This window comes from Nomascus leucogenys, chromosome 10, assembly GCF_006542625.1.
Source record: "Nomascus leucogenys isolate Asia chromosome 10, Asia_NLE_v1, whole genome shotgun sequence".
In the NCBI taxonomy this organism is placed as follows: domain Eukaryota; kingdom Metazoa; phylum Chordata; class Mammalia; order Primates; family Hylobatidae; genus Nomascus; species Nomascus leucogenys.
The window spans coordinates 32576509-33153224 of record NC_044390.1 but is presented as its reverse complement, the minus strand read 5'-3'; the positions used below and the strand labels follow the sequence as shown (position 1 = coordinate 33153224).

Sequence of the window (576716 nt, the reverse complement as noted above, 5' to 3'; positions counted from 1 at the left end):
CTAGTTCCATCCATGTTGTTGCAAATAACAGGATCTTATTCTTTTTTATGGCTGAATTGTGCTCCATTGCATATAAGTACCACATTTTCTTTATCCATTTATTTGTTGATAAGATGCTTAGGTTGCTTCCAAATCTTGGCTATTGTGAATAGTGCTGCAATAAACACAAGAGTTCAGATATCTCTTTGATATACTGATTTCCTTTCTTTTGAGCATATACCTAACAGTGAGACTGCCGAATCATATGGTAGCTCTATTTTTAGTTCTTTGAGAAATCTCCAAAATGTTCTCCCCAGTGGTTGTACTAATTTATATTCCCACCAACAGTGTACAATTGTTCCCCTTTCTCCACATCCTCACTAGCATTTATTATTATGTGTCTTTTGTATAAAAGACATTTTACCTGGGGTGAGATGATGTCTGGTAGTTTTGGTTTACATTTCTCTGACAATCAATGATGTTGAACACCTTTTCATATACCTGTTTGCCATTTATATGTCTTTTTTTAAAAAAAAAATTTACTTTAAGTTCTAGGATACATGTGCAGAATGTGCAGGTTTGTTACATAGGGATACATGTGCCATAGTGGTTTGCTGCACCTATTAACCTGTCATCTAGGTTTTAAGCTCTGCATGCATTAGGTATTTGTCCTAATGCACTCCTCCCTTTCCACCCCCTACCCTCTGACAGGCCCTGATGTGTGATGTTCCTTTCTCTGTGTCCATGTGTTCTCATTGCTCAACTCCCACTTATGAGTGAGAACATTCGGTGTTTGGTTTTCTGTTCCTGTATTAGTTTGCTGAGAATGATGGTTTCTAGCTTCATCCATGTCCCTGCAAAGGGCATGAACTCATTCATTTTTATGGCTGCATAGTATTCCATGGTGTATATGTGCCACATTTTCTTTATCCAGTCTCTCATTGATGGACATTTGGGTTGGTTCCAAGTCTTTGCTATTATAAATAGTGCTGCAATAAACATATGTGTGCATGTGTCTTTATAGTAGAATGATTTATCTTTTGGGTATATACACAGTAATGGGATTGCTGGGTCAAATGGTATTTCTGGTTCTAGATACTTGAGGAATCACCACACTGCCTTTCACAATGGTTGAACTAATTTACACTCCCACTAACAATGTAAAAGCATTCCTATTTCTCCACATCTTCCCCAGCATCTGTTGTTTCCTGACTTTATAATGATTGACATTCTAATTGGCATGAGATGGTATCTCACTGTGGTTTTGATTTGCATTTCTCTAATGACCAGTGATGATGAGATTTTTTTCATATGTTTATTGGCCACATAAATGTCTTCTTTTGAGAAGTGTCTGTTCATATCTTTCGGCCACTTTTTGATGGGGTTGTTTTTTTCTTGTAAATTTATTTAAGTTCCTTGTAGATGCTGGATTTTAGACCTTTGTCAGATGGGTAGCTTGCCAATATTTTTTCCCATTCTCTAGGTTGCCTGTTCACTCTGATGATAGTTTCTTTCGCTGTGCAAAAGCTCTTTAATTTAATTAGATCCCATTTGTCAATTTTGGCTTTTGTTGCATTTGCTTTTGGTGTGTCTTCTTTTGAGAAATGTCTATTTGGATATTTTGCCCATTTTTAAATTGGATTATTAGACTTTCCTGCAGAGTTATTTGTGCTTTTTAAAATATTCTGGTTATTAATCCCTCGTCTGATGGATAGTTTGTAAATTTTTTCTCCCATTCTGTGGGTTATCTCTTTTCTGTGTTGTTTTCTTTGCTGTGCAGAAGGTTTTTAGCTGAACGTAATCCCATTTTTCCATTTTTTCATTGGTTGCCTGTGCTTGTAAAGAAGTCTTTGCCCAGTCCAATGTCCTAGAAAGTTTCTCTAGTGTTTTCTTTTAGTAGTTTTATAGTTTCAGGTCTTAGAGTTAGGTTTTTAATCCATTTTGATTTGATTTTTTATATGGTGAGAGATAAAGGTCTAGTTTCATTCTTCAGCATAACAATATCCAGTTTTCCCAGTACCATTTATTGAAGACACTGCCCTTTCTCTGATGTATGCTTTTGGCACCTTTGTTGAAAATGAGTTCCTTGTAGATGTTTGAATTTATTTCTGGATTCTCTATTCTGTTCTATTGGTCTACGTGTCTGATTTTATGCCAGCACCATGCTGTTTTGACTACTACAGTTCTGTAGTATAATTTGAAGTCGGATAATGTGATTCCTCCAGTTTTGTTATTTTTGTTCAGGATAGCTTGGTCTATTCTGGGCCTCTTGTTGTTCTGTATAAATTTTAGAATTGTTTTTGCTATTTCTGTGAAGAATGTCATTGGTATTTTGATAAGGATTGCATTGACTCTGTCAACTGCTTTAGATAATATGGACGTTTTAATAATATTTATTCTTCTAATCCATGAACACGAACTATCATTTCATTTATTGTGTCCTCTTTAATTTCTTTCATCAATCTTTTATAGTTTTCATGTAGAGATCTTTTACTTCTTTTGTTAATTCCTAGTTATTTTATTTTACTTGTAGCTACTGTAAATGAAACTATTTCTTGATTTTTTTTTTCAGATTGTTCACTGCTGGCATATAGAAATGCTGCTGACTTTAGTATGTTGATTTTGTACCCTGCAACTTTACTGCATTTGTTTTTCAGTTCTAATGGTTTTCTTGTGGAGTTTTTAAGTTTTTCCAAATATAAGATCGTATCATCTGTAAATAAGGATAATTTGACTTTTTCCTTTCCAATTTGGATATCCTTTCTTTCTCTTTTCTGATTGCTCTAGCTAGGACTTCTAGTACTATATTTAGTAACAGTGGTGAAAGTGGGCATCCTTGTCTTGTCCCAGATCTGGGAAGATTTTCCCCATTCACTATAATACTAGCTGTGGGTCTATCATATATGACTTTTATTATGTTGAGGTATGTTCCTTCTATACCCAGTTTTATGAGTTTTTTTAAAATCATGAAGGGATGTTTAATTTTATCAAATGCTTTTTCAGCATTATTTGAAGTGATCATATAGTTTTTGTCCTTCATTCTGTTGATACGATATATCACATTGTTTGATTTACATATGTTGAACCATTCTTGCATCCCAGGGATAAATCCCACTTGATCATGATGAATAATCTTTTTAATGTGTTGTTGAATTAGATTTGCTTGTATTTTGTTGAGGACTTTTGCATCAGTATTCATCAGGGATATTGGCCAGTAGCTCTTTGTTGCTGTGTCTTTGTTTTTGGTATCAGGGTAATACTGGCATTGTAGAATAAGTTTGGCAGTATTGCCTCCTTTTCTGTTTTTTGGAATGGTTTGAGTAGGATTGGTCTTAGTTCTTCTTTTATGTTTGGTAAAATCCATCAGTGGAGGCATAGGGTCCCAAGCTTTCCTTTGCTGGGAGACTTTTTATTATGGCTTTGCTCTTGTTACTCATTACTGGTCTGTTCAGGTTTTGGATTTTTTCATGGTTCAGTTTTGGTAGGTTGTATGTGTCTAGAAATCTATTTCTTCTAGGTTTTCTGACTTATTGGCATATAGTTGCTCATAGTAGCCTCTAACAGTTCTTCGATTTGCTGTGGTATCAGTTGTAATGTCTCATTTTTTGTCTCTGATTTTATTCTTTTGGGTCTTTTCTCTTTTTTCTTAGTCTGGCTAAAGGTTTGTTGATTTTGTTTATCTTTAAAAAAAAACAGCTTTTTGTTGTGTTGATCTTTTGTATTGTTTTACTCATTTCAATTTCATTTATTTCTGTTCTGATCTTTATTTATTTTTTCTACTAATTTTGGCTTTAGTTTGCTCATTATTTACTAGTTCCTTAAGATGCATCATTAGGTTATTTATCTGAAATTTTTCTTCTGTTATGACATAGGCACTTACAACTTTAAATTTCCCTCTTAGTACTGCTTTTGCTGTATCCCATATGTTTTGGTATGTTGTATTTTCATTATCATTTGTTTCAAGAAATTTTTCAATTTCCTTAATGTATTCATTTACTCACTGGTCACTCAGGAGCATATTATTTAATTTCCATGTGTTTGTATTATTTCCAAAAATTCCTCTTGTTATTGATGTCTAGCGTTATTACATTTTGGTCATAGAAGACGCTTTATACTATTTCAATTTTTTGAATGTTTTAAAACTTGTTTTGCAGCCTAACATATGGCCTATCTTTGAGAATTATCCATGTGCTGAGGAGAAGAATGTATATTCTGCAACTGTTGGATGATATGCTTTGTAAATATCTATCAGGTCCATTTGTTTTATAGTGCCAATTAAGTCCAGTGTTTCTTTCTTCATTTCCTGTTTGGACAATATGCTCAGTACAGAAAGTGAAGTGTTGAAGTTTCTAGCTATTATTGTATTGGGGTCTATCTCTCTCTTTAGGTCTAATAATATTTGCTTTATATATCTGGGTGCTCCACCGTTGGGTACATATATATTTACAATTGTTATATCCTCTTGCTGAATTGACTCCTTAATCATTATATAATAAGCTTGTCTCTTTTGACAGTTGTGTTATGAAATCTATTTTATCTAAGTATAGCTACTTCTACTCCTTTTTGGTTTCCATTGACATGGAATATGTTTTTCCATCCCTTTATTTTCAGTTTATGTGTATCTTTATAGGTGAAGTGTGTTTCTTGTAGGCAACAGATCATTGGGCCTTTTATTTTATTTGTTCAGCCACTCTATATCTTTTGACTGGAGAGTTTAGTCCATTTACATTCAATGCTATTATTGATAAAGTAAGCACTTTCTCTTCTCTTTTTTTGAGATGGAGTCTTGCTCTGTCACCAGGCTGGAGTGCAGTGGCGATCTTGGCTTACTGCAACCTCCGCCTCCTGGGTTCAACTGATTCTCCTGCCTCAGCCTCCCGAGTAGCTGGGATTACAGGCGCCTGCCATCACACCTGGCTAATTTTTGTATTTTTAGTAGAGATGGGGTTTCACCATGTTGCCCAGGGTGGTCTCAATCTCCTGACCTTGTGATCTGCCTGCCTTGGCCTCCCAAAGTGCTGGAATTACAGGTGTGAACCACCATGCCTGGCTTACTCTTCCCATTTTAAAATTTGTTTTCTAGTTGTTTTGTAGTCTTCTCTTTCTTCTTTCCTTCCTTCCTGTCTTCCTTTAATGAAGGTGATTTTCTCTGGTGGTATGTTTTAATTTCTTGCTTTTTATTTTTTGTTATCTGTTTTATGTTGTTTTTGTTTGAGGTTACCATGAGGCTTGCAAATAATATAACCCATTATTTTAAGCTAATGATAACAACACTGGTTACATAAACAAACCAACTAGCAGGCAAAGAGAAAACTTATAAGAATTCTACACTTTAACTTCATCCTCCTACTCTTTAACTTTTTTTTTTGAGATGGGGTCTTGCTCTGTTGCCAGGCTGGAGTGCAGTGGCACAATCTTGGCTCACTGCAACCTCCGCCTCCTGGGTTCAAGCGATTCCCCTGCCTCAGCCTCCTGAGTAGCTGGGACTACAGGTGTGTGCCACTATGCCCGGATAATTTTTTGTATTTTAGTAGAGATGGGGTTTCACCATTTTGGCCAAGATGGTCTCAATCTCCTGATCTCGTGATCTGCCCCCCTTGGCCTCCCAAAGTGCTGGGATTAAAGGTGTGAGCCACTGCACCCACCCCTCTTTAACTCTTTGTTGTTTCTATTTATATCTTATTGTGTTGTCTTTGCCTTGAAAAGTTGTAGATATAATTTTTGATCAATTCATCTTTTAGTCTTTCTATTCAAGGTATGAGTGATTTACACACCAAAATTACAGTGTTGTAATATTCTGTTTCTTTCTGTATATTTACTATTACCAGTGAGTTTTGTACCTTCAGATGATTTCTTTTTTCTCGTTAATGTCCTTTTCTTTCAGACTGAAGAATTCCTTTTAGTATTTCTTGTATTCCCACTGGCTCCGCTGGTGCTCCAGGACAGCACCAAGACTTGTACAGGAATTGCAGTCCTTGTGGCCTAGATTGCCTTTCAGGTTTATCTGGGTCTCCAGAGCACTTCAGCTCATAATGGCAGCGATTTCTGGAACTCAGGTTCCAACTACTGTAATGCACAATTCCTTTCTGGCCAGGGTTGGTCTAATTGCTTCCTCTGTGGGCACCAGCCGAGTTTTGCCCTGTGTTGCTTTCCATTGTTACAGGGCAGCACTGAGTTCCAATGCAAAGTACCACAATCACTGTGCTCTCTTTCCTCTAAGCACAGAGATGCTCTCTCCATGCCATGCAGCCACTGCCAGGTGATAGGGGAGAGGTGATGGTGGCTATTCAAAACTATCTTTTCTACCCTCTTCAGTGCCTCTTTCAGTGATGTGATGTTAAACTGGGTACTGTGATAGCTCACCTGCCTTTTGGCATTTATGAAGGTGCCTTTTTTTTTTGATGTGGATAGTGGTTCAGTTTGGCATTCCCATGGGGGAGAACAATTGGTGGTGGCTTGTATTTGATCATTTTGATCTGTCATCATCTATGAGAGAAATTTAACTGAGATTTGGAAGGTGGAAGTGTAGCAGTAGCCAGATGCCTGTATAGGACCAAATGATCTACTGGCTTGTCTTACCTGGGTGGTGTAGAGCCATAGCCAGGCCAGCTCTCTGTGCCTCCCCTCCTTTTCCCTGTCTCTACCCTCATTCAGCTTTTCTGAATCCTGTCTTTGGCTTTGTGGTAAAGGATATCTACTATTCTTCATGTCACTCACATCAAGAAGGAGGGAGGTGGTGGGAGAAATGAGGATTCCAGTTTGTCCTTGTTTATTCCATTTCGTTCGCATAAGTTGCCCCTTGTTTTTGTTCTCCCCCATTTCAAACCCATATTTTCTTCTGTGCTACTGGCCCTGCAGACTTCAGGCCAAGCTCTGGAGGCAGAAGCAACAGCTTACACAATTGCAAAGGATTTAATCTTTACAATCAATTCTTTATTCTGTGTCATTCATCATGTTTCTTGCCTGTGATTAAACCCTAACTGACATTGTTCTTATTAAACCTATTGGTTTAATTAATTGATTAGTTGTGACATTAAAATTTTTCTCCACATAAGAATTTTAGACAGTGACAAAATAGACTGTTTAGCCAGTTTTAATAAATCAGCAGGATATTCTTTGCTGAACAAAGTCCCATTTTTAAAGAAATGTTTCCTGTAGTAGAATGTCATGTCCAAGAAAGTGACTTTTGCAATAAATGATTTCCAGAGAGTTTTTTTTCGAATAATGGTAGTATTTATATTTTAATTGCTTTAGTAAAGAAGGTAACTTTTTTTTAAACTGGTAATTAACTCAAAACACTTAGAGCTTTATATGGCAGCATTCAAAAGGAAGTCACTTTTCTGGATATTTGAGAGCTCTAATATAGACATTACTCTAGAGATCATGGTATTAATGATCTAATCCAAAAAATAGGTCTTCTATGTGAGTAGAAGTGGCAGCCCCAAGTATATCTTTTTCGTTTTATTCACAATGAGCTCCAAATCTAAATATTTTTAAAATATATATTTAAATATGTAGTACACAGCCTTTTAAAACATACCTTCTAAATGTTTCTTACCTTAAAGGATACTATGAAGACAAAAAAAGTGAAAGCTAACAACAACAACAAACCACACTGTCTTGAGTTACACATTTAAAAAAAGAAAAATATTTAGTCCTAATCCCTGGTTGCAACTGTTAATCTGGTAGATAATTCAACATTCATACCCGAGGTTAATTTTTTTAAGTTAAGTTTAATTTACAGTATACACAGGCAATACTGTTTTTGAAACTGGAGACTTAGCAAACCTACTGGAAACAGGTTGTGATAGTGCTGTGTACACTAGAATGAACTGAATTTAATCTCTGGGGCAATGGGAAGCCACTGTAGGTTCTTGCACCAGAAAGTAAAATTCCAAGGAATTACTTGAGCAGGGAAGTGAATATTTCCGGAAGATTAATCTTAGGGAGCTGTGAAAGATATGTCAAAAATTATATTTGAGTACAATAGTAATAAATATCTATTAAAATATTCTCTCTATATTAAAAATAATACATTTTCATTAGAGAAATTTGAAAAACTCAGAGAAGTAGAAAGAAGAATATTACAAAACTCATAAAATGTCATAATTGAATCCCAATGTTAGCATTTTGGCATATTCTCTTCTCATCTTTTTTCCTGTTTAGGGTAACAAAGTTTTAAACATGATGTGTATATACTTTTTATCATAATGTCTTCTCATTTAACATTGTTTAATATCTTTGAAATTTATAAGATTCTTAATGAGATTTTTTATAATGTTTAAATTCATTAATACTTTTAAGCATATATTTTTACCTTTTTATAAACAAGTTTATTAAGGTATAATTTTGTACAATAAACTTCTCAAATATATCCACTTCTCAAGTGGATAATTTGATGAGTTATGACAGAAATATATATATATATATGTATATATATATATCCATGAAACTGCTGTCACAATCAAGATATTGAACTTTTCCATTATCTCCAAAGGTTTTATCATGCCTCATTACAATCATCCTTCCCCAGGCAGCCACTGATCTATTTTATACCTTTGTGTGTATTTTCTGGTATTTTATATAAAAGGAATCTTACAATATATACTCTATTTTTGGTCTGGCTTCTTTCATTCAGCTTAACACATTTGAGACTCATCTATATTGTTACATGATCAGTGGTTTGTTCCTTTTTTATCACTGAGTGGTATGCTGTTGTACAGGCATATAATTTTCTTCATAAAATGTGCAGAGAACAACAATACCACTGTGAGATTCAGATACCAGGCACCTCCTATATATTAGCCCCCATACATCTGGATTCATAGTGCCTGTGAATCAAATTAATGCCTCACCATAATTACATATTCTTATAAGCCATATAATTAAGGTCACCTGCAAGTAGTAAAAATCCATAATGTTCAATAAATTTATTCATACATTTAAGATATGTAAGTTTTCCAGGCCTTCTTCTAGGTACTTGAGATACATCAGCAAACCAAATAACTTTTTTTGTTCAGATCATATTGTCATAGGAGAAGATAGGAGATTTTGTTTACAATAAATAGTGAACATAAATGTGTAAGTCATCCAATTTGTTAGAAGGTGATAAGTTCTACATAAAAAGGAAAAAATAGAGCTGGGAACGACAGATTGGGCATGCTGGGTATGTGTTTGTGGGATAGAAGTAGTTGCAAGATTAAATAGAGTGATCAGGTTAGGCATCAGTGAGATCTAAACATTAAAGTCTGATAATGTCAAGGATCTACATTTTATGATATTTTCTATGTAATTCTTTGTCAATATTATATGACTATGCAATATTCAATTGAGTGATTATATCATACTTTGCTTATTCAGAGCTACGGTGGAACATTTAGATTACTTCTAATTTTCACAACTGTATTTAATGGTGCTATAAATGTTGTGAGCAAAGTGTTTGAACTGTACATGTTTGCAGGCATGGTGGCACATGTCTGTAGTCCCAGCTTTTTGTGAAGCTGAGGTTGGGAGAATCTTGAGCCCAGGAGTTAATTCTTGCAACATAACAAGATCCTGTCTCTAAAAAAAGAGAAATAATTGAATTGTCCATTGTTTACTTAGCATGGATTTAGAAAAGTAAAATTACTGTAACAAAAGATATGAACTTTTTTCTTTTAATGTTTTAGGTTTTTAAATGTTGAATCATTATTGTATTCCTAATATAAATCCTCCTCAGATATGATATATCCTTGTTTCCTAAAAACACTGCTAGATTCAATTTGTTAATATTTTATTTAAGATTTTCCACATATTTAAAAAATAAAATTGACTTGTAATTTATTTTCTTGTGCTTTTTTTTAAGCATTGGTACTAAGATTACTTTATCATCATAAAATAAATGGGCAGCTTCTCCTCTATTTTTCTATTCTCTGGAATCGTTTTGTATAGAGAGTTTTGTTTCTTTGAAATCTTCTGTTCTGGATCTTTATGGTGCAAGAGGTTCCTTCCAGGTTGTTTATATGTATTTACATTTTTTATCTCACTTATACTTTCTTACGGTTGTTTCCATTGGTTTTCTAATTAATTGAGCTGAATGCTTAACTATTAAAAAAACTGGACCTCAGGTGCCCATGATAGAGTTTGTTATATTTTTGGTATTAGGACAAGTGATCATCACCAGGCAAGAACTTCACCCATTGAATTGCTTGTTGGTTCTCTTCATGTACCATCTTTAATACTCCTTTATCCCTCCAACATACACTCCTATGTATTTAATGTATTCCTTCTATTCATTGTTTATACACTTACATATTTTTGTTCTTTAAAAGTATATAGTATTTTAAAGTATGTAGCATTTTTTTATGCTTTTAAAATCTACATAAATGATTTCTGGCCAAGATAGAGTAACAGGAATAACAGCCTGAAATAAACAAAACAAAACTAGACAGAATAGTTTAGCCAATGGTTTTCCAGATAATGGAAATCAGACAATATAAAAGTGATCCCTGAAAGATGGGAAAAAATGAGGTGATCCCTATGATTTGCCCAGCTTTCCAGACCATGGTATAGAGCATGGGGAACCCAGGAGGGTCCTGGAAGACTCCCTGAGTGGAAGAGATGGAACTGAGAATCTGGGGAGACCAAGGTGGCCTGAGTTTGCAGAACAGAGTATTGGAGAGGAGTGAGCCGCAGAAACAAAACAAAACAAAACAAAACAAAACAAAACAAAACCAAACCAGAACCCTGCGAGGGTGTCCTTGAGTATTTAGCAGAGTATTGATCAGGGCATATGTGTGAAGGAATTACCTGAGACCAGAGAAAGAATCATCAAGAATAATTGCATAGCCACACACACAAAAATACCTGGGAATACATCTAACCAAGGAGGTGAAAGATCTCTACAAGGAAAACTACAAAACACTGCTGAAAGAAATCATAAATGATGCAAATGGAAACACATTCCATGCTCATGGATTAAAAGAATTGGTGTTGTTAAAACGGCCTTACTGCCCAAAGCAATCTACGGATTCAATGCTATTCCTATCAAGCTACAAATGTCATTCTTCACAAATTAAAAAAACCCTATTCTAAAATTCATATGGAACCAAAAATGAGCCCAAATAGCCAAAGTAATCCTAAGCTAAAAGAACAAAGCCAGAGGCATCACATTATCCAACTTCAAACTATCAGGCTACAGTACCCCAAATGGGGTGATACTGGTCCAAAAACAGACACATAGAACACTGGAACAGAATAGAGAATGCAGAAATAAAGCTACACACCTACAGCCATCTGATCTTCGACAAAGTCTACAAAAATAAGTGATGGGAAGAGGAATCCCTATTTAATAAATGGTGCTGGGATAGCTGGCTAGCCATACTCAGAAGAATGAAACTGGACATGTACCTCTCACCATATACAAAAGTTAAGATGAATTAAAGATTTAAATGTAAGACCTCAAACTATAAGAATCCTGGAAGGAAACCTAGGAAACACCACTCTGGACATTGGCCTTGGGAAAGAATTTATGAGCAAGTCCTGAAAAGCAATTGTGACATAACTGAAAATTGACAAGTGGGGCCTAATTAAACTAAAGAGCTTCTGCACAGCCAAAGAAACTATCAACAGAGTAAACAGGCAGCCTACAGAATGGGAGAAAATATTTGCAAAGTATGAATCTGACAAAGGTCTATTATCCAGAATCAAAGGAACTTAAACAATTGAACAAACAAAAAACAAATAAGCCTATTAAAAAGTAGGCAAAAGACATGAACACTTCTCAAGAAGAAGACATAGAAGCAGCCAACAAACATATGAAAAAATGTTCTTTCTCACTAATCATCAAAGAAATGCAAATCAAAACCACAATGAGATACTTACACCAGTCAGAATGGCTATTATCAAACGTTAAAAAATAACAGATGCTGGTAAAGCTGCAGAGAAAAGAGAATGCTTATACACTGTCGGTGGGAATGTAAATTAGTTCAGCTACTGTGGAAAGCAGTTTGGAGATTTCTCAAATAACTTAGAACAACCATTTGGCTCAGCAATCTTATTACTAGGTATATGTCCAAAAGAAAAGAAATCATTCTATTAAAAAGACACGTACTCGTATATTCATTGCAGCACAATTCACAATAGCAAAGACGTAAAATCAAACTAGGTGCCCATCAATGGTGGATTGGATGAAGAAATGTGGTACATATACACCATGGACTATTATGCAGCCATGATAAAAATGAAATCATGTCATTTGCAGCAACATGGATTCAGTTGGAGGCATTATCCTGAGCAAATTAACACAGGAACAGAAAACCATGTGCATGTTCTCACTTACAAGTTGGAGCTAAGCAATGAGTACTCATGGACATAAAGATGGCAACAATAGACACTAGAGGAGTAAGGGAGAGAAGGGGGCAAGGGGTTGAAAAACCATTAGGTACTATGCTCACTACCTGAGTGATGAGATCACTCATATTCCAAACCCCTGCATCACACAATATACCTATGTAACAAACTTGCATACATACCTCTTGAGTCTAAAATAAAATTTGAAATATATATATATGTACAGAAAGACATTGTGTGTATATATATATATATATATATATATATATATACACACACACACACACACACACACACACACACACACACACAGACATTGTATAGTGGGTCCTGGAAGACTCCCTGAGTGCAAGAGATGGAACTGAGAATCTGGGGGGACTAAGGTGGCCTGAGTTTGCAGAACAGAGTATTAGGAGTGAGCTGCAAAAAAATAGAACCCTGGAAATGTGCAGAGGATGCCCTTGAGTATTTAGCAGAGTATTCATCAGAGCATATGTATGAAGGAATTACCTGAGACCAGAGGAAGAATGTTCTCACCACCTAGTCTGATAAACTGCTACATTTGCAGCACATTGAGTACTCGGCAGGGTCTTGCCTCAGTAGTGGGAAATAATTAGCCCTAGAATAATTGTGGTACTGTTCCTGCCTAACACATCTTAAAAGCAAGAAATGATCAGTGTTTATCCATAACTTAACTGATAAACTGTATTCCAGATTTGCCAACTGATTCGTTCTGTATTCCAGAACAGAGCTCAACAACATTCATAGAAACACAAAAAGATCCAGTACTCAGCAAGTTAAAATTGTATACTGAGCATTTAATCAAGGATTACCAGGCATGCAAAGAAGCAGGACAACATGATCTATCATCATGCAATTGAAACTAACAAGAATTGACCCAGATGTTAAAATTTTTTAGACAAGGACATTAAAGCAATGATTAAACTATGTCATATGTTCAAAAACTCAAGTAGAGGTATAAATAATATTTTTTAAAAGGCTAAGTTGAACTTTTAGGGTTTAAAACTAAAATGTGTGGAATTTTAAAAACCACTGTATGGGGATTAATGACAGATGAGATATCACAAATGAAAAGATTAGTGAATATGACAACATTGCTATAGAAACTCTCCAAAAGAAAACATTCAGAGATTTAACAGGGAGATTACAAAAATGAAAACAGAATGAGTTGGCTGTGAGACAACTTCAGGTAGCCTAATATACATATAATTTGGGTCTCTAAAATAAACAGGGGTGGGGGAAATAGAAGGAACATTTGGAGAAATAGTGGCTGAAAAATTTCCAAATTTAATGTACACTATAAACCCACTGACCTAAACATATCAAAGAACTCTAGTGAAAGAAAGAGGAAAAAAAGAATACCACTAAGGCACATCATAATCAAACTGCTCAAAACCAGTGTTAAAGAGGAAATATTAAAAGCAGTCAGAGAAGATCTCACGTGTGTACAGAGGAACAAAAACAAGAATGAAAACAGATTTCTCTCTGAAAACAGTGTAAATCTTTAAGGTCCTGAAAGAAAAAAGTCCACTTGGAACTCTATACCCAGCAAACATATCTTTCAAAATCAAAGAAAAATTAAAGAGGATTTGAAACATCCGAAAGCTAAAAAAATTTATCACCAGCAGACCTGCACTAAGTGGAATGCTCAAAGAATTTATTCAGGTGGAAGGAAAATGCTACCATATAAAAAATATGGATATACAAAAAGAAACAAAGAATATTGGAAGTGGTAAAATGGGTACAAATGAGTTTTTCTTATTGTGTAGATGCATTTAAGCCATAATTAGATATCCATTCTTATAGTGATGAATGCCTAGATTGTCTCCAATACCTTCCTAACACTCTGTAAATTGTGATAAGCCTTCTCTTATGTGTCTGTGTAGGGTTCCCCTAAGGATGTATACTTCTTAGAAAGCGAGAATTAGAAAGGAACTTCTGGATGACAAAAGTTCTTTGCCAAAAGCCTTTATATGTAACAGAGAAACTTTGGATACATTTTACTTAATGTTGGGAAAGAGAGAAGAAGGACCACTTTCACTACTACTGTCCAACACAGCACTACAGGTCCTGGATACTGCAATCAGTTAAAAATATATACACAAGACTTCTATTGGATAGGCAAAATTTTCAGATAAAATAATTATTTCATAGACAACCCAAGAGAGGTCAGTAAGATTGTTCTCTATTCCAGTAAAGACCAATTAAAAATGTAATAGATACTATTTGCAATAAAACAAAAACTATAAAGCACTTAGGTGATTTACTAATAAAGGTTGCACAAGATCCTCATGGAAAATGTTTTAAAAATTTCCATTAAGGGACATGAAATAATAATAACTGGAGAGATACAGTCATTGTTGGAACATATTAAAGATTACATTTTATTTTTTATTTTTTTATCCATCTACTCAAGCATTTATTTGTGTTACAAATGATCCAATAACTCTTTTAGTTATTGTAAAATGTACAATTAAATTTTTCTTGTGTGTGTGTGTTTTCATATAAATTTTATTTTTTTATTTTATTTTTATTTTTTTTAAATTATACTTCAGGTTTTAGGGTACCTGTGCACAATGTGCAGGTTTGTTACATATGTATCCATGTGCCACGTTGATTTCCTGCACCCATTAACTCATCATTTAGCATTAGGTATATCTCCTAATGCTGTCCCTCCCCCCTCCCCCAACCCCACAGCAGTCCCCGGAGTGTGATGTTCCCCTTCCTGTGTCCATGAGTTCTCATTGTTCAATTCCCTCCTATGAGTGAGAACATGCGTTGTTTGGTTTTTTGTCCTTGCGAAAGTTTACTGAGAATGATGTTTCCCAGTTTCATCCATGTCCCTACAAAGGACATGAACTCACCCTTTTTTATGGCTGCATAGTATTCCATGGTGTATATGTGCCACATTTTCTTAATCCAGTCTATCGTTGTTGGACATTTGGGTTGGCTCCAAGTCTTTGCTATTGTGAATAGTGCCGCAGTAAACATACGTGTGCATGTGTCTTTATAGCAGCATGATTTATAGTCCTTTGGGTATATACCCAGTAATGGGATGGCTGGGTCAAATGGTATTTCTAGTTCTAGATCCCTGAGGAATCGCCACACTGATTTCCACAATGGTTGAACTAGTTTACAGTCCCACCAACAGTGTAAAAGTGTTCCTATTTCTCCACATCCTCTCCAGCACCTGTTGTTTCCTGATTTTTTAATGATGGCCATTCTAACTGGTGTGAGATGGTATCTCACTGTGGTTTTGATTTGCATTTCTCTGATGGCCAGTGATGATGAGCATTTCTTCATGTGTTTTTTGGCTGCATAAATGTCTTCTTTTGAGAAGTGTCTGTTCATGTCCTTTGCCCACTTTTTGATGGGATTGTTTGTTTTTTTCTTGTAAATATGTTTGAGTTCATTGTAGATTCTGGATATTAGCCCTTTGTCAGATGAGTAGGTTGCAAAAATTTTCTCCCATTCTGTAGGTTGCCTGTTCACTCTGATGGTAGTTTCTTTTGCTGTGCAGAAGCTCTTTAGTTTAATGTGATCCCATTTGTCAATTTTGGCTTTTGTTGCCATTGCTTTTGGTGTTTTAGACATGAAGTCCTTGCCCATGCCTATGTCCTGAATGGTATTGCCTAGGTTTTCTTGTAGGATTTTAATGGTTTTAGGTCTAACATTTAAGTGTTTAATCCATCTTGAATTAATTTTTGTATAAGGTATAAGGAAGGGATCCAGTTTCAGCTTTCTACATATGGCTAGCCAGTTTTCCCAGCACCATTGATTAAATAGGGAATCCTTTCCCCATTTCTTGTTTTTGTCAGGTTTGTCAAAGATCAGATAGTTGTAGATATGCAGCATCATTTCTGAGGGCTCTGTTCTGTTCCATTGATCTATGTCTCTGTTGTGGTACCAGTACCATGCTGTTTTGGTTACTGTAGCCTTGTAGTATAGTTTGAAGTCAGGTAGTGTGATGCCTCCAGCTTTGTTCTTTTGGCTTAGGATTGACTTGGCGATGCGGGCTCTTTTTTGGTTCCATATGAACTTTAAAGTAGTTTTTTCCAATTCTGTGAAGAAAGTCATTGGTAGCTTGATGGGGATGGCATTGAATCTCTAAATTACCTTGGGCAGTATGGCCATTTTCACGATATTGATTCTTCCAACCCATGAGCATGGAATGTTCTTCCATTTGTTTGTATCCTCTTTTATTTCATTGAGCAGTGGTTTGTAGTTCTCCTTGAAGAGGTCCTCCACATCCCTTGTAAGTTGGATTCCTAGGTATTTTATTCTCTTTGAAGCAATTGTGAATGGGAGTTCACTCATGATTTGGCTCTCTGTTTGTCTGTTATTGGTGTACAGGAATGCTTGTGATTTTTGTACATTGATTTTGTATCCTGAGACTTTACTGAAGTTGCTAATCAGCTTAAGGAGATTTGGGGCTGAGACAATGGGGTTTTCTAGATATACAATCATGTCATCTGCAAACAGGGACAATTTGACTTCCTCTTTTCCTAATTGAATACCCTTTATTTCCTTCTCCTGCCTGATTGCTCTGGCCAGAACTTCCAGCACTATGTTGAATAGGAGTGGTGAGAGAGGGCATCGCTGTCTTGTGCCAGTTTTCAGAGGGAATGCTTCCAGTTTTTGCCCATTCAGTATGATATTGGCTGTGGGTTTGTCATAGATAGCTCTTATTATTTTGAGATACATCCCATCAATACCTAATTTATTGAGAGTTTTTAGCATGAAGCCTTGTTGAATTTTGTCAAAGGCCTTTTCTGCATCTATTGAGATAATCATGTGGTTTTTGTCTTTGGTTCTGTGTATATGCTGGATTACATTTATTGATTTGCGTATGTTGAACCAGCCTTGCATCCCAGGGATGAAGCCCACTTGATCATGGTGGATAAGCTTTTTGATATGCTGTTGGATTCGGTTTGCCAGTATTTTATTGAGGATTTTTGCATCAATGTTCATCAAGGATATTGGTCTGAAATTCTCTTTTTTGGTTATGTCTCTGCCAGGCTTTGGTATCAGGATGATGCTGGCTTCATAAAATGTGTTAGGGAGGATTCCCTCTTTTTCTATCGATTGGAATAGTTTCAGAAGGAATGGTACCAGTTCCTCCTTGTACCTCTGTTAGAATTCGGCTGTGAATCCATCAGGTCCTGGACTCTTTTTGGTTGGTAAGCTATTGATTATTGCCACAATTTCAGAACCTGTTATTGGTCTATTCAGAGATTCAACTTCTTCCTGATTTAGTCTTGGGAGGGTGTATTTGTTGAGGAATTTATCGATTTCTTCTAGATTTTCTAGTTTATTTGCATAGAGGTGTTTGTAGTATTCTCTGATGGTAGATTGTATTTCTGTGGGATCGGTGGTGATATCCCCTTTTTCATTTTTTATTGTGTCTATTTGATTCTTCTCTCTTTTCTTCTTTATTAGTCTTGCTAGCAGTCTATCAATTTTGTTGATCTTCTCAAAAAACCAGCTCCTGGATTCATTAATTTTTTGAAGGGTTTTTTGTGTCTCTATTTCCTTCAGTTCTGCTCTGATTTTAGTTATTTCTAGCCTTCTGCTGGCTTTTGAATGTGTTTGCTCTTGCTTTTCTAGTTCTTTTAATTGTGATGTTAGGTTGTCAATTTTGGATCTTTCCTGCTTTCTCTTGTGGGCATTTAGTGCTATAAATTTCCCTCTACACACTGCATTGAACGTGTCCCAGAGATTCTGGTATGTTGTGTCTTTGTTCTCATTGGTTTCAAAGAACATCTTTATTTCTGCCTTCATTTCATTATGTACCCAATAGTCATTCAGGAGCAGGTTGTTCAGTTTCCATGTAGTTGAGCTGTTTTGAGTGAGTTTCTTAATCCTGAGTTCTAGTTTGATTGCACTGTGGTCTGAGAGACAGTTTGTTGTAATTTCTGTTCTTTTACATTTGCTGAGGAGAGCTTTACTTCCAACTATGTGGTCAATTTTGGAATAGGTGTGGTGTGGTGCTGAAAAAAATGTATATTCTGTTGATTTGGGGTGGAGAGTTCTGTAGATGTCTATTAGGTCCACTTTGTGCAGAGCTGAGTTCAATTCCTGGATATCCTTGTTAACTTTCTGTCTCGTTGATCTGTCTAGTGTTGACAGTGGGGTGTTAAAATCTCCCATTATTATTGTGTGGGAGTTTAAGTCTCTTTGTAGGTCACTCAGGACTTGCTTTATGAATCTGGGTCCTCCTGTGTTGGGTGCATATATATTTAGGATAGTTAGCTCTTCTTGTTGAATTGATCCCTTTACTATTATGTAATGGCCTTCTTTGTCTCTTTTGATCTTTGTTGGTTTAAAGTCTATTTTATCAGAGACTAGGGTTGCAACCCCTGCCTTTTTTTGTTTTCCATTTGCTTGATAGATCTTCCTCCATCCCTTTATTTTGAGTCTATGTGTGTCTCTGCACGTGAGATGGGTTTCCTGAATACAGCACACTGATGGGTCCTGACTCCTTATCCAATTTGCCAGTCTGTGTCTTTTAATTGGAGCATTTAGCCCATTTACATTTAATGTTAATGTTGTTATGTGTGAATCTGATCCTGTCATTATGATGTTAGTTGGTTATTTTGCTCATTAGTTGATGCAGTTTCTTCCTAGCCTCGATGATCTTTACAATTTGGCATGTTTTTGCAGGGGCTGGTACCAGTTGTTCCTCTCCATGTTTAGTGCTTCCTTCAGGAGCTCTTTTAGGGCAGGCGTGGTGGTGAGAAAATCACTCAGCGTTTGCTTGTCTGTAAAGTATTTTATTTCTCCTTCACTTATGAAGCTTAGTTTGGTTGGATATGAAATTCTGGGTTGAAAATTCTTTTCTTTAAGAATGTTGAATATCGGCCCCCACTCTCTTCTGGCTTGTAGAGTTTCTGCCGAGAGATCAGCTGTTAGTCTGATGGGCTTCCCTTTGTGGGTAACCCGACATTTCTGTCTAGCTGCCCTTAACATTTTTTCCTTCATTTCAACTTTGGTGAATCTGACAATTATGTGTCTTGGAGTTGCTCTTCTCGAGGAGTATCTTTGTGGCGTTCTCTGTATTTCCTGAATCTGAATGTTGGCCTGCCTTGCTAGATTGGGGAAGTTCTCCTGGATAATATCTTGCAGAGTGTTTTCCAACTTGGTTCCATTCTCCCCGTCATTTTCAGGTACACCAATCAGACGTAGGTTTGGTCTTTTCACATAGTCCCAAATTTCTTGGAGGCTTTGTTCCTTTCCTTTTATTCTTTTTTCTCTAAATTTCCCTTCTTGCTTCATTTCATTCATTTCATCTTCCATCAGCGATACCCTTTCTTCCAGTTGATCGCATCTGCTACTGAGGCTTCTGCAATCTTCGCGTAGTTCTCGAAACTTGGCTTTCAGCTCCATCAGCTCCTTTAAGCTCTTCTCTCCATTGGTTATTCTAGTTATCCATTCTTCTAATTTTTTTTCAAAGTTTTTAACTGCTTTGCTATTGTTTTGAATTTCCTCCCATAGCTCAGAGTAGTTTGATCTTCTGAAGCCTTCTTCTCTCAACTCGTCAAAGTCATCCTCCATCCAGCTTTGTTCCGTTGTTGGTGAGGAACTGCATTCTTTTGGAGGAGGAGAGGTGCTCTGCTTTTTAGATTTTCCAGCTTTTCTGCTCTGTTTTTTCCCCATCTTTGTGGTTTTATCTACTTTTGGTCTTTGATGATGGTGATGCACAGATGGGTTTTTGGTGTGGATGTCCTTTCTGTTTGTTAGTTTTCCTTCTACCAGACAGGACCCTCAGCTGCAGGTCTGTTGGAGTTTACTAGAGGTCCACTTCAGACCCTGTTTGGCTGGGTGTCAGCAGCGGTGGCTGCAGAAAAGCGGATTTTCGTGAGACCACAAATTCAGCTGTCTGATAGTTCCTCTGGAAGTTTTGTCTCAGAGGAGTACCCGGCCGAGTGAGGTGTCAGTCTGTCCCTACTGGGGGGGCGCCTCCCAGTTAGGCTGCTCAGGGGTGAGGGACCCACTTTAGGAGGCCGTCTGTCCATTCTCAGATCTCCAGCTGCGTGCTGGGTGAACCACTACTCTCTTCAAAGCTGTCAGTCAGACAGGGACATTTAATTCTGAGGAGGTTCCTGCTGACTTTTTGTTTGTCTGTGCCGTGCCCCCAGAGGTGGAGCCTACAGAGGCAGGCAGGCCTCCTTGAGCTGTGGTGGGCTCCACCCAGTTCGAGCTTCCTGGCTGCTTTGTTACCTAAGCAAGCCTGGGCAATGGTGGGCGCCCCTCCCCCAGCCTGGCTGCCGCCTTGCAGCTTGATCTCAGACTGCTGTGCTAGCAATCAGCAAGACTCCGTGGGCATAGGACCCTCCGAGCCAGGTGCAGGACACAGTGTCCTAGTGTGCCGTTTTCCAGGCCCGTTGGAAAAGCGCAGTATTCGGGTGGGACTGGCCCGATATTCCAGGTGCTGTCTGTTACCCCTTTCTTTGACTAGGAAAGTGAACTTCCTGATCCCTTGCGCTTCCTGAGTGAGGCAATGCCTCGCCCTGCTTCGGCTCGCGCACAGTGCGCTGCACCGACTGTCCTGCACCCACTGTTTGGCACTCCCTAGTGAGATGAAACCGGTACCTCAAGCAGAAATGCAGAAATCACCCGTCTTCTGTGTTGCTCAGGCTGGGAGCTGGAGACCAGAGCTGTTCCTATTCGGCCATCTTGGCTCCACCTCAAGATTACATTTTAGACTGGGCGCGGTGGCTCACGCCTGTAATCCCAGCACTTTAGGGGGCTGAGGCGGGTGGATCATGAAGTCAGGAGTTTGAGACCAGCCTGGCCAACATGGTGAAACCCTGTCTCTACTAAAAATACAAAAATTAGCCAGTCGCAGTGGTGGGCGCCTGTAATCCCAGCTACTCGGGAGGCTGAGGTAGAATTGCTTGAATCCAGGAGGCGGAGGTTGCAGTGAGCCAAGATCGCACCACTGCACTCCAGCCTGGGTGACAGAAGGAGAAAAAAAAAAGTCTTACCCAGATTACTCTATAAATTCAATGCTGAGGTAATTTTGAAAAAGAACAGTAGTGCAGGATTGCCTTATTAGATATTAAGAAATAATACAAAGCCATAGTTATAAAGATAGTATTGTACTGGTATTGGGCCCAACAAATAGGCTAATGGCAGTGTAAGAGGGGAAAGGATTGATTATTTAGAATAAGGTCTCCAGAGAGATGAACAACTAAACCGAGGAAAATATAGGAGAATATCTTCATGACCATGGAATGTGAAAGGCTTTGTCAAATAAAACAAAAAACACTAGGGGCAACATTAATGGATTTACCTACATCAAAATCAGAGGTTTCTGTCAATTGAAAAACACCACAATGGGTGAAATACTGCGGGATAATATTTGTAAACTAACAAAGAAAGTTTAAAAATGCAGTAGAAAAATGAGCACAGGGTATGGCTAATAAGTATAGGAAAGATTCTCAAACACACTCTTACTACGAAAAATACAAATTAATATGTGACTGGAAACAACTTCATACCACTGAACACAAATGGAAAAGCTAGATAATATCAACTGCTAGTGAAGATAAAGGGAGACTTGAAACTTTATGTACTCCTGGTGGATTGTAAACTGCAGACACCATTTTGTAAAGCAATGTGGCAAAAATAAGAATTTAGGTCTTTTTCTACACACTGACAAATAGTTTTCCCAAAAGTACAGTGCCATACGATGTCTGTTTCTATTGTTTCTATATTCCTTGTACTACTTAATGTAATTTTTTTTTTCTTTTTGAGACGGGGTCTAGCTCTGTCACCCAGGCTGGAGTGCAGTGGCGCAATCTCGGCGCACTGCAAGCTCCGCCTCCTGGGTTCACGCCGTTTTCCTGCCTCAGCCTCCAGAGTAGCTGGGACTACAGGCGTCCGCCACCACGCCTGGGTAATTTTTTTTTTTTTTTTTTTTTTTTTGAGACGGAGTCTCGCTCTCTCACCCAGGCTGGAGTGCAGTGGCGCGATCTCGGCTCGCTGCAAGCTCTGCCTCCCGGGCTCACGCCATTCTCCTGCCTCAGCCTCTCCGAGTAGCTGGTACTACAGGCGCCCGCCACCACGCCCGGCTAATTTTTTTGTATTTTTAGTAGAGACGGGGTTTCGCCGTGTTCGCCAGGATGGTCTCCATCTCCTGACCTTGTGATCCGCCCTCCTCGGCCTCCCAAAGTGCTGGAATTACAGGGTGAGCCACTGCGCGCGGCCTCTACTTAATGTATTTTAAGTTTACCAAAAATTATATTGTTATTTTCATTTAATTTTTAAATTTATAGCTGTACTATATATTTTAAATTTGTTAATAGATTTTTTTAAATTATCCCCTTTTCCCATATATCTTTTGGGAACTTGGTGTTTTCCCTTTATTGATTCACATGAGCTTTCATAAAAGTATTTTTATTTTGACATATTTGCATGAAATGATTGGATTGTTTGTTTTCAATTGTGCTACAGTTAACAAAATGATCCTCAAATATCAGTTATTCAATGGCTGCTGTTTGGCGACAGCTCTTTTGAGATTTGCCAGGCTCTGCTCCGTATCATTCCAAAATCCCAGCTCAGGGAGCAGCCCACTCTGGGATAGACTTTCTTCGTGTAAAGGATAAAAATCAGGTGAACAGGTGAAAACATATAATGACTCTTAAAGCTTCTGCTCTTAACTGGCATTGTCATTCGTGCTCATATATCATTAGCCAAGGCAAGGAGGGGAAGCATATTCCCCCTACAAGGAAGCAAGGCAAGTCACGTGGCAATAGGCGGGGATAGGTCATCCTCTCACTGGGAATGGAGTGACGAATGATTGAGGACAATAATACAACCTACTACAGAGCTTATTTACAGATGACTAATTTTGTAAAAAATAATTTAACTCCTTTTATTCCTACCCTTTAATGATATAACAATGGAGTAAGAGTGTCTCAGGGGAAGGATATTTTAACAATAAGAATTAACCCTTGTAACTTTCGGAATTTGCAGCCTGCACTACCTTGGGTTGTTTAATCAAGTGGGGAATGTGGGAAGTCTGCTGGTTTGCCTGCTGGAGACTGGTGAGGCTAGCTGGCTGTCTCTAGTAGTACTAGCAGTTAGAAAAAAGAGCCAAAAAAGAGTTTTGAAGGCTGAAGGGTTATACCAATTTTGAGAAACATGGCATTCTCATTCTTTCAGGGGGCACTGCCTTGGGAGATCATTCGTGTGCCCAACAGGAACCAGATCAGAAAGTAGAGTCAGGGACATTTGGGTATAGGATAAAAAATTAAAAGAGTACAGCTTCAAGATACAAGCAGTCCCCTTTCCAGTCTCCACCTTTTCTGATTAATGAAGTTCTAATGTGAATGAATCTGACCTCCTCACAGCACTCTTGCACTCTCTCTCCAACAACTGAAAAAGCCGTTGTCGTAAAAATCAGCCCAACCCTCAGCTCTAAGTCTGCTCCACACATCAATCCTTGGTGTTTGAGGCGATTGTTTATTTTAATAAGTGTGGAATGCATTCACATGCCAGCTCTGTGCTGGGTGCTGGGGACACACAGATGAATAGAACCTGTGCCCTAACGAGCAGACATGAACACAGGTAATTATCTTTCGGGGCAGACTGATAGACACTACAAGAGAGCCCAGAGCAAGGATGTGAATTCAGCCTGGAGGAGTGTGAGTCAAGTGAAATTTTGTAGAAAAGGGGACCTGTGACCTGGATCTTGATGAGGAGGAGAAGTTTTCCAAGCACAGAGATAGCATGTACACAGGCATGGAGATGGAAAGAGAAGGGACGATAGAAAAGACCCCCATGTGGCCAGAGCAGAGAGGACATGGTGGAGGTGGGGGAGTGGTGTAAGATGAGTGTGCAGAATCGGGGCCATGATGAAGAGTATGAATTTTTATTTTGTGGGCAGTGGGGAGACATTGAAAGCTTTTGTAAGTATACATACAGTACCAAAGCACAGAGATTCATGCTTCAGAAAATAGCTATTGACAATTTAAAGATGAATTAGAGAAATAAGAGTTTGAAAGTTGTGAAACCAGTAGGAAGTTAATGCCATCATCTAGACAAAATTAGTGAGTCATAGTGAAAGCAGTAACAGTGTAAGTAGAATGGAGGGTAACAGACTCAAGCTGCATTTCAGAGGAGAAATGGACATAGTTTGACAACAATTTGAAGGTGGTGGGTAACACAGGGATCAACAATGGCTGAGATTGCTGCGTTGGGTAGAAGAGGGAGAGATTATAAGAAGAGCAGGTTTGGAAGAGAGAGAGGAGGTGCTGGGGAAGATAATATCACTCTACCAGAAGAAGTCCTATTATAAGATGCCTGGGCTAGAACATTAAGCACCCAACAGTTTTTCAGTGTACTGTGTATTTTTCCATCTGTTGGTTGAATTTCAAGATGGCCTAAAATTACATTGACATCACAGCATTTATGCTGAACTTGTGGGGTAATGAGTGATATAGAGGTCCATCGCTGGGCCACTAGGTGTCCCTTGTTGCGTGCCAAAGGCTGCCCATCTCCTGACCCATACTATAATGAGTGTGCTGGGTTCTCTATGGAATATTTAAGTAACTTACTGTCCTGGTTGCTCCTGGGCTAGGTACACTGATGGGACTACGAAAGCTGCAGCATCCCTTTTCTGACAACAGCTGCCTCTCCTTTCACCTCCTCCTCAGCTTTTCCCTGGGTGGCTGTTCTATATGCAGAGAGATAGCAAGCACTGGAGATAGGTGATGTTGCTGACTGCAAGGGGAGCAAACTGGCTTCTCTAGGCTTTTGTTTGTGCTGGCAGCTAAAGTTGTTAATTCACTCCTTGCTCTAATTAAAATTAGTTTGCCGGGTCCTGGGTCAAATTTTTCTTAGGAATAAACATTAATATCTTATGATGGAACTGACGGGTTTTCTTAATTGTTACTGGCACAGGCTGATCTCTGGTTTCCTTCTCTCTAGGATTTGGATTAGAAAAGTCAGCATAGTTTGAAAATTCAAATCAAGAAAATAATTTCATTGTCCTCCGTCTGTTTTTTTCCCCCTAAGTTCATTTCTGGACACTTTCCAGAAAGAGGGCTGGTCTGTATTAGGCTTCATACTACAAATAGGGGTGTCCTGACATACCTGCAGAATCGCTCTATTGCCCTGGCTGGAGAAAAAAATGTTGGAGGCAAAGGATTACAGAAGAAAACGCGGGAGAGGAGCATAAGAAGTAGGATAAGGAAGAATGAGATACATGGAAAAATCCACGCCAGCCCTGTTACTTAGGGATAGAAGCAGATTTATTTTCAGCTTCAGGCCCTCTCAGTTGCATGGTTTCCTTCCAAGTTCCTAAGAGGGACCCTAGCAATGAATTGCCATCAATGTATATTTTTGCAAAACTTTATTTGTATAGTATATATTTTTTTTCTCAAAGAGGGTCTTCGAATTGTATAAGCTGTAGGCTCCACAAAACCTGAATTTACTCTTCAAAAAGAAGAGAAAGGGAAAAACTCCTAATATGTAGGAGTTCTTTGAACTCCTTGTATGCTATATGTTAGCTTTATCTGGCTCACTGACATTCTGCAATTCTAAATGCAGCTATTTTCAAAGCAGGGAAGTTTGGGGGTTGGGTACAGAGGAGGGGGTGGGGGAGTGGGAGACAAATTTCAGCTGGACCATTTGATTCTGTAATTTGCATAATTCCAGATAAACAAATGATGAAAGCAATGACTAATAGCTATTGTGATACTGCCTTAATTATTTCAAGCCAACAAAATGGTAATATGTCATTTGACGCTAGACTCTTTATGTTTGCTCTGTTGTGGATATATGTGTGAGCTTCAAAATTAGTCACCACAATATGCAAAACACTATTAAAAAAAAAGAAAAAAGAAAAGACAAGGATATGAGCATGAATGTAAAAATGCATCAGGCTCCAACAGAAAATCAGATGAAAATTGGCAATAAGCCCAGGGCTTGTGGGGTTTTGGACTCTAGCTCAGTCGCTCAAAATTGGCACTGAAGTGTCATTTTCCAGAGGCATAATCGGAATGACCAGGTCTCCATAGCCTCTTCAGCTTTGACAATTCTCTTCTGTTTATTATTAATTTGTCATGTTGTTTTCAAGCATTTCAACACAATCTTCTTGTTTGAAGCACATTTCCGTTCATTACCAGTTCTGCAGAACCCCCACGAGATATGATGTCAGCTTTATCGACCTGGTCTTTCCATTGGTGACATGGAGACAGAATGAGATGAAGAAGCCTGCCTTAGGTCTCACATTCAATCAATACCTGGGACAAAGCTCAGCAGTGGTTGGTAGCCTTACTAGCCCTATACCTGGCTACTGGGACATCCTGCTTTCATGGTTTTTCTATAGTGTGTATGCATGTTTTTTTTTTTTTTTTAACTACAAGTTATTTTTAAATAAAAAGACTAGGGAAAAATGTATTCTTAGCTGCCTCAAGTCCCTGAAAGGACTCACAAGGGCTATTTACTGGTGACAAAATACAAGTGCCTTGTTGTGGGGATGAGATCGATAAGCAGTGTTCTCTAGACTTACCGCTGAACTCTGAGGAGATTAAGTTTGTTCTGCCTTCATTGAGGATTCTTCTCCCTTTAGAAGCAAGCTGTTGTGCTTCCATCCAGGTCTCGGGCTGAGTTATGCTACTGGGACAGATGTGCTGCCCCTGTGGCATTTATTCTCTACAATTTTTTTTTTTTTTTTTTTTTTGTGATCAGTACTGACATCATGGTACTGGGCAGCTCAGTAATGGATATCTTGGGGCTCGTTTTTTTCCTAGAGACATCTGCTCTTCTACTTTTGCTGCATGATTTGGTGTTGTTGTAAGCATGCTGTTCATTTGCATCAGCAGGGCTACCAATGCTCATCTTTTATTTGGACCATGAATATGTAGTGAAAGAGTCAGGTTTCAATTAATTTAGATATTTCTAAAATTTCTGAACTGTGGCTGGCTGTGGAAGGGAGGATGTCTAGGCTTATTTTCAGTGCAGAATATAAGCAGCTCTGTGCTATGAGGCTATGTGAACATCTGCAAAATGGGCTCTTTATGGTTTTAAAAAACGTGCACTGTAATGGAACAGAAGCATAACATAACCCATTAACATTAGTGTCAGCATAACAGCCTCTGAATTGCATATTGGTAAGAAAATATTGATAGCAAAGTGTAAACAACTGCAAATAGGAAATGCAATAAAGCTCTCTTCATAGAACCCGTAATTTACAATTAAATAGGGCTACACTGAAATGATATGAAGCAGAGGCATGCATGTCCAAAGTGATGGGGGATTTAAATGAATGCTTGTACTTTCCCATTGACCTATAAGCAAGTGAAAATAAAAAAGAAGGAAGTAAAATGAATTGAGTGGATTCTGTGCCCAGCGTATGGCTAATTATGGTACAAATAAAGTTGTTAATCATAGTTTGGGATTGGATAAAACTTTCAGAGGTTAATATTCTATGTTCTGCAATTTAGTAGTTTGCTGATGGCAATAAGACAATTTGTTGGAATATCTACACCCCACAGAGTGGGAATATCCAGTTGAAGGGGAGTATTCTCCCAGGCATGCAGCTATATTTTTGGATAAGAAATGACTGGTTTAGTCTAGTAAATTTACATCTACCTTACAGAATTCCTGGGACTTCAGTTTCCTCTTCCATACACTAATAGATTTGACCTAAATTAGTATTTTTCATTCTGCTTTCTACTGGGTCACTCCTGTGTTATATAATAAGGTAACAATGGATACGTCACTAGTCTAGTTCTTGGGAAAATAGTCAAGTTTAGACTATTTTATCCTATGACTGTGTGTTAAGCTCTTGGAAACAAAACAGTACTATTATAGTTTTTGTCATTCTGAAGTAAGAAATGAGGGGAGTACTGGAATCAAGGAAAGGGGAGTCTACCTCTGGGTCTAGTGTGTGGGGACAAAACACTGGCCAGGTACAGATTGGGAATAGGCCCTTGGGGAAAGCATGGTGTGATGGTTCATACTGAGTGCCAACTTGGTTAGATTGAAGGATGCTAAGTATTGATCCTGGGTGTGTCTGTGAGGGTGTTGCCAAAAGAGACTAACATTTGAGTCAGTGGGCTGGGAAAGGCAGACCCTACCCTTAATCTTGGTGGGTACCATCTAATCAGCTGCCGGCATGGCCAGGATATAAAGCAGGCAGAAAAAGATGAAAAAGACTGGCTTTTCATGTAGCCTCCCAGCCTATATCTTTCTCTTATGCTGGATGCTTGCTGCCCTTGAACACTGGACTTCAAGTTCTTCAGCTTTGGGACTTGGACTGGCTTCCTTGCTTCTCAGCTTGAAGGTGGCCTATTGTGGGACCTTGTGATGGTGTGAGTTTAATACTCCTTACTAAACCCATGTATGTGTGTGTGTGTATATCTGTCTAACTATATATCTATATCTATCTCCTATTAGTTCTGTCCCTCTAGAGAACCCTGGCTAATAAACAGGATCTCTGAAGGCAGATTTGAAGTGAATGCTATTGTTGAATCTGCATGATTATTATTTTTTTCTTTCTTGGAAACCAGTCATGGAAGAAGCAATTTTTGTGTTTTAGCCACATAATCAAAGGAGCAGGACTAGATCCAGTCCTATGAGACAGTTCAGAAAGAAATAATGACTGGCTTTTTAGCCCAAAGACAACAGCATTCCTTCTCTAAAGTTGTAGGGCAAGGCTGGTCTGGACATGAATGTGGCTGAAGCTCAAAACTCCTTCCCCCTGGTAGCCTGGTCTGTGGTTATATACTAAGGAAAATGGCTTCCTGTGTGTTTCATTTGAGAGCACTGTGCCACTAGCAAGCTATAATGCTGACAAGCTCCTCATGATGGCTAGGAGGGTAGTAGTTGTATGGAGGAGAAAGTTCCCAGCACCTGTTTTTTATGGCATATGATCATAGCAAAACCCGCACCTGCTGCAGCATGTTCTCAGGCATGGTTGCTAGCTGATTGTAACATTTGTGGGAAGAAGCTTCCTCTTCCCTAAGAAAACACTGTCATGCTTGTGACAGCAGTGTGTACTTTGGTCTCTGCAACAGGTTTCTGGACCACCTGTTATCCACTGTGACATCATAGGGCAATATCCCGGCAATAGCGAGCGAAACAGAACAGATTTTCCATTTCCTCTCTGGGAACGGTGCCCTTTGAAAAGAATAGGAAGACATTCTCAAGGTAGCAAGTGGAGGACTCAGAGTCATTTACATTGCCTGTCCTAGGAGAAGTGGCCTATTTTGGACCCCAAACTTGTGAAACAGGGCATTTTGGATAGATCCATGTGTGAGACAGATTCTCATTCTAATTATGCTCACTGTAGGCAACTGCATAGATAAGATCAGTCATAGGTTCTCTTCAAAGGATGAATGAAACGACCAGAACCATAGAGATTATTTTTGAAACCTTGAGTTTCTCAGCCTTAGTCTGGCACTTCAAGGATCCCCTATATGCTATTAATAATGTTTCCATCTTCTTTTCAGGGATCCTTGTACTACTAGACTGGGGCTGAGAGCCTCAGGGTTTGTAAATAAGCCCTGTGGTTCTGGCCATTTTACTTGTCTTTTAGAGAGAACCACTAACGCCCTTCCAACCTCATAATGATTGCGGCGAGGAATATCAACAAGGAAATCTGCCTTCAACAGAAGAGAGCTTTGAGGAAAGAGAAGTTAAGAAAGGGAATAAATATGGTGAGATAGTATCTTGAAATATTCATTTTTGTGCTCTTCTTTGCTGCTCTTCAGAGTATGTGACCATTTCCTGATCAGTTAGAACTATTCTCCTTCAGGAGAATTAGGATTGTGATAGCAGGCAGGCAAAAAGAAGGAAACAGCCATTGTTCTCTTTGTGACTTCCCAAATAGGTCCTTGAAATCCACATGAGAAACAGTAGTTTTGAAAGTCAAAGCTTTCTATTTTCAAAAGCCAAGTTCTGTAAAAGCTAAGAAAAGCACCTTGAGATTCCAAAGGAAAGACCTTAAAAGAAGTGTGACATATAGTTTAAACTAGAACAATAGGTAAGAAAGTGAAAATGGCAGTACTTCTGAACCCTGGCTGAACATAGAATCACCTGGAAGAGCTATTAAAAGCCAATTCCTGGGCCTCGCCCCAGGCTAATGAAATCAGAATATCTCAGAATGGTCACTGAACATTGGTATTTAAAAACAAAAACAGGCCGGGCACAGTGGCTCACGCCTGTAATCCTAGCACTTTGGGAGGCCGAGGTGAGTGGATCATGAGGTCAGGAGACGGAGACCATCCTGGCAAACATGGTGAAACCCTGTCTCTACTAAAATACAAAAAATTAGCCACACGTGGTGGCACGTGCCTGTAGTCCCAGCTACTTGGGAGGCTGAGGCAGGGGAATCGCTTGAACCCAGGAGGTGGAGGTTGCAGTCAATCGAGATCGCACCATTACACTCCAGCCTGGTGACAGAGCAAGACTCCGTTTAAAAAAAAAAAAGCAAAACCAAACCAAAACAAAACAAAGCAACAAATAAAAATCTCCGGATTTTTCTAATGTGTGGTGAAGGTTTGAGAATAAGTAAAACTGGGAAAACCCAAGGCTATTCTGATCTGGGAGGCAGAAAGAGAGGAAACAAGGTGTGCACCTGAAGTAGGTATTTGAGGCCTGATACCAGAAGAGATCTAGGTGGATCTCATGGAGAGGATCAGTTCCAGCTTGGAAACTGTCCAGCCCCATCTACTGCTATTAATAACATCAGATAATTGTGTGCAAGGTGAGGTCAGTGACATTATAATTTGATTATGAGATTCTCTGAGGAGTCGTGTGACCATATTCCTCATTTTCTGGGGAAAATATTCCACTGTCCAGTGCTTGTAGGTCATCCGGCAGAAGTGACACTCATCAGTGCCCTGACATTGTTGTGAACTATCCAGACTTCTCTGGTGGACATTCCCATTTCCAATGGCCCCGAAACAGAGGGAGGGTGTCCTCAACACTTTAAGGTATGGTGAAGTTATGCAAAAAGCAGCACATGAACTTGGCTGGGGAAGCAAGACTGGTTGAAACTCATTTCTGCTCTATCAAAAAGGAGTATCTCAACAAAACCAAATGATGAGCAGTAGATTTACTTCAGAAAGAGAATGGATTGTGTAAGCATAGCCTCCCTAACTAGGGGTTACCATGGTGATTTTGAAACAATCGTTGATGTACCTGGTAATATATTAGGATTTGGCTCTCCAGTGAAGTTGAGGTGTTCTTTTTAAAGGAACACTTAAAATTACTATAACTAGCAGAATTGAGTGTAAAAGAAAGAAATACAAATGAAAATGCTGGCAATATTTCTGCATTCACCACCAAATTTTAAATGGCAGAACTGATTTTTTTTTAATGTGGTAAAATGGCTTTTAAGGGTAAATTTAACAATTTTTTTCAGACAACATGTAAGTTTTGACAAATTTCATAATGATAAAAACTTTAGAATGATTATAATAGTCATACTTGCATGACTTTAATGTTAATATGGTTATAAAATATCAAAGTATATGTTTTATGTAAAATACATCAGAAGAAAGTCAGAAAACCTTACTAGGGGAGAGTTGGGGATTATTGAATCCTCCTCGGTGTTCATGTGTAGCCATTATGAATAGAAATGTTTTCAGCCAAAACAGGAGATTTAATTTTTACAAAGAAGCAACCCTTAGGAATGACACAGGTGGTAGTGATGCTGAACAGGACAATAGAATTCTCTGTACTTTGTGCAAAGCAAGCTGACATTGAGATCAACAGCACTGTGCATTCTAAAGTACTGCTGGATCAGTTTCGTTTCGAAAATAAAATTACCCTATTGTAAATCAAAAATAAAATTCTAAGCCCCCCAACCAACTGAATGAACCCATCTTCCTGGTGAAGGGCATTCTAAAGTAAACCTGAAACGCTAGGTCATGATAGGAATGAGTGGTTGGATAGGATTCACTATTATCTTCCTCCCTTTGGAATTCAGGCACAGCCGACCAGCGTTAACATTAAAACAAAAACTTTAAGACTTACGAAGCAGACTCTTCATGGCAATAACATACCAACGTGACAGATAGCAGGCTCTGAAAGAGATCGAAGTATTTTAGCTCAAAATATATTTCTCTGACATATTTTGAAATGGCCTTGCAAAGCTGTCTCTTGTGGGGAAAGCCGACGTTCTATAGAGAATTCTCTTCCCTTTCCAAGTCTTTTTCCTGATCTAGGAGAGAATTAATAAAGAGTCTTGCACCTTTTAAAGTCTGACAAGAAACATTCTATTCTCTCTGAAGAATACATACATACAGTCTATTCTCTCTGAAGCCTTCATCTGCATAACAAGAACCTTGGTCCCCACAACCCCTATTTTAACTCAGACACTCCCTTGTAGTGACTCTAGGTCTATAGATAAACTCTTTCAATCAATTACAAATCAGATAATCTTTGAATCCATCTAAGACTTGGAATCCACCCCCACCCCTACTTCTGGTTGTTTCACTTTTCCTGACAGAACTAATGTGTATCTTATATGTATTGATTGTTATCTTATGTCTCCCTAAAATGTATAAAACCAAGCTGTAGCCTGACCACCTTGGACACATGTTCTCAGGATCTCCTGGGGCTGTGTCATGGGCCATGATTATTACTCAGGTTTGGCTCAGATGTAAATCTCTTCGAATATTTTACAGAGTTTGCCTTCTTTTGTCAACACTATTTTGAGAAATAGTCTTATTTAATGAGAATATAATTATTTTTATTGTGACTAGAACAGCCATAATATGAGTGGCAGAGTATGTTAAGGAGCTGGATGGCATGGCCTAGTACTTAAGTCTGGGAGTTCTCTGCTGCCCATTTTCCCTGTGCATGGTTTTCTCAGGTGTGTGCTGAGACAGTTATTTCAACTGAGTTTTGGCAGAACAGCCAATAAAAATAGTGTAGCTCATTGAGCAGAACATAAATATTCTTAAAACAAATCTGGGGAGAGGGTGAGGAAGGAGTAGTAACTGCTGATGTAAAGGGCTAAGCTGAAAACAATCAGAAAACTCCTAAAATGTAACAGTTCTGCTTTTTCAAAAGCTTTATTTTTTATTCACCAAATAAGATTATAGGATGCCAAGTTAAATTCAGATTTCAGAGAAGTAAAAAATGATTTTTTAAAAAGTATTAGTACATCCCATTTAATACTTGGGGCCTACTTATATGAAGATATAGGGCACCTTGTATTTTATCTGGCAACTCTAAATAGGTAGTCACACCTATGAGGTGAGTCTTGAGCAGGCCCTCAAGGAAAGTTTCTATGAATAAAATGCTATTTTTTCCCCCTGACTACTCTAAAGCCTGATATTCCACTACAAAATCATTCGTTTGAGTTAAGGCACTATCCAAGAGGTCTTTTAAAAATGCAAACATATCACATAGCATTATTTTATCTTAGTTTACCAGGGACTTGTGCTATGAGTCCCCAGTTTTTCACTGCCCGGATAGCCACAGAGAAAATCTTTTGTGACCTGTGGGCTTAGCTCCATCCATTCATTAGCTAGTCCTGAACAAGGTAGACAATGCTCTTGAAGTCTCAGGGGATTCTGAAATATTTTTGTGGTTATGGTTTCTACTCTTAGGATGACTTGGCTTTTTATTATAGCAGTTTTGTGCCTCTGAAGCTGTAATCTTCACTCACTCGTATTTGTTGAGTCCCTCTATGCCTGGCACTATGCCAAGTATTTCAGATAAGAAGACTAAAAATAATGATTCTTGTCTTTAATGAGTTTACAGTCATCAATATCAATACAACATGACTTGGTATAATGTAGGTAGTACAGTAGAAGGAGGCTCTGGGTGCCAAGGGGTATGTAAGATAAACCTCCAAATCAGAGTGGGGGTATTGTTACAGGTAGTTAGGCTTGCCCGGGGCAGGAGAGGGCGTTCCCCTACCCACTAGAAATGACAGGTGATGGTTTGGCAATTATTACATTCCTCTTTTAGAGTGATAAATTGGCAGCTGGTGCCAGGGAGAGGCTATTTCCTGATGGTCCACATCTGTTAATATTAAAGTGTTAATTAAAGGCAGGCCCCAGGGAGAAGAAATTTCCTGGGCATGCACATTAAGAGACAAAAATGGCAAAGTATGATCTTCTGGGTACGCTCCACCAGAAAAAAAAAAAAGAAATATTCAGATGGGCCTGCATACAATTTCCTAAACACACTGTGCCTGCTCAATTCTGAAGGGTAAAAAGGACACTGCACATGTGGGAAGCCCACCATAAAGGAAGAATCATGGGAAAGAGGTAAGTGTATAAAGTCAAGATCAAGGTTAAAGGCCCTTTTCTCTCTCTTTGACCTTCAGGTGCTCACTTGGATCTCTTCCATGGGTTCTTTTTTTTTTCTTTCCTATTCTAAAGTCTTTTTAATAAACCTCCACTTCTGCTCTGGAATGTGCCTCGGTCTCTTTTTGGCTTTATGCCCCTCAGTTGAATTCCTTCTTCTAAGGAGGCAAGGGCTGAAGCTGCTGCAGACCTGCACGGATACACTTGGGGTGACTTGGGGTGACTTGGGGTAACTTGGATCTCTTCCACCCTAATAGTGATATGAACAGGAGACAGGGAAATACCGGGTAGAAGAGGGTGGCCTCCTGCAAAGGCCTCACCCTTAAGCCTGGGTACCTGTGGCGCTAAATGAGAACAGGTATTCCTGTTTTCATGCCCAAAAAGTTGCCTTTTGGCCCACCACGCCCCCTACCCTGCACCCATATAAACCCCCAAACCCCAGGCTCCAGCAGCAGACCAGCAGACTAGCAGACCCGCAGATGGATGGCAGAATGACATGGCAGAGACAAAGAGAAGATGAGGAACGTGTGGACGCCAAGAGGAGTTCAGTAGGGGACAGTCAGGGAAGAATCTGGCTGCTGGGCGGCCAGACTCCAGGGGAAGGTCATCTTCCCACTCCACTCCCCTTTCCAGCTCCCTATCCATCTCACCGAGAGCCACCTCACCACTCAATAAAACCTTGCATTCATCCTCAAGCCCGTGTGTGACCTGATTTTTCTGGGATGCTGGGGAAGAACTTGGGATACAGAAAACTGTCACACTGGCCCTCTGCCCTGTGAAAAGGCAGAGGGTCCACTAAGCTGATTAACGCTCAAGCTCTCTGTGGACAGCAAAACTGAAAGAGCTTTGTAGCACCGGGGTTGCAGGCACCCACCCCTAGACACTACTGTGGGGCTGAGAGCTCAAAGCACTCGTCCTGGCCTCTGCACCTGCCAACCTGCATGCTCCCCATCCCACTAGGGATTTGAGCAGTGGGCTGACCAAACAAATGAACCACATCCCTGTCGCACATCTTGTGACAAGGATCAGGGAACTCTCCCATTTCAACAGTGTTAGGAAAGACTTTTGGAGAAAGTGAAGCTTTAATGGAGTTTCAATGGCAATTAGGAACTGGCCAGATGAGAGGAGTAGGAGGAAGGAGGGAAAGGCCTTCTAAGAAGGGATTTGTTCATTCAGGGAAACAAAAGGGAGAGAGCACTCTGTGTCCAGAGAATTACGAATATGGTTATGTTTAGATCTGGGATGTCTGTTAGATTTGGGGTACAGGGTGGTGAGAGGTAATGCTGGAGTAGCAGGAGCAGATTATGAGGATGTTTCTGGTATGCTGAGAATTCTTTACCTGCATTTCCCATATTAAATGGACTAAGTAGGCCTCTGTCTCAGTTTCCCTTTCAGCATTGGGCCATTTTTGTGGGGCTAGAGTATTCTTCTGACCCCTTTGGCAGGAATCAGGTATCATCCTGCTTGGTTCTTTTTAGTCTTTCCTTGGTCATGGTGGTAGTGGTGGCTATGATGTGTGTATGTATAACTAGATGGTTAGGGATGAGCGAGATCTTATTTCCTGAATTACTAGATTGGGTCCAGATGACAATATAGTGTAAGAAACCCAACACCATACCCCAAATACCTTTCAAGTGTTTTTGCTAGTTTACTTCTGCCACCATGTTCAATTACCAGATTGAACCTTCTTTGTTACAGATGATGAATTTATCAAAACTTAAGTTTATCACCCACTTTTGTAACTATAGATTGGAAAGATTAACACTGCTTTTAAGGAGTGGGCCAGGTTCCTAGTGCCAGTAGTTCAAGGTTCTAATTTTACTGGCAACTGTTCACCTATGGCATCTTGTCATGCCTCAAAGATGAGTTTCTGGAATGATAATCAGGAGAGAAACAGTGAGGAGAGGAGGAATTCATTGCTTCTAGGGAGGACACACCACAGAAGAGGTTGACTTTTTAGGGGCCATGGTAGGACTCACAGTAGGTCAGTGTTTTTTGCCAGACTCTGTCTCTTTCTTTGAACCCCCTCCCCTGCAATCCACCCATCCTTTAAAGTTCTGGCTGCTTTGCCTCTATTGGTATCCCACCCAGCTATTAGCTTCTACTAATTGCTAGCTGATTGTGCTATTGTTTTTGACAATGTCCTAGGGGCATAACTTGCTCCAAAGTTTGATCGAATTAAAGTCATCATTTTGCCCAAGTAGTCTTTGAGGTTTTCTCTGACTCCAGGTGAGCTTTAGCTTTCTCTTTCCCTGGTTCTCTCTTTTAAACTTCTGGGCAGGGGAGGTGTCTCATGTGTTACTTGTGGCTATCATAAGCTACTAGCCTCCTTGTAAATGCTCACCATCAAGATTTTCATTGTTTTCCATGAAGTCCCTGGGCTTGAATTCATCTTCTTTGCTCCAAATTGAGTCTTGGAGAGAGCTATAGAGCCCTCTGTCTGAATGGCCTGACTTTCTCAGTGGGAAGAATGTCCATGCTACTCTGCTGGAGCTAGAGTCAGGAACAATAGCCCACTTCTCTCAGAATAACAATGTTGTTCTGTGAGTGGGCATTGGGGATATGTAGTAGTGTCTGGTGTTCTCAGCTTGCCCCTCTTGGTATGTAACATCTATCTTATGGGAGGGCCAAGGATAGAGTGATTGGAGCCAAGCATTCTCAGCCTTTCATGCCTGTAGCAGAGCTTCTACCCTACCAGGCGCTGGTGGAGGAGGGGAGTCCCAGACTTCTCTGCCATGTCTACTTGGAAGAGAGTTTCTACAACACAGATTAGGGGATGAAGGTGGGCTTGATAAATACTGACAGACTGCCCCTTCCACAGAGAAGCCATCACCCTAGCTTGGGAGCTGGGGAAGAAAGAGCCCTGTCTTCTCAGCTGCACCTGCCCCAAGTAGAGTTTCCATCACACTGAGCTGTTCTTACTGAGATTTATTGTATTGTCTTGAATAAGTGTTTCTCCATTTGCTATACGCCCTTCGGAGAATTTCCAGAGATTTTAAATTGTCGTTGCTTTTTTTTGGAAATATAATATTCTCTAGTGATGGTTGTTTTGCTGGGAAGAAGGTCCACAGAGATCCGCATACTACCATTCAGACATGTTTCATTTAAAATTATGTCTTAGATTCCATCTTGAGGAAGAACCATGGTTCTTTGTTTTGGAAGTTTAATTTCTTCACAACACTGCAAAATGCTACAGTGACCACCAGTGTAGCTTGGTTTTAATATACATCCTGAATCATTTTCTTAGGATATGTCTCTTTAAGTTTCATAGATGGTTCTAAGCTAGTACGTGGCTGGATTCTAATGAGGGCTTAATCACTAGGGCTTGAAAGTAAAATATCATCTTTTAAAAAATTGTGTTTTCATGACATAAATTCTATTTCATGGTCAAAAGCTGACTCCTTCAAAGACCGAGTCCTTTCTGTATGACCCATTTCATTTTGTTTTCTTTATGAAAACCTCTTTCAGTCTTCAGATCATTTAGGTAGCAAAGGTATGGTTAGAGTTTTCTAGTCCTGATAATTAATTCCTCCCAGTTCTAGAATTTCTCAGCTGTTCCCCCAGTGCATGTAGTGCCCAAATATCTTAAACAAAAAACATGATAAAACATGATTTTTATTGAAACTAAGACTTGTTCCTTCATAGGTTTTGGGAGTTGAAGTAGAGATTCCTAAAAGTAAACTTTTTCTATTTTAAAATTTCCTAATTTCTTCTAAAGATATTCCTGGTGCTAATCTTATTTTAAAATTCTTATCTCCTACTAGGCATTTCTCACTACTAGAAATGTGTCAGGATAATAAGAAAATAATTTAAAAGATCTAAAATAAGGACCATGTGCTATTAAAGGTATTTAGGAGTGATCCCCTTGAGGAAAGTGTATATTTAGGAGTGAGGCATACCCATGTATTAGTTATAAGTGGCTAGCCTTCACTGAGAAACTAAATTCTTTGTCTTGTTTAAATACTCAAGGAGATGTGTTCAGTTGTCATCCTTGCCCGTGTTTCCTCAGTCTTAGACTGTATTAATAAGCTTGCAGAAACTCTCTTCTCTAGCTAGTTTGGGCTAATCATTTTTCCCCAAGTATGTAATGTCCAGTCTCATCTCTTATTTTTACTTATGCTACCTCCCCCACTCCCCCATCTGAATTTCCATCTCTTACTTCTAATTATTTTTCAAGGCATAACAAAATAGCATGGAGAGGCTAATCTTTCCAGATATGAATATATTTAAGATTGGGTAGAACTAAATTAATGGGTCAGAAGAGAGTGGTGAATAACAGATTTAAATACACAGAAAATTTGGTCAATGAAAAAGTGGTTGCTCTGCAGCTCAAAGCCTTGGCAAGCACTCCTGCTCCGCGGTAGTGTCTAGGGGTGGGTGTCTGCAACTCCCGTGTTACAAAGCTCTTTCAGCTTTGCCGTCTGCAGACGGCTTCAGTGTTAATCAGCTCAATGAACCCTCTATTGCCCTTGCAATAAGGCAGAGGGCCAGTGTGACAGCCTTCTGTATCCTGAGCTGTTGCCCAGTGCCCCGCAAGAATTGGATCACACGTGGGAGGGAAGAATGAGTGCAAGTTTTTATTGAGTGGTGGAGGTGGCTCTCAGTGAGATGGATGGGGAGCTGGAAGAAGGGATGGGATGGGAAGTCGGTTTTCCCCTGGAGTCCCGCCGCCTAGCAGCCTGACTCTTCTCTAACGGCCCCCGGCCGAACTCTCCTCGGCATCCAGACGTCACCCTTCTCTCTTTCTCTGCTGCATCATTCCGCCATCGCTGGTGTGCTGGTCTGCTCTGGAGCTTGGAGTTCGGGGTTTCTATGGGGGCAAAATAGGGGGTGTGGTGGACCAAAAGGCAACTTTTTGGGCACGAAAACAGAAATGCCTGTTCTCATTTAGGGCTGCGAGTATTCACACTTGAGGGCGGGGGGGCCTTTGCTGGGGAACTGCCCTCTTCTACCCAGTATTTCCCTGTCTGCTGTCCCTATCATTACCTGATTAAGGAATTTTGAAAACAGGTCTAAGGAGGCTTAGTTCAGCAACTTCAGGTTTCCTCTCATTTGTGTACATCTGAGGAGATGTACAAATTCTATTCTGCCTTGTCACCCTGGGGAGGCCGGCAGTTGTGCAGATCTACCAGAGCTGAGTGCTAAGTTTACCTAAAGGAATATGATAATAGTAATAGGCTAAATTGCATTCTATAATGTAATCTTATCTTCAATAAAACTGATTTAAAAAATCTGCGTCTTTTTGATAACAACATCTACTTACCAGTTGGCTTTGAACTTGGAATAGAAAAGAAGCATGTTTATATTACTCTAAAACCTCAGTCTCAAACTCAAAAAGCCATTAAAAAAGAAAACAATAAATAAAACTTCTATCAAGGCCCAAGACTTCTCTCATCATTGAAAGTCATGGTAAATCTTTTACTTTCCATCTCCCAACCTTTATACTGATATTCCTTGTTTGGCACTTACTTATTGCCGTGTATATTTATAGATTTTGTTGTATGATGTAGTCTCCTTTGGAGTGTGAACTTGTTGAAGGAAGACAATCTTTTAGTCATCTCTGAACACCTAAACTGCTTTCCAAGGTATGCGCTCAGCAGATGTTGAGTGGTTTCAACTGGGCTGAACAGCTCTCTAATGATTACTACAAACTAGTTTCTGATATAGTGACTTATCTTAAATAATAATGTTAATGAATTTTTGTACTTTACAGTTTTCACACTGTACATCAAATGACATGACTTACCTTATTTAATCTTTAAAGAATCCCAGGAGATGAGCAGAACAAACATTTCTATCTTAGATGTGACAAAAAGATCTCAGAGAGGTGAGTTGCTTGCTCAGGATCATGGTGCTTATAAATAACAAAATCCGGAACTTCTAATTCCTAGGAGATAACTCTTTGATTTTTCCACAACTGTTTCTTGCATGAAGGTGAGACCCTCAAGTGACCTTCCAGAAATGTAAAGAACCCAACAGCATTAGAAAATATGTGACATTTCCAAGGCACTAGTTGAAATTTGATGTGAAATTCCATCTGACATGTTTGTAACAGCTTTAATTATTTAATCAATTTAATAACAGAATATTTAAAGCAGCAACAAAAATCACTGGGCATAACCAATTTCATCCATAAATCAGACATTTTGCACCTCAATTTTTACTCTCATTTCTGGTTTGTGAACTAATTGGCAACACTTGATGGAAATTTAAGATGTAGACAGACTATAACAGGTGGAGCAATCACATCTTCAGAAGGAAATTAATTTATATACACACATACAAATACACACGCATATTCATAGCCTCTGATCCTGCCAAGGAAAGAGCCCCAACAGTGCGGTTAGCTGCAATTATGGTTAAGTGTCATAAAACAATTTTGGCATATCATGGTGCCCTTAGGAATCACAGTGATCTGATCTCTCAGTTCTTGGTCTCCCAAGCACGTTTCAATTTCATATGAATTCATCCTTGCAAGTTTTCTTTTTGCTGTTTTGTTTGTCAAAATAGTAATTTGACTACATCCTGCAACTTGTTTTGTGAAAGCAACTATCTTGCAAGCTGGACTAGAACAAAGTATGTCAGTGTGATTTATAGAAATTGCTGTGACTCTGCTGCAATGAACAGACAGCTCCATGTATGACAGTGTATATGCTCAAACGCCTTTTCACAAGAATGGTTTCACTCAAATTTCCTGAGATTTTTTTTAATGCTTCTGTGATTACATGGTTCATTGAATGTTTGAGTAGAAGCAGTCTTTGATTACCTTGTGCCTTCTTTTTGGCAAATTCTAACATGATTTTTTTTTCTGGCTTGAAAATTGCAAAACAGAGTTCTTTGAGTTTAGATTAGACTATAGACCTGACTGCAAGGAGTCCAATAACTATTATTTTCTCCGAACTGTAATTTGGAGTTCACTAGGTACCTTAGGTAAGGTATGTGATGTGTACTAGGTAAGAAAACTCAGAATTGGTTATAAGTCCTCATAGTTCATTCTTTCATATACCAAGATAGAGGGAAAAAGGAAGATTTTATTGTTATGAAGTGTTCTATTCAATTCTTCAGTCAATATGAATTAGGAATAAGGCACTGTACATGAGCCATCTGGTATTGTTTAATTATGAAGCCAATATAGTTTCAAATAGAAAATGGTATATGTTTTAAAAAATTTCACTAGTTTCTCTATTTTTAAAAATCTAAGTCACCCAGCTTGGCATTTGCATGTTGTTTCAAAGCAAGATTAGAGTTGTGTTGTATATTTACAGAAAAGAACACTCATTCTTTATTTTCCCCTTCAGAATAAAAATAGCTAAATAAATAATACATGTTTATTGTAAACAACTAAATAAAACCAAACTACACAAAAATTTAAAGGAGGTAAATAGCATGTGAAGTCCTATGAAAGAGAGCAATTGCTAATATTTTGGTAAATATCCAACATCCCAAACACAATCATATTTACTAAAATTGGGTGAAAACAAATATGTAATCATTTGTCATTCATTAAAATATTGCACTCATTATTCCATATGAATAAATATAGCTTTATATTATTATTTTTCATGGTTGCAAAGAGTTCCAGTATATGGATACTCCATAAATACTTTAATTCTTCATTAATGGATTTTAAATTATTTCCAGTTTTGAGCCTTTATAAATAATGTAGATTCAAAAGCACAACACATATGTTCCACTAATTAATGCAATAAATTTTTAATGGGTGTTTTCTGTGTGCCAGACATTATTCTAGGTGCTGATGAGATAGTAGTGAATAAGAGATTTAAGACCTCGGCTTTTATGGATCTTAAATACTAGAAGGGAAGTGGAACAAATAAGTAATCAAGATAATTACAAAGAGTATTGTGTGGTTGAAGAATATAAGATAGGCAAATATAATAGTAACTGAGTGACTGGGAGAGGTACATTAACTAGCGTGGTCAAAAAAGGCCTTCCTAAGGAAAAGGGATTTTAGCAGAAACCTGAACAGAAGGAGCTGGTAAGAGAGAATTTTCTAGGCAATTGTCCCAGCACTGATTTGGGATGACCTGGGAATATTTCAAGAATAAAAGTATGAGTAGTGAGTCTTAAATAGATTGAGTAATAGAGAGAGTGTTAGAAAAATAGGAAGAAAAAAGATTGCAGAAGTAGGCAGAGGTTGATCTTTTTGTGCCTCCTAGGCTGTGATTAGGAGTTAGAGTTTATTCTGAATAGAAATTTTTTCAAAGTTCTAAATGCTATTTGAGGAATATAAGTGTATTGGAGGTGCTGATTTTAGGTGAAGAAACAAGGGAAACACTCATTTATTTGTCTTTCATCAAATATTTATGAAGCAATTGTTTCATATCAACCATATTTTATGACCCCAAGTATAGGGAATGCTAGGATTCAGTAACTGCCCAAACAGAAGTCCTTGCCCTTTTCAAGCTGACATTCTAGCATCACATAATAGAATGTTTGGTAGCAATGCATGTGAAAATTAAAGCAGGGTAGCGGATATGCACACATGCTGTTATTGGTAGGGTGATGGAAGGCCTGTTAAGAGATGACACTTAACTGACATTTACAAGCATGAACAAGTGAGCCAAGCCAATATTTGGGGGATGATTTTTCTGGGCAGAGGAAATGGCAGGATCAGCAACTACATTGATTTTTTCTTTTTCTTTTTTTTTGAGACAGAGTCTCGCTCTGTCGCCCAGGCTGGAGTGCAGTGGCGCGATCTCAGCTCACTGCAACCTTAAATGATGGTTCTAAAAAATCCAGGAGTATAGAATGTGAAGACAGTGATAGAAGATGAAGACAGAGAGGTAGCTAGGATCCTTGAAGGGCATGGTGAAGATTTTAGTTTTGCTTCTAAATATAATGGGAAGAGATTAGAAGCTTTCGAGCAGAAGAGTGACATTATCTCATGTGTTTTAGGAAGATCATCTTAGCTGCTGTGTGAAGGAGCAAATGTTCGAAGTACAAGGACAGTTAGGAGGCCATTATAATAGTTCAAGCAAGAGATGATGGTGGCTTTGATCTGGTGATAGTAGCAGAAGTGGTGAAACTTTGTCAGGTTCCAAGTATACTTAAATGGAAGAGCTAATAGGATTTGCTGATGGGTTGGATATGGAGTCTTAGAGAGAAAGGAATCAAGTAAGATTCCAATAGTTTGACCTTATATACCTGGTGAATGGTGGTGCTAGTTTTAGAGTTGGGGAAGACCATGAAAGAAAATGGGAGGGGGAAAATAAGAAGTTCGTTTTGAGTATTAAGCAGCAGATGCCTATTAGATTTTTCCGTGAAGATGTTGAGTTGGCTGTTGAATACACAAGCCTGGAACTCAGGGTCAGGTCTGGAGATGGAAATTTGAGAACAGCATTGAAAAAGGAGCCTGTGATTGGGAGATCAGATGGGGAAAGGCAAGAGGTAGGAGAAAGGTGAGAAAGGTATTTGAGGAAAAGGGCACTATCAATGTGTCAAATAGTGCTGGAGAGTCATATAGGAAGAGGACTGAGAATTGACTGCTAGATTTCATATGTAAAGTTAACAATGTTCATGCAAAATGTTTTGGTAGGAGGTGTCAATGAAAGTCTGATGGGAGAGAGTTCAGGAAAGAAAAGTGAGAAAATGGCAAAAGGATATAGGCAATGAATTTTTTTATTCTTTTCTGTAAAAGGGATGAGAGGAATGGGATGAAAGCTAGAATGGAATACAGTGGAATACAGAATCAAGAAAGGTTTGTTGTTAAACCAGCACTTGTACCCCGTGAATCTAAAATAAAAGTGAAATTATATGTATATATATATAATATATATGTTTCATACATTCATATGTGTATATATTATATATATCTTTCATACATACTTATATATGTAGAAGAGCAGGCTCATTTGTTATGATGTGTGTATAATTGCCTCTTTGTATCTTTCAGTAATTCTCATCTTTTTATTGATTTATGAGTATTATTTGTATATTAGAAACAATAATTGTTTACCAAATATGTTGTAACTTTTCATTTAGGTTGCCATTTATTATTCAGTCTTATTTCTGATATTACTTTTTAAATACAGTCTTAAATTTGTATACAGTAAAGACTATTCATCTTTTTCTGTTTCAATTCTTGCTTTGGTGTTTATGTAACCCAGATGTCAGGTTTTCTTTCAGAATTAAATAAGATTTGCATAATCCTCTGTTCTGTTTTGTTGGAAGCCTTTCCTAAGATATCTGCAAATACCTGATGGCTTATATCTTATAGCATTTTCTGACTTCATGAACATCTGATTTTCTGAGTCTATTTACTTCTTTATGATTCCATGTTAACTTATTCACCATTCCTTGAATTTCTCAAAAGCCATTCACACAAGAGATTGAGACTTATTTATTCTTACAAATGGCCAATCAATGTGCCAAGTGCTGAATACCCCTCTTCTGCCTTAAATGCCATTTTAATGTATTCAGAACTTTTATATAAGCTTGGGTCTGATTCTAGACTGTTTAGTTAATTCTGTTTGATCTGTCAGTCTACAATATGATTTTAATTACAGTAACTTTATATTTATTCATTTATTTAATATATTTATTGACTATGTAACATGTACCGATCACTAGCAAATGCTAGGAACACAGTGGTCAACCAGGCAAATATGGGTTTCTCTTTTTATGAAGCTTAAATTCTAGTGGAAAGTTACTGATAATTAACCACAGAATATGTTGAACAAAAACAAAAACAACAATAATTGTCAAGAAACACATACTTAGAGTACAGTGATAGTAATTCAATGATCTACTTTATAGAGGAACATCAGGAAAGACTTCTGATACTTTATTTAACATTAGACCTCACAACAGAAGGATGGGAATGACCCAGTCACATGAATTCTTTCAACTAGGCAGCAATGAAGCTAAGGCAATGGCAGAACTTCAGTAATACGTATGTAGGTGACATGATTCTTCTTCTTAGTAGTTTTGTATTTGTTAACCTTGAACTGCCATTTCTTCAAGTTGATATATAATTCTTTTTGACTATATGCAGGGATTTTCAAATCAGATATCTAACTTTGGCAAAACATGTTTGAAAACGTTTTATTTTCCAATTATTTTGTTTTCTTCAGGCATGCCAAGTAGCTATACATTGGACCTCTGTTGCTTTCACTTCATATCCATCTTTTTCAATTTAATTTTTTTCTCATCCCGTCTTTATTTCTGTATGATTTACTCAAGTCTTTCCTCTACATTATGGATTTTGTTTTCTCTGTCTTTTCTCTGCTTTTCTCTGCTGCAAATACTATGTTAAGTTCTCCCATTGTGTTTCTTTTTTTCTAATTTCTTTTCTTTCCTTTCCCAGTTCTCTTTTCATCTCATTTTGTTGTCATATCATCTCACCTTACATCTCTCATTCTATAGCATTCTTGATCTTTCTAAATGCTTCAGAGGTTAGTTATTTTCTAAATCTAATTGTGAAATTATCTGCTCCTAATTGTGCTCTTCTTCTACCATTCATTCATGCCATGCTTTTATTTTTTCTTCAAGGGCCAGAATTTTTGCATAGGTTTGATGTTTATTTTCTTCTTTTTCATCTGCTATTTATTTCAAAAAAAGTTCTCTCTGGTTATGTTACAAACCCATATTGTTGGCCAAGGTTTCTTGGTTGCCCTCTATGCCTCTCTGACTTCCGTTTGAATACTGCTAGGAACTAAGTTGGACCTCACAGTCAGTCAGTGGCTCTCAAAGTGTGGTCCACAAAACAGTAGCGTAAGCATCTTCTGGCAACTTACTAGAAGTGCAAATTCTTAAGCCCCCATCCCAGGTCTCTTGAATCAGAATCTCTGGGATAAAACCCATCAATCTATATTTTAAAAAGACCTCCTCACGGGCATGGTGGCTCATATCTGAAATCCCAACACTTTGGGAGGCCAAGGCGGGTGGATCACCTGAGGTCAGCAGTTTTCAAGATTAGCCTGCCAAACATGGCGAAACACCATCTCTACTAAAAATACAAAAAAATTAGCCAGGCTTGGTGGAGGGCACCTGTAATCTCAGCTACTTGGGAGGCTGAGGCAGGAAAATCGCTTGAACCTGGGAGGCAGAGGTTGCAGTGAACTGAGACCGTGCCACTGCACTGCAGCCTGGCGACAGAGCGAAACTCCGTCTAAACAAACGAACAAACAAAACAAAATGAAACAAAACAAAACAAAAGAAAAAACTTCCTTGTGATTCTTAGGCTATATGAAATCTGAGAACCATTGGTTTAGATACGTTTCCCTGCTCCCTCTACCCCACATAGTTCCCATTCTATTTATGTTCATGCCACATTTCTAAATACTAGAATTCTGGGGCAATGTACTTCAAATTTATTACTGTTTTGTTGGCAGTATTTAGTGTTATATGGGTGTTTGAGTAGAACTCCTCACTGTCCTGGAATTCCTTTTCATATATTCAATACCAGAGATTTTTTTGGTTTGTTTTAGTAAGTACAAAATTATTTTTGGTTCCTCTCACCTCTATCTCCTTTCTCATTGGCTGCAAATTGAACCTGTATTGTATGACCTGCTTATCTTAGTTGCTGATAGACTTTGCCACTAATAGTATGTGTTATTAGTTGTAACAAATAAAAATTTTTGCCAGCCGGCTGCAGTGGTTCATACCTGTAATCCCAGCACTTTGGGAGGCCAAGGCAGGCAGATCATGAGGTCAAGCGATAGAGACGATCCTGGCCAACATGGTGAAACCCCGTCTCTACTAAAAATATAAAAGTTAGCTGGGCGTGGTGGCACTCGCCTGTAGTCCCAGCTACTTGGGAGGCTGAGGCAGGAGAATCGCTTGAACTCGGGAGGTGGAAGTTGCAGTGAGCTGAGATCTCGCCACTGCACTCCAGCCTGGCGACAGAGCGAGACTCCATCTCCAAAAAAAAAAAAAAAAAAAATTGCTGCATTGATCCAAATTTGGAAGAATATCTTTGACATTATCTATACATCAGTATGCTGCTATATACATTTAAGAGCCAGTGGTTTATATTATATGTCTGGTCATATTGATTTTTGTGGTAGGTAAGACGAGAACTAGAGCCATGCTCCAACATAAGAGCTTTTTTTTCCTGGGTTATCTGTGGGTGAACTGGAACTTTTGTACTGGAAGATAAGCTTTTTACATTTGAGAACATATCCTGCTTTGTTGGCAGAAGGATAGGGAGGGGATTGGTTTATTTTCGTATTTAACAATGAGTTGGCTAATTTGGTGTGATGTCAAATGAAAAAGAACTTCCATATGGCAGATTACAAAGGAATCCAGGAAAACTTTTAGGGCTAACAGATATGTTTATTTGATCTTGATATGTGTTTTCATGGATATGAACACTCATCCCATTGTATGCTTTAAATATAGGTAGTATATTGCATATTATGCCTCAATAAATCTGTTTTAAAAGCTCCATGGGTTTTGTAGGCATGTCTATACAGTTTACCCAATAGTGTGGTTTGTGGATGTGGATCATTGGCTCTAACCATGGCACTTAGTAAATTTTCTTGTCTTCCCGTCATCCATAGGACAGAGAGAAAGTATGGCAAGACATACCGGCTTTGTTAGGCCTGTCACTGTGATTTTTGAAGTGTTTCTGATACTCAGTGAAAAGCGTACTACAGGATATTTTGGCTAACATTCAACCTAGCTCTCTTCTTGTATGCTGAGAATGGAAAGCAGAAACAATATTCCTAGACTCTTTAGAAATATTATTACATGAGACTTTGATTAAAAGAATGAACGTAGCAGACAGAGGTAGAGTGTGGGGGCACAGGTTGCTGCAGAGGTGACATGGTTCTGGAGCCAGCATATTAAGTGGTGACCTACTAATGTGGAGATGGTTTCCTGATCCAGATGCTTCCTGTCACAGTGGTGGCAGTGTTTCAGTCACATCAGAATTAGTATGGTTTTGCAGTCAACAATAGCGCAAATAGACTCCTGATTTATTATCTTCCTGCATTGGTGATGGTTGCTTTTTCATTCACAGTAGTGGCAGAATGTTTCTCAGGGCTAGAAGTTGGTCCTGGGAGATTAGCCTGGAGCCAGTTCCTCCAGCTGTTCAAATTTATGTAAGCAGTGAATTCCCTACATAAAACCCTTTCTGCTTAAACTAGTTAAAGTGGATTCTGTTGTGTGCAATGGAGCCGTGAGTGATAAAGTAATTAGCAGAAGTGGTTGCAGGCAATAGAACATAAAAAATAGGACTTTATTGTATGTACTGGCTATTATGACACTGAGTGAGCAATTACTTAAATTATCACTTCTGGTTGTCTGAAATGCTATTGAAGGCAAGGATTTGGAAGAGAGAATGACTACTGTGATAGACAATCATAGGGGGCATGAGGAAGAAAAGGACTTTGGAGTGGGTTGTTTTTTTTTTTTTCAAATTGTGCTTGCGAACTAAAAGAAAGAAAGTGATAGGCTCAATATTTTAAATTCTTAGCTCTAGGAACTGTCTGAGAATCAAGGAATTTCTACAACTGTTCTTGAAAAAGCTCTCATCTTTTGTAGCCTCAAGACTAATTTAGATGGAAATCAGATGGAAAGCCTGATGCTGCAGTTTGTTGAATTACAAGGTAGGTTGAATTTACAGTTTTACCATTTGTTTTTCAAAAAATTGAAAACATTGCCTTAGAATGAGATAGACCTCATCATTGAAAGGGTTTCATTTAGGAGGATTTGAATATATATGCATACTCTGTACCCTTGAACCTTACCAGGTCTCTCTTGCCAGCTAAAGCAGCTCCTCCTTTGCCTGATGATGTTGATTTTGCCTTCTTTGAAGACCTATAACAGTTTGTCTGAGACAGATTCCTCTCAAAGGGATGACGGTTCTCCTCTTGCAGTGTCTTTACTAACTTTATTGTTACCACATCCATAGCCAGTCAGATTCCTGCATATCTCAGGCAACAATTGCAGTGTCAAGCCTTAGGGGAAAAGGCTTTTAAATGAAATGAGTTAAGTAATTTTTGCGAATATATTTATAACAGCAGAAAACTAGAGATTATGTGTGGGAAATGGATTCTGATATTGCTAGACCAAGGCTTTGATAGGTCTAAATTCATGATATGGACACAATTACCAGAGATGTGGGATTCAGTGTGTAGGCTGAGCATCTGAGAGCATTTATGTTTGTTCTGATAACTGATGAATCCTAGACTTAATGGCGGCTTAAGGTAAATGAAATTGAGATGCTGTACATTTTTGAGTATCATAAAAAAAAAGAAATGCACATCTTAGAATGGGTTTAACATGTAATTAGTTTAATTGCCCTACAACTATGTCTCTCAAGAGTACTCAAATCGGCAGAGTGCAGTGGCTCATGCCTGTAATCCCAGCACTTTGGGAAGCCGAGGCGGGTGGATAACCTGAGGTCAGGAGTTTGAGACCAGTCTGGCCAAATGGTGAAACCCTGTCTGTGCTAAAAATAGAAAATTAGCTGGGTGTGGTGGCACATGCCTGTAATCCCAGCTAGCTGGGAGGCTGAGGCAGGAGAATCACTTGAACCCCGGAGGTGGAAGTTGCAGTGAGCAGAGATTCACTGCTGCACTCCATCCTGGGGGACAGGAGCGAAACTCTGTCTCAAAAACAAACAACAACAAAACAACAACAACAACAACAACAAACAAAATTCATCGATAAATGCATTGATGAGGGTAGTTTTTTTGACATGGCTGTTTTCTATAAGCTGGAAATAAAGACAGACATGTTGCCATTCAAATGGTATCACAACTTTAATGGGGATGTAGAATTTTATGTAATGCAGGCCAACTCTGGTGACAACCACATCAGAAAGCCCGAGCAGAGTTACCTCGATAGGCGGAAGAGTAAGGGTGGTTTGATGGTGTTGTGCTGAACTCTTATTAACCTCAGTAGGGAAGGCCCCAGGTTGAAGAGGCTGAAGAGAAGACCCAGAGCCAGAAAATGAGACATGGGGTTTTACTGGGGACTTACATACAGGGGAGAGAGTCCAGTGGTGGTGAGCTGAACAGAGCTACCTTACTTACAGAAATGATCCAGTGGTGGCAGGCTGGACAAGATGTCTACCTTACATACAGTCCCGTGGCAGTGGGCTGGCTAGACAAGTTATCTACCTTACATACAGTCCAGCAGCAGTGAGCTGGACAAGATAACCACACGGCCCAGTGATGACAGAATGGGCAGGAAAACTGCCACTGCTCGCAAACAGCATGTAGTTTGTATAGCATTTTCACTTAACACCACTTTCCTCACTGACCTCCACCTGGCAACCCTCATTTGACCCAAAACTCAGGGCCTCAATCCCCTATAAGTCCTGTGTTGCAAGGGATGAGCTAGGGGCACAGACGTTTTTCACAGACAAAGAACAAATCTCTGGGCCGCCCACTTCCAGATTCCCAAGCTTGGAACACACATTCAGGCATCTGCCATACGGGGTCATTCTAAAGGTGTGCTTAAATTATTGCTATCAGGTGCATTTACCCTACAGCTGACATAAATGTTTAGTGTGGCTTATTGATCTTGGGGCCCTAGGAATAAAATAGATGGGCAGCTCACTAAAAACTCAAGGTCTGTGAACAAACACCTGAAATGAGATATCATGATAATCATGGCCTCCCCACCAATTCCCAGACCTGTCAGCACATGGATGAGCCTCTTGAATGAAAGGGAATCATTGCTCTCTCTGTGACTTTGGATTATTCCTTCTTTGTTACACCAAGGGATTTCTGGAATCTTTATTCATTCTAGTACACCATTAAATTCAAGTTTTCAGTTCACCAATGATCCTTGAAGATAGACTACCAACATCTCACAAGCACATACCATAAATCTTCCTCCTATTGCTGATAATAAGGTAATAATGTATGGAGTAAAAGAAAATACTCAGATCTTTCAGCAATTATTGATATTGGTTCTGAAATAACACTAATCCCTGGGGACCAAACTGCCACTATGTTCTGCTTGTCAGGGTGGGAGGCTTATAGGTTCTAGTGAGAAATGTAGTTTTAGCCAATGTCTACCGCAGAGTATTTTTGGTAGATTTATGTGTATATACTATGATTATTTTTCCAGTTCCTGAGTATATAATTTATATATACACGTATATATATATATAAACATACATAGTCACACTTTGCTTAACTTAATATATAATAAGTCACACATATTCTGAGAAATGCATTTTTTTTTTTTTTTGAGATGGAGTCCTGCTCTATCGCCCAGGCTGGAGTGCAGGGGTGCGATCTCGGCTCACTGCAAGCTCCACCTCCTGGGTTCATGCCATTCTCCTGCCTCAGCCTCCTGAGTAACTGGGACTACAGGCGTCCACCACCACGCCCGGCTAATTTTTTGTATTTTTAGTAGAGACGGGGTTTCACCGTTTTAGCCAGGATGGTCTCAATCTCCTGACCTCGTGATCTGCTGGCCTCGGCCTCCCAAAGTGCTGGGATTACAGGTGTGAGCCACCGCGCCTGGCCGAGAAATGCATTATTAAGAAATTTTGTTGCTGAGTGAACATCATAGAGTGCACTTACCTTATACAAACCTAGATGGTTATAGCCCACTGCACACCTAGGCTGTATGCCATAGCCTATTGCTTCTAGGCTACAAACCCCTACAGTGTAGTACTGTACTGAGTACTGCAAGCAATTGTAATGCCAGGGTATTTGTGTATCTAAAGATATCTAAACATAGAAAAAGTATAGTAAAAACACACTATTATACTCTTATGGGACCACTGCCATATATGTGGTTCATTTTTGACAGAAATGATGTTATGTGGCACATGACTGTGTTTGCACATGTGGAGATATATATATATATATATATATACACACACGCACTATATATATATATACACACATATATCTATGCACACACATATACAATTACCAGCAGAATTCACACATGCCATACTTTCTGTGGTAACTAACAATTCTCCTTTTGAAGAACAGCTCTTGGTGTGCTATGAGACTCTAGCAGGGACTAGATATCTATATGAGCGATTTCTCATGAATTTGGCAGTGTCTGATTCACCAAGTCATAAATTATGGCATAATCAGCAGTGCTCCATCCTTAAGTGAAATCATTATATATTTCTAAGGCTTGTGCAGGTTCCTCTGATGCACTCCATTCTTCCCTTAACCCACACCTAGAACTGGATGGGAAGTTTCATATGACCTGAGAAAGAAAAATACTGAATCCTGTGTAAAGAAGATTTCTCATGACACGGGGCATGAGCTGGAAGTAGACTGGCCGCTGAAGCATTACAGCTTTGCTCAGGGGGGTTAACGAAAGACAGAGGAGAAGGAAATCTTCCCAATGGGCAGAACATACAGTGATAAATCTAATAGTCTATTTTGCTTAGAATGGAAGAATAAAAGATAGATGAACGTGTGTGTGTGTGTGTGTGTGTGTGTGTGTGTGTGTGTCTCAATCACGGGCAATAGCTAATGGCTATGGGTTGGAAAGATTTGAGGACTGATGACAAATGTTTGAGGAAGAAATAGGTAGATGACCCTTTGGATGCGCCCAGAGGCTGAGGCATGTGTCCTTTATGATTACTCTCCAAAAGGTCTCACTCTGAGACAAGGTTCTTAAAATCAAGCGAACATGATGGTCACTTGTTAGGTCAGAGAGAAACTCTTTCTCCAGCCACTCCAGTGTTGGCTCAATAGGTTAATGAGCAAAGTGACTATGGTAGCACAGGTGGATTTCTCTATCAGTTTAAGTACATGAACTTTCTTCCACCATAGTTGATATGGTTATATATCAACTAACTGCCCAAACTGCAAGGAACAGAGAATCATGCCTGGGTAGTCTGGTGGTAGACAGATTATATTAAGCCATTTACATCATGGAAAGAGCAGTAATTTTCTGCCCTGGAAATGGATTATTCAATCTAGATTTGGATTTGCCTTCTCTGCTTACAAAGCTAACATCTGAGTTCTTACTAAACAGATTATTTGCAGTATCCCCACACAGTACTTTTTCTGACCAAATAACGAATTTTTATAGCAAAAGAATTAAAGCATCAGGTTGATGCTTAAGGGATTTCACTGGTAATACCAATCCAGAAGCAGTTGCTGTATACAATGATGGAATGGCCTACTGAAGACTCATGTATGACAGCATGTAAGTAACACACCTTGTGGGATTAAGGTGCTTTCTTACCAGATGTGTTATTTACTTTAAACCATTGATAAACATATTTCTCCCATAATTGGAATACATGGAGCCTGAAAATAAAATGAGAGACATGGGAATCACATCTCTCAGAATTATATCAAATGTCCTACTTATAACATCTTGTTTCTTGCTGCTGAAATTTTAGGCTCTGCTTGTTCAGAGGCCTAAGTATCTAAGAGAAGACTGTGTCCTCCAGGGGTACAAAAATTTAATTGGAAGACAAAACTATCAACTGGCCTTCTTAGGAAAAAGAGGCTAATCCTATATTAGTGGGCATAATTGATTCTAATTATGAAGGGAGAAACAGAGGGAGGAGTATAGCTACACTAGTCATTGTATGCCATATAACACTAGACATTCTAGAATGTCTCCTACAACTGCCAGTCTATAACTGAAGGACTAAAGCAGATATGCATATTTTGGAGATGGTTTTGTTGTTTGGAAATACTAGTATGAAAAAATAGGTTGTATGTAGATACTGGGTAAACTGAAAGCAGCTTTTTAAAAGAAATATTCCAAATTTTCTAGAATGAAAGGTTGACAAACTAAACACCACATTTTCAGGCTCTCTTGCAGCTGGCGGTCTGGACATAATTTAGATGATAGCAATAAGAAGCATCTTTTTGTGTGTGATAGATTGATTAATAATTGATTCACATGGGTAGTTCTCATTGATGTGAGACATCCATTTTGCTTATATAAACAGAGGATGATAGAGGTTGTATGGTTCTGGGGTCATCTGCTAAAGCTTTCTCATTTAGAATGTGACTCCCTGATTCAGTAGGTTCTTGCAGAAGAAGCTTGCTTGATCATAGCAGGGACAGTGTGGATTTGGGAGCTGTTCAGATTCAATCCTGCTCCTCTTGACCTTCCAGCAATTTTTTAAGTGCTTAGTTTTCTACATTGGATCCTGTTATGTTTTGACTAGCTAGGGTAGATTTTATTTTCTGCAATTGAACTTGTCCAACATCTCTTCCCTCCAACTGGAGATATTAGTGAGATTTTTATTTCTGATAAATTTCCACTTCCAATCATGTCATGCTATTCTTTTGAGAAAGTAAACAATGTAGATTATTGGCAACTTGTTTTAATTTAGTCCAAATGTAGACAGTGTTTCTCAAATGTTGTGCTCTAAGGTTAGGATTCTGTCTTATTTAGAAGACCAAGTTTCTTTACTAATTTTGATTCTTTCTTAGAAATTTATTTTCAACAGAAAAGAGATCTTTAATAAGTTATTACATAAAAAATCCTGAACCGATTTATTCTAAAGTTATTTTAATTTCAAGCTCAGTTTACATTCTGTTGCTCAAGCTGGCAAGCTATATAACCATGCCTTCCTCATCTATTTGGGGATTCCTTGAAATAGGAGAACAGATTTGTCTAAAGATATCCTCTCCAGTTCTCAAGTTATGTCAATGAAACAGACTTTTTTTTTTTTTTTTTTTAAAGAAGCCCAAGGGTTCAATTCTACAAATCAGTGGAAGTTTCAGTGGTTCTCAACCTTGGCTATACACAGAATAATATGGGAAGCTGCTAAAAAGTATTAATGCAAATGTCACACCTCTGATAAATCATTCTCTTAGTGGGTATGCATTGTTAAAAACCTCCCCCAGGTGTTTCTGATTCACAATTATTGTTAGTCTGCCTAGACTGCCAAACAAAATGCCATATCCTAAGTGGCTTAAACAACAGGAATTTATTTTCTTACATATCTGGAGGCTAGACGTCTCAGATCAAGGTGCTGTCAGGGTTGATTTCTGGTGAAGCTTTCCTTCCTGGCTGGTAGATGGATTTTTCTCTGTGCCAGTGTGGAGAGAGAGATCTCTGGTGTCTCTTCCTCTTCTTATAAAGGTGCAAATTCTAGTTGGGTGCAATGGCTCACACCTGTAATACCAACACTTTGGAAGGCCGAGGTGGGAGGATTGCTTAAGCCTAGGAGTGCAAGACCAACTTGGGCAACATGGTGACACCCTGTCTCTATAAATAATAATAATAATAATATAATAATAATAAAAGAAAGATACAAATACCCTCAGAAAAGGGCCCCATGCTTATGACCCATTAAACCTTAATTACATCCTTCAAGGCCCTGTCTCCAAATATAGTCATTCTTGGGGTTAGAGCTTCAATATATGAATTTTAGGGGACACAGTTCAGTCCATGATATTGGTGACTGATAATCACAGCTTTAGTGGAATCATTTGGACTTTGGGGTTAGATCTTAGGGCAAAAGAAAAAGCCAGAGAATCACAATGTTATACCAGATTTAGGCTATGTGGCAACTTGGCAACTTCCACAGGGTAGAATGGAGAGAAGTGACAATAAATAGGAAAGGTATGGGCTGGAAGCAGGAGCTAGTCAACAAGCACATATAGTCTTGGTAGAATGGCAGGCTCAAGTCTGGTTCAAGCTGGCATAAGGTGTTAAGGCTAGTATAGCCCATTTAAGGGTGGATTACAATAATGAGACTTGTCAAGGCTGGAGTTCTTAAGTGATGACTTCTGAAGTGGATAACAAGAATATGAGAGCCAGGGTCCAATTTCAGTGACAAGAGTAGCAGAGAATAGATACATGGTTCTGGAAAGTGGTTTTCAGAACAATGTTCTTGACTTAATGTGAAACTGGAAAGTAAGTCTTGAGGCCTCAAAAGCCAACAAGGACACATATTGGGGAGGTTAGAGAAGATTTAACGGAAGACTAAATCTATCCCCATGGTCAGCTGATGTGGGAACAGCTGACTATCGTTAAACTCACTTGTTGGTGGTTTAAAGAATCTTTTTAATACTGATATGGCTCTCATTGGTCTAGTCTCTGGAGTAGTGGTTCTCAAACTTTAGTGAGCGTCAGGACCACCTGGGGTGGTTGTTCAAGCAAGGATTGCTTGACTCTACCTTTGATGTTTCTGGCTCCGTAGATCTAGGATGGACCTATTCTGACTCAAAAGGTCTGGGGTAGATGAAGAGTTTGCTCTTGTAACAAGTTTTCAGGTGCTGCTGGTTTGGAGACCACTTTGAGAATAACTGATCCTGTGTGCGTGTAGTAGACAATTTATATGTGAATGTTTAAAAAGGTAAAGCATTATATATGTGTGCCCATCTCCACAATTTCTCTCTCTCTGTCTTTCTCTCTCTGCACAAATAGTAAATAGGAAAACTCAGAGAACGTAGGAAAGCAACTTTTGATAATTGGAGACAGGGTGTTGTATAGATATCCAGGAAGCTAATCTATTCTGAGAGCGTCTGGGTAATGGAAAAAAATCTTCCAGATAATACTCAACCGAGAAGTTATTATTTCTTCCTAACGCTAAGGAGATCATTAAGTTCTCTTCTATCATAACAGTGGCCACATGTTTTAGCAAGGGTTACTGGCCCTTTTCAGTGTGCATATTATCAGAATTCTTTGATATAAATTAACTTGTGCTCTTCTCTCAGTTTCCTTTCTCACCTTCAAACCACCAAAGGTAGATTCTCCTCAAAGGGAAAATTAGGGCTTTAGGGAAGGAATCTTTAGAAAAAGAGGCCTTATCTAAATGTCCAAGAAAAAAAAAGTGGGATTAGTTTTGTTAGTCCAAAGCTTAAGGAAAAGGGGGAAAAGACCCAGGCTCTCACTTACAAGTGTTCTAGCTCTGCTTTGTATAAATGTGAGAGGGGCTCTTTCTAATGTAGCCTAGGCTTAAAAAATTATTTGGATGATTATCTGATAGATGACGGGAAAATATAATGAGAAAGGGGACTTTTTCTAATTTACATTAAGTCTCCATTTGGGCTAGCAGGTTCCCGGCAGAATCTCTGGTTAGGGGAGATTGGTGGACAAAAAGAGGGGAGTATAGCCTGGTGTGAAATATTGTGTCCAGATGTCCTGGTCCATTTCTGAGGGTGCTCCTATATTTCTGTTGCTGCCTAGAAGTTGTCAAATGAGTGGTCTGAGAGATGGACCAATGAAAGGGATACTTTTCCCATGCTGCAGAACTGAGTGGGACCAGGGAGCCAGCACAAGCCCACTGCCTTTGGGATAGCTCCCAGAAGAGGGTGTCTTAGTGACTAAGAATGCTATGGCCTATGTTCCCCAAGAGCTCTCCTACTGATTGCCCTATCATTATATGAGTCATATTGTCATCTGTCCATGCGTGAAGACTTGCTCACCAATCTTCCAGCTGTTGAATTTGTGAGACTTTAAGTTTCCCACATTCAGAGTCATCAAATGAGTGGGGATAATATACTATATGAGCCTTGAGTCTTCACATGCCCACTTTTCAATTGCCCTGTGAGGATGCTTTCTCCCAAAACTCAATAACACTCTTAAGGCACAAGAGGGTTCTAGACATTTAGTGGAGTTAAGTTTATGAGAAGGACCTGCCATGTCTCTACCACTGGACAGGGTAAGGGCACGTCAGTATCTTCCAAGAAAGGCACAAATGGAGGAAAATATATCTCTTATACATAGAAAGCTACATGGCCAATGTCTTGGCTCTTCATTCGTCTATTAAGTAACAAACAGGACAGAATATATGGTTCAACTGGTTTGTTAATGTATGACCTATGTATGATTTCAGACATAAAGATTGAGAACACTGCATGACAGCTAACCTTGATTCAACAATTACTGCATGCCAGATACAATACTAAGCCTTTCACAAGTATTATCTTATTACATCTTCAAGTAACTCTATCAAGTAAGCATTTTTTTATTTTCTCATCTTAAATATGAGGCAACCAAGTTTAACTCAGGTCTGCTTGTATAGTGCCTACACAAGCAGTGCCTATATAGTGCCTACAGTACAGTACTATACTGACTCTGTAGGACAGAGTTATGTAATTAATGTACTCCAGTTTAGATTCAAGGGTATGACCAATATAACACTAACTGGTAGTCATTAGAGATGGGCACCAATATGAGTAGGGGCGGGAAATACCAAAGAAGGTTTCAAGTACAGGAGATGAAAGTGACATGGAGTAGAACCAAACCTAAGATAATACCATGGCCACTCATAACTAAAGTTTTCATCAGTGTCCTAATAATTCCAGGATTACAAAGATGCTTCATGAGAAGTTGGTTCCAATGTTAAATATGCTTACTAGAAGCTGCAGAGGATAGCTGCTTCTTAAAGATGCATAGTATAAATTAGCTTATTACCAGAACCTGTTTAATGTTGGTTTTACTCAACATTTTTCAAACATATGTGGTTGCAGATCTCTTTTATGTGTAACAACAAATTCCCCCAAAGGCTCTGCTGCCCTAGTGAGATGAGATTAGTAGTCAACTTCAGAAACACATTGAAGTTATATCAGAATACTATCTTTTATTTGTGTATTGCATTTAAAATTTTTATTCTTGTATTTATGTTTGAGCTACTGACTAGTGAGCTATAAATAATTCATTCCAAAATAAATCATTTTAACTGCTTATTGTATTGTCTCTATAATGCCCAAATAATAAAATAATGACTTCAGATATTAATAATTAGAAATATGTGTTTGGGGACCCCAATGCCATTTACAATCATTATCTGGTGTCACAATTGGGCAGAATAAAATAAAGTGGAAATGAAATGACTTTGTGGATAGACCTTAAAGTGACACAAAGCTAGGAGAGGTTGCTGTGACCTGATAGTGGGTAGGAAAGGTTACCATTCAGGTGCTCGCCAGCTATCTGACTAAAGGTTTCACTTGACATTAGACAGAAATGGCACAATTTCCCGTGATACATAATTCATAACAGGAGAAAGATGCAAATATGAGGTTTAAATAAATAGGAAAGTACCCAAAACCCAGAACATAGGACACTCTTGAAATAGCCTCTCTGGCACCTTCCTTGAAGGACCTACTTATCCCACCCGCATTGTTCCTGCGCATGCTCTTGTGTTACTACAGTGACCCCATAATGCTGGGTGCAAATTGAAGGGAACCAATACTTCAATGGGACTTAAAAAAGGTTTTTATTATGAAATAATTGTAAACTTAAAGAGTTACAAGAATGGGACAAAGAAGTCCTATATGCCCTTTGTATTCTTCATGTAGATTGAGCAGTTGTTTTCATTTTGCTACATTTTCTTCCTCCCTCGTTGTGCACACATGCGCGTGCGTGCGCGCACACACACACACACACATTAATTTTTCCTGAAGTGTTTATAAGTTGCAGACATTACATACCTTTATCCTCAAATACTTCAGTGTGTATTTTCTAAGAACAAGGACATTCTTAATTATAGTATGATGCATTGCAAAATGGCTAAATATTCTTCCCATACCTGTATGCATGTCCTTTTATAATGTGATTTTGATGCTCTTCCTATCAAGAGAACCAGTCTATTTCTTCAACCCCTGAATCTGAACTTAGCCATGTGACTTGCCTTGGACATAAAATATTAAACGTTGATGTAAGCAGAAGCTTGAAAAATGCTTGTGCTTTGGGACTTGCTCTCCCTTGATACTGGGCATGTGTCTGCCACCACGTGAACAAGCCTGTGCTAGGCTGCTAGGGAAAGAAAGACATTTAGCCGTCCTCTTTATCAATATCAAGCCAAGTGTCGTTAGTGTGAGTGAGGTCATCTAGACTATATAATTTCAGCTGAACCCACCCAGAATATAATTACTAGCCAATTCATAGAACCATGAGAAAGAATTAATGTTTGTGGCTTTAAACTATTGTTTTAAGGTGGTTTATTTGCACAGCAGAAACTAATCTACAAAGTAAAATGATAAAAATAGGAAATATAACATTAACACAATTTTATTATCTAATCCATATTCAAAATTTTCCAATTGTCCTAAATATGTTTCTTATATCATTTTTTTCTTCCCAATTCATGTTCCAATCCAGATTCATGTTCTGCAATTAGCTGTCACATCTCTTTCATTTCTTTTCACCTGGAACTCTTCCTTAGCCTATTTTTTTCCTTCATGGCTGATATGTTTGGATAGCACAGAGCAATTATTTTGAAGAATGTCTTTTAGTTGGAATTTGTATGATGTTTCTTTATGATTAGAGTTAAGTAATGTACTTTTTCTGTAAGAATACTACATAAATGATCCTACATCCTTCTTAGTGCTTCATATCAGAGTACATGAGATGTTAGTTTGCCTTATTATTGATGGTATTAACTTTGTCATTTCATTAAGGTGGTGTCCACCTCATTTCTCCACGTAATATTACTGTATTTCCTTTTGCTATTACTAAATAATCTACAGGGAGCTGTATTGTCAAAGTAAATATCTTGTTTTAATTCTACTTTCACACAATACTTTTTTTAAAGTTTTAGTATGTATTATGCTTTTCAAAAAATTTTATTTTATTGTGGTGAGAACACAACCTGAGATCTACTCTTTTCATAGATTTTTTAAGTGTATCATATAGTCTTGTTCACTATAGGCACAGTATTGTACAGCAGACCTCTAGAATGTATTCATGTTGAATAGTTGAAACTTTATGCTCGGTGATTAGCAATTCCCCTTTTTTGCCTGGCTCCAGCCATTGGCATCTACCATTCTATTCTTTGCTTCTGTGAGTTTAACTATTTTAGATACTTCATCTAAGTGGAATCATGCACTGTTCGTTCTTCTGTGACTGACTTTTTTCATTTAGCATGATATCCTCAAGGTTCAGCCATGCTGTCCTACACTGCAGGATTTCTCTTCCTTACCAGAACAAATTACTACTGTGGTGTTTGCAAAAGGGCCTCGATGGGATTTTTGAACATAGGATTTGACAGCATCAAGTAAATCTCTTTGTTTGACTGAATCTATAAGATCAGCAATCAGTGGTAGCAGGTAGATATCACTGGAAAGACTCCCTTTCATGTGGAACAAGCTGGTCAGCAGAGGGAAAAATGAAGCAGAGCTCTGCTCCTGAGTCCCGGCTGCATCCTTGCCTTCCCCACATCCAAAGTGTTACAGCTTCTTAGTTCTTGGAGTCAATGAAGTCAGCTTTTTGCTTAAAGTTGGGTTTTTGTTACTTGTTATGAAAATAATTATAACTCTTTACCTAATGTACCACCTATACTTACAAGTACAGCCCATTAAAAATATACTGCCAATGTAAATATTACTAAGGTAAACAAGATCATGAGTGTGAATTATGAAGCTAAGCATGCTACTATGATTCTATGAATAACGTCAAAAGGCAAAAGCAATTCAGAAGAATTTTAGAGTCTGATTGTGAAGAAGGATCAACTCTGATCATATATTGCCGGCTTGGATCTCTGGAAGCAGATGCTGAGATGGAGTTTAGGGTGTCAGATGTTTTTTAGGGGTTTATGCCTATGAAAGGAAAGAAGAGGCAGAATTGGGCTGAGAGAGAACTGTGATTCAGGCCTAACAAGGCCATGGTCCACCTTGTCAGTCAGAGAACCCTGTGTCTGGCTAAAATTTCTGGTCCGGCCGGGCATGGTGGCTCACGCTTATAATCCTAGCACTTTGGGAGGCTGAGGCAGGAGGATCTCTTGAGCCTAGGAGTTTGAGATCAGCCTGAGCAATGTGGTGAAACCCAATCTCTACCAAAAAAAAAAAAAAAGTCCAAAGTCCCCCAAATTAGCTGGGTGTGGTGGTGCACACCTGTAGTCCCAGCTACTCAGGAAGCCTAGGTAAGAGGATCGCTTGAGCCAGGGAGGTGGAGGTTGCAGTGAGCCGAGATCGTGCTTACATTCTCACCCTACTTAGTCTAGATATGGCTGGCTTGGGAAGGGAATGAGCTCATGCTAACTGACTCTGCAACTGACGCAGATCCTAAAGGAGCTGACAGCTAGAGGCTGTGAGTGTGGGCAATGAGTGTTTCTGGGTGGCTCATCTTTGTGCTTTTCACACTAAAATACTCAAAAAGGGGATGACAGGTATTTGCATGAGTAAATACATGCTGTCTCAGTCAGTTAAAACTGAGTGCATTAATGTAGTGATATGATTTTTTTCTAAGAAGCTGTTATTAAATCTATGGTGCACATATAGCCAATGTCATCTTAGAATGGGGAAAATACGGCAATTGAGCTTGAGCTGTTAAATGAAAAGTGGTCATTAAGTTGTTTGAAAATTTTCAGTCACATTTCATGTATTTCAGAGATAATAAAGGAACTTTGAAAACTTGACTTTCAAAAGAGTTACTTCTCATTTAAAGCTAGTACAAAAACTAAAATAGTCATTTTGATATTTTGATACCAAGGTTGCTGTGGATTTATTTAGAAGAACAAGTTGAATAATACCTTACAGAGAGGCAGAAAGCATGCAAGAAGAACAAGATAAATAATGGAAAATAAAAATGTTTTTTTTTTTTTTTTCCCATTGGTAAGGAAGCTGGGGTAGTCCAATAGATCATGACGACAAGTGAGTGGTGATAACTATAAAAGATATTCTTGGAATGGCTATCCCCACAATTCAAGTGACTGGCCTTAGTCCAGGTCTTTATTTCTGGGTCTTAAAAATGATATGTGTCGGAGCATCACCAAAGGTTTTTTTTTTATTGGAAATTGCTATAACTAAGGACAGATATGATTAGAGTTTGGAAGGCAGCATTTATCATTGCTAAATTGGATTGCTTATATTTATAGTTCTTTCAAAAGTACCAAACGTGGAAGGCTTCCACTTGCAACAATTCTATAATATTGTATGTTAGCTTAAAAAATATGTGAATAAGGTACTTTTGAAACTTGATATTATAAATACAGTTTGGAAAATATACCTTGTACCTTAAAACCTGAAACCAGAAGTCTAATCAATTCAGGCCATTCAGTGGCACTTATCTAGGAATGTATACCGAACACAGGCATTTTGAAGATCAAATAGCTACAATAAAAACAACCCAAACAATCCAAACTACAGTCTAGCAAACTATGACCAGTAAGAACAAAATTGTAAAATTTCTATAAATGTTATCATCTGAGTAAATATATATTATAAATTCTACATACGTAGAATAAAGACTAAAAGCCAATTTTTTTTTTCTACAAAACTAGGCTTATAGAATGTTGCAGTAAGGTGTGGGCTTAGGCAATAAAACTATTTTCCCTTAAAAAATAAATATTTTAAACTGCACAGCTGCCTGAAACTTCAGATAGCTATGGAATTATCCCCCAAATGTGTAAAATAATAAATTATAAACTATCATCGGAGCCTATATATTTGTATTAACCAGCAATAATTACTTATGAAAGTAATGATTGGGCCGCCTATGAAAGGAAAAATAAAAAAATACAAGTGAGTACTTGGAACTGTTTTCTAACCTTATGCCATATTGTATTTTGTCAAAGTAATCTCCAAGATACATAAAATAAAGATATTTTTGAGAGATAAGTCTGGGGCTAGAATTGCCAAATATGCATTTAAAAAAGTGTTAGTTTTTTTAAAGATCATTTCTAACATACAGTTCAGAAAATGAGCAGTTTCTGTGATATCGAGCACCATTAATTGAAATGTTTATGCCTTTGATTTGATAAATTTGCCTCATGGATGATTCAGAAGGCTTTTTGATTAAATAATCTATGCTTCTAAGTTGAAAAACACATAGAGAGAGTATTTACTTTGACTTAGTTTGGTAGCATGGTGGTGTACATAGAATATCGTACGGTGTATTAGTATAATCAGGTCCAGATATTGAATCATCAGACAGTTTACTGCTATTATAAATAGCAATATTTATGAAAACAATAATAATAACAATAATGGTAACAGCATCGATGATGTCAAGACTAAAATTTAAAATTCCAAAAGAAATAACGACGATACATAAAGTTGTTTAGAACTCTTAAGAACTGATTTTTAAAAATCTTGCCCAATAGACCAAACATTTTATTTTCCTAAACTAATAATATAAAGGAGCCTAAGCTGATAACTGTTTTACTAACTAGAAATATCTCAATAACAGAGAGGAACAAAATTACTGTAGCCTGTGGGTTTGACAAGATTTGATGAGGGATGGAAATGGAAGAACATCAAAATAGAGGTAGTTATCATGCTGAGAGGAGTAGTTCCAGAATGGCTAAGGAGAAATCTTACATACCTGCAGAATCTATCCCACTTAGGCATCAGTTTAAAAGTTATCACTTTCTATTAATTCTAATACATAGGAAGAATATTTCTAACTCCAGTACAAGATATTATAATGTATTTGGCTAGCACTGTTAAATTGACTTGAGAACAGATTTATCTGAACTGTGAAAGCAAATAAAATGATAAACCCAGGGCAAGAAATATCAAAATATTTCTTTAAAATAAACAAAAGAAATATCTCTGAGATTACTTCTCATGAGAAATTGACTGCAGAGGTAATTTCTACAAACTGAAGATATATAGAAGAACAATTTGGAAGGTTCCCAAATGTCACTGAAACAATATGGCCTTGAGAAGAGATAAATTGGACAGATGGAATCATGCAAATGTCACCTATTGGAAATATGAACAGGAGGTGACTGACGTAATAAAAGCAGCTTGTAACCAGAAAGCTCAGGACCTGACTTATTGCAGATTTCTGGTACAAGAAGTTCATGACAACACTTGGAGTTGTTGCAGGATATATCATGAGTAAATCAGAAGAATACTGGATTTAATAAGACACAGCAACGAGTAATAACTGCAAATAACAGTATTTTGAAGTCAGTAGAATTTACATCAGTAACATTTTACCTACTTTCTATAAGCTATTGGCATGAGTTTTGTTACAGATTTGTCCCGTTGGGAGAGAAATATCTCCACTGATGAGCTTAAAGGATTTTACAAATTACTGAAGGACTAAAAAATTAAACTATTATAGAATGTACCTGTCACCTCCAGGTAACTCATGTTCCAGCCACCCACTACCCTAACGCATACCTTTACTTTTCCAAGTTACATATCTTTGCTAATGCTTTTTGCTTTTCATGGCATCCCTACTTCCCCATTTTTACATGTCCCAATCTGACCTTCAAATACCGCTTGCTTCATGAAGCCATTTCTGATCATCTCAGTGAGATACCTTCTCTTCTTTGTCTGAACTCTACAGGCATAACTCATGTATGGCTTTTTTTCTTTTGACCTCATATTATAGCTAGTTATGTTCTTATACTATTTCCTTATTAAATACAAATTCCTCAAGGGAAGAATTTAATCAGAATGATTTTCTCTACAGCAGCTAACACAGTATCTTGTATATACAGTAAGCATTTGTTAAATGAACAAACAAATCATAGCCTAATTTCCAAACAGTTAATAAACTAAGAAATATGATTGAGTCTACTTGTGATTCTTCTAGTTATTTACAGGTTTCATAAAGGTACAGGCAGTCCCTGCCTTTTGTTACTTTACAATAAGTTGTGCTATCCATGTAGCACATGGTAGCTAATTAATACTATCTAATAAATAATTACTATTAATAATTAGTAATTAATATTACTACTAATAATTACTATTAATTAGGTAGTATTAATTGATGCAGCTTAGTTAATACTTGTGCCTCCATTCTGAGGTTCATTTGTTCTTTTATTATCTCAGCCTATGCAAATATGTATTAGGGTACTAAGTTGTGATTTAAAAAAAGTTATGTTTTTAGAGCTTTGTTACATATTTTAAAGCAGTTTACAATTTAGATACTTTGAGTCAAATAGGACATGCAGAAATATTTGTGTGACTTGCATGTTATTTTTAAAACATTAAATAATTGTCAACATCTTAATATTATAATAAGAATTAACATTAAAATCACTAGATTCTTGCCTTCTCTTGAAAAATTAGATTTGGTAATACTATGTCCCTATTTTTCAGGACAACAATTTGCTGGATTCAAATAGTGCCAGCACCTTTAGGCGTGGAATGTTCTCTGGTTTTGGACGGTTCCACCAGGCCCTTTTTCTTACATGTTTCTTACCTGGTCATTTTAGACCCTTGAGTTTATTATCCTTATTTTAACGTTCCTTTTGAAAAGGGATATAGCAGAGACCTTAGCTCTCCATTAAAATCAGTTTCTTTGTCCTGGATCTGAAGCTAGACTATGTTTTTCTAGCTTTCCATGCAGTTGAGTTTGGCCAGGAGATTGAGTTCTAGCCAATGAGTGGAGTAGAAGCAATAATTATTACTTTTCAGGCTACCCCATGCAAACTTTCCATGCAGACTTCTCCACTATCTTTTTCCTTCTGAAAGCTGGATGCAAGTGAACATAAGGGCCCATGTACTTGGCAGAGCCACAATAGAAGGAGTCTGATTCTTCAATGACCCTGACTGTAGAAGAGCTGACCTACTGACTGTTATGCTTCCTGTTAGGTGAGCAAAATATATACAACTATGGTAAAACTTTATTTAGGTCTCTTTATTATGGCAGTTAGCCTACCCTAAATAATCCAGAGTGCTAATGACCTAGTAATTGTTAATGGCAGTCCTGTATGAAGGTATCTGATTCTTGGTAACAAATAAGAAGGTAGAAGAAGACTGAGAATGGATGACTTATTTTTCCTGGTGATACCATTGGTGTGTTACATAGAGCTACATTTGAAGTTCTGGATTCAATTCAGTACACAATTAAGAAGTGTCTGGTGTGCAGGACCTTGTAAATAAATTTCAGTAGCAGGAAGGGGTGAAGGAAAGAAATGTTGGGTCATCCTTGACTTTTAAAATGCTTTCTACTCAGAGAAGCCCCATCATTAGCATCAACAGCAATCCTCTACTGACCTCTGGCCTTAATGCTTCAAGTTCATCTCCAAGGTCAGTAGAATGATTTTGAATTTCTCTGCTAGCTTTATTGGAATTTGTTAAGAGAAACAGAAAACCCCAGTTACATCTCACTTGTGCAGCTTCTTCAAAGGGCCCTGGGCTAACCAAACCAGCTCACTTTTCTCTTTATAAATTACAAAGTTGCAAGCAACAATAATTTAAATTAAATATTTAATGTGTATTATCATTTGCATATTAGTTTTAGGTTAATTTGAAGCTATAAACCTCATTATTTATATGCAGCATGATTTAGAATTAAATATGTATATGCTAATAGTATACTGGAGAATATTATATCTGTTTATAAGATTTGAAGCATGATTTTCATTGACCGGAGACTAGTTTCTACAATCATTCTGTCTTTGAAGTCTTCATCAGGGCAGGTCTCTGTGGGGAGAAGCCTAGAAATTTCTAGCTGCTCTGCTTGCTATTGGGTGGATAACTTCAATTTTGGAGATAAGGACAAGGATGTTGATCAATTTTGAACTTTTATGTGCTGTACATGGCTGTAATACACTCAATGGCCTACACCTCCCACTTATTACGTTCTTTTTATAGTTTGCTCAATGGCAACCCACTTTAGACATAATTTTCAGGAACACATTGCAATAAAAGTAGAAAATATCCAACATCTTTTAAATGTGGAGGTTGGGTAGAAATGTTTTATATCTGTCAAATTGAGAGCCATCCTGTCACTGAATGCATTATGTGGAACTTATTAAATAATAATGGCTTCATGGGTGTATGGTATTTTAGAGACTTGAAATGTTAGAAATCAAAATAGTCTTTTGACTTTCAGTGTGTCTACCCAACTTACCTTCTTTGGAATTTTCCCCATATTTTCTCCTGAAGAGGTAGACCTAGGCTCAAGTAACCTTACCCTTTTGGCTGTAACTGGAGTAACTGTCCACAACAGGGATGGACAGTTGATTTAAACTGAACCAGTTAAATTATCTCACTTTCCTTTGTTTGAATTAAGAGCTGTAGAGACTGAATTGGACAGCTGGAGGCCCCAGAGCTGTTAGGGAATGAATGAATCAAGTAATTATGCTAAAGAAAGATTCAGGACTTCAGTGGTACCAAAATATCAGCTTTGCTATTAGTAAATGTGAGTTGGAAAATCACCTGGACTCAGGACCAAAATTGGCTGGCTTCTTACCTCTTACCTCTGTAGTTGAAGTTTTCTTCTAGTGGCAGAAAGAACAGATACAATTTCACAGACCTCCCCTTATCCACTACTGTTGAAAGCAAGACCTGCCAGGGTAAGCATTCTGTACAGCGATCATACCACCCTGGTGGAGAGAGAATACCCAAGGTGTATAGGAAGGGCAGGCCCCAAAAGAAAGAGAATTAAGAAAAGCCTGGATTCTGTATGTCCAAAGATGCTCTTCTCAGCCTCACCAGTCAGACAGATCCTGCTCGGGGAAGGAAGCGTAGGAAGAGGGTAAAGAGAAGATACACTTCCTTCCCAATACTCTTGAAACAGGGAAAATGTCCAGTTTTATGGGCCAAAGCCCATATGGAGTCCGGGGCTGGGGAGAGGCTTATTTTCTTCATATTGTCTTGGAACCAGTGTTGTAAGATAATGTTACGGGGGAATAGGAATTAAGAGTCTGTAAAGAGAAACAATATGGGCAGAGGAGGGGAGATATCAAACAGTTGGCAGAAAATGAGGAAAAAGTAGCTACCTGACATTTCTATCCCCATGAGGCTTGCCCCTTCTTCTTAGTATGGGTTCTGTGAGAGTCCCCCAACTCTTTATAACAAACTGCTATTACTTAACTTGGATGAAAAACTTTCCTCTCTCTCTAACCAAGCCATCCCTAAGACACTAACTAACCTTTACTAAAACTTTATTATGTGCTCAACACTGTGGTATGTACACGATAATCTTGACTTAATTTGGTGAAAGGCTGATTTGTTGTAATGAATGTAATTAAAGATTTGATATTTAAAAGGTTTAGCGTTTTAATAGCCCCCTTTGCCCCAATATAGATTCCCAGAAATTGCACAGAATATGATAAGGAGCACTTAGTAAAATCTTCGCTCGAACACTAGTTAATGTGTGGAGAATTATTAAACACTTTCTTTAGATAAGATATAATTCCCCAGAATTGCTGTGAATACATTTGTCATAGTTCTAACATTTATTTGACATTATAAAATGGTCAAGTACAGACAAAAAGATCATGATATTAGGTTCAGCCATATGACATTTTCATTTTTTTAATAGGTCAAAATAGTTGAATATTGGTAATTTCATATGCATCAACTTCATTATGCACCATAATAGTGTTAATGGCTTTGTGTATCTGAGATATGAGGGCTTCTTCATGCAGAGACTGTTTAGAGTCTAGTCTAGACTAAAGCATACAGAAATGGTGCCCAAACCCCAGTTAAAACTTTGCACAGTTTGTCTGTGCAATATGAGAGAAATAATGACAGTATAAAGGATTTTTTCAACAGTTAAATGTCTTCAATTTTAAAATCCTGATATTATGGGATTTGGGCTGATAAAATATATATTTCTTTGTAAAGTGATGTTATAGTAGATGGTACTTTAAAAATCTACTCACTCAAAAATAAAAACCAGTGCAAAGTGTATATCAGCCTTCAAATTTGTTCTTGAATTTTTACTAATCTGTAAAATACAAATGTTTAGGAACCACCCAAGGCTACATAAAATAGCTAGAAGCAGTACAACACAAATGTAGGCAAGCAGGGAAAATCAAAGGTTGTGCAGGCCACTCGTTCATCATGAACTTTTAGTTTTTTTTTTTTCATTTATTCATGTAATATCTTATAGAACACCAAAGGTTATTTCTTGCTACCCTTAGGGGCAGAGGGTCTTCAGTGCCTGGGGTCTTCTCTTCTGCTGTCACCTGTATTTCTCCTTTGCCGGATGGACAGGCATAACTTTTTCTTGTAATCCGTTGGTGGGGAGGTAACATCCTTCCAGTTCCTTCTCTTCCAAAGCTTGAGCAAGATGATTACAGAGAAGTTACCATGCTGTATCTGACCCTCCCCACCCTGCTTCTTCCCCAGCCCAAGCACATGTTTAATTACTGCAGAGGTTTCTGATGTTTTTTAATGGGGCATCTTGAGGGTCTCAAAATGCCAGAACCAATCAAGAAGAACGGAGATGAAGGTTTTATCTCTCTTCCTTTCTCTCTTATAGTATGGAAAGGAAGAACCTTCCTTTAATTAAGTCTTCAAAAAATCCTCTCTCTCCCCTGAATGACTTCTCTTTCCTTGATATTTTTCTGTCTGCTTTCCTGTTCCCTGTTTTGTTCCCCACTCCTCCCTCATAGAATGCAATTTCTATTCCCCTCACCTGCAATTTCTTCTTGTGTCTTAAGAGCTTCAGGCCTTGACTGTATCTGATTTGGAGGTGAAGGGTATGGCTTTTTGCCCCATTCTTTAGGGAAAAGTAAGATTTTCCAAATCTGGTTCAGTCTGCCCTCCAGCAGTTGTTATGGTTGATTTCCTCAGTATTTCACCTAAGAAGCAAGGTAAGGATTTTTTTTTCATAGACAACACAGTATTATCTGAAAGTAGTAAAGTATATTTCTTCTATTAATGTAATTTGACATTGCCCATTGCAAAACAACAACATCAGCAAGTAGGATTATTTTACTAAAAAGATTTTGACTTTTTATTAGACATGGATTTTTTTTTTTTAAGCCCTACTACTGCAGTTGTAAGTGGCTCTCTTTTATTGGCCTAGGGGGTAGCACTAGTTCCAATTAGATTCCATTAGATTTTTAAGTCTCCTGGCTGATAGGAAGTAGGATAAAGAGTCTGTGTTGCCAGCTTATCTTATCAATTAGACAATAGAAACTATATTAGGCATGGTGGAAGAGAGAAGGATGAGGCATATTACCAGGTGTTCAGAAGCTCACAGTTTAGATGGAACTGTACTCTTACCAACATTTATATCATCATGTACTAAGTAGTACACTAGCCTAGAAACAGAATTTTGGCATTCAGTACGAGAAGTACTTGATATTGAGGCAACTTTAAAAAGTCACATAGGATTAATTCATAATGGTTCATGAAGTGTTTTCCTTCTTATTATTTCATTTGATACTTGTGATTATGTTATGAGGTAGATATTGTTACCTTATTTTACGGATAATAAAAACTCAGAAAGCTGAAATAACTTGGTTAAGGTCATGTAGTGTATTAGGGTTCTTCAGAGAAACACACACACAGACACAGACACACACACACACACACACACACACACGAAGTCTCTATTTGCCATTTGCAAGCTGGAGTACTGGGAAAGCTAATGGTGTAATTCAGTCTGACTGAGGCCTGAGAGGATGGTGGTGGTGGTGGTGGTGGTGGTGGTGGTGGTGGTGGTGGTGGTGGTGGTGGTGGATGGGGCATGATGATCAGTCCCAGTTCAAGTCTGAAGGCCCAAGAATCAGGAACACTGATGTCCTAGCTCAAATGGGGCGAGGGACAGTAAATTTGCCCTTCTTCTACCTATCTTCTCTAGTCAGTGTACTGATGCAAATGTTCATCACTTCTGGAAACACCCTCACAGAAACACCCCAAAATAATGTTTTACCAGCTATCTGGGCATCCTTTAGCTCAGTCAAGTTGACACATAAGATTAAACATCACACCCAACTTCTGAGAGGCAGAACTGGGATTTACATTGTAATTGAAACATACATACTGCCTTTGACTGTTGTGAATTGCATTACCAGATTAAATGTAGCTAAGATTATATATTAATAGGTTATCTTTAAGTTTAAACAAATAAACAGTTTAGGGGTCTATTATACACATTAAACCCAGGAAGTAATATGAAATAATTAATATGAAAATATGGGATAATGTAGCCATAGCAAACAGATAAAAACTCTGGCCAAAAGAACATATGTGTTAATGTTCGATAAACTTAATTAACAGTGATAGTTCCTGATGTGGCTCTTCAACAAAGCAACCGTATAGAGAATTTACACAGCAATGACATATATTGTTGACATATGAGTCAGAGGAATTGCTCAAACAAATGTGGAGATGGAGCAAATTAAAGTTATTATGATTTGGGGGATAGAGATTTAGTAATCAGTAGTTCCAAGTCTTGAGCAAGATGAAATTCATTATAGTTGTGAGTAAACTCTTTCAATTGCACTGGCATTTGGAATAAAACTAGACTGATTTTCAGTTCTTTTAAATAGGTAAAGTGATTGTGAAAATGTATCTCTAAAACAATTGGCATCAAATCAGAAAATAGTGTTTTTGTATCTCAGCTATCAAGATCTGTTTCAGACCAAATTATTTATTGCCTATTTTTCTGTATTCTCCCAACCCTGTACCAAGTAGAGTTGGGATAGTAACAGTAAATTTAAATGCCTTCAAGAGCACTGTAGGCTACATTAATGGGAGAGAGTGGCTGGGTTTCAACAGACTATTGGGCCCTCTGGTGAATTAGCATGTGAACTCATCTACAGAGGCAGCCTTAGCTCCTGCTGATATTGCCGTGTGAAAACGTGGGCCTAGTGTTGCCACATCATCCAGTCTTTCAAGAAATGCCAAGAAATCTGATTTTTTTTTTTTTGTATATGTGAAAGACTTTAAAAAAAATCAGAATAAATTAAGCACTTTGAAAAAGACTTAGGGAAGGGGAAAGCATGCCTATGGCTAACCTTTGCCTTGCATATTAACAGTTGCATACTTCTGAAGTTTAGCCTTCTTCCTTTTCCTTGTGTCTTTGGTACCCACCTACCCAGCTGCAAGAATCTTCCCCACCCACATGCTTATCCCATGAGGGTCAGGAGAAAGGCCTTTGGAGACAGACCTGCCATTTAAGCAACTTATTTATATTCCTCCTCATTTTCTGTCCTCTCAGAAATGATGATAATAAAATGCATATTCACTTAGCTGCCCTAAAAACTTGGTAGTCAGGGAAAGAAAGAATGAATAAATGAAGTAACATCTGCAATTGCCTGTAATAAAAAAGATTCTTTTTTGCTTCAGTGCAATGATCGTCAGTAAATATTATAGAGTGAAGAAATCTGATCAACTAATTTTTACTAAGGTATAAATGATTGATAACAGCTTAATACTATATTCAACTCAGGGGTATACATCACTCATATTCAAGAATGTGCTTTAATTTTAAATAGTAGGATTTCAAACCTTACAGGTAAGTGGGTATTCTGAGGGAAGAATGATGGACATTATGGATAGAGGCTTTTCTATTCAGAGAAAACACCCTCTCACTGTCATATCTTGAGTAATACCAACCCTGCAACTTTCCTGCTTCTCTGTATATGCAGACTCTTGAATATTTTACCATCCCAAAGGAAAACAGGAAGACCTACTTTAGTGTTAACATTGTAATAGCAGGACCTGCTAAACAGGCAGTAACATGTACCCTAGATGCCCTGGTATGAAACATGTAACTTGAGAGTGGAAGAAAAATTTAAAGAAAAATGTAGGGGCTGGTCACCTTGGTGAAATTTCTGAGAGACCAGTGATTTGGGATATGAAGGGATATTCCCTCCAAATGCCTCTAAGAAGGAGGCATAATGCTTAGGGGATCGCTTTGGACTTTGGAGGCAACATATTCCACATTTGGGAATCTTCTCTGACCTATTTATTAAGGGAACCCATAAAGCTATCAGTTTGGGGTGAGAGTGGGAGTAAGAGAAGACACTGCAGCTGGTCGAAGCTTCAGTGCAAAGCTCTGCCATTTAGTCCTTATGAGCCTGCAGATCCAGTGGTGCTTGAAGTGTCTGTAGTTTGGGATGTCCTACGTAGCTTCCAGCAGACACCTTTAGGAATCCCACCCACCTACCCGAATAGGTACTACACACATCCAAACACGTAGTATTCGGAAGTTAAAAAATAGTCTACTCTTGAGAAACTGCTCATGGCTTGCTACTGGGGCCCACTGAAAGTCTGACCACGTAAACTTAGTCTCCAATAATGACCAGAGTGTTTTTTGCCTCACTAGGCATTAATATCAAGTTTGTCTAGCAGCACTCCATCATCAGGTAGAAATGGCATCTGTACAATCAGGCTTAAGCCAAGCCTGTAGGCACTAATAAATTGTAAAAGCAGGTGACTCACATTTCCAAAATACCTACTCCTGTTGCAGTGTTACCTCACCGTCAACCCACCTGTGGCCTCATGAAGCGTTTTCTATAACCAGCTAACTGAGAAAGGAAAAGTTCAAGTCTGGCTTACATGGAGCCCTGCCTGGTAATTGGGCAGTGCACAAATGCCCTGCTGTAGCATTTTAACCCAGGGAGGAGGTGGGCCTAGAGCATAATGGGGAAAGAAGATTCTTTTAGCAGGTGGAAATTTGAATGGTATAAGTGATTTTCCATTTTGTCTGAATGGTCAGAATCATGGCTCAGTAGCAATTCATGGAAAGAAGCTAAGGAATTCAGGAATTTTGGAAGGGCAATGGTTGGAAGATTGGTGATAAGTAAGTATAGGGAAGAAATATGTGAATAGACTTCTAATAATGGGCTCAGAATGTAAGATTGTTTGTATCCATGTGAATATTTACCAAAGTTCCTCCTCTGTAGAGATCTTCTGTAACCTTGTGGACAAAACAACTTTTCCTGTAGATGCCATTATATCTTTCCCAGCCACACCGGGATCAGTGGCTAATGAACAAAGTGACCGTGGTGGCAGGGATGAAAGTAATGCATGGACTCCAAAACAGAGTTCTCTTCACCAAGATGGATCAGGCTATTGCCCTGCTCATTGTGCAATTTGCACCATACTATATAAAAATTTGGAAGCCACCTTAATGGTAGGTCAATTAAATAAGCCCTTTCTGTTGTAGAAGGGGCAGCAACTTGTCACTGAAATAGTTACTCATTCTGGATTTGATTTTGCTTTCTGTGCTACCATATTTCTGCATGCACTATAACCTGTAGACTTGCTGAATGCTTTTACCTCTGCTGTGGTATTCTATACAACATTGAGCCAGAATAAATAACTTATTTTGAAAAAAAGTAAAAGACAGTGGTTGGACATTCATGGAACACGCTGGTCTTACCATGTACTATGTCACTTACAGACAAAAACCTTTATAGAATGCTTGGTGGGCTCTATTGAATACTGGTTAGTGGAGATCATGGCAGAAGTGATTTGATTCTGGAACTAGGAGCTATTGCAGTGGCTTCCTGATTCTACAGCCAGCTTCTTCTTTCTATAGTTGTCTTACTGTATCAGGGACAGCAGCTCTCATAGCATCTCATAGAATGAGACTTTGGGCATCACTCCATGAATCTCAGACCACCTTCAGTTTCCACAGGCCTTCTAAAGACTGTCATTTAATAATCCCCTGTAACAATTTCCATGTTTGTTTCAGTTAGTAACTATGGATTTTGTTTTTTCTCTTTCTGAACCCTGACTGATATAGGCAGGAAAGTCTTTCCTAATATCCTAAAATTCTGCAGACAACTGTTTACATACGAGTAAAGGTAATTTTAACCAGGGCCTTTTAACATGTGGAAATTTGAGAATGTTTCAACTGTAACTGATTATAACGTACCCTTAAAATATTTTATTGTTGTCGTAATACTCAGAAACAGAGTATAGATATTAGTCCTTTGGGAGTTTAAGTAAAATAATGTAAAGGTAAACTAGCAATAATAAAAAATGTTTGGAGATGTCAACGTGGTACTTTGTGATTCATGGAATGTGCTACAGAATAAAAGTGTAAACAAGCCTTAATATAATGCAAAAATTGTGTCTATTCATTATTTTTTAAAATCAGTGACTGAAATACTTTCTAAAAACAGAATCCTCCCACGGAAGTTGAGCAGTAGTATAAACACAAGTAAAAGCTGTCTGCCTAAAAGTCTCTAAATAGAAGCTTTTCTGGATTAGCTTTGTAGATTGGAAACTTTGGGGGAATTTCAAAACACAAGGTCTGTACTTTCCAGATCTCACTTTGTGCATCTGCTGACCTCCTTTCCTCATCATTATTATCAAATGCTAGAAGTTTATAGTGACTACTTATAAATGACTCTTGTAAAACTTCTTAGTGATTTTATGTAATATTAGAGGAGATTAGTTCAGGGTCTACGTGAACCTGGAGGACCTGTTATTTATATTAGTGCTTCTGAAACTGGGGGCTCACTCAGCAGGTTGGAGTGGATCTTGAATTTCTGCATTTCTATCAAGATCCCAAGTGATATTGATGCTTCTGGTCTTCAGATCACACTTTGAATAAGAAGCAATTTTAAGCCAAAGTTTAAAATAGAAACCAATTAATTGTCTTGCCCTTTTAAGATAGCAACAATCATTTGATTGATTTACTCTTATAATCAAGAGAAATTATTTGGATGCTGCATCTAACCGAGACCCAGTGCCAACTCAGGATAAATATTTACAAAAGTAGGAAGAAGGCAGAGAATTTAAGGCTGTGATTGAAAGCACTGACAGAGTTTGAACTCTGGCTTAACTCCAAGGCGTTTCTTTCTACATTACAACACAGAATCTACTTCATAGTGTGAACTTTGGAGTTAGCAAGACCTGGATTTGAAGCCTGGATCTAAATTTTTTGTTGTTGTGGTATGAACTTAAGTTTTTTTAAAAAACTCCTAACCTTTGTTTCCTGACCTTAGTGTCACAGAGTTGCTGTGACGTTAAAAGGGACAACACAGGTAAAATGCTTGAGTGCTATATATAGTAAGTGCTCAAATATTACCTATTTTGCTAGCTGTTATCTTCAATATCAAATGAGTCTAGATGAAATTTGTAATTTTTATTGGAGTAAGAAGTCTTGACCAAAAATCTATTAGCTCTAGCCAGTGAGTGAGGTGGTTTTGTGAATATTAGTTTATCACCATCATCATCATCATATCATTATCAAATAAGAAGCTGATAATTGCATATAAAATACTTTATCTGAAAGAAATTGTGAATATAAAAATTGGATAAATTTTATTTTCAGATTCTTATTATTGGAAATTGTCTCATTTAAAATTTTTGGCTGGGATCAAATAAAATTTTTGGCTAGTATCAGTATACTAAATTTTGCCATTGTTACAAATATATAAAGAAAAAAAGTTTGTCTTTATAAAGATTTAGCTGTGTAGTCACCCTAAAGCCTCTGATGAATTCCATAAACATACAGATTAATATTTAATATGTATTCAGCATGTTCCATTTCAACCTCAAAAAGTTTTTTTTTTCCAAATGAGGAGGCATTTGTGCAGTTGTTTGCATCTGTAGAACCCCTAACACTGTATTTATGTGAAATTACACTTCAGGATAATTGCCTATGTAATTAACATTCAGGAAGAAATTATTTATTCAGTAGCACATTTCACAATTCAATTTCAGTCTGTGACAAAGAGGCTTTTTAAATGTTAACCTTATGAAAGAAAATGGAGCAAATAGTAAAGCCTGTGGATTAATACAAGAGACAGCTATTTACAGCATAACATTCTCCCTCACTGGGAATTACCTATTTTCTACCAGAGAGTCTAGGCATGTTTCAAGCCTCACTGGGAAGTTGGGGGTTGAATCTTGTGTTTTGTGCATGTTAGATGGTTTCAGATCAGGTGACCAAATAAAAGAGCAAAATGATTACCAATAATTTTGGTGTTGAAACTTTAAAAGAGACAAAAAGAATAAATACACAGTATGGTGGAGTTTAAAAAATGAAAAGATAAAGAGGTATATTTTCTCAGTCTCCATTCTATGGAAATTTTCCATTTTGGACAATAATTTTTTCAAAATTCATAAACAGGATTCACACCTCCCTTCCATCAGCTAGCTAGTTTTTTCAGTAACTTATAGGTAACATCTCTTGAAAAACACAGGAACTATTCCTGTCACATACCAATGATTGTGGAAACTGGTGGAAGTATGAGGGAGATAAGAGTAATTAAAAATATTGTCATCTATTATTTGCATTTTTTAATGTTTCCTGAATATCATGTTAAAATAAGGTTAAATAATTTGATAAACACCCAACAGAACATAATAACTTTTGGGAAAGTAATTTTCTAGCCATACATGTGATAGGAGATTAAAACTTTCTTTCTCTTTAATTACTCTGAGATAGAATTTAAGAGTTTGAATTTATTTAAAAATAAATGTATAAAAAGCCATTTAGAAAGATTATTGATGTTGATACACAGAATGAGATAACATATATTTTTGTTTAATCATAAAATAAAACTTTGTTGTCATCGTCACTACCTTAGTCTACATCACCAAGACCTCTCGTCTGTACTATTGCACCAGCCTTCTTACGGAGGTCCTTGTTTTTACACTTGCCCAATAGCCTATAGAGCACCCAGAATGAACTTAAAAAAAATTCAACTTTTATTTTAAATTGGGGGGGTACATGTGGAGGTTTGTTACCTGGGTGATGCTGAGGTTTGGGGTACTGAGCATGATACTCAATAGTTTTTCAAATCTGTCCCCCCTCCTTCCCCTTTCTAGTAGTCCTGTTGTTGCCATCTTTATGTCCATGAGTACCCATTGCTTAGCTCCCACTTATAAGTGAGAACATGCAGTAGTTGGCTTTCTGTTCCTGTGTTAATTTGCTTAGGATAATAGCCTCCAGCTGAATCCACATTGCTGCAAAGGACATGATTCCATTCCTTTTTATGGCTACATAGTACTCCATAATGTATATGTACCATGTTTTCTTTATACAGTCCACCATTGATGGGTGTTTAGATTGACTCTATGTCTTTGCGAATAGTGCTGTTACGAGTGGATGTGTCTTTTTGGTAGAACAATTTATTTTCTTTTGGATACATACCCAGTAATGGCATTACTGTGTATATTAAACCGTTCTCATGTTGCTATGAAGAAATACCTGAGAGTATTTTATAAAGAAAAGAAGTTTAATTGGCTCACAGTTCTGCAGGGCTGAGGAGGCCTCAGGAAACTTACAATCATGGTGGAAGGGGAAGCAAACATGTCCTTCTTCACATGGCAACAGGAAGGAGAAATGCCAAGCAAAGGGGGAAAAGCCCCTCATAAAACCATCAGATCCTGTGAGAACTCGCTCACTATAATGAGAATAGCATGAAGGTAACCACTCCCACGATTCAATTACATCCCACTGAGTCCCTCCCACCACTCGCGGGGATTATGGGAACTACAATTCAAGATAAGATTTGGGTGGGGACACAACCAAACCATATCACTGTGTCAAAGGGTAGTTCTGTTTTAAATTCTTTAAGAAATCTCTAAACTGCTTTCCACAGTGTCTGAAATAATTTACATTCCCACCAGCAGTGAGTCAGCCTTCCCTTTTCTTCACAGCTTCACTAGCATCTGTTGTTTTTTGATGTTTTGATAATAGCCATTCTGACTGGTGAGAGGTGGTATCTCATTGTGGTTTTGCTTTGCACTTCTCTGATGATTAGTGACATGGTACATTTTTTCATATTGTTGGCCACTTGTATGTCTTCTTTTGAGAAGTGTCTGTTCATGTCTTTTGACCATTTTTCAATGAGATTGTTTGTTTTTTCTTGTTTTTGTTCCTGATAGATTCTGGATATTAAACCTTTGTCAGATTCAGTTTGCAAATTGTAGGTTGTCTGTTTACTCTGTCAATAGTTTCTTTTGCTGTGCAGAAGCTCTTTAGTTTAATTAGGTCCCACTTGTCAATTTTTGTTTTTGTCATAATTGCTTTTGAGGATCTAGTTATAAATTATTTCCCAAGGCTGATGTCTAGAATGGTGTTTCCTAGGTTTCCTTCTAGGATTCTTATAGTGTGAGGTCTTTCATTTAAATTTTTAATCGATCTTGAGTTAATTTTTGTATATAAGGTGAAAGGTACGGGTCCAGTTTTGTTCTTCTGCGTATGGCTATCCAGCTATCCAAGCACTATTTATTGAATAGGGAGTGCTTTTCCCATTGCTATTTTTGTTGACTTTGTCAAGAATCAGATGGCTGTAGGTGTGCAGCTTTATTTTTGGGCTCTATATTCCATTTCACTGGTCTATGTATCTGTTTTTGTACCAGTATTATGTTGTATTGGTTATTGTAGCCATACAGTTTAGTTTGAAGTCATGTGATGCCTCTCACTTTGTTCTTTTTGCTTAGGCTTGCTTTGGCTATTCAGGCTCTTTTTTGGTTCCATATGAATTTTAGGATAGTTTTTTCTAGCTCCAAGAAGAATGATATTGGTAGCTTGATAGGAATAGCATTGAATTTGTAGATTATTTTGGGCAATACAGCCATTTTAACAATATTGATTCTTCCAATCCATGAGCATAGAATGTTTTTTCATTTTTTATGTCATCTGTGGTTTCTTTCAGCAGTGTTTTGTAGTTCTCCTTTGTATAGATCTTTCACTTCCTTTGTTAGATGTATTCTTAGGTATTTTATTTTTACTTTTTTGCAGCTATTGTAAATGGGATTGTATTCTCTATTTGGCTCTCAGCTTGAATATTATTTGTGTACAGAAATGCTACTGCTTTTTGTTCATAGAATGAACTCTTAAAACTTCACTTTGATTATATCCACAGGTTCCCACCACCACATCTGTTCACCTACTTATACCTATGCCATTTTAACTACTTTCCCTTTCTTCCTATTATTTTGAATAAACTCATTATTATTTCATCCAAGGCTAACCCTCCACTTGTGTGTGATATGCCATCTCCTCTTACTTACTAAGTTGTACCAGTCCAGATGCCCTCTTGCTCTCTCTACTTTCATCGCTTTTTCCCTTTCCATTGTATCATATTTATGATCATATCTATCCAAATCTCCCTCTAGATATTGCCCCATTTTTTTGCTCCCTTTTACAAAAAAGTCCTCTAAATAGTAATTTATCCTAATTTCCTCCAATTCTTCCATTCTCCCTCAGCCCACTCCAATCAGATCAGTCATCATTATTATTTTATTGAAGCTATTTTAATCAGTTTTCCAATGACCTCCACATTGCAAAATTCAACAGTCAATATTTAGCCTCATTTTTAACTTGAGTTGTAGCCCCATTTGGCACAAATGATCATTCTTTACTCCTTGAAACACTATCTTTAGTAAGCTTCTGTGCCATCACAATTTCCATTTCTTCCTACCTCATTGGTAGCTCCTTCTCAGATTTTCTTATACATTTTCATGGCATGCTTCCTCACTTCCTTCAGGTCTTTGCTCAAGTATCACATCACAGTGAAGCCTTCCCATTCTACTCTATTTAAAATGGCAACCCACAATGGGACTTTCTTTCTTGGCTTTATAGCACCCACATTGCCATCCACATACAATATGCTTCACTTATTTGTTTACTGGATAGCTGACTCCTTCACTAGAATAGTAGCTTCATGAGAGCAAAGGATTTGTCTAATTTTTTATGGCTATACTTCTTGTTACAAAGCAGTGTTTGATACATAGCAGATGATAATTAAGTTTATTAATTGAGTGAGCAGATGTAACTCTTTTGCTTAAAAATTTTAAATGGTTTATTTTTGGACTTAAGGTAAAATTTGAAATGTTTACTATGGCTCATAAGTTCTGGGTGATCTACTCATTTCTTCCTCTCTAACTTCTTGTGTTCCTCTCTTTCTTATTTCTACTTTGAGTTCCTAGAACACACCAAACTTTTTTCTGCCTCAGGGTCTTGATATTGTTCCCTATTCCAGGAACACCATTTCCTCTTTTGTGTATCTGGATCCTGCTTACACTTTAGGTATGGGATTGATAATTACCTCCTCAAAGAGGCCTTCCCTGGCCATCATATTTTCTAGGTATTCCTCTATTATTCTCTATTATCATACCCTATATGCTTTATTCATATCTCTGAGTTCTGATTACATCTTTTATTTTTAAAATTGAATATAATGCACATGCCACAAATTTGTCCTTTTAAAATATACAATTCAGTGGTTATTAGCATATGTACAAAGTTGTGCAACCATTACCACTATCTAATTTCAAAATATCTTTATCACCTCCAAAGGAAACCCCATACTCAATAGCAGTCATTTCCTCATTTTCCCCTCCTTATGGTTCCTACCCAACATGAATTTACTTTCTGTCTCTGTGGCATTGCCTTTTTAGGACATTCCTTATAAATAGAATCATATGATATGTGACATTTTGTGTCTGGCTTCTTTCACTTAGCATAATGTTTTCAAGGTTCATTCATGTTATAGCATGTATCAATACTTCATTCCTTTTATGATAAATAATATTGTATTGTATGAATATACCACATTTTTTAATCCATTCATCAGTTGATGGACATTTGGGTTGTTTTTCCTTTTTTGGCTATTAAGATACTCTTAAGAACAATTATATACAAGTTTTGGTGGGATATATATTTTCATTTCTCTTGTGTGTATACAATTTTAAATTATATATTTATCTGCTTGTTCCTTATTTGTCAATTTTAAAATAAGGATATGCTTTATGAGGACAGGGATTATATTGTTCACTTCTGTAATAATTCCTCAGTATCTAGAACAATTTTTGGCCCACAACAAGCACTCAATATATATTTGTTGAATAATAAAGGCTTGCAGGTACACCATGCACAGTCTGCTTTTTCAACTCATGGTTCAATGGATAGGTTAGCATTTTATAGTGAACTTTTGTATTGTAGGAGCACTGGATTCTAAGCTAGAATACCTGGCTAAAAAGTTCTTTCTGTCTGAACTAGATATGTGGTTTTGGGCAAGTTCTTAATATCTGTGGGCCTTTCTTATTTTCTCATTTGTAAAATGGAAAGATTGGAGTAGATCAGATATTTTCCAAATACTTTCTGTCAAGGTGAGTGTATTAGTCTATTTTCACATTGCAATAAAGATACAACCTGAGACTGGGTAAATTATAAACAAAGCAGGTTTAATTGACTCACAGTTCTGCATAGCTGGTGAGGCCTCAGGAAGCTTACAATCATGGCAGAAGAAGGGGGAGCAGGCACATCTTACCATGGTGAAGTAGGAGAGAGAGAGACAGAGAGAGAGAGAGACAGAGAGAGAGAGAGAGAGAGAGAGAATGAAGCAGGAACTGCCACACACTTTTAAATCATCAGATCTCATGAGAACACACTCACTATCATGAGAATAGCATGGGGAAAATCCATCCCTATGATCTAATCATCTCCCACCAGGTCACTCTCCCAACACTGGGAATTACAATTCGACATGAGATTTGGGTGAGGACATAGAGCCAAACCATAGCAGTGAGTGTGAGATTGCCTGTCACCATCCCTTTCCTTTGACTGGAGTGACTATGTGCTTAGAGTAACAGGCTTCTACATATTATTTCATTTAAAGATCACCATAGGAGGTATGTCAGAGCTTAAAAAAAAACAGCTTAAATATTCACTGGACACAACAGAGGTAGGTCAAGCTGCTCTCAGCTCTAACTTCCTGTGATTTTAAGTGCATTTGGAAATAAAAGGAAAGAGGGACAGGTAGAGTGCCAATGACTAGGAGGAGAGTTATCAGGTGCTACCTGGATAGAGCCTGTTGGGCTGGTGAAACTACCTGGAAACCATTGATGCCAAGCTATGGTAGCATGTTGAAGGGTCAAAGAAAAGACCACATGGAGGATGAGAATATGCTATAGATTGGAGCTAGAATTTGAAAAGCTGTAGATGCCGAGTAATATTTGTGCCCTAACACGCCTACAAACATTAAAGAGCTACTGTGGTGGTTTAAACAGGTGACATGATAAAAAGGGAAGGAAGATAAAGGCATAGTAAACTAGTATGCCACTCCAGCAACTGAGATAGGCCTTCAAGAGGCAGGTAATTTGATTAAGTTACTTTGTTCATTATTCATTCAGTGAATTAGGGGCTTGCCATTTAGTTCTTGCATTATGTGAAGATTCTTCTGGTCTCTATACACCAGTGCATTTTGATTAGGAAGCTCACACTATTTTCATGTTTGGATCCTAGTATGAATTTAAATTCTAAAGGGCTAGCTTGTTTGAGGTTTCTTTTCCTTTGTGTTAAATTTGGTCAATTGTGGTGAAATTAGCTTGAACTCTTTAGAGTCCCTTTAGTGGTTATATGCATGTGTAAATTCTTTAGTGGGGATGTATGTGTGTCTCTCAGCTGAATGTAGGGTACAACTGAGTAGTTTTATGGAGTTCTAAGATATTCCTCAAGTGAATAAAAGAGTGACTAGAGAGTCTTTTTATTTCTTGCATATTGATGGATGGAGATTTATTTCCAATTGACTGTGTTCTTCCAATGGAATAAGAACAGTGTCAGTCGCAATCCATTAAGCTGACATCTCTTGTAATTGAAAGCCAAACAGGTTTGTGTAGTATAGTAAGGATTGTTTGTGGATTTGTGGATGTATTGAGGAGAGGGAAGGTGGGATAGAAAAGATAGTAAGGAGGAAAGTCTGTAAATATAATGTTCAAACCTCAGTTTATTTAAGGAACGTGAAGTCTATCATAAGAGGGCTCCATTTAGTAAGTCATCCAAAAGATGTGTGTTAGAATAAACACCTGTTGACTGAGAAAACTGGTATCTCATCTTGAGTTATGTTTTCTACAAAAATATTATTTTTGATAATGGTTTATATTGTTTATTATGAAGTCAGAAAACATGTTTCCTGAGCATAAGTGGCGAGTATTGACTGTTGGGAAACAAATAAAAATTATAAAGTTTGCTTTTGTGGCTGGATTGGGACATGCAGGGAGTTAAAAGGAGATATAATGAAGAAAAAACTTTTAGGGTTCAGGTTTTATTGTTAACACCTAGTAGAACAATGAAGAGGCAGTCTTGCAAATTTGCAGTCTAGATCAAGCTGAAGGTACTGATTAACTTCGCCATTTGTACAGCTTGTCCTGCTTGTAAGGGTCTGGTTGTCTAGTAGAGAAAACAAAAAAGTAAACAAGCTTACATAATACAGATAGGGCTAATTGTACAGCATGTTTATAAGTGTGCAAAGGCAGGGCACCTAAACCAATCTTGTTGGTGTGGGGTCAGGGAAGCATTTGGGAATAGCTGTGAGCTAAACTGAGCCTTAGCAAGAGGTCTGGAGTAGGACAGTGATACAGGAAGATTTCCTAATAGAGGTAGCAGCATGTAAAAATTGCTAGGGGTAAAATTCTGGAGTACTATATGTCATTAACTATATTAGTTTAGTTAGCTTAGTATTCCTGGAGGTCTCTTTGATCTCTCTAGGAGATCTCTCCTGGAGTGGAACTAGGGAAGAATGGAAAGAAATACAATTGAAGCAGGGATCAGATCATGGAGTCTTCATAAACCAGGTTAAGGAATTTCAGTCAGTGAAATAAAAATAATTAAAGGATAAAAAGAAATTGCCACAGCTGGAACCAATAACAGAGTTGTAAGATCCAAATCCAATAGCTTATACTTATTATAGATTTTTTTGGCAAAATTTTAGGAAGGCAGAGAGATATCAAAATAATAAAGTAGAAAATTGGAATAAGGAGAGATCAATATTTTTGGCTAAGATTTTGAAGTTTGGTTATTCCCTAATTTAGCCTAACTCTGTTAAGCTTCTAGTCAATTTCATGTACTGCCCCTACACAAGAGGTGACTTGAGGACCCCGCTAGGCTCCAAACCCTCTGAGAAGAGTCATAACAGGGATCACCTCAAATACTTGTAGGAGTTAAGTAGTTAACCTAATGGAGTGAAGCATGCTAGGAGGTGATAAAACATGCTGGGAGAGGAGTGAAGTATGCTGGGAAGGGAGTAAAGCATGCTGGGAGGTGAGTGAAGCATGCTGGGAGGGAAGCACAGGAGGGAAATGAAGCACGCCAATCCAAGCATGTGCCATTAAAGGAAGCAGCAGTTACTAGGCCAGCTGATGGCTAGTAACCCTGCCCTGGTATTGTCACATCTTCTGCTTTTTCAAATATTGACAACTGACTAAAATGTCCTCTGGTCTCTGTCTTTGCTTATGTCATAGCCACATCCTATCATTTATGTTGTTAGACTCATAAAACTATGGAAGCTACTACCAAAATTTTCATTAAGAAACAATCAACAGTTCATAAAGTTTCCATTTTTAGTAATTCCAGAATTCTATCTTATTAATTTTGAGTGCAAATATAAAATGGAAAGTGGATGAGATATTTGTACTGACCTCAACAGTACGGTCTCTTTCGGCAAGAACCTATATGGGAAGCCAGTTAATCATGATGGTTGCTTGGTGAGATGACCGAAATCAGATTTTGATTTTAATTTGCATCCAACTCCATGGTAGGTCTTAGATGTGCCTGGGTTCTTGTTTCTTTGCTGCTAGGACTCCCCTTTTGTCTGTCAGTGAGATCCCTTGTCCTCTGGTTTCCTGTTTCTGGCCAGTGGGGAGCCTTGACAGGAGATCTGAGGAAAGGAGAGTAAGGTCATGTATTTATTCATTTAGATGCCTCAGGGAGAATGCACATTATAGAGTTGTTAAGAAGTTTCAATAATATGAATTTAGCATAGTCCCTGGTATATGTACACTCTCAACAATACTTTTCTAAATTAATTTTTGTTTTTGTAAGAGTAATTAATATAGCTTAGAAAGTCAAACATTATTTTCCTATTTCTACTGTGGGAAGCTGATGTCCCTTTGGGCCTAAGATTGGTTTTAGCTTCACTTCTTCTAGTTCAAGATTTCTGCATTATCCTTTCTGGCTCACTATCTCCACTTGGAACATTAAAATGAATTTCTTTTTATGTAAACCCTCCTGGAATTATTCTAATGTGAATGTGCCATCCACTTCCTGTGGGAATCCTGACCATTCAATACTTGAAGCCATTATCATCTCTAAGTCCCATTTCAGGCAGAGCAGTCCTAACATGCAATTCGGAATATACCACTTCCCTTCTAAATAGTCTATGTATGTCCATTAGGTTAGACATTTGTTAATTGTATCATTTAGAATCTTTTATTCTAATAAAATATTTACTTATCTATATTATTAAATTTCTGAATACTCCATTTGGTTCTTTTTTATGTTTCTCATTCCTTTGTTACAGTGTTCAGATTTTTCCTTTGGGTTTCAGCTATTTAATATTTTTATTATTTTAAACATCTTTTATATATTTTAAAATTTTATTTCTGTAATCTCAAGTTTTCATAGTTCCAATCCTACTGTTTTTAAGTTTGCTATCTCTTACACATAGTGAACTATTCTTTTGTGTCTTTTATAATGCTTATTGCCAGTTCATCTTTGTGTGTGTATAAGAGAGAAAGAGAAAGATACAGAGAGAGAGGAGAGAGGAGAGAGAGAGAATGGTCTAGGCCAGGCATAGTGGCTCACACCTGTAATCCCAGCACTTTGGGAGGCCGAGGCAGGCGGATCACGAGGTCAGGAGATCGAGACCATCCTGGCGAACACGGTGAAATCCCGTCTCTACTAAAAAAACAAAAAACAAAAAATTAGCTGCGCATGGTGGCAGGCGCCTGTAGTCCCAGCTACTCAGGAGACTGAGGCAAGAGAATGGTGTGAACCCAGGAGGCCGAGCTTGAAGTGAGCAGAGATTGAGCCACTGCTCTCCAGCCTGGGTGACAGAGCGAGACTCTGTCTCAAAAAAAATAAAAAATAAAAAAAGAGAATGTTCTAATGGTGCAGCATGTGGGAGCATCACTGCAATTCACTCATTTATTTCAGAAGCCCTAGGAATATCAAAAGTCTGAACCTATTTTATGCTATTTTATATTTATTGGCTCTGAGGTTCTGAACACCACACACCAGCACAGGCCTATTTTTTGGTGTGTGAGATTTCTAATAAACTTTCTTAGTTGTTTACTCACTTGGAGCTCAGGAAGAGTTAAAGTCAATTACCATCTGCCTGTACTAGTGGACAAATTTTTTCTATTATACCCCTAAGTGAGCATGAAACCCTAAGACCCTGGGTTTATGAGGATATCTCGGTTGCAAGTCTCCACATACATAGGCCAGACACATTCTTTTTTCCTTGTGTGTGTCAAGTCCTAAAATAGTTTAGTAAGATTAGCTGCTCTCCCTTTGACCCATTCCCGCTTTCCCAATCACAGCATCAGCTTATGTCATATGGTGGTTTGAGGATCTCCATATTATTACATGGTAGTTTAGGGGAATCTTGTTTGGCACCTGATTGTTTCACTTGATTTTTTTCTGAGTTTAGTAATGCATTTCAAGAATGTTAAATTACAGCCAGATATCTTAGGATTTGCTGTGGGAGGCTTTCAGGTTATCAAGTCTGTTATATTTTTTGAACCATACACTCTTGAATTGACTCACTAGTCTACTCAGTCTTTCTTTTCTAGCAAAGTAGCCATATAATTGGTAGATTCAGTAGTATGTTTCCATTTTCCTCCTACATGGCTGTTGCAGCATTTGATACTCTCATCCACATTTTCCTTCATCTAATACCCTATCTCTTTGCTTCCAAGGTATTTCTCACTTCTGACTCACCTTCAGTCTCTCAATTTACCTGAATCTTCTCCTATCCACCCCTCCATTGCTGTGCTTCCTGTTATTTTTTTCTATATAAATTATCTCTTTTCTCTTACACATTCTCCCTGGGTGATTATATAAAATCATAAATTAAGCAATCACTTTTTGTTTGATGCCTCCCTGTGTTTTTCCTACTAGTCAAATTCTTTCCTGAGCTCAAAACTCCTGACTTAATTGATTAATTATTTCCAGCTGATGTCCCTCAGGTATCTCAAACATGTCCAAATTTAAATTCATTACTTTTCTTGCAATTTCTTCCCAATTTTCTATTTAAATTCTCAGTATCATTGTCAAATTAGAAAGGAATAAGATTGGGTCTTTAAGGTCAATAACTATCTTTGAATAAAAGACTTTGATAATACCAAAATGTATGCTTATATATATCAGAAACTATATAATGAGCTTCCTATATACCTTTTTTCCTCACTAGTATTTTCAATGTTTATGTTTATTGGGTTGAGTTGCTTTGTCCTATGTCAGGCCATGAAAAACAGCTGTTCAAAATTTAAAGGCAAAAAGGTCAAGATTAAGTGGATTTGCCATCTTTATTTCTTTTCACACTTTCTAGGAAGGGTGCTAAATAAACTATGATGTATAATATTTTTACAATGAGGACATAAAATAACATTGTATGCTGGTAAAATAGCTGTAAATTGTTACAGATAATGGAAAAGATGTTATTGTCCTTTCAAGGAACTTGTTTGATAAATGGTCTGAGCTAATCCCTCCATAGCCTATGTTTCAGCCACTCAGACTGCTTATTCCTCAAACAATCCATGAACTTCCACTTTGGGTCTTTGTTAATGCTTTTCCATCCCCTTTGGTACATCAAAATTTTACTCACTATTGAAAACTCAGGTCAAATGCTGCCACGGCTCTGAAGCTATAATCCTCTGAATTAAAATTAACACTCTTCCCTTCACCCTTCCCTTCGTGTACCAAAGCACTGTTTTTTTTTTCTTTTTGGTTTTTTTTTTTGAGAAAATGTTTTATCATGCTAAAAAACATATAACAAACTTATTCTTTTGAAGTTTTAAAGTATACATTACAATATTGTTAACTATATGTACATCATTATACAGCAGATCTCTAGAACTGTTTCATTTTGCATGACAAACTTTATACCCACTGAAAAATAACTCTCCACTTCTCTCTTCCCCCAGCCCTTGGCAACCACTATTCTACCTTATTTTTCTGTGAATTTGATTACTTTAGATACCCCATGGAAGTAGAAACATGCAGTATTTTTCTTTATGTGACTGGCTTATTTCACTTAACATAATATCTTCAAGGTTCATTCATGTTGTGGCATATGACAGAATTTTCCTTTTTTAAACAAGGCTAAGTAGTATTCCATTGTATGTCCACACTATATTTTCTTTATCAGTTTATCAGTTGATAGACATTGAGGTTGCTTTCACATTCTGAATAATGCTACAATGGACATGGATGTTCAAATATCTCTTTGAGATCCTGTTTTTAAAGCTTTTGAATATATACCCAGAAATGGGATTATTGGATTTTATGGTAGTTCCATTTTTAATTTTTTGAGAAGACTCCATGCTGTTTTCCATAGCAGCTGTGCCATTTTATAATCCCACGAATACTGAACAAGGGTTTCAATTTTTCCACATCCTCACCAGCACCTGTGATTTTTCTGTTTTTTGATAGTGGCCATCCTAACAGGTGTGGCATGATATCTCATTATGCCAAAGGTCAGATTTTTTTTTTTTTTTTTTTTTTTTTTTGAGATGGAGTCTTGCTGTGTCACGCAGGCTGGAGTGCAATGGCGCTATCTTGGCTCGCTGCAATGTCCACCTCCTGGGTTCAAGTGATTCTCTTCCTTCAGCCTCCCAAGTAGCTGGGATTACTGGGATTACTGGGATTACAGCCTTCAAGTACTTTTTTGTATTTTTAGTAGAGACAGGATTTCACCATGTTGGCCAGACTGGTATTGAACTCCTGACCTCAGGCGATCCGCCTGCCTCCACCTTCCAAAGTGCTAGGATTATAGGTGTGAGCCACCACACCCAGCAGGACTGATTGTTATTTAATTCTGTCTTGCATTTGAGTTAGTTGTTTACATGTCTATTTCTTCACTAATCATAGAGTAGAAACTTTACTTGTAGTAACCTCATAGTGCCTAGTACCTAGTAGGTGTTCAATGCGTATTTATATTTAATTCCTGTTAGCAGGTTATCTATGTCCTGTTGGTTATACATCTGTCAGCATGTATGGAAAGTGCTGATCTTTTCAACACCAGCCATATACTTCTTTTTTAATAGAAAAATATGGACTGTGTTTCAATATTATCCCTTTTCCCATGGAATTCTATTTTGTTGGGGTAATTATTCTATTACTGTTCCAAAATGAAAATTTTAAAAAAGAAATATTAACACATAATTATATTGCTTTGTGTGTAATAGCTTTATTTTAACATGAAATGCTGCATTCTACAAATCAACATGTAAATACATATATTATGTTTGTCTACATATAATAATATATATAGGAGAAAGTATTTTGCATATAACGAATTGAACTTTACACTAATGACAACTCAAAGTAAAGAAACAAACTTGTTGAAAGCAACTGGAACTACATGATTTATTGAACACAATGGGATGAAAATAAGACTTTTTACCTTTCTTTTTTAGTGTTGTACTCTAAGGTTCTCAACATTTTCTATCACAGCTTGCTAAAGTGAATCAATAAATCTCTACATTTTACTTGCAATGTTATTTTATCTTTCTCTTGGACATCTGCTCATACTTCATCCTTCTGAGAAATTTTAAAAGGCTGTTTCCCCCCTAAGACTGCCTGTTACAGCTGATGACCAGAAAAGATATGTGCAAAATAGAAAATGGGAGGACAGCAGGGCTATTACATATGGTGCAGTCACATTAGCTTAGATCAAAAGTGCTTATTCTGTTTTTTATCCCATGTAACCTGATCCTTGGAATCTGACTTTAGGCAAACAAAGAAAGCACAAGCTCAGTGGGACAATTACAAGGTCACAGTTGAATTTTTTAGGACTTGAATTGAACCTTGTCTAGAGTGACAAGGTTGGGTACCATATGTCAATACTAGTGAAAAAAATGCACAAAAAGATGCACAATAGGAGATAGAATTCCCTAACAAAAAGGACAGCAACTTTAATATATGGCTAAATTCAATATTTATGCAATAATTACAAAAATAATCCTCAAAAAAGGCACCAATAGATTATAAGCTATTCTGGTAAAATGTCTGTGTTGCCCTTTATTAGTAGAATATGTCAGCAGCTGTGCTTGACATGATCGAACAGGATGGTTTATGTTGCATTGCACTTACTCTTCCCTATTCCTTTGTATACAGCAAAGTAGGATATCTGCAGGCCTCACCATTCTCTGCAAGCAATGAAGCCACATTAACATTAATGCCTGCATTTTGCTGCTTTGTAGCGCTTTTCTGTACAACTGTGGGACATCAATTTTTTCCTTCACCCATTTAAAATCTCCCCTGTTTATTTCTAGGCATCTCTGGGAGGGTTCTTATAACGTCTGAAGAAGAATCCCATTAGTCTGCTTTTGTCTCTGATGTCAGCTGCTCATGAGTCACTGTTGGAAGTGTCTCAGCACTGTCACTGCTGCTGGTGCCGTGCTGAGCATCTCAGTCCATTCTGTTGCCCCCTCCATAACTGTCCCACATTTTAGCGCTTGGGCTCTACTAGGCCTGTGTAAATCGTAAGTCTCATGGAATTCCTCTTAAACACAGCCTTTCTAGCTTCTACCTTCAACCTTCAGCTATTCGCTAATTTCTACCTTCCATATTCCACCCTCTGCCCTTTACACACACACACACACACACACACACACACACACACATTCACACACACACATCCCTCATACCGTTTGCACAGTTCAGACACTCAAGAGTCAAACCTCCCCTTAAACCTAAAACAAGAGTCCTTCCTCATTTCAACTTAAACAAATGGGTTTGGAGGAGGAGGGGCGGGGCACATTCCATGTATTTGCAGTCATTGTTTAGGTTCCACATGAATATCCAACCTGATACTCATGATATAAGAGACAGGGAAAATCAGGGTAAAACAGAGTAGATAGGGAAATGAGAGTATAAAATAGGAAGAGATGAGCTCAGTCATTGCAGCCTCTTGGAAAGTAAAAGGAATGGAAGTGACAAACAGTAGTGCTTAGGAGTACAGACTGCTGGGTTTCAAATCTAGCTCTACTACTTATATGATTTGGGGCAAGTTACTAAAATCCTCTGCATCTATTTTTTTCTCATCTGCAAATTGGGAATAATAATAGTATCTATCTCACAGGATTTTAGTGAGGATTAAATTAGTAAACATATGCAAAGTACTTATGAAGGGCGATATACCTATTGACTATTATTAATTATTATTGTTTGCCATGAAAACTATAAATGAATCCTAGATTCTATATCCATGCCTTAATCAGGAGGTGAATTAATTCATGTGTATATGCCCATCTTGAAGCCATGATCAACATTTCTGAATCCAGAGACAGTTGTGTTTAGCAGGTTGTTAAAACATCCCACTCTTCTTAGAGTCTGAAACCCTCAACCCTGTTCATCAATGCTATTCTTATGATTTCACTAGGCTCCTGTGCCATAGATAATCCCTGCCTTTCTGCTGCTTCGAACCTGCTACCCCTGCCTTCTTGAACTTTTCAGATTGGCCTCCTTATCTATTTCTCATCAAAGAGGATCTTCCACATGTCTTCTGCTTAGCTGGACTTGTGGTCTTGGTCTCTCTGAGTCAGTAATCTCCTGTTGAAGCTGTACCCTGCCATGACAGGACTGAATATTTGGAGATTATAAGCAGATGGATTGTGATGAATATGATCTATTTTGCCCTCGCTCATCTCAGTAACAGGTGGCTGCTCAGCCAGCTGGGGTCTTCTTGAGGACACTCTCCCAGGCCTCCCTCTGACCATATGCACTCCCGTCCAGATGGTGACATGGTTCCCCAGAGTCCTGAATCAATGTGACAAGAGATGGCAGGCCTATGCTGATTTTGCCTAGGGTCTAATACAAGCATGCAGTTTTTAAATTTTATTTTCTAATTTGGGAAAAAGGAACAAACCCTATGTGAAAATCATGTTCACAATGTGGTTTCAAATTCTCTCACAGGAAGTCTAAGTTTGTGTGATTAAATTAACATTCATAAATGCCAAGACAAGGAAACAAATTAATTTAACTGTTGGAAAAGATAGAGATGATTTTGGATCATCTAATAAGCTAATGTATTTGATGATTTACTTCACTGATCTGATTTCTCTGTGTAAAGATTCTTGCTACATTAAAATAAGGGTAAACATGTTTATTCTGTTAAGATTCAACTTGGTAAGAGGTGGAGACAAGTTGCTTTCACTTGAGGTTAAAATAACTACTTTACGCTGTATTCCAGAACTAACTTACTTTCAAACAAATTATGGCTTACAAGAAGAGTACATATTTGCTTACAGTTCTCTCTGCTTATACAGTGTGTTTTCTGATGCATTTATGCAAGTGTTGATTAAATCCTTCATGCTTCTTGAATGCTTATTATCATTGAATTGTTGGTTAAGAAAATCAGAGAGAAAAATGTTCCAGGACGAAGACATAGATATTATTGAGGCCTAAAAAAGAATCAGTGATAAGGATATTATTTAAGAGGTTGAAAATTTATAATAACTGCAGGGGCAACAGTTTATGGATGTTTTTCCAGTTAATTTTAAAACCTTAGCTATTTAAAATTTCAATATTAATATTCTAAATTATGAGCTTTGTAATATCTAGAACCACAAAGATTGTAAGTTCTATGAGACTGATCTATCTATCTACCTATCTACTTTCTGATAAGGTAGCATACCTATCTTTTGGATGTGTGTACCTTTAGCATATGACATTAAAAGTTTTAGTAACATTCTTCTAAGTAACATGGCTTCTTCTTGACATGACACTATTCTGCTGATGATCTCCAATGTTTCCCTTGTGCAACATCTATGTTCAATGTGTCTGCTATTGTTTAGTTCTCGCCCTGCAGATTAAGCTCAGTGAAGAGGAAAGAAAGGTTAGGAAAGGAGAGAAAACTAATAAAGTACAGAAAGATCAGGATAACAGCAATAATGTTGCCCAAATAATGTTCAATATTTGTGTTAAAGGATAATATTTTTAAAAAGAGAAAATTATGACTCCTACAATATGAAATGAATATATGTCAAAAATTTTATTTAACTTTTTAATTAATGAGAACCAGTAAGATGTTACAACTGGTTAAAAGGAGAATTTAACTTACAACAATTTATATTTTCCTTTGGACAAAGTCTATTTGCATTTTTATGAACAGGAATCATTTGCATAACTTTCAACAAGAAACATTTTCATTACTATCAGTTTTCTAAATAGTATAGTCAAAACAACCAAAGGTAGAGATAATCTTAATGGTCGAGGGTTGACACCAACTTCTTTTCTTTTTCCTTTTTCTTTTTTTTTTTATTATTATTATACTTTAGGTTTTAGGGTACATGTGCAGAATGTGCAGGTTTGTTACATATGTATCCATGTGCCATGTCGATTTCCTGCACCCATTAACTCGTCATTTAGCATTAGGTATATCTCCTAATGCTGTCCCTCCCCCCTCCCCCAACCCCACAACAGTCCCTGGAGTGTGATGTTCCCCTTCCTGTGCCCATGAGTTCTCATTGTTCAATTCCCACCTATGAGTGGGAACATTCGGTGGTTGGTTTTTTGTCCTTGCGATAGTTTACTGAGAATGATGTTTTCCAGTTTCATCCATGTCCCTACAAAGGACATGAACTCATCATTTTTTATGGCTGCATAGTATTCCATGGTGTATATGTGCCACATTTTCTTAATCCAGTCTATCGTTGTTGGACATTTGGGTTGGTTCCAAGTCTTTGCTATTGTGAATAGTGCCGCAATAAACATATGTGTGCATGTGTCCTTGTAGCAGCATGATTTATAGTCCTTTGGGTATATACCCAGTAATGGGATGGCTGGGTCAAATGGTATTTCTAGTTCTAGATCCCTGAGGAATCGCCACACTGACTTCCACAATGGTTGAACTAGTTTACAGTCCCACCAACAGTGTAAAAGTGTTCCTATTTCTCCACATCCTCTCTAGCACCTGTTGTTTCCTGATTTTTTAATGATGGCCATTCTAACTGGTGTGAGATGGTATCTCACTGTGGTTTTGATTTGCATTTCTCTGATGGCCAGTGATGATGAGCATTTCTTCATGTGTTTTTTGGCTGCATAAATGTCTTCTTTTGAGAAGTGTCTGTTCATGTCCTTTGCCCACTTTTTGATGGGGTTGTTTTTTTCTTGTAAATTTGTTTGAGTTCATTGTAGATTCTGGATATTAGCCCTTTGTCAGATGAGTAGGTTGCAAAAATTTTCTCCCATTCTGTAGGTTGCCTGTTCACTCTGATGGTAGTTTCTTTTGCTGTGCAGAAGCTCTTTAGTTTAATTAGATCCCATTTGTCAATTTTGGCTTTTGTTGCCATTGCTTTTGGTGTTTTAGACATGAAGTCCTTGCCCATGCCTATGTCCTGAATGGTATTGCCTAGGTTTTCTTGTAGGATTTTAATGGTTTTAGGTCTAACATTTAAGTCTTTACTCCATCTTGAATTAATTTTTGTATAAGGTGTAAGGAAGGGATCGAGTTTCAGCTTTCTACATATGGCTAGCCAGTTTTCCCAGCACTATTTATTAAATAGGGAATCCTTTCCCCATTTCTTGTTTTTGTCAGGTTTGTCAAAGATCTGATAGTTGTAGATATGCGGCATCATTTCTGAGGGCTCTGTTCTGTTCCATTGATCTATGTCTCTGTTGTGGTACCAGTACCATGCTGTTTTGGTTACTGTAGCCTTATAGTATAGTTTGAAGTCAGGTAGCGTGATGCCTCCAGCTTTGTTCTTTTGGCTTAGGATTGACTTGGCGATTCGGGCTCTTTTTTGGATCCATATGAACCTTGAAGTAGTTTTTTCCAATTCTGTGAAGAAAGTCATTGTTAGCTTGATGGGGATGGCATTGAATCTATAAATTACCTTGGGCAGTATGGCCATTTTCACGATATTGATTCTTCCAACCCATGAGCATGGAATGTTCTTCCATTTGTTTGTATCCTCTTTTATTTCATTGAACAGTGGTTTGTAGTTCTCCTTGAAGAGGTCCTTCACATCCCTTGTAAGTTGGATTAATAGGCATTTTATTCTCTTTGAAGCAATTGTGAATGGGAGTTCACTCATGATTTGGCTCTCTGTTTGTCTGTGATTGGTATACAAGAATGCTTGTGATTTTTGTACATTGATTTTGTATCCTGAGACTTTGCTGAAGTTGCCAATCAGCTTAAGGAGATTTTGGGCTGAGACAGTGGGGTTTTCTAGATATACAATCATGTCATCTGCAAACAGGGACAATTTGACTTCCTCTTTTCCTAATTGAATACCCTTTATTTCCTTCTCCTGCCTGATTGCTCTGGCCAGAACTTCCAGCACTATGTTGAATAGGAGCAATGAGAGAGGGCATCCCTGTCTTGTGCCAGTTTTCAAAGGGAGTGCTTCCAGTTTTTGCCCATTCAGTATGATATTGGCTGTGGGTTTGTCATAGATAGCTCTTATTATTTTGAGATACGTCCCATCAATACCTAATTTATTGAGAGTTTTTAGCATGAAGGGTTGTTGAATTTTGTCAAAGGCCTTTTCTGCATCTATTGAGATAATCATGTGGTTTTTGTCTTTGATTCTGTTTATATGCTGGATTACATTTATTGATTTGCGTATGTTGAACCAGCCTTGCATCCCAGGGATAAAGCCCACTTGATTATGGTGGATAAGCTTTTTGATGTGCTGCTGGATTCGGTTTGTCAGTATTTTATTGAGGATTTTTGCATCAATGTTCATCAAGGATATTGGTCTGAAATTCTCTTTTTTGGTTATGTCTCTGCCAGGCTTTGGTATCAGGATGATGCTGGCTTCATAAAATGTGTTAGGGAGGATTCCCTCTTTTTCTATCAATTGGAATAGTTTCAGAAGGAATGGTACCAGTTCCTCCTTGTACCTCTGTTAGAATTCAGTTGTGAATCCATCAGGTCCTGGACTCTTTTTGGTTGGTAAGCTATTGATTATTGCCACAATTTCAGAACCTGTTATTGGTCTATTCAGAGATTCAACTTCTTCCTGGTTTACTCTTGGGAGGGTGTATTTGTCAAGGAATTTATCCATTTCTTCTAGATTTTCTAGTTTATTTGCATAGAGATGTTTGTAATATTCTCTGATGGTAGTTGTATTTCTGTGGGATTGGTGGTGATATCCCCTTTTTCATTTTTTGTTGCATCTATTTGATTCTTCTCTCTTTTCTTCTTTATTAGTCTTGCTAGCAGTCTATCAATTTTGTTGATCTTTTCAAAAAACCAGCTCCTGGATTCATGAATTTTTTGAAGGGTTTTTTTTGTCTCTATTTCCTTCAGTTCTGCTCTGATTTTAGTTATTTCTAGCCTTCTGCTAGCTTTTGAATGTGTTCACTCTTGCTTTTCTAGTTCTTTTAATTGTGATGTTAGGGTGTCAATTTTGGATCTTTCCTGCTTTCTCTTGTGGGCATTTAGTGCTATAAATTTCCCTCTACACACTGCTTTGAACGTGTCCCAGAGATTCTGGTATGTTGTGTCTTTGTTCTCGTTGGTTTCAAAGAACATCTTTATTTCTGCCTTCATTTCATTATGTACCCAATAGTCATTCAGGAGCAGGTTGTTCAGTTTCCATGTAGTTGTGCGATTTTGAGTGAGTTTCTTAATCCTGAGTTCTAGTTTGATTGCACCGTGGTCTGAGAGACAGTTTGTTATAATTCCTGTTCTTTTACATTTGCTGAGGAGAGCTTTACTTCCAACTATGTGGTCACTTTTGGAATAGGTGTGGTGTGGTGCTGAAAAAAATGTATATTCTGTTGATTTGGGGTGGAGAGTTCTGTAGATGTCTATTAGGTCCACTTTGTGCAGAGCTAAGTTCAATTCCTGGATATCCTTGTTAACTTTCTGTCTCGTTGATCTGTCTAATGTTGACAGTGGGGTGTTAAAATCTCCCATTATTATTGTGTGGGAGTTTAAGTCTCTTTGTAGGTCACGCAGGACTTCCTTTATGAATCTGGGTGCTCCTGTGTTGGGTGCATATATATTTAGGATAGTTAGCTCTTCTTGTTGAATTGATCCCTTTACCATTATGTAATGGCCTTCTTTTCTCTTTTGATCTTTGTTGGTTTAAAGTCTATTTTATCAGAGACTAGGATTGCAACCCCTGCCTTTTTTTGTTTTCCATTTGCTTGATAGATCTTCCTCCATCCCTTTATTTTGAGTCTATGTGTGTCTCTGCACGTGAGATGGGTTTCCTGAATACAGCACACTGATGGGTCCTGACTCCTTATCCAATTTGCCAGTCTGTGTGTTTTAATTGGAGCATTTAGCCCATTTACATTTAAAGTTAATATTGTTATGTGTGAATCTGATCCTGTCATTATGATGTTAGTTGGTTATTTTGCTCATTAGTTGATGCAGTTTCTTCCTAGCCTCAATGGTCTTTACAATTTGGCATGTTTTTGCAGTGGCTGGTACCAGTTGTTCCTTTCCATGTTTAGTGCTTCCTTCAGGAGCTCTTTTAGGGCAGGCCTGGTGGTGACAAAATCACTCAGTGTTTGCTTGTCTGTGAAGTATTTTATTTCTTCTTCACTTATGAATCTTAGTTTGGCTGGATATGAAATTCTGGGTTGAAAATTCTTTTCTTTAAGAATGTTGAATATCGGCCCCCACTCTCTTCTGGCTTGTAGGGTTTCTGCTGAGAGATCAGCTGTTAGTCTGGTGGGCTTCCCTTTGTGGGTAACCTGACCTTTCTCTCTGGCTGTCCTTAACATTTTTTCCTTCATTTCAACTTTGGTGAATCTGACAATTATGTGTCTTGGAGTTGCTCTTCTCGAGGAGTATCTTTGTGGTGTTCTCTGTATTTCCTGAATCTGAATGTTGGCCTGCCTTGCTAGATTGGGGAAGTTCTCCTGGATAATATCTTGCAGAGTGTTTTCCAACTTGGTTCCATTCTCCCCGTCATTTTCAGGTACACCAATCAGACGTAGATTTGGTCTTTTCACATAGTCCCAAATTTCTTGGAGGCTTTGTTCGTTTCTTTTTATTCTTTTTTCTCTAAACTTCCATTCTCGCTTCATTTCATTCATTTCATCTTCCATCAGCGATACCTTTTCTTCCAGTTGATCGCGTCTGCTACCGAGGCTTCTGCAATCTTCACGTAGTTCTTGAAACTTGGCTTTCAGCTCCATCAGCTCCTTTAAGTCCTTCTCTCCATTGGTTATTCTAGTTATCCATTCTTCTAATTTTTTTTTCAAAGTTTTTAACTCCTTTGCTATTGTTTTGAATTTCCTCCCATAGCTCAGAGTAGTTTGATTGTCTGAAGCCTTCTTCTCTCAACTCGTCAAAGTCATCCTCCATCCAGCTTTGTTCCGTTGCTGGTGAGGAACTGTGTTCCTTTGGAGGAGGAGAGGTGCTCTGCTTTTTAGAGTTTCCAGTTTTTCTGCTCTGTTTTTTCCCCATCTTTGTGGTTTTATCTACTTTTGGTCTTTGATGATGGTGATGCACAGATGGGTTTTTGGTGTGGATGTCCTTTCTGTTTGTTAGTTTTCCTTCTACCAGACAGGACCCTCAGCTGCAGGTCTGTTGGAGTTTACTAGAGGTCCACTCCAGACCCTGTTTGGCTGGGTGTCAGCAGTGGTGGCTGCAGAACAGCGGATTTTCGTGAGACCACAAATTCAGCTGTCTGATAGTTCCTCTGGAAGTTTTGTCTCAGAGGAGTACCCGGCCGAGTGAGGTGTCAGTCTGTCCCTCCCAGTTAGGCTGCTCACGGGTGAGGGACCCACTTTAGGAGGCAGTCTGTCCATTCTCAGATCTCCAGCTGCGTGCTGGGAGAACCACTGCTCTCTTCAAAGCTGTCAGTCAGACAAGGACATTTAAGTCTGTGGAGGTTCCTGCTGACTTTTTGTTTGTCTGTGCCCTGCCCCCAGAGGTGGAGCCTACAGAGGCAGGCAGACCTCCTTGAGCTGTGTTGGGCTCTACCCAGTTCGAGCTTCCTGGCTGCTTTGTTTACCTAAGCAAGCCTGGGCAATGACAGGCGCCCCTCCCCCAGCCTCGCTGCCGCCTTGCAGCTTGATCTCAGACTGCTGTGCTAGCAATCAGCGAGACTCCGTGGGCATAGGACCCTCCGAGCCAGGTGCAGGACACAATCTCCTAGTGTGCCGTTTTCCAGGCCCATTGGAAAAGCGCAGTATTAGGGTGGGACTGACCCAATATTCCAGGTGCCATCTGTTACCCCTTTCTTTGACTAGGAAAGGGAACTCCCTGACCCCTTGCGCTTCCCGAGTGAGGCAATGCCTCACCCTGCTTCGGCTCGTGCACAATGCGCTTCACCAACTGTCCTGCACCCACTGTTTGGCACTCTGTAGTGAGATGAAACCGGTACCTCAAACAGAAATGCAGAAATCACCCGTCTTCTGTGTCGCTCAGACTGGGAGCTGTAGACCGGAGCTGTTCCTATTCGGCCATCTTGGCTCCACCCCCCCGTCTGAATTCCTCTTTTTCCTTTTTCTTTCAACTATTTTTAAATCATTCGTAATACTTTCTGATTCATACACATAATGCCTAAATCTCAACATAACATTCATAAGGCAAAAAATTTCAAAAGGAGTGTTGCTTTTTTTCAAAACTAATGAAATTTAGAACCTTAGCAGCTGGCTGGCCCTGTAATTGATGCCTATCCATTGATTCGACCACCCTCTTAGACCTGACTCCAGTATCTGTTTCCTCACACTTAAAGGGAACTCAATGAGTCAGGTGAGTACTGTGCAAACAGGAACCCTCTGTCTTTTTCCTGCTTCTGGACAAAGCTTTGCTTGCCAGCCCAGCTCTTTTGGATGACAGAGGTTCCACACTAGGAGTGGCAAGCAGAGATGAAAAGAGACCACCATTCCCAGTTCTGTTGCAGTGGTGCTAAGTTTCTGCCCAAAGGGATGGCAAGCCATGAGGATGAAGGGCTTCATAGTTCTGGTTGAAGGGACTTACTTTGTATGTAACAGATGGAAAAATATATACTGTGCAAAAAGTAACCATGAAAGAGCTGAAATGGCTATGCTAATATTAGATAAAGTAGACTTTAAAACTAAAAAATATTTCTAATGATAAAGAGGAACATTTTATAAAGATAAAATAGTTGATCTATCAGGAAGATATAATAATCATATATTCATCAAGCTTTTGATAATTTAATCAGTGATCAAAGAACAACAGTGTACCATTTCTAAAATATTCAGAGGTGTTGATAATACATATTAATTCCAACAATTATTCATCACTATTTTGGTCCAGGAATTATGACAGGCCCCGGGGACGCAAAGCTATATAGATTGCTAGTCTTGAAGAATTCAGGAGATACAGGTATTTTAAAAACTTACTAGTTTAATAATCTAATGTGATAAGGGATTTTATAGAGTATTTGGAGAAAGTATCTTAACAAAAAAGACTAATTTAATACAATAATAGAATAAAGCTAATTTACCCTATAGATGAAGTCTTACAAAATGCATTTATAACATTATTTCATTTGATTGTCACAACTACTTGCTCTTATGCAGCTGAAACACTTGAAGTTCAGAAAAGCCAAGTCCAAAAAACCGATATGCAAATATGTTTATAATATATCAAAGAAAAAAACCTGTCTACAGAACTATGTGCATTATGTAATCCCACTAAAATGTATACATGCGTATATATATATATATACAAAAATTAGAATACATTCACAGAAAATAGGGTTTGGAAGCATAAACCAGCATGCTAGAAGTAGTTGTTTTGGAATAAATAGAATTATGAATGTATTTTGTTTTATTATTTTTTCATGTACATATTTTCTGATTTTTCTCCAATGAACATGTATTCATTGGCTTAGAATTAATGTATTGGCTTATACATGTTAAACTGACAAAACAATAAAATTGAACCCAAATGTAAGAAGATAAAACTATAACACTCTTAGAAGACTTAGGAGTTAGTCTTTATGATTGACTTTTTAGATAAAATACCAAAAGTACAAGCAACCAAAGGAAAAAAAAAGATAAATTGAACTTCATTCAAAGTAAAACATTGTGGTATGAATAATAACATCAGGAAGTTAAAAGAATCCACACAATGAAAGAAAATGTTTTCAAACCACATATCTGATAAGGAACTTGTATCCAGATTACATAAATATCACTTACAATTCAATGACAATATAACAAATAACCCATTAAAATGTGTAAAGTGTTAGACATTTCTCCCAAGAAGCTGTGCAAATGATTAATAAGCATCATCAGTTATTAAGGAAATGAAAATTAAACTACAATGAGATACCCCTTAAAATCCACTAGGATGGTTATAATGTAAGAGATAGACAATAACAAGTGATGGCAAAAGTATGGAAAAATTGATATTCTTATAAATTGCTAGTGAATGTACAATGGCACAACCACTTTGAAAAAGTTTGGCAGTTCCTTAAAATGCTAAACATAGAGTTATCATAGAATCCAGCAGTCACACTCCTTGGCATATACCTGGGAAATGAAAACACATATCCACACAAGAACTTGTACATGAATGCTCATAGCAGCGTTATTCATAATAGTGAAAAGGTAAAAACAATTCAAATGTCTATTACCTGATGAGTAGATAAATAAAATATAGTACATCCATACAGTGGGATATTATTTGGCAATAGGAGGAATGAAATACTGATACATGCTACAATATAGATAAATCTTTTCCATGTTAAGCTAAATGAAAGAAGATAGTCACAAAAGATTACATGTTATATATATGTATATTTATGATTCAATTTCTGTGAAATGTCCAGAATAGACAAACCTATAAAGATAGCAAGTAGACTAGTGGTTACCTTGAGATGAGGGTGGGGGAGTGTATTGAGAGTGACTGTTAATGGGTAGTGGTTACTTTTAGTGGGACACAAAGATGTACAAAAGTAGGTTGTGGTGGTTGTTGCACAATCCTGCAAATATACTAAAAACATTGAAGTGTACACATTAAATGGGTAAATTATACTGCAAATGAATTATATATCAATAAAGCTGTTAAAAGTATCATCTTTTGAGTGCATCACAGTTAGCAAAGGCACTTTTCTAGATATTTCTCTTAAATGCTACAATAAAGTGTGTTGCTATAATACCTATTATTATTTTCAAACAAATTTTAGAGAGGGAACCGAACTTCAAAGAGAGACAGTGACTTGCCCAAGGTGAAATTAGCAGAGCTAGAACAGGGATATTAAATCTTTTTAATTGAAATCTCCTGCTCTTTCCACTGTACCATGCCATTGGTTATATTACACCTGCAAAGATCAAATTGCAACATTTTCCATATACTTATCTAACTTATGTTCCTGGATTTGTACTGGAATTTTGTAAAATTCAAAAGCAAATTACTTGGCATTATTTGCATGCCATAACATAAAACAAAATTTGTTTAAACTTCTGTGAGCCAATTAAAAGGATTACATATGAGTTGAATAATTAATTTTATTATGGTACAACCTAAATCACATGGATCATCTAATTGGGAACTGAGGGGGAAAATGAGCTTTATATAACTAATACTTTAGATCTCCTTAACTTCTAAATGCATATTTAGTATGTTAAAATTCCAAATTAAAAATAAAACACAAGCTGCAAAGTGAATGAAAACAGTGGCAGCCCTTTTAATCCTTGGTCAGTGATACATAATTAGATATTTATATTTTTAGGAAAGTTAAAATTTTGTACACTTTACTCAATGAAGATCAAGAATAAATAGCTTGATAATTTTATTATAGTTGTGGGAGAGTGCCTTAGAAATGGTAAAGGGTTAATATACTTATTAATCTGGCTAACATTTTTTAGAGAGGGCACAAAGATCTTCTAAATTCTGCTGCAGTTCTCTTTCCAAAGCACTGCATTCTGAATACTGAAACACAGCACTTCGTAGAATGTAAAATAAAACCATTAGTTCTCTTTGACCCTATTCCAGGATAATTTGACTAGAAATTAATAACTGTCAACTAGAGATATTTCGCTGGCACTAAGGCAAAATGATGCGTAATTCCTCCTTTAGGTTACTCACATTGCACACCACATTTACATTTGAAAATTAAGTTACTGGCTGGAGTGAGGAAAAGGATTTTAATCTGCAAAACAATTATTGCTTTTTTCTGAGGTCATGAATTTGGTTTTCTAGATGTTTTGAAGTGCTGGCTCACTCAATTGCTGAGTAACAAGGCTAATGATAAGGTTTCAATGACTTTGTAATAAAGTATTCAGTGTTTTACATTTGAATGGATCTTTACAAGATATTTGGAACAAAATTATCCCATGATAACAATATAAAACAATAAAAACAAATAAAGTCATTGATACATAATGTTTACCTAGTGCTAAATACATGGATATGTTTTTGAAGAAAAAAAACAGACCCTGTAAGACAAAACTTAAATTGTGATTAAAATCCATATTTAATTATACTTTTTCTCCTTTGAGATAATTTCTCTTCATCCTACTCCTGGCCAAAGAAACAAAATATTTTTTGTTTATATATATATTCTCCTGTGCTACAGCAGCAATAGTCCTGAATCTCTGAAAGCTTTGTAGACATCATTAGAAAGAAAGAATTGTGTCTTTTTCACTTTTTAATTCCATGCAAATGATCATTTATTGAGTGCCTTCTTTGTGTTAGGTGCTCCCCATACATGACCTAGTTGCCAGTGATGGGAAGCATATGGGTTAGAGCCAGCTCAGGTTCCTAATTCATTATACACTTTTCTGCCACTTCATTCAACAACTATTTGCTCATCTTCAACTGCCCTTAGCAAATCGTCATGACACTAGTGTAGTTTGGGATCCCACAGCTTTGTTTTCAAGGCTTATTTTGATTTAGATAAATTTGGGCTCATGAGGCAGCTTTGTTTGGTGTCTTCAGCAGGAGTTTAAAAGGACAGATGGAAATGTTGCCCATGGCATATCAATGCCTTGGAATTCACTTGGTGGCGGCAGTGACACCTGAATTCCTGGGATGGGGGTGGTTGGCGCTCAGAAATGGTTGAAGACTGACAATTTGAAAACTAAGCAGCTACCTTTGAATATGGAAGAGGATTGTGGTTATGTTAATATTTCACTTCTGAATATGCACTTTCGCCAAAAGGAAAAATTTGGATGGGCTATAGATTTAGTTGGAAAAACTTGGGGTATTGTAACAAGACAAAGCTGGGTTTACATGTCATCTCTTCTGTTCTACTAAATGACGTTAGGTAAGTTAGTCAACGTGAGTCTTTTTCTTCATTTGTAAGATGTAGATAGGAAAATTTATCACTCTTGTTTGTCATAGTGATTAAATTAGACTATACAAAGACTTAGATAGAAGGCATTCGTGTGTTAGCGAGCTTTATACTTTCCAGAAATCTAGTGAATAAGGAAAACCAAGGAAAGACTGGGTAGATTTTATGTTCGATTCTATGAGACTTCTAGGCTAGCAGCCTGGAATTCATGTGTAGTTACTAAAGCATGCCAGCTCTGTAGTATTTTATGATTTACTGAGCATTGTCAACCCATTATTTCACTTTATTCTTATGAAATCCTTTTGGTAGATGTAGGGCTAGCATTTTACATGTATACTATTTAAATAGATGAGGGGACTGATGTTCACAGAAGTCTTGTGACTTAGCCAAAGTCACAGAATTGTTAGGAGAAGCCAAGATAAAAGTCAGGTCTCCTGTCTTCAGCAGTGCCTTCATTAGGGGCCTCTTCTGAGAGGAGGGAAGGAATATGGTGGTCTTGCAAGGTTCATGGCATTCAGATCAACTGAACCTACAATTTCTACTTCATTTATTCTCCTGTAAAATATGTGCCTTAAATAGAAAAAAAATACCTTTTAAGGGAAAACACAGAACACATTCTAGTAATATTTTTGTACGCTTGACAATTTATGCTGATTGATTTGTTGTGTCACCAAATATCTTTCTCTATTTTCAATTACCATTTACATTTCCTCTAAGATTTTATACCAGTCTAGTCATCTAATGAATTAAATTTGCATTCATTTCACTTCAGAAAGGTTGAGAGAATTTCCTATTATGAATAATTTAACAGAAAAAATTTACGTAAATTGAATTCTTCGAATTTCGTTTTAATGGTATTGGCCATGAAAAGTAAACAGCAACTTAACTTCATGGGTATTTTTGCATTTTGTGTCTGAACAGATTTTAAGGTAATGATAGTTTTTTTTTTAAGTAAGCTTGTATTAAAGAAATTGTTCATATGAGCAATTATAGTTTTCTGATTTTACTATATACTCCATAAATGATTTCTTTTGGAATTTCAGTGTACATTGCTGTCCTAAGAAAAGAAAATAGGAAGTGGATAATGTTTACTGATAAGAAATCTTAAAAAAAGAAGAGCAGAAATGAAGGTATAGGGAACAGGTTCATATACACAGTATCTTTACTCTTTCCTGCTCAGGAAATCAGGCCTAGTAATGAACTTTGATTGTTCCATTCAATTTCAGCTAGTAGCTGTAATGAATCAAGTTACTCTATAACCTCATTAATACTAAATACCTCCCTTTCTAGCCTTTGGTTTCCTAAATAACTATCCATCCACATCTTGGTTAAGGACTTTTCCTAGTGCCTTTAGTAATTAATGTATGGTAGCATTACTCAACAGCTTCTTAAAAAGCCAAAGATCATTTACTATATTTGGAAAAATTCAATGGATATCTGACAGCACGTGAGAGTTCCTTGCATCTGTCAATCTCTTATTTGGTCATCAATGTGCAGTCTGTCAGTTAGATGGTCTCTGTAGGTAGAAGTAAGCCTTGTTAATCTCTATAAAACCCAGAAATCCCTGCTCCATCATTCCAACTTAATGGCTGATTTTTATGCTGGAAGAACAGTGCATATACATTTAAAGTAGCAAGATCTCTGTAGATTCAACAGAATGCTAAGTGAAACAGAGATGCTTTCATTGCACAATATAATGAATCAGAAACATGCGAAACATAAAAATTTTAAAAACATAAGCCTAAATGTCAGATTGCAGAACAACAACCCAAGTTTTTTACTATGTTTTATGGGAAGATGTTAGAACAAAATATTGCACTTATCTTACAGAAACCTGGAGTCACATATACTCATTTATTTCTGCATACTAAGACAAACTTTAAGATTAGTATTAAATTTTAAATTGTCTATAACAAAAATGTATACACGATTATGATTGATGATGTAGGTCACTTCATGATCTAGCAATGGCAAATAAGTAGTGTACGTCAGTAGGCTTGAATTTTACTTTCATTCACGGTCATTCATTTATTGGAACAGATGTGTAATAAAACATTACACATCTGTTCAAATAAAGATACTAATGTGAGTTATAGATAATATAGGCACAGAGAAAATGTGAAGTTACTTTCCATATGATCACAATTTTGTATCAGTGAGATTTTAAAAGGAAAATAATAGAAAATTTTATCATTGTGGTTTCTGGATTAGGTATAAATTTCATCAAACAAGTTTGATTAAAAATGTAGCTTATGGTTATGTATGATTACGAGCTCTCAGCTAAAGGAAATGCAAAGTTGGGAGAATTGTCACTTTGATATTCTTCTTCTAACATAAAATACCAAATACAATGGCCTTTCTCAGACTATATATTCCTACAATTTCTTACATTTTCATGATACTGTTTTTTTTTTCTCATTCTTCAATTTGAATAACCCCATGTATTAGTTTCTTAAGGTTACCGTAATAAATTACTACTAACTGGGTGGTTCAGGACAACAAAAATATATTCTCTCAGAATTTTAGATCCTAGAAGTTTGAAATCAAAGTATCAGCAGGGTTGGTTTCTTCTGGAGGCTCTAAGGGGGGATGCATCCCAGCCCTTTCTCCTAGCTGCTGGGGGCTTTGGGCAATCCTTGATGTTCCTTCATTTATACTGCATACACATAACTCTAATTCATCTCTGCCTTCACATGGCCTTCCCATCTGTGACTCAGTGTCTCAATTCTCCCTCTCCCTTCATCTTATAAGGAGACTTGTTATTGGATTTAGGGCCCACCCAAAATCTGGATGACTTTATCTTATAATCCTTAACCTAATTATATTTACTAAGATGCTTTTTCCAAATAAGATACTGAGGGCTAGGACTTGGACATATCTTTTGGGGAGCTATTATTCAACCCATTTTAACCCCTTATCCCCTAGTTTCACAAATTGGTCAAGTCCAATCTAAATTTTGCCAGATAGCAAAGAAATGAAAGAATCAATGACAATAAAATTTTCACAAAGTCAAATAAATTAAATGTAGAGAATGGTTCTTTATTCTGAGGTTAGTCCTTCCTAGTTTATTCTTATTAAAATGTGATAGTAATAGTAGCTGGCAATTATTTTAAAATGTTTTGTGTATTTTTTTTTTCTTGGCACATTTTGGAAAAGACTGTACTAATGCAATCAAACTCCTAAACTGATATATCTATCAATTTATTAGGACTCTTATTTGCCAGTGGCCAAAACTCTGTTTCTGAGAATATAGCTGCTTGAAGTTTTGGACTCATTCATCTGACATATATCCTTAAGTGCTTATTTTGTGCCCATCACAGTCTTGCTATAAATAAGACTAAGAATGTTTTTGTTCTCATGAAACCCAAATTGTAGTAATCCACATTTTTTCAACTTGATCACCAAGAGGTAAGAAATCTCCACAGCTACAGTGAGAGTCATTTTCAGGGAAGGATTCCAATTGGCTCAGCCTGGACTATGTGCCTTCCCACCCTTGAACCAATCCCTTTCCCATCTTGGGTCACATGCTCAGCCCTGGGGGTCCACATGATAGGCCTATTGCTAAAAGGAGGTGAGAGAAACTGCATAGACAAAAGCAGAAGATGTTGATGACCATTACTAAAGGTCATCACAAAAGTGTGTTTTTGTGCACTACAAGTGCGTAGCATTCAGTTTTGGATTTTCCCTGTTAGTCTATGGTCCTTTTGTCCATCTTGGTATTTATTTCATGCATGTGTTCACTGGAGGTCTGCTGAGATGTTGTACCTGATGTTGGGAATGTAACTATAAATAGAACACAGGTACTTCCCCCACATAAGTCGCAACTTGTAGGCAAGAACAATGGCAAACATTCAATTAAAATATAACACGGTAACTACTCTCATTGGGATATGGGAAAAGCACTGTTTGCAGAAAGAAATAACTAACCAAGCCTGGAATGGGTTAAGATTGACAAATGAAAGAAGCATGGAGTAAGCCTTACAGGCATAAATAAAAAGTGGGATGTGAAAAGGCACAGGCTTTTCAAGGAGTACTGCATACTTTCAGACCAGTTTAGGGTAGTTTAGGATGTGTGGTGGGGAGAGTATGAAATGGGGCCAGAGGTTACAGAGTGAAAGCCTTATATGACTTGGATTGTATCTTTTAACAAGCCTCTTAAATGTCTTTGTGGTGAGTGGATTCTCTTTTCTTCAGTCCTGTAAGTTGTTATCCAATTCTTCTTCTTAATGCTTGTTTTGGTCATGTTATCTTTTTGTTGAAAAACCGACATAGACTGCTATGACCTAAAACATATAGTCTGGGCTTGCAGCTCTTGTTTTAGAGATAATACAAGTGAAGCACTTGAGACAGTGCCTGGCAGGCACATGGTCAGTTCTCATCTCATGTAAATTACTCATGTTATTTGTGTTGTTAGCCTGGCATTCCTGCATTCTCTAGGTTATTTTTTCAATTTCTTCTATCATCACTTTCCAATCTGTCCAAAACCCAAGGAACTCATTGTTTCCTGAATGTGTCTTGTTTCTTTCCAGCTTTGCTCCTGTAGTGTCTTCATAGGTCAGAATCTTACCCATACTTCAAACTCTCACCCAAAGGTTACTCCCATCCCCCTTAGTCAGAAGTTATTTCTTCTTTCTTCTTATGTAATTTTGCTTGAACTTCTTTGAAGACGTTTAACACGGAGTTTTATACTGTAGTTATTTATGCATGTGACATCCTATCTAATTTTTACATCAACTTGACTCGAATTTTTTGTTGTTGTTGGCTGACTTTTCTTCCACCAAGGACTGCTACTGGATATTTTTGATGTGGGTTTTTTTGTTGCCTTTTGTTATTATGAAAGTTGGTATAGGTGTGGTTGTTCCTAAGAGAGATTTAAATAACTATAACAACTTTTTTTTAAATGTATTAAAATCATTAACTTTTTTCTGAAATCTTTAGCCAATGAAACAAGACAAGATAATGAAATGAGGTACAAATATTAGAAAGGAGGTAGCGATATTATAATTATTTGCAGAAGATATAATCATCTACTTGGAAACAAAGTCTATTCAGTTTATTTGAGAGAATAAACTGAAAAGCTTTAGAAAGATTTGGAGAGTTTAGTAAGGTAGTTATAAACAGACAATACTTTTGCAATATGCCTATTAGAAAATATGTATGTATGCGTATTTGGGGAAAAATGATATAATCTAATAGCACTTGCAACAGAAGCAAAAAATGCTTAAGAATAAATTTATGAAGAAATCCTCAGGAGCATGGAAAGAATCAAACTCAAGAATTACTGAATATCATGAAAGAAAGCTTAAATATATGAAGAAATATATCAAGTTCCATGGGACATCCTACTATTGTAAAACAAGCTAATCAGTAATCTTTTTTGTTTATTTATCTTCAGACCTTGAAAATTGTTCTAAAATTCATCCAGCAGACTAGAGATAACACTATCGAAATGGCAATTCAGGATGAGAAGAGTCCTACTCATTATTAAAATGTAGTATACAGCTATATTTAAAATAGTGTAGAAAAGGTGCAGAACTAGGGAGAGAGATCAGTAGTTTAAAGGAAAAAGTCCAAAAATAGACACAAGAATATGAACATATTTGACCTAGTAAGTGTGGCTTTTAAAAAGAACAAATAGAAGGTGGAATATTTCATATATGACATTAGGATAACTGACAATATTTGGGGAAAAAAAAACAAAGTTAGGTCACCAGAATACCATACATTCAGCTATCTACTAACTGACTAATAGTGGCTTAAAACAAGACCTGTTTTTATTATCTCTCACAGATTCTGTGGGTCAGGAATTTGAGAAAGGCCCATATGATTGGGTCTGGCTTATGTTTTCTCATGCAGTTGCAGTGAAATGATGGTTTGGAGCAACTGGGTTCTGGACCAGCATCTCTCTGTGTAGTGTCAGGGCCTCTTCATGTGGTTTCTTCTCATGGGTGACTTTGGGCTTCCTCACAATGTGGAAGCTTCAGGGACTCCAGTTTCTTACATTGTGGTCGAAGGCTTCAGGAGCAAGTATTTCAGCAAGGAAGACAGAAACTAAATTGTACTTTGTGACTGAGCTATGGAAGTCTCACAGCATCATTTCTGCCACATTCTCTTGGTTAACACTGAAAAAAAAGTCTGTCCAGATTCAGGGGTAGAGGACATAGATTTGCTTTTCTGATGGAAGGGTTGTCAATATCATGGTAAGAAGAGTATGTGGAATGAGAGAGATTGTTCCTGGTAAGAAGAGCATGTGGAATGAGAAAGATTGTTCCAGCCATCTTTGGAAAATATAGCCTGCCACACTAAGTCACAGGTTGCTGACTGGGACCTCTTGGATAAATCTGAGGAAAGTTTCCTCATCTCTCTACACTGATAACTGGCATTGTAGATCAACGATTGTCAGAATCACCTGGAGGGCTTCTTAAAACAGAGATTTCTGGATCCTTTGGCTGGGTTTTTGATTTGTTAGGTCTGGGGATAAGAGGATGAGAATTTGCATTTCTAGTAAGTTCCAAGGTGATATTGATGCTACTGGTCTGAGGAACACATTTTGAGAACCTCCATTCTACATTATAGCACTTGTTTCTTTTTGCTTACTACTATCCTTCATGTGGATGTCACAGGCTGAGTAAGCAATCCTTTTCCATGTGTTAAATCCCTTTCAGGATTGTTCCAGGCCCCTATCTGCATTCATAGTGGTCCTAGGGAGATCAGTGGGCTAAGGAGAATAGGAGAAATTTCCAGGCTTTGTGAATTTCAGCTAGCCTGCACCTCTACCATTTGGAGTGCAAAGGTTACTTGAGTTTTTGGTGGAAAGGAATACTACAGAAGATAATTTGTTGCCATCTGACCCCTTAAAAAACTTTTGCCTCAGGTGCCAAAGATAAAGCTCCTCCTTTTATTAATATCTTTTATCAAAGGGTTGCTGATAACCTAAGACAAGTTCTATTCACATAGCACTGTGGTGATGGGCCCTATATGACAAGTGTTGCTATACTGCCCAAAACTTTTCACCAAGTCAGCATAGTGACCTGAGAAAGAAATTACAAGAGGCAATCTGGGATCCCAATATCAAATTTAAATATTCTTATAGTCTCCTTTTATGGCTTTAAAAAATTTCAGGTGTAATTAATCCATGTGGGAAGACCCGAGTTTAGTTGTAAAATCAGAAAATTAGGGCAGATTGTACAATATAGTCTCCTGGGATCTGAAATTAGTGATGATATCATGGAAGCTTGGCATCCAGAGGACATCTGGAGATTTATTTTTTCTGGTTTTACAACCCAAGGTTAACAGCTCTGAACTTTGTAGAAACCCTGATACTCTGATTGGTAAAGCTTATTCACAGTTGACTTAAAAGCCAAGCCAAATAAAGTAGGCAGGGAAGAGCATCTTTTCCCATAATTGTTCAAGGACAACTTTGACTTGGGCTCTGATTCTGTCCATATTTATGTAAGATCATAGTTCTGTCTCAGTGCACATAGACTCTCCCTTGTTCAATTTTTTTAAAAAGATAAATATTTTCGAACCCCAAATTACAGACCTGTTAATGTAATAGAAATTTATCTACCTGTCTACCTTAATCAGTATATTCAGCAATATGAACTCAGTTGTATATAGATTTAACAGATCTTAATTTTCTCCAATAATTGACTTCAAACATGCTTACTTGACATGCCCTTTTTCATCCACTATGTAGAACTTGGACAGATCTCATTGTTTTTCAGTCCCTTTCAGGTGTACAAAGTTCAGTTTAAGGATTCTATCTCGCATCCAGCTCAAAGCACTACCTAGCCTCTAATTCACTCTTGGCCAGGTAGAGATCCTTGCTAAGAAAGGGAACAGAACCTATCATTTTTCTTACTTTTTTTTTTTTCTGGGTTACTGTATCCCTTGGGGTATTGAGGCCAGACGTAAAGGATGGGTGAAGGAGAAATGTCTCCTGTTTAAGTCACAATACTGCAGTCTTCCCTTTATAGAACTAATTATGTATATGTGTCCTATCTATCTATCTATCTATCATCTATCTATGCATGTATCTATTTCAAATTGTGGTTAAAAATAGGAAGGATCCCCCTCTAGGTAGACCAGAACCAGAGCTGTTAGGATTACAAGCCGCTAAAAATCTCTGCACCTTTGCAGGTGATGTCTACCCAAGAAAGGGCTATAGGTTGTGTTGCTCAGGAATAATGGGTATGGTGATATTGGAAGGCCAGCCAGTCAGGTTGATCTCTCAATATTATATCCTATTCCTAGCAATTTGCTCCATATCACTAACTGGACTTTGGTGACTGAAAAATATTGTTATTTTTTTGCTTGGAATTTGGTTGTGAGAGCATCAGGTCACATGATTCCCCAAGGGAGGGTTGTGGGAGAGATTACTTTTTAGAAGTGGTAATAAGTTCTGCATCCTTATGAAAGAGCGGGATTCTCTGCAGGTTTTCTTCACATTGGGGGTTCCCCTGGGTTGCCATTATGAGCTACTCAAAGATAGCAATCAACAAGCTATAATTCAGTAACAACAAAATTAACTGCTAGGATACAGTTTTATACTAATGAGTATTTTGCAGCATATGTATTTTATAAACCATCTTAAGGCATTAAAGTGAGTTATAAACATCTTCAGTGGTATGATTATTAGCCATATCTCTCCACTAATGCAACTACACAAATAGTTACATTTTAAATAATCTTAACCTCCCCCTCTTTAAAATAGTCGTTATCTCACTCAGCACTTCATATTTTAATTCCAATGTTTATTCTACTTTATTTATTAATACTGGATCTAAATAATTTTAGGTTTACTTTGATACTAATAGCACAAACTCCACTTGCATTGATCTTAAGTAAACTTTCCTATTCTTGAAGCATTGGAGTTCTGCAGAGAAATACACCTCTTCCTGGCAAATAATAATATAATAGTATGCTGTCTGTCATATACTAAAATGATGTAATTGACCAACTGTCAGGAAATGTTCTCTAAAGTTTTTTCTAGTGATCATGTTGAATTACTCTGTTGGCTATAGTTAGAGATGTAGCCTTGCAGAAAGATATTTCTCTCTTTGAAGTTAATTGACTTAGATAAGGAATGAATGTGCAACATTAGCCTCATAAACAGCACACCCTCTAACCAAGTGAATTGCTTAAATAATATTTATCACCATTACATATAAAAATCTATTGTTTATTAAAAGCCTAGTGCATCTGCTTCTCACATAGCATTAATTCATCTCCAGCTATCCAGAAAGTTAGGGAAAAGCCAGTGGAAAGATAGAAGAAAGCCAGGAAATAGGAGTAGGTAATGGGATGATGAAGTATCAGTTAGCTTTAAGCACAAACACTAAAATTCATTCAAAAGCTTTTCATCCCAGTTTGGAAGAAATAATTGTGTTGGTTTCCTTGTATAAAAGGTGAGTTATTAAGCATTTAATATAGTAATATGTGAAAGGTCAACTGTATTATTTCTTTCCGTTTATAATCACACCATTCTCCTTGAGAGGTGGGAGATCAGTTATTGTATTCCTAAAGAAACCAGGAAAATGAATAATTTCTTTTGTGGTCCTAAAGTTTGAAGTTTCATGATGTGCCATTAAAACAGGGCCAGGAAAAGAAAGGCTAGGTGTTTGTATTTTTCCCAGGGGTTGGAGAAATGAAGGTTTGACCTTTCAGGAAGTAGGAGAGTTCCTCAGAGAAGAAGGAACCAGAGGCCGATTGTTAATTTGTGTGGTGAAGACTGGGATCTCACCAGAAAGTAGTGTATAAGAGGTGTCATGACTCCCCAGATGATATTTGTCTAGGTGTCAGCAAGGACTGTATACCAAAAGCTGTCCTATGGGGACCACAGATTAGCTGGATGCTAATGATATGAATGCTATCTGCAGAGCAGTCCACCTTTGGGTGTGCATAGGCATGATGAGCATTTCAACTGAGACCAGGATCTCTCCTTTATTTCCGCAGGATTTTGTAAGCCCATGGGTCTTTATAAGCTTCTATGAGAGGGAAGGAAGCCATTTAAAATGACTGACATTGCTGACCATGGCAAGTGAGGTTCCAGAGGTAGATTTGATTTGATATAAAAAGGAAACATAACATTCTTAGCCCTTTGTGTATGAGGAGAAACTGCTCACATTAGCATGCACACCTTACCTTGTTCACTCCTGAGAATTTCTAAAGGGATTAGTGCTATTCCTTGCTGTTCACATTCTCATTCCCTTTAAAATCCTATATATACAAAAGTGTGGAAACAATATTTTTATTTTGGGGAAACTCTTTAAAATAGGGTCAATTAATTTTAACTGCAGCATATTTGAATGGAAAAATAGTTATATTAATAAAATATAAATTACTTCTGTTTAGTAGAAATTCAAGTCATGATCTTTAGCTCATATAAAATAAGCAGACTGTAAGCCTCATTGCTGATTTGTGAATTCCAGAGACCAAATAGTAGTTATTTGACTTACTGCAATGAAGAGTACACTAAAGTGATAAATAGAATCATTATTTAAATGTGCTGAGGCTGGCATAATTTAATATGTCATGGAGTTGGCATGAAGTATTTAGAGGTACTCTAAAATGAACAATAGACAAATATAACTTCTAATTGAACTGGCACATGGCTGAGAAACCACAGATTTTTGTTATGATTCTATCACAGAATAATTAGCTGAAAAGATAAGAATGGTACTTAAGATTAATGATAACATCAATAAGCTTCTTGAACTCAATAGGCTGAAAAATGAGTATGTGGAACACAACAATTAAGCACCTTTGGTTTAAATAAAGCACCCTTAGTTGCCAGAAAAATTTCCCATGGCATTTATGTTTCCATTGAGAAATATTTCTTGGGATTGGGATAACCAAAGCATTTCAAAAACAATGGAAACAATAACCAAGCTAAAAATATTTTAGAAATAAATAAATAAACTCTTCCTGGCTATTAATATTTTAAGTTCTTAGCAAAATAACAAAGTAGATATTCAGAAAAAAAAGTATTATATATGTGTATTAGTCTTTTCTCATGCTGCTAATAAAGACATACCTGAGACTGGTAATTTATAAAGGAAAGCAGTTTAATGAACTCACAGTTCCACATGGCTGGGAAGGCATCACAGTCATGAAAGAAGATGAAGGAGAAGAGCAAAGGGATGTCTTACATGGTGGCAGGCAAGCGAGAGCTTGTGCAGGGAAACTCCCCTTTACAAAACCATCAATCTCATGAAACTTATTCACTATCATAAGAATAGCATGGGAAAGACTCACCCCTGTGATTCAATTACCTCCAACCGGGTCCCTCCCATGACATGTGGGAATTGTGAGAGCTACAATCCAAGATGAGATATGGGGGGACACAGCCAAACAATATCGTTCTGCCCCAGGCCCCTCCCAAACCTCATGTCCTCACATTTCAAAACCAATCATATCTTCCCAACAGTCTCCCGAAGTCTTAACTAATTTCAGCATTAACTCAAAAGTCCACAGTCCAAAGTCTCATCTGAGACAAAGCAATCCCTTCTGCCTATGAGCCTATAAAATCAAAAGCAAGTTAGTTACCTCCTAGATACAATGGGGGTATAGGCTTTTGGTAAATACAACCATTCCAAATGTGACAAATTGGCCAAAATAAAGGGGCTACAGGACCCATGCAATTCTGGGAAATCCAGTGGGGTAGTCAAATCTTAAAGCTCCAAAATGATCTTCTTTGACTCCATGTCTCATATTCAGGTCATGCTGATGCAAGATGTGGCCTCCCATGGCCTTGGGCAGCTCTGCCCCTGTGGCTTTGAAGGATATAGACCCCCTCCTGGCTGCTTTCATGGGCTGGCATTGAGTGTCTGCAGTTTTTCCAGGTGCACAGTGCAAGCTGTCAGTGGATCTACAATTCTGGTGTCTGGAGGACACCTCTTCTTACAGTTCCACTAGATAGTGCCCCAGTGGGGACTCTGTGTGGGGGCTCCAATCCCACATTTCTTTTCCTCACTGCCCTAGCAGAGGTTCTCCATGAGGGCTCTGCCCCTGTAGCACACCTCTACCTGGACAGCCAGGCATTTCCATCCAGCCTTTGAAATCTAGGTGGAGGTTCCCAAACCTCAATTCTTTACTTTTGGGCAACTAGAGGCCCAACACCACATGTAAGCTTCCAAGGCTTGGGGCTTGTACCCTCTGAAGCAATGACCTGGGCTGGATGTTGGCCCATTTTAGCCATGGCTTGAATGCAGGGGACCAAGTTCAGAGACTGCACAAAGCTTGAAGGCCCTGGGCCTGGCCCAGGAAACCATTTTTTTCCCTCCTAGGCCTCTGGGCCTGTGATGGGAGGGCCTGCTGTGAAGACCTCTGACGTGCCCTGGAGACATTTTCCCCATTGTCTTTACTTATGCAAATTTCTACAGCTGGCTTGAATTTCTCCTCAGAAAATGGGTTTTTCTTGTCTATTGCATCATCAGGCTGCAAGTTTTCTAAATTTTTATGCTCTGCTCTCCTTTTAAACATGAGTTCCAACTCCAAGCCATATCTTTGTGAATGAATAAAACTGAATGCTTTTAACAATATCCAAGTCATCTCTTGAATGCTTTGCTGCTTAGAAATTTCTTCTGCCAGATGTCCAAAATCATCTCACTCAAGTTCAAAGTTCCACAAATCTCTAGGGCAGGGCAAAATGCTGCCAGTGTCTTTGCTAAGGCATCACAAGAGTCACCTTTTCTCCAGTTCCCAACAAGTTCCTCATCTCCATCTGAGACCACCTAAACCCGGACTTCATTGTCCACTATCAGCATTTTGGTCACAACCATTCAACAAGTCTCTAGGGAGTTCCAAACTTTCCCACATCTTCCTGTCTTTTTCTGAGCCGTCCAAACTGTTCCAACCTCTGCCTGTTACCCAATTCCAAAGTTGCTTTCACATTTTCAGGTATCTTTACAGCAGTACCCCACTCCTGGTACTAATGTCTACATTAGCCCATTCTCATGCTGCTAAAAAAGACATACTCAAGACTGGTAATTTATAAAGGAAAGAAGTTTAACAGACTCACAGTTTCATATGGCTGGGGAGGCCTCAAAGTCATAGCAGAAGACGAAGGAAGAGAACAGGCATGTCTTACATGGTAGCAGGCAAGAGTGAGCTTGTGCAGGGGAACTCCCCTTTTTAAAACCATCAGATCTCATGAGACTTATTCACTATCATGAGAACAACATGGGAAAGACCTCCCCCCATGATTCAGTTACCTCCTACAAGGTCCCATTCATGATGTGGGAATTGTGGGAGCTACAATCCAAGATGAGATTTGGGTGAGGACACAGCCAAATATCAATACACATCCAGAGAGTAGTAAAAGCCTGGGTGATAAGCAGCATGGGCTGATGCAGAACAGATCATGTCAGACATTGAATTGCATTCCTTTGATCAAATTACAAAGTGGATGAAGGGAATTCAGTAGATGTAATATATCTGGACTTTACTAAAATTATTTGCTTAATGCCTTATGAAAGCTTACTTAATATTTTAATTAAAATTAGCTTAACTATTTATACTGATACATAGCTTGAAATAAAGTTATACATAAAAAAGGGAGATGAGATTTAGCAGCAATCTATGAGGTGAGGAAGAGGGAGGTGGAAAACTCCCTAATGCACACTAGAAGAACAATTGGTCTTTAAAGATAATGAGAACTGTCAAAAGAGGAGATAGGTGAGATGCTAATACCATGTTACAGGTCAGAATGGACTTCTCAAATGTGATAACTCAGTATTCATTTTAAGAGACATGGGAAAATAAATATTTTTACAATATAAGAAATGACACAAATATTGTCAGTCTCTAGATGTGCTAGCAAGAGGGTCTCTGGTCTGCCACCACCTGACAGTTTTCTTCCTACAAAACTCCTGAGTTATCAAAAGCTGTGTTCTAAAAACTGTTGTGCCCATGAGAACAAAAGGGCCTTAAGACCTAAAGAGCTGTAAAAAAAACTTGCAAAAATAAAATTGTATTTTCTGAAGAAATTTTAATAAATATTACCTTAGACCCTATCTAGGTTTGGGTCATTAATAATGCTCTTTGTTTTCTCATCACTATTAACGATACCACCAGCACAGTGCTTCCATACATTCTTACCATCCTTATTACATCTATTATGATAAAGAAAGCAGCTGTTGTAACAGTTGCTTCAATTTTACTTCTTACATGAATGCATTGGCAACAAGACCTGATCCTGATATAACCAATAATCTGTGTTTTGCAAAACATGTTTTCTAATGTATCAATCACATCATAGTCAATTTAGAATATGGAAATTCACTCTGTCAAATAAAAGCTGTCCATAGAAGTAAATTGTTCAGCCACACACCCAAAATATATCTCATTCAGAGTAACTGGCTAAAATTTGCAGTAGCTGCTACTAGATAGTGAAATCCTATGATGGCAGAGTAAACTGATATTTTAACAAATTCCAGAGCTCCCCACTCACAACCCTAAGCTTTTCCCAGAGTGGCTGATTGCAAAAGCTCTCAGGACACAGAAAGACCCATCAACCTTATCAGAGCAGGGAGATGCATTTTCCTTCTACTCTCCTTACTGCAAAATTCTACTCCAGCCAAATATGCTTATAAAAGTTGGTTGTGCCTTATAAACTGACTAAGCTTATAAACTAGAAAATATGGTAATGTAGCATAAAACTCTATTTAAGGCAAACATACTGTTACTATGAATCATTATTCTGTTTTCATCGCTGTGAAGAAATGTAAATGAAAAATAACATACTTTGGTTATTTTAGGACCAAGTATTAATATAAATCGTGAAAAAGAAGTAACAAAAATGATGTCATTTTGGAATTTGGACATTTATCAACACTCGGGTATCAGAACTATGTCATTCCCAGAGAATTAATTCACATACTAGGCAGAAATTTAGCAGATAAGAGTTTTAACTGTCTTTTGATAAAAAAATTAGAAGTACATAAAAATATATTTTTATGTTACAACCAAGGACAGGCATGAAAATTAAAAAAAAATCACACACAAAAGCAACCAAAATATTGAATATTTCCCTGGTCACCGAGACAACTGTAACATCTGGGATCAGGTTTTTATAGGTTCTAGTATTTAATTTCCCTCCCTCTCAAATCACAGTCTAATGTGCCAATATCCAAGTTTGAAAAACATATTATGCAGTATTGACAAAATTTACTTGCTTAAGGAAGCCCCCCACCCCCTGTTGGAGGAATATCAAGCTTGATAAGAGTTCTGTTGTCTGATAGTTTAGGAAATTAACTTATTAAATTCCCATCAGAGTTTGGAGTGGCCCATGAGGCCATTACTGCCTTAGCTGCTTTTGTGTTATCAAACCAAACAGGTGTTTTTCTTAGAGCCCAGAAAATGCAGAACATAGAATCTCTAGGGAAACCAACTTCTATGGTCTGTAGCTGGTTACTTCTAAATAAAAACTACCCATTTTCTTGGGTCACAAGATCTTCCGGAAAGACTATGCTTAGCTCAGATTTGGTTACCTCCTTGCTGAACATACTGCTTATTATTTAGGTGGTGGATGACACCTGATTAGGAAGCACCACTTCAGAGTTAATGGTGTGGACAACTGGAGTAAGGGTAAGGAGTGATGACAAGGGGTGATGGTTGTATAATCAGAGCGGAGTAGAATTTTTTTGCCATAAGGAAAACTTTTATTTTGTGTAGGAAAGCTAATTAACGTGCCTTTTAGTTACAGCAGACCCAAGTCTGAATGGAAAGAAAACTACCCCTGTTTCTCTGTTGAGGAATAAAATGAATTTGTAAGTTGTCTACTGGCGCTAGGTAGGGACTTGTTTGAAAATGTACTTGGGATTTTGGTTTTATTCAGTTGTGGCGGGGCCAAGAGATAAAGAGACAACTGCCACTGAAAAGATAGTTTGTTGCTCATAGTTCTCAAGAGGAGGGGTACACCAGGCCATGCAGGGCAACATGGGAAATGCCAGGGTCAGTCAGGAGATAGAATGATCAAGGGCAGGCACGGACAGAGACTTTACTGTGCTTCTCACAGGAAGGAGTGGGCCAGGCAGGTGAGCTGCTCAGCAGGCTTTGGATTGGACAGTTAGAATAACTTCAGCAGGCTCTGGCCTATAGAGGTGGTCCCTCCTTGTCTAGTACCTGGCCCTAGGGTAATCGGGGCAGAGGAATGCTGCCTCCAGGAGTGTGAAAGTCAGATATAGAAGGTGCTGGAATATGGGCTTTGGTTTGGTGAGTTTGTGTGTAGAAGTGGACTTCAGGGTGAATAGTTTGCTATTTTTAAGAACTGACTACATCTAGGAGGGGCAGTCTCTCCCTAGTCAGCAAGGGCCCAGATAACTGAGCATCAAGACTACAGAAAATAACAAAATAATAGAGTTAATACAGAACTCTAGAATCAGGAGAAGGGTCTAGGTGGTGAGAAATTTGAGAACTCAGCCCCAGCATCCTCTTTGCTAGAACTCTAGTATTCCAGGGAGGCTCTGACCTTTGCATTTGCGATTTTCCGCTACCTAAACCACGCTTGCCAAACATATCCCCATGGCTGCTTCTCTTATTTCCTTTATGTCTTTTTCTAAATAACACCTTTACAGTAAATCTTTCCCCTACCACCCTACCTAAAAGTGCACCCCTCCCTACAGTTTCTCTGCCTTCTCTGCTTTATTTCTTTTGGAAACACTACTCTCTAACTTATCTATTTTACTTATTTTGTTTATTATCTCTCTTGAGTAAGTGGACTCCAAACTCTATCAAAGCAGGGGATTTAATCTGTTTTGTTCACTTCTGTAGCTCCATGATCTTGAATAGTGCCTCTACAGGGTAAGAGCTTAATAAATATTTGTTAATGAATGAGTAAGTGAATGAGAAGTGATGGTCAACATTCAACTTAAAGCTGTTTTCCGTCTTCCATTCTCCCCAAGCCTCCAGTAACATTCTGTTATACACACAACCTTTAGTAATAGAGCTCCGGACAATAAACCAGGAGTACTGTCCAACTTGGGATGAAATGGTGCCGAGAAGGTGGAAGCTCCAGGAGAAAACGCTCTTACGAATCAAGAATTAGGCGAGAGCAGGAATTCAGAGTAAAATTGGAATAAAAGGTATCCAGAAGAATTGTAGGCAACTCTGCCCTAATTCTCAAGGAGGGCAGAAAGGGATTTGTATTTCCTCAAGCATGTAGTGTGGGGAGTCAAATCATTTTATCTGAACATTCAAAGAAGAAGTGACTCGAGATGGCTAGAGCGCTGGGGCACACAGGTGTTACAGTGACATTGCAAGATGGTCTTAGGTAAAACACAGAAGCATTAAAAAAGTATAAGAAGAAGAAGCAAATTTGTTTTCTAAGTTAAATGCAATTCATAAAAGAAAGGAAGCACACTGGGTTTTGTTGAAGAGTGAGTAGACAAGGCCATTACTTAGCATTATTCTAGGTACTTGATGATGTTTTCAGTGCATTTCACTATAAATAAGAAACACAAAACCTCAGCGTAAAATGTTATAGTTTGTGAGTCAACAGTACACGAACATGTACAATAAATAATAGAGCAGCCTCCAGATAAATAAAAACTCTGTTATTGTTTCCAAATGCTTGGCAAAGTTACTCTCTTTTACAAGATTCCACTTTTTTCCAAGATTCCACTTTGAAGATTTTTTTTCAGCCAATGCAATACTTGCTTTGTTTTGTCACCTAATTTTTCAATCACCTAGTTCTAGCTGATAATAAAAGAGATGAATAATATCCCAAGTGTATGCTCAATTCTGTGTTGTATTACTAGTGGTAAGAACTACTTGTATATAACAGTAGACCATTTCTCTAAAGTGAGGATAATTTATTTTTATTTGTGATATGACACATCTACTGTATACCTATGAAACAAGAAAACACTAAATTTTATTGTAAAGCTTGCTGATGAGATACAATAGACTTCAAACATTTTAGTATAAGTGAATTAAAGAATTTTTTTCTCTAAGTGATATGGAGAAAATATTTAAATGTCGAGTATAGCCTTGTAATTTTTATGTTCACAGCTTTGTCAAAAAGATGTTATCTTCCCAGCAGCATCATGTTATCGAAGATGCAGACCTTAAATCAACAGCTGTTACACCTCCAGCAAGTTATGAATTTTTCCTGATTTATAGCAATCATTCTTTTTATTTCTTTTCTCAGTCAAGCAGGGAAATTAGGGTTATTTTCATGTAAAAGATGCACACATTGTGGCTTAGTATTTTACATAATCCACATTTCTTACCTTTTAAATTAAATTTCCATTGAAATGAATGTGATCTGAGGGCTCTTTTTGATTAATAAGAGAAATAGTGTTAGTAAATAGAAGGTAGAGACAACATTATTTACATAAAAATAAAGTGAAGATAAGACAGACATAATAACAAGAATCATTTTTATGATTTGTATTATAATGATGAATCAGAACAAAATGAAAATAAAGGCTGAAGAGATTTGGAGTAGTAGAGGAGAGAAAATAATGCAGTGTTATTTTTGTTGGTTTTAGGTGCTTTTAAAAAAATCTACTTTGTCTTAAATTGATCAGAGAAGGTTACCTTTTAATGAATTTAGGTAAACAACACTTTGAAGTTAAAATCCACTTCTTAATAAGCTAAAGGTGACCTTGTAGTTCCTAAAATTTTTTGAGCAAATTAAGGACAACTAACATTTATTAAGTCTTTGCAATGCAATAAATATTGTACTAAAAGATTTTCTATAGAGCATCTAATGTAATACTGATAACTGCAGAGCTCAGAGCTATTATGGTACCTAGTTTACTGATAAGGAAATTGAAACTCGGTGTCTGGCACAGTGCTTAGACAGTAAAACAAAAATTCAAATCCAGGTCATCTGACTCATCAGAAGAAAGTCTTCAACATATGGAACTCTTAAGCATTATGTAACACGAACTCCTGATGATGCTGGAGACAATCTCTGGAGAATTAAGCACCCTCTGGCAGAAGCGACAAATACAGAAACCATCATGTTCTTGATAGGGGTCTTTAGGGGACACATTTATGGGTTAATGAGGTTTATTTTATTGATCCGGTATATACTATTTCAGAGGATGCTATGTACCAGGCACTGTTCTAAGACCTTTAAAAATATTAACTGCATGACATAGATATGATCATCATCCCATTTCACAAGTGAAAAAACTGAGGCATGATTTAAATAACTTGTACAAGGAAACACAGCTGACAAATTGTAGAGATTTGACATAAAGGAGTTTAGCCTTACAGTCTGCACTCTTAACCATACTATGCTAAGGCAGCCTGTCTGTATCAGTCAGCTATTGCTTTAACAAACCATTCCCTGAATCAGTGTCTTCCAACAAGCAAATAATTTTCTTGTTCACAGGTCTTCATGTTAACCATGGCTTGGCCAATCTATGAAGGGCTCAGCTGGATGGCTCTGTTTCCAGTAGTGGTTCAGATGGCTTTCAGTCCAGGCTATAGATTGGATTCAGCTTAACTATGTATGTGATTTCTGGTAGGCTTAGGCTGAAGGGCGAGCAGCTTCCCAGGGTATGCTTCTCAGGCAGATCATCAGAGCACTATAGCCAAGCCCAAATTACACTAGCATATTTAAGGCCTCTCCTCACAAAACATCTGCTAACATGCCATTGGCCAAAGCAAGTCTGGCCAATGGACAACATCAATAATGTGGGAAGTATGTTATTGCACTGGAGTGAGGGAGTTAATATGTACAAATGGGAAGTTTTGAAGTCCCAAAGCAGATTATGAGTCTTTTGAGAAAAATATTTTGTGATGGCATGATTTTCCCAGAGCCGCTTAGAACAGACATTTCTCTCTGGTTTTATGAAAGTATACTGTCTTTCTTCAAGGTTCAGAAGAGTCACATTTTCCAAAATTAATGTTCATCATTTTTACTGACCATAACTAGTTAAAACTCTCCATCATTACGTAGCCTTATGGTTTTTCTTTTGGTATGTTTTTAAATATAAAATTACTCAGAAAAAAACAGATGGAAGATGAAAGATTAAACCTATTCTTCTGTAGTGCCAAATCAAGGCAGAGTTGCAGCTATACTATGAAAACAAGTATTCAATTGAAGATGTTATTCATGATATGACTCACCAGTTGCTAATACAATTATAATGCTTGTTGCAATGTAAAGCAGTTCAATCACATCACAGAAAAATAACTATAAATACAAAATGCTTATTTCTTACCTTTTTATTTGCAGGAAGTTGAAGCATCTAAATCATATCTTGTAGCTCTCAGTTTTCAATCATTATTTATGTCAAATATATTATTGACTGATGAAAGCCAGATATTCCTTTCTCCTCTTAAAACACTTAGAATAGTTGCTCTTGTGTCTTGCATTTTTGACAAGTACTTTTTGTGTCAAAAACATATTATGCCATAGCATAAATCATTGCTTCAGGCCCCGCATGCATGATTTTCTAAACAAAGATAAAATCTGTTAGGTTTCTTTAAAGTAAAAAAAAATCCATAAAACAAAACAAAATCCAAAAAACAGTATGCTACATACCATCCACAATCTTTTAGATCAATTTATAGTACTTGCTTTGCACAAGTTATGCAGCACATTTAATTGGGAATGTGGATGAGACTTTTTTTTCTATTAATAACATGAAAATAACAGTGACAGCTTTAATTAGGAGAATACATGCTTTAATTGATTTGTTATTTTCATGGGAATTTCTGTATCTTGTACCCTAACAAAAGAAATCTTGCAATGCTGTCAAAGCTTATATGGGTTTCGGGATTTTTTAAAATTTGGTTTAGGTGGCCCTGAGAAATGTTTCTTTATTTTATGTCTCTCCTCTTTAAAGTAAAATTGTTGGTTCATGGAAAAGAGCTATTCTCTAGAGTTAAAGCAGCTGGTGTATCAATATCCATATTTTTAAGCTGAAATAGCATAGTGAGATCATTGTGGATAGAAAAGAAGGAAATAAATCAGCTTGTGAGATATTATCATTCACTTTACATCGTGAAAAACAAATACAGCTGTCATATTCTAACATTTACCAAAGATAAATTGAAAATGTATATCATTATTTAATGTAGTGAAAAAAGAGTTTCTATGACTAAAAGATGTACAATATTTTGGTAATACGTTTTATTAAAGCAAAGTAAATTGGCTACTAGGTGGTAAAATTGCAGAGAGCTTATCAAAGTGCTGAATCAGACTCAATGTATAGAAAAAATCATAACCATTTAGGAGCAAACCATATATTAGCATTTATTAATCTCTAGAATAACCTATAACATTGTGTGGCATTTACAAAATATAATAAAATATTGAAGTACATTTTTGTTTTTTGTTTTCCCTGCACCTCTCATCTCTTTTGGGAAAAGGACTCGGTTTCTTTTGGAGAGTACCTCTCCCTCCTTCTCTCCTATTCCTGTGGGAAGGGTTATTGCCATTTTGTAAACCTGCATTTCTGACCTTCCCCCAGTGACTGCTCTGGGGGGCGAGGGAGTCCTGTAACCAAACTGAGCCAATCATAGGATTTTACACTGTCTTCTTACAGTGGATGTGATTCCAGCAGGGGCTATGAGAGTCAGTCCTCCAGTAGTTTAATTTTTTTTAGCTACAGCCAGAAACTGGGAGTTCCACAGTCAGTCTGCAATAGGAGAAAATGAGGCTCAAATATAGCAAGAAGCAGAGAAGACAGAAATAAGAATCTTGTTTATGCTTGAATTTTTGTGTCTAGACCCTAAAATCCTGGAAGCTTTTTTGTGTCTAGGCTCTAAAATCCTGGAAGCTGCTGTACAAAGGTTTGGTTCTTTGGCATTTTTTTCAGTTCTGTGAGAATCCACAGTCTCCTTCCAATAAACATTCCCTGGCCCGTTTTATTTTTGGTTGAGGAAGTTCAAGTTAAATTTCTATCACTTTCAACCAAAGGAATCCTGGCATATCTATATATTCAATATAATTGTGTCATTGTGTATGTTTATGAAAATGTTTATTTAAATCAGGAAAATATTTAAATTAAAACTCCAGCACTTTTAAAGATCAAGTTGATGAATTTTAATTAGATAATAAGGCATTTTGGATTATGTGTCTTTAAGGAATGTTTTGTAGAATATTTATTTGTCCTCAAAATCCCCGAAGATAAATTTTTATTTTACCTCATTTTGACAGCTGGTGAGAAAACAAGTCTCTAGGCACTTATTTGAGCATTCATGCAGCAATATTCATTGAGAACTGCTTTATGCTAGGTACTGTTCTAGGTGATACAGTATTCAAAATAAAACAGGCATGATGTCTGTCTTCATGGAGCTTACATTGTAGTAGTAGAAGGCAGACAGTAAAGCATAATAAATAAAAAGGTAAGTATATCAGGAGGTGAAAAGGGCCATGGAGAAAAAAAAAAATCACAAAGCAGGGAAGGTAGGTAGAGGGACTGGGGTAAGGGTTATGATTTTAAATCAGATGGACAGAGGGTCCTCAGTGAGTGGGTGAGATTGAACAGACTTGAAAGAGATGAAGCAATGAACCATGATTAGAGTGACTATATAATTTATTATCTCAATTGAGACACTTTGAAGTTTGCGCCTGTTATGCTGGGGTAGTGGCACAGGTCGGGACTGATATAGTTTGGCTCTGGGTCCCCACCCAAATACGATCTCCAATTGTAATCCCCATGTGTTGAGGGAGGGACCTGGTGGGAAGTGATTGGATCATGGGGGCGGTTTCCCCCATGCTACTGTTCTTGCAATGGTGAGGGAGTTCTCACGAGATCTGATGGTTTAAAAGTGACAGTTTCCACTGTGTGCACTCTCTCTCCTGCCACCTTGTAAAGAAGATGCCTGCTTCCTCTTTGCCTATGGCCATGATTGTAAGTTTCCTGAGGCCTCCCTAGCCATGCAGAACTGTGGGTCAATTAAACCTTCTTTGTTTATAAATTTCCCAGTCTCAGGTAGTAACTTTATAGCAGTGCAAAAACAGACTAATTCAGGGACTCTCAGGCAAACCAGGATCTAGGGACACCCTACCTATATGGGATCTGGAAAACAGCCTTCCATGTAGCACAAAGAGCTAGTGCAAAGGCCTTGAGGCAGGAGTGTGCCTGGCTGGTACAAAGTCCAGCAAGACCACTGTGGTTAAGGCCAATGAGCAAAGAGAGGGAAGAAGAAAAAGAGGGAGGCCAGGCATTTCATTAGTGGCCCTGAAGTCCATGGTAAGGACTTTGGCATTGACTTTGAATGAAATGGAGAGTCTACTGCAGGGATTTATCCAAGGGGTGACATGACTTGACTTGTGTTTGAAAAGGATGGTAGAATGTAGGTGGCCTAGAATAAAAGTAGGGATTTCCTTTAGAAGCCATCGTAATAAAGAATAAAGAAAAGATGGTGAGTGGTACTGGGTGTGGGTGGTGGCAGAAGCAGTGGTCAGCAGTGGTCAGATCCTTGATATATATATATATATATTTTTTTTAACTTTTTTTGATAAATTATACTTTAAGTTCTAGGGTACATGTGCAGAATGTGCAGTTTTGTTACATAGGTATACACGTGCAATGCTGGTTTGCTGCACCCATCAACTCGTCACCTACATTAGGTATTTCTCCTAATGCTATCCCTCCCCTAGACCCCCACCCACCTGACAGGCCCTGGTGTGTGATGTTCCCCTCCCTGTGTCCATTTTGTTCTCCCATGTTCAACTACCCACTTGTGAGTGAGAACATGTGGTGTTTGGTTTTCTGTTCTTGTGATAGTTTGCTGAGGATGATGGTTTCCAGCTTCATCCATGTCCCTGCAAAGGACATGAACTCATCCTTTTTTATGGCTGCATAGTATTCCATGGTGTATATGTGCCACATTTTCTTTATCCAGTCTATCATTGATGGGCATTTGGGTTGGTTCCAAGTCTTTGCTATTGTGAATAATGCCACAATAAACATATGTGTGTATGTGTCTTTATAGGAGAATGATTTATAAACCTTTGGGTATATACCCAGTAATAGGATTGCTGGGTCAAATGGTATTTCTGGTTCTAGATCCTTGAGGAATTGCCACACTGTCTTCCACAATGGTTGAACTAATTTACACTCCCACCAACAGTGTAAAAGCATTCCTGTTTCTCCACATCCTCTCCAGCACCTGTTGTTTCCTGACTTTTTAATGATTGCTATTCTAACTGGTGAGAGATGGTATCTCATTGTGGTTTTGATTTGCATTTCTCTAATGACCAGTGATGATGAGCATTTCTTCATGTGTTTGTTGGCTGCATAAATGTCTTCTTTTGAGAAGTATCCGTTCATATCCTTTGCCCACTTTTTGATATTTTTTTTCTTGTAAATTTGTTTAAGTTCTTTGTAGATTCTGGATATTAGCCCTTTGTCAGATGGACAGATTGCAAACATTTTCTCCCATTTTGTAGGTTGCCTGTTCACTCTGATGATAGTTTCTTTTGCTGTGCTGAAGCTCTTTAGTTTAATTAGATCCCATTTGTCAATTTTGGCTTCTGTTGCCATAGCTTTTGGTGTTTTAGACATGAAGTCTTTGCTCATGCCTATGTCCTGAATGGTATTGCTCAGGTTTTCTTCTAGGATTCTTATGGTTTTAGGTCTTAGATCCTTGATAGATTTTAAAGGTAAAACCAATGGCATTTGTTGATGGATTTCAATATGGACTGTGAGAAAGAGAGAGGAGTCAAGAATGACTTTAAGATGTTTTGCCTCAGCAATGGAAGGATGCAATTGCTATTTCCTACGATGTTAGAGATCATCGATGGGGCAGGTTTTAGGGGAACTATTAGATATACTGAGACATATCAATAGACACGAGATGTCTATAAAATAGCCAAAATAGTTCTCCTAAATAAAATTGAGATACTATCATAAGAGACAAAAGTCTTGAATAGATCAAGTCTGAGGACACAGCATCCATTACTTAAAGTAATGGATTACTTGTAGTATCTTGAGAAAAGAAAATGAACTTTGCCTGTCCTGACTTATTTTCAGTGAGCTTAAGCTAGAATTTTAATCGTGCTGCTTTTCTAAGTTCTCCAAATCTGTTCTTTCAACAATTAGGTATAGAATTTTCGTATAGTTTTACTGGAACTACTTTTGCATGTCTTCTGTTCTCCAAAAGTTCTTGCAGTGCTCTGGAGTGTATTTAATTGTTAACTTTTAAATAAAAATCTATGTGTTCTTTTAACACTCCCTCATTTTGACCTTCTGTTTTCTTAAAGTTTCTTTCACCTTTTTTCATTTTTAAATCACTTATTCAGTTTTATTTTTAAAGTTATATGTGTGAATTGTAGAATATTTGGGAAATACATATGCACAGCAAGATTAAAATCCTACACCAAAAATGAATACTGCTAACATTTCAGGGTATGTCCTTCTCACATTATATATATATTTGTGTATATATATATATTTGAATATATATGTAAATCAAATGACATTATATTGTACATTCTGTTTTTGTAACTCACCATTTTTACTTATATAAGGTCATCTTGACAGATAACATGGAGGCATAATAACGGTCAGATAGTTCCAAGCCCTTTTTGTCATCTGTTAACCTTATACCATCTGTCCTTAGCAGAGGGCTTTTTGCTTCCTTTCTTTCTCCAATTAATTTTGTTTTTTCTTTTATGAGACAGAGTCTCGCTTTGTCACCCAGGCTGGAGTACAGTGGCGCGATCTCGGCTCACTGCAAGCTCCGCCTCCCAGGTTCATGCCATTCTCCTGCCTCAGCCTCCCAAGTGGCTGGGACTACAGGCGCCTGCCACCACGCCTGGCTAATTTCTTTTTGTATTTTTAGTAGAGACTGGGTTTCACCGTGTTAGCCAGGGTGGTCTCGATTTCCTGACCTCATGATCCATCCACCTCGGCCTCCCAAAGTGCTGGATTACAGGCATGAGCCACCGTGCCTGGCCTCTCCAATTAATTTTAAAAAATAAACAAATTTATCCGGACATTATTTTTTCACACATCTCGATTCACTCTAGAAATTTGGCCATTGTCCCAATTTCGAACAGCCGCAAGCCACTCTCTTATCTTCATTTGTCCATTATTGTGTGCCTATAGTGATCACTGGTGGTCGTGTATTATTCATTCCTCTCTTCCTTCTTCCTAAAAGGACTCCTATTTGTTTTAATTATCCCCAGTCCAACCCTGCACCCCACTCCCAACGCATGCAGCCATGTGTCTAATCAATTCCACTTAAAACAGTTAACATACAAGGACTTTTTTGGTGTGTAATACCACAAATTTTAATAAGTGTAGATTGATGTCACCACCACTACAATCAAGACACAGAACAGTTCTGTCACCTCAAAACACATCACTGTGCTATCCCTTTGTAGTCACATACTCCCCTTTATCCCTAACTCCTGGGGACTGCTGATCTAGTTGTTATCACTATCATTTTATCTTTTGGTGGGTGTCATGTAAATGGAATCTACATTGTATAACCTTTTGAGATTGGCTTCTTTCACTATGCATAATGCCTTTGAAATATATCCAAGTTGTTGTGTGCATTAATACTTTATTATTGCACAGTAGTATTTATTATAAATATGTACCACAGTTTGTTTATCCATTTGTTATTTATTCGTTTACATACTGAAAGACATTTCAGTTGTATCTAATTTGGGGAATCAGGAATAGAGCTGTAGTAAACGTTTGTGTGTGAGTTTTCGTATGAACATTTTCCTAGGGCAAACACTCAGGAGTAGGATTAATGGCCATAGAGTAAGTGTATATTTAACTTCATAAGAAGATGCCAAACAGTCTCCCAGAGTGGCTGAGTCAGTTTTTGTTGCCATCAGCAATTTACAAGAGTACCTGCTGCTCTGCATGTTCACCTGCTTATGGTATCATCATCAGTCTTTTCATTAGGTTTTTTTAACGTAGTCATTCTCATAGGTATGTACTGGTCTCTTGTCATGGTTTTAATTTGCATTACCCCAGTGGCTAATGATGTGGAACATATTTCATGCATTTATTTGCTTTACATATGTTCATTGTGATGAAGTTCAAGTCTTTTGCCCATTTTTAATGGAGTTATTTTGTTACTGAGTTATAACAGTTCTTTATATATTCTGGATACAAATTCTTTGTCAGATATATAATTTAAATATACTTTCACCAATCTATACATTATTTCATCACTACATTTCAGTGTCTTTCATATAACAAATTTTTAAAAAAGATAATCTTTATCAATTTTTAAATAGATTGTATGGTATCAAATCTAAGACATCTTTGCATAATCTTGGGTCATGTAGAATTTCTTTGAATCTGGTTATCAACGTTGCTTTTTTGTGCTCCTTCTTCTCCACTGTCTCCCCAGCAATTTATAGTTCCCTGCATTCCCTTTTTGTGGTTGAAATGCTGGGGCTTTATTTACCCTGCTCTGCCACATTTCCAACTCCACAGCCAAGCCTCAAGAGGCTAGACAGAGAAAAAATTAGTGGGGGTTCTGGCCACCCTCTCGGGACCACTGCTCCTCTGCTCAGAGAAGAAATTTTTGCCAGAAATATCTTAAGGTACAGTATTCTTTTTTCTATATTTTGTACAAGCCCTCTGTTTTGGGTGCTGTAGGCTCCTGCTGCCATGACTGTTGCTGCCAGTAGACTCTTCTGCTTCTTGAGCGGGAAGTAGTGGGCTGCTTCTTGAGATCTCTCCATCCACACCAATGTTCACATCTGGCTTTTGGGTTGCCTTGAGATCAGGCAGTGAAAAACTGGAGGGCAAAAAAGATAACTCACTGCTGGTCAGAGGTAATTTGAATCCCATCTCCTTTCCCAATCTGACTGGTACTACTCACTTTTAAGAGTCCTCAAGTAGATACTTGCATTTTGTCCTATGTGTTTTGTCCTGGTTTTTATTACTGCATTTAATGGGAGAGACAGGTTGGAGAATGGCTACTTCATCTTAACCAAAATTGTAACTCCCCGTGTCCACTTCTTGATGGTGATTGGCTAAGGAATGGCATTTAACTCAACTCTGGTTAATGAGATATGAAAGAAATCCTATTGGAGCAGTCTCTGCAAAGTTTTATCACTACTAGGAGAGATACACAAAAAGAGATGCTCTCTTTCTTCTACTTCTGAATGCTGTTATATCAAGATGTGACATCTGGGACTACTGCTGCCATTGTGTTACCAGCCCTGGGATAAAGGCAATACCCAGATGGCAGAATAAAAACATGAAAAGAACCTGGTCTTTGATGACATGATTGAGTCTGCCCTACTTCATGACTTCCTGCGATGAATGCTACTGGCTTTCCCCTTTAAGCTTTTTTGAGGTTTGGGGTTTGAAGCTTTTACTTGCTGCCAAAAGTATCTTAAAGTACAGTATTCTTTTCTCTATATTTTGTACAAGTTTCTTGTTTTTAAATCTGAACTTCAGAGAGTTCCCTCTATTGTCATCTATTTTCTTTCAACCTGTGCTGTCCAGTTCCATGAGGTTCTTGAATACTTAAAATGTGGCTATTCTGAATTGAAAAGTGCTGCAAAGTGCAAAATATATACCAGATGTTGAAGGATTCGCTTTAAAAAAGAAGGCAAAATATTTTGTTAATAATTTTTATATTTATTACCTGTTGAAATAACAATATTTTGCAAATATTGGTTTAGTACTTATGCCATTAGAATAAATGTCACTTGTTTCCTCTTTTTGAAATGTGACTACAAGTAAATTTAGAGTTACATATGTAGCTCACATTATATTTCTATGTAACAGCACTGCTTTTGAGAATTCCCCCTTTTCTGGTTCATTGGAATATTTTATATTTGCATCATCAGACTGTTTTAAGACCTTTTCAACCATCTTGATTTATCTTCACTTTCAAAGGCTTCGTGGCTATTTTTTTCCTTTGAAATTATTGAGTTCTCTTTTCCATGCACTAAGTTGTTCTCAAATATGACAGACCTGAAGCCTGGAATTATTGTATAAAATATTTTTAGCTTTATCCTCTGAGAACCTGATTAATTAGGTCATAGAGACCAGGCTTCTGTATTTTTAACACTCGCCCACAGACCAGGTGTGTAGGGTATGTATAAAATATAGTCCTACCCTGCCTTCCCTCAAATATCTCTGTTCATGTAGACTACATCATAGTTTTCCATCATCTCACACCATTTACTAAGCCTGGTATTCAGTATGAGGCTCTATTTATCACCCTATGCTACTGGATTTATGTTATTATCCATTGCTTGCACATTGGTGTATAGATTTTGGAGACTATGATGTTACTGAACCCCTACCTAGTGACTTTCTCATGTTGCCTATTGGATCTTCACCATCATTTTATGTTACCCTGACATACTTCATAACAGCAGCTTTCAACTTGAGGCACACATAAGACCAAATGAGCTTTTCCAAAGGATATTATATTAGAGTTGGGTATTGTAAATTATGCATTTAACAACACTGTTTGTAAGTTCAGCTCCTAATAATGGCCTAACCATTCTTTTGGCTATTAATTTCCACTGGCCCCTCAATGTAGATAAAAATAATAATCATCCATGGCTACATGAACTAATTAAACAAAAAGAGCACCATCATTTCAATAGGAGACAAATTCCCAATAAAATTTTACTTTTATGTTTGCTAATTATACTAATTTTAAATATATTTATGATTTAATTGATTAACAATTTTAGTGATAATTCAATCCAGAAGAAACATTGCCATACTTAGTGTTCCCAAAAAATTTTTTAAAATTAAAAATTAAGTTTATATACATATTTTATTGAAGACAATATGATAGGTTGATCAATACTTTAAACATAACAATATATTACATTAAAATCAAATTCTTTGGTGATGGGGAAATGAAAATGTAAGTTCAGAGAAAAAAATGAATGATATAAAATCCTGACTGCTAACGAAGAATTTGTTGATCAAATTATTATGGTATTTAAATAGATTTCACTCCCATTAAATGTGTAGACAGGATTCTATTTTTAAATGTCATTATTTAAAATACACAAAAAATTTACATCCTTTGTAACCATTTATACTTATATTAGAATTTTAGATGTTACAAGAATGTGAAAAGCATGTGAATAATTTTACAACATCTTTTATGGGGTGCAGGAAAAACTGATGCTCTTAGAGTAAAAATTGTCAAATTTTATCTGGGCATTTTTTTTTTTCCAGCTCATCCTATTCAATATAAATTTCTCTTGAAGAAGTCAAATAATGTATAGTCCATATCTCACTAGTTGTGTGGCATAAATACATTCCTGACTTACCATACCCATGGTTTAGAAATTCATTCACATTCTTTGGTTATATATCTATGTTTGTGTGTATGTATGTGTGTGTATGTGTGTGCGTGTGTGTGTGTGTGTGTGTGTGTATGTAGAGGGAGAGGTCTATCTCTCCATCTCTCTACATAGGTGGATAGGTGGATAGATAGATATAGATATATATATGAATGAATAGCTGGAGAGATGGAGGCTCTCTACCTACCCATCTCTCCAGCTACTCACTTTCCACATACTACTTTTCCTTCAAAATCTCAACCTTCAGAGGGAAAAACAGTAAAAGCACTCTACCATCTCACAGTCCTACAAGGCTATAAATCCTTCAGTTTTCTCTTCAAGGTTTCATAGTCCTTCTAGAAGTTTCTTGTCTTCTCTGTGGTAATTTTCCATTCTCTGGTACCTACCAGATGCAGCAGGATATTGTTTTATTTACAAAAGGTTCACCTTTACTTATACAGGTGTGTTTATACATCTATATAAACATGGAAATACACAATTTAATTTTCAAATTTATAAAATATCAAACTATGAGTATATAAAGACAATTAAGGAGTTTATATGTGCATATATGTATGTATGTATGAACATATATATACACACACATGCACACATATATACATATTCAATATATTTTTCCCACATCATATTCCTCTACCCAGGAAATCATTTAAAAATTTTTCGATATACTTAAGCTCATACACATACACCTATATTTAGGTAAGGTATTTTTATACAACTGGGAGTATAGTATATGTTCTGTTGATCTATCTTGTTATTCTAACTACAACAATGTACAAAGTACTGTACTATATTTAACCATCCCTATTATAGCCATGTAGGAGGTTTACAATGGTCAGCCTCTTTCTTAGTCACAAACAATGTTGTGACAAACATTCTTGTGAATATATCTTTGCGCTCATGTTTAATTATTTCTCAAGAAGGTATTCCTATAAATGGGATTTCTTGATTAATGACTACACATTTTCACCTTTAATTGATATTGTCCTCAAAAAAAAAACTGTGCCATATTATGTTCAGATAACAATGAAAAAAAATTTCCCTACACCTTCAGCAAAAATGCATGTAACTCTTAAAATGTGCCAACCACATAGAGAAAGACTGAATTCTTGTAGACATTTTAATTTTCCATCTCTGACTTCTGATGCATTACTCTGTGAGAAGTGACATGCACTTATTTTTTGAGTTTCAGTAATACTGAGTTACTTTTCTTTCTCCTCTAGGCCATATTTATCTGTTCAGTATTATTTGGATATGATTTTTGATTCCCATCTGACTTCTAAAAAACATATTTTCTGGTTTTCTTTTTGAATCATTTCCACTTTTCTATTTTTGTCTTTATCTTTCTTGATCAGCAGTATAGAGAGGTCTTCCTTGGGCCTGCTCACTTTCACCGCAAGCAGCTGACTCGTTTAACATAAATAGCTCGATATTGCTTCTGGCAAGGACACAAACTGAGGGCACTCCCTGAAGGGCCAAAGGAATAATCACCTCACCTTCTATTCCTCTTGCTTTGGTTAGTTCTAATACTTTGTTATTAAGTGTTGGAAAAGTCATTTTCTTCTTTATATTAAGGTGGTGCTTTTGAAACTTTTCCAACAAATTGTTCCTATAAGCACAGAAGAGTGAACTTGCAAATAATGATTTGTTTTTCTTATTCCAAACCTCTGAGTAAAATTAAAGGTGCAGGAACATTTGTCAGTTCTTTTACTCTCTGACACAAAATATCCTGGGAAAGAAAAACTGTATTAAGTTGGATGAAGATCAAAATCATGATTAATTCAATTCAACTTTACAAAAATGTATATATTGCATGCTAAAGCTCAATTTAGCAATTACAGTTATTCTTCAGTATCCATGGGGGATTTATTCCAGGACCTCGCAGAGACCAAAATCCATGGGTTCTCAAGTCCCTTATATAAAATGGTATAGCATTTGCATGTATCCTGTGTATATCCTCTCATGTATATTAAAGCACATCTAGATTACTTACAATACCTAATACAATGTAAATATTATGTAAATAGTTGTTATATTGCATTGTTTAGGAAATAAGAAAAAATCTATACATGCTCAGTACAGATGTAACTATTAATTAAAAAAAATTTTTTTGACCTTCTGCATGGTTTAATCCATGGATGTGGAACTCATGGATATGGAGGGCTGACTGTATATGGGAATTTTGGGGAAAGTTTTGACCTTTGACATCATAGATTCCCTGAAAGGGCCTCAGGGACCTCCACTGGTCCATGAACCATATTTTGAGAACTTCTAATCTAGAACAATGGCTCTCCATCTGTCTGAATATGATGGGTACTCTGAGCCTCAGACTCAGAAATTTTGATTGGGATAGGCCTGGCCATTGTTATTTTATAAAAATTCCCTAGGTTATTTTAATGTGCAGCTGGAGTTCAAAATCACTGTAGAACATTGCATAGTGTTTTTCATTGTAGACACTCAAAAGTATATTTTGGGATTATACTGAAATATCTGCAAGTGCAAAAACATTTAAGATACAATACAATTATCACAATATTGGGCCATAATGTGTAGATTAGGGTTATTTTGTGTGGAGATTGAGCCAGAGCAATTTCAAGACCCTGTTTCTCAGAATTACTGACATCAGAATGGTATTTCGGAATTTCATTTGCATTAGGTATAGACCACTAGTTTATCTATCAATCTATCCATTCATCTATGTACCTATGTATCTACTTATTTATGTATCTATGAATGTATCTATCTATCTATTATCTATCGTCTTTTTATTTATCATCTATCAATCTGTCATATCTATCATTGATCTATCAATTAATCATCTGTCTCAGTGTGTATGTATGCATGTATGTGTGTATGTGTATGTGTGTATATATGTATGCACATATACAGCTAATGGAATAGAATATTTAAATTTAATAGTGAAGTGCTTAGGCCGGGTGCGGTGGCTCACGCCTGTAATCCCAGCACTTTGGGAGGCCGAGACGGGCAGATCACAAGGTCAAGAGATCGAAATCATCCTGGCCAACATGGTGAAACCCCGTCTCTACTAAAAATACAAGAATTAGCTGGGCGTGGTGGCACATGCCTATAATCCCAGCTACTCAGGGGGCTGAGGCAGGAGAATCGCTTCAACTCGGGAGGCGGAGGTTGCAGTGAGCCAAGATCGCACCACTGCACTCCAGCCTGGGCAAGAAAGTGAGACTCTGTCTCAATAACAACAACAAAAAAAGTGAAGTGCTTATTCATATGTGTTTTCACATACATTTTAAAAAGAGTCAATATTACAAATGCTTTTCCTAACTCATTGTGAAATTCCTTCTTACATTTTCTGAGACTAACCCATTTCAGAGGATAAATCACTGGAAATAGAACATCAGAGAAGAGGAAGGAGAACAAAAGCAGAAGGTTTAGAATTTACTGATTGTGTAATGGTTTTTCTAACTCTCGACTACAGGAAAAGGGGAGAATTGCTATTGAGCCCTCCTGTTGTCAGGTCTTCTATGCAAAACCTATTGAGCTGTGAGAATTTCTAGAGCAAAGACAGAACTAGAGGTGGAATTCTTGAAGAGTGCACAATTAAGGTGCAAATTCTTATAGTTAATGCTTTTGCCTTGGTAGATGTGAAATCTAGGCAGTTTTCTAAAAATCTAAACAGTTCACATATTTGAAACCCCTATTGATAGATCTTAATGTTCTTATTTATTACATTGTTGGTAATTCTTTGGTTTTTAAAATAAAACATAGATCCTCTAACAGGTTCACTTAAAATAAGTTTCATATTAATGGAGACAAAGGGTGTTGAGCTCTGGTTTTTATTATTATTTTTGAATCAAAAGAAATTTAGAATGCATCCTAGCATTAAATATAAATGATGTAACTATAACACATCTAGACAAAAGCATAGGAGAAAATCTTCATGACGTTGGGGTAGGCAAAATTTTCATAGAAGACAAAATAGCTAATAGCAAAACTTAAAAAAATGATAAATTGGATCTTATTAAAATGAAAACACTGATCTTCAAAGACATTTGTAAGTAAAACAAAAAGTAAGCCATGAATTGGGAGCTAATTTTTAATAATCTGTGTACCTGACAAAGAATTTTATCCATAATATATAAACTCAGTCATAAGAAGAGAAACAACCCAATTAAAAATAAGCAGAAGATTTTAGCATATACTTCACAAAAGAAAATATATGAGCTGGGCATGGTGGTATGTACCTGTAATCCCAGTTTCTCTGGAGACTGAGGCAGGAGGGTTGGTTGAGCCCTGGAGTTTCAGATCAGCCTGGGAAATATAGTGAGAACTCTCAAAAAATAAAAAGACATATGGAAGCTGGTAAGCACATACAAAGATGTGCAACATTATTAGTCATCAGGAAAATGTAATTTAGAACCATATGATAGATAACTATACGCACACCAGAATGGCTACAATAAAAAGAATAAGCAAGTGTTAGCAAGAATGCTAACTCTCATGTGTTGTTGATGGGAATGTAAAATACTTTATAAATACTCTAGTATTTATAAAGTTAAACAAATATACACTTACCATTAGAGCCAGTCATTCCACTTCTAGTTATTTACCCAAGAGAAATGAAAGCATATGATGGCATACAAAGACTCGTACATGAATATTCATATCAGCTTTATTTGTAATAGTCCAAAACTTGTGGTGACTCAACATCCAAGAACAGGTAAATGAATAAACAAAATATAATACCACTTATATAACTTATATAACAAAACACTACTACTCACCAATAAAAATAAACTGATAAGAACTGCATAGATAAATATAAAAAATTATGCTGAAGAATTTAAAGAAGCCAGATGACAAAAGAATATTCACTTTTTGCTTTCACTTAAGTAAAATTCTAGAACAGACAAAACTATAGTGATAAAAAGCAAAACAATGGTTGCCTGGGGCTGGGGACAAGAGCAAGAGGCCAAGGGAACTTTTTAGGGTGATGGAAATGTTCTGTTACTTGATTATGACAATGGTCACACAGGGATGAATTCATTTGTCAACATGGCATTAAACTTATACTTAAAATGAGTGTTTTTTATTGCATAGTATAGGTAATAATTGTTATAGAAGTTCGGAGATGAGAGAGGTCATTAAGGGCTGGCAGTGTAGAATGTAGAAATGTCAGTTCTGGCTGAACACTATGAAAAGCTGCTGAAGGCAGTAGGAGGATCACGCTGGCTTCAGAGTCAGATAATCCAGCTTTGAGGATGCTTCCTCTTATATGAATTTTAGTACAGATTGGAACAGGCTGAAAGATGTTTCTTTGTATGATAAAGGTCAGAGAGTAATCAGGAACCAGATAAAAAGAGAACTCATTGTGTATAGTCAAAAGGCAACTTAAAAAAATCTTTCTATTAAGTTGCAAACAGACTCTTACTGGATGCTCAAAGAATGTTTGGCACTAAGCTGCTTTGAAATGCTATCAGAGGCTTTTCAGTCTAAGAAAGGCTTCAGAGTAGATCTGAGGATTTCTTTCCCTTTGGTCAGAGAAAAGGCCAGAGATAGTCTCAAAGCCTAATGTTAAAGCTAATAGTGTATGCTGCTGTTTTTACTTGACTTTTCCCCAAAATGGTGTGTAACTTTCAATATAACTTACAGATATATATATATTTTTATTTTTATTGCATACCTTCTCTATTTAGAGCATAAGATGCTCAGATTATCTCAGTTCTTCACTGGAAAGCCACTTTTTGGTGTCTCTTATTTGTTTAACTTTTTATTTTGAGATCATTGAGATAAATATGCAATTATAAGAAATAATACAGAAAGATTCTGTATATCCATCACCCAGTTTCTCCCAATGCTAACATCATCTTGCATAACTATAGTATAATATCACAAATGGAAAATTGACATTGATTACGTTCCATTTACCTTATTCAGATTTTACCGGTTTTACATGCCTTCGAGTCTGTATATATGTTTAATTCTATGCAATTTTATCACATGTGTAGATTCATGTTATTACAAACAGAGTCAAGATACAGAATAGTCCCATCACCGTAGGGTCCCTTATGTTGCCCTTATAAAACTGCACTCTTCCAGCCCTCTCACCCTTACTGTATATGCCCCCTGGAAACCACTAATCATTTTCCCACTTCCGTAATTTTATCATTTAATAAATATTGCAGAAATAGAATCATAGAGTATATAACCTTTTGGAATTGGGTTTTTCCATTCAGCACAATTACCTGGAGATGCATCCAAGTTATAAGGTGTATGAATAGTTCTTTCCTTTTTATTGCTGAGTACTACTTCATGGTAGATATAGATGCACCATAGTTTGTTTAACCATTCATCCATGGTAGGACATCTGAGATGGTTCCAATTTTTGGCTACTATGAAAAATGCTATTGTGAACATCCATATATAGGTTTTAGTGTAAACATAAATTTTTATTTCTCTGGGTTAAATGCTGATGAGTAGAACTGCTGGGATGTATGGTAACTCCATGCTTAGTTTTTAGAAAACCATGAAAAGGTTTCCCAGTGTGGCTGTACCTCTTTACATTTTTTACTAGCAATGCATGAGTGATTCAATTCCTTTATATCCTTGCCAATATTTGGTGGTGTTACTATTTTTTAAACATTTTAACCATTCTGATTGGTACATAGTGATAGCTAATTGTTGCTTAATTCACATTTCCCTAATGGTTTATGAAGTTGAAATCTTTTTACATGCATTTTTGCAGTCTGTACATCCTCTTCAGTGACATGTTTGCTCATATCAATTTTCTAGTTGAATTATTTTGTTTTTACAACTGAGTATTGAAAATTCTTTATATATTCTAGATACTAGTCCTTTGTCAGTTATGTGGCTTACAAATATTTTCTTTCAGTCTGTAGCTTATATTTCTTATCCTCTTAACAGTGCATTTTCCAGAACAGAAGTTTTTAATTTTAATGAGGTCTAATTTATCAACTTTTCCCTTTATGAATTATGCTTTTGATATCATCTAAGAATTATTTGCCTAGTCCTAGATCCTGAAGACTTTCTTCTATTTTTGTGAAATGTTTTATATTTTACATTTAAGTCTATTATCAATTTTGGATTAATTTTTGTATAAGATGTGAGGTTAAGGTTGATGTTCTCTTTTTCTTTTTGCCTATGGGTGCTCACTGCTTCAGCACAACTTGTTGCAAGGCTATCCTTCCTTCATTGAATTACTTTTGCACTTTTGTCACAAATCGATTGGAAAACAATCAGTTGGAAATATTTATATGGGTCTATTCCTGTGTTTTCTCTTCTGTTCCATTGATCTGAGTCCATGCCTTGGCAAATACCACACAGTCTTGATTACTGTTACTGTATTATAAAGCTTAATATCAGGTAGAGTGATTCCTCTCTATTCTTCTTTTCAGATTATCTTAGATATTCTAAGGTTTATGCTTTTCATATAAATTTTAGAATAGGGTAGCCAATGCCTACAAAAAACTTCCTTGAATTTTGATAAGAATTGTCTTATACCTACAGATTACTTTGAGGCAAATTGACATTTTTACTACGTTGAGTCTTCCAATTTGTGACTATAGTATGTCTCTCTGTTTATTTGTCATCACTGATTTCTTTCATCAGCATTTGCAATTTTCAGTATCAGATAGTATATATTTTTTTGCCAAGTTTATACCTCAATATTTCATTTTCCTTGGGTTGATTGTAAATGTGTTTTAATTTTGGTTTTCATACGTTTATTGTTACTACAGTAATTCTCACATAATGCCATTGATAGGTTCTTAGATACTGTAATTTTAAGTGACATGATATATGGCAGGTCCTGAAATAATGCAGTTTTGCTCAACATCATTTTGTTATAACTTTGATGATGAAAAATTGGGTTTGGTTTTATGTTGTTTTGCTTAAAGTCAGTTTCCAAGAACCTATTGATGATATTAAGAGAGAGGACTTACTGTATATAGAAATGACGTTGGTTTTCATCTCGATCTTATATCCTGTGATCTTGCTGAAATCACTTTTTAGGTTCTCGGAATTTTATTTTTGTGTAATCCATGGGTTTACTAAATAGACAATCATGTCATCTGCACATAGGGACTATTTTATTTCTTCCTTTTTAAACTGTATGCCTTTTATTTCTTTTCTTCTTCTGCTTCCCCCCAACCCCCATTTCAGTGGCTAGAACTTGTAGTACTGTGTTCAATAGGAGTGGTGAGAACTGAATCTTTGCCTTGTTCCCTATCTTAGAGAAAAGCATTCTGTCTTTCAGCATTAAGAATGAAAGCTGTAGGTTTTTTAAAAAAAGAACTTTATTTTTTACAGCAATTTTAGGCGCACAGAAAATTGAGTAGAAGGTACAGAAATTGCTCACATATCTCCTTTCCCCACACATGTATAGCTTCCCACCTTAGCAACATTCACCACCAGAGTGGTACATTTGTTATAACTAATGAAAATACTCAAGGTTTTTAAACACACTCTTCATTAAGTTGAAGTAATTCCTATCTATTCCTAACTTGCTGAGAGTTTTTAATTACAAACGAATATTGGATTTTATCAAATGCTTTTTCTGCATTAATTGATATAATCATCTTCTTTAGCCTGCCAATTCTTCCTCCTCATCCTGTTAATTTGGGGGCTTCTGATGATGAGGCTTGCTATGAAAATTGAGTCTTGGTGGAAAGCCAGGTGTCAGTCATGAAGTATTATAAATGAAATTCAAAGGAATGGATTCATAATACATAGTACAGGAATTCTCTACTGTACATTAAAATTGAGTGGCAGTCAGTGGAATTAAGTATGAATTCTTAAAAAATAGTACAGAAAAGGATACATGTATGTTGCATTCTGGAGCAAAGAGGAATGTATTGCCTAATGAGAAACAAAACCACTATTTTCTAGGATTCACTGTGCCTTAAGCATTGTGACCTCATTTCAATAATGAGTACTGCATAATAATACTTCTTCAACTTTACAGGGACCTACAACCTATTCATTCTATCTCATTTTCACTATTTTTAACCTTCCACCCCTCTTATCCCTATTTTCCTTCCTATCCAGTTTTGATCATGGTCCATGTTTATAATTGCTCCCCTGCTAATATCCTTTATCTCCCTTGTCCCACTCTTCCCTGGTTGTAGTTGCTTGACCCTCAATCCTATGAAATCCAACTCTCCAACTACTCCAGGGCTGCACACACATGCAAAAATTGGCTCTAGAGGAAGTTCAAATTTGTGACCACCAATATCGTATGAGCATTTAGGCCCAACAGTCCTAAGGACCAGCATTTTCATTATCTATGTTCTACTTACTCGTCCTCTTAGATTAGTATATCCTTTTCCTTTTTTCTTCAAACCTTTAACACCTTCTTCCTCATCTTCACTCAGCTGATTTTTGCTTCACACTTTATTGAGAAAATAGAAACAACAGAAAAGAAAAGAATGTTCACAAACATCCACTACCACAGGTACCCACTTAACCATCTTCCTACTGGTTCCTACAAATGAATTGCCTGACCTCAAACAAAGACCCACGCCTTTTCTTCTAGAACCCATCCCCTCTCACCGGTTATAGGACAAGATTCCAAGAAATCCCTTTCTTTCTTGCATCATCAAGATTTTCCCCATGAGTAGATCACTTCCATTAGCATATAAACATGCTATAATTAACTCTCCCCCCATCCAAAAATGATGTTCCTTTCTCTACTACTCTTTAAAGAAAGGCCCCTGGAAATACTTGCCTGCACTCTCCATGTACTACTGCTCTTTTTCCATTCACTCTTGAACGTTCTTCAGTTAGGCTTTTTCCTCCAACACTCCACTGAGACTGTTCACGTGAAGGTCACTAATGACTTGCACAATGCCAAAGATAATGATCACTTCTTGGACCACATATTTTTGACTATTTGCAATACTGACAGAAAAATCCTGATCTTCCCCTCAAATCTGCCGCTCCCTAAGCTTTTGCCATCTTAATAAATTGCGAAGTGGTTTCACCAATAACCAATCCCAAGAGAGGACTTCCACTCTGGAGGACAGAAGAGATCGTCATCACTGTGTCAACCACAAGGAACAGGAGTCAGAACACTTCTGTCCACTGCATCCTCGGCTGCAGTGTTACCAATTCCCTGAGTCTATGAGACAGAACACACTCATATGCAACACGTTATATGAAGCAAGTTAATTACTTACAGATAGGCAGCAAGAAACAAAAGAAGCCTGTGATCCATTGTGAGTAGGTTCCCCAAGGTTCGAGAAAGCTGCCTTGAGCAGATGGAGTCTTGATTGTGCCTGCTTCAGTTGCACCACAGCTGAGGAACCTGGAAAGGCAGCCCGCCCTCCACCACAGGGGCAGTGTGACTCAATGGATGAGCTTTGGAGGTAACCTTCCTTCTCAGGAGAGAGGAACAGTCCCCGGGCTGTCCCGGGCAGTTCCTCTTTAACTTGAGATGTTAGATTCCCTAGGAAGTACAGGAATAAGGTCCAGGCTGTTTCAGGCAGTTCCTCCTTATCTCAGGACATTGCATTCCCAGCACATTCTACAGTTATTCCTGGTAACTATAAACAAGAAAGGGGGAGAACTGGGTGGGTCCAGGGCCATTCAGGGAACTGTCCTGTGATAAATGTCAACTTCATCCATCTAGCTGCTCAGATCAAACATCCTGGTATCAACCTTGAGGTTTCTTACCTACACCTCATGTATAATCCTTCAGCAAAACTCTACCACTTCTCACCACCCCTCTACTACCCTCCTTATCCAAGCTACAATCATCTCTTGCATGGATTATTTCAATTACCTTCTTTTTTATCTTTCAGCGAATGTTCATTAAATCTACCGGAAGGACTTTTCTAAAACATACAATAGGTCATGTCATTCCTCAGGTCAAAAGTTGACCATCCATCAACTTTCATGGCTCTTTCCAATTGAAAGTCAACTTTTATCAGTTGCTTTCCATCACTTAGTAGAAGTCTTAAGTACTTACAATAGCCTACAAAACCTTATCCAATCTTGGCTCCCCATTATTTTTCCAACCCCACCTACTTTTCCTTTTTTCCTACTTTGCTCGTCTCTGGCCACCCAGACCTGCTTGCCATATCTCAGATACCAGCAACATTCCTCTATCAACTCCTTTGCTTTTGTTGTTCCCTCTTCCCCAGATATCAATATACTTCACTTCCTACAGATCCTTGTTCAAATTTGAGGGCTTCCCTATCGTATTTAGTATTGTAACCCTTTCTTCCTGGGCCCAGCACTTTTTTACTTCATTTAAAAAAAATTTGTCTGCTCCCTTATTAGAATGCAAGTTCCACAAGATCAGGAATTTTAATCTGTTTTGTTCACTTTGCCAAGAACAGTACCTTGCACACATTTGTTGCTTAATAAATATTTGTTGAATAAATGAGTGAATGAATGAATAGCAGAGATGACAACCTTTGGACAGGTTTCCAAAGAGAAGCCTTGTGGTCTAATACTTGCATTAGTTACCATGTTGAAAAGAGATTGCTGTAAATTGGGCAACACATCCTAGCCCCTTCCTATGGTACACAGAATATCTAAGGAGAGCTGCAGTCCTTTGAGAGGTGTGGAGAAGATCCTGGGCCAGAAGAACAGACCCAGGTTCTCATCAGCACAGAGATGAAGCTTACTGAGAATAGCTCCACTGGATGAAAGCAAATAGCACTCATACCAGCTATGCCTGAACATGGCATCATGTGAAATGACCAATAACTGTGGTATGCAGTTCTAGGTCCAATAGTTTTTTATTGTGGGGATCTCAGAGGGAATTATGACATTGGGAATCATTTTCATGAGGCCACAAATAGTGCTGCCAAGTGGCTTAATTTTTTTATCATCTTTGTTATAATTGTTGTCATCTTTATGATTATCCTTTCATAATTATTGGAGTGATTATGAGGAGAAAAGCACCAGGCTAATACAGGTTGAACATCCTTAATCCAAAAATCTGAAATCTGATGCTCCAAAATCCAAAACTATTTGAATGCCAACATGATGCACTCCAGGTAATAAGTGGAAAATTCCACACCTGACTTTACGTAATGGGTCACAGTCAAACAGTCAAAACTTTGTTTCATGCACAAAACTATTAAAAATATGATATTAAATTACCTTCAGGCTATGGTGTTTAAAGGGCATATAAAACATAAATGAATTTTGTGTTTAGATTTGGGTCCCAGCCCTAAGATATCTCACTATGTATATGCAAATATTCCAAAATCTGAAATCCAAAACACTTCTTGACCAAAACATTTAGAATAAGGGATTTTTGATATTTCCCAAGTTTCTGTGAGTTAGATTCAGGCGATTCAGGCAAGAGAGCTAAAATATCTCTCCCAATATAACTTGGGTCATTGTTTCTCAGATGCTTTAGATGCATGAATGTTGCTGGAGATTTTAGAAAATCTGGTGGTTTCTGTCTTCTTTCTACCTCCCCTTTTATTACTAAAGAATGGTAGTCAAGGTAATTTGAATTTAGATCTTCTAAAGTCCCTTCTCTTAATAACTTCACACATTCCTGACAAGTGCTGTTTAGAGTGGCAGACTGAGTTAATGCAGAGGAAGATGGTTTAGAAAATAAAAAAGTTTAAAAAGGGGAATGTTTACATCCTGATTTTCTTTCATGTTTCAAGTGAGGAGTTTGAATACTTTAGATTATAGGGGCAATAAAAATTGCTGGAGGTCCACTTCTCTTTAATAAATTTTAAGAACAGTTTAAATTGTTGGTCCAAAGAAGGGGAAAATAGTAATGAAGAGGAAAAGGGAGGAGAGACAGCTGGGTAGAAGATGAGGGTGCAGAAGGGTAAATGTGTAGTCACTCTTTTCTCTTGTCTCACCAGATGCTACTTAACCTATTTGTCATTGGGATGAGCAGGATGAGGCAAACTACTTTATGTTCAGAATAGGTTCTTCCAGTAGGGTGAATGCAGCTTCCAAAAATAAAGGAGAGTAGGAAGGAAGGTAAGAAGAAAAGGAAAGAAAATAAAAGATAAAAGTAGTGCAGAAGGTATTCTCAAAGTATCTTTTGCTGTGTTTAAAATGGGTACACAGGCTATGTGAAGGGAAAATGTGAATAGGCAAAGCTGGTGCCTACAAGATGCCAGCAGAGTAGACAAACTCTAAACAGTAAAACCTGTTTTGAAAAAACTGGTTGGTTGACGTTATGTAATTAGTTCATCTTCTTTTCCATTTTATTGATGCTGTCATTAATTTCCCATTAATGTCCCTTTCTTGGCTTGTGTAACTTTAGAGCTGCACAGTGAGAACTTAAAAAAAGAATAAGAATAAAGTTGGTTTTATTTTTTCATTTTCAAATAATTTCAAACTTACAGAAAATTTGCATGAATGAATTTAATAAATTTGCATGAATAGTATGGTGGACTCCTGAATATACTTCTCCCAGAGACCCGATTCAAGTTTTGCCGGTTGTTCTCATGTCTTTATAGTAAAAAGGTCCAGTTCAGGAGAAGATGTTACACTCCATTGTCTGCCATGTCTCTCTATCTTCTTTTAGTCTGAACGAGTTCTGCAATCTCTACTTGACTTTCATGACCTTGACATTTTCGAAGGTCAGTTATTCAATAGAAGTTCTCCAAATTTCTGTTGTCCGATGTTTCCTCTTGATTATAACCAGGTTATAAATTTTAGAGAAGTGATGTTGTGTTTTTCTCATTGCATTTGATTAGGTGACATACGATATTGATTTTTCCAATTACTGGGAGTGTTAACTTTGATCACTTCATCAGATAGTATCTGTTAGGTTTCTCCACTATAATGTTAACTTTTTCTCCCTTTGTAATTAAACATTTTGTAGAAAGATACTTTGAAACTCTGTAAAATTCTGTTTCTTATCTCACTTTCATCCACTAATTTTAGCATTTATTGATGTCTTGCTTGAATTCCTTTTGTATTTATTACTTGGCATTCTAATTTAAGAAATAATCTCTTACCCAATCTCTTACCCATTTATTTTCTTCCCATTTATCTGTTTACTTATTATATAATTGTGGATTCATGGGTTCCTCTTTATGCAGTGGATTATAATCCACTACTCTCATTACTTATTTTTATGCTTAAGTTGTTCCAGATTTGGTCAGTAGTTCCTTCAAGGTGGCTCCTGGATCCTTTGGTCATGTTCTCATTGTTTTTCTGAGAACTTTCTTACTTTCTGGCTCAACATATTCAAAGCTCCTTATTCTTCCCCTGTTCTGCTTTTAGAGTCTCAATAAACTCTTGTTTCTTATAGTGGAAAGCATTTAGAAATCAAGACTGGGCATTAAATTTGCTCATTGCTGCTCAGGCATTTTTGCTCCCAGGTCCCTTCAATGGATACATACAGACACACCCTTAAATCCATGTTTATTTACATGTCATATATACTAATATATCCACTCTTCCAATTCCAATCTAATACCACATCATTCATCTCAACTTTTCCTCTTTCCATGTTTGTACCTTCTCCAGCATTAGGAAAGTGGACTCCCCATGTGGAGCCAAGCATCTGATTCTAGCAGGCCTCTGCCCTGCTCAGCAGCCCTCCCTCCATAGACCCTGACTCCCATCAAACTGCCTTCATGCCCACTCCAGCTCCTGCTTTGTGTGGAACCTGACACTCACTGACACCCTTTCAACGGAAAGAAAGAGAGGCGAGGATTGGCCTCATTTTCTAACTGACCTTTCTGCATTGGCTGGCTATTTAGGCATCATGTAAACATAGTAGTGAATTGGTAACAGTGTTCTTAAAACAGCAGAGTTATAGCATGTATTTTATTTATTCAAATTCAACTTAATTAAAATACTGAAAATACTGTAAGATGGCACATACTTTCTATGCACATCTCTATATACACATTGCTGTATAGGAAGGGATCCACAAAATCATGGTTTACTGCAATGTGTGCACAGTTTAGGAATTTTTTTCAAGTGCAAATTTGACATTAGGTGCCTCTTATATGCTGATTTCAAAATCTAACTCGTCTGTCAAGTAGGACTCTATTATATAGCCTAAATTGTCTCAACATCTAGTCAAATTCTTTCTCCAGGAGAATCATCATTTGGTTTCCAAAAAGGAAGCTGAGAGGATCACACGCTGATTCTAGAACATATTACTTATTCAGGAAAAATGATAGTTTTTTTTTTGGTAGGTAATCCTTTCTAAAATGTAGATTAATGCTCTGGTGACAAGTTTCTAGGCTAGAGCTAGGGAAAAGTAGGGTCTTGGCTGTGGGACCAACTCCAATAGAGTGGCTCACTGGGAGCAACTGGACACGGGAGCAACAATGCCTGAGCAGCAATGAGCAAATTTAATGCCCAGTCTTGATTTCTAAACGCATTTTTCCACTGTAAGAAACAAGAGTTTATTGAGACTCTAAAAGTAGAACAGGGGAGGAATAAAGTCAAAGGAGGCCAAGCTGAAGAGCACCCTTATCAGGCATACAGCCAAAAAGAGTGCTGGGCAGGGAAGAGGACATAAGCTTTAAACGAGAGAAGGGAGTAGTAAGGGCCAAGAAGCTGATGATGAATACTACCAAATGGAGCCTTCATTCATTCGAAATATGCGTATGAAGGACAGTATGTCCCAGAATCTTTGCTTGCTCTGTGGATACAGAAATGAATATATGTGTTTCCCGCCCTGAAGAAACTTTCATTCTAGTAGGAAGGAATCATGCCAATAGTTACAAGGTATCTCAAGAGTCTTGCTACAGTCTTTAGATTTGTGAATTTTGATAGCCGTTGGTAAATTACTTTCCACAAGGCTTATACCAAGTTATAGAGTTGGAAGCCGTTTCTAGATACTACTTTTAACACCCTTTCACACAGTATTTTATGTATTTGAAATGCACAGTTTAAGAAAGATTTAGATTAAAATTTTAGATATTTCCCCCCCTTTCTTTCCTTTTCTTGAGATGTTAAGTAAGTATGAAGGAAGTGGATAATGATTTTCTGAGAAAAAGTCAAAGTGCTTACCAGTTGTGTTTTCCCAGATCTTGATGGTACTGGACTGGTCTCCAAAGGGTACAGAAAATTATCTTTCAGTTAAAGCACTAACTTTGGTTTAGTGTTCATTAACTCTACAATTTTAGAATAGCTTTTGAGTAAATGAACATTATTCAGCTTAGTGTAAAGTTGTCTGGACTTTACAAAACCAGGCAGTCATAACAAACTTTTCTGCAGGCGGTAATGTGGCTGGCAGAGACCTATTTTGAGGATTTAAAGAAATGATAGATTACTCTCAGTGATTATAAATAATAAGCAATGCTATCTGTGATATTTACCTACTGCAGAATTTTGGCTTTTGAAAATGGAATTCGGCTCCTTTCCCTTTACTTTTAGATATTTATTGTTCATTAGTGAGCTCTCTTTTATAGCTGCTAGTGGACCTTCTTTTGCTGCTGACATGCTTTCAGTTCCATAGAGTTTGTGGGCAAAATGGTATTAGAAAAGCAAGTAAATCATCCTGATGTTCTATATATTATCTTGGCAAATAATTCTTTGGGCAAGAGCTCTAGACTAATAAATGAGAACATGTGGATAATTTAGAATTGTTTCTTTTTTAGAATCAATAGCCTGGGAATTGAAAAATTCAAAGTGCTTTTCCATGGCATTATTGTTTGAATTAATTTTTTACAAAACAATTTCAGTTCATTTGGAACTGGCTCTGTGTCTCTTCAATTTGTACTCTGAGAAAGAACTGAAGAACACTGAACTTTGGAAAAAATTTAATAAAGTCAGTTCACAATGGAACACCAGAAGATAAAGTTCCTCAGGCCTAATTCTTTTGGAATTGTGGGAACAGACAGGAGGTGAAATCAGCAGCTGTCCATCCATCTGCAGAGCAGAAGCTCCCCTCTCAGGCTGGCAGTAGCAGGCAAAGACTGGTGAAATGAGACTGAGGTCAAGACTACAATTCGTTCTCTTGTTTTAATGCAATTTCAACTAGCTAATATGTAGAAGGCATTTCAGGAGCATTAACATTTTGAGCCTTAGGCAATCAGATCTGAAGGCTCATTCTGTTTGATTCGTAATGTGGATTATATTTTATAAGGTTGCTAAGACTTGATTATTTGCACATCCTAGAGGGTATAGCTCCTGCTCTGAACATTTAAAAGGAAACTGCTATAGAACATTGAACACTAAACAGAAAGCTACTATAGGTAAATCTCATAGAAATAAAAAAATTCTATAATCATAGTGTTAAAATTAAATGTTTGGATGATTATCACATCAGCAGTTTGACTATCTTGGTAACCACTGAAAACGAAGGAGTGGCACAAAGAGCCATTGGTGCATTTTATAACACTGCAGGTTAGCATAGTGATAACACTTTTATTCAGACCATATAGAAACATGAACATTCGTCTCACATCTACTTGCAACTATATCTTTACAGATAGATATAAAGACATATATACACCCAAGTAAGACACAGTTATCACAGAAAGTGTTTGTAAACATTAATGTTAACTTGTGGACATACATTGATTTGAAACAAATCCTTTACTTTAAATAGCTTTGATTTTCTGTCTAGAAGATGAAAGAGAACATTAATAGCCATCACTTATGAAGTTTACCTAGTTGGATGTTAGCGCTTCTAAAAATGAATCAATATTCATTACTTTCCCACATTGAAAGATTAAAGGAATAAATAATTTTTTGAAACTGAAAATGAAATTCTCAGAAATGTCAAGAAAATCTTTAGTGCAGTCTCATTTTAAGAAAAATTGAAGAGAGATCATAAAAACCATTTGATATTAAAAAGGCTATTGTTATATAATGTAACCCAATTAATTAGGATCTGCTTAATTTGAAATATGTAACAGAGTAAAGGTAAAATATGTTTTGCTTCTTGTAACTTGTTTAAAAAACCCCATATAGTTAATAAAAATAAAAATGAGAAGAAGATAAAATTTATCCCAGGAATTGTGTGCTGAAGTATCACCTATTTGTACATAGTTCAGTCCCCATTGCCCCCAAAACTGTATGTGTTCAGAGGTTTTCTGGAGGGTCTTATGCAGAAGTTTGTTCAACTTAAACTGAAGGAAGACATACTGTCACTATCAAAGCTAAAGTTGAAGCATGGGGGTTGGGGAATGGTCAAAACTTTTTCATGGTCCCCAGGTTAAAAAAAAAGCCCTTTCTCTAGTGTGTGTGCATGTTTTTTTTGTTTTGTTTGGTTTTGTTTTTTGGTTTAACTCTAAAAACAAGACTTGTTCAGTGACAGCCACATAAAGGTTAAATGGAGGATTATAGATTAAATGTTACTATTCTAGTGCATCTTTTAATTTGCTCCTATACTGAATCCATAGGAAACTGGATATATGTCAGAATGTCATGGACAGATTGATGTTATCAATGGGTATAGCAATTAAAATGCATTTCCTGAATTGGAAAGCGCAATACATTGCTTTTAGACACAAAGCATAGATTTCGCTCATTAAGAATAACTAGGGAGTTAAATTCTAGGGTTTCTGCAGTCTTACTCATGGTATTTGACTGCCTTGGTTCTATAATCGGATTTTAGCAAGCCTATAAAAATACTTAAAACTTTTTTGTTGTTGGTGGTGTGCTTCCAGCATAGATAATGGATAGCTTATGACATTCAGGTTATAGGTCAAATCTGAGGCCTTATTGCATATCCGGGGAAAATTACTTTTTGAGTAACATATAGTACAACCTTCAACTCTTAATAGGGCAGGAGGAGTTCAGATACAAACACTTACACATACAAAGTGACCACATATGATTTCTACTTGTTCTGAAATGACTCCATAAATGCGATTTAAAAATTTATTTCTCTACCACAACACACAAAAAATGTAGCAATAAATTCTAACACGTTCAGGTGAAGCCATTCCTTTTCACACAGCTATTCAAAAGATTATTATAACATCTCTAATACATGAAGAATGTTTGGGAACCTATAACACATTTCTTGTGTGTCTCAATTAAAAAAGACATTTCAACGCACTATACTGACTTTTCCTTATTCCCTTGTAACTGCAACATAATTAAAAAATAAACCGAGTAAGGTAATTCAATGCAAATTAAATCGGATGTTAGAAGTAAGCTGCATATGAGATTAAATCAGATATGGGAGCTTTTTCTAAAACAGGACTAAACAGTGTTTCAAATCACCTAGAATCAATTATCATGGGACACTGTTGTAGAAATGATGATACTGAGTTAAAAAACATTTTTCTTATGAAAAAATCACAAGTCAGAGCTTGCCACTTATGTTATGCAAGGTAAGTTTGGTGATGATCTTGTAAATGAATATCGACTTTTGTGTAGATCATATTTCTATCTATGAAACTTCTGGTCAAATGCCACTTCAGATTTTTTGTTTTTCTTGGAAACAAATTGCTATTTATTATCACATTTCTTTGTAAGTCTAGCTTTATACAACAATAAAAAAAAACCCTCCAGAACCTATATATGTATTGTTACTGGCTGACCCACAAGGTGGCACTAAAGAGAAAAGTGACAAAAGTGATGATCACAGGCAAGTTAGATATTAAATCAATTCTATTATGAGAATTAAATCTATTTCATAAAATGATACCAAATTTTAATATGCCGATAACTCAAAACAGTTATCTTTAGGTTCATTTTTTTTTAATAGAGACTGTTCTAGAGCCAAAAGTTTCATTCAATCAAGCAGCTGGTTATTTTCAAGAGTTAATAATTGAAATTTTTGTGTAGTTATTTTGTGGGAAAGTTATTTCTCTTTCCAGATACAGACTCCATGATTATTATTTGATTATAAACTCTGTTTCTCTTTTATTTTTTGTATAGTGCCTAGTGCTTAATGTTGTTAATACAAATGTAAAAAAAAGACCCAACATATTTAACTTTGTAATACAAAGCATACTAACATATTTAGATTTTAATATTTGTAATTATAGCATACAAATAAATTTTTTAATGAACAAGAAAAAGCCATTTTAGCCAAAGTCTAATTGTTTGAACTTCAAGAATAATTCTTGGATCCCCAAATATATTTTTCACCTGACTTTCAAGGCACTTGGAGAGTAACTTCTGAGCCTGTATAGGGATGTGAATGGGACAATACTCTCAGAAAAACATGTACAGAGAAAGAAAAAATGATATGTTGGTGTAGCCTTAGTGTGTAACCCTGAAATTAAAGAGGTACGGAGGATTCCTATAGTGTCATGTGGTGGAAGAAACTGGTAATTTTCTAGCAAACATCCCTGTATATAAACAAGGAAAAGGCATGAACACCCCCCTCCCAGAAAAAAAGAGCGATTTTTCAGTTCACGATTAATATATTATTTATATACAGATCTAGTACCTGAAGAAAAAAATCAGAATACGTCTTTTTCCATAGTTTGAAAGTAGGAATTCAGTGAGGTTTTAAAATAAAACAATTATAATTATTGTTGTATATTTGTTATATATACACATATTGTGATCTATTCTCTAACAGAAGGTGTGTTTCTCATGTCAAATGACTGTATCTTTGGCCAGAATCCTCACTTAGCAAAACTATATATATTTTATATTATGTTATATATCATTAAAAATAAAAAAACACTGTAGTTGAAAATTAGCTTTTAAAATTTACATACAGTGATATGACCTCAATACTAGCGACATTTCATTATCTAAAAGAAAAATTTCACCATATTTCTTCCAATGTCTCTTCATCAGCCCATTTATAATAATCACTTGTTACTCAGATTCAAGAAAATACTGTAATTACCTCATTTAAACAGCTATATTGATAGACATTTACGTATTAAGCAGAATCTATCTGTAGTGAGCGAAGTTTTTAAGTGATAAACAATATTTTATTATTAAATGAAAGAATGGGGAATAAATGATTGGAAGACAGAAAAACATATATGGACTAGAAGATACATGTGGATGAAATAAAGCAGGATATTTTATGTCTTTGTGTGACTTTACATTAATATTTATCTGTTGCTCCTTTGAAGCAGATACTTTTCTTGGCTTGAAAGAGGTGAGGGACCATTCAAATTATGTAAATTTGCGCTGTCAAATAAGCCTGGGTTAAATATATATTTTTGGATGCATTGAAGAGGTAAGATTCCTAAAGCACGTAAACTGCTTATTCTGCAGTATGAAAATAAGCTATAGTCAACTCTTTCAATTAATTAGTTCTCAATCCAGGAGTAATAATGTTGCGGGTTTTCTTTTTATCATTATCTTACAAAATTATAATTATTTCTTTGTTCAGGGTCATACTAGATTATTCATTTATTCAACAAACATGTAGCACTTACCATGTGCTAGGCACTGTCCTCTCCAAGGAGTATAGACCAGGCATGTTTGCTTCAGTGCTATATCCCTAGCACAGTGCCTGGCACTGACTTCATAATTTATGTAGCAAGTATTCATTATGCAATTGGATAGTTTATATTTGGCTTACCTTTCAGGAAATAGTGTGACATAAAGGTTAAATATAAAGGTGATGAAATGACCTGCCTGGCTTTGAATTCCAGCTCTGCCATCTACTAATTAAATGACTCTGGCCAAGATATTTAATCTTTTTCAGCCTCAGTTTCTTGATTTGTCAAGTGGAGGAAATAATAGCATGGACCTGAAGGTGGTGATTTGCATGATTACATAAGACAGCATAAAATGCTTAGACAAATACTTGGTACAAGTTAAGCCCTTGAAAAATCTTAGCTATTATTATTATTTTCATTAATTCTTCCTGCCATATTTATCTGGAAACATGGATTTCAGCAATTTAAGTTCATGGTAACAGTTATAGGAGTAATAGGAGTATATTCACTATTTCCATTTCTTGAGTGACTAGACAAATTAACTAGTTCAATGGAAACATTTCTGGAACAATACTTAATTTTTATTGTTTGTAGACTTTGGTCTATATTATGTTTGCAGGTTTCATGAATAAATTGTAAACATTTCCATGATCTATACTTTGACTTTTTATAGAGCTTTCTTATCGAAGTCATAAACCAAAGAGCCTAGAGTGAACGCTAAAGAGTTTTAACCTAGCATGAGAACCCCTCAGATAATGATATAACTTTCTTGAGATACTAATTCTGTCTTTGGATATAACATGAAATGCTAAAATTGGAAATGACACTTGAATTATTTGGTCATTCTTTTCCTTACATTTGCTCTCTAGAGATATCCATTTTATGCTGTGAGGCTTGTTCTAGCTTGGTATAAACATAATCATGAGACTTTTCTGGGACTAATAACACATAGTATTATATTAATAGGTTAGGAAATGTTTCTATTAAAAACAACTTCAAGTATGAGGCTGCAATGAGCTCTTATCACACCATTGCACTCCAGCCTGGGCGACAGAGTGAGACCTAATATCTAAAAAAATATATATATAATAAAAAGTAAAAATAAAAAATGAAAAAAGATAAAAACAAATTCATGGTTTCACAGGTTTTTATGAGGTAAAAAGATATAATCAAATTTAGATGTAAATCTCATTTAGATTAATCCTTTTAAATACACAAGTCAGACAACTAACAGTTAAATGAAGGTGTTAATTGTTGTGGACAAACTACAGAAATCGTGAAATGTCACCATCTCAATTATAGCTGATTTTAAATAATTCTTTCCTCATCTTCAAGATCTTGAGGAATGTTCTGTCTGGAAGGCTAGTTCTTATATGAAACCCCACAACAACATCAACAGATCAGTGGGTCAAATGTTATAAAATTTTGAAAGTCTGCAATATAAAAATATTAATAAACTTTGCAGTAATGTTAATTTCTCCAAATTAAAAATTTCATCAAATGATCAGTTTCAAATTTCAAACTGCTGTTTTGCTATTGCCACATGGCGGCACCACTTCAGCTGCTAAACAGAAACTTCACCATTCTTTTTTCATATTGGTCTCCAGTTGAGGGAGGTCTTCAGAAACATATCCCTCTCATACGATACATCAGCCTAGTTTTGACTGCCAGAGTAGTAAGATTTGTTTGTTTCCCCCTGTCCTTTTTCTACTACAGTGTGCTTTTATAAAATTTACCCATTAAAGTTTTAGTTTTTAGCTGAATTATTTTTTGCTTCTCATGAAGAAGATTAAATATTTCTTGAGAACAAAAAGAGGGTACTATGTTAGCTTCTGTACTGTATATTTTTCACAGAAGTCCAGAGATGAAAGATACCCCCAAATCTAACTCCTTTACACATTGAGAAATTGAGTCCATTAAGTACTGGCTTAGGACAATAGAGGAAGATGAAGGTGATCAGGATCTAGTTCTTTCTCCCGAGCCAAGCTGTTTCTGGACATGAGGTTTTACTCACATGTGAAGAGACTGAGTACCCAAGGACACCTAACTATGTGCTTCTATATACAAACCAGTGTGAAAATAAACAAAAAAGGCAGTTAAATTGTAAACAATCAAATATAAGACCGTGAAGCCAATACATTCACTGAAGATAGTTCATTTTGATCTTTTCAGGACCAAGGTGTAGATTTTATTTAAAACAACTTCTGTTTGGCCTCATGTATATTAAATATTCAGACAATTTTTACTTTTACAAGCCCCTGAATCAAATATGGCCACATCATGACTTCAGTGATATTTATTAGCTAAATAAAGTAATCATAAAATTCTCCTAACAAACATGTTTCTGAGAGAAGCATCAGGTACTTTGGGAAGTTTAATTTCCTTGTTTACAGCACTGCATGGCTCCAGTATTGGCAAAATCAAACCTATCTTGAATCCAGTGACCTATAACACTGAAAGCAACTTTAAAAAGGAATATTAGCAAACTATGTCTTTAATATTTTTGTGAGGTACGAACTCTGAAATTTCACCCCCCCCCCCACTTTTGCTTTGAAGGTAGAATGAACATTCTCTAGAAAAAATAATATTTAAAAATTATTTTACTAAAGTGCTTGTTTCTTCTACTAAAGTGCTTGTTTCTTCGGGAAAGTGTACTAGATACTTTCAGAAATTAAAAAAAGAAAACTCACTGAAAACCTTTGTAACACTGATATGAAAGGAAGAAATATTTACCTACTTGATCTTGATAGTAAGTTTTCTTATGCAAAGTTACCTTCAAGGGGAATCCATGAGCTAGTAAGTTGTGTCCATTCTATATTAATAATCTTATGTCCACTCCACTTGGGTCTGAAAAAATAATCCATTTACTAATTTAATCACAGTTAGTAGAGACTTTATTAATTGGTAAATGTATTATTTAATTCTGAAATATTTGAGACTTTCCTTGTAGTAATTTTCAGAAGCACATAAACACATTGATGAAATACAAAGAAGAACAGATGGAGGTTAAAGAGAGGAAAGAGGTAACGGACTGAGAACCGTGAGTGAGGGAAAGGGGAAAGATGAAGAGAACTGGGTTAAAGCGTACAAACACACAGCAAAACAGAAGGAATCTAGCTGTTCAATGTTTGAGAGCACAGTAGGGTGACTATACCTTGCAAAAATGTATTGTACTCAGGTGATGGACACCTTAAATACCCTGACTTGATCACTACATATTATGTGCATGTAACAAAATTTCTCATGTATCCCACAAATTTGTACACATTTTTTAAAAAAGACAAACAGAAAAAGCCTTCTTTGAATCTTTTCTTGACTAATGTTTTAGAAAGAGAAAGTCTTAAAGATCCCTTAGTGGGTAACCTCTTCCTTTAGGCAGTGGGTCTTAGACTCCCCGGGATGATTCCAGAGGCCTCTGATAATCAAATGTATTAAATCCATGGATATTGGATCAGTAATACTGAATTACCAGTTTAAAACCCTAAAGTCAGAGAAGTCTGGTGACCTGCTGAGGATCTCAGGGCTCCTCTTACTTGCTTGCACTATAGTTCCTGATTCTGTGAAAACAAACCAATGAACCCCAACTCCTCAACTCTTAAAATGCATACAGCCAGATACATATGGACAGCAAGAGCACAGACATTTAAAAACAGAGCAGAAAAAAGTAACTTGAACAGAATGTGGCATTTCCCTTGGTCTGTTGCTAACGGCCCACATACAACATGCTTAAAAAATCCCACCCTGGCACTTATTTTCATCATCATTTAAAAATGATTCAAATGGACATTTAGAATGTATGGCATTGAGCATGTATCCCATCTGGGGATAAATGAGAAAGGGCTTCCTCGAGCAGTGCTGTGTTTTTAGTGGTTATCAGGCTAAGGTTAACGTGTAATTGGTCTCTTCTCTTTGGTCATGCTTTTAAAGCCAAACACAATATTTTAATTGTCTATTTTCAGTACTCCAAAGCCAGAAGCATTAACTATTTCTTTTTGTAAGAAAATAGCTATGGACATGATTTGTAAAATGCCTTCAAGATTTGAAGACATGAAAGAAACATGTAAAAAGGAATTACCTCATTTTCTTTCTATTATTCACTTTTTTTAATTAACCCAGAAGCCAATCACACTTTGTTTTACTAAACACTGGAGACTCCTGCTTCCTAGCTGTCACCTTTGGGATGGCTGTCTTCTGAATATTGTTCCAATTAGAGTTCTTCACACAAATTCTGAGGGTTGGCTATCCCACATACTTATACATACTCTGGAGTATAATTTTAAACTCCAATATACTCAGACAAGAGTCCATAACCAGCCAATGGGCTATGAACCTATTTTGATGCTGCCTGCTGTCAGCAAACTGTCTATTGATAACTATCCTAACAAAGTTTAAACAATGTTCATGGTAACACTGGAAAGCTGCAAGAAAGTAATTATGGCTAGGTGAAATGAAAAACTGACCAATCATGGAATATATTCGTTCACTGTTCTATTAAGCCCAGCTTTTCTCAGTCTCAAGGTTTTGGTTCTGAATGTTACACTGTAGGCATTGTGTTTTAGTCATTTCCCCAGTCTAAAGATGGGAATTATCCTATGGGGAAAACATCACCTTGCTTTGGCCTTTACTTCCGGAGGATTTTAATGCTTCATTGCTAACATTATTTTAGTACTGCACACCTGGACATATCGCACAGTATAATGTAATATATGTAGTCAGGTTTTGGAGAATTTATTTCAATTTACATACAATCCTCCAAATCCTCTGGCGAGCTTGATGTGAAATCTGACACAGCCACATCTCCCTAGCAGGATCTTCCTTTGCTCTCTATGTTAATAGCCAAAGGCTCCAAGGATCTCTCCGTGGAGCGCCGTGGGGCTAAGAAGTCAGGAAGAGGGGTGACTGCGGGGCTTGTTGCGCTGAAGATTTACAATGTACTTCTTGCAGGCGGCTCAGCAACCCCCTCTGTGGCTGTGGGTGTCTGGTGTGACAGAGCGGAAAAAAGCTCTCTAATCTCCCAGTGCCTGCCTCTGCCGCTCAGCCGCTCCCCTCCCTCCCGCCTTTCCTGCCTCCTCGCGCGCTCTCTCTCCTTTGCCTTTCTCGGGGAGTTTCAGTCCCTCAATGCAGCTGGAGTAGCCCTGGCAATCTAAACCCGAAGCCTCTGTATATACACACACGCACACACGCGCACACACACGCACTTCGGCTCTCCCCCTGGGGATATGGAGCAAACCCAGAGCTTCATCTACCTGAAGGGGATGGCCCGGCCGGACACTTCTTTCTCACTTGTCATCTCCGGAGGGCAGAGCAAGACTGGAATGAGGGAGGCTCGCTGTCGGGTCTGCAACCTCCTGCCGTTTGCCGCCACCGCCGCTTAAAGTGCAGGGTGGAGAAGGCTTTTTCCAGGACGGATCTCCGTTGTAGCTTCGCGGCCCTGGGACTTCCTCCTGCTGGTTCACTCTAGTCTCTCCCACCTTGGCCATCCTTTCCTCTCCAGCTGCAGGGTGTATGGCTCGGGTGCCTCCCGTGCTGTGGCCGCCGTCACTGCTGCTGCGAGCACATTCCACCCAGAGGACCGAACGCCGCCGCTAGAGTGGGGGAAGAAAGCGGAAGCCCTAACTTCCCTCTCTACACCCTCGCTCTTCCCACCGCTCCCGTCCTTCTCCCCAGCCGAGGACCGGTTGGAAGGCTCCCGCGGAAAGCGAGTCGAGAGCGCGGCGCAGGGGAGGGAGAGCCGGGAGCCGCAGGCGCGCAAGGGCGGGGGCAGCATGTGCCCCGGCGCCGGGTGCTCGCCCGAGAAGTAGCGCGCGCTGGGCAAGCAAGACGCTTTCCAAGTTGGGCGCTTCCCAGAGCTCGCAGCCCGGCGTCCAGAGTGAGGCGGGGCTGATGGGGGTCGCGGAAGCTGCCGTCGCTTGTGGCCAGAACCCGTCTTAAAAGAACCCGGGCCAGCATCCCCAGTCGCGCGCCCTTGGCCCGCGTGCGCTCTCCGATGCCTGCTCTGGCTGTGGCCCGGGTGGCCCGCCCGCGGGGGGTGCCGGAGGGGGCGGGGGAGGAGGAGGCGGTGTGATGGCCCTGGACGGCGAGCTGGGGGAGCAAGAGGAGGAGAAGAAAAAGAAGAAGAAGAAAAAGAAGAGGAAGAAGAAGAAGGAGGAGGAGGAGGAGGAGGAGGGGGCCGAGAAGAGCAGCTCACCCTTCGCGGCCGCGATGGGGGAAGACGACGCCGCGCTTCGGGCTGGCGGCAGGGGGCTCTCCGACCCGTGGGCAGACTCAGTGGGAGTGCGACCCCGCACCACGGAGCGCCACATCGCGGTACACAAGCGGCTTGTGCTGGCCTTCGCCGTGTCCCTCGTGGCACTGCTCGCGGTCACAATGCTAGCCGTGCTGCTCAGCCTGCGCTTCGACGAGTGCGGGGCGAGTGCCACGCCGGGCGCCGACGGTGGCCCCGCAGGCTTTCCGGAGCGCGGCGGCAACGGGAGCCTTCCTGGATCAGCCCGGCGCAACCACCACGCAGGCGGGGACTCCTCGCAGCCCGAGGCGGGTGGGGTGGCCAGTCCGGGGACCCCGTCGGCCCAGCCGCCGTCGGAGGAGGAGCGGGAGCCGTGGCAGCCGTGGACGCAGCTGCGCCTGTCGGGCCACCTGAAGCCGCTGCACTACAATCTGATGCTCACCGCCTTCATGGAGAACTTCACCTTCTCCGGGGAGGTCAACGTGGAGATCGCGTGCCGGAACGCCACCCGCTACGTAGTGCTGCACGCTTCCCGAGTGGCGGTGGAGAAAGTGCAGCTGGCCGAGGACCGGGCGTTCGGGGCTGTCCCTGTGGCCGGTTTTTTCCTCTACCCGCAAACCCAGGTCTTAGTGGTGGTGCTGAATAGGACACTGGACGCGGAGAGGAATTACAATCTGAAGATTATCTACAACGCGCTCATCGAGAATGAGCTCCTGGGCTTCTTCCGCAGCTCCTATGTGCTCCACGGGGAGAGAAGGTATGGAGGGAGGCGGTGCCCCGCGCCGCCCCACCCCGCCGCGCGGCTCGAACCTCTGGGCGGCCTGCGACCCCGGGGACCCAGCTGGCTTCCAATACCCGGGAAGCCAGGGGTGGGGGAAGGAAACGAAAGCGGAGTAGGGCAGTCAGAACCCCGGGGTCTCCCAGATGCCTTGTGGTCTCGCTGCCGCCAACTCCGCAAACTGACTCACCGGTGCCAAAAGATGAATGCTGCCCCCTCCGCTAGTCGGGACCTCTCCTCTTCCTGTCGGAGTTACTTAGCCATTGAAACGCAGGGCTCTTTTTCTGAAGGGTAGCTGATAATCTGAGCGATGCCAGAGTGACATGAAAAGCTTGCCAAGTTACTGTCGAGGGAAAATACGTGGCGCTGAAGGCCAAGACAACAGCGCATCCAGTTTAGCATGTCAGGGCAGGTCAGGGACACACCGTTCTCCACCCCCACCCCCAACATGCCCATCTTCTCTGAATATTAGTAGTCTCCTACCAGGTGCAGAGCAGAGGATGGGCTTTGGCTGCGTAAAGTTTCCCCAAACTTCAAGTTGAGATTCGGAGTGAAAAGAGTGGTTTCCAGAGATAGGCTGAGAGGACCGGGACGGGGGTGGAGGTTGCCAAGGCCAGAGCCAGCGATAAGTGGTCTTGCGGGCGCTGCCAGCTGTGTGCTAAGGCAGGGCGACTCCAGTTGTTTGTTTATGAGTTGCTGCCTCTGGAGATGATTCCAGTGGTCAAGGGGTGGGAAAGCTAGTGGTCAGTCTCAAATGCCTTGTTAGTATCTTCGCCGCGTTTTACATTTGTGTAGTTTTGTATTTTTATAAAAAATTTCCGAGAGGCCGTGGAGCTTTTCACCACTTGTTTAGAGCTCAGACTTCGTAATCCAATAGAACTGAGTTCGAATCTCTGCTGTTCATCTAACTCTGGTGGAGGTTTGAGGAAGGTAATTAACCTTTTCCTGACATGACTACTTCTAGTGCTTATTGCACACCCATGTACTCAATCCGACAAAAACCCTATGAGGTAGACGCTATTATCAGCATTCCCTATTTTACAGGTGGGGAAATGGAGGAGGCACAGGTGGGTCACATAGCTTGACCAAGATCACCAGGAGTGAGCAGACAAAGCTCGGATTTAGACCCAGGGAGTTTGGTTCTTGAGCCTAGACTTTTAATTCTAACTTGGGGATACCAATAATAATATTCTACTTGTAGGATTGGTGTAGACGTCTATGAGTGAATGCATTACAAAGTACTTACCCCTGTGCCTGGCATATAGAGTATCCACCATAAATGCTAGCTCTCATGAGTGTCTTGTGGCAGTAAGCTCTCAGGTATATTGTTGAATGAATAAGTGATTCTTGTTCTTTGCTCTAACTCCCTCGTTGCTAAGATAACTTCGATTAATTAAATGACTGAGGGCAGATGAACAACCAAAGTGAGCTTAAAAATTAAACCAACAACTTTAGAAGAGGAGGCAGGTTACAGATCAGTAATGAGGCAGAGCCTCTCCTTTTCTCAGGTGATTCTCCTAACAGCGGAAAATGGGCTCGGAGAAGCCCAGGGCCCTGGAGGTGAGCAGGCTTGTCAGTGGAGAGCTAGCACTTGAACTTTGGTCCTCTAATCCCTGGACCAGACAGAGCTTATGGTGTTTGGAAACTCTCAGAAGAAGTTATTGTGTAAGAGGCTGGGGAAATTGCAGTGTGTTGCGAAAGTAAGCAAAAGTTTTATTATTTATAGAGTTCTATGAAGTAACCTCCTATAAGTAAAACGCCCAATGCTTTAGTAGTTGTATGATAGTTAAAACCGCCTATAAGTGAATGTATATTCACTTTCTTACTCCTGACATCAGATATGGATATTTTAAACCCCCTTCTACCACTTCCTCCAACATGTTCTAAAGAATATAGATTAAAAATATTTTTTAAACCCAGAATTATGTCAAATATGGGGGAAAGGCATAGAAAACAAATTTGCGTACCATGTTTAGGAACAAGCTTGTTATGTCAAAATGTCAATAGTGGGAGTTGCATATTATTACTGATAGATCTTGCTGTGGTGAAATAAATGCTCTTGAAAAATCCTGTTTTTTGAGCCATGCCAAAATATGTTTGGCAGACTGAGCTTGTTTTGGTCAATGCTTTCAAATTAACGGGACTCTTAAAAAGACCAGATGTTTCTGCTTGACCCGTAACTGATTTCTTGTACGCCTAGTGCATATTTGTATTCAAACTCTCTTGCAGTTTTCCCCAAAGAAGTAAGTAACTTGGTTGGAAGTTCAACCTAGTTAACATATAGTTAAACTCTTCATCCCATTAGAAATGCAGAACTCAGTGTTCTGAAAATCCCAGGATTGTTTCATTTCTAAACAGCATCTTAGAGAAAGTCCTTGTTTCTCATTTTTTTCCTTCCTCATTATTATTACTAGAGTAAATCTGATAATTTCTTGGATGTTTCTACTGGAGTTAATAAGGCAAAAGAAATAAATCTAATAAACCATTTCATAGTTATGCAAACTTTCTATTTATTAAACTTTTTTTGTTACTATAGCCACTTGGAGCATGGAGCATTTTTAAACAGACCTATATCAGCATCTCAGCTAGGGTTGGACTTTTATCGGTGATTATTTTGTCCACAAAATGCAATGTAAATTGGCATTTTAAAACCCACTTTCAAATAGGACGCAGATGCAAGCCCTGAATTTTCATTTGATTAATGATTAAACATTTTGGTCTTTAGATATAATTTTGCCAATTTAATTATAGGATAATATCTGTAATAAAAACAAATATGTAATCTGATAAAGGAAGTCATATTGAGCAACTTGAAATGCTTAAAAGAGCAATACTACAATGCAGTCCACTTCTCTTAGCCTATGTGGAAACACTAACTCATTAAAATCCTATCAGTCTGATTCTTCAACTTGCTTCTCAGAGACCTGAGCAAAAGAATTTTGGTGACGGCAGGGAAATTAGATTCCGCTGTGTGCTATATACCTTGGACCCCTGGAAGGTTTTACTCACCGCTGGGTGTTGTAGGTAGCCTGGCTTTGTACAACTGGGAAGGCTTGCTTTTCCTGATTTCCATACTGTAACGTACAAAGGTTAGAAGACAAGCTTCCCCTTGAAGCCCAAGGTTTCCCAAGTTGAGACAAATTCTCTACTCTTGGTTACTACACTTGTTGAATATTGAAAATAAATTCTCCTAAAATCCACATGTCTACGCACCAAGAAGTAAATTAGGCAGAATACATACTCACTTTTTCATCAACTAGGTGTGCAGCAGGCAGATAAAAACAGGTGTGTATTTATGCTGTAGTCTCCGACAAGAGAGTATGCTTGCTTAGAATTAGGTAAAATGTTCATTTACCTGAAATAATTGCTGCTTTTGGGTAGCCAGATGGTGAGCACACCCATGTTCAAAGTAGGGTACCTTAATTTAGATCCAGATGGTTGAATTGAAAGGGAAATATAGCCAAGATAAAGAACATTTTGTTCACTTTCAAAAGGGAGACCGTTTTTCTTTGACAAACTTTAATAGGATCTATAACATGCCAAAGTGAGACGACATTAAAAATATGAGGTCCTTTTCTATAAAGGATTGTTTAGAGAGAAACTATAGTCTCCAAGTAAAATGGGAAAATAGTAGTGGTAGTTCTCAAAGAGAATTGGGACCATCCTTTTGCAAAAATCTTGGGGAGAGAATGGAGGATTTTATCTCTGGGTAGGCATTTGCTCTACTGTGGTATTTGTGTGATCTGATGCCTTGTAATTTACTCAGAATGAATTAATACTCATGGTATTTAATACAAACAAGAAATTCACTACATTATTTTTAGATTGAAAGCAACTTCATTTCTCCCATTCACTTTGGTAAGAAGATAGATGAACATGAGCAAGTAGGAGTATATCGCTTTTTGTCCCTCTATAGAGGACTGTGAACTGAAAAAAATCTTTGAGAACCATTTGTTTCCGTAAAAACTTTTTTCTGTGATTCCTTAATGGACTTAGCTCATTGTTTTTGTGTCAGGCTCACATAACCATATGGCAAAACTGAGTTCAGTGCTGGATTTTGAACACAATTCAAAATGCCACCAGTAAACCATATCTAGACAATGTTTACTAAAAAAAAAGCTCTGACCATGTGATAATGATTCATTCAGGGAGAAAATTTATGCAATTGGTGTTTGTCTTGCTGCGTTTTCTGTAGTGCCATTCGATTTGATCACCCTGGATAATAATTAAATATACAGTTTTTTCAAATTAATTAACAAAATTGTATATATTTATCATGTATAACCTAATGTTTTGAAGTATGCATACATTTGGAACAAATGTAGTTAATTAACAAATGCATCATCTCATATAGCTATTTTTGTGGTGAGAATATTTAACATCTACTCTCAACAGTTTTCAAGAATGTAATATATTGTCATTAATTATAGTCACCTTGCTTTACAATAAATCCCTTGAACTTATTCCTTTTATCTAAGTAATTATATATCCTTTGACCAGTAACTCCTCAACTCCATTCTTCCCCTAACCTCTTAGCATCTGGTAAACATCATTCTACTCTCTGATTCAATGAGGTCAACTTTTTTAGATTCCACATATTACTGAGATCATGCAATATTTGTCTTTTTGTGCCTGGCTTATTCACTTACATGAAGTCTTCCAGTTCATCCATGTTGTCTCAAATGACAGGATTTCCTTCTGTTTATGGCTGAATAGTATTTTATTAGTGTATGTATACATTTTCTTTATCCATCCATTCATTGATGAACTCTTAGGTTGGTTCTATATCTCGGCTACTGTGAATAATGCTGCAATAAGCATGTTGCAGATATCTCCTCAACATGATGATTTCTTTTTCTTTGGATATATGATCCCCCAGTAGTGGGATTGCCAGATCATGTGGTAGTTCTATTTTTAATTTTTGGATGAACCTCCGTACTATTTTCAATAATGGCTGTACTAATTTATAGTGTACTCATTTTCACCAACAGTGTACAAGGGTTCTTTTTGCTCCACATCCTTGCTAACAGTTGTTATCTTTTGTCTATTTGATAATAGCCATTCTTACAGGTGTGAGTTGACATCTCACTGTGGTTGCATTTCCGTGATGATTAAGTGATGTTGAACATTTTTTCATATACCAGTTGGCCATTTGTATGTCTTATTTTGAGAAATTTTCATTCAGGTCTTTTGTCCACTTTAAAAAATCAGATTTTGTTTTTTCTTGCTATTGAGTTGTTTGATTTCATTATATATTTTGGTTATTAATCACTTATAGATGTACAGATTGTGAATATTTTCTCCCATTCTATAGGTTGTCTTTTTACTCTATTGTTTATTTCCTTTGCTGTGCAGAAACGTTTTAGTTTGATGCAATCTGGTTTGTCTGTTTTTTGCTTTTGTTGCCTGTGCAGTTGCCTTTGTTTTTATTTACTCAATGCAACTCCAAACTGAGCCTATCTGCTTTGGATCCCTTTCAAATAAAGATGGACCTGATACTGGCTTTCCCAGTATTTGTTTGGTTTGCACAACATGTTTGTTTATTTAAACTGATTGTTGCCACTGTGTATGTGGATGGACTTGAGCAAACAATGCAGGACATGTTTTAGGTTTTCTTGAGGGTGGTGACATTTGGTCAATATGATTTACAAAAATAGGACTTACCCCTGTAAGTATGACTTCAAGGAGTGATACAAAAACAGTGAGGAAGAAATAATTTACCTTTAAGGCATAAATGCTTTACAGTCTTTAAGGAGGGCATCCCTCCTTCACCCCCATGCTCATCCTCCCAACCCCTAGCAATCATAATCTTCATCATCACCATCATCATCGTCATCATCATTTCTCAATTCTTTGCATGTTCTTTACTTCCTTCCAGATTTACGTTACTGGCCAGCTTCCACCAGGGTTTTTCAAATTTCATGCCATCCTACTTTCTACTGCAGGTGACTACATACTTTCCCCCACAGAAAGAATTTTACTAGGCAAAATTTTGGAAAATTCAAACGTGAAAAATACTTCTGCCTTTTCCAGTTTCCTGGACAACCTGAAATCATGCACAAACAGGCACAGCTGTATGGTGGTGGTGGCAGTGTGAGGGTAGAATAAGACTAGCAATGTTGCATGGAGCTGAATAAGGGTGAAGAACCCAGGCTCACCCTTTCTGCCTTCTTTGCCTCCAAGCTTCTGAATGCCTGGGTGGGCCTGACATTTATAGAACTCTGGCCCCAGTTGTACAGGGACAGGGTGAATTAATTCCTCCCAGTGCACACCTATGTGTGTGCTGCAGGATGAAGTTTTGTTTTAATCATTCACATCTTTCCTTATGACTACACAACTAAAAAAAGAAAAATCAGAGGATAGACAAAGAAAGTAGTTCAAAAACTATGGTTGTTGGTTACTTTTTACATCTTTTAAAAATAGATTATTTTTAAAAATCTTATATCTTTTAAAAAGTAGTCCACTTTTGTTGTGTTGCTAGATGGAAAAGTGTGTGTGTGTTTAGTGTGTTCATTCTGTTCCTCCTATGCAAGGACTGTGGAACCAGACTGCTTGGCCTCATATCCTGACTCTGCCACTTATTAGCTTTAAGACCTTGGCCGGATTTCCTAATTGCTGTGTGTCTAGTGTCCTCATCTGGAAAATGGAGATAATGATATTCTATTGTACAGGGTTGTTGTGATGATTACATCAGTAATAAAGCACTTAGAACAGTGTCTGATAATTGGTAAGCACATCTGTGATTATTAAATATAATTTTATTATTCCATGGCTGGAGATCTGCTACTTGGGCTAGTACCAGGTTGTGTAGGACCAAAATTCTTGCTTTGGGGTTTCCTCTTGCTGGCAAAACAGTGGGGAAATGGTCACCGTGGACATTGCTTTGGCTGCTGTTTGTTTTTACCACCTAAGCAGAGTTCAAAAGACAGGGAATGGGAAAAGAAGGTGGGAAGGAAGAAGAAGAGCCTGGTCACCAGAAAAAAGAGAAGGAAAAGAAAGGTTGTGGTATTTCAGCCAGAGAACCTCCCAGCTTGGATCAAATACTGGGAGATGGAGAGGGTTGAGGGAGCAGAAAGACTGAGGGAAACAAGAGAAACGCACAAGTCTCTGATTACAGCACTGCTCTCTATTAGCAGTGAGAATAGCAGGAACCAGAGACTGAAGGATCAGAAGGGTACCAGTACAGCAAGAAGAAAAGCCCTAAGTACCAAGGGAAAGGCATCTCAATCATTAGATATTGTTCCTAAGACTTTATGTGAGTTTTGACAACAGCAGTACTTTATAATACTTACGTAATGTTTTGCCTCTTTCCAATAAAAAAACATGAATCTCAGACACTAATTTTATTTATTTTTATGAAAACCTATTATGACCCGGGAAAGTCATTTTAATGCATTCATAATACCCTTCAACAATGATGATCAAGTACGCAGTACTTATTTTTGGTAAGCGTATTTAGTACATAAATGGTGAAACAATTATGAATATTATGCTCTGTTTTTATAACACGATTATTCACATATGCACCACTTCCTACATACATATTGCTGGCATTATTGCCTTATGTTTTTAGTTTACTCCAATGGTTATTTAAAAAAAATAGACTACACACTTGCTTATAGTATTGAATATTCAGCAGGAGTACTTCTCTTCTGAAATAGCAGAGGTTTAATGACTCATTGAAGTGCATAAAAACACACAGTCTAAACAACGACCCATTTTGGCTTAAAGAATTTAGTCATCGAGTAACAATTTGCATTTTGGATTAACAATTTTAAATGGGACACGTGTAACTTCCATGACCTTGTCACAGTCCGCTTACTGCAATCAGTTGAATAGTAACTAGATGTTCCATTGAAACTTTTCTTTAGGTCTTGGGAGTTTTTATTACCAATCTTAAACTAGTGCAATATTAGAGAAATTGCAGTTGCTATAGAAGTAAGTTCAAAATCATTTTCCACTGTGTTATGCATAGATGTGGCCAAAAAGAAAACCTTTCAAGTCATCCATGCTGTTTGTGAGGTTCTCTTGGTTTTGGTGGATTCCACAGTGAAATGCCATGAATCAATCTGAATACTAACAGTGTTATGCAAATGTTTGTTTCCTCTGCATGTCTTACCTTTATGAAAAGGCAAACTGAAAAATAATGGAGCAGAAATTGTTTTGTATCACATACTGTAATTCGTTGGCAATATCAACCAACATTAATGCATTACTTTTGCTGAATGTTATAACGACTTGATACAAGTAGCTTGCCTAGTGAACTTCCGCAGAAATAAGAAGAAATCAATTCTCTATATCCTTCAGAGGCAACATGGAGCTTTAAGCCTTCCTTCTTAGCTCAACCAAAATGTCAAATAGACAAGTTGTTAAGAAAATAAAGTAATTTATTTTAGATAGAAGAGAATTAAAATACATGTATGTTATTCACATTTTTTCCAGTTATGCTAAAATGACATTCTACGAATCACACTCCCAGAATGTCACTTTTGAAAGTGGAATTTTTTATGGTAATAGACAGATTCATTAAAAGATGAAAAGGATTTTGTTTAAGAAGGCAGGAGAATAATAGACAACAAAATACTAGTCCCCATTACCTTCTGCCTTCCACTGTTTTGTTTTACTTTTTGCTGTATTTACATATATTTTTTCATGTCCACACTATATATTGAAATATTTCTATTTTTAATTAATTTTTTATATTTCTCATACTTGGTATTCTGCTTGCCACCTCAAACTCACCACAAATTCACTCCAGGCTTGTTATCTTTTTCTCAAAATCACCGTTGCTATGGGCCTCTTTGATGTTTTTAATGACAGTAAGCAGAAGAGAAGTCTCACTTCCACCAATTGAAGGCAACCATAAAATATATGCAGTGAAGACAAAATTATATTTTTGAAATTCTGCAGGCACTGTTGCCTGTTAAGGGCACTGACCTGAAACTGGCACTCTCTGTTAGAAAAAAGAGTATCAAGGTTGAAAAAGGTGTTACAGATGGGCTTGAAATACTGAGATCTGATGTAACCAGAATCTGCAAGACAGCAGACAGGGCACAAACTTAATATGTGGGTGAAAACTTTGTTGAAGGCTTATTTCTGTACTAACTATAGTCAACTCACTCATTTCTCCATTCAACTCTGACCTTTAAACTTCCACCCAGGTTTTCACACCAATTATTATGCTTTCTTCTTCATAAAGCCTTCTTGGAGTTCTTTAAGCTAATGGTTTTCAACTGGGACAATTTCTTCCTACAGTGGACATCTGCAATGTCCAGAGACATTTTTGCCCATCTCAACTGGGGAGAGATGATACTGGCATCTAGTGGTAGAGGCCAGGGATACTGCTAAAGATCCTTCAAGGCACAAGGCAGTCCCCACAACAAATAATTATCTAGCCTAAAATGTCTGTAGTGCCAACATTGAGAAACTCTGCCTTAGGAGAATGTAATTTCTTCATACATTTTTCCCTTTTTGTCATGGCTTTTTGTATAATACCTGTCTAGGTATATGTTTATTTTATTAGCATAGAAACTCTTTGCAGGAAGGAAGCATATATATTTATCTTTTTCTCCCCAGTATTGAACACTCTAAAATAAACGGTTAAAAGGAGCAAATGCATTATAGAACTTGTAGTAAAAAGCTATTTAGTGGTAGTATAATTTAACATCTTTAAAAAAACAGTCACATTTGGGGAATATTTTACGTCTGATTTTTGTTCAGTTATTGGATCTCAAGCTTGGAAAAGACCTTAAATGTAATCTAGTCCAACTGCTCTTCTTTACCAAGGGACTTCTTTTGATTTTCTAAATACTGAATTGAAATTCAGTTGCAATCATCTTCAGGTGCCAGACTGTGAAATTGGTATTTCCTCATTTAGACATTATCAGAATATATGGTGGCCCTCTGTGCATAGATATATACTGTGTGTATGAGTTCATTAAGAATATTAATTGCAGAGGAAGTCACTAGGTGATCTTTATAGTTCTTTTCAACCCTGAGGATCAATGATTTAAATTGCTACCTTCCCTAACATACTTACTTACTTGGTAAGGCAAAAAGAGACTGCACTAGGTTTTTTCTCTGTATAAATATTTGTTTAATCAAATTATCCTTAGCCCAGAGGTATTTACATCTTCTACACCTAATAAATCTTACCCACTAATTACTTCATATCAAAGACATCTTTGATTTTTACTTAAAGGCTAATTCATTCTAATTACAACCTCTCTGTTGAACTCTTGGAGAACTCTTCCCCCAGTATTATTAGTTGTCCTTTAATTTTCCATGAGAAAATATTATACATATATATATATATTTCATGGAAAAATATATTTTTCAATTAGACTGAAAAGGCCTTAAATACGAAATTGGTTATATCTTAAAAAAATTATACCGAGTACCTAATACAGGGTGAGTATCCCCACTCCAAAAATTCAAAATCTAAAATGTTACAAAACCCAAAACTTTTTGAGTACTAACATGATGCTCAAAGGAAATGCTTATAGGGACATTTTTTTATTAGGATTTTTGGGTTAGGGATGCTCAGCTGGTAGTATATAATGCAAATATTCCAAAATCTAAAAAAATCCAAATTCTGAAATGCTTTTGGTCCAAAGCATTTCAGATAAGAAATACTCAACCTGTTTAGCATAAAGCTCACACATAGCAGACAGTATTTGTTCAGTGATTGAATTGGAGTTCTCAGATATTTCAAAGTTAAAAGGGAGTAACTTTGACTCATATATAAAATCCCATGGGCATCTTTTAAATAGCCTCAGTGAGAAATATTAAGCTCAGTGGACATTTTAATTAATAAGCTGAAAGATAAGATTCACGAGCATTATGTAAGATAAAAGCATATGAAGACAAAATTGTAAATGGGTGCATTTTAACTAAAAGGTACTGACATTTCATTAAGCAGAAAGTGTATTAGTAATCAGCAAAAAATATTAAGAAAAATATTACCATGATACTGGCAAATTGGGAAAGAAGAATCTTTGTTACTTACAGCTGAATTAAGATGTTTATAAATTATGGCTAAAAATTAATTTTACTGTTTTGAAATGTAATTCAGAAAATGTGAGTTCTAGACCCAGCTTTGTGCAAATTGTCTGTGTAACTTCAGAAAAATCACTTAATCCTATTGGATCCACTTTTTCAACTTAGAAATTTATGAGAGTAGGACGATTTGTTTCTAATATTGCTTCCAGCTTTAACCTCATATTCGTATGAAGATTTACAGTTAAAATCTCTTTTCCATGTATTATCTCATTTTATCATTTTGACTTTTGTAAGGAAAGCCTAGAAAACGTATTTTCCTTCTACTAATGAAAAAACAGGGTCAGATAGTTAAGTTACTTAACCAAGCCTAGTGTGTAGCAGCCTATTGCTATTTCCAAGATAACTCTCAAAAACCTTGTCTATGAAAATAAGTAACTATTAAACTTTAAAATGTTTTATTTTTCTCTATTCTAAAACTAAGCTTTAAAAAATGAGGCCCTCAATGATCAATGTAAGCTTCATAATTTAAAAATAGTGTAAAATTTATACCTCATACTTTGAGCTAGGGATAGCCAATAAGATTCAATACGCATGTCAACCTGTATTGATTGGTAGTAGTTGCCTGAAGTGCTGTGCTGAGAATAATTTTGAGGCCAAGTTTGGGTTCAGTGGGAAAGTTGCCATGTTAGATTAACCATGTATATCATGGATGATGGAGAGAGGAGTGGTGGCAGAACTACTTATGGAGGAACAAGCTTTTTAAAGAAATTGCTTCAGAACTCAATAGTATTCTATTAACAGTCTAATATTGACTTGCCTTATATTGTTTTGTAACTAGTATTATTTAAAAAGTTTGATTAACTTTTGTCATGAATGTTTTTCTTATTTAGAAGAGTGTCTGAGTGTCTTTTTATTTTTTTTTTGAGACAGGGTCTCACTCTGTCCGCAGGCTGGAGTGCAGTGGCGCGATTTTGGCTCACTGCAACCTCTGCCTCCCGAGTTCAAGCAATTCTTCTGCCTCAGCCTGCCGAATAGCTGAGACTACAGGCATGCGCTACCACGCCCAGCTAATTTTTGTGCTTTCAGTAGAGACGGGGTTTTACCATGTTGGCCAGGATGGTCTCGATCTCTTGACCTCATGATCCACTCACCTCGGCCTCCTAAAGTGCTGGGATTACAAGTGTGAGCCACCGCACCCGACTGAAGAGTCCTTCTTAAAATAAACCATGAAAGAATATAGAAGGTGCTTTCAGTTGGAATTTTCATAAGATACAGCTTGATCTGAAAATTTGAGTGTAATATATATATATACACACACATATATATGCATGTGTGTGCTCACATTGACATTTATTTTATACATACATTTATTATATTAATATACATCTGGCATATTAACATTAACATACAATGATATAACATATATTATGAGTAGTAAAAAACAATGTTCTGCAGACTATTCAGTATAAACATTTATTCCTGTGCTCCAAGAAAGGTTGAAAATGTGAATCAGCAACTGCTCCATGCTAGTCACAGTCATAGGTGCTTTACATCCTTTCTTTTCCTCTAAGTTGTGCAATTCTTTTTGAGTTAGACTTGATTATTTACTTTTTCAGCAAGGACCAACTACATCTTAGGAAAGTTTAATAATTGCCCAAGATGGCATAGCTAAGAAAGTTGTGGAGCCAGAATTCAGACCAGAATTTATCAGGTCTCAAAATCCTTTTTCTGAACACAACCAGGCTGTGTTTTGTTGAAATTTTAGGGTACGGATATTTCCCAAGTGATGGTCTATGTTCTACATATATCTAAGAACAATTTTTGGATTTTGATTTCGTTGTCTTTACATGTTGTGCAGCTTCAGAGAAGAAAGTGAAGCACACCGAAAAGGAGAATCATCACTTTCCAGTTCTGGCCAGTGTGTTGTTTTTCTGTAGTGTGTAATGTTTCATTTAACAAGCACTTCTCTGGCTTTAGTGAGTTTTTTTGAATTGAGACAGAAACCTCCCTGAAAAACTTTTATGGTTGGGGAAGTATATTACATATGGATTGTAGTTTCATGCTATTCATGCACTTAAGTTTGGTTCAGAAAAAAATATTGCAATTTGGAATAATATATTATTTCATCAACAGAAGCATGTAATGTGGCCATAACTTAATTCACAACATAAATGTAATTGAGAATGTCATTTTCTTTTTTCCAGATTCCTTGGTGTTACTCAGTTTTCGCCTACACATGCCAGAAAGGCATTTCCTTGTTTTGATGAGCCAATCTACAAGGCTACTTTCAAAATCAGCATCAAGCATCAAGCAACCTATTTATCTTTATCTAATATGCCAGTGGAAACTTCCGTGTTTGAGGAAGACGGATGGGTTACGGATCACTTTTCACAGACCCCTCTCATGTCCACATATTATTTAGCCTGGGCAATTTGCAACTTCACATACAGAGAAACTACCACCAAGAGTGGGGTTGTAGTAAGTATTTTCAGCTTAATGATGTTTTTGGATAATGTACACTCTGTAAAGTAACCTGATTTCTGGATTAACAATGAATCATTTCTAAACTTTTTACACCTTATATAGTGGAATTCTTCCTTTAATTCTTATGGGGGGGGGTTACATATTTTACTGGTTTCAAAGTGTCAGAGAGAAACCTATCTTCTATACCCAGCACTCTTATTCCCTTAACCACCTCCACCTCCCTCCCCCATCATCCTTGTTCTTCCTCATCTCTACCTGATCTATTGTACATCTCTGGAACAGCTGCTGTTGTCTGTTTTGGAAAATTGCCTGTTTGTATGACTGGGAAAACTACTTCTTTTTATTGTAACATATTTGAAATGTACAGAACATGTGGTGAGTTATATAGTAAACTCCATACGCGTACTAGCCAGATCAGTAGAACTAAACATTTTACCATCTTCAGTCTAATGTTATTGCCGAGAAAGCAAAACATAGGATGGAGTTGAAGCTCTCTGTGTAACCATCCCTTGCTCTCACTGCCTTGGTCTTTCCCTTAGAGATCAACACTGTCCTGAATTTGGTGTTTGCTACTTCCATGCATATTATCCTACGATTGTTTCATATCTATGTATAGACACACACACACACACACACTTATAATACATACCATATTTTAAAATTTCATGTAAGTGATTTTCTATTGTAGATAATATCCTGCAACTTATTTTCATTTCATTTTATTTTCTTAGGAAGGATGAGATAGAGGGAGCATTGTCTGCATTAAATTTATAATAAGAATCTATTGGATTCTCTTTGATGGCTATCATTTGTGACACCATGGTATTCTAGGCACTTTTTACATGCAATTACATTGCAGTAGGGTAGACTATCCCATGTTGAATTAATAATTTTTTCCTCATTTCTATGGCTTACATGATATATATGCATTTATTTTAATTTTCATATTAACATTAAGACAAGGTATTATGATTCCACTTTTTTTTTTTCAAATGAGTAAAGTAAATTGAGTACAGTTTAAGGAGATTAAGTAACTTGTCCAGGGGCTAAATGTAAGCAAATGGTAGAGCTGTAGATCAAATTTGGTTGGTTTGATCCTAAATTTTGGGCTTTTCCCTCTGTGCCTTAGGAACTGTGTTCCACCATTTCACTTGTGTGTCTATAAGAAAATTCAGATTGTGATTCTTCTCATCCAGTAACCTTTGTATGCAGTGTTGCTTGAACACAGCAAAATAGGTGAATATAAATCTATATTTTTAATTTGTAGGAAGTTGATAGCTCTAAAATAACCTAAATTTTGAAAAATAGTTTTGGCTAAAGAAATTTTCCTCACTGTTACTTTTAATTTAAATCATTGTGGGACCTGTTTAAAAAATAAAATCTGCCAGCGTACAAAATCAATGCCATTACTGAAAAACTGCTTGTAATGAATTCATCTTCTAATCATTAAAATCATGTTTTAAATGCACACTTCTTAGAAGGACAGTAGGCATTTTACTCTTTTGGACTTATAATCATTTGATATGTTGAATTTCTCTGATGTTTGTTGATGTCTTCTATGGGCATTTCAAGGCTGTACTCATTGGACCATACACAGACATGGAACACGAAGACATCTCATTTCATTTTACGTCTTCAAAAGTTGATGATTGACTTGCTGTGGGTCAGCTAAGCATAGGGTACACTGGAAATTCTTTTTTCTAGTATGTTTTCTTTAAAGTATCTTAAAAGTGTTTTCAGCCCTAAACAGTTATGCTTGTTGCTAAGTGACCCATGTTTTAAAGCCAGACACTCTCTAATAGTTATTTAGATGTGACTTTTTGTTACAGTTAAGAATCTCTAAGTAATTGGTAAATATTTTAAAATTCCTGCTTAATAATTTTTATGTAGAAATGATAAAACATGCTACCAGAGAACACCGAAAGGTCAATTGAAATAAAATTTTAGATTGCATAACCTAAAATACTAAAATCTATAAAAAAGAAAACAAAATTGCCATTGGGAGCTCTTTTTTATCAACTGTGGAAATATAGTTTAAAACTTGACTCCTTTTTTCTGTCACTCTTTTGAAATGCAATCTGTTTTCTTTTCACTGCCTTTCCCCTTTATTATTCGGAGCATATGAAAATGACATTTCTCAACACTTAACAGCTGGAAGGAGTGGAAGTTTAGCTTTAGAATCTTGGATGTGGGATGGTCACATGAAGTCCAGGTGGTCATTTCAGATCAGAAGCTGAAGCAATTTTCTTTGAGATATGAAAGAGGAACTTCAGTAGCATGTAAATAATACACAGCTGAATGGTAGTAGGGCCCTAAGTGTGAATATTTGAGACATCATCATCACTGCTTATCAAGCTACCTACACTTTGCAAGGCACTATTCTAAGTAATTAGAAAGATTAAAAAAAATCTAAAATCCTTCTGGTACAGAGATTGCAAATTCAAGCATTCAGACTGAATCCAAGGCTGTAGCCATGTATTGTTTATCCATCCCCAAAATGGCTTAACATTTTTTATATTAGTTGTCAACATTTAGAAAGTAGAAGATTGCACATAAACTTATTTATTTCTGGCTTCTCTTGAAAAATGGAAAGCTCTTGTAACACTAAGGTTACATTCCTATTTGGTAACATTTGTTCATTTATTCCTTCAACAAGTATTTATTGACTGAATGGCAGGTATTGTTCTAGGCTCTTGTGATATAGCAGCAAACAAAGCAGAAAAGGCTCCCGCTCCCAGGGAGCTTATATTCTAATGAGGTGAGAGAGGCAATAAACAAAAATATATAATATGTCAGGGAGTGATACATGCTATTAAGAAAATCACTGTGCTAGAGCTGGGTTGTGGTGACTCACTTACATGAGGCATTTGCTTCCCAGTTTCACTTAATCCAGACCACTTTTATTCTTTTGCATCTAGTCCATTTCACTGATACTTATTTCCTGTTTTGATCAATCCTATAGACATTTGGAGTTGAAAATCCAGAGGGTAGCCTAGGACTGTGCATAGGAAAAACAATGAATTCAATAATTGTGGTTTAGGAACACTAGTATTCATGTATTCACGAATTGCTTTGATTGAAACTTGTAGAAAATAAGTTCAAGACTTATTTTGGAAGTTGGAAGAGGGAGAAATTGTTAAGGTTTGAAGTCTACGGATGTGCTTCATGGAGGACATGGGATTCAGTATGGCCCTGAATGATGGTTTGGTCTTAGAGAAGCAGATACTGTGTGCATATAATTCTTTGCCAGGGAAATGTTAATAGGAAAAGACACAGAGGTGGGTATATCCCTGTGGAATATAGTGTAGCATGATAATTATAAACATTGATTTTAGAATCAGATTAGTCTGTTTCAGAATTATGTCTTTGCTTTGCTTCTCTGCAACCTTTGTTAATTACTTAACCTCTTTTTATTCTGATTTTCTTGTTTGAAAACTGATAGTATGAATTTTTCCTTTACAATATTGTTCTGGTTTCTGTCATGTCATAGCAAACCACTCCAGAACTTAGTGGCATAAAGCAGCCATTTTATGATGTTCAAAGTTTCTGTAGGCTAGGAGTTTGGAAGCGCACAGTGGTGGCAACTTCTCTGTGCTCAGTGATGTCTGGGGCCTCAGATGGGGAAGCAGGATGTTTGGGGTGTGACTTGACAGCTAGGGGCCAGAATCATTTGAAGCCATCTTTGTCTGGTGGTTGTGTCATCAGTCTTCTGGGACGTGAGCTGAGGCTGTCAGCCATATATCCACGTGTGGCTTCTTCATGTGGCCTGGGCTTGTTCAAAGCGTGATGGCCTTAGGATGGCTGGACTTCTTACATGGTAGTTCAGAGCTCCAAAGGTGAGTGTCCTAAAAGAACTAGGTGGGCGTTATGTGGAATTTTTAAACTTGTCTTCAGAAGTCACAGAGCATCACTTCTAAGACATTCCATTGGTTATAAGTGAGTCACTAAGGATAGTGTTCTTTCAGCAAAAGAGGGCATTAGACCCCAGCTCTTGACAGGAGGAGTGTAAAAGAATTTGTAGGCCTGTTTTAAAATTAACACAGTCGGCTCTTTGCCTGCAGACTATTTATATTCATCCTACAAACAATGTATACTTGTCAGTGGGTCTCATCCCATTACAACATCAGGCTCAGACTTGAGGTCCAGGCCTCGCCATCTAATTTAGGTTCAGGTATAGAAGAGATGACTTGGTTTGGTTTCTTGGGCATAGTTTCTCTCACTCTGAAGACCTGTTAACGAAAGATACAAGCTGTCTTACCTCACTTTTCTCCCTTCAACAGACAATAATAAAACTGGAATATGGTTATGACAAAAGCCATTTCCATTCAACAATGGAGGAAATGGGAAGATACAGTAGTCACTAGCCCACAGCAATTCTGAAACCCAACTGGGCACATGTTACCAATTCCTTAATTATGGATGAATGGCCGCTCCCTGTGAACTGTTCACTTTGGCATTTGGCCCCACCCTTTGGGCTCTTTGTTTTGCCTTCTGAGGAATCCTTTCTTTTCCAATTAAAAAGTAGTTTGTGTTTGCAACCAAATAGTCATAATTGCATGAAAGTACAGCCAGCGCATATCCCTGAGTTCCACATCCATGGACTCAACCAGCTGTGGATTAAAACCATTGAAGAAAATTGTGTCTGTATTGAACAGGAGCTAGAGTTTATTTTTCTGGTTCTTCTTCTCAACAATACAATATGGCAACTATTTACATAGCATTTACACTGTATTAGGTATTATATGGAATCTAGAGATGATTTAAAGTATACAGGAAGACGTACATGGGTTCTGCGCAAATACTATACCATTTATATAAGGGACTTGAGCATCTATAGATTTTGGTATCCATGGGAGGTCCTGGAACCAGTCCCCATAGATACCAAGGGATGACTGTAGCTTGTGTTTGCAATTGAATTGAATAACCTCAGCTTGCTTCCTACCAGTAAAATGTTGGGGCTACAAAGACCTATTTTTCTTTTGTATTGGCTCTGTTACATTCAGCCCAAGCAGGTACACTTATGTTAAAAAATGTTGGCTTTTTATGTATCAAGTTATATCCACTCCATTAGACAAAATGATACCCACAGATCTCTTTAAGATGAGCCTTTGTCTACTTTGAAGCTTTGTGGAATAAAAATTCTTAGATGCTCTTTTATTTAACAGGCTTTATGAGGCATGCCCTTAAGATCTTTATAAAGCCTTTTGCCCTTTTGAAGAGGTTATGGGGCATCACTTTAGGCGTTTCTGAGGCCTTGATAAAGACTCACCCTTGGCTTCATCCTTAAACCATTTTTGTCCTGACAGTGACCTGAATTTGTTGTTTTTCTGAAGCTGTTTCTTACTATGAGAATCATCTGTTATCTGAAGAAGCTGAGGAGAAGGAAAAGTTTTAATTTCAAAACAACAAGTCCTGGCTTTTTTATATTTCCTCTAAATTTTGCTTCAAAACTGGACAGTTTAATCTTAACCTCATCTCTTCTCTTTTATAATTTTCATGGCCAGTGAGAAGAAGCCAGGTGGCACTTTTAATGTTTTGCCTGGAAATCTCCATAGCTAGAAAATATAGTTCAGTAGTTATATTTCTCATTTTCCGTAACATTACAAGTAATGAGGTTGCCAAACTTTTGTCTACTACATAACAAAGCTCCCCTTTCCTTCAGCTTTCAATAACATTTACCTTACTATCCTTCAAGCTCTCACCAACAGCCTCCTCAAGCCCCAGAGGCTTCTGCTAACAATCCCAAGGCTTTTCCAGTTTTTGCTCCTAGTCTAGTCCCAAAGTCAATGCCACATATTTCAAGGCTTTTGATATGGCAGTGCCCTAATTCCAAGAATCAAAATTGGTTCAAATCAATATTGCTGAATAAGAAATCATTTGAAAATGTAGCAACAAAAAGTAACCATTTTTAATGCTCATTGTGAAGAGTAGTGTGAGCATGAAAATGCCATGAAGGGTTTGGATGGTACAGAGCAGGGAACAACTTATCTCTGCTCCATGATGTCTGAGGTCTCAGTGGGAGAGGCCTCGTTGATTGGGGTTAACTTGATAGCTGGGGGCAAGAATCTTCTGACTGCATCTTTACTAAATGATTTTATTTGATGTTGTGTGTTTTATGGAACCTCAGCTGGGGCTGTCATCTGGGGCATCTACCAATGGTCTCTCCGAGTGGCCTGAGTTTCCTTGTATTAATAGCAATGGTGGTCTAATGTTGATGGGAATATTTATTTTTTTTCTTGCTGATATGTTTGAGTTTTTTGTAGATTCTTGATATTAGTTCTTTGTCAGATTCATAGTTTGTAAATATTTTTTCCCACCCTGTGGGTTGTCTGTTTACTCTGCTGATTATTTCTTTTGCTGCGCAGAAGTTTTTAGTTTAATTAAGTCCCATCTATCTATCTCAAAAAGGGAAATTTATTAGAAGGTGATCAAGGTGTATCAAGGAACCCAGGTTAGGGATGGACCTAGGGCTTGGAGCACTGTGGGAAGCTCAGACATTCCATTTTAGGTCTTTGTCAACACTTGTTCTTTACTCTCTTACTGGGGACAGGCTTCCTCTCATCTTTGGTTCATATGCTGGAATATGGCTGCCAAAAGTTCTCAAGTTTTGCATACTAATATGAAGACCCCAAGAAAGAAGGTGACCATTATTAATTCCCAAACTCATAGGGAGTGAGTTGATTGCTCTGGCTTGAGTCAGTGATCATTGCTGGTTACTGTGTATAGCATGCACATGTGGCATCCTATTGTTATGGGATGTTTGGGGTGTCATTTTTCTGGCTGGGAACCTGTGGCCAATGGCACTTTTGCTTGAGTTTTACTTGTGCCAGCTGGGCTCATTTCGCCCACTTTTCCTGGCAGCTGCGCTTGGTTCCCACTACTGGCCTAGGTTCCACACCAGCCAAGGATGAGTCAGGTGTGGAACGGTGAGGGGTGTGTGAGTGAGCATGGGGTCCAGCCACGGCGCACAATCAGATATGCCAGCTGCTGCAGTGGGGCAGGCAGCTCCAGATACTGTCTTGGGCACTGGACCAGGTGCACCACAAGCAGCTTTCATGGCTGGTACTGGGGAATATGGTGGTGCCTGGAAGCTTGGAGATGCCAGGAACCACAGGGCCCCAAAGAGGGGGTCACAGCTCTGGCTCAGGGAGTTCCCAGGTCTGGGATCCCAGAAGGACTTCAGCTCTTCTTTCCTTCTCTTTTCCCACAACATGGCAAGCAAGGGGCATGTCTCAGCCCTGTTTGTGCGACAGTTCTTTCAGCCTCACCATTCAATGGGTCTTGAGTTCTTGTCCTGTGACCAGGAAGAATGAGGTATGTAGGCGAGTGGAGGGTGAGCAAGATGAATAGGAGCCTTATTGAATGATAGAAAAGCTCAGAGGGAACCTGTCTGTGTGTGTGTGTGGCAGGGGGCGGGGGGGGGGCAGACAGCTCCTTTCCACAGCCAGGGTATCCTGACAAGTGTTCAGCTCCTAGCAGAGAAGGTAGCTTCTCTCTGCAGCTGGTCATCCCATTGCTTGTGCAGCTTTCAGCAGAGGAGGACCTAGAGTGTGTTGCTCCTTTCTACATCCAGTCGTCTGGATGTCTGCTCAGCTCTGGCTGAGCATGGGGCTCTTATAAGCCTTAGAGGAGAGGAAGTGTACACTGATTGGGTGGCCATGGTTGGGCCGGGAAAAGGCACCACAAGTCCCTACTCTGGTCTGTGGGATGGCAGCCTGTTCCCTGGCCTTACTGGGGACCCGCCCTCTTCCACCCAGGAACCTGTCTGCCTCCTGCTGCCTATTCATGACACCCAGGATATAAGTGCCAAGGGATATCTGCAGGTCAGTATCGAGCTGCCCTCAGCCCCACCTTGGCTTCCCTCCTATGCTCATTGGCACCCAAAATTTGGGGGGGAGCTGAGGCGGCAGGGAGCTGGAGTGTCAGCACTGCCCTGAGCATGTGCACACCCAGCAGCGCTGTGACAGCACTGGAGCTTGCCCCGACTTTGCTCCGAGAAAGGAGCAGGCAAGGACAGCAGGGAGAAGCCAGGCAGTGGGAGCAGGCATTTCTGAGCGTGCAAGGGCAAGGGGGGCTTTCCTGGGCCCCCCAAAATGCAGGGATGCTTGAGTCTGCAGCTGCGGTTTGGGTGACTGCAGCAGTGGTGGGGGGTGGCTGGGGGATGGGTGGTTGGGGGGTGGGAGGGGTTGCAGACGGGGCTCCTGCCTGCTCCACGGAGAGGGAGACCTGGGTCTTCAGCGTGGTTTGGGTGGCTGCAGCAGCACCGGGGAACCCCCACCGCATTTCAGAAGGGGCAGGGCTCCCGCTTGTCCCTGGCCCTCGTGGGCTCCATGGAGAGGGCAGCCCTGGCCGTGCCTGCCTGATGGAGCCAGTGTGATGGCAGCAGCTGCTCCAGATGGCCCACCGCTGCCGTCACTATGATAGGAACATGGTATCTTCTGTTTCAATCTCATGGATGGGAATATATATTGCAAAAAAGAAGGAAGTTTTAGAGAAGGGATGCTGGGCAAAAAACTGCTATAGGTACTCAAAACATACTGTTTAATTTTATTGTGCAGACTGACTACAATAGGAAGGACACACACAATTTACAGTGGTGGTATGTATATATGTATACCCACATCCAGGAAAGTACAAGACATATACACATAATGCACATTCCTGATGCTTATTTTTTCTAGATGTGATATTCTGTATATACACTTAAAACATAGGACTATTCTGTGAAGTTTCCTACTGAAAAAAAATTAAGTCTCATTTTAATGAGAGAATTGGAGTGTAGGTTAATATATTCTAAGCATATATTCTATTTTTTTTTTAAAAATCACATTAGTAATAGAATTCCCGTTGTCATTAGACATTCCAATAGGATTGCGTTACAAATGTAATAATGGTCCATAGAGAAACTAAAAGAAATAGTAACAAAAGAGTTGGATTACAATCTATTTAGGAATGTAAGTAGAGGCTTCCTTCCTACCCTAGGAAGTGTTAGTCATCCTCCTCCTCTCTACTTTTTGAAAACTTTTTACACTCATCTCTCATAGCTGTTTTTCTGCTGTTAATAGAGCTTTCTTGCCAGCTCCTTTAGACTGGGAACTCTTTGAAGGTAGGCACCATCTTTGTAAGATCTGCAGTTCATGTTGTATGTAGAAAATGATAGATACTCAGTGAAATTCCACTGGTTGTCTAAATAAGTCAATTTCCATCAGAGATACCACAATGTCAAGGGTTTTCAAAACCTTTTGGCTAGGTTAATATGTGGAGCCTGAAAATTCGTGAGAAGTAATTTTGACCAATATTGAAATAAAAATAGAAAATGTTACAATACCAATATAATCACTTTTAAGGACATCTGCAGGACGACGTAAGTGAAAAGAGTTACTAAAGAGAGTCGGGTACTGAGGAGCAAAGGTTTACCACCAAACAGGGAACTGAATCCAGTACAGACTCTGAGGAGAAATGGGATGGTTCCTGTGAGCAGAAAGACAAAGAATTGTCTCTGTTCTCCATGAGGAAAGCAGTGCCTGAGTATTGTTGATTTGTTAGTAATAGCTGAGTCATAGCTAGGTGGGGCCTGAGTTGGCTCAGTGGTCTGCAGCCACGTTGGTACCTTTATTGCTTTTATGATGTCCAGCTCACCTCTGCTGCATGAGAGAGATGCCTGAGCCAGGCATGAGTCACCCAGTCAGGTCTGCAGTGGTATCAGAAGGCTACATGGCCAGGTCAGAAGTTTATTAGAGTCGAGGAGTTTAAGAAGTTAAAAAGAAAAGAATAAAATTGATGAACCTCCAGAAATTTCATTAGTGTGGTAGGAGCAGAACCAATAGGTTCTATTACAGAGTGAGTGTAGAAGGAAGAAATGGGCATAGTGATTGTAGACTGTTTTTAAGAGTGCTAGTTAAGAGAAGGGGTAAAAAAATTATTTATGCAGAGTCTGTTCCAAGGGGTTTTAGATTATGGGAGAGCTGAATCTATAAGAATAGAACATAAAGTTTCCAGAAAGCAGCCAAGAGCTACCTGATGTTAATGGCTTGTGTCTGTAGGGGAAATAGCAACACTCTTTTGTGCCTTTCTGCAAGTTTTAAGAACCCAGGAATAGGAATAGAGAAAGCAAATGTAGGGAGATTGAACTTGGGGACTTGACAAGGCATACTTGGCCAGCAGTCAGGAGGGTAAGACATCTAGAGTAACCATAAATATATTATTGGAATCATTGGCCATGGTACCCAGAGAAGCAGGGAGGCAAGTGAACCCATAATGGAAGTGATGTTCAGAAAAATGGATAGCAGGGGTGAAGACTACAAGTCACCATAAAAGTAAAATAAGAGTAGAGATATGAAGTGGATGAGCTGGAAAGATTGTATGTGATAGAGAGGAGGGTTTCAGATTTCAGGGTGAGTTGGTGAAATTTTAAGCCTGTTATTGCAAAGTTGGGTGGATTAAGGGAACTGAGGATAGAATCATGGAGTGAGCAGAAAGTAAAGTAACCAGAAGGTTGTGCTGGAACAAATGTCAATAACATGGGGAGGTGATCCTGAACAGGTTAGGAGAATCTCTGAAAAAGCTGTAAATCAGGCTTCAGATTCATGAAAAAAGTTCAAGAGTGTCACCTGCAGGGCCAGATAGAACATAGGAATAGTGAAAGCCATGAACTCTAAAAGAAGAGAGTTGTTTTCATGGAAGTAGAGGAACAGTGGTGTAAAAGCAGCAATGGCAGAAGCTGAGAAAGTGCTCATCTTTCTCTCTGCCTCTGAGGGTGGATGAGAGCAGATCTGCTTAAGGATGAGAGTGTGGGCAGAAGTAGTGGGAGTCAGGGGTTTGTGCAAAGGATAAAAGTGTTGAGAAAAAGGATTACTTACGCAGCAGACGGAATGGTAGACTGGAGGGATATGTTAACAACAGAAGAGAGGGAGGACTGAGCAAGCCAAATTTAGTTAATGGAGGAGCTTATAGAACCATTGAGCCCCAAGGTTTCCATTGGGATATTGATGTAATGGAGTAAGCCTCAGCAAATCTCCATCCCCTTGTGACTGGCTTTGGCTGATGGTGGATTCAGTGATGAACAATAATGGGTTTTGTTATATAATCTACAATTTATCAACTGCCCTGAGGTTTAAGAGTCTACATATTGAAGAGGCTAATAGAAGCTAATAGAAAGAGCTTGAAGTGAAAAACAAACAAATCTAAAAAACAGAACAGTTTGGTCAGTGTATCCATGATTACAGTATGTTTATACTTGATAATGTGTGTGATAGATTGCATGGTGCACAGCCAGGTCTTTTTTTCCTTCAGTAGAGAGGAAGGAGATGATTCTGGCTGTGATCTTCCTTCCCTTATTCTTCCTGGTAAAATTTTGGGTGACTGCAGAGGGAGTTGCCAGTCCAGTTGTCTCTTAGATAAGGTCCTGGCTATCTAGAGTAAAGTAATGGCATATAATCTGATAATATTAAAAAGTTTTTCTTTCTGGCTTCAGATTTGTTTTTATTTTTTGACTTTCTTCTTCTTTTACATTCCAGTTCTTTAGGACTTTTACTTTAAAGAACTGTTTTTGGCCAAGCCTTTATAATCCAAGAGAGGTAGAATGTTGTGTAATACTGAGGAAAAAAGGAGTGAAAGATGAGGTTGGAGATTTATGCAGGAGCCAGATCATGAAGGGGTTTGTATGTCATGTTAAGGAGTTTTGATTGTATGCTTTAGGCAGAGGGGAACCATTGAAGGATTTGAGCTTGGGAGGGCTTCAGGGTTACATAAGGAGCATTCTTTAAAAGCATGGAGATAATACAAAATGTCTTATCCTCTTTGTCAAAAGACTCTCAATTTCTTTTCTCCATTATTTACCTGACCAAGATCTGTTTTCCTGTTTCATTAAGGCTGCCATATGGGTCTAGCTCAGCTTTCCTGAGGATTAAGGAATAGGCATTAAGTGACTGGCTGGGCAAGCAAGTGGAGTTTAGGTTGCAGTTGGCATGAAAAAATGGCCAAACTTTTGCCCAAAATGTGTTGCAGTACAGAGAAGAATCTCTGGGTGACCATGATACAAAACAAATGATAAGATAAAATTATATTCTAAAGGTTGATGTCGCTCAGATTCAAATGATTCTTATAGGATTTGATATCAAATTTCAGGAGGATTAACCAAGACATTCTGTTGAGATATATTAATATTTCTAGGGATGAGACTTGTAGGAAACAAAGAGACAAATTATTTCCTGAAGAATCAAATATTATTCTTGGAAGGCCTTTGTACTTAGATGGATAAATAAGGGTGAATATTCAGAGTGGATGAAGATAGCAAAAGTACTAATAGTACAGTCTGTCCTCAGCCACTACCATCTACTAATGTTTCTTGACTTCCTTATCAGACCAGATGGCAAGATTAAGTCTTGCTGGGTCTGGGAGATGCTGTTGTTTTCTCATTAAGTTTAATTTGGGGAGGAACTGGCAAATGCCTAAAACCAATCACTACCCATATGTGCTGTTCACATGGTACTGAAAATCATTTCTTACTGTCATCTTAAAACCATAGAAAAACATTGTTTTATTCATCCACAAATATATATTGAGCAACTGTGTTTAACAATGAACTGAAATATTGGGAAAATTCTGTCATAATTAAGATCAAAGAGAGATCTGACTGAGCAGAATTCATCAGAAGTTCATATAGATGTAGGACTTTGAGTTACAGAGAGAGGAAAAATTTCCAAATTTTCTGATTAACCTTAATCAACTCAGTGTCCTCTTTGGGCTTAGCATCATCTTAAATGATTTTGTTTTTATGGGATTTAGGAGCCAGACAATAAGACAAGATAAACATACTATCATGCACTACATGGTACAAGATGCTGTTTTATGAAGAAAAGGTAACTTCACTGGGATGCTAGATGTTAAAAAAGAACAGAGAAGACCAATGAGGGCATGGATAATGATTGAGAAGTATTGGATCTTGAGGGATGGATAGACATGGTAGGTGGAAGGCAAATTTGAGAGTTTTCTTCGTGAGAGGAAGAGTGTACACAGAAAGAATGACCACTGGGTTTTCTTAGAGTAAGAAACACCTTTTTTAGTTTCAGGAATGGCTGTGATTTAATTACTGAGTGCAGATTTTAAAGAATATTGTTATAACAAGGAAGTACAAGAGGGTAACCGTTCTTCCAGGCAGTGTTAGGTTTCATCTCCTCATGCAGCCTTGCCCCAGCTGGATTGTTTTCATTCTTTGAACTGTAATAGGCCTTCAGTGTTTTTGAATCGTGCCAATACATTTATGTTGTTGTTTTTTCACATCTTTTCTCACTTACTGGATTGCAAGATCTTTGAGGACAAGAATTGTTTCCAGTGAAAAACATACTCATATAAAATATATGTGTGTATATATATATAATATATATGTGTGTGTGTATATATAGATATATATATATGTACATTGCTGGGCAGCTCACAGAGATATGTATTATGTGTGTGTGTGTATTTTTTATATATATGTATTTTATATACACACACAGACATATATACATATGTGTGTATATATATTATATATGTATTTAGCATCTTGGGAGGCTTATAGAAATAATGTATGGCATATATGTGTATGTGTGTGTGCATGTACATGTGTATACTGAGCAGCTCAAAGATGTATAGCGTGTGTGTGTGTATATATATGTTCTCACACGATATATATAGTATATATATACACACACACATATATATATATATATACACACACAGTATATATATGTGTGTGTGTGTATCTAATCTCCATGGTACGTAGCATAGCACAGCTCCTTGCAGTTGTAGTCAGTAAATATTCAGAGGATGGTTGATATAAGATGCAGTCTGAAGAAAAAAATCAATAGGTTTTGATGAGTGCCTTTATTTGGGTGACAAAAAAATAGAAGTGAATCAAAGAAAACCTCAAAGTTTCAGGTTGCCTGAGTAGATGGTGCATTAGCCCTGTGCGGTTATTTCTGGAAGTTTTTCTCTTTGCATTCTTTCCCCTCCTGTTTTACTTTCACCCACTCTTCTCTGCTGAATTCCAGGTTCAGCGGGAGGACTGGCCAGAGTGAAGCATTTTGCTTCCTTTCTTTGCCTGAAACGTAGCACTATATGATCCTGTTGTATCAGTGAGAGAAAAATGAATAAATACGGAGTTCTATTTTTTTAATATGGCAAATTTATTACATGTGTCTCTTTGATGAAATGTAAATCTTTTAAATGGCAAGTCGGGCTGAAAGTTAGGTTATCTTCACACATTCCTGGAATTAATGCAGAAGTGTCTCTCAGTATTCCAGATAAGGAAAAAAATAAAGGACCACTTTGTCTAAATGAGAGCGTGGTCCCTTTTTTTCCTTTTAGTAATTCATTAGACAGTGAGAAATTCTGTCAGAAGTGCCTCTGTGGGAATGTAAGAGATGCTATGGTGGAGACAATCCTTTTACCTTACTTTCCCTAGGGAAAGGCAATGCGAACAGTGAGAGAGTGAAATAGTCCTATGCAAGAGAATCAACTGAGAATTTAGGGATCCTATTAAATAATGTGTTTTTAGAAGGCTATAGAGGAGTCAAGCACAGGCTGAACAGAGACAGTGGAAATAGCACTGGTATTGGGCAGATTTGGATTGGGTTTTGGATTCCACCACTTATTAGAGGCAAGTTTCTTAACTAGATTAGTGTATTCTCTTATACAGAATGGAGATAACAATGTAGATCTTGTAATGCAGTTGAGAAAGTTAAAAGAAAAAATAGAAGTACAGTGCCTATCAAAGTGCTTGACACATGAGAGTGTGCAAAGCTTGGCAGCTACACAGGCAAGATCAAGTTGATGTCTCACTAGTGAGCAGGCTAGGACTGTAGGTAGGGTGGGGGAGAATGAGCACAGATGGTTAAATGGGATCCTCTATGGGGACAGCTTAAAAAAGGTCATTTGCAAAAGGCAAGGAGGCATTGCTTATGAGGTGAAGACAGGAATACTGCTATATCTGTTATAATACTGCTAGATCTCCCAGCATAGTGCTACGGTGGAAAGTGTTGCAAAATTTGTAATGTTTATTTTTCCTGTGATTACCAACATTGTGCAAATGACTTATAACCTAATTATTAGAGGAAGTGAGATGCTTGTGAAGTATGTTCATTTATGATTCTGTTACATGTGGGAGGATGGAATGTTCTTGGGTTTGTGGAAGAATTGCTTGTGGGAAGAAACCAGAGAGAGAAAGGTGTTTGAAGAGATAACGATTAAATCAGTAACCTAAATGTTTCTATGATTATTATCTATGTGTATGTGTATGTGTGTGTGTGTGTGTGCATGTGTGTTTATATACACAATTATATCCTGCTAGTTATCAGGCTGTGATTAAAGGTGGGGTGGAGGAAAACGACATACAACTTGAAAGATGGAAAAGAGAATATTTCTGCCCTAATGGAACTTCATAAAAATCATTCAAGTAATTTTATTTAAAAATTGGATTAAAAATAATTCGTTATGTTTCAGGTACTATTCTAAGGTCTTTACAAAGATCATCTCATTTAATATTTATAATAATATAAGGATGTTTCTACCACAATATTTTTATAATCTATAGATGAGGAAATGGAGGCTGAGAGAGAGATGGCATAACTTGCCCATTGTAAGTGCTGGAGCTGGGCTTAAGCTCAGGTGATCCGACTGCAGAGATCCTGCTCTTCATTGTTTGGCAGAGGCCATGATTGAATGACTATAGGCAGACACAGGGGTGTCTCTCTCTCTTCGTGGAACTTATTTGTTAGCTAGATGGTAGACACTTCTCAGAGAATGTGTATTTTGAGCCTTCTAACCACAGATCTGCCGAGGAAGGCTTTACCTTTACCACCCTTTGGAACAGGGTTTCTCAAGCTCAACACTGTGGACCTTTTGGACTGGATAACTTTTGTTGTGGGAGTCTGTCCTGTGCATTGTAGGATATTTAGCAGCGTCCCTGGCCTCAGCTAACTAGGTGCCAGTAGCACATCCGATGTGACAACTGAAAATGTCTCTAGACATTGCCAAATGTGCTCCAGCAAAATCACCCCCTGTTGAGAACCACTATGCTTGAATAGTGACTTTGGTGGTTGATGATCATATGGTGGTGACTCCATCTGGAGGTGTGCAGCCCATTTGGAGTATATATCCAAGGGGAGACATGGGCTTATCAAGACTCGTTTCTCTCACTAATCTCTATTTACTTCTCCAGATAAACGTGGACCCAAATGCAATGAGAAGAAACCTAGTATATATCACTAGAGATGTTAGGAATTAAAACAAAAGGGGTAAGATATAAAAATTCCCTTTTAATAATAGGAAACAGCTCCTCATGTGGAAAGAACACATGAGAAGGAAATTTTTGTAGTATCTTCTATGGTCAGGGATTGTTTGGAGGCTTTAGGGATGGTTTGAGGGTTGTTCAGTTTGCAGAGTTTCCAATGCACTGTTTTACTGATGTTCATTTACCCTTCATATTCTAAATGTGTGAGACTTGGTGGAGCCCCTACAGCAGTGGCTCTTAAACTACATGTGCATATTAGAGTCACCTGGGGACTTTTTTTTCAAAATTCACATTTGTGAACCCTACTCTAGATTTAGTGAATCTGCACTTTCGGATATAGAAGCTCAGCTTTAAGGGTACATTAAAAGTCTCAGAGGTATACCCTGGAGCAAGAAGCATAGACTAAAATTTTTCTTCCCGTGCCCTCTATTTGGGATGATCTTTGGTGGCTCTGCTTCTTCCCTTTAAGGGCACAGAAGTCACATTCATATTGGCCATAACTTTCTTATTTGCTATACCTAGCTGCAGACTATGTTGGGAAATATAATCTCTATGTCACACGGCCATGTGTCAAGCCAAAAATGAGGAGTTCTTAAACTAAGGATCTAGGGGAAGGGACATTGGTGGATAATTAGCAGTCCTTGCCACAGACTGTTATTAAAACACAGTAACAGTATCAGACAGTTGTTGAACACGGAATGTTTCCAGGGGCAGAGAAAAGGAACCAGGTGATGTGGCTGCTATCATTATTCTTATTTTATAGATGAGGAAATGGAATCTGGAAGGACTGAACACTTGATCATTGTCACATAGCTCGTGGATGTTAGGGCTAAAATATTAAATAGGTTCTATCTGGTTCTACAAGCATTTTCCACTAGATTAATTACACTCCTTTAATTTCCTCAAGTAATCTGTTAGTTACAGGTTTTAGAGTCTTTAGATTTATATATATATAATATTTTTCCCTTATTGGTAATACGAATGTCAATAGTCTTAATTGTTCCGATTTATAATATAGAATTTATAATATAGAATTATATTACTGTATATTTTGAATTTAATATCTACTTTGTCTTCTTAATTGTAAATGAGGAAAGGAAATACCACCATAAGGTGGGAACAGCTGCAGAGGGAGCTTGATGTTATTTAGTAAATTTGGCAACATTTTGAGCTTACAGTTCCCAATAATCCAGAGGATCATACACTAGTAAAATGAAATCTTAAAGTTGTCATAGTGATCCCGCTAGGGTAAGCTTCATAGGAAATCTGATTTGGATTTGTATGAATATATAGGCCTCTCTCCATGATAGCTAGTTCATGAATCAAGTAGAAAAAATACCTAGTTAAGCTTATTTATCGTCTTGAGATGATACAGTCAAACAACTGTCTCTAGAAAGTCTTAGAGCAATGTCTGTCTAATCGAGAGGACAGCTGATAGTGAGTTCCCCATAGCTAAGTCTATCCCTAAGGTGGTTACTCTCATCTGAAATTTTTTCTAGAATTCTTTTGATTCCCACTATTGCCATACCAGATTACACATCTAAATGAACCAGGGATGTTTTAGGAAATTATTAATGTAGGGAATTCATTTCTCCAGGCTATGATTGACTTTTTAAATGGTAAGCAATTCATAGCATGCTGATGTCTCTAGGGAAGTATTTCCTCTGTAAGCAGGTTGTATAGGGTTATAGGTTGTAGATAAGCAGAAATTGGTCTTAATGTCCCACGTGTCTGTCATTTTATCTTGTGGTTAAAGATTTAGAGGAAGAAAGAGCAAGAGAGCGCATGCGAGAGAGAGAGAGAGAGAGAGAGAGAGAGAGAGAGAGAGAGAGAGAGAGTGAGTAGATACTAACTTTTTCTATTAGAATACTCCAGTAGTAAAAAAGACCCAGAAAATTTTCAACAATAAAAGCCCTTAATTACGGGAAATAGTTACATGTGTGTTATTTATGGCTCATTTTGTATTTTTATTTAAAAGTATTAAAATCCCAACAGTAACAGCAAACAACTGACAAACTTAGAAAGATGACATTCCTACTGACATGCTCAGTAGGAAATAATAAATGTTATTCCATAAATTAGGTTAAATCATTTCAACAAATTAATCCTCCCTGAAAAATGGATTACTAAATCCCACTAAAAGGCTCCAGCCTAGGTCATTATGGACAATTACATAAGATTATGATGGAACATTGCTGTTGCTCATGGTATGACTTCTGCAAATGAAATCAGAATCATAAATTGCCTTCGGGGCAAGTCAAATAATTCGTTATCTAATGGTAACTATGAATCCAGGAGGATTTTGGCTACAAGAATCATTTGCCTCTTCAGTAACAGGTTCTAACATTTTCAATAGGATTCACCCTAACTGTATGAAGCAGTTGTGTTAGGGTGTACCTACAACTGGAGAAAGGATATTTGTGTGTCTGGTTTAATATGCAGGAGAAGGCCATTATTAACTGGTTGGGCAATCCCAAGCCAGCAAGACAAAACAATAAAGCAAAAACTCAACAGTAGTGAGATTTTATGGTTGAAGATGTGAAGGCTGTGAAAATGAATAGGTGCAGTCTGAAAAGAGGAGATCATTTACTGGTTCCACTGATTCTGTGCCTAAAATGTGGATTCTTTTCAAACATGGTTATATGAATTCTCCACACACTCCAAACCTTAGAAGACAATCCTCGACTTCTCTCTTGGTGTTCTACCTCTCTCTACCTTGGCCATTATTACTTTTTAGCTTATTTGTACTTGACACTCCAGTGGTACAGACAGCTCCATCTTGCCAGGCTTACTACCAGTGAGAAGCACTAATCCAAAGGCAAGTCTCATGCAGTTTGGGTTGTTCTGTTATTCCCTTTTTCCCTCTGCTGCCCTTATGGCCAAGTTTTTTCTGCTGGTGGATATCAAATCGAAGCTCAGTTTTCTTCTAAAAAGTTATGAGATTAGATGACTTAATCTAGTATTTTGCAAGAGAAATAAATAGGACTTAGATAATCTACTTGTTACAAATGTTTTCTATATTTGCGTATTCACTGAAAACAAACTAGAGGACAGTGTTCATTGATTCATCCATCAGTTTTTGATTCCATGTCAGGAAGTAATTATGGACTAAGCATAATACCTCTGTAAATCACAGGCTAGCCAATGCTTTTTGAAAACCTGCATAATACTAACATTATTAAATGAGAGTGGGGAGGACTTATTTTATGATACACAAAATTCCAGTACTGAACCATATAAGACAGACTTTTGCCCTAATTTCTCGTTCATTTTAAATTTATATTAAACCACTAGGCAACAGTATTAGAGTAAGTAGACGTACACACTTCAGCAGTAGCAAACAAAAAGACAAGCATTCTTATCTGTGTAGGTATGATTTCATTCATTCAGTCATGCAATGATGTTCTTTTAACCAATATTTACTTAAATTTTCACATTTTCCAGGCACTGTTCTAGGCACTGGGGACACCGCAGTAAATAAAACGGGCAAAGCTTCACGAAGCTTACATTCTTTCTATTCCAGTGGGGTGAGTTTGACAAAAATATTAAAATATACAATATATAAAATGGTGATATATGCCAAGGAGAAAAGTGAAGTGGAGTAAAGGAATGATGCAATTCTAGATAGGATGTTAGGAAAGGCCTCTCTGAATATGAGTGTTTGAGGAGAGACTGAACAGAGAAAGTAGACCTTGGGATATCTGGGGAAAGAGGATTTCACACAGAGGGAACAGGAGCTGAGGCAGGGGGATGCCTAGAATGTTTCAGGTGTTGCAAAGGCATTAGGAGGAAGAGTAGAATGGTAGGTGACGAGATCAGATATGTATGTGTGTGCATGATGTGTAGGTAGGGCCTTCTAGGTGGATATAGGGACATTTACTTTTTGTCTGAGTGCTATGGGAAGCCTTTGGAAGGTTTCAAGCAGAGGAGTGATGTGTCAGACTTTTTTTTTTTTTTTTTTTTTAGATGAGTTTTCCTCTGTCGCTGTGGCTGGAGTGCAGTGGTGCGATCTTGGCTCACTGCAACCTTCTCACTGAAACCTCTGCCTCCTGGGCTCAAGTGATTCTCCTGTCTCAGCCTCCCGAGTAGCCAGGATTACAGGCATGTGCCACCAAACCCAGCTACTTTTTTTTTTTTTTTTTTTTTTTTTTTTTTGTATTTTTAGTAGAGATGGGGTTTTGCCACTTCGCCAGGCTGGTCTGGAACTCCTGGTGTCAAGTGGATCCACCCGCCTCCCAAAGTGCTGGAATTAAAGGCATGAGCCACCACGCCTGGCCAGACTTGTATTTCAAAAGAATCTCTTTGGCTGCATTGTAGCTATGTACTATAGTGGGGTAAGGCTGGAGGCAGAGAGATTATGTAAGTGGTTACTGTAGTGTGTGGAGTAGAGTGTAGAGAAGTAGCGGGGTTTGGGATATATTTTGAAGGGAGAACTTCTGGAATTCATGATATATATTTGATATGGGTTGTGAGAAAACAAGAGAACTCGAGGAATACCCTGTTTTATGTTAATATGATGCCTACCATTTCTAGGTTATACAGAGAACAGCTGAGCTGTTGCTCATTGTTGTCAGAAAGAACAGCTCTGAATCAGCTCAATTTAAACTAAGATGGAAATCTTTCCATTGTCTAAATGGATAATACTAAATAACTTTACCCAACAAGGTAACTAATTGAGGCTTTAAGGATGAATTTCGCAGCTAACACATTTTATGTGCACCTGTAAAAATGAAGTTTTCATTACAAATCAGATGCCTTATGGTCAAGGTAGGATTTTTTTTTTGGTCATGCCTGTCTCTTTCATGTTATATGGTCTAGCATGCTTCGGATTCCACCAATAACTGCCTGAAAGCTTCAGTAGAATCAAGACTGATAGCATATTTTTTGCTTTCTTTAAGATCATCCTCTAGTTTACATCATTATGGAGGCAGGAACTAGCGAGACTGTAAGTTGGGCTCTCAGAGCAGTGCAACTCTTAACTCCTGCATTTCTCGGTGGCTAAAGTACATTTCTTTCTCCTCCAGTCCTGTAGACTATTGGTACTTCGTGTGCATGTGTGTGAATGTAAGGACAAATTGCCTTGACCCAGTATTTGTAAATAACTTCTTCAGACGATACCTGAGAGAGGTCGTTTAATGGTCATGTGGACAATTCATTCATTTTTACATCAGTGGATGTGTATGGCATAGAGGAAGGACTTTGAAGTTTGACAGATTCTGGAACTGATTCTGGTTCTACTCTGTGTTAGCTGTATTACTTAACCACTTTAAATATGTAATCTAATCTAACAAGCATAATAAAAGCTTGTTAGATAAAATGAGATTACACTTAAAAAGTACCTGGCTTGTGAAGGATGATTTTTCTTCAATTCTTATCTATTCCTGCAGTGTATTACCTTGTCAGAAGCTAACAAGCCCAGTCCAGGTTATATCAGTAGCTGTAAAAATGCTTTTATTGTGTAATAATTTGATGTTATATACTCATTTTTTAAAATACAAGATGATATATAAATGTCCAATTAAGTATTGTTTCTATCTATTTTTCAAAACTGTTATGCTACCTAAAATCTCACAAATAAAGACTAAGTGATCATGGTATGATATGAAGTTATACCATGAAGAAACTTCTCTAATCCAGTATTATTCCCTTTCTGACTTAGTTGAGAAGAAACTCCCATCTCAGTTTAGTGCCTAGTTGCATAATTTATCTGACTTCACCTTTTGATAACTCTAATCCACTTCCTTTAAGTTCATTTCTTTGTTCTTTTTTTAATGTTAGAACTCTTGTCACATTGAGTTTATTTTTTAATTAACTTTTTTGAGGTATAATTTATGTACGGGATGGCACCCTTTTAAAATGAACAATTCACTGGGTATTGACAGATGCAAAACCACGGCTACAATCAAGACAGTTTCCATCGCCCTCAGAAGTTTCTTCTTGCTCCTCCCTCTGTTTCCAGTCCCCAGCAGCTGGTACACTGAGTTTGAGTTGGTGAGCCTTTAAAAGTCATTTTTGAGGTAGAACGCAGATGGTATTTGTTTGAGAAACAAAGAAGTGGTGAAGAGGAGAGAGAGAGAACGTCTACTCTTTCAAACTGTTTGTGAAGAGAAAGTGCAAGAAAGGGAGGTAGTCAGACACGATTAAGGGAAGGATTTTTAAAAATTTTTGCATGTGTTATGTGCTGAATAGAAAAAGCAGTGGAAAGGGAGATTTTGAAACTACTGGAAAGATGAGATCAATGATGAAAGAAGGTCCCCAAAGAGATGAGAGGGGCTGGGGTAAAAAGCACAATTGGGGAATAACTGGAAATGAGGAAAAACAGCTTTTCCTCAAAAAGAGATAAGGTGGTCTAATATGATGCAGATAAGAAGTATATTACTATACTTGGAGACAGTTGAAGAGTTCATATTTGATAGTTCAGTTTCCTCAATCAAGTGCAAGAGAAGTTTATGTGTTGAGAGATGCAGAGAAGAAAAAACATAAAAGAGTGTGTTTTTTTTTTCTTTCAGTTGTTCTTTGTGGTCAGGATGTAGCAGAAAAATAAAAAAAAAGAAGATGGGGTTTTTTGATACTGCAGAGGGAGCAGAGGAAAGACAGGAAAATCAGGAAGTTGAATGCTTGTAATAGAATGGTTGATACTATGCTATGCACCATGAAGTTTAAACAGATTAGGAAACCGGTCAGAGTCAGGAGTCAAGGGGTGGAGGTAAGGCAAAGAACATTTTATTTTCTCTGTTAGATCTGAAGCCCTATTTAAAACAAAACAGTGAAACGCTGATCATTCTATTTTGTTGCTTGTTAATGCAATTCTGTTTCCATTAAAACTAATGAAGAGAGGGTATACATTGGTGAGACTGGGCTGTATGTCCAGCATAAGAATAATGGAAGATGCTATGACACACAATAGTTCATGGTGCTGGGCCATGGAATCTGGAGCCCTATTGCCTGTGTTTGGATTTTCTAGCTGTGTGATCTTGTACAAGTTCCATAAACCCTCTATGTCTGACTTTCTTCACCTGTTAAAGGGAGACAATAATAGTATCCACCTCATAGGGTTGTTGTGAAAATTAAGTGCCTTAATATGTGCAATAGCTAAGTCTAGCTTGTATTATTAGAAGTCGGTAAACCTGAATTCAAGTCTCCTGTCTAAATTCAGAGCCTTTGGCCTGTGCCTATGGCCAAGCTGTTCAACCATTGCTGATTGCTTTTCACTTACTTTGTCTGTAAAATAAGGTTAAAAATCTTGACTGCATTTATTTTCATGATAATTGAGTGGGATAATATACATAAAAGTGTTCTGTAACTTTGAAACACTATATTTCTACATAATGTATTAATTGCATTCCAGTTAAATAGAATAAAGCAATAAGTGTGAAAATGCTATGAAATATGAAATGTTTACATAAATGTAGAGCTGCACTAGGAATTGGAAATGTTTTGTCAATTATTATAATGATTTTGATTATATATTTATATGAGTATATTTTTAACTTGTAGCTCTGAAGAAAAAAAATATTGGCGAGAAGGCAGCCATTTAAATTCCTAATTAAAATGAAGTTTTTGCTTTCCTTGTGGATCTATTTCCTTCCTTAGCATGTGGAGTGGAAATTTGACAGTCCCTAATCAATACCAATTTCAGCTTATTCCAACCTCTAATGGTATTGAGTCAAGAATTTATTCATGTATAGAATGTCGCAATTTTCTTTAAAGATTTCTGACAACTCTGCATTTGAGCTTCATGGAGTATTATTGGAGAAAAAATCAGAGCATATTTTGTCACTCTGGCCCCTCTACTTTCTTTTTCCTTTTCTAATTAGTTTTTATTAAAGCCAGTTATTGGTGTATATGTTATATACAATAATATTTACCCTTCTTAGGTATATAGTTCTAAGGATTTTGACAAATGTGTATAGTCATTAACCACCACCATAATCAAGATATAGAACATTACCATCACTCCAAAATGTTCCTTTATGTCTCTTTGTGGTCAGGCCCTTACCCCAGCTCCAGGCCTTGGCAGTCACTGATTTTTTTTTTCTTTTCCCACTGTTTTGTCTTTTCTAGAAAGTCGTCTATATCAATTAGCTATTTTTAAACAGGTTCTGGAAACCTGTTATTGGACTTCATTACTAATGACACCCAGATTTCTCCATCATCTGTGCATGTGTGAACATATCAGTGTATGTGTCTATAGTTGTGGTCGTCTATGGGCAGCTGAATAAAGATGGTGCTAATGAGTCTACAGATGCAGGCTTCATTCATAACTTAGAGCAGCTAGGGCTAGTGGTGCAGTCTTCATGGATGGAATCAGCACATTAACATTGTTGAAAATCCAGCAACAGGAAGAGATTGTTTTTCACTTGCCATTCAGTAAATATTGCTGACTATTCATCAAACAAATGATACTTTAATGGGATACTAACTAACTAGCTTTACCTACTGTCAGGGAGAAACTCAGTTAATCTGTGTGATGAGAATGATAATAATGACAGTATTAATCCTGTTTTGTCCATTATACTGGCCAATTTGGAGTGTCATAGTTGAGTCAGTACATTTTGGTAGCTATCCAGTAATACAGAAACTGGAGAAAAAAACAGGCAAAATGGGCAATTGAGGGGCAATATAAATTCTTCCTATAACATATGGGGGAGAATGAAACTCATTATTTAGCTGTGTGCTATAGTAGCTTCAAATCATTTAGTACTTTCCTTCCAGAAAGGAATCTTTTCTTACGCTTCTTTTTTTTTTAATTCTTATTTTCTTCATTAAGACTATTATGTAAATTTCAATGTCTGGATTGTAGCACAGATGTAGAGAGAAGTGGAAGCAAAGTGAACAAACACTTGCTGAGTTTCTGCCACATGTGTTATAGACACTTAAAATATGTCTTGCTTAATCCTCACAAAAACACTGAGAAGTAGGTACTGTTATCACCGTTCACAGGCATGCAAACCGAAAGGGAGCTTGTCCAGGGTCACACAGCTAGTAAAATCAGGACCGCCCTCAAAGGCCGTAGTCAATTACCTCACCTTGCTGATTTCCTGTATTGCTGCCCATGATGCAGCATGATGACTTTTCAGTGTCATCCCTTATGCTCTATTTATCTACTGGCTAAATGTATTGGTATTGTTCACAGAGCATCAACTTTATGATTATGTACAATTGTTCAACAAATAACAGGAATCGCTTTTTATTTTCTATATGTAGGAGGTTAGAACAACTTATAATAGATATGATGACCTTCAGGTCAGACATTTCCTGTAAAGTAATGACCAGACCTTCTCCAGCTTGCTATTAATTCTGGTCCAAGAGCACTCAGCAATTGTTTTAAAAATAATAAAAATAAATAAATAACGCAACAAATGATACTTCGGTTATTATGTAACAATGTGGTGGGTGTTAAAAAGGTAATATTGGTAGCCTACCACCATTTCCCGTTACTTCACTCAGAGAATATGAACACATTTTCCGGGAGGCCACGAATTTACCAGATTTCATTGGGCTATATTATTCTCTCAAACCTTAATAAAATGTCACAAAGGTTATAGTTCCACTTTTTAAGGTTATGCCACTTTAAAAAATGAGATAAACATCAGCTTCGTAGATTATAAAAAAGTATTTGGTCCAGGAATTTTATTAAGTAATAAAATAGTGACCTATACCTCCACTATTTTTCCCCTTCCTCCCTCTTTCTTACTGCATCTCTGCCAATATACATCAACAAACATCTAGTTTTTGAGGGTCTGGAAGCAAAACTTTTCTTAACATTTTTGAAAACTTTTAAAGGAAGTCTTCCTTCCTCTCTCCCTCCCTTCCCGCCTCTTATGCTCTTGGTTTTTAGCCATTTGAAGTATTTTTACTCTTGTGATATAAGCCTTTATTTGGCTAGAATATAAACATTAAAATTTTTTATAGTTATTAGGTTTATGATTTCATTATTGTGGGCAATATTTACAGTCTCAAACAACTGGGCCAGATAAATAATTTTACTGTTTTCCTAAAACTAAAATATTTGGCTACTTTCAGCATATTGATGGATTTTTTAAAAATTTCAGACTTTATTGGCATTGTAGAACACCTGATAGACCAAATATTAATATAAGCTTTTTTATATTTATATTTATACAAGTTTTTAAATATTTGACCAAATATTAATACAAGTGTTTTTTCTTTTCCTTTTGGCCTTCTATTTAAATTGAAACATTCAAAAATATTTTTAATACTTCTTAAATGTTCCAATGACTGTTTTTAAAAGCGTTCTTTTATGCAAATGTGATATAACTGTGGTAGTATAAGATATAGCCCAAAATATATTATTGTACTGAAATTAATTCAGTCATTAAAAGGGCATTATAATTTTTATATATATTTTTTCTGTTTGTTGACACCAAACTCTGCACTGTTTTATCAGGAAAAAATGTTCTCCCAGAACATCTTTATTTTTAAGCAAAGTGTAGAAGCTTTTAGAATAAATAATCTTAACGAAGTACGGAACATATAGCACAAAACTTTGAGGGACAATTCTCTAAGGTTTTCTACAAGTCTTGCAAAAGCTTTTGTTCAATTCTGGATAATTTTTTAAGGATGTTTGCATAGTTGAGACCTAGTAAATAACTTTCAAAGCTAGAGATATTGTCTCCCTCTGGGAAAGAGGGCAGATTTCTTCCCTGATCAGGAAAAACTCTTTCAGGAACAAAGATTAGGCAAGTTTCCTTACAGTTCACTTTATAATACTGAGGATTTTTCAAGCCTGGGATTCCTCAGATCCAGTGTGTGTGCAGCATCCATTTGCTTTGCATCACTCCCACAGGACCTGGGAGCAAGGAAAGCCTATATGTAAATGAAGCTCATGCTGCCTGCTCTTCTATGGATAATAAAGTTATGTTTCTGACCCAGGGGTCTCATGTCTTTTGTCAGCCTCTATGAGACTGTGACAGGCTAAACTCTTAACTTGCAAGTAATGTAAAATCTCAGACCCTTAGCAGTTCTTGACAAAAAAAAATCTGTTTTATCACATGTGAGCTCAATTGAGTGTATCAGAACAGCAGACACCAGGTCTTGTCTTGTCTTTTCTTTTGTCCTTTTCTTTTTTTTCCTCTCTCTTTCTCTTTTCTTTTCTTTCTTTCTTTTCTATCTCCTCCCTCCCTCCCTCCCTCCCTCCCTCCTTCCCTCCCTCCCTCCCTTCCTTGCTTCCTTTTTTTTTAAAAAAAAAAAAAAAAAAAAAAGAAAAGAAACCTTATAAATGCAAACTTGCAATCTGTTACTCTGGATTTCTGGTTAATTTTGAAAATTAAATAAACTGAGAATGAACCATTCATATCTAATGTTTTCCTTATAGACGTTATCCACTATGGCAGCATTTACTGTAGATACCATACATAAATATGAATTAATTTTATTTGCATATAATTGCTACTGTTTCAAACGAATGTCACTGAAGGAAAAATGGTAGGAAACACTGAAATGATAGTTTTGGGTTTGATATATCTACAGTTTGTAGTTCTGTGGAGTGGCCTCCCTTTGGACCTACCAAGAATCACAGGTGAAGTTTATATTGAATTGTGGCAAGTGGATTAAAAAAAAATCAGAGTTTTAAAAAGTGAAGATGCCTGGTGACTGTGATATTAATGTTTTGTGTTTGGCATTATGTCTTTTTTTTATTCTGAATTAGCTTCCCTGATTAAATGATAGAATTAGGAATTGAAATTTGGAAATGCGGTTACACTTACAAAACATTTTTAAAAACACTGCATTTAGGACTAATGTTCAGATGGTTAGATGGCAAGTTTGCACTCACTGAACCACAAATACCTTTTAATATAATTCATGTTTTAATTGCAGATTTACCAAATTAATTTGTTGCTACCTAGTTAAATTGTTTAGGCAGGTATATCTGTATAACTTACATTAGGATGATTTCTTAACATTTATTCAGAGTATTTTAACCCTTAGCTTTTTAAAATAATATTTTTTGTTCAATGTAAAGGAAAACGGTATCCTTTATGTTTTAAAAACAAATTGACTCATTTCTAGTTTTTCTCAGCTACTTGCCTCAAAACCTTTGCATAATTTAGGTGAGGAAGATAAACTTTTACTTTAGACTCTGGTGAGATTAGGAAGTATTTTAAAGTGGCAACTAAGGATTGCTTTCTGCTAATTTTATAAGAAAAAAACCAAACTGATAGGTCTTATACAAGTTCCTCAAGGTGGCAATATTTTGTGGAACAAATAGTTTAGATTTTGTAAGTCCATATATACTTTAGATTTTTTTTTCAAGCAGCCATCTGTGCCATAACTCATGATTTCTTGTGCATTTTCATCAGCATCTAGTTATGCATAGCTCTAGCCTTATTGCCATCTAAATACTTAAAACAGTAAAGTGCTGCAGGATATTAAGACATGTAGCTGTAAAATTATGGTATGCACTTTCTCTCTGTACCTGAGCAGATGATCTGCAAATCAAGGCCTCTCAGAGGCATATGGGCAGAGCTGCTGGAAAATGTGGTTGGCCACAGGAGCCCAGGACTGGTGGTTGAGGCTGCCAGGGGGCCTGGGTGTCTTTTGGTTTAGCCTTAGGTCATCCAGTTAGGCAGGACTGCCTGATGCCCTCTTGCCCCTAATTCACTTTGATCAGCCTCTTGGTACTGATGGGAAAGGAGAGCTGGCAATACAGCATTATTGCCATGTAGCTTGATTTTCTGCAGCGTTTTAATTGCATTGTGTGCCTTGGAATTATGGTTACTTTAAAAGGATGCTCAATGATTTTTTCCCCCTTTTTATGTAATTTAGCTGGGGGAGAAAAACACAACTAAATTCCATTTCAAACAGAAATGTGTTGTGCCAGCTGTGGATTGAGGCCTGGCCTTGATTCGCCAATTTTCTTAGATTCAGAGGATGTTCTGCCAGCCGCCAGCATAATAGCTGGGATATGGCCAAAGGGGTAGCTTCTCATTGAATATATTCTATTCCAGCTTCTGAATGCACAAATCCAAGGAAATTTTTCCTTGAAAAGACACTGATATATTTACTTGGAATAGCATTACACACATAAATCAAGAGCTTTGGCAAGAAAATCAGTACTTACAGGTTTTAATTCTGCGTCATGGATTTGTTATATGACTTTGGGGTAGTTACTTATGCTGCCGCACCCTTGTCATTTTAAAAATGAGTGCATTGCCTGTAAACAGGTATCACTAAGAGCCTGGAAGCAACATAGGGTATAGCCAATGCTCATGGCGATCACTGAAATATACATACGGAAATGTGCTCAAGTCATATGCTTATGTCCCAGTGACTTTTTACAAGACAAAAACACCCAGATAACCACCACCCAGATCAGGAAATGGAGCACCACCAGCACCCATCATGGCACTCTCAGGTTCCTCTTAGTCACAAACTCCACCTCATTCCGAAAGGAAAGTGCTGTCCTGCCTTTTACCCCATAAATTAGTTTTTGTGTGTTTCTGAATCTTGTGTAAATGGAATCATCCATACATGCTCTTTTGTTTCTGGTTTGTTTCACTCACTGATATGGCTCTAAAATTTATTCATGTTGCTGCAGGTAGCAAAGATCCCATCAGATGAATATGCCATGATTAATCTATTTAAAAAATAAGAGTGCATCGGATTAAGTGACTCTGTAGTCTGTCCTTGGTGTAAAGTTTAAAATGGAATGATTGTTCAGAGAAATGTGTTCTGGTGTATAAGTTACGTGATTATCTTGTGGCAGCTCATATAGGACAGCATTTAATACAAGCCCGAATTCCTGAGAAAGTAGAATATAGTAATTTTTAAAGATGAAGATGTTTGGGCCTAATACATATCAAAAGAAGAATTTATGTGTTTTTTATTATGCCCTGTACTAATAAATTCACCAAACATATACTGAGCATCAGACACTATATTAGGAACTTTTAGTTTTCACAACAATTCTGAGGGTATCATAATTCCATTTTTATAGGTGATAAGACAGTCTTAGTTAAAATTAGTTGCCTATTTTTATTCAACTTCTAAGTGGCAGAAGTGTGAATTTAGCCTGCTTCATTTGACTTAAAATTCATAGTTTTTCTACTGTATCCCCTTAAAGATGACCACAGTTTAATCTCTGCATGCCTGGAGTTTGTATTCTTGTGGGGTGGGGAGATACAAGTGGGTAAATTAAATGAGAATTTTAATATGGCAGATAAAGATTGTAATACAGATGTCTTAGTTTGTTCCTGCTTCTATAATACAATACCAAAGACTGGGTAATTTAGAAATAATAGAAATTTATTTCTCACAGTTCTGGAGCCTGAGAAGTCCAAGATAAAGGTAGGTTTGGTGTCTGGTGAAGGCTCACTCTCTGCTTCCAAGATGGTGCTTCGTTACTGTGTTCTCACAGCAAACAGGACCAAACAGGCTCCCTTAGGCCCTTTTGTAAAGACACTAATCCCATTCATGAAGGCTCCTAATTACTTCTTAAAGGCCCTACCTCTTAATATTGCATTGGAGATATAGTTTAAATTTTGGAGGGACATAAACATTTAAACATAGCAACAGGTGTGGAAACTGTAGGTACATGAAAGAGGGACACCAATGTCAGCTTGCAGAGTAAGAGTAAGAGAAGGGGGGAATTATAGGATGGAATGGGCAGGGAACATTCAAGGGATAACAATGGCATGCATAAAGGTATGAAATATTTGGGAAACAGTGCTGTGGTGAGATGTTCAAAATGGGTAGCAGGGGTGAAAGGGCAGGAGGAAGGACGTGGTAGGAATGAGGCTGAAGAATGAGGCACAGGTAAGAGGTTGGGGGAGTGGATTTTCCTTCTCATGAGCTGAAACCTTTCCTTGTAAGGAATTTATAGCCATCAAAGGGCTCTCATTATAAGAGAATTATGACTAGAGGCAGTACAGCACAGCAGTGTCAATGTCCTTTAACCAAAGACCACCAGTAACACATCTTTAATTGTTCATGTTGGATTTACTATATGCTTCAATGAGGGAAAAATACAAAGGTATGAACAATGGGGGTGTGGTGTGTGTGTCTCAGAGGGTGTTAGAAAATACTTACTGGATTTGGATCATGGTTGGGTGATTTTGTGGAGAGTCTAAAGAAATGAGGGTACATTCTAGATAAAGGTCTATCAGTAAACAGGAGAATGCAGTGAATTGGTACCTCAATACATCGTATCTGGAAGGAAGGCAGATAAGTGCAGGCATAACGCTGTAATTGGTAAAAAGCAACAGTCACTCATATTAGCTGGGAGAAGGTGATGTGCGATATTTTTGTGATTTGCACAGTGACCTTGTTTGTGTGTGTGCTTAGATACGATTATGAATTGGTCTTGGTGTTGGTCTCAGTTCATCACAGTCACAGTGACCTTGGCCGGTGCTGATGTTCCCTGAGATTGTTTTTCCCAAGAAGAGAACACCACAGCCCAGCTTTGAGTGCGAGGCTAACTCCCAGGTGTCAGAAGCTTCTCTTTTTCAGTTGCTAGGAGTGCAGTGTATGAATTCAAACTGATCCTTTTTATATCCTGGCTCCATTATGTCCCAGCTGAGTGATCTTTCAAAAGTTATTTTATTTTGTGCCTTAATTTCCTTGTCTAAAAATGGAACGATTTCAGAGTTACGAGGAATATATAAAATAATAAGTACTTACAGCAATTCCTGGCAGGTGGTAAAATCTCAATCAATAAATGCTATTATTATCATTTTGTAATGGTTACTCTATCAGACTGGGGGAGGGTATGCATGAGAAAGGAATGGCAGAGAAATCATTGGTAGGATGATTCTGGAAGGCAAACAAGAGGAGATTCTCTCCTGAATCGACATAGTGGAAGTAGGCATGGAGAGAGGGCACAGTCGGTCAGAGCTAAGGGTAAGGAGAGGAAACTGGACGGTGTACCACGGCTTGGGATTGAATGAACGGGTAGGATGGGAGGTCACCAGTAAATACAGGGAATACAGGAATAGAAAAGCACATGTCAGGGGAGACGTTATGTCAGATGGAGATGTCCAGCTGACTGCTGATGACACAGGACTGAAGCTCAGGAGAGAGGTCAAGTGCTGTAGCCTTTGTTGCTTTCTGATGTCTCATAGAGGGTCAGCTGTTTAAGTGAAAAGAGAAGGGCTGCTGACCTTGGCCTCAGGTACTTCCTTGACTTCCCTCTGTAGGACTGTGGGAGTGGGTCTCTTTATTTCGTATTTGGTATCAAACCTAGGTCCGCCTCAGTAGACTATCAGAAGTTATGGATTTGACTTTAATCAACAACATGAAATATTTGTATGTCAAGAACTTGTCAGAGATTTTTAACCTTGAACTCTTTTCTGCTCAATACTTAATCAAAACTTGGATGGAAAAAATGGTACATATGGAACGCCTGAAAGATGGGCTTTTCTAGATACTTTCTTAGGTGGTAACTTTATCTTTCTCTATCTTTCTCTATTTGTCATCTATTATCACCTATCTGTTTTTGTTAATCTGGCCATCAGATTTTCTGAGTACTTGGACTGCATTATGTTGGCTCTTCACAGGATTGCTTTTTACTGAACTGTGATTTGGCATTATGCTGGCAGCTTGCATTAAGAGATAATAACCATTGTTTATTTTTTTATTCATTGTTTTGATATTGTGGAGAATCTGGTTCTTTATATTGCCCAAAGGGGACATTATGAGGACTCTTGGGAAAAAAATGTTTCCTAGAAATGAATAACATGTTTTTTTTTTCTGGACATAATTGAATTGAATAGCTGATGATGTCTCCCTCTTTGTACTGACTGCTAGGAAGCTCAGAGTAAAATATATGGTACCTACTAAAGCATCTGATAATTATGACATTTAATTATGGTACTAATAATACTTCTGGCTTAAAAAATTATTTATTTATTTTTTGATTCTCCAGGTGAGGCTTGAACCCGTAGGGTTATTTTATCTACCCTACTTTTATTTCCCCTTACACATGATTTTCTCAATTATTTTAGTCTTGTAAATTGCTTCAGTTCTTGTTTGGAATGAGGAGTGTATATGCATACACACATAGAGGCATGTACATACATATACATACAGCCATCCCTCAATATCCATGGGGGATTTGTTCCAGGACCCCCCACAGATACAAACATTTGCAGATGCTAAAGTCCCTTATATAAAATGGAACAGCATTTGCATATAATCTACACCCACTTTCTGTATATTTTAAGTTATCTCTGGATTACTTAAAGTACCTAAAATAATGTAAATGTTATATAAATAGTTGTTATAGTGTATTGTTTACGGAATAATGGCATGAAAAAAATCTGTACATGTTCAGTGCAGATGCAACCATCCATTTTTTTCCCTAAATATTTTTTATTTGTTGTTGGTTGAATCCTCAGATGTAGAACCTGTGGATACAGAGGGTTGACTGTGTGTGTGTGTGTGTGTGTGTGTGTGTGTGTGTGTGTGAGTGTGTGTGTGTGTAGCAAGTAATGGAATTGCGTTGGCTCTTCTATGTGAAATATAAAAATAAAAGCAACACCTTAATTTCTGTCACTCCAGAGTTTTACCTTGATAAAAAGGATATATTTTAAAAAAATGCAATATGTGATAAAATATGGGTCAGCCCTTTTGCTTATATGCCAGAGTATATTAGGTAAAGCTCTGGATTTCAAATCAGAAGATTGGATTTCATCTTTCTTGGTCTGTTACTAGCTGTGTGGCCTCAGGCAAGCTGTTTAAGCATTGCGAGTTTTGCATTTCGTGGTAGAGTGAGGGTGAAAATACTTGCTCTAGCCAACTTAGCTTTATTAGAAGGATCAAATTAAATAATGCATGAGCCTCTGTAAACTGTAAAGAGCTATAGATAAGATTATTAATTAAGCTTTGATTCAAAGTGAAGGATATTTCAACTTATTAGTGGGAAATGTACCTACCTTAGTGTAGAAAAGGAATCATCAACTCAAATGACAATGAGAATGAGCAGGGTGAGAGAAAAACTTGTGATTCTCAGTGATTTTGTGTTGTTTTCGATAGAGGCATTAGTAATAGAAATGCTTATCTTTTAATTTTACAAGAGCAAAATGGCAGTTGACACTCAGACACAGTATGAGTGGTAAGTGGTAGAAACTGAGATAACAGAAGGGGGCAAATGCCCTGAACAAGAGGCAGCCACTGTTCAGTGCCAACTGATGGCTTCTAGGAAAGAATTGGGGATGGAGTGCACAGATAATTTTTCTCAAAATAATTTGGGAAATTAAATTTTTGTAAGCTCTGTCAATTTATAACTTTTTGCAGTTAGTTCCAAACTTAAAAAGATACATAAAGTGGGTTAACACTGTTCAGGGAAAACCAAACATGATATTTGACCTTGGGGATACTTATTCACCATTTCTGCTCTGGAAAGTGTTTTCAAAATTCACCTTGCATTTGATGCTACATAGATCTAAAGAAGAAGACATTTGTAAGTTGTTTTGAGAAAGTAAAGGTGTGTTTATTTTACCAAGCATTTCAAAGCCTTTTCTCTAGTGAATATTCATTAAAATGTATATACATTATGTTCTAAATATATTCAGTTTTGTTTCTAAAAGTCACTCTTTACTGTGAATGCATTATAGAGGTATACATTAAAATGCAAGGTTAATATAGTTGTACAAAAGTAGCAGTATTTGTAAATAACCATTTGTAAATAATGTATAATTTTGTTTAGTGTTTAGTGTTGGTGCTCTCTGCCTAGTTGTGGATAATACACATATATATCTACACACACACACACACACGCATGCACACACACACACACACCCCAAGAGTCCTAGAGTCTATATTCCAGTAACATCAAAGGAACTGTTGACTGCTTATTATGGTAGTTCTTATGCATAGGAGATCATAAAGTATCAAAGAGAAAATAGGACACAGTTTATTCACCCAGTCTGTTTATGTTCAGTCAATCCTCATTCTTCACAGATTTCTTATTTGAAAATTCTCCTAATTGCTAAAAGGTATTTGTAACCCCCAAATAAATGTTTGTGGTGCTTTCATGGTCACTCAAAGACATGAACAGAATGGCAAAAAATTTGAGTCACCTGAAGTCAATATTCTCAGCTGAGGTCGAACAAGGAGATGCTCTACCTACTTGTTTCAGCCCTCATGCTGTAAACAGGTATTCTTTCTGTGGTCTATTTAGTGCCACTTATTTTCTTGCATTTTGCAGGGACTCTTTCTCTTGGTGATTATTTAAGGATTGCTATTTAAAATGGCCCCCAAATGTAGTGCTTTAGTGCTATCTAGTGTTTCTCTGTGCAAGAAGGCTGCCATATGCTTTATAAAGAAAATAGTGTGTTAGATAAACTTTGTACAGGCATGAGTTATATTGCTGTTGATTATGAGTTCAATGTTAATGAACAATATATATTAAATAAGCTGCCTTTAACAGAAACAGATATCAAACAAAGTTATGTATTGATCGGTTGACAAAAATGCGACCAGAAGCTCATGGTAACTTGTATTTTCCACAGGGACAATGATTCAGTATTTGCTAATTCAGTGTTTGCAACAACTTTATAGAAATAACAGCTGTGAATAATGGTAACAGGTGTTTTTTGAAAACACTGAGATGATTGATTGATTTTCTATATGTGTACAGACTTGCAGATACCGCTTTGGTATTGGAAGAAATACCTGACAAATTCAGTGCTAGCTAGCTATATGATAAACTGTAAATGCGTTTTTAGGACTTCACTTGTCCACATTTGTGTATTAGTTAACAGTGGAATAGGGGGTGCAGAAGCCTGGCTGGGGACTTAGCCTACCTGGGCTCTTGTCCTAGCTTTGTTACTGATTAGCTGTGTAATATTGGAGAAGCCATTTAGCCATTTTCACTGTCTTGGACTCTTTTTTCTTATCTCTAAAAGTAACAAGTAGAGTGAAGATTTCCAAAGTTCCTTCCAGTGCTAAAATTATATATATTTATAAATGAAAGTCTTAATTTAGTGCTTGTGTGGTTCCCTGTGATCTTGGGAAAGGGGAAAAAGAAAGGTTACAAAAATGTGTCTGTATAAAGCACAATGCCTACAATTAAGAAGGTAATAACTAATTTGGGAGAACACACTAAAACTGAAATAGTAAACAATAAGAAGTGATGTCTAATTAAAGGATAAATTAGATCTTATTGAGCAGTGGTTTTCCACCTGGATGTGGATGGCAGAGTGGCTTATTAGAATCACCTGGTGGGGAACAATTTTCCAGATTAGCTACACATAACCCTCCTCTCCACTTGGTGTTGTTCCTTAGAATGTGTTCCGACAGAATACAGTTTAGAACTGTTGGTAATGAAAGTTGTTTAAGTTCTAAGAAAAGGACAGTAACCTATTTGCTATCATTCTGGAGCTTTGTCCTTTCCACAACTCCATTTAGGTGGTCATGCCTCTGAAGGGGCTGCTTTTTCACGGTCATATTTGTTCCAGGTGATCCTGACTCTACCCCCTCACCTCAGTTCCACAAATGGCTAGATTATATAAGGGTACCTGATACAAAAGAAACTAATCCATAGGCTGTGACCGACTCTTAGGAAGGCTTGGTGCCAAAATATGAACGGAGCCTATCCAATTTCCTCTTAGCAAATTTGAACTAGGAAATAGTTACAGAACGAGACAACTGTGGGAATTGAAGGTCAAAGGCAGTTGTGATGTATAGAGAGATTGGGTTGTCATGGATGGGGGTCTTGCAAGATGAAATTATGGAGAGAGAGATAGAGGAAGAGAGAGAGGGAGAGAGAGAAAGAGAGGTGGAAAGGAGAATCTGGCTGATAGAGATGGCAGCAGAGAAGTAGACACAGAACGACCCTCTCAGTCACAGGGCAAAATATTTATTGAAAACCCCAAGGCTCAGCTTTGCTACAAAGTTTTATGCTTTCTGAGACCAAAATTGACTATAATTCCTGGTCTTCCTGATACCAGTTTGTTTGACACTTCCTGTGCATGTTTATCCTTAAATAACCCCTCAGTCGCATCAGCCTGTTGATTCACTTTCTTCCTTGGAACCAAAAAGTCTAACAAAAGTGAGTAGTGAGGCTGTAGTAATCAAAATAATTCATGTTTAGTGGGTATCTACTAGGTACTTTTTATTCGTTAACATCAATTTAAAACTGTCAGGAATCTTAGAGGCATCTGAGGTCCAGAGGAGTTAAATGACAGAGTCAAAAATAAGTAAATGTGTCAGAGCCAGGACTAGAACCTTGGTCTCCCTGATACCATAGTCCCTGATATTTACATACTGCCTCCATGAATAGAGGAAGGCTTCCCAGAGGAGGGGAGGTGCAGGTGATGGGGAGGATTTACAGCGAAGGAGAAATGGGCCTTTCACACAGAGGTAAAAATGTCATGAAGGATATAAAAGGGAATGATACATGGGCAAGAAATCAGGTGAAAAGTCAGACATGAGCTGAATATTCCTATTGTTAAATGTGGTCCACAGGAGTCATCAAATCAAGGCTTGGGAGTTAGGCAGGGAAGTTCAGACTCCAGCGGATACAAGAGAACTGTGCTCCATTTGTGACATGGTGAAAGATGGGCTGGTTCTGTGGAGAAATTAGAGTCAGGAAAAGGGGCGGAATGTCACTGCATAAACAAAAATTTATACTGAATATAACTTTCTCCTGAAACAGTAAATTATTTTCCCTTTCGAATCTTTACAGACGTCCATTTTCTTTTTTTTTTTTTTGGAGACGGAGTCTCGCTCTGTCGCCCAGGCTGGAGTGCAGTGGCGTGATCTCGGCTCACTGGAAGCTCCGCCTCCCGGGTTCACGCCATTCTCCTGCCTCAGCCTCTCCGAGTAGCTGGGACTACGGGCGCCCGCGACCACGCCCAGCTAATTTTTTGTATTTTTAGTGGAGACGGGGTTTCACCGTGGTCTCGATCTCCTGACCTCGTGATCCGCCTGCCTCGGCCTCCCCAAGTGCTGGGATTACAAGCGTGAGCCACCGCGCCCGGCCTCAGACCTCCATTTTCATCCCTAGATTTCTGTATGAGAAGGAGGCCTATGACACCATCTTTAGGTATGATTTTATAAAACTCCTTAATGGATAACTATACTTAAATGATGTTTTCTTGTCTTTCTGTCACAAACATCGTTCTAGACTGGGTATGGCTTGACTTTTCAGGAACCACTGGTGATCATAATGCTAAATGTACAGTAGGTTGTACTTCCGGAGTGTCAATCATCAACTGCGAGCTTTTGAGCCAAAATGTTCCTCTTGGGGATACCAAAAGAAAGGGGCAAATTGTTTGAATCCAAATGGAAAAAGAATTAAAAAAAAGAAAAGCAGAATGAAACTCGGTGGAACTCTTTTGACAAAAACATTGCCCATAGCCATTTGCTTCATTTTTTTTAACTTGAAAAAACCCTTATTTTGTGTTATGTAGACATAACATTGTTATTTTTTAAAGGCTTAATTCTAAATGAAATTCTATTTTCTTCAGTTTAAATCTGTACCCCCCAGTTTTATTCTCACGTAGCCACCATTCTTTTAACACTGCCCACTAAAGAGATTTAGATTTTTATCTTCAGAGGTTTATGTATTTTCACATGTATCCCAGAAAGGAAAAATCTAGAAAAAGAAAGCCATTAAAACAAATGAACAGTTCTGTTTACCAAACAGCCTTTTGTAAAGCAAGACTTCAGTGGCAATTTTGTTGTTGTAACTGGAATTTGATGTTTTAGGAATAAAGAAACCACGCAAATATAACAAACAACACCAACAAAATAAGGGATTATTTCATAGAGGAAAAAAAAAGGCCAGAAAAAAGGTAGTATTTTCTTTTTGTCAGAAGTATTTTACCTATAATCATTTTTTATATCTGTAGATCTCTATTATTTTCAGTCTTTCAGTGATTTTAATCAATGTTTATTAAGCCATGTTTCTCTCTATGTGGAGCACCATGGTTAAATCTTTCTATTGTAAGGATAAGTTTAATTACTTTGAAATGAGGAACTATTTAGTGAAATCGACAACACAGCCAAGCCAATTCTCATTTTAATAGTAGGTTTGGGTTTTTTTTTGCTTAAGTTGACTGGATAGTAACATGTGCAATTCACTGTGCTTCGACACAAAATATGATTCTTGTTTTATGGAACTATAAACCAGGCATTTGATGTGGTGTATTCACTCAAATAACTTGCCAGTTTGTTGAAGGAAAAGGGTCTTATTCTTGTGGAACCACTCAAAACAATTATCAATTCAGTTCTCCAAGTATTTGGCGTTGTTAACAAACTGCATAGAGACAGAACAACTCCAATATTTGGAGGGTCTCTTCTTTTTCTTAACCACCAACTGTTCCATGTTCATGAGAAAAAATAGTCTTTATTATTATTATTTTTAAAGGACACCTATACAGTTCAAAAACAAAAAGTATTGACTTGTAGTCAAAAAAGACAAATCCTATATTTCATTCTGGCACTTACTAGACCACATAACTTTGTTCTAATTTCTTTATCTTACCAGGCTTCATCTATAAAATAATAGTGTTTGGACAGGAACAGAAAACCAAATGCCTCATGTTCTCACTCATAAGTGGGAGTTGAACAATGAGAACACATGGACACAGGGAGGGGAGCATCACACGCTGGAGCCTGTTGAGGGGTGCGGGGCTAGGGGAGGGAGAGCATTAGGACAAATACCTAATGCATGCGGGGCTTAAAACCTAGATGACGGGTTGATAGGTGCAGCAAACCACCATGGCACATGTATAACTATGTAACAAACCTGCACATTCTGCACATGTATCCTAGAACTTAAAGTAAAATTAAAAAAAAAAAGTGTTTGGATTAAATAAAACTTTCAAGCTTAGGAAATTCACACAACAGAAAATTAAGAAAAAAATATTGTGGACCAACCCAGATTTGTCAACTTTTAGTTTGTCAAGTAATCACAAGTAACTCTTCCCCAAGAAAATCATCTTATTACCATTATTCCATTAAATAAAGTATTTTAACACGAAAAACATAGGAAGTCCACTTTCAGAATAACAGGCAATCCTTCACATTGAACAAGTTGAGCCTTATCAAAACTTGCTACATTGCCCTTACTTTTTTCATTTTGACTTAAATGGTGAACACTTTGACAAGGAGTGGCAGTAGCTTTGGGACTCTTATTCGGGAACTGCTGAGCTAGATGATTATTTATCTATATCTATCTACACCTACAAGCTCTACAGTTCTTTGATTTTATGATTCTATGTTTTGTTCCTTCCTTTAAGCATACATTTTTGCAGTTTGGAGGAAGATATAAGATCTTTTATCAGGTTTTGTTTTTTGTTTTTTTTTTTGGTGTGACTTCCTTGTGAGAACTTTTATCTCACTCATATCTTTCACAAAATCAAAGATATTTCAGAAAATTGTTTGAGCTAACATGTCTAGTGAGAAAAGGGGGCATGGAGGTTGGAGACACTGAGCAGGAACTCTAATTAGTGAGAATGAAGCCCAAGTCAGGGAGCCTTTTCTTATTTTCCTTTAATTAACCTTAGGACTTCTACTAAGAAAATGAGGCATAGGGGTGAGACTTCAGGGTTGGGCAGTGATAGGAGTATGGTCTAGATTTCCCATTGATTGGGAGAGTGTGTGAATGAATGAGTGAATGTCCTTTCTCACATCATTAAGATTTCTCCTGGTTAAAGAATTTAGGTTACGTTTATGATGTTCTAAAACTGTTTGGATTTGGGGAATCATTACAATTAAATGGATCATCTAGCAGAACACACTGAATCACCAAACTGACCGTAGAGATTTATTTTCAGAATTCAACACTATATTTATAGTAACATTAGCAACAGGGGAAACTGCTCTGAGACCACAATTAAGAGAAGTTGTGTATCATTTTAGGAAATTTTTTTTTGTTTATGTGCTTGTGGATGAACACTTTTTTTTCATTTGAAACTTCTTAAATCTTGGATGAAACTAGCTTTTAGCAGCTGTTCTCTTTTATGGGATTAATTTTAAAAGAAAAAAAGATGTAACATAAAATTAACACCTAAGCTATTTGATTACATATCAGACTGTAAATGTTAAAACAAAATCCCAGCTTTGACTTTCAAAGATTGTTTTAGGAATTTGTTTCGCTCAGGCTTCTTTTTGCCACTTGTCTCACACGTATTTCTTCATCAATTTTCTTACTAGAAGTGTGTATAGGGCAAGCAGCCCAGTTTTAGTAATTGTCCTTGCTTGGCTTTTGTCTAATCAACACCAGTCACTTGGATTTTTGCATACTGACGTGCATTGTAAATGGCCCACGAGTATCATCAGAGGAAGAAACCTGGCTTGCTAGGTTTAAACCATGTCAGGTCATGAATTATATCCATCAAAGCCAAAATATTCAAATCCGAGGCCTGAAAAGTCCATTCTGAAATTGATGCTAATTTGGTGTACTTTTGTTTTTCCATTTATTGACATACACTAAAATTAGATTTTTATAAAGTTTCCCCTTGATAGGGTGGGCTAGGCATTCAAGGACAATTAAAACAGAAGCTGAGTGTTACAGACACATTATAAGTAACTGCCTAATTTGGAATTTCTTTTTCTTGGTAGGTCACTTTACTACAATTTAATGGTTTAAATTTAAGTTTGATCTCTATTCTTTTCACAAACAACATTCACATTTCTATTGGTTTTTAAAAAATGCTTATGCATAAGCCTAAAGTTTAAATCTTGCATTTACTTTTGGTTTATTGATGATTAAGTTCATCATGATCTGAGGAAGATAAAAATAGGAAAGCAATGTGTGTCTTTATGATTGGGGTCCTTCGTGGTGGCATATGTATCATCTTTATTCTAGACACTTCTGGGATTTTGGTATATTTTTACCATATTATATTTTAGAGATAAACTGTACTACACATGCATAATAAGTCGGCTGGGCCAGAAAAAAAATTTGCTGAAATGGTTGAACATGAAAAGACTTGGGTGAAGTAATTTTATAGAGAGGAAAAGTTTCTTTGCTGCCAAGTTTGTTTATCTTGTCGTACTATTAGTTTTCAGGTAGCATAATTTCAAGGGATTTTCCTAATTGGCATAATCCTGTTTGAGTACATACTTCATTGTTTATTTTAGCTTATACCATAATAACTAGTTTAATAGCTAAATTATATAAGCTTCTTTGAAATAACTTATCCTTTATATAGGATAAAGATTATAAGTTATATTTTTTATATGGTTTCATTTCTCTGGTGCCACTGAAAATATGTCTGTGTAAAAATACAAAAGAGAGTCTCAAAGTTTTGTAAAGTTCTTCTTTATTCATTCCATCACAAAAATATTTATGAATAGCTCATCATATCCTTGTCCTTTGCTAGACTCTTGGGATATAGTAGATGTTTCCCAGCTCACAGTTGGCTGGTTAGGGACAGATAAGAAAATGAGTGATTATGGTATATTGTCTACTATGTTAAATGAAGCAGACGGCATTATGGCAAAGCTAGAGGCACATTCTTACTTTTGGATATTCATTGAATAAACAGTAGTGGGCAAATAATTTATCCACTGTAGGTAAACCAGTCCTTAAAAGTTTAAATAGCAGAAAACAAGCAATTTTTAAAAATTAGGCTACAAGAAAATGCCGTTTGATTTGGAAACATGAATCAGGTATATTTAGAGCAGATCTTGGGAAATCAGAGATTTACTCTGATGATAGTAAATGCACTGAACCCATTTTTACCCCTCCATGTTGGTAACGCAATAGCTTTTCTTACCGAGTCTTTAAAGTGGGTGTTGTATAACATTTTAAAGGCAAGCAAATGGAATTTGTTCAAAAAACCAATTTCTTTGGTTTCTGAGGACAATTTATAGCTCATTCCTATTTTGTTTCATTATTACATCACAGGTTGCATTGATAAATGGTAGAATCATATATCTCCATATTAAAGAAGAATAGGTGATGGAAGTAGAACATTTTCTTTATTGTTTGTCCCATTTGGATGGAGAAAAAAGAGGTTCCCATCTAGTTTACACCATGAAATTATGGCTTATTTATCCTATGCCAGTTCCTTCAGAGAGGAAAAAGATGTCTAGAGGCTTTTGATACCAGAAGGAATCTCTTATCCTGGATTCAGTTTGTTCTCATAAAAATTTAAGATATGGCAGGATCGGTGGAGGGAAAGCACCAAGAGAAACATAAGGGAATCAGAGAGATGAGAGATGAACGTGGGACTCCAAAAAAGATAAATTGATCAGCTGTCAGTGCAGTGGAATGAAAATGAAATCAGTGTAGGCAGTGCCCATTTCCCTCCTCATGCCTAGCCACAAACACTGCTTTAAATAAAACATATTTCTTTTATTTCCCATTTCTTGCTTGCTAACTTAAAGATAAATGACTTGCTTGCAAGTGCAGTGGAAAGGAAATAAAATCAGTAACAGGCAGTGCCCAAAATGCCCCAACTGCTTAACGGCCTGGCCTTGAGCAATACACAGTTTTTATGGAAAAGTTTTACTGTTCTGCTGTTAAGGAAACAAAAGCAACTCTCCCCACCTCCCTGCCCCCCACCTCCCAATTCTTAAAAAATAAAGGCAAAGAAAAGTAAAAAAAAACCCCAAAACCATAGCTCAAAAAAGCCAAAGCAATTCAGAATCATGCACATAGTTAGTTCATGTGGCCACAGGGATGTTACGTGAGTGAGCGGAAGTGTCACAACTGGAGCCGAGCGAGCAGCGCTCTGCCTGGAAAGCTACTCTCACGGCGATGGGAGAGCCTGTGGTCATGCTTCTGCAGCCAGGGGTCAGCGGCTGGTAATTAGACCCACGGGTGTTTCCACGTAGGCAATTGGATAAGCAATTAAATAGTTTGTGAGCAGCAGCTTGGAGCACTCTCAAAGGCTGGCAATTAGGCAGCTCTGTAATTTGAAGTAACTGGGTAGTTTCATACACAGGGCAGGACAGTTTAGTGCTGGGAAGTAGGAAAACAAAGTACTTTCAGAGCGAAAATAATATCCTATTAAAAATAATAGGAGACATTTAGTGGGTAGTCTCTCCTGTGCCTGACACAAGCTTGGGTGGTTTACACCTACAGTTTCCTTCATCTTTAGAACAGCACTTCTCAAACTTTAGCATGCCTCAGATTCACCAGGAATGCTTGTTACAACACAGCTATCTGGGCCCCGTTGCCAGGATTCTCATTCAAGAGGTCTGGGGTGGAGTGTGAGAATATTCATTTCTAACAAGTTTCCAGGTGATGTTGCTAGCTGTTGCTCCGAGAACCACATTTTGCAAACCACTGCCGACATGAAACCCACTGTGGTAATAGTAACAATAGCAAACTTTGAACACCTGCTGTATGCCAAGCAATTTACTAAGCAATTCACATCTGTTGTCTCATTTAATCTTTACAAAATTGTATTAGGTATATCATTTACTCTCTTTAAGTGTAGAGCTTTGGGCTCCCACAAGTCAAAAGACTTACCCAAAGACACAGATATAACAAGTAATGGAGCTGGGATTTGAATGTAAGTGTTGATCTCCAAAACCGTGTGCTAACCACTATCCCATAGCACTTACCGGTGTCTTGTCTTTTCATGTAGCTTGAGTCATATTTTTGACCTGTCCCTGTTTTCCAAGAAAAGAATGGAAAAAGCTACTGAAGATGATTAATTCTCTTTACTTACTTAGCAGGGACTGTAGAAATACAAGAAAGTTAACTCTCTCAGTGAATTGTATCTTGACAGAAAGACATTTCATTACTATGCTACCGAATGAACTAATTATTTCTGCTATGGAGCTGCTCACTTGTCACTTTGCTCTACTTCCAGTGCCTAAAAATAACTGTGAGATACAGACCTCCTGGGAAGGGTGGCATCAGGTATGGCTGAGCAAGCTGGGCGAGACTTCATGGAAGAGGTAGGACTTGAGCTGAAAAGGTGGGTGGACCCAGGTTTATGAGGGAAAAGAAATGAGTTGTGGGGCACTCTACGGGATGAGTGTGCCTTTGTATACATGCAGTGAGAAAAATGGCCCAACCTAGAGGAAGTTGTGTGACAAGAGGTGGAAAGATAGGCATGTTGAATTACATATGGATCAGTTTGAATGACTAGAATGAGAAGCTGGGTTTAGAAATGATTTGACCAACTCTACTTAAAGGAAAGTTGAATTAAGATGAGTGCACTCCTTGTCTATATTCTTTACTTCTTGTGCCAAGCTATTCTTGAGTTGCTATAAAGACGTACCAGAGGCTGGGTAATTTATAAAGAAAATAAGTTTTATTGGCTCACTGTTTTGTGGGCTTTACAAGAAGCATGGTATTGGCACCTGCTTCTAATGAGGGCCTCAGGGAGCTTACAATCATAGCAGAAGGTGAAGGGCAGCCAGTGTATCCTATGGGGAGAGCTGGGGCAAGAGAGCCAAGGGGGAGCTCCTAAACTCTTTTTTTTTTTTTTTTTTTTTTTTTTGAGATGGAGTCTCGCTCTGTCGCCCAGGTTGGAGTGCAGTGCCATGATCTCGGCTCACTGCAAGCTCCGCCTCCCGGGTTCACGCCATTCTCCAGCCTCAGCTTCCCAAGTAGCTGGGACTACAGGTGCCCGCCACCATGCCCGGCTAATTTTTTGTATTTTTAGTAGAGATGGGGTTTCACCGTGTTAGCCAGGATGGTCTTGATCTCCTGACCTCATGATCTACCCACCTTGGCCTCCCAAAGTGCTGGGATTATAGGTGTGAGCCACCGCGCTCGGCCCCAAACTCTTTTAAACAACCAAATCTTGAGTGAACTGAGTGGGAACCCACTTATCACCCAGGGAATGGTGATAAACCATTCATGAGAGATCCGCCCCCATGATCCAATCACCTCCCACCAGGCCCAGCCTCCAACATTGGCAATCACATTTCAACATGAGATTTAGAGGGAACTAACATCCAAACCATATCACTTCTTTAATAATGTCTCTTCCACAACTAATTATTTCAAAAATATTTATTGAATATTTACTACATACTAGATACTGAGTCTACTGGGCTAGGCACTGGAGTGATAGTTAAAGGACAGAGACACTGCTCTCAGAGACCTTACAATGGAGCCCCTTGCTATTCAATGATCAGCAGCATCAGTATTGGGCATCATCTCGGAGTTTGTTAGAAATGCAGAAACTCTGGTGCAGCCTAGATCTGCTGAATCAGAATCCACATTTAAACAATATTCTGAGGCAATTCATTTGGACCTTAATGTTTGAGAAGCACTAGACCATTCAGCTTTTAGCAATTTGCCTTCTCAAGTTTACTGAAATTATCACCACCTTTGAAGGATAGTCTGTCTTAAGAGATGAATACATTTCCTAGAATGAGCAAAGTAAAATTAGGAATTTATGAGGATGCAAAGGAAATAAAATCCTTGACTAATGGTTGTCAGGTCCTTGATTTAATGCCCCAAGTAATGGGGAGTGCACTCATTACCTTTCTATCTCTTCTTAAGCTTCTAACTCAGGGCAAAGAACCTTGGTGGTACCCAGTGAAGACTGACAGATTGGTTAGATGATGGAGAAACTAATACAAATTAAATCAGAAAATACAGATTGTCTTGAACATTTACCAATACATATTGATGTCCTACTGTAAGATTCAATGCGAGGATAAAAACAATGAGGAAATATATTTTTAGTAGATTTGAAGGTTGTCCGAATTGGAAAATGTTAACAATTAGAAATTTGGAATAGGAAAGAGTAGTAATCCAGGTGAAGAGAATTGAGACCTAATTTTAGAAAAGGTGTTTTGGGGAGATATTGTGAAAAATTTGTGACAGTAATGAGGTTAAAATCAGAGCTCTGTACTACTGAAGATTTCTTGTTCTATGCATTACAAGTGGATAGACATGGGCGATAGGAACCCAGGAGATAGAAATTCACAAACCTCAGTGATTAAGTGTAGAGACAAGAATGCATACATATGCCCTTAGTAAATCTTGTCTAATCCTCTTGCCTATGTGGCATGAATACACTTCTAAAGATGGAAATGGGGACAAAAATATCTTAACACCATCAGATTGAGCCAGTGCTTTGAATTTGGGGTTGAGGTAAAGTGTTACTTTGAACCCTGGTCATCTCTTAATATTTTTCTGTTAGGAGTACATAGACTTCCTGTTGGAAATCCTATTATTCAAGAAACGAAGTTTTTTTTAAAAAAAGCATTATTATGCTGAATAATTCAAATTTAAGTGACAGTGCATAGAGAGAAGTGATGTTTTATGGTTCCAGTTATTTAGGGATTAAAGTCAACCGTTTGATTTTCTATAGCTAGTGGAATGGGTATAATTTTAGGTTTATTGAGAGTTTTCTGAATGGCTTTCCTAATTACTCTCTCTTCTTTTAATTCTTTGGAAGTGGAGAGAGAAGAGCAGCAGTGGCTTCTACCATTATAATCGTATTTCAAGGGGCGTGGCATAAAATAATCACATTACAGTGCTCATGGAGAGTAAAATTCTCTGTGTAATATATTGTTCAGCAAATCATTCATCATCATAATTGCCATAGTCGACATTTTGCTCATTTGTAGGTCTTTTCTTTCTTGCCAGAATTTTTCTTCAGTAAAAATGATTTAAAGAGTAGCTACAGGGTTCAATCTGATTCTTCATGATAGAACAGAGATAAGAACAGTGTATTTTCCAAATCAGCTCCTACTCAAACTCTAGTTTGTTGTGAGTGCGCATTCCTTAGGAGCTTGCATTTTAAGAGTCCACAACTAAATTGGGGTTCTAGCACCAGAGCGGCTAGCAACCCTGCCCTAATAAGAAATGAAGGGGAGCCAGATATGGGTGTTTATAGTGTACCTTTTACAGGAAATTTCTTTTACCTGGCAGACGGCCTGATGCCCAGCTGTCTGATCTGCAACCAGGGGGTCCCTCAGCTAGGAAACTTGTTTAGCCTGGCAAATGCCCTTGTAGCTCTTGTCTGATCCATATCCAGTTTATGCATGCCTGACCATCGCCCTAGCAGTGGGAGCCTGACCTTGTGTTCACTCTGGCCTCCCAGGGAAAACCCAGCCTTAGTAGGGCCCGAGTTCATCAGATGGAAGGCACAAATTCAATACACCACCACAATAGGAAATAAGTTCAAAGATTTATTACTTACAGATCCTGAGCGAGGAGGGTGCAATGATTGAGGGCAGTTCTTCATCCCCGGGTCACGCCAGGCAGGAATGAAGAGTCAGGCAGGGAGATGGACGAGAGCATGGCAACTAACAGTGGATATAAAAGGAATGGGATCTTCATCACTTTTAAGTTCGCAGTCAAATGCCAGAATGATCCCTTTAAAGGAAGCAGCAGGAAAGCAGAGAGGGTAGGCAGGAGAGATGCCTCTAAGTTCTTACCTCTGGCCACAGCCTAATCCATTGGGGTGTGGTGTAGAACTGGAAACTGTGTCAAGGGTGACTGTGCCCTGCTTCTGGCATGAGAGAGTTAAACTTATACTCAAAATGGATGCTGAGGCAACATGAAATTATAAGAATTCACTACAGCTTGACAATCACAGAGAATTTCCTTTATGTGCTCTTGGGGGTAAATTCTAGATTCTAACAAGAGATTCCAGGGAGTACACCCCATTATTACTGCAAAGGCTTTATATATATTTTAGGAAGACCATTCCTTGAACTGCAGACGTTAAATACAAATGAACAGTGGACACCCATGTATGATACTAGAAATTAATTTGGCATTTAGTCATCTTTTATTTCAGTCTTTTCTGTGGTGGGCCAGAAAGATAAAGGAGACAGGAACCAAAACGAGACATTTGGCACCAAACACCAGACTGTACTTAGGTAGGCATATATTATGCAGATCTTCCCCTACCTCCTGCCAGCTACCTCTCTGCACACACACAATCATTCATTAAGTAAGGGCTCTCCGTGAGCACTGTAATGTGAGCAAACTGAGGGCACAGATGGTGTCATAATCATGTAGGCTTACCTTGTAGAGCCTTGCATTTAGGAATTTTTAAATAACACTTGAACTGATTGAATGAAACATTGAGTACAGTATTTCCCAGAAATTGTGGTAACAATTCAGAATGTTTTGATTTATATCTCTGGTGATCATATTTGGAAGCCCAAAATTGGAGACAATTGTTGGATAAATGGGCAAGATATTTGAATTCAGAGCTGCCTTAAAAAACCCAGGGTGTACAATTGCCACATCTGTATTTCTGTTAAAGAACATGAGGTTCATGAACAATTATTTTAGAAATGCTAGTGAGCAAGTTGGATAATACATTTAACACATTAAAAATAGTAAAAGTTGTAAATTTAATGTGATTTTTGTTAGACATAAGCACATTTAAGTAGTTAGGAATGGAAGTACATATGTAGGATGTGGGATAGAGCATTTATGGTGAGGCTGGAGATGCAGTTTTCTTTAGGTGCCAATATAAGGAGAAAAGAGTTTTAACATTTGTTGAGAACTTACCATTTATTATCTATTCTAAAACTTCAGAGCCAGGTTTTATTATACCTGTTTTGCCACTAGGAAATTGAAGTTCAGAGAGGTTATTTGACTCCAAAACCTGTGCTGCACACTGTTTTATGTTAAACCATTGTAAAATCTTAGACCAACAAAAGGAAATCAGTAGCTAATACAATCTCTCCTAATCCCAAAAGTTATTCATATTAATTATCTATGAATGAAAATATCATGAGAATTTCCTCTGTGCTTTTTCCTTATATTTAATCAGCTCAAGGACTGTCCTCTCCATGAAGTTTGCTTTCTCTGTGCCTTTCAGGATGGGTTAGCTGCCTATGGCATGTCAACATGTTGCATTTAGTTATCCTTTTCTGTGTCTGTCTCCCCCAAGAAACTCAGCTCCTAGAGCCTTGGTACTTGTATTAGTTCATTTTTTGTTGCTGTAATGGAATGCCTGAGACTGGATAATTTACAAACAGTAGAAGCATATTTGGCTCATGATTCTGGAGGCTGAAAAGTCCAAGAGCATGATACCAGTATCTGGTGAGGGCCTTTGTGCTGTGTCATCCCATGGCAGAAAGTGGAAGGCCAAGAGGTGTGCAAGAGCAGGAGAGCAGGAGGAGGCCAAACTCACTCTTGTAACAAGCCCACTTTCATGATAACTAACTCACTGTTGCATTAACAACATTAATCCATTCATTTGGGCAGAGTGCTCATAACCTAGTCACCACTTATTAGGCCCCACCTCCCAAAACTGCTGCATGAACTTTGGGGGACACATTCAAACCATAGCACTACTCAAAGTGGTCTGCAGACTGCCAGCATCGACATCATCTGTGAAGCATGTTAGAAATGCAGAATCTCAGGTTTCACCCCAGACCTACTAAATCAGAATCTGTATTTTAAGGAAATTTCCAGGTGATTTGTATGCATTTTAATTGAGAAGCCCCATCCTAGCACATGATTAGTACTATTTGGAGCAATTAGATGCAACAGTAAATGATAGTAACATACACGAAGCCCACTTCTCTGCTTGAGTTTTAGGAAGGTCTGGTGGCTTCAGCTTCCTGGAGTGGCAGAGACAAGTCTCAGGAGTGTCAGCTGACAGAGGTCTTTTCCTTCTGCTTCTGTAGTTGTTCTTTTCAGGCCAGGATGAGCTGCATGGCTGAAAGGAAAGGGAGATAGTCATGCTCCTCATACAGGGGCAGAGGAGCTTCAGGCACTCACCCTTCTGGTGCTCTGCCCCAGTATATCCCAGGCAGGAGCAAACAACTCTCAGTACACATGTGCTGTGATGCCAGGAAGAAACAAAGGGAGAAGTAAATCTAAAACTTCATTTTTAGACCTTCTTCAGAGACAACGAGTAGTTTCTCCCCTTAATTATTTATGGTGTTACCTTGGTGGTATTTATAGATTATGATCAGGTTCCCTCCTTGAAGCTCATTCTCTAGACTGTATAGATTTAGTTTCCCTGAGTGTGTCTCATATGTCTTTTCCTCTGAGCCAAGTCTGAAATGCATTCTATTCCCCTTTGCGTGCTCTGTGATTTATCTGCATTATTCCCAAACTGCTTGAGTCAGATGAGTTCCTGCTTATGTCTTTTGCTGGTCTAGATTCACTGCTGCCTCCCTGCCTTTACCTGCTGTCCCTAATATGCATCTCTGAAATTTGCGCTGGTATTATTATTATTTTTATTTTTATTGTCAGCCCACTGAAAACATTTAAATGTAGCAGAAAAAGACACTGTTTTCCCATTGCACGTAATTGGCTGTGGTTACACGTAATACTAGCAACACTTTTAGGTAGGAAGTTCAGATCTGTGAAAAATCTATCGGCAAAATCAAGTAAATCTTCAAGCAGAACTGAGGAAAAAAGCAACGTATAGAAATTTCGAATCTGTAGGAATTTTCTGCTAACTGGAACTCGAAAATATGTTTCAGATGACTTTTTGTACAAGTGTTGCTGTGCCTGCTAATGTTTTCACACAGAATGTTGGAAAGAAATGCTTTTTCTCTTTCTTGGCTATACTTATTTATTAGATTGATGCCAAGCTTTTCCTCTGAAGCTTTTTATTGCCAATGTGAGAATTTATTCTACCATCCTGCCTTAGGCAAAAATCCTGTTGTTTTCTAACTAAGGACGGTAGTGATGATTGTTTTTCTGCTTGGCAGTTGTTATGTCACGGTTAGGATTGATCATGTAAACAGAATGTGATCTTAATTGGTGTTTTCTACTTGTAGCTCTTGGTAATTTTTAAATAATTGAAGAAAGATGAGGAAATAGCTAAATTGACCTTCAGAACGTGGGATCACTGATGGCAGAGAAAAGAACGTATTTGAGAATCAGTGTGTGGTATACAGGAGACAGAAGTACTTTGCCAAAAGGAGTTAGAGTGTAGGTTCTAGCTTTTTATCTGACATCCACTCGTTATATGACTTTGCCCATGTCACTTGTTTGTACTGAGGATAAGTTTCTTCTACTTCACAAGGCTATAAAGAGGATTCAGTGGTTGTTGTATGTAAAGCCCTGTGCAAACAATGATATGCCATAAACATATCAGGTCGCAGATGATGATGAAGATGCTGTTGCTACTGCTGCTTATGGTAATGTAACTTAAGTCCCACGAGGAAGACATATTCTAGATAAATTTTGTGAACCTACAACGTCTTTATAGAGAGATACTAACAAAAGGAGACTCTTAATATATGATTTCTCCAAGAATTTCAAGATATCGTAATCAACATGGTTTGAGTTCTTTAAAGAAGAAAAAGCCTTTAAACTCTCTCTTTTGAAATTGGCCTTACATAGGAGGAAAGGATCATATTAAAGTAAATAAATTCAGTCTATCTGTATTTTCAGTAAAAGAGTATTTCTTAAGTAAAAATTCTAGAAATAACCTTTTTCTTTGATGTGTTGAATATTGTGATCTGTTGTAGGACAGATAATTGCCATCTCACTTTAACTGAATTTCCAGCACGGTGGAGCAATCCCTATGTAAAAGTCCACCTTCTTCACATCTCTTGATTTCTTAGGATACTCCCATAATTTTTTCCTTTTTGGTAAATTTTCACTGTCCTGAAGCTCTTACACAGTTTAATTTCTACTAATTATGTTTACCTTATATTTTACTGAAAATATTGAAACTTTTACTTTCAAATTCCTCCTTTACCTTTCCAATAATATTGACTAGTGTTACTAGCTTCATCCACTGTTATCTCAACATATGAAGTATCATTTCTTATCTTCAAGACTATCTTTCTATACCTATGCCTTAACCCTTACACCTACTGGTTATGCCATTTCACACTGAAAGTGTACCTTAATAAGACTGTTTAAGTTTTTTGGGGTCTCATTTGCCTCATCTCTAAGGAACGTCAGCATAGAGCTGATAGGGTACTCCAATTCTATTTTCCTTTATCTAGCAGGATTTTGCTCTCATAGTTATGTTTCTAATGAGCATCGTCTATTTTTCCTTTATTGATTTTATTCCTTCTGCCTGAAAACAGACATAATTATTTATTGGTTTGATTATCCATCAATGTGTTCATTCAAAACAAAATCAAATCATGGTTTTATTATGTTAGGCATTGCACATTTGGAAATGAATGAGACACAGCCCTTGACTATGGTGGATAGTCTTGTGCTCACCTATCCCCCACCCATTGAGGATGCCTGCTACTAAAGGATCATAGTTGAGTCCCCCACTGGAAATTGCCCTTGGCCACAGGGACCTTATTCAGCCAAGGTTTATCTCCCTGGGAGAGAAGGGGTAAGGGCAAAATAAATGACTGTCTGATGTAAAGATAGACAGGTATGCCTTCTTGCCTCAATTTGTGACAACACTGAAGAAACTTCATAGCCACACATCTCCCCTTAGGATTGGCTGAGGCTTCAGTTGCAACTGCACTGCAGGTCAGCTTCTGCCTCTGACCAGTCCTACCTTCCCCACTTCCTTATGGGTATGTCTTGTAAGAGTACATCCCAACAAACTTTCTGTATGCAACTCTCCCTGATACATAACTCACCTGGGAGTATGGGAACTCAGAAAATGATAGAGATGTCATGATTGATGATCTGATACTTGGTGTGTGTAGAAGTTAGCTATTCAGATGAAGCAGATAAACGCAATCCAACCAGCCAAATGTTTTTTGTTAAAGGCTTGGTATATTTGGGCAACCCTAAATAGAAATGAACTCTGCATAAAGTGAATGGCTGTGTGCAGTAAGCATCTATTGCTTTATTTCTGTCTAGCACCCATTTCACTTTTTTCCAGTATTAACACATTGAGTTTGCTATGAGGAACTGTTTTAGTTCAGATTAGATTTAGCTGCATACAATGGAAACCCCACAAATAACAGTGGCTTATACTGGAAATGTGCCTACTTCTCTCTTACATAAAAGGAGTATGGAGGTAGTCAGTCTGATGCTGCTGTAGTGCTTCATGCTGTTAGGGCCTCAACTTCACTCTATGCTGTTGTCCTGCCGTGGGTGGCTTCCAGTCTCAAAGCCACTTGATGTCCCAGATGGGTGCTAGAGCCATCTACTCCTGCATTCCAAACAGCAGGAAAGAGGAAGGGGAGAAAAAGGCTTGCCCTCATCTTTAAGAATACTTCTCAGAGTTGTACACAGTAGCCCCCTCATATGTTCCATTGGCCAGAACATGGTCACACTGTGTAGAATGGTAAAATTGTAAGCTTTATTATAAAGGACCACATATGAAGTTAAAAATAGGATGAAAAGACAGAATATTGTGAATAATTAGCAGTCTCTGCCACAGAAGCTATCACCTCCCATTGGGTACAATCTTGTTAGATACCAGAGTGGGCAGTGACTTTAACCCAGCTAAGCCATGGTATTTGCCCATTTCTTCCATTTGTTTATGGTATGTGAGCTGAGTGACCCACAGATGACATGGAGGGTGTTCCTAAAGGACCATCCATGTGTTTCTAAAACTTGGAACCTCTTTTTTCTCATTCTATTTTATCAGCCTTTTCTTCAGTTTTTTTTTTTAAATTATACTCTAAGTTCTAGGGTATATGTGTACAATGTGCAGATTTGATACATAGGTATACATGTGCCATGTTGGTTTGCTGTACCCATCAGCTCATCATTTACATTAGGTATTTCTCCTAATGCTATCCCTCCCCCAGCCCCCGACCCCCTGATGTTCCCCGCCCTGTGTCCAAGTGATCTCATTGTTCATTTCCCACCTAGGAGTGAGAACATGTGGTGTTTGGTTTTCTGTCCTTGTGATAGTTTGCTGAGAATGATGGTTTCCAGCTTCAGTTTTGTGAATCACCCCATATTTCTTTTTAATTTTGTTTTGTTCTGATTTTGTTTCTGTTATTTGCAAATAATTTTCTAACTGGCATATCATATTATTCAAATTAAAGGATTCATTGTTATTCTATAGATGAAAGAGTGCATTGATGGTTTTTAAGCAGATAGTGTTGTTATCAGATGTTTGCTTTGGAAATTTTTTTGAAAACCTGAAAATTGGATGAATTGAAAGGAGTTAAGATTAGAAGCAGAGAGAGTTCTAAAATTAGTGCATTAATGTAGATGAGAAGTGGTGATGGGTAGAGCTTAGCAATAGCAATGACAGAGTCAAGGGGCAGTATTTGAAAGATATTTGGGAAGTAGAATCAACAGAAATTAAAACATGTATCTGTGGACAAATATATTTGTGGAAGATGAATCTGGTGTTTATAAAGACAGTTCTAAAAGTCTTCTAAAAGTAACTTCTTCAAAATCCTGAGCTGGTAAGTTACAAGAATATTCAGAAGGAATGTTTGAAAATGGTCTTGGAAGAACTAGTCTACAGAAATGACAAGCTACAAAACAGCAGGAAATAAGTCAGTATTAGGAAGGATTGAAATACACAATTCAAAATCATTGCTCAGGATACAAATATGAGTACAAAGAAAAGACTTTAAAAACTCCCAAATTTCTGTAGAGTGATTTGAAATAAAATTGGAGCTCACTTAGAGAAAGAATTGCCCATATTTGTTACTTCTCTTTCAAATTGTGTTTTGCTGTTATATTTTGATGCTATTCACTCATTTTTATCATTACACAATAACCTAATTTAAAGAAAATCATGGTTATAACCTTTTTGCTAGATTGGCGAATACTTGAGCAATGTGGTTTAAGTGAAAATAAGTTAAATCTGCCATACTAAGAATTTGTTTTAGTTCTCGTCTAATCATTTCTTTTTAAATGTGTACTCCAAACTAATTTTCAGTATCTTGAACTCTTAGAAAACAGAATGGGTTTTCAAGAAGAGGGAGATTTCTGGTATTTGCTAAAAATGTGAGACATATCTCTCCCTAAATAGAATATACTCTTCCTGTTTCCTAAAGAAAGAAATAATGAAGAGAATATGGTTAGTATAGGCGATTGAGATGTGGAATTGGGTGAATTAATCTTTTTTATTTTCATTAACTAGTGAGGTAAGCAATGAATAAAGAGAAAAACATTGGAGTATAACTTATATATTTTATAAGTAGATTTAACTAGTATCTTTGAGGAAGAGCTATTTTTATTGTCTTTCTTAATATTAGAGGAAGATGAAGTTGTACATATAGGAATTAGAACACATTCATTGATTTTCTTTCTTCACTATAATGTTGTGTAATATAGTTTTATAGACAGGATCCTTGGATGGAGCATTTTTTTTTCCCTTTCATCTTTTTGGAACTCAGCCATTGTAGCAACTAAGCTTTGAGATATTATTTAGTTTTCATGATAATGCTAATAATTATAGCCAGTGTACAGCATTTATTATGGGGCAGGCACTGTTGTGAGTGCTTTACACATGTAATAATTCTAACGTCCTGTGAGGTGGGTCCTGTTACTACTTCCATCATGTAACTAAGCAAACTGAGGAATGAAGAGGTTATATAACTTGCATAAGGCTACATAACTAACTTTCAGAACCCCAGGATTCTAAGCCAGGCAGTCAGACTTCAGCCTATAGTCTTAATCATGCTGCTTTATAGATAGCATACATATATTGATGATGTCGACTGGAATCACCCAAAGAAGAAAACAGAGAAAGTCGCTTCTCAATATGAGTACAATTGTCCCTCAGGATATGTGGGTTATTGGGTATTGGTGCCAGGGAACACCCCCCACCCCGCCCCTGTGCATACTCAACTCCACACATACTCAAGTCCTCGCAGTTGACCTGCGCTATCTGAATATACAAAACAGTCGGCCGTTTATATATGCAAATTTTGCATCCTGTGAATGCTATATTTTCAATTTGCATTTGATTGAAAAAAATATGCCTATGAATGGACTTGTACAGTTCAAACACCTGTTCAAGGGTCAACTGTGTTGAGTTGCAAAGTTAAATATCATTAAGATTTGCACGATTCTTACTATAGTCCATAACACTCCACATTTTCTTGTCCTAAGCCAGGTTAATTGTCAACCTATTAACTGTTACTTTAAGTTCAATTTTATGTGTTCTCTCCTGTTTATTGTGCCAATTGTTTATGTTTTCAGTGTTATTTGTTTTAAATCATTCATAACTGATGATGAGTATTCTTCTCAATGGATATACTTTCTTACATGATTTTTGAAGTGAAAAAAGAATTGACTATAGATAGAGTAATGTGAAACTTAAAAGATTTAAAGGAAGGGTTGAACTTCCTAAAATGAACTTCTGCTTCATCGGTTCTACAATGAGAGGTCCCTTCTCAGGGCTGGGGAACCTCTTGCTGGTTGGTGTCTGAAAATATCATTTCTATCACATTGTTCACTGAAAACTTACCTTGCTATTGTTAATTCTTGTTGTCTAAACCAGGTTTATGGTAGAGTTATATTTAATCTCCTTTATCTATATTCATTACATTTCTTATATATATATTTTTTCATTGGACTCATTTGCTTTTCAGGACAAGATTTCCTGAACATATAGCCAGATTAAAGATGAGCTACATCTTTATTAATATTTCAGTAATCACTGTATTGGAATTTATAGAAAGTTAAATACTGACCCAAAATATATTACGGCAGGCCGGGCGCGGTGGCTCATGCCTGTAATCTCAGCACTTTGGGAGGCCAAGGCGGGTGGATCACGAGGTCAGGAGGTCGAGACCATTCTGGCTAATACGATGAAACCCCGTCTCTACTAAAAATTCGAAAAATTAGCCGGGCGTGGTGGCGGGCGCCTGTAGTCCCAGCTACTCGGGAGGCTGAGGCAGGAGAATGGCGTGAACCTGGGAGGTGGAGCTTGCAGTGAGCCAAGATCACGCCACTGCACTCCAGCCTGGGCGACAGAGCAAGACTCCGTCTCAAAAAATATATATATATATGTATTACGGCTTTTGTAGGAGTAGATGAAGAACTGTTTTTTGAGTCTTATGATACAGACATAAACTTGTAAAGCCTCAGTTTCCATATTTCTGAAATGGGCATAATTATTGTAATACTTCTCTCATAGAGGTAAAGTGTGCAAGGATTAAAATGAGATAATCTATGTAAAGCATCAAGCACAATGCCTAGCAAGTATGTGCTTAATAAAGGTTGCTGCTATAATTATCACATATCTTTTAATTTTTACAAAAAAGGTTTATTAATCCTTATTTGCTGCTGAGGAAGTTAAAGCCTGAGGGCCTCAAATGTGTTGCCTAATGCCACATAGCTAATAGATAATGGACCAAGATTGGAATCCATAAAATTAATTTATTCATTATTTTAAACTGCTGAGTTCTACTGTGTGCCATGTCCTGGTTTGGGTTAGGATGATGAAAATAAAAGAGCATCCCATGCAAGTGGGCTACATGAGCAAGGGTTTGGCAAGAACAATTGTGCAGAGAATTCCAATAGTCTGGTGTGCTGTTGGTGTGCAAAAGAAAATACAATTAGAGAGAGTGGTATGGGTCCTGGATTGCCCCTACTATATGCAGAAGTGGAGGCCACTCCCAAGCCTTCACCCCTGAGCTTTGACCTGCTGCCAACCCTCTTGTCTTCCTGCTCCTGCTTGGTCAAGCATCATGAGGAACACTTTTCTTATGGATGAACACCCCTGGCTGCACATCTGTCCCCTAAGGGCACACACTACAGGTAGCATGGTCCACACTTGAGAGAAAGGATTAAAAAAAGAGGTTCATGTTGGCCTTGGAAATGGACTCTGGGCCTACTGTGTGCTGGTATGTTTAACAACTAGCTCTCTGATTATAATTCCTACATGGTTGACATGGCACAATGGTTGATATGTTTATTTATGTTGATGAGCAAGTGAAAGTGAAACAAACAAATAGAACTTCACTTGTTAATTAATGAGGAGTGCAACTATTATGCTAAATTGTATAATAGTTTTTAAATACTGGCAGAATGTTTTCTCATCTTTTGTATTAATACATATATGTAAAAGCTACAGACATGACACATTTTAAAGTTTAATTGGTTTATTAATATTTTCTCCATCACTTTCTTCTGCCTAGACAATGAAGAGAAAATAAATCCAGACCTGACTTACAGTATTTGCTGATTTATATGGTGTATATACCCTCACTAAAGCCAATTTCCAGTTGCTAACGTGATGTCATTGAATGCAGAGTTGGGAAGAGATGCATAGTCGTACACCATTGTTTAGTATTGCCACCATACAGATGCAACAGGCATATATAACAAGTACATAAATAATAGTAAAATAGTTAGAAACTGATGAGTTTTAAATGCTAATTACCTTTGTTTTCAATATAACTGATTTAAGTTCATACAATTTATTTTTAATAATGGTCATGTCTAACATCCAGCTTTCAAAATTTCTGAAAGTATAACAATGGACTTTTGTGAACCAGTAGGAGTGCCTCCAGAACGCCATTTTCTGAGCTGTTTGGTCATGGAATTTGTATTCTTGGGTATACAGAGCATCGTTTAACGGGGTGGAGGAATGTGTGGGCTCCCGGTGGGCATACCCCTTGTATACTTTATCCCTTGGGGAGACAGGCAGCTGAAGAGGTAAAGAGAGATTCTTCAAAGCCCAGGGCCAGGAAGGGACCCTGTTTCCTCACAGAAAAGGACAGTTCTGAGGCCAGATCACAGAGTGACTTTTAGTTTGCCTTCTGTGCTTCTCAAGCAGTGACAGGTGTTCCTTGGTTGGGTGAATCTGAAAGTAGAATACATTTTGATACGACATCCATTTTACTCAGGAATTTGAGAGGAAAATCCATTATTTTTCTATTAAAATAAAGAATGAATGTATCATGGCATGATACGAAAAATTTGCATTTGCTTTTCAAAGGTAGTGACACAGAACATACATTTCATGCTCAAGGTAGTGTATTTCTGGATACCTCTGGAAGATTCTATCATTCTCCACTGCTATTTTGGGGCCTTCTGTGGATGTTGAGGCCTGTTGTGGAAGCTGGCTCCAGCAAACTACCATTTGGCGATTGGAGCACAGGATTCTGAGTTCTTGGGTATCCTCGACAAAGAGATGATGATGAATCTTGAAGGAATTTAAGTTCTGAAAGATCTGTGAGAGCAGAGACGGTAGAGACCTTTACTCAGGTCTGTCATTAATGGGCATGCAAGCTGTCCCTCACAAAAGCATCCAGCCAAGATGGTGGAAATGCATGCTGAAATCCAGCGGGCACACTCTTACCAACTTTGCCAACATAGAGCTATTGGGTCTGTCTGCCCATATGGTGTGCTTTTGTGTTAACTGTTTCCCTGAGGAGCATCTTTATGTTAAGTCATCTTCCACAAGGGGGTGCCGTTTCCCAATTTGTCTGCCTGGGAATGGCTCCCTTTTCTCAAGCACAAAGGCACCCTATGTACTACTGTGCTAGCATGTGCTGCAGCTGGATTTTTTTGTTAAGAAAGCCCAGTGCCAACCTTAGAGCCTGGCATGAAAGAGGCTGTCATTTGCTGAACGAGTGAATAGGTGTAATGCCATGGTGAGATTCATATTTCAAGTAGATCTTTCTTGGCAAGCAGTGTAGAAGGTGGCTTGAGCCTGCTGGAGCTGCTCTAACAAAATACCACAAACTGAGTGTCTTAAACAACAGAAATTCATTGTCTCACAGTTTTGGTGGCTAGAAATCCTAGGTTAAGGTGTCAGCAAGATAATGCATCTCCTGAAGACTCTAAGGAAGGATCCGCCTCAGGCTTCCCTCCTAGCTTCTGGTAGTTCCTTGGTGTAAGGCAGGATAACTTCAGTTTCACATGGTGTTCTCTGTGTGTGTGTGTGTCTGTATCCAAATTGTCTTTGGAGATGCCAGTGATAATGGATTAGGGGCCCAGCCTACTCCAATATGACCTCATCTTAATTAATTACATCTGCAATGACCGTATTTCCAAATGTGGCATATTTCTAAATAAATACACATTCTGAGGACTAGGACTTCAATGTTTAGGTTTTTGAGGGACTCACACCCGTAAGAGATGGATTCAGAGGAGACCAAATGAGAAGCAAGAAGACAAGTCTAAGTGAAAGATGCTGTACTCCTGGAATTGAATAATCAGATTTTGGGTAGAGACAAGGATCTTTGCATTCTAAAATCAGCAATATATTTATTCATAGATGAGTATTAATTAGGAGGCTGTTTTCATTACAAATTGTACATTATCCATTATTGTGTAACAAATTACCTCAAAATTTAGTGGCTTAGAAAGCAGCATTTATAATCTCACAGTTTCTGTGGGTTAGCAATCCAAATGCAGTTTAGCTAGGTTATCTGGCTCAGTGCTTCTCATGAGGCTGCAATCAAGGTATTGGCAGGGGCTGCAGTCATCTCAGGTCACCACTGGGGGTGGGGCCACTTCCAAGTTACTAATGTGGTTGTTGACAGGATTCACTTCCTCGTGGGTTGTTGGGCTGAGGGCTTCAGTTTCTTGCTGGCATTGGCTGGAGGCTGCCCTGAGTCCTTTGCCATGTGAGCCTCTCCATACGGCAAATTACCCTCACAACTCAAACTCACAACAGCTGGCTTTAAGAGAGTGAACAGGCTAGAATAACAAGATAGAGCGTAAGAGAGGAATCACAGTCTTGTCTAACCCAGTCTTAGAATTGGCCTCCCATTACTTTTGTCATATTTTATTCAATAGAAGCATATTACCAGGCTCAGGTGACACTCAAAAGGAGAGGATGACAGAAGGGTGTGAATACCAGTAGGTAGGGGGAAATCACTGGGGGCCCTCTTAGAAAGGCTACCCACACATAGGCTTGATTGTTTATGTGAGTAAGGATTTGCACTTGAAGTAGATGCTCAACTTTTAAAAAATATTTTAACTGACAATTTAAAATTATGTATACAGTATTTATGGTATACAACATGATGTATGTATATATATATATGTATATACTTATATATATACACACACTTTGTGGAATGGCTAAATTGTGCTACTTAACATGCATTAACTCACATACTTTTTTTGTGATGAGAACACTTACAATTTACTCTCTTAGCAATTTTTAAATATATTTCTGTCAGTCATCTTGGATGTTATTTCTTTAATCCCATTAAAGCAATAGAAAGCCTTGTGCACTGGTTTAATTCTCGGTGAGTGCATGCTACACCACATCTCTTCTGCATCACCCTGGACCACTGGTGAGGCAGTTAATTGCTTTGATCCCTGACAGTGGCCTTGATCTTTTACATCTGGGAGTCTTGCTATTTAAGCAACTCTCTAATTAATTCAGGCCATCTTTCCTTTTTTCTGGTGTGAAATATTTTAAAAAGATTATTCAAGAAGCTGTTATAAATCTTAACTGATGTAAGTATACTGAGGGTGTTAAATCTCTGTTTGCCCTACTCTTCCTATTAGAGAAGCTAGGACTTCTTTCCCAGATAGAGTAATTTCACAACAGAGACAAAAGCTTGGAATGCTTCATATCAAATCTGTGGTAGTTAATATAATATTTTCTTAAATTAAAAAATGCATTTAAGTGTGCTCCAATCTATAGGCATTCTTTTGAGACCTACATACCCAGAAATATGTTGATACTTTGATGGATATAGATGGCCATAAAAATAACCATATGAATTTTCTGGAGTTTTTCTTTACTTGAAATCATTTGTTTTTACATTTTCTCTGAGTTGGAAATCTTTTGTTTAGTAGAGCTCTTTTTTTGCTAATAGATTTTTTCCAGTAAGATATGGTATATGGTAAGTTTGATTTTTTGTTTCCCTATTTCATGGTTAATGGAATTTGCTTTTTCAAGCTGAATTGTATGTCATTCCCCTCTGACATGTTTCTAGCTTGAGGGAACGTAGTCTCCCTCTGGTCCATTAATATTAGCAATTGTAAGTGATGTAATCCTGTTTCATTTCTACTGTGGATTTTATACCGTAGTTGTAACTTCTCATACATAAAGTTGAATTTAGCTAAGCATGCATTTCTGCCATTTTTCCTATGAATATCTTTGCATTCCTAGAAATATTAACCATATATATCAGAAATTCATTTGCTCATACAAATATTCTGAATCATCATAGAAATACATGGTTTCATTTCTAAACTGCCTGACTTTATTTTATTGCCTTTATTAGACAAATAGATGTTCTCTATGCTTCTGAAAATGTTAAGCATTACATGGCAGTCTTGAAAGGAATATCACCAGCAATGCTGTTATCGGACTTTATTTGATGCCTTCGGGACTTTATTGATGCCTTGAGTATGAACATGGTTTGATTTTTTTTCCTTCTGTTTTACCTCTAGTAAAAAGGATTCCTTTAAAAGGTGGTTGGCATGCTTTTAGGTCCCTTTGCCTTTTTTTGTGGGGATGGGGTGGGGCTTATAGACAAATACACATCCTTACAGTGTTCAGAGCAGTAGACCCTATTGACTTTACACTGAGGCCTAACAACATCTGCTTTTGTTGAGGATGATGATTTGTGACTGTAACTAATTGCATTTGCAACTCTTGTCAAAGAAGACCAAGCCATGTGGCCTTGGGATTGACTTTGGTGCAGTAAAAAGAGCATGGAGTTTGAAGTGAGAAAACCTGATTAGGTCTTGCCCTGTTATTTCCTAAATATATAGCTATAAATGAGTCACTTATTTGAGACTTATTTGCCTCATCTGTAAATTGGGAACAGATATCATGCGTTTCTCATGCATAGCTGTTAATTACAAACCAGAATATGCTTGTTCTTACGTAGATCTAGAAGTTCATAACATAAAAGAGATACTGGATTCAAGTCTGTGATATCATTCCTTTTCTTCAGTTGATAAAATGATACCATTTTATGTGCCATTTTCCATATTCCATGTACTTTTTTCTTTAAAACTACAATTTACTCCTTCCTCTAACCAACTTTCCTCAACAAACGCATATGCTAGCATCACTTTATCCTGTCCTGTCTCTGCATATATTCTTGCTGAACTTACTGAGTTTTTAAAATGTATTATTAATTGCTTTATGATGTATTCAATCTTGTACTTTTCAACATGCCAGGAGACAGAGACGATTGGCACAACCTTTCCTTCTTAAATATCCCTCCCCATTTGGTGGATGGTCATGCCTGGAGCAAAGTAGGAAACATAACAAGGATGACAGCAGTAATGGTGATGATAGCTCCCACACATCTCTCTGTTGCAAGCCCTCTAAGTATTATATATCTCAATATATTAGTTACATAATGTAATATAGAACATAATATATTATAATCTTTTTGTAAGAAACAGAGACTTAGGTAGGTTAAACAGCTTGTCCAAGGACATATAGCTGGTAAGTGGCAGAGTAACAGATTGATACCAAAGTCAGTGTTTTAAACCAGTGACTGCCTATGCTGAGGTATAGGCCCCCAATTCCAGAAGGTGGTTGGGATGGCTTGTTCTACTTGTCTAGCTTTTGATCATCTAGGTACTGAACTCCCTTCCTGAATTGCTTATGGAAAATGAGGCTTGATAGAAAAAATGGGGATACAGATACATTCTAAAGATTAAAACTGGGTGTGTTTTCATAATATGTGAATGGATATTAACAAATAATTTGATACTCCAGTTAAGGGAGGACATGGCAAAAACTCACAACATCCTTAGCGGTTTTGGCTTAGCAAGGGAGAAAAACATTCATTTAAAAATCCCACAGGTGAAATTACTCTGAAAGACAGGCTCATGGTCAATTTTACTATGAGTGTCTATAATAAAAGAATCCAAACCTAGCCAGGTAGAACTAGCCAGTTGCATACAATTGACTGTGAACTTGAAGGAAAAATTGTAGCAAAAATCTTTAAATGTGTTTGTGTTTCTGTCATATACACCTTGTTCAACACATGGGAGAGCTGGAGAAAAGGGTTAGAACAAATTCTAGGCTTCTTCGGGTTTTACAGACAAAATACTTCACAAATTGCAATAAATTCTTAGATAAGAATGAAGCTCTGGGAAGTAAGAATCCTTCCTGCTTGTGATAATCAGGTGCGCTGAAGAAACAAATGAGGTTAACAGCAATGAAAGTAATGGATGTCCCACAGGGTTAAATGGGATCATATATTGGTCTGCAAAATTAGTTCCGCCATGTTACAGAAGTTTATATTACAGAATATCCAGAACTGAAAGTGTTCTTTATCACAAATGGTGCAGAAACTATTTCTTTAATGGATCCATGGAAAATTCTGACTGGGTGTCCAAGCAGTTGCAAGAGAGCAGCTCCCCTTTAACATACAGAGATGTACTCAACTGGCAGCCATAATAGAGAAAGCAGTACAATGCCTAGAAAGATTCGTGGAGAAATTATGAAAGAGGCATTTGTTGCATCTCTCCTTTCCTATCCTGTCCTATTGATTTTGCCTCTTCAGTATCTCTAGAGTCCCTGAGCCTCTCTTTATCTCCATCACTACCACCTGGTCCAAGCTGCTACTATCTCTCCATTGGACTATGGTAACATCTTTATAATTGGTTTCCATTCTTAGTGTCTTTCCAATTCATGCTCTAAATTAGAACTTCCTTTCCTAAAGCCCATCAGTATCTTTCTATTGCACTTAAAGAACAAACTCTTAAGATAGCCATATAGCTAGGCACATTCTGGACACGTCTTTTCTCTGAGGTTTATCTTGCATCTTCTTTATTCTCTTCATCCTAGCTATTGCTGTGGACTCAATACACTCTTTTGTACCCTAGAGTTTTGCACATAGGCTTCCCCTGACTCATTTGCTTACCAGCTTAACTCATTCTTCTTCTGCAGATGTTGACTCAGGGAAGTTTTCTCTGATCTTCCTGACTAGGTCAGATTATTTTAGTATAGACTCTTGTAATGTTGACCATGAGCCTTTCGGAGTAATTTCACCTTTGTGCGATTTTTTAAATGAACATTTGTCTCCTCTGCTTAGTCATAACAGGGTTGTTGTCAATTTTTCCTTGTTTTTGTGAATTCCAGAATCCAGTAGGTATTCGTTAAGCTTAAATTGAATGATTGACTGAGTGAATCAGCATATCAGCTTTGGAATTTGTTGGGAGAAAAAAAAAAGATTTGGCCAACATTTTCTTAATTGTGTCTGTTTTAGCTACTTAGGATATTATGGATGCAGATAGAAACAATTTGTTGATCACCAGAATGCTTTCTCTGTCAATGTGTGAATTCTTGTATAGATCACCTGACCTCATCATTTTAAAAAATTGAACAGCGTCATTTATTAGAAACCCATCTGAGTGGTATATGGAAATGGTGGTGGCTGGCTGTGATTCCCACTTCCCCATTTTTATATAAAATATACTTTTTCAAGATGAAGACAGTTACTTTTTTACTGAGTAATACTTTTGAATATCTGTTTAAAATATAATCTAGTAATTATAAACTTCCTATATAGATCTGGGCTAGGCAGTTTGTGTGCCACTGTTACCAATTTCTGTGTTGTTTTAAGTTACTAGAAAAATGTTCATAAAGTTTAGGGTTCATTACATAGATTTCCTTTGAACACTGATTCTTATCAAATGTTTATCAGTGCTCTATTATGACATTTTTGAAGGTTTTCTGTGTGGTTTTATAAATGATTGCTAAGAATTCTATTAACTATGGCCTTTTAACAATGATAAATAGTTCCCCTGGGAATCTTGCAGAAAATTATACTGTTTGGGCAGCGTATTTCAAAGATCAAATTATAATGACTTTGAAATTGAGACAAAGTACTTGTCTCTGAGAAAATTTGACAGAATTTGTGCCTCTTCTGTACTTTTTTTTTTTTTACTTTTTAAAAAAGTAGTACGTGTGTCTGCTTCTTTTTTTAAAAAAAATTACCCAATAAAACCACGAATACAATTGTTTAATTTTTTCCAGTTTGGAACTAGGATTTGTTTTCCCCCCACACTTGTAGATTTGTCTTGTGGACATAGAAAAATGGAATATAAATTAAATTTTATTTAAAATGTATTGGTCAGATTAAAAATACATTGACATTCAAAATTATGTTCACAAAAATGACCTAGCAAGGCAGTGAGCAGAAAGAGCAAACAGTCGGGAGTTTTGTAAAACAAAACTGAAGTGTTTAATCTGTGATCACTCATTCACTTACTCACATAGAAGCATTTGTAGTGGATTGATACGCAGAATATACAAGAAGCTCATGGAAACCAGAAAGGAATATACAGGAAATATGGAAGAAAAGTGGTTGACGGATATAAACGGGCAATTTATAGAAGAGGCTATTTGAATGAAAAATAAAAGTAAAAAATATAGTAAAAGATAATGACAGCTAACATTTTCTTGTCACAGATTTTATTCTCGGTAGCTAATTTTTTAACCATTTAATCACAAGAGAAGTGCTAGTCGTTCCCACTTTACAAAGGAGGTGAAAGATTCATGCACCTGGGATCCAAACAAAACTGCTCTGCGTCACAGAGCAGTTAATATACTCATGACTATTTGGATATAAATGGAAATCTGTTTTAGAACCTCTTACATGTATATGGATACTCATCTCACTAATTATCAGAAAAATATATTTTAAAATAATAACAAAATATACCTTACCACAATCAAATTTGCAAAAGTGGGAAATTTTGGTACTTACAAATGCTGGGGAGAATGTGAAGACAAGGGGAGACTTCTTCTACTATTGATGGGTGTGTAAAATGGTGTGGCCATTTCAGAGAGCTTCTTGTAGATCTTATGGAAATTGAGTATGCTAATCTTGATGTCATGGCAGTTCAACTCTTGGGCATGTGGCAGAGAGAAACTCTCAAGATGATGCACGTGGAGACGTGCACTTGGATGCTTTTTACATCCAAGGGATGGGATGTGGCAAGTTGAAGTACCATAGGTGTCCTTTCCTAGAGAAATGGATACCTTGTTATATTCATAGGATGGTGTACTATGGAATACTCAAAAGAAATTCGCTAGATTTTACAGGTAGAAATGTGATAGATCTCAAAATTAGTCAAATGAACAAATAATGAAAGTAAAGAAGAAAATGACATTATAACATAATACCATTTATTTAAAAAATCTAAAATACACACAAAATGCTATATGTTTTTCTGGATATTCTTACATGTAAAAACAGATATGTTTGATGAATAGAAAGTACATGAGAGTAGTTACTAATAAGGAGAGAAGAATGGTCTTGGGAATAGGGAATAAAAGGGAAAACAATGGAATAAAAATCTGGAATAGAAGAGGAAACTTTCACAGACCACTGGTAAAAGTATAGCGTAGCATGATCTTAATGTGGGCAGAAATTTAGTTTTATTTATTGCTGTATCCTGAGTGCCTAAATCAGTGCCTAGAGTATAGCAGGTGTTCTAATAAGTAAAATGGGAATGAAAAATGAATATATAAGTTAAGGATGATCAACTCAGATCCATGCATCTGGGATCCAAACAAAACTAGTGCCTGATGCCCTTTTCCCAATTTCTTATTTTATATTTATAATAATTTTTAAAAATAAATTATTTTAAATAATTTTAAAATGTATATGTAAAATATATACCGATTTTCTTATTTTATAATTATATATACATAAAATATACATAATATATAATACGCATATACATGGTTATCTCTGTGTGTGTGTGTGTGTGTATGTGTAGGAACTAGGCCAGTTGTCTAGCTAGAAGTGCAAAAGTGAATCAAATACATTCTTTGCCCAGAGGAGCTGTAATCTGTTTGGAGAGATTGAGTGAAAAACTGTTAATCATGTCAAATGTGATAAGTACTATGAGATAGATAGTAATTTGCAGAGTAGAGTGGAAGCACAGAGGAAGAATTACTAAATGGTTATTCATTCATTCAGTCATTTGGCCAATATTCACTGAGCTCCTGCTTTGTGTCAATTCCTCTTCTAGGTGTGGGGAATACAACATGGGACCTCTTAGTCTCCTGGGGAGAATAATCTTATTCAAATAATCACACAAACAACAAAAGGGAAAGTGCAAAATTGCTATCGTGCTAAGTATTCGTTATGAAAAATTAGGAAAAAAGCCTTGACCTATATTTGGGTTCCAAGGATGGTTTCTCTGAAATCGGGGTGAGAAATTGAAGGATAGTAAAAGTTAATGCAGAAGTGGTTGGGGTTTATGGAGAGTTGTAGTTAGAGAAGGTGTTCAAGATTAAACAAAGAGTGCATGCATAGCTGGTTAGACTGACCATGCAAACCTTGCAGGCTCTTTTCCTCAGAGCAAATAAAGGTTTCAAGATGGAGGCCACATGATAAAAGTGCCTTCTAAAAAGAACCTTCAAAACCCGAGAGGACAACTAGGCAATACCATTCTGGACATAAGAACTGGCAAAGATTTCATGACAAAGACACCAAAAACAATAATCACAAAAACAAAAATTGACAAATGAGAACTAATTAAACTTAAGAGCTTCTGCACAGCAAAAGAAACTATCAACATAGTAAACAGACAACCTACAGAATGGGAGAAAATATTTGCAAACTATGCATCTGAAAAAAGTCTAATATCCAGTATCTATAAGGAACTTAAACAAATTGACAAGAGAAAACAACCCCATTAAAAAAAGAGGGCAAAGAACATGAACACATACTTTTCAAAACAAGACAGACATGTGGCCCACAAGCATATGTAAATAAGCTCAATATCATTGATCGTTAGAGAAATGCAAATCAAAACCATAATGAGAAACCATCTCACACCAGCCAGAATGGCTATTGCTAAAAAGTCAGAAAATAACAGATGCTGGTGAAGTTGCAGAGAAAAGGGAATGCTTCTACAGTATTGATGGGATAACCATTGTAGAAAGCAGTGTGGCAATTCCTCAAAGAGCTAAAAACAGAACTACCATTCAATCCAGCAATCCCAAAGTAATGGGTATATACCCAAAGTAATGTAAATTGTTCTACCATAAAGGCATATGCAAGAGAATGTTCATTGCAGCACTATTCACAATAGAAAAGACATGGGATCAATCTAAATGCCCATCAATAGTATACTGGATAAAGAGAATGTAGTACATACACACTATGGTATATTACACAGCCATAAAAAGAACGAGATCTTGTCCTTTGCAGGAACATGGATGGAGCTGGAGGCCATCATCTTTAGCAAACTAATGCAGGAACAGAAAACCAAATACCACATCTTCTCACTTATAAGTGGGAGCTAAATGGTAAGAACACATGGATACAGAGAGGGGAACAACAGACACCAGGGTCTACTTGAGGGTGGAGGGTGGGAGAAGGAAGAAGAGGAGAAAAGATAACTAATGGGTACTAGACTTAGTACCTGGTTTACAAAATAATATACATAGCAAACCCCTGTGACACAAGTTTACCTATATAACAAATCTGCACATGTAGCCCTGAACCTAAAATAAAAGTTAAAAAAAAAAATCTTCTGGCTACTTTGTGAAAAGTGGATGTAGAGGGGAAGGAATGGATGTCAGAAGTTATGTGGTTTACAGCAGTCTATGTGAAAGATGAAGTCACTTGACTAGGATTGTAGTGGATGCGGAGAAAAATGATAGATTAAAAATTTGTTAAAGAGGTAAAATTAAAAGGGCTTGTGATGGATTGGATTTGGGATGGTTTGGTGAGGTAGAGGGAGAGATCAAGAATGACCTGAGCAGGATAGGTAAAAACAAAGCCGCATTTGGAAACATCATGGTGAAACTATGAAACTCCAAGCACAAAGAGAAAACTTACCTGTCAGCCAGGAGATCATTTTGTTAGGTTGATAATAACATTGTGGTTACATAAGAAAATATCTATATATTTGGAATGCATATAGTATGGATAAAATGACGTAATGCCTGTGATTTCCTTTAGACAATTCAGCAAAATAGATGAAGCAAATTCTTCACAGTTGTTGAATCTGAATTCAGTTCTCTCTGCTTTTATGTATACTTAAAACTTTCCATGTTTAAATAAAGCAACCAGAGAGAACCCAAAGCAATTTACAGATTCAATTCTATTCCTATCAAACTACCAACAACATTCTTCACAGAACTAGAAAATATTATTTTAAAATTCATTTGGAACCAAAGAAAGACACTGAATAGCCAAGGCAATCCTAAGCAATACCTATTACTTACAAAATTCATCAATTAGTAGTCCATGAAAAATACTCAAAAAATACCAAGATGTTTTTACTTGTTCATTCTATGTATTTTCTACTTTGTATCTTTTGACCTATATCTATTCGTTTTTCTCCCCTACCTCAACCCTGGTAACCACTGTTTTATTCTCTATCTCTATATATTTAACTCAAAAAGTTTCCACATACGAGTGATATTATGCAATATTTTTCTTTCTGTGTCTGGCTTATTTCCCTTAGCATAATGTTCTCTAGATCCATCCATGTTGTGACAAATGGCAGGATCTCCTCCTTTTTAAAGACTGAATAATATTTCAATGTATACATGCTATGGTTTCTTTATGCATTCATCTATTGATGGGCACCTAGGTCATTTCCGTATCTTGGCTATTGTGAATAGAGCTGCAATGACCATTAGAGTGTAAATATTACTTGATATTCTTCTAAACAAGTAGATTATAGTAGTTCTTGTCAAAGGGGAAAAATAGGTAACTATGTGAAATGACGGTTATGTTACTTTATTCTGCTATAGTAACTATTTTACTATAGTAATGATGTATCTTACAACATCATGTATACCTTAAATATACACAATAAAATGTATTTAAAAAAAGAAATACCAAGAATCAGTATCAAAGAGACCATGCTTTTGGCAATAAAGTTAGATCTCAACAACAGAAAGATAACTGAAAAATTATGGCATTAGAAAGTTAAAAAAATTCTAAATAATTTATGAATCAAATGGAAAGTTGTGAAATATTTAAAAATTAATGAAAAATAAGAACACTGCTGATTAAATTTTGTGGAATGCAACTGAAGTAGTAATTAGGAGGGATTTATGCCCTATAAGGAGATAGTGTAAAAGGTCTTCCTTACAACATGAATGGTTTAAAATTATCAGATGACCACTTTATTGAAGAGTTTAGAGAAATAGCAGAATACAGTTGACTCTTGAACATGGGTTTGATCTGCACAGGTCCCCTTATACATGAATTTTCTTCCACCTCTCCCACCCCTGGGACAGCAAGAGCAACCCCTCCTCTTTCTTCTTCTCCTCCTCAGTTTACTCAGCAAGAAGACAATGAGTATGAAAGACCTTTATGATGATCCACTTCCACTAAATAAATAGTAAATATATTTCTATTCCTCATGTTTTATTAATAACATTTTCTTTTGTCTACCTTGCTTTATTGTAAGAATACAGTATAGAATACACATGACATACTGTGTTAATCAACTGTGTTATCAGTGAGGTGGTCGACAGTAGGCTATTAGTAGTTAAGTTTTGAGGTAGTTAAAAGTTATACATGGGTTTTCTATTGTGTGGGGTCAGCGCCTCTAACCCCCATATTGTTCGAGGATCAACTGTACAGTGAAATAAAGGAGAAAATAATTAAGATAAGATTAGACATTAATGAAATAAAAGCTAAAGGAATACTAAAAAGGCTCAGCAAGCCAAAAGAGAGTTATTTGGAAAGACTACGTGACCCACCTCTGACAATCTTAGTGGAAAAAGAGAAAAGGTACAAATATTATTAGAAATGAATATAATTGCAGGTAAGGGAGAGATTTTAGAAATAGAATTATGAAGAATTTCATGCTCATGTTTATAAAACTTAGATGAAATGCATAATTTTTAAGAAAACAATAAGCTATCAAGAACCTTAAAGAACCTTTAAGAACCTTTGATCAGTTGTCAAAACTCTAACCACTGCCCCCACCACAAAAAAGGGCCACCAGGGTCACACAGTTTTATAGGTATGTTTAGGTGTGTTTCACTCACTCTTTAGGAAAAGTTAAATTTTATCTTAAACAAAGTAAGAGAGTTTCCTAACATGACTAAGTAGGTGTACCCCACCCCCACCTCCCCAGGAAAGCAAATAATTTAACACTAGACAAATTATTACTATAATTCATTACCTTAACAGATCACAAGAAAAAAAAAAGCAACATATCTGAAGAGAGGTGAAGAAAGCCTTCGAAAAATCCAACACTATGCATGATACAATTCTTGGCAAACAATGAATTGAAGGGAACTTCCTTATCTTGCAACAAGAATTATAGTTGGTAGTGAAACAGTAGAAGCATTCCAAATAAAGTCAGAAGTAAGATAAGGCTACCATCTTTCGTGGCTCCTATTTGGCATTATTCTAGAAATCCTGACTGAGACAAGCCAATACAAAACAACACAGAAAAACTATTTGAATTAATTGAGAAAGTTGACTTGTTTCAAAGTCACTTTAGAAAAATCAATAGGTAGCTAATATCAGAATTAATAGATTAGAAATATGATTTTTCAAATCCCATTTACAGTAACAAACCATAAGCTATCTAAAAGCAAATCTAATAGAAGTTGTACAAGGCTTATGTGGAGGAAATCATAAAACTTAGAAATGGGGCAAAGACTGAAATAATCAAGAGATATTATTCCAAGGGGATAAATGCTAAGATCTAATATTTTGAAGGTGTCAAGTTGACTTGCAAATCCAGTGCAATGCTAGCAACATTTACAATAAGACTTTGTGTATAAATGTGGAAAATTATCCTAATATTCATACAAAATAATAAGGACATTTTGAAAAAGACAAAGGAGAGGGTATTGGTCTTAGGAGGCTTTGGGATTTATTGCTTAGTTTTAGTGATTACAGAATGTGGTATTGGCACAGTGAGAGACTGACTAGCCAATAGGAAACTATGAAGAGGCCAGTATAGATGAGAACTTGGTATATGCGAGAAGGGCATTATAAGTCAGTGGAAAGGCAAGATAATTCAATAAATAGTACAGAGACAATTGATTATCCACACAGAAAAATAAAATGAAATCCCTATTTCACAGCGTTCACACAATACATTCCACGTGAATGGAAGGCCTGACTTTGAAAAACAAAAATCTTAAACTTTTAGAAGAAAACAAAGAACATTTTGACCTTCAGGGCAATGAATGATTTCATTTAAAAGACCCAGAAAATACAAACCCTAAAGAAAACGTTTGATATTTGACTACATCCAAAGTAAAAAATTCTATTTGATCAAGGCCATAATGTGCAAGGCTGTCATAGACTGGGAGATTTTTACAAATTGCACACTGGCAAATGATTACTATCCAGGATATACAAGAATTTCTACAAATCATAAGAAAAAGATAAATGATCCATTGGTAGAATAGACAGGTAAAACAGGCAGTTTGCAGAACAAGGCAGTTTGCAGAAGAGAAAAAATTGAGAGTCAATAAACATATAAAATGATGCTCAACCTATTATCAGAAATATGCAAATTACAACTAACAGTGGAACACTATTTCATACCCATTGTTTACCAAAAATCTCAAAATAGAATTTTGGTGAGGATGTGCGGAAGCAGGGCTTGTACTGGTAAGATGTAAATTGATACAACTCTTTTGAAGAGAAATGGATAATACAGAGTAAAACTGAGTAAAAAACAAATATGAAATGAATTGAAAATATATTGTACAGTTGATTGTGAAAGCCAATACTTCATGGCCATGGGTAATTCTAGAGCAGGGGGGATGGGAATCGGATGAAGGGAGTGTTTTGCAGTTATGATAATTTACATAGTTTTAAAATTTAATTTAATTTTAAGTTCTGGGATACATGTGCAGGATGGGGAGGTTTGTTACATAGGTAAACGTGTGCTGTGGTGGTTTGCTGCACCTGTCAACCCATCACCTAGGTATTCAAACCTGTATACATTAGTTATTTATCCTGATGCTCTCCCTCCCCCTATCCCCACCACAGGCCCCAGTGTATGTTGTTCCCTCCCTGTGTCCATATGTTCTCATTGTTCGGCTCCCACTTATAGGTGAGAACATGCGGTGTCTGGTTTTCTGTTCCTGCACTAGTTTGCTGAGGATAATTTGTTCATATTAGTGTCTGTTTCTCCTTTTACTTCTTTGTTAATTCTTCTGTGGAATTGCTCTTTAAAGCTTTTTCTTGTGCCCTTCACACCTTTTAGAAGAACATTGGCTTTACCATGTTAAATAAAATCCTATGGAATTTATTCAGGTGTTTTGTTAAAACTATATGCTTTGGAGATGAAAATCCAGATATTTTAACAAAGTTAATGTGCCAAGCTGAATGAAAGATTGGATTTTGTGCTTGGACATGCATTATGTATAAAATGCCAATAGTAATATTTGATAGATTTGTTGGAAAGATGCAATAAAGTGTAAAAGATAAAGAATATACAAAGCATATGTGAAAAAATATCAACATTAAATCTGTTTCAGGTATAAGAGTAATGTTATATTATTCTTTGTACTTTTCTATATGAGTAGGCGTTTTATAATTTATTTAATGAAATAGTTGAATGGAGAGGTATGAGAACTGATACAATGAAGATTTTAAGGACATGGATAAGTGGCTGTTCCTGGAATTCATTCCTGTCAGAAACCTATATCCATGTTACTCACATCCTCACTTTATGTTTTTCCTGGAATAATACCTTCTGAGTGATGCTTTCCTTAGCATTGGACATTTCTTAATCCCCTTTGAAAACATTTTATTTAACATCCTATAAATTGTATTTATCTGGCTATTACCTGTCTTTCCTATGAGAATGTAAGCTTTCCATAGTAGGGATTTCTACTTGTTTGGTTCACTCTATGTCCTCAGCACCTAGGAGAAGTCCTGGCACAGAGTAGCCTCTCAATAAATATTTGTAAAATGAATGAACAAAAACAAATGAGTCCTGAGGTTCTTACCCTGGGGGACAGAGGGATGCTAGCATCATTAAAATATACAAGAGAGATAATCAGTGAAGGCAGAATGCTGTGCTTGAACTGGATGGTGTTGATTTAGAAAGGAAGATGGCATTCATCAAAGTGAGGTCAGCAGGCAGCTGGGAATCACGGAATCAAAGAATTGATGGGCCAAACTAAATTGATACTGAATTCAACTCAGCATGCAGCCCCTCTATTTACAAATAGACGTACCTGGCTGTCAGTCTTGCTGAAGAAGTTTGATCAGGCATAAAATAGATCGCTTAATAAGGAAGTTCTCTAAGTTTATTCTCTTGTTTAAAAACAAACAAATCAACAACCCAAAAGTGCAATTCAGTTTGCTACAAAAGAGGTACTCTATTTCACAGAGGGATTAAATGCTACTGTTTTATCTCTGGGCTGTGACAGGATTAACCAACTTTTTCTGATTCCCAAACGTTGGATCTGACTTCTCTGTTTTTGCTTATTGTGCAGGAGAAAGATTAGTTGTTAGAGTTAAAAATAATAACAGCCATGTTGAATGTATCTTCACTGAAGACTCTGATGTTGAAATAGATTTAAGGAAACATGATACATATTTTTCCTGTGTGTTAGGCTTTTGCTAAATATTTCTTTCAAGCTTTGAGGTTTACTTGTGGGGCTAAATGAACAAAAGATTTTTCAGGTGACTCTAGTCCAGTGGTTCTTCAACTTTAGAATATATATGATTCAACTGTAAGTGTGTTAAATGCAGGGCCCTGCCTGGGAGAGATGATTCAGAACTTCTGGTGTGGTTAGGCCCAGGAATCTGAATTTTAAACAATAACCTTTGGTGATTCTGATGCAAACATTGTGGGACAATACTTGGAGAAAAATAACTGTAGGTGAGTTTAACTTTTTAAAATTATTTCATTTTCTTCTGTGTACCACTTACATGCATTAATGTATTGGAAGCTTGGTAATAATACAGGTGAGTAATACAGGTGCGCCAAAGTTAGCAGTTTCACAGCTGTAAAGAATTATACCTACAATAAAGAGAGAAGCACAAAAAGGAACACACACTGTGCTCCCACAGGAAGTTGAAAATCTAATCCGAAGCAGTGAATTAACTGGTAAGAAGATAAGAAGGTATAATATATTAGCTTCCTATTGTAGCCGTAATCAATTTTTGCAAATTCAGTGGCTTCACACCACACAAATTTATTGCCTTACTCTTCTGGGGATTAGAAATCCAAAATGAGTTCCCTGCCTTTCCAGCTTCTATTGCTGCATCCATTGCCTTCTCTGGCTTGTGGTTCCTTTCTCCATCTTTGCATCTTCACATTTTTTTTCACATTTCTGTCTGCTCCTGTCATCCTATTGCCTTCTCTTCGGTGGTCCAACAAACTCTTTCTGCCTCCCTCTTATAATGACATTTGTGATTACACTTAGGATCTACTTTGATAATCCAGGATAATCTCCAGTAATCTAGTAATCTCTTAATTTAATCACACCTGCAAAGTTCTTTTTCCTGTAGAACGCAACATTAAGATGTAGCTATCTTTGGGGGATATCACTCAGCCTACCACATACATGTTTAGAAAAATGTGACAATATCAGTGTGAATATAGCAAAGTCCTGCCTGTTCCTAGAAGTCCCTGTAAGTAACTTAAACTTGTAAATTCCACAGCTTAGTAAATAAATGTGAAGTGATTTACAAGAAGAGACTGTACAGTATGCCACAGTGCTAATTTCCTTGCCTGAAGCAAAATGCAGTTGGAAGATGTAATCAATCTATTATAGCAGCGTTTTAGTACTAGAGTGGACAAGGACCTTCAAAGTTTATTGCCATTTATGGGAGTCAGAAACATATTGTCAGTCCCTGTTGGGTGCAAGGCATCGTATTAGACACAGTAAGGAGTGAAAAGACAGACCCAATGGTTAAGAAACTTAAAGTCCTGTAGAAAGATAAGCCAAACACTTTAAGTATAAGAGCCTATAAACCTACAAAATAAGGGCCATGGGGCCCAAAAACCCCCATAGTATGTAGCAGACCTGTTTCAGAATTTTTAGTGAGTGTTTTTCTCATGAATTTTTAGTAAAATTCTATAAAGAGGGAAGGGGGAAAGTACAAGCAGGGACAGGCCATTAGAGCAACTTTATCAATGATAATACTCAGATTTGCCTTATGACAGTATTTGCTATGGTGTGAAATTTAGCATAAGGCTGACTTTTGACCTCAGTAAAGAAGTCTAAGTAATTGTTCTCAAAATACCCATTATATGTATCTGTGGTGCAGATTCTTGGTGAGATTCACCAAGAGGCTCTGAGATTTCTTTCTGCAATGTGTTTTTGTTAGACTGATAGGTTTTGAGGTAGTTGTGGTTTTCATATCATCATGTGCCTCCTTCTCAGCACTGAGATTTTACTCCCCATCCATCACCAATTGTAAATTCTCCTCCTTCTCAGAATGAGTTCTTTGACTATGGTGATGGAGAGTGCCTATTACTGGCTGTTCTTGCCATAAAAACCACAGCACAAATTCTTCACCTGTAATATTGTGCTTTTCTACTCACTGGCCTTCTTGTCTCAATGTATCTTAAGTTCTCTTGCCTAAATAATCTCCCTTTGTCATTTTCAATCATGTCACTCTGCCTCAAACTCAGCAGTGGCTCTCAACTCCTCAGAGCCATATGTCCAGTCTTCACATGAGAGGTCAAGGCTCTTTGGCCTCTGCCATTTGCCACTCCTGGGCCAGTGCCTTCTCCTTCCTCCTTCCAGCCTCTTCTTTATGTTTATTGGCTCTTGAATGTGAATCTGGGCATTAGTTCCCGGTTTCTGTTAGACTTTCGTGTGTATTTATTTCCCTTTTGCTTAGGAAAAAAAATGTTATCTTCTGAATTTTAAATAAGACTAATACTCCTGGGCTTTTAGTTTCTTGTTTACAACATCCTTTCCTCTTTGTGTCAACCTGCTCCTTTTTTCCCTGGCTTGTTCAGTTTTCCTGATTTGTAGGAAGAACCCCCAAATCAAATTATATTGACATAGGTGAATTAATTCAGCTTTACTGGTTGCAATTCAGTGCATTGTGGTTTTGGAATTATTAAAGAGGGGGACTAGTTTTTCAGTTATCGGCAAAAGGAAAAGTAAATGTATTGTTATAGTGGCATTTTAAAGCTGTGAAATAATTACTATGTCTTCCAAAGTTTCTGATGTACTCTTGCAGCATAAAATTTTCTCAGAGAATAACTCTGGCAAGTCAGAAGGTTTATTTAATTTAAAATACCAAATTACAAATGTCAAATTAGAGAAAATGTTATTTAAGTCTTTAACAGGTGCATTACTGTTGTAAATGTTTTTTTCTTTTTCTTGGCTGTGTGGTATAACTACACACTGTTTCACATAATTATGTAACAACTACCACAATTCATTTTTAAACAACAAATCATTAATACAGTCTAGAAGAAAGGCTTTAGACAGAGAGATTGAGTTTCATTCCCTTGAAAGAGAATCAATGACTAGAAAATCTCTTCAAATTCTTAACCAACAAAATCAGAATTTATTGCTAACTCCAGGTAGTTTATTATGATAAACTTAAAAAGTCTGTAAGTTACATTACATTATTAGAAGAAAGTCTCTAAATTTATTTAGTAAAAGATTTCATAATAATTCTGACAACTGAATGTGTCTTCTTTTTTTGCATTATATTGCAATTATATATGTATTTTTACCTTTCAATAATTTTAGTACAATGAAAGGTAGAACTTTGTATGTAATAATTTGAATAATTGCTCATCTTTACTCTCTTGGGACTCTGACCTTGTTCCACGGAGTCACCATCTCTTTAGATAGAACTTTTCTGAAGAGCCAACGTAAATTAGATCCAATTTGTTATTCTAAATTATAGGACCATGTTATTGTGTCTCCCCCAGTGGACTACAAGCTTCTTGAAAGAAGGGAGCTTTTGTCTTTTGCTTACCTTTGGACACTCAGCATGTGAATAGTGACCTGACCCTTAATAGACCCTTATTAACTATTAACTGAATAAATAAATGTCCCATCGATGAAATCCTTAAACAGTCTTTGATGTTCTTTTTCTAAATTGCACAGCTATGAGATACAATTAATTCAAATATATCTGAAGTTCTCTTCCATTTTGACACTTTCCTAAAGAATATTCTACCCTAATAGAGTATCTGGCACCAGCGCTGTGTTTCCTACCCTTGTGTACACAGCTGGCATTTCACGGATTACAGCACTTTTTTCTGCCAAGTCCAGATATGGTCTCAGGATTCTTCCCAGCATGTCCTGTAAACAACCACCCACATTGTCAGGATAGCTGAAACTTTATTGCCATCTTTGACTTGTGGGAAAGTGAGATGACCAAAGGGGTTGAAGATATCTGCCTTTAGTATGGTTTTCCTTTCAATGATAAAAATACTTAAAATTCTTTAAAGAGATGAAATAAACATATTTATAGCGAGTCCATGAAATTACAGAGTAAAGGCTACTAGGTCCCATAGAAACACCAACAGGAGCTCCCATTTTATTCTAATGAATCAAACATTTGTAGTCCTCCACCTTAGCTCATTACTGTGATGTATTACCACCAGGGTGGTGCCATAAGAATATTTTTCCACAGCCAGCTTCTGTTTTGTATTGGTTACTACAGTGATTTCTGTTCAATCAGTAACAAGTTCATGGCCAGTCAGGAAAGCAAGAATACACAAGAGTAAAGGATGGAGAAAGGTAGCTGAGCAGTTGATTTGTGTTGTCAAGGGAAATAAAAAATGTAAAGGAGTAAAACTGTGTCAGAACAAAAAAACCTTTTCATTATTTTCTCTTCAAAATAAATGCAGACTAGATGAGAAGAATTTTGTCATGTTTGTACGACACACCAACCTCTCAGACGTAATATAATAAATAAATAACGATAAACTACAGCCCCTGGAAGGAACTTTGAGCTGAGACCCAGAGAAGTTAATGACTCTCACAACTAGACAGTAGTTATAGAAAGTCGACCCTCCGGTCCCTGCATGCCATTTCCTAGTGTAATGTCCTTTCCACCGGACTAAATGTTCATAGAGTTTGGTTCATTTTGGTTGTTGGAAGAAGCTCTGCAGAGGAAGAGATAAAGCCTGGTAAGCAATTTACAGTTTCAGAGCTGGGCTCTTATCATGGAATGTCAGAAAATGCTGCAAATAAGCAGGTGTAATGAAATTATATTTTATTGCTTTTGAGTAATAACTATGTTTATGAAGATTTACTCTATGTTATGATTAAGTAGGACCTAGTTACTCCAAAAGAAGAAAACAACTGTGATTTTTTTTCACAGTATGAACTGAATTATTGTACAAAATTCACTTGATTAACCATACAGGAATTACTCGGTTTGCAAAATATTTTGTACTTTTCTCCCACTTGTTCAACTGGGTCTCATGTGTTCCAGCAGGTCACTGGAGTGAGATACTGGAGTACAGATAAGGTGAATGATTGTTTTTAAGTAAAAATGTGACTACAATTGGCTTTACTTGGTAACTAAAGGACATGTTCAACAGAGTGTTAGGACCGATTGAATAAATCCATCTGTTTCTCTGCATCCCTACTGCCGTCTCTCCAGTCCAAACCACTGTTATCTTTCACCTGGACTTCTACAATAGTCTAACTCATGTCCTTTTATTTGTTTCTGTTTCTTCCTAATCCATCATCTTCACTGCAGCCAATGTAGTCTGCTAAAACCTAATTCTGATCATGTCATTCTATGGCTTAAAATTTTTAAGTGACTTGCTTGTGCCGACGGTATTAAATTCATATTTTGCAATTCGGTTTACAGACACTTGTGTAATATATTTTGTAGCTTCTCTTTACTTCTCCAGTGTCACCTATCACTATATATCTCCTCACTTTTCTAATTAGTCTTTCTGCCTGCAGTTTTAACAGGCAGCTTTCTATATCTTAGTTCACCTAGTATAGGTTGTGATTTTTCTGAAATGTGAAACTAATTTTATCACGTTCTGGCTTAATATCCTCCTATGAATTCCCACACTTTTAAAAAACTTATTGTTAATATTATTATTATTATTATTTTTGAGATGGAGTCTTGTTTTGTCACCAAGGCTGGAATGCAATGGCATGATCTTGGCTCACTGCAACCTCTGCCTCCACGGTTCAAGCAACTCTTCTGCCTCAGCCTCTTAGGTAGCTGGGATTACAGGCATGCACCACCATGCTCAGCTAATTTTTATATTTTTAGTAGAGATGGGGTTTCACCATGTTGGCCAGGCTGGTCTCGAAATCCTGACCTTAGGTGAGATCCACCTGCCTCGGCCTCCCAAATTGCTGGGATTACAGGCGTGAGCCACTGCGCCTGGCCAATTCCCACACATTTTAAAATAACATCCTAGTATTCAGTAATCCCTTTACGGTCACTTATTATTTGGTCAGGACTGTTGTCATAGTACATATTGTTACCTTAGTCTGAGATATCATCCTCCTCTTGGTAGCTTCCTGTGTCCAGCTTATCTTTCAAGATTCAGCTGAAACTTCCCCTCCTCTGAGATGGGTCCTTATTACATACTTCATACTTCCTTAGGACCTATACATACCTATGAAACTCATTCATTTGCTCATTTATTCATCAAAGTTGTATCTACTAGGCATTTGAGAGGCAAACTGAACAAAATATTTTGACTCACAAAACTGGCTCTTTCACGTGACTTGAGCTAATAGATAAAAATCTTTGCCCTCATGCAATGTACATTCTGAAAAAAATGGCAGCAAGAAGCAAAATGAATAAATAAAACATATATTTTGCTAAATGGTGATAAGTGTTTCAGGAAACAATAAAGCAAGAAAAGGAGATAGATGGTCCTGGGGTCAGAGGGAAGGATTTTCAGAAAGTGTGGGATTTGGACAAGTATCTAAAGAGGATGGAGGAACTAGCCATGGGGCTATCTAGGGGAAAACTCAAAATCCTTGATCGAGAATCTCTTTGGTATGTTTGAGGAGTGAAAACGAAGCTAGTGTTATGAGTGGATTGAAGTTAGTGTGGAGCAAAGTGCTAGGATATGAATCCAGAGAGCTAAAAGGGATTAGATTAGTATCGGATATTTGGGGCCCTTGTAAAAACTTAGGCTTCTATTGTGAGGGGAGAAGCCACTGAAGGAGGAAAAGCAACTGAAGGAGGAAAAGCAGAAGAGTGCGTGATTTGAAGCTCATTTTAACAAGAAGGTTTTGATTACTGTATACGTAACAGCTTGAAGGGAGCAAGGGACGAGGCATCAGTAGGAAAATAAAGCAGTCATTCAGGCAAGAAATGGAGAAGGCTTGGACCAGGGTGATAGTAGTGGGGTTGTGAGAAGTGGTTGGATTCTGGATGTATTGTTAAAGGTAGAGCCAGTAGGATATGCTGACTAACTGAACATGGAGTGTGAGAGAAAGAGGGAAAACAAGGATGATGAACATACAGGGGTTGGGTATGGACAGCTGGATAGAAGGAAAGAATTACCATTAACTGAGGTGAGAAAGATTTTAGAAGGAGAAGGGTGTGTGTGTGTGTGTGTGTGTGTGTGTGTGTGTGTGTGATGTCAGGAGTTTGGTTTTAGACCTGTTAAGTTTGAGATGCTTGTTAGATCTCCAAGTAGAAATGTCAAGTGGACAGTTGAATTAATGAGTCTGGAAGTCTGGAATAACTGGATAAACTTTTGGCATCTACATAACATTTATGGCCATGAGACTAGATGTTATCGTCAAGGCACTGAGTGTAGCAGAAAAGTAAAGAGATCTGTGTATTGAAACCTCCGAACCCTCCAACATTAATCAATGATTGAGATGAGTAGAAGGAGGAATCGGGCCGGAGACTGAGGAGTGGCAGTGAGATAGATAGACAAGTAAGAGAAGCGAATAAAATGCTTTAAGGACAGGAAGTGATCGATCAACTGTGCAAATGCTGCTGACAGCTGAAGCATGTTGAAGACTGAGAACTGACTGTTGGATTTGGTATCTTGAGGCCATTAGTGATCTTTATGTGAACAGTTCTAGTAGAGTAGTGGGAATGAAAGCCTTGTTGAAATGAGTTCAAGGGAGACTAAAAAAAGGGAGTATAAATAGGTGAATGCCCTACTTGCACTGATAGTCTCAGGTTGTAAGTATTCTCAGATGTGTTTTGGTTTGGCTGTTAACTGACATGTTCACCTTGGCTATACAGGAAACTCTTTCAAGGAGCATTATCTGGAAACCATAGCTGGAGGAACTGTGATCAAGAAAGCATAGATTGGTGATGTGGGAGATAAAGGGGGAAATTTGGGGAATTGTGCCTTTGAAAAGGCAAGAGGAGATTAAATGTGAAGAGCTTAGCCTTGGATAGGAGCTTAGTCAGTTCATCCTTTGTAATGGCAGGGAAGGGAGAGTACATTGTTATATTTCTCACATTGTATTTTTGTTGTTAATTTATTTGTTTACTTTTCCACATATTATGAACCTCTTAAGAGCAGTAAGTATAAATGTCTTATTCATTTTGTGGTAGGAATTTTATTGTTCTAGTCCTATTCCCTAGTACAATGCCTAGCACACAGCAGGTACACAATAAAGGTTTGAATGAACAAATGAAGATGCTGTGCTGAACATGTATATGTTTTACCTTCTTGCTTAAATTGGATCATTTCCATCAAATCTTGACAAGCAGATTAATTTAATTGTGTTTCTTTTGTCTGGGTGTACAGATAGCTTGACTAACTGGTAAGATCAATTGATAGGAATGGCTGTGTTTCCACCAAAAACAGGGAAGCGTCCTAAGAGTAAAACCAGTGACATTTGCTGTATCATTTTAGAGTAGTTCCGGTTATGGTTTTAACATGAATCTACTAGATACTTTATTTAGAATCTTTTGAAAGCTATCCATTCTTCCTCAGTATCCATTTTACATTTATATTTTACCATTTATATGGCAGGTATCATTATCTGTGGTCACAATCTAACTTAATAAATGAGAAGGTCTTTGAGAATGGTGATTGTATCTTCATTGATTTTTATCTCAATAATGCATGTCTTCTTCACTGCTAAATTAAAAATGCTTAGTCCAGGCCCTGATACAAAGTGGGTGCCAATAAATATTTGTTGAATGAATGAATGCACAAATTAATGAAGACTGTCTCTTGTGGATGTCGTTAGTGCACAGACAGATTAGATCCCTTTTCCTGTTTGGTATGCACATCTTCTAGCTCCCACTGCTTTTTTCCTAACAGCTCACACAGGACATCTTCTCCAAAGGACTATCTCTGGGCAGTGAGACCTGCATCACCAAGATGCTCAAGAACCAGAAGTTCCTGGGGTTTTATGTCTTCCCCTTGGTAACCAGTAGCCAATGACAAGGTGCAAGAGTATGGAAGTCTAGTTCTCTTGCCTCAAGGCAGTGTGAACTCACCAGCGTAATTCACACTCCAGAGCTCCTGTGGATCAGGCTGAGTCCAGGACTTCACCTGAAATTGCACCCTTGCTTAATTTATTATCCTCCATTTTCCTGCTTCCCCCATTCTCCTGTAATTTTCCCCTTAGAGCACTTCTTTATTAAATCACTTGTACATTCATCCTTTTTTAAAGGTCTGCTTCCTAGGAACTTTATTTCAGATATTGCATGTTTATTCAGTTATTGTCAGGGGTAGGGGATCCTAACCACTACCTTCTTAAGAGTGTCAAGTTCTGCTGTTGCAGGTAGTCTCTCCTGATAGTTTTTGGTTTTCTAATACTGCCAGCCCAAAATGTTGGTGACTGTAGACTAAATTTGATATTTTATTTAGTTGTTGGTAGGAAAGTAGCTTTACAATTTCAGTAAATAATTGTTATAGAATTTAGTAAATAACTTACTGCATTGCAGGTCTTTCGAACATACAGTCAGAATGTGTTTGCCTTGACTTTATACTCTTTTTAATTACACACATTTCTGTTCTCTCTCCTTAGGCAGAGATAATAAAGTGTTAATCATATAATCAATTTTTATTATAAATCATAATAGATGATGTATAACATGTACAGCTTTTTGGTTATTTTTAACTGAATGTAAATATTCAATGAGTACAACTTTCTTTTTTTTATTGAATATAAGTATTCACTTCTGTGAACTGAGTAAACCATTTTTTTTTAGGTATTTGAAAAGAACACAAATTCTCTTATCTGTAAAATGGGATTGGAAGTAATGTGTTTTAGAACTGAAAGCACTTTAGCAGCCAGCTGGTGGCCAACACCTTCATTTTTATAAATGAGAGTGTTTGAGACCCAAAGAAATTAAGTAACTTGTTCAAGATCACCCACCTTGGTTAGTGTCGGAGTAGGACTAAAATCCAACTCCCAAGCCACTGTGCTCTCTACTGCTCCACAAAATACATATTTCTTTTTCATAGAATTGATATGAGGATTAGGGACCACATCTGTGAAAAACAGATTTAGCCTTTGGAAAGAAAGATGCTAGATAGCTTTATGAAAGCTTTATGAAAACTAATCTCATTTTAACCTTTTCCATACAATTGTTAGTTTTGTTCAGTTTTATGTTACTTGCTTTAGGGTTTTTTTTTTGGCCAAGGACTAGATAATACACAATGCTTGCTTTAAAAATCAATATTAAGTATCTGGATTGTGGTGGGTGGAGCCAAGATGGCCGAATAGGAACAGCTCCCGTCTACAGCTCCCAGTATGAGTGACGCAGAAGACGGGTGATTTCTGCATTTCCATCTGAGGTACGGGGTTCATCTCACTAGGGAGTGCCAAACAGCGGGTGCAGGACAGTCGGTGCAGCACACCATGCGTGAGCCGAAGCAGGGTGAGGCATTGCCTCACTCGGGAAGCGCAAGGGGTCAGGGAGTTCCCTTTCCTAGTCAAAGAAAGGGGCAACAGATGGCACCTGGAAAATCGGGTCAGTCCCACCCTAATACTGCCCTTTTCCAACGGGCTTGGAAAAGGGTATACCAGGAGATTGTGTTCCGCACCTGGCTCCGAGGGTCCTACACCCACGGAATCTCGCTGATTGCTAGCACAGCAGTCTGAGATCAAACTGCAAGGCGTCAGCGAGGCTGGGGGCGGGGCGCCCGCCATTGCCCAGGCTTGCTTAGGTAAACAAAGCAGCCAGGAAGCTCGAACTGGGTGGAGCCCACCACAGCTCAAGGAGGCCTGCCTGCCTCTGTAGGCTCCGCCTCTGGGGGCAGGGCACAGACAAACAAAAAGTCAGCAGGAACCTCTGCAGACTTAAATGTCCCTGTCTGACAGCTTTGAAGAGAGTAGTGGTTTTCCCAGCATGCAGCTGGAGATCTGAGAACAGGCAGACTGCCTCCTAAAGTGGGTCCCTGATCTCCGAGCAGTCTAACTGGGAGGCACCCCCCCAGTAGAGACACACTGACACCTCACTTGGCCAGGTACTCCTCTGAGACAAAACTTCCAGAGGAACTGTCAGACAGCTGAATTTGTGGTCTCACGAAAATCCGCTGTTCTGCAGCCACAGCTGCTGATACCCAGCCAAACAGGGTCTGGAGTGGACCTCTAGCAAACTCCAACAGACCTGCAGCTGAGGGTCCTGTCTGGTAGAAGGAAAACTAACAAAGAGAAAGGACACCCACACCAAAAACCCATCTGTACATCACCATCATCAAAGACCAAAAGTAGAAAAACCTACCAAGATGGGGAGAAAACAGAGCAGAAAAACTGGAAACTCTAAAAAGCAGAGCACCTCTCTTCCTCCAAAGGAATGCAGTTCCTCATCAGCAATGGAACAAAGCTGGGCGGAGAATGACTTTGACGAGTTGAGAGAAGAAGGCTTCAGACGATCAAACTACTCTGAGCTACGGGAGGAAATTCAAACCAATGGCAAAGAAATTAAAAACTTTGAAAAAGAAATAGATGAATGTATAACTAAGATAACCAATGGAGAGAAGGGCTTAAAGGAGCTGATGGAGCTGAAAGCCAAGTTTCGAGAACTAGGTGAAGATTGCAGAAGCCTCAGTAGCCAATGCAATCAACTGGAAGAAAGGGTATCAGTGATGGAAGATGAAATGAATGAAATGAAGTGAGAAGGGAAGTTTAGAGAAAACAGAATAAAAAGAAATGAACAAAGCCTCCAAGAAATATGGGACTATGTGAAAAGACCAAACCTACGTCTGATTGGTGTACCTGAAAATGACGGGGAGAATGGAACCAAGTTGGAAAACACTCTGCAAGATATTATCCAGGAGAACTTCCCCAATCTAGCAAGGCAGGCCAATATTTAGATTAAGGAGATACAGAGAATGCCACAAAGATACTCCTCGAGAAGAGCAACTCCAAGACACATAATTGTCAGATTCACTAAAGTTGAAGTGAAGGAAAAAATGTTAAGGGCGGCTAGAGAGAAAGGTTGGGTTACCCACAAAGGGAAGCCCATCAGACTAACAGCTGATCTCTCAGCAGAAACTCTACAAGCCAGAAGAGAGTGGGGACCGATATTCAACATTCTTAAAGAAAAGAATTTTCAACCCAGAATTTTATATCCAGCCAAACTAAGCTTCATAAGTGAAGGAGAAATAAAATACTTTACAGACAAGCAAATGCTGAGTGATTTTGTCACCACCAGGCCTGCCCTACAAGAGCTCCTGAAGGAAGCACTAAACATGGAAAGGAACAACCGGTACCAGCCCCTGCAAAAACATGCCAAATTGTAAAGACCATCGAGGCTAGGAAGAAACTGCATCAACTAACGAGCAAAATAACCAGCTAACATCATAATGACAGGATCAAATTCATACATAACAATATTAACTTTAAATGTAAATGGGTTAAATGCTCCAATTAAAAGACACAGACTGGCAAATTGGATAAGGAGTTAAGACCCATCAGTGTGCTGTATTCAGGAAACCCATCTCATGTGCAGAGACACACATAGACTCAAAATAAAGGGATGGAGGAAGATCTATCAAGCAAATGGAAAACAAAAAAAGGCAGGGGTTGCAATCCTAGTCTCTGATAAAATAGACTTTAAACCAACAAAGATCAAAAGAGACAAAGAAGGCCATTACATAATGGTAAAGTGATCAATTCAACAAGAAAAGCTAACTATCCTAAATATATATGCACCCAACACAGGAGCACCCAGATTCATAAAGCAAGTCCCAAGTGACCTACAAAGGGACTTAAACTCCCACACAATAATAATGGGAGATTTTAACACCCCACTGTCAACATTAGACAGATCAACAAGACAGAAAGTTAAAAAGGATACCCAGGAATTGAACTCAGCTCTGCACCAAGTGGACCTAATAGACATCTACAGAACTCTCCACCCCAAATCAACAGAATATACATTTTTTTCAGCACCACACCACACCTATTCCAAAATTGACCACATAGTTGGAAGTAAAGCTCTCCTCAGCAAATGTAAAAGAACAGAAATTATAGAAAACTGTCTCTCAGACGACAGTGCAATCAAACTAGAACTCAGGATTAAGAAACTCACTCAAAACCGCTCAACTACATGGAAACTGAACAACCTGCTCCTGAATGACTACTAGGTACATAACGAAATGAAGGCAGAAATAAAGATGTTCTTTGAAACCAACGAGAACAAATACACAATATACCAGAATCTCTGGGACACATTCAAAGCAGTGTGTAGAGGGAAATTTATAGCACTAAATGCCCACAAGAGAAAGCAGGAAAGATCCAAAATTGACACCCTAACATCACAATTAAAAGAACTAGAAAAGGAAGAGCAAACACCTTCAAAAGCTAGCAGAAGGCAAGAAATAACTAAAATCAGAGCAGAACTGAAGGAAATAGAGATACAAAAAACCCTTCAAAAAACTAATGAGTCCAGGAGCTGGTTTTTTGAAAAGATCAACAAAATTGATAGACTGCTAGCAAGACTAATACAGAAGAATCAAATAGGCGCAATAAAAAATGATAAAGGGGATATCACCACCAATCCCACAGAAATACAATCTACCATCAGAGAATACTACAAACACCTCTATGCAAATAAACTAGAAAATCTAGAAGAAATGGATAAATTCCTCGACAATACACCCTCCCAAGACTAAACCAGGAAGAAGTTGAATCTCTGAATAGACCAATAACAGGCTCTGAAATTGTGGCAATAATCAATAGCTTACCAACCAAAAAGAGTCCAGGACCTGATGGATTCACAGCTGAATTCTACCAGTGGTACAAGGAGGAACTGATACTATTCCTTCTGAAACTATTCCAATCGATAGAAAAAGAGGGAATCCTCCCTAACACATTTTATGAGGCCAGCATCGTCCTGATACCAAAGCCTGGCAGAGACACAACAAAAAAAGAGAATTTCAGACCAATATCCTTGATGAACATTGATGCAAAAATCCTCAATAAAATACTGGCAAACCGAGTCCAGCAGCACATCAAAAAGCTTATCCACCATGATCAAGTGGGCTTCATCCCTGGGATGCAAGGCTGGTTCAACATATGCAAATCAATAAATGTAATCCAGCATATAAACAGAACCAAAGACAAAAACCACATGATTATCTCAATAGATGCAGAAAAGACCTTTGACAAAATTCAACAACCCTTCATGCTAAAAACTCTCAATAAATTAGGTATTGATGGGACGTGTCTCAAACCCACATATGACAAACCCACAGCCTATATCATACTGAATGGGCAAAAACTGGAAGCATTCCCTTTGAAAACTGGCACAAGACAGGGATGCCCTCTCTCACCACTCCTATTCAACATAGTGCTGGAAGTTCTGACCAGGGCAATCAGGCAGCAGAAGGAAATAAAGAGTATTCAATTAGGAAAAGAGGAAGTCAAATTGTCCCTGTTTGCAGATGACATGATTGTATATCTAGAAAACCCCATTGTCTCAGCCCAAAATCTCCTTAAGCTGATTAGCAACTTCAGCAAAGTCTCAGGATACAAAATCAATGTACAAAAATCACAAGCATTCACAGACAAACAGAGAGCCAAATCATGAGTGAACTCCCATTCACAATTGCTTCAAAGAGAATAAAATACCTATTAATCCAACTTACAAGGGATGTGAAGGACTTCTTTAAGGAGAACTACAAACCACTGCTCAATGAAATAAAAGAGGATACAAACAAATGGAAGAACATTCCATGCTCATGGGTTGGAAGAATCAATATCGTGAAAATGGCCATACTGCCCAAGGTAATTTATAGATTCAATGCCATCCCCATCAAGCTACCAATGACTTTCTTCACAGAATTGGAAAAAACTACTTTAAAGTTCATATGGAACCAAAAAAGAGCCCGCATCACCAAGTCAATCCGAAGCCAAAAGAACAAAGCTGGAGGCATCATGCTACCTGACTTCCAACTATACTACAAGGCTACAGTAACCAAAACAGCATGTTACTGGTACCACAACAGAAACATAGATCAATGGAACAGAACAGAGCCCTCAGAAATAATGCTGCATATCTACAACTATCTGATCTTTGACAAACCTGACAAAAACAAGCAATGGGAAAAGGAATCCCTATTTAATAAATGGTGCTGGGAAAACTGGCTAGCCATATGTAGAAAGCTGAAACTGGATCCCTTCCTTACACCTTATACAAAAATTAATTCAAGATGGATTAAAGACTTACATGTTAGACCTAAAACCATAGAAACCTTAGAAGAAAACCTAGGCAATACCATTCAGGACATAGGCATGGGCAAGGACTTCATGTCTAAGACACCAAAAGCAATGGCAACAAAAGCGAAAATTGATAAATGGGATCTAATTAAACTAAAGAGCTTCTGCACAGCAAAAGAAACTACCATCAGAGTGAACAGGCAACCTACAGAATGGGAGAAAATTTTTGCAACCTACTCATCTGACAAAGGGCTAATATCCAGAATCTACAATGAACTCAAACAAATTTACAAGAAAAAAACAAACAACCCCATCAAAAAGTGGGCGAAGGACATGAACAGACACTTCTCAAAAGAAGACATTTATGCAGCCAAAAAACATGTGAAAAAATGCTCATCATCACTGGCCATCAGAGAAATGCAAATCAAAACCACAATGAGATACCATCTCACACCAGTTAGAATGGCGATCATTAAAAAGTCAGGAAACAACAGGTGCTGGAGGGGATGTGGAGAAATAGGAACACTTTTACACTGTTGGTGGGACTGTAAACTAGTTCAACCATTGTGGAAGTCAGTGTGGCGATTCCTCAGGGATCTAGAACTAGAAATACCATTTGACCCAGCCATCCCATTACTGGGTATATACCCAAAGGACTATAAATCATGCTGCTATAAAGACACATGCACACGTATGTTTATTGCAGCACTATTCAAATAGCAAAGACTTGGAACCAACCCAAATGTCCAACAACGATAGACTGGATTTAGAAAATGTGGCACAGATACACCATGGAATACCATGCAGCCATAAAAAATGATGAGTTCATGTCCTTTGTAGGGACATGGATGAAACTGGAAACCATCATTCTCAGTAAACTATCGCAAGGACAAAAAACCAAACACCACATGTTCTCACTCATAGTTGGGAATTGAACAGTGGGAACACACGGACACAGGAAGGGGAACATCACACTCTGGGGACTGTTGTGGGATGGGGGGAGTGGGGAGGGACAGCATTAGGAGATATACTTAATGCTAAATGACGAGTTAATGGGTGCAGCACACCAACATGGCAGATGGATACATATGTAACAAACCTGCACACTGTGCACATGTACCCTAAAACTTAAAGTATAATAATAATAATAAAAAGGTATCTGGATTGTGTTAGAAATATGAATTACTCTGCTGAGTTTGAAGCCAGGAGCAGTTGCAGACAGCCTTCCAGAATGGTGATTGCTTGTGTACATGAAAAGTTTTCTATCCCTACTTTGCATATTGGGAATAAAGACAGTTGATTCCAGAGAAAAAAAGGAAGCATAAATTATAGATATACATACTCAGTCTGGTAGTACTTCGGAAGCTTGATACAACCGGTCTTTAACAAACTATGAATTTTTTCTCCTGCCAAGCCACCATATCCTGCCTACTTTCAGCATAGTCAGGGTCCCATTATACTAATCCACTGTATCTTCCTATCTCTAGCAAGCACATGTAAATGATAACGTTGAATATTTATTTTGATGCAAGGTGTATAAATCTTCTCAATGTCATCTTGTAAAGCGAGGAAATTGTGACTTGCTCTACTTGGTTACTTCAATTACTTTAATTGTTTAAGTTTGGTCCTTTCAGCCCCACTGTGCTTTGATATAGTGTATGAACAAGAATCCTGTTTAAATTTTGTAGTTTTCTACGTAATTTGTGTAGATTCATATTTGCAGGGAAGATAAAACTCAAGTGCTAAAAGGCTAAAGTAACTTTTATATATATTTTTAATTAGGTACGATTATATGCAAGACCTGATGCTATCAGAAGAGGATCCGGGGACTATGCTCTCCATATAACAAAGAGATTAATAGAATTTTATGAAGACTACTTTAAAGTGCCCTATTCCTTGCCAAAACTAGGTAAGAATTTTCTTGGTTATTTTATTGGAAGGGCTCCTTGAAAATGGAATTTCTTCTTCATGTGTTTATTTGAGCCATCCAGAAGCATGAAAATTTTGAGACTTATATTTTTAGAGAAGATAAGCATGAAAAAATAATTTCTTTTGAAGGAGTAAAATAAGATTTAGTGTTTCTGGAATCTTGCCAGTAAGTGCTCATAGGAATTAAGAAAGGCATTATGTTAGTTTAGGATTCCAAAAGACAAGCCAAATAGCTATAATTTGTTGAATATGTACTATGGAGGGGTGCTTGCCAACATCATATTTAATCAGTAAAACTACCATGGGGTAGGTACAACTAGAACATTTTCCATATAAGGGAGTTGAGACCCAGGGAGTTTTCCATTCATCTGGACAGCCAGTAAGTGAAGGGGTTGGGATTTCAAACTAGGTCTTGATGACTCCCCAAACAACTCAATATTTTACGTGGAGAAGACATTCATTGATTTGTTTCTCCTTCCAAATTTTCACATGTCAGTCCTCGATGTATGTCATCCCTTAGATTATTTTGGTCAGTCATATATCTAGTACACTGTTATAGTAAATACAATACAAATAAGAGAGAAGAGAAACTTGGTAATAATGGAGATTGTATTCTCTGTGAGTGTTCTTATATTTCTTCCTTTTACAAAGAGAATGCACTCGGTAATTGTTGGTCAAATGCATAAATGAATTAATTGGTTATCTGAATTTCAATGAGGCTGCTGCTTTTGCCAGGGAGTGAACAAGACTTTCCAGGAAGTTAGAAGGGTACCTACATGCATTAGAAATGTGGAAGTTTTTTTCCTTCCCAGAAAACCTGTTTTGAAATATTACATCACAACAGTCCTTTGCTCCCCTCTCATCCCTCTTCTTCCCTTATCTTTCCCAAGAGCATTTTTGATCAGATTCCACATTAAAGGTATTTCTCATTGGCAAGAATAAAGTGCTTACTTGATCAAAAGTTTTTGTGTTTGAACCACAGGTTCTCTTCCCTGGAGAACCAGGCTGCTTTCATTAAAGTACCTGCCTGCTGTGTAGCTTTATTGGTCTTGCAATGAATAGTTAGTTCAGAAAGTTGACAGAATAGTTGATATTGTTATCAATGGGTGTGACATACAATTTTTATGAGTGATATTACAAAATTCTGAAATCTTTTTGAAATATGTATTTTTAGAATTCATAGGCAAAACTTTATTTTAAACTGGATCAATGTTTTGTTTTGTTCTGTTTTCCTTCTCTTTTCTCCCTGTATTTCAACTTCCCTGTTAGAATCTGTTATACTTAAATCTCCCTGGTGGTCACCCAAGGCAGAAAGGAATACTTGACCTCATTTGCATGGAAGGTGGCACTGTTATCTACTCCAGGTATAACTGGCTGGGAACTTCCCAGCTTGACCCTAATGTAAAATTCGCAAGTGCTTATATTGCAAGTTCAGCAAGAGAAATAAAATGTGGATCTTTATTTGTTCCCTTCAGACCAGTAATTAGCAGAGGAACTCAATGTATAACTTCAGGGGGTTCCATGTAACTGTCAGCTTGCAGCAGGAAGCATTTCTGTTCCTCTGTTTCACTCACAATTGAACCATGAAGCCTTTCATCTGTAGAAAAGAGCTTTGTTCACCATTACCACTACTTGTTAAGCTACTTTATGGTGTATATAATTGAATGACTTGACTTATCCCAGCATACTTCTTTTTATATATCTAGGGGAGTTACCATAGCCCATGGTGCTTTGTAAAATTTCTCTTAAAGTTCTACTTATTTTATATATCTACAGATAGTTAGATCTATATGTTAATGGATTTATAAATATGCTTTGAAAATACCCCTTACATAAAAACCCCTAAGCACATATGCATTTTGACAAATCTCTACTTTCCATTATATGTTATGAATCGTATTTTAAATACATTCTATAGAAACCAGCTTAGTCTTTGTTGGTGATGCATATGGATGTATCCTAGATATCAGCTGAGGCTGCCTTGACCCTTCATATCTAAGATGGTTTTCCAGACATATTCTACCCTTTCTACATGCCCTAATTTGATCTGTAAGCAGTTATTGAGTGCCTACCACGGACATTTTTCTGTGAGAAGCAGATATACCAGTGAATGAAAAAGGCAAAAATCTCTCTTCTGGGGCTTACATTCTTTTAGGTGAGGACAGACATTAAAGCAATTAGTAACATTTATAGCATATCATATTGGAGATACATGCCATTAAAAATAAAGCTAGAACAGAGGGATAGGAAGTGTGGGGGACAGATGGGGCATGGGATAGGGGCTGAGTTTTTAAAATGGGCAATCTTGGAAGCCTTCATTGGGAAGATGGCTTTTAAGTGAAGGACTAAACTCAGCAGATATCATGGGGCACAAACTACAGGCAGAGGGAACAAAGTGCCTAGACATTGAGGTGAAAGTTTTCCTGGTGTTTTTGAGGAACAACAAAGAGGCAAGTGTGACAGGAGCAGAGTGAGTAAAGGGGTGAGAAGTAGATGATACGGTCAAGGAGGAATGGGTAGGTGGCAGATCATGGACCGCCAGCAGGCTGCAGCTTCCCTCCCTCCCTCCCTCCCTTCCTTCCTTCCTTCCTTCCTTCCTTCCTTCCTTCCTTGCTTCCTTGCTTCCTTCCTTCCTCCTTCCTTCCCTCTCTCCCTCCCTTCCTCCTTCTTTCTCTCTCTCTCTCTCTTTCTTTCTTTCTCTCTCTTTCTTTCTTTCTTTTCTTTCTCCTTCCTTCCTTCCTTCCTTCCTTCCTTCCTTCCTTCCTTCCTTCCTTCCTTCCTTTCTTTCTCTCTTGTTTTGTGAGATGGAAATCTGTGGGTCCGTTTTCAGCAGAGGCATTATATAATCTGATTAATGTTGTAAAAGGTCATTCTGTGGCTAAATTGAGAATACACTGTAGGCCAATGATTCCCAATTGGGGGACAACTTTGTCCCTCAGGTGCATTTGGTAATATCTGGAGACATTTTTGTTTGTTACAACTTGGGAGGTGAGTACAGTGTGTGCTACTAGCAGTTAGTTGGTAGAGGCCCAGCTGATGCTGCTAACCATCCTACAATACACAGAATAGCTCTTCACAGCAAAGAGTTATTTAGTCCAAACTATCAATACAACCAAGGTTGAAAGAACCTGATGTAAGAGGACATGACAAAGGTGTGACAACCAGCTAAGAGGCTATGACAAAATTCAGACAAAATATGATGGATGCTTGGATGAGGATGTTAACAGTTAGAGGTTAGAAGTGGTACCATTCTGGATATATATTGAAAGTAGATACAAAAGCTTTTAATAGTGAGCGAAATATGCGATTGTAAGAGAAAGAGAGACATCTAGGGCAATTCCAAGACTTTTGGCCTGAGAACTAGGAGGGTGGAATTGCCATTTAGTGAGACAGAAAGATTGTGGAAGGTGATAAGTTTTGAGACTGACATGTCAATTTAACATTTAGGTGGCCCTTTTATGTCTGTAAGAAATCCAGGTAGACAGTTGAATTTATAAATATGGAGTTTGGGTGAGTAATCTGACTAGAGATGTACATTTGCCAGCATATTATGATGTGTAAAGTTGTGAGGCTGAATAGGACTACCACAGCAGTGAAGGCAGATAGAAACAAAATGGGAGCAAGGGGGGACTGGTCCCATGTTCAGAGGTTAAAGACTCCTAGGAGTCAGAAATGACTACTGAGCGGGAGCATATGGTTGGTATTAAGGCACCACAAAAACACCAGGTGTTTGTGGTGTCTGAGACATCAAGTGGAGAAAGCATTTCAAAAAGTAAGTAATATTTGTGGTAAATCAAGTTAGATGAGGTCTCAGAATTAACCATTAATTGATGCTAGCAATATGAAGGTCACTGGTGACCTTGACAAAAGCAGTTCTAGAATACAGACTTGACAGGTGTGCTTAAAAGCAAATGGGCATGGGGTGGGGAGGGGAGAGAGTGACTAGAAGCAGTGAGTGAAGATCACATGTTGGCATTTCTAAAAATGTTCAGTGGGGAGGATTCTGGGAATGGAGGGAGAGGGAGACAGGCCTGTGGTGTAACAATACTAACAATACCCTTCTCTGGAGAAGAGCTGTTTCTGCTGAAGTGATGGCATTCTTACCTCACAAATTATCCCTGTCCCAAATCATGTCCAGGGAGGTGTGGAATTTGCCTCTTTCATTGGTTTGCATTAGAAAACCAAAAATTGAAATAAATAAATAAATAAATAGGAAGACTCTCCACCAGTTGGCCTGACCTGACTTTACTGAAGCTTTGGAAGGAATGTTTGTATGTGTGAATTTCAGGGAGTTACATTGCAAAACAGACAAACAAGAAAGTACAAAAAAAATCTTAAAACTTAGTATTGGATCCTTCTTCTCTTAAAAGTCATTTTGCTGTTCTGTCATAAACTCTATAATACCTTCTTTCTTCCCGAATTCTTTTTTATTTCTGATGTGGAATTAGTTTAAATTTCTCCCCTGTGGCCTCATCTCATGCTAGTTCATCTCTAAGGATTTGAGTTTCCACCTCAAGTAGTTTATCAGGATAGTTCCCTAAGAGGAATTCTGATTCTTGCTGTTAGGACAATAATTTATTCTCTTTGTTACATAAAGACACTCCTGTATCATTGATAAGCCAAAATAAGTAACCAGTGCACATTGTGTGAAAATTTGTTTTTAAATCTCTAAATGAGGTAATTAAAACTAAGGTTTGCAGAGATGTTCTATTTCTTGGTATTAAATTGTAATAAGAGGTATATCACCTACTTAATACAATACACTAGTCCTTTCTATATCTATGCGCCCTATTTTCATAAGAACTGTCAGAGGCATGGAGTGTTACTTTAAAATAAAGTTGTAGACATATAAAGAATTGTTGTCTTTTTTTATATCCCAAAAGCATATCGATAACAATGACAACTATTTGTGTTTACTACATGTGAGCCACTTTTAAGGGCTTTGACCATTCTAACCCATTTAATTTTTTTTTTTTTTTTTTTTTTTGAGACAGAGTCTGGCTTTGTCATCCAGGCTAGAGTGCAGTGGCGCGATCTCAGCTGACTGCAACCTCTGCCTTCTGGGTTCAGGTGATTCTCCTGCCTCAGCCTACCCAGTAGCTGGGACTATAGGCATGCACCACCACACCCAGCTAATTTTTGTGTTTTTAGTAGAGACAGGATTTAACTATGTTGGTTAGACTGGTGTCAAACTCCTGACCTCAGGTGATTCACCTGCCTTGGCCTGCCAAAGCGCTGGGATTACAGACATGAGCCACTGTGCCTGGCCCCCCATTTAATCTTTATTGCAGCTTTTTCTGGTAATTTCTGTTTTTTTTTTTTCATTTTCCAGATGAGGAAATTTAGGCACTCAGTGACTAAGTAATATGTTTTGACCACATAGCAGAAAACATAGATTTGGAATTCAAACCCAGGCTGTCTGGCTCCAAAATCTTGGGATTCTGCTGAAATGGATTCCGGAAATTTAAATAATTCAGAGATTAAAATATAGGTTGCCTTATAAACTCGATGATTTGATTGTCAGAGGAATGATATAACAGCTATTTTTGTTAATTTTTTACTGATTTTACTGATGGTCTTTGTAGAAAATTTGAAAACTTAAAAAAGTGCACATGTTATAACTCATAATTTTATTAACCTGAAGACATATGAGTATTGCAAATGTGTTTTAGTCATAGGTGCACTATAGTTAATTAGGCATCAGATAGAATGACTCAGGTTTATATTGTAGTATTTTGTTATTCACCCTATTTAGACTTCAATTAATGACAGTGTTCAGTTTCCTTTTACTACTACTCTGTAATTGGTAAATCAATGTTTCAAAAAGGAGTTTGATTGCTTTTCTTCAAGACACCATGCTTTTATGAAGAATTCATTACCTATCTGGAAGAGTGCTATGATTGTAGAGGGAGCCCAGGTGTTTTGTACCTGGAATTTCTGCCCTTAAGGAGATTGTGGTTTTGTTGAGGAGAGAATGCAATATTTACAGAAGTGAATGAATTAGAGACTAGCACAATATAAAATATAATCAAGCCCCAACATTTTGTACAGTAAATATTTAGCACTGTGTTGAAAGAGTGGGATCATTGTACAATGCTGTAGGAATAAAATGCACATAAAGAGAAGTCTTATTTTTACTTCATGCCAGACCAAAAAATACATGAATTTAATTGGAGAAGAAAGGAGAGAAGAGGCCATTTTGAGAATTGTATAGTAGGAAAGTCCATGAATACCCTAGGATCTACATATCATGCTGATGGAGTCAACATTTTTCTATAATAGAATAGATAAATTATGGGATAAATTGCCCTATTGAAGTTCACAAATAAGAGCCTAGCTTAAATGATTCATTTTTGCTTAAGATACAATAAACATATATATTTTTTATTGTGGTGATGATGATTGTAATGATGATGATAATTTACTACTTGCAAATACTGAAGCTTTTCATCACATATTTGTATTATTAAATTTCTATAAAATATTTATAATGATTCTGGACATTTTATCCTCTGTGGTTATGTGTTTTTGTCTTTAGTGAATATATTTGCTGTTTTTAACTTGAGGTGACACATAATACTATCTTGATCTTAATCAAACAGCTCATAGTTTGAACCTTTTCTTATGTTTTTTAAAGTGTGACTTTTCTTGCCTTGCCTTTGATTAGGTGAATATTGAGTTACTATGTATGTGTTTTGTTACTGGCCTAAAGTAATACAGCCTTTTAAAATAAAATCTCTGGGGGTTCTTTATATGTAGTTTGGTAGTTTGGTCTAATTTTATATAATGTGAATTCACTCTCAAAATGTTTCCTTCAACAAGAGCTCTTTGAAATATTTGATCTTATACTCAGCTATTGTATGGTTTCTTGGTGGAAACTAACCTAAGGATCTCTCTGTGGGTTAGCATTATTAGTGCCTTTCTGGAGACTTAGCTAAGGTGGTAGTTTGCCTTCTAAGTTAGCAAGCATCATAGAGAAATAAGTTTCTTCAAGGGACTAACCTTTTCCCTTGTCTTTAAAATCAAGTAAATGTTTTCTTCCTATTTTATGTAGGTAATTTAATTCTGAAAAACCCTTCATAAGTTTATTTTCTCATAAACCAAAGTATCAGTTATCATTTTTTTAATGGGAAATATTTTTATGTTTCTAACCCCCCACTCTGACAACCACTTGTGCTAAAACAACACCAAACTGTGTTAAAATGGACACAGTTACTTCAATATTTAATAGTTATTTTAACACAATTTAACAAGGCCTTTTATCCCTTCATTAATTACTCTATAATATGGCTATTTAACTGTTCTTGTTAAGCTATTTTGCAGCTATTACATGCTGTATACATTCAAGATTATAATAAAAAACAAAAAATATATAGGATACTTTATGATATTCAACCACTAATGCAAAAAAGAGAAATAAGCACAATAGTAAGGATGAAAGAAATCAATGAAAACAATGCATTTTAGTGAGAATAATGCATGAGATTATTACTTCTCTAAACTATTTAATGCAATACAAACCAACATACAAGTGAATTAATGGAACCAGCATTTATTGAGTAGTAACTATGTACATTGTACTCAGCAATGATAGTAAGTGGCCTCTTCTCCTAGAAGCTTAAAATCTAGTTGAAGAGAAGTTTTTTTTATTATTTTGCTAGCTTGACAATATTGTTATGTGTTTAATTTGTTTACTGCCCTCCTCCACCTTTCTCTAGTTTTAAGAGTTTCAGACCTTCACAACTTTGGGTTTACTCCTAAGCATATATTCACTAATTCTAACAGGATTGTAACCTAATCAGGGTGTATTTTAGAGGCCTCCAAGGCATCGTTTTACATAATCCATCAGTGTTTTGGCCATTACAGCTTTGCCATTAAGTTAGGAAATAACCATTTTTAACAGTTTAATATTTAGTCATTGCATTAGCCTTGTTCCTTATACTCTGCTGTTTCCCCTGTTACTATGGGTCAACTGACATTGCTCTAGTAATAGATACTTCCTCCTTTTGTGCACCTCATCCCATCCTCTCTCATCTGCTCAAGGACATTGCTTCAGCAATTTTTCCTTTTCTCTCCTGAATCTTCAATTTTCTCTCTTTATTGAATTTTTCCCTATCGGCATTAAAAATATGGTGCTATTTCTCTCAACCACACACATGCACATTCACTCCAGCTACTGACCCATTTTTTCTCCTTCCTTTTACAGTTAGACTGCTTGAAAGGATTGTCTATCTGCACTGACTTGAATTTCTCTCTTGTCTTTTGAATGCATTTTACATCAGACTTCCCCTCAACACTATACTAAAACTTCTCAAGTTCAATAATGCCGCCACACTGCTAAATCCAGTGCTCCATTCTCGGTCTTTATCTTGAGCTATCAGTGGCATCTAACACAATTGTTCTCTCCAGCTCCTTGAAACACAGTTTTTCATTTGTCTTTCAGGGCAACACTTTTTTCTGTTTTGTTTTTCCTACCCATTGGCCACTCTTTCTAAGTCTTGTTTCCCCTGCTCTTTTACCTTTCTAGCTGCTTAAACCATGAATGCCCCAGAACTCAGGTTAGAATCTCTTCTATTTGCTATTTACATTGGTAGTGGCCTCCCTTGGTTACCTCATTCATTCTTATGGCTTTAAACACCATATGCTGATACTTACGATTCCTAAATTTTCATCTCCAGCCTGGTTCTTTCTCCTTAACTACAGACTTTTATGTTTTACTGATATCTGTGCTTAGATGCCTAATGAGTATATTAAATTGGCGTGTTTACATTTGAGCCCCAGATCTTAAACTACCATCGTTTGGATATAAAATCTTGGCCTTAGATACTTTTTCTGTAATATGACACATCTGACCTATCAGCAAATCCTTTTGGCTCCACATTCTAAATGTATCCAGAATCTGATTACTTTTCACTATTTCCATTGCTAGTACTCTCATTCCAACCACCATACTCTTTTGCTTTCCATTGCTAGTATTTGCATTCCAACCACCATACTCTTTTGCTTGGGGTCAAGAGTTCTACCTAAATAAAATTTGAAGTTAAAGAGTTAATTTACAGAGTTTTTGTGAGGGATGTTGAATTTACCTGGTGATGCTGTTCTGCTGTTCAAACTTTCCAATGGCTTCCCATTACTCATAAAGTCTGAGATTCTGATATGGTTTGACTGTGTTCCCACCCAAATCTCATCTTTAATTGTGGCTCCCATAAGTTCAACATGTTGTGCAAGGGACCCAGTGGGAGATAATTGAATCATGGGGGTGGTTTCCCTCAGACTGTTCTCCTGGTAGTGAATAAGTCTCATGAGATTTGATGGTTTTATAAGGGGAACACTCTTTTGCTTTGTTCTCATTCTCGCTTGCCTGCAGCCATGTAAGATGTGCCTTTTGCCTTCTGCCATGATTGTGAGGCCTCCCCAGCCATGTGGAACTGTGAGTTCATTAAACCTCTTTTTCTTTATAAATTACTCAGTCCCAGGTACGTCTTTATCAGCAGTGTGAAAACAGACTAATACAGCAAATGATTCTTTCTTTGGCTTGCAAGACCCTGCGTGCTTGCCCCTACCCTTTACCCCCTGGACCCTCTAATCTCATTTATTTCCCTCCTACTCCCTCTCTGTTTCAGCTGTGCTGCATTCCTCGCTGTTTCTCCAACAGGCCAAACCCATTCCAACCCAAGGCCTTTGTTCTTGTTCTTCCCTCAGCCTAAAACATTTTTCATTCAAATAGATGCATGGCTGAAATATCACCCTGCTTTAGTGAGGTCTTCTCTGATCCCTCTGTTATATTTCAGCCATGCAGATCATTTCCCAAATCTCTTCCCTGATTTACTTTTCTTCACGGTATTTTTAAATTATCTCACCTAACTTGTGTTTTGTTTATGTATTATTTATTTTCTTTATTATTTGTTTCCCACATCTCCCTTATTTCTTGACCCAAATGTAAGCTCTACAAAAACAAGTGCTTTTGCCTGTTGGTTCACTGCTCTATTCCCTCTACTGAGATGTGTGCCTGGCCCAAAGTGTCACTCAATAAATTCTTGTTAAATGAATAATACCTAACTTCTTCCTGTTGTAATCATTTTCACAACATAGGAGAGAAAGAGAAGGCAAAGCTTCAGCTGCTGTGTAAATAAAATAAATATGATTTCAAAGAAATAATGGTGCTGTACCTTATAAACTACCAAGAAAACTCTTTTCTGTAAATAAAAATGGAAGAGATGAAGGATGACTTAACTATAGTTGCAGCTATTTTCTCATTAAGGATCCCTGTAAAGGAAATTGTTGGTGAAAAATGGGTGAGTTAGTACCTGAAAGAAATAATGAGCTTTTGGATTATTATCATAGCAATCCTATGGTGAGGCTATTAAAGAAGTTATGTTTTGTACCTGGGATGTTTTTGCAATTGGACAATGAAATAAGTATCTAGTTGCCTATCAGCTCTTCTCCTCCTTGTTGTTTTTTTAAAAAAGAACATTTACTGTAGATTTGACAAACATCTATTGAATATCCTTATGTGCTAGACACTGTTCTGCTAGGTAATAGAAAATCATCAGTTAACAAAAATCAGCAATCCCTGTCCTCATTGGACTTATATTTTAATACAGGAGAGAGGCAGAAACAATATTTATGTAGTTATATTTAGAAAGTGATAACTGCTATAAAGAAAATAGAGCAGAGAAGAAAGTGTCAGAAATGTTGATGGGTGGAGAGGGATTGCAGTTTTAAACAGGCGGGTGATCAGATAACGCATTGCTGAAGTGGTGACAGTTGAGTCAAAATCTGAAAGAGTACAGAAACCCTAAGGAGGAGGACATCTGACTTGTGGAGTAATACCAAGGAGATCAGTGTCCCTGGATCAAAGTGAGTGAGAGTGAGATGAGGGTGAAATGAAATCTTTGAAGTGCCAGATGGTGAAGGATCTGTTGTCTGGCCATTGAAAGATTTGCTCTTTCACTTTGAGCAGAGGTATTGTCTTAGTCACTTTGGGCTGCCATAACAAAATACCACAGACTGGGTGACTAAACAACAGAAGTATATTTTCTCATAGTTCTGGAGGCTAGACTAGAGCGCTGGCGGGGTCAGGCTCTGGTGAGGGCTCTTTTCCTGGCTTGCAGATGGCAGCCTCCTTGCAGTGTTCTCGCATGGCAAAAAATGAGCAAGTTCTCTGGTGTATCTTGTTATAAAGCCCTAATCCCATCATGAGGGCCCCACCCTCATGACCTTATCTAAACCTAATTACCTCCCAAGGTCCCATCTCCAAATACTATCTTATTAGGTGTTAGGGCTTCAGCATGTGCATTTTGAGGGGATACAATTCAGTACATAACAGGCAAGATCTGGTGTGACTTACATTTTTAAACAATCACATTGGCTGCCTCATGTAGAACAGACTATTGGGGGTTGGGAGCAAAGATCAAAGCAGAGAGGAGCTACTGCATTAATCTAAGAAATAATGGTATATGGGACCAGAGTGGTAGTAGTGGAGGTGGTAAGAAGGGGGCAGATTCTGGGTATATTTTAAAAGGAGAATCAACGGGATTTGCTGTGTTATAATAAGATTCAAATGAAGGCTTGGTGTTAGCTGCTTTCAACTGCAGTTTAGGAGACTGTGACAAGCTTGAAAAACTATGAGCTTTGTTTTGTTTTCCCATGTGGTTTACTTGCTTGTGTAGCTATAGTTAAAAGGACCAGTCTTTTTATACTTCCTTTTGTCTCTCTTGGTTATTTGAAATCAATATAGCAAGATACATAATTTGTATTTTCTGTATTTTCTAACCAGAACAGCTGTATTTAGACTAAAATAATGGTTGTAATAATCCTCTTCATGGAGTGAGTTGCTTACTTCGCTGGCTATTGGTCAATCTGGAGTTAATTATAGCCAAATAGCAATCCAAAGCCCTAGAGAAAGGGAGGAACCTTTCATTAAAGTCTAGCTGGGGATTACTGCTGACAGCAGCACTGCCAATCAGCCAATTTTAAAAAAAAGGTGACCATTCTCATAAACTTTAGAGCTAAAATAGCTTGTATCGAGATCAGAAGGTTTTTCAAAATAGCTTCATTTCAAGTAACTGAGACTGAGGGATAGTTATGTAAATTAGAGTTAACCATCTTAAAGTCAATTAAAGCAAAATACTGTGTAAGAGAGAAATAGTCAAAATACCTTTTTTTCTTTTCTTCCCAGTGTTATTGTAACAGTGTTCTTTATCCAGAACTTTTCAGACCTTTCCATTGTAAAGATACTCCATAATTACTTATTGATTGATTATCATTTCTAAGGTTTAGGAACTCTAAGTGGTTATTGTAATCAGGACATCACTCCTTTACATTTTGCATTGAAGTCTTATGATCTTATCAGATAATGAAGCATAATAAAAATCTTTGCTGTAAACTGTGGGATATCTGCTTGTAATTTTGTGGGGTAAGAAGCAGAGGTACTATTGTAACCTGAGTGAGATGTATTTATTTTGTTCACTTGCTCGTCTAATATAAAAGGCGAGTCCTCAGCACGTCATATAAAATTCAACTTGGATGATTATTGAGAGATTATTACAAGAAAAAAGAACCTTAGAAAGAAATTTCCAGCCAATATAAAAGTGATATAATCATTTTAATAATAAATACTTTTTTATAAAATTGGCTATTTTTAAAAATCTTAAACTTATGAGTTTATCCCTCATGACACTGGAGGGGTTTAGGATTTGGAAAGAAACATTTTGAGACATTTTAAATGAAAAATGTACTCCTGGCCCACCTTTTAGTCTTAAAGTCTTTCATTACTGTTTTTGAGAATTTTGATGCTGCTGCTTATATACTTTGAAATGTAAAGTAGACTGAAGTGTGAAACAAACCTTAGCCTATAAGGGAGGTTGCAGTACACAAGTGGAGCAAATCCAATATGGTAGCGTAAATGAAGCCTTCAGGACATCGCTGAAGCTTTTTAAAGGGTGATTTTGAAAGAAAGAGTGAGTCCCAAATGCCATTTTTCAGTTGGAGGAATTTTAATGGTTTGTAACTTAGATTTATTCTTTATTGGCTTTATTTTTTTTTCCTTATGGGTTCTGTCTTCGTATGGTAAATAATTCAGGAATGACCTAGAATGTGTCTTCAGCAGCATAGAATAGGATGTTTTTAAGCTTTTAAATTGTTTAGCTATTCTTTTTATTTTGCAGACTGAAAAATATTCACTAAGTCGTAAAATAATTGGTAGGTTGATGACGTTTAGGATCATTTAGCTTCTTAAATACATTGAGATATACCATGTCAATTTTTATTAGTATTAATAGAGATAGCCGGTAAATGGTATGAAACTTGATGAGCCAAACTTCTCTAGTGGACAAAACCAACATTCCATGTCTGTAGCAGAAATTTGGGCATAATTTCTTATACCTATTGCTATGGATTGAATTGTGTCTCCCCAAATTTTATATGTTGAAGCACTAAAGCCTAATGTAACTGTATTGAAATAGAGGGTAACTGAGTGGTAATTAGGAGGCTTTATTAAGGCCAAATTAGGTCATTAACCTGGAATCCTAATGTGATATAGAACTATTGGCTTTCTAAGAGGAAGAGAGATCTCTCTCTGTGTCTCTGCCATGTGAGGACAGAGCAAGAAGATGGCCATCTATCAGCCAGGAACAGAGTCCTCATCAGAACTTGATCATGCTGGCACCCCGATCTCACACTTTTACCCTCTAGAACTATGAGAAAATACACTTCTGCTGTTTAAGCCACCTAGTCTATGGTATTTTGTCACATAAACCTAAGCTGACTAATACACCTATGTAAGGCTTGGATCATTTTGCCGAGATTTGTGGTAAGGGATGCCAGTGAGGACATGGCCAAAATAAAGAGTATGGCAACCACATGAATTACTCAGCTCTTTCAATCACAATTCCATTTTGTCCGAATTACTTTGATAATTTTAGAAGAAATTATTGATGTACCTCCTTAAGTATCTTTTACTCTGTGTCATCCCTCCTTCTGATCTATAGTGAAAAAACATGTGATAGGAAAAAATTTTCATAATGTAGGGATGCCTCCATAATCAACATCACAATGATCAGCAAACTTTTCTCTGTAAAGGGCCAGAAAGAAAACATTTTCAGCTGTGTAAACTATACAATCTCAGTTACAATTATGCCACTCTGCCATTATAGCTAAGCAACCATAGACAAAATATACATGAATGGATGTGGTCATGTTCCAATAACGTCTTATTTACTAAAACAGGTGGTTGGCCAGAATTGACCCATGGACTACAGTTTGCTAAGCCCTGCATTACTTGATAACCCCTTAAGTTTAATAATATAAAAATTACAAATCTCTGAAAGGCACTTATTCAAGATTTATTTTTCTACATTTTTGTATATGCTCGAGAATCAAACTAAACTGGCACATTTAAAATAACTAGTACGTTTTGTTCCTTTTAAGGGCATCCATTTGCTTATAAATATGTGCAGAATCATCACATTAATGGAATTTACATTTCTGTTAATAAACACTGTATACTATATTTTATATACTGTGTATCAATTTATTATTACATACATTTAAAAACTATACACTACGCATTTGTATACAAATTTACTTATATATACTGATTGAATGCTAATGTTTCATATATTGTATATTTATATTCAATATGACATATTTACACAAAGACTCATGTTGCTTCATGTTATTTTACATTCTCACCCGAAGTGAATAATGTCAGGAAAACCTGAATTATTTGTCAGGATTAACACTTATTTTCCTCTGCAACCTCTAATAATGTTTCAAACTAAGATGGAAGATAGAGAATAATGGCTAATCATATAGACATTTGAATCAGGTGACTGGACTTAAATGTCAGATTTATCTATCTAATAATAATGCATATTATTGATAGAATGCTGGTTTTCAAATTACTAAGTCCATCAAGCCTCATGCGTAGGCCACTGCAGTCCCTGTTTCAGAGCTTGGGCCCGAGAAAAGTGGTCCTTTCTGTAGTAGAGCTATCCCTGAGAAATGCAGGGTGTGGGAGGCAAGGGCAGTGAGGGGAGTGCATAAACAAACAGTGAATCTCAGAGAACACATAACATGTTTCAGAATCTGTCACATTTTTAAACCTAACAAATGGTAAAATTGAAGATCTGTTCCCACAGTGTCAGATTTTGTATATCTGTTGTCAAACATATCAGTCGCTGAAGATATGAGATGAAGAAAACTACAAATAAATGATCACAAAAAAGAAAATATGCTGATCCTTATTCTTGGATGGTGGTTGATTTATTTTGATTGATATAATGCTGTGTTATAGTTGACATTTTTTTTGTATAGCGCCTAGAGAGCGAATCTTAGAATGCTGAGCTGAGATGTGAAGTATGTTACAAGTATCACAAAGATATTACTATGAATTTCATGAAAATATTAAATCTTGCTATTAATAAGTCTTATTTCTTTCAAAAATATAGTGGACTCATGGTTAATATATCAGTCCAACTCATGCATTTTCTTTCTGCAATCCTTCACTGGGAGAGAATGAATGGATTGGAATTAGAGCTAGTAACTGTAAATGTACACGTGGCTCATACGAACATGCTCAGGTCTATATTACTCATTATGTGCATTGAGGCTGACAAGTTTAAGAAATATGGTTTGGACAATTAATTCCATTGATTGGAGACCTTAAAATGAACTATTATCAGGCTTACTTTATCATGCTTAATTTAAGTTTGTTAAGTCACCAGAGTCTAATAAATGGTGCAAGGCAATACTTTCTGAGCTCTCAAATTCTAAACACAGAGAAATTTGATTAATAGTCCAATTAACAGTAGATTCTGGAAATGCCACTTGCAACAGGATTTAAAGGAGATCTTTAGGGCAGCAAGTATTTTTGCCATGAATTGCACACCTTTTACCTCCCAACACCATAACAAACTGCCTAAGAGATCAGTACAAAGAAGAACACCATAATTATATTAATTAGCCTTCCCCAGAGAGATGATTCATTCATTATCATCATAATCTCAAACATCCCAGGGCATCCCTTGTCACCTTGAGTCTTTTTCACATATATATGTGTACATTCCTTAATCTGATTCAAGTTCACTTCTTCCGTTCCGGACTCTCCCATTCTGCCCCTTGGAACTCCCCTATGCAAATCCCCCATGCCCTTAACTTCTATAAATGTTTTGTTTAGTTTTTAACTCTTCCTGAAACTTGGCTATATGTTGAAGACACTCTTTCCCCTGTGGCTCTCTCAAGTGTGGGCAATTTTCCTTTCACATCTTGCAGCATGCAAGCCTACAAGTGGTATAGGTGTCATATTGTTTAGAGCAAATTCAAGGTTACTATTTATCTTTGCCATCTTCCTAAAAACTCTGGCTACCTGACTGGATGCAGGTGACATATGCCTTCTGCGTCCTCATCTTGGTTGAATTAATCTACTGTTACCTCCTAGGAATCATATTTCACCAAATGGTGTTTTCTTAAATGTATTTTAAATTAAAATATTTTACATATATATTGCTTACAACATGATGCTTGGAAATATGTATACATTGTGGAATGTCTAAATCTAATCAAGCTAATGAACATATGCATTACCTAACATTGTTATTATTTTTTGTGGTGAGGATACTTAAAATCTACACTCTTAGCAAATATAATATGTTGTTCTTAACTATAGTCTCCATGTCGTACAATAGATCTCTTGAAGTTATTGCTCCCATCTAATTGAAATTTTATATCTTTTGACCAACATCTTCCCAACCTTCTCCCTCCTTCAATGAGGTTACTGATGAACCTGAAACACTGACCTTCCGTCACTCCTCTATCATCCTTATTGGCGGCTTCAGTGTTCACATTGATGACCCCTCCAACGCCCTTGAGAGGCCTTAATCTTCTCAGTTCTATTGATCTTCATTGCCCCCCATTCAGTTCACAGTCATACCCTGGACCCTGTCATTTCCAACAACTGTATCACCTTGAAACATCTTCATTTCAAACATCCTACTCTGCCTGCAGTCTCCTATCTTTGTAGCCTTGTTCTTCCAGTTTTTCTGCTCCAGCAACTTGTCACCCTCCTTCTCCCTAGAATTCCCAACCTACTAATCCTACATATTTTCAGGATCATAACTCTTCTCATATCCTCCATTTCATTTCACCCAGGTTAGATGATATAATATATCATTGTATTATTTCTTTGCTTTCATCTTCAACTCTTTTGAGCCTATCACTCTCACCTGAAAAACATTTACCCTTGTTAAATCCTACTCTATGCTTATTCTATGCTTGCATTGACTTGATCATGGTATTTACTTTAAATTTATGACTACACAGTAAAGTGAGCCCTTAATTTTTTGCAGCAATCATTCTATATTTCTGTAATTATTTAGCTTTTCTATTCTCCAAGAAAACAATCTCACATCTTTTTCCCTCCTTTCAAACCTCTAGTATACTCTTCCCTTCCTCAATCTTAGCCAATGACCTGGATATTTATTTCATTTTTTTTTGTTTTACAAAAGCAATCAGAAGTAAATTCCCTCTCTTATCTAGCTGCATCTGTACTCAAATACCTTGTGTTCCCTCCTGGTATGCCATGTATGAATTTTCTGTACACGTATGTGAGGCCAACTCCTCTAAAATGGTCTTGACCCTACATCCTCTGGGTGCTTTTAAAGCTTTGCTCTAAAAATTATCCACTCTCTCACATCATCAAGTCCCCACTCTTCCAACTAAATTATCTTTAAACAAACAGGCTTCAATATACCCTGTCTTAAGCAAATAAGAAACAGTTCCTGATCTTGATTCCCCCTTTAGCTATGGTTTCTCTGTTACTGTTAATAGCATATTCTTCAGAATGTTTTCTCTACAGTGTCCATTCTTTACCTCCCATTATCATTTAAGCTCACTTTAATCAGGCCTTGAGTTTTGCCTGGACTCTGAGGTTGCTGTGTAGTGGTCAGTTAAGAGACCTAATTTACTTGGCTCTTCTATAGCATATAGGAGAATTGTTCACTCACTCTTTCAAGACTTTATTCTCGGCCAGGTGCGATGGCTCACACCTGTAATCTCAGCACTTTGGGAGGCTGAGGCGGGTGGATCACGAGGTCAAGAGATGGAGACCATGCTGGCCAACATGGTGAAACCCCAACTCTACTAAAAATTCAGAAATTAGCTGGGCGTGATTGTGCACGCCTGTAGTCCCAGCTGCTTGGGCGGCTGAGGTGGGAGAATCTCTTGAACCTGGGAGGCAGAGGTTGCAGTGAGCCGAGACTGTGCTGCTGCACTCTAGCCTGGCAATAGATCGAGACTCCATCTCAAAACAAACAAACAAACAAGAAACAAACAAAAAAAACTTTATTCTCTTGGCTCTTGGAATGGTACACCAGTTTCTTCTTACCTCACGGGCTATTCTTTCTCAGACTCCTTTCCTGTGTACTTCTTATTTTCTCAATATTTATATATTTGATATTCCAAGAATGGACTCCTCGCTCTCTTCTTTTCTCAATTGTATCTCTCCCTATTGATCTTATTCAATACTGTGGCTTTGAAGCCACCTGTATGCTGATGCATTTTTATCTTCACCTCTGACCTCTGTGGACTCTAATTTCTTATTTGAAATTTCCAATGTGAAATTCAAATGCAAACATTTCAAACACAGAACTCTTCTTTCACCCATCAAGCCTACTCTTCTACCTTTTTCATTTTAGTAAATGGCAAACCCACGCATCAGACTGCTCTAGTAGAACAGAATCAGAGTCAACCTTGATTCATCTTTCCTGTATACCTTTTGTGTAATCTATCAGCAAGTCCTACAGGTTTCTGCCTTAAAAATAATCTCATGTTTTACTAATTCTCCACATTTTTGCTGCTATTCCAAGTCACCAAGCCATCACCTTTTTCCTCCTGGACTATTGAAACAGCTTCTAAATTACGCTTCTTACTTAAACTTTTGCAACTTTTCCTATTGTCCATTCTATTATCAAACAACAACCAAGAGTAAACCTTTAAAAACACAAGTCACGTTACATGAGTATCTTCCTCTATTTCTTCCTATCAAATTTAAAACAGGTCCTCACATCAGCGTATGAGGCCCTCCACCATCTAATCCCTGTTATCTTGCTGACCCAACCCACCATTCTCCTTGTGCTCACTCCTCCCTATTGATACAATCTTTTTATGCTTATTTGAATGCATCACTTTTATTTCCCTCAGAAACTTTACATTGTCATTCCCTTAGTCTGAAATGCTTTTCACTAGAAATATATAAATATGTTCAAGTGCTACTTTCTGAGAGAGAGAGAGAAAGGCATAGAAGCATCCCCTGATAACATTATCAAAAGTAACTGCCCATTAGAACCTGTCTTTTTGTCCTTTTTTATAGCATTTATTACATTCCATTATATTATGTACTTTGCCATTTATATAGCAGTGTCTATTTATTCAATTGAAAGTTTCATGAGGACAGGAATTTTATCATGATATTCTTAATGTTTCCAACAGTACTTGACATATGGCAGATGTTTAACAAATATGTATTAGATAAGAGAATTATTAAAATATCAGTGTTTTGTTTCAAATTACTCCTGACTTTACTCTTTCCTATAAGAAATTTGAACAACTTTTCAATTACTTTAAGTCAGCAGAATGGCATTTTTAATAAATCTTATTTGGGGTCCCTATGAAGACAACAAATGTAAGCAGAGCTTCTCTGGTTAATGGGAGTGAGGGATTGGTAGGGTATCCCTCACTCTACCTATCTTCCAGAGGTGCAGATGAAGTTGTTAGATGCTTTACGTTAATATAACCATTTTTACTAGTCCAAGCTTGACATATTTACAAATTAATAGAAAAATTAAAACTCTAGGCCGGTGTTCCCCAACCCCCAGGCTGGTGCCAGTCCATGGCCTGGTAGGAACCGGGCCTCACAGTGGGAGGTGGCCAGTGAGCATTACCGCCTGAGCTCCGCCTCTTCTCAGATCAGTGGTGGCACTAGATTCTCATAGGAGCACAAACCCTACTGTGAACTGCACATGCAAGGGATCTTTAGGTTGCATACTTCTTATGAGAATCTAATTCCTGATGATCTGAGATGAAACAGTTTCATCCTGAAACCACCCCATACCACACCTCTGTCTGTGGAAAAATTATCTTCCACAAAACTGGTCCCCGATGCCAAAAAGGCTGGGGACGTCTGCTGTAAGTATTATCTGAAGGCTAATGTTAGAAAAATCTTCACAGAGTGGCTTAATAGAAATTTACAAGCATTAGATCATGAAATTGAGTTTGCAAGAGAGGAATATCTAATTTTTATTTGGAAAGTACTAAACATTTTATCCATTAAGTGGGTCATTTTCCAATTTCTAGAATAATCTGACTCCAAATTTGCTAAGATTTTATTTATTTAATAATAATAAACTACTTTTGTGCTGCTTATAAACATATAGGAAACAGATGTTTTGCTTATTATTCACATAAGAACATAAATGTCAATGTTTCAAATTCTATTTCTCACCAAGAAACGGATTTTTATCACGAAAAACACTATAGTTCTTGGCAAAAGTGAAAATTTTCACACAGAAAGTTTAAATTAAACCCAGTTTGTACTTGTTGAGACATATAAGCTCAAAAATAACTTCCTTTCACTGGATTTTAGATGATTTCTGCATGTTTAATTAAAAAACTTGTTTTTTTTCTTCTGATTCTTTATTAAAGTGTAGTATTCTTGTAAATTTAAAAACTAGGCTACTTTTTTAAAAAAAGAGTAAACTTTCAATGATAAATGACTGACAGATTTCTAGATTCTTTATTGCCTCTGTATCTCAATTGTCTGTGGTCTATTTTAAAATGTAGATGAATAAGCTATCAAGGGATAAAATGGAGTGCCATGATTTCAGTTTTAATTTCCCACTCTGCCACTAACTCACTTTTTAATCTTGGGCAAAAATCTCTCTGGACCTCAGTTTTTTAATCTAATAAATGGGTGTCTTATGATTTGTCATATTCTTTTTGTCTAGGGTATTGACAACTGGGTGTCAAGCCTTTTGAGTCAGAAAGTGACTTATTGGGTGAATATAGAGTAGATACCTATATTAAATTTTTCTATCTGATTAGGCAAGAGTATCTTCTTGTATATTAGTAAAATGAATTCTTACAGTGAAAATTTACTTATACGACACTACAGCAGAAGGTATTTTGTAGAGTGTTCAAGTTTATTAATATTAAAATTATTCCTTGGTTTTTGAGAGTTATTACATGGCAATGTGAGAAACTAGGTGTTGGTATTAATTACTATTGGAATGAGCAATTCTTTTGCTCAAAGAAGAGATACATCTTAGACTACACCTACATTTAATTTAATATGTAGGTGTAAGCAAAATCAGGTTTTACATACTGACAAATCAAAATTCTCAGTGTAAACTGGTGTTTTTTATGCCCATTAGCAGTTATGCACTGAGGGAGCTTTCATTTATAGATATTACATATTCTCAAACCTTGGGAGAGTAGTGAGGACTTTGCAGAGACACTAGCAGAAATACCTTTCAAGCTATTACCATGTATTTATAAGTAACTTTAGGAAACCAGATCTCTAGTTTTAGAGATTTTAAATAAACCATGTTAGAACTGAATTACAGGTTGCATGTATTGTTAAATCACATATTTTATTTTATTGTACATTGTATGCTATTCAGTCTTAAGAAAAAGTTTCTCTTAAAGAAGCTATGATTTCCAAAACACTTTGCATGTTTAATGATGTTTTCTTGTGTCTTCTTACCTAGAGCACTTTACTTATTTGCTTAAAGAAGTTACTTTCAATTATAAAAGAAGAAAATGGAGTAAAATAATTTCTTCTTCTTGGATTACTATATTTTATGTACAGTTAAGATAAATGCACTCCAATGTGCTGAGAATATTTAGGGAATTTTTTAAAAAATAAAATATTTTAAGACAGTCCTATTTAGCCAATTTCTCCTTTTTTTCTATGCTTAACTCTTTATTCAGCTCTACTTGTTTTCTAAAAGAGTTACAGTAGGGAAAAATGTAAAAATGAGAGAATGATTTTTAACCATTTTATAAACTTTTAAGTGATATTTGGCTTTTGGTGGGTATTTGTCTTTTTTAAAGGCAGATCTCTATGACAGTTTTGCTTTCTCAATTTCTCATTAAGGAGTTAATACATACCTAATACTAACTACGGCAACAATAATAGCTAACACCCACTGAGGTCTTGCTATATACAAGGCTCTTGCTTAACATGCATTATCTCATTTAATTCTTACATCCATATGTGGTAATTACTAAGATTATCCTCACTTTACTAATGAGGAAACTTTAAAGAGGTTGAGCAGCTTGCCTAGAATCACATTTGAAGCAAGTGGAAAAGTTAAGGTTTGCACCCAAGTAATGCGTTCCAGAGCCAGCAGCTGACCACTACATCAACAGAGAAGTCTGTGTTTTCCTTTACACTGGCAGTTGACAGTTTAAAAATGTAATTAAAATGAACAAGTTCACATCAACAACAGATTTTCATAAAATACCCAGTAATATAATTAATAAGAAGTGTTTGAACCTTATATTCAATGCCATTTAAACATCTATGTAAATTATTTTTTATATCATCTTATAATAAAGTTGGGAACTTAACAGAGTGATCCTGAAGTTCAGTTGTAATAATAGAAATAGATGAGCAAGGAGGAACCACAACCATTTGGAAAGAGAATAGTAATAACTGGGGTTGGAGAGTGTTTGCTTTTCTAGATATGAATAGTAAGCTATTAGGTGGAATTGATTGCCTGGGATGAGTAACATCTTTTTATCTGTTTCAGTATTTTGAACACTTTAAAATGTTATTGGTAGTGGGTTTGAAGCTTAAAATGGTTACTACTACTCATTTTCTTGATGGTATTCCATTATACTTATGTTTTTTTGAGATTCTCCGGCTATTTCCTTAACAAGTCTTTATTAGTTTCTAGGGCTGCTATAGAAAAGTACCACAAACTGGCTGGCTAAAACAACTGAAATTGATTATCTCATAGCTCTGGAGGCCAACATTCCAGATCAAGGTGTTGGCAGCATTGGTTTCTTTTGAGGGCTGTGAGGAATAATCTGTCCTAGGGGTGTCCAACCTTTTGGCTTCCCTGGGCCATGTTGGAAGAATTGTTTTGGGTCCCACATGAAATACACTAACACTAATGACAGCTGATGAGCTAAAAAAAAAAAAGCCGCAAAAAAAAAATCTCATAATGTTTTAAGAAGGTTTACAAATTTGTGTTGGGCCACATTCAAAGCTATCCTGGGCTGCAGACAGCACATGGGCTGCAAGTCGGACAAGCTTGATCTATCCCATGCCTCTCTCTTGGCTTCTAGGGGCATGCTGGCCATCTTTGGTGTTCCTTGGTCTGTGGAAGCATCACTCCAATCTTTGCCTTTATCTTTTAGTGGCATCCTTTCTGTGCATGTCTTCCTACTGCATGGGTCTGTCCCTTTGTCAAAATTTTCTCTTTTTATATCAACACCAGTCATACTGAATTAGGGCCCACCCTGATGATATCATCTTAAGTTGATCCTCTGCAAAGACTATTTCCAAATAAGGTCACATTCACAGGTACTGAGGGTTAGGATGTCAGCTTCTTTTTGCAGACCACAATTACATACATAAAAATATCCCATTCTAGTTTTAATGATGCTAGATTTCTTATGAAATAGCCTCATTGATTTTTTTTTCCATAGGGCACAACTTTTTCATCCTTTATTTCCTAAGGTAAAAGGTAAGTAGTCCATGTTGGAGAGACCATCTGACTCTCATATGGTGGAGTTGTGAGTGTCTTCACTCCGTCTCAGAGTTGAGGACCAGCTCTAAGCTGATGACCACTTCCTCACGAATCTCCCTTTGCTTCATCCAATCTCATTATTTAGCCAGTTGGTACCTTCTCATTTGGTGGTTCTGGCAGAAGATCACATACACAGTTTAGTTAAGCCCAGAAAAATCTGGTACCTGTGATGAGCACTGGGGCAACAGAGGTGACTAATGTATGATAACCCCCAACACACTCACATACATACATGCACACATGGGCCTCTCTCAGGAAGCTGACAATCTAGTGGTATGGACAAAGAGACACATGATACATAATGTGGCAAGGACCAAGATAAAAGCTTGTTTGGTTTGTTGTGAGAGCACAAAGGAGGGTCTCTTCCTGGAATAAATAATTGAGCTGAGTCTTGAAGAATGAAGGGTGATGTGGGAAATATAGGGAACATTCAGGGCCTTTGTATTTATTTTTCAGACAAAATAATAAAATCAGACTAAATTATTCTTGTCATCCTTTTTTCATCCAATACACTTTTGCATTGTTTGCTATGTGCCAAGCACAATTCTGTTTTACATATTTTTTTTTATTTCATTCTCACAGCAACCTGGTGAAACAGGTCCTAATATTTTTCACATATTTCCAGTGAGGAAACTGAGGCTCAGAAAAACTAAAAGCTTGCCCGGGATCCCTGGGATTCAATCCCAAGTTAGACTTACTCTAAATATTTATACTTGCCTTCAAGAAAAGATGGATTCCAAAACAAGGGCCAGGACTGCATTCCCAGGGACCTGAATTAGATGCTGGAGTAGAATAGGCCAGATCCAAAGGCAGCAGAGTTTGAAACCAGAGGTTAAATAAGATTCTGGAATGATGCCAACATTGAAACCCAGCTAGGAAGTCCAAGCCTGACTTCTGTCTGAAGCAGATAGTCAGAATAGCAGAAGTCAACAGGAAGGAAAACAGCATTACCAGGTCAGATTATGGGGGCTCAGAGTGGAGTGGAGGGGGTAGGTCATAGTTGAAGATGGTTTTCAGCAGGCATTTCTGATTTTGACTATGGATAGAAAGAAAAATGTTAGGGAAATCAAGTTGACTTAGACGAAGTTTGTCCTTTTTACAAATAAACAGAACGCACACAAGCACATCTTTGCCTCTGTGTGTGTGTGTCTGTGTTTCTATGATATGAGTACTCAGTATGTTGTACTAGTTGTACTGGCCAGATGTATTAGTCTGTTTTCAAGCTGCTGATAAAAACATAACCAAGGGCTGGGCTTGGTGGCTCATGCCTGTAATCCTAGCACTTTGGGAGGCTGAGGCGGGTGGATCACCTGAGCTCAGGAGTTCGAGACCTGCCTGGGCAACATGATGAAACCCTGTCTCTACTGAAAACACAGAGAAAATTAGCCGGGCAAAAATTAGCTGGGCATGGTGACACACGCCTGAAGTCCCAGCTGCTGCGGAGGCTGAGATAGGAGAATTGCTTGACCTGGCAGGTGGATGTTGCAGTGAGCTGAGATCATGCCACTGCACTCCAGCTTGGGCAGCCTGGGGAACACAGTGAGATTCTGTCTCAAAAAACAAAACAAAACAAAACGAAAAACAAAAACACATCATAATAAGATTTGTTATAAAGGAAAGAGGTTTAATTGACTCACAGTTTCATATGACTGGAGAGGCCTCACAATCATGGTAGAAGATGAAGAAAGAGCAAAGGAACATCTTACATGGTGGCTGGCAAAAAGAATTTATGCAGGGAAACTCCTCTTTATAAAACCATCAGATCTCATGAAACTTACTCACTATCATGACAACAGCACAAGATAGACCTACCCTCATGATTCAGTCACCTCCCATGAGGTCCTTCTCACCACACATGGGAATTATGGGAGCTACAATTCAATGTGAGATTTGGGTGGGATCACAGCCAAACCATATCACCAGAGTATGTGGGTTAAAAGTCTTACCTCTGCTGCTTCTGAGATATGTAACCATGGGCAAATTAGTTATCCTGTCAGTGCCTTGTCTATAAAATGAGGATAATAATACTGTCTGCATGTAAATCACGTAGACCAATACCTAGTGTACAATAACTTCATAATTAACAGTAGCTATTGATTAGCTGTGATAAATTCTTGAAGGAGATTGTAATGAGGGAGACAGATCTAAGTAACAAATTATAGTATAATGATTATTTCTTGAGTGCCTACTATGTTTAATGTGTGTGCTAAGGACTTTTAGGAGTTATTCCACTTAATCCTTAAGATATCATTAGCTGTTTTTACAAAAGACAAAACTGAGACAATAAGGGGAATCATGTATAGATATATCTGATAGAGCACTATCCCAAGACATCGTAACTTAGCTGTGGGTGAGGGAACAGATTATGTAAGACTTCATAGAGGAGATAATGTTTAATTTTTTATCTATGGACTTGTGGAATATTTGTTTGTAACTTGCCCATTTTTGTTCATTTAAATGGACCTCTCCATAGATCATTGTGTTAACTACGTTTATGATGTCTTCACTCTCTGCAATGGTCACCTACTGTGATTTGAGTTACCTGTACATTGGCATCTCTGGTCTCTAGCTGTACATTGGCATCTCTGGTCTCTAATATTTGCTTAATTCCTAATTATACTTTTCCCCAGAGCTACCACTACATTAAGTCTCTCTCATTGAAAGCTTCTGTTATTTCTTTAATTTTCTATGCAAAGCCTTCTCTGACATCTGTTCTCCGAATGCTTGGACCACAGAAGAGAAAATTAAAAGCAAACAGAAAACCATTTGGCTACTTCAAAGACATTTTATGTAGATTGATTTAAAGCCTCACTAAAGGCTTTTTTGATATTTCCGAAAGGGCAAATGCTTGTTGAGTGTAAAGGAAAACATAACATTTTATGAAGATTATATTCTCAAGCAAGTTGGCAGTGTTACATATGTGAAACAGTTACTGAGGAAAAGATTCTGAGGGTGTAAATATCAAATAGATGGTGAGTATCCCTGTCTTCAATTCATATCACCATTACCTTTGCACAAACCTTTGCTTTGTAGGACTTGCCAACTGAAACAGCATTATCTCTGTCTCATTAACTCCCTCAATATTCAAACATTTCTTTGCTCACTAGCTCGTAGGACTTCTACTTCTCTCTTGCTTAAAAAAGAAAAAGGAGGAGGAGAAGAAGCAGCAGCTTAAGTAACTTGGCTGTTTTACTAGAAAGTATTCAGGAATCTAGGACCCTCAAGGCTTTTATATAAAATAAAATGCTGTATTATTTCAAATACTGTGTTTACAAAGCTCATACTGCTAAAGATTAAAAGAATGTGCCGTGACAAATCTAATTCTGAGCAGGATTGCCTTCTCCAAAATAGATCAGTTGCACTGAAGTAGAACTTTTGATTTATGAGAATTAGGGCTTCCGAGGGAGTTGTGTAGTACTCTGTACGTCAACAGATTATTGTTTCCACTGACAATCCCAGTGGAAGTCCAGCAAAGTCTAGCAAAAAATCTCTTGGCTTGTAATATTATTGCTTCTGAGCAGAGGTCAAGATACTTGGACTTTTCTTCATGTAAGAGGCACTCTGCTTTTAGAGGAAATAGGGTTTATATTGTTAGGTGTTGGTTGTCTTAATAGGAAGTGAGTGGGGGTACCTGGATCTTTTTGGTGAGGGTGAATTTTTTTCTTCTCCTAAGGGAGAGATTCTCTTAAGTTTTGTTAAATATCTCCTGATCTTTTAGAAAGCTTTACTGCTGTCCTCCCACTCTTTTTTCTTTATGAGATACATATTTATTTCTGTTTGTTTTCACCTCTAGAGTTTGGATGTTTTTATAAATTAGTGATTATAAAGTTCCAACAATTTGGTACAATTTAGCACATCATGTAGTTTTACTTGTATCTTTTTAAAAATAGTAAATAAATGATGAAAATAGATACTAGCCTTCTCACCATAGCATTGCACAGATTACTGCTAAATGCGGTGTTAAAATTAAAAAAACCTCAAATTTTCGTAATTTGTTTTTCATTATGACAAATGATATCAAAGTGTACAGAATGTTTCATTTTTGACTGAGGTGTGAAAACCATAGGAAGATGCCAAGTAAGAGGACAGTTCACTTCCCATGCAGAATTTACAAAATGACAAGCTGTTCTGTGAGTCTTGTACTCTTCAGCGTGATCAAGGCCTCAAAGAATCAGATTTAGGAGGATGAGTTATCACAAAGGTTTTCTTTGAGAGAGCTACTGCTCTGTGGAGAGTTTCCATCCTGTTGCCTTTGGGAGAGGAATGGTCTGTTCCTTTCTCTGAAAGCTAGATGGGGAAGGCTTCAGTGAGACAACTTAGAACTTTAAATGAGTCTCCTGCAGTTGGAAGCTGTAGAGGACTCATGTCTGACTCACATGTGAGAAAACTAAAGCAGAGGTTGAACTGAGGTCTGACTCCTGTCTGAGAAATCTGGAGATCATAAAAGACTGAAAGATTGCTTTATGATAAAGCTAAGAGAGGGCTGATGTGTTTTGATTTACCTGCACTTCCAGAGTCACAGTGAAGGATGTAGAGCATTTTCCATTAGCTGGATCTGGGCTACACAGGAGAACGCTAGGGTGGAATCATTTTAGAATTTGTCCAGTAGTCACCCTCAGAGGAAAGTGTCAGGGAGAGGTCATTTGGGTCAATATTTGCATTGGAATAAAACAACGAAAAGTGCTGCATACAATAGAAAATAAATGTATTTTTAGAAATGTAAGATTTAAAAATATAGTAAAGATCTGCCAAGTTAAACTATAAGTAAAAACTGGAATCAGAACATAAGAGAATCATTTAATTCACTTTTCTCTGGGGATGTTTGTCAAATGAGTTAAACTTGAATAAAAGTGGAATAGGGTAAAGGGTAAACAAACACAGGGCACACTCTAGGTGGAAGTCTAGTAGACAGCACCTTTCTTATAGATCTGGGAACCCCAAGGAATGAGAGGTAATTAGAATTAAACTAGCCTCATTCTCCCAGTATCATGCATTTGCTACGAATGTGACCTTGATGCTTAGCAGAACAGAAGAGGGAAGTGCCTTAGTTTGTTTTCTGTTGCTGTACCAGAATACCACAGACTGGGTAATTTATAAAGAAATATTTATGTCTTATAGTTCTGGAGGCTGGGAAGCCCAAGACGGAGGAGCCAGCATCTGTGAGGGCCTTCTTGCTGCATTATAACAGAGCAGAAGGCATCACATTGTGACAGAGCAAGGGCAAGCGAGCTAGAAAAAACTCGCTTTTATAAGAAACCTACTTGCGTGATACTAGAATAACCACTCTCAGATAAGCACTAATAGTGACATTAATCTATTCATGAGGGCAACGTACTCATTAATTCCTTAATTCATTGATAAGGAAAGAGGGATAAAGTTTCCAACACATGAACTTTTGAGGAACACAGTCAGAGCACAGCAGGAACTCTCAGAAAAGTTATAACCACAACCTGGCTTTTGTGAGTATTAAACACCCAAATTTACTAGACTGGTGGTTCTCAGTATCCATAGAAACCTAGCAAAAGCAAATTAAAATGTTTTTTGCAGAAAAGTATTTTCATCTTTATCCTTAAAGAGTGCCTATAAACACACTTTTAAGGAAAATGACTAATGGGCACTCACTGGCAATAATAACCAATCACACACAAACAAGGGCAGTAAAATTAAGAACCAGCTGACAAAACAAAACAGAAACAAATCTGCAAAGACTTGATATTATGATTATAGCCACAAGTTATAAAGTACCATGCCAACAATGTTTAAAGAAATAAAAATATTCCTATAATAGAATAATCGAAAAGTGCCCTAGAAGATTGGAGAAACCAAATCAAACTTTTAGAAAAGAGAAATCCAATAGCTGAAAGTAAAAACTCAACAGATGAAACAGCCAGAATAATTGTTCTGAAGATCAGTCAGAATAACTTTCCAGAATGTAGCATGAAGAAGCAAAGAGATGAAAAAATATATAAAAGAGACAATAAAAAGCCATGGAGGGCAGAAAGAGAAAGTCTAATATATGAATTCTCATATATGTCTAATCGGAGTTCCAGAAGAAGAGGATAGAAAGAATAGAGAGGAGGAAATATTTGAGGAATTGTTGGCTGCAAATGTTCCTGAACAGAACAAATACTAATCTATGGATTCAAGATGCCTAACAAATCTCAAGCATGACAGGTGGAAAGAAATACACACTTGAATATATCATAGTGAAGCATCAGTGCACCACATACAAGTTAAAATCTTAAAAGAAGCCAGAAATAAGAGAATTATCTTTAAAGGAATAGCAACTAGACTGAGCTAACTTCTTAATAATAATAGAGTCAGAAGAAAGGGAAAATATATCATTATTGTATTAAATGGAAAACTACTAAGGGAATTGCATACCCAGGGAAGATATATTTTAAGAATTTCAGTAAATAAAATACAGTTTTCAGGGAAACACTGAGTTTTCCAACAACAGGTACTATCTAATAGAAATATAAACATATGGTGGAGCAGATCATATTAATCTATTAATGTCAGTTTTTCTGGCTTCTTCTAATAGGGACCTTATGTCCTGATGACATTAGATTTGACCATATCACTTTATCAGACAATACAATGTATGTGGAAGTGACAAGCAACACTTCTGAGCACTCTTGAAACTAGTTTCCCAGATAGAGGATGCCCCTTAAGCTTTGATTTTGAAATGAAGAGCACATTCAGCAGAGCTCTAGTTGATCCTCCATGGATGTAAATGTGACAGAAATAAACCTTTGTTACTGTAAGACAATACGATTTTGGATTTACCTGTGATTGCAGTATGATTTGGAGATGTGATTTAGGCTGAAGGAAAATGATCCCAGAGAGGAAGTCTGGAAAGCAAATGTAATGACAGGAAATTATAGACAAATATAAATAATATGAATTACTTAAAATGATAATAATGCACTGTGGGGCATAAAATAGAACTATAGTAACTGCTAACGATAACATATACATTGAGAGGGGAATAAATATAATTCAAGTGTTTGAAGGTCCTTGCATTATCCAGGAATAGGGCAGCAATTAAAATACTATAAAACTATTAAAAAAGAAGTGATCGATAAAGCCAAAAAGTAGATTTTCTAAAAAGAATAACAAAATTTACAAATATTTGTTGAGAATAATCAAGGAATAAGAAAGAGAATGTACAAATAATTAAGGAATAAAAAGATCACAGATACCATATATATTAAAAATAATATTAGGGCTTTATTAATATTTCATGTCAATGGTTTTGACAGTTAAGTAAAATGAACAAATTCCTAGAAAAACAAACTTACTAATGTTGACAAACAGATATATATTAATGGTATTTTATCTATTAAATAAACAAAATATGTTAAAATATTCCTACAAAGAACTCTGAGTCTAACTGGTTTTATTATTGAACTCTGTCATATTCTACCAAACAGTAAAATAGTTTTTATACAACTTCTTAAATATTAGTAGAAAAGAAGGAACATTTCCCAACTTATTTTATGAGGCCAGCATAACTTTAATATCAGAACCTGACACAGCTATTATGAAAGGTAAAATCATAGGTCTTTCTCATTCACGAACATAGATAAAAATTCTAAGCAAAATTTTGCAAATATAAAAATACATTGCAAAGTTGAATTTATTCCAGAAATGTGAAATCAGTTGGACATTTAAAAATCAATTAGTATAAATTAGCACAATTTAAAAAAGGAGAGAAAATATATGATTATTTTAATAGAGGCAGAAAAACATTTAATAAAAGTCAACATCTAGTTCATGACAAAAATTCTTAGCAAATTAGGATCAGCATCATTAATATAATAAAAAATTATTTGCAAAAATTGCATAGCAGAATTAAACCTAAAATGACATTTAACATTTTCTCTTTTGGATCAGGAATCAGACAATGATGCTGGCTGGCTGTCCACCACTTCTAGTCAACATTACATGGGAAGCCTGACCCAAATCACATAGGCAGACAAAAAAAAAAAAAAAAGATTTGAGATTAAAAACAACATACAGCCCAGGCGCGATGGCTCACGCCTGTAATCCCAGCACTTTGGGAGGCCGAGGTGGGTGGATCACGAGGCCAGGAGATCAAGACCATCCTGGCTAACACAGTTAAACCCCGTCTCTACTAAAAATACAAAAAATTAGCCGGGCGTGGTGGCGGGCGTCTGTAGTCCCAGCTACTCGGGAGGCTGAGGCAGGAGAATGGCATGAACCCAGGAGGCAGAGCTTGCAGTGAGCCGAGATTGCGCCACTGCACTCCAGCCTGGGCGACAGAGCGAGACTCTGTCTCAAAAAAAAAAAAAAAAAAAAAAATTACGACTGATAACATTTGGCATGATTCTATATAGAACATCAAAGAGATTCAATTATTATGACTAACGAGAATTCAGTAAGGTGCATATTAATATACAGTAATGAATTGCATTTTTATATACCAGCAAAATAGCAGTTAAAGTGAGGTAATACACATTTTACTCTAACTTAAGAAAACATGAAGCAATTGGGAATAAATGTAACAAGGATATATAAGAATTCTGTGGAAAAAATATAAAAATTTATATTAAAATGACTGAAATAAACTTAGAACAAAAATTAATAGAGTGAAATATTCAAAATTATTAAAAATCTCAGTTCTATCTCAGTTGAGACAGAACTGATTTCTATATATTTAATGAATTTCAAATGGAATCTTAGCAGGCTCTTTTGTTCAATTCAACAAGCTTGTTCAAAATGTATATGGAACTTCAAAGGGTCAAGAAAAGCCAAGAAAATCTTAAAGGAATATAAGATGGGAAGAATTGACTTACAGGTATCAAAACATATTTTAAAGTTATGTAATTATGACAGTGGCATGGGGCTAGGCAAGTTGAGAAAAGAGCAGAGTAGAAAGCCCAAGAAGAAACCCACTTATTGAGGGACATTTGAGCAGTGGAAGAGATAACTTTGCAGATTAGTGGAAAAAGACAAACTTTTTAATAAATAATACTAGACCATTTAGATATCAAACTGAAATAAAATTAAAGTTGACACCTACCTCGCACCATATAAAAACTGACCTTCATGCAGATTAAAGACTGAAATGTCAAAGGTCAAATACAAAGGTCTAGAAGATAATATAAAAGAGTAATTTCAAGGTAGGAAAGTCTTTCTTATACAAGATATAAAATCCAGTATCTATAAAGGAAAAGATTGACATATTGATTTGTATTAAAATTAACAACATCTATCTATCAAAAAGACCTCGTTGAAAGTGTGGTAAGACAAATTACTCGGGAAAATTGTTAAAAATTTATATAACCCAAATCAGCCAAACAAAAAGGACAAATATCCAGGACTTATAAGACATACAAATCAGTAAGAAAAAGAGGCAACTTAGAATATTCAAATGGTCAATGTGTGTATAAAAAGGTAACCAATTTTATTAATAATTAGAGAAATAATTCTGCAATGAAATGCTATTATAGTCTCATCTGGTTGGTAAAAATTATAAAATCCGACAATACCAGTCACTGGGGAGGTTGTGGCAAAACTCATTGCTGGTGGAAGTGTAAACTTCTGCAACAATTTAGGAAGGTTTGGCATTATCTAGTAGAGTTGAAGATGGGCCTGTCCTATGATCCAGCAAGTTCATTCCTAAGTGTACTCTTGAGATACTCTTGGGCATGTACCTCTTCAAGGTACGTGGACAAGAGTGTTCAAAGCTGAACTGTTTATAATAGCCAAACACCAGAAAGAACTTGAGTGTAAGTCAATAGTAGAATGCTACAGTCACACAATGAAGCCAGGAACATGAATGTGCTCTATCTAAAACATGTATGAACCCCACAAAGATAGCTTTGAGCAGATGTTGAAATTCTCAAAATTATACACACTATGTAATTTCATTTATATGAAATTAAACAGTAGAACTAAACTGTTGTATATAGTTTGGGGGATGCATAACTAGGTAATAAAATTTTAAAGACAAGGGAATGATGAACACAAATATCAGGGTTATATTTACCTCTAAGAGGGAAGAAATGGGCAGTGATCGGGGTGGTGCACACTTGGGGGGTCATTGGTTATGAAGTGGTTTATTAAGTTCTTTTTCTTGACCTAGATGGTGATTATTTGGGAGGTTGCAATATATCATTATTTTTAAAATTATATTTGTGTTTTATATACCACTTCTGTATATGTTATTTCATAATTAATAATTTTTAAAAGATCAGTTAGGCAAAAACAAATCCACGTAAGTGTCAGTGTTACTTTGGTACACAGGCAATTCTATGACATAGTTTTTTCTAAAAAAATTCTTTTCAGCCTGTGTTTATTTTGCGAACTATAGGATGATAGGTTTCTAGGCTTTTTGGGTAGAACAGAACGTGAAGTTCTTTACAGCTAGCCATACCATCCAATATGGTAGCCACTAGCTGCATGTGACTATTGAGCACTTGAAATGTGGCTAATTAAAATGTGTATCTAAAATACACACTGGATTTCTAAGATTCAGTATGAAAAAATATAAAAAATCTTATTAATTTTTATATAGATTATATATAAAATGATATTTGGACTACATATATGGTTAAACCTTATTAAAATTAACTCTACCTATTTCATTTTTTAAATATATGTACTAGAAATTTTAAACTACATATGTAACTAATTTTATTTCTGAAGGATAATGTCAATCGAGTCCATTTATAGATAAAAATGAGTCCCAAATATAGTAAATTACTTGCTGAAATCTAATCTATTATGATTAATACACACATTAAATCTCAAAATTTTCCTGAGGTTTCTGGATATAAGAAAAGTTCATGAGCATCACAGTCCTCCAAATCTAGATTGTCATACACTTATGGTAAAATCCAAAGAATTGTTGGCCTTGCTGTAGTACAAATTTGAGTTCAAATCCCAGCAACGTAGCTATGCCACTTTCATAAAGTTACTTAATTTAATAAGGTTTTCATTCCTTTGTTTATAAAATTGTGTGATATTAGATCACTAAGGAATTGCAACAATAAAATAAGTATGCTAGTTTTTAGTAAGGTGACTTTTAAAGAGTAAATCTTTTAAAGTATATTTCACTTTAGTATTTATATAGGCTGCCTCTGTCATAGAATTTTTCATTTGCTTGTATATTGTTTTGGGATTGGGGACTGTTACCATTTGTGTTTTATTTTACTTCTACAAATGGATTCAAAGTTGCTGTAGGCAGATTTGAGGATACATGCTGACAAAGTTTCTAAACATGAAAAAATATTTATATGACTGGGGTCAAATTTTAAAATCAATACTTTATAAACTTAGGAGTTTTTAAAGAAGCAATGAAACTAGTTACTTTGTAAATTAGTAGGGGGAAATATCAGAGCCCAGGAACACCTTTGGATAAATTTGAAAGACTAATGGAGATAAGAGAGACAACAAAATTCATGTGCTGTAATACTAACCCAATATTAGCTATTAGCTACTTGAGGTTATTGCTTCTTTACATAGAATTAGAAGAAAAATAAAGAAAGAAGGATTAAAAAGACATTCATAGATTTTAGTTTTAAACAATGAATTGAAAAAGGCAAAGAATTTCTCAATAACAACTCTGTCAAATTAAGAATAGGGCAGGGTAATTGAATAAGGTCAGGAAGAAAGTGACTTAATTTGCAGTTATGTAAGCAATGGAGACCAGCATCTTGGCAGTAAGGCTATTAATTACTATAATAACCTACTAGAGGTGGCTAGCTGTAAAATTGCTTTCCCTAAAAGGCTTTCATTTGTATAGTGTTTCATTTAGGTAGAGACATGGGATGTATTAATTGATCTCTTCCTAGTATCTTCTAGGGTGAGGACAGGGAGAACATAATTTATTCATTTACTACTCTTTGTTGATCTCTTTACATACATTAAACCATTAATTATTACAACGTAGTCTTGTGATGGCGGTGTTACTATGCTTTTATTTTTAATGAAAAAACTGAGATTCAGAAAATTTAATGACTTAAATTTTTTAAATTGTCTAAAATCACGTAATTAGTAAGGGACTAAACAAGGACTTGAATTTCGTTATATTTATCTGACCTGAGGCCTATGCAGGCGCTTCTGTCTTTGACAGGGGCTCCTACTGTTCGTTGGTTCATGAATCTGTATTTTAGTGTTTTGGAAGTGGAGTCCTTGATACAAATGTATACAAATAAGCTCTCCATGTGATATCGTGCTGCTTTGCATTGCCCAGCTCCTCAACACCTCACTTGGAGAACCACTGCTACAGTTCACTAATGTATTACTTAGTTAAAAGTATTTTTAGTTGTTATGCATACATAAGGGTTGTAATGGATATATAATAGTTGTACATATTTATGGGATATATGTGATATTTTGATACAGGCATACAATGTGTAATAGGAAAATCAGGGTAATTGGGGTATCCATCACCTCAAACATTTATCATTATTTTTTGTTAGGAACATTCTAATCATTCTTTGAGTTATTTCGAAATATACAACACATTATTTTTAACTATAGTCACCCTATTGTGCTACCAAACACTAGATCTTACACCTTCTGTCTAACTATATTTTTGTTCCTTTACACATCTCCTCTTCCTCCTTTCTGCTCCCCCTCCCTACTACCCTTCTCAGCCCCTGGTAATAATCATTCTACTGTCTCTCTCCATGAGTTCATTTTTTGTTTTTTTGGCTCCCACATATGAGTGAGAACATGCAGTATTTGTCTTCCTGTGCCTGACTTATTTCACTTAACATAATATCCTCCAGTGCCATCCACATTGTTGCAGATGATAGGATTTGTTTACTTTTAATGGCTGTATATTTCATTGTGTATATGTATCACATTTTCTTTATCTATTCATTTGTTGATAGACACAGACTGATTCCATACCTTGGCTACTGTGCATAGCACTGCAGTAAACATGGCAGTGAGGAACTCTTTGTTATATTGATTTCCTTTTTTTAAAAAATGTATACCCAACAGTGGGATTGCTAGATGATATGGTGGCTCTATTTTTGTTTTTTGAGGCACCTCCATACTGCTCTCCATAGTGGCTGAATTAATTTACTTTCCCATTAACATTGTGTGAAGATTCCCCTTTCTCCACATCCTTGCCAGCATTTGTTATTGCCTGTTTTTTTTGATAAAAAACTTTTTTAACTGTGGTGAGATAATATCTCATTGTGGTTTTAATTTGCATTTCTCAGATGATTAGTGATGTTGCGCATTTTTCTATATTTCTGTTGCCATTTGTATGTCTTCTTTTGAGAAATGTCTATTCAGATTTTTGCCTATTTGAAACATTGGAATATTTGTTTTTTAAATATTGAAACATTTGAGCTCCTTATATATTCTGCTTATTAATCTCTCGTCAGATGGGTAGTTTGCAAATATTTTCTCCCATTCTGTGCATTGTCTCTTTACATTGTTGATTGTTTCCTTTGCTTTGCAGAAGCTTTTTTGCTTTATGTGACCCCATTTTTTGCTTTTATTTCTCTGTGCTTTTGAGGTCTTAGTCAAATAATCTTTACCCACACCAGTGTCCTGGAGAATTTCCCCAATGTTTACTTCTAATAGTTTCATAGTTTTAGGTCTAAGTCTTTAATTCATTTTGGTTTGATATCTGTGTATGGTGAGAGATAGAGGTCTAGTTTCATTTTTCTGCATATGGATATCCAGGTTGTCCAGAACCATTTATTGAAAAGTGTCCTTTCTCCAAAGTAAGTTCTTGGCAACTTTGTCAAAAATGAGTTAGCTGTAAATATGTGGATTTATTTCTGGGTTCTCTATGCTGTTTCATTGGTCTATGTGTCTGTTTTTATACCTGTACTGTGCTGTTTAGTTATCGTAGCTTTGCAATATAATTTGAAGTCAGGTAATGTGATGCCTTCAGCATTGTCCTTTTTGCTCTGGATAGCTTTAGCTATTCTGTGCCTTTTGTGGTTCCATATAAATTTTAGGACTACTTTTCTATTTCTGTAAAGGTATTTAGATTGGAGTTGCACTGAATCAGCAGATTGCTTTGCATAATATGGACATTTTAACAGTCTTGATTCTTCCAATCCATGAACATGGAACATCTTCCCCTTTTTTTGTGTTGTTTTTAATTTCTTTCATCAATATTTTACCATTTTCATTGTAGAGATCTTTTGTTTCTTTGGTTAAGTTAGTTCCTGGGTATTTCATTTTATTTGTAGCTATTTTAAATGAGATTACTTTCTTGGTTTCTTTTTCAGATTGTTTGCTGTTAGCATGTAGAAATTCTACTGCTTTTTGTATGTTGATTTTGGGTCCTGGACTATTAACCTTTAAATGACAAGTGTAGTAATCACAAACAGGCTGGAACATAACTTTGATAGTCCTAAGTTTTAATGTGTTATCTCAATAGACATGTAATCGGAATCGGTAGGAACTAAGCATTGGCAGAGATTAACAATTAGACTCTTTTTATTCTTCAGATTTCACATCTGCTTTGGCTTATTTGATTACTTTTTTAAATGCCCTGTACAGTCTGGGACAAGCCACTGCATTACTCAGTCTCTCTGTAAAACAATGTGTTTTCCAAGTTGGCTCAAACTGATTCTATCTATACCAAGTATAGATAGAATATATCTATCTATACCAAGTATAATATTGGTAATTTTGAATTTGATGTTATTTTTCAGAGGGGGAAAATTGTACTGGAAGGTGAGACTTTAGTAGTGTTATTTACTTTATTTTATTCACATTAGTGCTCTGTGACAGATTTTTCTCCCAAATCACTGGGCTGTGTGATTCTATTTGGTGCATATAATTCATATTGTTACTGAAGTTTTTCCTAGCTTAATTCTGAATTTCCTAACCAACTAAATAAGCCTTAAGTACTTCTAGATCATCGTAATTTCCTCAATACAAATATTAATAGGTTTTATTTTTTTAATTTACTGACCAGATTTCATTAGTCTTTCTCATATTTTCTTCTTTCTCAATTTCACGAGCAAATTCAAAGCACATATTTTTTACTAAGGGCAGCAGAAAACTGTAGGTTTAATATATGGCCATTGTCTGGAAGAAGACACTGGAAACTCAACTAAGATGTTTTGTGCTTTCAGATGTCCCAACTATTATTTTAAAAAATATTTTAGGCTTTAAGTTTTAAACTTATGCTAAAGTTTAAATCTTGCCATAATTCCTACTTTATTAATTCTTGCTGCCAAAAATAACCAGCAGAGAGTTTGTTGCTCGACTTCTTTGAGGCATAAAGATGTAAATCAAAATTGGTTCTCAAGAGTAACTTTTAATTCTCACATTTATTCAGGCATGAATCAAAGTTTTCATTACTTCAGTGTTTCTCTTTTTGTATTCAATTTTAGTGGCAGAATGTAAGGTAAATATTAATTAAGGATTAATTAATATTAAGTTTAAGGATGACTTAAAATATGTGATATTTACTAGTAAAATGCCAATTTTTTAAGATACGTGCATATTTAAAATATTTAAAAGCTGTCATTTGCTTACAAGATAACTGTAATCTGCTTCAGGTTCTGATGAAAACATGCAATGCAAAATCATTGATTCTTTTCCTATGTGAATTTCTTCTTTGTCCTCCAGCTATGTTACAAAAGTGAGTAAAATGGATTTTTAAAAAACTTTCCATAGAGACTGGTAAATTGATTTCCCCATCTTTTAAGGGGAAATCAGAGTGACAGCAGAACAACTTTCATCGGAGGTGCTCAAAGTGCTTTACAAACATTGTTTCATTAATCCTCACACCAATAATTGGAAAACATTATTGTCCCAGTATTTCAGGTGAGAAAAAGAAAATATAGAGAGGTCTTATTGTTTCAAATCACGTGCTGAGTCAGAGATCAAGTTTATAATAGAATTTTGTCTTTTGTTTCTGCTACCAAGGAACATTGCTGTGTTCTGTGTATTTTGATGCTAAAGAAGAAGAGAAGGCTTCAGAACAATCTCTATTATTAAAAAGTTAATCAAGGAAGCACATGGATAATGATGATAAGCAGAAGTTACTTTATCTTCTTGGGATATAGAATGAGTAGAAGTACCGCTACTTCAACGGAAATCTGGGTAGAGAGATATTAAATTCTAAAGGGAAAGGAGTAGGAAGTAATTCTAGGAAAAAGCAGCTATGCCATCCAAGAGTTAATGAGGGTGGAGCTATTTAAACACTTAAGATGGAGACTCAAGAATGAGTAGATGGATCTAGAGGAACAGAAAATAACACCAAATTCTGATAGTATAATTGGTGTTTAAAGAAATTGGTCTATTTATCCAGGAAGTTTCTTGTTAAAGTTGCTAGAGAAAAGATGTAAAAAGTTGTATACAAAATGATGGAAGAAGAGGTGTGTGACCAATTGTCTTAGTCCATTTTATGTTGCTGTAGATAAATATTTGAGGCTAGGTAATTTATAAAGAACAGAGGTTTTTTGGCTCATGGTTCTGCAAGTTGCACGAGCATGGCACAGCGTCTGCTCCTGGTGAGGGCCTCAGGAAGCTTTTAATCATAGTGGAAGGCAAAAAAAGGAGAAGGCTTGTCACGTGGTGAGAGTGGGAGCAAGAGGGAGATGGGGAGTGTGCCATACACTTTTAAACAGTCAGACCTCATGAAAAATCATTCACTATCTCAAGAATAGAACCAAGGGAATGGTGCTAACCATTTATGAGAAATCTGCTCCCATGATCCAGTCACCTCCCACCAGACCCCACATCCAACATTAGGGATTACATTTGATGGGGAAAAATATCCAAACTATATCACTTTGTGATTAAGAGAAATACACTTACCTCCAATAAATTAGCAGATTAAAGGAGATAACTGATGTAAATAGTCTGGCAAATTGTGGTTACTTAATAATTAAATAAACATTAGTTGCCATGCACTTCCTTCCCAGATCAAGATGAATTGTATCCCAGTGAATTGCAGATTTTTGCTAGACTAGGCTAGTCATTGAAGAATCATGAAAATAAGAATGAAAATGGAGAAATGTCTCATTTTCCAAAGAAGCAAAAATACAGATTAGCAAAACTATAGTCAACAAATAAATAAAAACACGTACAATTTTAGAATACATTATTTCAAAGGTTTTCATTAGGAATATAACAGAGGATCAGTCATCTCTATTAAGCAGTGCCTTTTTCTTGGCCTCTGCATTCTGCTACATCCTACAGCTAGTGTGAAACACCATCTGTAGATTCAGGCCATCCCATGTCTCTAAGATCAGTACTAAAGTTAGATTGAATGCAGTTGATTGTCTCTAGTTTAGAACTCTGACAGTTAGCATCTAGGCAGTCGAGCCCTAATTTTAGGAACTTTGGCCTTGTCTGGTTTCATATTCTTAATTCTTTATCTTAGCAGCAACTCCTGGTATTCTAATTTTCATAGAATGATGGTTAGGAGCTGAGGAAACAATCTTGGGACAGAAAGACTGTCTCATGTCTGGAACGTGCAAACTATTTACATAAGCAACTACAAAGGACTTAGGACCTTTCTGATTCAAGCAAGTATTATATTCAATGGGTGTGGATCATAGTATATATGATATTATCCATGGTTCTTGCATCATATGGGTTCTTAGTCATAGATAGGGGAATCAGAAAACTTCCTAAAAGCAGAGTTCATTTCTGGAGAGAAGGTCTTGGAAAAAGCTAAGGGGATTAAATTACCATTGAAATAGACTGGGTTCAATTCCACCAGAGTTTAGGGAATAAAACCAATCATATAGACTGGCCACACAGATGGTATATAGGTATGCTGTTGATCAATTTAGGGCATCAAATTTAGGGAATATATCTCAACTATTAGTAGCTAAACTCCCAACATACTCTCAAACAAAATTCTCAAACTTGGTTTAAAGCCTGGGCATGGCTCTAAACCTGTAGGTGGTAGACTTTTCATACACGTAGCATGATTCCTAAATGCTGAATACCTCCTATGTATTGGATTCCTTTCTTACAGACTCATTATGCAATTGGTATGGTTTTTTTTTTTTTTTTTTTTTTTTTTTTTGTTTTTTTTTGAGACGGAGTCTTGCTTTGTCGCCCAGGCTGGAGTGCAGTGGCGTGATCTCAGCTCACTGCAAGCTCTGCCTCCTGGGTGGGATTGGTATCATTTCTATACCAGATATGAACTAGGTTGAATATTCCAGTTATCTCATTCTGCATAATAAATCAACTCAGATTCAACCAACTCAAATTTATATCTTGGAAATTTAATCCCCCATTTGTCACACATCAACCATTTTGTTACACTCATGAGTGTGTCACTTATGTCTGCTCCACACTGTGTAAGGCTTCACTTGGGAGATCCTAGGGCTGGAGGTGACTCTTGAATGGCTGGGTTATACTTTGGAGGGTTCTTACTCACGTGTCTGATAACTGAGTGGCCAGAAGGACTTGAAGCCTGAGCTCAGCTGTGGCTGATGATATGAATAGGTACACATCGTCTCTCCATGCTATTTGACTTTCTTACAGCATGGCGACTGGTTCTATAGGTAATGGCCAGAGAATAAGCACAGAGAAAGATCTGTCTGAGAACCAAGGCAGGAGCTGTAGGGCTTCTTTCGACCTGGCCTCTAAAGTTATGTGGCATTATTTTTGCTACATTTCGTTGGTTACAACGGAGTCTCTAAAACCAGCCACATTCAAAAGGAAGGGAATTTGCAAAATCATGTTGTAAAAGACCTTGTGGGGTGGGAGACATTGCTGTGGGAATTTTTGAAAAAATATCTGCCACACTATACTGATTTTAATTAGATGATGATGATGATGATTATTATTATTATTATTTTGGACAATGAGTTAAAGTGGAAACATCTAGGGAAACCTGCAAGTCACTTCTTGATGCACACTTAGGCTTTTTTAGACTCATCTATGTTGGTAAAAGCAGTTCAATTGTGAGTTTTAAAATCATCACTGCCTCTGGATATTTTTGTAAAAGCTGTAATGGTTATATACTCATATATCCTGTTCAATAGAAATGTGTAAACCAGAATGCCAAATATTTTATGGTCCAGAGACAATGGATATATATGTCTACCTTTATTCCTTCATGTTGACATAGAATTATTGTTATAAAAAGTCCTGTGTCTTTTTCATAGCTACAATGATTTATTATCTCCCATCCTGAAACAATGGTTTAAAATGTTCTGGGGTTGCTGCTATTCATTTCTCATATTATATTGTTAATTTTTTATCTATAGAAATATAGTGGTTTCATTTGGGGTTTATGGTTCTTAGAAACAGTGACAAGAGGAGAAAATCTTGCCAATTTTGTGCTGCACGTTAAAACAATGACAAGAGTTTGAAAATTGGTTAACTCGCAGTTAGAATCATGCTGAAATGGAAAGGGGTAACATTTATTACAACTTCCACCATTTAGTTTTTGCATTCCCTACACAATCCTTCAAGTCTATATTCATTAGCTGTGAAAGAAAAGATACTGTGTTCTGGTTTATGCAGTGTCAAGTGACTGAGATATTTTGATTAGCAATCTATCTTTTCAATTCTAGCCTGTGATTTATTCTTGGAGAGAAAGAGATTAAGATAGGAATAGTAATTTTTATGGCCTCATAACTGAGTAATACAAAATGGTTTTATTTCAATATTATATCTTTAAAGACTACATAATGCTTTCATTTTATTCTTCCTGGAACAAATTTATTTCTGTGAGAGAAAGCAAATATGCACAAGAAATAGTTGACTGTTTCTGTAACGTCTTCAGCTTCTTGACCTTCTGAGTGAAGATAAATTTACTTAGATTGGTCCTTTACTATGATTTGAATGTGTCCCCCAGAATTTATGTCCTGAAAATGTAATCCCGAATGTGACCATGTTAGTGAATAGGGCCTAATCAAAGGTGTTTAGGTCATGAGAGCTCTTTCATTATAAAAAGGGCTTGTGGGAGTGGGTTCTCATCTTTGTGCTCTTGCTCTTTCACTTTCCACCATGTGATGACCCAAGACCTTGATCATGGACTCCCCAGCCTCCAGAACTGTGAACCAATAAATTTATATTCATTATAAGTTACCCAGTCCCAGGTATTTCATTATAGCAGCAGAAAATGTACTGAGACCCTCAAAGTTCTTTTGACTCTGGTCCTATCCGCATTTCCAAACTTCTTTTAGAATCCAAACTTATTGTTATGAATCCTTCCTTATGTTAAAACTATACTTATTTATACTTCCATGATCACAGTGTACATGATCCCATGACTTATGATGGTTCTATTTAAGATTTTTCAACCTTATGATGGTACAAAAGTGAAACACATTTAATAACTGGACTAAGCTATGGTGTTTGGTAGGTTAGGATATTACATGAATTTTCAGCTACAATATTTTCAGCTTATTATATGTTTATTGAGATGCAACCCCATTCTAAGTTCAGGAGCATCTCTATTTACCTTTCTCTTTACATAGGATCAAAGTGTTCCTCCACTTGAGCTACTTTTCTTCTCTCAAGACCACCAGTCAAAAATTTTGTTCATCTCTTAAGGTGGTGTGGATTTTCTGTTTCCCACTCATAATGCAGCAAGAGAAGCCTAGAAATCTGCATTTTTAACAGACAACAAAGTGATTCTGATATGGGTGTTCTGTCCACAACACCTTGAGGAACTTTAATGCATGGATTGTCATAGGCACAATAATGTTCTCCTAATGACATCCTCATTCTTATCTTGGGAAACTATGGGTATGTTATATTAAATAGCAAAGGGAAATTAAGATTGCAAATAGGTAGGTTGCTGTGTACAATCAGTTTACTAAGGTTGCGTATCAGTTTAACTTTAAATGGGGAGATCTCCTAGATTGTCTAGGTGGGTCTTTAAAAGTGGAAGAGGAAGCAGAAGAAGAATCAGAGAGGCAATGTGATGATAGAAGCAGAGCTCAGAGTGATGTCATGTGAGAGGCAATAGACCTGCCCTTGCTGACTTTGAAGATGGAGGGGGAGGGCCACTAGCTAAGGACCTCTAGAAGCTGCAAAGAAGGCAAGAAACAGATTTGCCCCTTGTACTGGTTTCCTAGAGCTGCTATAACCAAGTACCACAAACTGGATAACCACATACCACAAAATTTTAAAGAATCTGTTGAAATTCTTTGAAAGAAACTGGGTAGCTCAAAACAACAAATATGTTTTCTCAAGATCTAGAGGTTAACAGTCCAAAACTAAGGTGTCAGTAGGGACATCCATGCTCTGAGACTCTGGGTAGGATCTTGCCTTGCCTCTCCCTGGCTTCTGGTGGTGGCCATTGATACTTGGTGGTCCTTGGCTTGTCGCCGCCACACTCCAGTCTCTGCCTCTGTCATCACATGACATTCTTCCTGTGTGTCTCTGTCTTTCATGCGGTTTTCCTTTTCTTATAAGAATATCAGTCATATTGGATTAAGCCCTCACTAATGACCCCATCTTAAATTGCTTCAAGCTACAAAGACCCTATTTCTAAATAAGATCTTATTCACCAGTACCACGGGTTAGGGCTTCAACATAAAAGAATACAAGGGTGCCAGTGCCTTGCTTTTAGCCCAGTGAGACCTGTGTTGGACTTATAATCTCCAGAATTATAATATAATCAATTTGTATTGTTTTAAGCCACTAAATTTATGTTAATTTGTTATGCAGCAGTCATAGGAAACTAACACATGGACAACTCAAATGCTGTCTCATCTCTGAAGTTCCTATCTCTTCTTGCTAAATTCCATCTGTTCTCCCAGTATGAACTTTATACTTCTCTAAATAAACTTTCATCACTATTCATTCCCTTGTTGTTTTGTTATGTTTTGTGTCTCTTTAATATTAAAGCTTTTGGGGGAAGAAGCAATTTATTCTTTGTATCTCTTTGAGAAACTAACACCTAATATTCATTTAATAAGTATTTAGTAAAAGAATGCTAAATACTCATCTAGAACATAATTCCTTTGTCATGGTGTCAAGTAATTCTTCGAGAGTAGCTACTTTGAAACTAAAATAAAACTGAAATCACAGAAAGGAAAAAAAGTCCTTTAAAAATGTGCTATGAAACCATTTTATAGTCACTTTTACTATAGTTACTATAAAAACTTTACTCCTATAAGAAAAATGAAAGCAATATTGGTCTTGTGTTTTACATTGAATTTTATTTCAGGTTTAGGATAGCTTTATAAAAAGAGCAATTGCATATGCATTTTGTTGTTGTTGTTGGTTTGGCTTATTCTAAAAGTGCTTTGCAAGGGTAGCACAGAAAATGTTGGAATTCCATTGGCCAGCAAAACTCTCAATGATTTTCCTTGGAAAACTATAACAGATCGGTTTTATTTTTCTGTTTGGTTCCATTTCTATAGCTAATGCAACCTGCATATTCCTGATTAAATATGCCTGCTGAATATAGTTAATATCAGTCTTTATTTTTGTATGATTGCTAAGTGTTCCACAGTACACTTAGATGTTTTAAAATTCTTACTTATAGAAGAATTCGAAAGAATCTGTTAACCAGATCATCTGTGTGTATGTCTGTTGGCTCTATTTAGCTTAACAGTTGTACTTTAAGTTATCAAATCAATTGAGTTTTCATAATTTGTCTTCAGTTAAGATCCTCACTTTGTGACAGCTGATGGAATGCTCTTGAAATAATTTTTCATCACAAGATTGAAGATAAATGGAAAAACAACATTTTCCTCTTGTCTCAATTCTAAGTAACCATTTATTTAAGATTTTAAAGCTTCTGTACCATATTTCTGTTTCCAACATATGTTGAAAGAAGCAACTTAAAAAAATACCTTGATACTGCCTCTTATTATTGGTGGGAATTAACTAATTAGCTAATTAATTAATTTACTATTTGCTTTTTACTATGGGTCTATGACAAATAAACCATACTCAGTGTTGTAGTTAACAACAGCAGCAGCAACAACAACAAGAATAAATTTTCACTAAAGAAACTAAGAAGCTCTAGAACTATTGGAGTTGCCAAAACTCATATATATATATATAATTACAGAAGGTCAAAAAAAAAGCAAGACTGTTCATGCCAATAAACACTGGTGACAGAATCAAACAATTGAAATGGTGGCAGGGATGATGCTCACATTATTAAGGACTCGTTTGCTATAGTGTGCAGTAAATGGAATTATATACAAGTGACGATAGTATGTATAACCTCTCAATAATTCAAGGGAGATTTGGTTTTAAAGTATGTGGTAACATGTTATTGGAGATATTCTAAATAAATGTATGTCTGATTAACTGAAGAAATAATCACACTGGCATACATATTTTCTCTCTGTTGAATGTAATAAGATTGTTATTGTATTTTAATGGGTAAAGTATGTTCGTAAGAATATGTCATGTATGTTGGGGCTTCCTATTCTACATGTTTATGAATTGCAAACTTTATGTGAAAGAGACTGAGGAAAGTTTAAAACTTCTAATAAAAACACTTTTCAGTGGTTTAATTATATAGTACAACTGAAGATTTAAAAAATAACAACAGTAATAAATACTTCACATTGTGCCAGACACTTTTATAAATAATCTACATGTATCTACTCCATTAATCCTAACAATAAGCTTAAGAGGTAGGAACTATTATTTTCCTAATTTTCTAGGTGAGGGACCTGAGGACTAGAAATAGTAGGTTACTTGCCAAAGGCCACTTATGTGGTAGGTGGTAGAGACAGGACAGGTTCAACAGCTATTTACTGAGTGCCTTTATATGTTAGGTAGTATTACAGGTGCTAGAGATATGGCAGCCACAAAAATAGATTTAAAAAAAAAAAAACAGTTCTTCTGTAATTTGCATTCTTAGGGAAAAGGGATCAGTTATCAAGAGGTAAAAAATATCCTTTAGTAAGCCACAGAGAAAATGACTGCTAATACTCCATTTGTTGTTTTTGTTTTTTTCTCATATTTTTATCATTGCCAAACTTCTTTCTCCATGAAAAGAAAATTCATCTTCATCTTAATCATTTTTACTTTAGGGCCAAATGTCACCTATATATAGTCCTGACCCTCGGATGGCCCAGAACACTAAAAGTGGATCTTCAGTTATCTAGGTTCTAAAACAAATTCTGGCAAATTATATTATCTGGGCTCTATAGCAGTGGTGTATTTGAGGCTTTGTGGACCATACAGTCTCTGTGGCAACTATGCTGTTGTAGCCTGAAAGTACCGATAGACCATCTGTAAATGAATGGATGTGGCCAAATTTGGCCCTGCAGGTTATAGTTTGCCAACCCCTGATCTAGACAGTAGTATATCCTGGAGACAGAAGCTTCTTTCCTAATTTGCGTATATGTGCCATAGTGCCTGATCTACAAGTGGCCCTGATTATGGGTGCTTTCTTCTCCCCTAGAACTCTCTCCACAGCTCTTTAACATCTCTTTTCCCCAGGACCCAGCCTGTCCTCTTCAGCTTCTGGGTAGGGCTGTAAGTCATCTCATCCTACTGTGTTTCACATTGTGTAGTATGATTTCCTGTTAGCTCATGGAAGATATCACACTAGAGGACTCATTGGTTTTTACTCTTCTTTTAGTCTCAATACCGTCTCCCTCTGTTTGTATCCCTGGCTTTTGTTGGGGAAGGGGAAGGAGGGATTAGAGAAAAGTATCACTACATGGGATATTTTAAGCTCTTTTTCGTATTGAGTTAATGATCATTATTGCAATTCACGTAAGTTATTGAGAGTGCAAAACTAGCACCGAAAGGGTGGCTTTAATATATTTGGATAACAATAGGGGAACAAACTACCAATAGAGCTCTGTGATGATAGAATAATCTGCCATCTGAGATTGAGAGAGCCCTTTCCCTTTATGTGTTCATGCACAGGCTGGATGGCCATATGTTCAAGATGCTGTGAAGGTAATTCTTTTACTAGATCATAAATTGGATAGACTATTGATTTCTAAATCCCACATCTGTGCCAGATTGGCTGTGTCAGAATGACTTGGACAACTTGAGGAAAACTTACATTCCTAGGTCATACGTCCAGAAGTGTAGTAGGTTTAAAATGAGGTCAAGTGATCTGTCTGTTTTATAAAACTCCACATCATTGTTAGGCGCTCAGACAATGTAGAACATTTAAAGAAAAAATAAATGTTAACAGTAATCCTAACAGCCAGACATTATTCCTTTTAACATTTTGGTTCATATTATTTCATATATATGTAATTTTGCAAAGATTGAATCTGTTTATACATTGTGTTATACTCTTATAAAATTTGTCCTAACCATATGCGAGGGACATATTTCTATGTCATTTCATAGGAACAAATGTATCTACATAATGACTCTTGATGACAAGCACAGCATATTGTAAGATTTGGATATATTGAATTATTTCACTAATTCCATAATGTGTCATTTGTAAGCAATGTGATGGTGAATACTAATATGTGTGTGTTTAGTATGTATTTCTGTCTCTATATCTATGTCTATATCTATCGATGGGTGTGTATGTGTATATTTATGTACTTGCCGAAAGGCTTTTGTCAATTATGGATAAAGTATCAAAAAGGATCAAGCATTCTGTCTTTGATTGACAAAGCCTAGATTAATTTTTTTAATATAACAGCTTTATTGAGCTTTATTTTTATATAACAGCTTTATTTTTGTTTCTTTTTTATTAGAATGGGGAATAAATGCTGTACAGGCAATTAAAATATACGTACAATTCACATACTATACAACTAACCCACTTAGATTGTACAATCAAATGATTTTTAGTATATTCACAACTTGTGCAGCCATTACCAACAGAATTTCAGATAATTTTTACAACTTAAAAAGGAAACCCCATTTTCCTCACCATCCCCTGCCTAAAAATCTGACTACGAATCTACTTTATATCTGTGCAGCTTTGCCTATTATACACACTTTATATAAATAAGATCATTCAATACGTGGTTTTGGTGGCTGGCTCTTTTCACTTAGCATATGTTTCAAAGTCCATTCATGTGCCACATGAATCAGTATCTAATTAATCCTTATGGCAGAATAAAATTCCATTGTATAGATATACCACATTTTGTGACACATATACACCATGGAATACTATGCAGCCATAAAAAAGGATGAGTTCATGTCCTTTGCAGGGACATGGATAAAGCTGAAAACCATCATTCTCAGCAAACTAACACAAGAACAGAAAACCAAACACCGCATGTTCTCACTCATAAGTGGGAGCTGAACAATGACAACACATGGACACAAGTAGGGGAACATCATACACTGGGGCCTGTTGGTGGATGGGGGGCTAGGGGAGGGGTAACATTAGGAGAAATACCTAATGTACCTGACGGGTTGATGGGTGCAGCAAACCACCATGGCGTGTGTATACCTATGTAACAAAACCTTACATTCTGCACATGTAACCCAGAATTTAAAGTAAAATAATAATAATAATAATTCACAGAGGAGGAAATTAAAAAAAAGATACCACATTTTATTTATCCATTCATCAGGTGAGGGACATTTACATGTTTCTACTTTCTGGCTATTATGAATAATGCTGCTATGAATATTCATCTACATGTTATTCTGTGGATATGTATTTTCATTTTTCTTGGGTCTATAGCTAGGGGTGGAATTACTGGATCATATGGGAACTCTATATTTAACTTTCGAAGGATCTGCCAGACTATTTTCCAAAGTGTCTGGACCATTCTACATTCCAACCACCAGTATTGAGGGTTCCAATTTTTATACATCCTTGCAAACACTTGTTATTATCTGTCTTTTCAATTGTAGCCTACTTGGTGTAACGTGGAATCTCTTCATAGTTTGATTGGCATCCAGTGGACTTCTGATAACAAATTTCATGGAATGCCACAGTACCAGGCCTGTAACTATGAGGTTTCTTTCTTCCTCCCATAGAGCGTTCATTTTTGTAGCCAGTTGCTTCCTAGGTTCTTTACCATCGTTGATTTGCAGGTGGTCTGCTTTATATAAGCCATGGTAGAGGGACTTCCTTTCTCACCCCCTTTCTCCTTTGCTGGGCCTGATCAGAGGCATTAGAGAGCAACAGCATTACAGAGACTGTGTGATGGACTGCTGGGTCTGTCCTGCAGACCCTGGCCGACAGAAGAAATGAGTACTCAGACATGGGTATGCAATTTAAGAGCAGCCAGGTGACTGCCTGGCTCTAGTGGCCAGAGAGCAGCCCCGAGAAGCTGGAGCTGCTTGCTTTTATTCAGTGTAGGCACAATGCTGAAAACCTGGAGCCAACACAACCTGTAGCTAATTAACATTTATTGGTCCCCGTTCAGGGAATGTCACACGTGCAGATGATCAAAGGCCAGTTCCTGGTCAACATAAGTAGACAAGCTTGTTTAAGATAAATTCCACAACACTCCCTTGTACCTACTCCTTGCCGTCTGCCTCAGGGTTATAGAACAGCTGCCTGCAGCTATTCTGCCCTGGGGTCTGCAGAACCTTCCGACCTTTCAGAAGGTCTGCGTCTTTTCCCTATAGTTTTTCCCACCACTGTGACCCATCCCCCACAGCAGACATCATCAAACATTTGAAGCCTGGGTTTGGGGCATCCACGGAGAAGCAATTGGGAGGAGAAGAAGCAGGTGAACCCCTGGCATACAGGCATCTTGGGTCACAGTGGGGCATCAGGATTTTCTATATAAAATGTCATGTCTTTTGCAAATAGGGACAGTTTTTCTTTCTAATACAGATGCCTTTTATTTCATTTTTTTGCTGAGTTAATCTGGCTAGAACCTCTAGAATAATGGTGAATGGAAGTGGAGAGAGTGAAAAATCCTTATCTTGTTCTTGATCTTAGGGGGAAGGCATTTAGTTTTTTACCATTAGGTATATTGATAGGTGGAGGTTTTTCATAGATTCCCTTTATTAGATTGAAGAAGTTACTACCTACGTATTTTTTCATTATTATGAAAGGTTGCTAGATATTTTCAGATGCTTTAATGCTTCTATTGACACGACCATGTGAGTTTTGCCCTTTATTTTATTTATATAGTGTATTACAGTAATAATTTTTGGATTTTAAAGCAATCTTGCCTTACCGGGATAAGTTATATTTGGCCATGGTATATAATCGTTTTGATTTGTTTCAGAATTTGGTTTGCTAGCATGCTGATGACGATTTTTTTGTCTATATTCATGATATGTTGATCCATACATTTCCTTTCTTCTGAATTATTGTCTGCTTGTGGTCTCAGAGTAATACTGCCTTCATAGAATGACTTGGGAATTTTCTATTTGTGGAGAACTGGTATTAATTCTTTGAACATCTGGTCCAACTAAATTCAGGCCCCTTTGTGGGAGTAATTTAGGGTCAGTCTTTGAGGTTTGTTTTGACTCTAGTTTATGGGTGGGGTGCTGGACAGGAGCAGTAGCCTCTAGTCTCCTTGGCTTGTCTCCCCGAGCATGGAGCCTTTGCCCTATGAGCAAGCTGAAGCAAAGGCAATTAGAAACTCACTGTTTTCAGCCTCCCACATTCAGTAGTGACTGAAAATCTAATCTAGGGTTTCAGAATATATCCAGAATGGCAGCATGAGGAGCTGCATAAAACTCCTCCTCTCACACACACAAAAGCTACCTGATGAAAATTATAAAAAAAGCAAACATATAAAGTATTTGGAAGTTGGTCAAAGACATATGACAAATAAACTTTTTTTTTTTTTTCTTGAGACATACAGAGTCTGGCTCTGGTAGAATCTCCCTTACAAGTGGGGAATGGATGTAGAAAGAAGGCTCTTAATCTCTTACTGCACATGCCTGGAATTTAGCCTCTGCAGCATTGAGCTGGTGATGAGGAGAATTCCTGGAAGCCTGTCTCTCTAGAGGAGATACTGTAGCCCTTGACTGAGAGCTGGTGGGAAAGAAAACCATGAGCTCCATGTACCTGCCTGTTGTGGAGCTAAAATGGAGAGCTGAACTGGGGAGAGGAGTGAGTGAGGACTAAAGTACCACAGACAATCACCGTTTTACTGTGACTTAGTAAATTTTCTTACATAAATGGTTCTTGGCCAGGCGCAGTGGCTCACGCCTGTAATCCCAGTACTTTGGGAGGCCGAGGTGGGTGGATCACTTAAGGTCAGGAGTTCAAGAGCAGCCTGGCCAACATGATGAAACCCCATCTCTACTAAAAATACAAAAATTAGTCGGGCATGGTGGACCGCACCTGTGGTCCCAGCTACTTGGGAGGCTGAGGCAGGAGAATCACTTGACGCCGGGAGGCAGAGGTTGCAGTTAGCCAAGATGGTGCCACTGCACTCCAGCCTGGGCAACAGAGCCAGACTCTCTATGTCTCAAGGAAAAAAAAGTTATTTGTCATGTGTCTTTGACCAACTTCCAAATACTTTATATGTTGGCTGTTTTTGCAATGTTCATCTGGTAGGTTTTGTTTGTGTGAGAGGAGTGGTTTTATGGAGCTCCTCATGCTGCCATTCTGGATATATTCTGAATCCCTAGATTAGATTTTCAGTCACTACTGAAATTCCGGTTTCTCAACGATTATTACAGTAATCCAATTTGGGGGAGCATGGACAAAATGACCTTGTACGTTCTTTCTAATAGTAAGATCCCATGCTCTAATGCATGTCTCTTGAAATCCAGGCTATATCTGTCTTCAGGAAAATCAAAGGCTCATGTAAAAAAATAATAAATATTCACCTCTGTACACCTAATCTCTGTCCACTCCCAACACTTTCACACTTTGATGGGAACTAATCTCACCACTTGTTCCCCCACGTTTCTCCCTTTGTAAGGTACATGCCATTCCAGAGTAGAACAAGGGCATGAAGCGTTGTTCTTTGAACTACAGAACAGGGATGGCAAATTTAAATAGTTTAAATATACCTTACATGTTTAAATGTGTAGTGGGGATTACAGAACTGAGGACTGAGGCTAATTGGAGGTGTGTCACCCTTTAAAGGGAAAATTTCTTTCTCATCAGCAGTTCATTGTTTCCATATGAATATGTTTGTCATTGTCAGATCTTACCATTCTTCAAGAAGAGCTGGAAATGTAGATTTATTTGGTATGAGAAAGCTCCCAATTTTTAAACTGCTGACTACAAATTAAAAGAAATTCTGCAGATTAAGCAAAACATGACTGCCATCTTACACATGGTCACCAGATGAATTAGTATCTAGTTTAATAATCTGTCCTCCCCAAAGGATGTAAATCTGCCGTCAAGCTGCAGCAATTTATTTAACTAATCTTGTAGGGACTGATGTCTTTTGATGTCAGTTCATTGGCATTGGTATTCTTTCAGCTTGAGAGCTCCCTGTGTTGGGGAATTTGGCCATATCTAGACCAGGATGGGAAGCTATTCAGGATTGAATGATTCTCACCTAAATCTCTTCCAATCAGATTTGTTACATGTTTGATTAGAATATGAAAAAAATCTTCTAATTTTATGATGTTGATAACATTGTCCTGTTTTTATTGCAAAATATCCATAATACTGTTGATTCAATTTTGTGGATACAGTACTTGAATGGAAATAGATCCCAAGCTGGGATTTTTTTTTTTTTTGTCAGAGTTTTTTTTATCCACTGTTGCCTTGTATTTGTTCTGAATGAAGTGGTTAATAGGCATTTTTTCATAGTTCTTTGGGGATGTAATGTAAGAATTTATTATTATTAGCTGTTAGAAGAGAAACATATAATTTTGAACTAATGACCTGATAGGTAAAGGAATAAATAGCTGCAATATAAAAACCAGTTCCCAAGGACATAATTATGCTATTACAAGCAAACAGAGAGTTTCTGGCTCATTAAGTAGGAAAGGCAAAAAAAAAAAAAGTATAAATGATAAAGGTGAAAGTTTAATTTTTTCACTTGTTCACATATGTTCCCCCCGACCAATAAAAACAAGAGGGAGGATTTTTACACTAAATGAAAATATAAGCGACAAAGCCTTTCTTAAATCCAGGGTCATGTGTCTGTCCTTAGGTGTTTTATTATGTGGAGTTTGACCTTTACTTAAAGAGCATCTCTGTTCAATGAGAACTGATGGTGCTTTAAGTGAGAGTTTATGACAGTACTTCTACTTATTGAAAATATTTTTCTTAAGGTGAACATGCTTCTTTTTGACTTTTTTCCTAGCTTAACCTTTGGAAATATCATGTCAGTTTAGTTGAATTTATAGATTTAATTAACATGTCGTGGTTTTTTCCAGGTCGTTAATAAAATACAGAGTATGACCAGACTTATTTCTAATCCTGATAATATACTAGCTTGTTTAATTTAATTAATCATTTCTTCTTTTTTGTCCTGTTGGATTTTAGACTGATTTGATTATCATAATACAAACCTATTAAAATTTTTAGATGTTCTTCATATAAAGACATTACGCTAATTATTTAATTGGGATTATTTTGAAGGACTACAAAGTAATGGTGTTTTTGTTTTGTTTATTCAAGTGTACCCCATCTCCTGAACTTCACAGGGTTCTTATGAGGTCAGGCCCAGTGATAAGACATGGCCTGGGAATAAGTACTCATGCTTCCTTTGAGAATATTCCAAGAGAATCAGCCTGACATACTCTTCAGAATTAATGATCTTGAACTTTCAAGATCATTGATGTACTGAAGAACAGAGTAATTTTTCTGAATTTTCTTATTGTCTTGCTTTTAGAAGCCCATTCTGTTTGGTGCTTTCCAGGAAACATCTGGACAGGTGAAAAATGCAGTATGAACTCCTTTCTTAAGTGTCATAATCGAACAATCTTGTGAGCTTCATAGATCCTAGAGCATTATAGCAAAATTTTAACATGCAACCACCCATCATCTACATATTAAATTTATATTAATATCTGGACATCCTCCATTATCTATTTTCAAGTATTTATATTTTCAATTTATACACGTCCTGTTCAAGCTAAATACATATATCTATATCCCCTTATATATGAGGGAGGCAGGAATACAAGCCAGACTGAGCACAGTTTTTGCTTACACTACTTATTAGCTATAGCACAATCTTCGACAAGTTTGGACAAGTTTATTAATTTCTCTGTTTCCCTCTGTATAAAATAGCAATGATAATAAAAGTATCTTCCTACTAATTTGGGTTTTGAAGATTAAATAAGTTAATAGGAGTAAAGCACTTCGAATATTGTGTTACGGAGAATGAATGCTCTGTGGAAGTAATTATTATCGTGCCTCTTTGTAACCTTTCCTTTTCCCTAAGTGAATTCAAAGTTCATCCCTCTCTGGTCTTTTGTCACCCATTTCTCCATTTTATTTCTGCTAATCCAACTTTTGTCCATGTGATATTTTAAGCTTTTAAAAGAGGTCGATATCCGCATTCTGTTGTCTTCAGGAATGAAGTAATTTTTGTCAAACAATACTGAATGGGAAAATTAATTCATTTGAAGTCAGACTCAGGCAACTTTTGAACTGCTATTGTCATTTTCAGCTTATTATGTGGTTTGATCACTTTTATGGAGTCATAGTATGGTAGAAATCTTCAAAGTATACAAGTGCAAAATAGATTCTATTCAATATTTTTTGACATTTTGACTCACTTTTTAAAAATTGACATGCAATTGCATGTATTTATCATAAACAACATAATATTTTGAAATATATATAGTGGAGTAACTAAATCTAGCTAATGAACATATACATTACCTAATGTAGTTATTTTTATGGTGCGAACACTTTATATTCATTTTCTTAGCATTTTTCAAGGATACAATATATTATTAACTATGGTCACCATTTATACAATAGAACTCTTAAAATTGTTTCTTCTATCCAAATGAAATTTTGTATGTTTGAGCCAATTTATTTCCAGCCCACCCCAATCACCCCAGCCCTTGGTAAACACCATTCTATTTTCTACTTCTATTAAGATCAGCTTTTTTAGATTTCACATGTGAGTGAGATCATGTGGTAATTGTCTCTCTGTGACTGGGTTATTTCACTTAACATAATGTCCTTCAGGTCCATCCATGTGGTCACAAATGACAGGCTTTTCTTATTTATAGGGCCGCATAGTATTTCATTGTGTATATATACCATGTTTCCTTTATCTAGTCATCTGTTGATGGACACTTAATTTGATTCCATATCTTGGCTATTGTGAGTATTCTGCAGTGAACATGGAAGAGTGATATATCTTTGATCTATTGATTTCATTTTCTTTGTATATTTACCCTGTAGTGGGATTCCTGGGTCATGTGGTAGTTCTATTTTTAATTTTTTGAGGAACACCCATACCGTTTTCTGTAATGGCTGTACTAATTTACATTCCTATCAATAATGTGCAAGGATTCCCTTTTCTCTACGTGCTCACCAACACTTATCTTTCAACTTTTTTGATGATAGCCATTCTAAAAGATATGAGATGATATCTCATTGAGATTTTAATTTGCATTTTCCTGATGATTAGTGATGAGCATTTTTTCATATACTTTTTGGCTATTTTTATGTCATCTTTTGAGAAATGTCTATCATGGTGTTTTGCTTTCATCAGTTTTTTTGTGATCATATTTTCTTCCATCAGATTATTTGTTAATTGAGTTAAGTTCTTTATATATTTTGGATACTAACCCTTTATCAGGTGTAGAGTTTGCAAATATTTTTGCAAAATCTTTGAAAAGACTTTTTGTTCACTGTTGATTATTACCTTTGCCATGCAGACGTTTTTTGGTTTGATATAATTTCATTTGTCTATTTTAACTCTTGTTGCCTCTGTTTTTGTGGTCATATCTAAAAAGACATTGCCTAGACCAAGGTGTTGGAGCATTTCCCCTTTTAGTAGTTTCATGGTTTTGAACCTTATGTGTAAGTCTTTAATCCATTTGAGTTGATTTTTGTGTATGGTGTGAGATGAGTCCAGTTTTATTTTTTCACATGTGAATATCCAGTTTTTCAAGCATCGTTTATTGAAGAGATTGTCCTTTGCCCATTGTATGTTCTTGGTGCGTTTGTTGAATGTCAGTTGGCTCTGGATGCATGCATTTATTTCTGGGCTCTTTCTTCTGCTTAATTGGTCTGTGGTTCTGTTTTTTCCCCTTAGTACCATACTGTTTTGGTTACTATAGCTTTATAGTATATTTTGAAGTCAGGTAGTGTGGTGCCTCCAGCTTTGATCTTTTTGCTCAAGTTTACTTTGGCTATTCAGGGTCTTTTTGGTTCTATAGAAAATTTTGAGATATTTTTTCTATTTTTGTGAAGAATATCATTGGTTATTTTGATAGCAATTGCATTGAATCTGTAAATTGCTTTGAGTAATATGAACATTTTAACAATATTAACTCTTCCAATCCATCAACATGGGATTTTTTTCCATTTATTTGTGTCTTCTTCAATTTCTTTCATTCATGGTTTTCGGTGTGAAGATCTTCCTTGGTTAAATCCATTTCTAGGTACTTAATTTTTTTGTAGCTATTGAAATGTGATTACTTTTCTGATTTCCTATTTTTGTGTTTATATATATCTTGAAACTTTACTGATTTTTTAGTTTTAACAGTGCTTCAGTGGAGTCTTTAGGGCTTTCTATATATATGATCATATCATCTGAAAACATGAATAATTTGACTTCTTCATTTCCTATTTAGATGCATTTTCTTTCTTGCTTAATTGCTCTGGGTGGGACCTTCAGTACTGTGTTGAATAGAGGTGGTAAAAGGGAGCATCATTTTCTTGTTCCAGATCTTAGAGAAAAAGCTTTCAACTTTCCTGACATAATAGCATACCACTGAGTATTGTGTTAGTTGTGAGTTTGTCATATATAGTCTTTATTTTGTTGAGTGACATTCCTTCTATACCTAACTTGTTGAGAGTTTTTATCAAGAAAGGATATTGGATTTTCTCATATGCTCTTTCTGCATCTATTTAGGTGATTATATGGTTTTTGTTCTTCATTCTGTTAATGTAATTTATCACACTTATTGATTAATGTATGTTGAATCATACTTGCATCACTGGGATGAATCCCACTTGTTAATGGGTAGTGATCTTTTTAGTGTGCTGTTGTATTCGATTTGCCAGTATTTTGTTGAGGATGTTTACATTTATGTTCATCAGGAATATTGGCCTATAGTTTTCTTTTTTTGCAGTGTCTTTGGCTTTGGTATCAGTGTTATGCTCTCGTATTCGAATTTTTTGAAATACTTTGAGAGAATTAGTATTAGTTTTTCTTTAAACATTTTACATAATTTAGAAGTGAAATCATTAGGTCATAGGCTTTTCTTTGATGTGAGACTTTTTATTACTTATTCAATCTCAATTTTATTTAATTTTCACATACATATTTTTAAGAATAAATTGGCATCTGAGATGTTTTTTTTGCAAACTGTTTTTCGTTTTGTAGAGGGCTCAAAATATATTTATCTTTTACATTTCATGTTAATAATGCTACGTAAAATATATAAGCATATAAATGCTAGCACATATATTGACTTATTTAATCTTCGTAACAGTCCTATGATATATATCCATATCAGCATACTTTGACAAAAACAGGAACTGAAGTACAAAGAGATTAAGCAGTGACAGTAAGTGGTAGACTCAGGATTCAATAGGTAGCCTGGCTCTAGCATCTGAGGTATAAACCCCCCTGCTGTATTCTTAGTGGGAGCTGTGGTATGCTTGGAACATCAGAGTAGATCACATCCAACACAGGGTCTGTCACAGGTAGATGTTTAGTAACTATTAATGATAGCAACCAGGACTTCAATTTCTGGGATTCAGATGACATCACATATTTACTTCTACTGCAAAGGATAGAGATGTGCACATTCAAAATGGATATTTATCAAGAAGCTAGTAACAAATGACTCAATTAATAAACAATACACACTTGGCAATTTTTTGGAGTGAAGGATATTCATGTGTTATGACTTTCTGAAATGAAGATAATCAGGATAAATTAAGGGGAATCAAAATACTATTATACTCAGTTCCATGCTATCTCTTTAGATTTCAGTACTATACAAAATGATAAGGGCTTAAAGAAAAAAAAATCAATGGATAAATTTTAACTACTTGGAGTTTACAGTGGCTATGTTGTAATAGGCTCTTTCTGTTTTATTTTTGCTGTTGTTTTGCTTTGACTGTAAATGATGATTTGCCTTCCTCTCATATAATGTTTTGCCTTTTTATCATGGAAGTTATGTAGTCATTTGCATGGAAAAAAATAATTTGTTATTTGGCTACAGCAGTAATAAAATTGACTAATAATAACTTTTCAGTTTTCCCTTTACTCTTTTTGCTCCTCCTACCCCCATGATGACTGTCTTGCTCTTTCTCTCAAAGCCTTCAGTAAGACAGTTCATCATTGCAGTACACAAGGTGATTGACATCAAGCTGGACAGGCAGGAAAGGGAAAAGGACAGGAGGTGTGGGGAAAACCCGATGAGAAATACAGCTTCCTTTTAATCCTTTTGGAGAATCTCTGAAAATGTTTTTTAAGTGGTTTACTGTTACAGGCAGAATCATAAAATATAAGTAATATCAGGTTTGAGTTTAATGAAGAGAGCTGTTATAGGTGTATTCTCATTTCCAGAGAACTCGAAGCTATTCCATTCCAGTTGATGTTGTGGCCAAATACGTCACATGCATATTGAATTTTGATGATTTCAAAATCCAAAGATAAACAAGATAATAAAGCAAATGCTTGTAAGAAATAGAAATGAACAATAATATTTCAGCGATAGTGCTTGAAATATAAAATAAATGAATAAGTTGATTTGGATAGGAATCCTCCCATTTTCTGCCACCCATTTTTCCTTAAGTAAACTTGGGAACAGCAGACAGAATTTTCTAGAACATTCCTTGTGAACACTAAGCAGAAGGCTGAGTGGGGGGTGTTAACTGAAGCCACAAGTCTCTTTATATTCTCTATAATGCTTGAGCTATATTTAGAATAACATTTCACCTTGCAAAGAGAAGATAGTGTGTAAATGATGCTGGGATTATTTGGGATTTACATTGGCATCCTGCTTCATCCTGCCCCTCTACATGAGACTTATTTAGGTGGTTGATAACTATTATTCACATTGACTTTTAAATGTGATTAAGGCTTTCACTCAGTTTAAAGGAAATAATTCTATTTTTAAGCCATCTTGATAGAGAGCCTCATCGATGTGTGATAAAATACAAAGGAGATTTTTGCTCCACAAAGAGAGGGCAGAGATACTTGGGCAAGTTTCACTTATCCACATGGCTTTGCAATCTATGGAAGATTTACTGCTGTCACTTCTTTACCACTTAGTCACTCCTGAGCCTACAGCAGTCTGGCTCTCATCCCCAGCAGTCCATTGAAACTACCTGGCAAAGGCAAATTGGCCAAATCCAATAAACACTTTTTCCTTACTTATCTATCTGCATCTCCTTGCTGCATTTGGCATTATTTTTCCTTTTTTCATTCTTGGAACTTTACTTCCTCGGATAACACTACCTCCTGTTTTTCCCTCTACCACTTTGATTAATGCTTACTGGACTTCCCTTCATGGATTATGAGTTATATTTTTGCAGCAGATCCAAACAGCATTCAGCTTCCCTGCTCCTATTTTGCACCCTGAACAGTCTGGCTCTTCCCATGTATTTCATGTCTCAATTGTTTGTGCTCCCATGTAAGGAGTTGGCCTAAAAGCCATAAACAATAAGGAGAGGATTCTTAGGTTCCTTCACCTTGCTGCCTTCATATCAGTCATCCAATTTCACATCTTAACTATTTCTTAATTCTATCCACTCTTCCATAGTCCCTTTAACACTGCACTGCATGAGGACTCACTTGTCACTTATTTTCTTGCCTTCAGTTATTTCTACCTGAAATCCACCTTTCAAACTTGAAAAAGGTAAATCTGACCATGCTATTCTCTTGCACTCTTCATTGGCTTCCCCTTGCTCCTAGAATAAAATACAAGTTCTTAGCATGACATATAAAGTCCTCCACGATTTGGACATTGACTGCTACTTTAGCTTCATTTTCCCAAATCCTGTGCTTCCAACACTGTACTACAATAGTATTCTATAGCTTATTTTCCACACGTACTTTGCTACTTCTCTCCTGTGTGTGTGTGTGTTTTCCACTACTTTATCTGCTTGAGATGCCTTGTATCCTCATTCTTTTTGTTCATAACTTCTTTATCTTTAAGGGAGTCTACTCGATCACCATTACTTTAGAAAGCCTTTTTTGTATTCCATGATTGAATTAGATGCTCTCTTTTTGTATTTTCCTAGTATCCCAGGTATTATATTGCACTTACTATGTACTTAAACTATGTTTCATGACCTTGTTGAGACCTAAGAAGCAGGGACTTAGATTGAGAATTATTCATCTTTTTTTCCCTAGGATTTAGCATAATAGCTGGGTATAAACATAACAATGGTAATGAAGTAAACTGGTTAAAAATAAGGAAAACTTTTAGAGTATTGTGAGAAAAAATGGAGAACACATTGAGTGGAACATTTTGCATTAAGCTGCATCTATTTTTCTCTATATATTTTATATTATAATGTATTGCGACAATATGGTCAGGAAGATAGGCATTTTGTTTGGCTCCTGCTATGGATCCTTTCTATATTTCTGGGTTTAGTACTAACAAGTAGGTAAAGGAGCTATTCACCGCAGAGGGGAGAGACTGCTATAGAAAGAGAGTGGATTCCAAGAGAAAAGTAGTGCTAGTGTGACTTACTATTATCAGGATTTACATGTGATTTACATATCAATTTACCCAAATATTCCATAGAAATGAGATAATTTTTCAATTAAAGGGGCCATGAAGATTGTGTAATTCATCACCCCATCTGACTGGTAATTTTGCCAAAGACAGAGCCTGGAATATACTGAATAATAAACTAAATGTTAATTTATTTCCTTCTTCTTTTTGCATATAAAGAAGAATTGTGACATCAGTTTAAAATAAAAAAAAGAAAATGCCTTGGCCTTGGGTCAGTTTCTTTATAGGCAAAGCTGAAAAAACAAGGTGCTCCTGATTTTCAGTGCACCCATCTTTTAGATGATGTTCTGATTTCAATATTTTTAAAAAACCCCAAAGATGAAGTTTTCTTTTTTATAAATATAGACTCTAGGAGATATTCACACTTATAACCCCTGATCTTGGCAGCTTCTACTACAAATTCCCTTATTCTAATTGCACTGTAAAAGTCTGTCTTTCATCTGCTAATCTATGTCCTTTAGGGTGCTGGATGCAGCTCAAAGTTCTGCTTAATTTTTTTTAAAGGAAATGGTTTTATCTGGTATTACTTTGTTACTTAACTGTTACTGGCATACCCAACATTTTTTTTTTTTTTTGAAAAATCAGTTGATAGCAGAATAAAGTAAGAGATGATAGTTACCCTTAAATATTGAACCAAGAAGAACATCCTGCTAAACTTTGGTTTATTATTCTAATGGCAAAACTTGAAGACTTTATAAGGACATAGTTGAGTAAAATACGTATTTTCCTAATTGTGGGCCTAATTGAAGGGATTTGGAGAGAAGTGAGAGATAGTATTTAATAATTTAATAAGATTAAATCTAAACCATATTATGAACACCATTTATCACAGGCTAAGAAATGGCTGTTAGTGAATCTGGAGAGCGAGCCGCTTGAGCCTATGGAGTTAAGGATCGCGTAGTGAAAGGAGTTTATTTTAAAGGAGGCGTGGTGAGGAGAGGCTGGATATTCTCCTTGGTCTTTTTCTGTGCCATTCCCATGGCCTTTATGAAACTTTGCTTGTTTATTGGTACTCTAGCAGAGTAATAAGCAGTTTTTATAACTTTTCTATTCTCTTTCCTCCCATTCAGGTAAGTAATTTGACTTTCATGATTCTCTCAGCCTGCTTAGTTGCTCTCTGTGTTTTTTCTATTCCTATGTGACCTTTCCAGCAAGTACCTTCTTCTTCTCCAGATAGCTTCTAAGACGTCTTAACAAGTGACTATTTGAAGGTTTAAAGAAAAATACTCAGTGACCAATAAATCACTAAAATATCAGACATTTAGCATGTTGTGTGCCTCAGTTGGGATTTTTGTTTTCAAATTGCTTCTTAAAGGAAATGATATGATTTAATGCTATTAAATATAGATGAAGATGAACTGTGGAAGTGAGGTTGTTTTTTCACATATTTTTTAATAAGTGAAAATAAATTCTACATGTATAATACTACTATTTTTCTTCCACTCTGAAGAAAATATTGCCCCGTCCATAGGTGTATTTATCCCATACTCAAATGCCTCGGCCCTTCTTATTTTGAGATCGATTGCTTGTGCTTCTCAGGTTTTTCAGAGACACTCCCAATCTGTTTCAGCAACCTCTCTTGCTTCTTGCCTCATAGCTGGATATTCTTTCATCCATAACTTGTATTTCAAAGCTCCCCTAACATTTATTTCTGTTGCTTTGCTGAGTTCCTGTTAGGTAGAAGTGTGCCCTATGGAAAATAATTAACTGTTACCAAATATATCGTTCATCTTAACATTTTAAAGGAAGAGTTCTGAGAGGATTTCCACTGATTTATTTCCAACTAACTCAGTTTATGGTTGACTCTTTCTAGATCAGATGTTACAAATGGACAAACTATAAGCCAAATATGGCACATGGATAGATTTTATTTGGTCTTGAAGGTGTCATGAAGCCTTTGAATTAATTGCCAATATTTTACAGTTGGGAGATTTCACATAAAAATCCAGATTACTAGCTTGCTTGCTTTCTTTTTTCCCCCTGGCTTTCTTGAAATATTAGAATTATCTGGCAACACTGGGCCTGCATTCCCACGTGGGCACTGGTTGGTTAGGGAGGAAGGTTTTAGAATATGAGCTCTCCAGTTATTTACAGGTCTCTACGCTGTTTCATCCCCATTTGTATTTCTCCTTGTCCCAGTAGACTTTTTAATTGGTCCGTGCCCTAGACCAGTGCTTCTCAAATTTTAATTTACGTGTGAATCACCTGGGGTCCTGTTACAATCCAAATGTCAATTCAGTGATGGGTGGGGCCCGATTGTGCATTTCTAGCATGCTCCTAGTGATGTCAATGTTGCCATTCCAGGGCAATATTTTGAGTAGTAAGGTTCTAGACCAGTGGTTCTTCATGTATGATTCTTAACTAAAAGCATTAGCAACTACAGAATCAAGCAATCTGTTTTACGAAACCCTGATGGTGACTCTGATACACATTCATGTTTGAGAACCACCATCCTAGTCTATCTCGGGTAGGAATACTATTTTTAAAATCACCTTCTAAGTCTGATGTTTTAAGCCCCAGCTGGACATTAGACATTATTTGGAGATTTTCAAAAAAGATTGATGCTTGAGCCGTACCCCTAGAGCCTCAGAGAGAATTGATCTGGAGTGGGGCCCAGGCATCAGTATTTCTAAAAGGTTCTCAGTTTATTCTAAGGTACAGCACAGCTGAGAACCATGCTCAGCAGAGAGACTTTCTTGGCACATTATCTGAATGTTCAATAGCTCTCTTGTCAGAAAAAATTTATAACTGTAACACTTCTAACTTAAGTCCATTTGTTTCTTGCTATATCCTCTGTAAAGAAGAAAGTAGCTGATTTCCCATCATGTTTTTTTAATTTTTAATTTTTAATTTTATTATTATTACACTTTAAGTTTTAGGGTACATGTGCACAATGTGCAGGTTTGTTACATATGTATACATGTGCCATGTTGGTGTGCTGCACCCATTAACTCGTCATTTAGCATTAGTTATATCTCCTAAGGCTATCCCTCCTCCCTCCCCCCACCCCACAACAGTCCCCGGTGTGTGATGTTCCTCTTCCTGTGTCTATGTGTTCTCATTGTTCAATTCCTACCTATGAGTGAGAATATGCGGTGTTTGGTTTTTTGTCCTTGCAATAGTTTGCTGAGAATGATGGTTTCCAGTTTCATCCATGTCCCTACAAAGGACATGAACTCATCATTTTTTATGGCTGCATAGTATTCCATGGTGTATATGTGCCACATTTTCTTAATCAAGTCTATCTTTGTTGGACATTTAGGTTGGTTCCAAGTCTTTGCTATTGTGAATAGTGCCGCAATAAACATACGTGTGCATGTTCTTAATGATTCCTAGGTCCTTTGATCAAAAATGGTATTTCATAAGTCATCTCTTTACAAGTGTGCTTGTTATTTTGAAAGCCTGTTTCACTATCCCCTTGTAGAATGCATTATATTTCTGTGCTTTATGGATTAGAAAACATTTCTTGCTAATAATTTTGACACAGCCTAATAGATTAAGTTGTGCACTGCACAACTCTAGAAGGCTGCCATTCACATTTGTTGCCATCATAGATGTGTGCATTTATTAAGACTGTTTTCTGGTTGATGGTATTACAGTGCCTTGCGTAAGAGGTGGCTTTTTCTAAATTGTGTAATGGCTTCAGTTGGGCTAGCAATAAGGCTCTATTTAGTTTAACAAACAAAACCACTATAAATTCATGATAAAACAAATTTACTTCAACTGAAAAACGTACTATATAACAATTGTTTGACAAATAAGCATTGGTTTTATTTAATATCAGTGTTAAGCAGTTAATAAACTTTAATTAGCTAATCTATTGGTAAACTTATGGTAGTAGTGTTCTAGAAAAATTATTTGAAGGTTAAATATTAATACCTAATTCATTTGACTATTTTAGAACTATTTTTCAAAGTCGTGTCCATTATGTATTATGTTCTGAATTATGACATTAAGAATTACAACTTACTATCTCTAAAGTGTCTTAGAGTATGTAAAATGCTATTACAGGTTAGCCCAATGATTTGAACTACAGCATTACAAAAAGCAATTTAGGAAAAAAAAATGAAAGAAAGAAAAGGAGACATGTTATCACTAGTCATTTTGTTTGCCTTTGGAAGTAATGGAAATGTTTTATTTTTACTTTTTTTTTTTGTATGTGTGGAAGAGGCAAAGGAATAACTTAAGCTAACTCTGCAAAAATAATGGATCCTTTGCCTTTGGGCTTAAAGTGTAAGTGACTGGCTTGTAATGCCACTTTACCACCTGCTGTTATATTCAGTCAGAGTAGAAATGAAACATTTGTATATTGTAGCAGTCGGTACTGTGCCATATATATTTTCTTAATTTGAAAATGTCAACAGAGCATGGTTTGCATCTTATCCAGCTTCCTCTTTTCCTCTAAGGTTTAAAATTACTAGTTCTTGTTAAGGGGTGTGTTTGTTTATGGCGGAGCACATTTGGATGTTTTTCATTGACACCAGATAATATACCATACTAAAGAATGCAGACTTTCAGTAGCCAAAAAATTTATGTTTGAAATAGAGGTCTAACAAAATTTTTAAATAAACTTATTGGCACTAAAGCAAATAAATTTAGAGCAAGTTGACACAGAGCCTTGCTTTTTATACTACAGTGCCATGACAGGGTACTGAATATTTGTGGAAATCAACACTGGTAATCCATAATAAACCTGTAAATGTTGTTTATTTAATATTTACCTAGGTAATAGCAGAAGTGCATGTGATCTGATTTTTGAATTTTTTTTTTCTGGCATTGCGTACACACTGCCTCTACTATTTTTTTTCCTTCAAAAAGCTTTTTAAACAATACACTTTAGTTCAGACTGCATTATTAGTAATAGAAGGATAGATGGTTTAGGCATGATCTTTTCAGTGTCTCATAGCTCTGGGTGCAAATCCCTGCTATTTTTGTTTTATTGTTGGTCCTTTGAGCCCCTTTTCCATTAACATAAAAATACAACAGGTTGCAGCATAGAGTTGAGATTGCAAATATGGACTCTGAAGCTAGGCAGCCCAGGATTTAACTATTGGAAAAGATTTAAAGACAGACATGGTATTATGGGAAGGAACTTTTGTTATTACTTTTCCTTTACTAGCAATAAATGGAATTTTTGAAGTTAACATTACGAAAACATACTTTGTTCTGTTCTGTAATATAAAAATATTACCTCCTTTTTCTCCACTTATTTTCCCTCCCCTTCTTCACTTTTCCCTTTCTAGTTCCCTGGATTCACAATCTTAGTTAATGGAATACCATGATTCCATTCATTTCCCCATTCATTCAGTTGGGTAGCATGGTCTATGCTTCTTTGGTGAGTGTCTCATCTGAATTTAATATTTAGTTAATTACCAAGTCCTGCCTGTTTCCACCTCTGAAATCCCTCTGGGTATATCTCCAAAGAGTACAAAATTTCCATCAGATAGGAGGAATAAGTTCAAGTTGTACAAAATGGTGACTATGGTTAATAGCAACTTACTATATTCAGATATACCTCTGAAATGCCTCTATATTTTACGTAGGATTCTATTATCTCCTACTTAGACTACTACAGTATCTGCTTCTATTCTCCTTCCATCTAAAGCAGTGATTTTCAACCTTCATTTCACTGTTGGGCCATTTGACAAATGAAGAGGCCTAGGTCCTACCTTAGAAAAATTAAGAATCTCTGGAAGTGAACACCAGGCATTAATTTTTACAATTTATTAATTAACCATTATAATTGATAAATAAAAATTGTATATCCTTAACATGTACAACATGATGTTTTGAAATATGCATACATTGTGGAATAGCTAAGTCAAGCTAATTAACACATGCATTACCTACCTCACATACTTATTACTCTCTTACCAATTGTCAAGAATATAGTACATTGCTATTAACCATAGTCACCATGTTGTACAACTTGAACTTATTCCTCCTATCTGATGGAAATTTTGTACTCCCTTTGGAGATATACCCATAAGAGGGACTGCTGGATCATATGATAATTCTATTTTTAATTTTTTTAGGAACTTCACTGATTTTCATAATGGCTGTAATAATTTACATTCCCATCAAGGGAATATGTGCAAGGATTCCCTTTTCTTATCCTCTCCAGCACTTAGTATCTTTTGTTTTTTCTATAGTAGCCATTCTAACAGGTGTGAGGTTGTAACTCATTGTGGTTCTCATTTGTATTTCCCTGATAATTAGTGACGTTGACATTTTTTCATATACTTGTTGGCCATTTGTATGTCTTCTTTGGAGAACTGTCTATTGCAGTGGTTTGCTCATTTCAAAATCAACTTATTTATTTTCACTATTGAGTTGTTTGACTTTCTTATAACTTTGTTATATTAACCCTTTATCAGGTATATCATTTGCAAATATTTTCTCCCATTCTTTACTTTGTTGATTGTTTCCTTTGCTGCACAGAAGTATTTTAGTTTGATATAATCTGATTTATTTTTGCTTTTTGTTGCCTGTGCTTTTGAGGTTGTATCCAAAAAGAATTATTGCCCAAAGCAGTACCATTGAGCTTTTCTCCTCTGTTTTCTTCTAGTGGTTTTATAATTTCAGATCTTATGTTTATATCTTTAACCCATTTTGCACTGACTTGTGTATATGGTATGAGATCAGGGTCTAATTTCATTATTCTGCATGCTTTTCCACCACCATTTATGGAAGGGACTGTCCTTTCTCTATTGTGTGTTCTTGGCACATTTGTCAAAAGTCAGTTGACCAAAAATGCAAGGATTTATTTCTATTTTGTTCTATTGGTCTATGTGTCTGTTTTTATGCCAGCACTATGGTGTTTTTATTTCTATGGCTTTGTAGTGCATTTTCAATTAAGGCAGTGTGATGCCTCTGGCTTTTTTTTGTTGTTGTTGTTGTTGTTGTTCAAAATTGGTTTGGATATTTGGGCTCTTCGGTGGTTTCATATACATTTTAGGCATTTTTTTTCTGTTTCTGCAAAAAAATGTCATTTGACAGGAATTACATTGAATATGTAGATTGCTTTGGGTAATTTATCAATATTTTAACAATATTAATTCTTGCAATACATGAATACTGATATCTTTCCATTTATTTGTGTCTTTTTCTTTTCTTTTTTCTTTCTTTTTTGTTTTGTTTTGTTTTTTTGAGATGGCATCTTGCTCTGTTGGCCAAGCTGGAACACAGTTGTGCAATCTTGGCTCACTGAAACCTCTGACTTCTGGGTTCAAGTAATTCTGCCTCAGCCTCCCAAGTAGCTGGGACTACAGGCCTGTGCCAGCGTGCCCAGCTAATTTTTGTATTTTTAGTAGAGACAGGGTTTCACCATGTTGGCCAGGCTGGTCTCAAACTCCTGGCCTCAAGTGATCTGCCCGTATTGGCCTCCCAAAGTGCTGGGATTACAGGTGTGGTTTCTGTTTCTTTTGTCAGTGTTTTATAGTTTTCATCGTACAGGTATTCTGCCTTATTTGTTATATTTATTCCTGAGTATTTTTTTGTAGATACTATAAACAGGATAGTTTATTTGATTTTTTTTGATAGTTTCTTTTTAGTATATAGAAACACTACTGATTTCTGTATATTAATTTTGTATCCTGCAACTTTACTGAATTCGTTTATTAGCCCCAGTAGTTTTTTTGGTGGGGTCTTTAAGGTTTTCAATATGTAAGATCACGTCATTGGCAAATAAGAACAGTTGAACTTCTTTTCTCATTTGGCTGATTTTTATTTCTTCTCTTGCCTAATTGCTCTAGCTAGGGCTTCCAGGACTATGTTTACTGGAAGTGACAAGTGTGGGCATCCTTGTCTTGTTTTGGATTTCAGAGGAAAGGCTTTTAAATTATTGCTGTTGAGTATAATGTTAGCTATGGGTTTGTCATATATAGATAATATAGTTTGGATGTGTGTCCCTGCTCAAATCTCATGTCGAAATCTAATTCCCACTGTTGAAGATGGGGCCTGATGGGAGGTGATTAGATCATGGGGGTGGACTTCTCATGGATGATTTAGTACCATCCTCTTGATACTGTTCTCACAATAGTGAGTTCCCTTGAGATCTGGTCATTTAAACTCGTGCCCCCTCCCCCCTTCACTCTCTTGCTCCTGCTCTGGCCATGTACATGCCTACTCCCCTTTTGCCATGATTGTAAGTTTCCTGAGGCTTCCCTAGAAGCCAAGCAGAGGTCAGCATCATGATTCCTGTACAGCCTGTGAAACCATGATCTAATTAAACTTATTTTCTTCATAAATTACCCAGTCTTGAATATTTCTTTATAGCAATGTGAGAACAGCCTGACACAGATCATTGGTACTAAGCAGTAGGGCATTGCTATAGAGATACAGACAAATATGGAAACAGCTTTTGAACTGAGTAATGGGCAGAGATTTGAAGAGTTTGAAGGGCTCAGAAGAAGACAGGAAGATGAAGGAAAGTATGGAATTTTTAAGAGACTGGGTAAATAGTTGTGACTGAAATGCTGATAGTGATAGGAACAGTAAAATCCAGGCTGACGAGCTCTCAGATGGAAATGGCAGACTTATTGGGAGCTGGAACAAAGGTCACTCATGTTTTGCCTAAGAAAAGAGCTTGGCTGGATTGTGTAAATGCCCTAAGGATATGTGGAAGTTTGAACTTGAGACTGATTACCTAGGGTATCTGGCAAAAGAAATTTCTAAGCAGCAGTATTCAAGATGTGACATGGCTGCTTCTAACAGCCTAGCTTAGATGTGGGAACAAAGAAATAAGTTGGAATTTATATTTAAAAGAGAAGTAGAATGTAAATTTTGGAAAATTTGCAGCCTGGCTATATGGTAGAAAAGAAAAGCCCATTTTCAGGAGAAAAATTCAAGCTGGCTGCTGAGCAACCACTTACTAGAGAAATTTGCATAACTAAAAAGAAGGCAAGTGCTAATAGAGAAAACAATGGGAAAAAGGCCTTGAAAGTATTTTAGAGACTTAAGAAGCAGCCCCTCCCATCACAGGCCCTGAGGCCTAGGAGGACAGAATGGCTTCCTGAGCCAGGCCCAGAGCCCTGTTGCCCAGGGCAGCCTTGGGACACCGCTTCCTGCATCCCAGCTGCTCCATTTCCAGCTGTGGCTCAAAGGGGCCCAGGTACAACTCAGACCACTGATTCAGAGGGTGTAAGCCATAAGCCTTGGCAGGTACCATGTTGTGTTAAACCTGTGGGTGCACAAGTTTTCCTAAGTTGGCCAGGATAAGTATTTGGGTTTCTCAGGTGATGGGCAGTGTCATAAAGCTTCCAAGAATTTATACCTTTTTTTGCAGTCTCCTTTTCATTTTTAGTTTTGCACTACTACCAGATGTTTTTGAGTACATTTTTTCTGACTTAGCTGAATTTATCTACTTTTGAAGTAGTACGCTTATGATTTTCAATAGCTAAATTTCAAGGCACATATGCATTTAGAGTGAAGTTCATTGTAAGAGTAATGTAAATCAATAGTGCAAAAATGCTTGTTGATAAATTTGTTTTTTTTTAAATATGTAATCAACTCTTTGTTTTTACCTTATAATGAAAATGGGATAAAATGGAGTATAGTGGTTGAGGGATCTAAACATTTATAAATGTTAACTCCAATGTAATATTTTTTGCAGGAATCTTTTTAAGCTATCTATTTATTTTGTGAAGATTGTTTAAACTAGATAATATAATTTATAAATTGATTTAAGTTGGTGCTCAGGTGCTGTCATGTGCCCTTTTCCCTTGAAAGTGAACTAATGAGAAAGGCAGTGCTATTATGACATCTATGGAACCAGTAATCCCTGTTCATGGACCTTGATACATGAACAGAAGAGAATATCTTATGTTGAATACTGAAAAAGCTTAATCTATTTCCTATTGTACCAGGCAAAAATAAATATAAATAAACATTGTATTTTACTCTCCAATCTTCATAGATAGTCTTAAGCAACCTCAGGGGAAAGGACCCCATCATGGAAGACTTACTCTAAGTCTGTGATTCCCAAACTTTAATGTACATATAAGTAGTCCGAGGATCTTGTTAAAATGCATATTCTGATTCAGTTAGTCTAGAGCAGGTTCTGAGATTCCTCAGCTCTAACAAATTCTCAGATGATGCCAGTGCTGTTGATTCATGAACCACACCTTGGAGTAACAAGGCTAGAGTGTGATAGTTTTCTCCCTAAACACAAATTGTTCATAGTCCTGCACTACTTGAGTAAAAACCCATAAAGCTATACAATATCCTTCAAGATTTATTTGCTTCCATCCTAACTTGCCTCCTGCCATTTCTCTTCATGGATCTTAGGCTTCCCAGAACACTGAGAATGCTTTATGATTCATTGAACACAATATTTTACACCTTTAGTCTAAGACCCAGTAATGTAGAATAAGAAGGTCAGGAAGGAGGAAGGGAGAGAGGACTGTTTCATAAAGTCTTTGAGTCAATGGTGATCTCAAATTTAGAAACTTAATGTCTTTGATGTCTTCAGGCTTAATATTTCTGATATTTCTGAGTGCTAAATTTTATCAATAGATGATCAGCATAGAAAATTTTGTAAAAACTTTCTCAGGTACTCTTCTTTGCCATTAAAAAAATGTTATATGTGATCTGAAAATGCGGCATATCTTTGTAATGTAATGATAACAACCAACCGGTTATTTGGTACAAAAATCTGCACACTTTATACAAGTGTTTAGTAGTTGTAAACTTTAAAAATAATTTTATAATTCAAGGCTGAAGATTTTGAAAGTTTTTTTTGTAAAGGTAAATTTAGAACTTTTGGTTATTTAATGTATTTTATAATGTTATATCTTATGTAGAAATATTTTTTCCTGAAATATCATTATACTTATTTTTAATTGAGTGCAGAATCATTAATGGATGGATTTATGTTTCCAGTGACAAATGGAAGTGTCGGGGATGGCAATTACATTAAATATGAAAACTTACCTAGTAGTCAACAATTTATTAGACCCCTTTTGGGTGGTAGAGATCAGTATGTCAGGTTTAAAACAGTCTGAGCTGTTAGAAGTGTCAGAAATAAAAGTGAGAGGTATTGTATTTACTTAGCTAATTTGGAGACTTTACAAACGATTTTTTAAAAGTATTATTTGCTATTATTATTAAATTGAACCTCTTTGGACAGAACCCACAAGTATAGCTTGGTTTTAATCTTTCCATCTGCCTGGAGTTATATAGGACTAGATACAGAGGAGTCTACTTTCAGTATGAATTTAGAGTCATAGACTCATAGAATTCAACCAGTTTACCAAAATTTGGCTAATCTTAATCCTACATATATATTTCCTATACATATATGTATATTCTCACACACATATATTCTGAATTCTGATGTGTATATATGTAATATTATGCAGTATATACACTCGTATACTCAGTATGTATATTTATGTAATACAAATATTATATAAATATAATATGTAATTATACACACACACACACACACACACACACACACACACACACACTGAGACTCAGAGAGGTGGACATATATTGCTTGAGTTGGTTAGCTTTCATCACATTCATTTTGGGGCATTCCCTACTCAGGCTAGAAGGGTGGAAAGGTGGCCAGGCTGTAAGGGTTCCATCCCCATCCAGGACTGGAATATTCCAAATGCTACTGCAAAACATGAGCAGATGCTTTTGTGCTCTTGGACCTCTGCATTTTAATATAGCACTTCATGTTATGTTTATATTAGAGTACTGGCTTTCATTTTAATAACTAAACAGATTCCAAGGGCACAAATAAAAGATTTGCATAGTATATCAGGAGGACAAGAAAAAACAAATAATGAGGAAGGTGTTATCATTTTCTTCATGGTAGACTCCTGTCGCAAGTGTAGTGATCAGTTACATGTCGTTTTGAGCTAAAGAACCCTCATGCTCTATTAACTGTGGTGTTAGGAAAATGGCTCCTGGCAATTTTCTATTATGTCAATTCCCTGAGTATTTACATTAGGAGAAACATTTTTATGATGAGTACAAAAAAATCTCTTCTCAGCATTTTCGCATTATGGGTACAAAGTGTTTTCCTCCTTATAAAATACAATTTAGGAGTATAACTTAGTGATTCACATTAGATACTGGAGCTTGGAGAGGTAAAGGGTTCAGTTCAATCTCTGCCTCATTATTAGTTCTTTCTGTATTTCATTTCTTGAACTAATGTAAATTGAACTAGGGAATATTTGGAACACTAGTAATGGGTTTTGAAAAAATTCATTGAATGGAAGCTCTCAGAAACTCTTCTGTGAAAAAATTTGGAAAAGCCAGTTTCTTTATACTCTCAAGAAGATATTTATAACAAAGCATTAGGTACCTTCAGTAATGAAAGACATGGTTCATATTTTGATCAATGCCTCCAAGCTGATACATAATTCAACCTGAATGGGACATGGCATTCATTTTTCTTCGTGACATTGAATGACTTGATGGTATTTCAAACGGAAAGTCTATAGGTTTGGATATAAAAAAGATAAAGTCTTTTAGTAGTATGCAGGCCGAGGACTAAATTGATAATTCTATTTTTGGTTCCCTTAAAGGCAAATTAGCTTCATCTTGGTGTTAAAATGTAGTAAAGTAACACCATGTCATCATATTTTCCATTTCTGTAATTGTGCTGTTTTTAAATTATCTGTTCTTCTCTTTTTTCTCTGCCCTCATTACGCCAAGCACTCTCAGTTGTTCCTAGGAATCTATAAAATTCACAGTGAATTTCAGTATCTCCTGTGTATACAACTAGCTCTCTGATAATCCATTCATTGTTTAGATGCCAGTTAATATTAGGTAATACTATGCACTGCAATAAGTGATTTAAAAAATTAAGCAACTTTTGGGTATCAGCGTTTTTTTTTTCCTCAGGGGCTTCAACAAGTATTTGATTTTGTTTGAAATTAATGCTATACAGTTTTAGACTAAGAACCAAACATTTGGTTCCTTTGGATTATATGTTTGCCTTTTTTTATTGAATGTTGTGTGAACTACTAGTACAGCTTATGCTAAGAGGAACTGGCCTTAAGGCACAATACATCTTTGTTTTCACTTTGCCAAGCCTACATAAATAATTTCTTTTAGAGGTAACCACTTTGTACTCACACTGTCTAAAGTACATAAGAATTTGGAAATACATTTTACTAACAACTGCAAATTTCAAGAGTTAAGAATGCTCATTTATAAATAGTATTGTTTTCATACTCCCTTCTACTGGAAATGTGAATCTGTCAATTGAAGAGTGTCAAAGAGCTATTCAAACCGCTAAATTGATTTCCAGCTACCTCAGACTTTGAAAACAGGAGAGACTCCTGGGTTCCATGCTGTGGGATGGGCCCACTCAGCAACTGACACTCATTAAAGAGCTGATTATGCGAACCCCTGACAGAGCATTGGTTTCACCCTCCCTTCAGGTGATGATGCTAATATATGTGATTCGATTTGGTGTTATATCTGTGTAAAATATTTTACAATTTATTTGGGAAATCTGCTGAAAACAATATTGAATGAGAAACTAGTGTTCTTTGAAACTGTTAATTAAAAGTCAACTACTTAATTATATAATGCTGGTGTTTTATAAATATACCTAAGATATTCATAGACACTGTCAGCTCTTCCCTCCCCTGTGGATGGATCACTACTCTTAAATGATGCGATGTCACACTTTCCTGAATTTCTTTCCCCTTTTCATGACAGCGTCTTGTCAGTATGCTTTGTGGGCCCCACCCCAGTTGCCTTCGTCCTCTGCCTGTCTCTTAAATCTCAGTGCTCCTCAGACATCTGTCTTAGCCCTCTTCTCTACTCAGCATTGGTCATGGTCTCCTCCCATCTATGTGTTGATGACTTCTTAAATCTTTTCCCCCACCCCAGCCTCTCCCCAATGCGTCAGACTTCTACATTCAGCCTCTTAGCAGATATCTCTATTTGGATGTTCTAGGGGTGACTCAAACTCAGCATGTCCAAAGCAGGATTTGTCAGTATATGCTTCAGTCATACTGATCTAGTTTTTTTGATTACTGAAAGTACTGTGTTGTCTCTTCTTTGCCTATGCTACCTCCTTAACCTGAAATACACTTCCCCTCTGGCTACCCACTATTTACTCAACAGATCCCATAATTGGCATTCTCTAAGGAAGCCTTTTCCCACTCTTATGTCAATATTAGAGACTTCTTTTACAGAGTAATGGTAATAATAATAAAGGTAATGATGATGATGATAATAACTGTATTAGTTCCCTATTGATATGATAATAAATTAGCACCTAATTAGTGGCTTAACACAACACAAATTTATTATCTTACAATTATGTAGGCTGAAAGTCTGACACTACTCTCACTGGAGGCTTTAGAGGAAAATCACTACATTTTCTGAACTATTCCAGTTTTTAGAGACTGCACGCCTCAGCTCATGGTCCTCTTCTATCTTCAAAGCCAGCAATGCCTGGTAGAATCTTTCTAACATTTCCTCAATCTGACACTGACTCTCTTCCCATCTCCTGCTTTCACTTTTTAAGACACTTGTGATGATATTGGGTCCACCTGTATCATCCAGGATATTCTTCCCATCTTAATTTCAACTGATTAGCAATCTTAATTCTGTGTGCAACCTTAATTCCTCTTTTCCAAGTAACCTAATATAGTCACTGGTTCCAGGAATGAGGACCTGGACATCTTTTATCCACAATAGCTAACAGTTATTGATAACTTAACACTTGCTAGGTACTGTTCTAAGCACACCACATATATTAATTCTTATAGTTGTCAAAAACTGTTAGGGGTCTAAGGTTTTACTTTATCCTACTTGTAATATCAACTAATCAGACCACCACTGTTTCATGAAGCTGGCAGAAGTCATGAAACTCTTGGATTAGAAATAAAAGACATTATTATTCTAGCTACAGCAGTAGCCAGAGTATAAGCATTTTTTATTCTTTTAGAGACAGGGTCTCACTCTGTTGCCTAGGCTGGAGTGCAGTGACAACATTATAGCTCACTGCAGCCTCGACCTCCTGGGCTCAAGCAATCCTCCAATCTCAGCCTCCAAAGTAGCTAGGACTACAGGTTTGCACCACCATGCCCAGCTAATTTGTTATTTTAGCAGGAACAATGTCTGACTATGTTGCCCAGGCTGGTCTTGAACTCCTGGGATCAAGTGATCCTGTTGCCTCGGCTTCTCAATGTGCTGGGATTATAGGTATGAGCCACTGTGTCCTGCTGGTATCATCAATTTTTTGTGCCAGTTCCCAGAGCCCTAATTCCCAAGAGTGACACACAGAGGTCCAGCTGATATCTGCACATGCAGTGGATTATATGATAGGTGAGTATACCTGACCCTAGGGAATGTGGTTCTTTTATAAGTGATAGTATGTATGCCTTTTGCTCTGGAGAGCCTACTATCTCTGTTTTTGCTATACAAAACCGTCCTTAAAAAGAAAGTGTGGAACAAAAAGCAGTCAGTGCCTGTGTTCATAAGATATACAGAAATGTAAGAGACCCTTGAGAATTGTGTTTCAACAATAGCCCTCACAGTAGTCCTGCAAAATAGTTGCAATTATATTCATCTTCATTTTATAGGTGAGAAAAATGATGGGTAGAGAGGATCAGTAACGTGCCCCATTAAGTAGCAGAAATGAGTTCATGTTCTTAATCCCTGCTCTATGCTGTAGCCATTATGCTGTGCACTCGTTGTAGCATATGCACTACATTGTAATTGCTGTCATGTGTGTCTATAATATATATGCTTTTTAACTTGTTTGTATCCCCCATTGGTTTTTAAGCTCCATGAAAATTTAAGGGGAATATGTCTTTATTGTTCAATGTTTATATGCCCAGCCTAAATCAGTCTGGCCAGTATTAGGTAATGAGCAAGTATTTTTGGAATAAATGAAAATACACTGTAAATAAACCTCAATAGAAAGGAACCTTACATTCAACCTGTATTCTCTGAGATAACAGCAAATCTTTGTTATATAACAAGTATTAGTCAACTTGGGCTGTCACCAGTGGATGGCAAGAAGGGGTCATTTAATGTCTTTTCTGTGTTCATACCTAATCATGTTTCTTAAAGCAAAGACTGGGATTTTGTAAGTACTAGATGCACAACAAAAAATGCACAATACGATGGTGAGAATCAAAGTAGCACTAATTTTAAATATTAAAGGGGTGAGAAACTGACAAATGTTCCCTGTGCATATGGGATCTATCCTTTGGCATAGAAAGCCTTTTTCGGAGAAAAAGGAAATCAAGCAACACATGTAAAGTGTTCTTCCATTGCAATTGACAGTAATCAGTAAATGTCGAGGAAAATTGATTGCTGAAATGAAAAAAAATCTTTTGAATGTGTGGCAGGAGGATCAGCAAAAACACTGACTGCCTATTATGGCCTAATGCTAATTCGGAAGAATGCTAGAAGTTCCAGAACTTGAAAGCTAAGCTTCTGAATACAAGTAGTGCTGATGAAAGTTCTGTTACAACCCACAAGGTGTAGCTGAAACTAGTCTGCTTTAAATGAATGAATAAAAAGTCCATCAGGAGAAAAATGTATTCTTTAAAGCTTTGAAGGACTGACTCCTAAATTTGGTAGGAATGTATCTAAGGATGGCAAAGTTGAACTTCTTTGTCAAACAAACTGAAAAAGAGTCATTCAGTACCTAACTGGTTTATGAGTAAAAATCTTGAGAGTATACCCTTGAAAGGAAGAAAAAGAATGGTAGTTCTCATTTTATAAATATTAGTTATGGGTTACTTCTATAAATTTTATCTTATTAATATTACTATTTCAAATGTAGTTTATATTTTTACTAGCCCCATAATCTTCAGAGCAAGATGTTCCATTTTTTATTCTTAAACACAAATGCTTATAGACAGTCTTGAGCAACAGCCAGTCATGGTATAATCAAAATACAACTTTTTTTTTTAACCTACTATGCCTTTAAAATTAGTGTCCCTGGATGATAATATGAGCATATCCTATAGTGTTTTTTGGCTCAGTCTTAAGTAGGATCTATGTTGTTTTAAATCATAATATAAAATTTCAATTTGAAAATTAAAATCTATAATGGAACATATTAACCTAAACTTCGTCTTTGTTTGAAGATAAGACTCCTCCTCCCTTTCCTGAGGCCTATGATGCATTCGATTCTCCAAGGTGGGGAAGAACTGGAAAGATCACAAATAGTGATAACATTTATCATGCTTACTATGTAGGACTAAGTGCTTTACATGGTATAACTCATTTAATCTTCACAGCAACTTGCAAAGCGGGTACTGTTAATATCCCCATGTTTTCAATAAGGAATTGAAAGCTGAGAGAGGTTAAACAATTTGGGTTTGGATCCCAAACCCAGTATGGACTCCATAACTTGCAGCTTTAAGCATTATATCCATTGCCTTCTGCCAAGAAGATCTGAGAAGCAGAGCTGGAAAAATAACTTGGATTGTGATTGAGATGCTACTAGAGTACAGCCTGGTGACAACATTGAAGGTAAAATTCAAAGGGTGAAGTGGGGCAGGAAACAGAAGTAAGAGTTAGGTCAGAAGCCTGCAGATTTGAGCACAAGATGGTTTTTGATTGGAAGAATCAGTATGAATAGAGCCCATCTGTGAATCGGAAAGGAATGCATCTAAGTGATACTTTGCATAGGAGTAGAGAGGTGATTTAGAAGAGCCGCAGAGCTCTTTACATGGCAGAGTGAAACCATGGAATTCATGACCAGAACTGTTGAACCTAAGGCCCTTTCCTGGGTGGTGTTGGTAGTGGTTATACATCTGTGTGGCTTATGATTGCAGGCAAAACTAGTTGTAAGCTATATTTAGCATGACTTGCCATCGAAGGTAACCATTTATTTTTCAGTTACCTTTTGAATATTAGCCATGTTCTTGGTACTATGCTAGCACTGCAAATGAACAATTAAGATTAAAACTGCCCTGTCTTCCTGGATTGGGTTGATGTTTCAGCTTAGATACTAATTTTCTTAAGCTTTTCCTGGTCATTTGATCAAATGTATTCTGCCTCCAACTCTGTTATTCTTTAACATATTATGTGTAATTTTCATGATAGCCCCAATTGCAGTCTCATATTATCTATTTGTCTATTTGTGTATTATTTGGCCCCCTGCCCTACCTGCATTCCCCAACCCCTCAAACCTGAAACATGAGCTTGGACACACGAGCATCTTTGTTAGTCTCCTTCTCTGCTGGAACAGAGTAAGGACTCAACAAACTTTATTGAATGAATGAGTGAATTCCTAATTCAGAGAAGTACCTTATGTGTACAAGGAAAACCAGAAAGAACAAATTTACAGAATTTATTCTGTTCTGAAACCACAACTTCTAATATTAATGTATGGCACTTTAGATTTTCTGAGCAAAAATATCTTACATTCAATCAGAGACCAGTGCTGCTTTTCAGGAAAATGCCACATCCCCTGACTACACTAGGGGCTCAGCAGCAGGTCTGTTTTCTGCCTAGGCATGGAAGGATTGGCTGCTGAGGTGATGCTCCTGAATTGCTGGGATATTTATTTCTTCAGCATTAAAACTCTTGTCTTCCAGGACTTTCTATCCCTTTTCCCTCAGGATTAAGGTTGAAGTCTGGGGCATTCAGGTTCTGATCTTATTATAGACTTATGAATCTCAAATTAGCTAAATAAATGGATGACAAATCTAGAATGAACTGATAAGTTTGAGTGTGGAGAACTGGAAGGCAGAAATTGGCTGGTGAAGAAATATTGCCAGGAAAAGTCAGTACTGTAAGTAGTATGGCTTAGGCAAAAGGAAAAGTATGAGAGAAAGTAGGACAATTGATAACTATCTGAGGTCACATATCAGAGAGCATCTCCTGTACTCTTCTCACACTTAAGAGTGTGGAGTGTGAGCTTGATCATGTGGCAGAGAATATCTGAGCTGGAGGATACCAGACTCTTTCACACTGGAGCCAGGGCTTAGAAGAGCTCAAAGCTGGGGCAAAGCATCTTATTCTGGACTGATTATCATGACCTGTGAGATAAGAATCTGACTGTGGCAGACAGGAGAGAACTGATATTACACACATTTTTGTTAGTGATTATTTAATAATTTGGAATATATTAGAGTGCATTTCTAGCTTACAAGGTTATGCATCAGAAGGGTAATAAGGCAACACTTTCACTAATGCTGGAGACTGCATTTCGGTTAGTATGTACTGTTGAACAGACCTCATTTAGTGATTCTTTGGACCTTTTGCAAAGTTGTGGGGTTTCTCCCTGCATGATGTTGTCAGGGCAATGGGCCATTTTATTTTATGAGGGCTGACTTTCCCTAGAGGGCAAAACAGAAAGCTGCAAGGCTTTCTTAAATTTCCTTTAGTATGTACTATTAAGCCAGATTAAAAGGGGAGAGGCTTACACAAGGAGGCCCAGCACATTGGGGGCCTATCAAATAGCAGCCTACTACAAGATGCTTCGATATTTTCATCTAGCGCTCAAAGAGAGCAGTCTGGTGATGGATGATGTTAAAGTGGATGAGAACACTCAAAGAAAATAAGTAGTAGAGTAAGTGTCTTAGTCCATTTATGCTTCTATAACCAAATATCCGAGACTGGGTAATTTACAGATAATAGAAATTTATTTCTTATAATTCTGGAGGCTAAGTCCAAGATACGGCACGGGCAGCTTTGGTGTCTGGTAGGACTGCTCTCTGCTTTCAAGATGACTCTTTGTTGCTGTATTCTCCAGAGGGGATGAATGTTGTGTCTTCACATGGCAGAAGAGACCCATAGAGATTACATTTCAACATGAATTTTGGAGGGGACACATTTAAACCATAGCAGTTAGTAAAACAAAACAACACAGAAGCCACAGATGTAAATCCCGGAAACTTTGATTTTCAAAAGTCAGAAAGTGGCAAGAAAATGAAAAACAAAGCAAAACAAAACAAGAAGAAGGGCTAATCTGAGAAGTGGAGGAAAAACATGGGTATTCTGTTATTATAGACACTAGCCTACCATATGATAATTCTCAGCAATGCCAAAAAAAGATGAATTCTGAGAAGTGTCCATGAGAGTTTGTGAATTTAGTTATTCAGAGCTGTTTCAGGATAGTGTTAAGAATAGAAGGCAAATTATAGTGCGTTGAGGGTGAGTAGGAGGCAAACAAGTAGAGCAAGTCAGATTTTTATGTTAATTTATGTTATCACATTCACTAGTATTATATGAATTATTTCATATCTGTCTATAGTTTTTTGTACTATACTATTTAATTGGAAGCAGACTACTTACTATGCATAATTTTATCAAGCATTTTCTTTGAATTTCCAAGTAAATTAGATTCTGAAACATTTGAATTTTCTTCTGTTTTCAAGGCATGTGAAAGAGTTATGGATATACATTTTAATGGGCATAGTCTCATAAAAAATTTCTTTTGCAAAAATTAAAATAATTTAATTCATTGTGAATTAATGTTATCTACCTTAAATAAACAAAAGAATATTTTTGTTACTGGGCTTGCTTTTTTTTTAATAGCTTCATTCAGGTACAGTAATGTACAGTAAACTGTCCATATTTAAAGTATGCAATTTGGTGCCTTAGCACATGTATACACACAGGAAATTATTACCATAATGAACATATTCATCACTCCCAAAAGTTTCCCGTCGCTATCTTCTAACTCCTTCCATCTTTGTCCCCAGGCAACCTCTGATGTGCTTTCTGACACTATAGATTAGTTTGCATTTTCTGGAATTTTACATAAATGGCATGAATCATAGAGTAGATATAGCTTTCTTCTTTTTTTACTCCATATAACTGTTTTGAGATTCAACCATGTTGTGGACTGTGGCCATAGTTCATTTCTTTTTATTGCTGAGTAGTATTTTGTTGCATGGATATACCGTACTTTATTTATTCGCCTATTGATGGACATTTGAGTTGTTCCTAGTTTTTAGCTACTGGAAATAGGCTTTTATGAATATTTGTGTACAAATGTTTGTGTGAATATATGCTTCATATAGGTGCTCTTAAATTATAAACCTATCATATAAGATTCCTTAAGTTGTGAAGACATAGAACAGAGCCACAATTAAAAATACTTCTCCATAGTTGCTTCAACAAAATCTAAGTTGCTTCAATACACTGTTATAAGGTTAGTAGCATACAATGTTTTCTTTATTTTTTCCCTACTCTGCCATCTATAATCATGGTTCCTCATATTTATTATAAAACCTGTGTGTATATAAGAAGCCATCCTCTATTACTGATCTGTGTTTTACTCTATTCTTTAATGATTTTAATTTGACTCTGGCTCCATTTGCTGAAGAGTCCTTGTTTGATTGATCTGTAATCTTGTTACCCAGGCCTGACTTTTGTGACCTCATACCTCTCGATACCAGTATGTAACCAGCTGCCTGCTTAGGTCACCAGTGCCTGATATCTTTATCACCAGCCTCCTATTGTTTCCACACCATATCTGCTTATGCTGTTAGTCAGGCTTTTCCTATCTGACAACTGCCCCCAAGTCTACCTTCCTCTTTATTCCAAACTCCTATACTGCACCTGGCTCATATGCATAGAGTCTTCTTCCTGTGCTATTTGAGCCAATCCAAATCCCAATGTGTGGCTTGATATGCTAGCTTAGCCTTGACGACTGACTACTCTTGGCTCCTGGAGGACTACAGCTTATGGAATTGGCTCTACTTTGTCACAGGCTTGGGTCAGAAGGCTTGTTCATTAGTCACATGTTGCTACAAGTAAATGACACCAGACCTGCTACTGTTGTTGCCATCTACTGGTGACAAAGTTGACACACTGTGGTCCTGCTATCTGGTTTGTTCATATTTAGACAAGGTGTTAAGGTAAAATCTTATATAAAAGAATATCTATTGGTTATGAACTAACAATTCATACCAGTTCTCTGATCTGTGTTCCTCCTCTTTATGTATTTCAGCCACATCAACCTTCTTTGTCAAGCATTCTTCTCTCATTTTCACCTTAGGGCCTTTGCATTTGTTGTCATCTCTTTGAATGCACTTCTGGTTTCAAACAAGCTAGCTTCTACCATTATTCACATCTCAGATGAAATGTGACTACCTTAGAGAGGGCTGCCTTGACCACACCACACCCACCCCATCAATCAATCACTACCTTACTCTGTTACATTTTCTTTGTAGCATTTATCATTTACTAATTTTCTCATTCATTTATTACTTGTTAATTGATGTCCTGCACACACTCACATATGCATATAAGCACCATGATGATAGAGAGCAAGGAGCTTGCAGGACAAGGCAAAACTATGTCTATATGGAGCAAAGGGAGATGCTCAATGAGTATTTGTTGTATGTATGAATGCATAGATTACCTGTTTCTGCCCGTTGTTATCCTATTTACCTTTTTTTTATTATTATACTTTAAGTTTTAGGGTACATGTGCACAACATGCAGGTTTGTTACATATGTATACATGTGCCATGTTGGTGTGCTGCACCCATTAACTTGTCGTTTAACATTAGGTATATCTCCTAATGCTATCCCTCCTCACTCCCCACACTCCACAACAGGCCCCGGTATGTGATGTTCCCCTTCCTGTGTCCATGTGTTCTCATTGTTCAATTCCCTATTTACCTTTTGAAGTCCAACTTAAGTACCATCTCTTTGAAAACCTCCCCAATCAGATTTGTTTTTTCTCTCTCTTACCACTCTTAATTCTTCAACTATTTGCTCATATTTCCCTTTTTGTTGTGTTATAGCTGTAATGCACTTATGCTGAGTCTAAAATGTAGCAGAAGATGGGGTCATATTTGACGTATTTTAATATACATTTCAGACTTAAGACCACAACCAGCCAGGCGTGGTGGCTCAGGCCTGTAATCCTAGCACTTTGGGAGGCCGAGGCGGGTGGATCACGAGGTCAGGAGTTCAAGACCAGCCTGGCCAATATGGTGAAACCCCATCTCTACTAAAAATACAAAAATTAGCTGGGCATGGTGGCGTGTGCCTGTAATCCCAGCTACTCGGGAGGCTGAGGCAACAGAATCGCTTGAACCTGGGAGGCGGAGGTTGCAGTGAGCCGAGATCGCGCCACTGCACTCTGGCCTGGGTGACAGAGCGAGACTCCCCATCTCAAACAAACAAAAACAACAACAACAAATACCCACAACCAATGCTGAGAAGATATTTTTTAAAGTCAGGAATAAAGAAAAATCAACCTTATTATAAGACTGTTAACTATTTTATTCTTTCTCTTATTTTGAAATATTTAAAGCATATGGAAAAGAATCAGTAATATAATCAGTACCCATACCACCAACAGTGAAATATTATTATTAAAAACATCACTATTTAATTCACTGTGTGACTGTCTTCCATCCTTTTCCCCTCCATTCTTCCATGAAGCAATCATGATCCTGACTTTAATGTTTATCATTGCTCTATGTGTGTGTTTGTGCGTGCATCTTGCCATTACGGTCTCTGTGCATGTGTTCATGTATGAGTATCCATTTACAACACATGGTGTTATTCTACTTGTTTTTAAATAGTGGATGTTATTATAGGGTCATTTTACTCTTCACTTATTTCTTCGACATTATCTTTCTCAGATTGTCCATGTTGATGTATGTAGTGTTAGAATCTAGTGGTGAGATCAGTTGTTTAGATTGCTGTGTAATATTCCTTTATATACCTATTTCTCAGTTTCTTTGTCCTTTACCTTGCTTAAATGCACTTAATTTTCTCGTTTCACCTGTACAAACAATACTATAGTGAACATTCTTGTACAATTTTCTGTTGCATCGTAGGGAGTTACCCCAGGGTTATATCGAGAAGTAGAGCTTCTGGGTCAGAGACTGTAAACACTATGCTTGGCATTGTGATTAAAAGCACAGGTGCTGGAACCAGGCTGCTGGGTTCAAATTTCTACCCTGCCACTTACTGACTTTCCCAGGAAGCAAGTAGCGCTAGCTATTTTCAACCTGTTTTCATGAGCATGCATGCCCTACCTCAATCCCTGGCATTAAGTAGTCAGCGTGGCTTAGGTCCTTTTGGCTCTGGAAGGATCTGCCAGAGCCAATTCCCAGCCGCCACTGCCTGTTGCTGGAGCCAGTGCCCAGCAGGCCTGTGGCTTCACATGTAATCACCACTTTGCATTTCTGTACCATTTCTGGTCCAGGGAGAGGTTTATTTTTAAGCCTGGAGATGTTTTTTAGTTTTCCCTTTTAATATTTGATTTATCATCACTATGTCTCTGGAGCAGAGGGAGTACATCGAAGCATGAACTCTTTGTGTCACCATAACCAGAAGTTGATAATACCTCTATGACCTTTTAAAGTAAGCACAGATCTTAGAATCATCTAATCATAGATACTTGGGGCTGGAAGGCATTTTAGAGAGAATTAAGGCTAATGACCTTATTTCATAGGTGAGGGAATTGTCGTCTTAAGAAATTAAGTGATTTACTGATGTCGCATAGCCAGTTGATGACAGAGCCAGACCAGAGCCTGTGGGTCCCCTCAATAGTTTTTTTTTTTTTCCATTATATCCACTATCAGAGCTTGCCCTGTAAGATATAATTACATGTAACATATTTCTTTTAACATAACTGAAAAAATACACTAGAATTTAAGCAATTAGAAAACACCACGTTTTAAAACAGATATAAAATGTTTTCTCTTACACATATTGAGGTAAATGTAAGAATATAGTATTTACTGCATTGAGTCAAATATATTTTCATTAGAAGGCACAACACCTTTGCCTCTGTAGGTTCCTGCTGCATTCGGTTTCCTTGACTTATGAAATTTATTAGGATGGGCCCATCAATAATGGCACTGATACTTCCAGCTACCTATAGCACTGGGCTTGAAAATGAACTGTGATGAATGGATATGACCAGCATTTGCAGTGATAGACTATATTTCTGCTGTCACGTAAAAATGGCAGGTAGTTTAATTTGCCAAAAAAAATCACCAAGTAAAATCAAGTATTCCTTATAATTAGGATTTCTGGACATTTTTAGGATATAAATTCAGAATCTGGTGTCTTTGTTAAAGCCTTTGGAACTGTTTTATTTTATTTCTAGATCTTTTAGCTGTGCCTAAGCATCCGTATGCTGCTATGGAGAACTGGGGACTAAGTATTTTTGTGGAACAAAGAATACTGCTGGATCCCAGTGTTTCATCTATTTCTTATTTGCTGGATGTCACCATGGTCATTGTTCATGAGATATGTCACCAGGTATGAGAAAAAGAATCAGGTGTAAGTATAATGTGAAAGCTATTGAGAATGATTTTGAATACCTACATTAAGAGCTAAATTATTATCCTCCCAAATAAGTTTTAATTTTATATGGAGCACTGTGTAGTTCTTTCTGGAAGATATGTCATTTTTCTCCAATCATAGGATAAACAAAAACAAACACACTAATCGTATTAAGTAAGCAACTGTCATTCCATTTAGTTGAAGAGTGAGATGGCACTGCCACCCAGCAGCCTCTTTGGAGCCCCTATCTGATCAGTTATCAACCTTGCTTTATTTTCTTGTGATTATTGGTGTGTATATATGGTAAGTGCAGTGATGGCAATGATTTATTGCATCGCTGCAAGATGCAGCTGAGTTTTGTGTACGTGTCACAATTTGCTTTTGCTGAAATCAATTTGTTATTCCCCTTTTCCCACCACATAGACACTTAGGAAGTCTTTCACTAACTCAGCCGTAGAGTCTTTGTTCTCAAATGATTGATATTTTTTGTCTTGGCATGTTTCGAAATTCATATGTAAATTAGCCAACTTTGTAGTGAAGCTAAGATAAAATTAATTTCATTTTGATTTTATGCATTTTCTCACAATGAATGGAAGGTAGTAGAGAAATTTCGCAGTGCTTATTTGAATCTTAATTTTAGTGGAAAAAAATCACTGAAAAGAGACATCCATGCCAATAGAAAGTGATACCTGTCCTGGTTACCAGTATTTATGGATAGCTTTAAACTTATAACACCGGAAATCTCATTGTGATACGGTGTGATTTCAATAAATTATAAACCCCACACCTTTTTAAAAGCTGAAAAAACTAAGGAACGAGTGATGTGAAAAATGCTGTCAGTGAAAGAAGGTAAACAGTTAAATGCTGATAAATGAATACAGACTTAATGATGAAGTGATCCAGGTCAGACGACCGTTTATGCAAATGTCAGCTTTTTTTTTTTTTTTTTTTTTTTTTTTGAGACTGAGTCTCACTCTGTCACCCAGGCTGGAGTGCAGTGGTGCAATCTTGGCTCACTGCAGTCTTCGCCTCCCAGGTTGAAGTGATTCTACTGCCTCAGCTTCCCAAGTAGCTGGGACTACAGGTGCCCACTACCATGCCCAGCTAATTTTTTATATTTTTAGTAGAGACGGGGTTTCACCATCTTGGCTAGGCTGGTCTCGAACTTCCTGACCTCAGGTGATCCACCCACCTCGACCTCCCGAAGTGCTGGGATTACAGGCGTGAGCCACCCTGCCCGGCCCCTAAATGTCAGTTTTTTGCACTGAACCTGTAAGATGTTTGTATCTGCCTTGTTGACCAGATCTCTGAGGTGTGTTCCTCATCTCAGGCTTAAGGGGATCCTTTGCAGAGATAACTGAGGCTCCTAGTCTGTACTAAAGAGGATGGTTTTGACCAGATATCATGTAATTATTTGAGACAACAGCAGTTTCGTTTTTGAATGCTCCTATAAATGACAAGTTAGATATATAGTTCTGTTGAAGTGAAAGCGCACTGATAATGTATAATTGTTCAGAGAACTGGATTTCATTTGTTTCATATTCTAAGTTACTTTCTTGTTTTATAGCTTAGTATTTGTAGGCCACTTAACTAGAGTAATGAACCAGAAGCTAGGAGAAACACTTGAAATAATTTCCATTGTCATTAACCAGTTAATTTCTATGTTACCTTTCCTGTCCACCTATTTGTTGTCACAATTCTGAAGTTAGGATTTCAAGTTAAAGGAGAAACATGCATTTTTTATTTAAAAAATTATTAAAGGTTAAACATTTACTTTGTGGTCCTCAACATATTGAGAGCTGTTTTTATTTGTATTTCAATGAGAGATCCCCTTGAAGAACAGATACTTTACTGTTACTATTGAAACTGTCAGCCAAGCTTGTTAATGTGGCTCCTAAAGCCATGCATGATGTGGTACTTGCCTGCCTTTCTGGACTCTTTCACGCTTTCCTCCTCCTGGTCCACTATGTTCCAGCCGCACAGGTCTTTCTTCTGTTTCTTAAATAGCTCATTCCCACTTAGAGTCTTCACATTAAGGGTTAATTACATCTCCCTGGAATTCTCCTTCCCAAGCCTTTCTCATGGCTGGCTCTCCCTTATCATCGAAGTCTGAGCTCAAATGTCACTTGCTTAGAGAGAATGTTCTTGCTTTTACAACGTAAAGCAGTTCCTCCCTCATTCCTGTAGCACTTTGTTAGGATCTGAAATTGTGTTGTTCATTTGCTTATTTATTTTTTGATTGTCTACCTCCCCTCATCCCCCCTACCTCTACAATAAAATGTCAGCTGCATGAGGAAGACCATTATCTAACTTTTCTTCACTGAATCCCATCTTCAGGCTAGCTCCTGGCATATAATGTATTTTTTGCTTTTTAATGAGAAAAGAATTCCTTTAACGTTTTCCTGAACTAAGCAAGTTTCAGAATAATACATCATGATCTAATCAAAACACCTGTTAAAATTACATTATTTTTCATGAAGGCATCTTAGAGAATTTTTTTTGGTCTAAATCCTTATTATAATAGAATCATGGAGAGTCAAGTGTGAGGGACATCAAAAACCCTTAGTTTTATCAATCAGCAAATATCTTCTCTGGATAGCCTCTGCCACTAGAGGGTGATGCTTACATACCTCCTGTGATGAACTGCTCACTACCTTTCAAGGCAGTGTTTTCCCATCTTTGGCCATCTCAGTCTGTTAAAGGGTTTTCTTTGTTTTCAGCAGACATTTACCCATGCTAATTTCCATTCATTAGTCCTGATTTGTCCCTTGTAGGGTTATAAGAAACAAGCCTTTCCTCTTCTACATAATAGGTCTTCAAATATTTGAAGACAGCTCTCATCAGTTTTTCTCTCCTGAGCCCTTTCTTCTCCAAGTCAAATATTCTTTTGTGTTCATTGATTATTCTTTTTTGTTCTTCTCTGAAAGCATATATAAAAAAACTAGTGTCACCCAAGTACTCAAATAAATCAATACAGTTTTGCCACAACACATTTTAAGATCACAAAATCAATTGGGGAATGAATTCCAGTTATAATAATCATAGTTTAATACATGTAATTTTAGATAAAATAGTTTGGGGATAGATTTTATTTTATTTGATGACCATTAATTTTGTTACTGCAGTGGTTTGGTGACCTTGTGACGCCTGTGTGGTGGGAAGACGTGTGGCTGAAGGAAGGGTTTGCTCACTACTTTGAATTTGTTGGTACAGACTACCTCTATCCTGGCTGGAACATGGTAAGTGCACTTGAATTATTTGAAACTTTTAGTAAAAGGCTGATCTAGTGTTACATTAGGCTTATACCATCCTTAGGGATGACTAAAAATACCAACTGATGCATGAAAATGTATCAATAAAATGTAACCAAAAATTTACATGTTAATATTCTTAAAGAGTCATCTTTTACTTATTAGGAGCTATATAATCTGATTTGCTATTCATTAGCTTCAAAATGCCACAATTTACCTAAATAGAAATATTTTCAATTGTAGTATTTTATAGTAAGGGCAAATTGTCCTTTAAAATAAAGAAGTCAAGAGTAATTAATAATATTTTAAATATACAGAATATATCAAACATAGAAAAATGAGGACTTGACATCTCATTCATGAGATAAAACACAAAAAATATCTAAAAGATATGATGTATTATTGTTGTAGATATATGTATTTTAGGATTAAATGACTTAATAAGAGGTCATTAATTTTATTTATGAAGAATTATTCATATTATACCTATACTTTTGGAATGTCAGAACTTGAAGAAAGGTTTTTGTGCCTTAAGCTGTGCTGTTATAGGGCATCCTAGAAGAAAAAGTAGAGGGAGGGTGTAGTTTTGCTATATGTCTTTTTATATCAGTTTTTCATTTTATATAAGCTTTCACTGATCAATATGTGACAGTGTAATTATTAAATAGAACCCAGGGTATATATATGTTGTTCTGAAATTCAAATTTAAATTTATTTTAAGTGGTACTATTAAATTAAGTAAAAATTACAATGTACCAATACTTAACAACTTCCAAAAGCTCAACTTTTATTTGTGACATAGCATAGGCGATTATATATATATACACACACACACACACACACCCATATATATACGTACATATATATACACATACATATATGTATGTATTCTTTTAAACCACTTTATTGAGGCAAGATTGACATACAAAATGCTGTACATATTTAATGTATGCAACTTGATAAGTTTGGAGATAAGTGTACATTCATAAAACAAATGGTCACCACAGTCTGTGCCATAAACATATTCATCACCTCTAAAATTTTCTTCCTATCTTCTTTACTTATTGTTATTTGGTGATAAGAACACAACATAAGATCTGCCCTTCAGGAAGTTTTCAGGTGTATGATACAGAATTATTGAATATACACATTATGCTCTACAGTAGATCTCTAGGACTTACTTATCTTGCGTGACGGAAGCTTCGTACACTTTGTCTAATACATCCTTGTTTCCTCCTCCCCCAAGCCTCTGGCAACCACCATTTTATTCTCTGCTTCCGTGAATTTGACTATTTTAGATTCCTTATACAAGTGGAATTATGTAGTATTTGTCTATTTTATCTCACTTGGCATGATGTCCCAAGTTCACTCATGTTGTTACAAATGGCGGAATTTCTTTCTTTTTTAAAGGCAGAATAGTATTCTCTTGCATGTATACACCACATTTTCTTTATCCATTCGTCTGTCAGTGGATAGATTGCTTCCAAAAATATTTTATACTGCTCTCTTTTGATGTTGTGAAGTAGTAATAGGCAGTTATCTACTTCTCTGTTATTGTTCCAAGTATAATTTGAAGAACACATAAACCAAGGTAAAATATGAAAGCATCTGTAAGTCATCATATAACTTCTCCAACATAAATTTAAATGACTCCTACCGAGAAAAAAATGAAATTAACAAAAATGTGAAGATAGTAATACCATATCAATATGTTTTAATTATTTTCCTGCAATTTTACTGATATTTTATGAAGGCAACATGACTCATTTGCACAAATCTACAAGATAAGTTTATTTGATTTATGTGCCTAGGCATTTATATATGTATAACATAATTTTAATATCTTAATTGAAGTGTTTTATTTTGGCATTCGAATTAATAATGCCTTTAAATGACATTGAAGAAAAATCAGCAATACAACGTTATATTAATGAAAGTATTCTTTAAAAAACATGTGATTTTAAAACATAAATGTTTATGGTAACTGAAACGTTTCCAAAAGTATCTTTTGGTTTTTGATGACTTTCCACCAACTTTGTTTAAATTTCTCATTTAATTTTTATTATACTGTGGATTATTCCTGATTTATAATTTCATTATGTTTCAATATTAAAAGATGTCCTTATTACAAGTGACATGTTATGCATAGGTATTGCTTTTTTTAGCTCATTCAGATACTTGTGATAAAATTCTTTCTATTCACCATTATGAAAAATACATCTTAGATTTAAAAGTAGTCAACAGAATTATACATGGGGTGAAAACTGACAGCTTTTGATTGTTTTAGCATGGTAGTATATCTTCAGTTTCAGTATCCTCATTACAGATTTTGTCTTTGAATGACTTTTCATATTTCTTCATCGTTTTATCAGTCACATTGTAAATGCAGGAATTCTGGAAAATATTTTTTAGAGGTATTGAAAATGAACAGAGTGTAAATAAGACAACTGAGACTTTGTTCTTAATTAAACACAGACCATGCATTAGGAGTATAAAAACCTTGAGGTGAGTCAGATATAAGATTTGATTACTTCTAAATCCATATTTAATAATTAAGAAATGAAAACTAATGACAGAACAATTACGGTGTCACAGAAAACTCATCCTATTAAAGTAAAAAGTGAAATAATAAACTCCATCACATTTAATTACACAGTTAATAGTGAGAAGAAACAAGTCTTATTATTATGGTTTTTTTTTTTTTTTTTGAGACAGAGTCTCACTTTGTGGCCCAGGCTGGGGTGCAGTGGCATGATCTTGGCTCACTGCAATCTCTGCCTCCCAGGTTCAAGTGATTCTCATGCCTCAGCCTCCCAAGTAGCTGGGATTACAGGCGTGAGCCACCACGCTGCGCTAATTTTTGTATTTTTTGCAGAGACGGGGTTTCACCTTATTGGCCAGGCTGCTCTTGAACTCCTGACCTTAGGTGATCCACCTGCGACAGCCTGCCAAAGTGCTGGGATTACAGGTCATGATATGTTTTTGTGTTTAGGTTATATAGATTTAAAAAGCTTTCTACTATTTGATTGCTTTTGCTTTTTAGCTCGTGAGATAGCTCAATATAAATCTAGAAAACCTACAAGTAGAAACTCTATAAACAAATTGCCCCTCCATATATATAAATACCTTCTTCGCAAACAAAGTTTTAAGAATAAGATAGCCACATAAATAAGAGAGGATATTAAGTGCCTTGAAGGCTGTGCCAGCATGAATTTTCATAATGGCATCAGCAAAAGAGTGAAAGAAATACTCAAAAGAACAAGAGTGACGGCTGTGTCAGCAGTAACTCATACTATTGTGATATGCATAAAAGCTTGCCTGTAAGTGCATGGCTTAAGGTTCACTACACCTGAGCCCGTAATAGAAAAAACAGAAGTCAGGCTCATGTCAAGAGTAAAGAAATTCAGGAAGTTGACCTCTTTTGCCATTAATCTCAAAAACAGTGCTTTTTTAGGCATCAAGGCTCAAACACTGAAAAACAATTTTATCTGCTGGAGAGATACTATGGCAATCTACCTTCCATGGACTAGCAATAAAGAAGCCCAGAATTACATAGTATTGTTAAGGAGGCTCTTGTTCTGACTTAGGCCAATATACTTCACTTAACTGTTAGTAAAATCTTAGGTTGTATGTATGTGTGTTTTCAGAGCCAGTTTCTGATATAGAATTAAGGAATACTACATATAATAAAATTATCACAATAAGTATTTTGTGATAATTTTGTCCTCTAGCAAACTAATCAAGTTTACCATTTTATAGATATGGGGTTTTACAGGAAGTATGATACAAGTCAGGGGGATAGATTGGAAATAAGAAGCTCAGATTCCAAGGAAGGCATTTCCCCTTTCTAACTCATCCTTATCATTTGAAAAATGGGAGAATTATACTGACTAAGTAAGTCCACAAAATTTTTTTGAAGACAAAATAACTTATGAGGTCTTTGAAATGTATGAACCACTATACAAATGTAAGTAGGCATCATGGGCCTGGGAAAATGAATGCTCTATTAGAAAAGTACATTGATTTTACATATAGATACGTTAACATTTCCAACCCTAGTAATCCATTTTGGCTTCTTAGGCTTATACCAATTATTTATACATACAAAATAAACTTGGTATCTAGATTCAGTCTCACTAAATAAATTCTTATCTATACTGGCAATGTGGACTATTCTATAGGAACATAAGCCTTAGATAATGTTTCATTCATCAAAGAGAAGTGTCAAGATCATTAGAAACGACCTCCTCAGCTTAGGGCTGAAGACACATTTCAGAGAGGATTCATGGCATGAATAGTCTTTTTGCTTGATGTTATTTTATCAAATTTGGCTGTTAGTGACAACATTATTGGATGGATTAAGTTACAGTATGCCATTGACGGCAATCATATTAAATCTTATTGTTTCCTCAAAACAGATAAAAAGAAGGACTGACACAGCACAGTAACTGTTCTTCAACAACTCTTGATCATTTTAATTTGAAAAAAGGTTATGTTAAAATTTTAATACAGCAAAAATGTTGCTTATTAAAATACTGCAATGGAGAACTCCTTATTTTAAAGATCTGGTGCCGATGCAGGTCAAGTCATATCCCCTGTGCATATTGCATAGGTTTCATTATAATTTGTGTGGTTTATATTCTAGGTGACTCCTTCAGGTTCCTGAATGTAGCATTACAAGAAAGTGCTTCTATAATGAGAATCATTAAACATGAGTGTATATTCTTTCATTAAAGAAACTGGGAAGGTAAAGAGCTTCACACACCAAAAACATTATAAGTTATACTTTGATAAAGTCAGCAGACTGGAAATTTTCTCTTAATTTTTGTAAGGACACATACCTGGGCATAAAGATAATTATTAATGCAACTGAAGTTCAGTCTGCAAAATAACTCCTCTGAAGTAATAAACTAGAAGGTGATCCAAATGTTTTAATTTATTGATATTTTATTCTCAAATGACTCATACCCAGTGAATGTGAGAAATTTAAGGGCTTCTTAGGGCTGGACCCAAGGGCTTTTGGTCTTTTTTATCCTGTTCAGTTGCTTAAAAGTGACATTTACATTGAGAGACCATAAGGAAAGTGGAAAGCAGGCCTGTTTGGGTCTCATGGAATCCCAGTCTTTGAAATGGACCTCTTCTCTGACTGCATTTTCCTTTCTCTGTTTCCTCCTGCCTTTGAAGGCTATTTTATTTTTACTCAACAGAAGTTGAGAAAATCATTGACTAACTGAAATATAGCCGATTTGCTCAGCAAGCAAACTTTTTTCCTTACTGAAAATATAAATGTCTTTTTAAAGAATAGAAACATGTTTTTCCGTTTAAGAGGAACCGGGGACCTGCAGCTCCCTGTTACGGGAGAAAGGTTTGCTTTTCTCCTGGCATTTGCAGTTAGAGCAGATTTTGGCATTGGTGGATAATGGGCCTATAGCAAAGACAAAGAAACTACAAGGAGGATATAAGAGCAGCAATGAGAGCAGCAGCTAATGCCATTAAAGCAAAATATCTCCTGTGCTGTAGTTGTACACTGAGTACATGCTTGAGGAATCCTAATGTGCATATGCCTCATGCATTGAGAATTAAACTAGAACTCTAAGGGTGTATGTATTCAGATAATTCAAAAAAGAATGTCAGAGTTAAGCAGGCCTGACACTGGAATCTAACCAGTGGAGACCGAATAGATATTAATATTTTTTAGCAAAAAAAAAAAAAACAAACAGTTAAAATAAGAGCTGTACCTGTTACACTAACAGGTTAAACTAGCTTTCACTGAGGCTAATGCAATAATAGCCTATATTTACATTTTTTTCTCATTTTAGGACTAATTCTGTGCATTTTAGAATATGTCTTATTGTAGCATTGGTACCCGTGTTAAGAACATCTGTTAGAAAGATGAATAAGGCTGGACAATCTTTGTTAATTGTTGAAGTATATTAACTGATGTAGAAATTGTGTAGCACAGATACATTTTTGAGTGTAATACTACAACTGAAGAATATATAATATATACGTGTTTTCATTTTCTTTGCACTTATAGTTCTTATATAAAAATCAATACTTTGGATTCACAGTTGCTTGGGAAATAGAAGCTTTTGAAGAGCCTCAATGTTATAAAGATGTGTTAAGTTTCAGGAAATGAAAATCTGTTTCTTTCATTGCTTCAAATGGAAGACCAGGTTTTACTAAGTAAGATATCTTTAGAAAAGGAAGATAAAACAAGCATAATTCATTAGTATTCATGTATATTCACTGTATATTAACATATATTTCTATCTACTCAGGTAAGTATCTGGAAGGTTTGTTAGTCACATTACCTCACATCCTTTCCTATATGAATTTTTAAAATTTAAAATAAAGCTGAAAATTAAAAAAATTATACGTTTTTTAAAGGATGATTGTTAAAGCAAAGACATTTTGCTCAGAAAGATGGTTTCAGGTTTTGTATACTTTAAACCTAGAGATTTAAGATGAATGAGCATTCCCTATGGAATAAAGTATTTCTTCTGAGCACTGTGTTAGGATTTGCATAGGGTCAAGGTCCTTTCACATTTTTGTAGGAGTTTCAAAACCAACCAGTAACTTTACAGCGTTAGACACTTTCTAAGAAGAAAACACTTACTAAACCTGGAATATAACAATAATGCAAGGTCATCCTTTCTCATATCTAGAAATACTGCAGGGAAAATGAACCTATTCATTCTCTTTTGAAGTAAGAGCAGTTTGTAATTAGAATATTCCAGCTTGCTAAAAAACTGTCAGGCACCACTTGATAAACCAAAAAATTGATAATGCCAAAAATTATACCAAAATGACAAAATGTCTTCTTAGATATTATTATTCTCAAATATATAATAGTGGCCATAGCATATTAGACCACTATTTTATCTCTCCTTCTCACCACTCCTGGTAAAAACATTATTCTCTTTTAATATATGAATGTTCAACATCTGCTATTATTCAGCATTTCCCCAGGTAAAATGAATTTGCCTTGCAAAGCCTCTAGCATGAACATAGCCAAAACTAAAAGCTGGGGACTCAGAGGGCAACCAAAGAAAAATTCATTAATTTTCTAATTATTAATCATCCTTAACCAGACAGCTATATGTTTTAAAAGACATTAGAACACACCTCATTTCTAAGCAAGGAGTGATTGTCTCAGTCCATAACACTTTATGGGACTTTTTTCTTTTTACCAAGGTTACTTTAATACTGTTCAAGATATTACTAGACAAGGATGCCAGAAATGAAAGTAGTGAGTTCAAGTGATAGAATAAAAAAAAAAATCAGAAAAATAGAAAAGAGCCTCCTGTGAAGAGAAAGTTAAAAAAAAAAGGATAATTTGAGGTTGATGAAGATTTTGCCTCAGTTAGTCCTTTATCCGTTTTAATAATAAAGACTCGTAGCATTTACTTTGTACCTCTAAACACTTTACACATATTAATTCACTGTGAAATAGAGTAAGACCTGCCAGTATCTGGAGAATGTCAGATTTCTCTATTGTCTTTTTTTTTTTTTTGAGTCTGAAGAGTATTATATTGGCTAGATCACTGTTCAGTTCTGCCATTCAGGCAGCTCTTCTCAACCATTAATTCAAAAAATATTTTTGCTAGAACATGTATTGACACTGAGCTGAATAACTTCTGTGGATATACCATTCACAAACTTGAGTGAGCTCCCTTTGAAAATTGTTATGTCTTTAGCTTTGTACCTTTTCCTAGGATTGATGAAATTAAATTCCACTGATTACAGTCTTATTTTTGTCAGTTTGTGTCATATGCGTCATTAAAGATGAAGATACATGGGAATGCTTTTCTCCCCTTAGCACCCACTTCAAAAACACCTGTGTCCAATTAATTCCCTTAATCATTTTAGTTTTTCTTCTCCAGATTTTATTTATACTTCAGTGAGGCCCTTCTTAAGTGCTGTTAATGGTATACTAGGTCAATAATTTTATATAAATTAGTTTGATGTGTTGCTGCTACATTTTTTCTCATTCTATTCATTCATATATTTCATTCATTCAATTTATTTCCATCAGAGAATTGTCAAGCACCTAAAATGAGCCACTTGTGCTAATTTCTATGGAATAAATCTCATGATAATATGGAATTGGTATCTATCAGTTTCTTGTGTACTTTGTATTTATCTTTTGCTTGGTGGCTTCGGTTAGTAGATGTGGATAAATTTAGGAAACTTTTTTGTTTTTGGCTCTTAGCTGACTGATATACTTCTGTCAGAAGTAGCTTTTTTACAGAGCAGCTCAAAAATACAGAGCCATCACCTCAATCAGGTTGTTCTAATTCATAGATATATTTGAAAAATAAAATTGGGCATGGTAAATTTCAGAGGATGAGCAAAATCATAGAATAATCAGAATATTTAGCTACCTATTATTATTTTTATATTACATGGCTTAAACATATTTTGTAATGTTTGCTCAGATTAACCTAGTTACAATGGCCATTTCATTAGATTTTTGAGTATCTTTCTGCTCAAGTAAGTTATGGTTTTAAGTCTTGCTTCTTTCCCTAAATATCACAGCTTTGCTTGTAAGATAGGTTACTTAAAAAGCAGATTTCTGTTCTTTTGATTGTAGTGGCAGTGGTGGTAGTATGGTGGAATATTTTCATCTAAATATTGTTTATTTTATAAGTTTCCTGATTAAAGACAAGTTTAGATCGATTGCCCCTTCAGAGGAAAATTTGTCATTAATTACATTCTGTTCCTAACTATTCGCATGACTGGTCCAATTTGAAGCACTTGAATCATGATACGCTATTGGTGATGACGAATGAAAAACTAAAAAACTCTATACACAAATTTGTTGCCCTAGTTTTGAAACAGGGAACTTTTCTTGAAATTGTTGGCTTCTTTAGAGAGATGACAGGACATATAACTTACCAGGCCTAAAAATAATTTGGCTTCCTGCAACAAGATAGTATTTTCTATTTATTGCTAAGTATTTTGCTGGCATATTTGGGCTCTTCACTGACCAAATATTTCCAAGGATTAATCTGCATTGACTTGTTCTCTTTCTTCTTTCATTTAATAAACACTTACTGTATGCCCCCCCCCTTTTTTTTTGGCTGGTTTCTCAGTTAGGGATGGGAGACACTCAAATAAGTATGGAACATCAATGATTTCTAAGCCTCACAGACCTATTTTTCCAATTTAGTTAGATTATCTTTATTAGAGTTAGAGTAATGAATGCTACTTTACAGTTAGCTAGAATGAAGTTCAATTCCTTTTTTCTACCTATCCCATGAATTAAATTTTTGGCTGTCTGCTACTTAATAGCTGTGTGATCTTGTTTATCCATCTTCAAAATATGTATGAAATCCCCATGTTGTTTATACCGCAGACTACTTTTAAGAACTAAAGAAATTTATATTCTTACTATCATTTTTAACCAATATTTTTGTGGTTATTAGGTACTTAAGTGTAATATTACCTGCAGGGTAATCATATTTTAACATTTTTATACTTTATAAAGGGATTGCAAGTTCAAATTTTACATTCTGAAGAGCAAAGCTTTTCTCTACTAATTATACAATCAGTTTATAAATATTATAATAATTTACTTTAAATGCAGTTTTATGTGATAGGTTCTTAATTGATTAACTTTCTGGGCTCTTCGTACTCTATATGTTCTGGAGTTGTTTGCTCTGGGTTATCAAAATTTTCAAATTTCAAAAAAGACGCTTTTTAGTTTCATTGGAAATATAAAGACTTCTTATTATCTGACAAATGTTAAGGTTTTATCAGACTCGGTTATTTGATAGATTGACAATTCATATCACATTGAAAGTAAAGTACAAAAATGGTGTATTTTATAAAATCTATTGATCAATTAATAAAAATTAATAATTTTGTTACAGAATTAAGATCAGTCGTATGGCTATTTATTTTATAAATTAAAATAACATAAATTCATCACCATGTTAATAACTTCTGGGAGTCGATTACTTCATCCTTGGAATTCTTCCAAACCTGAATGGTATGAGAAAGTTTCCATTAGAAATTTAAACAGAATATAATCTGTTTAAGAAAATTAGTATACATTTAAAAATGCTCTGAATTACATTTTGTCAAATATTAAAATGCCTTAATTCTCTTAAGTGTCTGCAAAATATTGGAGACTCCTTGTGACTAATGTGCAAAATGAATGGATAAGTATGAAAAAAGATTAGCCAATTTGATTTTGTTGAAATGTCCTATCAGATTGTTAAAAAATTTAGCATGCAGGAAAATATTCTTACCATCAAAGTAGGTATAAAATTCTTGAAAAGGTGAAGGAAGTATTATCTATTAGAAACTTAAAATCTATGGACAGGATCCTGAAGTGACATTTTCTAGAAGAATGGGCACGTTCATGTTAACTAGCAAAGAAGAGAAAGCAAGTATTCCCCACTAATGATATATGCTTTATCAGGTTAGGGACTGTCTATTTCACCATCATTTCTCAGCATTTATCTAAAAGTTTAGCATATATGAGATGTTCAGCAATACAAGCCTGGCCAAAAATTAACAGAAAATTATGAAATGAATGTTAACAAATGTCAAGATCACTTATGAAAGATTATAAGAGTTTCTATGTTGCTATTAGGAACGCGTTCATTGAACAAAAGAAGACATTGAAATTAGAATATATATGAAACTATATTGGATAAATGTTTTGAGAAAACAGGAAAAGGTGGCAACAAATCCTAAAGGTTGGCTGTCAGCAAGATGGCCAACAAGAAGTTTTTAGTGCTCTTTTCCCTCGCAAAAGTCCCCAGACAACAAAGAAATAACTACATTTTGACCAAAATAACTAAAAGAGAGCTCCAAAGAACAGCAAAGAAACAGCAGAAATCTTGTAGAGCACAGAAACTCAGGATGGCTACATAGGGAAGGGAAAGAAATTCATTGCCTCCATCACCCCACTCCCTGAGTTGGGATCAACTCAAAACCAGGAGAGACTTCTTCCTGCAGAGAAAAGGTAAGCAAGAGGACCCAGGTAGCCTCGATCACCACCATGGATGCTGCGGTTTTTGCTGCTAGAGACACCTTCAGTCTTCGTAGGCTCTGAGTCCAGCTGAAGAAGCGCTCCAGAGTCCACAGTGAGCTACACCCAGAGAAGGAGTGTGGCTATTCCCCATCCCCATGGCTCAAGTTGCTACTGTGCTGTGCCACCTTGAATTAGAGCCACTATTAGAGTGTGTCCTGCTCCAGGGGTGAGTAGTCATTGTACCCTTCCATCCCTGAGACTTTGCTGCCCCTGCAATATGCCCATCTGGTAGCATGCCATTCCTGAGCTGATCTGCTGCTATTCCTTACCTCCTAGGGGCAAGCTACTTTGGAACTGCTCCAGCCTCTGCATTCCAGTGGCTGGTGCACCCACCTCTTAGAGCTGAGCTGAAGTAGCACTCCAGCCCCTGGGGACCTCAGGCCTCCTGCACACCAGAGCAGTCACGCCTCTGGCACCACAGCTGAGTGCCCTGGCCCTAGGGACATCAGGGGCCTCTGCCACACCAGAGCGGTTGACCCCTCCCCATTCTACAGGTGAGGCAGCATCCTGTCCCTGGGGAGCCGAGTCTCAGGAATGCCAGAGCAGTTTCACCCCCAATGTCACAGCTAACTCTGAGTCCTGCCTCATACAAAGGGATGCAGAGGCTCTGTTGACCCATGTAGCCACATTTTATGGGGCTGAGAAGACGTAACATCTTGTATCCTGGAGAATCAGAGCTTTGGCTGAGCTGTACTATCTTGACCTCCAGGCTGAGCAGGTTCCCTGCTTGAGATTCTAAGATGTCCCACCTCTATGGGGAGTGGTCATTGCTGCACTGCTTCCCACCCTTCAGCTCGCAAGCCGTATTGGCGTCTTGCTATTCCTGGGTACTTGCTGCTGCTGCACCTGGTGTCACAGAACCCATACAGCTTAGTTCCATCATCTTAGGGTCTACAGTCACCACTGTTGGTACCTCATGCCCCACTGTGTTTTGTTGGTTCCAGGTCCTGCATTGCTGCTGTATCCTGCTCCAGGAGGCCTTAGCCTCTGGAGAACCTATTCTCCCCCAGAGACATGTCAATACTGTGCCTTGACCCTTAGGATCAAAACTACAGCCACACCCCAGTTCCCTGGGTCCAGGTTGCTGAGATGTACCTCAGAGCAACAGTTCTTAGCTTAGTGGGAGGACTGCATCTACTCATACCTTGGAAAGTGAAGCTGCACCTCAAGTCCCAGGTGCTGTAATAGTTACTTTTACAAGACCCTGATCCCAGAAACCTGTCTTCACAGTTTCTCTAATCACCTGTGTTTTGACTCCAAGTGCCACATGCCTGTGGGCCATGTCAGACATGACACCAAGAGAGATCCCCTCAGATAAGACTCCTACTGTAGGGAAGATAAGAAGAGAAGGATCCTTAAAGGCCTTGCACTAATAACCTATGCAGCCACCATCACTTCCACAAATTCCTGCAGCCAAGACCACTGAGGTAACACAATTATTGCTAATGTCGATAGCAACTGAAGAATCTAGACAGAGACTACACCACTGTGCCCACATGGAACCAGAGCAACTTCACCCTGCCCAACTGACACCCATATGTCCATCTGCAGGTAAAAGTATTAGCCTCCAAAAGCCACTCTTAGCTTAGAATAAGTGACTGCACCACTAAGTATGCAAACATACATGCAGGGACACAAGAAACGTGAAAAAGCAAGGAAACCTGACTCTATCAAAGGACATAATAATTCTCCAGTAACTAACCTGCAAAGAAACGGAAATTTACAAATTGCCTAAAAAGGAATTTAACATAATAATCTTAGGGAAACTCAACAACATACAAAATGAATACAAATAGACAATGAAATTAGGAAAGCAATTCATTATCTGAGTGAGGAGTTAAACAAGAAGCGATAGATATCATTAAAAAGGAAACCAAATTTATGGAGCTGTAGAGTTCAGCTATAAATAAAAAATACACTGAAGAGCTTCAGCTGCAGACTAGAACAAAAAGAAGGAAGAATCTTGAAGATAGGTCTTTTGAAATGATTGTCAGAACTTTTTTTTTTACAATATTAAAAACTGTGTAGATAGTCAATGGGATTTGTAGGACACCATTAAGTAAAGAAATATTCATATTATGCAATTTTCAGAGGAAAAGAGAAAGAGAAGGCTTATTTAATGAAATAATTGCTGAAAATCCCTAAGTCTTGGAAGTGATGTTGTCAGTAGTCCCCAAACAGTCCCCAAACAGAAACAACTCAAAGATGTATTCTCCATGGAACTTTTTGATCATACTATCAATAGTGAAAGACAAAGAGAATATTTTAAAAGCAGCAAGAGAAAAGCATAGTCACATATAAGGAGACCTCCATTAGACTATCAGTGTATTTCTCAGCAGATATCTTACAGGCCAGGAGAGAATGGGATGATATTTTCAAAGTACTGAAAGAAAATAAAAACCCTTTTAGACAAGAATACTATACCCAGCAATTTTGTCCTTCAGAAACTAAGGAGAAATAAAGTATTCCTCAGACAAGCAAAAGCTAAATGAATATATTACCACTATACTTACAAGAAATACTTAAAGAAGTTCTTCAAATGGAAATTAAAGAATGCTAATTACTATCATGAATATGTGTGAAAGTATAAAACTACTGGTAGAGGTAAATGTATAGTCAGATCCAGAATATTTCAACATAGTGATGGTGATGTATAAATCCAAAATATCTTTAGTATGAAGGTTAAAAGTCAAAAACAACTAAAGCTACAAAAAGTTGTCCAGGAACACACAATATAAAAAGATGTAAATTGTGACATTAAAAACCTAAACTGTAGAGGGAGATGGTAAAAGTTCAGAGTTTTTGTATGCAACAGAAGTTAAGTTGTTATCAGCTTAAAACAATTGATTATAAGATGTTTTATTTAAGCCTCATGACAACCACAAAACAAAAAAAATTCAGCAGATGCACAAGCAATAATTGGAAAGGAATCAAAGCTCAGAATTACAGAATATTATCAAATCACAAAAGTAGATAATAAGAAAGGAAGAAAGAAGCAAAGGAGTTATAAAACAACCAGAAAACAAAGAATGAATGGCAATAGTAACCTATCAATAATAACCTTGACTGTAAATGGCTTAAATTATTTAATCAAAAGACATAGAGTGACTGAGTGTATAAGAAAACAAGATCCAACTAGATGCAGCTTACAAGAGACTCACTTAAGCTTTAAGGAGACACACAGGCTGACAGTGAAAGGGTGGAAGGATGCCATGTAAATTGTAACCAAAAGAAAGCAGGGCTGGCTATACTTATATCTGATAAAATAGACTTCAAATCACAATCAAAGAGGCAAAGATGGTTATTACTTAATGAGAAAGAGATTAAATCATCAAGAGAATATAAATATTGTAAATGTGTATGCACCCAACACTGGAGCACCTAAATATGTAAAGCATATATTAATGGACATGAAGGGGGAAATAAACAGCAATACAATAATGGGGACTTCAATACCCACTTTCAACAATGGAAACATCAATCAGACATAAAATCAATAAGGGAAATATTGTACTTGGGTTGCATTTTTGACCAAATGAACCTAGTAGACATATATGGAACTTTTTATCCAATAGCAGCTGAATATACATTCTTCTCTAGGACACGTGGAACATTGTTCGGAATAGACCATATGTAAGGCCACAAAACAAGTCTTAGAAAACTTAAGATGATTGAAATCATAGGTAGCATCATTTCAGACCACAGTGGTCTGAAACTAGAAATTGATAACAGAGAATTGTGAAAAATTCACAAATATGTGGAAATTAAACAACATGCTTCTGAACAACCAATGGGTCAAAGAAGAAATCGAAGGAAATTAAAAAATATACTGAGACAAATGACAATGAAAACAAAACATACGAAAATCTATGAGAGGCAGCAAAAGCAGTTCTAAGGGAGGATTTTATAGTAATAAATGCCTACATTGAAAAAGAATCAAGCTCCAAAATAAATCATCTAACATTGCACTTCAAGGAATTAGAAAAAGAAGACCATACAAAATCTTAAATTAGCAGGAGAAAATAAATAATAGAAATCAGAACAGAAATAAATCAAATACAGAATGGAAAAACCATAGAAAAAATCAATAAGACTAAGATTTTTTTTTTGAAAAAAAAAATAAAATCATCAACCTTTTAGCTAGCCTAATTAAGAAAAAAAGAAGACTCAAATCAAAAAATAAAAAAATTAAAGTGAAGAAGTTTGAACAGATAACTCAGAAATAAAAAGACACAAATAAATAGAAATAAATCACATGCTCATGGATGTGAAGAATTAATATGTTAAAATGTCTGTATTACAGAAAGCAATGTACAGATTCAACATGATTCCTCTCAAAATCCCAAGGGCGTTATGCACAGAAATAGAAGAAAACAATTCTAAAATTTATATGGAAACATAAAAAACCTTGAATAGCGCAGGCAATCTTCAGCAAAAAGAACAATGCTGGAGACGTCACACTTCCCGATTTAAAATATGTTACAAGGATATAATGATCAGAAGAGGGTGGTACTGGCATTAAACTAGACACGTAGACCAGTGGAAAAGAATACAGAGTCCAGAAATAAATCCAAATATATACGCTCTGGTAATTTTTGACAACGCCACTAAGAAGACATGATGAGAAAATTGTGTCTTTAATACATGATGCTGAGAAAGCTAGATTTCCATATGTCAAAGAATAAAATGAGGCTCCTGTCTTATACCATCCATAGAAATCAACTCAAAATGGATAAGACCTAAATGTAAGACCTGGAACTATAACACTTTTAGATGAGAACATAGGGGAAAAACTCTTGGACATTGTTGTTAACAATGATATCCTGGTGTGATACACCAAAAGCTCAGGCCACAAAATAAAACATAAATAAATGGGACTACATCAAACTAAAATGCTTCTGTACAGCAAAGGAAACAACAAAATAAAATGGCAGCCTGTGGATTGGGAAAAAAAAGTTTGCCAGCCATATATCTGATAAGGTATTGATGTCCAAAAGATATAAAGAACATATACAACTTAATAGTAGAAAAAATAATTGAAAAATGAGCAAAAGACCAAAATAGACATGTCTCCAAAAGAGACATAAAAATAGCCAGCAGATATATGAAAAGATGCTCAACATTGTTAGCCATCAGAGAAATGCAAATCAAAATCATGGGATACACTTCATACCTGCTAGGATGACTATTATCAAAAAGTTAAAGGATAACCAATGTGGGAAAAGTTGTGGAGAAAAGGAAAGTCTTGTACACTTGGTAGGAATATACAGTTATTATGGAAAATAGTATGGAAGTTTCTTAAGTGATTAAAAATAGAACTACCACATGACCCAGCAATCCCTCTTCTGCATACATACCCAAAGGAAATGAAATCACCGTCTTGTAAAGATATCTGTACTTCAGTGTTCACTGAAGCATTACTCACAATAGCCAAGATATTGAAACAACTTAAGTGTTTGTCGATGAGGAAATTTTGTGTATAAATACACACACACACACATTTTGTTCAAAAGTACAAAATCTTGCCATTTGTCATACCATGGATACGTCTGGGACAAATTATGCTAAGTGAATAAGCTAGACACAGAAAGAACAATATTGCATGATTGCACTAATATGTGGAATCTGTAAAAGAAAACCCTTAAATATATAGAGATAGAGAAGAAAGCAGTGGGTACAGGTGGAGAGGTGGTCCAAAAATGGGAAGATGTAGTTAAGAGGATACAAATTAACAGTTATGTAGGATGAACAAGTCTAGAGGTCTAAGATACAGTATGAGGACTATAAATAATAAAATTGTACTGTGTCTGTGATTTGTGCTAAATGAGTCGATTTTAGCTGCTCTTGCCACAAAACCGAAAAAAAAAAGGTAGCTGTGAGATGATGGATATGTTAATTTGCTTCACTATAGTAACCATTTTACTATCTATCTATATACCATTTTATGTTGTATACCTTAAATTTACACAATAATATTTATTAAAAAGAATACTTTACAATCACAATTCATAGTTCAAGCAACAAAAAAAGAAATCCTCAAAAACAAATGAAAGCTAAATGACATGCATATTTTTAAAGGGTTATATGAAAGCACATGGCATATGGAGATTATTTGCAGTGATTTTTTGGGCGGCTAGAATCAGAATGAGCTATGTAATTAGACAACCTGTTCGTAATTATTACTGTGATTGACATTATTTGAAGCACATTCACAATTGTTCCATAAGACCCAGGATTATCATAATTAATGAAAATGTGAGTGACTGATTGATAACTTCTGCTGTATCAATATTGCTATATTTTTAAGGTTCTTGAGTAAGTCTGCAGAATAATAATAATTTCGTTGTATATAATTAAGTTCATTTTGTGTTCTATCTTAGCGTTTTCCCTTAGCTGCATCACATCTTGGATAAAATGAGACATGACGCATTCAGCTTGGATGTTAAAAACAAAACATGAGGCAGCTGAAGGGTTTAGTCATGGAACAGACCCACAATTTAACCTACTTTCTCTGTGTTCATCATGTCCGAGAGTATAGCAGCTCATAAAAACTGTGCAGAGGGTTATCTGGGATTATGAGAGGCACAAAATCACCTGAGATACTCTTATAAAAATATAATTGCTTTTAAGTTTATGCACTGATTAAGGCATCTTAGAGATTTTGTAGCTTGGCATTGAATGAAATGTAGTTGATGGCTGAAAGAAATAACATATGGAACACATTATTTCAGTTACTTGTAATGCTTATGCAAAATCGCAGAATAATGTTATATCAATAAGAGATATGCCTGGAGTCTTGTGATCATGTACCACTTTCCATAAAAGGTTATGCAAACAAACAAACAAACTTTTCAGTAGAGTGCTTGTTTCATTGTAGGCATTAGTGGTGATTATTTTTAAAATTATTTTTCAAAAATATCTTCTGTGTGTAAGTGTGTTTACACAAGATTGGCTTTAGTATAAATGGACTGTTTTAACAGGCTGCAAGTGAAAATAATTATTAACATCTTGGACAAGTATATTTTACACATGAGATTTTGAAATGTTAATTTTTAAAGTGCATTGGCATATGGAAGCAACATTTATTTTCACTAGCTTTTACTTTCTCTATCAGTATGATTTAGCTGTGCATAAATTATTTACTAGTCAACTAAATGATGGTATAATTTTTCACTAGTAAATCTAGCTAACTTTCAACTGGTAGAACTTAAAATACTTTTGGACATTATAGATCTTTATAAACAGTTGGATGACAATATAAAATTCACAAAGTAAATTTCTTTCAATGTTATAAAAAATTTGAAGTCTACATAATTTCTAATTTTCACAAATATGGCATTGTGCTATATGCTTACAAAAGATGATAACTGCAAAGTTACAGGGATACTATTTCACATAGATTAAAATCTGATGGATATTTTCCCCCAATAGATTTACTTTTTTTCAACTCTTGATCATATTTCTCTGCTTCAACCTTTGTCATGATTTGAGTAGGTAATGAAAAACAAGAAGGAAAAACACCAACTGTGCAGTGCTAATTATGTGTTTATCCTTCATTCTAGCCTTGTATAAATAAGGAGTTCAGTTTAGTAATAATTCATATGGTATTCTGTTTAACCTAGGGACTCTTAAAAGTCTTTATCATGTTGTAGTATAGATTTCCAGAGAAGTAAAACATAAATTATATATCTTATTTGTTCTCTTTATGGTAGATCAAGTAAACTTGAATCAACATAGTCTTAGACACCGAAAGCATTTTAACTCATAACATTCTACTTTCTACTCCCACAGTATTTTATACTATTAATAATACTGCACTCATCACATGGCATTAATGGCCTGTATGTGTATCTATCTTTCATACCATAATGGGAGTTGCTTAAAGGCAGAATTGTGTCTCAATTATGTCTCCTTTGCTTCTAACAGAGGATCTCCTATAGAAGAGGGAGTCAGGAAGCATATGTGGAATTAGATTGCATTGTTCAAGCATTACAATTTTAGTCAGACATTCTATCTGTTTGATTCCAAGGATTAAAAAACTTCCTTTATCTGTACCTAAGAAATTATATCCGGATATTGTGAACATTACAATCTAGAATAGGATATTACATAAACAAATGAAAATACTGAAAAAGGAAATAACTGTATTTGGATATCTATATTTGCATCTACATACATTATAAGTCTGCCTACATTTATATCTATATTTAATGTATACTTTTGGATTTCAAAGTAAATACATTGGTTGATCACCATTGGTTATAAAATTGAGCTAAGTTTTAAAGAAATAATTGGTGCGATGTGTTTTGATCACAAAGGTAAAGCACATATTGTGTGCTATTTGTGCACAATTGTGCAATGTTGTCCTGTTTCTGTTTCCAGTTGCTTATCGCTCTAGTCCACTTTCCCACTATTCAGAGATATTCAGAGTTATATCTCTAAATGTAGCCCTGATGATGTCACTTCCTAACACTAGCTTTCTGACTAGGCATGGAAAAATCTTGGTGATTTCATTATTGCCTATCTTCCTTTTCTCATTACTAGTAATTTCCTATGTTATACTCTCTGCCTTTAGCCACACAGAACTCTGTAGTCCCCCAAACAAACCACACTATCTCAGGTCTCCGTGACTTTTCCCACATATTCCTTTCTGTCCAGAATGCCCTTTTCTGCCATTCCTCCTAGAAAACTCACATTGGCCTTAAATATTCAATTCAAACTCTACCCTGCCTAAGGCAGAATAATTAACAGCATTTTCTGTGTAGTCACACTACATCCTGAACCTACTTCCGTTTTTACATGTAGCAAGTTGTGTTTTAACATTTGTTTTCACCTTTGTCTGTCCACTTCTATAGCCTTTGCAAGTAGTCTTTGTATCTTTCTGATCCCAGAACCAGGCATACCATCTGAGATACAGCTGGTGCTTAATAAATATTTGTAGAACTAATTATCTTATTTAATTTTGACAACCACATATGTTTGCAGCTGAGGATGCTGAGGTCTAAAAAGTTTGAGTAACTTGCTCAAGGTCATACAGTTAGTGAATGGCAGATATCCAGTCTGGAGGCTTCTATGTGTCTGCCTTTTATCCTAGGAATACCATAAAAGCCATTTATGTTCAGATCTATCCTTCTAGAAAATTGAGTATTTGTAGCTGCTCTGATGTAACCCATGTCTCTTTGATAATTTTTCTTCTGTTTTCTCCATGCCTATGAATATCTCACAACTACTTGAATTGGCTCAGTCTTGGCTCTTATCTTCCTTTTCTCTGGTTTGATGTATCTGACTTTCTTTGATCTTGATTTAGATTATTCTATGATTTTTTGGTCTGCTTTTTGTTTGTTTGCTTGTTTTTTTTTTGGTGACAAAGTCAAAGTATCTGCCTTGTATTGCTCTTCCTTAAAATTAGTCAGTCTTCCTAGGGGAACCTGCCAACATCCTTACTCCTATTTCCTATCTTCCATCCATCACCAGTGACTGTAGCTACACCAGGCATATTCTGTTTTAACCCCTCAGACTTTGACATGTTCAGGCAGAAGCCGTTACAAGACATCAAGAAATATAATTTCTCAGGGGTACCTAATGCTGTGATAAGAACTGTTAATAACTCACTTCACAGATGCTACTGAATACCAATATATGAAATGCTAATATTGTAATAAATAACATTTAAGAGAGTGAATTCTTTGTGAGATTTCACTTATATTTATATATAGACTACTATTTATTGTCAAAAGATTTTTAGCACTCACCTCTTATCTTAGACCCAGGCTTTTACTTTCAGTTGCCTGTAGCACATATCTTTTTAGATATTTACCTTAATTTTCCTTGCAAAATGTCTAAAACTGGATTTTTTTAGCATATCCTCCAAACCTTTTTCTACTTCTCCATTTCTGTCAATAGTTCCTCCCCTGTTTTTTTTTTAAGTTTCATCAAGTCTAAAAGCTATGTAGTTATCTCTGAGTATTTCCTCTCTTTCATCTACTAAGGGAACCAAGGCATCAAAATATCAATATTGGTTGAATTTTTTCATTCAAAATATCTCTCAGATCCAACAGTCCTTCAGCAACACCTTGTTCTAATACATCATCACCACATCCCACTTCCTGTCTCCTGTTTACATGCATCAAATAATCCTGTGTACTGCAGATAATTTTCCTAAGACACTACTTTTATTATGCCATTATGCCTGCTACTGCATATTTATGAAGACCAAACTTCAACCTGATAATTGAGAATGCAGAGTGCCTTTCTTTCATGTTTCCTCTGCCATATTTGCCCTTTTTTAGCTGTTTCCCCCATTTATCTGAGTAAACACTCGTTATTCAACAACCCACTTTAATGTCACCTCCTCTGTGAAGCCTTTTCTGAACTAATTAATCATTTCATCCTCTGTGTTTTATAGCATCCATCATATTATATTACAGTTTGCTGTTTATCTGTACTTTTTTGTACTTTTTGTTCTACTGTTATTTAATGTTAGGGCCTAGGTTTTCCTGATATATTCATTCCTCAAATGCCGTACAATATCTGGCATAGAGTGGTAATTTAATGTATATATTTGTTGAATGAATGAATACATAAAATAATGGCAGTGTTATTTTATATGGTGTTCATTCTCAACTCTACATTTACTCACATTTTCTTTACTTTTCTGAAATGCCTTTTTACTGTTCTCCAAAAATTCAAATGCAGTAGATTTTTGAAAATAGTTGAATACAGAATGATATATTTGATATTATTGTAACTATTTAAATGTGGGCACATATTCAACCACTCTAGGTAGTATCTACATTGAAGTGGTGGAATTTATGGTTACTGTTGACATTGAACTTATTTTAAACAGATTTTAAAGTTCTCCATTTTGTTTTATTGTGCCGCTTTCTCAAAGTGTTAGGTCACTTATGGTGGCCTTAAAATATGTTGTAAAATGATAAGTGCCTGTTGAATATTCACCACAAATATTTCAACACGCTTGTGTACACACACACATACACACACATACACACCAAACTTTAAATTTCCTTCAAGAGTCAGATCAAATTCTACTTCTTCCTTTAAATGTTCCACAAATCATTCCATTTAGCAGTATTTATATTAGTCTGTTCTCATGCTGCTCATAGAGACATATGTGAGACTGGGTAATTTATGAAGGAAAGAGGTTTAATTGACTCACAGTTCCACATGGCTGGAGAGGCCTCACAATCATGGCAGAAGGCAAATGAGGAGCCAGCCATCTTACATGGCAGCAGGCAAGTGAGCCTGTGCAGGGGAATTTCCATTTATAAAACCATCAGATCTCGTGAGACTTATTTACTATCAGGAGAACAGTATGTAGGAAATAGCCCCCATGATTCAATTATCTCCACCTAGCGCCACCCTTGACATGTGGAGATTATTATAATCCAAGGTGAGATTTGGGTGGGGACGCGGAGCCAAAACAAATCAGTGTTGTGTTTCTCAAAATCCCTTTACCTCATTCAGCCTGTAAGATAAAACTATTATTTTATTCACTATGGCCAAATATTCTGTTTTATCTCTTATCTCACATTAAAGCTAGGATTTCTATATTTTTAAACTTTCATAGCTTCAGGTAAACAGTAGGCAATTAACCAATACTTAATCTTGGTGATGTTGTTGATTTTGATGATGATGAGAGCCCCTGCCAGGGCTGACAAGCTAAGATCATTTCTTATTTTATAGTGACACAGGTCTTTATAAAAAATTAGCACCTTCTCTGCTGGAAACTCTTTGCAAGTCTGTTAAATTGAGTTTGCCTCTGGCTAGAATTTTCTTTTTTCCTCCTCAATTTAAGGTATTAGCTATTCTGGGCTTTGTGGGTGATCCCCTGCCAGGCTTTTTTCTTTGTTCCCCCCTCTCTTAAGCCATTTATGCATATAAATGTTGTTATTTTTTTCAATTACACAATATCATTCTCTCCAACAAGGTAGACAGATGAATCGTTTGCTAATGATTTAACACTCCAAAACTTAAACACTGGTTATTGAAATTCTACTGACTAGGCAAGGTTTGTTTTTGTTTTCCTCCAGAAGCATGAGGCAATAATGTAATATATAATTCATATTTCTTTTAACAGGAAAGTTTTCTCTTTGGAATTTACTTTAGATTTTATTTTTTAAATTATATAGCCATTTACTTTATACCATTTAAAAAATTACATCTCTAGCAAACCAAGGTATGTTTAGTAAATTTTAATATTGATCAATATGTATTTATTGTTATCAAATATTAAAATTAAGATTTAAATAAAGCATCATTTTAAGTTCACTTTACCTGGTTGTTTTAGATCAAGTACTTGAATGGCTTGTAATAGAGCAGGCAATTGCTGTTTAAATGGCTAAATATTATTTTATCTTCAGAATGGAATCACACTTTTAATTCGTATTTCTTATAAACAAAAGTGTTCATTGGTCAAGTTGAAGTATAATTATAATTTCATTATTTTTCCCATTAATTCTAATATCAGATAGTTTTCATCTACATTTTAAAATTGAATGAATAACAAGATCGTATATGTGCTTAAAAATAACATTAAATTTTTTCTTTTGAAATTGATACATAATTTTTTCTTATTCTCTAAGACTATGCTATTTTTCTGAGATCTTACTGTTGCTTTTCAGTGGACTTAAATGAACAATGTGAATATTAGTGTTATTAATCTTAAAATTTTAAAGCATAAGGTCTAATTCTACTCTTTTTAATTTGTCTGGAATTAGGAAATTGGTTTGAGAAGAAATATAGTATTTATGTCATATTTGTCATTTAATTCAGTCTAAGTTTGAACTTCTCATCTGTGGCCTCTTATGGTCTGGAGCAGCCCTCTGGGACTCAAAGCATGATTTGATTCAGTCATTACCATATAATCCTCTTGGATGTAGCAAAGACCATTGCTGTGAAGCTCTTAGAGCAACAGAGGACTGAGGAAGTTAAATATATGGGCCATAGACTATAAAACATAATCTATTAGTAAACAAACCTTATAGTATCTAGTCGGATGCCTCATTAAATACATTATCAATTAAACATACTAAATCATTGAGCAAATGAGGATGAAAAAAATCTTTCTTTAAAGCCAGATTTAAATTACCACACACATTTATGTCCAGTTAACAATTCTTTTCTTGGCGTATTTTTTCTCCATTTCCATTTCTTTAAATCCAGGATTGGTGTACTCTCAGCTTGAAATTACAACTCACTCAGAAATAACATGCTGTTTATCTGCTGGGCTCAAAACTAGGAGACTCCAGGAGTGAGTTCAGAATTAGCTAAAGCAATTTAAGCATTGGAGTCTTAATCTCTGTAATGATACTCCTCAGGTCACAACTATCTAGGGGCTATTTAGCCTTTGTTATATTTTGCAGTTTCTTTTTTCTTACTCTCCTCTTTCAATGAAGGCAGGAGGCCGGGAAGACTACTAGCTGCCAGCATTTCTATTAACAAAAACCTAGCTGTTTCTTTAAAGCAGACTTTCCAAAACAAACAAACAAAAAAACAAAAACAGAGAAGTACTTTTTCTTTACAGTTTATTTTTTAACATAGCAAATCAGCTTCCACCAGAGCAAATACTAATGTCTCAACAGGCAGAGAATGGAAGTCTCATGATTTTTCTATTTTCATTTCTTCATGGCAATGGATTATTAATACCTATTTATCTCCACTTTATGTCCACTATTTTGAATTCCCAAATAACATCCACCAGTATTGTAGCTTGATGTGAAGAGTGCCTTTTATTACTAGTTGTGGTCCCTTGAAATTTTTTCAGAAAATAAATGTGTGTGTGTGTGTGTGTGTGTGTGTGTGTGTTTTGTGTGAGTGTGTGAAGGAGACAGGAAGGGAGGGAAGGACAGGGAAAAAAAAGAGCTGTTTAAATGTTACTAGAAATCCATGGTATGAATACCAGAAGGTTAGTACTTCTTATATTTAACTTACCTAAAAGGTGATTTGGGACTGAAATTATAATGTTTAACCTTGTAAAATGCACAAATAAGCCTGTATCTTCTCATTGTTGTTATTGCCTGCCCATTGTCCAAATTTGCTTTAGCCACTGTTAAAACACAGAGTTCACTGTTTTTATCTGTTTAGGGACCAATGTAGTCCATTGATTTTGTCTCATGTTGTGCTTAAGTCAACCACCTTCTTTTTAGAGTAACTTAAGGAGCATTTTTATTGGGTTCACTTTAGAGTTGAGTCATGCCTTGGAAGACTGATGAACATCCGCAATTAAGTGACACACATTATGTTCATGTCATCATACACATTATGTCTAACTATGAATCACCTATGATGTTGCCCCGTCTACTGTATTGCAGGAAAAGCAGAGGTTTCTGACTGATGTTCTGCATGAAGTGATGCTGCTGGACGGTTTGGCCAGTTCCCATCCAGTATCACAGGAAGTGCTGCAGGCAACAGATATTGACAGGGTGTTTGACTGGATCGCATATAAAAAGGTGGGAATAAAGAACAAAGTGCCAATTAGATATTTCACTACCAAGATAGCTAAACTAATTCATGTTAGATGTATATATTTTTCTTTTCTTCCGGGCAGATAGACGTAGACTGTGAGTTAGAAAACAGAGTCACTAGGTTCATGTCATTTTATGAGCTATGGCTTTGCTTTTAAAGTTGGCAAAATGGAGATTAATGTTTGCCAAATAATGCATGGAAATATTGGAAATATTAATAAATATTTGGACACTCGGTATGAAATTGCTGTACAAACGATTTTATGTAAATGTCAGTTTTTATTATTATTAATAAGAGGGCTGACCTATATAGTGACAAATTAATTTTCACCAATGCCCTTAAATACTAATTTATTTTGATGGGCTGATGCAAATGGATATACGTAATGACATGATACATGCGTCTTATAAACATTATTTAAAAGAGATTTTGAAAATTAAACATGTTTCCTGAATAACTAAGCATAACAAAAGAAATTTTAAAAAGACTGGACTTTGAATGGCAACAAATAATTTTGAGCCAATGACTAGATATAAAAATAAGGCAAATATGAATTTTTCCCATTGTTACTTGGATTAGGATTTTTCTTTCTATCTATATCTCTTAGTTGTTCTAATTTTAACATGATGATGTGCCTCTTAGTGTTTTACATGCACTAGCCACTTAATAATAGTTAAAATAGGATCAAAGTCTGCTGTGATCTTTAGTGTAGGTTAAATTGCATTTGTTGGAATTTCTATGTACTTTTTTTTTTTTTTTTGAGATGGAGTCTCGCTCTGTCGCCAGGCTGGAGTGCAGTGACGCCATCTAGGCTCACTGCAACCTTCACCTCCCGAGTTCAAGTGATTCTCCTGCCTCAGCCTCCTGAGTAGCTGGGACTGCAGGCATGTGCCACTATGCCTGGCTAATTTCTGTATTTTTAGTAGAGACAGGTTTCACCATGTTGGCCAGGCTGGTCTCGAACCCCTGTTCTCAAGTAATCCACCCGCCTCGGCCTCCCAAAGTGCTTTGAGCCATGGCGCTCGTCCTGGAATACTATTCTTGATACTCTGTGAGGGATAAAAAGATATCATAAATAACAGCATGGAAATAACTAGGAAGTTGGAAGTTATCCCCGGAAGCATTTATTGTAGTTAACACACAAAAAAAGTTTGGTTGGGTCCTGTTAGTCCTCCAACTTTGTTCCTTTTTTTTTTTTTTTTTCAAGTTTCTTTGGTCCTTTGCATATGAGTTTAAGAATGAGTTTGTAAACTCCTACAAAAATTATACTTGAATTGCAGGAAATGTGCATTATGTTTACAAAACAATTTGGGAGAGTTGACATCTTAGTAATATTGACTGACCCATGAATATAGTATGCCTCCAGTTCCTTTAGGTCCCCTTTATTTCTATCAATGATGTAGTTCTTAGTGAATACATTTTTCATATTTTTTTTCAGATTTATCCCTAAGTATTTTACATTTCCAGGCTATTGTAAATAGTATTATTTTGAAATTTCATTTCTAATTTTTGAGTTGCTGTACACAGAATACAATTCATTTTTGCATATTTTTCTGGTACAATGTTAAATAGAAGTGGTGAGAGCAAACCCTTGTGCTGTTCCTAATTTTAGAAGCAAGACCTTTAGTCTTTATCCATTAGGTATGATGTCTCCAAATATTTATAAATGCCTTTTATCAGGTTGAAGATGTTGCATGCTATTTTGACATTGCTAAAAGTTGTAATCAGAAATGGATGTTGACTCAATTCAATGCTTTTCTCCAGCATCTATCGAGATGGTTATATATTTTTTGTTTTTTAGTTTGTTAATATGGTGAATTATAATGATTAATTTTTTAATGTTAGACCATCTTTGCATTCCTGAGACAAATGTCATTTAGTCGTAATATATTATCCTTTTTATAAATTGTTGGATTCAATTTGCTAAAAACATGTTTAGAAATTTTGCATCTGTGCTAATGAGGGATATTAGTGTGTAATTTTCTTTCTTGTAATGTCTTTCACCTTGTTGTCACTATAATACTAGCATCATGCAATGGAAACTATTATCTTTTTCAACTTTCTGGGAGAATTTGTATGGAATTTATATTATGTCTTTCTTGAATGTTTGTTAGAATTTACCAGTATAGCAGTAGGGACCTGAAATTTTCTTCTGGGAAGGTTTTTAACTAATGATTTAATTTTGTTAATATATGGTGGGTTATTTATTTATTTTAATGTGAGCATTGGTAGTTTCTTTCTTTCTCAAGGACTTGGCCCATTTCATCCAAAATGTTTACTTTATTGGCATAAAGTTTTACAGGATATATTCCCTTATTATCCCTTTAATAACTGTAGCATCTCTAATCTTATAACCTCTTTCATTCCAGATATTGGTAATTTGTGTATTATTCCTTTTTTGTGATTTGTCTAGCCGGACATTTATAAATTTTATTGATCTCAAAAAGTATCTTTTGTTGTAATTGATTTTCTCTCTTGTTTTCTATTTCATAGATATCCTCTCTAATCAATATTTCCTTTTTTTACCTACTTTGAATTTAAATTCTTTTCTTCTCTAGTTTCCTAAGATAGAAGCTTAGGTCATTAACTTGAGACTTTTCTTCTGTTCTATTTTAAGCATTTATTCTGTAAATTTTTTCCTAAGTGTACAACCTAGGAAATCTCCCAAATTTTGATACGTTGAAGTTTCATTTTCATTCACTTTAAGATACCTGCTAATTATCCATTTCATTTGTTAATTGCCTCATGTCTTATTCAGAGTGCATTATTTAGATTCCAAATATTAGAAGAGTTTTCCAGAAAATTTTCTGTTATTCATTTCTTATTTAATTTTATTGTGGTCAGTGAATATACTCTGTATGACTTGAATCTCCCTAGATTTATTATGGTTTATTTTATGGCCTATAAGTTGATATGTGTTGGTAAATGTACTGTATCCACTTCAAAAGGATATGTATTCCACTAGTGTTAGCTGGAGTGTTTTATAAATGCCAATTAGGTGAGGTTGGTTGATAGAGTTGTTCGAGTGTTCTGTATCCTTATTGATTTTCTGTCCACTTGTTCATCATGCTTTCTTGATGGGCCTTCATTGTGTGGATTCACTCACGTAGTACCAAATCAAACATCTAAAACTGTGGAGAAAAATAGTGACCCAGTTATCTGCTGGCATATCTGAAAAGTAATTTTCAAATGTGAATATGGAGAAATGAGGATTAAAACATTGAGGCTGAAATTTCAGGGACTTCATTTTCATAATCTCAGCATCAGGCCTTTATGTAAATTCAGTTTCTTAGCCTTGTTCTTTGATTTGGCTTCACTCAGGTTCTTCCTATAAGAAAACTAGTATGTGCATAATGGGTAATAACCAATTACTTTGTAAGTGGAACAAAGGTAAACTATGTTGGGTTTTGTCGGTTAAACCACGTCATTCTGGGATGTATGACAGGTAATATAGATGATTCTGGAGACATAAATAATAACTGCTAACATTTATTAACATGGATACTCTGTACTAGTTACTGAACTAAGATTTTTACATTTATTATATAATTTAATTCTTATAAGCATCTGATGGGGTTGTTATGATCATAATCCTCACTTTCAAGATAAGTATGTTGAGTTATGGTAAATTCAAGGATATGTTTCCCAGAAAATCAGGTTCCAGAGCCAGTATTCTTAATTATTTTCATATTTGATTAACAATTTTGCCTGGGACATTTATTCCAAAATCATTTGAGAAGCCCGTGCTTATGTTCTAGGCACTGTGTGCTGAGTAGAAGAGATATAACAATCAATAATACACAAAGGAGAGAAAACGTATAAGTAAACCAGTGCAGTAACATATGAGTGTTATCCAGCAATATTTCCATATTAAATGTTGACACCTACCTGAAGTCATCTTAAGCCATTTATTCGGTCTTGTTGACTAAATAATGGGTAAATTCGATATGTAGTATTAACTTTCAGAATAGTTGAATTAGGTATTTACAATATCATCAGAAATCTACCTTTCTTCAGTTTATTGGATCTCTTTCTCTCTATCTGACTTAATTTCTAGATGATCCTTAAGATGTGCTAAGACTCATCTCATACGGGCCTCAATCTTATGACCCTAATGAGCTCAGAGGAAGAGTAAATTGACTCTCATTCTACAGAAGCTATATCTGTTTCTCCAAAGGGCTATGATTTGTTTTGAATAGGAAATAGATTATTACTGGCCAATCCTTGTGTTCACAGGGATGGAGTATTCTAACTGGTCGGAGAAGGTCATGAGCTCATCCTCTGTGATGTGAGACAAAAGTCCCATGGTAGGTAGGCCCCCTGGGATCACTCAAAGTAGAGGAGGAGCAATTTCTGAAAGAAAACAATCAGTAGAAAAAAAGTGATGGATGTCACCTCAGAATCTAAGGAGTTATGATAGAAATATGTACAAGATACAGTCACGAGACAGGGGAGTAGAGGGGAACTGTAAAAAAAAACAAGAAAATCATTCTTTAGAGGAAGCTCAGGAAAGAAAACTGGTGATTAAGTGGAACGTCAAAGAGTTAAACATGATCATAGCAGAATGTGAATTTTGGGTAGCAGACAGGCTGGAAGAATAAGCTGGATACGAACTTGGAAGACATTTCCTTTCGCACTAAGAAATTTTTTTTTTTTTTTTTTTTGAGACAGAGTCTCGCTCTGTCGCCTAGGCTGGAGTGCAGTGGCATGATCTCAGCTCACTGTAACCTCTGCCTCCCGGGTTCAAGTGATTCTTCTGCCTCAGCCTCCTGAGCAGCTGGGATTATGGGTGCCCACCACCACGCCTGGCTAATTTTTGTATTTTTAGTAGACACGAAGTTTCACCATATTGGCCAGGGTGGTCTTGAACTCCTGACATTATGATCTGCCTGCCTCAGCCTCCCAGAGTGCTGGGATTACAGGCATGAGCCACTGCTCCCAGACAGAAATTTGTATTTTATCCAACAGGTCAGATAGAACCAAGAAGAGTTTAAAGCAGAGGAGTCAGATAATTAAAATTGCATTCTAAAAAGAATATTCCTGTAGATGTAGAGATGGAGTTAATATTGATAGATCTGGACAATTCAGGAAAGATTGTAGAGACTGGAGTTGTAGAATGTATCACTTATATTTTGGAATGTTGTATGTAACACAACAAAAATTTCTCACCACTGCTCTTCGGTGTTCTTCTCCCTAAAGATCTGTTACTAGTCAACATTAACCTCTGCCAACGGTCAACCCCTCATTGCATCAGTGTTTTGCTAGCTTATCATCTCTTGTAATTATTTCCTTAATAATTATTCTAATTATTCCCAGTTCTGTTTTTTGTTATTCTCCCTGAATAATAATTACAATACACTTTAAATAGCTTTTTATAAAGAAATGTATTATAATGGGACAGAAGATTATAAAAAAATAAAGGTTAGGAACCAATGGACCAGCTAGTAATTTGGGATTGAATTTAAGAGCTGACTGCCTTTGAAGAAATACTGAGTAATGTTCAATATGGATAGTCCCAAGACCATTATTAAAAGAATAAAAAACTCCTAAAATTGTGAGCATTTTTTAGAATGGGAAGAGAAAAACATGAAAACTACTCTATTTAAAAAAATTAGATCTGGTGAAATAACAAGTTTCCCGTTTTAATAGTAGACTGAAAATGCTTTTATTCTTAAAGTGTAATGGAAGCAGGAAAATACTGTCCGTAGACAGGAAGGACTGGAATAGATGGATTGAGACAGTCTCTTTGTTCCAAAAGCACAAAGGAAACAAGAATCAGTGACCCAATGACCTAGATGATGAAAGTGAGTGAATGCTCATTAAATTTACCTATGATGCCAAGGTGGAGAGGGTTGCTACAAGCTTGGAAGAGAAGAACACAGTTCAAAATCACTTCAGTTTTAAAGAGGATCCTTTACAAGCAGGAACACTTTTTCAGCAATTCTTATGTCATGGTTAGTATATCTGTACACCAAACAAAATTACATAGAATAAAAGGTAAGAGAATTAGCAAGTGAAAAACTCTTCAAGGGATCACTGGGGACACAAATTTTTTAAAAAGTGATGGTGGTAGAAATTTAACTTGCTGTGCTTTGCCAATATATTCCACACCTTTTATTTGAAAATCCATTGACCAACAGAAGTCAACATGTGAAATTTCTATCATCTTTAGAAATGAATAGGAAATGCCAGTCATCCATTTGTATCTATCACCCCGTGTAATACCAGGCTCCCCATCCACAACTTCATGTCAGTCAGGTGAGCACAGAGAGAGCACTATTAACGCTACACACAGTATGCCTTATTTCTGCAAGGGGGAAAAAAAAGATGATGGCTTTCTTCAAGAATGCAACCCAGCTGGGCATGATGGTTCATGCCTGTAATCCCAGCACTTTGAGAGGCTGAGGTGGGAGGATTGCTTGAGCCCAGGAGTTCAACTCAAGTCTGGTGAACATAGTGAGACTCTGTCTCTACAAAACGTTCAAAATATTTTTTGAAATTAGCTAGGCATCATGGTGCATGTCTCTAGTTCCAGCTATTCAGAAAGTTGAGGGAGGAGGAATGCTTGGGTCTGGGAGTTAGAGGCTACAGTGAGCTATAATAGTTCTCCTGCACTCCAGCCTGGACAAGGGAGCAAAATCCTATTTCAGACAAACAAACAAACAAAACAAGAAAAGAATGCAACCCAATAGAAGACATAAAACACATGAAATAAAAATAGTGATTATCCTATGAGTACTACAAAAGCATATCTATCATTTAATGATCACTTACTATGTACAATGTATTTCGTGAAATGCTTTGCATGTATTATCCCATTTATTCCTGACAGAAAACTTGGCATGCAGCTATTTTTAACTCATTTTACTAATGAGAAAACTGACACTTAGGTACTGAGTGATTGCCACAGCATCAGATAGTTAGCAAATAAACATTTCAGGATTTGATATCAGATATATCTAAATTTGAATCCTGAGCTCTTATCTACAATGTCTTTCACAAATAAATATATTTCAAGGCAAGTTATGATATAGACCATCTCAGTGGATGGCAACTGCAAGCTCCCAGGCTACCCTTGATCCTGCCATCCAGAGACAAGGATATCTTGTCTCTGCTGTCAGAATATTTTCAGAATCTAACCTCTTCTCATCCCTGTCGCTGTTGCCACCAGATAAGGTTTGAATTTGTGTCCTCAACCAAATATCATGTCAAATTATAATGCCCAGTGTTGGAGAAGGGGCCTGGTCGGAGGTGATTGGATCATGGGGGCAGATTTCCCCCTTGCTGTTCTCTTGATAGTGAGTGAGTTCTCATGAGATCTGGCGGTTAAATATGTATACCACCTCGCCCTACTCTCTTCTTCATCTTGCTCAAGCCTTGTATGATATGCCTCCTTCCTCTTTGCCTTCCACCATGATTGTAAGTTTCCTGAGGCCTCCCAACCCATGCTTCCTGTACAGCCTGCAAAATTGTGAGCCAATTAAACCTCTTTTCTTTATAAGCTACACAGTCTCAGGTAATTCTTAATAGCAATGTGAGGACTAATACAGAAAATTGGTACCAGGAGTGGGGCATTGCTGTAAAGATACCTGAAAATATGGAAGCAACTTTGGAACTGGATAATGGGCAGAAGTTGAAACAGTTTGGAGGGCTCAGAAGAAGACAGGAAGATGTGGGAAAGTTTGGAACTTCCTAGAGACTTTTTGAATGATTTTGACCAAAATGCTGATATTGATATGAACAGAGATGGCCAGGCTGATGAGGTCTCAGATGGAGATGAGGAACTTATTGGGAACTTTGAACTTGAGCGTGATGGTTTATGGTATCTGGTGGAAGAAATTTCTAAGCAGCAAGGCATTCCAGATGTAGCCTGGCTGTTTCTAACAGTATATTCTCGTATGTGTGAGATAATCTGAAATTGTCTGAAACTGGAACTTAAAAGGGAAGCAGAGTGTAAAAGTTTGGAAAATTCATATCATGGCCATGTGATAGAAAAGAAAAACCCATTTTCTGGGAGGAATTCAAGTGGATTGCAGAAATGTGCATAAGAAGAGCTGAATGTCGGCCGGGTGCAGTGGCTCATGCTTGTAATCCCAGCACTTTGGGAGGCCGAGGCGGGCGGATCACGAGGTCAGGAGATTGAGACCAGGGTGAAACCCCGTCTCTACTAAAAATACAAAAAAATTAGCTGGGCACGGTGGCGGGCACCTGTAGTCCCAGCTACTCAGAGAGGCTAAGGCAGGAGAATGGCGTGAACCCAGGAGGCGGAGCTTGCAGTGAGCCAAGATTGCGCCACTGCACTCCAGCCTGGGCGACAGAGAGAGACTCTGTCTCAAAAAAAAAAAAAAAAAAAAAAAAAAAGCTGAATGTCAATAGCCAAGACAATGGGAAAAATGCCTTGAAGGCATTTTAGAGATCTTTTAGCATCTCTTCCCATCATAGGCCTGGAGACCTAGGAGGGAAGCATGGTTTCATGGGCCAGGCCCATAGCCCTGCTGCTGTGTGTAGTCTTGGGACATGGCACCCTGCATTGTGGCTGCCATAGCTCCAGCAGTGGCTAAAAGGGGCCAAGGTGTAGCTTGGGTCATAGCTTCAGAGGGTGTAAGCCATAACCCTTGGTGGCTTCCATGTGGTGTTAAGCCTGTGGGTGCAAAGAGGACAAGAGTTGAGGCTTGGGAGCCTACACCTAGATTTCAGAGGATGTGTGAAAATGCCTGGGTGTCCAGGTGGAAATCTGCTGCAGGGGCAGAGCCCTCATAGAGAATCTCTACTAGGGCAGTGTGGAGGGGAAAGGTGGGGTTAGAGCCCCCACACAGAATCCCCTCTGGGATACTGCCAAGTGGGGCTGTGAGAAGAGGGCCACCATCCTCCAGACCCTAGAATTATAGATCCACTAATAGCTTGCAACATGTACCTAGAAAGCCACAAACACTCAATGCCAGACCTTGAGAGAAGCCATGGGAACTGAGCCCTGCAAAGCTACAGGGGCAGAGCTGCCTAAGGCCTTGGGAGCCTAACCCTTGGATTAGTGTGACCTAGATGTAAGACATGGAGCCAAAGGAGGATATTCTGGAGCTTTAAGATTTAATCACTGCCCTGCTGGGTTTCACACTTACGTGGGGCCTGTAGTCCCTTTGTTTTGGCCAATTTCTCCCTTTTGGAATGGGACTATTTACCCAAAGCCTGTATCCCAATTATATCTTGGAAGTAACTAACTTGTTTTGATTTTATAGGCTTATTGGTGGAAGAGGTTTGCCTTGTCTCAGATGAGACTTTGGATTGTGGACTTTTGAGTTAATGCTGGAATGAGTTAAGACTTTAGGGGACTGCTGGGAAAGCATGACTGTATTTTGCGATGGGAGAAGGACATGAAATCTCATTTTGAATTGCAATCCCCAGTGTTGGAGGAGGGCCTGGTGGCAGGTGATTGAATCATGGGGGTGGATTTCCCCCTTGCTGTTCTCATGATAGTGAATGAGTTCTCATGAGATCTGGCTGTTTAAATGTGTGTAGCACCTCCCCCTGCTCTTTTCTTCCTTCTGCTCCAGCCATGTAAGATGTGCCTCCTTCCTCTTTGCCTTCTGTTATGATTTGTAAGTTTCCTGAGGCCTCCACAGCCATGCTTCCTGTACAGCCTATGGAACTGTGAGCCAATTAAACCTCTTTTCTTTAAATTTTCTAAATTACCCAGTCTCAGGTAGTTCTTTATAGCAATGCGAGAATGGACTAATATACCACCCCAGTCTGAATCAGCACCATTTTGCCAGAATCATTTTCTGCAACATCTCTCTGCTTTTAATCCTGTTCTCCTACAGCCTGTCTTTACCAAGCATTCAGAGTGATGTTTATAAAACCTGTGTCGTACTGTGCCAGTTCTTTGCTGGAAATTCCATAATAACCCCCCCACCGACACACACAAAATAATAATAAAAGACACAGTCTTCACAGTGACCCGCAAATCCCTTCCTGATCTCTACTCATTCTGTTCTCCCCAGGTACTTATAGACCCCTGACTCTTATTTTATTTCTTATCTATCCGAATTCTCTATTACTCTGCCCACACTCATGATGCTACTGTTCTACCAGCTCCCTTGTTTTCCCTGAGCTCTACCAAACTCCCTCCCACATGAGGGCCTTTGAATTGGCCTTTCTCTTTGTATGAAAAATGTTACTCCACATAGTGTCATGGTCCCAGCTTGCTCTTCTTAAATCCTTTACTTAAATGTCACCTTCTCAAGAAGACCTCCCATTTAAAATGGGAACTGACACCTTCACTCTTTTTCCCACTCATTTTTCTTATTCTCATCCTGTTACGTTTACTATATTGTTTGACTTTCCACTTTCCCCCATTGAATGTGAGCTTCATAAAGGCAGAGATCTGTCTAGGTTTATCACTAATGTATCTCCAGTACCTATTATACTGCCTGTGTGCAGTAAGCACTCTAATAAGTATTTATTGAGTTAAATTAAAGTAAATGTCAGAAAAACATTATAAACAAAACATTCTGGTGTTTCAGAGGGAAAGATCCCATCTGTTTATAGGAATTAGGAAAAAGAGTTGGCTCTTGAAATAGGATTAAGGAGTTTCCAAGGTAATTCCATATGAATTCCAGAGGGGAAAGAAAGATTGTGTTGTCCAGTCATTTAGTTTTCTAATGGGTTTCATCACATGTGGCCTGACCCCTCAGCCCTGGACCTCATGGGACCCCCTTCTGTGAGCTCAGCTACTCTCCTGCTGTCCCTTCCCTCTCCTGCCTCAGGCACAATTAGCCTCCTGTTCTGCAAGTCTTCCTGGCTCTTATTTTTCTAAACAGGTTCTTCTTAGACTTTGCTTTCCCTACTCACAGTGAATCAGTTACATATATACTAACAAATGAATATAATGGATCACTATTTTGTGATTCTCTTTAGATATTCTACAGTATCTGGTATATTACATTTATTGATTAAATATAACACCTGTGGTCATTTCTGTAAAATGGTTGGACAATAGGCTTTTAGTGTGCTATATGATGGCAATAATAGTATCAGCTATTTTTTGCCACTGGACATCCACTTATTTAATCTCCCACACTTGTAACATATAAGGTATAAATTATTATCTTCAATTTAGTAAATAGAGGCCTAGAAAGTTTAATGATGTGCTCCAGCTCCTAAGCGTCAGACCTGGGATTCACATCTTACTGTTTCTAACTCATATGCTTTTCACTCTGCCAGGATTCTTGTCTATTGTGCCATGGTTGCAATGGAAAATATGATTTGGGTTTTCATTCCATGAATGAAAAAAATGTCTTATTTAAAAATAAGTAACATACTAGCATGCATATCAAAAATAAAGGTTGTAAAATCTAAGAAGTATAAGCACTGGTTATGATCATCTCATAAGGAAAATGTGGACAAGCTTGGGACTGAAAAAATTAGGCAAAGGAGAAAAAGCTAGAAAAAGAAGGGAGAAAGAGAGATTGATTTGGGAACATTTGGAGATAAAGCCTATAGAAAAGGCTAAAGAACTTACGTATGTCCACCCTGGAGGATAGAGGGCTAAGAGGTGACTTAATAATTGGCTCTAATATGTGAATGGTCATTATGGGAAGGCTGCTCACCACTTCTCTGTCAACATCAAGGTCAGAGTAAGATAGATGGACTTAAATTACAGGAAGAAATTTCAGTTAAAATAAGAAAGAACTTCTTGACATAAAAGGCAATTAAACATTTTAATATGAACTACTTAGGCTCGTGAAATCTTCATTCTTTGATATTCTTTAGAAATAAAATTTAAAATGTGCTCCCAAATTAACAAATTAAACTGGAGAACTACTGAAAAAGTTCCTCCTGGATATTAACTTCACGTTACATAATAGTCAGATAATATAAAATTTTCAGCTTATCAGAAATTAATTTTGTATTTGCATATTTATGTTTGTATCATTAAATTTCTTTTTGTTATAAATATAGAAGTGTGAGTGGTTTAGAAAAGAACTACTAGCTTCTTAGGTAAACAGAAAAAATTTAAAAATAATTCCCATCTATCTCTGAATGGTCTACTGATACCTATTAAACATCATCAAAATAATTTCTAGATATATTTTTGTTATTCTTTTTCTTTGTTACCAGACTTTGCTTTTGAAGCTAAATCAACATTGTACTAGACCAGCAGCAATTTTAAGTCATTCTGTAAAGAAAATGCCTATTTGCCTTCATAAAGAAAATGTACATGGTGGGAGGAGATACTTTTATTGATATTTTTGTGATAAATGCCTTGACCACTTACTGGTAAATTATTAATTTGTGCATTTTGCTGATGGAGGCAAGTTTTCCTTTGCACACATATTTGACTGATTCATCATCATTTAATGGTTTCTTTTTATTTTTTCCTGTGCAAACCTTAACACTTAAACAGCTTGTTTTCATTCTAGAAACTTGCACTTCTCCCCATTAGATGTCCGTCTCTGATTTGGCATTTACTTGATGAGACTGAAAGAAAAAGTCTGTATTTCATAAAAATAGGTAGCAGGTTATTGAATAGAGTAAGGAATAGATTAATCCTATTCAAAGGATTCTTGTTATCCTCTGCTGTCCCTCTTTGTGTCACATTGTATTGTTGTTAACTAATGGTTTAGATAGCTACTTTTGAATTCGTCTGTTGCACACAGTTTCTGTCTTTTTTACTTTGCTGAAAAGCTTAAGAAGGTGCAATGTTGGTTTTGACTCTATTCTTCTGCTTTCTTACACTGGCTTTGTGAGAGCCAAAGTGGTTATCTCATGATATGAGAAGCTTAAGGGCCAGAAGCTTAAGTTTTGCAGCCTTAGCTTGCAAAACTTGGCTGTAGTGAGATTCTGCTTTCACGGCTTTCAGAAATACTTCTACAGCTACAGTCGTTCTTGTCTTCTGCTTATGCAAAAAGCTTAGTTCTAATGACTTTTACAGTGGGTTTACTTATGCTAGACTTCATCAATAGACATAATGAAAAATAAAAAGTATTTCAGTTAGTATAAAGGGAATGTATAATATATAATTATAATTATATAATATATTTTATAATATATAATATAAATGGTAATATAGATTTTTTATAGATTTTTCAGATTGACAGAATTCTATAGTACTTAGGAATAAATTAAAATGTAAAGGATAAGTAAGCAAGGCAACTAGAATCAAGGGTTGACCTTTTGATGAATGAGAAGTATACAGGAAGGAAAAGGAGAGTAGGAATAAAACTTCCTATTTACAGAAAGAACACTTGGAGAAAATTCAGAATAAACATATTTAGAATATAAGCAGTGTTTGTACATCTAACAATATTGAAAGAGATTGAACTGAATTGGTCTTTCCTGTAGAATAATTGTGAATGAATTGTGTTTTGGCATTTGAGGAATGATTTTTAATCAACATAACCACACACCAATTTTTAATCAACCACATTAACATATGGTATGTTAATGTAATATAAACATCTTCAAAAGCCCTATACAGTTACCAGTGTTACACATAATGTTCAGAGGCATTAGTACACAGTTGTTTTTACCATTGAGGTCACCTTTTATCACAATTGCCTTTTCGTGTGGACCTAAATATTATCTCATTTCATTATAAAAATTGTATTTTTGAAATATTTAAGAATTCAGGGCTTTATTAATTAAAGACATATATAAACCTCAATCAGAGTTTCAGCTTCAAACAGGTGAAACTATGTTGCTCCACGGGGCAGATACAATTCTATTCGAACAACAAAGACACCCTTTCTCTTTGGCCCAAGTATTATTTTCTCACGTAAATATGTTATTTCCTTGGAAATGATGAAATTGTTTCTTTGGACATACTCTCCCAGATATTTTTATGGATTCTTTCGTGGGAGGCTAAGGACCATTTGATGACCTGCTGAGAAAATTATCTAGAGACTACATGTTGTCTATATTTATTGTCATTAATGCTATTGCATATTTCCTGGGAGAACCAAAATCAAGTTGTTGATTTCTCTGCTTTTAAAAAGAGAATGTCTTTCAGCTTTTTCTGAGTTAATTTTGAATCAGTATTTGGAGGCTTAACTGTGATTTCATACAACATACTGTTACCTTGAAGACACAAAGATTTTTTTTTTTTAAGTACAAAATCTGGCTTTTGTCTTAAAGGCATTTTCCCAAGCAGGAGAATTTAAGCACGGTTTTTAAGGTTTCACAGAGATAAGAAAAGAAGACAAAGCCGAAGGTGAGAAGTTTAATGGGAGGCCTCCCATAAAGCCAGGACCTTAAAGAGTTATACCTTAGCACACAGATGAACTAGAAATAAACCTATCCCCATCCTCAGGGGACTACAAAGAAATTACCTGTTCCAAACTTTGGCAGCAACTAAAAACGGAAAGAAAATTTCTCCTGAAAATTTGCAACTACAAGCAACCTTTGACTGGCATTGGATCTCAGATGAAAACCATCTTGGTACACTGTGAACCTCAGGCCAGGATTTAATTTAAAATGGCTGTTCCTGGACTAGAAGGTGTCCCCAGACACCAGACAGACACTAAAACATATCCTTTCTACAAAAGCCCACCTTCATACCTCATCTCAAAAGATTTCCACAGATAAATCTCAAGGAGAAAAGCAATTTACAGTCAAAAATCACCAGTCACACGAAGAAACAAGTTTCCACGAATATGAGACAGCAGAAACAATTAAGAGAAGAATCATTTGTTCATATGACCAAGACACTGGATGCATGACTTAGAGCATAAAGTAATATATTAATAAATTTGAGGAAATAAAAAGAGACATTATAAGCAAAATGTAAGCAGATATAAAGAACAAATAGTGAGAATTCTTAGAAATGAAAATGCAGTAACTTAAGAATATAGTAAATATGACAGATGAGTTCATCACAGATTAAAAAAGAGCTAAAGAGAGAATTATAAACTAAATGATAGAAGTGAAGATACTATGTATTCAAGAGTTATGCAGGAGACATAAAGATGTATAGAAAAGGCAGTGAGAATTGGTAACACATGGATTCAAGCCTTAACTTCACTTACTTTTTCATTCCTTTGTTTCTTTTCAAATTATAGCTTCTTAGCATCAGAAAATTTTTGCCTGAAACAGTGACATCATTTTTAGAAATGGAGCTCTGAGTGCGATCTAAGTCTTAAAGTAATAAGGTTCACGCATCAACATAGCACAATTTTATCATCTATATTCTCTTTTATTAGCGTATTAAAAGCTTGAATGAGATAAAACTGGTATTAACTTTTAAAATTATACTTTTTTCACATTAACTGTTATTTATTGAGTGTTCGCTATGTTCCCAGAGTTTTACCAGATATCATGCAATTTGAACTTTAGACTAAGCTGAAAGATAGTTAAATTATTCGGCCCAGACTCATAATAGCTCATGAGTAGCAGAACCAACATTTCAGCCCAACCTTCCTGAATCCAAATTCTGCCCTGTTGTGTGATTGCCTGATCACATAGTCAAATAGGTATTGACATTCACAGTGAAGAATACTATACATGTATCCAAATAATTTTTCCTTTCATCTGACCATTTATTTCTTCCCTCTGTGGAAATAACTTTCAGAAACAATTTCGTTCTTTCCTACAAAACCAGTCTCATGATTTCATAGTTCCCAAAGAGTCTACCTTGATGAGATACTTAATTTGCATTGCCTCCCTTCTCTTCAATCCCTATTTTACCCTATTTAGTATTTCCTGGCTTACCCCCTGAATTTGAGCCAACAGCATAAGGACCTCAGAAAAACGCTATGCCAAGGCTATCTTGGAGCTCAGAGACCCCGAGTGGAGATGAGCATGGGGTAGAGGGGAGAGTGTGAGTCGCAGCAATTCTGAGAAACATGGTTTGGCTTCTACAGAGTAGAGCACATCCAAGCAAACCAACTTGTGTCGTTTAGTGGTGTGCTGCCTCTCTGCTGTCATTTTACAATAGGATGCAGTTAGCTCAGTGCCATAAAAATATCTGGCTTAAAGTAGAGAATTTTTGGTATGTATTCCCCTGGTAAGTACTATAGGCCCAAGTAAAGCAATGACCAAGCAGCTGAATGTCTGTGTTTTGCTTACATATTCCCCAAACTGTTTTCCAGCTCCACGATTTTAAGATGAAATGTGCAAACATTTATTGCCACATCATTTTCCTTCTGGAAGGGGATCTGTCACAGCAGGAACCTTGCTACTAAATTGGAGCCGTTGAAACTATTTCAGTAGTCACGTTTGTTAAGAGTAAAAGCAAGAGTTTTAAGTGCTGTCTAATGCCTAAAAATGTTTTTTTCAGTTTGAAATGAGTGTGGTGGTAGGGTTAGGGAAAAGTTACCATGTTTCGAGATAGTTACGTCTGAAATAATAACCTCAGTTAACATGTATATAATACTATGTACCAGATACTTTTGTGTACATTTTTTTACGTATATTAAGTCATTTAATTCTTACAACAATCACATGCTATATTAATACTCTTTCCATCTCCATTTTACAGATGAGGACACTGAAGCAGTAACTTGCCCAACATTGCAGTTAGTAAATAGTGGAGTCAGGATTCAACACCGGCCATTCTGTCTGTGCTCTTCGTCACCTACACCAGACTGCTTAACCTTTGATTTCTTTTTATGTTTATAGAGCACCTTCCCATAAAACATGAAGAAACACTCATTTCTTTTTCAGTAGAGTTATTATATTTTGTAATTATTTACATATATCTGTATGTCCTTTTAGAATTAAAGTTTTTAGAAACATCCTAGTTATCACCTAGTGCAGTGACTTACAGATAGTGAGCAAAAACTAATAGTTCAGGATTTAGAATGAATTTAACAGTGATTAATCCTGCTCTCCAAGCCCACAGAAGCTTTAAGGTAGTCTTGCAAATTGAATTTCTAATTGCTTCAGATTACTAACAGCGATGAGTTTTGATTTTTTTTATTGTTAAACATCTAGCATGAAAAGAGAAATAAACATGGCTCTGTACTATGAAGCAATATCATACTTTATTAATAAGTGTTCCTCTTAACTTTTTAAGAGTTTAGTTTGAACTAGTCACATCTCTTCTGAAAAATACTGGAGAATAAAACTTCTTTAGTTTGCTCTAAATTACTTTCCTCAAGCACCAAGTGATAATCCCTTTTTCTGGTGTCCTTTGATGCCTTCTACAAACCCAGTGGAGAAGTTAGGAACATGTAGGGCATGCCCCTCACCTCTGAAATGAAGGTCATGGAGAGCAATGAACATACTCACATCTCCACATCCCCTGATGCCTTTGTCAGCTCACAGTCTGACAGACCATTGATCTGCCCCTTTATGGCAGTTTTGTTCCTAATTCCACTTTTGTTTACTTTAAGAACTAAATCTTTCACTGTTTTCCACTTCTGCTTGAGAAAACATTTTTATAGCTTTGGGACCAAATGTTTTTTATCACCTTATTTTAATGTCTCTTATCAGTGACCCTGTTGTAGGCAGAAGCCATGATGTTGCTAGTGGATTACGTGAGAAACTTGCTGCAAGTGAAATAGAACACTGTTTCTTTTTCCTGAAGAATAAGGACATAAAAGTAACTTGCTTTTTTTTCTTTCTTACATTTGCTCTACGTTAAATCATAAGAACCTTAAGTTACCTTTAATTGTTTTAAAATGAAAAGGTACTAGATCACCAGGTATTAGGGTGTTTATTTCTTCTAGGCTCCTGTTAGTAGCAACTGTCAATATTTCTTATTCTGGTTAATGGAAAAAGAATGGAAGAAAGCTAGAAGTAGAAACTTGCTGCCACATACAAAAAGCTAAAGTTTGGAGAGGCCGTAACTGGACCTGTGATGTGGATGTTTGCTTAGTGAGTGTTAAATGCTTACTTATAGGTTCCTAGGGTAAAGGGCATTGTTTATTTTTACATACATATCTTGAGAAACTCTATTTTATAAAGGTTGTGCTTTCCAAAATGTAATTTGTGGAATGCCGGTTCTACAATATGTTTTATAAAAATTATTTTCTTACCTTTAACTCAGATATTGAAACTTCAGATTGCATTGATTTAGCTTAATGGCATTACACAAAACTACACCTTCAATGAAAACCTTAAACAGTGAATTTCTTACATGGGGTTGCTGAATACACTCTAATAAGACTGTATTTGCTTGTCTTGACATAAAAACTTGGGCTGATTCTGCTCATGATACACCACTGTCAGAAGAGTTTGCTTTGTGGTAAATGGCTTGTTTTAGTTCCCTGGACGATATGTTTTTGAGTTTTGAAATTCTCCGGGGACAGAATACATCTGTGCTTTGCCACTCTGAAAACAAAAAGCAAAAACTGGAAGTGAAAGCTGTCCTGTTTTACAAACTGGGATGGTGATGATTATATACCTCATTGACGGACTTCTAGATTTTATCAAGTCCTCAATACTAACCTGCTCTCCATTATCCTCTGCTATACACAGCATCCACACTGAAGTTGTGACTTATGCCTTTTTGGAAGAAAAGCAAAGAAAGAAATCATCCATTTCTCAATGATATACATGAAGAGGCTAATTTATTTTTTTGAGAACAGCTGAAGGTGGTTTGATGAAACTTTAATCAGGGCATTTCATCCTCTCCGTAAACTCTCCCTGAAGTCAGAATAGCAGAAAGGGAGATAGAGAAAACCTTACTCAAGCAATCATTTCCCTTATCCTGCAAGTATTGGTAGAGTAAAATAATTTTCTTAGCTTCCAGAAAATCGGTCATGTCATGTATGAGTGAAATCAACAGTGAAGATTACAAAGTGTCATTCAGTTACCAAGCCCATGCCCTAGACAAGATTTTTTTTCTTGCTTCTCTACATATATATGAGTGATAAAACAAGGTGTAGATCTCAATTGGTCCATTTCCTTTGCAGATTAATTGGTATTATGGAAACATCAGTTATGCTGGTATTCACTTGTAATACATATTTTATTTATTATGGATCTAGCAGGATGGTAAATTCAGTTTTATAGCACAGTGGAGTTTGAGAAGCATGGCTTTATTCAATATTGTTCTTGAACTCAGTGATGGCCCATCTGTGTAAATAATCTCATCAGCCTCTTATGTGAGCCCATCCTTGAAGATTTCCTCATATGGATGCTTAATGAGAAAGTATACTATGCTTTTGTCCTTGTCTGTCGTGTCAGAACATGAGATGTTCACCACAACTGCTAAATAAAGCTTCTACTATAAGAGGAGGCCCCGTACCACTTTGTCTGAAAGAGGAAGCAGCTTATGTATCCTGGTCTTCAAGGAAAACAGACAATCCTGAGCACACATGAAGGGCACAGTTATTTATGGTTATGTCTAGTGAATCCTTTTCATGGAGAAAGTATGCCTGAAATTCCAGAGAACTGACCTCCAAGACTCAAGTGTCCTTGACTTAAATTTCCTTAATTTTCCATGGAACCTTTTAACACTTGTTCTCAATGATGCATTTGTTCATCCAAGACAAAGCTTATACTAAGACATATTTGAAACTGGAGTTTCTGAATTAGATGAACAAGCTATAGATGTTTACACAAATTACCCTGTGAACAAAAGTGTACTCTTATTTACTTCAATTTAATGGTATTTTAAAAAGTCACTTGAACATATTCATGGCTTAGAAAAATGGTTTTGAAAAGCTAGAATCTCCATTTAAAATAAGAATAAAATAACTTTGTCCTTTAGATATGCGCATTGTTTTTAAATTTTAAAATATTCTATTTTGAAGTCAAAACCCAGTTTTAATTTTTTCCCAAGGTTTATCATTTCTAAAAATATCAAGTCTTTTAAAACTAAATAATGTAGTATGATGATATATTTAGTAGTAATTAGATTAGTAATCTAATTAAAAATCAAATTAAAAGATTGTGCCTGGTATACCTTAGGATGACATTATTGAAATTTATAGTTAAATTTGTTTGCCTTTACCATATATAGTCACAAGGATCCTTGAAATACTATACTAGACTTCTCATATTTTGTGTGTGTGTGTGTGTGTGTGTGTGTATGTGTGTGTGAGAGAGAGAGAGAGAGAAAGTTGGTGATTTTTCGGCCATTCCCTTCTTTCCAGTATCAGTGAGCTATGGTAGGAAACAGTTTGGGAGCAGCTGTTTGATTGTGGAAAGTCTTTACAGAGAAATTTATTCTACTTTCTTGCAGGTCAATACTGAAATTTTTAATACAAAAAGAAAATATAGTTTATTCAGACTACCTTTTGAAAAACAATCTACGTGTACCATTAGTGATTAATGCCAAATAGTAAGGCTTTCATGGTTTAAGGAACACTTTCTGCCTTTAGTATTTCTGTTTCAGTCATTTTTTTCCCCTGTGGTTGTTATTTAACTCCCAGTGTAGTTGAGAATCAGCTGACCACATCTACTTCATATAAAACTTTCATACATTTGAAAATTATTATTAAGTGTTTGATTGGCCCCCATTTTTCCAGAAAAAAGTTATATCTAGTTTTTAAAACTTTTTATCTTATCTATGGATTTTTCTCTGCTGTCCTCTGACATTTTTACGTATAACTTTTTTCAGCACATAGTTATTGCAAATCATGTTCAATATAATGTGTTTACTGCATGATAGTTTATATCCCAATATCATGTCCATTCTAAACAGTTTCAGGATACTCGGGAGCAAATACATGTATTCTACTGTTGTTTGACTGGATTGATTTGTTTACACATTTTTCCGATAATTTATTGCTAAAGTCCTTTTTCTTAGCAAGTCACACAATAACAATTGCTTACTTTTTGTCAGCTTTTGGTAGAAGATTTAGAAATATTACCTCAAGACTCCAGCTTCTTTGGGCTTGGTTATTAAGCTCGTAATTGATATTTTATATTGTTGGGATGACTGTATTTTCTAAATGTTTTGTTGATGACAAGTCATAATTCAAAATTATTCTTTAAAAATAAATATGCGAAGATATTTTCTCAAGTGCTGTAAAATCATTTCTTCATACCCTGCGAACAAATTTTCTCTGGCAACAAAAGGATTACACAAAAGTGCCTGTCGTCTGCCATAGTTCATCCTTTACTAAGTGTCACTTTCATTAAGGATATACTTGGTTATGTTTCAGCTGAATGTAGAGTGAGTGAGGTGTGTCTGCACATGGATATCTGAGTTTTGGAGCCATGTGTCTTTATGACTTTGATATGATACCAAAATGAACTTTTATGATTCAGAATTATAATTTAATGATTAAGCGGATGAGATGAAGAAAAATGACGAAGATATATATATTAAGCGTATTAGGGCAAATCAATAAAAGGGAATTGTAAGTTTGGGAATCAGAAAAGAGGAGTCAATGTAAATGAATAGTAAATTCTGCATCTAGTTTTAAACAATTATTTTCTTCTTGATGTCTCTACTTGGGATGTTTCTAGAAAACAGAAGAAATATTTACTAAGGATTAGTCTTTGTCTCAAATAATACTGCTCTTATACTTATTAGTGTTTTATTTTTTCCTATAATTTCTTACTAATATTTTGCACATTAATGCAGTTACTCAGTTAGCTAGTTTAACAGGTGTGTGTAGAATGTCTAGCCATGAAGCAAAATACTGGGTTTTGCAAAGCATGGCTCCTCCATTCCTGATTCCTAATGGTATGGCAAGTATGCGTTATGTATAAATTCTCAAATAAGACAGATTGTTCTATTTCCTAAGTTATCAAAATCAAGTGCTATAAAATTGTGAAAACAGTTTTAATTTTGACTTGAATTGGGAAAGATTTCTTAGAAATATGTGATACTAGAATTATGTCGCATAAAGTTAAGAATTCTATTTAGGGCACTTGTGGAATTTCAGGCATGGAGAACGCATACAAAAATAAGGATAATGGGAAGTACAGAATCTGTTTCAGGGACCAGAGGAAATGGCTATCAGAGGCAGGAGACCAGACAGGTAACTCTTTTCATAGTCTGTCGAAAGGGAATATTATTGGGAATGATAGTAAGAGGAGGTAAAAAAAAAAAAAAAAGAACAAAATAAGCCAGAGTATGAGAGAGATTACGAAGAAGAGACAGATTCAACAAAATATTATTTTTGAGGGTGGAGCCAAGATGGCCTAATAGGAACAGCTCCAGTCTACAGCTCCCAGCGTGAGCGACACAGAAGATGGGTGATTTCTGCATTTCCATCTGAGGTACCGGGTTCATCTCACTAGGGAGTGCCAAACGGTGGGTGCAGGACAGTCGGGGCAGCGCACCCTGCGCGAGCTGAAGCAGGGCAAGGCATTGCCTCACTCAGGAAGCGCAAAGGGTCAGGGAGTTCCCTTTCCTAGTCAAAGAAAGGGGTGACAGACGGCACCTGGAAAATCAGGTCACTCCCACCCTAATACTACGCTTTTCCAATGGGCTTGGAAAATGGCACACCAGGAGATTGTGTCCCGCACCTGGCTTGGAGGGTCCTATGCCCATGGAGTCTCGCTGATTGCTAGCACAGCAGTCTGAGATCAAACTGCAAGGTGGCCGCGAGGCTGGGGGAGGGGTGCCCGCCATTGCCCAGGCTTGCTTAGGTAAAGCAGCCAGGAAGCTCAAACTGGGTGGAGCCCACCACGGCTCAAGGAGGCCTGCCTGCCTCTGTAGGCTCCACCTCTGGGGGCAGGGCACAGACAAACAAAAAGTAAGCAGGAACCTCTGCAGACTTAAATGTCCCTGTCTGACAGCTTTGAAGAGAGTAGTGGTTCTCCCAGCACGCAGCTGGAGATCTGAGAACGGGCAGACTGCCTCCTAAAGTGAGACCCTGACCCCCAAGCAGCCTAACTGGGGGGCACCCCCCAGTAGGGACAGACTGACACCTCACTTGGCCAGGAACTCCTCTGAGATAAAACTTCCAGAGGAACAATCAGACAGCTGAATTTGTGGTCTCATGAAAATCCACTGTTCTGCAGCCACCACTGCTGACAGCCAGCCAAACAGGGTCTGGGGTGGACCTCTAGCAAACTCCAACAGACCTGCAGCTGAGGGTCCTGTCTGTTAGAAGGAAAACTAACAAACAGAAAGGACACTCACACCAAAAACCCATCTGTACATCACCATCATCAAAGACCAAAAGTAGAAAACACTACAAAGATGGGGAGAAAACAGAGCAGAAAAACTGGAAACTCTAAAAAGCAGAGCACCTCTTCTCCTCCAAAGGAACGCAGTTCCTCACCAGCAATGGAACAAAGCTGGATGGAGAATGACTTTGATGAGCTGAGACAAGAAGGCTTCAGATGATCAAACTACTCCAAGCTACAGGAGGAAATCCAAACCAATGGCAAAGAAGTTGAAAACTTTGAAAAAAAAATTAGACAATTTTATTTAACTAAAATAACAAATGCAGAGAAGTGCTTCAAGGAGCTGATGGAGCTGAAAGCCAAGTTTCAAGAACTATGTGAAGACTGCAGAAGCCTCAGTAGCCAATGAAATCAACTGGAAGAAAGGGTATCAGTGATGGAAGATGAAAGGAATGAAATGAAGTGAGAAGGGAAGTTTAGAGAAAAAAGAATAAAAAGAAATGAACAAAGCCTCCAAGAAATATGGGACTATGTGAAAAGACCAAACCTACGTCTGATTGGTGTACCTGAAAGTGACGGGGAGAATGGAACCAAGTTGGAAAACACTCTGCAAGATATTATGCAGGAGAACTTCCCCAATCTAGCAAGGCAGGCCAACATTCAGATTCAGGAAATACAGAGAACACCACAAAGATACTCCTTGAGAAGAGCAACTCCAAGACACATAATTGTCAGATTCACCAAAGTTGAAATGAAGGAAAAAATATTAAGGGCAGCCAGAGAGAAAGGTCGGGTTACCCACAAAGGGAAGCCCATCAGACTAACAGCTGATCTCTCGGCAGAAACGCTACAAGCCAGAAGAGAGTCGGGGCCGATATTCAACATTCTTAAAGAAAAGAATTTTCAACTCAGAATTTCCTATCCAGCCAAACTAAGCTTCATAAGTGAAGGAAAAATAAAATACTTTACAGACAAGCAAATGCTGAGTGATTTTGTCACCACCAGGCCTGCCCTACAAGAGCTCCTGAAGGAAGCACTAAACATGGAAAGGAACAACCGGTACCAGCCACTGCAAAAACATGCCAAATTGTAAAGACCATGGAGGCTAGGAAGAAACTGCATCAACTAACGAGCAAAATACCCACCTAACATCATAATGACAGGATCAAATTCACACATAACAATATTAACTTTAAATGTAAATGGGCTAAATGCTCCAAATAAAAGACACAGACTGGCGAATTGTATAAGGAGTCAGGACCCATCAGTATGCTGTATTCAGGAAACCCATCTCACATGCAGAGACACACATAGACTCAAAATAAAGGGATGGAGGAAGATCTACCAAGCAAATGGAAAACAAAAAAAGGCAGGGGTTGCAATCCTAGTCTCTGATAAAATAGACTTTAAACCAACAAAGATCAAAAGAGAAAAGAAGGCCATTACATAATGGTAAAGGGATCAATTCAACAAGAAGAGCTAACTATCCTAAATATATATGCACCCAACACAGGAGCACCCAGATTCATAAGCAAGTCCTGAGCAACCTACAAAGAGACTTAGACTCCCACACAATAATATTGGGAGATTTTAACACCCCATTGTCAACAATTGACAGATCAATGAGACAGAAAATTAACAAGGATACCCAGGAATTGAACTCAGCTCTGCACCAAGCAGACCTAATAGACATCTACAGAGCTCTCCACCCCAAATCAATAGAACATCCATTTTTTTCAGCACCACACCACACCTATTCCAAAATTGACCACATAGTTGGAAGTAAAGCTCTCCTTAGCAAGTGTGAAAGAACAGAAATTATAACAAAGTGTCTCTCAGACCACAGTGCAATCAAACTAGAACTCAGGATTAAGAAACCCACTCAAAACCGCTCAACTACATGGAAACTGAACAACCTGCTCCTGAATGACTATGGATACATAACGAAATGAAGGCAGAAATAAAGATGTTCTTTGAAACCAATGAGAACAAAGACACAACATACCAGAATCTCTGGGACACATTCAAAGCAGTGTGTAGAGGGAAATTTATAGCACTAAAGGCCTACAAGACAAAGCAGGAAAGATCCGAAATTGACACCCTAACATCACAATTAAAAGAACTAGAAAAGCAAGAGCAAACACATTCAAAAGCTAGCAGAAGGCAAGAAATAACTAAAATCAGAGCAGAACTGAAGGAAATAGAGACACAGAAAACCCTTCAAAAAAATTAATGAATCCAGGAGCTGGTTTTTTGAAAAGATCAACAAAATTGTTAGACCGCTAGCAAGACTAATAAAGAAGAAAAGAGAGAAGAGTCAAATAGATGCAATAAAAAATGATAAAGGGGATATCACCACTGATCCCACAGAAATACAATCTACCATCAGAGAATACTACAAACACCTCTATGCAAATAAACTAGAAAATCTAGAAGAAATGGATAAATTCCTCGACAAATACACCCTCCCAAGATTAAACCAGGAAGAAGTTGAATCTCTGAATAGACCAATAACAGGCTCTGAAATTGTGGCAATAATCAATAGCTTACCAACCAAAAGGAGTCCAGGACCTGATGGGTTCACAGCCGAATTCTACCAGAGGTACAAGGAGGAACTGGTACCATTCCTTCTGAAACTATTCCAATCAATAGAAAAAGAGGGAATCCTCCCTAATACATTTTATGAGGCCGGCATCATCCTGATACCAAAGCCTGGCAGAGACACAACCAAAAAAGAGAATTTCGGACCAATATCCTTGATGAACATTGATGCAAAAATCCTCAATAAAATACTGGCAAACCGAATCCAGCAGCACATCAAAAAGCTTATACATCATGATGAAGTGGGCTTCATCCCTGGGATGCAAGTCTGGTTCAACATACGCAAATCAATAAATGTAATCCAGCATATAAACAGAACCAAAGACAAAAACCACATGATTATCTCAATAGATGCAGAAAAGGCCTTGGACAAAATTCAACAGCCCTTCATGCTGAAAACTCTCAATAAGGTATTGATGGGAGGTATCTCAAAATCATAAGAGCTATCTATGACAAACCCACAGCCTATATCATACTGAATGGGCACAAACTGGAAGCATTCCCTTTGAAAACTGGCACAAGACAGGGATGCCCTCTCTCACCACTCCTATTCAACATAGTGTTGGAAGGTCTGGCCAGGGCAATCAGGCAGGAGAAGGAAATAAAGGGTATTCAATTAGGAAAAGAGGAAGTCAAACTGTCCCTGTTTGCAGATGACATGATTGTATATCTAGAAAACCCCATTGTCTCAGCCCAAAATCTCCTTAAGCTGGTTAGCAACTTCAGCAAAGTCTCAGGATACAAAATCAATGTACAAAAATCACAAGCATTCTTGTACACGAATAACAGACAAAGAGAGAGCCATATCATGAGTGAACTACCATTCACAATTGATTCAAAGAGAATAAAATACCTAGGAATCCAACTTACAAGGGACACGAAGGACCTCTTCAAGGAGAACTACAAACCACTGCTCAATGAAATAAAAGAGGATACAAACAAATGGAAGAACATTCCATGCTCATGGGTTGGAAGAATCAATATCGTGAAAATGGCCATACTGCCCAAGGTAATTTATAGATTCAATGCCATCCCCATCAAGCTACCAATGACTTTCTTCACAGAATTGGAAAAAACTACTTTAAAGTTCATATGGAACCAAAAAAGAGGCCGCATCGCCAAGTCAATCCTAAGCCAAAAGAACAAAGCTGGAGGCATCATGCTACCTGACTTCCAACTATGCTACAAGGCTACAGTAACCAAAACAGCACAGTACTGGTACCAAAACAGAGATATAGATCAATGGAACAGAACAGAGCTCTCAGAAAATTTACAACTTCTGAATAGCCAAGTCTAATTAATTTTACTGTTTCCCACTATAATATTGCATTTTGGATCAAAGTCAAATTTTAGTATATTTTAAGTTATTTTATAAACATAGGAAAAAATAACTTTCTATTGGCATGTGATTCTTATGAAAATAATGCCCATATTTCTAATGGGCATGTGATTCTTATGAAAATAATATTTTCTTTTTTAATTTTAATTTTATTATTATTATTATACTTTGTTTTAGGGTACATGTGCACAATGTGCAGGTTTGTTACATATGTATCCATGTGTCATGTTGGTGTGCTGCACCCTTTAACTCATCATTTAGCATTAGATATATCTCCTAATGCTGTCCCTCCCCCTTCCCTCCACCCCACAACATTCCCCGGAGTGTGATGTTCCCCTTCCTGTGTCCATGAGTTCTCATTGTTCAATTCCCACCTATGAGTGAGAACATGTGGTGTTTGGTTTTTTGTCCTTGTGATAGTTTACTGAGAATGATGGTTTCCAGTTTCATCCATGTCCCTACAAAGGACATGAACTCATCATTTTTTATGGCTGCATAGTATTCCATGGTGTATATGTGCCACATTTTCTTAATCCAGTCTATCGTTGTTGGACATTTGGGTTGGTTCCAAGTCTTTGCTATTGTGAATAGTGCCACAATAAACATACGTGTGCATGTGTCTTTATAGCAGCATGATTTATAGTCCTTTGGGTATATACCCAGTAATGGGATGGCTGGGTCAAATGGTATTTCTAGTTCTAGATCCCTGAGGAATCGCCACACTGACTTCCACAATGGTTGAACTAGTTTACAGTCCCACCAACAGTGTAAAAGTGTTCCTATTTCTCCACATCCTCTCTAGCACCTGTTGTTTCCTGACTTTTTAATGATGGCCATTCTAACTGGTGTGAGATGGTATCTCACTGTGGTTTTGATTCGCATTTCTCTGATGGCCAGTGGTCATGAGCATTTTTTCATGTGTTTTTTGGCTGCATAAATGTCTTCTTTTGAGAAGTGTCTGTTCATGTCCTTTGCCCACTTTTTAATGGGGTTATTTGTTTTTTTCTTGTAAATTTGTTTGAGTTCTTTGTAGACTCTAGATATTAGCCCTTTGTCAGATAAGTAAGTTGCGAAAATTTTCTCCCATTTTGTAGGTTGCCTGTTCTCTCTGATGGTAGTTTCTTTTGCTGTGCTGAAGCTCTTTAGTTTAATTAGATCCCATTTGTCAATTTTGGCTTTTGTTGCCATTGCTTTTGGTGTTTTAGACATTAAGTCCTTGCCCATGCTTATGTCCTGAATGGTATTGCCCAGGTTTTCTTCTAGGGTTTTTATGGTTTTAGGTCTAACATGCAAGTCTTTAATCCATCTTGAATTAATTTTTGTATAAGGTGTAAGGAAGAGATCCAGTTTCAGCTTTCTATATATGGCTAGCCAGTTTTCCCAGCACCATTTATTAAATAGGGAATCCTTTCCCCATTGCTTGTTTTTGTCAGGTTTGTCAAAGATCAGATAGTTGTAGATATGCGGCATCATTTCTGAGGGCTCTGTTCTGTTCCATTGATCTATGTCTCTGTTGTGGTACCAGTAACATGCTGTTTTGGTTACTGTAGCCTTGTAGTATAGTTTGAAGTCAGGTAGCGTGATGCCTCCAGCTTTGTTCTTTTGGCTTAGGATTGACTTGGCGATGTGGGCTCTTTTTTGGTTCCATATGAACTTTAAAGTAGTTTTTTCCAATTCTGTGAAGAAAGTCATTGGTAGCTTGATGGGGATGGCATTGAATCTATAAATTACCTTGGGCAGTATGGCCATTTTCACGATATTGATTCTTCCAACCCATGAGCATGGAATGTTCTTCCATTTGTTTGTATCCTCTTTTATTTCATTGAGCAGTGGTTTGTAGTTCTCCTTGAAGAGGTCCTTCACATCTCTTGTAAGTTGGATTCCTAGGTATTTTATTCTCTTTGAAGCAATTGTGAATAGATCAATGGAACAGAACAGAGCCCTCAGAAATAATGCCGCATATCTACAACTATCTGATCTTTGACAAACCTGACAAAAACAAGCAATGGAGAAAGGATTCCCTATTTAATAAATGGTGCTGGGAAAACTGGCTAGCCACATGTAGAAAGCTGATCCCTTCCTTACACCTTATACAAAAATTAATTCAAGATGGATTAAAGACTTACATGTTAGACCTAAAACCATAAAAACCCTAGAAGAAAACCTGGGCAATACCATTCAGGACATAGGCATGGGCAAGGACTTCATGTCTAAAACACCAAAAGCAATGGCAACAAAAGCCAAAATTGACAAATGGGATGTAATTAAACTAAAGAGCTTCAGCACAGCAAAAGAAACTACCATCAGAGTGAATAGGCAACCTACAGAATGGGAGAAAATTTTTGCAACCTACTCATCTGACAAAGGGCTAATATCCAGAATCTACAATGAACTCAAACAAATTTACAAGAAAAAAACAAACAACCCCATCAAAAGGTGGGCAAAGGACATGAACAGACACTTCTCAAAAGAAGACATTTATGCAGCCAAGAAACACATGAAAAAATGCTCATCTTCACTGGCCATCAGAGAAATGCAAATCAAAACCACAATGAGATACCATCTCACACCAGTTAGAATGGCCATCATTAAAAAGTCAGGAAACAACAGGTGCTGGAGAGGATGTGGAGAAATAGGAACACTTTTACACTGTTGGTGGGACTGTAAACTAGTTCAACCATTGTGGAAGTCAGTGTGGTGATTCCTCAGGGATCTAGAACTAGAAATACCATTTGACCCAGCCATCCCATTTCTGGGTATATACCCAAAGGACTATAAATCATGCTGCTATAAAGACACATGCACACGTATGTTGATTGTGGCACTATTCACAATAGCAAAGACTTGGAACCAACCCAAATGTCCAACAACGATAGACTGTATTAAGAAAATGTGGCACATATACACCATGGAATACTATGCAGCCATAAAAAATGATGAGTTCATGTCCTTTGTAGGGACATGGATGAAACTGGAAACCATCATTCTCAGTAAACTATCGCAAGGTCAAAAAACAAAACACCACATGTTCTCACTCATAGGTGGGAATTGAACAATGAGAACTCATGGACACAGGAAGGGGAACATCACACTCTGGGGACTGTTGTGTGGTGGGGGGAAGGGGGAGGGACAGCATTAGGAGATATACCTAATGCTAAATGATGAGTTAATGGGTGCAGCAAACGAACATGGCACATGGATACATATGTAACAAACCTGCACATTGTGCACATGTTCCCTAAAACCTAAAGTATAATAATAAAATTTAAAAAAAAAATCTCCGCTGAGAAATTTTTAAACATACAGAGGATATTACCAGATACACATGTACTCAAGACCCAAAGTCAGCAGTTATTATTATTTTGATGTATTTACATATGACTTGTTTTAAAGAATAAAACATTAAAGTCCTCTAATCCGTTTCTTAACCCCCTGTCCCTCCCTCTCTTCCCAGAGATAACCATTAAAGAGACATAACTCTCATTCGTATTGTAATACTCAGACCTCTGTTTTATTTATCTTTGCTGCTATCCAATATGTAAAAAGCACAGTTTATAAATCCATCCCCCTATTCACGGTCTGACATTTGTTTGAAGTTTTTGTCTATTATAAACTATTGAAATTAGAATTAGAAATTAGGAACAGTGTTGCAAATGACCTCTTTCTACATGTGTCCTTGTGTTCATGTGTGAGTGTTGGTCATTCTGTTTATCCAGCTAGAGAAATTGTGGGGTTGGGAGGTACATGCATCCACATTTCCCAACTCAATTTATCATTCTTCCACACACCTAATGCCTACTTTTTTCTTAGTGTTCACATTCTGTTATCCCTCCTCACTCTCATCTGATTACTCTGCTTTTATTTCACTAAAATATTAGAAGCAATAAACAAATCAATGTTCTCACACCTCCAACCCTGTACATCTCACCTATCAATTCCTATGTACTCTGCTTACCTTGCTGTTTGTCACAGTGGATGAAGGTCTGTACTATGATATAGGCCAATGCTTCCACTCTGTACCAGACTCCATCCTCTTGTCTACTCTAGGATGTTGGTCATATTGAATGTTTCTTCCCTTTTGAAACATCCATTTTTCCTTCTCTACTCAATTATTCTTCCCTCTGTAGAATGTTAAAATATTTTGATCTTAGTAAAAATTCCCTTCACTTACTCTACCCAGACTTTTTTTATGTCTTTACACTCTTACAGCAAAAGCCCGATTTCTCTCTACTCTTTCTCTTTATAACCCCTCTAATTAAGCTTTCATTCTTATCATTTAATCAAACTTTTCTTGTCAACTCAAAAATTAATTCCATGTTGCAAAAACCAGTCTTCATGGTAGTCGACTTGCTTTCTTAAGCACATTTTGTAGTGATGATCATTTTACGTTTGAAACACTTTCTTCATTTTGTTTCCTAAAAGCTTTTTTTTTTTAACTTTAACCAGCTCATTGGCCATTTCCTTTTCATCTCTTTTGAGGAACTGAATTACTTTTCTCAACCTCTAAATATTGGAACTCCCAGGACCTATTCTTCAGATTTGTTTTTGGTCTTCTTCATCTGTTCTTGCTCTTTGTGGGAGCCTGGGACTTCTAGCCCTACTCTGTCTCCAGAATTCTAGATTTCAAAATCCGGTTATGCTTGTTCTCTCTGCCTGGAATGTTCTTCCTCAGTCATCAACATGGCTTGCTTCTTCATTTGATTCCTTTCTGTGCTCCATGTCAATTTATTAAAGAAATCTTTCCTGATTGTCTTACCTAACATATGAGAGCCTATTTCCCAGCACTCTCTATCCCCTAACCCTGCTTTATTTATTTTCAGAGCAATAATGGGTATTTGATATTATTGTTGTTTCTTTGTTTACTAACTGCCTCTTTTGTCTAGAATATAAACTGCATGAAAGCTTTATTTGGTTTGTTCTCTGCATCATTTTCAGACCCTATCGTAGTGCCTTACACAGCAGGCACTCAATAATTGTTTGTTAAATGTACAAATAAACTAATCTTAACATTTATTTTAGCATAACATTTTCTTCCCCAAAGCATTTGTACCTATGTACACACTCGCACTGGAGAGTTGGAGAAGATCCTGTTTTCTGACATCCTCATCTGTGCTTATTATTGTTAAATTCTCAAAATTTTGTCTGGTCAGTGACTAGGAAATGCTCTCTTATTGTTTTAATTTATATTTATTTGTTTGTTAATGAGATTAAATCTTTTTTTCATGTGTTTATTGGCCTTTGGGTTGCTTACTTTTTGAATTTTCTATTTATATCCATTGCCCATTTTCCAATGCGGTCTTTGTTTTTTAATCTGTTTTCCTATTCATTTTAATAATTAATTAATGAGAGTTGTTTTTTCTTTGCATTCTGGATACTAATCTTTCATTGCTAATAGTACTGCAGCTTGTCTGAATTTATGATGTCTTTTATCATATAGATTTTAAAGTTCAGATGTAGTCTGTCCATTTTCTCCTTTATGCTTCATGCTTTTTGTTTTGTTTTGCTTAAGTATCCTCCTTTATCCCAAATTCATAAAGATGTGCTTTTTTCTTTTTCTCCTAAATTTTTAAAGTTTTGCATTGTATATTGAGTTCTTTAACCATCCATTTGGGTATTTTTTGGTGATATTTCTTTGTCGATGTTGTGATGTCCAATGTAATTTAATTTTAGTTTAGGTAACCAATCATTCTAGTGTGATTTACTGAATTCCCTGCTCTTATTCTGCTGGTATCACATACCATCTCTGTCAGCTATCACAGATATCAGTATTGGTATATCTGCAGTCCCTTGATCTGGTCCCTAGTTTATAGGTTTATTTCTGCTCCAACATTACCATCATAGGGCTAACCACTATAACTTTATAGTTTTGTTGTGAAAAGAGATGATTCACCATCTTTTTCTATTTCAAAATTGCTGTTGTTTACTCTTTGCTAATCCATGTGAATTTTCAGATCAAGACAATTTCTGTGAAAAAGAAATTATTTTGAGAAGTTTGCAGGTTAATTTTAGGATATTTGACATTTTTGCAATAACTTTTTCTAGCTTTCTAAAGAATATAGTTCTTCATTTTTACATCCTTGTGTGTTTGGTTAAGTTCTATAATTTTCTCCATGAAAACTCTGTACAATTTTGAAATTTTTCTTATTTTGTTTTATAATATTTGTTTGTACTTTTTCTTTTGAGAATAAGACTCAATAAATTAATTCCTTAAGTTCAATTTTAGTAACATATATTAATTCTTTTGATTTTATTCATCAATGTCATGTCAGAGATTAACTTAATGAATAAATAATTAATTAATCTCTGCTATACTCAGTGATTTTATACATTGCTTCTATATATTCTTTTAGATTTCTGTGAGAACTTTCACATCATCTTTGAATTATGATAATTTACTGCTTTATTTTTTAAATTTCATTTGTTCATTAATTTTATTATACTTTTGAATAGAAATATTAGTAGAGTGAATTCTTATTTTCAACTTTAAGAAGAATGCGTCTCATGTTTCACTATTGAGTATATTTTTTAAAGATTGCCTTTATTGTTAATGGTCCCCTTCTTTTCCTAGTTTATTAAGAGATCTTATTATTTTGAATAAGAATGAATGAATGCTAAGTAATATTAAATGGTTTTCCTACATTTGAGATGATTAAACAATTTGTCTCCACTATTAATGCAATTAATTATAATATAATTTTTGCTATTAAACAATTATTAAATTTCTGAAATGAACTCTACTTATCTTCTCTCACTTCATAGAATATATATTTTATATATATAGGTTATATTATATATTGTGTTATCACATATAATATATATAAACTTGTCTTTATATTAGTCTATATTATGTATGTGATATTTTCCCATCAATTACATATATATTTGCATACATGATCATATGAAGGATATTAGACTATATTTTACATTGTCCAGTTTGCATATCAGTTACACAGCATCATAAAAATGTTGAAAAGCTTGTACTCATTTTCAATTCCTTGATAGTACTTTATCTAAAACAAGGGTAATATGTGACAGTGTTTCCTTAAAAGTTTATTTGCCTGTAAAACTGTCCTGGATTGGTATGTGTGTTTTTTGTTGTTTGTTTTTGGTGTATTTCTTATTTTTAAACCATTAGTGACATTACGATTTTAGAGAAAATTCTTGTTTTTTTTTTTTTTGAGATGGAGTTTTGCTCTTGTTGCCCAGGCTGGAATGCAGTGGCATGATCTCAGCTCACTGCAACCTCGGCCTCCCAGGTTCAAGCTATTCTCCTGCCTCAGCCTCCAGAGTAGCTGGAACTACAGGTGTGCGCCACCACACCCAGCTAATTTTTGTATTTTTAGTAGAGATGGGGTTTCGCCACGCTGGCAAAGGTGTTCTCCATTTCCTGACCTTGTGATCTGCCTGCCTCGGCCTCCCAAAGTGCTAGGATTACAGGCGTGAGACACCATGCCCAGCTGAAAATTCTTTCTTTTAATCTGAGTTTTCATATTTATTAGTATATGTTTCTAGAATATTCTTATTTTAATTTTACAAACTTTTTTCTGTAGCTATGTGCCCATTTTTAGTATTTACATTGTTTTATTCTTCTTTTCTTCTTTTTTACCTCAATTACTTTCTTTCTTGGAGCTTTGCTATTTTATTAGTTTTTTTCATGGACTCTTTATGTTTTATTTTTCATCTTCTCAACCATTTCTTTGTTTTCTATTTGTTTTTTTTTTTGCTTTTATGTTTTATCCTTCTATGTACATTCATTTAATAGTACAGTATTGTTATGCTTCAAATTTCTTGAGTTGAATGCTTTCATGCAAGTACTATTTCCTACACTGTTGAAAGTTTTTGTTTTTTTGTCTCTGATATCTGTGATCCTCTTTGAATACGTTTTGGTCTCCTATTATCTTGAATATAGACTACCCTGTTTGAATGCCATTACCTGAGAATACTGAAAAAACATATGACTCAGTGAAAGATACATGCTGAATTTCATGACAGAGGAGACTGATGAGTACCTGGGTATAGGCTGCAATCTCATAGTCTGGATTGCCGATTTGAAACTAGCAAGGAGTTGGTGGATACTTTTCTTAGCCAGGATCATATTTCATTTGCGATGGAAAAGTTATGTCATCAACAACTAACAAATATGCCAATGGTTAGTTTAAATAATCTAGTTAAATGAGATTAATGTAGTTAAATGACCTACATGTAGTTGTGGGAAGGAGACAAAGTCATGTGAAACAATTAGCTAGTGATTTAAAATAATTTGACAAATTGCTTAGTTCAGACTTAATTAATTTATGACTTCAGAGGAGACAAAAACATTGAGAACTAACATAGTTGTGGAAAGTTTCTTATCCCTGTTTTCTTGTCCCTGGGATCTATGGTCCTCTTTGAATACCTTTTTGGTCTCCTATTATCTTGAGTATAGACCACCCAGTTTGAATGCCATTGCCTAAGAATGCTCAAAAAATGTACAGTCCCAATGAAAGATATATGCCGAATTTCTTGACAGGGGAGATTGACTACTGTGTACTCAATTTTTGGGGGCAGGGAGCTAGCATAAAAAGATGATATTGACGATGATGAAGATAACAATACCTACATACATTTTTGAAGTTTATTATATACCAAACACTGTACCAAGTACTTTATATGAATAATTTAAATTAATTCTAAGAAACATTTTGATGGAAATATTATTATCATTATTATTATTAATGGTGGCAGTATAGCTGTGTGGACTATACTATGGTATGGGCTTTTCCTGTGCTGTTAATAATGTATAGAGCTCAGAATGTAGGATCAAAAAGGATTAACATTGCAACTCATATAAATAAGCATGATTAAAACATAAGTGTGTAAGGAATGCTCATGGGATAATGGGAAGAAGAGCTTAACCAGTGTAGAAGCTGATCATCTGGTCACATGGAAAAAAGCATTGGTAAGTAGTGGTGAATCTCATTATGTATGGCCTTTATTACTACCACAGGACTTTTTTTTAAAGTAGAGATTTGGGGGGCAGGGGACTAACATAAAAATGATGATAGTGATGATGAAGATGATATCAATCCCTATATACTTTTTAAACCTTATTATATGCTAAACACTGAGTATCTAGTGCTTTATAATAATTTAAATGAATTCTTAGAAAAATTTTGAAATAGGTGTTATTATTAAAGGTAGTAATATAGTAGTCATCATCATTTTTATTGTTATGTTCTAATTGTAGATACTTAGATCATCTCACATGCCTAAGTACATGACAGAACCAGGACTCTTAGCAGACATTATGCTTCTAAAATAATTATTAAAATTAGTCTGATGTGGCCCATAGGATGGATTCCTGAGAGTAAGAACACATGTGGGGTTGTCTCTAGGAGACAGTGAAATAATTCAGCTATGCAGAGGTAGAGGCTTGGCCTCAGGAAGTAATAAATCATAGAGGACTCCAAGGCTCCAAGCATGGGTAACTGAAGCAATGGGGCATTAATTCTGCTTTCTTGTGTGGAATTAATTTTCTTTCCCCTTTCATTCTCTGTTTTCTCTTGTTCTATCCTCTCTTTCTGCCTTTCTTTTTTGTAAACAACTTGTGAGTAAGGGATATTCAGGATTAGGCATTTCTTTTTCTGTTCTTCAGATGCTAAATATAGCTATCATATTATTATGGAAAAGAAACAGAGAAGAAAACATGTTTTTCAAAAAAACATGGAGCATTTAAGATATGCTTTTATTCCATACCAAAAGACATGCTTCAGTAACAAATCTTGTTAGAACATTGTTTTATTTCCACACATGTCCAGAATTAGTGCAGAAACATCATTTACAAATTTACATTTTAAAAGTACTTTGATTTTGAATCAATAGACTAATCCTTTCAGGAACTCAAAAAGTAACAAGAAATTCTTACTTCATAATTCTTTTGCTAATCAAAGAACTCAACAACTGAGTGAATGAAAGCAGGTAACTTGGACAAAGCACCTAATCCCTTCACCTCAGTTTCTCCTGTATGTCAATGGAAAGTAATGATACATTATTTCTTACCTTCTCTTGTGCTGGAGGAGAGCAAACCATTAAGCTAAGACATTCATAGTGTAGAATATATACTAGCCAAAGATTTCCTGAAAGAACTAAGAAGGAAAAGATTATTTTGTTTTGATGGATGTGCTACTTCTTAACTAGAGTATTCTCATTACCAACTTATTTTAGGGACCTATCATTAGTTTATACTTGTGTGGACTTCCGCACTAAAAATGGAGCTACTAGGTTAGTCCAGATTTTCTAAGAAGCAGAAAACATTATATGCAAAAGATTTATTTGTTAAAGGAGCCAGAGAAAGTAGGGGGACCTGCCTTCAGACCACATTACAATTGACAGCCTTTGCAAGGAGAGAGGTAAGGAAGAGGCGTCAGGTTCATAGTTTCAGACTTTAGCTCAATTGCAAAAACACATTCATCCACACCAGTGACGAGTCATCTAGTTAGAGTTATCCATTGGCGGAGTCTCCTGTCTCACTAGAACAGGTCTGTAGTTGTTACACTGTCCTGCTCAGTGATTGGCTAGGAGTAAACTGAGGAAAGAATGGCCTTTGTGATGGTAAATGCAGAGGGGCAGCAGTGGGAAATTTGAGCAGTGCATTTTCACAGCTGCCACATCCACATACAGTAATAAAAATATCACTATTTTCAATTTTGCTAGCCTTTTGTTCTTACTGAACCTGCCATAAAGAAGCTTTATGTCTCCTAGACCATAAACATGTCCTATTCTGCAAGTTCATATCTGTCTTCTATTTTATCCCTAATCCTGGGAATATGGGTCAGGCATTTCAACTATGTCCCATTGAATTAGGTTTTCCTTCATCCTCTTCTGTGAGCATCTCACTGATTCCAAACTCTCAGTAACTCTAAGAATTTCCTTTATTTTTCTAAGTTCTTGCTATGCCCCGTGTTTCTAGAGATAGTCATGTAAATATTTTGAATTGGGATCACAAGAGGTCATCTAAATTGGTTTAAATTACTGATTTTGGAGCTGGGTATAGGTGGGTTTCTAATTCTGGCTCCATTGTTTACTACCCATGTCAATTTCTACAAGGTGTGTAACATTTATGCCTCAATTTTCTGACCTGATAAAAATAGTAATGTTTTCCTTATGATATTATGGCCTTAGCATGTAGTATAAATAATGAATGACAGATACATTATTGATAACTTCAGCTAGGACTTATGATATGGTTTGGCCCTGTTCCCCACCCAAATCTCATATCGAATTGTCATCCCCACTTGTCAAGGGAGGGGACCTGTAATCCCCACGTGTCAAGGAAGGGAACTGATTGGATTATGGGGGCGGTTTCCCCCATGCTGGTACTCATGATAGTAATCGAATTCACATGAGATCTGATGGTTTCATAAGTGGTAGTTTTTCCTGCGTGCTCACACTCCCAAGAATGTGCTTGGTTTCCCTTCACCTTCCACCATGATGGTGAGTTTCCTGAGGCTTACCCAGCCATGTGGAACTGTGAGTCAACTAAACCTCTTTCCTTTATGAATCACCAAGTCTTGGGCAGTTCTTTATAGCAGTGTGAGAATGGACTACTACAACTTACAACTTTTCTACACCTTTCCACGTCTTAAACTCCTAATTACGTTTTCAGTGGGTTACTTCAAACCTAGTTCCACTCTTTCCAACTCATGTTATCTTCAGACCACATCTCCTATATTATTGGAAAGTGATGGTCCATCACTTGTTCAGTATTTTTTGAGAGGCTGCTATGTGCCAGGAACAGTTTTTGGCAATGAGCGTATAATGGTGACAGACCAAGTCCCCACCTTGATGGAGATTACAGTCTATTCTGTGCAGTGTACTTTCTTAACCTCTGTGCTTTACGCTTCAACATCTCTTGTTTATCTTTTCTTATTTCTTATTTCTCTTTTCTGCCTCAGTCCTGTCTCAGAGTAGATTGTTGTTATTCTCTCCCAAGATTAACCTAAATTCTTATCTAGCTTTCCTAGAATCTTACTTCAATAATGATTTCTTGATTGACTGTGTCACTATCTCCACTGGGTCATCTTTTGCTTTGCAGAAAAAAATTTCTCCTATTTCTACCAAAGAAAATCACAAACAAACCTTTCATGTGAATTTGCTTCTAGCTTTCTCTTTTCTTCCTTCTGTTTTCACTTATCTTTCACACCCACAAGTCTATTTAAATAGCTCTTTCTTAAATATGGCCTACTATGGCCTTCTCTTAGCTATTATTTTCCTTGAAATCTGAAGCACTAATTCTTAAAACATGTCTTCTATGACACCGCTTATACCCAGTTTGCCTTCTGTTTTTTATCACAATATGTCATTTTTTCTCTTAATGTCATTTCTCCATTGATTTCAATGGAAATTTGTTGAGCGCCTGTTACGAGCACTGAAGTGCAAATCATAAAACAGAATAAACAAATAGAAAACAATTATACGATCCTGTTTTCTATTTTTCTTACTAAAGCCTTAGAACTTTTCTCTTGGCAGACTCACCCACTCTAATTCCCAATTTATCTATTCAATCATAACTTTCCACTGAATTTTTTTCCTGTGGTTGAACTTGCCCTCTGTTCCTTGGGTTCTATACCTGTTCCTCAAACAGCACATTTACAAACAGATGTTATTATATTCACCTCACCAGCACTTTCTTCTAAATTCTGTGTATCTGCTAATGTCATCATCCACTCTAGCTTTAAAATACAAACTTATCTTTGCTCCATTCCTTAAACCTATCTCTGATTTTTATCCTCATTGTTATCATTTGTTTCTGGTTATTTTACTTCTTCCTTGGAGTATCATAGTTAAGTCCCAACTATTTTGAAAACCAATTTTCCAAATTCCTTATCCCTGGTATTCAAAGTCCTCTAAAAATTGTCTCAATCTTATTTTCCATCAAATCTTCCATTTTCTGGTTTTATTTACTGTCTTTCCATATAAACTTCCCTACTTGTGATTTCCACTTTCACGCTTATTTGACCATGAGTCTTTTTATCTTTTTTTTTTTTATACTTATCCATCTATTACACAATACACTTCTTACCTCGTTATTTGTCCCGATCACCTCTCCCTCTTCTGAAAACAGTAGAATACTTTCTCTTGTCATTCATTTATTTTGCTTTGCATCTCATCTCACTACGAATTTGAATCTCAAGACAGACTTGTCATTAGATACTGAAATACATATCAATAACATGGCTAAAGAAATAAAAAAAGACTCCTCTAAATAGATATAAAAAAAAAAAAACTATATATCCTGGCTGAATAGCTCCTCTACAAGAACACAAAGTAATTGTTATGCATGCAGAATTTTCTCTTTCTCTCTTATTGATGTCTTACATTAAGGGAGCACTTCCTCTGAGCCAGACATAGGAAGAGGGTGGTACCAAGTCATGAGGACACAGTTTTTTCTCTGGGCATGTTTAATACCTCTGAGACTGATGTGCATGCAAACGGCTACAATATAAAATAAAAGAAAATTTAGGTGGGAATTTACATTAAAAAGATATTCCAAATATAAAAATTGCTAAATGATTAATGGGTTTATAAGCATACTTTTGTGGAATGTTCTCTATGAAACTTTAAAAAAATCAAGTAGATATCCTAATATATCCTTGAATGTTAGTTTAGCAAACAGTGATGAGTTTTCTAGAGCAAGTCTCAAAAATTATTAAATCTTGCAGAAATAGTATATCTACTTTTCATAAAGCTACTTGGGCTTCCTAAATGTCCAGTTTGTTTGACTGGGGCTGGAGTTTTGAATCACAAGGTAACGTAAGTTACAATATTGAAAACAAGGTTTGCTTGATAAACAAATGTTTTAAAGACATGATGAAAAAGGATTCTGAGTTTTCTTAAAAAAAGTTTATGATGAGCTCTGCCTGTGTTAGGGGTTGTGATCTTTGTTATAATCCATACATAGTATGTGCTTAGTATATGTTGGCTAAACCATGACAGTTGGAGAGCCTATCTGTATATGAAGTTCTATAAAATAAGGATTTTTAAATTTTAGCTTTGGAAAGAAAAGGCTAGTTAAACATAGAAGAGTGCATGCCACTCCAGAGACTATTAAAATGTTCAGATGGGTAACATAGTCATATTTTCTAAAACTTAATTGAGTTATACAATATAATATAATCAGGAGCTAAGTGATATTCTATAACTTTTGAATACTGATTGTACTTCTAGTTTTTCCTTGCTGTTACCACTGTCTCCAGCTTAATTCAGACAGGAAAACTGGTACATTCTTTATGATCAGAAAGGATTCTTGTGTCATTAGACCATGCTAAATTAATAGTTTTTATAACCTGACAAGAGACCAAGTCATCATTACCTGGAGGAGAACACCTAAATCATCTGAAGATGGCTATTCAGTGCTGAAGGAAAGTTTGAGTTGACTGCTTTAGATACTAAGTCTCAAGTCCCAGTTGCAATGGTCAGGTTTACTGAAAAATGGACAGTTTCCACCCTTGGGATTGGTCGATTATATTGGGTAATGTATAGGAGGAAAGCTTGTCAAGGAAATTCAAGGAACAGAGCTGATGTGTTCTAAAGGGAATTCTAACCTAGTCCTCAGACTGAATCATAAATGCTTATGTTTCATGGTCATATACAAATGTGCAGAAGATAAAGAGGAAGAAGCTAAAGAAAGAGCAATGAGTGGAAGGTGTGAGAAGAAAAAAAATCAGAAAAGGCATAAAACTATTGTATTTCAGCCTATCATTTGTTGAGATGAGAATAAAATACTGACTTGGGGAGCAATTTTGGTGTTGGTTGAAATTTTTTGATACACATCTTTAATGGTGATCCATTGCACTACATTCAAGTCCCAGAATTCTAGCAAATCATTTTAGCAACAAACTATGGAAATTCATTGTTGTGTTGCTGGACTGGACAGCAGTCCAGTCCCTGGCTGAATGATTCTATGTGTGATTCTTACGATTTTCTTGTAAAAAGAGACATCTTGCAAGAAATGAATTATTGCAGTTGTACATTTGTACTGAGTATGAAATGGGATGTGTAGTCATAAAGAAATTTGTAACCCCCAATCCAGGCTACAATTTGTATTTAAACATTCATTGCTTACAATCCACTGCTCCATAACAGTTCAATTTGGTCAAGTGTCTTCTTGAAGACTTATTTATGTTTTACATGAAGATTTGTTATCATCCATACTTAATTGTCATTCCTTGGAACATTTCATATTGATTACATACCTACCTTTTGCATTCATGTTGTTCTGCCATATTATAATAATGGTTCTCAAGATGGTTCTTCTTTTAAATTAGTATTTTCTTCTATTTCTCCAGTTATTTATATTGATCTCATATGTTTTACTTGCACATGGATGTATGTGGCTAAATACAGCCTCAAAAAGGAATAGGAAATAAAAATGATTAGACAATTTGAAATAATACTGATAGCTAACACTCCTATATGGCTTACTATTTTTCAGACCTAGTTCAAACTGCTTTACATATATTGAGTTATTTAAGCTTTAGAACAGCCATATTAAATATAACTACTATTAACTACACTTTACAAGAGAGAAAAGTAAGGAGCAGAGAGCTGAAATAATCTTACTGAGTAAACATGGTGAGTAAGTAGCAGACTTAAGATTTGAACCCAGGCAGTCTGACTTCTTGGTACTCTACTCTCTACTTCCACAACTAAACTTTTCTTGGTTAAGGAGTACACTAAGTACCTATTTTACTTCAACGTTATATTTTGATATGATTATTTATTAACATGGGTGTCCTTCCCTGAGCAAATTATGAGATTGTAAGTACAAGAACCAGGTTTTATTAAATTTGTTATATATAGTGTTCAATAAAATATTGAGTACTCCTGAATTACAGCTTATCATTGCCCTGAGATATTCTTTCTAGAGGACTTCCATTTTGTGGTTGTAGGTTTTACACAAAACTTTAAAATTCACAAGACCAAAAAAACGAAATTGTTGTCACTAAGTTGGATGTTGTTTTCATGATACTCCTGTTTCTTAATTATTTTTGAAAATAGAATAGCATGAATGAAGTAGACTAGGTTTGAGTAAAACAACTTTACAATCATGATACTTTTTTGAAATTCTGTTCTTTTTATTTCTCTTTCCTATAGGGTGCTGCTTTAATAAGAATGCTGGCTAATTTTATGGGCCATTCAGTTTTCCAGAGGGGTTTGCAAGTAAGTAAAATGCTTTTTATTTTCTTTTACATTTTTCTTTGTCAATATATTTCACAGCTTAGGAAATGGCTAATACAAAATTGCTGAACTTGGTGGAAAACTTTAAGATTTGTAAGTTAAGCAATGTCTTTCTACATGACAAATGAAAATTCTAGATAGGATACTCACGATATCAACTGACAAAACTTGAACTGTTGAACAATTTAGAATCTGTTTGATTTGCATTTTTAAATTGAAGTAATTTTAAAATATACCAGATTATAAATGTTCTGTAAAAGACTTCCAGAAAGACTGCCTTCTTTTTCTTCCATTTAAAGATTCAAATAAGGTGAAACAAACTTTGTTAGCATTATTTGAATTATGTATTTGAGAAATCTTAAGGCTATTTTTCAAATATGTACCTTTTAGGTTTTTGTTATTTTGCTGTTGATATACATAGATTATTTGCTCCAAAGGTTTTTAATTGTTTTTATTTTTATTAGAAAATATGTTTTTCTTAAAAAAAGGAAGAAAAAGTTAGTTTTTATCATAATGTGTTTAGAGTATGAAGTATAGAATCTAAGAAGGAATTCTTAGAAAAGGAAGATTATTAAACTTCTTAAAGCAAACACAAATATATAAAAAAAAGCTTTTATTCCATTGAATCTGCTGGAGTAAATCATGTTCCTAGTAGCTGTGATTGATGAATTATTTATGATGCATTCTGCTACTTAGAAGTGTCCTTTAAAGTAAATTGATGTTCACCTGAAATACAATTACGCTAAGACAGAGAGAGCAATCAATCTTATCTGTTCTTAGTAAGCTTTTCATTTTGAAATTTAAATAAACTACATCTGGGTCCAGGTCATATTTTAGTAGTATAATTCTATCTGTACCCCCAAATAAACTGAAAGATAAAATACAAGGCAAGAGTTAACTATGTTATGACAAACTCTCTCTATATACTTAACACAACAAAAACTATATATAAAAATAAATTTTTTGAAGAATAATTTCCCTCAGAAAATATTTTTACAGATTTGTTCCAGCAGGGTTTGAAATTTACTTTAATCAGCTCTTTCCATTAGGGACACCTTCAAAATAGCTGAATCCATTGAATCTATTTGCTGTATGTTAATGGCTCTATTCTGATCACATAGTTGGGAAAATCTTTTTTTCTCAAGGAGTGTCCTTCATGAATATCAGCTATCTGGAGGAATGTCCTTCTTTATCCCCATTCCTTTGTTTTTCCCCATTGAAGTTGTAGCATGACAGTTTCAGAAAATATCTAACTGTTCATAAGGGCAACACAAATTGAATTTGATTTCTTCATAGCAAGTTGATGTGAAATCATTTTCTGTATAAAATTCATATTGTTTTTCTTCATCTGTGTGTATGGATTTGCTCAGCAGATTGAATAACTGCAGTTATATTATTTGGAAAGGATTATTATTTTGCAACATTTTTGTTCGTCCTGTCATACTTTCTATGGTGTGCAAAATATATAAATTTTTAATACATTCTTTTCCACTGACCCACTCTGCTCAGTTTTATATGAAACAGTTAGAATATAGCTTCTGACTCATACCGTATTAAACTTTCATTCCAAGCTTGTATTAATGTGTGCCTTTATGCTCTGATACTTGATTTGGTTAATTTTCAACTGAGGTACTCTATGTTTGTCAACACTGCGTTTCATTTGCCTGGTGACATCTCATTGATCAAATAGATCTGTATCCTTCAGTACTTCGCTTGCAGCTTTATTTATACTCATCACTCAAACTGATTTAGTGTATCATCAGCAGTTTGGATTAGTTTACTGTAGATCCCTACATCTAGGTGATAAATTATCATCTCTTGTGCATGAAGATGTATGGGATACATTTTGGAGATGACCTCCTGAACAGACACTTCATGTCATGGTGCTGAGTGGTCACAGAGTTGATATTAATATGCTTCCCATCCAGAAGGCCCTGGGGAGTTTTGGTTTACAAGTTGTTGAAAGAGCTAATCTAGGCTGTCAGCACTTATCTCTGCTGGAAAACCTATGAATTGTTTTTACATTAACCATGGTTATTTCCATGTTGACAAATGAAAGTTTACTATTTGCAATTCCAAATTGCAGATAGTGTGTTTTTCATATATATTTTTATTCTCCCCCTTTTTTTCTCCTTTCTTCTCTTTTTCTCTCTTGCTCTCTTTTCTTCATTTATTCTTTTTTTTCTGGGCTCAGACCTTAAACTTCATGTTCCACGTAGGAACAATGTCTTAATGCTCTTTCTTCTTGATTTATTATCTACCTGAAATTTGTGTTCTCTTGCAATTTATGTATCTTTATGACCCACCTTAAGGTCTTTTGGAAACAAGGTAAAGTTTTTAAAAATACATACATGTATATGTGTGTGTGTATATATATATATATATGTAATATAGAAAGGTAGTAGGTTTCTGGGTTAGTTCACATACTCATATTTAACTTATAAAGTATCAGTGTAGATTCAACTACATTTTCAATTTTTTTACAATGTTTTGTATGGGAATATATTTTAAATTTCAATTTAAACATGTATTTTTCAGCAAGAAGAGACTCTAGAGACTTTCTGAGAAAAATGTTGTTTCTAATAGTCATATTACCCATTGGATCAGCTATGAGAAAGTTTAGGAGAACAATTTCTTACTGAACAATCACAACTTTTGTTGGTGATTTGTTGGTGATACCACCAGCAAATTAGCTTCCATTTTAATTTTTGAATTGAAAGTGGAACTGGACTGAATTGAGCTTGAACATTTCTGTGGCTAGATTATGTGTCACTAATAAATATTTTTTACAAAAATGTTTACATTTTTGCAAATTCTACATGTCTACTGTTCTATGTAATCCATTTCCCAAAATGATAGCAGGCATATTTTGAGAAACATGAGGCAATGGAATAAATAAGGAGAAATAATTCTCATTTCTACCTCCAGTTAATAGTGGTTTTCTGCAAGTCATTAGACCTCTCTTGACCTCTGACATTATAGTTATGAAATGTAAGAGCTGAACTAAATACTGTAAGATTCCTTTTATCTTTTATATTCTCTAAATCTAGGATTACTTTAATGCAGTTTACTAGTTAGACAATTTGGGTTTGATATATTTAATTTGGGACAGCTGTTTTAATTTGATGGACACATTTGTAAACTAGATATGCACGAGTGAGTGACTCCATTTTTTTGAATCTTTAATCATTTGAATATTAAGACTGTATTATATGACTATCAATATATATAGAACTATAACTGTAGTCAAACCAGATCAGCATTTTTGTAACAGGGAGTTTTTGCTGGTAATAATTTTATTTTGCTAGTATCAGGAAATGACTTATATTTCCTTGGTTTTTATTTACTTGTTCACTTTCATAATTGGCTCTGGATACTTTGTAATTTTATGATTAAGCTACAGTGGTTTTAGATGTTATACGCTAAGAACCCTTGAAATTTGTTGGTGATTTTCAGTGTAAATTTCATCTTCTAATGTTGGAATTTCTACTTGAACTCTTGAAATCTGCTGAAACCAATTCTATTTATTGGTTTTGCATTTAGGTATATTGGGGTTGGTTTTGAGAAGAGCCAGCGTCCTCCTTGATGAGTGACGTTACAGGGAACTCAAACAAGGGGAATTTACTTTTTCAGAGACAAGAAAAGCTACCAAGGAGGCTCAGTGAAATTTAGACCTTCAAGGCCTGCATTCCGATTCTGCATCGTACACTTTCCTTGTCAATACCCTAACTCTCACATAAAAGACCTAATAAATCCATGAAATTTACTTGAGTTGTAATTTTGCCACTCAGAATTTTAAATCATAGTTTTCTTTTTGGATACATTGATTCTAAGCCTGTAAGAGACACATGATTCTTTTCACATAGTCATAGATCTCTGGTTCCCTGCCAAACCTTCAGCTGAGAATTTAAAGCACTAAGGTTGTTGTTTTGGTTTTTGTAATCTCTCCAGTCCAGTGAGAAATAGCCAAGCCTCTCAAAGACTTTGTAATTCTCTACTCTGTTATAATGTTCTATTGAAACAGTCATTTGTTTTCCCAATGCTTATTCTTCAGTTTAGGAAACTATCGATGATCATTTAAGAAACTGTTTTGGCCCTGAAAATGATTAACTATCATGATCCTATCACTCATTATTAATGACATTACCTTCTTTAAATCTAATCAAGGCAGGCAAACAGTTGTAGATAACCATCTCTGAGGGTCTACAATCACTTCTGGTACATAATTCTGTAACATACTAAAACCCTTAGTAATATTTCAAGCAGAAAGGGAATTAACATTGGATATAGTGATTTTCTAAAACTTTTGGCAGGGTTATGGAAGTAAAGGTCAGGAAAGCCACTGCCAGCCTTCCGGAATAAAGACATTTGGGTTTCATAGGGAAGTAATACACACATTCTCATCTGCCTAGAGTACACCTGAAAGCCACTGGTAATACTTTACCCCTGCCTTCTGCCAAAGCCCACATGCCTGCTCTCTGCTATCTGAGCAATGACAACTCCTCCTTCTTTACTGCTATCCATATCTTTTATGTGTGCTTTTCATTTTGCAGAACATAAAGTTGAGCCTAACTAGCAAAGGATTCTTGGAAATGTAGCATTCAAGCTTCTAACCCATACAGTGCACAAGAGTGTAGATGGCAGGAGAAGTGGTGGTGAATGACTAACAGTCTGACACACTTGATCCATAAATGTCTTTGTTCTATTGATTAAATATTATTTGCATTATTTTTACAGGTTGTTTTATTACCATATGAAGATTTAAAAAGTATTAACTCCTTTATTCATCTCTTCCTTAATATTGTATTAAGACCATATGATACTTCTCTAGCTAGAGCAGAGAATGTTCTTAGCTGATTTCAACAATTTTACCAGGACATATGATGAGAGATATAAGGAAATCAAATCAACAATTACCACATTTTACTAACCTCATAACTTCAGTCCAGTTGCTTGTGGTCTGTAATGTCCAGTTTTCTCTTTGAATGAGTTGATTTGATTATATCAGGATGAATCAGTACCAGTAATATATAAAATCTGAAAATTTCTAAAGTGATTACTCATAAAATAAGGATCTGGAAAAAAGACGAGAGTTTACTACTGTGAATAATTGTTTTGCTTTTTGATTAACTTACGAATTTAGCCTTTGGTTTGCATAATCACAACTGTAGGATCCTCATTCCTACCTCCCCAGGTAGGCCAATCCTCCTGGGATAAGTTAAAGTACAGCAGCAGTTTGCCTAAATTGCTTTTGATTTAAGACCACCTCTACATAGGACATCTGGAAAGCAAGATTATGTGTTCTCCCAACCCAGGACTTTCTCCTAGCAATAATTCCAGAGAGTAATGATGACTAAGAAATCATCTGCATAATACATGACCTATTGCAACTTAAGCGGAGTCAGTGAGAAATGCAATAGGCAGGTTGGCAATAACCAGAAACTGTCTCTTGCACAGAAGCTCAAGTTACACTTTTAAAATATAATATCATTCTTATCTTTAGCACCTCATTTTTGTTTGTGGTATACACATCTCCAAATTCCTTCCATTTGTAAGGACAAGCTAGCAAGATCACTCATGGGTTTCATGCCTATTTAATTATACTATCGGAATCTGGTTTTCTCATTAAAATGTTGCAAATATAAGTAGAGTCCTTACTAGTGTAACATTGGGGTGGAATATATGCAGTGCAACCCCACTTCTATCCTCTCTTCCTCTTGGACAGACTTTAGGATCTAGTGTTGTTGAATTTCCCTTTCTGTGTGGTACCTGGAGTATAAATATACTGCAATTTTGCCCTCATTTTTTGTCTGTCTCTATAGAAGTTCTTGGTGATTTCACAAAGCTCCCTGAAATATTCCCTTCTCCTATAAATAAATATTTTATCTAAATTCCTTCTCTAATAAAAATTTCTCACCTTACAGCATCTTTTGGTAATTCTTGCGTCTTTCACTTACAGGGTTCTTAGTGCTTACATGCATATACATTACTATTCGTCCATATACAACAATGCTTATAGTTAAAATATTCATTTGATCAATAAATTAGAATCTACTTCTTTAACCTTGTTTTTATAATTTAAGTCCAATAGCTCAAATCCTGATTCTACATAAGTAGAATAAGTCTTACTTTTAAAGTAAGTAATTCAAGTAATTTATTCTTTTAGATATATATCTTTACATGACTTGGAATTTTCTTATTTCGTTTTTATGTTTTAATCTCCCTAATTACATTTTTTTTCAGATTTTTCTGGAGATAAAAATTAAAGCTGTAATTATGAAATCCTCACATAACATTGATTGGCTAGGTAGCTATTAAAAAATTATTAGTACCTGTGTTATGGCTTTTTCTTTCAAACAAAACAATATTGTTTTAATGATTTGAGCCTAGTAGTACCATTCTTCATGTTGTTATGGGTCAACACCAGGGTATTGAAATTATAAAGAAAGATCATTATTAAGCTTGATATAAACTCAAAGCCTGAAATCCCTGTCAGAAATTGAGTCACCTTCCTGCTCAAGCAGTGAGGGTAATTCAGAATCATCTAAAATATGGTTGAATAAAGAAAGATTTATCTTGATTAGTATTTAACTGCTCTTTTCCATAAGGTAACCTACAACAAGATGTTTGGCTCCAATTATCAGGGTGGAAATTGCTTATGCAAATCAATGTAAGGCAATGAGGTGTGGATAAAAAGCAAAAAGGAAATATCATTATTATTGGTTTGTGCTCATAAAATTCTGATAGCCTGAAGGTAATGACAGGCACCAAGCCATAGGGATTATTAGTAGCAACAACATATTCAATAACTTGTGTTCCAGTGAGGTGTTATGTGGTAACGTGTGTATGCAGGAATTTTAGTTGAAAACTGCAGGCTTACATTTGTGAGAGAGTGTTTTGTCCCTTACATGTAGGTTTTCAGATAAGTAAAAAGTCAGAAAATCATAGAGGAGCAGAGACAGTGTGTCAAAGTTAATTTTCTTTCTGAAGAGATAATATTGTGTTTTTATCCAGATGGCAGCCGAATCATACTCAATCTAAAATGAATGACCATAGAAGCTTTTGCTCAAATATCTCCTAGTTTTGCTTAAAATGCTGTGCAGTTTTAGATATGCTATGGGTAAAAAGGTTAATAACTTGAAAATAATTTGATGTGTTCACTCAATGTCATATGATAATGTTATCATTACTAATTTTTTAATTATTGGATTTGACTTAATTGACATTTAATTTATTAATGACCTAACTATAAAGGAAAATTAATGAGCATGTTATAGAGAAAGAAATATTTAAGTTTGAGAAAAGATTTGATGGATTTCAGAATTAAGAATTCCATCTTTAATACAAACAAATACTTCAAAAAATAAATAGCATTCTGTATTCATATTTCTGGATCAGAGAGAAATAACTTTTATTCATCAATTTTTAAAATATATAGCCACTGATTGAATCTTTATTATTTTGCTTCTAATTTAAAGGTTGTTAACCGACCAATGTGGCTATATAATATTAACTAAAAAGCTCTTATTTTTAGAGATATATATCTCTATTTAATAATCCTGCAGGCATTTGTCTAGCTCAACAAATGAGCTAGACATTTATGAGGAGGCCTCATAAATTTATATTTATTGGTTATCTTTTATCTGTTAGTTAAGGGCTCAAGATGTATTACATATTAGCTAATCAGGTTGATATTATAAAATGACATTTTTGGTTATTTAAATGTATCTATGAAATTATTAGACACATTTAGTTGATGTATGGATGTATCTGTATGTTAGTATATGTGTAAATGCATGCCAATCTGTAATTATGGACACATCTACTAAAAATTGTTTCTGACTCTTTGTAGACATTGCCGTTTGGTTAGATTGCTAGTTCAGTAGTACAATAAACTTGCCTTACAGGCATTTTTCTGTAACCTACTTAGCTTCTGCATCAGCAATTTTCTTTCTTTTCCTTTTAAAATTTATTTTTCTTTTTATTTTATGTTCTCTTTTTGGAAAGTGCATGTAATAGCCTAGAACTATATATTTGGAAAGGTTACAAAAAATTCCTCCTAATTTAAAAATATTTCTCCTCATTTACTAATATTTTTATAATTGCTTGACATGATTCTGTTACATAGCTTAGTTTAATACTAGTAATATGACATTGATGTACCATAATATATTTCGCTTTGTCCGTGTTTGTGAGCATTTACTTTGCTGTCTAATTTTTCTTAAATAACACTCTAATAATCTTTACATTTTTGATTTTTTCCATTATATTTTCAACTATATCTTCATATATATTTTTAGGAACATAGTATCAATTTTTTCTCCAAAATATTAAACTAGTATATAATGCTAGAAGTTTGAAAGTTCTCTGTTTATACTACACTAAGTAAACAGGATCCTTCTAAATTTTCAAAATAAATTTCTTACTAATTTAGCAAGTAAAAAACTTTTTCCATTATTTCAGTGTATACATTATATCATAAATGAGACTATGAAATAGTTTATTACATTCTCTTCTTGCATTTCACTCTTTTCATTTATTCTTTTATAACATTTATCCATGTGTCTTATGCATTAAAATTGAGGTCTTATTCTCTTTTTAGTAACTTTATATAGTTATAAAATAAAAGTAACAAACTATAACATATTACTACAAACTATTTTTCCTCTATATTTAATATGTCAAAATTATTGTTATAAAAATACGTTACAAATTAGTGGCTTAGGAGTGTTGCAAAGACTTAAGTTACATGTTTTGAACCTGATTTACAAAAGATTCATATGCATCCAAAATTCCCTTTTGGTCTACCTCTGTATTTTTGTTTATGGAAGAGAGAGCTTCATGTTAGCATGGCACACAAAGAAATGGTAGTACCCACTTGTTACACTGAATCTGATTTCCTTTTCTAATCAGTCTCCTGTATTCACCTTCTCTCTTCTGCTCAAGGTTTCTCCCTATGATTATTTTACTGATCATTTTCTTTTCCATTTAAGAACAATAACACATATAAGTGTTAAAAAATCATTTCTTAATGTTTTGTACTAACAAAACAAAATTATAATTTATCTTCCTGTACCAGCTTTGCTTAGTTTTATATGTACAGTTCACATACCTCACCCATTAGACATGTCCAGTCATTCATTTATTCCACGTGTATTTATTATGCATCTTGTCTATGTCAGACATCATGATAAGTACCAAGTATTCAGGGCATGCTGTACACAGCGGATATGGCCCCTGTTCTCATGAATCATGTAACAGGAAAAAAGGGACACACGATAGATAGGAAAAAACAAATAAATATATTTTTTGCTCAATGTGAAAAAAATGCTAGGAAGCAAAAAATAGGATGCTGTGAGAAAGCATAGTGAGTGGGTGGTTGGAGCAACTCTAGATCGGGTGTTTAGGGAATCCTTCTTGAGAAGGTGGTAGGTATGCTGAGGTCCGAAGGAAGAAAGACGGGGGTCAGGGAGATTCCAAGAAGAGAGAAGAGGCCTACAAAGGTCTAAGACAAGAACTGAGCATGTTTTAGGAAAAGAAACTGGTGGATGAGTAGAGTTAGTAAGAACAAGAGGTAGGTGAGGTGAGCAGCAGCCAACCATGCAGTGCCCAATAGTCTGTGCTAAGAAGATTCCATATTATTCCAAGTGCCGTATTAAACAGTTTTAAACTGGATATGACGTGGCTCTATTTACATACAGAACAGTTCTCTGGCTAATTGAAGTAATACACTGGGATTGGGGCAGTCAGCATACCAAGAAAGAGATTGGGCAAAAACGTGAGGAGTATATTTTTATATTCAGGTGAGAGATTATCAAGGCTTAAATGGTTCATAGAAATAGAGACATAGATGGATCTCAAATGTTTTTTAATGGTAGAATACAATGGACCTGGAGATAAATTGGGTGAGGAGTGTGGTGTACGAGATTAGGAAGATAATGTAATCAAGAATGATTCTGAGGTTTCTGGGATGAGGACCTGGAAACATGCCTTGAACAACTGTAACAACTGGAGGTGAAGAGAAAAGGAGGAGCCCGTGGAGGTGACTGAGATGGAACAGCTAGAGAGGCAGGCAGAGTATCAAGGGCATCGTGTCACAAATGCTTAGAGAAGAGCTTGTTTAAAGAACAAGAAAGTGGCCAACAAAGTTAAATGGAGTAACAAGGTGGGGAAGGATAACGACTGTAAACTGTTCCTTTTGGTAGCCTGTAAATTCATCGATTTCAGTGGAGTAGGTTAAAGAGTGAATGGGAATGTGGAAATGGAAACAGAGTATGTAGAATTAAATTAAACAAAATTTTCAAGGAAGGTGATAAGAAAAACAAGGTCAGTTGTTAGAGGGGGATAAAGGCTAAGGAAGATTTTTGTCTTATTTTTAAAGATGAGAGGGAGCTGTACTGGTTTTAAGCTGGCAGAGAAAGATTCAGGAGATGATGATGTTGGAGAAGTGAGAAATAGCTCCAGGACCTTGCTCACTAAGAAGGTGAAGGCACTTGTCTTTAATAGGAGATTTATCTCCAGTCAATTTGGAAAGCTGGCAATGGGGAAATCAGAGAAATCCTTTCTGATGACATATTTTTTCAGTGTTTTTTGAGAGAAGGTCAGTAGCTGAATGAAAGTGAGATGAGAATGGGAAGTGGAGAAATTTGAAAATAGAGAATTCAAAGAGTAGAAAGGTGCTTTCTGACAGTTTTGAGTTTCTATTTGAATTTGGTGATTATGAATTTATCATAAGCTCAGCTTTTCAATTGCGATATTCAGCTGTATGAGTACAGGTTTAGAGAAGATAAATACTTGGATTCCTCCAGGATTGGGATTTTTGCCAAGCTACTATAATTGAAGGACAGTACAACAAAAAAGATGAGGCTTTTTCCCAGGATTTGATTAAGATGATCTATGAAATCTAATCTGGATACTCAGGGAGGAGAAGACAGGAAGAATCTGATAGACAAATAACCCACCATTAATAATAATAACAGTAAGATTAGTGTCTTTATTGCGTTAGTGCCAACTTGGGTAAGTCTCTTTTGTGCTGAGTCAAATTAGTGTGCCCATTCCATGAGCTGCCCATCAGGGGTCTTGTCATCTCAGTAGAGCTCTGTGAAAGACAGGCTGCTAGACTCCAAACTTGAAGAACTGTCCAAAACCCATTACTTTCCTGTATTTGGAAGGAAGGAAGTCTTCTAAGCAGCTTTCCTCAAGCCTAAAGGAAGCTTTGTTCTTAATTTTTCTTTTCTTTTTCTACCGCTCCACCGCACCCCCCACCCCACCCAGGCAATTTCCTCCTTCAGGTTAGTACATCTAATTTTCTTTTCTTTCCTTTCCTTTCCTCTCCTCTCCTCTCCTCTCCTCTGCTCTTTTCTTTTCCTTTTTTTTTTTTTTTTTTATTTGGAGTTTCGCTCTCGTCGCCCAGGCTGGAGTACAATGGTACAACCTCGACTCACTGCAACTTCTGCCTCCTGGGTTCAAGCCATTCTCCTGCCTCAGCCTCCTGAGTAGCTGGGATTACAGGTGGCTGCCACCTCACCTGGCTAATTTTTGTATTTTTAGTAGAGACGAGGTTTCCCCACGTTGGCCAGGCTGGTCTCGAACTCCTGACCTCAGGTGATTCACACGCTTCGGCCTCCCAAAGTGCCGGGATTACAGGAGTGAGCCAGCGCTCCCAGCCAAGTCCATATAATTTTCTTATAGTGTCTCTAGAACATTTTGGCTTCTCTTGGAGGGAAGATTGAAGAAGACTTTTGACACTAGCCCTTTTTTCCCATTTATCTTGCTATTAAAATAACTGAAGTTTCTTGGATTCTTTATGTGGCTGGTATTTTTCTAAGTCATTTATTTGTTTTATATCATTTTCTGTGCATACCCTTATCAGGTAAGCACTACATTAGGTACATTTTTCAGTTGAAGAAATTAAGGTTTAGAGAAAATAGATACTTTATCCAAGATCACATGACTGGTAGGAATCAGCCTGGGTTAATACCTACACCTAGTTTATATATACCTTCTTTCTCAACTAAATTACATATCTTCCCAAATTGTCACCAGCACCAGGGCTGAGAGAGCAAAGAGGTGGGAGAGGGGAACTCTGTGTACATGCCTACAATCAGTGGGCAACTCGATTTACAAGAAGCAGTCCATTTTTACCAACCAGGATGTAATTCATCTGTTTTGGGAGTGAATGGTGACCAAAGCCCTTTATCAGGATATTCAGAAAAAGCAATTCACAAATTTCATTTCTACCAATAGATTCACTTTATGTCTCAGTAATATTTCATGCCAGCAGCAAAAGTGAGAGGTAGAAATATTTTAGTATCCCAGAACTCCTCTATAGACTGTGACACTTACATTATTTCACTGACAGGTGTAGGACCCTGTCACCTTGTTCTGGAATGGCATACAAATCCTATAGTGGAAATATTGTAACTCTGGTTATGTGTCTGCATGTTAAGGAATTGGTGATATGATCTATAATTACAACATAGGAGATATTTGAAAACAAAAGTGATGTGAGAAGATGCCATTGTCTGTAATTTAAAGCAAACAAGCAAGAAAAACTTTCATGAGCTGGCAGGTTGTTTTGATTTAAAATGTTGTGATGTTCTACTATGTTTAGCAGCCACTTATAAAAATATACTTATTCTTACAAAATTTACATTAATTGGGTGTAGTAATGGATTCATAGAACATGTAAAATGCCTTTTTTGTTCCTAGCAAACTATCTAAATACTCCCGTATCTAAGCAAGCCACTTCTAAAGGTAAATTTAGGGTAAACACATTTACAAATTCAGAATCAGAATGGCATACAAACCATGAAAACTGACTTTCAACTATTCTTCTTCTATCTCTCCAATAGCTTTCTTTCCTAAATCTGTCATCTCTTTCTTTCTTTTCATGTCCGGTGGCTTGAACTGCTATACCTCAAAAAGCTTAGTAATAGTTCTTATTATACTGGAGTTATGTCTTGGAAACCTAATATAATTTAATAAAAAAGAAAGGTTTCAATAATTATTTATACCTTTTCATCTTTGACTCTTATCTAATAGAATTAAAATATAAGTATTATTTTTTAATCTTTGCATAAAGCTTTCTTAGTGATTTGTTACTCATTTTTACTTAATCTTAAAATTTCCATCAATTTCTAGGTATGAATCCAAATAGACACCTTGGTCTGTAGTCTAGCTTTCTTTGTTTAAGTTGGTCATCTGTCACTGTTGTAGTCTCCTTGCTCCTGTTTCTCAAGGTTAGGGAATGTAAAAACATCCTCTGAAGTGCATGGGCCAGGCTTTAAATGGGTTTTATCCAACTCTTGTGTGACTTTGCTGTGATCTGATACTTTTAGTCTACTTTTGTTGTTGTTTATGGATCCCTTTAAGATCATCTTGCTCTAATAATGCACATACTTACAAATGTATAAATTCAGAACTTACGGTTCTCAGTTCAGAAGCCCCTGCTTTGGAAGCTTTGTTTAAGACAAAAGTGTTGCTTTTTAAAATGTTTTTGTTGTTGTCACTCTGTCTGCTTCCCAGTCTATAGAACTTTCTGCACTTTATTTCAGTTTTAATCTTTCTCTCCAACATTCTTGTCTGCTTTTAAAACATAAAAATTAAGTATACATGTCTTTCACACCATATCTACTGTTCGTAACAACAACAAAAGCCTAACTGATGTACTAAATAGAATTTAGTGTTCTTTAGTTTTTATTTTGTATAAGTTGTAGGCAATAGTTTAATTTCTTACTAGGGGTTGCCAAGATAATGTAGAAGTGTCTTCCTTCATTTTGCTTAACCCATTAGGGTTGTATTATGCAAGCAACAGAAACAAATTCTGGTTAAATTAGGCAGAAAGGAAATTATTTTAAGGATATATGTAGCCCATTGAATCACTGGGAAGGCTGAAGAACCAGGCTTAAAAAAATAGAGTAAGAACTAAAGGAGACTCAGAAATCGAGATGTAGCCAAGGTTATGCCACAGGAGTGAAGGTTCAGCTGTTCCCATCAGAGTGGCTACCACAGGACCCTCAGTGTCACCATGACAGGCACTACTCTTTCAGGATTCATAGTCCTAGGACGAAGCATCCCCTTGTCTGAGGCCAGAGCACATGCCCAGGCTTTAGCTGCCAGGCAAAGTGGAGAGGGAATATTTAGTATTTTGTCCCTTCCATTTCAATAGAGGGAGGCAGAGATTTTGCCTTCCTCCCAGATTCCATAGTGAGTGATTGGTCCCCTATAAAACTGGTGTTTAAATGCTGGAAAGCCAAAAAAATGACAAATGCCCACTACACATTTTTTGAGGTACAATTATTCTTGATAGAAAGCAACAATATTTCAAACTCTTGCTTCAGCCTTCTTGTCACATAGTCAGAAGAATCAATGCTTGAATTTACCTAGCATTTCCAGACTAGTCTTACAACTATAGGACATCCTACTTCCCAGTGTCAATGAGTCCCAGCCTGCTGTACCCCGTCTCACTGGAGAAAGCACTATTGGTGGTGGTCTCCCTATACCTAGTTGTCCTCTCTTTTTTATTAGCTGAATTCTGATTTTTTTCTTATAAGTTCTCACCCTCTTATAAACAGCCGTATACTTTAGAGGACTCTTTCCTTGGGTAAAGTTCAAACAGTGCTCCCTTAAGATGCAGTAACAGATTCTTGCTAGAGCACATGATGCAATGTTGACAAATGACAAATGTGGGAAATTTGCTGCAGAATTTGAGGGGAAGTTTTCCTGATTCTTTAGAGGAGGTTCTCAGGAAGAAATTCTGTATCTTTCCTCTGTACAATGTCACATCTGAATCCCACAGCTTGGGATTGCTGCTGCCATCTAGCCACGAACCTCAGAATGGAGCTAAATCACAGATAGGGGTGGGACCAAAATAATTCCAGAAGAAAGTGCCTGCAGCTCTATCCTACCTTCTTATGATAGGAAAGAATAAATACTTCTATTTTAAAAGTCATTCTAGGGTGGATGTTTATTACTTGCAGCTAAACACATGTAAACGAATCCATATGGTTTTTATGGAATCATCCCTTTATGTCTCAAGGAGTAAACCATTTATGTGGTTAATCCTCTATCCTAGCATGCTAAAAGACTCATCAATAGGAAAGCAATTTTTCCATAATTTTTCCATGTAAATCTTAAAAGATAATAGTGCTTTACTTCCTTAACTCACTCTTTACTTTTCCCCTTGTCTTTATTAGTCCTGTTGACTTTTACACATGACATGTTATGAAGCACATCACTTGTTAGCAAATGAAATAAAACAAAAATAGTCTCGTATGTAATCGTTCACAATTTTTGATGACATTATATGCAATCACATATATCCATTCAAGTTATATGCCTGACAAATATATACTGAAATAATGAATTATGTCCCATATTAATATTTAAATATGATATTTTGGGGGATCCTGACAGATATAAGAAATCTATGCTTACTGCATTGTCATTATCAACAGAAACAAATATTGCAAAAAGAAAGACAAATCACACACACACACACACATGCTCTTATTACTGCATTTTAAATATATATATATATATATATATATATATATATATATGGAGAGAGAGGAGAGGGAGAGAGAGGAGAGAGAGAGAGAAAGCACCTATTGTGTACTAGACTGGGCACAAAGATGTTGGTTAAATAGTGGTAAACAAGACTGGCAGGATCATTACTCTCACGGATTTTACAGACTGTGTGAACAGTCAAACTAATAAGCAGGAACCTATGACACAGTGGGATAAATGCTATTATATAGAACATTGTGTGACAATATAAAAGAGATATTTAACTTAGAATTAAGAAGGAGGTTGAAGTGGATGGGGAATGATTCCTGGAGGAAATGCATCAAAATTGAGTCCTGGAAATTGAATTGAACTGAGGTAGGCAAAAGAGAAAAGAATATATAGAGAATTGCATGTGCAGAGAACCAGAAATGAGATAAAATATCCATTAGGCATCTTCAGAAAGCTGAAAGTGGCTAAATTAATGCAGGGAGCAAGAAGTTAACAAATGGGATTTGAGAAATACAGAGGGACAAGACTATGAGGGCCATTTTTAGGTTATATTAAGGAGTTTGGACTATATTCTGAACATAGCAGGGATTTATGTGTGTATTTGCTCAAAAATATTCTGGCTTTGTGGGAGAGACTAGATGTGAAAGGGACAAAGCAGAAGCAAGGGCAGCTGTCATCACCCACGTAAGATTCTGTAGAGTAGACAAACAGGTAAGGGAAAGTGGGAATCTTGGAGTATATTTAGGTCATGGATTATTAATTGAATATGGTGGAAAGGGTGATCAAGGCATCAAGATAACTGCTAGAGGTGGATGAAAAGATCTTCACTGGAGAAGGGCCACCAAAAGGATCCAATATAGGGGAGGATAATGAGTTCAGTTTTTAATAGGACTCAGTTATCTATGTGGCTAATAGGACTCAGTTACTTACGTGGCTTGGATATCTTGGATATTGGATTTGGGTAGGCACAGGCATGGGGTTTGGATGTAGGCTGAAGAATCTGAGTTCCAATGTTCTGATTTCTTAAATGATGATAATAATGTCTACCTCTAATGTTGTAGTGTGGATTGAATGAGATAAAATATAAGGCAACTCACAGTGTTAAAAAGGAGACAAATATTACTGTTTTCATGTACTGTCCTCTTTCATTATTATTGATAATGATGCATTTCCTTCTCAGCTACTCAGTTTTCCAAACTATAGCCTGAGATTATTAAAAAGATTACCAGAGAGAATGCCCACTGAATATTTATGATGTGCTAGGCAGTCTTCACTCTTTTAACACTGTATATTGAATCATTCAATTCTCAGAAGAAATACATACAGTAGTTATTTTATTATCCCCATTGTTATATATGTGAAGATAGGCACAAAGAGTTAAACAGCTTTCTAAAGCTCATATAGGTAGTGAATATTGGACCTTGTGTTTGAACCAAGGCAGGCTCTTGTTACTGCATTTTAAACCACTATGCTATGATACCCTCTCCATAGGCAGATGTAATATATTCTTGTTAAATAGAGTTTTAACTTTTAATTGTTCTATATTATTTGTTATGTCTCTTAAGAATATTCTGGTAATTATCTTTACTTTATTCCTTACAATAACTCTATTATTTCTGAAATACCTAGTATAGAGAAACCACAATTCTTTTTAAGTTAATATTAAAACATTCTTCTATTTTATGTCATAATGTCAAATCTGCTGAAGACTGACTTTTATACACATAAATGTAAACTTAGATTTCCATTTCAGATTTATATCTCTAAGGACTTTCATATTCACTGACTTAGAGGTTTGAAAAGAACTTAAAATATTTTTATTCAATGAGATACTAAATGTGATTTCATCTTGCCAAGTGGTTATTATACCAAGACTTCTATAGCTTCAGTCATGGAAATCTCCCTACACAAATCACATCTCAGTATTTGTAGTTGTTCTCAGTAACCTTTTCTTCACCATTGTTTCCCCTGTACTAGAAATTTACCTGAACACACTAAGTGCTCCATACATTTTGTGGAATTAATGAAAAAAAAAATAGATGACTGATTATTGAAACACACTCATTATCCTTTAAGTTTCTTTGTAATTCTGCAAAATTTTCTTAATTCAAGCTGTGAGTACGTTTATGCAAGCTTTCTCTTTAAAAAAAGGGAAACTTTTTTTTAAAAAGTTGGCACATGTAAAATTCCGATAACATCTGAATATTAGGGTTACTGAGAGTTCAAGAAGACATGTTATCTTCCCTGAATACAGGGCAGGCAAGTTGGAAATTGCTTCTTATGTCTGGATAATTTTCATTTCAGCCTGCTTGAAGTGGAAACTTGAACCTTTTTCTAAACTGAGGAGGGAAGAAAGAGTTCAAACTGATGATACTAGGACAAGGTCAACTCATATTATGAATAGTTAGACTTTTATGATCTTCGAGAAGAAAATTGTATATTGGATTTTATAGTATTCCTTTATTTCCATTTTGCTGAATTAGCCTAGCAGCACTACCCATAAACAGAACCTAAGAGTAAAGAGTTCTAATATTAGCACCTTTTATTATTACATCACTAAAATAAAATGCAAGTTAGGCACAGTGGCTAAGGCCTGTAATCTCAACCATTTGGGAGGCCATGGAGGGAGACTAGCTCGAGCCCAGGAGTTCAAGGCCAGCATGGGCAACGTAATGGAATCCTGTTGCTACAAAAAATTAAAAAAAAATAGCTAGATGTGGTGGTGTGTGCACCTGCAGTCCTAGCTACTGAGGAGGCTGAGGAAGGAGGATCACTTGAGCCTGGGAGGTAAAGGCTGCAGTGAGGCATGATCATACTACTACACTCCAGCCTGGGTGACAGAGTGAGATCTTGTCTCAAATAAAAAATTAAAAAATAAAATAAAATGCACATTTATATTTTGTAAATCTTATTCCCAAATTTATTCATTTAAGTGAAAAAAAGCATAAAGAATAATTTTGAAAGTTAAATCTGAAATAATCTAGTTAAATCCTGGTCTCTGGGTTCATGCTGAAAAACCTCATATGGAATGTTGAAAGCCAAATTAGGATTCAGAATGGTTATTCGGGGTTATATTTTTTAACAAAGTTATTCATAACACCTGATGGCAATGATGAATTTGTGGTTGCTAAGTTAGTGTTGGACATTGCATCTCTAGGCATCTGATTAAGTGGGAGTTGCCATTTGCTGTGCTGTGAGTTGCCAACAAAAGCTGAACCTGTCACAGGTGTTACAATTTGTATTTCAGAAAATTTGCTTCGCCCAAGTTTAATTATCCCCAGAGTAGCCCACTCCATATAAAGTACTGAAGGAGTCAGCATTTTTCTTTTCAGTACTTTGATGTCATTTAGGATTTTGTCTACTTACTATATGTTGCAGAGATAATGGAATTTCAAATGAAGGAGGAGGGACTTTTACAATATAACACTATTTTCATGTTCATATTTGTTTTGAAATCAGAAAAAATAATGCAAATCAGCCATAACTAAATAGCACATTGACGAGACAAACCATGCTTCTTAGAGAACAAAATGTGAATCGGATAGAAAGTGTATAGGTTTTACCACTAATAACTAAACATTAAAAATGGCAAGTGCTAAGGCCCCAAAATATTAAATAAACTTAGGAATGACTTTTTCTTATCAAATATTAATGTGTGTTTCAAATCCATGGAAATAAGTATTTATCATTATTGTCATAGGCAGCCTTTCCTTTGCAGAGAGACCACTGAACTGGAGACAGATCGTGAAGAGAGTATTCTTTCGGCAAAGCAGTCCCTCTTAACATCAGCATATATTAGCTCTTTGTTTTTTTCATAAAATATTTCTTTTTCAACACTTTAACACAAAAGCTGGATGGGAAAGTTTATCTAAATATTTTACTGAAGAGGTAGTGTTTTCAGAATTGACTGAGGTTGACTTGCCCAATTAGAGAAAGATCTTTGACCCTAGATATCTGTAAGAAGTTATTATAGTTAGGAAAATAATTTTTAAGAGATTAATATTGTTTGATGACTTAATTAGGAAATATTCTATAGTTAAATCTCTGGAATATTTTTGAATGAGATTCTTTATCTTCTTGTATGTCCTTTTTTATTAATATAATTCCAACAAATGAAAAGTATTAATTGAGAAATAAATGTGTTTACTAGTTACTGTTTAACCTTTGAATTGTAATTACAATTTCATATTCTTGTAGGATTATTTAACCATTCATAAGTATGGCAATGCAGCCAGAAATGATCTCTGGAATACATTATCAGAGGTAAAGTATAGGAAGCTCAAATATCAAAACCTCTACTTGAATATTTGAATTACATTTATAAGACATTCATAGCCTTTATTGACACTGACAGTTTGTTTTTACTTTTTACATTTTTCATTTGTTCATACTGATTTTTTGTTTTATATAATATATTGTAAAATAAAGGGGTTTAAAACTAAACTACAAATGGTAGTAAACGATACCTCGCCTACTTTCAAACATGACAATATTTCTGAAATATAATTTTAATATGGTGTAAGATATTCATGTTAAAAAAATTAAATATTGAAGTTTTAAATAATTTTTTCTATAGGTCAAATATTTAAATGTGACACTAGACATGATGGGCATAATTACTGATGCTTCAGGGATTTGCTTTAATAATAACATTTATTTTATGTTATGTAAAAACTTCAATGTTAATACAACTTTCATTTTTATATACATGTACGAAGCTTAACTTAGGGCAAGAAGATTAATTTCACTAACACATTATATTGACTTCACTGACTTTAAGTGTTTTCATATTTAGGTAAATAGTAAAAATAGAAATAAAAATGTCTTAATGTTAATTATGTTGACAATTCATGTTTATAAAACTAATTTATACATTTTTCCTTGTAAAGGCTTTAAAAAGAAATGGGAAATATGTAAATATACAAGAAGTAATGGATCAGTGGACACTCCAGATGGGTTATCCTGTTATCACCATCTTGGGAAACACAACAGCAGAAAATAGAATAATAATTACCCAACAACATTTTATCTATGATATCAGTGCTAAAACTAAAGCACTTAAACTTCAAAATAACAGGTACAACATTCTTTTTTACATGAAAAATATTGTTTTTATTCTTACATTTGCAGGTTTAATATTTCAAAGAGCATTAATAACAAAATTCTGAAATGTTGTAAGTGAAATGTAGTTTTTGTTTCTTTATTTATACAAATTACTTTGATTCTCCTTTTACTCCCATTTCCTGGATATCTGAACCTTCAAGCTGAAAAAACACCAAAGTTATTTGTTTAGGAAGACAGAATTTTAAATAATCATGGTGTTTAAAAAAATAAAATGTTATTTTTCATTTTTCCCCATGAATGTTTCTTGAATTAAATGCAAGAAAGTTAAAATGTGTTGCTGTGAATTAAAAGGAATTGAGCAAACTGTGAGATTTATAAAACAAGTGAGAACAGAAACTCATAATGCAGAAAAACTAAAACAAAAATCAAATAATGTCTGAATCAAAGGAATTTAAAACAATACCTTAAGAATGATCTAACGATTAATGCCACTTAGTATCAACATATGTTCTCTTTCTCATTTTTAGTGTTTAAAATCAATAAACAGACAGCATACACAGAATCTTTATTTGTTGTTTCTTTAACTTTCTGCTGAAACTCTTAATTACTGATAACTCAGCAAATAGCATTTTTCTTTCTTTTCTACTTTATGTTTTCTATTTTGTGTCTGATTAAAGTCTGAGCCAAGGAAAGATATTAAAATTTAAATCAGTCCATTTTATTTCATTTAAGATGCCCTACTAAGACTTTGGTTCCAGTGAGGGCTGGGGGCAGGGGTGGGGGATGGGAGGTACAGAAAGAGGGAGAGAAGTTAAAATTGATAAATGCAATGAGATGTTTGGATTGGGTTACTCATGCTGTCTCCCATTACCTTGGAAAATTAGGAGTCTGACTTTATCATCCACCCATGTCTAGGAGATCTGGAACAGACATTAAGTTTGCTTTGTCATCTCTAAGAATGGAAATTGTTCCCCTGTAGGCTGGCTCCAAGACCGGCCAGTCACTCAATCTAAGTGACTGAGAAATTCATGAATGTTTCTGGTGACTACATTTGGAATCCGATTTAGTAAAGCAGTGTCTTCTCTCTCTCTCTCTCCATATACAGTCTATTTACCTTCAACATGCTACCCTTTGCAATCCAACTGTGTGGACTCATGGAATGTGCTAGTACCATGCCACCCTCACCACTGTTAGAGGCTGACTCTGTCAATGCTTCTTCCCCCAGCCTGGATTTCCCACATGTGCCGAGTGCTGTTTCTAATCTTCTGATGTCTGGCCCCAGGCAAAACAAGCACAAGCGTAGGCATCAACTCTGGCCTTGCCAGGAAGTACATAAAAACTACTTGACTCTGGCAAAGTTAGAGAGATTCGGGCCAGGGCTTTGAGAATGATCAGTGTGACACAAGCATCACTGATACAGAAAAATATAAAGGACACACAGATGACAGAACAAATTTTGAACAAAAATATTCTGTCAACCTATAACATACATCAGATGTACCAGCCAGGAGTCTGATTCTTTAAAGGAAGAATTTCTTCCAAGCTGTATAAGCATATGTAACATCTAGACAGCTTTGTCGGTTTGTCTTCTGGAATTATAAAATCATATATATGATTTTTTTTTTTTTTTTTTTTCTTTTTGAGACAGAGTCTTGCCCTGTCTCCCAGGCTGGAGTGCAGTGGCGCGATCTCGGCTCACTGCAAGCTCCGCCTCCCGGGTTCATGCCATTCTCCTGCCTCAGCCTCCCTAGTATCTGGGACTACAGGCGCCCGCTGCCACACCCAGCTAATTTTTTGTATTTTTAGTGGAGACGGGGTTTCACCATGTTAGCCAGGAGGGTCTCGATCTCCTGATCCCGTGATCCACCTGCCTCGGTCTCCCAAAGTGCTGGGATTACAGGCATGAGCCATATATGTGATTTTGAACTCTGAGAACTTGGCATATAAAATATTAAGAGTAAAATAATGCAGGGCATCCTATTAGTCTCAAAAATGATTTTCTATTTATTTTGCAATTATAGAGCTTGTAGCTGAAAATTTATTATGACAATTTCATATTATTGATCATTTAATTCACTGTAACATCCTGGTCAAAGCTTCAATACGATTCTCTCTGGCCTGTGTGTATAGCCTTCCTAGATCTTTATTTCACAATGCAAACAGTTGATGGAGTAAAACCAACTGCCGATCTATTCCAGAAATCCTGTGAAATCTGTATATTTTCTGAGCCAGGAAAATCAATTATTTGTCTTTTCATTTTTCTAAGAAACACTAGAACATCACTGCAATATGCCTAGAACATTTTAAGTGAATCCAGTAATTATATTTTATATGTAATAGTTGTATTACAACATAGAAAGGAAAGACCTTTACATAACTAGTCACATAAAGTTAGCTGATGTGTAACGGAGTATAAAATATATTCTAGAATTTTGGTACTTGCGAAGTTGTGAATTTGCGTAGCCTTTTTCGTTATAAAGTTAATGCATTGCAGTGTAAAGTAATGTCTCCCTATACACTGAGGAGCTTCTCAGTGTTCTTTGCTGCAGAGAATTTTACTAACCTCCACAGTCATACTTTCCTTCTCTTAATGCCCTGATGACAGTGACATCTGAACAGTTTTTCACAAAGTCTGGACAAATGCTACATTAATATTGATGCTACTTTATAAAAAGATGTCTCATTCAGGTTTATATGCACCTATTCTTTGCTACCTTAATATAATCATTAGAATAAAAGTTGCTTTATTATAACAATGAAAACGACTGATAAGAGAGGCAGTCCCAGGAACTGTTAAAGAAAAAAATATCTTGATGGGTCTTTTTTTAATGCTTAAAATAACGTGGTGAAAATTCAAGTTAAACTGAAACAGCCGGAACACAATCTAATTTCCTAAGTTATTTTTTCGAATATCTTTTTAAACAATCCATTGCAGTCTTGGATTTCTTTACAACATAGAGGGCTTTTCACTAAACTATGTTTAGGGTCTTCTAGTCTTTTAAGTTATAATCAAAAAGCAACATAATTATCAGGCTTTCCTTGATTTTAAAATGAAATTTATGAAAAGTCCACATATATGATGTTTTGAAAGTTATGAAATGTATTGACAGTATGGTATTTCAAGAATAAATACAAATTTCAAATATGCTTGGTAACTTGGGACTTTTAATTTGTCTTTGTTACTATATGTAGATTTTGGTTATGTGTGTACATACACACAAACACACATAGAGTAGGGAAAAATTATTCTTAGGAAATATATAAATGTTTTTTTTTTTAAGTTTTGAAAAATGCCTCAAAGTTTGTATCCCCAAACCTTGTAACTATAAGGTTTATAGTTTAACTTAGTTAACCTTATAGTTAACTGGTATCTGAACAGCTATGTGATACAATGCCTGACATTTAGGAAGTGCTGTATGTATGTGGTATTGACATGCAGGTATTTATGTGAATCGTTTTCCTGTATTTTAGAGATTTTTTTCTAAAACCCAAATATAGAAACAAACCAACTTTTATCGTAATCTCTAGTTGTTTAGAATAAATAATTTAAATACATGGAAATTATGTTTATTTATATTGGGGCAAACAATGATTCACAAGCATTTTATGATCATGCTGCAAAAAAGACACATTTATCCTTGAGATTTTTTAAATGTCCTCAATTTTATATATTCTTTGCCTTTTAACCAGTACTTATTTGGCTTCACAATTTAGCTGACCCAACTCAATATGGAAGATATGTACTAAAGTCAAGTTTATGAAGTTAATCTGTCTTACCTATAGATGGGTTTTATGCCTTTTATTTCACTTTATTCCAAGTCCCTTCAATCAGATTCAATAGCAATTTATGATTTAGAGTAGAAATGCCTTCTATTTTCAGGCTTTTTCAAGATCTAGGTACACAAAAATGAGCTTATCATTTAATCTGAGAATCAGACTCATAGTTAGGCATCATGGTCTCTTAACTAAGTATTCCAATTAACCAAAAGAGACCCATTATTTTTAGAGAACAACTGTTAATGAAATAGATCAGTTCTTTGTCTCCTCCTCACAGTAAATCTGTCATTAAATATCTGGGGCATATTTTTAAACCTATATTGAAAGCTTGGAAGTATTTGTTAAAGAGTTTACATGTGTTGTTGTTCATGAACTACTGTCTAAAGAGTCAGTATAGATTTTGCTATTATAAATTGTTTTATTATCAGACCGATTGTATGGAGTCCTTATTAGTATAGCATAGTGTCTCCACATAGTTTGCCCTCCAAAATGTTTTTTTTTCATTAAGTATAGGATATAGTTTTAAAATTAAGAACTGTAAACATATTATTTTGATTTTCCATACTGGAGATAGATTTGCTATAAAGTTATGAATTTCTTCCAACCTTCCATTTGGACTCTTTACTATTACTGAATTCTGTTTCTTGTGAATGGAAAACATGGAATAATAAAATGGTCAAATTTCACACAACAGAGTCATAGGAAATGTCCTTCTCTGTCACTCCCCAAAAGACATATTCATTATAATGTTTATTACCCCCAGGCATGTTTCCCAAACATTTTTTAATTCTTTATTTATTCTCACAGTTATTGAGGTCACGCAATATCTTGTCTTACATTTCTAAAATAGAAAAATATTTTTTCCATACTGGAATTGTTGGCTACCCTATTGATAATGGTGAAATGATAGATTGAAATAATCTGGCTATATTTCAAGAAGGAAACAAATATAGTCATTGGACTTACTGTAAGACCATCCAGCATATCTCTGGCTATTCATTTGAGATTAAACTGACATTACTACATGTATAAGTATAGGCCTCGATTTTTATCCTATAAAAAGGTAAATGTTACAAAATGCTTCTCTTTAATAGTTGAGTTTTATGATTGGTCCCTGCATGTTGGTGGATGCGTTGACACATCAAGCTAGAAATTCCATTTCACAAAACAGAGCATTAAGTGTGTCCCACAATATTCTTTCTATTGATCTGGATTGTATGGGAATCTGACTAGTTTTTTTTCTTTCTGCTGAGTAACTTTAGATATGTCATATTAACTTTTCTATAAAGTACATTAATTAATTAAGTATCCCACAGAGTCATTAGATAATAAATAAGGAGAATATTAAAATGTAAATGCATGAAGCCACTGAAATGTGTCTTAATCTAACACAAAAACAAGTAGAAAGAAGTTATGTTTAGACTTTAACCAATATGGCTCAGGTGTATAGATATTAGGTACTTTCTATTTCAAATGCAAAATGCAAATCTTTTCTTCCCCCAAGATAAATGGTTTTGTTGGCAGTTCTCTTTGCGCTGCAATTAAAATTCTTAAAGGCCAACTCTTCTTAATGGCATTGAAAGAGTGAATTCATCTTTTTGACTTATACCCTACTTTTATGACTGGAATTATTCTTTTTTTAGTTCACCTAATGAGAGTAATAAAAATCACACAGAAGACGCATGGGAAATGTTTTTTGTTTTTGTTTCGATAAAGTTATTTTTATTCTTAAAGCTTCTCTTTTATTTTGCAGTTACCTGTGGCAGATTCCATTAACTATTGTGGTAGGAAATAGAAGCCATGTGTCTTCAGAAGCAATTATTTGGGTGTCTAACAAATCAGGTAAACTATATATTCTCCCCTGAGGAACTATCTGGTTTCAGATAATTGTTTAGCAACTTAACCTTTGGTTTCAGGTGTTATAAAATGTGAATAAAGACAAATTAGAAAGAGAATATGAAGGAATGATTATCAACCCTGTAAAATTAGATATAGTATAGTTACTAAATAGTCTAATTTCAGTTTGTTTATGTAATTACTAAATGTATTTGTTTCTTTAATGGTAAAGAGAAAACTTAAAAATAAGTGTAATACTAAACTTAGGTGTTTAAAATTGCATTTCTTTATAACTCCACATGTAATTAAAATATAATTATAACCTCAAAGAGAAGAGTATGCCAAATACTGAAAACACAGGTCTCATTTTTAATTTCACTTTCATATCTCCTCTTTACCAGACTGTCTCTTTAAAGGATGAGAGAGGCAATATTCTCCATGGAATTATATAATTACAGGGTCAGAAGGTGGGGGGCTTGGGCAGGTTAGCAAGCCATCTCTTAGGTGGGGTCAAACCTCAAGGAGCAGAGAGAGATGAGATTCTATTCTCTTTCTAAATATCTTCAAATAAGATAGTGACCTATTTCAGTTTACTGTCAGAAAGCTATTTATTGAATCCAATCTATAGCCTTCATTCTACTGTGTGAAACAGGTCCCTTTTGTTTCTGTTTTCCATTGAGTTAGAGAAAAAGCCAATTATCATCTTTTATGTAACATTTCATTTAGATTTAGATAGTCAAGTGTGCCCAGATATTGTTTTTCCTACTCCTTCCTCAGATGCTGTTAATTGATGTTATTTTGCTCTTTCATAAGCCTTAGTTTAAAAAGCCACAAATTTTTTATTTGAAACAGAGTGAGGTATAAATGAATAAACAAATACAGTTTCTTCTCCTCAGCCTTCCTATTATAAGGGAGGTTTAAGTACTCAGAATACATATATGTATACATGCAAGAAAAAGTTGTTACAGTAAAATCTAATCTGGTTATCAGCAGTAAGAACACCTATAGTTCCATGCAGATGTTTACATACATTTTCAGGTTATTGTATTTCTAACACATAAAGACATACAATGAAAACATATGCTTTCATTTATATACACTGTATATGAAACATTGATAAGTAATGTAGCAATGCATTGAAGTACTTTAAAATTTGTTGGTGTTTTTTCCTTTTAAATTGTTTATTATAATCTATTAGGATTCAGAATGAGTGATTCTGGTGGATACCTTTCCGGGTCCATTTCTTCTAACTTCTTAGTTATTTCCATGCTGTTATTCATGATATATTTTTATCTCTCATAGAATATCAAGAATAGTATCCCAGGCTGGGAGCTGTGGCTCATGCCTGTAATCCCAGCACTTTGGGAAGCTGAGGCAGGTGGATCACTTGAGATCAGGAGTTTGAGACCAGCCTGGCCAACATGATGAAACTCCATCTCTACTAAAAATACAGAAATTAGCTGGGCGTGGTGGTGGGCACCTATAATCCCAGCTACTCGGGAGACTGAGGCAGGAGAATCGCTTGAACCCAGTAGGCAGAGGTTGCAGTGAGCCGTGATCGCGCTACTGCACTCCAGCCTGAGCGAGAGAGAGACACTCTGTCTCAAAAAAATAAATAAATAAATAAATAAAGAATAGTATATCAGCTTTCCTTGACCAATAGCCACGGGTTATGTTTGAGGGATTGCTTTCCTTTACAGTCTTTCGTTATTATTCAAGAATAAAACAATGTATTGGTTCAAACCATATGTTTGCCTAAAATATCACCTATCTTGATATGTATGGTCCTTATATACAGCTGCAGAGTTTGCGCAGTATGTAACTCTAGGAGGCGCTATTTGCACAGGCTGGGATATGAATGGCACAGGCCCTCACCCCAAAGTTGTGTAAGGTGCGACTTGGACATCTTAATGAAAAATGACACATTCGTAGCACTATCTTCTGTTTGATATAACATTGCCACATTTAGAATGTTAAAACTTTTGCAGATTGCCATACGAAGATAATGTTTCCTGAAATGTTTTCTGAAAATTTTGTAAATACAAAAATCTGCAAAGTTTACAAGAAGCATCTAAAGGACTGAGCACTTTCCTGTTTTGCCTTTTCAGTCCCAGTTTAATTGTATTCAATTTTTTTAAGAAGTCCTTTGTTCTGATGACTAATAAAAAATTAACAGTAAACAAAAATTAGGAAAAAAGATAAAAGATTGTTAATTTTTGTTTCCTTTTGTATGTTGTACCATCTCCTCTTTTTCAAAATATTGTCAACTAAATCACAATGAAAACAGTTTTTCCACAAAGACATGAAAAAAAAATTCTGCTCAATTCTTTTAAACATATGAAAAACAGTTCCATATTTAATTATAACAATCAGGTCAATGTTTTTGTAGTTTTTCATTGTCCTTAGTGATACAGATTTTATCTACATGATATTAAGGCAGTCAGTGGTGGATAATATAAAGTACAAATTAGATTTGGATTGTCATATATTCTTGTCAGTTCAATTTTTGAAAGTACTTTGGATAAATATTTAATTAATGCCAAGGTAAAGCATAGGTCATTTTAGCCTAAAAATAATTTTTAAACCAATTTTGCAGTTTTAGAAAACAGGTTGAAGTGTTTATCTTTTTCATTCTTATTATGAAAATACCAAAAATTCAGACATTTGTATATGTAGTAGCTTGCATGTTGAGTGGCTATTCAATTAACGGTTTGTGGAGAGGAATAAATGTAATGCCAAATGTTAGGGAAGAAAATATTAAAATAGAAGAGAAATTGATCCTGAAAATTAAAGCAAACATGAAAAGTAGCATAATGCAGTAGTGCTTTCTTAAAGCACTGGTTTATTTGAGACTCACAACCTTTCAAATGTGCATTATTTTGTCCCCATTTTACAAATGAGGAAATTAAGGCTTGATAAGTAATTTGTCCAAAATATCAGTTGATTACGTAAAGAAGTGGCTTTAGAAAGTTGGCTTCCTTTGCTTCCTACCCTTCCCCTGACTCTGCAAACACACACACACACACACGATTTATTGCTATGGTAGATTGCTTTACGGATCTGACAGTTATTCAATATGATGTCTTTGATTATATGCACATGATTCTTTATAGGTTTTACAAAGTATCCTCATTTGATTTTCACAAGAGTTGTGTGAGAAAACCAACATGTATTATTTTCCCTGAGTTTGTCTCACATTGTTACTCTGGTTGACCTTTTTAAAAAAATTTTAAAATTCCAATTCTTTGCAACCAGCAAATATTGGATAGCGATACCTAATCTCTTTTCCCTTTTTATTCCAACAGAAAGTAAAAAATATAAAATCTTATAAAATACCAACTACTCTGTACCTCAGTAGTCTAAGCCTTGTGCCATTTTAGATACATTCTAAATATAATTTTTAATTATTATTGCCAGCATCAAGATATAACTTCCATACATTTTATTATGGTACTTATCAAACACCATACCTCATTAGGCCATTGGAAAAGATCTCTTTAAAATTCATTGCTTGCCATCAGTTAATTTGAAGAACATTTTAGGGATATAAGTAACTAGAACTGAAAAGATATTTAAAAATCTATTACAAAAATTTTCAGGGAATCATTGCTCCAATGATCTCATTTGTAACAAAGGCATAAAAATATTCATGAATGGTAATAACCTTCAGGTTTTAGTAGTAAATTTAATAATGACATACTTAAAAACAGTAGAAGCCTGTCTTTCTTATTCTGATCAGACAATGTAGAAGGTACAGCAATTATTTTCCTATTTTAATATACATATTAACTTAAATTTGACTATATCGTATCTATAAGTTGTTGAAATTAATTTTGAAAACTAGATTCAAGTGAATCAAATGGGGCTAAGTTATTCTAGTTATCTAAAATGTGAACAGGAAATAACTTTAAAAATATAGTTACTGTTACAAGAATGCATGACCATTTCAAACTTGTAAAAATCCAAAGTATGTGTTTAGATGTTAAACTTGATGCTTTAACATTGTAACTTTTTGAAAAAAATAACACTTCTTAGATAAAATTTATCAACTTTTCTCAGCTCAAGTGAATTCAAGTAGACTTTAAATATTTTGTGTTATAAAAATCTTAGTATACTTGAAGACACTTAGAGATTAATTCATTCTGCCTTCAAGGTTACTAAGGTTTTTACAATAAAAAAGAAACAACATTCTCAATATTTAAGTTTCAATTTTCATTCACCGAATTCAGACATTATTAATTAAGATCTCTTTTTTGAGATTATTTTAATTTTAAAGAATGGTATTTTCTCATTTATTTATGTAGTCATTTTTACATCTTTAAAATAGATATGAAATTCTAAATTTTTGTAGCAATTGTTTGAATAAACACACTAAATTTTGAAAACGATACAATCATAGTTCTGGAGACTGGAGAAATCATTTGCATTTTAGAAAAAATATCTGATGATTTATTTTCTGGTTCCATGGATTAAGTATGGTATATAAAAATAGTACATATAAATGTCTTTTTCCATTGAATCATAGATTTGGAAAGAACGTTAAGGGCCATTATTTGTCCCTCAGGTTACAAGTAAGGAAATTGAGGACCAAAGAGAATCAATAGCATAAATTTAAACACTTATGTGTATGAAAGCTGAGATAAGAATTTAGCTTTTCTATAGTACTCTAATTCTTTTTCCAGTGCCATTTTCTCCCTTTCAAATCAACATTAGAATGTGAAAAATGTATATCATATTATAGTAAAAGTGTTATACCATCTTGTATCAATAGAATATAGCATAGTAAAAGTTTGGATACTGAAGTCAGGAGATAAAAGATGAACCACTTCCCTTCTTGGGTAATTCAATTAACCTGTCTGAGCCTTGTTTCTTTATCAGTTCTAATAGACACTATTTATAAAGGTGGTGGGAAGTTGTGATACTGGAAATGATAAAGATTAAATTTTTATATTCAGTATACTTTGGGGTTGAAGTACATTCTATTTTACTGCAGATTTTAAAAAATTGATCATCTATAACATGCATTGGGTTTGTTAGTTCACTTCATTCCAGACCTGAGAAACGAATGGTCATTAATGTCCACCCAATACGTTTTGTGGTATAAACTCTTCTTGTGTGGTCTCTACTTGAGAGAGAGTACTCTATAAACGTATTCCTTCAAGGTAATGAGAGGGAAAATTTATTTTCTATTTTGAAGTCTGAATGTGTAAAAACTTTGACACTGGAGTAAGAACTAGAGATGTATCCCTACTCAGACCAGAAGCTTATGGTTTCTGTGATACCTTTTATGGTTTTGAGTCATTGTAGAAATTAGAGTAGAGCCATGTGGTTTTGATTTTTTTTCACCTGGATGTCAGACCATGTATGTCTGTGCATATGTGTATACATTTAAAGTCAACTTCACTCTGTAAATTTTATGTAACATGAGACCTGAAAATCAACAACATAATTATTAGAATTGTGAACTGTGTTTCCGTGGAGTCAATAAAGGCTAAATGTGCAGTGAATAGTGTCCCCTCTCTGTACTATTTTTGAAGGAGTTAAATATGTAAGAAGTTATAATATTGTTTTTACTTTTTATTGGCTTCTATTAATTGAATTAGCTGGTGAGGATAATCAAATTACCATTTTCCAGAGTGATCGCAATAAGCAGAATTTATTATCTTTGTTTCTAATTCTATATGGAAATATTAAAATCTTGAACAAGTAATGTTTATTTTACTAGCATTATTGATGATGTCGAAAAGTCTGTTATTTATTTGTTCTCTCAAGAAAGCACAAGAAAAAAGGCAAGCAACAGTGACTTTCAAGTAAATGAGCTCTATTGTTTTAATATTTTCTTACTGAATAAAATTAGTAGAATATGTATCTAAAACCTCTTCTTTCATTCTAGTCTCATATCCCCATATGATCTAATTAGAAGTTGCCTGAATACAGTGGTAGATTTCTAGGTTACAGTTACTTTGAGAAAGAAAATTATGTATAGGTAATGGGGTTGCGTCAAGAACAAAAATGCTAATTATAAGAAAACAATTAATTGAGATGATAGTAACCAATTAAAGGTTTTTCTAGCAAATTCTAGATGCAAGTGATTAATTAAAGAGTAGGCTTCGATTAGGTATTTAAGATGACATTCACTTAATTATTGGTATTGTTAATATCTGTCGTTAAGAAAACATACTTCATTTCATTTTAACTCTTAAAATTTGAAATCTATCCCAAAAATGCTTTTTTCAGAGCACCACAGAATAACTTATTTCGACAAAGGAAGCTGGCTGCTGGGGAACATCAATCAAACTGGCTATTTTAGAGTCAACTATGACCTAAGGAACTGGAGATTATTAATTGATCAATTAATCCGGAATCATGAGGTACACTCCAGATTTGCTTATCAAAGATATTTTTTGATATGTGAACACCTGCCATTTTAATCCTAAATTATCCTATTATTTTTTCTAATTGGCCTTAGGTTCTTTCTGTCAGTAACCGAGCAGGCTTGATCGATGATGCCTTCAGCCTAGCCAGGTATGTTTTCCTGTGGATTTCCCCAATAAAAACTTGTGCCTGCAAGACTTCCTGTATTAAACTGCATAGTATGTATATGTCTTTTATTTAGGACATTAAAAAATCAATTTCTATCTTAGGTTCTTTGGCTTTGGATATGAGTTCTGATTAGTCTCCCAAACTTTCTATCAATAATAGCTATAGAGTATTTCTAAGTCAGGATAAGCTTGATGAATTTCTCCACAAGGTCGATTTAACATTGAAGATTAATAGTCTCTTCCTAATTTCATTAATGAACTCTATAAAGTGACCATTGGGCCATATTTAAGTTTTGATAGAAATTACCTTCAAGTATTGGCAATTTTTCCCTGATATATACTAGTATATCTTTTAAAAATGTTTTTGAATGTTATTCATTCTAAGAAGCTTATGCTGCAAAACAGAATTAAATATTCCACTGAGTAAGACTGTTCTTGACAAAATATATATCAATCTTGTAGAAGACTTTAGTTGTACTATAGTAATATTTGTGTTATTTTAATAATTAGATTTATAATATTAAAATTAGTTATTCCTTTGAATAGTCATTAAATGAAATGTTGCTCATAAACTGAAGCTATTTGCTCAATTTTGAGACTAAAATGTAAAACAAACTCAGTCCCTTTAATATGTCATACTGTTTCACAGCCAAGTACAGTTTTAATTTTAATAACAAATTATACAAGCTGTCAATTAAGACATAGGTGACTCTCTTTACTTACCTGGTTATCATGATTTACCACATTTTCTTCTAAGATAATCAGGGGAAACTAGTTAGTTAGCAGTGCTGATATTAACACATGACTTATCTTAGTAATTGGCTTTGTTTCATGGGACCTGAAACTGCTTTTACAGTTTATGTATTTAATCAAAATTCAATTCTCTTCCATATGTTAAAAAGCATATTACACACTACAGGATTCTAATCCATCCAAATAGTAAGCTTACACATAGAAGACTTGATAACTACTTTGATAGAAGCAAAGCCAAAGTTTGGGATCAAATTACAGAGATGATTTTTGTAGAAACAAGCAATATAGAGGGGACAACACAAACATATAGAGGGTAAAGGAAAAAATTTCAAGTGCTTTTCTATTTAAAAAAAAAACTCTGACTTTTGCCTCCCTTATTGCTACTAAAGATATAAAAAACATTGCTAATATTTTTCTTATTTGGTGAGTGATGCTGTATCAGTGCCTCATTCTGACCAGGCATGTACAATTTTAGGCACACATTTGCCTTATAATTGAATGCCAAATCTAAGGACAATTTATCAACAACGAGGAAATTGCTAATGAAATTGTACCAAGTAATGTATTTGTGTAATAAGAACTGGAGTTCAGTTCTAGTAAAGATAAACAAAGGCTTTTCCATGCCATAGCACCATCTTATTGGGCAAAAATTTAGAAATAATAGAGCTATATAAAGGCCTGCTGAGTCATGTGTGGGGATAATGATTAATACGTAGCTTTTGCTCTGCAGTAAAATCTGAAGTCTTCGTAGAAAGTTTTATGTACGAAAGAAAGATTATTTTGGCACAGAAGTTTAGAGAGTCCAGAAAGCCAGAAAGATAATGTATTTAATGTGATAATAAACTGAAAGATAAGCAGAAAAAGAGAGAGTGAGGTGTTGAGTACCACAAAGAAAGGGTAAGGAACTCAAAGAAAGCCGTTTTCATTACCTAATAATTATTAAGCACTTTTAAGGAGCCAAATGCTTTTCTATTTTTATATATAGTAATTTGTTTAATTTTCACAACTTTATAAGATATGTAGATAGATATTATTACTATTCCCACTTTAAGTGCGAGGAAATGGAAGCTCAGAGAGGTCACACAGCTGATAACTGGCAGAGCCACAGCCTGGATCCAGGTGGTCTGTCTGCAGAGCCTTTGCCATTAACCAGAGCACTAAACTGCTTCTTAGAAGTAATAGTATTTATTGTAATAAAAGAGCCAGAGGATATAGAAGGACTTAGGGGTTTTGAGGCAGTTGTTCATGTGAATCGTTACGGGTTTGAAATGATGGTGAGAAAGCAAGTAAGTAGTGATGGCCTAATGACAGAGGCCAGATGGAAATTAAAAGGAAGGGATCTGTTGACTCATCTGCATTAAATGATAGAAGTTATTTTTAGAGGAAATATTTTATTTAATTTTAGTGGATAAATTTCTTTTTCAAAAATTAGATTTCTTCTTCACTAAGACAGAACATTGCTTTCAATTCCAATTTTGGATGCTTTTGATTACAATTTTGGGAGCCTTAAAAGTTTGAAGTAAATAATTTCATGATCATTTATATAAATTCACCAGAAAAACATGCAAATCTCATTGAATATATATTTATAATTTGTTTTATTGCTCAAGAGATAATTTTCCTATTACAGTAAGAGTAAATAAATACAAATTTAGATTCATTTAGGCAAATTCTCTGGTCTTACTTGGAGTTAAGGATTATTCATATTTTATTGTAGTATTGTAAATATTCCATAGTTTTGCTATTCAATCTATATCAACCTTCTCTCAATCTCCTAAACACATTGTGCACTCTTTGGCTTCTTTAAAGGTAATACGTAAAAGAATAGCAAATATTTATTAAATACGTATGCTCCAGGTACTGTTCTGATGCTTTTATGAATGATCTCCATCAGTCTTCTCAATGAACCAGTGGATTGGGTGTGGTTACTTGTTGACATTTTATAGCTGAGGCATTGAGATTAAGAGAGGTTAAGTTGCTTAGGTAAGGCTGCACAGCTTTTGGGGCAGGGGTGGAGGCAGTAGTTCAACCCCAAACAGTGGCACAGCAGAGTCCATGACCTCAAGTAAGAGTGACTTTGCCCATTACATGAAATTTCTTGCTATTCTCATTCCCCTTGACTGTTGAGAGTATTATCATACGCTGAAAAAAATGTATGATTTTACTCACCCTCCCTCATTAAGGACTTATCTGTCCTTCCCAGCAAAAGTAAGGTGATATTCTATGGATCTGTATTACAGCAATTGTCACCTTATTGCTCAACCACTTGCTTTTCTGGGTTCCTGATAGTTCTTCGATGATGTGGAGGAGAAGCCTTTGTGTCGTCTGTATATTACTACTGTCTACCCTGTTTGCTACAGGATTGTGTGTAGGGTCTAGCCCCACAGAGTCGGTGGGTCTCTCCCCATGTGTGGAGACGAGAGAGTGTAGAAATAAAGACACAAGACAAAGAGATAAAAGAACAGACAGCTGGGCCCGGGGGACCACTAACACCAAGTTGCAGAGACCGGTAGTGGCCCCGAATGTCTGGCTGCGCTGTTATTTATTGGATACAAAGCAAAAGGGGCAGGGTAAAGAGTGTGAGTCATCTCTAATGATAGGTAAGGTCACATGGGTCACGTGTCCACTGGACAGGGGGTCCTTCCCTGCCTGGCAGCCGAGGCAGAGAGAGAGAGGGAGAGAGAGGGACAGCTTACGCCATTATTTCTGCATATCAGAGACTTTTAGTACTTTCACTAATTTTGCTACTGTTATCTAAAAGGCAGAGCCAGGTGTACAGGATGGAACATGAAGGCAGACTAGGAGCGTGACCACTGAAGCACAGCATCACAGGGAGACGGTTAGGCCTCCAGATAACTGCGGGCAGGCCTGACTGATGTCAGGCCCTCCACAAGAGGTGGAGGAGTAGAGTCTTCTCTAAACTCCCTGGGGGAAAGGGAGACTCCCTTTCCTGGTTCACTGAGTAGCCGGTGTTTTTCCTTGACACTGAGGCTACCGCTAGACCACGGTCCGCCTGGCAACGGGCGTCTTCCCAGACGCTGGAGTTACCACTAGACCAAGGAGCCCTCTGGTGGCCCTGTCTGGGCATAACAGAAGGCTCGCACTCTTGTCTTCTGGTCACTTCTCACTATGTCCCCACAGCTCCTATCTCTGTATGGCCTGGTTTTTCCTAGGTTATGATTATAGAGCGAGGATTATTATCATATTGAAATAAAGAGTAATTGCTACAAACTAATGATTAGTGATATTCATATATAATCATGTCTATGATCTAGATCTAGTATAACTCTTGTTGTTTTATATATTTTATTATACTGGAACAGCTCGTGCCCTCGATCTCTTGCCTCGGCACCTGGATGGCTTGCCACCCATAATTGTGCCCGTGTATATTTGTTACGTGAATTGATAAATCAATTGTTAATTATTTAGACTATTAACTTTATGCCAGTACTTGTGAGATTAAGCAAACTTGCTCTAGTCATTCTTTATTTGGTTGTTTTTTAAATATATAAATTTGCCTGAATGCATTCTAATTGTAAAGGACTAAAACAAAACAAGAGATCCAATATGAAATATTCTTTTACTCCCTTCATTCCCTGCCATTTTATCCTGCTCACAGGTAAAATATTTGGCATGTATTTATCTAGCCATTTTTTCTTTACAGTTTCTTACTGTTTAGTTTTTTTTTTTATGAACAGAAAGTCTATTTTCTGACTCATTTATAAAAATAAATCTGGGGATCTTTTTATTGTTTCTAATTGTTCACTATTAGAATCAAGATTGCAATGAGTGTCCATGAGGAGTCTTTTGTTGTGTATGTGTATTTTTTTTAAGATTTACTTTTGTAAGTTGAATTTGGGGTATGACTTTTTAAATAAATATTAGAAATTATATTCTGAAGGGTTTTCCAATTTAACCCTCCATCAACCATGTGTGAGTGGGTCCAATTTCCTCAAATCCTGCATTATAATGAATGGTATATATTTTTTAAACTTTTGACAGTCTAGTGGCAAAAGTGATTTTATAAAAGTTATTCATTACTGGTTAAAAGAAGTTGTGCATCCTTTCATATACATTTGCTGTTTGTCTTCTTGTGTGAATTATCACCCAATTAAAAACAATAGATTAAAAACCTAATGGAAAATGAGCAAAGGTATTTCCTACTATACTTTCTTATATATTTTGGATGTTTTTGGATATTAATCCTTTTTTGTAGCATACACTTTACAGTAGTTTTCACTCAATACTATGCTAATTATTTTTTAAACTTTCTGGTGTTTATCATCATTCAGAGGTTTTTAATATATATATATCAAGGCATTCCTTTTATAGCTTTCTGGTTCTGTCTCACATAGAAGGGCTTCCCTATCTGAAGATTTTGAAAATATTCTATTTTTCTTAAGAGTTCGTTTTTGTTTTACATCTGTCTCTTCAACCCTTCCTTCTCTGATCAATTTTTATGTTTAGAATGAAGTAGAGGTCTAATTTTCTTTAACTTTAATAAGTGCCAATTATTTCAATCCTACTTAAAGGTTTTAATTTTTGTGGATTTGAAATATCTTTATCCTAATGCAAATGCCCATGTTTTAGAGATTTTTTTAATTTTGCCTAACTGCTCTCTTTGTTCTTTTTTGCACCACTATCATATTGTTTTAATAGGTTTAGATTTATTGTATGTTGCAGTTGCCCAAATTTTATCTTGTTCTTATTCAGAATCTTAAATATTTCCTTTCAATATAAATTTTAGAGTCATTTTGACAAACTCTCCTAAAAAAATCACCCTACAGTTATGACTAGATATGGATTGGATTTATAAATCAATTTGTACGCACTAACATCTTTTCAGATTTGAGCTTTCCAATGACAATGTTATTTGTCTTCATTTATTCAGGTCCCAAAGTTAAGCCCTATGGTTTTATATACATGGGTTGTGGTAATATTGTGTTATTTCCTGATTTTTGAAAAGGTATATGCTGCTTTACAGTTTGACACTGTTTTCACACTTACATATTATAAATTTCAATGCTTGCAGTTAGGGAATCAATTAATTGCCTTGCAAGTTTCATTGTATTATGGCTTGCACTTAAAAATTAGTGACTAAAATGCCTAGATGTTTTTGTTGTTGGGTGTTCGTATTTGTTTTTTGTTTTTTGAGATGGAGTTTCACTCTTGTTACCCAGGCCAGAGTGCAATGGCATGATCTTGTCTCACTGCAACCTCTGCCTCCTGGGTTCAAGTGATTCTCCTGCCTCAGCCTCCTGAGTAGCTGGGATTGCAGGCACCTGCCACCATGCCTAGCTAGTTTTGTATTTTTAGTAAAGATGGAGTTTCACCACATTGGTCAAGCTAGTTTCGAACTGCTGACCTCAGGTGATCCACCCACTCTGGCCTCCCAAAGGGCTGGGATTACAGGCGTGAGCCACAGTGCCTGGCCTGTTTTTGTTTTTTTCGTTTGTTTGTTGGTTTTGATAAAGCATGGTTATATTAGGGGATATAAAAGTGAACAAAATGCATTTCTTATTTTCAGTGAACTCACAATCTAGCAAGGAAGATGCATGGTACATAACTAACTATATTCAGTATATACATGCTATGAATAAAATGTTATGAAAACATTAAGGAGTAAAGAATTAGTGTGGCCTAGGAAGGTTATGGAAAACATCAAAATACCCTATAGGAAATACCATCGGGAGAGTGAAAGTTTACTATGGAAATACATTAAATGTTTAAAAGTAAGAGAATGAAAGCAAACTATATATATATAAACTAGAGAATAAACTTATGGCAGAACTATTACAGCAGCAATGCCTCATGGCACAATTTGGATAAAGCAGAGATTTGAGATTTCTCAGAAGTGGAATTGGCAGCTAGATAAGGTGAAAATTCTTACTTAGTTTTTGAAATTATTTATCAGTTATTATGTGATAGAAACTAAATATTTAGAAGATTTTCAATAGAAAATATAATCAACAGGTTGGATATTTAAAGCTTTTAACATGCTCTGCGTACAATTTTTTAGAGCTATAAATGTGCACATCACTGGGTTGTGAATTCACATGGCATTATTTGAAAATATCCAAAATGCATGAAAATTATTTGGAAAATTGTGTATACCCAAAAGCATTACAGGGTTAAATCATGATCATCATTATCATCATCATCATCATAAATATCATCATAGTCCTCCTTGCCATGGGCAGTTACTATGTTAATTTTTAAAATTTAGTCACCAGTTTCCTGGAATATTCAATTTTGCAAAACACATGCAAATCTATTGTGTTTTTAGTATCATAACATAATTTTTTAGCATGCGTAACATTTTAAAAATTATGTCATAGACTACTCTGTTAAAAAATCCAGTCATTTACAAATTTTCCCATGATGAGGGCAAATTATTACAATTTAGTTCACAAACTTTGTTGAGAAATAAGATGGTTTTTTTTTGTAAATTATTAGTGTTTTATTAAAAAGCATAAGGACCTGTGTCTAGAGATTATGTTTGTCCCTCTTAGAAGTGCTGTAGGCACCAGGCATGATGGCTCACACCTGTAATCCCAGCATTTTGGGAGGCCGAGGCGGGCGGATCACGAGGTCAGGAGATCAAGACCATCCTGGCTAACACGGTGAAACCCCGTCTCTACTAAAAATACAAAAAATTAGCCGGGCAAGGTGGCAGGCACCTGTAGTTCCAGCTACTCGGGAGGCTGAGACAGGAGAATTGCTTTAACCCGGGAGGCGGAACTTGTAGTGAGCCAAGATCGTGCCACTGCACTCCAGCCTGGGCGACAGAGCGAGACTCCGTCCCCCCAAAAAAAAAAAGTGCTCTAGGCACTGGAGAGCAGTCATCAGTAGTGCATAATATATGTTTGATGAATATATAAGTTAAAAAATAATAAATACACTTTTATTTACTTGTCTAACAGCTTATACATTTGAGATATATTAGAAGCCTGGGAATTTAGCATAATAGCCACTGAAAATGTAATGGCTAAAGAAGAAGAAAATTATGAGGACATTTCAAAAACTTACAGATTTTTTTTTCATTTCTGAGCCTGGTTTCAGAAATGGAAACAGCATTGTTAAAATAACTTTAACAACATTTGCAAACTGTGGAAGTAATTTGCTCCTTTTGGGACTTTTTTCAGCGTGGTTTTTGTTAGAAGTTCTTTTGTGTCTTCTGGATGGCTCTCTTGTACCTCAGTTAAGGTTTCTCTTGCAAAACATATGTTGATCATTTTTTCACTTATTGCAGAAAATAGTAGTATAATGTGCCTGAAAAGCAAGTGCACCCTGACCCTGGCTAGATGAGTTGCAGTTTTTCCTGCTTTGATAGCTGGTTGTTTAAATGTGTAATGTGCTGAAGTTTCAAAAATGAAATTGAGAAGGAATGACTTATAAATCTTTTGAGATAAATACTTTGGCAGACTGGACTTTTTGTTTTGATTTCCTCATTCTGTAACGGAGATAACAGGACTACATCACTTCAGCTGAAAACTGCCATGAAAAACCTGATTAAGGATCCTAGGTCCCTCTAATATACTGCCTAATGTTTTATAAATGCTGATTTTATGAAGGATGCTTAGTTTCAAAATTATTTATCCCTATCTTTTTCTGTTTTTACAGTACTATACAAATCTCAGTATAAACATTTTTCTTTTAGTTGTGTTTTGCAAAGAAATTATGAGCATTATTAATAATAATAGAACATTGATTTGAATGTATTGTTTATTGCTGTCATTGGACATGGAGAGAAGGATGATTCTTCAGCTGTTTGTATTAGATTCATTTGGGAGTGGTGTCTATGTATGGTTATAGCTCTTAGTTATCTTTTGTTAAACCACCAGAATATATGTCCAAAAGGATAAATATTAAATGTTTATGAAGTCCTGAAAGTGATAAAATTGTTTATTGCAAACTATGATTTATTGTTGACTATATGCTTCCACTCTTCTGCCATTGACCAAAAGTTATTAAAATTAGCTTGTTGTTATACTCTCAGCCTTTCTAACCGGTGTAGGTTGTTCCATGATATGAGCAGTGACTCACAGTGAATCCTTCCAGGAGCTTCATGGCCATTCCCAAAAGATCACATTTCTCACATCTCTGAGGCTGGGGATTCTAATTATCTATTTGTCATCAGTGAAGGCTCAGTCTTGAGACATGCAAAAAAAGTCACCTTGAAACATTCCTGTTTTATACCTTTCTGCATGCAATTATTTAAAAATTCATATCCAAAAGACCTCTAAATTAGTCTTAGTTTATGCAACACTTTGCCACAGATAAATGTTAAAAATAGTCTGAAAACATTTTCAGGACATTTAACTGTAACAAGCTGGGAATCTTTAGGCTTATTTCTATTATAACTCAGTAAAAGCCTAGAGTATATTTCTGGATTTTCAAGCTACACTGTTTTCTGCAGGAATATGCTGGTTTGCTCAAGGTTAGAGATTGAGTTAATACATTCCTTTGAGCTGTCTTTAGAAATCTGTTGAGGGTGGAGTCACAGATGTTGTCCTTGGGATGAGGATTTATGAGGAGCTACTATACCAGGTACTTATGAGAAGTACAAATCTCCTGAGGCATTAAGGGCAGGCTTGTGGCTCTTAAGGATGGCAAACTTTCTTGGAGACTTTTAAATTGTGCTGCATTAAATCAAAAGCAAATTTGTAACCTTCCAGTACCAAATTTGTGTTTCATCTCTGTAGGAGAAAATGTTTTAATATTAATGCCTACTGTCTGAGAGTGCTGAGTAGAAAGTAAAAGCAAAGTATTTTGACATTATTCTGTAGGTTTGGTCCATTTTATTTTTTTTCAATTGACATAATATTGTATGTATTTATCATAAGCAACAGGATGTTTTGAAGTATATGTATGTTGTGAAATGGTTCAGTATTGCTAATTCTTGTGTGCATGATCTTACATTATTTTTGTGATGAGAACACAACATTCACTCTCTTAGCATTTTTCAAGAATACAATATGTTGTCATTAACTGTAGTCATCATGCTGTACAATAGATCTCTTGAAATTATTCCTTCAATACAACTATAATTTTGAATCCTTTGGCCAATATCTTCCCAACTCTTTCTCCTCCAACAACCCTAGCCTCTGGCAACCACCATTCTAGTGTCTATTTCTATGAGATCATCTTTTTTAGATTCCGCATATAAGTGAGATTATGCGGTATTTTTCTTTCTGTGCCTGGCTTATTTCACTTAACATAATGTCCTCCAGGTTCATCCATGTTGTCACAAATGAGAGGATTTCCTTTTTTATGGGTAAATAGTGTTCCATTTTGTATATATACCACATTTTCTTTATCAGTTCATCCATTGATAGAAACTTAGGTTAATTCCATATTTGGCTATTGTGAATAATGCTGCAATAAATATGAAAGTCAGATATCTCTTTGACAGCAACAGTACTTTAAAAATATATTGTCCCCATATTCTCCTAATAAGCATATAGCCAAAGTAGAACCTTTGTGTTGGGAAAATCTTATCTATTTGTCACTACTTTTATCATCTTCTGAGGGAAGTTCTGCCTCTGCCTGGTGCCTGCCATTTAACTGACTGCTATTATCTGCACATACCTGAACATGACCAGTCTGTACCGTGGCTGTTGGCAACCATTTGCTTGAAATTGCTTAGCTAGTATGGGACTATAGCCTCTACCAGTCATTTTATGTCTGTTTCTTCATATCATTTTTCATTTTATTAAAATTTATATGTTGATCATTTGTGTATTCTAGAAATTCATTTTGTCTTTTATCTTTCTTCTTTGTCTTACATTTTAAACACTAATCCAAGTCTGTATAATTTGATTTCCTTTCCCAGTTGTTAAGAGCATTGGCTATCATGTTACATAGAGTTGGAATTCTTGCTCTATGAAATAACTGACAATAAATAAATGTTATTTAAATAAATATTATTTTTGTTCTGTCCCTTTCCTACCTTCACAGCACGTACTTATGGTCACTCCACAGTAAATAGACATCATCGTTATTTCCTTTATACTACCTTACAATCCACCATATTCATTGATCTTCTGAACTGACCCCTTTCCTAGGCTGCCTCAAACCATCTGTAAACACACATCCTAATGCCAACTCTAAGAGGAAGTAGAATATGACTAAAGCATAGCTGGTTTTGCTTCTGCTAAAGAAGACAGAAACTACTTGCTTGTTGATTTGATATAAGAATTCTGACAGGGACTTAGCCAAAACAGGACATTCTATTCTACCAGAAAAGAAAATGAGAGTTTTGAGGTAGACAAAGACTACTGAAAAATTAAACTGAATCCTTCTGGCATTTGACCTGTCAATGTAAAGACCTCATTTTTATAAAGATCTCTACCTACTCTGTTTCTCAAACAACTCAAAATAAAAATCCTCTTATTTTTATTATGATTAATTAAACTCTAAAGAAATTTTTAAAATGAGGAATATATGAATACAGATACTAATACAGGCTTTATGTTTGGGTAATTACTTATTGCTTTAAGTAGTCTCATTACGATCTTTTCCCACCTCAGAACAAAGAGTCAGAGGAGACTTCTGATAATCATCTTTCTTACCAAACATGCTGATTAGCCAATGATAAAGTAAAGAGCTGCTCATATTTTTTATCCCAGAACTCACGAAATCTAGTTTTGGCTTCAACTGTAGGCAAGGTAGCAATGCTATCATGATAAGAATAAGATAATAGAAAATAAGCATTTTACATTATTTTACACCAGTCATAAATAGAAAAGATTCCACTTTTAACTATGAGAAGGTGATAATTTGGGGAAGAAGATAAAAGAAAGGAAGTCTAGTTCCAAGATTTTGTGCAATGAAGTGAGTGGTTAATTCGAAGTAACATACACTTTGCTTATGTGGCAAATCGTAAAGCCTTAGGAGGTGATTTGAAATACGTGATGTTCTCTCTTAATTGCATGCAATTTGAGCTATTCTTTGTGGAATGCTTCAAATGTCCTTATGTGGAATGGAGTATCAGTGAAGAGGCCTTCACTATTTTGGATGTAAGAAAGCATCAGATTAGGAAAATCGGACTTGCTGCAACTATGTCAACGCTTACTTAATGTTAAAGATGTAAGTACGGGCCAACACAGAAGCTAAGAAGTAGTTCTGGGCCCTATGAACTCAGACCACATTTGAATCACAGATTAGATTCCTCCTTCCTAAACTAGGAATGGCCTGGAGTGCAGTTGATTCACGCCTCTAACGGGAGGTAGCAGACGTTTCCTGTTGCTCAGCTGCTTCATCTAATTAGGGTGAGGATTAAACAGAAATTCAATATAAACTCTCCAGGACACCAGGTGGTCATGCTAACCAAAAGGAAAAAAAAAAGAGTTTGCAATAAGGAAGAAAATATTGTTAGTCTAGAAGTCTGTGTTTGACAAATTCGAGTAAGGCTAATAGGTCCTGAAGAGAATAATGATTGAATATATCAGAGAGTTTTATGTGGATGCTAACTTAAACACACTCTAAATTAGTGGGCAGTTATTGGGAATGCTGTCAAAAATGCCAAAATAGAAAGAACTATGGATGAAAATTAGTTGGTGTTGCATTCCCAGTGTGCAAATATAAAAACGTTAATTGTGTAAGCTGAGGGCAGATCATGAATTTTATCCATGTCATGTTGAGGGAAATATTACTTATCCTTTTTCAACTGACAGTGAAACTACAATTATTACAGAAAAATAGTTACTGTGCAGAGCAATTAAGTCTCTGGCCTCCCAGTTTACTGTAGTTTGTATATTTTCATCTTTGTAGAGTTTCCCAGTTTCCTATTTCCCTTTATTTTAAAATGTTTTTGAATTCTGTTGATTATCAGTTTCTTTAAGTATGAAGAGTTGAGAAATCCTTATGAAAATCTTTGTTTCAATAGATGCAATATGTAGGTTATTTCAATACATTAGGTATATAGTGTGTACATTAATGAATTTGTAGATAGATGATAGATTGATAGGTATGTAGATAGATTAGATAGATAGATGATAGGCAGATGAATTATCTGAAAGTAGGTAGATCTAAAAGTAGATGGATAACAAAGATAGAGCCATAACACTTCATTCTATGGTGAAATTACTATATTTAGCTTCAGAAAGACATCTTTGTTATGGTGTCATATGAAAAAATTATACAGAATTTTAAAATTAAAGGATTGCAGCTCATATGTAGTTAAAATAAATTCAAGTGATTTTCTTGATGAAATAAAGATATTACTGAGAGATAAGTATTTTATACACATGAATTATATACTAAATAGCTATCACATGTAACGTAATTTTAAAATATTCACCTACTTCAAAGATGTGGTAAACTAAATGTAAGGCAGAAATATGTTCTTAATTTGTTGGTCTGTTTTTTAAAATTTAAAATTTTGAAAACACATAAAAGCTTATAGGAAAATCTTTCAATATTTAGTTACCAGGTTTGTATGTGCTATCATCATTCAATACCTATTTCTCATTGCAAACAAGTCAGTTTCTGAAGTGTATATCCACAATATTAAATGAACTGTATGTTCTCCTTATCCTGTACTGGTAAGCGATCAGCAAGCGTCTTTCACGGACAAAATAAAGATCCTAAGAAGCATGAGAAGCACTTCACAATGCTTATAGTGCGTTGACCTTTCTCATTTTAATTTTTGATGCTTGTTAGTAAGAATAATTAACAAATGGCAAATTCTGTAATACAAAGTTAGTCAGTATTGTCTTTCTGTTATTTAATAGCTTTGTACATTTGGAAAAGAGTTATTTTAAATATGGTGGTCAGGGAAGCCCTGATTTTCCAGTTGATACTTGAGAAGTAGTTTGAAAGAAGTAAATAAGGGAACCATCTGAGTAGAGCATTCCAGAGGAACAGCAAGTGCAAAGGCCCTGAGGGAGCATGTGCTTGGCATGTTTAAGAAAAAGAGATAGGTAGATGTGGCTCTAATGGAGTGAGTAAGGAGCATTGCAGGCTGAATGTGTTTAGGCAGGAAAAGGACATTGATCATGTAATAAACTATTGTGAGAATTTGCAGTTTTATTCAGAATAAAAGGTAAAGCATCTGGGAGAGTTTTGGGCAGAAAAGGGACATGACCAGGCCTGTGTTTTTAAAGGATCACTCACTCTGTCTGCTCTGTTAAGAACATACTATGAGGGAATGAGTGTGAAAGCAGGGAGCCTAGTTAGAAAGGCCATCAGGACAAACTCCATAAAGATTGTTGTTGAAGATGGTACTATGGCTATTTACCTGGTGTATTAGTCCGTTCTCATGCTGCTATGAAGAAATGCCTGAGACTGGGTAACTTATAAAGGAAAGAAGTTTAATTGACTCACAGTTCTGCATGGCTGGGATGACCTCAGGAAACTTACAATCATGGTGGAAAGGGAAGCAAACATGTCCTTCTTCACAAGGCAGTAGGAAAAGGAAGTGGCAAGCAAAGAGGGAAAAACCCCTTTTAAAACCATCAGATCTCCTGAGAACTCACTATCACAAGAACAACATGAGGGTAACCATCCTCATTATTCAGTTACCTCCCACTAGGTTTCTCCCACACGTGGGGATCATGCGAACTACAAGATGAAATTCGGGTGGGGACACAGCAAAACAATATCACCTGGTAAGGATCAAGAGATGCTCAGAGCACCCTGGTAGCCTCTGGAGTGACAGAGGTTCACATATCATAGTTGAGATGCCTGCAGATGTTTTCCTTTAAACATCAGTCATTATGTTGGGTGAATAATATATTTTCTTATGATCAATCTGATTCGTATTTCTCTGATGACCAGTGATGTTGAGAATCTTTTCATATGCTCATTTGCTTTTCTTCTTTTTCTTTCTGTTGTACTTTTTTTTTTTAATTACACTTTAAGTCTTTAAGTTCTGGGATACGTGTGCAGAACGTGCAGGTTTGTTACATAGGTATACATGTGCCATGGTGGTTTGCTGCACCCATCAACCCATCATCTAGGTTTTAAGCCCCACATGCATTAGGAGCTTCTATTTGATAGAATTTACCATACATATTTGATAAAATTTACCATCAGTTGGGTGTGATGCCATGTGAGCCTGAAATTCTCTGTATGGGAAGGTCCTTAATCATGAATTTAAATTTGTTCATTGGTATAGGGCTGTTCAAATTTTCTGTTTCTTCTTGAGTCTATTTTGGTAACTTGTCCATTTCATCTAGGTCATTACAGTCATTGGGATAGAGTTGTATATAATATTCTCATTATTCTTGTAATGTCTATGAGTTTTGTGAAAATGTCTTCTCTCTTATTACAGATATTGATGTTTTGATGTTTTGTTTTCTCTCTTTTTTGTGATTCTTTTAATTAGAGTTAATTTGTTGATATTCTCAAAGAATCAGTTTTTGGTCTTGTTAATTTTTAAAGTATTCTATTTTCTATTTCATTTATTTCTACTCTTATCTTTATTGTTTACTTCTGTCTGCTTAGAATTTAATCTGCTTTACTATTTCTAGTTTTTTAAATGGAGTCTTAGATTGCTGATTGAGATTTTTTTTCTTTTCAACATAGCATTTAAAGCCATAAAATTTCCTCAAAACACAGTTTTATTAGCATCCCATAAAATTTTATATATGTTATCATTCAGTTTGAAATATTTTCTAATTTCCTATGTGATTTCTTCTTGAGAACAATGATTACTCAAATATATTACTTAATTTTTATATTTTTTTGTTTTTATTGATATTTTATTATGTTATTTTTAAAACAATTCCATTGTGGTTAGAGAACATACTCTATATGATTTCAAAGTTTATATTTTCAGTCTCGTTTTATGGCCCAGATATTACTGTATCCAGGTAAACATACCGTGTGTACATAAGAAGAATGTGTATTCTGCTGTTGTTCAGAGCATTTAAATCAAGATTAATAATAGTGCTATTCAGAGTTGTGTATTTGTTGATACTTTGACTAGTATTATAAGCTGATGAGAGAATGGTCTTATGATTTTTAGTCATTTGGAGACTATCTAGTTCTCATTTTGATTCAGTCAATTTTTGCTTTATATATTTTTGTTAATGGGGTCACACACACATTTCTGTTTGTTATCTCTCTGATTAATTGATGTTTTTATCATTATGAAGTATCTTCCTTGTGCCTGGTGATACATCTTATTGTGAAATTTATCTTATCTGCTATTAATGTGGTCACTCCAGCCTTCTTAATCTTATTTTTTTCATGCTATTACTTTTAATATATTTGCTGGAAATATCTCTGTATCTTTACACTCAAAATGCATTTTTATACAGCTTATAATTTTTAAAAGTTTTATTCTGACAATCTCTGCCTTTTCATGAGAATGTTTAGTCTTTTCATATTTAATGTGATTATTGATTCAGTTGGATTTAGGTCTATCATTTTGTTATTGTTTTCTTCTTGTCTGTTATTGTTGCCTCTATCTTTTTATTATCTAGATAATTTCAGATTACTTTTTGTTTTTTCCATTTATATTAGTCTGTTCTCACACTGAGACTGGGTAATATAAAGAAACAGGGGTTTAATCAACTCACAGTTTCACATAGCTGGGGAAGCCTCACAATCATTGCGGAAGGCAAAGGAGGAGCGAAGGCATGTCTTACATGGTAATAGGCAGGAGACTGTGTGCAGGGGAACTGCTCTTTTTAAAACTATTAAATCTTATGAGACTTATTCACTGTAATGAGAACAGCATGGAAAAAGCCACCCCCATGATTCAGTTACTTCTCACTGGGTCCCTCCTACAACATGAGGATTATGGAAGCTACAATTCAAGATGAGATTTGGGTGTGGACACAGCCAATCCATATCACTGTTGGATTTTGAGCTATGTTTCTTTGCATAATTTTTCTACATTGCTCTACATACTATAATAAACATCTTTAACTTTTGATTTATTTTATGGTTAACAATTTACCCCACCAAATAAAATATAGAAATCCTCCAACTACTTAAGTCTATATGCTATTTGCTTCCTGCCTTTGTATTAAAACATACATATAATGTATGCATATATATACTTTAAAAAACCCAAAAGAAAATGTTATAATTTTAAAAACATGTATATGCTTATGAAGAAATTAAGAAAAAAAGATAAAGGAAAAATAATGTTGCACATACCCTGATATTTGCCAGTTTTTGAATTATTCATCAATTTCTAAGGATATGGGTTTTTTTGCTATTATTTCCTGAAGTGCAATTCTGCTGACAAAAATTCTCTAAGAGTTTTCTTTTATATGAAGATTTCTTCATTTTGTTTTCGGTCTTGAAGAATTTTTATTATTAGTATTAATATAGAACTATGGATTGATGGTGTCTTTCACCCACCACTTTAAACATTTTTTTTCAGTGTCTTCTGGCCTCAATAGTTTCTGATGAGAAATCAGCCATTAATTGCCCATTATTTCCGTATGCAACTGTATATTTTTTTCCTCCTGTATTCAAAGCGTGATTTTTATCTTTGACTTTGGACAGTTTAACTATGATATATGCTTGCATGCACTTGGTGCTTATTCTGTATGGTATTTGTTTAGCATTTTGTATTTGCAAATTTTTTTCATTAAATTTGAAAAAAGGCTTGGCTATTAATTGGTCAAATATTTTTTTCTTTTCCATTTGCTCTTTATGTATTTATATTATTCCAGTTATACTTAATGTAAGCCATTTGGCATTATCTACCTTCTCCCTGGTATTCTTTGCCAAGAATAATTTGTATAGATCTCTTTCCAAGTTTACCTCTTCTCCTCTTCATTTCCCCCATGTTCAACCAGCTGTTAAGTTTATCCAGTAAAACTGTATTTTTTAGCTCTTGAATTTCCATTTGGTTATTTTTATGTTTCTATATTTCTTCTGAAATTTTATGTTTCTTACCTGCGTTTTACATACCTTGAGTACATGCTTTGTATTAGTTCTTTGAGGACAGTTATACAAGCCATTTAAAAGTACTCACATTAGTTCCAACATCTGGTTCATTTCAGTAACAAGGTTAATTGATTTTTTTAACATGTGTTCTATTATTTTGATTCCTCATAAGTTAGTTATTTTTGGATTATATACTTGGTAGTTTGCACATTAAGTTGTGGTGATTTTTTTTTTTCTCTCTCTCTCTTTCTCTATTTTTGTTGTTTCCTTTATTTTTCCAAGTAATTTTCTTGGTTGGGTTTGAAATGCAGTTTTTCTGTTGAGTCAGCTCTATTATTAGTTAAGGCCTTTTGCCTGTAGGTGATGTTTTTTCTTTCTTTTTTTTTTTTTTTTTTTCTTCTTTGAGACGAAGTCTCACTCTTGCTGCTCAGGCTGGAGTGCAATGGTGCGATCTCGGCTCACTGCAACCTCCACCTCCTGGGTTCAAGCGATTCTCCTGCCTCAGCATCCCGAGTAGCTGGGATTACAGACACATGCCACCATGCCCAGCTAACTTTTTTGTATTTTTAGTAGAGACACGGTTTTGCCATGTTGGCCAGGCTTGTCTTGAACTCCTGACCTCAGGTGATCCACCAGCCTCGGCCTCCGAAAGTGCTGGGATTACAGACGTGAGCCACCACGCCCGGCTGGTGAAATTTTTAAAATCTCTTTCATATATGAGTGCTACAGTGATCAGCCAGAAAAGTGAGTAGAGTTGAGGAATGTGCTCGCTGTCTCTTTCATTTTTGGGATCTCCTACTCACTTCAGTGTTTATGGTTTCCAAGTTCATTTTTGGTTGCCAGTCCAGAAAGACTGTAAGTGTTTCCACGTGTTTTTTGCTGTCACTATGCCACTATACATGCTGTAGAAATTGCATTTATTCCCAGTCTAAAAGGGAAACCTCACCCCTATTTTATAGATAAAGTGACTAAGGTTCAGAAAGCGTAAACTTGTTTGCACAACTTTCAATCTATTATTAAATGTAAGAGTTGGAATTCATCAAAACCAATCTAAGTGACTCCAAAGATCATGTTCTTTTATTGTCACCCTTACAACAGTGTTTTCAGAGGATTAAATTCACTGATACTTTTATGCTCATTGGGACAATAATGAATATTATACAGGTATTTTTTTTTGAGAGGGAATTTTACCCTTTTATTATTATTCTTATTTTACTTTAAGTTCTAGGGTACATGTGCACAACGTGCAGGTTTGTTACATATGTATACATGTGCCATGTTGGTGTGCTGCACCCATTAACTCATTAACTCATCATTTACATTAGGTATATCTCCTAATGCTATCCCTCCCCCCTCCCCCCTGGCAGGCCCCCATGTGTAATGTTCCCCACCCTGTGTGCATGTGTTCTCATTGTTCTATTCCCACCTATGAGTGAGAACATGCGGTGTTTGGTTTTCTGTCCTTGAGATAGTTTGCTCAGAATGATGGTTTCCAGCTTCATCCATGTCCCTACAAAGGACATGAACTCATCCTTTTTTATGGCTGCATCGTATTCCATGGTGTATATGTGCCTCATTTTCTTAATCCAGTCTATCATTGATGGACATTTGGGTTGGTTCAAAGTTTTTGCTATTGTGAATAGTGCCACAATAAACATACGTGTGCATGTGTCTTTATAGCAGTATGATTTATAATCCTTTGGGTATATGCCCAGTAATGGGATGGCTGGGTCAAATGGTATTTCTAGTTCTAGATCCTTAAAGAATCGCCACACTGTCTTCCACAATGGTTGAACTAGTTTACAGTCCCACCAACAGTGTAAAAGCGTTCCTATTTCTCCACATCCACTCCAGCACCTGTTGTTTCCTGACTTTTTAATGATCGCCATTCTAACTGGTGTGAGATGGTATCTCATTGTGGTTTTGATTTGCATTCTTCTGATGGCCAGTGATGATGAGCATTTTTTCATGTGTCTGTTGGTTGCATAAATGTCTTCTTTTGAGAAGTGTCTTCATATCGAGACCAGCCTGACCAAAACGGAGAAACCCTGTCTCCACCATGCCCAGCTAATTTTGTATTTTTAGTGGAGATGAGGTTTCTCCATGTTGGTCAGGCTGGTCTCAAACTCCCGGCCTCAGGTCATCCACCCGCCTCGGCCTCCTCAAGCTCTGGGATTACAAATGTGAGTTATTTTTTTTTTAATATTACTAGGTATAAAGTACAAATAAGAATTACTCATATAATCCCATTTGGTATTTATGTTTTGAAATTGTTTCCACTTGTCATTTTATTCATTTAAAATTAAAAGTATTTTCTGTATTTTATAAAACAGCTTCATGTTATTGGAAATATTTTCAAACTTTTACTTATGAACTACTCTAAAGAATATTTTTGTACATGAATTTTTTTATTATGAATTACCTACTAAGATTTGTCTTTAGAACTTTCATTGTTAGGGGAATGATTGTAAATACGTTTAAAATTATTGAGACAAATTGTCAAGTTGTCATTAAAGATAAGCAGATTTCTCTCAAACAATATGAGAGTGTTTTCCAGAGTGACTAATTTTAAAACTGATGTCATTCATTTCACTTTTTATATTATTCTATACTCTAGACAAAAAAGTTAAGAAATGATTATTTTTTAAAAAATAATTGTTCTCTTTTTAAAAATTTTAATTAAAATGTGCAGTGGTTAAGTTCACTGACTCTGGAATTAAGTATGAACATAGTCTTAGCTTCAGTAAAATATGTGACCTTGAGCAAGTTACTAACTTCTCTTATGCTTAGATTCCCCATCTACAAAATGTGGATAAGACAATATTTGCATCAGAGTTTTATTCTGAACATTAATTAAGATAATATAATTAAAACATGCCATATAGCTTAGGCCCAGTGAGTGTTTAATGAATATTTTCTGTTATTATATAACAGTCCTTGGCAGACTCAGTCATGAATCTGAGTCATAATATTCAAAAGATAAATTATATTGAGCTGAGATTTCAGGGCTAGAAAAGTAGTGAATCAGGGATATTCTCTATTTACCTTCATTTCACATCAGTTTAGAACAAATTATTCAGGGTTGATATTATTGAAAATATATACCCAAGTTTTAATCTGAGTCCATTTTGATGAAGTTGTTGACTCTCAGTTTTCATCTTCATTCATCTTTCTATGTAATATATTCTTTCCTAGTTTCCTTTTGGTAAAAAATGTCATTGTAATCCAAAATAATCCTTCCAGTATGCAAAATGTAATTTTAGATATGTCAGTTGCATATTAATATTAACTTTAGTAGTTTTGATAAATGGATAGAGGAGTTGCAAACATCTTTGAATGAATATGGCTTGAGAGCAAAGAACCTATTAAAATCACTTTTACTTGGAAAATGAAGATTCTTCATCAAATCATAGCTATAAGAAATACGTGTATTTCACTCATTCATTGAATAAATGTTTATGAGGACTCCACTGTAACACTGTCTTAAACTAGATATATACAACAAAAATCTCATAGGATATCCTCAAATGCCTTAGAATTTTGAAAGCTATTGTAATTTCATAATTATCTAATATAGCATTTTACCTAATGTAATACATTGGTCTAAGGTATTTAATGTTTGTCTAAAATAATATTGGGTGGCCTAAATACAAATATAACCAAGGAAGGAAGTGGTCAGTTCTGGATAGTATACCGAAAATTTCCTAATGCTTCACAGAAGAGGTGGCAGTTGAAGATTTAGGATGACCTTTGATCTAGAAGGAGACAAATAATATCACATGAATGATATAAAGACATCTCCATTCAGCATTATCTGATACTTGATCTCAAGCACTTTAGCAGTAGCTAGTATTTCAGGATAATTTTGAAAGAGACTAAAGTGACTGCAACAGATGAATGTAGAAGGAGGAGGAAAACATTTAAAAAAAATCAGCATGAAAAAGATAAAATGATAGTATCTTTGTTAAATTTAAGTTTAAAAAGGAATTCCTTACCATTATGAAAATCTATTCTGAATTTTAAATTTAAAAACATGCTCAGATTTTAAATCTCCAGATAGAGGATATACAAATTGTGGCTATACCTAGTTAGAGTGATCTGCAAAAATAGAAAGACCATTTAAAAATGTTCCCTTTGCCAACCAGTTTTATTTTTTATGTGATCCAGTTTTAACCATATTTGAATTATATCACTGAGATAGCACTATAAGAAAGTAAAAAGCTGTCACTCTGGAGAACATAAGTGTCTCTAGTTATACACTGCTATGCGGGAACTCACTGATGATGTGAAAATACGAATGTCTCTCCTTTAGGCCTCATTGAACTGAAAATATTTTGGGGTTTCTTCGTGTTGGACCCATGCTTAGAATATTACATGGTATGCATTTTTGGTAATTATTAGCAATGTTGTGATTCTTTTTATATTGTATTATCAGTCAATGGTGATTTGTGAAAACTAAGAGAGGGGCCAGGCACGGTGGCTCATGCCTGTGATCCCAGCACTCTGGGAGGCTGAGGCAGGCAGATCACCTGAGGTCAGGAGTTCGAGACCAGCCTGGCCAACATGGTGAAACCCCATCTCTGCTAAAAATATAAAAATTAGCCAGGTGTAGTGGCATGTGCCTGTAATCCCAGCTATTCTAGGGGCTGAAGCAGGAGAATCGCTTGCATATATATATGCACACACACACAAAAATACATATGTATATAGATATAAATTCTAAAATAGAAACTATGAGACTTTTATAATTTTTAAAATAGAAAGTATATGTGAAGCTTCTTTAAAGACACTAGTATGCTATACTATTTCTCTTTATACATGTCATAACTCAGGAGGAAAAAGGAAAGGAAAACTTGTAATCTTTTTTTATTAAAATATACCATTCTTTAAAATACCATTTGCTTCAGATATTACCAGGCAATATTTATTTTTCCAAAAAATTGAGCAAATTTAACCAACTCTTGCCTGAACAAATTGATTATGTAACATACCTAAAAAGTGGCAAAAAAAAAAAGAAGAAAAGGAAAACAAAGAAAAAACTCAAATGGTTTATACTTAGTAACTAACAGAGCTAACATCAGTGATCCTATCTATGAATATAGTTAGAATCAACATTTTATTCAACATTTTGTTTACTTAGAATCAATCACCTTTATTCATATTTGATTGCCTAACTTTACAGCTAAGTTTCTGCATTGCTTTTTATATTTGAAAATTGTAGAGCAAACTTTACTTGATAAACTTCAAGGAGTAGATAGGTTTGCCACATATCTTCTTTATATTAAATGAAATGCCAATTTTTTGCATGTTTGATTTATATTATTGATCAGCAAACCGGGAATTTAAATGCTTACCTTCTGCAATTTTCTCTTTTGAATACAAACCAATGTCCCACCTCAAAGTCCAGTATCTTCAAGTGAGGCACAGATCTCTATATCAAGTCCGGAAACCTATGTGTTAACAAGTTGGTTGTCCCTTATACAACCAAGTCTAAGTAGTGGGGCATGGAATAAAACCTGCCATTACAAATAGGGATAAATGGAAGACACAAGGGTCATTGTGAAGAATTCCTGGAGAGCAAAGTTTATTAATTAGATTTTGGTTTTGCTTTTTGAGACTAGCTTCCTGGTTAGTTTTTCTTTTTTTAAATTTCAACTTTTATTTTAGATTCAGAGGGTACATGTGCAGTTTTGTTAAATGAGGATGTTGTGTGATGCTGAGGTTTGGTATAGAAATGATCCCATCAGCCAGATAATGATCATAGCACTCAACAGTAAGTTTTTTAACCCTTGCTCTTCCTCCCTCCCTTACCCCTCTAATAGTCCCAAGTGTCCATTATTGCCACTTTTATGTCCATGAGTACCTATTGTTTAGCTCCCACTTATAAGTAAGAAAATGTGTTATTTCCTCTTCTGTTCCTGCATTAATTCACTTAAAATAACAGCCTCCAGCTGCTTCCATGTTGCTGGAAAGGACATGACTTTATTTTTTATGGCTGCATAGTATTCCATGGTGTATATGTACCATATTTTCTTTATCTAATCCACTGCTGATGGGCACCTACATTGATTCCATGTCTTTGCTATTGTGAATAGTGCTGCAACAAACATAAAGAGTGCAGGGGTCTTTTTGGTAGAACAATTTATTTTCTTTTGGATATATACCTAGTAATGAGATTGCTGGGTCAAATGGTAGTTCTGGATTCTTTGAAAATCTCCACAGGCTGCTTTCCACAGGGACCAAACTAATTTACATTCCCTTCATCAGTGTAAAAGTGTTCCCTTTCTCCACAGCTTCATGAGCATCTACTATTTTTTGACTTTTTAATAATAGCCATTCTGACGTGTGAGATAGTATCTCATTGTGGTTTTGACTTGCATTTCTCTGATGATTAGTGATGTGGGTCATTTTTCATGTTTCTTGGCTACTTGTGTGCCTTCTTTCGAGAAGTATCTGTTTATGTCCTTTGCCCACTTTGTAATGAGGTTATTTGGTTTTTGCTTATTTAATTATTTAAGTTTCGGATACATTCTGGATATTAGATCTTTGTCAGATGCATGGTTTGCAGATATTTCCTTCCATTCTATAGTTTGTCTGTCTACTCCATTGATAGTCTCTTTTGCTGTGCAGAAACGCTTTAGTTTAATAGGGTTTCACTTGCCAATTTCTATTTTTGTTGCAATTGATTTTTAGGAGTTAGTCATAAGTTCTTACCCAAGGCTGATGTCCACAATGGTGTTTTCATTGTGGTAGATTTTTTAGAAAATCCTGTATTTTCTTTTAGCGTTCTTAGAGTTTGAGTTCTTACATTTAAATTTTTAATCCATCTTGACTTAACTTTTGTGTACAGTGAAAAGCAGAGGTTCAATTTCATTCTTCTAGCATATAGCTAGCCAGCTATTTCAGCACTATTTATTGAATAGGGAATCCTTTCCCCATTGCTTATTTTTGTCAACTTTGTTAAAGATCAGATGGCTGTAGGTGTGCAACTTTATTTCCGTGATCTCTATTCTGTTCCATTGGTCTGTGTGTCTGTTTTTGTACCATTACCATGGTGTTTTGGCTTACTTACTTATATTTGGTCTTATAGTTTAGTTTGAAGTTGGGTAATATGATGCCTCTGGTTTTGTTCTTTTTGCTTAGGATTTCTTTGGCTATTTGGGCTCCTTTTTGATTTCATATGAATTTTAGAATAGTTTTTTTTTCTAATTCTGTGAAAAATGATGTTGGTAGTTTTATAGGAATAGAATTGAATCTGTAGATTGCTTTGGACAACATGGCCATTTTAATGATATTGATTCTTCCAGTTCATGAACATGGAATGTTTTTCCATTTGTTTGTGTCATCTATGACTTATTTCAGCAGTGTTTTATAGTTCTCCTTGTGGAGATCTTTCACCTTATTGGCTAGAGGTATTTTAATTTTTGTGTGTGGCTATTGTAAATGAGGTTGCATTCTTGATTTGGCTCTCAGCTTGAATGTTATTGGTGTATAGAAATACTACCGAGTTGTGTTCATTGATTTTGTTTTCTAAAACTTTACTGAAGTTGTTTATTAGTTCCAGGAGTCTTTTGGCAGAGTCTTTAAGTTGAAGCTAATGCTCATTTACCATTTTGAAAATTCTAGGACCCTTCAGAATTATGCTAAATTTACTTTTCCTGTGCTTTGTATATGAAACAACAAAGCTTGGTTGACAACACATCTATTTACAGAATGGTTTGCTGAATATTTTAAGCCTACTGTTGAGACCTACTGCTCAGGGAAAACTATTTCTTTCACAATTACTGACAATGCACCTAGTCTCCCAAGAGCCCTGATACAGTTGTACCAGGAGATTAATGTTGTTTTCATGCTTGCTAACACAACATCCATTCTACAACCTGTAAATCAAGGAATAATTTTGACTTTTAATTATTATTATTTTAAAAATACATTTTATAAGTCTATAGCTACCACAGATAATGATTTGCTTGATGGATCTGAGCAAAGTCAATTGAAAACCTTCTGGAGAAGATTCATCATTCCAGATGTCTTTAAGAACATTTATGATTTATGGGAGGAGGTCAAATTATCAACATAAACAGGAGTTTGGAAGTAGTTGATTCCAACTGTCTGGGATGACATTGATGGATTTAAGACTTCAGTGGAAAAAGTCACCACAGATGTGGTAGAAATCGCAAGAGAAATAGAATCAGAAGCTTAGACTGAGTATGTTGCTCAATTGCTACAATCTCAGGATAAAACTTTGTAACAAATGTGGAATTGCTTCTTGTGGATGAGCAAAGAAGGTGGTTTCTTGAAATGTCATCGACTACTGGTGAAGATACTGTGAGCTTTGTTAAAGTGACAACTAAGGATTAAAACATTATATAAACTTACTTCCTATTACATAAAACTTGCTTGATAAAGTATGGTTTGAGAGGATTAACTCAAATTTTGAAAGTAGTTCTACTGTGGGTAAAATGTGATCAAACAACGTCTTATGCTACAAAGACGTCTTCCATGAAAGAGTCAATCAATGCAGCAAACGTGATTGTTGCCTTATTTTAAGAAATTGTCACAGGCACACCAACCTTCAGCAATCACCACTATTATTCAGCAAGACACTGTACCACAAAAAGATTATGGATTACTAAAGGCTTAGATGATTGTCAGCTTTTTTCTTAGCAATAAAGCACTTTTAATTAATGTGTGTACATTCTTTCTTTAGACATAAGGTTATTGCACACTAACTAGGCTATGGTACAGTGTAAATGTAATTTTTATATACGCTGGAAAACCAAAAATTTTGTGACTTTCTTTCTTATAATACTTGCTTTATTGCAATATTCTGAAACTGAACCTACCATATCTCTGTACATGGTAACAAATTTTGAGGTAATTGGGTACATGAAGTCTGGTTGTGTTCTTAGGATTAAAATAAAATTTATTTGGTGAAGAACAAGTTGAATTCTTTATAGATACTAATTGAATATCCATCAGAGCTTCATGAGAGTGCTGGCCTCCACACATCCTTCTGAAGGACCATTTTTTGTTTGTTCTGCTTTGATTTTTAAGGACACTTAGCTGAAGGGAAAGAAATACACATACTTCTATTTCCCTGATTGCCCAACATCAATGTCTAATAACAACCCCAGCAAGGAAGGAAAAAGAAAACACAGGGTTGAAAACTCCATTTGTTTGTGTGTGAGAGGGAGAGAGAAAGACAGAGACAGACACAACTCCAAACACTAAAAGTAAAGAACTATTGAAAAATATTGTGAATTGTGGATGAAAATACAGAAGGATTCTGAGAAAATATGAAAAAAATTATAGATCCTCTATAAGACAGAGAACTCTACAAAAATAAGACACATCTCTGAAGGGACTGCCTTATTTGGAATAATGAAATCTGGAGGTATGGTGGGTTACACTGGTACATCTGTCTCCACATGGAAGAGCAGGAAACAAATTCAGGCATGAAAGAGAAGACATGCAAAAGTACCATTTTTGCAAGAAGCAGGGGGCAGAAGTGGTGGGCTGGAGAAGAAATATATATGGCAATTGGCTTGGCAACCATTAATTGAGACAGCTGGAAAAAAACAATTAAATTCTAAATCACCACAATGAGAACCTGCAATATACAGGGTTGAACTGTGAATCACACAGCTCTCCAGCATATTCTGAAATGGGACTATGGAGCAGAAATATGCCCCTAAACAGATGGAACCACTAATTTGATTAGAACCATGTCTGAAATAACAGCTCTAAATGTAAACTGCCACTCTTCAATCTATTCCCCACAATTGCCCTTTAGCCACAATCCAGCAGCAACTACTTCTACTGGATAGGACCTGCCCCTTCAACAATGAATGGTATTTAAACATAAACCAGACTGAAATCCTTAGAATGGTAGAAAAATACCAAAAGAAGAATAGTTAGCAATAGCCATAACAACAGAACTATAACACCAAGCAAAAGCTTCAAATATACGCATCTATGTGAGTTCAAAGAGTTCAGATAAAGAAATAAGGCTTCTCTGAGGCGAGTTTGAAGAAAACATGCAAAAGAATAAAGAAGAGATAAGGAAACAAAAAGAATGAAAGTGATCTGGCATGGCAAGAAAGAAAGCCATGTTAGAAGCAGTAAAAAATTTTATAGATTCAGGGGAAATCATTGTGAGGCAAATGGAGAGTAAGCTTGAGGTAGTTGACGTAAATGAAATGGAAAAAGCAATGAAAGTCATAATGTAACAAGAGGTATCCTGTGTGTTGGCAGGTGTGTGTGGTGTGTGTTGGTGTGCTGGTGTGTCTGTATTTGATAATTATGAAAGCAAAGGAAAAGAAGTGTGAAGCTATAGGCAGATTAAACTTTCTTATAATAACAATGTAAGTGTGGGCCGGGTGTGGTGTCTCAAGCCTGTAATCTCAGCACTTTGGGAGGCCTAGGTGGGCAGATCACGAGGTCAGGAGATCCAGACCATCCTGGCTAACACGGTGAAACCCTGTCTCTACTAAAAATACAAAAAATTAGCCGGGCGCGGTGGCGGGCACCTGTAGTCCCAGCTACTAGGGAGGCTGAGGCAAGAGAATGGCTTGAACCCGGGAGGCGGAGCTTGCAGTGAGCCGAGATCGTGCCACTGGACTCCAGCCTGGGCGACAGAGCGAGACTCCATCTCGAAACAAAAAACAAAACAAAACAAAAAACAATGTAAGTGTACAGATTGAAAGGGCACCCTGTGTTTTAGGAAAGAAATCTCACTCAAAGGCATTAACACTGAGACACATGTTGGTGACTAAACTGAGCTTTAAAGATTAAACAAGGCAAGTTAGCTAGAAAGTAGAAAATTCAGGCAGGCTAAGATTTCTACAAGCAAAAATAATCCAGTGGCTAGAATACAAAGTATTGTATGTAATCAAGTTATCCTTTGGCTACTAAAGGATATGGTGGGTCTTGAATTTACTTACATTTGGAATCAAAGAAAGAGAACAATGAAAGTTACAAAATAGAAGGTAAATCTGTAAACTAGGAAAATTTAGAAGTAATTTAACAAATAAAAGTCCAGAGAGGATAAAAAACAGGTGGTATAAAGTGTAAGTGTGCTTATTTCCTCATCTTTCTTAGCAGAGACTCAGAAGATACAGATTAAACAAACTACAGACAAATCTGTAGGAACAAATATTCTTTTAAGGTAGCTTAACTGAGATGAAATTCTCTTTGAAATAATCAAGCAGCAAGTTTAAGTTTTTTTTAAAAAGGCATTTTAGTCATAGGGGATGTGCCAGTTCCTGTCATTTTATCTAAAACTATCAATTTTGAAAAAGATTTTATCACTTTATCATCTTTTCTCCTAGATTTCTGCTTCTTAATATTAAACATTTGATTCTTGAGAAAATTATTATTGTTAGCATTGTATATTAAATAATAATAACAATGACTGTTATTAAATTAAGGTTCCAGAATTTTCTTCGTATATCAGTGGTTCTCTTACTGAAGAGAAATTTCTGATTCTTTAAATTTTATACTCTTTCAATATTATTGAACTATATGTGATCATTTTAGCAAAATATAAAATATTCTTAAACTAATATAATTCTTATTAAAAAGTGTCACTTTATTTTGCACTTACATTTTGGAATAATATTAATATACTTGTTCTGAATTAACTAGCACTTTTTTGCTGTTGTTTTGTATTTTCATTGATGCTTCAGATTTAGAAAATTACTTCTTACAAGTGTTAATGAGGGGTAAATTTTCCGACAGTAAGCAAGGACTTAACTATGAGACTGTTATTAAAATTAATGAGTGTCACTGTTAGAACATGGTAAATCTATACCATTAATGTCTTCTAATTGTTAATCATCATTAAGGAGTTAGAACATCATTATCATTACTTTTTCTACATTTTATTTGAACATTATCACCATTAAAGAAAATCAAGGGAAAGTTACAGTCATATTTCTGAGCTGGAGATCCAAGAGTAATTAAATATTTCTAGATGAATAGTGTATTTTGAATTTTGTGACACTGGAAGTTGCAACTAAAATTGAGAAATTTGACAAGTAGGTAGCTATTAGAAGCAACTATCTTCCCTATAATACCTCTGTCCCTGTATGTTTTGTAAACTATAAGTTAATGTCCCAAAGGACAAAAAGTATCAGTTATTATAATATATAGGTGTTAGATGATTTCAAAAGGCTTTCAGTGTATTTTAATTCTAAGTATTAAAAATTTCCTTAAATCTGAAACTCTTTGTAGGTTCAAATTTTAAAATAAGCTGTTAGCATTATTTCTATGTCACCATTTACATTATACTGTTTGCGGCTCAATGTATTTTTTTAGCTTTGCGCTTTATTTCTTTCAGTTACTATTTAGCACCCTTATGAGGGAGAGCAAGGTTCCAAAAATCTAATATTCCTGCTTCCTGAAAGATGGTTTCAAGTGGACACAACTGTATTTTAGAGGATACTAAACTGTTTTCTATACAATGAATTATATATTTGAAGTTCTTTTTCTATCTCACTGGTAATAAAACATATTTTTTCTTTCCACACTTAATCTGCAATAGCATTGAGGGATTTTAACTCTAATTTGCAATACAGCATAATATTCTGAGAGGCAGGAAAAGATCACTTTAAATCATAAAGAATTAGATTAGATATTTCATTTCTCTGTAAAAATGAATATTTTACTAAGATTAGAGAAGGTGAAAATGCGTGGCACACATAGAAGGTGTGTCCTTCTCTATCCATTTTCTATTATTCATTATTGCTTGAAATAGTTTCTTTGACTTGCTCTAATATCTTTTTGCAGCTGTAATTCAATATAAGAGAAATATGGATGACTGTTTATTATTGTTACTAAATGATAAAAGCCTTTTTTCCTTGGATACAATAGATAAATGTTTAAAGACAAATGAAATGGCTTTCTTATGTTGTACAATCTACATGAGACAGATGATAGGATATTTCTCTAACTGATGGCTGAGTAAATAATTTCATTTTCATTGTTTCCACAGTGTTGACCAACATGCTGCCAGTCTGGCTTCCCACTTCTGATTTAAACACATGATTCAGAATGACTTTGGAGGGTTGTGATACTCATGAATTTATGGGGCACTTGTATGTGGGATTCTCATCACTGTACAGCAACCCTGTCGTTTTTGTGACAGAGACTGTTTGACTGGTTTCGGATTTATGATGGAAATAACTCAGAACAGAGTAATAATTTTCCCTTGGAAATTACACTACCATTTGGTACTTTGTCCCTAAGGGGAAAATGAATGTGCTGGGATCTGTACATGAGTTTATTAGCTCAATGTAGGGAACAAATCAAGGTCAGAATATAGATGCATGGCACGTGATGTTGAATTCTAGTTCTGGTTCTTCAGTCTTAAGGCTGCCACCTTTGTGTGGCACTTTACAGTTTACAAAATACTCTTCCACTTCTTATCTTTTAACTCATGATGACGCTGGAAGATAAATACTGTTTCCCCCATTTTATAAAGGAAGAAACTGAGACTAAAATGGTCACCTTTCTTGAAGTTTGTTATTCAGCAAATATTCTTAAGCATATGCCATAGGAAGGCTCTATGATACATACTGGGGATACAGAGATAAATAAGATTTAGACCCTACTTTGTTTTTTAACTATTTATTGTGAAGAATTTCAAATACGCACACCCACTGGAAAAAGAGTGTAATGAAGCTGCTGTATCAATCATTTTGCATCAACAATTGTTTACTCATGGTCAGTCTTATTTCATCCATGTCCCCATCCAACCTTTTATACTATTTTGAAGCAAATTCCACACTCAAATTAATTTATTTAAATAATTTCACTGTGTATCTCTAATAATAATAATTATTATTAAACATGACATCTAAAAATTAACATCCCTTTAATAATATCAACTATCCAGGAAGCGTTCAAATTTCCAATGGTCTCATAAATGCCATATTCTTTTCACAGTTTGCTTGAATTAGGATCTAAATGATTTTACTGCTCAGTGACTAGTTAATATCTTTTCAAGTCTTTTACAACTATTTTTCATTTTAATTAGAAAAAAATTTCCTTCCCAACTATTTAGTGAGGAAAGTTGTTTGTCCTATTCAACTTTCCACAGTCTGGATTATGCTGATTGCATCCCCACTGTGCACTTTTATGTGTTCCTCTGTCCCCTCTTTTCCCTGTAAATCGGTAACTGAATCTAGAGGCTTGATCCAGTACAGGTTTAAATTTTTGGCAAGATTACTTCAGAGTTGATTCTGTATGCACACGTAACTTAAATAATTGTATCTCTTTTTATGATATTCACAACTGTTGCTGTTCAATGTCTAAATCTGTTAATTCACTGGATGTTGCAAAATGCTGTTTCCTTCATTGATTTTTTTTAATGTGAAAATGGAATAGTTTTTCAAAGAGAAACTTGCTGTTGTTTACTATTTGGCAACCAGCGATACAGTTTTTTTAAAAAGTCAGAATAAATGCTTGATGGTTTTCTTTATTTTTCAGTTTCAAAACTAATGAGCCAGTTCTCTAGCATGCTCCATAGTGACCAATTATTTTGTTTTCTTTTGTCTTTAAGTATCATTTTCACTTTATGAATTTAAGTCTATCAGATAGATTTCAAGTCATAGCAGTTTTTATTCTTAATGACACTCAAAAATGGTCTAACTTTGGCCAGGAGGTTCTTTAAATTGGTTGCAGAGCACAGATTAAATGTGTTGCTATCACTTTGCTCTTGATGGAGTCCCTCTGTCTTTTTTGGCTGCTCTTTTAAAGCCTTTCCAAGCCTTTCTTCTTTTTAAAGCCATCATTCCCTTTAGCATCACTAGATTACACTCTCAAAAGTATTTCCATTTTTCCTTCAAAAATGTTCCACTTTTTGGAGTGTTGTATTGTCTTCCTGCTTAATTATTAAATTTTGCATCAGTCTAAAATTTCAACCTTAGTTCTACATTTAGAAAATTATAAAGGCCTCATATATGTATTGATACCTGCATGTATGAACTAGAGCTGTACTTGGTTTTGAGATTTATTTTTGAGATATTTAATTGAGATGGGCTATCTTTGGGTTTCATTTCAGGCCCAAAAGTGAGCCCTACAGTTATGTAAAGGAAGCAATTACTCCCATGCGCCATATGCCATTATTTGAGTCCTTCACCCTTTCCTTCTCAGGCAAAGTATAGAACCCCAAACCACTTTCCAGAGCCTTAATTCTTGCCTTTCCTATACAACCTTGAGATGGAAAGTATTTCTTTGTTTGAAGCATTTTTTCTCATGTAAATTAAAGATACTTTATATCATTACCTCCCCTTTTCTTTTTGGGACCACATCCTGGTAATCTATTTGTTTACCTGTGTCAACAATATTTCTGAAAGCAAAGTGTTATTGTAATGCATGCTGTTCATGGTAGGTATAGTACTGCTAACTGAAACAGCCTCTGTAGGCCAGAGTCTGGGCTAAGAGTGTTCTCTGATTTACGTAGATTGGATGAAATACTAAAGGAATCCAGGGAATGGGATCAGTGGTTAAGAACATGGCTTTGGCTAATGTGGCCAAAAAATGGCCAAAGGCTAAAAGGAGTATTTACAATGAGTTCACTAAGACCTCCATTTTAATGTCAGCCATGAACCAAACTTCTCCCTCCATCCCCATTTATTGTTATGCTTTTCTCATAAGGCCATGGATTACTCCCACTTCATATCCCCTATAATTTTCTCCCATATTTTCTTTTACTAGACGTGGTAAAGAGAATAAACAATTATCCCCAGTTCTTTTTAGAATGGTGGCAAGAATATCATGGGTGTGGTGTAGGAAGACTGGGTTCAAATTCCAGCTCTACCCTTATTTGCAATATGAGCCTGGGGGGGTTAGAAAACTTTTTTGAGCCTCAATTTTGATCTGTAGAATGGGGATGGTAATACTGCCAACCTGAGAAGATTGTTTAAAGGATTTAGTCACATAGTGTATGCAAAGCATTGGCACAGGGACTGACATACAAGGAACCCTAAAGCAATGTTGGTTATCACAGTGCCTGTCTGATCTACGTAAGGCTCTCTGCTCCTTTGTCTGGCATCGTTTGCTGCTTTACAAAGACTGAAAACATGTAGTCAGAAATTTTCCAAGAAACACATGTTTAGCTTAATAATTCTAATTTAGGTATTCTATCCAAAGAAAATCATTCAGAACATGTAAAAGCATTATGTACAAAGATGTTCATAGTCCTATTATTTATTTATTTATTTATTTATTTGAGACGGAGTCTCGCTCTGTCACCCAGGCTGGAGTGCAGTGGCACGATCTCGGCTCACTGCAAGCTCCGCCTCCCGGGTTCACGCCATTCTCCTGCCTCAGCCTCTCCGAGTAGCTGGGACTACAGGCGCCCGCCACCACGCCCGGCTAATTTTTTTTTGTATTTTTAGTAGAGACGGGGTTTCACCATGGTCTCGATTTCCTGACCTGGTGATCCGCCCGCCTCGGCCTCCCAAAGTGCTGGGATTACAAGCGTGAGCCACCGCGCCCGGCCTAGTCCTATTATTTATGATATAAAACATGTATATAACCACAATATTTAACAATAGTGAACTACACTTGTCTTCTCAACAAAATATTATTAGAACCAATCCAAAGGTAATTATGAAGAATTTGAATAACATGCAAAAAATTTTTTGAGTACTGATTTTATTTCCTGCTCTTTTCTTTCTTTCTTTTTTTAACTTTTATTTTAGTTTCAGGGGGAACATGTGCAAGTTTGTCATATAGGTAAATTGCAAGTCATGGAGATTTGTTTTACAGATTATTTTGTCACGCTGGTAATAAGCATAGTACTTGACAGGTAGTTTTTCAAACTTCAACCTCCTCCCTCCCTCCACAATAGGTTAAGTATATAAACTTCTGTGTGTAATATAGAAAAGGCAAAACTTTTGACATAAACATTGGACTAGAGAAGACATAGTCAGTTCTTTTTAAGTTGTTTGGTTTGAGGGACGTTTTTACTCTTTTCTAGTTTCTTGTTATTCACACATGTCTCCAAAAATCAGCCATATAGGAAGTTAGAAGCTTCACTGATTTATGGACCTTTAGGTTAATGATTGGATGTCCTGATGGCAGTAGACTCAACCTCTGAAAAATCCTGTTGGAATTTTTTATTCTTTTTACTCCCATGTGGCCCCTTTAGAGCACTGAAAAACTTCACTGCTCAGTAAGCAGAATTCCATACTACCTTTAAGAGTTGCATTTTCCATGGAAATCATAAGCTCTGTGGATTATTTATTTTTTATTCATTTCAGGCAGTAGTCTGTATTTAAATTCTAGACTAATTCTGCTAATTAACCCAAAGTGGGATATACACCTTCCTATACATAAAGTATATATTCTTTTAAAATGAATTCATTATTTAAATTTTTATCAGTGACCTTCCCTATGTTTTCTAATGCTGCTTCTGACATTTAAACAATAAAAAATGTGTGGATAAGCTTTTGTAATAATTTTTTCTGATATCTTCATAAGAAACTTTCTAAAACAAACATCATGCATGATCTGTCTTTAAAATTTATCTTCTCCGTTTTTATGTCATTCATTTCATTCACTAAGTATATATGTTTCTCATGTAAGCATAGTCCATATAGTGAGAAGATCAACTGGGAAATCATATTTCACATCCTTCTCATCTTGAAAGACCACGTGGCACATTTGAGTTTGCTCTCCGTAGCAGCCAGAGTCACCCTTTTAAAGCATAAATCAGATGGTGTCATTTCCCAGCTCAAAAACTTGCAGTGGCTTTCCATCACACATAGAAAAACAATCTGAGCTCCCACTGTGCAGCAAAAAGTTCCGGTGCCTGCATGTGTGTGTGTGCACCTGGGTCTGCGCTAGGTCTCTGCAGGGGCAGAAGCAGGAACCACAGGTGGACGGCCTGCCCCCACAGAATCACCTTCTAAGCACATGAGAATGAGAACATCACCATGGTGCAGGGCATCTGACTTTCAGAAAATATAATTGATGGAAGAAAGCAACTCCCATCATCTGATTTAATGTCACAGCAGTATTCTGCTGTTTATGGTGCATCAGTTTTTTCATGAAGATTTAAAAAGAAAAGTACCTGAGGAACTGGCATTGGAGCATGCCCCAAAAAAGATTCTGAAAATCAGAAATGATTAAAGCAAGGTAAAGAACTGGACCAACCAAGAGAGGGCCACTGCCAATGAGCTTTGCTTCAGAGAGGCTATCAAATGGGGAGGAAGGCTGTAAGGCAAAGCACCTGGCTAAGCACCTGGAAGAGAAAGACTTAGTGGCAAAGCAGCAGGATGCATTTTACAAGGAGCAGCTGGCTAGACTGGAGGAGAGAAGCTGAGTTCCACAAAGTCACCACTGAGCAATATCAGAAAGCTGCCAAAGAGATGGAAGCAAAGTTCAGTGACATGAGTTTTGTCCTGTCTGTGCTGATCCGTAGGCCAAAATTCTTCAGTGTTATCACCAGAGCACACACCAGACCCTAAGTGGCTTTGCACTAGCCAATGTGTAAGTGTGCTGTGTTCATTATGCCAAACAGAACATGCTTGAGAAGAGATCATAATATCAACTTCTGGAACAAGCAAATCTCCTTCAACATTAATTCCAGAGGTAGAACTTTTTTTTTTTTCCTAGCAAGAAAATAACCCATTTAAACAGAATACCATTAAAGAGAAGCACCAAAGAGTGAATTCTGAACAAATTATATCACATTTTGATCAGTAATGATTTGAAAAGACAGCCCTTTTGACCTTTTTGCACTTTCAACTTCTACTGGCCATAAAAACTTTCTCTTCTAACCAAGCTCCTTCGTTTCATGAACCTTCGCTCTAACAAAGCTAGGGGTGAGGGTGAGGCTAAGTTATTAATAATTGGAGTGTAAGAGTGTAAAGAAGAGGGGAAAATCTAGATCTTGGGAAAAGAGTGCTGTGTGAAATTGTCTAGGCTGTGGCATATTGGTTTTCTCCTTTGACTGTGTAAGAGTTCTTTCTCTTTAACTTCTTATGATGATCATGCCAGTAAGAGACAAAAAGGAGAGAAAACTTACCTCTTAATAGAATGATGTTTATGATTACAAGTGAAATAAGGCATTTTCAAAATAGTATAAAGGCAACCTTAAGCTTATACAATCTCTTCTCTATCGTGAATACGAAAAGAATCTTTTCTTCACTCACTATTAATAACAAATGTATTTTCTGATAGACAAAAGAGAAAAACAATCCGAAGCCCTTATTATTTCAGGCTTTTCATGCTCTGGTTACCACTGACCTCCGCAACTTCATACCCTAACCTTTTTCCTCAGCTAACTCCACTCCAGCTACAAAGGCCCTCTGTTATTCCTTCAACATCCCAGTCTGTTCCTATCTCAAGACCTTTGAATTTGAATTTGCTGTTTCCTCAGTCAGTATTCTCCCACCAAACTTTCTGTTTTCTCAGTCAGAATTCTTCTCCCTCTAGAATCGATCAACCTGTTCTCTCACTTGATGCAGGTGACACCTTCCCTAACCACCCTATTTAAACCACTCCCCTCTAATTCTTCTTTCCCTAACCCTGCTTGCTTTCCCTTCATAGCATCCGGGATCACATTATGTATGTATTTGTATATTAAGTCTAATGTGATAAATTCCATGAAAGTCACGTGCAAGCCAGATGTGAATGGAAGGAAGGAAGAAAGCACTTAACCCTAATTCAAAGAGGTATTTTGAGAGGTTGCCTCATGGGGTAGAACCAGCAGGAGCTTGCTTGTCAGTCCTGGCTTTGAATTCTAGCCCTGCTACTCATTAGCCATGTGAGCTTGGCAAGAGGCTTATTTTCTGTAAACTTTAGCTTCTTTCTCTCAAAATAATGGGCATAATAGTACTGATATTGATGCTTAGTATAAGTATTCTAAAGGATAGTAGACTGAAATAAATTTAGACCATCTTTTCATAACATCATTACTGCCATACATTAAATCCTCAATACATGATAGCTTGAAATTATTAAGTTGATAGTTTCCTAAAAAATAGTTGACTTGGGCCATAAAACTAAGGTTTATTTCTCTTTTTGACCAAATAACTGACATCTATTAATTGTTGCAATTAATGGTCAAATATTGACCCTATTTCTCTACACTATTAAGTACCCAGTGGACTTTGTTTTAAGATGATGGTTGATTTCTTATGAAATTGTGTTTGGAAATACAGAAGTTAGCGTGTGTAGAGAAGAAATGCTGGATGCAATGATGGTGGTAGTGAGACTATATAAATTGCAAAATAAATGTTTCCTGGATGTCTTATTTTTAATTTTTAAATGTTTACTGAAGAAGGAACTCTAGAAATCATGTCGTTTACCCTTGCCAATTTTCTGACTAGGAGAAAGGGATTTCTAAGCCTTCCATCAATTTATTTAAATGAATGGCATAAATAAAACTATTGCTTTTAGGAAAGTAATTTGCTAATCAGAAAAATAAAATAGAGCTGTTTGTATAATGCCTCTACAAGCTCACTGGCTGTAAAGCTATTTTATTTTGGTATAGACTAGCTAATTTAAAGCTGCTGTCTAGATAGCAGTGGCCTTCTTATCTTCTATATGTGTTATCATTAATAAAATGAGCAAAAATACTAAAAATATCACTCTAATAAAATTTTCTCATCCTGCTATTTTTTAACCTTCAAAAATGCTTAATTTAAAAAAATGGTTATGGTTAAGTTTTATAGTATCTTTGGCAAGTGCTCCTGTTTTTAAAAGCTATGACATTATTGCCATAATTTAATTTGGTTTAAGGAACATTTATTGAGTGCCTATTTTGTGCTAGATTCTGCATTAGTCTGTAGGGATAAAAAGACGGGTGGAGCATATTTCATTTTCTGAAAGAGTTAAGGCCAGTGAGTTAGATAATACTATGAGAAAATCATGACTAATGTCTTGATAATTATTATGAATAGAGGTGTTTTCAAAGTGTTAGCTGAACCCAGAAAATAGGTGCCTAAGTCAAGTTTGGGATCAGGCTTTCTGGAGGAGAAAGAGCAGAAGGAGGAGGGGCTCTCTGAGATCTCTTCTCTGTGCATCTTTTCACATTACTAATTGTGTTAGGCCATTCTTGTAATGCTGTAAAGAAATATGTGAGACTGTGTAATTTATAAGAAAAGAGGTTTAATTGGCTCCCAATTCTGCAGGATGTAAAGGAACAATTGTGCTGGTGTCAGTCTGGGGAGGCCTCAGGAAACTTTTACTCATGGTTGAAAGTGAAGTAGGAGCAGACACATTACCTGGCAAAAGTAGGAACAAGAGAGAGAGAGTCAGGGGGAGGCGTCATACACTTTTAAATGACCAGATCTCATGAGAACTCAGCATCAGGAAGACAGCACCAATCCACAAAGGGTGATCTGCCCTCATGATCCAAACACCTCCCACCAGGCCCCACCTCCCGCATTGGGAATTGCAATTCAACATGCGATTTGGACGGGGACAAATATTCATACTATATCACTAATTTTATGGGACTACAAATCAGTAACTTCCTTTTACATCTCTTCAGACAATTAAGCAATGGCTGGATTATGTATATATATATATATATTTTTTTTTTCTCTAGAAACTGATCAAATGAGCTGTTGGTTGACAGAGAGATTTCCCTGTGTTTTTTCCCTTTTATTCTATGGTACATCAAGGACTATTGGGATTTCCAATCTGTACCGTAAGATTTTCCCACAAAGAGCATATAAAGTCTTTTAATAATGAATAATGAAGAGTAACAGATAAAACCTAGTAAACTTTTTAATTAAGCATTTCAGCAAGTGCTTTAAAAATCTGTGCCCTAAGGGACAGTGACAGTATCTTCAGCATATATTATGAAATATGTAGGAGACTATTTTTTGGCTTTAAATGAATATTCAGTTAATAAAGAGTAGAGTATGATGCTCCAAAGAATCTGACAATTGTGTTTTATTTTTATTTCTCTAAGTTTCAAGCCCAGAAATAAATTGCCTTTAAAGAAAACTCACAGTTAAATACATTATTTTTCTATACAAGCCACCCATCTCAGTAAGATTCAAGAGTTAACATTCACAGGAATTCAGAATGGTTTTTAAAAAGCAATTTTGGATCTTAGGTGGAAACAAAGCCGGTTAAGGTCAGAGCATTTCAACATCAGCTAACATAGTCTGGTTTTAATCTCCTTCTTGTAAAATGCATTATCTTGTGCACCTAAAGATATATTTTATTTCAAGCTCTTATAAATTGGAGAAGGAGGAGGAAAGGGAGGGAAGGATATATGTGTGTATGCAGCAAGGGATGGGAGGAGCAGCTGTCTAGCTGCATATGGACAATCTTTTATTTATTTTTGTAACATTCCTCATTTGCCTCTTCCTCATTGTTTTTTCTTCGATTCCGAAATCATTTCTTATGCTCATCCTCACTCCAATAGTAGGGAAGAAAGGTATAACCTAACAACCTTTTCCTAAAATATTGATAGGACACACTTAATTATATATGAAATACATACAATATGTATTCTTTAAATTTGCTATTTTTAATTTTTGTTAGCAATATTTCCCTGCGGTGATGCAAATTTAGGGAAACTGCATTTCAGCATCAGAACCCTAAGTGTGCTTCCTACTGGGCTGTTTACAGTGAGCTAATGTAGTGTTTCATTCACTGGATTCCACATACTTCCCTGTATTGATTGCATTATCAGTAGTAGTAATCACAGATATCATTGCCAGCCAATTACACAAACACACATCTGAGCTAGGTAACCTATACACCAACATTATCTCTTACAATTCTTAATTTTGTAATGAAGCTGATCATCCTCTTATCCAATTAAGTGTACCTACATATTGTGATATCGTAAGCTTAAATGCAAGTATATCAAATTATGTGGTTGCTAATTACATATGTTGGTATCACAGCAGAAGAGGGCAATTTGAGTATAATCTGTTTCTTATTCTATTCGAGGTCTGCATTAAAGAAGGTTAACTGCTGTTAAAAAAAAATTGACCCCAAAACACATTTGGATAAGCTACAATGGAAATTATTTCTGCTCACATAACAAGAGTGTGTGTGAGAATTGACATGGTCATGCAGTCATCCAGGGACCCAGGCAGGTTTTTGATATGTTCAATACAAGACTGCCAAGGTCACCTGGAAGGTTCACTTAAGGAAAAAGAACATAGAATAGCTAATGGGAGATGTCTAAAGACAACTCAGGCAGAGAGGCACATTCATATTCTATTGACTAGATCTCAGTCTCATGACCACACCTAAGTACCAGGAGAAATGGGAAGTATAGTTCATTCAAAGAAGAGGAGAGCATGGATTTTGGTGAGCAGTTAGCGATTTCTGCCAAAAGGACTCAAAACAGAACTTGCTCCATTTCTCTGTTTAATGAATGCTTTTAATTATTTGCCTTGCCATTATTTGGAACTTTTATCAGGTTTGCTTTGCTTTTATTTTTTTCACACAATGCCAGACATCTTATAAAACCTAGATCCATGTCTGTCCTGCCTCCTAGACTTGTACATATTAAGCAACTAAAGAATGGAGACTATAAAATTACAAAGTATTTTTCAAATTTTTAAATAAATTGTACCCATATTATTACAATTATTTTTCAGTAGATTAAACTGTAGATATATAGGTTAGATTAAAAGATTTTCTGTGCTATAATGGGTGTTTCTTAGTTCCATCCTTTTATTTTATAGACACAGAATGTGAGGGCTGGAGAGATAAATTATTTGCCTAATTGGATGAGTGTGGTAGTAGTCGATCCAGGCTCTTTCTCAAATCTAAGTTTCTTTCCATAACATTGTTTGTCATCGTTTTTATTTGCAGGCAAATTCCCTACAAAGTATGAGTCATTAAATAATGTCTATCCGTTTTTAGAGATGAAATAAAACACAATAAATTATAATTGACATAAAGCTATCATGTCCAAATTTATGGGAAACGAGATGCAAGCAACTTTCCAAACTTTCCAAACTTATTTGAAGTTTTGTAATAAGTTAGCCACTTACTAAAAGTATTTTTAAAAAATACATTACTTTTCTTATTTAACAAAATAATAATGGCTTCTAAATACATCTTCAATTTAACATTATACAATTCATGGCATGTATAAAGAGAAGGTGAATGTATAATGACCACACTAATTAATATTTAGAATTAAAAGTTCGAGAGAGACAAATTACAAAATCTGAACTACTGAAATCTATATTTCTTTTAAGGACATAATCTAAAACATTATTTTAATAAAAAATTGTATTACTTTTTCAGGGAGCGACAAACCTGTGAAATCAAAATTTAACTTATTATTGGGATGTTGTACTAGCTAAAATACAGTTGCTTATTTAATTATTGTTGCCATAGCCTAAATTTCATGCTATTTCTACAAGAATGCATAAAATGGAATTTGCACAGGAAAAGTGGCACAAATCTAGATACACTCTAAATCATAAATTTTCAGATTTTTAAATTATGTGAAATTCGAAGTTTGCTGACTATTTTATTTATGTGAAATATGAACCTGTGGCTGATCTTGTACTATGGTTGAATCAAAATCATTAGAGTGTCACACATTCTTTTGTTTTAATTAAAAGAAAACTGCAGCACCCTCTTCAGAATTGGTTTTTATTATGGACATTATAAGCACAGGTATAAGCTAATATTCATCTGTAAGGTAATTTTTGCATATGACATTGAATTAATACTAAATAATATGGAAAAATTATTTTAACTGAAGATGAAAAAGGCTCCGTTTCCTCCCTGTCCACTTTCCACCATGCACAAATACAAAGGTCCATCTAATTTTGTTATGTTACAAAAGAACAGTGTGAAATGTAGATAAGCAGGACAACCAGGCTTTGTAGCTTTCATGGTTCCCTCTTCCCTGTGTTAACAGTCTGCATTCAGTTGATTTGTCGTAGTCTGTTTGGGCTGTTATAACAAAATACCTTACACTGGTAATTTGGGAACAATTTTTGTTCATGGTTCTGGAGGCCGGGGAGTCCAAGATCAAGTTCTAGCAGATGAGAGCTTACTCTGCTTCAAAGATTGTGCCTTCTTGCTGCACATGCACTGAAAAGAAGAGTCAAGAAAATGCATTGGAACCTCTTTAATAAGGGCACTAATCCCATTCATGAAAGTAGAACCCTCATGACCTAATCACTTCCGAAGGCCCTACCTCTTAATAGTGTCACAATGGATATTTGGTTCCAACACATAAATTTTAGGGAAACATCAACGTTCAAACCATAGCAAATATCAATGCTGAAAAATTCCACCAAAATACATAGTGTCACTATATGCAGCAAAGACATCAAGGCTAAGACCATCTTTTAATGTATTGTGGACTGTCATTCATATTGCTTTGATTTTGCAAGAATATTATATACAGTCTTGGAAAAAAGAGATATATAATTCTTTTTGGCTCCTTTTCTTGATATGACTTCTTAAACTATAGACAATATGTGTTACAATAATTTTTAAAAGGTACAATTTAGTATTTTCTAAGGAAACTGATATTGGTTCTCAAGATGACACATTTTATTTTGAAAGGAAAATAATAGAAAAAAAGAGTTATTCTTTTAACATTTTTGTAATTTGGACTTTATTAAAACCTAACTCAGATTTTCATCAGTGTTATGGAAAGCAACTTTGAAAAAAGGTTTGAAAAACATGCTAATATTGTAATCTAACAAACACTCAGAACTACAAATTGACACTTCAATTTGATGATCTTTTAAAAAACAATGTGTATTAAATATCATTACCCTGAGCTAAATGACAAGTAAAGACAATACATGGAGAAAGTGAAATTACATTTCAGTAATCAATTATTTTCAATTGCTTGTTAACCTCTGAAGAGTTTCTGTGAAGGAACATACCTAGGCTCGGTTTTGCTTATATTCCATAATTCCTTACTTTTAAAAAAAATGCATTCTGATGTTTTTGTAGTCATAAATTTTTAACTGTCCAACTCTGCATATATTAAGGTGGCACTGGCATCCTAAGTACAACTATATTTTAAAAGTAATTTTAATTTTATAGCCCTGAATATACTTTCTTTATACTATGATGAATCTTGCTTTGCTGCCTGTTATTTGCGTAAGTAAAAATCTTCGTTTGTGCATCATCATGTATTTTTTTTTTTTTTAACTGTAGGGCTGGCTATTTGCCTCAGAATATTCCTCTGGAGATTATCAGATACCTGTCTGAGGAGAAGGATTTTCTTCCTTGGCATGCTGCCAGCCGAGCTCTTTATCCTCTAGATAAATTACTGGACCGCATGGAAAACTACAACGTTTTCAATGTAAAAAGATATAATTTTTCTTTCTAATTTTTAGAAGATACACTATTTTATTCTTTCTCTACTATTATATATGCAACTGATGCCAAGTTATTTTAGTTTGCTCTTCTAGTTTGTGTTATCCTGATTTTTGTCCTGTTTGTCTATGCAACACAGATGACAATTATTTGAAGAAGAAATTTAATACAAAACTCTGACCTAAAAGTGTCAATTAAGCTTAAATGCTTCAGAATTTAAGAAGAAATATACATGGCAAATTTTTAAAGTTCAAACTTACTTTCCAAGAGTTAGAGGGCTCTGTGTTCACAAAGGACTTAACCTGGGTAAAAAGATCCCAAAGATCTTAACAGAATATAGGCATTTTCAGTAACGATTCTTAGTCATTATTTTTATCCAAAAGGGCATACTGAATTCAATTCACTGCCTTAATTAACACGGATAAGATCAACATTGAGGCAAAAGCCCATTCATAATTGGGTCCAAGGGGATACAGGAAAGCAAACAACAGATAATCCAAATAGACAAGAAGACATGACAAACATCCCAAAATGTTACCTGACCAAATTTTCTGAACTCAAAACCTAGTAAACCAAAATTACACTGCTCATGCCACCTAATCTGATTTAATAATCATTTTCAATAATATTAGGATTAAGTACTGCTCATGAGCCTTTTGATTCTTAAATTTCTTATCACCGTGCCTTCCATGATCTTTGAACACTATTTGTTTTCCTTTAGTTAGTGTAAGAACCTGCCCTGTGTTTTATAAAATTATCTTATTTTTTATAACATACTGACTGTACTAATTAACATACACATTTGGGATTACTGAAAAGTGGATTCCTGTGACATGAAATCTTTTTATTGGAGCCATCTGATTTCTGATGGCCATCAGAATTCCTTCGTTTTTATTTTTACTTTAAACCTACAGAAAATAAACTGTTTAATGATTTTTTTAAAAAAATGGGAATAATTACGTTCATTGCTAGTTTTGTCTAAGCCCTTAGAACAGACATGCAAACAAATGGGTCATTACAATTATGATACGATTTTTTACCTGCTAGAGAAAGATTACACATTAATTTCTCCCTAACACAAAGACACTGCAATATTAAACCTTTGTAAAAGTAAAATATATTTTTGAATATATTTGTACGCTAGAATAGTGTATCATGTCAGATTCCTTGTTTTCAGTAAACAGTTAAGAATTGTTTTCATTGTAATTTCATTGTTTGTATTCCTTGGCAAAATTCAAGAAGCACATTAAAGTGAGGGGGAGCCAACCTGGGCAACATGGTGAAACTCTATCTCTACAAAAAAAAAAAAAAGAAATAAAAAAATTAACTGAGTGTAGTGGCTCGTGCCTGTAGTCCCAGCTACTCGTGAGGCTGAGGTGGGAGGATGGCTTGAATCTGGGAGGCGGAGGATGCAGTAAGCCGTGATTGTTGCCTCTGCACTCCAGCCTGGGCGACAGAGTGGAGACCCTGTCTAAAAAAACAAAACATAGCGAGGGAGAGCATGCCTTATCTTGATACTGATACTTAAATGTGTCATTAGCTGAATGAATTATTGACTTTGAAATACCATTATAATTACATTGAAGAGTTCTGTGTATCTCAGCTTCATCAATACTAGGCCATTGGTTGGGCCAACATAGTAGTTTTGCATTAAATATGCCCTGTTGATATAAAATGCATAAATATTAGATGTCCATCTTCATATAGTATATCTATATACATTTGTACATATGTACGCATAGGTGTTATCAATGTTCTTTGTTTTCCTCATTTTGTTATAAAAGTCATCATCTAAAATATTTACTCATGCAAATTACTTAGTGATTTAATAGGAAGAAGAGTAGACTTGTACCATTCCAATAGCATTTTATCCCTATTTTCTATATATGAAATACTAAATTGAATAAAATTATGATAGAACATTACTGTACTTATAATTTTACTGATATTTGAAACTAGGTACATTTTAAGAATATTTTGATTTTCTTATAGAATTTTAATTGTCAGCATACAGAAGTTTTAAACTGACCTTATCTTTATTTATTCTATACCCCATTTAGGAATATATTTTAAAGCAAGTTGCAACAACGTATATCAAGCTTGGGTGGCCGAAAAGTAATTTTAATGGATCTCTTGTTCAAGCATCCTACCAACATGAGTACTGTTTTATTTTCTTATCCTCTTCTTTTCCCCTAGAGCTGTACAATAATGTACTGCTAGTCCCATTGTGACTTTAGCAGCATGAGACAATCTTCCTTTCATTCCTCATCTTACATTTCACTTTCCCAAGAGGACTGCTGCTGGGTAGCACAGTTTCTATTGCCTGATCCTGAGAACAAAGACATTTCCTTGCTGTGTTTTAATTTAAGATCTACCTTTATTGGTGATATTGAGATCGGAACCCATGCCTCTTACTGGAGTACTGTTAAGCTTTTAGTATGTTTAACTTCCACTCTGCCTAAGTGACTTTTACTCAGCAGCATAGGATTTCCAGATCTAAAAACCATTTTTATGTTAGTAATTTACTTATCTACTATTTAGGGAATGAATTTCCCTAACTTTCTTTTTAATTTGTTTCCCTTTTGATGACATCTAGAGAACTACGTAGAGAAGTTATAATGCTGGCCTGCAGTTTTGGCAACAAGCACTGTCACCAACAGGCATCAACACTTATTTCAGATTGGATTTCCAGCAACAGGAACAGGTAAATTGACCCAAATCCTGTATTTCTGATATTATTTAACAGTGCTTTCAGATTCTCAGTGGATGCATTTCATTTACCAACTGGAGAAAAACAAGACAAGGAAAAACAAAAGCATGCAGCAACATTTTGTATCAGGTTCACAGCTTCCAAGGCGATAGTGTGAAAGTCACGATACAGGTATCTTTGAAATGTTTCATTGACTTTATGCTAACTTTATTAATTTAGGTCTTTATTTTTAAATATATATAAATTGTTACCTTATTTCAAGTTTTGAAAGCTCTGCTATCTCATAAGAACAAAATAATGAAATTCAATCCAGACTCTTTCAGGTTCTTTATAAAGGTTGTGGTATTTATTCGTAGAACAATTACCAGCATATGTCATAAACAAAGTAGCATAACAAATATTAATATTAAAAACTAAAAAAATAAAAGGTTATGAAAAAAAGATCTTTGCTTTTTCAGTGACCCTTGACAATGACCTTAAACTTGTATCTTATCTTAGAACTTTGCAATATAGTATTTTAATACATGAGGATAAAATTGTTTAATTAAATTACTTTTGAGGAAAAAATACTGTGCTAAATGTCACTTGTTAATGAAAGGAATACTAAACATAAAAATAATCAAAGATTATTGGTATTATGCCTACAATATTTTAAGCCTTCTTAAGGTATCTTTATATTTTCAAAGGTATTAACGTACCATTTCTTTTTACACTTTGGACAACTGATATCCATTCCTCTCCAGTTTTTGGCCCCCATAACTAGAGTCTTTCCTCCTAGGAAGGAAGAGAAGCTAAGACTTGATTTGTACAGATGATGCTATTTTATGTGCAACAGCGGGGTTGTTCCTGATATGCGTGTGAGGGATGATCCCATGGGCAACAAAGAAAGACACTTGTTCTATATAAACTTAGAGAACCGCAGTCAGTATAACCTACTTAGGAATGAATTGGTATTTGTCTTGTTAAGAGCTATTTAGGTTTAGATTTCATATCTAACTGACTAGATCAAAGAGTAGCTATTATGTTCGAAAGGTCTCTGTAGGAATCTTTCACTACATTATTTAGTAACTCATCATAATACCTCACCTTCCTGTAGCATTTCCTGCTTGCCCTCTAAATTAATTGTTTCTGGTCTTATACAAGCTAAAAAGGAAAACATTTTATCAGTATCATCTGCCAATTGATCTATCATATATTTGAAGACAGTGATCCAATATTTCATCTGTCTTCTCTAGAACCAAACTGTACCCATTTTTTAAATTTTCAAGATTTTTTGCTAAGTCTTCTGAAAACTATTTCGTTAGACCCGAAAATGTTGTTATACAAACTTTTTTGCTATTTTTACCACCTCCTTCAATTCTACCACGTATAATCAGACCACGAAAGTAAACATTTATCCAAAATAAATACAGCCAAAGTTTTATTAAAATCCATATCATATACACATATAACAAAGATGAAATGTATTATGGAGAAATTATAGTCTTTTCTTTCTTCCCTTCTGTTTTTGTGTGTTTTGTTTGTTTTTGTTTTATCTTGCTATAAACATGTGCCCTTTTTCAGAGCTGATTATTGTTTTAACACTTTAATGGGTCTACTCATATGAACATGTTTTTCTACCATGTTATTAACATTGGACTCACACCATTGCATCACCGTAATTTCTCTAGGAAGCATTCAAGCCTAATATCACTGTCTAAAGTTTAGAAATATAGCTGTTGGGGAAAATGCTACTTTAAAAATAGTTCATTTATTTAAGAATACTTTTTGAATAATTCTCAGTACCATCGGGTAGCTGGAAAGCAAAGAAGTGGATCTAACATTCATAGAGGAACTGTTTTTTAAACAGTTTTATTTTGAAGTAAGAACTAAGTACAAGATAGAGTGTGAACACAAAGAAAGGAAACATTAGTATCTTGGAGGGATCTCATTCTGATTCATGAAGGATAAGTAAGATTTAAGTGGATAGGGCAGAACTGAAGGCAGGGGTAGGTATCTATGAATATGTAAGGTGGGTAGTTGGAAATTCCAGACAGAAGAAAGCCACATGCGTTGCTGTTTAATTTAATAATTGTGGTCATGTTTGACTTGTAAACTTGACCAATTCATCAGCTCATTTTGGTTTTGGTAACTCTGCCACTTGTCTGTGGTAAAATAATAAAATTTGGGCCAAACAACTTAAGATTCTTTTGTCATTTCCTTCATTTATTTTATTTTATATTCTCTGCTTTACTTTCTTTTGTAACTGGGAAAGTAAACACGTGAAGTGAAATTAACTAGGTGTTTACTAAGATTTGCTTAACCCACTACATGACATGCCCAGCAAACACAAGTCACCGCCTGCAGCAAGGACACATAATATCTACTATGCTGCTAGGTGTATGTGAAGATCAGAAGTATAATCTGTATTTTTTTTCATGACAGCTTGGTAATTAAACAATAATGCAATCCGGTAGTTGGTGCTGAGTTTAAGTTTCTCAAATTGAGTCAAAAAGGAAAGAACAACATTTTTTTTTTTAAATGGCCCTATAGCAATAGACCAGTAATCCTTGTTTGTTTGCTTTTTGTTTGTTTAACTGAAGCCTTAAATAGAGTGATTTACAAAAGTCATCCAAGAAAAGAATACTAGAGGTAATGTAGTATATTTATGAAATGTCTTGGGAAATAAATATTTATTCTAATATGTCTACAAAACAGTGAGTCATAGAAGTAGCAGGGATTGCAAATTTGGGGATGTTGTACTATTATGCAGCATAATCTGGATACATTGGGGATATGGGTAAAATCAGTGACATCAGAATAACAAAACTGGAATGAATGTGAAAGGTGCTTCAGGGAGGGATAATGGGACCAAAAAGTACAATGAATAGCTAGAGATGGTAGCAGCAGAAAGAAAAATTCAAGAGTGACAGTGGATTATAAACTGAATGAGTTGACATTCTAATACCTGTTAAAATATTCAAATGCTACGATGTGTTGAATTGTAATGGTGATGTCATGCATAAAAATGGATTGAGCTACATTCGGGTCTTGTTAGGCTGCAATTTGGAGACTAAGTTCAACAAAAAAGCACATTTCAAAAAGGAGACAAATTGCCAAGCATTTGGTGGAGATACAATACAAATGATAAAAAGATCTTGAAAACATGAACTATGAGAGGAGCTTGTGAAACATGAAAATCTCAAAAAATAAAAAAAAAAAGACAGAAAAGATGATGGCCTTTTTCTACGTATAAAAGCATTATAAAGGGAATAGAAATTGGTTTCTTTCACTGGTTGGTGCAAATAAGCAAGAAATAATAGGCCTAAGTCTCACTGAGTAAAAAAAATAATAGTACATAGTATTACTGCAGATGAACTGTTATTTAAAATCTCTTTGGTAAAACACAATGTTGTACAGTTAACTGTACAGAGATCAAATATGGTATTATAGGGTTTTCTCTAAGTAATAAATTTGACCAGAAGTGAAATACGTATCATAATAATGTGTTTAAATACTGTTAAAGGGCACAATTTAAAGCTGTAAGCCAATACGAAGTAAAGTTTTAAAGCATTTAATCGAAAGCATTACTAAATAGATAATAATGTCTATTCCCTAACATAAATTGAAGACTGGTATCTTCACTATACTTAAAAAAAATACCCTGAAACAACACAGCACCTTGTTATATAGTAAATGTTTATTGAATTGAAATGAATTGAGTGTTCATTTTGAAAGCAAAAAAAATAAGATAATTCTATAATAAAAATTCTAAGCAGAGGCACATCTTTACTTTGCAACATACATAGTACATGAGCTTCACTACTTATTCAATTAATTATAACATTACTAATATTGTCTTTAATAATGATCATAAAGCTATATTTTCTTTACTGTATTGAGCATTCACTATATTATGGGTGTTGGCTAAGTGCTTTATCTCACTATTTTTATTTTTTATTTTACCAAAACCAAATTCTAAATTTACAAAGTTTATGCAACTTGCCAAGATTATATGATAATAGGTGGTAGAGCTGGACTTCTTTACCCAGCTTTCCTGCCCCCTAACACTGTTGCATGTGGTTCTGTGTTATATCACACTACTATATATCAGTAAAATACATTTGTTCAAAAATGGTAAAATAAGTAAATAAAAATTGTCCTACAGACCTCAAGTACTCACTTCAGTGAGTAAGCAACAGTTTTATGCACATGGGTTGCATGGTGCTATATGGCAGAAGCCAGTGGTTTTTGAACCTGAACATGCACCTGAAACATCAGTTGGGAGTAAAACAGTTTGTTGGACTCCACCCTCTGAGTTTCTGATTTAGTAGGTAGAATGAGGCCCAAGGTTTTGTATTTATAACAAGTTCCCAGGTAATGTTGATGCTGTTGGTATAGGTACCACACTTTGGGAATCGCTGGTGTAGGGAAGGTTACTGTTTTCAGAGTTAAGACACTGGTGATCAAATTGAAGTTGTTTCCCTAAATAACCTTGGAAAAGTCTTTTAGTTTCCTCATCTGCAAAATGGCAATCATATTACTAACCACACATGTCATGAGAGTTATGTTAAAGAATGCCTGTATAATACTTAAACTTTGTAGAAAATTATAAAACACTAGTCTTCTTCAGAGTTACCCTCTACTTGTTTTCACTATCTTTGGGTAGTGGGTGGTGTGAATTTTAAGTGGGGACAGTAGAGATAGTAACACTTATTGAATGCCTTCAATGCTCAATCTACCCTCTATAAGTTTTGAGTCTTTTTTTTAATTTTTATTTTATTTATTTATTTATTTATTTTTTAAATTTTATTATTATTATACTTTAAGTTTTAGGGTACATGTGCACAATGTGCAGGTTTGTTACATATATATACATGTGCCATGTTGGTGTGCTGCACCCATTAACTCATCATTTAGCATTAGGTATATCTCCTCATGCTATCCCTCCCCCTTCCTCCCACCCCACAACAGTCCCCGGAGTGTGATGTTCCCCTTCCTGTGTCCATGTGTTCTCATTGTTCAATTCCCACCTATGAGTGAGAACATGCAGTGTTTGGTTTTTTGTTCTTGCGATAGTTTACTGAGAATGATGATTTCCAGTTTCATCCATGTCCCTACAAAGGACATGAACTCATCATTTTTTATGGCTGCATAGTATTCCGTGGTGTATATGTGCCACATTTTCTTAATCCAGTCTATCGTTGTTGGACATTTGGGTTGGTTCCAAGTCTTTGCTATTGTGAATAGTGCCACAATAAACATACGTGTGCATGTGTCTTTATAGCAGCATGATTTATAGTCCTTTGGGTATATACCCAGAAATGGGATGGCTGGGTCAAATGGTATTTCTAGTTCTAGATCCCTGAGGAATCGCCACACTGACTTCCACAATGGTTGAACTAGTTTACAGTCCCACCAACAGTGTAAAAGTGTTCCTGTTTCTCCACATCCTCTCCAGCACCTGTTGTTTCCTGACTTTTTAATGATGGCCATTCTAACTGGTGTGAGATGGTATCTCATTGTGGTTTTGATTTGCATTTCTCTGATGGCCAGTGGTGATGAGCATTTTTGCATGTGTTTCTTGGCTGCATAAATGTCTTCTTTTGAGAAGTGTCTGTTTATGCCCTTCACCCACTTTTTGATGGGGTTGTTTTTTTCTTGTAAATTTGTTTGAGTTCATTGTAGATTCTGGATATTAGCCCTTTGTCAGATGAGTAGGTTGCAAAAATTTTCTCCCATTTTGTAGGTTGCCTGTTCACTCTGATGGTAGTTTCTTTTGCTGTGCAGAAGCTCTTTAGTTTAATGAGATCCCATTTGTCAATTTTGGCTTTTGTTGCCTTTGCTTTTGGTGTTTTAGACATGAAGTCCTTGCCCATGCCTATGTCCCGAATGGTACTGCCTAGGTTTTCTTCTAGGGTTTTTATGGTTTTAGGTCTAATATGTAAGTCTTTAATCCATCTTGAATTAATTTTTGTATAAGGTGTAAGGAAGGGATCCAGTTTCGGCTTTCTACATATGGCTAGCCAGTTTTCCCAGCACCATTTATTAAATAGGGAATCCTTTCCCCATTGCTTGTTTTTGTCAGGTTTGTCAAAGATCAGATAGTTGTCTTACAAAGATGTGACCTGTGACATAAAATATAAAACAAAATGCTACCTTAGAGATTCTCAATTAAGAGCAGGAGGACATTTGCCCCTTTTCCCCTATTTTGAAGAATAGTGTCTGTCTTGGCCTCCTGGCAAATGTAACTGTTTCATCTTTGCTCTTCTTAATCAGTTGCTATTCATGGCAAATGTCCCTTTGTCCGCCAGAGCTCACTTTATCTCATAGTGTAGAGTGCTCCAGATAACTGTGTTCCTCTATGTCTGATCCTTCTCATCAATGTTTGCTTTTCTTATGTGAGAACATAAAGGTGGAGGGATAAAAGGCTCTTTTCACTATGGTCTGTGTATATCTCATCCAGAAACCTTATGTTTTCTTTCCCCAAAACATAGATCCTAACTTATTGTTTATGTTTCCAAGTTGGTGTGGTCCTATTTCCTCAGTTCTTTATACCAGTATTTTTCTTTTTCTTATTATAAATTGTTCCACTCTAAATTTTCATAGGCTAAAGTCAGACCTGCCACTCTAGTGCTGTAACCAGCATAGACATTTTGTAGACCAGTGAATACAGCAAGGTGTTTGTATGGAATAGCAAAAAGAACAGGGCTACCCACCCTTCCAGTGAGCTGGGCTTAGGAATTAGCTTGTCCTTTGTCATTAAATGGTTGTGGCTTTAGACAAGTCAGTTAACGTCTCAAAATCTCAACTGTATTTCTGAAATAAAGAGATTGCCCCGAAATTTCCAGTGCTTATATCAGCTCTAAAAGTTCAAAATTTCACACTCACTCAATATAAAACTTGAGGGTACTTTTTTTGTTGCATCATATGCTTAGAAAAATAACTTTAAGGATAATCATTTTCCTTCCCTCACCTTTCTGCCATAGGAATTTTATGGATCAGTAGTTATAGCTATTCAGCTCATTGTGAATTGTTGCCTGCAGAGTCCTAGCACAGAAACTTAGAGATTGGTCATAAGAGTCTTTAAAGAAGAAAATGGTATGGGCACTTCTGGCATTCACAATTATCATCAAAATCATCATTACTATTGACACCTCATTTTCAATTTATTCCTTCATAGTTCTTTAAGGTTGAAAAATAAAATATTTAATATGCTGCATCACTCATTGTGGACAGTTGCAATATTGTAGGGCCAGATTCACCAGTCTACATATGGGTAATGGCATGTCTGGTTAATAGTCAACTTGACTTTCTCTTTTTAAAAACAAGGTCTCGCTCGCTCTATTATCCAAGTGCAATGGCACTGTCATAACTTCCTTCACCCTCAAACTCCTAGGCTCAAGCAACACTCCCACCTCAGCGTCCCAATATATCTAGGCCTACAGCCCCACACCATCACACCTGGCTAATTTTTTTTTTTTTTTTGAGACAGGGTCTCACTACATTGCCCAGCCTGGCTGGTCCTAAACTCCTGGTCTCAAGCAATCCCCCTGCCTTAGTCTGTCAAAGTGCTGGGATCGACTGGACTTTTAACTTTACTAAAATAAGATGTTATTTCATATTTCTTCCATAGTTATAAGTTTACTTGTTTTAACCAGTATTAATTCAAACTCTTACAGTACTTGATTCAGATGTAAAACATACTGAGCCTCTGCCATGTTCCAGCCATCATGCTAAAAGTCACCAGGGATCCAATGATGAACAAAAGTACATGGCTCCTGCCTTACAATCTAATGGGGTAGACCAACACTAATCAGATGTCAGATGTAATACAAATAATGTAGTATTTTAACTGTGATAAGCAGCCAGATGGAAGGTTTATAGAAGGACAATTTGACCTGTCAGTAAAGTTGACTTCCCTGTAAAATGGCAACTGAACTGGGGTCTATGGGAGAGATGCACATTCTTTAGACTAAGAAGGAAAGGAGGTGTTAAGTGGAAACAACAGTATGTAAAAATGAGCTTCCTTCACAACATCCTTTCTCAAGATTAGATTCTTGATACTTTCAGAAAGTTTAGCTGATTGGGCAGAATCCATACTGAAACAAGAACGTCCTCTAAAAATTTTACAAGCTAATTTTTAATTTAATCACTTTGTTTTGTTTTTATTTGCTGAGAGGAGCAAAAACCCCAATAAGTTGATTATGCTCCTTCATCAAAGCTTTAGAGGATCTCTATTCTAACATTAGAATATGTTACCAAACAAGTGTTTTGGAAAAGCTATATAGAAGAAAAATAATATATGAAATGTAGTAAGTGTACTTGCTATCTGAATTTATCCTATTGTGAATTCTTTTGTCAAAATGAAAATCCTTTCCATAGACAGGAATTGCTACCTGGCTTATTATTTGTATAATTACAGGTCTTCATATATTACAATTACTTAAATAGTGGCTATACCTGATTACAGACAAGAACTTTTTATCCTTCTTTTCCCTAAGCTTTTCTGAAATCACACTGAAAATACCACTATTCCTTGCTATTTAGAGAATTTAATATATGCCAACTCAGTTCAGTCCATCATGAGATAAATGTTTGACTTAATGACCTACTTGAGGGACTAACTAATCTGGTTGTATTTTTAATTTAGTTTTTATATAGCAGGGACTTTAATTGCTTCTACAGCTAATATAACTCCAGTGAGTGCATATTTCTATTCATTTTCTTATAGTCACATTTAGTTTCTAATCTAAATGCATTAACGACTTTATATTCTAATTTAAAATGCAGAAATAATCATACACTTGTATTCCTTTTCCCAACACTTTGGTCTTTTTCCTGACATGTTACTTTTTAAAAAAATTATATTACTAGCCATGCATAGAGGCACATAGTCAATAGTTATTTTTTTCAAAGTATCTTAATTTTTACATAAGTATGCTTTTTTGAAGGTGATGTGATTTAATTTATTTTTTTAATTTGCAGTATAATTGGATCTCCCCCATTACTGCCAGTGGTAATTTTCTTATTGTGCTAGTATTGTTTGCCTAAAATTATACTGATTTCAGACACTTCTGTGTCTTCTATCAAAAGATATATGCCTATTGATTAGTTGTAGAATAGCTTTATTTGAATAGCCCAACTGTTTATTACAGTACAAGTGCTCAGTGAATATAGATTTACATGGGCAACTAAGAACAATGTTTATTAAACTTATAATAGTAAGCATTATTATTTGCTAAACTGGGATTTTGTTGGCTGAGTAGCCAAAAAAAATTTGCAGATTCCAACACATTTGTACTAAGACACAGTGAGTATATTATACTGACAGATTGAGTATAAAATTCATTGCAATCATTGCCAACCACTACAAAGAAGAAATTTCCTTTACATTTTCCTAATGTAATATAAGCATTCATATTACCACTAAGGGGAGTCCTTCAACAACACTAATATTTCCTTTTTGTTTACTTTTTCCCCTTGTGATTAAGGCTTAAGACTGATTCTATACATATAATTCACTCTATTTCAAAATAAAAATGAAAATAATTTATGTTAGTCTTCTAATGATACTGTGATAACATTAACATTGTGATAATTATGGTAAAATATGGAAGCATCAATATTGTTTCATTTTATGTATATATAATGAATATATATACATATATATGAAGTATTTGAAAAGTAGGAAAATTAGAACTTTGATGGTTCAGAAATTCTTGGCAGTAACAGCAAAATTAAAAGCACACCCACATACGTCCATGGGTTGAGTAGTGGCCTCTGAAAGATGCCTTCAAATCCTAATCCCCACATGTAAATGTGATTTTATTTAGAAGTAGGATTGTTGCAGATGTAAAAAGTTATGGATCTCAGTATGAGATCATTCTAGATTTAGAGAAATCTCTAAATCTGGTGATGAGTGTCCTTATAGGGGAAAAGTAGTCAGAGAGAGACACCGGGAGTAAGTCATGTAAAGACAGAGGAGCACCAAGCATTGCTGGAGCCACCAGAAGCTGGAGAGAGGCATGAGTATATTTTCCCTTAGAGTCTTCAGGATAAACCCACCATGGGTTTGAACTTCTGCTCTCAGACCAGCGAGAGAATAAATTCCTGTGATTTCAAGCCACCAAGTTTATGGTAATTTATTTGGCAGCTCTAGAAAACTAATGCACACACCTTCAGTCTCTGCCTTATATTCAAGCCTTGATGTATAATCAGTAGTTTTGATTTTTTTCCTTTGTTTGATGGAATATCAGGGAGGTATTGCAAATTAAATTTTTCACTTTAACAAACTTCATCCTTATTTTTACTTAAGATTTTCATTAAGAAAAGGAGGAATAAAAATACTGAGGATGCAGTTTCTTCTTGTTGCTCACAAAATTAAGATAAAATTATAATCATCAGCCATTATAATATTATTTTTAACTGTACAGGGAAAAAATCATGGGAGTGATCCATTCAATGAAATAGAATAATATATGGAAATTTCCCTAAAATTCATAGCAAAAATAAAAAACCCCACCCATACTCATTTTTCAGGATCTCTTTACTTCTAAGTATTAGAGTTTCTTTATTTTTTTCTTTCTAATGACTTGAGATTCCACTTATAATTATGAAATCAAATAGAAAAAAATAGTGACTTATATTTAATTTTCATATATAAATAAACCTTATTTTATCCTATTTAATAGGATATTATATTTAATTTTCATATATAAATAAACCTTATTTCATCCTGAGATATACAGAGCAGGCATTCAACATGTACTGTTTACTCATTCTCTTCAGACATATGTAATACCATAACCAATTACATGTATATATGCATGTATACACCTTAAATATTTCAATTTTTCACAAAATAATAAACCATGTCAACTCTTTTAAAATGTATTTCTCAGGTATATCATCTCACAATGCAAAATGTCCCTTTCTGCCTAATTTGTAACTTTTTCATTCAATTATGCCATCCTCCTTTTTGCCAGAAGCTAGGTTATTTTGTTTTGTTTTCAATAATTTTCTGTTACTTCATAAAATAGGACTAGATTCTTAACTATTTAAGTGAGTATCCTTTGGCAAATTTAATTATATCAGTATTCCTTAAAATACACATATATATGAGATTCATAATGCATTTCACTGCTTTTCACGTAAAAAGAAAACAGGAAGCTCAAAATACATTTCAGCAAAATCATAGAACATCTCGGCTTGGATGTGAATAAGAAAATTTCTCTTTTTAAAAAGTACAGCATTTTTTAATATAATGAATCAATTAAATACCACTGTCAATTAAAGGCCTAGAGAATTGTATTTTGAGCAATATAAATAAACACACACACAAGTAGCAAAATTTGTTTTGGCCAAAATAAAATCCATTTTTGGTTGGGAAACTTTGAATGGAGAAAAATGCATTATTATTCTTCTACTCAAGACAGCTTTATGGTTATGCCAAAAAACTCAACAAAATGGCAATAATCAATTCTTCCCAGTCTGAGGAATCAGCCTTGTTAATCTCAGTGTCCTTGACAGTGCATTAGAGATTAAGGTAAACCACATTTGCACTGATTCCTCACATTTTTGGAAGTAGTACATTGATGGATAAGATAAATCTGTGTAATTTTTCAACATTTGTGCGAATAATACAAAAGATGATGGCAATTGCTATAAATCATTCCTGAGCCACAAATGTTATTTGTCGAGATGTAGCCCAATGTAATCCAGTGGGGCTTTCATAGACACTCAGACCTGGGTCATGATTTGAATGAGGACAGTGCTTGTGTATTTCCTATGGTAACTAATGTTTCATTCTTATAATTTATCTTTCATCTTAACAAGTTAAGCTAAAGTGCTAATTCCCAATTATTGTGATTCAGACAACACCATTACTTTTTGTTTCTATAGTTAGTTAGGCTTTATATGATAGCAGGTACTTAGATTTACAGTGCCCTGACCAGAGCTGAGTGAAGAAGCAGTTTAAATATTCATAGTCAGGATGGAGCAGATGAGTTGAAAAGCCAAGGATAAGAGGCAGGCGATTATCAGGATACAATTTCTCATCTTTAACAAACACTGGAGTCTATAAATAGGGCAATTTGTCAGCCATTTCACAACTTCTACTACAATTGTATACCTCTTAAGTATTAAATTATATTATGCTCTTAGAGCTATTTATATTGGCAGCCTGCTGTTCAGTGTTTTAGACCGAGTCATCATAGATATCTTAATTTTTCTACTTATAAAGCATCTTTTAACTCTTATAGGTATAATTGATGCTGGATATATTGCAAGAAAATCATAAGGGTTCTTAAATACCCAGCATTTAGGCTTTTCAGTAAGATGTGTTTAACATTGGACCAAAAAAAAAAATACTAGACAAGTCACGAATTTTCCTCTAATTATTTGCTTTTTTTCTTTACCTTTTTGTAGGTCTTTGTCATTCTTGCCTTTGTTATTCACACTGAATTTTTTGGCCTCTGTGCATTTCTCACTTGTGTTGTTTCTGTCTTTTTACTTTTCCTTTGATGTCTCCTTTTTGACCTTTTCTTTTTAATGTTATCTGGGCCACTCAGTTTCTTATGTTTTTGTGCTTTGGCAATTATATTTTATAAAGTGATCTTATAGCCCAGATACTTAACCTTCATCATCCCTCTTTCTGACTATCCAATTTTATTTCTGCAGAATTAATAACAATTTTATATATGGAACTTAAACCTTTAAAAAGTAATTTCATATATGTTACTTAAACTTAGATGAAGTGAGTGTCCCTTTCAAAGTACATTTACTTTAATTTTAAAAGCCACTTGAAAGGAGTGCAGTTACTTTAAAGAGTAATCTTTTGATAGATTCAGGCTGTTAAGAGTTAAGATCCCTTGTCCCCCACCAGCAAGTCTCTTTCTTTTCATATAGAAAGAGCTGCATATGCCTCTTTGCAAACATGCAAAATTAAAATATTAAGAAGTATTGAATATCATTTTAGAACATATTCAGATAATTTTAAGTACATTTATTCTGTTCTTCACCAGGTTTCTCCAGTGCTATTCTTTTGAATTTCACAGGGCTGTTGCAGACTGTTTTTGAACTGCCTTTTCCTTTGTTTCGGGATTTTCCAGTTTCTTTTGGTTATACTTAAGGTTCAGTGGGAATGCAAATGCTGTTCGGGCACAAGTGAGGGAGCTCCCTAGAAACAGAACCACCCTAGCTTCAGCATGAAAGGTGCCTAGCAAACAGCATTGCTTCCTAGTGATCTTTCCACCCATCACTGGCTATGCGTTTCACTTGGGATTCTGTCCCCTCTTTGCTAGGGAGCATTGTAGAGATTTCTAGAAACCATATTCCTCCTGGTTGCCAGAGTTTTTATGAATTTAGTGGTACTATATTTGATTGACAAGTATACTAGTAAAGTTAGGTGGGATTATAAAAGTGTATTTTATTATAATGCTTTAAACGAGACATATTATCAATCATGTTTTTCAATAAATTACTCATTCACTTTCAGTGAGATTCTTATTTTTACTACTGCTTTTTAAAAATTCCATTACTCATTTGGGAAAGATGGTTGTTACTCCATTTCAATAATAATAGCAATAAAAATAATGAGGAGGAGGAGTGTCATTATCAAATCTGGAGAACAATTTGCTATTTTCCCAGCACTGGGCAGTGCACATTGTGGAGATAAAGCCCCTGCCAAACCCTTTATATACACCAGGCCCTGTGCTAAGCACTGGACAACATCTCATTTAATCATTGTAACATCCCTGTAAGGAATTATTATCCCCATTTTCCAGAAGGGGAAACTGACACATATGTACAAAAAGCTGCTCATTCCTTCTAAACAGCATTAGGTTTTATTCATTGTGGCTTCATTAGCAGCAGACAAGAGGCTAAAGAATGAGAATAGAAAGAAATGAGAATAGAGGACACTATGAACAAGTTCAAACTTTGTGAATGCAGGTTATTTTTCAGTTTGCTATTTCAAAGTCATGAATTTCCTGTCCCCAGAGAGGTAAGGGTATAAGCATTTGTAAGGCAGAACAAGATTTGGAATATTTTCAAGGAAGCCTCCACAAAGGTTTTAATTTTCAGTTAGAGTAGGCAAACAATCTTTCAAATGAATTAATTAATTATAAATTAAGTGTTAGGCCTCACTCTAAATCAATGGCATGTATACTACCACTGAAAGAATGAGGTGCTCTTAGAGAGGCTAGTGGTTTGAGAAATGTTTTTCATTGTCTTGGAAAATAATTAAATCCACATTTCAGTGTTAATACAATCACTAAGGAAAGAATCTTGTACTCACAGAGCAAGAAGGGACTTTAGAACTCATGTGTTTAGCCCTGTCCAATTAGGGTAAAAAATGAAGCCCAAAGAAATGACCTTGACTTACCTGGATCTAGAGGCAGTTACTCGTCAAATTAGGTCTGCCGAAAACTTGCTTAGAAATAGACTTATGTCATAATTAAGTATCAAAATTTGTATTTTAAATATTTTTTTCTTTGGCAAGTATAATTTTCTTCTGTAAGGTATTTTAAACTTATCTCTACATATTATTCAATAACATTTTTATATATTGAATGTATTTTCTTCTAACAGTAACAGAATTTATTTTTACAAGTGTAATTATACATTTACTTATTTCCAAACTAATTATAAAAGTTATTAAATGATTTCCAAAATATATGAGTTTAAAAAAAGAAAGAGTATTTACCTGTAATGACCAAACCCTGAGGCAGATGTTAAGATACTCGCCTGTCCTTTCAGTCTATTTTTACTAAGAACATACACATTATGTTATTTTTGTAAACTTATGCAATGGTATTATACATATTATTCATTAATATATGCATTCTACTTTATCTTTAATATATTTTATTATATGACTAAATATTAATCTATATCATTGTCAGTTGCTATTTGTATGTTAACTTAAACCAGTGCCTTATTGTTGATATTTTAGTTGAGTTCAGATTTTCTATCACAAAGCAATGAAAACATTCACAGCTAAATCTTTGGAGATTGTCTTAATTATTTATCTTATTAATTCATTTCACTGTTTTTCATTTAATAACTAAAATACCAATTCACTATGATTTAGTTTCATTCCACTGTTTTCATGAATGAACGACATATTTTTCATTCCACTGTTTTTATGAATGAACAACATATTTTTCTCCCAAATTCGTATGTTGAAATCCTAACCCCCAATATGATAGTATTAGGAAGTAGTGTCTTTGGGAGCTAAATCACAGTTTGTGATGCTGAAGCCCTCACAGTGGAATTAAAGACCTCATGAAAGAAACCCCAGATTGTTTTTTAGCCCTGTTTCTGCCACGTGAGAATGCAAGAAGTCAGCAGTCTACAACCTGGCAGGAGGCCCTCTCAAGAACCTGACCATGCTGTTACCCTAGTCTCAGACTTTTAGCCTCCAGTGCTGTGAGAAATAAATTTCTGTTGTTTATAAGCCTCCCAGTATATGGTACTTTGTTATAGCTGTTCAGACTAAGGCAGCCATCATTATTATTTAACTCAGTAAAACATTTTTCCTGAAAGATGCATGTCTTTATTTTCCCACCTACTTAATTTTTTAACTTTTACTTCCAAAGCATTTGCTTTGAGTAAGATAACAAAGTTAAATAAATATATTACTAAAATATGAAAAGAAATTATTTCACAATGATACACTGAACTTCTATGCTTTCAAAAGTGTTATCGTACAAATGAACTCTGTCACAATCCTATTTAAAATGAGAATGGAATAAACTATCAAACAAGTTACTCTAATTAGGTAATAATTTCTGTAATGTCAGTATCCTAAAAAAGATAGATAAAGGTATTTTATTTTGGCTAAGCATTACCCTGGGATTCATCTTGTATGAAGGTAGCTAGGAGAGGCTAACTCATTGTTCATGTTTATCATATAAACCGTACCTAGCGAAAAACCAACACAGTTTTCCTTCCCAGATAATAAAATTCTATTAAAGAATTTAATTCTCAGGCAGCATTTAAAGAGAAACGACTGTGGAAATATTCACGTTCTTATAAACAATTTCCTTGTTCACTAGGAGGGGCCCTCTCCTTGTAATCCTAATATCAAGAGTCTCACAGGACTCATTTGTACTGTTCATAACTGTGGGTTCTGTGGGGTGTTTTTAGCTCATGCTTTACAAACAAATGAGCATTTTCATTTGTTTCTAATGACTGTGGTTTATACAAAGAGATCTTAAACTGTCCCCAGAGCAATCATTTTGCTGAAATGTTATTAGAACATTTTTACAAATTTAGCAACAAAAGGGGGTTTCATTAACAATGGAAGTCACTGGGAACTGAACGCCCTTGGCGTATCCGGTGCTTACCAATCTTGTTTCATTTATAGGCATGAGTAAAAATGATCTTGTGATCTTTACATTGATCGTTCATCTGCTGCATGGATAAAAAACATGAGGAGTTGATGGGGTGAGAAGAGATGCTATTTGTTCTCTTCTAAGGAGTCATTTAAACCTATGCAATTGTACTTCTTAGCAACTGCTAATAGGGCCATTTCTTCCCTGATATTTTGAGGATTTTTAGCTGAGTCTGAGGACTATTTTTCAGTGGACCATCAACATGCTTTAAATTATATATGTAAATACATGTGTGTTTCATTTTCATAGTAATGAAATTTCATCAAATTTGATATCTCTGCTATGTGACGGACAGCCATTGAGAAGAATGAAACTTGACCGGCAGTTTTTTATAAAGCACATTCAAAGTATGCAGTCTTTCTCTTGATTTGAGGCTACAAATACAAATATAGAACCTTCCCTTGTTCTAGGCAGCTTTGCCTTCAGAGACCTTCTTTGCCCCGTATTTGTGTTAGATTCCTTCAGGGTGGTCTATCTGTTATTTTATCCATTTGTGTTAGATTCCTTTAGGGTGGTCTGTCTATCATTTTATCCAACATTTTATTGCTGAGTGTCCTTTCGGAATCTCTTCTTCTTGCTCTGCGTATGACCAGCTTGCCATACAGTAGCTCCTTAAATATACTGCTACTTTATGTCCTTTTAACTCACCCAGAGGCTGTGTTTTAACAAGTATCACTTCAATGCTGGTGAACAGAATGAATACTTATTGTCAGAAATCCAGTCTTTCCAACATCAAACATTTATCAAAGATGACTGATTAAACTGTGGATTTTTAAAAAAAAGTAATTTAAAAAAGTTACAGGTAACATTTGTGTACAGTTCAACTTTCAGAAGATTATATGCTGGATGCCTTGGTATTACTCTGTAGCTCACTGATTAGGCCCAGATCATGGCAATGATACCCTCTTGAAGGGTATGCAATTTTTGGTGTGATGTCAGCAAGATGGTAGAGCAGGAAGCACTGGATTCTTTTTCCTTTGACAAACACAATGATTCAGCAACAACAATTTATGGGCAAATTCCCTTTGTGAGAAATCCAGAAACTAATTGAAATGTTCCTGTATCATTAGTGAGTGTAAAACCACTCATCAAAGCTAGTAGAGAGATTCAGGACACATACTTATCAGAATCTCTACTCCCTAGCACATAGTCAAATGATCAGAAAGAGAATTCCTCCTCCCAGCTTCTCCCAGGGGAGAAATGAGGTAGGTTCATGCATCGAGTATCTTACCATTTTCAAGGGTATCCTCAGAAGACTGGCTTCTGTCTTGCCTGCCTTGGAACTCTAAAAAGTCTAGCACAATCTAGCCATATGAGGGAGAATGGAGATGGTGGCTTGAGCTAGAGATGCCATATTTTTTTCCCCTTGGTCAGCACAGAGTGATGGGGAAAAAAAAATCCCAATTCTTGACAGCCTCTTAGGGAGAAATTTGATCCATGCTTCCAGTGCTTCAACATTTCTGGTGCTGCCCAAAGAATGAGCATTTGCTTTACTAGTCTTGGAGCTCTGACAGATCTGCCATAGTCTAGCTAGCTGGAGGAGGACAGAGATAGGTGTTTGGACTAGTAAATGTCATAGATCTTTTCTACTGCTCAGCACAGAGCAAATAGAGGGAAAATCCCAGCTCTTGGTTTCCCCATGGGGAGGGAAAGAGTTGATCTGTGCATCCACTGCTCAGACTTCTCTGGGGCACCCCAAAGAATTAACATCCTACTTCTCAGTCTTGGCATTCTGATGGGCCTGGTGCAGGCTAGCCACCGAGGGGAGAACAGAAGCAGTGGCTTGGACTGTTAAGACACTGCAGCTTCTCCCCAGCTCAGCACAGAGCAAGCAGACAAAACCCAGCTGCCTGCTTCTTCCTGGGAAGAAAGACAGTTAGTAGAGGTTCCCAGAATCTCTAGCCAGGCTTCTGGGTGAGTATCTTCTTCTGTACAAGGCCAGTTTGTGAATTTGGAGAAGTAATTCATGTGTAGACATGAACTGATAGTCAGAAAAAAATAAAAATCTAGGAAAGATGTCCCAAACAAAGGAACAAGATAAATCTTCAAAAGTTGACCATAATGAAACATATGATTTACCTGACAGATACTTCAAAATAACTATCATAAAGAAGATCACTGAAGTCAAGAGTACAGTGCATTAAAAAATAATAATTTAAACAAGGAGATATAAAACATTTAAAAGTACTAAACAGGTGGTGAAGCTGAAGAACACAATAACCTAACTGAAAAATTTACTATTAATAGAAGGGTTAAACAGCAGATCAGATTCATGAAGATGGTTTAATCAGCAACCTTAAAGACAAGTATTTAAAAATTTACTTAGAAGAGCAAAAATGTAAAATAATGAAAAGAAGTGAAGAAAGCTTAAGGGACTTTTGGGATACCAGCAAGTGGACCAATATATATATTATGGAAGTCCAAAAAGCAGAAAATAAGGAGAAAGGACTAGACAGCCCTTTCAAAGATACAATGGCTGAAAACTTCACAAATCTAGAGAAGGAAATGGACATTCAGGAGCAAAAAGCCCAAGCACCCCAAATAAAGTGACCTTAAGGAAATGTACATCAAGACACATTATAATCAAATTGGCAAAAGTAAAAAAGAGAATTTTGAAAGCAGCAAAAGGAAAGTGACTGGGCACCTGCTAAGGAACACTTACAGAAATATCAAAAGATTTTTCAGCAGAAATCTTGCAAGCTAGAAGGAAGTGGGATGATATATTCAAAATGCTGAAAGGAAAAAGAAAATTGTCAACGAAGAAAATTATACAAGCAATAATGTCATTTACGAATAAAAGAAAAATAATATCTTACTCAGACAAACAAAAGCTAAGTGAGGTCATCACCAGCAGACTTGCCTTGAAAGAAATGCTAAAGGAAATTCTTCAAGTTGAAATAAAAGGATGCTAAACAGCAACAAAATAGCATAAGGAAGTATGAAACTCATTGGTAAAAATCAACATATAGATAAATGGAAATACTTTATTACCGTAATGTTGGTGGGTAAATAATTTTTAATTCTAGTATAAAATTTAAATGACAAAAGTGTTAAAATGAGTATGACAAAATAAATTAAAAGGTACACCATATGAATAGATACAAATTGTGAAAACAATAATGGTGTGAGGACAGGAGTTAAATTGTGGAGTTTTTGTGTGCATTTAAGCTTAAGTTGTTATCAGCTTAAAATAGACTGTTATAAGATATGTATACATCAAGGTAAGAACACTAATAAAGCCTTAGAAGTTACACAAAAGAGAGGGAAAAACAAATCACAGCATTTCAATGTAAAAATTCAAAATAAGGAAGATGGCAAGAGAGAAAAAGACAAGAAAAAAAGAGACCAATAGAAAACGATTGTTAAAATGGCAAAAATAAATTCCTCCCTATCAATATTGCCTTAGATATAAATGGATTAAACTTCCCAATAAAAAAAAGTGGCTGAATGGATTAACAAAGCAAGACCTAAATGTATAGTGTCTATAAGAGTCTCACTTTAGCTTTAAGGACACATATAGGCTGAGAGTGAAGGGATGGAAAAAGGTAATCTGTGCAAATGGAAAACCAGAAGAAAGCAGGTGTAGCTATGTTTATATCCGACAAAACAGACTTTAAGTCAAAAACCATCACAAAAACAAAGAAGGGCACTATATTCCAATAAAAGTGTCAAATCACTGGAAAGATATAACAAATTATAAACATATATACATTCAGCATTAGAGCACCTAAATATATAAAGCCAATATTGACAGAACTGAAGGGAGAAATAAAAAACATTAAAAATAGCAGTATTCAACTTTTAATAATAAATAAAATATCCAGACAGACGATCAATAAGGAAAGAGAGGGCTTACAACACTATAAACCAAATTGACTTAACAGACATACACGGAATATCCTACCGTCTGACAACAGAATATACATTCTTCTGAAGCACACATAGAACTTTCTCCAAGTTGGATTACATGTTAGGTCATAAAACAAGTCTTAACAAATTTAAGAAGATTGAAATTATACCACATACTTTTACTAAACGAAATGAAATGAAACTAGAAATCAATAGCAAAAAGAAAATGGAAAAATTTACAAGTATGTGGATTAAGCAAGATACTCTTGAACAACAATTGAGTCAAGAAGAAATCCAAAAGGAAAGTAAAAACTGCATCAAGACAAACAAAAATGAATGCACATCATACTGAAACTTATGGGATACAGTAAAAGCAGTACTAAGAGGGAAGTTTATTGTGATAAATACCTATATTTATAATGACCCAAAACTACCTTTACACCTCAAGGCGACAGAAAAAGAACAAACTATCCACATAGTTAGCAAAAGGGAGGAAATAACAAAGATAAGAATGAAAAAAATAGAAAACAGGAAAACAATAGAATAAATCAGACAAGATAAAATTGATAAATCTTAAACTAGATTAGTTAATAAAAAACAGAGAAGACTCAAATAAAAAGAGAAATGAAGGAGTAGATATTACAACTGATGCCACAGACATAAAAAGGATCAAAAGAAACTACTGTGAACAATTATATGCCAACAAGTGAAACAACAGAAAAATGGACACGCTCCTACAAAATGTAGCCTGTCAAGACTAACCAATGAAGAATTGGCAAGTCTGTACAGATCTATAACTGGGATGGAGATTGAATTAGTAATCAAAAACCTCTCCACAAAGGAAAACCTAGGACTAGATGACTTCACTGAAAGGTGAATTCTACCAAACATTTAAAGAATCCTGCAATCCTTCTGAAACTTTCAAAAAAATTGATGAGGAACACTTCCAAACTTATGTTACCAGCATCACCCTGGTAGCAAAGCCAGGCGAAGACATCACAAGAAATGAAAACTACAGGTAAACACCCCTATGCAGAAATCCTCTACAGAATACTAGCAGCCTGAAACCAATATTACATTAAGGGATAATACACCATGACCAGCTGGTATTTATGTCTGAGATGCAAAGATGCTTCCACATACAAAAAGCAATTAATGTTATATACCACCTTATTAGAATAAACGATAAAAATCACATGATCATCTCAATAAATACAAAGCACTGGCAAAATTTAACATCCTTTCATGAAAAAAATTCTCAACAAATAAGGAATAAAAGGGAAGTGCCTCAACATAATTAAGGCCATATATGAAAAGCCTGCAGTTAACTTTATACTCAATGGTGAAAAATTGAAAGCTTTTCCTCTACAACCAAGAACAAAATCAGAATACCCCCTTTAACTACTTGTATTAAACATAGTACTGGAAACTTTAGCCAGAGAAAATAGGGATGAAAAAGAAATAAACGGCATCCTAATTGAAAAGGGAGAAGTAAAATTGTCCCTGTTTGTACATGACATGATCTCATATGTTGAAATCCCTAAAGTCTCCACCAAAAACCATTAGAACTAATAAACAAATTCAGTATATTTTCAGGATATAAAATCAACACACAAAAATCAGTAGTGTTGCTGTACAATAACAATAAACTATCTGAAAAGTAACTCAGGAAAGCAATCTCACTTACAACAGCACCAAAAAGAATAAAATAGGCTGGGCATGGTGGCTCATGCCTGTAGTCTCAACACTTTGGGAGGCCAAGGTGGGAGGATCGCTTGACGCCAGGAGTTTGAGACTAACCTGGGAAACATAGACCCCATCTCTATGAAAAAAATACATAAAAATAAACTTTCAAAAGAATAAAATACTTAGAAATAAGCTGAACTAAGGAAGTGAAAGATGTGTGTATTAAAATCCATGAAACATTGATGAAAGAAAATAAGACACAAATGGAAAGCCATCTGATTTTCATGGATTGGAAGAATTAATATTTTAAAATTGCAATACTATCCAAAGCAATCTACAGATTCAATGCAATTTCTATCAAAATTCCAGTAACACTAAAAAAAAAAAAAATTCTACAATTCATACGGAACCACAAAAGAGTACTTTAATAGCCAAACCTATCTTGAGAAAGGAGAACAATGCTAGAGGAATCACACTTGCTAATTTTAAAATATATTACAAAGCTACAGTGGTCAAAATAATATGGTACTATAATAAAGACAGACATATACACCAATTAAACAGAATATAAAGCCAAAAATAAACTCACAAATATATGCCCAACTGTTCTTTGACAATGGGAACAAATGCACAATGGGAAGACAGTCTTTTCAACAAATTGTGCTGAGAAAACTGGATGTCCACATGCAAAAGAAACAATGAAATTGTACATTTGTTGTATACCAGACACAAAAATCAATTCAAAATGGATTAAAGACTTAAATGGGGCCCCAAACTGTAAAATTCTTAAAGAAATCATAGGGGAAAACTTCATGACATTGGTCTTGGCAGTGATTTCGTGGATATGACATCAAAAGCATAGGCAACATAAATTGTGGGATTGCATCAAACTAAAAAGCTTCTGCACAGCAAAGAGAACAATCAACAAAAGTAAAATGGCAACCCACAGAATGGGAGAAAATATTTGCAAACCATATATCTGAAAAAGGGTTTATCTCCAAAATATAGAAGACACTCCTTCAACTCAATAGCAAAACAATATTACTCCAATTACTAAAAGGGATAAGGACTCGAAAAGACTTTTCTCCCCAGATGACATAGGTGTGGCCAACAGGTATATGAAAAAAAGTCACTAATCACCAGGAAAATGCAAATGAAAATCACAATGAAATATCACCTCACACTCAGGATAGCTATTATCAAAAAACAGAACACAGCAAATGTCAAGGTTGTGGAGAAATCAATACCCTTCCATACTGCTGATGCAAATGCAAAATAGTGCAGCTGCTACAGTAAACAGTATGGAATGTTCTCAAAAAACTAAAAATAGAACTACAATATAATCCAGCATCCCATTAAGAATTGAAATCAAGATATCAAAAACATATTAGCATTCCCAAGTTTGTTGCAGCACTAGTCACATTAGCCATGATGTGGAAACAACCTAAATGTTCATCAACAGATGGATGGATAAAAGAAATGTAGTGTACACACAATGAAATACTGTTCAGCCTTTACAAAGCAGGACATTTTTCAATATTAACAATATTGATGAACCTGGAGGACTTTATGCTCAGTGAAAGAGCCGGTATGAGATATGATTCCACTTATATGAGCTATTTTAAAAAGTGAAGCTTATGAAATTAAAGAGTGGAATGATGGTTGCCAGGGGCTGGGTACTTTTACTGGTAACTGTTGTATATGGCACCAGTATAGTATGTGGCACTCAAGTGCTTTCCAGGCCACATAGTTTAGTGTATTCCGTTACATTTTTTTTCTATATTTCTACATGCCTTTTCTTCTTGAACAATGATATTGGAGATTGGTTCTATAGGCGATACAAAAAACCTGACTTAAGGGGCTCTATCCCTATATTCTCTCTCGTATATTAATTGCTTAATAAATACATCTTAGAAAGTAAACTGTTACTATAATATAATGCTTAATATTAAGGAAATGTACATTGATTGATGGGTTAGTGATTTCAGTAGATATTTTATTATTTTTTTCTTGCAAGTTTTTATTCACTCTTTTGGCAAAAGTAGGGCAACAATGCAGTGTTGTGCTCTGTAGCCTATAACATACGGAGGAAAAGACCCTATCTTTTATTATAGCTGTTGATTTAAGTTATTAAAGATGGAGGCATCTCTGTAATCTTAACCAGAACTGAGCACATCCTTCAAAATGTGGTGGGAATGCCTTCCTTAGTGATTTCAGGGATGTAATGCCCTGTGTCAAGCTGGTCATAAACACAGCAGAGAGAACATGTCACCAATAATTGAGAAGGCTTTTGTTGCTACTTTCCACAGGGCTTCCAGTGCTGAGATGGAAAACAAGAGAAAGATGTGAAGCTCTTTAATGGTTTGTTCTATGTTTGTGTTCCTTTTGTTTCATTAAAAACAAATCAAACAAAATGCTTTCTAATGCCACACAGAAAAAGGGCTTCAGTTAACAAAATTAAAGTAACTTTTCTCCAAATATTTTATTTGTTGAAAAAGACAGAATAAGTTTAGCCTTTGCTGGGAACATTAATTTTGTATGATACTTTCTTAGAATTCTACACACTTGGTATAGTGCCACATATTCTGATTGTAGCCCTTCTTAGCTGCTTAGCAAAATGAGATTCAGATCATCTTATTGGTAGTTATTCACACAATTCTTCCTGTTTTCCAAATACTCCTTTAATCATAGCAGTATTTTAATCATCATGGTCCTAAATCTTTAGAAGGCATTGTTTGCTTTTGCTATCCAGAGAAAGCAGTATATAACTGCCACATTCAAATTATTAATGAGAAATTTGATAATAGATTAGTGAATGTTGAAAAAAGCAAAATTAAATTTTGAAACTTTAAAAAAAGTATTGGAGCATTTTTCAGAGAAGCATATTAAAAAGTCAGTAAACGTAGGGTACATACCAAAACTTAAAGAAATAATATTTCGTAAGAAAAATCATTAAGGCAAAGTAGGGATGAAAATTTACAACTTCTTTTTTTTTTTAATTATTGTACTTTAAGTTTCAGGGTACATGTGCACAATGTGCAGGTTTGTTACATATGTATCCATGTGCCATATTGGTGTGCTGCACCCATTAACTGGTCATTTAGCATTAGGTGTATCTCCTAATGCTGTCCCTCCCCCGCTCCCCCACTGCACAACATTCTCCAGAGTGTGATGTTCCCCTTCCTGTGTCCATGTGTTCTCATTGTTCAATTCCCACCTATGAGTGAGAACATGCAGTGTTTGGTTTTTTGACCTTGTGATAGTTTACTGAGAATGATGATTTCCATTTTCATCCATGTCCCTACAAAGAACATGAACTCATCATTTTTTATGGCTGCATAGTATTCCATGGTGTATATGTGCCACATTTTCTTAATCCAGTCTATCGTTGTTGGACATTTGGGTTGGTTCCAAGTCTTTGCTATTGTGAATAGTGCCGCAATAAACATATGTGTGCATGTGTCTTTATAGCAGCATGATTTATAGTCCTTTGGGTATATACCCAGTAATGGGATGGCTGGGTCAAATGCTATTTCTAGTTCTAGATCCCTGAGGAATCGCTACACTGTCTTCCACAATGGTTGAACTAGTTTACAGTCCCACCAACAGTGTAAAAGTGTTCCTATTTCTCCACATCCTCTCCAGCACCTGTTGTTTCCTGATTTTTTAATGATGGCCATTCTAACTGGTGTGAGATGGTGTCTTATTGTGGTTTTGATTTGCATTTCTCTGATGGCCAGTGATGATGAGCATTTTTTCATGTGTTTTTTGGCTGCATAAATGTCTTCTTTTGAGAAGTGTCTGTTCATGTCCTTCGCCCACTTTTTGATGGGGTTGTTTGTTTTTTTCTTGTAAATTTGTTTGAGTTCATTGTAGATTCTGGATATTAGCCCTTTGTCAGATGAGTAGGTTGCGAAAATTTTCTCCCATTTTGTAGGTTGCCTGTTCACTCTGATGGTAGTTTCTTTTGCTGTGCAGAAGCTCTTTAGTTTAATTAGATCCCATTTGTCCATTTTGGCTTTTTTTGCCATTGCTTTTGGTGTTTTAGACATGAAGTCCTTGCCCATGCCTATGTCCTGAATGGTAATGCCTAGGTTTTCTTCTAGAGTTTTTATGGTTTTAGGTCTAACATGTAAGTCTTTAATCCATCTTGAATTAATTTTTGTATAAGGTATAAGGAAGGGATCCAGTTTCAGCTTTCTACATATGGCTAGCCAGTTTTCCCAGCACCATTTATTAAATAGGGAATCCTTTCCCCATTGCTTGTTTTTGTCAGTTTGTCAAAGATCAGATAGTTGTAGATTTATAGCACTAAATGCCCACAAGGGAAAGCAGGAAAGATCCAAAACTGACACCTTCACATCACAATTAAAAGAATTAGAAAAGCAAGAGCAAACACATTCAAAAGCTAGCAGAAGGCAAGAAATAACTAAAATCAGAGCAGAACTGAAGGAAATAGAGACACAAAAAACCTTCAAAAAATTAATGAATCCAGGAGCTGGTTTTTTGAAAAGATCAACAAAATTGATAGACCGCCAGCAAGACTAATAAAGAAGAAAAGAGAGAAGAATCAAATAGATGCAATAAAAAATGATAAAGGGGATATCACCACCGATCCCACAGAAATACAAACTACAATCAGAGAATACTACAAACACCTCTACACAAATAAACTAGAAAATCTAGAAGAAATGGATAAATTCCTCGACACATACACCCTCCCAAGACTAAACCAGGAAGAAGTTGAATCTCTGAATAGACCAATAACAGGCTCTGAAATTGTGGCATTAATCAATAGCTTACCAAGCAAAAAGAGTCCAGGACCTGATGGATTCACAGCCGAATTCTACCAGCGGTACAAGGAGGAACTGCTACCATTCCTTCTGAAACTATTCCAATCAATAGAAAAAGAGGGAATCCTCCCTAACTCATTTTATGAGGCCAGCATCATCCTGATACCAAAGCTGGGCAGAGACACAACCAAAAAAGAGAATTTTAGACCAATATCCTTGATGAACATTGATGCAAAAATCCTCAATAGAATACTGGCAAAACAAATCCAGCAGCACATCAAAAAGCTTATCCACCATGATCAAGTGGGTTTCATCCCTAGGATGCAAGGCTGGTTCAACATATGCAAATCAATAAATGTAATCCAGCATATAAACAGAACCAAAGACAAAAACCACATGATTGTCTCAATAGACGCAGAAAAGGCCTTTGACAAAATTCAACAACCCTTCATGCTAAAAACTCTCAATAAATTAGGTATCGATAGGATGTATCTCAAAATCATAAGAGCTATCTATGACAAACCCTATATCATACAGCCGATATCATACTGAATGGGCAAAAACTGGAAGCATTCCCTTTGAAAGCTGGCACAAGACAGGGATGCCCTCTCTCACCACTCCTATTCAACATAGTGTTGGAAGTTCTGGCCAGGGCAATTAGGCAGGAGAAGGAAATAAAGGGTATTCAGTTAGGAAAAGAGGAAGTCAAATTGTCCCTGTTTGCAGATGACATGATTGTATATTTAGAAAACCCCATTGTCTCAGCCCAAAATCTCCTTAAGCTGATAAACAACTTCAGCAAAGTCTCAGGATACAAAATCAATGTACAAAAATCACAAGCATTCTTATACACCAATAACAGACAGAGAGCCAAATCATGAGTGAACTCCCATTCACAATTGCTTCAAAGAGAATAAAATACCTAGGAATCCAACTTACAAGGGACGTGAAGGACCTCTTCAAGGAGAACTACAAACCACTGCTCAATGAAATAAAAGAGGATACAAACAAATGGAAGAACATTCCATGCTCATGGGTTGGAAGAATCAATATTGTGAAAATGGCCATACTGCCCGAGGTAATTTATAGATTCAATGCCATCCCCATCAAGCTACCAATGACTTTCTTCACAGAATTGGAAAAAACTACTTTAAAGTTCATATGGAACCAAAAGAGAGCCCGCATTGCCAAGTCAATCCTAAGCCAAAAGAACAAAGCTGGAGGCATCATGCTACCTGACTTCCAACTATGCTACAAGGCTACAGTAACCAAAACAGCACAGTGCTGGTACCAAAACAGAGATATAGATCAATGGAACAGAACAGAGCTCTCAGAAAATTTACAACTTCTGAATAGCCAAGTCTAATTAATTTTACTGTTTCCCACTATAATATTGCATTTTGGATCAAAGTCAAATTTTAGTATATTTTAAGTTATTTTATAAACATAGGAAAAAATAACTTTCTACTTATGTTTTGGTATCTGTTTATTACCTATATTTATAATCCTGTAGGTCTCCAAAATTTGGAGAGTTGCTTGAGAAAATTACTTATAGAGAAAGTTATCTAAGAATTTAAGATAAAATGTTTCTGTTCTATCTAAATTAATTAGTCTCCTCAACTGGTACTTTCTTGACATTCTTGGGTCTACCAATTATAAGAGCAAAATCTTTGTGTAATAAACATATTAAAGTTGTTGAAAAGATTAAGTGCCTTATTTTCATGGGTGTGTGAAGCCTTTATGTTACTATTTTTGTTTAAGTATAGTAAAGAGTGGAAATAATAATTACGTTCAAAACTACCTTTGAATAAAAGACATTATTTTATTCATCCAGTGAGAAATATTTTTAAAATATTATTAAGATGTAGTATTCTGTTTCAGGTAAAATCTAATCAGCAAAATAATCTTTTAAAAAACTGACTGTAGTAAATAAAGCAAAACCTGTCTTTATTTTCAATACTGTTAAGCTTGTAATTAATAGAAAACCACCATGGGTTGCTTCTCTAGAATACCACTAAATGTTAGAGACATCGTATACTGTACAGGAGTGTCACTCCTGGATGAGGATGTCTGGGAATTCATATGGATGAAATTCCATTCCACCACAGCAGTTTCTGAGAAGAAAATATTATTGGAAGCCTTAACTTGCAGTGATGACCGGAATTTATTAAATAGGTAGGTCAACTGATTTTCTAAATTTGTTTCTGTAATGAAAGTATTCTCTGTTAATCAAATTGCTCTGAAGTTGCTTTTATTTACTTGAATATATGTTAGTTATTTTAAAATATATCTTCCTAAAGGTGAGGAAAACTGCCATGTTAATGACTAAAGCTACTTGATTTCAGAGGTTATATCTTTTTATGACTATTTATTTTATATAATTTATATATGTTTAAGAAAATATTTCATTATAAAATGAAGTGTTTAGTATAAAGAATTTTAAAGGAGAATTTGCATCATCAAACCAGAATTGTGATTTATCCTTCCACAAGATTTTTTTAGAGTTTAATGTTTTTAATTAAAATACTATGAGTTTGATCCTCTCTCTTTTATAAACACAAATGTGTTCTATTGCATTTAATAAGTTTGCATTATTAAAGATTGCACTAGACTATTCTTTTGAAGAATATGACAAACTAGGTCCTATAATTTTAGTAAGATTATAAAAATGTTTAAGTTATTGGACTAAAAATTTTTACAAAATTCTACCTTTGTAGGCTTCTAAATCTGTCGCTGAATTCTGAGGTGGTGCTGGATCAAGATGCAATTGATGTCATAATCCATGTAGCTCGAAATCCACATGGCCGAGACCTTGCCTGGAAGTTTTTCAGGGATAAATGGAAGATACTAAATACCAGGTAGAAATAAGAATTCTTACTTGAATGAGTAAATTAAAGCCGACATAGGAGGAATAAAAGCCCAAGTTTTGTGTTAAAGCTAAGATCCATGCAATAGGATTAGATTTTAAAATATTCAACCAAGATGAATGTTGCCACTCCCATGGAACTCCAAATTATCTTTAAAATTCTATAATATAATTCATTTATTAAAATTGATAAACTTAATTAATTATATGTGCAAACATTTGGAGCATAAAAGATTTAGCTGAGCAACTTTCCTGGAAAATCTATCAAACTGCCCAAAGTTGAAGACACTGTATCATAAACCCCTGTATCTTGAATATGTTATAGAAATGATTTATAAGTACAGTGGTATTATAAAAATAAAACTTTAATTACTTCTGTATAATTGTTTTAAATTTTCTTTAAATATAAATATCTTAAAATACCTGAATAAAACCATGATGTAGAGAAGGAATATTAATCATTTGAATCATTGTATAATTCCAGTTGCAGTAAAATTTATTCCCAGGATATCTTGTTTCATGGTGAGAATTCTTTAGCCTCAATTTTATAAGATATTTCATTATGCATTTAAATATATTATAATACACACTAATTTATTACTCTGATAATCTCTATGGCCTATTAAAATTCAATTTATTATAGAGCGTGTAAATGCTGCTTGTTTTTCTTTAACTTAAATGTTCCCAGACAGTAAGCAGACCTACTGTTCTGCCTCTGAAAAGCTAGTGTGTAAACTTTATTATTTTTAAGCATACCTCCATCAGTTGCCGTGGTATAATGAGTTCAATTAGAATGGCTGTGTCATATTAAAACACTCTATCCATAGGTATTTCATTGTCAGAAAACACTGATATTTCTATAAGACACATTGACTTTTTAAATATTTTCAGCTCAGATCTTGTAATAGTTGGATGATTAAAGCTTGCTTTGCTTTTGTGCATATAATAGAGTGAATAGACACTTAAGGTAAAATTAATGTATACAAACATTTAACTTAAAAGAATATCAAACATCTACCAATACACAGTTTCTTTAGGGAGTGGTTTTGTAAATCAGAGTTCAGGGCAATGCAATTACAGGCATATATAGTTTATTGCCTACCAAAAAATGTTTGGTTCCCTGATATGCTTTATTTTGTCTCACTGAATCCATGATCTCCATCCTATCTAAAAATACAATGGTGTTTACATTGACAAATAGGAGCATAATCTTCACGGGCTCCTGCTCCTCTGTCGATTTTTTGAATGCTGGCATTCATGGAGCTCTGTTGAAGGCACTCTTCTTCCCACTCTGCAAGTTCTTCCTGATTTTAGATGCCTTCTACTCTCATGGTTTCAGTTACTCCCAAATCTGTATCTCTAATTCAGACATTTTCCCTACCCTTTCTCCCTGTGATGGATAATTGCCCATCGAGGTTTCCTTTATGAGTGTGCCTGCAAAGCTAAATCCGTGATTTTTCCCTTATCCTCCTTTTCCCAGTAAATCTTGTAGCCATCCACCAATTGCTCAAGCCCAACATCTGGAAGTCTACATAGGCATCCCCTTTTCTCTTGCCATATATAACAATTAGACTCTAGGTCATGTCAATTTAACAATTCCTAAAGTTTGTTGAATTCTTCCTATCTTTTTTTGCAACCACTTCCCTAGTGCAGGTTCTCATCTCTTCCCAGTACTCTTATGATAATAGCCTTCTGTCTCACTGCCTCTATAATTATACAAACCTGTTCCCTTTATCCCAAGAATCTTTCAGCAAATCAAATGTGATATTTCCCTGCTATAAAACTTTCTATGTGAGATTTATAATCTAAGCCCCTTAATATGTCCTCTGCATATTTTGTCAGCATCTTGTTCTTCAATCCCCGGGCTCGTAATATATCAGTGTATGGACTAATTTGTTTTTTGTTTTTTGTTTTTTTTTTGAGACAAGGTCTCACTCTGTCACCCAGGCTGGAGCACAGTGGCACAATCACAGCTCTTTGCAGCCTTGACCTCCTGAGCTCAGGTGATCCTTCCACTTCAGTCTCCTGAGTAGCTGGGACTACAGACATACACCACCACGCCCGGCTAATTTTTCTATTTTTTGTAGAGACAAGGTGTCCCCATGTTACCCAGGCTGGTCTCGAACTCCTGAGCTCAAGCAATCCACCTGCCTTAGCTTCCCAAAAGTGCTGGGATCACAGGCGTGAGCCACCGCCTTGGCCAGTGCACTGTTAATACCAAACTGCTTGTAGTTGTCTGCACAAATCATGTCTTTTCACATCTCTTTGTCTTTGTTTATGTTCATCTTCTGCCTAAAATTACTTTCTTTCCTGTTGCTCAGAACTACTCCATGGTCAATCTAGATGCCATTATCTCTCAGAAGCCATTCCCAAGACCCTACAGATAAAAAAATCCTCTCTGAGCACTGTGTATAATTTTATCACCACCACATTTAGCCACAATACGTGGAAATTATCTGATTACATGTCTAGCTCTTCAACGAGATAGTATAATACCTTCAAGGAACAGACTGTACCTTATTATTATCTTCACAGGACAATATAAGTAAAAACAACTAACACTTCTTTAGAAAAAGAATTGTTATTTGCCTGGATAGTTGGACAATTTTGTACCCACATACTGATTGAAAATGATCACTTACATTATTATTGAATGCCTATTTGTTTGCTTTTACTTAGCTAACATTTTTTTCTGTGGAATAGTTCAATGTCAGAATTACAACAAATCTCAGTGGTCATTTAGTTCAACCTTCTCATTTTATAGATGAGAAAACTAAGTTCTACAGAAGCGAAATTAAATCTTAAATTAGATACTTAAGATCCTACAAGTTAGGGAAGCACTAGAAAACCTTTTATAACAGTGTTTAGATCCTTGTCTTAAAAAACACAGAGTCTTATTTTTATTGTACTTACCTTAGTTCTAAAAGTATGATAACCTGTGATAGGTATCCTTAACCTAGTAGGGACAAACCAGTAAAATGAGAATTCTTTTCAACTCACTGACACAAGTTGTTCCTTGTCTTGGGTCAAAAGTCAAGTAATTGTGTTTGTAGTACAAGGACTAGGCAATCCAAATGAACAAGTAGACGTTTTACTCTAATGTACACATGAAAAATAGCTAATATTTTGGAGAACATTTTTGAGAATGCATTTTGCCTCAGTTTCTAAGAATGAAATATGAAAATGCGTTTTTGAGAATGTATTTTGCCTCAGTTTCTAAGAATGAAATATGAAAATGCGTTTTTGAGAATGCATTTTGCCTCAATTTCTAAGAATAAAATATGAAAATGCCAGTGTCAATTATGACTAATCATACCAAAGGATCTGACAGTGCCCAGGTTGATCCTGCAGCTAGCTCCTCTTGCCTTTTATGGAACGATTTTCCCTTCCAGTAAGCTGGGTTGCTTTGTAATTGCAAGTTTTAAAATATTTTGTTCTCAGGCCTTGGCTTGGTAATATACTGTTAATCCCTAAATCCAGTTTTAGGGGGCCCCTTTAAAAATTTTGCTACAACTCAGACTTCTCTGAAACACTGTGAACCATATTAGGTGGGACCTGATGATATCCCATCGCCATAACTCTTTGTCCCTCCCTGACTCCCTAGAGAAATGGGCTTGAGTGCTCAGAGATCTGGCAGTCTCCGACAACATTGAGCAAATGGAATCCTTGAGAAAACTCTAAAAAGTCTTTACAGTAATTTTTTTTAATTATGACCTGCACTGACATTAAGACTCTTTTTTTCTTTTGAGGTATGGAGAAGCATTGTTTATGAATTCCAAACTCATCAGTGGTGTCACAGAATTTCTTAATACTGAAGGTGAACTCAAAGAGGTAAATGTTTTAAGATGAGGTCTAATTATTTTCTTTTATAAATATTTGAAATTATGCATTTACTTCAGTAATTTCTTTCCAACAGATTCACATCCATTCCTTTTACTCAACACACGCACACCACACACACACACACACACACACACACACACACACACACACACACACACATTAAAGACTACTCAATTCATAATTTGCAAAGAGTATTTTTACATGTCAAACATTGAAGGCCTGCAAGGAATGTTTGCATGTAGTAATTTTCAAACCTGGAGACCCACAGTCCACTTCAGAGATCATTGATCCAATCAGCTATTCCTCAAATGATTCTATTAACCCACTGTAAGATTCACTAAATGACAAAACCATCCTGTCAATGACCCAGTATTTGCATAACGGATGAAGGTTGGTGTTGAGATACAGACCATGTGTCGCACTGCTTTGTGGTCAGCCTTAAACAGACAATGGACATACTGTACATAATAATATTGCTTTGTGCTATGTAGCCTCTTAAATGAAACAAATTCTCAAGTGTAGAAAGGAGCATATCTGGTAATACATATTGAGATTAATAAATCGCCTTAAAGCTGCTTGGTACAATCACAAATGAATTTTATTAGTGAAAATAAACTTGATTTTTAAGGACTGGTGTCCAGGTTATGGAGTATCTAACATTTCCTTACTATGTTATTTCTGGTTTATTACTCTGGAAATTCAAGCCAGCTAGTTTTGTTTGTTTGTTTTGCCATTAAGTCACCTCACTAATATAGAGAGATGAGAAATGGGGAGAGGGTTAAGGAAGAAGGAAAAATAAGCAAAATATAGACTCTTTTAATTGATTACAATGGATTGCGCTTCAAACATTGATTGCCTTTTCTTGTGCTCCTGTTCTCCATTGTAAAATATAGCTGATATTTGACATTGAGAATGATGGTTTTCTCAGTTTTCACTGACAGAATGCCTAATGCCGTGCCCCGCAGCTAATCACACTGAGCACCATTCCCTAGAAGCATCAACCCTGGCACCATCCTTAATGTCTTCTAATATTGTCCAGTTTCCTATGATTATCCTGCGTGCACTAACTTGGTTTCTTTCACACCATGAGCTAAGCTAAGCTAAGTCTCTGATTGTAATGATTTGAAATTCAGTCTTTATCCCTGCTATGTGTGTTCCCAACCCTGAAGGATTAAATTTGAAAGCCCCAGAACATATTTTACTATTTTTTAAATAAAGGAAGCTAAATGGAAAGGACTGTTTTCATATCCATAAAAAACAGAAAGAAAGAACAATCAAATTAATGATTGCTTCTAATTTTCTCTGTATTTAAATGAAGTACTTTTAATTTCATGATTTCACATTCAGTAATCTGGGAATTAAAGACTCATTTAGTCACAACCTGTGCAGCCATTGAAGTGAGCACAAAGCGAAATCTCTCCCTCTTCTCTTCTCTTCTGTGTGCTTCCTTCGTTCTCTGTGCTTCTCTCCTCTCCTCCCCACCTCTCTCTTATCCCTTCTCTCATTTTTCTTCTTCTTGCTTTCCTCTAACTCTGTCTGCCTTTCATATTTTCCTGACTTGGTATTACCCAGGCTATGAAAAGAAAATATTTTAGACATTTAATTGATTTTAGCACATACTGTTTTGTCTTACATATTTCACTGATTTATTAAATTTTTACACTTTATTTAATTGCCATTTTAGATGTTTCAAAGTGCTCCTATAATGAAGGGTATAATTTCAAAATTGAAACTAAATTATGGCTTTTATTTCATAATCTACAAAGCAGCTAACGTCATAATGCAGTCTCTAAGTGGCATGAGGAATGAATCTCTTCACTCTGGAGTTATTTACTCTGGCTTTGCAGTTTAACAGGTGCTGCCTGAGGCTGTTTAATACTTACATCATCTATAAGATTGAGGAACACTATTGTCAGATCTGGTGGGGGTTTTGGTTTTTATGATGATAACCCCCCTTTCTTAAATAGAAAAGGCTGGGGAGAATTCACTCGCATTCTACCGTAACCCATAAGCCTCATAAGCAGAAAGCCCAATGGGCTTCCTTTGGATATGGCATATTCTTATTTCTAAGGGTTTATAGATCAAAAGGGAATCAGCATCTTTATGAATTCTGAAAACTCATTCCAGATTTTAATGATCCTCACCAGCTTTAGGTGGATTCAGTAAAGATACTTACATTGTTCCATGGTTTTCTCCCAAAAACAGTATTCTATTACCTGAAACTGGAGTTTCCTTTTAATTTTAATTGCATGGCTCTAGCAATTTGAACAATATTTTTCCATAAGGCAATCTGTCATTTATTTAATTTTAAACTAATGGAGACAATCTTCTTGAACCTCAGAACCTTGCCATTTTTCCACATTAATGACCATTAACCTATCCTTTCACATGCCCATTTTTCTGCTTTTTAAACCTAACATACCTCACTGTTGTGGAGGAACATAGATCCTATGCATCAAAGGCACTACACTTACAGTTTTAATATTGAAGATATAAACTTTATAATAGGGCAATAGTTAATTCTATTCATTTAGATAGTTATTAAGAGTATATTATATTTTACAATCTACTCTAAAAATAATTTATCTTATGATGTTGAGATCTAGGATACCCTGAAATAAGAGGAAATTTAAATGCTAAAATCTTTTTAATAGAAAAATTAACAAACATGCTTCAAAGTTTTATGCTAAGAAGATGGGAGCACAAAGAACATTGCCATTTTACTAAATGTTATTTTATAAAAGTGCCTAAACCTGCAAAATTTTAAAATAAAATCATATCATGGTATAGTTAGAAAACACAATAAAAAAAAAAAAAAAACTAATGGTGTACGGTCCAGCCCTACGGGGCTTAGCAGGTATTCTCCCCATTTGCAGAGACAAGAGATTGTAAGAAATAAATAAAGACACAAGACACAGAGATAAAGAGAAAACAGCTGGGTCCCGGGGACCACGACCACCAAGATGAGGAGACCAGTAGTGGCCTCGAATGGCTGGGCGTGCTGATATTTATTGTATACAAGACAAGGGGTCAGGGTAAGGGGGGTGAGTCGTCCAAGTGATTGATAAGGTCAAGCAAGTCACATGATCATAGGACAGGGGGCCCTTCCCTTTTAGGTAACCAAAGCAGAGAGGGAAGGCAGCATATGTCAGCGTTTTCTTCTATGCACTTGTAAGAAAGATCAAAGACTTTAAGACTTTCACTATTTCTTCTACCGCTATCTACTATGAACTTCAAAGAGGAACCAGGAGTACGGGAGGAACGTGAAAGTGGACAAGGAGCATGAACATTGATGCACAGCATCACAGGGTGGGGTTTAGGCCTCCGGATGACTGTGGGCAGGCCTGGATAATATCCAGCCTCCCACAAGAAGCTGGTGGAGCAGAGTGTTCCCTGACTCCTCCAAGGAAAGGAGACTCCCTTTTGCGGTCTGCTAAGTAACGGGTGCCTTCCCAGGCACTGGCATTACCACTTGACCAAGGAGCCCTCAAGCGGCCCTTATGCGGACGTGACAGAGGGCTCACCTCTTGCCTTCTAGGTCACTTCTCAGAATGTCCCTTCAGCACCTGACCCTATACTCGCTGGTTAGTCCTAGGTTATATTAGTAATGCAACAAAGAGTAATATTAAAAGCTAATGATTAATAATGTTTATACTAATGATTGATAATTGTCCACGATCATCTCTATATTTAATTTGTATTATAACTATTCTTTATTCTAACTATTTTCTTTATTATACTGCTACAGTTTGTGCCTTCAGTCTCTTGCCTCAGCACCTGGGTAATCCTTCGCCCACAAATGGCAGCATAAATCCTACCAAAGAGTGGAAGAAATAAGCAAACTAGAATGCTAACTGCCTTTCTTTTACCCCAAGCCCTCTAAAGTGAGGCAGTGGTTTGTAAGGCACTGTGAGAATGCATCAGGGCCAGTCAGAGGCAATTCCAACCACATGTTGGATATCAGAGCTATGGAGAATTATGGGGCATAAGATCAATTAATGGCAATTGTGGAAAGTAGGCCAGATGTGTTCTGATAATAAGTTCCTCTTAAGATGCATATAAGGCACCTCAGACTCTCTGAGCCCACAAGGGGAGTATTTACTGCACTTAAATCATGATTTAAGAAGTGACCCTCTAGAGACCAACCAGTTCACATTTTCTATTGAGAGTTCTTCTGCAGGATAATCCAACCGACTATCCCTCTGTCAATAAACGTTCATATTCAAACCCATAGTTTGCCTTTGAGGAGGATATAAGTGTTTTACTTTATGTGTTTTAGGCTGGCTTACCATCTCATAAGGAAGCCAAGGCATGCTCCACAGAGTTAAAGTTGCTTAAGCGTCATTTATGACTCTCTGGTGTATTCAGTGACTGCCTGGGAAAAAAAGTAATAATTCAGAATATACTTTAAAAGGAGCATATGTAATTTTTTTCGGATTGACCTATAACATGTAAATAATGCCATTATAATATCGTATTTTTATAATAAATTAAAATGAAATTCAAAACATAGATCAAAATGTATTACTTTTTGCCTTAAGAATATAGACTGGATGAGTTTGAACATAAATATGTAAGTATGAATGTATTCTTGTGTTAATCAGATAAGGTTTAAATTATGATTCAAGTACTTCCATCAGACTTCCCCTTTATATATATGTGTATATATATTTCTATCCCCATGGCACAATGCCTGCAATATTTATTAATATTTATTAACTCCAATCCCTTTGCTTCTTCCTTTTTTCTTAATATATGTAATTCGGTCAAATGCCATTATCAGTTTTAAGGACAACACCCATAATTCTTTGTTATATGTTGGCTATTTTACATGTTTGTTACAAAAGCACAGTGATTTAGAAATCTTCTCAAGGGTGTACCTCTGAGATACAGTTATCCATTGCTAATGATGCTGGGCAAAGGGCTTTGTAGGAAAGCAGAGTAAAAACTCTGAGAAAACCTATCAGTACCGTGTAATCAAAGTAACACTTATAAATAAACTAAGCTATCCATGAACTAATTTCTAAATTAATTCAGAAAGTTATAACTGCATTTTAACTCCATCCTCCAGCACCATTTCTGCCTGCCCCTGAGCCAATCTTGATACACTGCATTTCTCTCCTGGCATATCCTCCATGTGGCGCCCACCATATGATGAATCACACCCCACACTAATTACACCACATAATGTTTCTGTGTTGCAAGTTGATTTTTCACATTCGTCTATTAGCATCACAATTGTTAGTTTGTTGCCAGCTTCTTAAGATATATTAAACAGAAAGGAAAAAGTTCTGGTATTTAATCTTGAAGTAAAATCTTGGAGTATTTCCAGAGTATGTGAACTCTCTAAATAAAATTTTATGTCAAAAAATATGGCAAAACATTTAAGAATTATAACTTAAATGCTCAGATTCTCTAGCTAAATAAGACCATATCCCTCCTTTATGCTTTCAAAATCTAGTTACACAGGTGATTGCCATGTCATTAATCATCCAATTTTCACAGCACCATTACTTTTTTTCCACCTGACAATACTTTGGTTATTCCTTGACATCAAAAATAATGTCAAGCCCAATACCACTCATTTGGGTAAGATGAAAAATAATTTTCTCTCTACAGACAAAATGTGAACTTTAATCCTTATATTCAGGGTTTAAGGCTACTTGATGCATTGTATACACATTGAAGTTAGAACTAGTCCTTGCCACAATCCCATCAACTGATGTTGAAATGGTCAATCAAATGTCTGTTTTAATATCTAATCATGAAACCTGAAGCTGAATTTGAAGCTATTTAAGTTGTAATGTCCACTGTTTTTTTTCTGTTCCAAAATCAATTACATCACAACTAATTGACATAATCTGTTACCAAGCTCACTCCACAGTACTAAATATATCTTCTATAGTGGTTGTGACATTTTGTTTCAAATATATTCTGTTTTTTAGTGTTTCAAATAGATTCTTGTTCATGTATGTTGGACATGAGCTCTTTTTAAGACAGGCAGGTTTACCATTTAAAAATTTCTTTTTCCAGCTCAAGAACTTCATGAAGAACTATGATGGGGTAGCTGCTGCTTCTTTCTCACGAGCTGTGGAAACTGTCGAAGCCAATGTGCGCTGGAAAATGCTTTACCAAGACGAGCTTTTCCAATGGTTAGGAAAAGCTCTAAGACACTAATATATGTATCTTATAAACAATTCAACTCAGAAGTTTATGAGAAGACACGCTTTTTGTGGAATGAGGACAATGTACTACATGGAAAATGGCCAGATTTTCAGTGTTAACGTGTGGGAGGAATTTTTTTTTAGCTTTTATTTTTTGGTTTTGGGGGATATTTTTTATTTGTTTCATTCATTCTGTTCTGTTTCTCTACTGGGTGTTCCTCTCTAAAGAAACTCTTGCAAGTGAAACTAGCCATGATTGCTTCAGCTGTACATTCCTTGCTGTACAGGACCAAATATGATAGTGATGCATGTTGATGTTACAGTCAATTTGGAAAAACATATTCAGAATATTCTGTGCATGGATATATGGTCCTGCCTGTGTTCCAGCATGCTTATTTCAAACGTCCAATGTTGTGTGTGAATATGTGTTACATCTAGGATGGGCATTATGCAAAAGCACAAAGATTATATATGACAATCAGTGTTGCAATGAAAGAAAAACTAAAAACAGACATGATATTCTCAATTTTGGGCAATGTGAGAGGTAAAATAGCCCTTGAAGTGATGAACATCACATATTTCAGCACTTGGATTGTCTGGCAATGATTACTGTGTTGCTAACTCATTTTCTTTGAGTTAAAGCTGTGTATACATTTTAAAAGGCATATAGATAGTGTATGCATATGTATATGTACATAGGGAAGCCCCATATGTATATAGTATGTTGTACACTGCACATGTACAAAGAATGTCTTCAGATCAAAGAAAATTTATCTCTTTTTATAAACTTAAAGACAGTTGCAAAAGGCTTCAAGTAATTTATCTCAACGTTATTCTATGTCCTGACTAAATTTCTCAACTGTTATGAGTTTTTCATTTACTTCTTGAACAGTGGTCTATTCTGCTACATGAAGATGAATACAAACAAAATTTTTGTATAAACTACTATTCCAGTTCTCCTGTGTCAGCCTTGCCTGTAGATTCTGCCATCATTTTCTGTCAAAGTTCCTTTTGCATGAAACAATTGTGTAAACTTATAATTATTAGTGCTGAAAAAGAGTTTATTTTCCATCTTGTTTGTTTTCCTACCTTATGTTGAGTAGTCCAGAGAGTTAACAAAATTCTCTGCATGTTGGTCTTTAAGTCTGTTTTGCTCTAATCCTCCATTAAGCAAGCATACCTCAAGTGGGTCTATTAGCATTTAATGACCTTTTATGCCAGTTGTGCTATCCCTTAAGATGAAAAGTTCCTTTTCTTGTGTTAATGTACAAAGCTTTTCTTTTGGCACTGACAACTGTGTTCTACCTGGGAATTCTAAATAGGCATTTTCATGGCTGTGTGTTGTGTAATACAAATGTTTTTAAATGGTGTTCTCACCCAGTAGGCCAGCTCCCCAAACATTGCTTAGATACTTCAAAATTAGCATATTTTGTTTACCAGCATAAAATACCAATGCAACTACTCTACATAGCCAAATGTTTGTAAATCGCTTCTTATTTTCCTGAGGTTTTTCACTCCGCCAAATCTTACAAATCATTGAAAGAAATATATTCTAACATTACTCACTGAATAGCGAAAATAATTAGACATTTTAGAAACCAGAGCCATAGAATTATTTTAAATTAGTAGAAAAGAGGAGCTATATTTCCGAATCTATAGAATAAAGTACCACCTAAAATTGAATTTTATCATATAAGCAAGTAATACCTATTAGTCATACCTAAATTTTTCAGCACTTCATTCAATTAAAATACATGAATTTTAAATATTTTACATGATGTGAATAGGCATGATAATACTTAGTATAAAATCTAAACTTGTTCCATTTATCAGAAATGATAAAATCCAGTTACTACATATCACATTTATAAAATCCTTAATTAAATGAGTAAGTTCTAAAACATAACAATAATAAATATCATACTGCGATGGAGGTCCCAAATATGTGCTATATCACCACTGAATTCATGTAATAGATAAGAAAAAATTAGAGGTGGATGTCTTGTTTTGTGTCATGAATTACTAAAATCTCTTAGTAGTTGTGGCATATTTTTGAGTAAAATTACCATTTCCTGATTTGAGTTTGAAGGGCTTTTATAGTTGTATTTTCCTCCCCACTGTTAATAATCATAATCCTTTTTCAGTATTTTAGTGGCCTTGAACAACTGGTTTATCTACAATCTCAAATCCTAAGTGTATAATTATGTGCAATGTTCAATACCTCATATAATACTTGTTCAACAGTATAGTGGTACCAATGGCATTAAGATGGTGTTTTTGTTCTACATATTTTTCAATAATTTATTCTTTCTAATGTTGAAATTATATCAGGCTCTACCGGTTTTTTTAGTTGTTTAAATAAGTAATATTTTCAAAAGAATAAAATAACCAATGATATCTCTTGGAATAATCTGTAAAATGTAGTTATAAAATTCTATTTTCTACTTAGAGTTTTTATCTTTTCTTTTTTGTCGGCTTTACAAATTATATATATGCATGAAATAACAAACTGTTGAAAGTGTCCAACCTCCAGCCATAGCAATTTGCTGTGCCAATATATGTACAAAAAAGTAGTTTCAATTAGAAAGAACAACATTATTTATCACATTGCGTATTAAACATTCCCAGGTAACTTGTAAATAAAAAGATTTCCCCATTTTTACGCATTTTTTCTTAAAATTTTTCTATAATCTTTGAAGTTTCTAAAATACACAATCTCAACCTCTAAGACTAATATCTACAATACTAGGTCTATTCTTGAGTTTCAATAACATGTATTTTAGTTGGGTCATAAACTCGCATTAGTTTATATTATCTCCAGGACAATTATATCATGGGACTGAGATTTTTGTGATAGTATTATTTACAAATATTATAACTGTAATATCTTGTGAGGCTATTATTAAGGTTATGCCATGTATTGATAAAATGCATTGCTTTCTCAAAGAACTGTTTGTTACACATTTTGTTTTATTTGACTCATCACAAAAACATAATAAATGTTGTTAGCCCTAATATTCTGTTGAGAAAACTGGGGTTCAGGTAGTAACATGAGCTATTTAAAACTACAAAATGGGGCTGGGCACAATGGCTCATGCCGGTAATCCCAGCACTTTGGGAGGTTGAGGGTGGGAGGATCACTTGAGTCCAGGGGTTTGAGACCAGCCTGGGAAATATATTGAGACCCCATTTCTATAAAAATAAAAATGAAAACTTAGCCAGGCATGGTGGTGTGCACCTGTTGTCCCAGCTACTGGGGAGGCCGAGGTGGGAGAATTATTTAAGTCCAAAAGTTCAGTGCTCTAGTGAGCTATGATCACTGAACTCCAGCCTGGGTGACAGAGTGAGATCCTGTCTCTAAAAAAATAAAATAAAATCACAATGTTGTTATTTTGGGAACCAGTATAATAACCTAAGTCTATCACAACATCATTCCCCAAGTAAAGTATAAATATATGTTGAAAATATCTCTATCCATTGCATTAATTGGAGATTTTCCAAATCCTAGACCAGCATCAAAATACACAGTTAAATATATTTGCAATAATTACATTGTTTGTTAACTTTTACATTTCTAATTTGCAGGATGTTAAACAACTGGATGAAATATTACGCTTTAATTTGGTCAGTATAAATAATCAAATATTGAGACAAAGAATTTAATTCATTTAGTTTATTAATTATATTTCCTGTCTGTATCTTTTATTGAACATTGTTTAAACATAACCTTAAAGTACTGATAATTTGCTTAATTTTCAACACAAATTTATCTGACAAATTCTGTCTATAGTAACAGATGGTCAGAATGCAGATAAATTGTGTCCATCTAAATCAGTAAAAATAATATTCGGTAAAATGTCTATAAATCTATGCTAAGTTGTGATAAACAATGCAATTTTAGTACTACTGGATTAGATGCAGTAAAGGAATCCCTAAGGAAGTTTACAATAATACATTTAATTAAAATGTACTGGCAATTAGAATTTTAAGGAATTATTTTCTAAGAAGTTGGAGAACCTAAAATAGCTTGCTTATTCGCCTGGGTACTCTCATGAAGTAACCATGTATACCTAATAAAGAAATAGTAAAAGCACATATAATGAAAAATAATTAAGATTTCTTACACCTGATTTTTTCATTACCAGCCATCATAGCTGAATTATCATTTGACACTAATAGTTATATATTGATATAATATATAACTATACTTAAAGAAATATTTATTGAGCATATTTTATTTCACGAGGCACTTAGTGAGGGAAAGGAATACAGAGATGAATATGGCCTGAAGGAATGAATTCATATCACAATAAATGAAAAAGAAAAAGAAATAATGAACCAGGGGAATGAGGCAACAGGAAAAATAATTGCTTGCTACAGAGAGGGAAGTAAATCATTTTTAGGTATACATAATATTATACAACTATTTTTGTACACTAGTTCTCAAAACTTTTATGATACCTAGTATAATTTTTATTGTTTGATTTCCTAGTGCTTAATTGGGTTTTACAGAAATATGTTACATTTGGAAATTACAATCAAATAATACAGTTTAAACTCTAATAATTGGAATATAAATTGGGATGGAATTTATCCTTAAGAAAAGCTGTTTGAACAATTTAGTAGCATTAGTAAGTTGCAGGAATACTTTAATCTACTTATGAAAAAGTAGTTCAAGTTTTCTAAAATGGTTTCAGCATACTATGGTATCTCACAATGTGTTAATTTTAAGTTAATTATATATTCTTTAAAGCAGATTAAATAATACTTGTCCTACACATAATTTATTTGTTGAAATTAGTATATGTGAATTATGAAAAAGTGTTCTTGTAAGTTATTCTAGAATCCCAAATTTTAATTATATAAGAACAACCTTTTGTTCAATTGCTTTGAACTAATGATGAAGATTTTTAAAATATTAAGTATTTTATTTAATGTGATATAGATTCAGGAAAAGTCTAACAAAAATGTATTTCAGTAGTTTTATTTTTATTTTGTGTAATTTTATTTTAAAGTTTAGATAAGGAAAGTTTTTAAACTGTCTTAAATATTTAATAAAAGCAGTTGTTAAAAATATATGTTCTAATGTTAACTATACTACCTATATGCCATTGCATGCATTTTGTTTTTTAAATAGGTTTTTCACCACTGGCCCCACTAGTAGATGATTTTACCCCAGATTTTGAAAACATACCACCTTAATGGCTTTTATTTCACATACTTAGTACTTTAGGGATAGTATTTTGAAGATGTTTATCTGTTGTACGTTCCTAGTTCATTTATTAATGTACTAAGAAAAAGAAAACAAAATGACTGATTCTTTTGTTCTGAATTAAATGTTTGTGCTGTATTAATGTTAAGTGAGTTAAGATAAAGGGAAGCTACAAAAATTTGAATGCCTACTAAATGCTAGGCACTTTATAGGTGTCTGTTTTAATATATGTCTATTAGCATCACATCAATTAATAACTCTGTGAAATGTCATTAGCTCTAATTCACCAAAGAGTAGATGGAGGCAGAGTTGTTATCAGTTTACATAATTAATTAGTGGTATTGGCTTGGATTCAAAACTCTGCAAACTCAAGCCTTATATAGCTCAAACTAGTCATTAATCTGCCCTCAGCATGCATGAAAACATAATGTTTATCCGTACAGACCATTCTCTATAGCAGATTTGAACACAGAAGATTTAGCACACTTCATCATTGTCACTGGCTCTTTCAAAAGAAGTATTAATTTGTGCATTCTGCTTTACCATTTATTTCTTAACAAAGTTGCTTTATACATTCCATAAAAAGTTTTCATGAAAACATTTTACATTAGCATGTTGTGTAGTGGGTTTTAAGTTATAACAGGTAATTAACAGATATTTCAGCCAACGAGACACACACACACACACAAAAATAAGTGAAAAGACAGAATAAATTGCAAAGGTTTTACCAGTGGACCACAAAGTTAAGGTTAAACTTCGGTCTTTGCATGTGGAGGAGACATATTAGTCTAGCCAGAACTTTCCTTTTGCTTAGCAGTAAGGTCAGAGAAGTATCTCTGTCGTTCTGCTTAGAAGTATAGATGGACTGCAATTGCTTAATTTACTTAAACTTACATTTTCAATGGGTCTGCTGTGTGAAGATACGTCTAAGATAAGTGCTTTGACTTGCCTCTGCACAGGTCAACTTCTCATCACACACATTTTTCTTATGTCATATAAGTAAAGGAAAGAGTGAAACGTTTTATAGAAAATATTACAGTGGAGTTAAGAACATCTGCCTCAAATGTACAGTGCGTTTACTTTCTAAGTTAATCATTTAGTAGCTACCCTTTTAACCTCTACTATGTTCACAGTATTGCATTTGCTCTTGTAAACAATTCTGTTCCCACCTTTACATAGCTTATGGCCTACTGGGTGAGAACATTCATTATTAAGTTTTTGCTGTTTATTTTCATTTAAAATAGGTTTATTAACTAGCATTTCTCAAATGCAAAACATTTTTGAGTGAATTTTTCCTCAAGTTTTGTATTCTCCTTTCAAAATATTGTGTAACAGGAATTCCACATTATCCTTTTGAATGCTACCTATAAAGATATTTATCATTTTTCATTGCTATCTTTTAATCCTTTTGCATTTTGATAATATCAAAAACAGATTAGGGTTGAAAAACTAAAAAAGATTAGGGCTTGTATTATGCATTGTCTAATTACTTGAACAATAAGAGAAATTCTATCTTTGAGCTTTCATAATTCGCTTTCTGGACACCACTGACTTTATTAGATAATCTTTAAAAATATTATATGAACTATTTTGAATGGACCTAAATTTATTCAGTAATAAAGTTTATTTTCCTAAATCCATTCCCCAAGTGAACAGGCTTATTTAAAATATGCCATATAAAAGCACTTTTCCTTTCTAACATTTTATGATTTAGGAATTAAAAAGTAGCTGTTCTTTCAGTAAGTAAGTGTTAATAAAGCAGTGACCAAATAAATAACCTTTTATTAGTTTAGCAGATAAATGTTTTCAATGCATGCCTTTAAAATTATTCAGTAAAAATTGAATTAGTACGTATTCAACATGAAATTTTTATTCTATTCTGACCAAGCACTAATAAAATTGATTTTTCTAAATAAGAAAATTCGTCTTCTGTATTTTAAGCAGAAAAAATATGAATTTTGCCTCTGATAATAAAATTTTGTACAGTAATGTGTAATGTATCACAATTTAAAAAGTTTTAATTTTCTGACATGCAGATGAGGCCAAAATAAATAATACTATCTGTTTTTTTCACTTGAAAATACATTTTTAAAATTTTGAGTATATATATATATTGTAGAGGTCCATGCAAATGGAAAAAAATTATTCTCTTCGACATGGACTTTTTCAAGACTATACACATGCTGAAGCTAGAATAAAAATGTACATATTTGTGCTATATTGTAAAAATAAAAAAATAACAATTTGTTCTCCTAATTTTATGCCTTTAGAATAAATGAAATGATCTGCACTTTGTTAAAAAGTGATTTCACCTGAAATGCATTTCAGATTGCTTTTTAATAGGTTTTCTGCATTCAACAGACCGTCAGGCTCTGAATTTCAAAAACAGTTTTCAATAACAACAGGGCTATAAAATATATATAATCATGATTCGTAAGTAGTACTCAATATATATTTTCAATGTCTTTGGGTTTTTCTGTTTCTAAGGATTAAGCAGAAAATATTAGAATTTGACTTTGCAGAGCCACTCATTTTAGCTTTTCCCATAGTACTTTATACAGCCATAGATAATCCTCCTCTGGTCTGTGAACATGAGGGTAAGAAATAGAAGGCCTTACAAGCCAGAGCAAAGAATATTTCTATTAAAGGATATAGACAGTGTCTTGTGTGTGTGTGTGTGTGTGTGTACGTATGTATTTATATCTCTCCAGTAGTGTCTACATTACATATACATGTATAACATATATACATATATTTATGTATAACTATATATAATAAAATATCCATATAGTATGTATATACATAATCATATCCATATAGTATGTATATACATAATCTTATACACATACATTATATATACATATGTGTATATATCACCAAACAGCACATACATATATATATATATATATATATTATTTACTTCCCCATCCAAGTGGTAGTTGTGCTGCAGAAAAATCACATAAGTCAGAAAATGGCTATTGCAAAATATCATTTGGGTACCATCTTAACTTGGAGAGCCTGTCAAATGAATGGTGAATTATACTGGCATGACAGCAAGGATACTCTGTAAAAACCACGAGGGAGCTTATAGATTCTGGCTCAGTAGGTGTTGAATAGTATATAATCATCTACATTTTGAACATGGATTGTATGTGATTCTGGCAGAGGCAATTCATCTAGACTGCACTTTAAGAAACATTGGCTAGATAGAGGGCTTCGCACCCCTGACTTTACATCAGACTCACCTGAATTGTTTTTAAAACCTGATGATGATGCCTGGGCTGCACTTCAAACCAACTAAAGAAGACTCTGGTACTTTACTGTTCTTTTCTTTGCTCTGGCTTGTAAGGCCTTCTATTTCTTACCCTCATGTTCACGAACTAGAGGAGGATTATCCATGGCTGTATAAAGTACTATGGGAAAAGCTAAAATGAGTGGCTCTGCAAAGTCAAATTCTAATGTTTTCTGCTTGATCCTTAGAAACAGAAAAACCCAGAGACATTGAAAATATATTTTGAGTACTACTTACGAATCATGATTATATATATTTTATAGCCCTGTTGTTATTGTTCAAGCATTTTTAAAAACACCTGATTTTAACATACAGCGTTCAAGACCCCTGAGAGGAGATACCAAATTAAGCATAAAATAGCTTGAGCATTAATTACAGAATACTACCGGAAGTATCTATTTTTCAAGAATCTAAGTTCATACTATTACTTGGCATTCTCCACCAAATATGGAAGTCAAAAACGTGTTCTCAATTAGCTTAATAGTGAAAAGCAAACAAGAAGTTTGGACAATTGACTTTATTGCCCTGACATGTCACTGCCACAGTATAAATCTGAGTGGTCTGGTGCCATCCACGTGGCTGCCTGATCTTTCCTGGTTCTGACTCTGAATTTCTGCTGTCACCCGCTTTATCTTATCATCCCCTTTCCCCTGTAGTCCTATATAAATGAAGGTGAATAATTTCACATCTACTATTATCAACAATAACAAATTTTTAACTTTTGTTTTGCACATGTATCTTGGAACTTAAAGTAAAATACAAAAAAATAAAAAAAAGAAAGTAGGTTCCCATTGGAAGCGTTTTTCATTAAATGACTGTACCTTTACTCTGCTGAATAAAACAATTTTTTTTCTGCTGCTCATTTCACAATTGCCTGACATTGGAGATCAGGAATGACATATGTTAAAATTGTTACTCAGAGAGATGAACACACCATAAACTATTATTATACACTATTGTCATCTGAAATGTTACTCCTTTTCCAGTGGTCTTTTGTTGTTGTTGTTGTTACTTTATTCTCCTTTCTCTTTTTCTCTCATGTGACCTGCCAGCTGAGCCTTTTCAGCAACAGACACTGTATTTTTACTTGACATTGCGAAAAGAATTTTTAAGCTGTTTCTATATCTGTGTGCATAATAGAACGTGACGTGTTCCTGGGATTGTCAAACAAGACCCAAAGGGCATCTGGATACATTGAAACTGCTTGGTTGTACTTTTGTCTTTGTGCTCATTCGTCAATCCTTTAGTTCTTGCTTCCCTCGGGTTGTTAAAATTTGCTTTTCTTTCCTAAAGTCTCTAGCTAATTAGAGATTTCAGCATACAAACTAATCCTTTTTTTTTTTCAATAAAAGGAGAACTGGAAATATTGTCACCTCTTGAGCATTTTAGCAGGGTGGTAGAGGAAAGGGTGAATTATTTAATTGGATAACTCTTGAGCCATATCTGACAAAAAAATAAACTCTAATCCTCCTGTCCTCCTTTTGTTATTTTTTTTTCATTCTCCATCCTTCACCCCTTGTAATTGTTTTTACAGGATTTAGTATTGTACCCATTTTTATGCAGAAAGGAAATTTTTCTGTAGAGTAAGACCTTCCAAGTTAGTAGCTTCTTATTAAGTTATCAGAATTCTTAGGATGAATAACTTTACTGAGACATCTGTGACAAATTTAGGTCTACCCAAGAACTCCAACAACCGCCTGCTGGGAAAAGAAAAAGAGGGAAATGCTTAATGAGCAAAGATCTATGTAAGAGTCCTAAAGCTAAATCTTAATAGGAAAGGCTTTATTTCAACTACTTGGAGGTATACATGAAAATTTAGCACAAAATAAGGGATTGGAAAATAGGCTTGCCATATTGATGACAGTGGTGGACTTCAGCAGACAGAGAATATGCAAAGATGCAACAGGTATGTAAATAACGCCAGGCAGTTTCAGTATATCATGAATATATTTTATAGGCAATAGTTACTCTGGTTCTTGGTTAATCCAAATATTTTCCAGTGAATTTATTTGAGAAAAATAATCGAGTGAAATAAATGTAATGTTTCAGGTGATAAGCACAAGTTCTAAAGTAAATATTAATTTCAATCCTTCAATCTTACATTGCCTATGAAGTGCAAAAGCTGGCTAGTGTTTATGAGGTGTTTAAGTGTGTATGTATGTGTGTATGTTTCAGATGGAAGAGGAGGGAGAATAAGAAAAGGTTAAGAACAAATGGCACAACTTTTGACCATATTTTCACATAAAATTGAAATTAAAGTCCCATGTTACACATTAATATATTTTTCAGTCTTTTAGAATTAGTTTCTTCAATTTGCTAGTTTGAAAATCCTCATATTCTTGCATATGAAAATATACCTGGTGAGTTGGAGGAGAGATTTAGACTGAAGTGTAATATTATTATTTTTGGTTCAATAGAAAGTGACATGAGTTTCTAGAACTGTCAAATAAGATTCAGTAGATATCTGGGTACGTAGAAACTGGGTGTTCTCTTGAGAGCAAAAGGAAAAAGCAAAATCTAACTTTGGATAAATGAAACTGAGGAGCCCATGTTGCCCTTTCTGGTTAGTAACAAAACAGGAAACCCAAAGCGAGAGGTGATATCTGAGCATCTCTTTGTTCTGCCACAAATTCTTTTTAAAATAAAGGTCCCCATATGTTAAGTTTCTAGTCACTCTCAATTACTTGGATCAAATGAGTGAAGGCAAATACTTTACCTGAATTTCACTCACAAAAATCTCATTTGCTTTGACTATAGATGCTTCCCTTGCTTACTATAATACTCATCCTCACTTGAGGTGTCTGGTTTTGTAATACAGCCCTACTATAAATTAGCCACACTGCAAAGATAAAGCAAAATATCATTTGGCATACCCTAGTTTCTACACTTCTAGTAACATCTAAATTTACAGTTTACTTATAAAGATGAGTTTGATCTACATAGCTCTTGGCTCAATTAAAGATCCAAAGTTTGAATATCGTTATGCCAACTCTCAGTTAAATGTTGGCTGTTTTTTACACACAAGACAAGAAATTAATATTTTTTTCTTGCTGAATGTTGTGTGAGAATTTGGGGATCTCGGTAATGTTATTCCTTGTAACAACTTCTCTTTCTACATGTGAGTAGCATGTCACCTTTGTCCTCATTTAAATAATGAGACGAGGTTGTCATGGGATTTTTCCCCCCAAATGTCATTGTGCCAGTAGATCTGATACCTGCCATCGGTTCCTCAGTTGGTTATGTGTGTAGATCCAGCGGTTAGGCTATGTTTACATGGTACTATACGTTGTTTGGGGACAACTTCTCTGTGCTCACAGACTATCCACTGCCTTCTTTAGGGTTTAATAAAGGAGCTAAAATAACATGGTAACAGAACCCTACACTTGTACATTTCTAATCACTTTCTTTTAGCTACCCAAAAAACAGAAATGGCAGCTAACAATACACCATATAGCCAAAAAATGGTTTTACTCTAATATCTTGCCAAAGCTTTTTGAAGGAGGGAAGGGATTTTTCTTTCTCAGAATTCCCAAATACATCTGACTAAAACCAACTGGAAATCTTATAATCTAAATTAGACATTCATTTATTCATACTCAAAGCTAATTTGTTGTTTTTTTTTTTTTTTTTTTTTTTTTTTTTTTTTTTTTTTTTTTTTTTTTGAGACTGAGTCTCACTCTGTCACCCAGGCTGGAGTGCAGTGGTGTGATAAAGCTAATTTTTTGTATCAATTTAACTGTCTCTCCTCTGGACAGATCTTTTTTTTTTTTTTTTACATGTATATAATTCCTTCTGACTATATTATCCATATTTTAAACCGATATGTTTTATCTCCTTGCTAGATTATAAATTCTTCGAGTGTAGAGATGGTATTTATTTCCATTTTTGACAGAAACATCAAATATAATAAATTCTCAATCACATTTTGTTGATTGAGAACAACCTAAGTGCCAGTATTAAAACCAACAACTTTCCAGTATGAGCAAAAACAGCAGAGCAAGAAGACTTTTAAGAATGTAGAGCCACAACCAGAATAATAAGTGTTGATCACTTTAAAGCATTGCAAAGCTAAAGCTTTAAAGCTCACACCATCTCTTTAATTTGTTCAAAAATATCACTTTAGAGCAACACTAGTTATCGACTTTGACCCACTTGGTGGAGTAAGTAGAAGAAGAGGAGGATAATAAGATGCTATTTCATGACACATCTATTACAGTAATTCATTTATAGTACGGAACCTTTGCCAATGATAAATGCATGTTACTGTGGTGCAATTATGAATGTACCTGAGCTTTTCAACAATAAAGCTGCCAAAAGGTTGCAAAATGCATAAGGGAGAGAGAAACTTTAGTTGAAAAACTGAACTAACCAAGATAATTTTTTTAAAAATAGTGTCTGTGGTTTATTCAAAGAGATTTTTGTTCACTGTTAATAGAAATTCTATGATTTTAAAAAAGCACATTTTCCATTTAATGATCTATCAACTTCACATATATTTGATTTTGCATGTGTGCTGCCTTCTCAAATTATCATCATCTAGAAAACATTCACAGTATCTCCTTTATTGCCACAAAATGTAAATCTATCCAAGAAAATGATGCCATTTATGGATTTCAAATGTCTTGCAAGATTTTAGATTGGACTGGGATAATTTCATTAAGCTTTTATTCTTCAGTATTTTAATATAAAACAGAGATCAGGTGGAATTATATAATCTTACTAACTGCTAATGGTCTAAGCTATAACCACTATGGAGCTAATAAGTAGTACATTATTGTTGAACTACTGTGTGCTTAAATCTATATAAGATGCAATTCTGACATTTAAGTAATATAAGGCATAGTTTTTAGTCTAAAATAACTTTTTCTTATTTGCACAAACAGCAATTACAAATAGAACAGAATACCATATAGGTTATGGTATAGAAAAACATTTATGTATATATATGTATATATGTTTTCTTTTATCCTATCTGATATATATTATGTAAATTATTCCAGGTTTATATATTATGTACAAATATATATTATTAATATGCTAATATATGTATATTCTATATTATATATTTATTATATTAATATGTTATATTTATTAATATGTTTATATATCATAATATATATAATAGCATACAGGAAAACATACAAAATATATTTTGAGGTCACTACAGAGAAAAGGGAAAGTTGTGTATGGACTGAATGCTTTAAGAAAGCTTTGTGGAGTAAATGGAGTTGGAGAAAGATTACTAACCATTACCTGTGGTTTCCATGAAAGGCAAGATAAGAAGCTGTGGGGCGGTGTGGGTAAAAGGGACATGTAATGATATTGAAAAAGTTAAATAAGAAGACCTTGAGGATCTCTCCTCTTCACCATTTTTATCCACCAAAGATAGAGAAAGGCTTTGACTAGCTTTAATTTATTTTTTTTTCTGACCTGATGAGAACAAAGTATTTCTATTCTGAGGTTTACTTTTTAGAATAGTGATTACGATAAGAAGAATCTAATATAGAGAACAAATGCCTGCTTAAAATGTGAGTGATGGAACTATATGGCAGGAAAGCAAATAAACAAATACATGTATAATCCTTTAATTTTTTTACTTCCTGATTTTTGCAATTCTCAAGCATCAAATTTGTCTCTGTGAGGGGTTCTGGCCTAGGGTGTTAAGGGGATCATAGAGAGTGAAGAGCTGGAGAATTGGGGTCATTGATTGATTGGGGTAATGAGGATAAAATCATCTGGATGTAGAAACTGTATTCTTCCATGAGTGAGCTCCTTGCTGGACCCTTCAGATCAGGTGATGGAGGTAATTCACTGGTTTGCAGAACTTAAAAGAGAAACTCAAGTGGAAAGCTTATCATCTCTCAATTTCTTATACTTTATTTATAGAACAGAAAGGAACAAAGGAACTTGTGACAAGGATTACATTAACCTGGTGTAGTAAGCAGTGACTTCTGCAAGGAAGTGGACCAAAGGGCAAGCGGGCTTAATGATTGCTGCTGATTGTGCTGCGAGCCTAGTTGAAATTTATTTATTCCCCTAACCAATTTTATAAAAATTCTGTGGAGACAGTTTCAGAAGCTCTTTAAGAAACAAATTGGAATTAATCATGTAAGTACATGTCTTCCATAGGTCAACAAAGGATTTTTGCAGGGACTGACTAAGAATAATTCTAACTCCATGTATCTGTTTAAAATTCCTGTTTGTTTTGCTTTTAACCAATTTCTGCATGCTTTCCATACTGTAGCCAGTTCAAACTTCCTACAGCCAAATTTGGATCATGTTTAATGATTCCCTTTGGTCTGTTGAAAAAAGTTCTTTGCCCTAATAGTCAAGATATTTTACCATTTGCCTTTGATGTACTATTTGTTCCTTGGTTTTCATTCCCTGTTGTACATCACACGTTGGCTATAATTTTCTTGACTCTTTTGCAGGCTTTTTGTGGTGATGAGCATTTAGAAAATTCTCATTTGCTGGAGGCTGGATATGGGCTCTTTACCAATCATAGATTTTTTTTTTTTTTGAGTCCTAGCCCCAGCCTCTGCTGCTTTAGCCACATGCTAACACAGATAAGGAGTGCTAGTTTCCTTTTCTTTAGTAGAATGTTGTGTGAGGGCAGATAATATGTAAAGTAGGGATGTGAGTGAAAATAAAATGTAAGTGAGGGATTCCAAGCTTATGCTCAGAAATACAGGAGACAGGAAACCCCTAACCATTTGCAATTGGATATAGGACAAACGTAATTGACTTCACTCTCCCAACTCCACCAAGAGCATCATTGGCATATGCTATTGAGTACTGTTCACTGGCTGCAGGGATACAGTGAGCCAGCCTGGTATCAGCAAACGACAACAGTTACTCAAAGCAGACCAACAGAAAACCTGTAACTGCATATTGTTTCAAAAATCAGCTGATCATAAATGGGCGCATGCCTGTAATCCAAGCTACTGGGAAGGCTGAGGCAGGAGGATCACTTGAGCCCAGGAGCTCTAGACCAGCATGGGCAACATAGCAAGACTCCATCTCAAGAAAAAGAAAAAGACAGAAAAGAAGTGAGCTTGTCACTGTGCTGGGCTCCCTGGAGAGTTCCCTGGAATGTTTTCCCTTCTGGTGTCCTGTAGCTGTTTAGAAGAGCTGTCCTGCAATGTGAGAACTCCTTATTAATACTTTATTTACTCTTTCATCAATTTTGGATCTACTTAGAGATAATTTTTGAGTAGTACTATTAAATCTGTTCTGTTGCTAAACTCTAAGACTCCCTTTCTCTTGAACTGCTCATCAGAAAACCATTATTTTAATAGGTTAATCCTGATTAGGGATTCCGATACCCCTCCCCACCCTGCCGCCCACCCACCAAGGTGAGATCCTCACAATTTTATCTCCTTTTTAAATTCTATCATTCCTTTCATCTGAATACTTTATCCTTTTATGACTGCCTTCTCAATGCTATTTATCTTATAAGGCTCTAAGCATGTGTTTTTAAAGCAAGGTACTTGGGCCATTTCTATCTCAATCATCTAAGGTGCAGGTTAGAAATGCAGATGTTAGAAATCCGAATCTCTAAGGATGGTCCAGATATCTAAATTTTAACAAGCTCTCCAGGTATCTTTTATGCATGCAGAAGTTAGGGAAACACTGTTCTACTCAAATGCCATGAAGTCATTTTCCTTCCCCTGGAAAACCAATGTACTTTTTCTGTCTTTGGAATTTCTTTAAAAAAAAAAAGTTTGCTTTTTACCCTTTCTTTACTATTTATAACAGAATTGTGTCTTATAATTTTATCATAACATAATGATCTGTGAACCTGTTTTATTCCCTCTAGAATAGATGGAAGCTCCTTTCAGGTTAGGCCTGTGTATCTCCAGAGCATCTGGCATGGGGCTTTGCTTCTAGCAGGTGCTTAATTCTTATCTCGAAGAATGCATGAAATGTTACCTCCAGGCCTTTCCCCTCCTCTTCTGTCAAAGCTCTGTGAACATAAGCTACAATGTAACTCCAAATCACTTGTACCATATTAAAATAAATGAACTGCTTAGAAAACCTCTTGCTTGAACTAAGCTTAGTTCACAGAATTTGGTCCCAGATAAATAGTTGACTCAGGCTTTTTTGTTCTCTGTAAATCTCCTTATCAGCAAAAGGTTTATTTCTGAAACTCACAGCTCAATATAGTGAAAAGTAGTCACTTGAATCAAGAACTAAAGAACGATTCATGTTTCAGGTCATAAAAATTACCTATATGTCTGTCACTGGTGAATCATTTATGATGTCCTCAGAACAGTCTGAATTTTCAAAAGGTTAACTTTGGAGGTGCATTTTTAGAGTGTGTATGTTTGCTTACAATATGTCAAGCTACAAAAGGGCATTTTCATAAAATACCACTGTTTAATTTCTACAAAATCCATGTGAGTGAAAAAAAGCATACTCAAATCACAGATTGGAAACATGGCTTGAACTTCAAATGTTTAGCTGCAATTACCATGAGACTATTCCTTGATATTTGGTTTTCCTGAAATCAGGCTATAACCTAAGCACTTCAAACATGTTTGCTATGGATTTAAATGACCTGAATGATTTACTTTGTTTTCTAGTATTGAAAAGACATGATGCTTCTTCTTATTTTTTAATAAACCAGGTAAAATCCAGTGAAACAAACACACACAAACAGAAAATATAATTAAACTACTTATTTTAAAAGAAAACTTACAAAGAAAACATGGATTTCTCTAAGCTTGCTGCAGATATTGCAAGAGCTTTAATTAGCATGCAATATTGCATTTAAGCATTAAATATTGGTGAAATTATATGAATTCATTACACTAGAGTTGACATCTAAATAATATCTATCATAGAAAGGATATCACAAATACTTTAACCGAGGTGAAATAAATACACTTGAATATTTTATAGATGTATGCCTTTCTCAAATGATGGAGGTGAAAAACATTTCAGGGAGCAAACATTTTAGGCAAGAAAATTTTACAGAAGCCTAAGGCTTAAATAAAAGGTGAATGTGATATTTTAAATTCAAAGAAAAAGTAACTTATTAGCATGCCATCGAAAAAGTAATGTAAATGCAGAGAAATAGACTGTCAAATGTTAGAAAGTACACATTTTAGAACTATAAAATCTCCTCACAATGAGGTATCCTCTGAAAAATTTCAAGGAATCTTGACTCTGTCTCTCAGTCAATTCAGTTACATCAACTATCCCCAAACCCAATACTCTCTGTCCAACCTCTTCTGGATCATTTGCAAATCTCAGGCCTAAATCAGGTTTGAATTCCTATAAAACATTTCTGAGTGTATCTTGTTGCTTCCTGTCTTCTCCCTGCCTATCTTCAAACTCTAAGATTCCATCCTACACATCTCTGCTAAAATGATTCTTTTTAAATGTTGTTTTCATCAAATCACTCCTCTGCTTGAGAATTTAGAGTGACTTTCCATAACTTGTTATATAAAATCCTAACTTGCCTTGCAATAACATCTTTCACCAACTGGGCTACCCCTTCATCCAACCAAACAAATAGTCATCACTCTCAGAAACATGTGGGCCTGTATACATTACATAATATGCTTGATGTTTTTAGGGACATTGTGAAAGATTTTTGAAAAAGTTTACTGATGTCCTTTCAATGGAATATTGAATGTTTTTTAGGGTACTCTTCAAGAGCTATTTTATCTTATAGTATTTCATGGTGTGCACCTTTGAATTACTTGTGACTGGTGTAGTTTTCACCTTTCTAGGGATACAGATAAACTTCTGAAAGGCTGATGACAGTGCAGATATTTCCTGTTCATAGTGATGCAAATGATTCCTGCTCTTGGCAGTTTGAAGAATTGGTCTTGTAAAGATTAAGACTCTCTACTGTTGTTCACATCTTACTAGTTCCCTCATTACTTAATGAGTTAAAGCATTGAATTGAGTTTATTTTATATTGTTATGAGTCATGATTTTACCTTTTTAAAATTATGAGTTAACAGGGTTTACTATGCATAAATCCTATTGCCTTCTCTGCCTTGTAAGTCTCCATGTGTCACCTGCCCTCCCTTCTTCTAGTACATACCTACACTCTTTGAAACTCAATTCACATTCACCCCTTTCTAGAAACCTTATCAATGTGAATGGTGTTAAGAGATAGTTAATGAGAAATTAACTGAGATAATTAATGGGAAATAGTAAGATGTTATAAGCTCAAAAAACTCAAAGAACCTCATGGATATAAGGCCACCAGGAATGCTGATATAAATGCACTTAATTGATGACAAACTGGCAAAACTGGTCAGTATCCACTGGGCAATAAATCAGCCAAATCTCTACCAGACACAACTGCATGTCTATGAACAAGCATCATTTGCATTACTATTGGATATTTTACATAAGCAAAAGAGATATAGTGGTAAAAACAAAATCCCTGCCTTCTTAGAGTTTATATTAGTGTGTGTGTGTGTGTGTGTGTGTGTGTGTGTGTGTGTGTGTCAAGAAGTTAAAGTCAAATAGTAAACAGATAGATATGTAACATGGACTTTAAAGACATGTACTATCTATAAAGAAATACAAAGCAGGATACTAATGCCAAGTAATATAGGATAAAGGACAGTATTAATTTCTGTGGAGTAATCAATAAGGTATCTCTGCAAAGGTGATATTTAAGTAGAAACCCAAAGGAAAAGGAAGCGAACTGTGAGGCTATGAGAGTTAAGGGGGGAGAATTCCATGTATAGGGAACCCTGAGTACAAAAGCCCCAGAGTAGGGGCACTGGGAGTGCAAGTGGACCTCATGTAGTGAAATGTAATGAGTTCCAGGATGAGGAGCTGTAAGAAATGACCCTGGGATGAGTATAGGAGGAGATAGGCAAAAGGAGCTCATGATGAACTTTTTGTCCACTTTTGTGACACTGATTTTTTTACTTCCAGGGAAATGGAGCATTACTAAAGAGTTTGGACAGAAGCAAAACATGATTTGACATAGGAAGCATTCTGACTGCGATGGAATGAATGGTCTAAAGGAATCAAAGGGAAAGCAGGGATATCAACTGGGAAGTTTAATGAGTTTAATTGTATTTCCCAAAATGATATGTTGAAGTCTTAATCCCCTGATACTTGTGAAAATGACCTAATTTGGAAAGAGGATCTTTGCAGATGTAATCAAATTGAAATTAGGTCATTCTGAATTAGGGTGGTCCCTTATCCAATGATTGTTGTCCTTATAAAAAGAGAGAAATTTGGACCCATATGAACAAGAAGGTCTTATGAAGACAGAGGGAGAGATTATGTTGACACTATTCAAGAAATAGTAAAAGATTGCCAGCAACCACCAGAACTGGGAAGCAGTCAGGATCTAGATCCTCTCCCAGAGGCTTCAAACAGAGCATGGCTCTGTTGACACCTTGATTTTGGTCTGTAAGCCGCCAGAATATGATAAAATAAATTTCTGTTGTTTTAGGCAACCCAGTTTGTGGCACTTTTTAATGAAAGCCCTAGAAATCTAAACAAGGGGCTATTATAATAATTCATGTGAGAGATGATGATGATTTTGCCTGATTGGTGCTGCTGGAAGTCTTGAGGGGCACTGGATCCAGGGTACTTTTAAAAGGTAAAATTGACATGATTTGCTGACGTGTCTGTGGTGCCTAGAGAAGCATTAGAAGTAATTCAAGAACAAATGCAGCATTTTGCTCTTAAGAATTGAACTCAGGAATACCTAACAGCCATATTTCTGAACAATAATGATAGATGTCCATGATTTTTTTATTGCAAATTTGCAATGGAGATCAAACCTAGAAGGATCAATTATAATAGGAGCTATTACTGATTTCATTCTTTGTGCTATGCTCTTAATATATACATGTCATTTAATCCTCCCAAGACTCCTGCAATATAGATATTTTTACCTTCATTTTACAAATAGGAACCCTTCAACTAAATATGTCTTGTATGTACTCGAGGAAGTATTAGAGGAAAGATTGAAACCCCAATTTTCCTGATGCCAGCACCAACTGACTTTCTATCAAGAAGTAAACAATGCTTTAGAGAATAAAACAATGTTTCTGAGAAATTAGGATGCTAAATAAAACATTTCATTTACAGCTCAATTTTAAGACGCTTTTCATATATTCTTAGAATGTATGGAATACTCCTGCCTTTGTTGTTTTTGTGTCTTCATGGAACCTAATTTACTGCTAACAATGAGTAGACACTCAAGGAATACCCACTGGATTTAAATTAATGTACTCACTGGCCCTTGGTATTAGACAGATTTCTGTGATGGTGTATTATTTTATAGGGAATCATCTGTTTATATATACTTGATATAGGTCAAAAAATACTTATTTACATTTGTATAATACTTCACAATTTGCCAAGGACTTTCATACTTGTAACAATATTGACAAGATAAGTAACAGTTTCTGTTATCTATTGCTATATACCAAATCACCCTAAAATTTACAGGCTTCAAACCACCTGTGATGGTTAATAAATTGAGTGTCAACTTAATTAGACTGAAGGATGCAAAATATTGTTCCTGGCTATGTCTGTGAGGGTGTTGCCAAAGGAGATTAACATTTGAGTCAGTGGACTGGGAAAGGCAGACTCACCCTCAATCTGGGTGGGCACCATCTAATCAGCTGCTAGCATGGCTAGGATAAAAGCAGGCAGAAGAAAGTTAAAAAGACTAGACTGGCTTAGTCTTCTGGCCTACATCTTTCTCCCATGCTGGATGCTTACTGCCCAGGAACATCGGACTCCAAGTTCTTCACCTTCAGGAATCTTGCCTTCAACCACAGACTAAAGGCTGCACTATCGGCTTCCCTATTTTTGAGGTTTGGGGACTTGGACTGGCTTCGTTGCTCCTCACCTTGTAGACAGCCTATTGTGGGACTTCAACCTGTGATTGTGTGAGTCGATACTCCTTAATAAACTCCCCTTTATGTATACATCCTATGAGTTCTGTCCCTCTAGATAACCCTGATTAATATACCATCTATTTTTTAAAAAATTATTTTTTGTTATTCTGGGGGTTGACTGGGCACAGGTGCTTCTTGCTCAAGGTTTCTCATGTAGTGAGTCAGACAGTGGCTAGGTCCAGAGTCATCTTGAAGATTTCTTCATTTACATGTCTAGGATTGATACCAGCTGGAGTCCTACTTGAGCTGTTGGCCTGAATGCCTACACATAGCCTTTCCATGTGGCCTGGCCTTCCTCATACTTGGATGCTAGATTCCAAGAGACAGCATCCAAGGTAATAAGCAGTAGATGCAGCAATTTCTTAAGGACGATGTCTGGGAACTGTCGCAGTGTCACTGCTATTGAATTATATTGGTCATTTACAGAACCTAGACGCAAAGGGAGGAACATAAACCCCACATCTTGATGGACAGTGCGCCAAAGAATTTAAAAATCACATTTGAAACTGCCAAATGAGAAAAACTTAATTTTTGTATTTTATACCAGAAAGGTTAAAAGTTGAGAAATTGGGATCTTTCCTAAAATCAGAGTTAATAGGGGCTGCAGCAGTGATTCAAAACCAAATTCTTCTTACTTTATTATACTTTCAATCATCAGAAAGCAGTGAAGTGGAGTGTTTGAGAACTTGATATCTGGAGTCAGATTGTCTGAATGCGAATTTCAGTTCTTCTACTTTCTAGCTCTGTGATCTTGATAAAGTAACTTGGCTTTTCTTGCCTTGGTTTACTCACCTGTGAAATCTTAATAATTGTACCTAACACAGATAGAGAAGTAAGAAGATTGAGCTAATAGACATAAGAACTTAGAACAACACCTGGACTAGCACATGGTAAGCAATCAATAAGAGTCAGCTATTATTGTACATTTCACAACTGGCTGGCAGAATTTTGAAGAAATTTGGCAATTTCGTGGGTTAAATGTGTACATGTAAAGCATGCATGGAAAAAGTTTAAGTGACAAATGACAAGTGTTTTTAATAAGATGCGATGCGTGCTCTGCCAAGTGCTTACTTTCCTTCTGTACTTTCATTGAATCAGATCTCAATCTTAAACTTTCCACACTGCACAGAAATCATCTGTTTATCCATTTGTCTCCTTGCTAGAATGTCAGGTCAAGGGGACAACATTATTCTTATTTATCTTTGTATCTTAGTGACTTACATGGTATCTGGCACATAGTGCTTTGGTCAAATAGATACATAGTAGGTCAATACATTGGACTAAAAATCTGAAATGAGGGAAGAACACTGTATTTATTCTGTAAGGATTTTCCTTTGTGGACTTGTGGGCTTATCATACTTTGAAAATTTCAAAGAAAGTACAGGGGAGGAAATTATAGACTGAGATCATAACCCAAAAACCCACTTACTTTAAAATTTTTTCATTCATTCACTCATCCACTAAGAGATGAGTTATTTGCCTCCTTACAAAAGAGTAAAATAATTTTCAATTATTTCTATTTTAGAAACAACTTGTTATGTATTGTGCAGTCCAGCCACTCAGTTAGATAGGGCTCAGCACTACGTTTATACTCAAGAAAAAATACCTTACCCTTTGAATTCATTATCAAGCCTGATAAACATTAGAAACTGTAGTCATGTTTGAATACAGAGAGAACAGGGAACACCTCTGCTCTAAGAACTTAGTAATTTAAGTATAGTTATAAAATTTATATTTTATTTTGACATATGGTGGTTTTTATCTTTGTTGCGATGTTGGTAATCCATTGAGAAATGGCAGAATGACGTGGAATTCTAATTTCTAGAATCCATATAAAGAAAAATAAAGATAGTAAAGCTCTAAAATTCCCCAGACTAATAATTGAATCAATAGGATTTTGATGCAAAGAGGTCTGTTGACACATTATGATACTGCCCTTCTTGGAATGTATAGGAGAGTCTTGCCTTGTTCCATATTACATAAGGTATCCATTAAATGCAGATTATCTTTCAAAGGAAAGGCAGAGATTAATGAGTAAAACCATAGTGTTGCATTAAATGAGCCTGATGAGAGCTCACAGAAAGATCCCTCAAAAATATTCATGAAATAAGAATAGTTGCAAAGTGATTATTGAATGATAAATTTGAGGAAAGAGGCCCTACCTAAAAAAAGATATTATTGTAGTGAAAAATTTTTTTAATATGTTAAGCAATTTTTGACAATTTGGTTTAAGATGTAATCACTGCAATTGTTTGCGTGTGTATTTTCTTGGTGCTTTCTGAGTTTCCATCAACTTTTCTGCCTGCAGTCAGCAAGTTCTAGATCATGGTTAAGAAAAAAAAAAAATTAAGAAAATACCTCTCTTTCTGGCTCTTTTACATTGTCTACTTATTCTCATCCTACTTACATTGAAAACATAAGTAAAGCTTGATGCTAAAGAAATATTCCTCTTCCATTAGTTCAGTGTAGATTTGTTTCATACTGTGAGTAAATACTTGGTTCTCTAGGGGATTAAAATTTCTCATAAGAAAAATTACTCAACCAGTGAATCAGTTAACATTATTAGGAGGAGGGCACTGACCAACTGTTCTCTTCCTCAGGGGCAGAATTGGATGAAATAGACTTACATAGGAAATGGAAAGTTATAAGGAAGAAAACGTTTCTGATGATAAGGTTGACAGAAGCCTAAAGGGTTCAAGTTTTCTTCCGAGAGTAAATGTGACCCAGTGGATGAAAGCTAGCCTGTAACCTGAGATAGATTCCTGAATCTGTGCTTTCCTAGCCAAGTCTGTATCCTTGACGATTTGAGTTTTCCTAGCCTCCATTTAATCAACAGAAAAAGGGGAGAAGATAATATTTAACATTTAGACCTATTGCATAGATTTTAAAATGATTTACATGAAACTCTTGAAACATCATTCACAGTCAATAAATAGTAGCTGTGATTATTATCACTACCACTGACATGGGGACAGGTAATCTCACATCAGCTCAAGGTGATTTCAGTGGCAATGATTTTCCCAGTCTCATTTGGAGGAAGGAAGCTTGGCAAATAACACACAAAGTGGTTCTTAAAAAACATAACTGATAATGAGTATTTTCCCTTTAATAATAGGAGAACGAGAATTCTCCATATTTCCTGGAGGAAGAAACCCATTTTTCTCTAATAGCATCTCATAACGTGCTGCTGCCCATATCCCTGCCATTCTAATTTACAATAATAATATGATAATTTTATGCTTGTAATCTTAGATTGGATTAAGTACCAGATTTTTAGAGAAATAAATGACAAAATATATTTCTTTTGGAATATTTTTATATAGAAAAATACTTAAATACTTCCTATGATTCAATGGTTATATTTAGCATGCACATCTAAAACTTGATTATGTCTTGCTCAGGCTGGTCTTTTTGAGTGCATTTTCAATGATAATGTATAGTTGTTTAAGAAAAAGGATTTTGATTTTTCAATTTTAATGTTAATTATGGGATTTTTAAGAAGATTATTAAAGAACTCTTTAGTTCTTTAAAGTTTCCATCACATTCTTTGGCCTGTTTGTTTATACTGAGATTAGAAATAGTCCTATTGTTTTAATTTTGTTTGTAATTTTTTGCAATTAGAATACATAAATTACATCAACATGCATTGTGTGCAGAACCCAGACCTACATACCTTGAAATCAATATAGCTATAAACAGTATATATTTCCAAGCCATGAAAAAATAAAAGCCCAAATTAGATTGATCTATGAAGGGATCTAATGGTTCCCACTGACTTTTCTTATAAGATGGAAACTATGAAAACTGCTGTGGGCTTCTTATCACAGAGATCTTCTTTCTTAAACTGGATGCTCAGTACTTTTTAGAGATCTTAAAGAAGGAAGGCAATCTTCCATACCTGGAGTAGAAGTTGGCTTTTGTTTGCTACTATTTTTCTCTGGGTGGCACTGTCTAACTTTTCTATCAGATAAGTTAAATGGAGTGTTTTAGATTGTCCTTGCTGATAAAGTTTAATCAATTAAAAAGTATTCACAATGTTCTTTGTACTGTGATAAGTACTCATGAGATTAATATGGAAAGAAAAGACATGGCATGTCAATGACATACTTACTGAAATATTTCTTGGAAGAGCAAGATTTATGCATACAAAGTAACTTATAGGCAACCATTTTTAATCTCTCCTAATTTATTCCATTCCTTCAATCATTCGTTCTCCCAAAATTTACGAAAACATACCATCTTCTAGAAAGTGCTAGGCTAGGGTTTGAGGTTACAATAGAGAAAATAAATGGTTCTTGCCTTTGCAGATAATGTAGCAATAATTATGAAGGCGTTGTAAACAAAGAGCAATGGGCCCATAAAAAAAAAGCATGCCTAATTCTGAGGGTATGTCAAGGAATTCTTAATAGAATTAATTTAAAAAAAAACTGACTCTTGAAAGTTGACTTGGAATTCACCAGGCAGAGTATGATCAACCAGGCAGTAGGGTATTTGGGTTAAAGGCATTGTTACCTGGGGCAGATGGAAGGGACACACATGGATTTGTGAAGCAGAACAGCATATTTGGAAAATGAGTAATTCAGTATTGCAGGGAAATAGGAACAAAGCAAATGGCAGAAGATGGGACTATACTGAAAGACATTAGCCAGATTTTGAAGTACCTTAAATTTCCTACGAAGGCATTTATGTTATTGGAAATGGGAAGTAATTGAAGGATTTTATGAAATGGGTTATCATAATCATATTTGAGTTTTATGAAGATAATACTAGTGGTAATTGAAAATTAGGATAAGGGTGGAGGCTCTGACATCAGTGGATAGCTTATTGCATTCATCCATCACAGATTTGATAACTTTCTGAACAGAAGCATGGCAGTGGAGTTGGAACAAAGGTAATGTCCTTGAGAACTATTAGGAGGCAGAAACTCTAGGATGTAAACCATTGTTAATGTAATGGCTATGGGGCAGGAGAGAGTTTCCAATCATAAATAGATTTCTGGCTAGAGAGACTAGGTATTTTCTGTCAATAAGCCAAACCTATTATAAACTTAATGGCACAGAACCTGGCAGACATAAACAGTATATGACATATACTTATATACATAACAGTATATAAGTATAAGGGATACTTATAAAGCACATGTAGATCTCAGGTATCCCATAGAATTAGTTACAGAAGAATGCTTTTTTGGGGGGTAAGACCAGGTTTGGGGTGACCTGGCTAC

General features: G+C 36.1%; 2 protein-coding genes across 8 annotated transcripts; one reads left to right on the top strand and one right to left on the bottom strand.

The window, feature by feature from the left end:
- Positions 1-144772: 144772 nt before the first annotated feature.
- On the bottom strand, positions 144773-168090 carry LOC100589236. Of its 7 annotated transcripts, none has more exons than XM_030819976.1 (3): positions 163009-163744; positions 145787-147031; positions 144773-145346 (listed from the first exon to the last, which is right to left on the bottom strand). In XM_030819976.1, exon 1 carries the CDS (start codon positions 163527-163529, stop codon positions 163215-163217), a length of 315 nt encoding a protein of 104 aa, XP_030675836.1. In that variant the 5' UTR covers positions 163530-163744; the 3' UTR covers positions 144773-145346; positions 145787-147031; positions 163009-163214. The 7 variants fall into 7 exon arrangements, 6 of the variants coding, with proteins under 6 accessions (XP_030675836.1, XP_030675835.1, XP_030675837.1 ...); XM_030819975.1 differs by having other exon boundaries at positions 144773-146325; positions 146666-147031; XM_030819977.1 differs by having other exon boundaries at positions 144773-145878; positions 146666-147031.
- Positions 163719-552534, top strand: TRHDE (thyrotropin releasing hormone degrading enzyme). Its single transcript, XM_003259555.4, has 19 exons — positions 163719-164742; positions 177969-178242; positions 271417-271543; positions 359055-359209; positions 362359-362472; positions 387865-388002; positions 431064-431129; positions 450864-450929; positions 451556-451743; positions 457261-457349; positions 463581-463714; positions 463813-463868; positions 507635-507782; positions 509857-509954; positions 510393-510500; positions 539221-539388; positions 539931-540071; positions 543829-543910; positions 549956-552534. Exons 1-19 carry the CDS (start codon positions 163826-163828, stop codon positions 550097-550099), a joined length of 3213 nt encoding a protein of 1070 aa, XP_003259603.3. The 5' UTR covers positions 163719-163825; the 3' UTR covers positions 550100-552534.
- Positions 552535-576716: the final 24182 nt, after the last annotated feature.

Excerpts from the sequence above, each read along its gene's own strand:
- LOC100589236 (XM_030819979.1), bottom strand. The coding sequence starts at position 163,529 with ATGCTGCCCCCGCCCTTGCGCGCCTGCGGCTCCCGGCTCTCCCTCCCC.
- TRHDE (XM_003259555.4), top strand. The coding sequence starts at position 163,826 with ATGGCCCTGGACGGCGAGCTGGGGGAGCAAGAGGAGGAGAAGAAAAAG. Across the intron at positions 178,243-271,416 it reads CCACCAAGAGTGGGGTTGTA|GTACGATTATATGCAAGACC; the intron begins GTAAGTATTTTC and ends ATTTTTAATTAG. Across the intron at positions 457,350-463,580 it reads TTGGGTGTCTAACAAATCAG|AGCACCACAGAATAACTTAT; the intron begins GTAAACTATATA and ends TGCTTTTTTCAG.